At 44.7% G+C, this 576,716-nt stretch overlaps 1 protein-coding gene across 3 annotated transcripts; it reads left to right on the forward strand.

Moving 5' to 3' along the window:
- The first annotated feature begins 63,025 nt into the window (after positions 1-63,025).
- CEP126 (centrosomal protein 126) lies at positions 63,026-378,155 on the forward strand. 3 transcript variants are annotated; one of them, XM_085621438.1, is made up of 12 exons: positions 63,026-63,350; positions 136,870-136,989; positions 143,910-144,055; positions 152,095-152,194; positions 183,119-183,314; positions 208,279-210,457; positions 252,140-252,295; positions 260,139-260,263; positions 299,047-299,134; positions 314,360-314,563; positions 351,763-351,827; positions 377,701-378,155. In XM_085621438.1, the coding sequence occupies exons 1-12, from the start codon at positions 63,319-63,321 to the stop codon at positions 377,800-377,802; spliced, it is 3,513 nt and encodes a 1,170-aa protein (XP_085477564.1). In that variant the 5' UTR covers positions 63,026-63,318; the 3' UTR covers positions 377,803-378,155. The 3 variants fall into 3 exon arrangements, with proteins under 3 accessions (XP_085477564.1, XP_085477565.1, XP_085477566.1); XM_085621439.1 differs by having other exon boundaries at positions 152,095-152,179; XM_085621440.1 differs by lacking the exon at positions 252,140-252,295 and having other exon boundaries at positions 377,701-378,109.
- Positions 378,156-576,716: the final 198,561 nt, after the last annotated feature.

The raw sequence follows: 576,716 nt of genomic DNA on the forward strand, positions 1-576,716 counted from the left end.
CATGATCACTGGCACATCATTGTGCACACAATGCCAATGTAACATTTAACCCACTGCTGACAATAAATGCCATGTTTGTGTATGTGATTTAGTATATTGGCATGTACTCCCTCACATGTCACTTGTGATATTGATGGGCATGTAGACAGAACAGTGTTGTTATGGACCCTCCAATGTGTACACACGTCAATGTGTGAAAGTGCTGCGACAATCACAGTGATGTATGTCTGAATGAACAATGTGCATATTTGACTGTCTTCTTCTCTTGGATCATGCACACATGTGTTGTTTACGCTCAGCCTGTGGTAATTATGTTGTTAATGTGTGCCATGTTCAACTTACGTCTGAAGGTGTGGCAGGTACAGCAGCTAGGTGTGAGACAGTAGTGTTGCATTTTTACACATATGCTGCATGAAATACTCTCAGGCGTGCCCATGCTAGATATGGCCATATCCCTATGTGCATTCTCATAGTCCGAGGTTGTTTCGGAGGTACTTGCTGTGTGAAAGGGGACAAGTGTACGAGTAGTGTAGCTGAAGGTGTCCCTACATGTAAGCTGCTCTGTAACTCAATTGTGATGACAGTCATTGTTGGCACTGTGTCAGTCAAATCGTAAGATGTGGACATCTCACGGTGTATTGCATTGACATGTGTCCCCTTTCATCTCAACTAGGAGGAGACCAAATCTGCATCGTCCCTTCACAGTGCTGGCAGACATGGAGAATGAGGAGATCATCCAGAAATTCCATCTGCATAGAGCCACCCTACAGAACCTTTGTGATATGTTGGAGCCCCACCTGCAGCCTCGCAGAACATATCCAACAGCTTTCACTCCAACGTCTAAGGTGATGGCGGCCCTGCATTTTTTTGCCACTGGATCATTCCAGCACACGGTGTCCAACGCAGGTGGGATGTCGCAACCTATGTTCAGCATGGTGTCGCATGACGTCTTGTCCGCTATGATGATCTACAAGGACAGATATATCCATTTCCCCAGGGGGCCTGAATTGGCGGCTGTGAAGGGAGATTTTTATGCCCTTGGACACATCCCCCGTGTTGATGGTGCCATTGATTGCACATATGTTGGGCTAGTTCTACCACAGGCACGTGAGCAGATCTACAGGAATCAGAAACATTTCCACTCCATAAATGTGCAAGTGGTGTGTCAGGCGGATATGATCATCTTGCGCGTGTGTGCCTAATTTCCCGGTTCAGCTCATGACTCATACATCATGCGTAACAGCATTGTACCACAGCTGATGGCTAATCTGCTTCCTGAGCATGCATGGATTGTGGGTGAGTATGCAGAGTCAAATAGCATGCTGGGTGTGTGACATGCTGTCCTCTGCCACAGTGACATTACAAGGTTTCTCTGTGTTCCTCACACCAAGGTGACTCTGTATATCCCAATCGTCCTTGGTTGCTGAGCTCACTGCGGAATCCCAGGACACCAGCTGATGTCCGCTACACTGTGCCCATGGGAGGACACGTCGTGTGGTGGAGCGTACTTTTAGCCTCCTGAAGTCATGGTTTCGCTGCCTGGACAAGTCCAGAGGTGCACTGGAGGTGTGTCAGATTGTAGTGGCATGCTGCATGCGCCACAACCTAGCCATTCGCAAGGAGATCCCCTTGCTCCTGGATGCTGATGAGCAGCCAAGGCCCGCACCTGCAAAGCAACCTGTGTCCAGTGATGAGGACAGTGGAGAGGAGGAAGGTGTTGACCTGCGTCAACAGCTCATCAACTGCTACTTCACTTGAAGGTGAGTGACAATGTACAACAGACCCATTGTCTGATGATGTTGCTGTTGTTGTGAAGGTGTATGTGAGCTTTGTGAATGCAGCCGGTTGTTGACTCAGTGGTTGCTGACAATGTTTCTAGGACAGGGTAGTTTGGAACTTCTACAGGATGTGTATGCTGGCACTTGCTGCTCATTGTGATGTGTGCATGTTGGATTAGTTTGATGGTAAGTGTTGTGTGATGTCTGTGATGCCACACCCAGACTTGTGAATGTTGTGCTGTTGTCTTTTCCTAGGTCCCTTCAGCCTCTCCTTGCCTACATACATTCCATACTCCTAGTACATTGTAATCATGGTGAAGACTGTAATCCTGGAATAAAAACGGAGCAGAAACAACATGTGTGTAAGGAGTATTTATTTACAATGGTGATATGAGAGGGGGTGAACATTTAAATTGGGGTGATTAGTGAAGCAGTGAGTTGACAGTAATGGTAAATGAGAGAATTGAGTAGTCATCACATTGATGTGGTGACCCAGTCCAACTGACAGATGCCCTTCACAGGGCAGTGTGGGGAAGGACAGTCCAAAAAGTCAATGCAGTAATGAAGAGGGTTGCCATCATGGCTGGCTCCGTGTCTGACATTTGGCAGGTGCTTTGCCATGGGATACTCCCAGGGATTTTTTGGGACGTCCCCTTCGTCGCTTGGCAGGGGGGCCTCTGCTGTAGGGCCAGTGGGGTCTGAGGACTCACCCCTCTCTGTGGCCGCAGGGGAGGATGTTGAACTGTCATCCTGCAGCCCCGCAGGGGGAGATGGAGGTGTTGCTTGTGACGCAGGCCTGTCTCTCAGTACCGCCACCAGCTGGCCCAAGAGGTCCACAATTTTTCCCATGCGGGTGTCCATGGACCTCATCAGCAGGAGGAGCTTGCGGGAATCTTCTTCTGACCGGCCGTCCCTGGGTCTGTTCATATGCCCCAAGGACTCTGTTTATGTTGTCCAGGGCTTTGGTCCCAGGCTCTGGTTGTCTGTGAGTGACCCTGTCCCTCCCACCTGCCTGCTGCCGCGGACCTGTTGCCTCCCCACTGTAGGCACCCGCATCCTCTCCCTGCCCCTCTCAGTTGGTGGTGTGGGGTGGTAATCCTCTGTGACAGGGGGAGTGTTGCAGGCAGCACTGGTGGTGGTGGTGGTGGAGGATGCACAGGCCGTAACAATAGGGGTCTGCGTAGCTGTTGGCGTTGCTGCAGATGTGGTGGGGAGGACGATGGGGTCCTGGGACCGGTTGCGCCCTAGCACACCAGATGGGCTGGCTCGGAGCTCCTCGTACTCTGAATCCAGGGAGTCAACATCCGAGAGTCCATGTTTCAGGGGGGGAGAATGGCTCTGCAGGTTGCTGGTGTTGTCCTCTGCAGTCAGTTCTTGGTCACCTGTGGGACAGATGGGAAATGGTCATTGTAGTGCACCCTGCAAGCTTTGTGTTAGCTGTGTATTATTCACTGTTTGTACACCACTCAGTTGACTAATCATCACATTTTTTGTATGTGCACTACTGTGACTCCTGAGATGATGTTGAGGTACATGCATTACTTGTCCATGGTGTCAGGTGTCAGAACATACCATGCGCCATGTGCACGTTTTGTGATTACAGGGACATGTTGCCATCTAGGGATTAACGCAACAAAGATTTTCTGTGACGCCTCTTTGTTGATTACTCTGCCCTGGCAGACGTAACATCTGAGCATGAACTGGCCATTGTTATCTCATGCATGCCTTTGTCATGTCATATGCAAATCTGAATTTGTACCAACAACCATGCTTTCTTTGTTTTCATGTGGTCCTTGCTGCTCTGGCCACATGGCACTTACACATGGCATTCATTACTGTGCATGATTGTGCACAGACTTTCTTCAGCATGTTAATTGTTGTGTCACACTTTGGTTGCTGTGACAGTTTAATTTGCTTAGCTGTCTGCACACTGTGAGTGGCAAAGGTATTGGTGTGTATATTTGTGCGATGTGAGGGCTGGTGTTGTCATATGACACCATGCTTTTTGAGAGGAATGGCTGGGTGCCTGTACTGGCTACTTACCTGTTATGTTTTCACATTTGGGTTGGATTTATGACACATTTCTGTGTGTGTGGTGTAGGCTTCCATCCTCCTCAGGCATGGGACAATGAAGCATAATATGTCTACCTACCTGTTAGTTTGAAGTGGACAGTGCAACGGCTTACACATGCATCTGGGTGGGAGGTGAGGAAATATGAATTTTGTGATCAGTTATGTCCCCTATCGTAGACCCCAACGGCTCCATGTACATGCTATACGTACATGTATGTTCCCTCCTGCTCCAGTTTTGAAGACGCAAATATATGTGCGTCCACCGTCAACATGTCCTCTTTCAGATCCACCATGAATGGGTCAGATATTCCTTTCCTAAGTACGAAAGGCCACCGACTTTATGTGGTTCACTTTCCACATTTTTACAGATTCAGGCGAGTAGGCCCGAATTCTGTCATCAAGCCTTTTCCTGTCTTCTGCCTCTGAAAGCTCCAGTCTGAGCCTGCATCTGTGACCATGAACTGTGTCTTACTCCCTGCGCGGCTAACGGTGCCTGATCCAGCCCACCGCCTGCCAAAAACTGTATTTCACCTTCAAGATTATCTCCTCCGCCCCTCATCCGATGCATTCCTGTCTAGTAGTTTAGGTAAACATTCCTCCAGCTACCGTGCAAAGGGCCAGGCCTCGCTGTCCTCATGCAAGTAATTCATAGCCCTGTTACCATGGAATATTCCTACCCCCTCGCATCTAGTGTAGACACTTAGACGCTTGTACACGCACTAACAGTCAGTATAGTCAGTATAGAATAAGATTCTATCCTAAGAGACCTCTCTTTTTGGATAACATAGTTCTTTAAACATAGGATATTAGATATGATTTGGGATTAGGTTGACATAACCCCAGACTTCTGTCTCCACATGTAGAGCTAAATGTCAAGTCCCTTTCTCCCTCTAGTTGCACGTCAATCACACGTCATGCGGCTGCGCACGCATCTCTGCCAAATATTTCTGCTGACATTGCAGGATTCTCTTATGGATCCACCCACTTATGACATCATGTATAATGACGTTTTCTAGTTACGCCTATTCTAGTTACGCATGCATAGTTCATTTTGTCTTATCAGTTGATACGCCTACTGCATCTGTTTTACTGTAATGCCTTTTCTATAAAAATGATTACCTGTCAATAATATATGCCCTTCCTTCCTGAACTTTCGTGGTGATGGAATAGAACGCATACAATTCGAATTGTATTCCTTTGTATAGGAATAAAGCCTTTTTAAACCTCTAATACCACGGATTCTGCCTCTCATTTTACTGAGTTATTCTTAATAGACTTTACAACATAAAAAATAGTACCGGTAACGAAATATTTACCACACAAATTGGCGCCCGAATAGGGACACTTTCTCATCTCACGCGCCGGCGGTGCGTTGCAGGCCCGGTCTCCTGCCACAGCTGAACGGACAAAAACGCGTACCCGCAGGATTTCCTGTATCTCCCTCCGGCCAAGCGGGGACGACTGAGGCTGCGATCAACACCCAGACGAGGCGGTGAGAAGTGCGAAGTATCCCGACCAGAGCCTAGCTGAGAGAGCAAGATCCGAGGTATACAGAGACCCGCCAGGTTCCGAAGTTCCGAGTCCAGTCCGGTCCAGTCCAGTTTCAGTTCCGTTCCGAGGCCTTCCGTTCCGAGCTACCCGGTGAGTACCATTACCGGGGAGGCATTTAACGTGCACATAGTCTGTGCCGGTCGAGACGGGTTTGGGTACACAAATCCGGTCTGCACTGTTTTAGCAGTGTATCTGTACTGTTTAGCAGTATATATAGTATGTTTTGAAGTATTATCTAGTGTCAGTATTATGTCAGTAACTAGTTTTCTATTAGTTATCATTGTCCGTAAAACTGTTAAGTGTTAAATGTTTTAAATACGTTCTATATATCGTGGTGTGAATGACTGTTCATTATTGTGTCTTCTTGTATAAAGTGTGTTCTAGCAATAAGGTTTAAAAATGCCGCTCTTTTCGAAACTAAGACAGATCAAAACTAGAAAAGGTGTACTCGAAGAAGCTGTTCCCATCCCACCTAGGGACACTCCAGGGTACTTTATGTATCATAAGCATGGCCTAGATGCCGTATTATTTCTTGATTTATGGGTAGACTACACCAAAGAATTACCAGAGAGTCAGAGATGGCCCGCAGCGGGGACCTGGGATGCAGATTGCATCATGAGAGTAGAAGAAGAATTATGGAAAAAGAAAGCCAGACAGTCACAGAAAGATGCCATTGAATTATGGCGTAAAGAATCATATAGACGTACAGAAAAAGCGCTCAGACAGGAAGAGAAAGGTAGGGAGAATTCGAATAAAACCCGAGAAAATCTATTACTTGAGGAAGGTACCCGAGTAAAATCAGAACAAGTAGACAGACAAAGAAACGCTCTTATGAATGGTATGTATCCACTTCTGGCTGAAGGGTTACCTAAGGCTACTCCGGAAATACCAAAAGACTTGCCACCTCCATTGTTTCCGATAAAAGCACATCCCAAGGGGCATCCCAGAACCGCCGAAGATGTTTTCCTTTCCTCTTATTTAGATGACGCAGCTCCCGAGTATGCAAATACCGCACCACATAGACCGCTTGCCGATGATGCTCATCGCCAAGATTCTCCGTCTGTACCTCCACAACAACAAGCTCTGACACACATTCAGACAAACACATCTGTTTCTACAGCTTTTCCCGCAACGACGGTTGCTGTCTCACCTTCAACAAATCCTTTCACGTCCAGCACCCCAGACGGTGCTACAGGAGGTACGACAGACATTTTTTCTACGCCACCCCGAGGAAATAAATTTTCCCTTAGAGAATTAGCACACCAACGTACGCCCAAACTAGCAACTCCCGACATGCTTAAGGAACTTCTAGTAGATTGTAGATATGATCCTGTACCCGGTAAACGGGATGAAATGCTGCTGTCATCATTACGTATTCGACGAGCTGCAATATATTTAACGAAGCTACCAGGAATGGCTACACATTTAGAAAATATATATCACTTTGTCCAGTCAGGACGAGGTCCTGAAAGTATTAGCAGAGCCATGGAGTACCAGAAAGCGGAGGTACAGGGACAACTGTTACGTTTCCTCATAAACTGTGTAATCAGAAATCAAGACCGGCCAGGGGTAAATCCGGAAGAAATGCAAAAACTTGTCACTTGGGGTAAGAATATATCAGAAGGGAGACATGATAAACTGTTATGTATAGTAGCTATGTACCGAAAGATCCGCAAAGAAGTAGAACGAATGCACGAAGAAAGATTAGAGGTAGACCCCACTGACCTAAACAGAGAGGAGGGGGAGCAAGAATCAGACCAAGTAGATACAATAGCTTATGTAGGTAGAGGAAGATCCCATAATAATACCAGAGGTTTTAACGACCCAATACGTCCAATACGTCCAGAATGTAATAGACATCTTCCAAACCCTATGCTAAATACAAAATCCCCTGAACACTTATTCCAAGCCGCTGATAAATTACTCCGAGATCGAAGGGGGTACCACGTGCTTGATTCCATGGACGAACAAGAATTAGCCAGGTCCGCAGTACAATGGGCTGACAGTCCCGGCGAATACAATGACGATGTACTTGCACACACGTTTCTGAATCTAGACCCATATGAACAGCGTCTAGCTAGTATATACATGATTCAACACCTCCTTATATTATATAAAGGCCAACACTCCGAACCAGGACCCTTACCTGACATATTGACAGAATGACAGAACTACTCACGAATATATGGAGAGGGTCAGGTACTGATTTGATTAAGGAAATTCTAGAATCCCGAAACCAATATTTAAATTTCGTATGCCCAGAACACGTTCCAGTTCCCATTATGGGAAGAAAAATGTATCACATAGATAGACAGAATCCGTTACGCGAAGTACACCCAATCAGAGGTGCCGGTGATAATTTTACACGCGTGTTTGTATACACGCCTATAACTAAACTGGAATTATTAGAAATGAAGAAAGTAGTACCAAGCCATGACAAGGACCCAGCAGGTTTCCACCGTGAGATCAAAGACATGTTACTCATGGGAGAGTATACCTACCCCGACATTATGAAAATATTAAAAGTCCTATTACCCGCCGGTGTTTATGAGAAACTCAAAGAAAAGGAATGGGAGGTGGGAGACCAAAAGATAGACTGGACAGCATTAGAAAACGAAGAAAAGGCCCGAGCTGCAGGAGCAGGGTTTGGGGAAAAGACTACAGCACTAGCAGGATTACTAATACAGGTACTGCCACGTTTATTAACTACGAAAAAGGAAGACTGGGGTGCAATCTCAGCCTGTAAACAAAAACCAGATGAAGACACGAGTGATTTCTATTCCCGATTTGAAAAATGTTTTAGTATAAATAGTGGCATAAAAGCCAGTAGTGAGTCATATCCACATCTGTTTGTGACAAAATTAGTTGAAAATTCTTTGCTACAAGTCAAGAATAGAGTATTGAAATTCGAAAGTACCTGGCAAGGTAATACCCCATCACAGATGCTACAGATGTTACAATATCACCACAATAGAATTAGAGAAGAACAAGAACACGAACAAAGACGTATGAAAGATACAAAAATGAAAATGCTTGTTGCACAGTCAGTTCCAGCCGATAGTCATCAAAAGGGTGATTCCGCAGGTCCTGCGAAAGGGACATGCAACTATTGTAAACAACAAGGTCATTATATACACGATTGTCCAGTCCTGAAACATAATATTGCCACAGGTAGAACACATGAGAGACCACGTCCACCTAGACAGGATCAGAATCAACAGCAACTGCCTCAGCAGGCACAACCTAGGTTAGTTCCGCAACAAATAGCTCCGCAACAGGCAGCTCCACAACAGATCGTAGCACCACCACAGGCGCCGCCTATTGCTGCAACTCAAGCAACAACACAACAGATGTATCAGTACGCACAAACCGATTATCCCGATTATCAGCGATACTCATGAGATAGCCTGGAGAGGGAAGTTGGCTTACCCCTTATAGAGGTTCCTGTAGACCAAGAGGGACCTTATGTACATAGCGAACTATTAGGGGAAGACAGAAAGTTTTTACTTGATACAGGGGCAAGCAGAACAACTATAAGACGCAGTGAAGTTCCAGGGGCACCCCTCTCAGGCTCACAAAATATTTCCCTTGGATTCTCAGGAAAACCCATAATAAATGACGTAACACAACCTCTTCCACTTACAGTCGGTCCATTGACACGTACTACAGATTTATTGCTTACTAAATCATGTCCAGAAAACTTGTTAGGTATAAAAACATTGAAAGCTCTAGGAGCCATAATATGTTGTTCTCCGGAAGGAGTACGACTATTTTTACGTGACTTTAAAGGTCACTACGTATCCAGAGACATGGATCATCGACTGCAGAATTTACCTACACATTTATGGGCACAAGGCCCCACTGATGTTGGTTGCATGAACATTACACCATATCGAGTCACACTAAAGACAGGAGTGGTACTACCACGAATGCGACAATACAAGTTACCACCAGATGCTGTAGTGGCTTTACTGCAAATCATTGACGAGCTCATTGCACAAGGAGTGGTTGTCGAAACAGACTCAAATGTATGTAATTCCCCGATAATTCCGATTCTTAAAAGAACGGATCCGAAAGCTCCGCCAGTATATCGATTAGTTATTGATCTGCGCGAATTAAATAAATGCGTTGTACCTCAATACCACGTGGTCCCAGACATCTCTTCGTTACTGACAGCTATTGACTCAGAAGCAACGTTTTTCACTGTAATTGATCTCAAGAACGCTTTCTTTAGTGTCCCAATTGATCCGGAAAGTCAATATCTTTTCGGTTTTAGTTTAAATGGACGAAGTTTTAAATTCACACGCGCACCTCAAGGATTTACAGAAAGCCCCAGCATCTATAGCCAAGCATTAAAACGAGAACTTGACAGTATCCACATGCCAGTTAACACTGCCTTGCTTCAATATGTCGACGATCTGCTGATCACCGCCCGAAGCGAACCTGAATGTGAAATAGCGTCACTGACGGTTTTGAAATTTCTGGCTGACAAGGGGCACAAGGTGTCCCCTTCCAAGCTGCAATTTTGTGTCCCGCGAGTTGTCTACCTTGGGCACTCGCTGTCCAAGGAGGGAAGGCAGCTTACACCCGATCGTATCCAGTTAATTGCTAACATGCCACCACCCAAGACACAAAAGGAGGTGCGGGCTTTTATAGGCCTCACTTCATACTGTAGGCAGTGGATCCCTCAATATGCATTTCTAGCAAAACCACTCATCCAGTTGACAACACAGGAGGCAGCCACATCGACTGTCCTCCCTTGGACTCCAGAACATACACATGCCTTTGAAAGCTTAAAGAAAGCTTTATGCCAAGCACCTGTCCTAGCAACACCATGTTACAGTAAACAGTTTACACTCTTTGTTACAGAACGCGAAGGTACTGCTTTGTCAGTACTCACTCAGGAACAAGCAGGATCACACAAACCTTGTGCTTATTTCTCTAGTACATTAGATCCAGTAGCTCAGGCACTTCCAGCGTGCCTGAAATCAGTGGCAGCAACAGCTTTAGCAATCAGACAAAGCGATGCCATAGTGTTAGGACATCAATTGACAGTACAAGTACCACACGCAGTAGAGGTTCTCTTGAACCGCACACAAACACAACACTTGACTATAGCGAGACTCACCGGTTACGAATTAACATTGTTTCAGCCACACATAGAAATCAGACGTTGTAATACGTTAAATCCTGCCACACTGTTACCAGTAGGCGGAACAGATCCATTGGCACATGATTGTGTCGAAGTCATTACTATCACGACGAAACCCAGACAAGACTTGACAGATATCCCTTTGACAGATCCAGACTTGACATTATATGTAGATGGGTCATGTATGAGAACAAGTACAGGAGAGTTAGTGGCCGCTTACGCAGTCACAACAGACACTGAAGTCATTGAAACAAATTGTATTAACACTTTGTCAGCTCAAGCAGCAGAGCTCATCGCTCTGACACAAGCCTGTATTCAAGCCACAAATAAAAAAGTCAACATATACACAGATTCACGTTATGCATTCGGAGTCGTCCATGACTTCGGCGTACTGTGGCGAGAGAGAGGTTATTTAACTTCTCACGGTGCCCACATCCAACACGGACCCCTCATTCAAGCCCTATTAGACGCGATTCATCTACCTACTGCAATATCGATTATGAAATGCAAAGCCCACACAAAAGTTACCGATATCATTTCTCAGGGTAATGACCTAGCTGACAGAACAGCTAAACAGACTGCTCAGAATCAGACTCTCACAACTGACGTGACAAAGACAATAGTCCTGACACCAACACATTGCATGACAGTTAAGGATCCCGCCCTTGATGTAATTGACATACAGACACATGCTACACCAGAAGAAATAAAGAAATGGACTGAATTAGGAGGGATCCAAACAGATTAAGGATGGATGACGAAGGAGAAATCTATATGGTTTCTTCCCGACTCAATGGTCCAAGTCATCATTAACACTATACATAGTCCAGCGCACCTAGGAGAAAAAGCTATGCTAGACAGCATTCAACACATTTGGTTCAACAAACACTTGCGAGCCGCAGCGAAACAAAAAGTTCGTACCTGTATGATATGTTGTCAGTTTAATCCAGGTAAAAGCATCCCCGTAGAGCAGGGTGGATTCCAAACTCCTGATCACCCTTTTGAAGTCCTCCAGATGGATTATATCCAGATGGAACGATGTCGAGGATTCAAATATGTTCTCGTAGTTGTCTGTGCTCTTTCCCGTTGGACAGAAGCATACCCGGTTTCAGATTACACTGCCCCGACTACTGCCAAACAGTTAGTTCGAGAATTCTTCCCACGGTACGGTTTACCACGTGTTGTCTACTCAGATAACGGCCAGCCGTTCTCATCCGAATTAATGAAACACGTTTCCCTTCTATTAGGATACCAATGGAAATTCCACTGTGTCCGACATCCCGAGGCGGCAGGTCTCGTGGAACGCCATAATCAAACTCTGAAAATAAGATTGTCCAAAATATGTAGAGAGAAAGGAGTCGATTGGATAGTAGCCTTACCAGTTGCGCTCTTTTACATGAGAATGGTAGCACATTCTCGAACAGGGCTATCCCCGTATGAGGTGATCTTCGGTAGACCACCAAATATGTGGGGGACGCCTATACCTCGTAAAATCACTGATGTTGACTGTAATATGCTGACAGATTACCTGGCTTCCTTGATGTCTGCACTACAATCTTGTCGTTCACAGGTATCCGCAGCTTTTCCCGACAATACTGAGGTGAAACCCCATGACGTGGTTCCTGGGGACTTGGTTTTGGTCAGAAATTTCGATCGAAAGACCCAACTGGATCCTAGGTGGAAGTCACCGAAGTTGGTTTTACTCACCACCAGGACAGCTGTGAAAATCGAGGGAAGGAAAGGGTGGTTGCACTCGAGTCATATCAAGAAATTTTATGGACTACCATCCAGCGTAGAGACTCAACCCTGTATTCCCTCACAAACAGAATCAAAGCTCCCTTTGGCTGAATTAACGAAACCAGAACTGTATAAACTAAAATTGAGGTCCAGTAAGTCAGACAATTTGATTGTTTAAGTCCTCTCCAAGGTGAATCGGTTGAATTTGTCTCTGACATGAATCCTCTGGACCGGAATAGAGAAAGAAATAATCAAATGCTGCTCAAGAAGCATGCGTATTGTAAATCATTTCGTAGTCATTGTACAGTAACATTATTAATTTTGTTTTTTCTAAGTCTTCTGATCATCATTGTCAGCATCCTATTGCACATGTATTATCCTATTCCTAAGCGTGCTTATAATATAACTGCAGAACATTCTTTTAGTGAATTACCTCCACATGAATTGTCCTATAGATTTGCGCTGCGCAATAACACTTTCATTAGTATGCTACATCATTCCCATCAAACCAGCAATGCCACAAATTGTTGGATATGTGGCCGACTCCCTCCCTATCAGAACTATAAGGGAGTTTTGCCCCTCTTTCCCTATCCGTTCACACACAATGGCTCCTGTGGAGCATGGTTTAGTTTGATTAATTCCCTAGATTCGAATTCCGCAGTTTATCAAGACAACTGGGTATGGGGAAACCTGAACTTAGTTTTACTTAAAGTCTGCTACCCTAACAAGGAGGGACTTCCCAAAAGAACCAGAACTGATCTAGAAAATGAAGTATATGGATTAGGTAATTTTACGCTTAACCTCATGATCCTGAACGTTGAATCTGAAGCTACACCAATCTTGCCCGCCATGTCCGTATTCCCAGTAAAAGGGGAACTATGTATAAGAAAGAATGGCTCCATACACATGGGCCATAGTAAATGCACCACTGTAATAAAATTCAGTGATCAAGGCAAGTCTACATTTAGAGCTTCTCGTCATTCCTACTTTATATGTGGCCAGACCGCATATATACGCCTACCTCTAGATTGGGATGGTACCTGTTACATAGCATTCCTCCTACCACCTGTTTTCCTAGCTCCTCCTGATTATCATAGAAATACTCATTTAGTACACAATAGACAGCAGAGAGATCTCCCAATTGTCGATTACACTGAAACAGCATGGGAGAAATACACAGATTTCAATAAAGGTTTCTTCCCCTATATAGGTACAGTCACTAATAGTAAGCTGATACGTAGATTAACCAGAACCCTTGAAGCAGTAGTGAACGAAACTATTTCCGCCTTAGGCAATTTAACAGAAGAGCAGTCTGCTATGCGGATTGTTGTGCTTCAAAATCGTCTTGTCCTTGACGTCATCCTGGCCGATAGGGGCGGAGCTTGTAGGGTCATTGGATCAAGTTGTTGCATTTTCATACCAGAAAATTCGCCGTCAGTATATAAAGCCATAACCCGCCTTCATAAGATTGTAAGCCAGATACACCAGAGTCCAGGCACCTGGACTTGGTCCGGTTGGTTCTGGGGCGTGTTGTCAGCCTGGGGATGGAGAATGCTCTCCTTCCTAGGTATTGGCTTTCTCATACTATTCAGTTGCTGCTTATGTCTACAATGTGGGCCAGCGATTTGTGGTCTGTGTGCCACCTCGTGTATCCCACATCCAAGTTTTCGTTCGAGATCCCGGAAGAAGAAAGAAGAACAAATGATGCTATATGAACAGATCGATGGATTGATGAAGATCGATATCTCCTAAGGGTCCGAAGGGGACAAGGAGGGAATGAGGAAATATGAATTTTGTGATCAGTTATGTCCCCTATCGTAGACCCCAACGGCTCCATGTACATGCTATACGTACATGTATGTTCCCTCCTGCTCCAGTTTTGAAGACGCAAATATATGTGCGTCCACCGTCAACATGTCCTCTTTCAGATCCACCATGAATGGGTCAGATATTCCTTTCCTAAGTACGAAAGGCCACCGACTTTATGTGGTTCACTTTCCACATTTTTACAGATTCAGGCGAGTAGGCCCGACTTCTGTCATCAAGCCTTTTCCTGTCTTCTGCCTCTGAAAGCTCCAGTCTGAGCCTGCATCTGTGACCATGAACTTTGTCTTACTCCCTGCGCGGATAACGGTGCCTGATCCAGCCCATCGCCTGCCAAAAACTGTATTTCACCTTCAAGATTATCTCCTCCGCCCCTCATCCGATGCATTCCTGTCTAGTAGTTTAGGTAAACATTCCTCCAGCTACCGTGCAAAGGGCCAGGCCTCGCTGTCCTCATGCAAGTAATTCATAGCCCTGTTACCATGGAATATTCCTACCCCCTCGCATCTAGTGTAGACACTTAGACGCTTGTACACGCACTAACAGTCAGTATAGTCAGTATAGAATAAGATTCTATCCTAAGAGACCTCTCTTTTTGGATAACATAGTTCTTTAAACATAGGATATTAGATATGATTTGGGATTAGGTTGACATAACCCCAGACTTCTGTCTCCACATGTAGAGCTAAATGTCAAGTCCCTTTCTCCCTCTAGTTGCACGTCAATCACACGTCATGCGGCTGCGCACGCATCTCTGCCAAATATTTCTGCTGACATTGCAGGATTCTCTTATGGATCCACCCACTTATGACATCATGTATAATGACGTTTTCTAGTTACGCCTATTCTAGTTACGCATGCATAGTTCATTTTGTCTTATCAGTTGATACGCCTACTGCATCTGTTTTACTGTAATGCCTTTTCTATAAAAATGATTACCTGTCAATAATATATACCCTTCCTTCCTGAACTTTCGTGGTGATGGAATAGAACGCATACAATTCGAATTGTATTCCTTTGTATAGGAATAAAGCCTTTTTAAACCTCTAATACCACGGATTCTGCCTCTCATTTTACTGAGTTATTCTTAATAGACTTTACCGCATAAAAAATAGTACCGGTAACGAAATATTTACCACAGAGGGAGTGCTCCATCTTGATGAGCTGGGGAATAAGGGGGCCTGGTGTGAGTTGTTGTGCAGGCCTCCCACCCCCAAACAGCCCTCCCAGGGAAGGGGTCTACCTACCTGTTAGTTTGTTTGTAGTGAGACAATGGCTTCCAAATGCTTCTGGGTGGGGGGGAGTGCTCCATCCTTCTCAGGGGTGGGTCAGGGGGCCTGGTGCGAGTTGTTGTGCAGGCCTCCCACCTCCAAACAGCCCCCCAGGGATGAGGTCTACCTACCTGTTAGTTTGTTTGTAGTGAGACAATGGCTTCCACATGATTCTAGGTGGGGGGAAGTACGCCACACTGCTCAGGTGTGGGCCATGGGGCATGGTGGGAGTTGTAGTGCAGTCTTCCCACCCACAAACACCCATCCCAGTTAAGATGGCTACCTACTTGTTAGTTTGATGTGAGCAATGCAATCTCTGCCACATGCTTCTGGGGGGGTGCTCTATCCTGCTCAGGTGTGGGACAGGGGGCATGGAGGGAGTTGTAGTGCAGTCTTCCCACCCACAAACACCCCTCCCTGTTAAGATAGCTACCTACCTGCTAGTTTGACGTGAGCAATGCAATCTCTGCCACATGCTTCTGGGGGGTGATCCATCCTGCTCAGGTATGGAACAGGGGGCATGATGTGAGTTGTTGTGTAGGCCTCCCACCCCCAACAGCCCTCCCGGGGATGAGGTCTACCTACCTGTTGGTTTGTTTGTAGTGAGACAATGGCTTCCAAATGCTTCAGGGGCGCTCCATCCTGCTCAGGTGTGGGACAGGGGGCATGGTGGGAGTTGTAGTGCAGTCTTCCTACCCACAAACACCCCTCCCAGTTAAGATGGCTACCTACTTGTTAGTTTGATGTGAGCAATGCAATCTCTGCCACATGCTTCTGGGGGGGTGCTCTATCCTGCTCAGGTGTGGGACAGGGGGCAAGGTGGGAGTTGTGTTGCTGGCCTCCCACCCCCAAACAGCCCTCCCTGGGAAGATGGCTACCTATCTGTTAGGTGAGGGTGAACCTTATAATGGCTTCCAACTGCTCCTGGGTAGGGGGGAATGCTACATCCTGAGCAGGGGTGTGACAGGGGGCATGGTGGGAGCTGTAGTGCTGGTTGCCTGGACACATACAACCCTGTAAATGTTGGCTACCTTTGGGGTAATTCAGATGGAGTGAATGTTACATCTGTGGGATATTGTGGTGAATATGGATATAATTGGGCCTCTGAGATGTAGCTTTGTAGTTGTGCTGGACAGTACATAGCTGTGTAATGGTCTACATATGTTTGTACTTACCAGCCTGCACTCAACCGGCTATTCCTGTGAGACTCTCTGGATGCAGTATTGCAAGCACCTTCTCCTCCCATGCAGTGAATGTTCTTGGTGGAATGGGAGGGCCACCGCCAGTCCTCTGAGACAGCTCACGGTTCTTGCTCCTCTTCTTTTTGACAACACTCTTCAGGTCATGCCACCGCTTCCTGATTTCCTGTCTGTTGTGCGGGGTGGTCCCTACTGTATTGACCTTGTTAACTATCCTTACCCACATTTGATTTCTTGTGGCTAATGGTGTCTGTTGGACCAGGTTACCAAACAGTTGTGGTTCTACTCTGATTATCTCATCTACCATGACTATCAACTCGCTCTCTGTGAATGTGGGCATTTTCTGTGGTGCCATGGTGTGTGATGTGCAAAGAGGTTAGAGGTGCAGGTGTGTAAGTGGTGGGGGGGTGGTGATGTGTATGGTGTGTGAAGTGCAGAGGGGTTAGAGGTGCAGGTGTGGAAGTGGAGGTGGTGCTGTGTGTGGTGTGAATAGTGATGGTGTGTTGATTTGCCTCTCCTTTGTGCTCTGGTGTTGGGCCCTTCAGTTGTGGAGTGTTGCACAGGATTCTGGTCAGGGAAGGGGCTGGTTTTATACTCAGCTATGTGGGTGTGTCCAAATGGGGTATTGCTGTCAGGTGTGTTGTGTGGGTTGTCCTGGGATTTGTATTTTTGTAGTTGCCATGTGGTTGTGTCATTGGGGTGTGTTCTGTGTTTTTGGGTGCATGGCTAGTTTGCTATGTGCACTTTGTGGTCTTGTCGTGAGTATTTTCTGTCAACCGCCATATTTGTCACGGAGCATCCGCAGCAGTGGCTATGCTACAGCTCTTCTGCCGGCTCTCCCATTCATCACTGTTAGCGACCGCGGCGGTCGGAAACAGCGGGATGTACCGCGGTAACATCGGGGATATCCTAATTTTCCGTGCGGTGTCTCCGATGTCATGGCGCAGTTTGGTGATTTTCTGCCGCAAATCCGACTGCCGCGGACGGATATAGGCCTTCTCCGCCCGCTACGGGCATTTTTTCTTTGCCTCGTTCCGCAGCGGTTGGTTTTTTGGGGCGGTTGATCCTAATTGTACCGCCGGTTTTGCCGCTGTACCGGCGGGCGGTTGTTTTTTCCGCTACCATGGCGGTCGGGGTAGTTTTCCGACCACCACCCTAATGGGCCCCTAAGTCCTAACTATAACTACCTACAGGGAACTGGCAGTAGGAATATATATATATATATATTCACTGAAAAAACCATAGGTTTCACACACGTTATAGTTAGGAATTAGCATTTAAAAAACCTTGCAAATTCAGTGAAAAAACCATAGGTTTCACACATGTTATAGTTAGCTGGACATTTTACTGATAAAAAACCAATGAAATTCCCCCGTTATAGTTAGTGCAGGCAACTATAACTCACGCGACCGCAATCCTCTTCTGATGCTAATACTGTATTTAGACAATTATTTGCCCATGTCTTCTTCCATTAAATTTTAGCTATACATATATTACAAATATTTTTTTTTCATAAAGACACATATGTCATCAGCAGAGGATTGCGGTCGCGTGAGTTATAGTTGCCTGCACTAACTATAATGGGGGAATTTCATTGGTTTTTTATCAGTAAAATGTCCAGCTAACTATAACATGTGTGAAACCTATGGTTTTTTCACTGAATTTGCAAGGTTTTTTAAATGCTAATTCCTAACTATAACGTGTGTGAAACCTATGGTTTTTTCAGTGAATTTGTACGTTTTTTTAAATGCTAAGTTACTTTACGCCATTCGTGGCGTGTGCGCTAACTTAACGCAGTTCGTTCCGTGCGCGCACGGTGCGCTTCGCGCACCGCGCGCCCACTTTACGCAGTTAGTGCCGTGGTTGGGCCATGTACGCACGATGCGCTTCGCGCACCGTGCGCACATGGAGGACACATTATGCGTTTCGTTGTGAAAGTTAATCTTTTAACTTTCCACAAACGGTGAGATATGCCATGCACAAATGGTGCCCTCAGGGCACCATTTACACACGGGGTGGGGAGAATGTGAAACATTTTTTTTTTGTACATTTTTTTTACCGTACGCGTACGGTAAGCGTAATCGGCGATTTTTCTTAAAAAAAAAAAAAAATGTTGACCTTGGGGGTTCTTTGGGGACACATTCATCAAGGCTAGGTGGTTAGGAGCTGTCTAAACAGTCCCTTTACATGTTTTTTGCCTTTGTTTTTCCTCCCCCCCCTCAGAGTGCGAGAGAGAAAATGGCGGCCGCCGCTTCCTGGTTTCGAACGATTTGAATGTTTACTAAGATCTAACAGCCAATCAGAATCGCGCTCGCGCACGGCACCGTACGCGTACGGTAAGCTTACCGTAAGCGCACCGTAAGCTGGCTCAGATATATATATTGATTTAAATGCTATTTTCTCAGGAACTACTGAACAGATTTACACCAGACCTACAAAAGGCACTTCCTTGACCTGAGGACTACCTCGCTGCCAAATTTCAAGTAACTCTGTTCAGCCGTTCGGGCTGTAGCTGTGTCTAAAGTTCCTATGGAAAAATGCATGGGAAAAACGCGTTTTGGGACCCCCCTTTTATCTCAGCCCCCGCTTGACGAATCCCCCCGAGACTTTCAGGGTAGGAGCAGAGCGTAGCGCCCCACCTATTTTGAAAATTTCGCGAGGATTCGTCGACCGGCGCCAAAGTTATTCCAAATAGAATGTTGCGGATTTCCTATGGAAACAGGGTCCTAACTATAACTATCTACTGGCGACCGCCAGTAGATAATATGTATATATATATAGAGAGAGATATAGATATAGATATATAGATATATAGTTATGTATATATATACATTCACTAAAAAAAACATAGGTTTCAGGGGCGTTATAGTTAGCTGGACATTTCACTCGTACAAAACCATAGAAATTCCCCTGTTATAGTTAGTTCAGCTAACTATAACTCGCGCGCCCGCAATACACTGCTGATGACGTCTCATATTACATCACTCATGACATGGTCAGTGACATCACTCATGGCATGGTCAGTTACATCACTCATGACATCACTCATGATATCTCAAATGACATCACTGATGACATCAAACAGTGAATGTGTGTTTTTCTGAAAATTAAATATGTTTTAGATATGTATATCTCAAGCTCGATGGAAGAATAAATGGATAAATAAGTGTGTAAATGGATGAATTTTTTTGTAAAATTGATTGTAGAACGGGCTGATTAAGTGTATCTTAGTGAATACATGGGTTAGCGAGTAATGTGTAAATATGTACATATCTGTATCAGTCTCTCACTTTGTGTATAATTGGCTGCATGGGTTGGTGAGTAGCTACATGAGTGTCTATATGGGTTATTAGTTGTTTTTTTTGAGTATTAGTATGAGTGTCTGAGTGTCTGTATGGTTCAGTGGGGGGTATTACTTAGCGCATAGATTCATGAATGAGTGACTCACTGTTTGTATGTGTTTTGAAGAGAGCATGTGTGCAGGACTGTATGGGTGGATGAGTGTGTGTATGGGTGTGTTAGTGAGTGAATGACTGTCTCAATAGTGTCTTTATGAGTAGCTACATATGTTTTAAACTAGTATATGTGAGTATTAGTGTATATAAGTGAGTATATGTGAGAGTGAGAGATTGCAAGAGTTCCTGTATAAATAAGTATATGTTTCTATGAGTGATTGTTTAAGGGAGTAAGTATGTGTACGTTTCAGTAGAAGTAAGTGTAGTGGTGTGTGTATAACAGTATATGCAAGTAAATGGATGTTTGATTCTTTCTTAGCATGAGTGACTATGTGTGTGAGTAACTCTATGAATGAGTGGTGGTGTGTAACAGGATATATGGGTGTATGAGTACCATAATTTCCCCTCCAAGTTTAGGATTTCCTGATGGAGTTCCCTGTGTGTCCCTATCGACTGTCCCATGCATTGACCCCTTATTACCACTTTAAACGCCTCCCACTCCACTAGGGTAGAGGATGCTGTATGGGCGTTTATGGGGAAGAATGTTTCAGTAAGTGTGTGCAGCGATGTTCTGAAAGGGGCATCTTCCAGTGCCAAAGGGTTTAATTTCCATGAAGGAATTGGTGTCCTCCTCACCAAAGGTGGATGCGTCATTAGAAGTGGGCTGTGATCTGACAATGTGCGCCCCAAATATTCAGTGTGTGTGATGGAGCAGTTAAAGGCTGGTGTACAGAGGAAGGCATCGAGTCTGGTATGTACTTAATGAATCAGTGAGAAAAAGGAGTACTCCGTATCTCTGCTATGCTGTACCCTCCAAATGGCCTCAAGTTCCCAGTGGGATATCCAATCTCTGAACCCCGCTGCAGTGCGGTGTGACTGTGCTCCCGGCAACCGAGGGTGTGAGCGGTCCGTTGCAACATTTGCGACACAATTGAAGTCTCCCCCTAGGATTACCTGGCCATTTAAGTAGTCCACCAATTTAGCTGAGAGGGAAACGAGGAATACCACCTGGTCTTGGTTAGGCCCGTAGATATTACCCAATGTCACTTCCGGACCCACCTGTCTCCCTGCGAACAGGATATACTGTCTGTGTCAATGAATGTGTGAGCTCAAAGGGGACCCCGGGTTTTATCCAAATCAACACTCCTTTGGCAAAAGCTGAGGAGGTAGTTGCGAATACCTGCCCTCTCCACAGTCTGCGCAACTTCCCTGCTTCATCTTTGTTCAGGTCAGGCTCAGGTCTCCTGGAGGAAGGCTATATGTATATCTCTACGTCTCAGATAGGAGTAGATATTGTGACGCTTTGCTGTAGACCCCATCCCTCGTACGTTCCATGTTAGGAACCATATTACATTGTGTGCGTACACCATATATATAAGGTATCACTGCAGGGCCATCCTGCCGGACCCCCACCCCCACTCCCCCATTCATGAATAACCAATTTCCTGTAAACTCTGTAATGCAAACCAACAGAATAACCCCCATGCTGACCAACTCCCCAGACCCAGGGCAGTCCGACAACGGTCAGCCGCCCAAATCTTTGTGTGAAACATTAAGAACTAGATGAGGCCCCAACCCAACAAGGCAAGGATCTCAGTGAGGCATGGCAAGTCAATGACTTAGTTCCAGGTGTGCAACTTGCGTTTGGCGCACCGGCCCAGTACTGATTAGGCCCACTCAGGGCCTGGGACTGCCGCCAGAGGCCCCCACCAGATCAAAAGTTCACCGGGGCCACAGGACTGATTCCACTTCAAATGATCTCATCAGACATCTTCGGGGTCACCACTGGTAGTTTTACGCTGTTGCTCCGGGAGGTGTCCGAGTCTACCTCCTCAGTTTCACTCGAGGAGCAAGTCCCGGCCTCTGAGGGAGTCTTCCTCTCTCGCATGATGGCCGCCACAGCCTGTAGCGCCACGCTCTCTCATTTTCGGTTTGCGATGAAGCCGGCTTCTTTGTGGCTCCCTGTCGGGAACACCTTCTGGATCTTTTTCTGGGTTCCTGGATTAGCCGTAGCTCTGTATGCGTTCATGCTGTCTGAGGGACCCCCGCTTTGTAGGCTTCTATCGACTCCCAAGCTGCATTTGGGTTTTCGCAAAAGTGTGTTTTTCCATTAAGGAGGATCCACAATCGAGCAGGGAACATCAGAGAATACTGGAGGCCTTTCTCTCTTAGTGACCTCCAGAAATGAGGCTCGTATCTTCTGAACCTCCAGGGTATAATCAGGAAAGATCAAAATGTTGCTATTGTCTATGGTATATGGGCCTTCCGTTCTCGCTTTTTGCAGTATATTGTCTCTGTCCTTGAAATGGAGAAGCCGGGCCACCACCGGTCACGGAGGCCACCCAGGATCCAGCGGTCTGGCCGGCACTCGTGGGCTCTCTCTCTCGAGAGTGTAAAAAGTTGACAGGCCTTTCGGAGCCACCACGGTCCGGAGCCACTGTTCCAAGTATGCCACCATATCGTTACCCTCTGCTCCCTCCGGCAGGCCCAGAACCCTGACGTTCCTCCTATTGCGCCCCTCCACATCTTCAGCTCTCCGCTCCAGCATGCATACTCTGGCTGTGAGGACCCCCACCTGCGATTCCAAGGATCATTGTGCTGGTACCATTTCTGCGATGCTAGGCTCTGTTATCTTCACCCTGTGAGACAGATTCATATGTTTCTCTCGGAGGAGACCCAACCCCCACCGTTACTGTGCTGATATCCTGGTGTAGGGTGGTCTTCGTGTAAGCAATCGCCTCCAGTATTTTATTCATCTGTTGCTGCACTGGGTCCTCGGGGACTTTCTGCATTTGTTCCTGCATGTTGTCATCTAGGTACTGGGTGGCTCCCGCTTGCCATCCCCTGGGTTTACCCATTGTACCCGTGAGGCTACTGCTACTATAATTCGTGCAAGGGTGCCTTAGCAGCCATTGTTTGGCTCTTCAGCGCTGCAATTTGTCCCAAGATCACCTCCCAGACTATGGGCACTCAGCTATCCCCTCAGGTACTGGCTCGAAGCAAACACGACCTCCTGGGTATAGGGCCACCCCTCTTTTTTCACGGGTATAGTACCCCTCTCAAGCACCCGGTCCTTGACTGCCGTAATCAGTCATAGTTTCCACTACACCATCTTCCTGGCCAGCTCTGACATCAGGCATCACAGGTGGCCACCGCTAGAAAAGCTGTGTAGGCCTCCCCCACAGGCCCCTCCAGGTGGGTGCCCCGCACGCCACTCACTCACTCACTCACTGGAGCACGAGTGCTTCTTCCCCCTCCAGTGCTGTTCTTCACGGGATTGAGCCCGGGGCCCTTCTGTTCAAGCACACAGGCCCAGGTTGGCGCCAAACACCACCTATGGGTTTCAGCTCCACATCCTGCGAGGTTCCATTGTCAGCCACCGCACCTAGGGGCCCCCGCACCAGACGGCTCTTCCTGGTACCCAGTCTCAGCCTTCACACAGAGTTCCACATGCAGCTCGGCTTCTATTTCCAGGGGATCTCGACCAGGTCTGCGGACCACACTCCCGATGTCAGTAGGGACCCCTTTTGCGCTGGCTCTGCAAGGTCTTTGGTGGTCGCCACGGACTGTTCTCACTGCTGGTTGTGCTAATACTTGGGTTCCATGGCCTGATCCGGGCCTCGAACATTCAACACCTCCCGGCTCCTTACCATCTTCAGGAGCCCAGGGCTTGCACACTTCTGCCTGGGGATAACGGCCCACACCACAGCGATGTTGTCTCATGTGAGCGGTCAGGACCCCACTCTCAGCCTGATCGGCTCTCCAGCTGGTAATCACTCAACCTCGGCGTGAGGCCCGGTAGACTCTAGGCTGAGCTCTCGCTGACCTCTGATAACTCGCCACTTCAACTCGCCAGGGCTACAGGCATACCAGGACCACCCCGTGTCTCCAGCAGTCACCAGGTCACTCTCTGGCATGCATCCAGGCACCGGCCACCACTAATTTGGCCGAAAACTCAATGGGCTGGCACGAAGCTACAAGCTCACAGTCCGCCATCTCAGGCACCCAAGCCACACCCCTCCACCAATTGCGTTACATGAGGACACATTCACTTTTGTTAGGCCCAGGGAGATTAAGTGATTTGCCCAGAATCACAGGATGTTGCGTGTCCCTGCCGAGACCTAGCCGTTAGGCCAACTGCTCTCCCCAAGTTGATATTTAAATGTAATTAATTAATTGATCATTAATTATGTTAATTGTTTAATTACATTTTTTGGGTGTGGGTAGTAAATTAGTTTTAATTAAATTATAATCAGTTGGTAAATATTATTAGTTATTTAATTGTAAATTCATTATTTTAACTGTGTTATTAATGTTTTAGGTTTAATTTTAGGTGGGGTTGTGAGGTTAATAAGGATTAGAGATGGGAAGTATTTTTTTTAATGAATTAATAATTACTTGTTATATAATTGTAATTATTTATTTGTAAATTTATTTTAACTGTGTTATTAATTTGTTTTTAGTTTACCTTTAGGTGGAGGTTGTGGAGTTTATAGGGTTAAAGGGTGGGAAGTTAATTTATTGTAATCAATTTATAATTCAGTTTTTTATAAATAATATTTATTTAACTGATAAATAATTGTTAATTGTGAAATTCATTTTTTAAATTTGAGTTGTGGTTTTGTAGGGGTACGGGGTGGGAAGTAAATTAATGCTTAGTATTTAATGTATGTAATGAATGTTTTATTTAATAATTATTTTTAAGTAGTATTCATTATTAATTTGATAATTTGTTATGTTAATTATGTAAATGATTTTTTGGTGAATGTTATGAGTGTGTTGTGTTTTTGGGGGTATACTGTGGAAAAACATTATTTAAAATTAATTAATAATTACTATTTAACTAATGATAATTGGTTTGTTGATAAATGTTTATATTACTAGTGTATATCACTTTTTGTTTTAGTTAATTTTTAGGAGCAGGCTGTGAGGTTTTTTGTGGATATAGGGTGGGAAGTAACTAAATTAAATGTATGTAATAAATATATTTTGTTAAATACTTTTTTAAATAAAATTGTTTATTTGTATGAAAAGTATTTTTGTATTGAATTTATATTAGTATTTGTAGGTATTTACGGTATGTATTTAACATTGTAATACGTTCTTTATTTTCTTATTTTTAATATTAAATATATTTGTATTTTGTATTCAACATATTTGTATTTCAATTAATTTAGATTGTTTTTTAATAATTTAATTTTGTTCAAGATATTTTATTTCTTTTTAATGTTGCACTGACTGGATTGGGAATAGTCAATGTTACCCCTCCACAATCCAGCGCTTTCCTTACTGTTGCACTGACTGAAGTGGGAAGAGTACATTTTACCCCTCCGTAATCCAACACTTTCCCTACTGTTAGATTGACTGGAGTGGGAATAGTAAATGTTACCCCTCCGCAATCCACCGCTTTCACTACTGTTGCACTGACTGGAATGGGAACAGTACATTTTACCCCTCTGCAATACAACACTTTCCCTACTGTTGCACTGACTGGAGTGGGAATAGTAAAGTTTACCCGTCTGCAATCCAACACTTTCCCTACTGTTGCACTGACTGGAGTGGGAATAGTAAATTTTACCCCTCCGCAATCCAACACTTTCCCTACTATTGCACTGACTGGAGCAGGAATAGTTTCTTTTTGTTAACTATAAATGTTATTGTTGTGTTAATTGTAGAGGGAATAGTAAATTGTAGTATTTTGTAATGTTATATATTATGTAATTTTATATTTATTGTACTTAGAATAGTAAATCTTTTTGGTGTGATGTAAAATATTTTGTTAATGTTGTGTTAGGTATATTTATTTAGTATAAAATTGTTTTCTTTTTAATGTGATGGGAAATGTAATTGTATTTATTTTAATTTGTAATAATGTATTTTATATTGTAATTTATATAATATGTGTTTGGTTTATTATAATAATAATATGTAGAATTTACAATATTTTTTTAATAAATTGTAATATATGTGTTGTTTAATTTTTAGTTTCAAATAAATTGATTCCCTTTCTTAATATTTTATGTTTTTGGTATATTCAAATATGTTTACATATATTGATAATATGATGCTATTTAAGATTTTTTAAATTATATTATCCATTAAAATATTAGTTTATTTATATATGAATAATTATATATATATATATGTGCGTGTACATTTTTTAAAGGAAGTTTATTTGTTGTATTTGTTAAAATATACATTTAATTTTTTTTTTATAAATTAAAGTTTGTATTAAATTTGTTTATCTTAATATTTTTAATTACATATATTTTAAAATCGATATTTAATACAACTATGGTGCACATGCATCAACATTGTGAAGAGCGATTCCTTAATAGCGAGAAATAAGGAATCGGTATTAAGGAATCGCATTTCAGAATGCATCAACAGATTCGGTAAAAATGAGCGATTCCTTAAAAATAGCTAATATTTACCGACTCCACATTAGCGAGTAGAGCAAACACCGATTAGCAAAATGCGATTTCGGTATTAGCGAAATCGGTAATAGCGAAATCGCAAAAAACGGGTCGCTCTGGGAACGGTCTTATGACATCACTACCAGGAAGAACAGCTGCCCCACCCTCATTCACTCGCCTGAGGAGCTCACAGGAGGAGGAACAGGACACAGCCTGAGGCTACAGAATCCTCACTGACAAGACTTCCACCCTACCCTCACCAGGATGGACAAGGATGCACCAGGCAGCGCTGAAACAGCCAGGAAGAGGAAGCGAAAGTTCTCAGACCGGGAACTGGAGCACCTGATCGAGGGGGTGAGCAGCAAACATGATAGGCTGTTCGGAAAGCTGTCTCTCAAGGTGCCAGAGGCAGAAAAAAGACGCATATGGCTGTGCATCAGGGAGAGGGTCAATGCCGTGGGAGTGACGCCCTGCAGCATCGACGAACTAAAGAAGAGGTGGTACGACCTCAGGAAGAGGGCCAAGGAGAGGATCGCAGAAAGGGTCAGGGAGGCACCTGGCACAGGAGGGGGACCATCCACAGTGCCTGCAAACACTGCCCTGGAGGAGCTAGTCGAGGGGACCATCGAGCCAGAGGCGGTCGTGGGAGTCACGCAGATGGACACCTCCGGCGCAGCCACAACTGAACAAGGTAAGATGCATGCCTGCGCCCATACTCTGCATATCGTATACCCATTCCCATCCCCCCAGCTGGATCACAGTGTGCAGGCAGAAGTGCACCACACATCTTTCCTCATATCAGTAGTGCATCATGGGAGTCGTAGTCATGTCAGCCCGGTGTGCAAGTATAGTCATAAAAGCAAAAATATTTCCCAACAGCAGTAGGAGCAAAACATAGACTCAAATATTGTATTTAATAGAAGGACATGAATGCAAAATTACAAACTGATGTCATAATAATCCCACTAACCATGCACTGTTTCACACACAGATGCATCTCCTGGCGATTCAGATGACAGCGGCCGCCTCATCATCTCTGAGACACCAGCTGATTCTGATGGCGACACTCCGCAGGAGGGTCAATCCCCACCTCCACCTGCAACCATACCACCACCACCACCACCACCTGCTGCGCCAACTGCAACCAAACCGCGAAGACACAGGGCACAAGTCCCCCCATGCAGGTGATGGATGCATGTCCGAGTCCTGCAACACCATCTCCCCAAAGTCCAACAGTTGTCACACCGCCAGCACCACCACCAGCACGTGGCCGAGTCACGCAGCGGCGCAGGTCCCTGCGCAGTACTTCGGATGTAGCCGCCCAGGCAAGCTCCCCATATGGTGGCATCGAGGCACAGATGCTGCGTGTCCAGCGCCTGCAGGGGAGACACATGGGGACCATTAGCATACACATGTCGCGCCTTGCAAAGCAAATGTGTACCCTGACAGAGGCAGTGCGGGACATGACCACTGTAGTGTCAGAGGGGAACGGAAAACTGAGTGAGGACCTCCAGGAACTCACCCGTGCCATCAGAGCAGGGCATCACAGTGAGCGACGGAGGCACAGACAGAACTTGCTCCGTTCCACTGCATCAACCAAGGCCATCACTGGGCTGTGCAACAGCACTGCTGTATTGTCCCGACACTCCGTGTCACTGCAGGTGGACCTCGGCCATTATTGTGGTGACGTCGCAAAGGCCCTAGGCCAGGTGACCGCTGTAGTGGAACACTTGCAGAGCGGTACTTTCAGTGGCAGCACCTTGGGAGGGGAGGACGGCAGTGAGGCTGCCTCAAGTGTCAGCAGTGTATCCGTGGTGGAGACCAGCACCAGGAGGCGCAGTTCGCGCTGCTCCACAGCCACAGGGACAGGCCGTGGTGAGGTGGAGGAGACAGGTGATAGGAGGCTGGGCGTTTGTGGCAAGCGCCACTAGACGTACAGTACGCCATCCCTGCCCATAGTGGGGTAACCATGGTCCTCTCCAATTGTACAATTGCACACCCGTGACTACAACGGGCATGTTTAGTTCCTCATTGTGTGGGGGAGCTCTAAATCGCATTCATGTGTGCCCGCACATACATCAGTGCTCCTGTGCATTAAACAGTAGCACCACAAATGATTTCGTCATGGCTCATTCTTACCTGGATCAGAAATGATGTTGTGTGATGTATGTCCGCCTCCTTTGGCCCTCAGCTGTGTTAGGAACGTGTGCCTGTCGGTGTTGTGCAGGTGGTTGGTCATCCCGGTAGTCGTCATTCCTGTCCACCTCTATGGGTCTACCCCTTTTGGTTGCGATGTTGTGCAGCATGGCACATACTGGTACAATCCTGCAGCAGGTGTCTGGTTTGTATTGCAAGGCACCACCAGTCTTATGTAAGATTCTGAAGCGACTCTTCAGAATCCCAAAGGTCCTCTCAATCACATTTCTGGTGCTTATGTGGCCCGCGTTGTAGCGTTACTCCTGTGGTGTTGCTGGATTGATGTAGGGGGTGAGGATATATTCACGCAGGGCGTATGCACTGTCACCTACAAGATGGAAGCAAAGGCTTAGCAACAGTGATGAATATACATGTGTGATGCTCATGTTTTGAAGAGGTATGTGTACGTACCAAGCAGGAGTCCCTCTCCAAATTCTCCATTGAGTAGGCGCCTGTGGATGCCACTGTGTCTGAATATGTAGGAGTCGTGTGTGCTCCCTGGAAATTGTGCCACTAGGTCCGTGATGATGTACTTGGCATCGCACACGACCTGCACTTTGATGGAGTGGTAGGACTTCCGGTTACTGAAAATTTACTCATTGGCTGAGGGTGGACAGATGGGGACATGCGTGCAGTCGATGCATCCTATGACATGGGGGAATTGGGCCACCTGGTAGAATGCCTGTTTGGTGTGGTCCAACTGCTGTGGGGTTGTGGGGAAGCTGATGTGGGTATGTATCATTGTCAGCATGGCATCAATGAATTTGTGGAAGAAGCGTGAAAGTGCGCTTTGTGATACGCCTCCCGCTACGGCGATGACCCCCTGGAAACTTCCAGAGGCCAGTAGGTGCAGGCTGCATAGGACCTGGACATGCGCAGGAATTGCATTGGTCCGACGTGTCTGGTGCTGCAGTAGTGGTTCAAGGTCTGCAATTAGGCGCATGATCACGGCACGATTGAGACGATACTTGTCGTAAACCTCATCCTCATTTTGTCCTAGCAATGTGATGCGCACTCTGAAGACTCTCTCCTGGACCCTTCTCCTGCGCTGTCCTGCTGCATTAATTCGCATCCTCCTTGCAAGCACGTAGAGGGCTGCCATTTTGTGCAAGAAAACAGGGTCTCTTGGCCCTATTTGAATGGCTTACTGATTGGTAGCATCTGTGGCACGTGTAGTATTTTTTGGGGAAATTTTTTTTTTAAATGAAACTTTACCTCCAGGTTCTGATTTCCCTTAATCTGCTCATGCTAAATAGCGATTTTTGGGATTTTCAGTATTTGCGAATTTTGATGCATTCATTAGCGATTAGTCATTTGCGATTGGCACTTGCCGGGCGCTATTAGTGAATTCGGTATTTGTGAATTTTGTGTTTTGCGATTCGTTATTTTGACGGGGCTTCTTTTAGCGATTCTTTATTTTACCTGGGAATTATTTTGCGATTCTTTATTTTTTACCAATTTGTGTTGATGCACTGGGAATCGTTTTTTGCCACTCGCTAACGGGTGATTTTAGCGATTCGGTATTTTTGCGACTTGATTTTTGGTTGATGCATTTGCCAGTATATTATTGTAAACTATATATTTTTTTCCTCAATATTTTTGTACATACCTTTTTAAGTATAGGGAGTCGATATTTTTGTATCCTATATTTTTCGCTCGATATTGTTTACATCTATGAGCCTCATTACGATGTCGGTCAGAAAGCATTCTGACCGACTCTTTGGGGGCGATTCCGATGAGTTCGAAAACGGCTCCGACCATCCGTCAGAGCCGTTTTGACCACATCGAAATGTCCCGTTCAGATTCCTTTCTCACCGACCCATTTTGATGGAGTCGGTCGGAAAGGAATCAGAACCAGATATCCCAATGGCCTCCGACAGGCTCTGAATGTCTGGCTGCCATTCGAAAATCCTCCATCAATCCCTCGGGCGGCACTTTCCGGCCGAGGGATTACGATGGAAGATTCCCACAGCCTTTCTGTGCCAGCCTTTCTGACACAGAAAGGCTGTGGGATTACGACTTTGGGGGCCCACAGCAGGGCCCCCATGGGTGCAAGGCCTCCAGATGGTGGCCTAGGGTGCACCTATGGTGCCCCCTGTTGATCCCTGCACCCCGTGGCTGGCACCTCAAGGTGCCTTGCCTGCCACCGGATGTAGGGATGAACTGCACCGCTGCTCTTTACAATGGGAGCATGCGTTCTATTAGGAATGCATGCTCCCACTGTAAAGAATAGGATTGCGACTGAACAGTGTTCGGTCACATCCTACTTGCTGGGGTGGAACCAACGACAGGAGATCGTTCGGTTCCAGTTCCCAAACGATGTCGGACAGACTCCGGTCTGTCCGACATCGTAATCGGGCCCTTTGTCGGAATCGATTCTGACCGACTCGTGTTCGGAGATTCTGACCAACCGATTACGATGGTTCCTAACACCGTTCGGAAACTCTCCCATTGACTTCAATTAGAGCCTGTGTTCCGACCAACAACACAGGCTCCTATTGAAAAACGGGGTGGTTGCGGAAAACCTTGCAACCTGTCACAGGCATCCCAAGGTGCCTGCCACACTGTGCATGGTTTTAAAGCGTGGATCCCTTAGATGCCCCTATGGGCCCCAACCAGAGACCTCAGGGTGAAGGGGGCCTGCTAGGGCCCCCAAAATCAGTTTCCGACAGCCTTTTCGTGCCAGACAGTCTGACTCGGAAAGACTGTCAGAATCCGACATCATAATTGGTCGGTCGGAAACGCTGTCCACTAAGCTGAACAAATTGGCTCCGACAGACTCAGATTCTCCGAATGCCGGTCGGAACTGATTCGGAATGACCGAACGGTTACCTTCCATCATAATCAGTCGGTCGGAAATGTTTCCGAATCGGTTGGTATATCTATTTGGTTGATTAATTTTATCATCACCATCAATTTAAAACGGATTTATAAAATATGCCTGATGATTAAAGAATTTATGATTATGGAAGTGCAACCTAGGCAATTTAATGACATGTAAATTGCTTTTATAACCCTTTTTAGATCTTGGTATGTGCTTGGATTAGGTCAATGTAACTTAGCTAAACATTTCCTTACATTGTTCTCTTTCTGCACAATAACATTACTATTGTGACCTTTTGCACATATTCCCGTGCGTGACAATGTTGGATTTGCTTCTCTGAAACTACTTCTATTTACACATCTGGCTTCGCGCAACATTATCATAATGCCTCGAACACCAAGTGCAAGGCCTTTACGCACAATGTACAAATGTCTTTCTATCTTCATCCATGGGGGACAGGGCTATCTACATATCCATAACATTGCTAATCTATACGTACATCACAAGGATGCTTTTATTATAAATAATAAACTTCTCATAGTATTAGCAGAGGAGGCACTTCAGCTGACACTGAGGGTCCCTGCATGCTGGGACTTCACCACGCAGAGGTCTGACATCTCCTGAGGGGTGTCCAGTTCGTGACCAGGACAGGGTCCTACATTCTCTCCCGCCAAGTAATGGGGTTGGATCATCCTGTCGGGGGATTCTCGGCTCTACACCTACACACACTCTAGACAAACACAGCATAGGGATTGCTTAGTAAGAGCACGCCTAATTCCTACCTTGTTTTATATGCCTGCATAAATACACTATTTTAGCACCATGGTGGAACATATCAGCTATTTACTCTTTTGGTGCTTGTAATCACTTTCATCTGCTTCTGTCTGATTATCGCAGCACATGTATTTTATACAAGAATAACACTAGTTCAATAAATATATTGAATATGTCCCATTGTGTATTCTCTTTATATTTCTCTTTGAACAAAAGAGCACGAGCGACTGAGCAGAAGGGTTCTGATCTTTTAACACAATCCCTGAGGGGTCAGGGTTGTCATGTTCAGTGGTTGCCAGAAACCATTTGCTCCCTGTTCAGGGTAGGGGTGCTTATGGTGGCACTGTGAGCTAACTGGTCTCTAGGCCAACATGTCCTGCGAGGGTGCGCGGAATCAGATTAGGCACCTGACCCAAGGTTTATGTTGTCCAACAAACATGCAGGTCCTAAGGATTAGTGGGAACTACACGCCAGTCTGGCATCAGCCAGGACCTTTAACTTTGACTAAAGCTATATGTATACTTATTTAGATGGACTTTCAGCCGGCTCTCTTAAACCACTAGTCTGTTAGTGTGTCATTCACATTTTGCTCCCACCCACTACAACAGACAGTATGGGGCAGTGAATCAACCTACTTCAACCACTGGCTAACTTCACTTTGTCATTTTGCTCTTCCACAAGGCGCACATCCGCATCCAAGGCGATTTCCCTCAGTGCCAGTGTTTACGATTTTACTTTATTATTTAGTGCTCCCTTCATGTTAAGAGCCTGATGTGATAGCAGGACGCTTTCTACCAGCTCGTTATTTTTTAAGTAAGCACACAGCACATTCCAGCTTTATCAGTTCCTGTCTCCTGCTGATGCTGTAGTACATTCCTTTTGGAGTGTCCTTTAGCTGACTGTAGCTATTTTGCAACATTCCAGATTGTGTCCGTTTGAAACTGTTCTTTATAAAGCTATCCTCTTCATACTATGCACACAATGAAGTGCATTTATAACTGCACTCCTGTATGTATTTTAATTGAGGACTACATATATACTTGTAACCCAGTTAGTCAGAATATCCTGCTTGTGTGGTTTTCTAGTTTGATTTGAGTACTCTTGTATTTCATGCTTATATAGACATGCAACTATTATATTACGAATTGAAGCAATGCCATGTATTACAGTCTATCTATCTAGCTATATTTGCAAGCCTCTCTACTTATCTATCTTTTCAACCTTTTCTATTTGTAATAAATATTTTCAAAAATCATTACATAAATGCAAGACCTTTTGACATTTCTAAAATTATGTGTATAACAAAGTTAAGGATTTCAGCCACACTTCACCTATTAGTCAACTGTTGTGTCATTCACATTTTTCATCCACCCACTCCAGCATGAATCATGGAGCAATGGATCAGCCCATCTCAGTCATTGGCTGACTTTACTGTGAGTTAAGGCATGCTGCCATTTCACAAGGAGCACATCCAAACACAAAGCAGTTCTCTTTAGTGCCAGGGACCTCTATGGTAATGTGTGCTTTGTTGAGACCAAAAAATGTTTTTGCAGTTACCCATTTTTTTCAGATTGATGTGGGCCTGGCAGCCTCCCAACAATAAAGTTTTGCAAAAACCATGACAGAACAAAACAAGAATTACCAAAGCCAAAAGGCTGGTGGCCAACGCCAGACCCATTGGCTTTGTTAATTCTTGCTGAAAACTGCTTCCATTGAACTGAGAGAATACCATTTCATGCATTGTTTTTTCTATTGCTTGATACTTTAATATTCAATTTTCCACCATTGTCACACAATGCAGTTGTTTGAGAGGATGAGGGTGAGCACTCATCAAGTTTCGTAAGAGTGGTGTGTACACATCAGCTAGGTGTTTGAGCTGCGAGGAGCTCCCGTCATGCCCAGCAGCTAGCTTGTTTACGGTCGTAGGAGAAGGGATGGTGATCGTGGATGAGTCTGTGCGCTGCAGCAAGCCTTCAGACGTCAGACCAATGGATTAACGAAGAAGCAGTAGTGTAGTGCTAGAGCATTGGAGTGTTGGATCCCCGTGAGTGAGAAGTTGGACCAACTAAGTGCTTTTTGCCCGCGTGAGCAGGCGTTTCGGAAGCGGTTCACTGCCGTGAAAAGTATCGGACGCAGACTGTGAGGCTGCTCAGGGTAGGAGGAACAGGTTGCAGTCGGAACCGGCTACCCACAAAGCTTGCACATTGAGGGCTGAGTGCTATCTGCTTGTAGGCTCATAGAAACAGGTGCCCCGGATGCAAAAACGTGTTAAAGGCTGCCTGTGAGGTGGCGGTGTGGCACAGCAGAGTACAGGGGCTAAGTGCTGTTTGTCCACAACAGTTAACAGCCATACATCACAGCAGGCTGGCAAAGGAAAATAACATCCACTGGGACAAACTGAGGTGCTGAGGTGCTTGTTGTTCAACAGTCAAGTCATACATCATGGTGGATTGACAGAGGAAAGCCACAATAAATGTATGTGAACTGGGGGTGCGTGTTGCTGATCAATTGGGTAAGAAACTCAGAGGGGGAAATTCAGGAGGAAGAAGTCTGGTAAAAGCGGACTTTGAAGTTTTGAGTCGAGCTCAATTCAATCTTAGAGTGAAAATAAGAGCAAAAGTAAAAAGAAACTGAGGGAGAGGTTAACTGAAGAGAAAAGAAAACAGCACCGGAGCTTTATCTAAATTCATAAGACCTAGGGTACGACTAAAGGTCCAACCTCAAGCTTGGTGTTGATGGGGTGCGCAGCGGAAGTGGTCTGTGTAGCACGGATTCGACTTGCGGCCATCTCGGCTAATTAACTGCTGGATCTGATATAATCATTGTAATTCGACAGCCCATTTGCTAACCGGTTTAATAACCAGCCACAATCAATGAAGCGCATTTCAAGGGATCCTTCTATGAAAACACAATCTACCCGACGCAACTTTAAACAAGATAAATCTGACAAAACAGCCACAACAGACAGTCGTGCTGTACCACATCAAACACGCAGGAAATAGCCTCTTACCTCAGATAAGCAGTCTCGGCAGCGGGAAGAGCTTTGGCACAATGTGTCTCAGGAATATAATGTTAGATTAGAATTTAGTTCAAGCTCTGGCACTATATTTCCTCTCTCAGGAACTGCATAAACTACACCTATTATATTACCTGTTTCAACTACTGTGGCAGTCGGTGTTTCCAGCCTCACTACAAGCCTTTCATCAGTAGCACCATCAGCTAAACCGGATAAAGGGAAGCAGCCATACCCTTTATTTTCCTGGGCCACTTCAAAAGATGTGCAAACTGACATTCATACGTCTTCACAGTTGACTCAATCAACCACTGAACAACTATCATCTCAACTATTGTCAAGTCAGATATCTGATCCCTCTCAGTTTATAAGCCAGAATGTAGTCATCCAGCAGGATCCAGCAAAGGCAACTGCCATAACTTCTTCGATAGTTAGCCCCATACTTTCAGTATCTTCCGTATCATCTCCACCATCTGTTCCGCCTCCTCAGCCTCTTCCAATCAAGGCAACATTGCAGCAAATTCTAACTGAGCTACGCGAGATCAAGATCTTGTGAGAAAGGGCTCATACAAAAACTAATGGACAGCTCGAACAGATCAATAATAGTTTGCTTCAATTGTCTTTAAGGGTTACCCAGGCTGAGTCTCGGATTTCTTCTGTGGAGGACTCCTCTATAGTCCAAGGTACAACAATAAATAAAATGTGGTCAGACCTCGAAGATCTTCAATTTAAAATTGAGGATGTGAAAAATAGGGCACGACGTGCTAACCTCTGAATTGTGGGAATACCTGAAGATGCAGAAGCTGGCTCTTCTTCTTTAAAGCTGATCTCCGACCTGATTCACAAGCACGTATTGGTGGCAAGGCAGCCGTGGGAGAGGATCTTACTATCATCAGGGCTCATCGTGTCCCTCCAACGCTTTCCAATGCCAAATATCCCCGCACGATTGTGGCCAGTTTTGGAGACATGCGAATAAAAGAACAGATCTCAGGCAATCTCCAAAAAGTCCTTCTCCACAACTGAAAACTTTTCATTTCAGATTTTCTCAGACATGTCGATACTTGCAGCTTGAAGACGAAGAGAGTTTGTGGGACTGATTAACTAATTAAAGAGTGAGGGAGCACCTGCTGGAATTATGCAATAATCGAGAGTGCTTTACAAAGGACGGACACGTTTTTCTGTCTGTGGATCAAGCTAAAGAATTTCTACATATAGTGAAGCAGGGTGGCGGGTAGAAAGGCTCAGGGGCTTACTTTTTCTTTCTTCTCTACATTCCTTTCAGGAGGTTGTTTTTTTAGAATACACGAAAGACAACGAGAACAAAGGAGAAAAATATAAGAACTTCATGGATTCACTGATTTAAGCTCTAATAATCCTGAGCCATCTACTTCCCCGCTTGGGGACAAGCTTTTGAGTACCATACCAAAGTACTCACTTAAGGGGTACAGGGGCACAGGGGTATGGGAGGAGCAGCCCTTTTGGTCTGTGATAGGTAGGGCCTTTAAAGGGGGTGGGGGAGGAGGGTGGGGTTCTTTACTTGGGCTTGTGGGTCAAGGGGTTAATGTAGGAAAAATTGCAGTTAGTAAACATTTTGTTTGCTGTTTTTGGCGCATTAAGGCAAAAAATTATTTTGAAGTCTATCATTCCGGTGTAACTCAAAGTTTCAATGTCTACACAACAAATATTTAGACTGGCTTCATTTAACACCAATGGGGCCAATAACCAGGTTAAATTGAAAGCTATGTTGCAGTGGCTTATCTCTGCACAAATTCAGATTATTTTACTTCAGGAGACACATTTAAGAGGTGATTCATTCTCTTACAAGCTACCAAGCTACATTTCTCAGGCTTTTTTTGCTTCTGCAGGGGTGGCTGTCAGGTGGGTAGCAATCTTGTTTACGCATCACTGCACCTGTGAAATTTTACAGTTCACAAAAGATGGATTATTGCAAGCTGGAAGATGAGTAGTAATCACATATTTCAGATAGTCAGATTTATGGCCCAATTGTCGATGACACAACTGCACTGGAGGGTCTTCAAGATGCCCTTTCTCAACTTCCAGGCCATATTATTATAGGGTGCTATTTTAATTTAATACAGAATTTGCAGCTCGATTCTTCACGTAAGAATAAAGCTCAAAATAAACCCAGAGTAGCGATATGTGTCGCCACCCTTATACAGGAATTTTCTTTTAGAGCCCTGGCGAATTCAGCATCCTAAGGCAAGTGAATATACCTGTTTTTCGAAAAGATGCAACTTTGCTGCAAGAATTGACTTTTTCTTGATCTCACATTATTGGGAACGAGGCAAGAGTTATATTCTTGCAAACCCATTTTCAGATCATTCAGTTCCGGTAATAGAAATGAAGGCTACTCTAGTTAGACACGATCACCCTCGTTGGACTTTAGATAAAACTTTCTTAACTGAAGAAGAATGGGTCACGAGTACACAAATAAAAATCAAGGAGTTTTTAGAGAAAAACAAGGGGTCTGCTCCCCTTGTTTTTGTCTGAGAAGCCCTTAAAGCCTATATTAGAGGCGGGATAATTTTATACAAGTCCAATATAGCCAAATCAAGAAGGGCAACAGCTTTGGCGCTACAGCATAACCTAGACCAAGCAGTCCAGAGACATATAATAGACTATTCTCCAAGCACGAAAAACAATTTGGAAAAAGCTTGAAGAGATTTAAAAACCTTATACGTTTCCACTACCATTGTCAACCAAAATACATGCTTTCAGAAACTTTATTAGGAAAGTGAATATGCTGGTAAGCTTCTGGCTTGGTCATTAAAAGAGAAAACTAATAAAGCAACAATAAAAAACATTTTTGATGAAAATAGAAATCAACCAGTAGACCAAACGGCAGACATTGAGGCAGTTTTTCTTTCATACTATAAATCTATATTATATATTCATCTTTAACCCTTTCTACCTCCATAGAAGAGTTTCTTAAACCCATACAGCTACCTAAAATCAACGATTTTCAGCAAGCATGTATAGTAGCTCAAATCACAACGGCAGAGGTTCAGGACACGATTACGGGGTCCGCTAATGGAAAAGCATGTGGCTGTGATGGTTTTCCATCCGAATTTTATAAGGTCTTGCTCCCTCAATTAACGGAAATCTTAGTCAAACTATTTAATTCGATTTTAAGAGGAAATCATCTTCCGAAATCTTTTTCCGAGGCAGTTATTATAAGCTTTATCAAAAAAGGGAAACCACCTGATGATCCCGGCTCGTACCGCGCGATCAGTTTGTTAAACTCCGATTATAAATTGTTTACCAAAATTATGGCAGTAAGAATGACTACTGCTGCTCAATTAATGGTTTATAAAGATCAGTCAGGCTTTTTGCCCGGGAGAATGCTGGCAAGCAATACCAACTTTCTAGCTCAGGCAATTATTATCATATTCATAAAGAAATAGATGCTACGATAATTATGATAGACGCTGAAAAAGCTTTTAATTTAGTTCCTTGGAAAATTTTGTTTGCAATTTTAAGAAAATGAAATTTCCCCTTACAATTCGTGCAGCTATTGAACAATCTTTACAATAAGGATGAAGCAAAAATTATAATAATGTCCCAAACAACAAATCAAACAAGGGTGCCCAATGTCCCCAGTGCTCTTTGCATAATTTATTGAGCCTCTAGCATCTTTACTACTACATGACCTTCAAATCAGAGCACCCCTTCCGGGCGCTCCAAATCTAAAACTTTTTGCAGATTACCTAATTCTAAATTTATCTGCGGAGCATCATAACATCTCTAATGCTTTAAAAAAAGTTACATTGTTTTCTGACCTGGGGGGATACAAGATTAATCATTCTAAATCGGAAATTTTACTCTTTAACTGCTCTGACCAGGTCTTTCCATTAGAAATGTGGAATCAGATTTGGTCTTCCGGTTCAATTAGATATTTAGGGATATGTTTCACAGGATCCTTCCCAGCTATACCAGCTTAATTTTGAAAGCACACTATAAAAGCCAGAAATCTTTTAAAACATTGGCAGAACTTACCACTCTCATTGATAGGGAGAACTGCTGTTGTTAAAATGATGATTTTGCTTTTGTTTCTTTTCGTTTTTTCAAATTTATTAATTAAAGGACCTCAACAAACAATTATACAAGATAGATCAAATGATTAGGCATTTTGTCTGGTCTGGTCTGGTAGGAAACCTCGCACAAAATTAGAGACTTTACAATTACCAATTACAGATGGTGGACTTGCACACCCTACTACCAAGCTGCTTTTTTTGATTGGTGCATAAGGTCACTTACCAGACGTGATCTGGGCTGCAAGTTTTATCTGGAGCTAATGCTCTTGGAATCTGGCTCCCACCTTGTTCCTTTTATTAAAATTCCGAGGCTCCCAAAGCGAAGTAGATACAAGACACCCCAAATTATTTTTGATAGGTTTCTTCAATTGAAGCAGGAATATCAGTTTACCTCGTTTCACCCAGAAATGCTAATCTCTCATAGTAGAGGGATAGGCCTTCAAATAAGCCAAATGTTATGTTATGTTATTTACTTTTATAACGCGCACAGATACTCGAAGGAGTGTCCCGGCGCGGATCAGGGCAGGACAGAATTAAAACCCACACCTAAGAGAAGAGATAAGTTTTTAGCAGTTTCTTAAAAACCCCCGTATCTTCAACAAGTCGGAGAGAGAGGGGGAGCGCATTCCAGGCACGGGCAGCAAACACAACCAGGGAAGCGCCACCTAATCTATGGCGCTGAAAAGAAGGCACCTTCATAAGCCTGAGAGAGGAAGACCTCAAGTGACGCCCCGGTATGTAAAACGAGAACCGTTTCTGAAGATAGCCCGGCCCCTGGCCATGCAGGGCGCGGTGGGCAAGTGTTAGGGATTTGAAAGCTATCCGGGCCCTGATCGGTAGCCAATGAAGGGAGCGACGGTAACCATGAACACTCTGCCTGTGACCCAGCCCACCCAGCAAGCGGACAGCCGCATTCTGGGTAACTTGAAGCTTATTTAGTGCATAAGCTGGGAGCCCAGCATAGAGTGCATTGGCATAGTCCAAACGGGACAAAATAAGAGCCCGGACCACCGATTCCCTAGCCGCTTGAGGCAGCAGCGGAAGGAATCTTCTCAAAATTTTAAGGAGACCGAAGCAACAACCTGTAAGACGAGTAACCTGGCTAGAGAAGGAAAGATTACTGTCAAAATAGATGCCAAGGTTCTTTGCGGTCTGACTGTTTGAAACAGGCAGTGGGAACTCAGGAGGCCAAATGGACTCTCTGAATCCTGAGGAAAAGTCACCAAACATCAAAACCTCGGATTTATCCTCATTGCACTTTAAATGTGCCGACGCCATCCATTCAAAGACAGAGGAAAGACACCTCTGCACATGGCCCACCGAGGAGCCCAGTTTGTCCCAAGTGAACAGAAGCTGCGTGTCGTCAGCGTAGGCAATGACCTTAGCCCCCAACCCCTCTGCTAGAAAGACCAGAGGAGTAAGATAAATATTAAACAGGAGGGGGCTAAGGGACGAACCCTGGGGAACACCTGTGCCAACTTAAAGAGGAGATGAGGCCACAGGGGGTATCCAGACTTGCTGGTAACGGCCGTCCAGAAAGGATTTAATCCAGCCCCAAACCGCGCCCGACACACCAATCTTTGAAAGTCTGTCAAGCAGCAGTGAATGGGGAACAGTATCAAAAGCTGCCGACAGGTCAAGTAGCACAAGGGCAGCCTTCCCGCCGGCGTCTAGACACTCCCGTATGGCCTCAGTGATTTCCAAAAGAGCACCTTCCGTACTGAAGGAGGGGCGGAAACCCGATTGGGCAGGGTGAAGAAGATTCGCACTCTCGACAAACTCCGACAGCTGTCTATTTACTATCTTCTCACAGACCTTAGACAAGCTGGGGAGAAGAGAAATGGGTCTGTAATTTCCCGGCACTGAAGGATCGAGAGTCGATTTCTTCAGAAGGGGGAGTATTTTGGCCTGCTTCCAACAACTAGGCACCCTGCCCTCCAGCAGGGATAAGTTAATAATAAAATTAACTTCCTCATTCACTGTTTCTGCCACCGAAGCCAGGAGTCTTGCAGAGCAAGGATCGTCTGGAGAACCAGACTTCAGACCCTGAAGTATTCTCAGAGTGCATGACAGGTCCACCGGGGAGAAATTAGACAGACAATGAATGGTAGGCAGTACAGCAGGAGTGGTATGAGAGGAGACAGAAGGACCCAAGGGCCCAGTGGAAACAGGCGGGGCAGAGAAGCTGCCCTGTATCTTTAAAATCTTGTCCCGGAAGAATGTAGAGAGCGTCTCGCACCAAGCAGTGGTTGCTGGAAGAATGCAGCTCTGCGCTGCAGGGGACAGAAAACTTTGGACGATAGAAAAAATTTCTTTCGAGTTATTCTTGGCTTGATCGATCCGAGTGGCAAAGAAGGCCCTTTTGGCAGAGGAGATTGCCTTATAATAGGTTTTTTGACCCAACCTAAGCTGCCTCTTTGCTGACGAGCAGTAATTACTAAGACGCCAGGAGCGCTCCAATTTCTTACAGCCCTGTTTGAGGAGACGCAGATCCTCCGTAAACCAAGGCTTGGAGGGAGATGCCCTTGACTGCCTAGCCGAGGTAGGTATGGCAATGGCCGACCAGGAGCCCCGAAGCCAATTGGAAAAGGCGGCAAGACACTGATCAAGATCTTGTGACAGAGGCGGCCTATTGGCCGCCAGCGCCCTGGCAAAGAGTAGGGGGTCAACCTTCTTGAACGCTGGTTTGTGACTGACCCTTGGACTGAAACCGGGCGGGGTCACTACCCATGAAAAGGGAATTAGATAATGATCAGACCAAGGGACAGGGAGTGGAGCTTTGACAGAAATAGGGAAGTTGGAAAAGATAGGATCAAGAATATGGCCACCAAGATGAGTAGCCTGGTCGACCCATTGAGAGAGCTGCACAGATTGGCAGATATCAAGAAAATCACAAGTGTCCTTTGAGTTGTTTTGGTCAAGATGAATATTGATATCGCCTAGAATCACATAATGGGAAAACTGTAGGGCTCTCATGGAGACCGCCTCCACACAGGCCTGAAGGAAAGCATGGGCTACTCCCGGCGGACGATATATCAAAGACCCACCAAGAGAAAAGTGGGCCGAGCAACGAATATTAAAATCCAGAACTTCACAACCCTCCCACGTGCTGAAAGAGCACTTATCCAGCGCCCATGTCTCCTTAAAAATAACAGCCAACCCCCCACCTCTCCCCGTAGTACGATCTAATCTACTAATTTTGTACCCCAAAGGGATGGCCAGGGTGACGATTGGGTCAGAGGAGTTGTCAAGCCAGGTCTCCGTAACAAATAAAAAATCCAAAGCTTTATCGTCCAGAAGCTCAAACACCTCTGAGTGGTGCTTTTTCAGAGAACGCACATTGAGTAGCGCCGCCGAGATAACAGGGGAGTTAGATATTTTAGTGTCAGCAGCATCACCCAACTCAAGGCGAAAGCCACAAGCCCTACACACAAAGTCTCGAGTTCCAAACAGATTAGGACACAACTGCGGGTTACAGAACGAACTCCGCATCTGGATAAGACACTCACGTGAGTAGGACCGGTGACGAGAATCATCCTCCCTGAGATGGGCAGCATAACTGGCCCCGGCTCCCGTCGGGCTGCTGACGGGCGCAGACGGGCTTGCCTTAGGCGCGCCTTAGGCGCGCCAGCGGCGCGCCCGCTGCGCTCGTCCGCTGCGCGAACGTGCAGCGTGCATTTAAATAGAGCCGGTGGTGGGGAGACTAGAGTGCCTTCAAGACAAAAATGGCGCCTAGTTCTGTCCCAGCGGAAGTGAGGAAAGCTCACCAGCAGCGAGGAATACGAGTTTAAAGTGCCCCAAAATGTATTTCTATCGCAAATGTGCAAATGAGCAAATTACAACATAACACAGTTAAAAACACCAATAAAAATGAGCAAGCATTAGAACCACGATAAAAAAGCAGCAGAACAGCGATTTGTTTTGGTAAGTGAGCAAAATTCTATCAGCCCTTAAATAAATACAACAGCCTGGAAGAGATTAGGAGTCATTTGTTTTAGGGACCTCCTCGTAGGAGACCAAATTAAATCCTGGAATCAAATTAAACAATCTTATCCAGGACTTCCACTTTTACTTATCTTCTTATTTTTTCAGGTTAGGAACTTTTTAAGAAGTTCTCAAGCCTTCTCAGATCCACAAGCAGATCTGATTCGTTTTAATTTCTATGTAAAAGAAAGCTGAGGGATAGGCAATTGGTACAAAATGTCGCTTAGCTATCTTCAGATTAAGATTGCGCCTAAAATTTTGGAAATGATCCAAAATTCTATTGGTCGTAGGCTAGATATGCAAACATGTAGAGCTTACAACACTTGGGTCCATAAAGCTATAAGGGGTGCCACTGCTAATTGTAAACATATGGCTATTCTTTCCAGATAGAGCCTTTATTACGCTCCTTTTAGACTTTCCAAAATGTACTCTTCTATTTCAGAAGCATGTTTCAGATGCACACATCCTATTGGGGACTGGCTCCATACCTGTTTTGCATGTCCGGTTTTAGCAACAATTTGGGGCCCTATGCATCAATGGCTTAGTAACAAGCTTGAAATAAATTTACTGCCCGAACCAAGTACAGTTCTTTTAGGAATTACTAATACACTTGGTCTTTCAATACGACAACAACAGTATGTTTTTATTGCATCATTTGTTGCTAGGTCACTGATCTTGCAAAGATGGAAGGAGGTTGATCATCCGACATTTTCACACGGCTGGTTAAGATGTCTCGTATCAAGTTGAAAGAAAAGCTGTACTCACAAAGAGTAAGAGCCTTAAGGAAATTCTATGAAATATGGGGTGGGAATTAGGTCTATGTATGCTCTTATCTACGCAAGCCTACATAAATATACACAAGTATAGATTTTGTATTTATGTTAATTTACGAATATTTATCATGTATTTTAAGTATATTTCTATTCTGATGAATTACTTATTTATGTCTGCCTTTACTAACTGCAAATAAAAAAGGTTAAAAACAATTCGCAAGAGTGTAGAAGTTGAAGTAGGACATAATAATTATCATCATACGCAAATCACAATGCAAGCATTGCATGTTACTTCTGTGTATCTTTGGCATCTGCCCTTTCTGCAGTCTGACTATCGATGACGCCATCAACATTAAGCTTCACTGCAGTTTGCTTCCATCTCTCCTCACTCTCTGTAGTCTGTGCCTACTCTTGTACCCTTCTTTTTTGCAGTCTGCGTCTATGACGGTCATCAGCAAAACTTCTTCCCTTCTGGGGCTTGGTCTTACTTCTTTTATCCCTCTTTTTTGCAGAAGCAGAGTCTCTATCTAGTGCCTTCTTTGCTATCCTCATCCTGCTACAGTGTCTGACAGTGTCTTCTATGTTATCATTTGTCTCTGCTGTTTATCCTGTACTACTGTTCCATTATGCAGTGTGCCTCTCAGCGTTGCTCTGTCTTACACACTCTTTGTGTCTATTATTCCTCTCTCCACTCCTTCTACTCTGCAGTCAGTCTACTCTGTTATTAGTTCTCTGCTCCTGTCTCACTAGAATCCTTTCTCTATACAATCCATCTTTCTATGATGATAGTTAATGTTTCTCTCATGGGTCTCTTTCTCTCATAACCTTCTACTTTCCTACCTATCTCATAGTACCACCTGCAACCATTCATGTCTGCTGCCAGTCTCTCCTCTACAATTCTACCTCTATGTGGTGTGTCTCTGTACTCTTCTATATCAACCAATCAGCATTTGTAGAGCGCAGCACTGTCTTCCATCTGGGTGTGAGTTCTCCGTCGTGTCAGCTCCTCCTGGAACAGTTCTTCAGGAAATGGCGGGAGGGAGGAAGACACACACAGAAGGCAAAACAGAGGACAGAAAACTAGCAGAAAAGGCTAAACAGAGGGCTGAAACAAGAGCAGAAAAAGGCAAAACAGAGGCCAGAAAAACAAGCAGAAAAGGCAACACAGAGGAGAAGAGGGGTCAAAAGAGAGAGGAAAAATAAGCAAAAAAGCCAAAACGGAGGGCACAAAAACAAATAGAAAAGCCAAAACAAAGGGCAGAAGAAATTAGCAAAAAAAGCAAAACAGAGCAAGAAACAAGCAGAGGATGCACACACACAGCAGGCAGCAGGTAGACAGACAGCAGAGGATAGCAGACTGCAGACAAGTTGGACAGGAGAACTGATGCAGGGGAGCTGACATGAGGACCTGCTCAATGGGGTTCTGCTGCAGCCTCCATTAAGTAGGTCCTGTGGAGGGCGGGGCTGGGGTGCGGGAGGAGGGAAATGGCATGGAGAAGAAAGAAATGAGCGGAAAAACGCAAAACAGAGGGCAGGAAAGGCAAAACAGAGTCCAGAAAGCCAAGTAGAAAAAAAACAAAGGGCAGAAAAGGCAAAACAGAGCAGAAGAGGGCAAAACGGGGCAGAAAAACTAGCAGAAAAGGAAAAATGAAGGACAGAAAAATGAGCAAAAAAGGCAAAACAGAGAGCACAAAAATTAGCTGAAAAAGGCAAAACAGGGACAGAAAAACTAGCAGAAAAGGAAAAACAGAGCATGAAGCGAACAGAGGAGGCACAAACAGAGGGCAGTAGACAGGCAGCAGAGGGTAGCGGACTGAAGGCAAGCTGGCCAGGACAACTGTTGCAGGGAAGCTGGCACGAGGACCTGTACACTCCTGTGGTAACCTTTCTGTCTGCAGTTTGTCTTTTACAGCTCCTCTCTTGGTATCACTTCATTCTGTAGTCTGACTCTCTCCAAGACCAACATTTTCCGTATACAATCTCACTCTCCATCTCCCTTTTAGACATCCACACTTCTTTGCAGTCTGTCTCCTCCACCCCTTTCTCTTAACAACCTCTCACTCTGGAATGGCTATTCACTGCTGGTAAAACCATTAGCATTGAATGTATCTGCTTGACAGCAAAGAAGAACTGGGAAGACTCCCTAACTTCAAAGGGCATTGACATATAAAGACTACAAGACTTTCTGGAAGAAAGCAGCTTATTGGCTCAAGGGTAGTAAACCAGTATTGGAGTTTAAAGTACAGCCTGATGCATGGGTGTCCCATTTTGGGACTCTCTATGCATCAAGCAATAGGGAAGCAGAGGACCTCATCGAAAGGAGGGGGGAAGATTTATCTGGTATGGCAGAAGCTTTGTTTTTTTTCTATCAAATAAATTCAAGAAGCGATCCGTTTGTGTGTTCCAGCTCGAGCTACTGGCCCCAACAGAATCCTCAATGACTTCTACTGAGAGGGCCTAACTGTCTGGGGCCCTTATATTAATATGCTATCAAATGCTATTGCCTCAGGTATGACCATCCCTCCATTGTGGAAGATAGAAAACATCATCCCCATATACAAGGGTGATAGAGCTTCCCCGGCCAGCTGTAGACCAATAAGCCTTATTGATTCCGTGCAGAAAATCTTTTGTAAGCAAGAACTGGCTAGGATCCAGGATTGGATCCTAGAGTCCCGTATCTTGAGTGACTACAAGACAGGTTTTTTGTGCTATTAGTAGGCTGGACCAGGCTTTTCGTTTTTTGTGTATCTACTGGAAGGATATGGCCATCAAAGGTGGAAATTTATATGTAGCCTTCGTTGATCTACGGTTCGCATTCAACCTAGTACCCAGGGCTAGTCTCTGGAGAGTAGTGAAAGAGATGGGTCTACCATGCACTCTTTTAGAAATGTTCATTTGATTACACTTATCTTATACAGCTCAAGTTAGGTGGGGGCGAATAATCAAACAACAGAGCAATTCCCAATTCAAAGAGGAGACAGGGATGTGTGCTAGCGCCCACCCTCTTTTGCCTCTTTATTAACGGGGTAGTAGATTTTTTAGATAGGGATGGGTGTGATGTCCCCAAAATAGGTGAGAAAAGAGTGCCCGCACTTCTTTTCGCTGGTGATACCCTACTTATCTCTAAATCCCCCGAGGTCTACAACAACTCTTGACTGATTTTACACAGTTCTGCGACAAGTGGGCCTGGTCTGAGGATACAACTAAATACATGATTTTCTCAAGTGTGTCCGCAAAACCATCAAAAAGTGGCCTGTATGTAGGTAGCAGCAACCTAGAGCAATTTCGGCACGTTTGACTATTTGGGTATTCACCTGACATCCAACCTAAACTGGGCTCCCCATATAAAGTTAAATTGTCGCTAACCCAGTAGACTGTCCATATTAGTAAAATACACAAAGCCACGACATCCAGGAAAGTGGATCTTGCACTAGAAATGTATAACACTAAGGTTCTAGGGGGGGGGCCCTCTGTGGTGTGGAACTTTGCGGCAGCAGGAATACGAATTGCCTTACCATCATTGAAAATCGTTTTCTCCGATCTCTTTTAAATCTACCTTCTAGTACCTTTGTTTTTGGACCTTGCCCATAGACAATTGGCTCTCTAGATAGGCTACAAATGATTAATGTTTTGGCACCGATTATGGTCTGTCGATGAGTTAGCCTCCTATCGAGCGGCGGTGACAGGCCTCTTGAAAATGTCTCATGTAACATCAAGTCCATGGTTTAGCAGCTTGAGAGCCCTACTTGGGAAGCTTGGGTGGGAGGCGTATTTGTCTTACCCTGAAATACTGTCTACAATACCAAAGGCCAGGTTTAAAGTGATTTACTGGGGAACAGTAGCGGAGGTCGAGATGGCAAAATTGTAGAGTACATTGACCGGGGATTTTGTTAGTTTTAAATCTGTTCCAAGTTATGGGGTCTCTATTGATGAAATTGCTCCACCCCCTTAGCACGTATATTATTTATACAATTCCGCTATAAGACGTTACCCACCAAATGGTTTTGCAACACGTGGCATTGTAATGTCTCATCCAATGATTTATGTCCATCTTGCAAAACCTGTCCAGAATCCATTGTGCACCTGCTATTTTTTTGTCCCCATTATAAATCTTTGAGGGGCAAGTGGGTTGTCCCATTGTGTAGATAGATAAAGTGATGAGAATTTTGCTTACTGACACACGTAGGGTAATCGTTTTTGGCCTGGCCAAATATTGGCACGCACTATGGATACAGCGATTCAAATATATTACATGAATTGTCTATCTCTGTTTCTAATTTTTATGTTGTTTCTTATGGCAGCCTTGTGCTTTTTTAGAATGGGTTTTATACCTTTACATCTATATTGTTTTAATCTAGTTTTGTGCTGTGTACTTTTTATGATCCCTGTGATCGAATGAAGTTATACATGATGATGATGGTATCTGCTTGCACAATGTTATCTTGCTTGGTTGATACTGGTAGTTATAAAAATAAAGTGAAAAGCTATCACAAGTAAATGCATGTTTTTAGAAAACATGAAAACATGCACCTAAAGCAAAATTGACAGTGCTGTTTATTCTCCCACTGGCAGCGTGGTGCTGTGATGATTTTGTTTGTTATGTAACTGAAGAATTTATTTTGAAAGAGTTCTACTGCTATATGAAACCAGAAGCGAAATACAGAAGGAGAAAACATTTTCTTTAAAGAATGCTACTACCTCGCCGTTTTCCTGAAGGTTTTATTGAAGGAAATCTGGGGAGCAATTGTCATGCATGATGTAGATTTCGCAGGAAAAGCTCCAAAAATGAATTCTAACTGTGGGCAACATTAAGGAATTGTGACAGGCTGCACCTTAAGGCAGTAGTTAACCTTGATGGCAGGTCCTGTACCAGTTATGGTGTAAATCCACACCCCAAGGATACCTCCTGTGGTTAACTTACCTGTGTGTTTTTTCAGAAAGTTCATTAACAAATTAAAAATAATCTTACCATTATTTTCGTATTGCCAGCTGTTGGCCTTCAAAACGTGTCTAACAAATGTGCACAAGTTTATCTCCCTCTAAAACAGCAAAATATTGTGAACGCATTTTCATGTTGGTTGTGGGCGGTCTCCGTATCTTTCCTTAGCTAACAAGATGAAACGTTTCAAGGACGAAGGCTGTATATGAATAAAATTCTCTTGCGAAATCTTTGCGGCTCTAGACACACACCTTGACCCTAATGCAAGGGTTTCCAGAGTAAATGGTTTCCATTTACAGCACTGCTTTAAAGTCCCGTTCATGGTGATTGCACAAAGGCATGTAAAAGAAACTACTTTAAATACTAGAAATGCCTTTCAAAATGGACCCTAAAGTTGACGGTGTCCAATAATTTTTCGCGCAATAAGAACAACCACACCAAATATTTGTTCTTAGCATAAAAGGTCACTTTATTAGGCCAGGCAACATAAATTAGAATCTTGCTACAATAAACATTCTTGGAACAATATCCCTATTGTCATTATTCTTGAAACTTTTTGCGATCCAACCAAATACTCCCCACAAGACTTCTCATCAAAAATACCCCATGAAATGCACAATCCCAATCAACATTTCCAACGCCCCTCCCCCACCCCAGAGGGAAGGATAAGCCCGCTCCAGACCATCCAACCCCCAAGAAAAAACGCCCCCAAAGGAAAATCAGCGAACCAGGAAAATGCTACCTGACCTAACGTGACTTTTTTTTTGTGTGTTGTATTCTGTTGGACCAAAAGACCTATGGTAGCTTGGCTCAGGTGGAAAGGCCTCATTCCAGAGGACATGTCGTGCTTGCATCCCACTCACCTCGGCACTCCAGTGTATCACCACTAAAAACGACACTACACCAAGGAGTTAGAAAAGTTAGAAAAGCTTTATCTTTCTTTTTATCTAGTTTTTCTTTTCTTTTAGAGGAAATCAATCAGTTTTCATTTACATCTCATTAGGGTCATAGACATAGCCCTGCACATAGTAATTTCATTGCACTTGAAATCAGGTCATTAGATATAGCACTGCACGTAGCCATTACAATGCGCTTGAAATCAAGTCATTAAATATAGCGCTTCACATAGCCAATACAATGCGCTTGAAATCAGGTCATTAACTATAGCGCTTCACATAGCCATTACAATGCGCTTGAAATCAGGTCATTAAATATAGCGCTTCACATAGCCATTACAATGCGCTTGAAATCAGGTCATTAAATATAGCGCTTCACATAGTCATTACAATGCGTTGGAAATCAGGTCATTAAATATAGCGCTTCACATAGCCATTACAATGCGCTTGAAATCAGGTCACTAAATATAGCACTTCAGTGGAGCCTCAAGCATAGTGCTGCATCTATCCAAGCCCTAGCGCTTCAGAGCTGGGAGTACTTTGTTGCCTGAACTCTGGACTCACATCAGCTCCTTACTCGTGGTTAGTTGTGGCAGCCCTATCGGGTTAGTCCCAGAAGGGCTGAACATACGGTCCCTGAGCGCGGCTCCGCACAGTTCCCCTCAGCGCGTCTCAGCGCCAACTTGGTCTGGGGATCCCGGTGCGAAGGGTAGAGGGGACTCTCAGCAGACTTGACAACGGGCTTCCCCCGGGGGAGGGGCGAGCTTCGGGCCTCCCGCCCTCCTCCCCTGGGGGTTACCTTACTCTGTGGCTCAACGTTGGCCCTGGCGAGGGCTCTCCGGCCTCCCGGCGATCTCCGGGTCGAGGGCCTCCTCCTTCCGCGATACCATCGAGTTGGTGGGGGATCGGAGGCGTGCCCGCGGCTGCCGTTGTCAGCACGGCCTGCGGGGGCGCGGCCTCTACGGCTTCAGGAGTCGGCAGGGGCGGCGTCAGGCAGCCTGCCCCCGTCACGTGAGGCGGGAGGCTGGCTTCCAAGCCTAACGCGGTCTTCTTCGAATTCCGGCAGCCCTCTCACAAGATGTGCTGCGTTACTGAGGCAGCGACGGCAGCGGCGGGGCCCCGGTCCTCTTCGCGGGCACCAGTGACCATGAGGGTGACCTTTCCGGCCCCGGGCCGCAGCGGTGAGCTATTCTTTGGGGGCAGCCCCGGCAATGGTGATACAAATTAAGGGGTGGCCTGCAGTTCTGGGGTGGCGATGTGCTCGGCGCCTAGCGCCCCTTTTTCCCTCACAGCGACGCCCTGGCTCAGGGCAGGTTGGTTGGAAGGCGGCAGGCCACACGCCAGTGGCGGAACAAGACAGGGGGAACCCAGGCACAGTCAGGAAAACGGTGGACAAGGTTGGAGATGGCCACTCTCTCCCTCAGTTCCCCTCAGGGGTCCTGTCTAGGCGGGAAGCAATACCAGTTAATGTGATCCCAGGTCAGAGGTTGAAGGCAAGGCTAGGTCACGAGGTAGGGGGTAGTGTCAACCAAGGGGGGGAAAAAGCAGGCCCTAAGAACAGTCAGTTTCCCCCCTTCTGCGCTCCCACCTCCCCACTCAGGTGCCTTACTCCTGACTACCCCACTTCACACCTTCTACAAAATGGCCGACGCACCTCACCTCTATATATAGCCTGGGCCCTGACTGGCCAGAGTGGCCCAGAAGGTTCTGGAACCCCTCATGACAGCCTATGGCCCAGGTTCTGAGGTGACAGTTTAGGCCACCATTTTGTGGAGGAGCTTTCTCCCTCCCTCCATTTTAGGGAAGCACCTTGCGCCACACCATCAATTAGTGATAGTGGGGCACCCAGATCCTCTAAATCAACACCAAAAAAAACTAGCGGACAAAAAAATTAGAGGGTAAAGTAAGAAAAAAATAAGGAGGGAACAGCCAAAGGCTGGTAAGTCTAACATATTCTTATAGGGAGGGTGGGTGGGTCACAAAAACGACAGCCTTCCAATCTCCTCACAAAAAAAAATATTGTTTTCCCTAACTGCTGCCTGCTCTGCTCGCTCTGCTAAGCCCCACCCCCTGCCTGCCTAGAGCCCTCACGCGCTGTGTGGACTGTTCCACCGCGCAAAATTCCCCAAGGGGACAGCTGCTCGTGCCGCGATCCCATACGTTATGGCCAATTCACAAAGGCATGTAAGTGTGTAAAAGAGAACTACTTTACATATTCTTAAATGCCTGTGCAATTAGGCCCCAAGGTCTTCTATTGACAACGATTAGTAGTCCAGCTTGAACGCGCCCTCAACATATATGGCCCAACGGCCAGGAGCTGAGGGGATGAGGTCCGTCGTCTAGATTGCCGACTTTGGTGCTGGAAACCAGGGTTTGAGCCTCGGGGTCACGTCCACATCCTGTGATTCTGGGCAAATCACTTAATCTCCCCGTACCTTAATATGTAATGTAAATACGGTGCTCATGTACAGCGCTCCAATACCTTTGGGTCGAGTTTGCGCTATATAAAACTGCAACAAAAAAAAAACTTAGTAGCTGGGTAACTAGGTTCGATTCTCGGCGTCCAGTGCTTAATTTGTGCCGGTGCTTTCCGGTGCTTAGCACCGGCACTTATTTATTAGGGCTGGGTCTAGCAGTCAGGGCCAAGTTACAACTCACGCCAAGGAATGCACAACGTGTGTAGTGTCAGCCAATATAAACGACTGTTGAAAGAAACTGTCTTTCTAGTGAAGAGCTGAACTGATAATAAATCCATGCCTTCCGTCTGTTTTGCCGGTAGGCGGACCACTGTTTGGGCTGGATTTAGTCCTGTGCAGCCTCAGGAGCGTGGGTAACCTTAGTGACACAGATCCTTATCACAGAGTTAAAACTGCTCCTCTTGTAAGATGAATTGTGCCTGCTTTAGTGCACTCGTGTGATTTGAAAAGGCGCGGCACTTCCAGGTATTGAGTGGAGTGTCAGTGCAAGCTATTGCTTTCATTATATAAATGTTATCAGGGGCAAGCAGGGGAGGATTCACACACTTCCTGTACTTTACGGGAGGGTCGGTGCCCGGGCAATTCTATCTCTGCAAAGGCACCTATCTTCCTAACGAAACGCATCAATTACCCGGACTGGTTTTGTGGCATTGAAGGCTTATTTAATTATACCAATAAACTCTCTGAACTAGCGCCACCAAACCGGCTTTCTGTTACAGCTCCCAGAGTCAGGTCTCACATAGACACATTGTTGCGAAGGAGCCGTGTCCGGTCGGCGCGCATTCTGTGTCAGGATGTTGAATTTCCTGCCTGCCAGTCGGGCCCCAAAGCACCAAGGAAATCAATCCCCAGCAGCAAGGCCGAGAGTTAAAGGAGGAAGCCGGTGTTTACGGATTGACCACCTGCTCACTTCCTCCTGACCTGGACCTGTGCTGTTGCTGTGCGTGCCCTGCCCAGGCAGGGCCCAACTTATGCCCTGGACTCACCACGCCAGCGTGAGTCTGGTAGTGGGAGCAGGTGGCACAGGCTGAGGCTGCACTGCAGCAGGGCACGCTGTCCGACTGTGAACAAGAGACAGAGTAGTGAGCCACACGGAGCCACACGCCTGCAGCTCCTCTCGGTAAATCATTCTGACAGCTGTAAAGAGATTCAGGTAAGTCAGATATTCATTTGTTAATCTGCTACTGCTGACATTTAAAACATTTGTGTTACAAGAATGGAAAGGGGACTCCAGCTCGGAATAGCAGCGCGCCTTGGAAATGGGCACACTAACTTGTCTGTCTGTGCTGTAAATGAAGGGCCATCTTAGGTGGAAGTTTTGTCTCAACTAGCAGTTTTGCTTGTTTATTAGTGGACAGTGTTTAATATCCGTGCTTGACGGTGGCACTATGAGCAGCAGTCTTTATTTTCCCAGCGCAGTGAGACTTGCTAAGTTAGAGATAAGTCAGGTGATTAATGTTCCCCCTCGAGAGAGGTCAGAGTTTTGTCTACTGGCAGTTTTCACTCTGACCATAAAGCAGCGCAGAGGGTTAATATGCCTACTGCAAATAAAATCTACCAGCATATTGTATTGTATTGAACTGTATTGGATGTGGATAACTCAGTGGGTTGCTGCATTTGTCACAGAGATCTCTTTGTTACATATGGTTCAGCAGCTAACTGGAGCGGAGGTTGGGGTGGAGAGTGCTGATTATTTAAAAATTAAATAATAGCTATTTAGAAATTAAATAATAGCTTTAACAGCACCTGCTGCAGAGTTCGACTTTCTTCTTACTCAAATTAGTTGGATTTCTGATAATTGCCTATTTCCATAGACTTCATTATATGATTTTGGTCGCAAGAAAGTGCCACACATTTAGTCGTTGAATGACTCTTATAAATCCACAGAATCTATGAAAATTTCACACACAAGCAATCTGAAACATTAGCAGCTATACTCAAATGGGTGCAATTTCTGATATCTATATGATTCCCTGGTCTTCATTGGTTGATTTTCCTCACAAGAAAGTGTTACACATATTTGTTGGAATGTCACTCATAATTACACTGACATTTTGAAAATGTCACACATAGCAAAATTAAACCTAGGCAGCTATGCATGTCGTCATGAGGCACGCACACACTCACTACAACTAGCCAACAGTCTGGCAAAATTAACTGAAGTAGCAGCATGCCGTGCGGCGTGCAGCAGCAAGCATCTTTAAAAAGGCAGTAATCAAATTAGTAACTAACTCTGCTTTTACCTGAGCGTGGCACATAGGTCATTGAACGGTGGAATCTCCTTGTTCTTAAATGTTTTCTGACCGCAGTTTCTTCACGTGCACCTGAAATGTGGCATCTTTTTATTTTGCAATGTTAAGTGTCTGCCATGTCTGTACAAGTCAATGAAAGGTTTGATTGGTTTGTCCTGGAAGCTTCGGTGTGCAGCTGGCGCTCCGTGATGCAAGTTCGTTTTGCACAGTGTGACTGTCACGGGCCAATTAGTTGCAAAGACAAAGGATTTAAGTGGTCTAATGCTGGTGTGAGATATTGAATTTATGTGCAAATTAATGGTCTCCGGCAGTCAGGCCACGAGCCCGATAAAGAGAGATATAAACAGAGCGATGGGAAGTGTAGGATGAGGACGGGTCCTCGCACTTCCCTGGTGCAAGCTCCTCGTGATACCCTCAGGTGCCAGCTTGTCACACTGCTTATCAATGCCAGACAAGGGATTATCCAGAAAATGAAAATACCTCCCTCTTTGACCATCCCTGTAAAGCGCCGGTGTGCAAAAAGGGACCCCACCGTCGCTTGAGGTTTTCAGGGGAGTTTGTGCTTAAGAAACCTTTTTTCGTAGCTAATGATAAAATAGGGTTTTAAAGAAATTCTCCAAACATAAAAATGGCTTCTGAATGCTTGCCCATGAAAAAATACAAAACATATTTCCAGTTTGCTGAGGCTGACTGTTGTGTTTCTTGCCTTTTGTCACCCTTTCTCCACTTTTCCTATCATTAATGTTTTTTTTCCTTTTCTCACCACTATACTTTTTGTTTCCTTTTTGAAAATTCCAGCCTTTGTGACCGCAAAACTCTTTCAAAATCAGCCTTATGTGGGTAAATGTAAAGTCTGGAGTGCTAATAAAAACGAATGCTGACAGTATAACACCTGATGCAATGCCCGGGAACATTTCCAGTCCTCAATTCATATATTCCGTTTTTTGGAAGTGTTGAAGTTAAATTGTATTACATATTTAATGGCAATCGAACTTTGATACCGAGTAAACGATACATGTCTTGTGTTGGGCTGCAAATAATGACCATGGAGGTAGCCAGTAAGTGCATATTTTGTTACATTTGTCACCTGAAACACCAACCTCCTTGATGCTTTTCAAAAACATAAATGTCACATACACACTTATTAGCATTCAACACATCTTAAGTCAGCTACCTTTTAGGTTTGACTTGATGACACCTGCACCATTCATGGCAGATGTTTCCATACGATATACACGAATGGACTAGGACACAGGTTTGTAGAATTGCTTGCATTTGTTTGAAAGAGATATGCAGTTATGCCATCCAGGTGTTAGATATGTCAGCACAGATGAGCTTGAGGTAACATAGAATGTTGTTACAACTAACTTTCTCAACTAGGATGGCACTGAAGCCTTACTGGACAATCTATGCCAGAATACATCACGGCACTCTGCGAGTTGGTACCAACCAAAACAAGAAACACTAAATTTGGCATAAAATCCACTAAAAATGGTTCCATGTGGTGTCAGTGGAGCTGAAACAAACCAGTCTCAACCTGTAATGCAGGTTGCACAAGACTATTTTAACTGAATATAGCCCCTTTCTAAAAGATACCTGTAAGGCCTCCATAGTGCCATAAGGAGAGCCAAAAAGTTTTAATTTACAAAATTCATCTAGCAGGTCTGACTGAATAAGAGAAATCTTTAACATCTTTCAAGAACTGTCTAACCTAGATACCCAGAAGAACAACCTCTGCACATCATAACAATATTGTGACAAAACTCCTGGATTTCTTTTGTTCAAAATTAGCACCATCGGTGACTCCAACATTACTGCCCTGTACCATCTACCTGATGCTCTCTAGTAATTATAGGTGTCCCCTTTCAGTGCATTAGTCATTTCAGCCAATTTATTCCAAAACCGTGCTTTAAGAGCACTTTTTGATTTAATTTTTTTCACAAAGTTCTAGGGCTGCGGGAACCTACTATCAAATCCTTACTTAAGGAAAGCTCCATTGCTGAAAATTCAGATGTGGTATTACATCTGGCTTTCAGCAGTGGCGGTTAAGGATGTGGGTGGAGACAAGTCGGTGGAGCCAGTGGAGGAAGTGGGTGGAGCCGGGGAAGGGGTGTGGTCTCCTAAACAAATTTGAGCATCTGTGTTACGTTCCTCTTATGTCCCACTTGGGACACCGTTCTAGTTTTGCCACTGTGTGTCCCTGCGCGGACACCATACCTGTGAGGTCATCAGCTGTCCAACTGTTCCACTGACAGTTGACAGCTGATCGCCGACACTGCAAGTCGTCATTCGCTCCTCCCTGCTGGAGCATGTGTTGGTTTATGTTAATTAAAGGATCTTTCTGCTTCATCTAAGCGTGAGCATATTCTTAACAACTTGGCGACGAGTGCCAACACGGAACCCACGTTCGCCGTACAGAGAAAGTAATTACAATTCTTTCCTGACAAGAGACTTGCACATTCTTCAGTCGGACTTCCTGATACGTGAATTTCGACAGGACATCACCCAGCATTTGAGGCACTTGCGTTCAATATCTTTGGACTTCGTTTTCCTTCTTCGTGCCCAGCGGAGTGTTAACAAATTTCTACAAAGAACTTCCGCTCCTCCTGAGGTGAATATTGCCAATTTAACGTTTTCCTGTTAAAGAAAAAACAACAGAAATTTTTTGTGGCGATTTCAAACGTTAAGATTTAACAACTGAGCAGTGGCTGATGGTGAGAAAAACCTCCGTTTCTCTGACTGACATTCAACGGTTTTTCCAACCGCTTCAACTGTCACCTGAACTGTCATCCGTCAACTGTCAACATTACTAGACTCGCCTCTCAGCTGCTTCGCACGTCATCACGCTCCTACGTGATACGTGCCGCCATCTTGGAAATCCTTCTTCCAGCGTTTAGCGGTCTAGTGTTCCCTGCTGACGATCGCCACGACGCATTACGCTGCAATCTTCCTTCCTCCGGTCAATTTCAACGCGCGCACTGGATTAAGCAAACTAACTTCCACCGGTGCAGCGCGCGCTCAAGGGGAGACTAACGGTGTACCAGGACTTTCCTTTGGGACTTCACCACCAGTAAGAGTTTCACAAAAAAAAATTTTTTTTTGACTATAATACTGGCATCTTGTGGGTAGTTTAAACCCTTCTCTCTCCCAATGGGTTGGCAGATAATGTGATTCTCTGCACTATTAAGCATATTTTTTTCCTCTTCGAATACCATGAGAATCGCCCTCACTATTTCATAACGTGTACTTTCCTCACTTCACTATTGTACTTTGGCTAACCTGTTTAACATAACTCTTTGCCATGGCATCTGGATACGTGTGGAATCTCGCACCACCCGAGACATTTTTAAGAGCAGGGGATGAACCAGTTCTCAAATGGGAAGAGTGGAGAGATTACTTTTTAAACTACATCTCCACACTGGAAGAAGATGACGAAGTTAAGCCTGAAAGGAAGTATAAGTTACTAATGCATTCATTGGGGGCTGGTGGCATAAAAGTGTAAAATGCTATAAACAAAAGGATTAGGGCCGAAAATGAAGGCAACGTTTTCATTAATGCCATTGACGACCTCAACACGTACTATAAACCCAGAGTATGCGTCGGTGTGGACAGATACAAATTTTTCCACAGAAAACAAGGTGAAAATGAATCTATTGACGACTATGTGTCTGTATTGAAAAACCTTGCATTAAATTGTCGATTCGGAGACCTGCATGATGAACTTATACGTGATCAGATAGTAATGCAAGGATCCAACTCCAACATACAAGACAATCTGTGGGCTAAGGGAGAGTATCCTCTACAAAACATAATTGATATAGCCAGAAAGGCAGAACTTACAGGGCGTTGTGCCAAGGCAGTTCTGGCAGAGACGAAAGAGAAAAATAAAGGTGATGTCGTGGGGAAGGTGGTTGATAAAAAGAACTATAACAAAACTAATGTACATCAAAAAAACTATAGAAAAGTGTACAAGAAAAATGATACCAAAACTGAATTTCATTGTTATCGATGTTTGAGCCCATCTCACTTGGCCAATGATCCCAAATGTCCAGCCAAAGAAATTAAATGCACACATTGCGGGGTTAAAGGGCATTATGCGAAAGCTTGCAACAAAAGAAAACCGCAAAAAATCAAAATGATTGAGTACAGTGGGAACTCAAGTGATAGTGAAGATGAGTATGATGACGTTAACATGTATGTACTAAGCATTGAAGAAGAAAAGGGCGAGTACGTAGATGTAATAAACACCACAGGGAAAATAACCAGAACAAGAAAACCCATATGTCACATGACTATTGGAGGAATAAATATTGACATTGTGGCAGATTCCGGATCTCCATACACCATAGTTAACAAGCAAGTATGGAAGGATAAGTTTGAATCTAAACTGGGAAATGACCTAGAGAAACCAGATATAAAAATAAGGTCATTTACTGGAGAGCCAATTGAGGTATGTGGTTACAAGAGACTCAATTTCAAATATAAAAGTCGCGACTCCGACAGTAAACTGTATGTCTCTGAAGTTGGTCCATCTGTATTGGGGTGGATGGATCAGGGAAGTTTGGGAATCATCCTTGATCCGAGTAGAGAGGATCCCGTTCTAAGCCTTTTTGATGACGAGAATTACGCAGACTCCTTGCTTAAAAAATACCCCAAGGTATTTAGTGGGACTGTTGGAGAGCTCAAGGGATATCAACATAAAATACAACTTAAACCTATTAACACACCCGTGATACACAAATCAAGAAATATCCCTTTTGCCATCAGAGAGGAGGTTGAATCTCAATTGGACCAACTCCTGAACGAAGGAATTATTGAAAGAATCGATGCCTCTGAGTGGGTCGCACCATTGGTTATTGCCAAACGAGCCAACGGAAAATTGAGGCTCTGCGTCGATTTGAGAGACCTCAATCAAAACATCATTGTAGAACAGTACCCACTTCCAAAAATAAACTAAATGTTAGCTGCGACCAAGGGTATAAAATGGTTCTCAACAGTGGACTTGAAATCTGCATACCACCAAGTGCCACTACATCGTGACAGCAGGTCGTTGACGACTTTCATTACTCCACATGGCTGTTTCAGGTTCACCCGAGTACCTTTTGGTTTGGCCTCAGCGGCAGCTATGTTTCAAAGACTTATGAACCATGTCTTCAAAGGAATTAAAGGAATTTTACTATTTCAGGATGATATCCTGATTATGGGGAAGACCAAGGAAGAACACGATGTAAGAGTTGAGCAAGTCCTCGAAATCCTGGAAAGTAAAGGTCTCACCGCAGAACATTCCAAGTGCAAATTTGCATGTAAATCTGTAAATTACCTGGGCCATAAGATAACAGGTGAAGGTGTTAGCCCAAAAATGGAATTGTTACAGGCAATTAAGGACTCACCTATTCCGTCCAACAAGGATGAAGTAAGATCATTCTTAGGACTGGTGGAGTTTTACTCCAAATTCATCAAAAACTTTGCATTGAAAACTTACGATCTTAGACAACTACTCAAAACAAAGAACAGGTTTGAATGGAGCAAGGACTGTGAAACCGCTTTTCAAAACCTCAAGAACGACATGTGCACGGCTTTACCATTGCAAGGATACGATTCAACCTTGCAAAACTATTTGACAACTGATGCCAGTAACAAAGGCATTGGTGCTGTCCTAACCCAAAAAGACTCCAAGGGCAATGAGAATACTGTGGCTTTCGCTTCGCGATCACTAACTCCAGCGGAGGAAAAGTATTCCGTGATTGAACGTGAAGCACTCGCGTGTGTATGGGCATTGGAGCATTTCCGGCAGTATATCTGGGGAAGGATGGTCCATCTCTGCACTGACCACAAGCCACTAGTCAAAGTGCTGACAACCAAGGGATTATACACTGCATCCTCAAGGTTGGCGAGAATGTCTGTACGCTTGTTTGACTTCGTATACAAGGTGCATTACATACCAGGTGTGAAGAATGTCGTGGCTGACTATCTCAGCAGAATGCCTTTGAAGAACAGGGAGCAGACTGATGAGGAAAATGAAGAAATGTGCATTGCCAAAATTTTTGATGAGGACAGCAGGTTAGAAAAAGAAGAATGGTTCGCCGAACAGAGAAAAGATGACACCATCGTTCAAGTGATGGAAAAAATTAATAAGGGGTGGCCAGCAAAAAATAAGCTACAAGAAAAACTGAAACATTTTTGGGAAGTCAAGAACGAATTGTGCCAGGAAGATGGATTTTTGATCAGAAACGGAAGATTCGTACCACCGGAGTCATTACGTACCAAAATTCTCAACATATGCCATGAAGGGCATCTGGGTATTACCAAGACTAAGAGCAGAGTGAAAAATATGTACTGGTGGCCAGGCGTGAGCAAAGACGTTGAAAGGGTGATCAGAGAATGCAAGTTATGCATGGATGCAGACAAATCACAAGTCCCATTTAGACCACCATTACAACCCATTGCGTCACCCACTATGCCATGGGAAAGAATCGGCATTGATGTGATGGGACCCATCACGGAAGCGCAGGAACAATGGTATGTGATAGTAATTAAGGATCACTTCAGCAAATGGCCGGAAGTAAAAATAACCAGTAAGCCAGATGCGCACAACCTTGTTAAATTTATGGACGAGACATTTACAAGGGAAGGTCTACCCAAGCAGATTATTAGTGACAATGGGGCACAATTCATGTCTCACATTTTTTAAAATTATATACAAAAACACAATATAAAACATAAAACCACATCTGTATATCACCCCGCTGCCAATGGTGCAGTCGAAAGATTTAATAGAGGGTTGAAAGGGACCATCAAACTGGCAGCGAACAATAACCTCGACTGGAAACAAGAAGTGTTGAAAACTGTGTGGGCTTACCGCATTACACCAAGTGACACCACGGGTCATAGCCCATTTGAACTAATGCGCGGCAGAACGCCACTAACAAAAGACAACGTGGGGTGGATAAATGCTGCCAAAAGAGTGGAGTGGTCAGCAAGAGCAATCCAAGAGAGACTTAGGCAAGCCCAGCACAAAACAAAAGATTACAATGACAAAAAGCACGGATGCAAGGAAGTAGAAATCAAAGTGGGAGATCTTGTCAAGGTGAGAAGGAGTGGTCACGTGGGGAAAACGCAGAATAGATATACCCCACCCTTGACAGTACGGAACATTTATGGCAACTCAGCACGTTTGAGCGACGGAAGAGTGTGGCATTTCTCAGCACTGTCTGCGTACAAGTATCCAGCAAACCCCGAAGCTGAGTCCAAGGAGGATCCCGTTCCGGAAAGCTACAGGGATAATCAAGGTACTGCCGCCAAAGACAACAAAACATCCATGGACTTTTCGGACTACGAGTCTGACTATGAGTTCCCTGCTACACCCGTGACTGGGGGAAGAAGCGATACAAGAACCACCATGGATCCATCAATAACGATAAACGACACTCAGGCCATTAAGGAAAACCGGCGCAAGTTGCCACCCACACCGCTTGAAGGAGATTTACCACTAGTCCGCAGAACACGTGCGGGAAGATTGTTGGGGGCACCCATGAAGCTCAAAGACTTTGTTTGTGAATGATACTTACCTCTTTGAGACCTGTCAACCCTTCCATAGTTTCCAGACTTTTACGTTGATTTCAAAGGGGGAAGATGTGTTACGTTCCTCTTATGTCCCACTTGGGACACCGTTCTAGTTTTGCCACTGTGTGTCCCTGCGCGGACACCATACCTGTGAGGTCATCAGCTGTCCAACTGTTCCACTGACAGTTGACAGCTGATCGCCGACACTGCAAGTCGTCATTCGCTCCTCCCTGCTGGAGCATGTGTTGGTTTATGTTAATTAAAGGATCTTTCTGCTTCATCTAAGCGTGAGCATATTCTTAACAATCTGCACTTAATATTTTACAAATTAAGCACTGTCGGCGTCCACTCAACATCCTGCAATTCTGGGCAAATCACTTAATCCACCAGTGCCTACCAAAAATTAATGCGTCCTTGTGTAATATAAATGGTGCTAAAGTAATTCGCTCCAATACCTTCGGTTCGAGTTTGCGCTCGCGCTATCTAAGAACTAACACACAAAAAAGGAAAAAAAATCGTCCGAAAATGTTACTTAGGTTGGGCGTCCTAATCAACCGTTATAACAGTAAGAGCCCTAATCATAAAAGCCGGAGTTTAGATCAGTCCTGATTAGGAGCTCTTCTTTATTCTTTTACGAGAGAAACCACTCCACCGCCTAAAATAGGTGCACAAAATTCAATTACGTTTTGCTCGACTAGTCTTGCCGTGACACGCCTTGGCGTGACCTGCGCCTGCGTAATAAGAGCCGTGCGGTCCACTGCGTAGGCAGTACATTGTCCTTCGGCTATTGGTTGTCGGAAGTTGTCCCGCCTCTCTAGCTTTACTGCTACTGTTGCCAGGGGATACCGTTGCTAGGATAGCGGCGTCTCTGGTTGTCAAGATGGCGGAAGGAATCTGGTTGCGCGGTCCGAAAACACAGAGGTGAACAGCCCTGCCTCCCCTTAGCGTAAAGAGACACCGGAGCCGCAGCTGATTCCGGGGGAGGGCATGGCCACGCTGTGCAACGACAGTCCATGAGCTAAGTGTTCAGGGTTCGCCCTTCATGTCCTACTTGCGCCGCTGTCGGGGAGTGAATGCCGGGCACCGCGCGGCTAGATTCCCCGCCCGCAGAGCACTATGCACGCACAGCGCAGAGCCAGTTCCTACTCGTATCCTTTACTAGTACTTTCATCTAACCCCCCTCGCCCCGCCCCCACCATCGTCAACTCACTCGCAACATTCCTCACCCATACAAAGAAAAATTTAGTAGCCTGTGTTTGCAGCCATCTGAGATTATCAAGTTGTTATGATGACTTACTTCACAGTACTTCGTGTTTTTCTCTCCATTTTGTACATTTTTTGTTTTCTAACCATCGCAAAACAATGTCCTGACTTCGGCTTTTTTATGATTGTGGGTTAAATGTTTGTATGAAAGGTTTTTTGTACCTCTTAGCGGGCTGGACAGTCCTTCAGGAAAAAACAAATATTTGCTATCTGTCATGTTTTACATTGTTTCTTAAAATGTATTTTCTTTGCCGACTTCTTCGTTATGTAGTTTATATTTTTAATCACTTAGGCAATCCTTGCATTTTGTTTATTTGAAATGGGTATCAATGGCTTTCCTCCGTGAAATAGAACACACACAGTAAGCGTGCTATCCTGGATCGCATTAAAGCGTCATGAAGTTCGCATACTCATTTGAAATCCGTTAGTTGAAAAAAATAACCTAAGTTTTGTTGCCATTATGTTGAAAATAAACGATTTAGAAGTGAAAGCATCCTTCTTACATGTTACAAGACCGTTTATTGCAGATACAATGTACTGAATGGTTATTTTTGTTAATGAAGTGATGTTTACCCAGATACAGAATGGGAAGGGCAGAGTGCAGACCAGTGAAGGCACTCTTCAATACCAACTGAAGCTATTATATTATGAACTATGCCATGCTTTTCTCCACCCCATCAGTGATATGTCCACGAGTGTATGCTGCGTGTGTACGTATAAATGCAGTGTGTGTGTCTTCGTCCCTACTTCTGGATTTACTATTTAGTCCATGTAGTGTCTTTATATAGAGCTAGCACAGCAGACAGTAGGGTCAAAGCACTCCGAGTGGAAAGTTAAGTGAGGAATTAAAAACATGTGGCAGGTGGCATTTTCGGCAGAGTCTCTTCTGACGAAGAAGCATTGTGCAGGAGATCCTTGTCATTCCAGAGGAGACCGTTACTCAGAAGGCAATTTCAATTAGACTCCAAACAGATGTTTTAATTACAACTACTTTACGCACACGGTGTACTATCTACAACTGAGGATTATATAACTAAAATATTTTTAATCACCCTCACTGAAAACCCATCAAGATTTAAACCCTAACCACACATGAACTTTACATCCTTACACTAAGCCTTGACCACAGTGTAACATGTGCAGTATCACTAACCCTATGTTTATTTCAACCCTACACATCATCTTATAATGTACCTTAATAGTACTACTCCCCTCAACTGTAAACCTAACATAATTACAACAAAGTAAATACCTGATCTTGTAACGATTTACATGAACGTTCCTTCAAGAAGCCTTTTCATTGCGGAGGATTTCCGGTAATGGTTTTCTAAATTCTCTGTTAGTTGTAATTACATAATTACAGGTGCAGCGCTTTGTGGACAATTCAGGAGAGTTTCAGGTTGATTTTCTCTTTGACTGGGAAAAAGTGGACATACATCTGTGCAGACAAGATGTGATCATTCTTTGTACTCCCGAACACGAGGTGTGCTGAGTGCAGCATTTTCACTCCGTGGAACTTGCACAATGATTCTGACAGAAGCCACCTATTTAAACTCTATTTTGACAGGGGTTACAAATAGGATCACTGCAAGGGTAAGTTAATGATGTCTATAAGAGACGGAGTACTTCTCGAATGCATCAACGGCTGTCAAACTGTTCTTGGGTACATTGTTTGCATCCATAATGTTGGGTAACTTGGAGCTGAAGATGCGTACAAGTTTCCAACTTTGCTTGTGGGAACAGGAGTAGCAGCAAATCAAGCATTTAATCTTAAATGTCTGCATAGTCTGAGCGTGGTTTCTGTATGTACTGTACTGATGCAAAGACAATTTTGGCTTACCCACTTATGTACATGTGAGAGGCACTCTCTGAAAATGAAGCGATTATCCGGATCGTTCAATATCTTGATCTGGTTGTCGGCTTACAAGTGTTAACCTAAATTGCAGTTGATTATGATATTCACCTAGTTGAAAAACCAGAGATCGTGGGAACCCTGCAGCTCCATGTAGAAGGCCACAGTGAGTTTGTATGAGCATCTGTTCTGTACAATTTACCACGAATGACCTAATGAATGCGTAGCTATCGCCTCTATTGATTGGGAGGTCATGAACCAGGGGTCCCTGTGTCCAAGGGCGCCGACCGGTTAGTGAAGATCTAGACAGAGTCTTTCCAATGGTCCCTGCTGATATTTGTTAGGGTGGTCTTGGTGTTTCTGCTTGGCATGAAGCAAGACTAGAAGTCACAGAGAAAGTGTTTTTTTTTCTTCGTCAGAAAAGAACTGTACAGCGATCACAGTTTCAAAAACATCTGCAACTGATGGGAATCCAGAGATCAGCCTATCATTAATCAGGATTTCTGTGTTGGCATTACACTGTAATAGCTGTGCTGCGGTGGTGTTCTTTAGTTTTTGAGGCGCTGCCCAAGACATAAAGGGTGCCATGGCAAATCTTGTTCTAATCAGTGTTATGGATGATTGGCAGAGTTCAACAGTATTAGCTTTGCAAGGACCACAAAAAGACAGGCAAGAGATTAAATCATAATTGTTATATACTCAAGTGAACATATGTTTTATGGAATAGGCAGTCATTGGCGACTTAGATTCCTGAAGAAGGGAAGCAGACTAAGAGAGATTAGCTTGGTGCAAAAAGCTTTTGTCACTGAATTATGACATTCACTTATCAGACAGACCAGGATGGTGGTACCTGAATACTTGGAAGACTTCTTTAGATGGATTTTCAGCTTTATTGGTGGATGACTGCAAATAGTCATTTTGTGCTATAGTGATGGCCTACCTGTAGCCTTGACAATGCATATGGCATGCTCTTCAGTTAACCAATAGCCAAAGACTTTTCGCCACACCTTTCAATGTATAAATGTATATATATTCGTAGTTCTATATGTAGAGAGCAAGCTTTCCTAGAAAGCTATTGAATGCTAAACAGAGGGTGTGGCCTTGAGACAACAACCATGATTGTGACTGTGCAGCATAACATTCAGGGATATTTAGCTCCTATCATGCAGAGGCGCAGAGATCTCTGAAGAAGTGTGTCTTCTGGTCCTTTCTGTATTTCAAGAAGATAGGAGCAGATATGATGTTCATGAGGCTGCTGTTCCAAATCCTAGATGCGCAGATTGAGGATTGTATGTGAGCATCCAAACCGTACATGAAAAGAGATGCGGTACTGACTGGCTGGATTGGTAATTAGCATAAACTGCAGTTATAGTAGTGGAGCATAAACCAGACAAGACAATAGAAGCATTTGTACATAGATTCTAACTTCTGGGAGATATAAGGCTTGCTTTGTTTTTTTTCTTTTTGACATTCCTTTTTTTTGTAGGTGATGTCCTGGCTCTTTGTGTAATGTCCTAGCTCCTCCTGTGGCACTGTCTGCTGGCCTTGGTTATTCTCTCAACTGGTATGAAGGGTTGCTGTTTCTGGTGGCCCTGTGTTAGATGCCAGGTCTTGAAAATATTTCAGGCTTGCCAGAGAAGCCAATGTAGTTCTTTTACTATTTGGGTGATGAACCTATTCAAGCCTTTGACGAGCCTTGCTAAAAAGTGTAAGATGCCATTCTTGGGGCGAGAGTAGTAGCACAGCATTGCATCTGTTCAGCTGAAAAAGGTCTAAGATTTTTTCTTCAGTCGGTTTCCGGTAGTAAAAGTTTAACTTTTTTCTGGAGGGGAACTAGTACCATGCTGTCTTGTTTTCTTGGCAATGTGTTCTTGAAAGAGAGGTGTGTGCCAACTAGGAATTACAATTATTTTGCTTTGGCTGTTAGCTGGTAGGTGAAGTTGTCCATGGTAATTTTGAATAGCTAGGCTTGAATCTGTGTTTTTTGGTGCTGTGTTTTTGTTTGGTGCTTTTGGTGATCTACAGAGGTTCTATTTTGAATGAGCTGAGATTTGGGTAGGTGCTTGAAATCCAGTTCTGGATTCGACCAAGAAAGGATTTGAGATGGTTGATGTTGTGAATTGAGAAGACTTTCAGTTATAATTGTGTAACATCAGCATGCTGATTGATTTTGATGCTGCTGTCAGTTAGTAGGATTCCTCAGAGCTCTATGCAGAGGTGCACGAAAATGAGGGGCCGGATAAAGCCCTGTATTCTCAGCAGGAGACTGGGAGCAGGAGATTGGGAGTTTCTGGAATCTTGATGCTCCTAGCATGACTTATCTGTGGCAGTTGGCAAGGTAGGAGATGAACCATTCCAGAACCATGTCAGAGATGTTCATGCATGATTCCAGGCTGTGGATGAGCGCATGGTGGTTTACACTATTGAAGGATGCAACATGGGTCGTGTAAGGTCATGAGATGAGCTCACTATTGTCAGTGATTAGGATGTTTTACCTATTGCCTGAAAAGGTTCAGTCTCTGTACTACAGCATGATTTGAAGCTGTATTGTTATTCTTTAGGAGGTTACTGATGCTGACTTGATCTTGAATTTGAATGGAAACCTCTTTTTTGTTGCTTTTTCTGATGATCGTTGGGTGGTTAGGAGGGTGATGGGGCGTTAGATGGTGGGCTTTCCATTCAATGGAGGATCTGCCCCATTTTGAGGTTGTCTGGTAAGGTTCCTTGGAAGGAGTTGATGATATCGAGGAAGGCTGTGAGCCCATGTCCATGAAGATATTTTATGATAGATGATAGTAGAATGTTATCTTTTTGGGTGGTGGCCTTGACCGATTCAGGATGTCAGTGAGTTCAGTATTTCAGAGGAAGTTGAAGGCTGTCCCCTTAAGAGTGGAACATTGAAAGGTTCAAGGTTCAAGGTTGCATAGCTGTCTGCTGGTGTTGATAAGGGTTCCGATTTTGTTTATCTTTTATGTGAAGAAATCATTGATGGAGCTGCACTTGCCAATAGATGTGGGATTGGTTGGTCTGGTGTGGGGGATGGATGCATTACTTAACTGCCTTGAAGAGTGTTTTGTTTCAATTAATTGGTTTATTGATGACAATCTTGTGGAAAGTGGCTTTGGCTGTAGTGATGAATGATCTGCATGGAGAGTGGAGTATTTTGAATTGGGTAAGGTTGCGAGGGTCTTTGGTACAAGCACTTTCTTTTCATGTCTGTGTATGGAACCCTGGTTCTTTTTGAGCTCTTGTGAGTACAATGGCGTTGAAGGCTTGGGCAATAATGTTTTCAATGTTTTCAATAGCACATTGAATGTTTTTTTAGAATGGTTTTGTATATAGTGAACATTGCGTTGACATCTGATTTGGCTGATGAGAGATTGATGAGTCCTTTTTCAAGCGTTTGCATGGGGAAGTCTTTGAAGGAGTGTTTCACCTTAGCACTTTGTTGGTGTGGTGTGAATGATGAACAGGGGTATAGTGAAATGGTTTATCCAATCCAAGGGTATCCGGGACATGTCTTGAATTGAGGGTGAGACAATTACAATGAGATCAAGTGTGTTACCTCTGGAGTGGATAGGTTCAGCAATATGTTGTCCATGGTGTTGATGAGGTTGTACAGGCAGTCTTTCAATTGCTTATGGCAGCTGTTTTTGAAATCGGTCCAGATCTATGTCCAGTTTCCAGGATAACCGCAGACTACTTATTTGTGCTCCATTTAGATAAAGTGTTTGTAAATGTACCCTATACAGATATTCTGAAAATCTGCTTTGGATCCGGCCTTTCAGGGCTCACTTTGGATACTCCTCCCTTAGTGTGTGAATTTGGGGGAATGCAACAGTACAAGAGGAATGTAGGATGGGTCTGCTAAACAGAGGCAGATGTGATGAGCTCTGAGATGTCTTCAGTTAAGCCCTTGTTAATGGGGTCTGTTGATTAGACCTCCAAATCTCTGCTACAATAAGCTCCAGTTCACCCCAGCAGCCAGACAGGAACCCAATATACTAAACTAAGCACCACCTTTACAGATCAAGCCATTGCCATTTTAGGCAATTCGTGTAGGCAATTACTTTTTCTCTTCTTGTTTCAAGCATTGGTCTCCTATCAAACTGCTCATCATTTGATCACCAATTGCGCCAACATCATCACCTCCATTAAGAGTAAAATCCAGGGAAAAACCTCCAAAAAGGCGAGCTGGTACACCCATGAACTGAGAACAGCGAAACGAGACAGCAATTAGATTCAGATTCTTATAAAGCGCAACTACTCACCCGTCAAATGACTCCTGGTGGCCATCAGACCTAGGACCTGCACCCACTCCCTCTGACCCTGGCAGAAACCTCGGAATCATCATCAACAACAAGCTTACCATGAAACCACAGATCAACGCCGTCTCCTCCACCTGCTTCTTATCGCTACGCATGCTATGTAAGATCTCCAAGTGCCTTTCCCTGCACATGAGACGCACCATTACAAAGACCCTCATTGCCAACTGAGTGGACTACGGCAATGCTCTCTATGTAGGAATCGCAGCACGCCTACACAGAGACTTCAGACCACTCAGAACGCCACCGCCAAACTCATCCTCAACTTTCCCCGACTAATCCACATCACACCCCACCTCAGGCAACTCCACTGGGTCCCTGTACAGAAGAGATGCCAATTCAAGCTGTTGATACAAAAACACACAGGCTCTACACAACAAAAGACCATCCTACATTAACCACCGCCAGAGCTTCCATTAACCGTTGAGAAGACTACATTCGGCCTCCCTATCACTTGTCCATAATACCTGCATCTACCGAAGCAGAAGTGGAGGACGCTCCTTCTCCCACATCACAGCAAGGACCTGGAACAGCCTCCCAATGCAACTCCAGATTGTCACCTCACTTCTGGAATTCCAAAGGGCCCTCAAAACCTGGCTGTTCGAATGAGCCTCCGAGACCTGCAAGTGCCTGAATACCCTATCTGGTGATTAGCCGCTCTTTATAAATGCTCCATTCTGAGCCCCATATTATTCAATCTTTATATGTCCCCTCTAGCTGTCCTGGTGGAGACAAACGGAGCAAAAGTTATTTCATAGGCTGACGACGCACAGCTCCTTTTCACTTGTGACAAAGGTAGGAGTTTTGAGGGAGCCAAGATCAAAACCTGCCTCTCAAAAGTGTTTGCATGGTTAAGAATGAACCAGCTCAAATGCAATCCAGAAAAGTCAGAAATTATCTTTATCGGCACCCCATCGCCAGATGATTGGAGACTCTGGTGGCCAGAAGATATGTCTCCACCTCTCGCCGCACAACAAACGGTAAAGAACCTAGGCGTCTTGATAGACCATTGCCTATCTATGAAGGCCCAAGTCCAATCAGTGGTGGGAATGTGCTTTGGACTCCTTAGGATGCTGAGGAAGTTCTTTCCACTCTTGTCTTTAGACTCCAGGAAATCCGTGGTCCAGGCATTGATTACTTCAAGATTGGACTAAGTGAATATACTCTACCTTGGCCTCCCAGAATATCTTCTCAAGCGTCTGCAGGTGGCACAAAAAGCCGCTGCCAGAGTCTATCTCAGGTTGAAAGCTAGGACTCATATGTCCCCTCATCTCAGAGCACTCCATTGGCTCCCAGTAAAAGATAGAATCAGATTTAAGGCCATGGTGTTATTCTTAAAGGCCATTCACGGAAAGGGTGCTAGGTACCTTTGTAGAAGGATTACCCGCTATGTTCCTTCTAGAACTCTGAGATCCTCCTCTATTAATCTGGCAGCGGTTCCTAGAATATCTTATGCCCGTTCAGGTGGCTCCTCTTTTGGGTTCCTTGGTGCTCAGGCCTGGAATGCGCTTCCCACTTCATTGAGAGCGATGTCGGACTATTTTGAGTAGCTGTGCGCTATATAAATGCCTTTATTCATTCATTGTTTGATTGATTTTAGGGGGAAAGGACACTGTACTGCAAATTGCCTCTGTAATGAAAACAAAGCCTTCTGATCGCACGTTTTCTGTTAAAATGCCCATTTATGCCAACATCAAGAGAACCCCAATGAAACACATCATAGACAAAGAATACCTTGAATCTGATGATGAATGCATCTTCTTCCTCCTAAGTGACATTTCCATGGAGGTAACTAGGCAGACAGGAAGATACGTGTTCAATAGCTGGGACCTAAGTGCTTAGAGCTTAAAAAGAAAACACGTAATTTTGCCACTTCCATGCCAACCCTAGCATCAAATAGACTGTCAACAAAGAAGATTTTGCATTTTGATGATGATGATGATGATGCAACCTTTTCCAATTAAGCAATATTCCAAAGGTGGTAATGGTGGCATGGTGACTATCTAGACACCTAGCAAAGTTCTGGGACCAAGCAGAAAATAATCTGAGAAGAACCTGGGATATAAGTCTGAAAAACTCAAGGTCCCCCTCTCTAACATCCCCCATAAAGCTAAACTAGCAAACCAATTGTGCTATTCTGCAGTTAAAGCTCCTTGCACATTACGTGCCCACGGTGGAGGTCTTATGTGTGCAATTTTAATAGCCTCATAATATGTTTTCATTCTTTTGTTTGTGATGTATTTATGCGTGTGTGGAAGGCAGTTTCTGTATGCCAGAATCACCTATGAATATGCTTGAACTTAAACTCAAACGTACACCAGTGCTCAATCATGCTGATTGTTTGTGGAATGGCACATCTAGCACAAAAGAACAGTAATGCAATACTGTTTCTTGCATTAAGCCATCATTTGGTAGTGGCATGAAATCTTGCAGCAGACACAAATTCTTCATAATTGTAACTAATTAAACATAGCCTGTTGTATATCATTGTATTTCTTACAGAAGCATATAGAATTCCAAACAATTGGGTAAATCAAGGGCACCTCCCCTTTAATGACGCCTATTATGGTCTGGCTTAACAGCTCAGCTGACACCGGCCAATTATGTGAGTGTCACTAGAGATGGCTTTTGGCTCTACCCACATGTTGGGAGCCGGTAGTACATGTTTTTTATTTTTATAAACTGAATTCTATTGATGTTTGAAACACACAACAACCCACAACATGTCCACAGGCCTGAAAATACAGTAAAATAAGGGAATACTAAGTATATCCCCACATCCCACCCGAACATATCCTTCACTGTACTCCATAGTACTCCAACCATTTTCCCCATACAATGGCACACCCGGGCCTTGTATTCGGCTTTCTCCTGTGTTGCACACCAGCCCATTGTCTGCTTCCAGGGAGCTAGTGAGGGAGGAGAGGGCCTTTAGCAATACCTCTCTTTGCCAGTGCCACCCCAATCCCCGACAGTCTTGTCCCCACTGGCATCACACACCCTCTCTAGGACTCACAACAGAATAGGCAGTGGAAGAGTTGTCAATGGGCCTCCCCAGCATCCTAGACAGGACCCTAGTGATCCTACCCTAGAATCCCACCATCACAGGACAGTCCCATACCATGTGATAGAAGTGAGTAGGGGTCCCTGATCAGCCCCAACACACCAATGACATTAGGTCGCCCGCGCACCAAAGTCACTCAGGCGTTTTGTAGTTCGTATGCCGGTAATTAAGCAATATGAGCTGAACCCATGAGGATATAACTTGCATTTTGGGTGCCATGCGGCATCTCTACCATCTGAATTCTCTAGGGGCCCCACCCACTGTTTCCACCTGCCCTTGAGGGCCACAAACAACTCAGGGCAGTGTACTATGAGAGATTATAAATCTGCAAAATCCCTTTCTCTGCAATAGGTCACATCCGGATCTGGAACTCCAGAGGGCTACATTCAAGAACTTTCTCCAAGGAGCCACAATGTTTTTCCAGATTCGTGGCGCAGTTGCATGTATCTAAAAAACTGAGATCTATGTAGGCCAAACTCTTTCTGCAGCGCCTGATTGGACTTAAGGTGTTCTTCCTGCCAGACATCTCTCACCCTGGAGATCCCAATCCTCTCCCATCTAACAACCTTGTCTAAGGAGTAGGTCTAATATAACCACCTGTGAAGTTCATGTTTTTATAGGGTAGAATTTGTGTGCTTCTTCAAAAAAGTGCTTACCCTACACACAGCTGTGAACATTTTGTTTATTTATCCAGCTGCCTGAGCATAAACATTCAGGGACACACACATGACATTGTAATGCTATTAGAGTGCCTTAGATAACTAGATGGTTTAGAGGGTTTTTCTCTGCAGGCAGCACAGATGGAATGATGGCAGTCATTAACCTACATATATGTTTAGGTCTGGCTTGAAAGTGCAACTGTCACCTGACCTTTTAACCTAATAGTATTCTACAGGTATTTGCTTCCACACAAATACATATCCATTTCCATGCTATTTTCTTGTAATGCTTCAGATTACCGTTCAATATTCCTTTAAATGCTTGTTGTAAAATGTGGGAGATTAGATGAGGTGAGATATTCAATAGAGTGGTTTGTTTTCTAGCATAAAATAAGCTCCTTTCAAACCTTGGAGACTAGGTGCGATCTGTGAATGAATGATCTATCTCAAAAAGTCGATATTATCATATTTAGGAAGGAATGCCCTCCTCATAGCTACAATTGACAATTGGAGGCATACATCACATGCAAACAAACAATTTCTAAGGTGCAGAGATCAAGACTTAGCTGGAAATAAATCGCATCTAGAAATTGCTTCTGGAAACGAATTGATCACTTGTTATGTAGTTGCCTTTCTGTAACTATTGCCAGTAGGTTCAAGGAAACTTTCTCAGGGACTTTATACAAGTATTTTAAACTTTAGGGTGTTGACGTTTCCAGTTTGCTTCCAGTGTTATTCTGGTTATGTTTTTACATTCGGCAAGTGGCTTTTACGATTTGTTTTCGAATTTCCATCATAAATCTATAGTTACGGTGCCCGTATCGTTGCAGACTAGCTTGGGGCCAACAGTTTTATGCACACTTGCAGTTAAATGACTGTTTTTTTCTCCTAAGATGAGCCTGCTGGTTTGTTCTAGAAATGAATGCATGGTTCGCTTGCTTTGTTGTTTGAAGTTTCCACTGTGGACAAAACAGTCTTAAGGCCCTTTTCTTCGAAGTTTGTTTTTAAGCTGCTTTGAGTCCTTGTCTTCTTCTATTTGGAGATGCCATTCGGCAACGTGGTATAGTTCAATGGGAAATATGTTTTCTACTGTGCTAAATAAACCACTTCTATGCTTGTTGATTGTAACTAAAAACAGTCCTCTGAATTTGAAAACGGATGATGCATATTTGAAGCGGTTCTCTGTTGGAACATGAATTCCGGCGTTGAAGGAAATCGTAGATTATCCTGCATTTCTAACTGCACAATCAGTGCTTCAGATCCACCTCACCCCACATTCAGTCTCCCTTACTTCTCGCCCCAATCTCTTTCCCCTTATTTTTAATACCAACATGAGAATGATCTGAAATACATATTGCATTCATTTATTTATGTAAAGGCTTTGTAAAGTACCAATATATCACATTCAGCAGCGGCTTGTGCAGGTAAGAACGGTGGTACTCGACAGACGAGGGAAAATGTATTATTTATTTAATTTTCCCTCGGGGTCGTCTCTCGAATCCCCCCCCTCCTCTCAACCCGGCCTCACCGCTCTTACCTGCACTGGCCGCACCTGATCACATTGCCTAATCATATGCTGGTATTTGAAAAGTGAATAAATAAAGAATATTATACATTTATGCTATCTTGGTCTTTGAGTTAATATTAGAATAAATTGGAAAATCGAGGTAAATGCAATGGAATCCAAAGCCTAAGTGAATGGAAGGGAATTATTTCACAACTTGAAGCAAAGTGTATGAGAAATGTCATTGTGCAAAAGGGGCTAAAATCTCTCCAGCATTATTGTATGATGCGAATATATTTTGTATCCATAGTTCTCTATTTGAACAGAATTGAGGAAACTGAAGGTCAAGCTGTGGAGGTCTATCTTGACCATCCTTAGTTATGAGTCACTGTGAGCAATTAGATTGTCACAGACATTAGTAAACTGGTAAATAATGGTCTTTCCTCTATAATGTTCTATTCATTATTTTATGCAGAACACAATATTTAGCATTCCTTATTGTATGAGGGTCTGTTGATGAATTTTGGCAACCTTTTTGTCGTCAGTAGGATTAAGAACTATGCCTGAGTAGCTCTTAGACCATCTTACCTAGATGCTGCCATGCAAGCGTATTGGGAGAATAGCCAGGAATCTGTCTTCTTAGCCAGTCCAGCCGAACTGCCAGGCCAAGTCCTCCCTGGACTGGAAACAAGAATCCTAGGACCGGTTTCGGGGTTTCACCCCTCTTCAGCCAGGATAGCTTGATTCCAGTGGCATGGAGAGCACGGGACCCACGTCTGGGCATACTTATCCTACTCGGGGTGACAAATGCAAAAACAACAATTGATTGACAGAATGCAGAACAATGTCATACATTCACCCCAGTACAAAGATCTGGGCCTAAATCCATCATTTTTTTGCTCACCATGCCTTTCCAGTTTGAACCCAGCCATATGCTCAATAGTAACAGTCCAGCCCGAACTGCCAGGCCAGGTCCTCCCTGGACTGGAAACAAGAAGCCTAGGACCAGTTTCGGGGTTTCACCCCTCTTCAGCCAGGATAGCTTGACTCCAGTGGCATGGAGAGCACAGGACCCAAGTCTGGGCATACTCATCCTACTCGGGGTGACAAATGCAAAAACAGCAATTGATCGACAGAATACAGAACAATATCATACTGTGGAAATGAGTAGAATGGTTTGGTAGGCTGTGATGTAATAGAATCACAGCTATGACAGGATTCTAAGTTAAACCAGTAATGCTATGAAGCTGAAGGTGGCTGTGTATTTATCTGCTCTAATAAACCAACTTCAACACTTACCAAAGAGAGTGGATTACTACAAATTCATTCACCCCAGTACAGAGATCTGGGCCTAAATCCATCATTTCTTTGCTCACCATGCCTTTCCAGTTTGAACCCAGTCATATGCAAATCAGTCTTGATCCTGTGCCCAATGGGAACAGTCGAGCCCGGACTGCCAGGCCAGGTCCTCCCTGGACTGGAAACAAGAATCCTAGGACCGGTTTGGGGGTTTCACCCCTCTTCAGCCATGATAGCTTGACTCCAGTGGCATGGAGAGCACGGAACCCATGTCTGGGCATACCCATCCCACTCGGGGTGACAAATGCAAAAACAACAATTGATGGACAGAATGCAGAACAATGTCATACATTCACCCCAGTACAGAGATCTGGGCCTAAATCCATCATTGTTTTTGATCACCATGCCTTTCCAGTTTGAACCCAGCCATATGCAAATCAGTCTTGACCCTGTGCCCAATGGAAACAGTCCAGCCCGAACTGCCAGGCCAGGTCCTCCCTGGACTATAAACAAGAATCCTAGGACCTGGGCCTAAATCCATCATTTCTTTGCTCACAATGCCTTTACAGTTTGCTAAGGAATGATGATGGATTGAACCCAGATCTGTGACTGGGGGTGAGTGTTTGAAAAGTTTCAGCACTCTGTCCATCATCTCCTTGTGTTTTCTTTGTTCGCCCTAAGTTGGCAGGGTATGCCCAAACATGGGTCCCTAGCTCACTTTGCCACTGGATTCAAGCTAGCCTGGCTGAAGAGGGCTGTTAGCCCGAAACCAGTCCCAGGATGCTTGTTTCCGGTCCAGGGAAGACATGGCTTAGCAGTTCGGGCTGGACTGTTCCCATGAGGCACAGGGTCAAGACTGATTTGCATATAGCTGTGTCTAAACTGGGGTGGCAAAGTGAGCTAAAGAATGATGATGGATCCAACCCAGATCTGTGACTGGGGGCGAGTGTTTGAAAAGTTTCAGCACTCCGTCCATCATCTCCTTGTGTTTGCTTTGTTCGCCCTAAATTGGCAGGGTGTGCCCAGACGTGGGTCCCTTGCTCACTTTGCCACTGGATTCAAGCTAGCCTGGCTGAAGAGGGCTGTTAGCCCGAAACCGGTCCCAGGATGCTTGTTTCCAGTCCAGGGAAGACATGGCTTAGCAGTTCGGGCTGGACTGTTCCCATGAGGCACAGGGTCAAGACTGATTTGCATATAGCTGTGTCTAAACTGGGGTGGCAAAGTGAGCTAAAGAATGATGATGGATTCAACCCAGATCTGTGACTGGGGGTGAGTGTTTGAAAAGTTTCAGCACTCCGTCCATCATCTCCTTGTATTTGCTGTGTAGTTTTAGTTCACTCTCCATAAATTGCTATAGATGTCAACCTAAAATAGAACTTCTTTCCTCTTGGATGGCCACCATCCCTGTGACGAGGCTGTGACATGACTGGCAGTTGTTTGCAACAGATCTATAGTCTTAGACTATTGGCCTTTTTACCTGTCTGCTAAAATAAATAAATCTGCCATGTCTGTGCTCCTTCATATCCCAGAGAGTGAGAGGTGTGTTCCCAGATACATAAAGATATGCCAGGTTGGAGATTCCCCTGATTGTACGTACACCAGAGTTTGCAGGATGCTTCATAAGGTTAATAATAATGAGACGCATGCTGTCTCCCCTTTCCTGAATGTCCATCTTTGATGCTCTGTCTCCCCACCTAATTCAGCAGTAACCATTAGAATTACATCCCCTTCAACAGAGCAGGAAAGATTCTTTGTGTTCCATTTCCCAGAGTCATACCTGTTTTAGAAGACCAGCCTGTGATTTGGAAGTAGAGCACCTGAACAAAGGAATGTGGCCAGAACCATGGTCACAGCAAAGGACCTTCAGAAACGAAATGGGCTCCCTCCCCATCCCTCGCATCTTGTGTCCAGGTCTACCAAGGACACAGAAATATAGGAACAGCCCTTTATTAGCTGGAAACCTGGGGCTGATACACATAACCATGAAGATTGAGGGATTCCTGCCTCTAACAAGGAATGTAAAGTGCCTGTGCACATATTTGGAAGGCGGTTTCCATGACAGTGATCAACATCTACATGAGATGCATTTTGTACTGTTTGGTTCTCTCCATGGGTTTGGGGAGCAACATTAAATTTGAGTGACCAGTTGGTGTGGGCTTATCTGCCACTATTTGTGAATGTAATCTTATGCTGAGAGACAAATTTTCAAGATCATCTTTCTACTGCAAGGAGGCTGGAACACAAGTACAGAGGAGAGGGGTAGACCAAAGACAGGATGGTTGACAAGTCTCCTCTTAATCAGTAGGGAGCACATTTAAGGACCATGGGAATGTACCTTTTGTTGCTGAGACATGAGAAGAAGGCAGTAGACTACATGATTACCCAGTGTGACTAAGCCCACTTGCAGCAAGCACAGTTGACACTGTGCACCATACCCTCCTCTCTGGGGCAGAGTGACCCCTGTAAGCTCACTTGCTTTCCAGCATCCCCCTCCGCCACCCACAAGATGTCCCCATTGGAGCCACAGTCATGTTCCGGTACATGTGGGCAACCACATTCTGAATCCAGGCCTTGACCACAAAATATGGTGGCACCAAAAGAAACTGGCATGTATGGAGGAGCTGACAAAGATTGTGCTCGAAGTTCCACCTAATGCTCTGCTGTACTCACACAGACCAGAGACTGCTCAATAGGTTTGTTGCTGAGATTCAGCATTGTCTCTGCTGGCCTCATTTATGTGTGTTGCGTTCCCTGAGTTCACTGAGTTCCTGCACCTTTTGTTCCTTATTGGTTTGACCTAACATTACTGATGTCAGCTTTAAGAGACCATTTTACTACACAATCTAATTTAACAAGAATAAAAGACTTTTACATTTCTTCAAAAGAAATACCAGTAACCAGATGTTCTAATTATTGAAAGTTATCCAAGTGCTACATTGATCTGACCAGCTAACCCACAGCACCCTCCAATCACTGTTCACCCTCCATACTTCTCGAAATTCAAAACCTAAAAAGGAACTACTTTGAAATTCTAAGAACTGGCAGAAATATCCGTTTTTTGTGGTTCCAGAGACTGACCTGATGGCACCAAATACGCTTAGACATAACCAGCACAATGGTAGCTTGGAGTCTCGGGGACTACTCTAAGTTAGAAGAAGAGCTCCTTAAGTGTTAATTGAAAAAATAACCCATATTTTACTTTGGAGAATCCCTGAGATGAAGAGTCAAACATACAAAGGATTGTCACTAGTAGAACTGGCAATGAGGGTGGATGGCATAAGTGGGTGCCAGATCTGATGGAACTCCTTGCAGCATACCCGAAGCTGGTGAGAGTGGCATCAGAGGGCAGCCCTTCTAACACATGTACTCTCGTTATCCGTTGCATTTGGGTCCACCAGGCCTATTGTGTCAGTTCCGGAAAGAAAAAGCCCAGAAATGTCCCCAACATGCTGGGAGAAATTATGTGGGAGCACTGGTTATGGGGTCTGTCGTTGGCAATATTGTAAATGACAGCAGGTCTGCCTTCTGGCATTGGATGGTGGGCCTCTTGGCATGGTTTAGATCCCCACTTACCACGAAACAAATCCTGCCATGGACACAGGAGCCATTTCAGGGAAAAACGCATACCAAACTGAAAAACAACTTTAAATTTGGCAACCTTCCTTCCAAGCTCTAAATGACCCCTAAGTCCCTAGAAAGTCGTTCAGACAGTGTTTCAACATGGCTATGAGAAAATGGGACTAAGGTTATCTTTTTGTGCGCTCCTTAACTTTCACGTTTTGCAAAGTCTGGAAATGGCTTTGATTTAAATAATAATTCATAAAATAATACCATTCAGGATTGGTCTCAAAACTGTAGGTTTATTTAAATAATTTAACGTCAGAATATTGTTCCTGATTAAGAGCCTTCTTTAGGGTTTGGTGAATGGGCTACTTTATCACGAACGTGATGGATATCCCGGCCGCCATATTGCAAGTGCCATAGGTTATAATCAAGGCTCCCACGTTTCCGTTTTTACTGATTATTACAGATAATTACAGACAAAAAACAAAGTGGTTCCTATCTGCATTTATTTTTTAAAATGGAAAAATAAGAAAATGTGGCCTCTTTTGACTGACTTTTCAGACTGTCTTTTATCAATTCCAAATCAACCGCTGAGTAGATAGATGGCATGGGGAGTATTAAAACAAGATGAGATTTCCTAAAATAGCAACATATGTCAACATCTATTTGTAGTAGAATGCTAATATTTACAGGCAGGAGCATTGTTATGTTAGATTTGACTGCTAAATTTGCTGAAACACAACAGGTTTCAAAGCATGAGGCCGCTCTTATTAGATAAATAAATGTGGAAATATACCATTTTACAACTTCATTTATTCACAGAACGCAAAATAAATGTGGATAAATACTGATAAGATTGCCCAAAATAAATAAGGATAAATACCATAAAACCGGGAGCCCTAGTTATAATGCACTTATAATATGGCAGATGGGATATCCGCTACATATGTGATGAGTATCCTGGCTGGCAAACTTTAAATAATGGCTTATATTGCGAAATAAAGCGCCTTTCTCTATTATTAGGACCATTAAATAAATAACAAATTGTAGTTTTTGTCCCCGGAAAACAAAGTTAACCAATTGCGATTGTCCTGTAGCAAAAGCTTTTCCGTAGACAGTGATATTGGGCTGCTTGCTTCCATCTCATTTCCTCTGCAGTGTGCTGCATCCCACTCAGCCACTGCCTTTCAACCAGGACATCATCATGGAATGGTATTGTCCATAGTGTATCGTTGTTATACCATTGCAATCTGACCAGCACATTTGTTATAAACATGAGGCGGGAGGGTGTGGGGTCATGCTGTACCTTCAAAACAATGGTACCCGATGAGCAGTACCGTTGCAAGATAGCCACCTGCTGCTAAGTTTAATTGTATTTGTTTTTGTAAGTATATGGCTGCCATGTTTAGACAGCAGCATGTTTTATATTTCTACGTTAATTCTATTAATTTATCTTGCATTATTTTGTCTATGTTATGAGGTTTCTGTGTGTTTTGTAGATGTGTAAGTGGGTGAATGCAAGGATGAGTCACTTGGCAGATAAAGGAAAGGGATGAGTGACAGAACATTTACGATGACTTATCCGTGCCTAAACTCATCAATGGTCAAAATGGCATTTTCATTTGTAAGTCAGAACTGTTGGCATTTCCACTCCCTGTTCTAACCTGCAGGTCGGCAAATTAATCGCAGCCCTTAAGCCTGGCTGGGCATTCAAGTGTCAGCCTTCACGTTTCAAGCTTCATTGCGTTTGGCACTTCTGTGCCTTTGTGGGACAATGAATGTGACAAAACCAAGGGGAAAACACTCAAAGAGCAAGAAAGGCATGCATAACATATAGTACATTGTTTGGTAATTCCACAGGTGAGGGGGAACAGAGTCATTTTAGGCTGCTTATAATACTAAAACAAGCGTGCTTTTTTCAGAAACATTGGCCCCTTGGAAAAGGCAAAGGGAATTTTAACAATTAATTTAACTGTATAGGTCTGCACCATCTTTCTATCAGAGTTTCAGTGTCATAGATGCCATAATGTGTTTCACGAACGTGCAAACAGCAGTAATGAAAATAGTCTTCTTTAAGAACTCTGCAGATCTCTTTATACCGAGTCGCTCATAATGCAAACGTTAATTTCCCAGGCTAAGGATAGATGGCTCTGGTACAAAATCAGAAATGAATCGTTAGTACCTTCGTGGCATTTTTCAATCAACCTCTACTTATCACTGGGCAAATGCTGTAAACATCAAAATAGTTGCTTGGGATCGGAATTGAGTTTTTGGGACCAGGGCAGACTCATTAATTCACTATGGAGATTGCTGGAAAGCAGACTGTATTAAAGTCTTGAGGGTCACTCTTCTGCATACCAAGGACCATTTTACTGCATTCATATTCATTATTAGCCTCTCACAGGCACCATTGCACAGCTCATATTTACAGTTTACAGAGAGCCATCCAGCACAGGTAGTTTGCAGCTTTTCTGCCCTCCTGTGCTGGAATGACAATGAAAGGAGACGCTTACCTTGCAGGTCACATGGGGAATCATGTTGGGCAGATAATGCACTTGGTGGGCCTGAAGCTGCACTGAGGAGCTAGTAACTACACATTAAACAATACTTTTAGGAAGGGGACGACTTTCAAGGCAACAGGGGGCTGCAGCCTAGTAATTCAGAAATGAGGAGATTTGGCTTGGGAGAAGGTAGTGCCCATGTGCCAGTTAATGGCATAACCCATCGCGGAGTAGGAAACGTTAAATTATGATGAGTTGAAGTACTTGGTGGTGTGGAGCAGTAAGCAAACACCTGTGTTTGATTTCTCCTTCTTGGGCTTTGAGATGTGGTGCAACATCACTCACTGGGCAACCCCTTTAATAGTACAGGGCCATAAGGACATGTGATTTATAGTGCAGCCCCCTCTTGTCTTGAATGTGTGGTTTATGCACTGAATCCTGAAGCCTTTGGGAAGTGGCAATGATTCATGAATATGTGGGGGTAAGCCAAGCCTCGGTGATGAACTTTCTGCTGGTGGTTATGATATCGTTGATGTTGGTTGTGTGGAATACTGCAGAGAACGCATTGGTAAGAATGAGGTGTAGTGTCTGTGGGAGCGCACAAAGTGGTGAAATGTAAATGTGGACAAGATTACTGGGACTGGCAGTGCAAGCACCTGACTGTGCAGCCCAACATAAATCAGCCACATGCAGCACTAAGATAATTTTGCTGTGCAACCGAATGGCGACTATCATACATGTGTACTTCACTCCTAGCAATAGCTCATAGTAGGGATTCAAAAAAAATCATGGATAACAAATCCATCTCCTTTAATAGCTATCATCTCAAATAGCATCTCTTGCTTCAGAGATGTCCCATCTGCTTTATTTGTGCTACTTCTCAAACGGTCCCCCAAGATGTCCCTGATTTCCAATTCCCTCTCTTCGTCTTTTCCCATTAGGGAGAACACTTGTACCCCTTTTCCTCACCTATGACCTTTACCTTACAATGGACTTTGGGTTTTTTGTAGATCAGGTCCCTCACCTTTTCTCACCTTTTCCAACTCTCCCCTCTATTGTTGTGCTCTGCAGTTTAAATTCAGTGCCCAATTCCTGATATCGTCAGCTGTTGATGCCTTCACAATGCATATTCTTTCTTTCTGACCAGGAAGCTCCTCCTAAGTTCTTCTGTCTTTTGTTTTAGAAATCAGAGACTTGAATTCTAAGTTTTCCAAAAAGCCTTTAAATAGATAATGTTCAGAGTTGCACATTTCAAAGAACAGGGCACCTTTCACCCAGCATTCCTGATGAGAGTGGCCTTGAGGTACTCTGAGCATAAAAATTGTTGCACCCAGCACTCCTGATCAGAGTTGCCTGGAGGTGTGTGAGCTTCAACCTCATATTGTTTTTGTTAACTGTGAGCTTAGTACAGGAGGGTTTCTTAACACCCTCAGTATCTGAAAGGAGTGTTGAGAGAGGCGAAAAATGGAGTAAGCCGTTTTCAGTTCAGACAAGGGACAGTGCACCTAGGAGCCAAGGCCTACCTCTAGAAGAGCCTAGGAGGGTCTGTACAACAAATGTGCACTTGAGTTAAAATAATTCTATACATAGCTGTCATATGAATGAGGTATGAGTTTTGTCTGAGTGAGAGAAGCCTGCGCTGCAGGAACGCATTGATATTGTGTGCATTGTTGCAGTCTGAGTGAGAAAAGCTCGCGCTTTCGAATCGCATTTTCCCTGGTTGTTTTATCGTTGTCTCTGGTCAAGAAGAGCCTGTTTAGCAGGATCGCCTTACCGTTCTGTCTCACTTTGTTATCTTAATCAGCTGTTTCCATTGCCCCGCACGTGCCCGACGAGCTCCCCCACCCTTTATAGACTGTTTCTTCTTATGTGCCAGTTGCTCTCCAAACCTGTGCACCCCGCTCTCCAGACGCGCATATTCTTGTGTGTGCGTTAGTCTTGGTGGGGTGCTTCATATGCCAATTCTAGTCATACGCGCACTCTTTATGTTCCTGCGCATATTGACTACTTGTTCATATTTTGATTGTTGTTCTAATGTGCACCCCGCTCTCAAAACATGCATTTTCTTGTGTGCACATTAGTCTTTGGGGGGTGCTTCATATGGGAATTCTGTTCATTTGCACACTCTTTGTTTTCCTGCACTTATTGACCACTTTTTCATCATTTGGTTGCTGTTCTACTGTGCACCCCACTCTCAAAATTTGCATTTTCTTGTATGCTTGTTAGTGTTAGGTGGTGCTTCATATGTGATTTCTGGTCATAGGCGCACTCTCTGCTCTTGTGTACGTATTGACCTCGTCTCCCTAATTTAATTTTCATTACACACACCCACCTTGGATCTTTCAAGAAGCGCACTCTCTCGTGTGCATGTTATTCCTCAAGGGTTGCTTCACGCGTCCTGCTAATACGCGCACTCTTTGTTCTCGTGCGCACCTTCTTTTGTTATATCCCTCACGTTTCTGTCCTGTCACTATCCTCTGGCCACTGTCTTTACTAACATACAGCAAAGAAAGTTTTTTACTGTCTTGAAATGTTTATGATTGTATGCATGTATAAAGTACTTTTTGATTACCATCACATTGCCTCAGGTTGAAAAGTGGACGCGTTTTTTTCCACACACGTTTTAGCCGCAAGCTCTTGATAAGGCACGCTCCAGCGGACCTGCCCACTCCAAGCCCTGCCCATTCAGACCACCAGGGCACCAATGAATGCCCACATCGTCAACAACCAGGGTCAATGCCACTCCCCTCTCATGGCCCCTGAAATCACCAAAGTTTGCACTCCTGTGGAGGACATGCAGGTAGCATTCCCCAATGAAAAGGCAAACATTTGTAAACATTGCCAAGTGTGCCTTTCGCAAACCAAAGCACACACGTACCCATAGCCTAAGGAGGGAACATTCAACTCAAAAATAATTGAGCATACCAAAACACACATAACTACCAAACACAAAGGACATAAAAGGGAAAGGAGGGAGGCAACCTCTCACCCCTTGACTCTGTTCAAAGAAAGGGCAATAAAAGGCCCCAAAGCCAAGTCCACTGTTGAGGCTTCAGCATCTCCCCCTCCTTACACAGGCATGTGTGTGGTTATGCAACATCAGCCTTGAAGTACTGTAACCCCCCCATAGGAGCAGCAGAAGAACCACCCACAAAACGGGGATCCCATGCAATGGAATTGCCACAGACAAAGGGGGATCCCAATCCCCCTCACCCCTAACCACTCTACATAACCTAGGCCTGCCCCAGTCCAAGGCCACCCCACTTAGGAAACTAACTCGCAGTGCACCCCAGCGCAGCCGGACCTCAGCTCCTACAGGGTCAGATGAGGCAGGGTGGCCATCTGGCCAGTTCTTAGCCGCTTTAGATAGCGATCCCACAAGCTCGTGCAACAAAGGAAGCTCTAGCTCCAAGGGGTAAGAAAGCGAAGGTAGATCTGTAGGGGACACAAGAGTGATAGAAGAAGAGATTCCCAGTGGGGGAAGAACAGGAAAGTCTAGGACAAAGATAGATAGAACCAAACTCAGGGATGTGACTAGGAGACTTCAGAAGGAAGTGAGATCAATCCACTCTCTGGAAGAGAGAAGTGGAGCTAGGTGCAGAGAGCGAAGGGAGCAGGAATTGGACATTGACAGGCCACTTGCCAGACTGGGGTCCCCGTACAGCAGGCTACCACCCATGTCCAAATCCCTGAGACATACGACAGACGAGGAGGTCAGGAGGCAAGGACATCTGACCCTCACTGAACCTCAATGCTCCAAAAATAAGATACTAATGGCACAGAGATGTAGCCCCTCCCCAGAACCAGCAACCAATTATATGACATAGGCACTTGGGAAGGGTAACTACATCCCAAAGGAGATAATTGCAATGAGTGAAGGTGATTTTTACGTGAACCCTTTTTGTAGTTTGCTAGCCCAACGGACAAGGGGAGAGGTGAGCACGCTAGGCCCTGGTCACGAGAAGGATCATTTGAGCCAGAAGACATGGTCATGGCAGAGGATTGCATTAGGCATGGGGGGAACCCAGATTGGGACTTCCTCTGCATGCAGCAATGTCTTGCAAAGTGGGAAATATACGTCAAGGGCAGGCACACCACCCCTTCAGCAGCAAGGCAATCCCTTGTTCCAGCGGGGGCCCGCAGGAATTTTTTATATCCCTTGGGCCCAGCTACACAAGGAAGGGCTTAGGAATAAGCTTCCACTCCTATCAGAAGGATAACCTGCCTTGAAATGAACACAGACGGTATCTCACTCGCTATAGGTGACATTAAAAGTCTACTAAGTAGCCTGATATGCGACCAGACTAACAATGTGTTTGCCCTAGCCCACCTACCAGCAATAACTCTCACCAAATCTCAAAACAATGGGACAGTGTTTTACACATATAGACATCAGATCAAGATGGTCCTGAGAGAAATGTTCCCTGACCATCCGGACATAGGGGAGCTGATGTCAGAGACTTTTAATCCTGAGAAAGGGATAAACAATTCTCTCCACAGAATGAAGGAAAATGGGGTCAAGATACAGGACAGAGATGGGTCAATGCAGGCCTGCAGATCACCTTTTTCTTCAATATCCTTAAAAAGGGACTGCCCACCGAAGTACAAAATGGACTAGACAACATATTTGGGTTGGACACAAAACCTTGGCCAGAGACACAGGCACATATCATACATTATTACAAGAAGAAAAAAGAGAAAGGCAAAGACAGGCAGAGCAAGTAAAGAGGGACATAGCAAAGTTAGTCCAGCAGAAATTAAAAAAGGCACCATTGAAATGAGCAGTTGTAGCTGCAGCCACACAGATGGCCATGCTCACCATGGGAAGTGACACACAGAACTTCCAGAGATTCCAATCAAAGGGCAAGAGGATGTTCCAATGAAAGAGATACAGAAGGACCAATGAAAGACAATAGAGAATGTTTCTACTGCTGTAAGATGGGTCACCTTCCAGGATATTACAGGACAAGAATGTGTTATGAGCAACAGAGATACAGGTGGGATACAAGGAACACATACAATACCCAGCCCAACAGCGACCCACAACACCCTCAGTTGCAGAAAACATATGCCCCCCGTGGGCCCCACACTAAGGAGGGCATCTATGAGCCCCTCCTCACCACAAACACAGATGGACGGGCCACACCCATGGCAGGATCAGCAAACAGCAGGGAACCCATCCCAAACATTAGCAAAGGATCCAGGATTCAACGCTGCACATGGAGGAACATCAGTATGGGAAGGGAGCTTAATGTTCTGCTTCTGTTCAGTAGACTTCCTTTGGAAATCCTGTCTCCGTTCTTCAACTAAATTCAAAAATACTTTCTCTTCTTCATGTAATGAACATGTTAGGTTGTTCTTGTGTGCCTTTGCTATATCTATTGACTTCATTGTTAAGAAACATTCACCCATAAAATTTGCATCTAGACTACTATGTACTGGATTCATATTCTTTCGAATAGGAATTTCTGGAAACGCTACATCTAAGTTTGAATAATAATACTGAAGTTTCCCTGTTCTATAAAATAGACTTGTCAGTATGCTACATGAAATACCATATGTTAATGGTAAATGGTGATATGTGACTCCTTCTGCCACTGAAGCTGGTAATTTCATACAAACGTAACAATCACTAATCTCCATTGTGTCTACATACTGAAACAATATTTTTGTAAATACATTTAAAGAAGTGTCATTATCTATCATTGTGTGATGTAAATCTATCTCATCTGATGCTTCTAATTCTGCTCTATTTCCTTTCTGGTTAGCTGTCTTTTCATTAGTGTCTGTGTCATTCTTCTTGTCTGTTATCTTAAGGATAAGGCATTGCTACTGTTGATAATAGCCACACTATGACCACTAATAAAATACTACATATGCAAACCCTACAACATTTCTTTATACACTTTCGTTTTGGTCTTCCAGCAACCCTGTCTTCAGCCATTTTAATCTAAGAAGATTCTTCTTCTTTTCTTTACTTTACTTTATGAATTTTATTTCTTTGTTACTTCAAGGAGGCCTCACTTCCCCTTCATCAATCTGTTCTGCATTTACTTCTTCATCAGTTTCTTCATTTAAATCTAGATCCTTGAACTCTTCAAGAATCACGTAGGTCCATTCAGGACCCCTGAACTTATTGTTCAAGATTCCTAGTCTTTAGCTTCTTCGACTGTTTTTCACAGTTGACTGCACAGACTGACTAGTAACCTTATTCGCTTGTTCAGGATTTTCACTTGTTCTCCTCAAATGATATTTTAACCTTTTGACTCCACCTGGCGAGTTATCACCTTTTCTGACCCTTTTCGCTTGCACTGCACTTTCACCTTCTTTGTCTCTATCAAGAGCTCTTTTATTTTCGTTACGTTGTGGCACAATCTGATTTTCTTTTCTTTCAGAGTCACTCTCTATCTGTTCCTGTTCTGTTTTTTTTATTGTGGCTTCATCTGCCTGAACTTCTTGTTCTTTCTCTATCTTTTCCGGTTCAGGCCTTATTTCAAATTGTTCTTCCACCCAAACATGTTCTTCTTCTCCTAACTGGTCCTGTTCAGGTCTTACTACAATTTGTTCTTCTGCGACCTGAATGTGTTCTTCTATACCTGTCTGTCCCTGCTCAGGCTCTTTTGTCTGTTTGCTTGCCTGAATATGTTTTTCTTTCCTTGTCTGGTCCTGCTCAGGGTCTCCAGTAGCTTTATTCACCCTTGCCTGTTCTTCTACACCTATCTGGTCCTCTCTAGTTCCCTGTCTTTCTAATCATGTTCTGCTTCTTGTTTGAATAATCACTTCAGGTGTGTCAACCACTGGTATCTAGTCCTCCTGACTTGTGCTCAGTTGTTCTTTGTCAGCCTCTTCAGAATCTGTTACTCTAGATTCTTTGGCTGCACAATCTTCAGCAGCTACAACTGTTTGAGTCAGTTGTGGTCTCTCTTCATCAGGGCCTGGAACCCTCTTTGTGTGGCTGGCATGAATCCAATTGGGCAATCCTGCACACTTCACTGCTGTAGTAGTGACCAGTATAACCTGCCGTGGATCATCCCACCTTTGTGCTAGGCACGACTCTGTGGTATGATTCTTCACCACCACCCAGTCTCCAGGATTCAAATCATGTGCTTGATCCGGCTGCCTGGCAACTGCGTCTTCTCCAACCTGGTGAGAGACAGAACGCACTAGGTCAGCCAATCCTTTGCAATAGTCTTATACCAGATCATCAGATATATTCAGCAATTTATGTCCTGGTATAAATGCTTGTCTCATTGGTCTTCCCATGAGAATTTCATGGGGACTCAGTCCTGTGTTTCTGTCAGGAATACTTCTGAGTCCCATCAGTACAAGAGGCAATGTGTCTGGCCAACTCAGTGTTGTGGATGCACATACCTTTGCCAATCTTGACTTGATTGTGCCATTCAATTGCTCCACCACTCCAGAAGCCTCTGTGTGGTATGCACAGTTCAGTTTCTGTTCAATTTTAAATGCTTCACAGATTAACCAAATTATTTCATTATTAAAATGAGGCCCTCTATCTGATTCCAAAGTTACTGGAAAACCGAAGCTCAGAATCAACTCTCTCAACAATAATTTGGCAACTGTTATACTGTCATTTCTTCTAGTAGGGTATGTCTCCACCCACTGTGAAAACAAACATAATATGACAAGGATGTACTTCATTCCCCTGCATGGTGGTAAAGATATAAAATCTAGTTGTAATCTTATGAATGGTCCTTCTGCCTTTCTGATTTTTCCCCAACTGACCACTGTTTTCCTGCCTGGATTTATTTGTTGACAAATCAAATATCGCTGGCAAAGACTTTCTGTGACTACCCTAAACCTTGGATTATACCAATCTTGTCTGAAAAGTCTGATCATGGCGTCTCTGCCTACATGAGTGTCTCCATGATGCATTCTGGCCATTTGTGAGAGCAAGCAGTCTGGCATGACTGGTCGGCCATCAGGATAAACCCATACATCATCTTTTGCCCTCCTTTCACAACCTGACTTTATCCAGTATTCCTTTTCACTCACTTCCACCACATCCTGCAATTGTCTCACCTCATCCCATGTTTCAAAAGCTGAGAATAGCATAAGTTGGCAGCTGATTCCACATGTTTCAACCTTTTTGTTTATTGCCATATTATTTCTTGCACAGTATTGAGCAATCTGGTCAGCGTGTTGATTACCAGACGCCACATAGTCATTTCCTGACTGGTGAGCAGCACACTTGACCATTGCTAGTTCTTTTGGCAATTGTATTGTTTCCAACTGTTCTTTCACAAATTTCCCATTTCTTATAGGAGAACCTGAAGAAGTCAGAAATCCCCTCTGCATCCAAATCTGGCCAAAGTCATGCACAACCCCATAACCATATTGGCTATCAGTAAATATGGTCACTTTCCAATTCTTCCCAATTTTGCATGCTTTTATTAAAGCTATCAATTTGGCTACTTGTGCAGACTTGACTCCCGGTAAACAGGATGCTTCAATGACCCCAGATATCTTGCAGACAGCATAAGCTGCACTCAGTCCTCCTCCTTCAAGCCTTAAACAAGAGCCATCAACAAAATGTTCATGGTCGGACTCTTTCAGAGGCTCTTCCTGTATATCAGGGTGGGGCTTAGTACACAATTCTGTCACGTCTAAGCAATCATGATCTACTTCATCATGCACCTTATCACTGGCACATTCTCTGCTACCAAAATTATTCTTTCGTACGTAGTCATCCGACTAGGGGTAAGATGCTGTGTTTGAGTTCTTGTTAAAAGAATCTCGACTGAATGTGAAACATAAACTTTCACCGGATGTCCCACCACTATTGACTCACTTTGCTCCAGACTCATACAGGTAGCAGCTACTGCTTTTAAGCAGCCAGGTACTGCTGAAGCCGCAGGATCCAAGGTAGCAGAGAATTAGGCTACTGGACATCGGCTTAATCCATGTCTCTGGGTTAAGACTGAAAGCGCACAAACCTCTCTCACAACAAAACAGTGCAAATTCTTTATTTTTTTTATTTTTTAAACTTCTGTTTATTATTTTCAACCAATTAACACCAGACAGTCAATCACAATTACCATTACAAGCAGTACTCGATACTTCATCTCTTCGCAGGAGACTACAGACAGGACCATAGCACATTGGTGTATGAAACAAGGCACATCCGAGCATTACATCAGTATAACACATGACATGAGCAGCAGCATTATACACCCCACCCGCACACCGTCCTCCCCTAACAGCTGTGCATTTCGTTATGACCATATAACCATGCGGGGGGATAGTCATCCACCTTAGGTGAATGCAGACCTGTCTCGACCAAGAGGGACCCATCTTTTGTTAATGATCAAAGGTCTCACCCTCCATCATGTTAGCATGGACGTCCCCTGTACCTCCCGAGGATAAGCGTTCCCACCCCACAGCGCATCGAAGGAGTGCCTCACCTTTCTTTAAAGAAATCCATACCACCACCCACCCGTGTACTCCCGGATATCAGCTGCCCTAATGTGAAAGATGGGTCCCTAGGGGGTTGTCCCGGACAACAACAGAACTGGCAAAAATCCTCAGTGCTCAGCCTCAGCGGCCTCAGATGAGTCAAGTCCAGGTGAATGGGATAGTAAATAACACTTTAAAGGAGCCCAAATGTCTCTAGGCCCAGAGGAAACAGGGAGCAATTCGGCATACGTGGTGAGTCGTTCTTGGCAAATCACTAGATCATCAATCCAATCCTTGAACTTAGGCGCCCGCACTCTTCCCCAGCTACAGGCCACCCGCCTCTTAGCCATAAGAAGGGCAAGCACAACATATTTACAAGTCGTCCCAGTGCCCTCGGGAAGGCGCGGCCGGATACACCCTCTGGGCATGTACTGTCTTGTAGATTATGGAGACCAACCACTTGCATGTCGTGCTTTTGAGCATGAGCTGAAGCGGAGCTAGGGTCTGCGACTCCGCTGGAAAATCTGAGGTCAATGACCGAATGCCATGTCTAAGGTGAATATAGATAAAGACATCCATCGGAGTCTGCCGCCTGCCCTGGAAGATATGTTCAATCGAGCGGAAGCTACCGTTATAGTATAAGTCCCCCCACGTGCTGATGCGAGCGCGCTCTTTAAAAAGATGAAACAGTCTCTCCTGGAGTAGAGGTATGCTCGGGTGATAAGTAAAAGGCAGCAAAGGGGAATAAACCAAATTTGTATTCAGCATCTGCCCAATACGCTGCCAGGACGATGCAGTACAAGTGAGTGTGGTCGGATTTCGGTCTCTAGATGTACACCGGTCATATAATACCCCCTCTAATGGGGTGGGATGTGCGAGCCAATGCTCAGCCGCAACTTCCGGCATGTACCGTGGCTGCTTCACCCAAAGCCATGCATAATGAGCTTGTGCACTAAGGTAAAATTCGGTATTCCGAACCCTCCCTGCGCATATGGCCGAATGAGCACCTCTCATTGCAGCCTCGGCTGCTTCCCTCCCCAAACCAGCCGCGTCAATTCAGATCGGAGTGTCCTGAAAAAAAAGGTCCCAGGATAATATGGGAATGTTTGGAAATAAATACAGTAGTCGGGGGAGGATCACCATTTTATTGAGGGAAGCCCGCCCCGCCAGAGAGAAGGAAAGGGTTATCCAACAACTAATATGCTCGGTGATACAAGTCATGGTGGTGCCATAACTCAAATGCATGAGTTCCTCCCTATCTTTCGTGACCCGAATGCCGAGATATCGCAGCTGGTCCGCACACCACTCTAATGGGTAATCTAACAGGAACCGACCCGTCACCGCCGTCAGCGGGTATATAAAGGATTTCCCCCAGTTGATTCGAATCCCCGACATTACCCCAAAATATATAAATTCTCGCAATATCGGATTCAAATTTTGTTGCGGATCCCGGATATAGAGCGTGATATCATCAGCATATAATGATATCAGTATCTGCCTCATATTACACCGCAAAGCCTTGTCATTATGCCGCTGTCGTAATCGTGCCGCCAGCGGCTCTGTCGCCTGGGCAAAGAGCAGCGGGGACAATGGGCACCCCTGCCTTGTGCCTCTGGTGATATGAAAGGCCTGCGACGTTTGCCCATTTATGAGCACTTTAGCAACCGGCAAGTGATATAACAGCCGGATCCAAGATAAGAAGAGTGGCGGGAAACCTATCCGCAGCATAACCCTGAAAATATAATCCCATTCTATGGTATCAAACGCCTTGGTGGCATCTAAAAATACAGCAGCCAGCGGCAGATCCGGTGAGACATTATTTAATACAGCGAAAAGCGTTCGTAAGTTGTGAGAGGTGGCTGTTCCGGGCACGAATCCCGATTGATCCGAGAGAATCAAATTCTCCATGAGAAGACTCAGTCGAGTGGCAATTAGCTTGCCTAATATTTTAGCATCCCAATTAAGGAGCGATAGCGGTCTGTATGAGTCACACTGCCTGGGCGACTTCCCCGGTTTCAAAAGAGAGACAATGATAGCTTCCCTCATAGAGGCCGGCAGGCAGCCAACCTCCAGGGATTCCTCATACACCTCTCGTAGGATTGGGGCCATGAGATCGATGTATGTTTTGTAAAACTCTATGGGGATGCCATCCGACCCCGCCGCTTTCCCAGATTGCATACTCATGATAGCATCCCTGACCTCATCCAACTCAAATGGTGCGCATAAGAACTTTCGTTGTCTATCGCTCAGCCAACCCAGCGCCACATCGTCCAGAAAACTGCCCAAGGCACTGTCCCTCTGAGTAGTATACAGTTGGGCGTAGTGATGCGTGAATGTTTGAAGAATATGAGTTGTGTCACCCTGAACCGTGCCATCCGAGTCCTCCACCTCTAACACACACCCGGAGTGTCGATCCTGTCTAATTACTTGTGCCAGGGCTTTACCAGGTCTACCTCCCACTCCATAACAGCGCGCCACCCATAATTTCCCCCGGAACCGAGTCTCCCTTTGCGCAGCATCCATATATTCCGATAGCGTCTCCCTAAATTTGAGTTGGGTAGCGCTACTTGGTCCCATCAGTAATTGCGCTTCCAGCGATCTCAGCTCTGCCTCCAATTTACTCAATGTGCGGACTATGTCTTTAAGCACTCCGGCCCCTTTAGCAATACAGAACCCCCGGAGAGTGGCTTTAAATGCCTCCCAGATAGTTTCCACACTAGCCACCGAGCCCTTGTTACGGACAAAGAAATCCTGTATCTCTTCCCGCAGCTCCGTCTGAAAGACTGTATCCAACAAAATGGGAGTGTGCAGATGCCAAACTCTGCGCGGGGTGTAAAACTCTGCGGACGCCAACGTAATCTTAACTGGGGCATGATCTGAGTACGTTCTAGCTAGATGCTGCACTGATACTATCGCAGGCCCCAACCCCCGAGAGATCAACCAATAATCTAAACGAGCCCATTCCGCCACCTGCGCCGTATGATGCATTCCCTCTCTAGTGTGCGGGTGAGTGTGTCTCTAAGTATCCAGCAAATGGTAGGCAGCCACTATATCCTTAAGAGCCGCGCCCGCCTTGGTGTAGTGATGAGGTGCAGGGTGTGACCTGTCCTGGCCTGGGTCATAGGTTACATTGAAGTCTCCCCCCAAATAATGTGGCTAGAGCCTATGTCAAATATCCTAGCCCATAAGGATGTAAAGAACTCCGATGTGTCCACATTAGACCCATAGCAACAAGCAAGTGTGACTGTTACCGATCCCAGCCGTCCCCATACCAGACAGTAGTGACCCTGCAGATCACAAGTTGTACCCATGAGCTGAAATGGCACCTGTTTCTTAACTAGGATAACCGTACCTCTTGCATAGGTTGAATACGAAGAGAAAATTCTGTAGCCCGCCCATTTGTGTGCAAAGGTGTTTGGTCGGTCGGGAACGAGATGCGTTTCCTGTAGCATGGCTATGTGTATCCTGTGCCTGTCCAGGTATGCTATTATGTGCCGCTTCTTCCTCGGGTCCCCCATACCCCTGACATTCCAAGTTAGAATATTCAACGCTCCGGCTTCACTAGTCGCCATTTATCACAACCCATGTCATCAACTTATATGAGACCCACTCGGAGAGACCTCCGCAGTCCATGCTCAGTGCAAAATCCAGTCCTGACCAAGAATGATGCATACATCCATTGAAGTATCTGATCCCACCTCCAAAACATCAACGAAAATCTTGTGCGAAATGACTGTGATGTGGCAAACCAAACAACCCCCATCCCTCCCACCCCCACCCACTGCAGCACCCCCAACTTGCCAGAATGATACACCCACACCCCCCTCCCCAACTACCAACAAAAACATTAACCCCATTGTCATCCGCGCAACAGTTATGCGGGGAGCTGCCCCAGGGGGATGCCCTTTGGGGGACATTGATAGGTGGCAGCACGGAAACCTCTCGCCCCACGGGCCCACCTCTGAGTCATACCCGAGGCCCGTACAGGCAGAGGGTGCCCGATGTTCGTTCAGCATTATTCGTAGTTGGACCTCCGCTGTAATAATTGTTCTGTTCACACCTCGCGTCCCAGGACGAAACAAGCAGCCAAGCGTACCCCAGGCCTCGTCAAACACTGTAAAGGATTACAGAACAATTACGAATCTTCCTCCGCTGCCAACCTTGCGGACCTCTGCGATGCCTCCATGGTGCTGTCAGTGCGCGTCGCTCGCTTGACTCTCTTAAGGAATTCCTCCACCTGTTGAGGCTTCGTAAAAAAATGCTGCTGGCCCTGGTGGGTCACCCTTAGCCTCGCGGGGTACAGCAATGCATAATCAATTTGCGCTTTGCGCAACTTGGCCTTGACTTCAATGAACTTGTGCCGCGCCTCCTGGACCGTCGGCGTGAAGTCCGGATAGATGGAGAACGTGCTCCTGTCGCAGTTCAGAGATTGTTTGCTTCTCGCCACCCTCAGCGCCACATCACGGTCCCTATAATTTAAGAGTCTCGCTATGATGGGTCTCGGGGCACTGCCAGGAGGAGGGCGCTGCCCAAGGGTTCGGTGAGCGCGCTCAACAATAAACTGACTGGAGAAGGAGTCAGCCCCAATCGCGGCCAGGAGCAGCTTTTCGATATATTCTTCCAGCCTCCCTGTGTTTGTGGACTCCGGGATACCTATTACGCGTATATTGTTGCGCCGACTGCGCACCTCTAAATCCTCGTTCTTTGAAGCGATAATCTTGAGTAGCTTGTCCATGTGGGCGAGTTGCGTCGCATGCCTGGAGGTCACGTCCTCTGTGTCCGAAACGCGTCTCTCTGCTTCCTTCAGCCGATCATCGTGCCCCTCCAATTTGTGGGCAATAGCGTCCATTCTTGTCGACAATCTGTCTACCTTATCCACAATGGTGGTGAATCCCAGCCTGACCTCCTGCAGGATGCTGTGCACATCATTGTCCTGTGACGTCCCCCCGCCCGCTGCCGCCGCTCCAATATCTTCAGCACGGTCCGTTGGCAAGCTACGGGGACCTTTTCTCAGCGACTCAAAGTGCAGCTTCGGCTGCTTAGCGTCCGATTTGCCCATGGCCACTGGTGTCAGAGCCACTGGATAGGTGACTACAATTAACTTAGCTCCTCCGGTCCCCCAGCCGCACAATGCAATAGTGTTACCTTCAGTGTCTGCTCAGGAGGGCGACCGCGGCCAGGGCTCGCTCCCACGCACCGCCAGCGGGTTGCCCCACCACCAGTACGCAAGGACGAGTCCGCCCGCGCAGCAGCCCGCTCCCGACCCCTGAGCTATATGACGCCGAATCACCAACCACGCCACTAGTAGTCCCTGCAGTGATGGATCCTCCCGCCACTTCCAACCCTGCAGCGCCAGCACACCAGGCCCTGTAATCCAAGCAACCAGAGTCTCAGTCCTTTGCGGCAGGCTGGGGCAAGTATAGGATGCCTTGCGGTGGCAGCAGACCGGCAACACCGTATGTTCTGAATGGACGCTCCCAGCGATGCATCCGATCTGATGGTGGGGCCCCCAAAGCAAAGGCCCACGTCCCGCTCAGCAGCAACCCGCGACGCAGTGGTCAGCGCGGCTGAAGCGTAGCCCAACGCATCCGCGCAGTGGCACAACACACCAAGGGCACCGCGGAGAGGAACCCTCCGGTAGACAGCAATCTTCAGCAGTACACTGCCCCCGTCACCCGTGCGGGCGAAGCACCTCCTCAGCGTGCACCGGTCTTGTCCCTGGCTGCCGCACAGCTCCTCCGCTCCCGATAAACAAACAGCACTCTCCTTCTTGCTGGGTGCAACGGGCCACTGACGCTGAGGCCCACAACCGCCGCTCCAGCAGCACAGAGCGTGCCGCCACCTCGCGGCACAGCCCCAGGGGAAACACTCCTCTCCCGCTCCGGCCCAGCCTCTATCATGTGCAGCGCGGGTCGAATCCCCTCCCGCCGATGCCGCGCCGGTCAGGAGCCGCCACCAATAGGGGAACAGACGCGGCGGGCGCCAGCAGTAGCCGCGGCGCCCCGCACTCCCCTGCCACAGCCCGCCGGTACCTTCTGGCCTGGCAGCCTCGTGGGCGGCCTCGGGCTGTCGTACCGGCCGATGCCGCCACAGCACACCACTTCGTTCCGCCGGCCCTCTCGGTCAACCCCTGCAGGGGCCGCGGCAGGGAGCAGATCAGACCGATGCGGTCGCGAAGCCCAGCGAGTCCGCCCCCAGACTTCACACAGCCGGGATCGCCATCTCCAGTCTGCAGGAAGGCCAACAACAGGATAAATGAGAGGATTAAAACATTGGGCTGCCAGGAACTCACTCTAGTGCGGCCATCTTGGACGTGCGCCACCTAGCGCCCCCAACAATGCAAATTCTTTCGTATAGTCAGGCATACCTCGAGCTGGGGCCTCACATAAACAATTTCGCAACTTTACAAATGCTTCCATACTTTCATCATCTCAAACTATTGGATCCTTTACTCTCTTTCGTGTCATCTGAATCAATGGTTTTGCTTATAAGGAAAAACCTACAATCGACTGTCTACAGTATCCCACCACTCCAAGAAACATTCTGATCTCTCTTTGGGTTTGTGGTAACTGCATTTGCTTTATTATTTTAATTCTTTCAGGGGTCACTTTCCTCACTCCCCTTTCTATCTGGTGACCCAAGTACTTGACTCCTGTTCGGCAAAATTGCAATGTTGTGTCCTCTGTCAGCCAAATGATTCAGTAATGCAGTTGAATCAGTAACACAGTCATTTTATTTAAACCTTCAGACGAGGAATTACTGCTGTCGTCTGTGTGTCTTATTAAGGATACTGGCTGCTTTACTTGCTATTCTCATTACTACCCGTATTGTGGTGTTTACCTGGTTAAAGACGGATTTGTCTAAACTTCTATTCCCAAGCAGCCTACTGTTCAGATTTTTTGGACGTACTTAGACGAGACATCCTTAGTTTTCGAGCGCGGGCACAATTTGCCATTTTTTATCGTACGAACCCTGATGAAGTTCCGTCTGTGGCACGAAACGCGTTGGCTGAGGCTGATGTCCGTTTTTTACTATCAACGTCAATAAAGATATTTTCTGGATAAACTTGAAGAAAATTGACTTCATTTTGGTGCACGTTCCCTTCTGTACAAAACATCAGTAACACAGTCATCTTGGGATTTCAATGCTACAAGTAAGTCATCAATATACTGCAACAGAACTGAATTTCTGGGCATAACTAGCTTCTCTAGACACTTTTTAAATATTTGATTGAAAATTGAGGGACTTTCTGTATATCCTTGAGGAACTCGGTTCCATGCCAAAATAAGATCCTCAAATTTAAACGAAAAAAGGTACTGGCTATCTGGATGCAAAGGATTTGAGAAAAAGGCTTGGCACACATCAATTACTGTAAATCAGCCTTTATTCCAGAATATCTGATACAGAATCACTGCTGGATTTGGCACTACCGGAACACAAGGCACTACAATTGTTAATTTTTCTCAGATCCTGTACTATCCAGTATTTCCACTAGGCTTTTTAAGACCTAATATAGGTGAATTACAAGGACAGCTCATTATTTCGTTTAAGATGCCTTGTTTAATCATTCGATCAATCCCAGAAGCTACTCCTGCTTTGACTTCGGGACTCATTTTATATTGTCGGGTGTTGGGGTAAACTGCACCTTCTTTCACAGTCACTTTCACTGGGTCTACATTTGCCATCAGTCTTATTTATTTTCCAATGAAATCCCATACTTCTGATGGATACATCTGCCAGTGGATTCCTCACCTTGTGAATATCCCCTGCGCCCGCATTCCACGGAATTGTTTCCCCAGCTCTCCACGCCGACGTGGACGTCATAATTCCACAGCTCAGCTCGCGACTCTGTATGACGTCACCGGAGCCATAAGAGAGCCACGTCGACGTGATGACGTCAGTTCCCTTTTTTCCGCGCAGTCGATGCATAACGGTTTTCCAGCACTCTCCTTGACTGTAGAGTTACTTTGTAGTTTCCTTGTGGGTTACTGTTTCTATAAGGAATAATGTCTTCGTCGAGGAAGTCAGGTTTTAAGCCGTGTAGGGAGTGTGGGGGTCACATGTCCATCACTGACCCCCATGAAGATTGTTTATGGTGTCTTTCGTCGGACCACGACGTGGAAGACTGTTCCTGCTGCAGGAAAATGAACCCTAAGGCTCTAAAGGAAAGTGAAGCGAAGCTGTTCATGGCCAAGGCGAAGAAGGAGGGCAGAGGTCGAAAACGAGATAAGTTGAAGCTGGAGTCGTCGACTTCGCACTCGTCGAAGTCGAGAAGACACAAGAAGAAGAGGAAGCATGACTCTCCGCGCCGGTCGACGAAGAGTAGGGCTTCGAGGTCGCCTTCACCTCGACGTCGCAGTAAGGACTTGGTCTCTCCTTCGCCATCTCCATCTCCTCATGTCTCTCCGGAGAAGTCTCCTTCGCCAAAGATAACTTCGGCACAGTCTCCGGCGCCGATGGATTCTCCAGCTTCCTACGCCGAGCCTGTTCAGGTTGCTGAACTCTCTCCTGTGCCTGAAGGGGAACCAGTGGGTCCAGTAGCGGATCCGTCGGCTTCGGCTCCAGCTACTCCTCGACTGGATACAGGTTCGAATCCATACCCGCCTTTCCCGACTCCGGGTGCGGATCCGACGCATTTTTTGAATGCTATGTATGGTGTTTTTCAAAGAGCAGCCTTCCCATCCGGTGGTGCACCTTCAGGTCCCGTGGGTCCAATGGCGTTCAGTTTGGGCGTGCCACAACACTATGCTCAGGGACCATTCATGCCCTTGATGCTGATGGCGCCGCCATGGCAGTTCCCGGCGCCGTCTGGAGAGCCTTCCTCCCGGCCTCTTCTGGATCGCGTGCCTTTGTCGGAGCCTCCCTCGACGCCGGCGCCGACTCCAGCTGCTCCGCGTGTGACGCTGCCGACTCCATCGGCGCAGCCGACTCCGCGTACGGCACCGCCAATGCCGTTTCCTCGGAACCGCTCTCGAAGAGAGGCTCAGAGGCTTATTGAGGAGGAACAGTATCGAGCAGATGAAGTGGAGGAAGGTGAATTGGGTGAGTCCACGGATGAATTTGAAGGTATTCAGGAGGCAAGTGGATTGGGCACCACTCCTGAGTGGGAACTTTCTTCTTCCAGATCTTCTCCGCCTCAAGAGTTGGCTCCTTACCATTTGGTAATAAAGATGGCTGCAGAGCTTTTGGACTTACAGTTGCCTTCTGTGGAATATAAGCCGAACTTATTGACCGAGGTCCTTCATTCGCCTTCCTCTATTGTCGAGCCTCTGTTGCCTTTTAATGAGGCTATCTTAGATTCTATTATGGACGTTTGGCGCAAGCCACTTTCTTCGCCTGCTGTTTCTAGGACTGTGGCGAGGAGATATAGGGTGGCTCTGGGGGATCCGAGCTTCCTTTCCTCTCATCCTTCTCCAGAAAGTCTGGTAGTACAAGCATCCTGCTCAAAACAATCTTCGGGGGACTTTTCCGCAAGCGCCAGCTGACAGGGACTCAAAGAAGATTGAGCAGTCAGCTAAAAAGGTCTTCTCATCTGCTAGAATGGCGCTAAAGTCTACTAATGCCACTTGCTTGTTGGGCCACTACATTCATGCCTTGATGGACTCTGTAAAACAGTTGGCTCCCAAGTTGCCTGATGAGGAGAAGTGTTCTTTTATGGAGGTTATTTCTGACACTCAAGCTGCAGCTAGGAAAGTTAGATACGGATGATTCTGTGGCCAGAGTTATGGGTTCTTCCATTGCTACTAGAAGGCAGGCTTGGCTCCGCTCTTCCGGATTTTCATCTGATGTTCAGGCCACTCTGGTTGAGTTACCCTTTGATGGGGAAAAGCTTTTTGGAGAGAAAGCGGATTCCGCCTTGCAGAGATTCAAAGATAGCAGAGCTACTGCGAAGTCTTTAGGTTTACAGACACAGTCCAAAGGGTTTGGCTTCAAAAAGTATAGGGGTTTTGGAAGGTCTTCCTTTCGCTCCTCCCGTCAACCTCAGCAGCAGCAAAATCCTCTCTATAGATCCTATAGAGGAAGACAAAGGGGTCGGCGTGGTTCTGGCCACAATCCCTCCTCCTCCTCAGCCTCCTCTGCTCCCAATGATGCTGCAGGGAAGCATCCCTAGATTCCCCATCCTGGATCATGTAGGGCCTGTTGGGGGTTGGGAGTTCCACTTTCTGCAAGGTTGGAAATTGGTCACGACAGACCTTTGGGTTTTAAACCTTGTAGAGAATGGGTACGCCCTTCCTTTTCGGGAATTTCCTCCCCCTTACCCTCCTTGCCAAGGTTTTTGCTCAGAGGACCATCTTCTTCTTCTGCAGAAGGAGGTTCTTGCATTGCTTCAAAAAAGTGCGATAGTGGTGGTTCCGGAGCAGGAAAGGGGTCAGGGATGCTACTCCCGGTATTTCCTGATTCCCAAAAAGGATGGCAGATTGCGTCCTATTCTGGCCCTCAGAGTCTTGAACTTTTACCTGAAGCAGGAGAAATTCAAGATGCTAACCCTTGCACAGGTTCTTCAGGCGTTGCAGCAAGAAGATTGGATGGTGTCGATTGGCTTGCAGGATGCGTATTTCCACATTCCCATTCTGAAGTCGCACAGGAAGTATCTCCATTTTACGGTTAGGTCGCAACACTACCAGTTTGCGGTCCTCTCGTTTGGTCTTACTACTGCACCTCGAGTCTTCACCAAGGTGATGGCTGCCCATCTCAGGAGGTCGGGGATTCCGGTTTTCCCCTACCTGGACGACTGGCTACTGAAAGCAGAGTCGCCAGAGATGGTGCAACATCATCTGCAGGTAACATCTCATCTGTTGTTCAACTTGGGTTTTTCGATCAATGTGCCCAAATCCCACCTGGTGCCCTCTCAGCGCAACCTGTTCATAGCGTCGGTACTGGACACTACTGTGTGTCGAGCATTTCCTCCTCCTCAAAGAATTCTCGACATTCAGGAGATGATCCCTTTATTCCACAATGGAGAGGTCCTTCGTCTGCTAGGTCTGTTCACCTCCTATATTCTGTTGGTCAACCATGCACGCTGGCACATGAGGGCACTCCAGTGGTGTCTCCGCAGGCAGTGGTATCAGCTCAATGGAGATCTCAGGGAGTCAGTCAGAAGCTGCAGTGGATCTGTCTTGGTGGAGCGTGGAGGGCAATCTGTCTCAAGGAAAACCCTTTCATATTCCTCCAATGGTGGCCACAGTGATAACGGATGCCTCCACCCTAGGGTGGGGTGCTCATCTGGGGGATCTGGAGATCAAGGGCCTTTGGTCTCCAGAGGAAATATTGTCTCATATCAATCTTCTGGAATTGCGAGCGATACGTTTGGCACTCAAGGCCTTTCTCTCTTCCCTTCGCGGTCAGTCAGTTCAAGTCCTGACGGACAACACTACTGCGATGTCGTATGTCAACAAGCAGGGTGGGAGTATGGTCGTACTGTCTCTGCAGAGAGGCTTTGCGACTCTGGTCCTGGGCTCAGGACCATCAGATTTGCTTCATGGTGAATCATCTGGCCGGGGTGCTGAACGTACGTGCGGACAGTCTCAGTCGACAGTTTTCCGCCGACCACGAGTGGAGGCTTCATCCAGAGGTGTTTCAGCACGTCTTCCGGATGTGGGGAACTCCTCGGGTGGACCTATTTGCCACTCAAGAGCACACGCATTGCATGTCATTCTGCAGTCTCCAGTTTCCGATGCAGGGGGCGTTGTGGAACGCGTTTCAGTTGAGTTGGGGCTCACAACTCCTTTATGCGTTTCCTCCCATACCCTTGATTCCTCGGGTTCTGAGGAAGATTCGCCAAGACTGGGCCCAAGTTATATTGATCGCCCCGGATTGGCTAAGAAGGGTGTGGTACACAAATCTACTTCACCTTTCATTGCACCCTCTGCTTGGTCTCCCTCTCAGGGCAGACCTCCTCTCACAGTTGGAGGGGCAGGTTCTACACCCCCACCTCCTGAGCTTGCACCTTCATGCCTGGAGATTGAACGGGGCAACCTGAGTTCCTTTCTCTCCCGCCGGATGTAGTGGATGTTATATTATCATCCAGGCAACACCCCACTAAGTTGATTTATTCCTATAGATGGTCTAAGTTTGTAAAATGGTGTGGAGAGAGATCTATTGACCCTTTGAAAGCCCATCTTTCTAATGTCCTTCGGTTTGCTCTTTCCTTGGCTCAGCAGGGTTGTGCTGTGGCTATGGTTAAGGGCTATTTATCAGCCTTATCGGCTTTTCTGTGTCTTCCAGATCAGCCGTCGTTATTTAAATCTCTTATTGTTCTAAGATTTATCAAAGGCCTTACTAATAGGTTTCTTCCTACTCCCATTGTTATGCCACAGTGGGACCTTAATCTTGTTTTAACTTTTTTGATGGGGTCCCCTTTTGAACCCCTTCATAGCTGCCATTTGAGGCTGTTGTCTTTTAAAACGGTCTTTCTTGTAGCCATAACCTCGGCAAGGAGGGTGAGTGAGCTTCAAGCTCTTAGTTCAATACCCCCGTTTTTATCCTTACATGCTGAAAGGATGGTCCTCAGGACCAGGGCTGCTTTCCTACCTAAGGTAGTTGCTCCCTTTCATCTGGGGCAGTCCATTACTCTCCCTGTGTTTTATCCACCCCCTCACCCTTCTAAGGAGGAGGAGAGACTTCACCGCTTGGACCCTAAAAGAGGAGTGAGCTTTTATTTGGACAGAACAAAGGATTTTCGTTTGGAAGATCAGCTCTTCGTGGGCTATAATGGACACTCAAAAGGCAAAGCTGTGCACAAGCGCACTCTGTCCAGGTGGATTATCCTAACCATCAAGATCTGCTATGCCCTTGCTGGTAAGGTTCCTCCTAAGGGTTTTAGGGCTCATTCAAATAGAGCTAAGTCTTCCACCTCTGCTTTGGCCAGGGGTGCTCCAGTTGTAGATATTTGTAAGGCCGCGACTTGGGCCTCCCTCCATACTTTTGAAAAGCATTATTGCTTAGACTCTGAGATGAGGAGGGAGGGCCATTTTGCGCGCTCTGTCATGCAGGACTTTTTGGTATAGGAAGGTGGACACCCTCCTCCAGGAGTGGGACTGCTGTGGGAATCTATTCACAAGGTGAGGAATCCACTGGCAGATGTATTCATCGGAAGAACAAGTTACTTACCTTCGCTAACGCTTTTTCTGGTGGATACAGTATCTGCTTGTGGATTCCTCACTGACCCACCCGTCTCCCCGTTGTCCACCTTTGTATACCTTAAAGGATGTTTTATTTGACATGTTGTTTTACATTGTATCTTCTTTCTATCTGGTACATTTATAGGAAATGCTTATGTTCTTTATCTTTCCTTTTGATTATGTACTATGTATATTTGTTCGAATGTTGTGTACTGTGTATACTTTGAATCTGTTGTCGGTCCACCTGTCGCCTCAGAGGCACGGAAAAAATGGGTGGAACTGACGTCATCACGCCAACGTGGCTCTCTGATGGCTCCGGTGACGTGATACAGAGTCGCGAGCGGAGCCGTGGAATTATGATGTCCACGTCGGCGTGGAGAGCTGGGGAAAAAATTCAGTCGAATGCTGGTGCAGGGATATTCACAAGGTGAAGAATCCACAGGCAGATACTGTATCCACCAGAAAAAGCGTTACCAAAGGTAAGTAACTTGTTCTTCTGGATTGACAGTTGTTCTTAGCTCTTCAGGTAAGTCATCTTTAGTCATTAAAGAATACATTTCATCTACCTCTGTGCCTTGTTTAGCTAACATTATTTTATATATCTGTGTTGTTATTGAGTGATATATTGACCATTGGCTCTATTTGGCATAATTGACTCAATTTTCTGTGCTGACTCCATCTTGTGCAACATACTCCAATTTCTGTGCTCGCGTGTAGCTGCAAAGTGGGGCGGGCATGTTTATGCACTTCACTTGTTTTTCGCTCCTCACCTATCAGAGTGAACTAGAACATGTTGTGTGGGATGCGGGCTTGGTACCTTTCAGGGAATGTGCGGAATGTACAGCTCTGTCTCGGAGTCAAAATACGGGAGCCTGGCCAGCCTCCGTCTTGACCTTGACACAGACCAGTACAGCCAGCTCGATTTTTTCCAATAGATGGGGGCAGGTTTCTAGAATCTTCGCCTCACGTTGAGTAAAGGTATTAAAGCTGGGGACCTTCGGGGGTGCGGTTAGAAGCTCACCACAGAGTAGACGTACTGCTGTTGAAGTGACTGAATTTGGGTCCTGATCGAACTCCTTCCTGGGCTGTTGAAGGGCTTCTCCAGCTTGAGTTGGCAAGGATGTTGCATGATCGATCAGTGAGGTGTTCCTTACTTTATGTACATCATTTTTAAGTTTCTTTGCTCTTTTGCTACATGTATATATACTGCATTTTATTCTGGTTTTACACTTGAATTATTTGGAATGCCTTCCTTTCTAAAATATTGAAGTAATACACATGTGTGTGTCACTTTAAACGCGCCTGAATTGGTCTTCTTGCCTCGCCTTAAAGAGAGTGCTGGGTTCTGTTTTATCGCCTCATCTCTTGGGAGTGCTGTTTAACGTGTGTGTTGTTTAAAGGTGCAGTAGTACATTTGCCTCCACTTGGGAGTGCAGGGTCCCAGGTGTGTCCTATTGTTTCACTACAATACCATATCTTCATCAGGGGTTTGAAGAGCAACACCATCCGGTGTGCAATAAATTGTGCTGTTCATTTTGCATAGTAGATCTCTTCCTAGCAAATTCAATGGACTGGAGACACACACCACAAATTTGTGCATGTCTTTAAAATTTCCGATGCACACCTCCATAGGCTGTGTAATTGGGGTTCTACTCTGCTTATTTGAAACACCTACTACTTGGATGACTTCTCCCGAGAGGGGTAGGTTTGGGATGTCTGCTGTTCTCACAGTAGAACGGGTAGCACCAGTATCCACCAGAAAAGTGATATCATTACCTTCCACTTTCCCATCAATAAATGGACCTGGCTGATCTACCGGCACGGATGTGCCAAGTGCGCAGTCCTCTTCCTCCCCCCTCAGGCACCGTCATTGTTCATGCTCACTGTCACTGTTATTTTGCAAAAGGTATTGTGAAATCACAGAACTTTTCTTACCACTTCCTTGAAATCCGCTGTCTGCACTGTATTTTGACTGGTTCCCAAAATTTGGCATAGGGGCAGGTGGCATCTGACATGGCTGATTAACTACCTGCTGCGATTGATTCATAAGCACCTTATTCTGCGTCTGTGGATTTAAATTTTGGTTTGGCCCATTATTATTCTGAATATTCTCACACTTGTTTTTCCAATGTCCAAGCTTTCAGCACCCATGCCAAGGAAACGTCTTCTTTGCATCCTCTCTACTCATTCGTCCTCTTAATTTACCACCGCTCACAGCATTATCACTCTGGCCCTGTTCTTTCATCTGACTATCAGTCTGGCTATTTAATTCAAGTTCCTGTTCTGCCAATTTCACTTGTGCCCACATAACTTTCTCTTTTAACTTTTTATGCCTGGCCTCAATGTCTTTGCCACAGTACTTGGCATACTTTAAAATATCATCAATGGCCTTTCTCTGCCAGCACAACATGTGCTGTTGGATCATCTCACTAATTTCTGGTTTGACCATACTCAAACCGATACACAAAATGACCCATATCCTTATCTCCAATGTTCTCAAAGCCACTATACTGTTTAAACACCTGCAACAAGCGTTCATAATACGCATGAACAGATTCATTCGGCTCTTGGGTGGTTCTATCTATTTTTACCCAATCTGTTTCTCTAGGAGGAATTTTCCCTTTCATGAAAGTAATTACTTGGTGATATTTCTTCATCACATCATTCGAGGGCGCTCCTGTTTTAGAGTCTCATGGATACTCATCATTAGGCCAATCAACTGTGATCTTACATTCTGTCCATAAATCAGCAGGTACTACTATGTCAAAGAGACCATCCAAGTCTTTCAACAAAACCTTTGAAACCTTCACAAACCTTTCAACCTGTTTGTACCATTCAATTGGTTTCTCTCTCAACTTTGGAAAATCATTTGTAAATGACAAAATATCTTGTCGACTCCATGGAACATGAACATATCCACCACCAGGTACCTCTCTCATGGGACACAATCTTTCTACTTTCCCTAACTCTTTCAACATATATGCAGTAGACACTTCCTTTGCCTGTGCTTCCTCCTTTTTCTTTGTCTACCTGATTCTCCACTTGTCAATGTCTCCCCATTTTTGCAAATTGTTCATCAATTCCTTTACTTGTAATTTCTTTCCAGACATATTCATATTATCTAAATCTTTGTCAGTGAATTCCACTCGATATGGTTTCTGTAGTACTTTTGATCTCCCTATGTCTATCCTCATCTCTGAAGCCAGTTCTGTCAATTTTTCATGAAACAACCTTGCATCCCTGGTTATACTCCTACATATAAACAACAACTCTTCTTCATTATAAGTGTTTAATCTATCTATTCCCACATTTCCAGCTACCATTTCTTCCAATTCCACTTTCAGTTCGTAAATATCTAAAATCTTTGGGGGTGAGCTTTGTTTTTCTATTTCCTGTGCCCATCTCTCCAGCTCTTCTGAAGTTACTGCTGTTGCACTTCAGATTCCTGAGGATGTCACTAACCTGCCTTCATTTGAACTACTGGGTGTGTAACTATTTTCGGGGTTTCATTTACCTGTTCCCTTATTGGCAGATCCATTAATGAAATTACTGAATCGCACTCACTGGCTTGCTCATCAGTTATTACAATTTCTTTTTTAGGGTTATTCAAAGGAGTTGTTACAGCTGGAGGTTTTGAACAATTTACCTTGTCTCCATACAATGGAACAACGGGACCTATAGTTACGGGTATTGTAAATGCTTCAGGTTTTATATTTAGTTGATTTATCTTCTGTATTAATTAATCTCTGTTTTTATCCAATGCTTCCTTTTCTTTGTCATGAAGTACTCTATTAACTATTGGATCATGTAAAATATGTGGAATCAAGGGTGTTCCCAGGACTGGTGCACTTGGAGTGACTCTACTAGGTCCTTCCTGAAATGGTGGAGGGTTTTTAGCTAAAATGTCCTCCATAAATTCATCATCTGATTCACCATAACCTGTCACTTTCATGTGTTTCGTTTTTTCCTTACACTTGCCCCCTGACTGTTCTTCAGCCATCAATACTGGATTTAATCCTTCCAACACCATTGCTTTTCTCCATTGCTTCAACTGACCCTCACGCAAATACCTAGGGAAATGAACCATATATCTTCCACTCCTTTTCTTCTCTCACTCGTATGATTCAGTCTCCCATTCTTCTAATGCCTCATACTGTGTCATCCTGGGTCTCGGATTCAAGTCATTCATTCGCATTCTCAAATTCTGCAAAATTCTCCCACTAAAGGTACCATGTTCTGGAAAAGTTGGAACACCATCACCTTTCGTACACTCCATCCAATTCTCCATCCATACACACATATGATATCCTCTCTCCATCATCAAAAATGAAGCAGGCGTTTTTGGCGGAGGTATAGGAATTCCCTCTATAGTCAATACAGGCTTATCTTTCTTAATAAAATTCTTAATTGTCTTTATTAGTGACATTTTTCTCTCTTCATCATGCATTCTATACTTTGAATACATAAACAATAATCTGTAAACTCTCAAGCTTTTCCTGTCCGGGCGACTTGTACCAATAGGCAAATGAGAATCAAGCATATAAATGTTCGCCAACCAATCTAAAAAACACTGTCATTCAATCACCCAATCCGATTGCGGCTCACGCTTGTGGTCTGACCAATACCAGCGCTGCTTTCGATGTCGGCAGTTCTGCTCCTCACTACTGACCCCTCCTTTACAATTCCGCGTCAGTCACATGCCCTCTGTTGTAACCAATCCCAGTGCAACTCCAGTGACTGACCCCTCCTTCACAAGGTAATACGATAACTTTATTTCTTAATACTTTGCATTAATTCTTCGTTAATGACAACATGAAAACATTCGCTTCTAAAACCAAAAGGAGAGATACATTTTATTCACTGCGTGTAAAACCTTCCGCTTACTCTTCATACACTGCGAGTAAAACCTTCCATTTACCCTTCATTGAAGCTGAAGAGAACCTGTTACTCCTTCAGTATTACCCTTTCTAGGTGATATAAGACCAAAGATTCACCAGCGAACCCTTTTTGCACCATTCACACTCAGTTTTATACAAAATAGTCCCTAATTTAACACTGCCAGCCCTGCGTAGCTTTTCAGTGCTATTCCAACAGACAAGTAACCTCACTGCAGTGTGGCTTCTATCACCACCCGCTATTCATTCCCCGGGAATTTTCCAGACAACATAAAACAAGACGCTAACTCTTTTTGTTAGACATAATCAATAAATCAATAATCAATAGTTATTACCAAACTAGTCAATAATAACGATAAGTCTGCTACCAGAAAACTGATCCAGCGGTGAACCAGCAACAGATACTCCAATAGCATATACTCACCTTGGCCCAGCAACACACATGCACACACCTCGGCTAGTAAACCCGCTGGAGTCAAAGTTTGAGTTGTTTCTTACTTCAAGATTAGTTACCTGTCATTCTTAGCTAATCTTTCACTGATCAAAAAGTTCTTTCCTCTGGTCAATGGACCATTAGTTGAACTAGTTGATGGTAAAATGACATGAATTATTTCTCTTTATAATGAATTGACCACAGAATCAGAAACATTTTAAAAGCTTTATCTAAATTAATTTCATTCAAAGTACAGCACAGTCTCCGTCACTCGTAGGAAGGAAGATTCAATTAATCTGTCATTCAAAAAATAATCATACTCAAACAATGACTTTGCTCAGAAAAGAGAGGATAGAGAAAGAGAAAAGCACATCTGCACATTCACGAAAATATATTTACCAAGAATGTTGTGAAAACCAGCCCCCTGGCCAAGGAGCTGGGAAGGGTCCCCCGGGAAAGATCAGGTGACAAAGGCTTCAGGACAGGAATCAGGACAGGATAGATAACCTCTCTAACATCGAGGCTTGCGTAGCACCCCTCTCTGAGACTCTCTTCCTCCTCGAGATTCTTCTGCGATCTTCTTCTAAATTAATTAAGTTTAGATAGATGGTTCTGCAATAGATTCTTCATTAGCATTCGCTCGTCACTCCAACAGCATCCTGAGCTCTGCAGCAAAACTCCGTCTCCGTCTCACTAACTAACTAAAACTACCTCAATTATACTTTTTGGTTTTCAGACACCACCCATTAATGTTTCAATACCACAAAATTACTAACTCTGATTGGATAGGCAAGGGGGGGATGATCCTCACACCATGCTTATTTTTCAATCTAGTCTTTCAGTCTATTGTTCAAAGATCCCACCCCTTAATTTTTATTCATAAATCTTTATTTCCCACCCATATTCACATCTTATCAGACACAAAAGTATAAATTTCATATGTTCCCATTCATTTCAGCGGTCTATGGACTGTTTCCCTGGGTATGTATCCCTTGCACCCTTTAACTGTGTTCAAGAGTCACATCACTTCTTCCGGCTCGCATGTGCGGAGATTATGTGGGTTATGGACTCCAGACTCACACGAGAGGCCCAAATGCATACTAATAGGAAAGTCAAAGAGAAAAATATTAATTTCAAAATAAAATGGTTTCATTGTATACCATCTATCTCTACTCTAATCCCATTTACTTATAAATGCTTTTCCCACATTAGCATTAGTAAAACAGATTGGTTTAGTTTCAGCAAAGCAGATGCTTAGCATGTGAGCTTTTCAAGCAGCCATTTTAAAAGCGTCTGCGCAGGCGCAAGAAATTCCCTCCAAGCGACAGCTCATCATACTACGTAGATGCAGTTGACGCATGCGCAATACAGTTTCCCCCGTTTAGCGGCCATTTTAGAATTTCACTCGAGTTACTTGTTAGTAAGACACGTAGGCAAGCTTCTCTATCTTATATGTCAGATTGTGATGCGTATTAATTTACACAATACATAGTTAATACAAGGTTATGAGTTAAATGAGAATATTGCTTCCGAGCAAGTCTATTTTCTACGAGCCCTTGCACCATCAGCGGCCCAATTAGCCAGGGCACTTCCACAGGATACGTCTTGGCCATTTGTATGGGCTGCACACTTCACCACTGCGACTGTGTGTGGCAGTGTTAGGGCTTCTATAAGGTCCTCTAAGATGGGCCGATACATGACAGGGCTTCTATCAGATTCAAGGAACCCCCGTCTGCTCCACCGCATGATGCTGGAGTGTACTGTTGTGGTGACATATGCTGAATCTGAGTATACTGTAATTGTTTTTCTTTCCACCTGTTTGAGGGCTGCCACCAATGCTACTAGCTCGGCAGCCTGAGCAGAATAATGAGGTGTCTGAGGAGTCATGCTACATAGCTCTGACCACTGCTGTGCCTGTATGTCTCACTCCAGTATTCTGATCTATGTAGAAGACTCATCCACAACATAAACGAAACTACGTGGAATAGGGTCTTCTTGTGCTTGGCTATACTCATCTGGAGTATATGTGGCGCAGTTGTGGGTATCATCATCTGTATCTTCAATAGGGTGTGCAAAGAAGGTGGAAAGGTTGAATGTGTGGCACTTAGCTACCTTGAGAGATGGTAATGATAATATTATTTCATAGCCTGATACGCTCTGGGTCGTTAGAGTCGTTTTCTGAATTATTGCAAACACTGCATGTTCTGTGTACAAGGTCGAAGGTGCACCCATAACAATGGGAGCACTTTTCTCTACTGCAAAAGCTCCTGTGGCTAGCGCTTGTTCAGAGGGGTAATGGCCTTTCATAACAGACTCAAGTAGGCAACTAAAGTAAGTAATTGGTTTGTGGCCTAAAGATTACTTTTGGGTGAGGACAGTCATCATCACCTGGCCATTGCAGTAGCAAAAAAGAAAAAAACTCTTTAGTGTAGTTCGGTGTTCCTAACACGGATTCATTTGTTATCTCGGTCTTTAATTAGTGAAATGTTTGCTGCATCTCTGCATCCATGTTATTCTGTCCTTCTGTGTCTTTGCATGTTTGATGGTTGCCAGCAATAAGGCTATTTGGGTACTGTAGTCAAAAACCCACTGTCTGACATAGTTACAGAAGCTGAGGAATTTTTGCATTCCCTTCACAGTGTCGGGCTGTGTCATCTGTCTGACGGATGCTGCTCTTTTGGGCATAACTCTGCGGCCTGAGGTCAACAGAAGTTGCCCCAAATAATGGATTTCTTCCTGACAATACTGCAATTTGTCTCTGTCCCCTTTGTAGCCTCATTGGGCAAGGGTGGAACGCAGGGACACAGTGTCCTCTCTTCATAGCTCTTCTATAGCACCACAGATCAGTAAATCATCGACATATTGCAATGTTGTGCTGTCACATTGAAAACTGGCGAGGTCATTCTTGATCGTCCTGTTCAAAACCCTGGGGGACTCGCAGTGCCCCTGAGGTAAATAAGAATGGAGGCACGAGGAACCACGGAATGAAAATGCAGTCAAATAGTGGCTGTCTGGGTACAGAGGGATGCTGAAGAATGCATTTTTTAAGTCTATGACTGAAAAATATTTAGCATCTTTGTGTATGTTGGTGAGGATGATGGAAGGGCCCGGTACTACAGGGACTTCTGATATAACCATGTCATTAAGGAGGTGCAGGTCTTGAATCATGTACTATGAATTGCCCTTGGCCTTCTTGACAGGGTAAATCGGGATGCTGCAGGGGGATACACCTGGATATATAACTACCTACTCTACCAACTCCTGTATAACGGGTTCAAGTTGAAGGGTACCTGCGCAAGGTCATTGTCCTTGATAGGACCAGAGACAGTTCTTGGTACTGCAGACCTTATCTCCAGTGTGGTGCGTAATGGAATACTTTCTTGGTAAACAGTCACTGACCATGTGGGGTCATCAATAAACAACTGGTCATCTGATATATCTCTCACTTTTATGTTGGGATCATGAAAGATGACACAGGCCTACATCACCCAGGTGTGTTTACTTGCCATCACTATCCCATAGGTGAGAGATATCTCTAGAGTGTTTACCCCCTAGATGAGGTCTTGACTTGACACTTCAGAATTTAACGTCGCAGACCAGGGGCTCTGGTGTTCGAAGAGGAAGTTCTGGTGTTTCCACTGTGATGGTATGCACTGTTTTAGTGAAGGCTGAGATGTCTATGGGTCTAGCCCTATCCTGGTCACTGTCTGGGGGGTGCGTGACCATTGTCATGATGCTTGTGTGAGACATTCCTGGTATTGAGCATATAATTGTCCTATCCTCCTCAAAGTGGATCGACGTGTTTAATTTTGCCTGAAGATTATGACCTAATAATTTGGCTGGGGCGGTTGGGGAGAATAGGAGACTGCTGTTAATGTACCTCCCCCTATCTCCATCTCCAAAGGTTTAATGAATGGAACCCTCATCACTGTCCCTGAGATAGAGGACCTGGTGGCCACAGTGTCAATGAGAAAGCTGTCCTCCCTGCCATTTATGGCTACCATGTCGCAGTGGGTTCCTCATCTGGCCTGTGGGTTACCGATAAGACTGGATGCATTAGACTTCTCCGTGGGCAACTTCCTTGGGCATATCCTCCCATGTAATTTTACTGAAAGGGGTTTCCTCCCCTAACTGTTACCCCTCCTTGTAGGTTCTGGTGCTGTAAAGTGGGCTGCACTGCCTGCTGTGGCCCATACTGCATTTGGGGCACGGATTGCTGTAACTACTGGGCTGGAACTGTTGTTGAAGCTGCAGCTGCATCTGGGGTTGCAGAAGATATATCACCTGGGTGCTCATGGCGGGCTGCACCACAATGCCACCAGGTGGTGCCTTTTGATGGCAATATGTTGCCCCTGCCTGGTTATTACGGTCCTCGTTCTTTTTGATCATGCAGTCTTTAATGAAATGTCCTGGCACCTTGCAATAGTGGCATGTCTGTCCGCTCTGGAATGTGTCTTACCTATTTACCCCAAACGTTCCTCGCCCTCCACGCCCATTCTTGTTATTGTTTCCTTAGGCATATTGTTGGGGTTGCTTTGTGGTGCCTACAGGTGGCACACCCAAGAAACCTGCAGCCTGGATAGTTGCAGTTTCTCCATCAGTTTTCCTCGACAGTTTCTGCTGTACTAATTTGGCTGCTGCTTTTTCTATCTTGTCCTTCTTGCTCTTTTCCTTTTCCTGTCTCTTTTACAGAAATGTATTATGTGTGCCTGTCTGTTTGTCCATGGTTTGGCGTCTAAGGCCACTATGTTGTCTAGTTTAACCTGCCCTTAATACCTTCTTGACTATGTTATAAAACAATACACCCCATCTCTCCCCCACTTCCTGTGTCTATTTTCCCTTCATTCTGCTGAAGAATTGTGCTCGGTCCTCATTTGGCTGCATTGTCTGTGCCCTGAGAGACCCAATGACTGGCCTCTCTTGGTACATTTGCCTCTGTTGCTTCCAAATCATTCTGCTTACTCTGTTAAAGGGTGGCCCATCACATTTTGAATTGGCCAATGTCACATATTTTAGTCCTGCCTTTGTGAACAGGTTGTCTGTTTCAGCTCCTGTAAGGGAACTTAGTAAACTTTTGATATCCCCTATTGCAAACGTTATCCCTGATGTGTGTTTTTCAAAACCTGCTTTCCTTTGGCAAATGGTGGCAACTGTTTTTTAAGATTTTCTTTGTGCATCTGGGGCAATGGTATGTATTGAGGCACTCCTGTGCCCTTAAATATTAAGGGCACTTGTAACGGGACTGTAGTGCTGTGGCCCGGAGGGTGGAGTGTTTTGTATTCTCTGCCGTACCTGTGCCATACGTGCAGGCTGTCCTGCATATAAGGATAATCCCAATCAGGATCCCCTATTCCCTGAAAAATGCACATCTCTGCATTTGCGATGTCTTGGTGTTCAAAAGAACCTTCTCGTGCCCATGGCATCATCTGTGGTGCCAGTCCTGTCCAACTTGCTAGGTTGTCGGTAAAAGGGACAACATTGTACCAACTAATTTCATGCTTGGCCACTATTTCATTGGGTGTCAGATCATTACCCAGGCGCACAGGGAATACTTGTGCCATGTCTTTCCTCAGTGTCATCTTCCTTCCCAAGTCAAACGTCTCCTTCCTTTCATATGGACCTTAATGCACCCTGTCAAATGTTAATCTTTTCAACTCTCGCTGCCTACTTTGTGATGACTGTATTTCCTTACTGCTGTCTCCCCTCACTTTGGCATATTGTGACTGTTCCCTGATATAGTCCTCAATGAGGGACATTCTAATAACATGCTCTGTGATGTTGTCTAATGCCTGCTCTGACCCTTTGTAAGATTTTTCTGAACTTATATCTTCTTCACCTAGGATGGTATGTGTAAGGAGCAAGTCCCCTAATCTTTCTCGTTCAATCATTTGTGACCCATTTAGGGCTCTCCGATGTCACAGGGGCACGCCCTACTTTTCCCAAGTTGCTCTTGGGTCTATCTGTCCATCCTTCCGTACCTTGACCCACTTGCCTTTTACACCCCCCTCTGGTCTTGAGAGATACATCTCCAGTGCTCTGTGGGAGGTATTTTTGATTTAAAGGCTAACTTTCCTGTCTTCTCTTCATACTTGGGAGTTGAATCTTTTGGAAAGCTTCCTGATTTCCTAGCATCATCCCTTCTCTGTGTTCTTTGACCCTTCGTTTAGGTGTTGACCTGTAAATTCACCTTTCCCAGTAGGGGTCATCTCATCTTCCAAATGGAGTGTGAATGAAGCATTTTCTGTTCCCACATATTCTTGTCTGTGACTCCCTCATATTTATTTCACAGAATACCCTGCATATGTCAAACGTGATCCTCCTTTTCTCTAGTTTATTTCCCGTGTATCTGCTTTGTAAGAAGGTGGCAATGTGTTCTATAGTTGTATAATCGAATGTGCCCTTTTCAGGCCAGGCATGTGCATGTTTTAATGTCGCCTCATGACACTCTTTACAATATTTCTCTATCCTAGCCTGGTCTCTGGGGAACACCTGCACCATGTGCTCTAAAGGGGTCCCCATCATCTATCCGGTGCACTTGGCCTTGTTTAGTCATATATTTAGTCATCTCTTGTTCCTACTATGAATATTCAATCTTCTTTGTGATATTGCGTATTCACATTTTTATTGTAGCTTCTATTGTAAACCCTTATTACCTTCAAGGGGTATATCAGGATTTCACATAAATTGTCATCGGGCCATGGGGGTGGACATTGGACATATTTATCCCTCATCCACGCATATGTCTTGGGCTGGAGAATTTATAGGTGACCTAAACAGAATATTATCTGATGCTATAGACACAATAATGCTATTGTTAATTTAGACAACTATTTGTGGGTTATTGTTATTCATATCCTTAATTCCATGCTGGGAGGTCCCTAATAAATGCATTCAGTTAGAGATCTAACACCAGGTACTCATCCGTTTCTATGTTGGGGGGATCACATGAAGGGTGCCCGTGGTTCCATTGAAATGTTACTATTGATGCAGTGGATTACCAGCTTGGGGTTACACACACACCATATACTCACCTGGGCCCATATACATTCAAACAATAAGCTAGTAATACCGCCTGAGTCAATTTTGTTTTACCTGCAAGGTTGTTTACCTTTACCAAATTCTAACCAACTCGATCTCCTTGATAATAAATTTCCTCTGGTCAGTGAATCTATTTGCTGAGTTATTAAGCAGAAATGACATTAAAGTTTTATCCTCCAAATAACCACAGACTCAAAGAGTTTTAGGAGTTTTATCTAATCAATAATTTTGTGAGTCAAAGATCAAATACATGTTAACATCGAGTTTCATTCAGGAAGAAATCAAGTTTAGTTCAAATAATAAGTCTCAATATAATATTACGGTGACAGTACCTGTAAAGGGAGAAGAAGAGAGCAGGTACAGGGACAGATTTCACAGAATTATATTTACCTAAAGTGATAGATGAACCCAACTCCTTGAAGATGGGCAGATGGAGTCCACTGGGACAGGTGGAAGACAGAGGATCAGGACAGGTTCAGAACTGGGAAGGTGACCTCTTCTAAGTGCAATGCCAGCGTCACACCCCTCTCTGGCACTACTCTCCTCGATCTTTCTACTGCAATTCCCCTTCTAGATGATTGGATTATCGATCAGTATTTCGGTCTCTCGAGCAGGGTCTCTGGCATCTGCAGGGTCTGAGACAGAGTCTCGGACAGCGTCTGTGGCAGTGTACGTGTCGGGTCAGATTCAGACATCTAACTAACTAACTTACTTCAATTAAACTATTCTGTGTACTTGTACCACCCCCAAATGTTTCAATATCGTGTTTTCCCCTACTTGTGATTGGACAGGGCATGGAGGTGAGTTCATCACACCATTTAAATGTAATATTTTTCTTTAGGCTCTTTGTTCTATGTTTCCACCCCTTAATTTACTTTCCCAAAGCCTTATTCCCACCCGCATTTCATATTATGATCAATACAATTTATACACTTTGTTATAATTGTTGCCCTTTTCCAGGTCGATGGGTTAAGTTCTCATGAGATTCTCCCCAGCTTGTCCTTGTCTGGGTTTCAACAGTGTCATCATGGTTCTGGGTAGGGTTTAGTGTGCGTGCGCACAGATCAGGTGGGGTAGGGATTCCAGTCACCCTCCAAGGCCCAAATACGAACTAATAATAAAGTCAGAAAAAGACATGTTAAATTACAAAAACAAATGAATTCACTGTATACCACTTATCACTACTCTAATTCCATTTACTTCTAATAATCTTTCACGTTAGCAATTAGTAGAACTTACAAGGTTTAGTTTAAGCAGTAGCATGCCCATTAACATGTGAAGTTTCAAGCGGCCATTTTAAACGCTATTGCGCAGCTGCAAAAGACTCCCTCCAAGCATAGAAGACGTCATACTACGTAGATGCAGTAGATGCATGCGCAGTGAAATTCCCACGTTTTGTTGGCCATTTTGAGACACTCGGGTTACTGGTTAGTAATACACATATGAAAGCTTCCCCTAGATACGATATATTGTGTGTAATGCAATATTAGTATTTACAAACAGGTTGATTAAAGTGTTACGCGTTATTTGAGGGGATTGCATCCGAGCAAGTTTCTTCTTTACGAAACCTTGCTCCATCGCTATTATTTCAATATCATCTGTTGTTGGCCATACAATGGCACCAGTGACACCCACAAACAATGAATCTAAATATCTACATAAAGGACTATTCCCTTTTGGCTTGCCCTGTCCTGTTTGTTGGGCAGAATGTTTCCCCACTCCCAATGTCTTTAAGTCCTTACTTCAACCATCCGATTTATTTTTATTTATATCTTGGTGTACCTCTTTTTTGTCTATGTCTGTTGGTGTGGGGGGTTCTGGGGTACTTGGGCCCTATGTATAAGTATCTATCCTTGGTGATTGTGATATGTGATATGTGATCCTCAGGCCACTTTCCTCACTACTCATAGAGGAGATGGGTAAATTCCTTGGGGGATCCTTCTGAGGGGTATCTCGCCATCAGTTGAACAGCCGTAACATGTGTGGTATATTTTGAAACCAACGCCACTATTCTAAGTGTGCAAAGGCCCTGTTCAGAATTACCTGAGAGGTAGATCATTACATTCCTGTCTGTACTGATTGATAATTCTTCTATTGTCTGTATACCCTGAACATTATTTAACAGTTCTTCTAGTCTCCAATCTGGAAGCTCTATAATTTGATCATGACTATAATAGTTGGTAGTATCAGTTTTTTTTATAGGGTTCATGAGGTTACAATACTACTCTAATACTCTTATATTGAGGACAACATCCTTGTATTAGTTCTTTGGAGGGTTCTTTTTGAATAACTGACAGGGGGTACTTCTGTCACATCAATGTATGTTGTCCTAAGACCTAATGGTGATGTGCTGTCAATACCTAGGAGCTCATAAATGTCAGCTATTAAAGTATTATTAGATGATTTCGGTATTGATGGTCTACTAGGGGCAGTGCCGTTAGAGAGGGCAACAGGCAGACTGCTGTAAAAATGGATAATCAATTTGGGAATCTGTTGTGATTGATTACTCGCGAACCTGTGAGATATTTGTCTGACTCAGCCAATTACTTGATATTTCCTTGCCTAACTTTCTGCAATATTCCTCACAAAGTAGGAAATCCTAAGTTTATACACTGCATAACATAGATGCCATAAAACTACAACATGAAATTAATCTGTGGCCACATTTCTGTTTACATTTACATATATATATACTTATCTTCTAAATTACATACTAGGGCAAAAAGACCACTGGTCACTTCCTTCTGGATTTGTATAGGGGACAGCTTTTCACTACTTGCAACTACAGCCTGTGACTTCCAGACTTAAAGTCTGAGGAGGCTGACGTGAGTGTTCTGACCTTACTCAGGATAAAGTTCTAGCGAACACCTAGTTTCCCCCTGTTTGTTTGCCACAACGTCAGAATGTGCACTGGTTGCCCAGCCTCAAGTCCTACTCTGCCTATGACCACTTTTGGCCATTTAACCGTGTCCCTTGTATCTTCCGGACTTACCACTGGGATGTGTCAATGCACAATATTGCATGCATATACCAACATATAGCATATTCCAATGTCAATATGTTACTTAAGGATAAAAGTAACAGAGTTTTTTCACTGTTCTCACCTTCATGATGCCAACTCCTGAGTCCTACACGTCCCCAGAGAAATAAGAAGACTTTGAAAGCCGGTGTCTTCCTTCCTTCTTTTTAAATGTGCAGAGTAATTCTAAGAGTACAGCTGGTATTTTGGATGTGGCAGTTGGTGAGAATAAGTGGAACTCCTTGCTCATTCCACCAATATGTTGAGGGAAATCTGTTGAACAAACACCAAGAAAACAAGTTGACAAAGCAATATGGTTTTAATGCATTCACTTAGCTGGGAAGATCAGCCAAGCTCCGAAGAGACTGATTTCTGATGTCCAAAACACAGTTCAAAAACTATGGTTGATATACTTTCAAACCGCAACAGAAAAAGGATACAAGTTCAGTATTTGCATCACAAACGTACAAGATAAAATCAGCAGATATAACAATTTCTTGGAAACAAAAGCACATATATGTGTTGGCTACATGGCCCTCACCTTTCATGATTAGCGGTTTCTCGAAACGTAAACAATATTAATGGCATTAAAGATATATTTGTCTTTCTGCACAGCGAGTGATTATCTCTTACTCAATGCAAATTGGCCACGCTAATCTTACCTTTTGCATGTGGGTTCTTCCATCAAGCCTAGTTGTTAAGTGTGAAATATGGTTTTCAGCAAAAGCCGGCATTTTTGTCACCATGTTCCGAGGCAGGATGTGCACGTGGGTCGGTCCATCCTGTGTAAGTACTTAATCAATGGGTGCAACACAATTACAAAGGACACAGGCTCTTGTGTGATTGGCGCACTTCAGCCCATCTTTTTATTAGATATCGATTGTGGTGACCTATTTTTGTAACCTCAGTGCTAATCACTGATCGTTTTCTGAGTCTAGAGGAAGATATGATTAAAGTTTTGAGCAGTAGCTCAACTTAATAACTGCAAGATGTTTCCTGACCTTTAATGTACAATGTGACCTATTTATTTCTGCTAGACATGTTATGTTATGTTGTTATGTTAATTAAGTCTTCTATAGCGCACGGCTACTCCACAGAGTGTCACGGCGCTTTTATTGCCACCTGTAGCAGAATAACACAACACGAAAGCATAAAACGGACCCAGCAAAGAGGAAGAATAAGCAAAACTAAAGGGCAAAAAGCCATGTTTTAAGGCCCTTCCTAAAAGTCAACAAATTAGAGGTGCTGCGTAATGCCAAAGGCAGGGTATTTCAACGCTGTGGCGCCAGCAGCTTAAAAGAGCGACCTCCAATACGAGCTCTTTTTACTCGAGGGACCACAGCAAGGAACAAAGATTCAGACCTCAAAGATCGGGCCGGATGGTAGAAAGCAAGCCTCCTTTGAAGATATTTTGCTCCCGAAGCGTGGAGAGCCTTATGAGCCAAGGTCAAGGCCTTAAAAACTATCCGTTTCCGGATAGGAAGCCAATGGAGTGACTGCAGAAGACCGGGGGCTCTGGCTCGCGTATGCAGACCGAAAAATGGCCCGCGCGGCCGAATTCTGGACCACCTGCAACCGTTGCAGGAGATATTCCGGCAGGCCAAGATATAGGACGTTGGAGTAGTCCAACCTTGAACCAATTAAGGCCTGCACCGTCGTCTTCCTATGATCTTCTGAGAGCAAAGGAAGGAACTTGCGGAGCATCCTAAGGAGGCCAAAACATGTTCCCGTAAGACCAAGGATCTGAGATCTTAATGCCAGACCATTGTCGATCTTGATCCCCAGATTCTTTGCTAGCTGGGACGAGCACGCTGGAAGAAACATGTTCACAGGCCACCATTCCTGCCAATCTGGATCAGATGGACATCCGAAGAAGAGTATCTCAGATTTATCTGAGTTGCACTTGAGGCTGTTAAGCTGGAACTATTTGAAAACAACCCCAAGGCACTCACGGATACTCTCTCCATCAAAGTCTTCTCCTTTCCTGCACGTAAAGAGGAGCTGGGTATCGTCGGCATAAGATACGATCTGGGCCCCAAAAGACTCCGCCAATGCCGCCAAAGGGGTCATAAAGATGTTAAAAAGGGTCGGGCTCAACACAGAGCCCTGCGGAACTCCGACTCCCAAAGGCGGCATCACGACAGAGCTAGGCGAGACCCAGACTGTTTGTCGACGGCCAGCCAAAAAAGATCTAAACCAGCTGAACACCGTCCCCCTCAGACCAATCTCATAGAGTCTAGCAAGGAGACCCTCATGAGGGACGGTGTCAAAGGCCGCCGACAGATCTAGCATTACAAGCATAGCTTTGCCCCCCGAATCCAGTACCTCTTTAATGGCTTCAGACACCTCCAATAGCGCCGTCTCGGTGCTTAAATTGGGGCGGAAGCCAGATTGAGTAAGGTGCAGCAAATTGTGAGATTCCAGAAAATTAGAAAGCGCAATGTGCACATGCTTCTCCAAGATCTTAGCCAGCGCAGGGAGAAGAGAGATAGGCCTGTAGTTGGCCAAAACCTCAGGCTCCATACCAGGCTTCTTGAGGAGGGGAATAACCATCGCCTGCTTCCAGGCCAGCGGGACCACCCCGCGACTCAAGGACAGATTCAAAAGTGGAGTCGCCTACGGATTTACAACTTCAGCCATTTTCGCCAAGAATTTGGCCGGGCATGGGTCAAGAGACGACCCAGATTTAAGATTGGCCATAAGTGTTAATGACGAAAAAGCTGAGATTGGTGGAAAATCTGCCAGGACTGGGCCTAAAGGGGCCAACGGAACCAAGCAGTCCTTGGGGCTGGGAGGAACTTCAGCCGCCCTCAAGGGAAGAGAGTCCTGGATCAGTTTAATCTTGGTGGTAAAGAAATTGGCAAGGGCAGAGACCCACGACTCAGAAGGAGCAGCCTGGATCAAATTATGTCGTGGGGCCGTAAATTCCCTAACGATCGTAAAAATCTCCTTACAGGAGTTAGAGGCACCCTCTATCCTCCTTGCCAAATAGCCTTTTTTTTCAAGGAGGATATCCCGATGGTATGCTTTGACCACTGTCCTGTAGGCAAGCCTGGCCGCGGGATCATACTGTGACCGCCAAGCCCTTTCAGCCACCTTGCACTGCCGTCAAGTGGCCGACAGTGCTTCAGTAAACCAGGGGGCCGAGACCCGCTTAGATATTGATCGGGGGGCCATCTCTGGGGCAAGATCATTCAGCCTATCCGTTAACCACGCCTGCAGGGACTCTAAATCCCTCTCCAAGTCTCCCGTAAGAGGGCAGGGATGATCAAGAAAGGCCTGAGCCAACATTTCAGGAGTCACCCGATGATACGCCCTAAAGGCACGTCCCTGCTGCCTAGGAGCAGTGCTCGATGGTTTCTTTATGCCCAATATGTAAAATTTGGCTAGCCTATGATCTGACCAAAGCACCGGCAAAAGTGCCAGCACCTCTATGGGGGACGTGGAAAAGACTTGATCCAAGGTATGACCCTTGTCATGCGTTGGTCCAAAGAGATAGGGGGCAAGACCTAAAGGGGCCGTGACATCAATCAATTTGATCGTGTCAGCGTCCAATCCCTCATCCATGTGGAAATTAAAGTCCCCAGCCAATATGCAGTGCTCAGCTCTCAGAACCAGCGCCGAAATTGTCGACTGGAGCTCATCAAAGAAGGAACCAGCCGGTCCAGGGGGTCTATAAACTAAAAGCCCTTTGAAAGATTGATGAGGCGCCAGTGCTATAGAGAAAGTGAGAGATTCAGATCCTGTGATGGCATCTGTGGGAATAATGGAACATGCAACGAGTTTATTCACTACTAATGCAACACCCCCACCCCTCGCCTCCGATCTATCTTGCCTAAAGATATTGTATTCAGGGGGGATTGCTGTAGCTATGTCGGGATTAGAAGAATCCCCTAACCATGTCTCTGTCAACATCAGACATAACGGTTTTTCAGTCGTCAAGAGATCATAGATATCCTGAGCATGTCTGCGCACTGATCTAGTGTGTAAAAGCAGACAGAGATGCTTCACATTGTCCACCTCCCTATTTGGTATGGTGCCCAAAGCATTGCTTGGGAACCAACCACAACCAGGACATCGTCTCTTACCCCTATATCGACCGGGAAAGACTTTGCAACAGGCGCAGGACACCATTTGCAGAGACCGAAGCTCATGCGACGTATAACATACCATAGTGGCGGCAGGAGTTGAACAATGCGCTGATACAGCCCCGTCCGCCACTCCGTTCACCTCCGGGACGCTGACGGGCGCAGACGGGCTGGACTCTGGCGTGACTCCGGCGTCACTACGGCAAAACGCTGCGCGCAAAACGCTGCGCTTAGAAGGGTCGCTTTATATGCAGGTGAGCGTGTCCTTGTGACAGCTGGTCTGCTCGCACAATCTGGCGCCGCCCGGCGTCCAAGAAAACTACCCACAATATGGCTGCCGAAGACCGGAGGAGCCGGGGAAACCAGGGACCCGCCCAACAGCGGTGAGTAGACAATTAAAGTGCAAGTGAGGGACAGGGTAGAATTAAAAACAGGGTAGAATAGAAATAAACTATTAAAGTAAATAGTAAAACGGGGTCCGCTTAAAAAAACGCTGCTGCGTCCAAAACTGCTAAGCGCTAAAATGCGCTGTTAGTCTCCCAGGTTACGAGATATTACTTAGAGAGGGAGCCCGCCTAGAATGCCCACCTTATATGCAGTGTCGAGAAAAAATCGAAACAAATGTTTAGAAAAACAAGTGCACTACTCCGAGCCCAGGTGGGGCTATTGGTATTTGAACATAAATGGATAACGTACTATAACAAATGTTGTCTGGAAGAATGAAACAATTAATCAGAAATGACACCAATTGAGTAACATTTAAATCATCATAGTGGTTAGTTCTCCATGCTTAAAACACAAATGAATGTCGAAGCTGAATCCATGTGTCCATGTAGTATTTACTCAATAGCAAGAAAAAGTAAACAGAACAATGTTCATTCTCAACGAGAATTCGCAGTTTCAGAAGGCAAATCCCAATGCATTTCGGGCTTAAAACATAGCCCTTCGTCAGGGGAATCTCTAGAAACAAACAATATATACATATCAATTGAGAGTATGTCAAAAATTATACTACATTCAATTTTACTGTACAAGGAAAACGCAAGGGGATAACATTATAGTCATAACACCAGGAGTAAAGTGCCACCACCGCAGAAACCAGAAAAATATGGTGTAGGAGCCTCGAAAAAATGTGTGTATTGAAGACAAAAAAATGCTCAAACCAGTTCCCTATTGATAGCTACACAGACCCAATACCAGTAAAGAAACAGTGCAACACCAACACCTTAAGAAACCAAATAGATGAGCCAGAATCGTAAAAACAAAACAAAACATACCTGCGAAAATATAGTGGGTAAACCACAAACGGTGTGCCAAAAGCACAACGCAACATATACAATTAGCAATCCGGAAGTCACACTATAAGAAATAAATGAAAATTATGCTAGAAACCTAATCGTAACAGCTCATTTCAACAACGGTCTAAGTATCCAAGATGCAAGGCTTACCCTGAAAACTCACACGAGTGAGATTAATCGAATGGTTAACCAGCCAGAAGTATTAAAGCGCAGCCAGCGTGTGAACTCTACAAAATATCAAGACACAATTTTTAGCAAGCTGGTAAACCTCCAAGACCGCTTAAGGTGAAAACAACATTAGCACCTACCAAGTAAAACTACGTTCCACCTCAGATCGCTAACAACGCTGGCTCTTCAAAAAAGCCGCCCGCGTCGGCGCGTTCTTAAATGAGTATTGAAATAGAAACAGGACTAGGGCTAACAAAACTAGCATCTCTCCTATGCCAAACGGCCGCCATATTTAAAGAGTGAATACAGTACTATCCAAATGTAAGAATGAGAGATTCACAACAGAAATGAAACAAGTCAAAGATGAAAAAGAAGAGGAAGAAGAAAAAGAATAAAACAGAATAAAACAGAAACAGCTGGTGCATGACCAATAATGTTTTACATCAAGTAGGGGTACAAATGCAACAAACTATAAGCATTGTGCATAATTAATACATCAATACATTGCATGAAAATTGGTGGTGAGCTTTTATAAGAAACAGAACAATTCAAACTTATCGTTAAGTCCCTTTGGCAAGAGACTTTGCATGAACCAAATCCAATATGCTTCGCGCTGCAGCATTAACTTAGTCATATCTCTATCGGGACGTGGTATCACTTTCTCTAGAATACCAAATCGCAATTGTGAAATAGAATGCTTTTTTTCAAGCCAATGTGCGGCCAGGGGTGAGCTGGTGGTTTTAGTACGAATCCTACTCTTATGCTCAGTCAAACGAACCCGAATTGACCTTTCCGTTTTTCCAACATAAAACATCTCGCATGGACATTTAATGAAATAAATAACATGGTTACTGTTACAATTTGCATCAAAGTTAAGGATAATCTTTTTCCCTGTCCAGGGATGAGTTATGTGCTTGCCAGTCACGGCATTATTGCAATGTGAGCAGTTCATACAAGTAGTCATCCCTCTAAATGACGTAGTGGGTTTGACAGAAGTCTGATTCAGTATTTCCTTCAAGTTGTTTGACCTTTTGTAAGCAAATAGTGGTTGCTCAGAAAAAAGATTACCAAAATCAGCTTCATTTTGAAGTAAATCCCAGCGTTGTAGGATACTTTTTTTAATGTGATTGGAGTTTCTAGAAAAAGTGGATACAAATACTTCCCGGCTGGAAGAGGCCGGTTTGTCCTGTTTGCGAAGAAGCGATTCACGACTTTTAGTCATTGCTCGACTTTCAGCATCATTCACCAATTTCAAAGGATAACCTCTAGCTAGAAATTTGTCCTTAAATTCATGCATGGTCTGCACGCTTGACTCAGGGTCAGAGGAGATACGTCTGATCCTTAATAGTTGGGAGAAAGGCAAATGTCTTTTTAGGGACCAAGGATGAAAGCTCTGATAGTGCAAGGCGTTATTGCGATCAGTTTGTTTCTTGTATACTGCTGTCTCAATTTGAGTTCCTGTCCTTGTCAGAGTGACATCAAGATATGCGATACTTAGAGAGTCAACAGAATAAGTGAATTGGATACGAGGATTAATAGTATTCAACTGCTGGATACATGATATTAATGCCTGTCTAGACCCCTGCCATACAACCAAAATATCATCTATATATCGGCGATACATCAAAAGATTAGATGCCCACAATGGGTTGGAAAGAATATGCTCAGTTTCATATTTGAGCATGAAAATGTTGGCATAGCTCGGTGCCCCAGAAAAGCCCATCGATGTGCCATTAGCTTGAAGAAAAAAATTGCCCTTCCACTGAAAATAACTATGGAATAAACAAAAGTGTAGTAGTTCTAATAAAAACACTTTATTGGCTCTGATGGAGTCCTGTTTAAGTAAGGCCCATTCGACAGCTTCTATCCCCTCTACGTGGGGAATCGAGGTGTACAAAGACACAACATCTATAGTACAGAAAAAGACTTCAGATGACAAAGGCAATCTCATATCTGCAACAATGTTCAGCAAATGCGTGGTATCTTGTAAATAAGATGGACTAGACTGCACCACTGGTTGAAAAAAAGTATCTAAGTATCGTCCTAGTGGATCATGAATTGACCCACAACCGGAGACAATAGGTCTCAACGGGGGGTCAGTTACATTTTTGTGAATCTTTGGCAGCATGTATATGGTGGGTCTACGAGGAAATCTCGTAAACAAAAACTCTCTGGTCTTAGTGTTAATCCAACCCATATCCTCAGCATTCTGCAAAATTGAATTCAATAGGGACAAAAAGGAACTTGTGGGGTCAGCAGAGAGTGGAATGTAGGTGTCTTGGTCAAGTAGCATTGTCTCAACTTTGGTTTCATATTGAGAACGATCCATCACAACAAGTGCCCCTCCTTTATCTGCTTTCGTGAAATAAAGAGTGGTGTTGGATCTTAGAGAATTCAAGGCCATTTTTTCGCCTTTGGTCAAGTTAAAAGACACTGTTTTCGAACACGGAATGTGTTTGAGGTCCTGTTTGACTAGATTCTCAAATAGATCAATCGTTTTGTGTGAGAAAGGAGGTAGAAAGGAGCTTTTAGGTCTAAACTCTAGATTATCATCCTCTGTTGCAAGATTGGGAGTGGTTTCAACTGTAGAGAAAAAATAACGCAGGCGTAATTTTCTGGTGAATTTGAAAAGATCAACCTGAGAATCAAGAGTCCTCCCTGTGTATGATGGAACAAAGGAACAGCCTTTACTGAGAACTGAAATTTGTTTAGTAGTTAAAGATTTAGATGAAATATTAACTACTAATGTTTCTTCCTTCGTGAAGGTCCTGTTTTTGTCGAATCTGTGCCCTCTACGGGTTTTACAGATGGAGTTCCTGTTGGAGGTTGATTTGCCGCTGGGCTTATCTCCAAAAAAGCCACCTTCGAAGTACTTGGCCCAGTTTCAGTTGTTGCACTGTCTTGTGACTGAACATGAGTGGAAACAGGTGGACGGGACAGCTGGGTATCTGTAACCGAAGCTAAACTCTCCTCAGACGAGGTAGTTCCTTGCTTCTGCCAGTTACGTTTCTGGGCGTATACTTCCGCCCAGGTGTAGACCTCATCTAACTTATAATCAATAGTGTCCCTGCGGAATTTCCTAATTTTTCGCTCATGTATTTCTTTGGCATAATTGTCTAGTTTAAGATTTATGTCATCAAGTGTTTTGGACCAAACCTCAGGTGCCATTTGAGTTGTTAAAGTGGCCTGCAGATTTTTAATTTCAGATTCAAGCTCAACGATGACTTGTGATAGCTCTTCCACAATTAAAAGGATTAAATCCAACGAGCACTTATTGAGAATGGCGTACCATTTCTCCATGAATTTCTTGTTCATATTAAAAAGCATGGGCTTAATTGCTAAACGCAAACCCCGAGGAATCCTGCTCGCTTTATGATACTGAACAAGAGTCGTCGCGTGCAGACGCTGGTTAACCAGCGTTGGATTTAATCCTTTTAATTGTGGAAGAGCTATCACAAGTCATCGTTGAGCTTGAATCTGAAATTAAAAATCTGCAGGCCACTCTAACAACTCAAATGGCACCTGAGGTTTGGTCCAAAACACTTGATGACATAAATCTTAAACTAGACAATTATGCCAAAGAAATACATGAGCGAAAAATTAGGAAATTCCGCAGGGACACTATTGATTATAAGTTAGATGAGGTCTACACCTGGGCGGAAGTATACGCCCAGAAACGTAACTGGCAGAAGCAAGGAACTACCTCGTCTGAGGAGAGTTTAGCTTCGGTTACAGATACCCAGCTAGTCCCGTCCACCTGTTTCCACTCATGTTCAGTCACAAGACAGTGCAACAACTGAAACTGGGCCAAGTACTTCGAAGGTGGCTTTTTTGGAGATAAGCCCAGCGGCAAATCAACCTCCAACAGGAACTCCATCTGTAAAACCCGTAGAGGGCACAGATTCGACAAAAACAGGACCTTCACGAAGGAAGAAACATTAGTAGTTAATATTTCATCTAAATCTTTAACTACTAAACAAATTTCAGTTCTCAGTAAAGGCTGTTCCTTTGTTCCATCATACACAGGGAGGACTCTTGATTCTCAGGTTGATCTTTTCAAATTCACCAGAAAATTACGCCTGCGTTATTTTTTCTCTACAGTTGAAACCACTCCCAATCTTGCAACAGAGGATGATAATCTAGAGTTTAGACCTAAAAGCTCCTTTCTACCTCCTTTCTCACACAAAACGATTGATCTATTTGAGAATCTAGTCAAACAGGACCTCAAACACATTCCGTGTTCGAAAACAGTGTCTTTTAACTTGACCAAAGGCGAAAAAATGGCCTTGAATTCTCTAAGATCCAACACCACTCTTTATTTCACGAAAGCAGATAAAGGAGGGGCACTTGTTGTGATGGATCGTTCTCAATATGAAACCAAAGTTGAGACAATGCTACTTGACCAAGACACCTACATTCCACTCTCTGCTGACCCCACAAGTTCCTTTTTGTCCCTATTGAATTCAATTTTGCAGAATGCTGAGGATATGGGTTGGATTAACACTAAGACCAGAGAGTTTTTGTTTACGAGATTTCCTCGTAGACCCACCATATACATGCTGCCAAAGATTCGCAAAAATGTAACTGACCCCCCGTTGAGACCTATTGTCTCCGGTTGTGGGTCAATTCATGATCCACTAGGACGATACTTAGATACTTTTTTTCAACCAGTGGTGCAGTCTAGTCCATCTTATTTACAAGATACCACGCATTTGCTGAACATTGTTGCAGATATGAGATTGCCTTTGTCATCTGAAGTCTTTTTCTGTACTATAGATGTTGTGTCTTTGTACACCTCGATTCCCCACGTAGAGGGGATAGAAGCTGTCGAATGGGCCTTACTTAAACAGGACTCCATCAGAGCCAATAAAGTGTTTTTATTAGAACTACTACACTTTTGTTTATTCCATAGTTATTTTCAGTGGAAGGGCAATTTTTTTCTTCAAGCTAATGGCACATCGATGGGCTTTTCTGGGGCACCGAGCTATGCCAACATTTTCATGCTCAAATATGAAACTGAGCATATTCTTTCCAACCCATTGTGGGCATCTAATCTTTTGATGTATCGCCGATATATAGATGATATTTTGGTTGTATGGCAGGGGTCTAGACAGGCATTAATATCATGTATCCAGCAGTTGAATACTATTAATCCTCGTATCCAATTCACTTATTCTGTTGACCCTCTAAGTATCGCATATCTTGATGTCACTCTGACAAGGACAGGAACTCAAATTGAGACAGCAGTATACAAGAAACAAACTGATCGCAATAACGCCTTGCACTATCAGAGCTTTCATCCTTGGTCCCTAAAAAGACATTTGCCTTTCTCCCAACTATTAAGGATCAGACGTATCTCCTCTGACCCTGAGTCAAGCATGCAGACCATGCATGAATTTAAGGACAAATTTCTAGCTAGAGGTTATCCTTTGAAATTGGTGAATGATGCTGAAAGTCGAGCAATGACTAAAAGTCGTGAATCGCTTCTTCGCAAACAGGACAAACCGGCCTCTTCCAGCCGGGAAGTATTTGTATCCACTTTTTCTAGAAACTCCAATCACATTAAAAAAAGTATCCTACAACGCTGGGATTTACTTCAAAATGAAGCTGATTTTGGTAATCTTTTTTCTGAGCAACCACTATTTGCTTACAAAAGGTCAAACAACTTGAAGGAAATACTGAATCAGACTTCTGTCAAACCCACTACGTCATTTAGAGGGATGACTACTTGTATGAACTGCTCACATTGCAATAATGCCGTGACTGGCAAGCACATAACTCATCCCTGGACAGGGAAAAAGATTATCCTTAACTTTGATGCAAATTGTAACAGTAACCATGTTATTTATTTCATTAAATGTCCATGCGAGATGTTTTATGTTGGAAAAACGGAAAGGTCAATTCGGGTTCGTTTGACTGAGCATAAGAGTAGGATTCGTACTAAAACCACCAGCTCACCCCTGGCCGCACATTGGCTTGAAAAAAAGCATTCTATTTCACAATTGCGATTTGGTATTCTAGAGAAAGTGATACCACGTCCCGATAGAGATATGACTAAGTTAATGCTGCAGCGCGAAGCATATTGGATTTGGTTCATGCAAAGTCTCTTGCCAAAGGGACTTAACGATAAGTTTGAATTGTTCTGTTTCTTATAAAAGCTCACCACCAATTTTCATGCAATGTATTGATGTATTAATTATGCACAATGCTTATAGTTTGTTGCATTTGTACCCCTACTTGATGTAAAACATTATTGGTCATGCACCAGCTGTTTCTGTTTTATTCTGTTTTATTCTTTTTCTTCTTCCTCTTCTTTTTCATCTTTGACTTGTTTCATTTCTGTTGTGAATCTCTCATTCTTACATTTGGATAGTACTGTATTCACTCTTTAAATATGGCGGCCGTTTGGCATAGGAGAGATGCTAGTTTTGTTAGCCCTAGTCCTGTTTCTATTTCAATACTCATTTAAGAACGCGCCGACGCGGGCGGCTTTTTTGAAGAGCCAGCGTTGTTAGCGATCTGAGGTGGAACGTAGTTTTACTTGGTAGGTGCTAATGTTGTTTTCACCTTAAGCGGTCTTGGAGGTTTACCAGCTTGCTAAAAATTGTGTCTTGATATTTTGTAGAGTTCACACGCTGGCTGCGCTTTAATACTTCTGGCTGGTTAACCATTCGATTAATCTCACTCGTGTGAGTTTTCAGGGTAAGCCTTGCATCTTGGATACTTAGACCGTTGTTGAAATGAGCTGTTACGATTAGGTTTCTAGCATAATTTTCATTTATTTCTTATAGTGTGACTTCCGGATTGCTAATTGTATATGTTGCGTTGTGCTTTTGGCACACCGTTTGTGGTTTACCCACTATATTTTCGCAGGTATGTTTTGTTTTGTTTTTACGATTCTGGCTCATCTATTTGGTTTCTTAAGGTGTTGGTGTTGCACTGTTTCTTTACTGGTATTGGGTCTGTGTAGCTATCAATAGGGAACTGGTTTGAGCATTTTTTTGTCTTCAATACACACATTTTTTCGAGGCTCCTACACCATATTTTTCTGGTTTCTGCGGTGGTGGCACTTTACTCCTGGTGTTATGACTATAATGTTATCCCCTTGCGTTTTCCTTGTACAGTAAAATTGAATGTAGTATAATTTTTGACATACTCTCAATTGATATGTATATATTGTTTGTTTCTAGAGATTCCCCTGACGAAGGGCTATGTTTTAAGCCCGAAATGCATTGGGATTTGCCTTCTGAAACTGCGAATTCTCGTTGAGAATGAACATTGTTCTGTTTACTTTTTCTTGCTATTGAGTAAATACTACATGGACACATGGATTCAGCTTCGACATTCATTTGTGTTTTAAGCATGGAGAACTAACCACTATGATGATTTAAATGTTACTCAATTGGTGTCATTTCTGATTAATTGTTTCATTCTTCCAGACAACATTTGTTATAGTACGTTATCCATTTATGTTCAAATACCAATAGCCCCACCTGGGCTCGGAGTAGTGCACTTGTTTTTCTAAACATTTGTTTAGATTTTTTCTCGACATTGTTGTATGCAGGTGGCTGGCAGTGCCATCTTTCAGGTGCACACCATAATTGTTTGAAGTTTAACTATTCTTGAGTACTTTGCTGTATTACAGTTTGAATTTGAATATTGAGTGCATGCCTAGCTGCTTTTGTCTCTAGTCTCACCTTATATGCAGGCCAGCGTGTCCTTGTGACAGCTGGTCTGCTCGCACAATCTGGTGCCGCCCGGCGTCCAAGAAAACTACCCACAATATGGCTGCCGAAGACCGGAGGAGCCGGGGAAACCAGGGACCCGCCCAACAGCGGTGAGTAGACAATTAAAGTGCAAGTGAGGGACAGCGTAGAATTAAAAACAGGGTAGAATAAAAATAAACTATTAAAGTAAATAGTAAAACGGGGTCCGCTTAAAAAAACGCTGCTGCGTCCAAAACTGCTAAGCGCTAAAATGCGCTGTTATTCTCCCAGGTTACGAGATATTACTTAGAGACATATTGTTTTTCATAATGTTGCTACACCTGTGCACACACCTGTGTTTTTACAGAGGCCTAAAACTGTATCTAACCTGAAAGCTTTGCATGGAGGTCTCAGGCCTCAGGTCTGTGTGGATGTTTGTATAATTTATCCCAATTTTCCTTGTATCACAAGGTCGAAGAGGAAGGGTCATGGCACCACTTGACAGATATTCGCTTGGACCCATCACTACCACCACCACCACCACCACCAAAGGTGTCAACATCACTGACTTTTCCAATAAGAATTATGAACACTTTGGAAACAGAGGCGCCTATACGGTTTACCCTGGCCTTTGCGAACACTTTGCGGATAGTAGTGCCCATAGGGCTCCCTCTGGGCTTTTTCATCAACTCTTTCATACCCTGACTAAAAACAATCACCTATGTATTGTCTCTTGCCTTTTGTGCTTTGATGTATTTTCAGCTATATGTCAACAAACATGAACAGGTCAAGTTTGATCGTAGGTCACCAGGTAAGGTGGCCCAGCGTGAGTTCGGGATCGAACCTATTTAACATACAATTTCACCACACACAACAACAGCATCCTACATGTATTACATAGTGCACTATTACACAAACCCTGGCATCTGCACATAATCTCAGCGGGGAGCCAAGCATCTAAACAACTCCTGCTATGTTTGCTCATTGATACCCCATCCAGTAGGTTCAGATAGACTATACTTGTCCAAGGAGGTACAACCCAACAAAACCTTGTGTAAAAGCCAAACTCCAGCCCAACACTGTAGCATCACAGGAAGTCACAGTGAACCTAACCAAGTACGATATCATACCCAAAGTCGTTTGCATCCTGACAGCGTAGATATCCGAGTTAGAGAAAGTCAAGAAAAGGGGGCAGACACCGTATTGGAACAAATGGCCTAAAACCAGCCCTCACACAGGTTTCTTGGAACTCACCTAGCCCTCAACGCAATGCAATAACATGTCCATACAAGTATCAACCTGTGGAGCAAGGCTTGCCCTTAGTGTAACTAGAGCCCATTTTTCTGAACAACATGTGGAACCCCAACGTACAGTTCACCTGCAGATCCATCAATTTGGGGAACAAAAGACAACAGATCCCTTGGGGGCGGGTAAATGATGCGCTGCTGATAAAATGCTGGAACTCGGAAGCAGGAGGGTACACATGGATAGAGGGTAAGGAAAAACCCATAGTAGTCAGGAAGCTACCAGTGTATGCCTTGTATTTTAGGGGTAAGGATACAATACCCATCGGAGGGAACAGAACGTGTAAGAGTCTAACCTATAATAATGACATGCAGTGGAGCACATCCACCTTGATTGACTACTACTGGCAATGCAGCGAGCACAACTACACCCAGCTCATCCCAGACTGGAGAGGAGTCTACTCACTGGTCACCCTCTACGCCCACATTGGTCATACCCGTAGAAGATCTCTCTGCACTGCATCACCACCCCATCGTCAGAGGCACCACTTTTCTACACCAAGTATGCCAAAGAAGGGCCGCCAAGTACTTTGGTTTGGACAGATTCAAGGACATACCTGAAGAGTTCCGGCTCTTCACCGATGTGCAAATAGATGTAGGAGGTTCAATCCCTTTCTTCACCATGCAAACCAAGGGCAACGCTCGGTGGCTGCAAATCACCATTTGGGAATTACTAAAAAGGATGAATACCACCAAAGATGGCCGTAACGCAATCAAAGAAGAAATGTGCGCCACTTGCATCATGGTGATGCAGCACCGGTATGTGTAGGACTTAATGACCGCAATGGAAAGGGGTGAATGCGCCAAGATAGGTACACCGTGTTATACCTTCATCCCAATGAATGATCTGGACAATGGCACACTGTCAATCACCATCTAAGCACTACACAACCTACAGCAGTTGATGATTAAAGAAGAGGGGGACCAAAATGTAGAATGGTTCACAGGTTTGTTTGCCTGGATAGCAACATGGATCACAGGCCTTTGTTACCAATGGTTGTAAACTGGCTCTTGCTGCTCTGCATCCTGCAACTAATATGTGCCTGTATGCAGAAGGCAACCCAGAAAATAGGGGCAATGCACCTGGTTTGGACACAAAATTCCAAAGGAAACACACACATCACAATCTAGAAACAGGAAACCCACATGTGCAAGACATGGACACCAACCGCCAGGGTAATAGTTGATAACTCAACTAGGGGGGAATTTTAGCATTAGGTCAATTTATAGAAAGGTCTTGCTCTTAGGAGTCCAGCACACCACAGAACAACTGTTACCTGCGCTACCCAAATTAGTTTCAGAGTGACTGTTTATCAGATCAACATAACACAGCTGCCCTTTGTTCACCCATAGTGCTTCCTGTGATAGAAACACCAGATATGGAACAAGCCTCCAACACACATGAAAGATTGCAGCAGTAAATCACATATGGCCACAGGAGATGTAATACCTAAAGAAACGAATCAGATGCACACATTCATAAATACAAATAAATGCACAGCATAGGGCCTGCATTCGGCCCAAGGACACAATGCCAGAGCAGCCGGTCAGTTGCATTCATCAGATAAAGCCCAAGCAATGTCTAGTAGTAAGCGTCACCCTAGATAACACACATGACACACCCATCCACCTGGACTGCCTCAGAATGTGACTTCCAGTTGGTATATATGGCCCCTTCTATCAGAGTGGGATTGAGCATCTAAACACGTAATTTATGACCCACTGTACCAGTATTTCCTCCCCAAAGGTGGACGAACTTCATTTTATTGCACCCACTGTACAGTATATTTCATGTAATGTCCCTAATACAAATCGAATTCCAAACACAACTGGAAGAGATGTACTGCTAATCCCTGCTGTTATAGTTTAAATAAACCTAAACTTTTCCTGATTGCCAAGCAGCGCTGTTCTCTTTTTTGATAATCAGAACCTGCTTAAACTTCCACAAAGTAGCTTCAGGGAGACTTCTAAAGTGCCAAGTCTGTGTGTTTTTGAGAAATGTGTTGACGTCATACATGAAAGTTACCACTCTAGCATTGATAGCATCCATTATAAAACAGATAATGTTATAATTTGATATGCACGAAGTCTCTGGTAGCATAAAAAGAGCGTTTGACCTTTATTGACCTTAATTTTATAATGTAATAAGAAACATCAGAACTCTGCTGGAAAGAGATCTCGAAGAAGAACGCCAAGCTTTACGGGAGGAACAAAAACAAAATCGAATAAGAGTTCAGAAGTTTTCCACAGAGACAAATCGAAGAAGAAAGTAAGTTGTTGCATTTTCCTTTTTTTGCATGTCAGATTTGCCAAGATCATTCTTTTTTTTTTGTAATGTGGTGGAAACATGTTAATTTCTCTAGCTTTAAAGGTAACACACCAATGTATTCTTTTTTGGTTTTTCAAATACTATAAAAATAAAAATGTCATCCTATCTTGCATTATGATAATTTTCCATGTGAAATGTAATTGAAATCACATAGCATGTTGTAAATCTATCTGATAATTCAATAAGTGGTTTTTAGCAGAATGTTAAGGATGCCTCACACCAGACAACAATAGTATTTATGTAATGGCGTGGACCTTATAATAAATAGTAATGGCTCCAAAAAGTCAAAAAGGTAATAAATAGGGCATAGAACTTTTTAAGATATTTAGTGATGATTTTCTCCAAACATAACACTTTACAGAACCCAACACCTATTTGTCAATTCGAAATGTATTATTTGCTGTCCCCAGCAGATGGCATGGCAGATTAAAACAGGGATAAGGGTTTGCACACTTGAGAACTGCTAGCTCCTCAGTTGTTTTTTCATATGAATGCCAGAGACTACTACATCACACCTCCTTCACTGTCCATCTCTCTAGCATTGGGGCCCACAAATACGTAAACCCCGAATGCATAAAGATTAAATACTGTATAATGACCTTGAATGTTAGCAGGCTCAATGATAAGAATAAGAGATAGGGGTTTCCTTTAATCTGCCAAGCAGCACTCTTCTGATGCCCTGCTTCTACTTGATACCCATCTCCTTGGCACAAAATGTAGGTTTCGGGGGTTGTTTGGATATAAAAGAGTACATCACTTGGGGTTTACCACACAATCTAATCCTTTCCCTAATGCATCCAGACCAGAATTGTTTCATGCCAGGATGGATCACAAGACATTGCATCCGGAAGATTCAGATGGCCCACAAACGTGCGCACCCTTGTGTGGTGATGCAGGGTGACTTTATGAAGGTTTTTGACAATCTCTATTGGAATTACTCTTTCAGGTGCTGCAACAAATACATTTTGGCTTTGGTTTCATTCATTATATTAAAAGTCTACATAAATGAGTGAGAGTAAATGTTATTTTATCGCTCCCTCTTATAACCCACTCCTCTTTTCTCATAGACTTCCACCAGTATAAACAATTATCCATTTTTTGTCGCTGGGTGACAAAACAAGACTTGTTGCAAGAATCTGATAGCAATAAACAAACAGTCTTCATGATAAAGAAGTCCATCATAACCTTTATTAGGTAGCCACTCTTGCATGTTTTAAGGTGTTTCTAGTTTGGCACATGTCTTTGACCCAATTCTCTTGACTGACATTCAACAATTGTATGAACTTAGCCAAGGATAATAAGGTGATAGTTCACTCTGAGTACTGAGTGTCAGGTGCAAAAGCCTAAGGCAAAACATTAGCTGTACCATTTTTCCGCTGCCAGGTCTGAACCTAATGACAAAGTTGTAATTGGCAAAAGATGCGACCAGTGCGATTACCCAGATATCAAAGTCTTACCAGACCTCAGGAACTGAAGGTTCCTAAGGCCTATAAATGCGATCATCATATGGTAAGCTCCATGAGGTAATAGTGTTATTCCTGAAATGAAGTCTTGAACACCAGCAGTTCCTTATATTTCAAATAGTGACATTATTTTCTGCTGCAGATAACATGAAAGAAAAGAATGCCGTAGAATGAGGCTGTGCAGTATCTTTTTGGCATTGAAAATATGGTTCCTAAAGCCAACTCTGAGGTATCTGCTTTAACATAATATAGTTATATAGTATCATAATGGAGTCAAATGGATGCTGAGGTAAATCTATAAGTAACAGAAGACCTTGTCCAAGCTCCATAGCAAGGTCTTTCATTTACAAAGTAGCAAGGTAATTCTGTGACTATTAGTGGGAAATATAATATAACATATGTAAAAATCGGCTATTCCTTTAAACTTTAAATTTCCTTCACTGTAGTTGCCTAAAATGGGGTTATTTAATGGGGGGGGGCGCACTCCTACGGACTCCCACTCACTCTGGTTACGTTAAAACAGTTATGAGAGAATCTCAGCTCCACCCCTGATACCCATTGCTCAAGCAGTATGCTATCCCCAGGGAAGTGTGTGGTAAATTCAAGCAGCACCAACAATTCTAAAGTAAATAGCATATCACAATAAAATTCCCAAACAAATTTAGAAAAATAGAGAAAAATTAAATGAGCAAAAAAAGACATCACAATCATCAAAAATTGGTTGTGATATGAATTTCCAAATTTGTAAGGCACAAATCTCACAGACACAGTCATGCACTATAGAGAACCAACAATTCCGCATGGGCTGGACCTAGGTGCAATTTTAGGTTGACCGTAATGGATCTGGAAGTCAGATACATCTATTGGGTCCTCTCAGTCAAAGGTTTTGCATTCAGACATCGGGCTCGATTTAGAGTTTGACGGACGGGTTACTCGTCACAAACATGATTGATATACTATTTTAGAAGTGCCATAGCATATAATACAATTGTAATAAGGTGGACAGGATAGCCATCATGGAGCATTCCATTTGCCAACAAATTTTAGACTCCCTGGTACTTGCTTGGGCTTCGCGTTAATTCGCTGGTTTAGTGGTAAAGGAAAAGTGGCTAACTTAGCAGAAGGAATCCAGAAACGGGAAGATAGATGGCTGTCTACTCAGCTGCTCCCACGTGTTCACCATTCAAAGCATGGAAACAAAGCAGGGCATGGTATTTACAGAGTGGTGGACACAATAGCTGCAGAGATTTCTAAATCTCGCAAGAGAATTTGTAACTCACATGAGATTTGGGTCTCGAGTCTTCTTAGGGCAATGCTGCTTTACAAGGTCTTCATGAGGTTTGGGATTTATGCTAAGGCTATAAACCATTTGTTCAAGCTAAGAGAGGGTGGGGAGACAGCATGGACACATCAACATGCCTACAGGAAGCATCTTTGAAACCTTTGGTGTCCAATTAAGCCACCAGGTTCTGAGGGTGTCTGAACATAATCCTACAAATATGCACCATTTAATCAGGCTAAGGGAGGTTGGAGAGGTGGATCAGACATACTTCCATGATTCCAGGAAGCAGGTTTCAAATGTCTCCAGTGCCTAAGTAAGCCCCATGACTGCACATGGGTTACTTAGTTTCCTGAAAAACATTTAATATGGAGTGCATCATGACTACCTAGTCTCCTCTGTGTAGAATTGATCACCATGTAGATACAAGAGGATGCATTTATTTTTGCATTATTACACAAGCTTAAATTGAAAAAGATGGCATTTTAGTGCCAGCAAAGTGTGAACAGAAGAAACCACACCTAACACATTCACTGATGAGCTGAATTGACAACTCAGTGGAAACAGAAACAATGTGGGGGAAACAGCGCTTACATCCCATGCGATACAACGCATGCAATTACAACGCGGTTGTTACAACGACCGCGTTATTACAACGCATACCATTACAACGCAAGTCGTTTCAACGACTTGCTGTAGGGGGCGTGTTAAACTAAGGAATAGTATAATTTACTATTCCAACACCTTCCCTACTTTTGCGCACACTGGAGTTGGAATAGTAAATTATACTATTCCTAAGTCCAGCGCGCCCCCTACAGCAAGTCGTTGAAACGACTTGCGTTGTAATGGTTCGCGTTGTAGCAACACGGTCGTTGTAACGACTGCGTTTTACCGCATGCGATGTAATGGCATATATTCACAATGTTGTCATGTGATTTGATTGAAAGAGGGTAAGATCTTTAAAAATCAGAGAAGATCTTGCAAAATATGTTTAGTTGAATTTATGTTTTGGGCTAATAAGAATGTGGTTTTTTTTTAATGTGAGGATTCTTACCTCAGCATTTGCTGATGGTGGCTGTTAGAGTCAGACCTGTTGAGCTGTATGCCATCACTGAAACAAACTTTCAAACTTCATCAGATTCCTGAGATCTTTCTAAAAGGTATTAATGACTGTCTTCGGTTAGACTAACCCAACTAGAAAATCACAGGAACCAATAAGCAGTAATCTTAAGTGCAGTCACTGGTCTGTGTGCCATTCCGAACATTTGAAAGTGAAGAAAAAAAAATACAAACACTAAAGTAATCTTGGAAAGATGTTTTTCAGCATTTACGGCAAAACATGTAATTGAAAAGCTAATGTTTACTAAAACTAAAATTATGTAAAGGAGGAAAACAGGCTATATTACTTATCGGAATTCATTTTGCAAACCAAACATTTGTTTTGTATTTTTGTACACAAAACAATATTTTCGTGAAAAATAATACTTGATTATTTTCATAGTTAATTTGTATATTTAGCTATCTCATACTTCAAGTAAGATTTTGGTTAGCAAGCTTACTATGTTACTTTTAGTTGAGAAGCCTTCTTTTTAAGATGGCTTCTGCATTCACCAAATAGTCCCTGCCAGTTGATGCTATTTCTGAGAGCAATGCACCTCATGTACGCAATGGAAGCACTCTGTAGGAGGTACAGTAATACAGCTAATAGCAAACAGCATGACACTGAAAAAGAAATACTAGGTTGGGCAGATCAAAGAAGGGACTGACATCGTCTCAAAGCAGTGAGTGATGAGGGCTGCCACAAAGGTCTTTTTATATGTAATATTTCAATACAAAATGTTTTGTCTCCCCCAGAGCTAAATGCATGGAAACACACAGCCACTCCTCTCCATCTTTGCTCTGTACACACTCTACTACTAACATCGACATTGCACAGTATTGTTTAACAATGTATGTAGGAGTTTATGAAAATTATTTATTTAGAAAAAAAGCATGAATCGTAATTATTATTGAAAACTATAGGTATGAAACTCTGTTGCGCACAAGGGGGTGCTAAATATATTTAAAATATGTATAATCAATTAAACAACAAAGGAAAATATAGTCATAATTAATAAAAAAAATGCAATCAAACAGAATGATTAATCAACAAGCTAAACCGAGAACCATTAAACCGTAAACATGTACATTAGTATTTATGTATAAGACACTGTAAAGCCTTTAAAAAGTTATTAAAATGTAACAAGTATTGGCTTTGCTTTATCAGTCTAGTTAAACTTCAACAAAACTATAATGTTCAGTTTACTGTGTTTTATAGCTTGTAAATGCTGACAAGTGTACATTGTGTATAGGAGGTTTGCTTTTGACCTTGAAGAGCCTCCAGCATCCAATGAATAAATGTATTCAATAGTTGTATGTATTTGTAAATGTGCCGTACAGGAAAATGTTATCAAGTTGCAACTAAGTCATGTTTTAGGAATTGTTATTAAAAATTGCTTACTTCAGTACCAAGCCATTGCATTTTAAGGTGTGTTTTGTTTTTGCAAGTCATAAACTGTTCCTTCGAAGTAGATCATGTTCAGCAAATGCATGGTCTCATAATAAATAACACCTTGGTACAATCCCCACACAAATAAAAAAGAAGTGGCATCAATTGGTGATCTATTATTGAAAACACTCCACAAAACAGGGTTGAGAAATGTCTTATGATGTATTTTTATAGGCAATAACAATTAATATACACTTTTCACTGAACCTTTGACTCACTTGAAACACAGTGCACATTATAAGCAGTTTTGTGCAAACATCAATTCAAATGCAAGATGGTAAAATAATTAATTGAATGGTGTAATGTTGCTTTAAAAACGTAGTCAAGAAATGCATCTGCTGCAGAGATCTCTGCACAACCTGAACATCTCAGGTTGATATGTTTTTTGGACAGAAGAAGCCTTTAAATCTTCTGCTATAAAATACAAGCCAGTGTATTATTTCAGGTGTTATGTAGAAGTATGAGTTGTAGTGGTAACTCACCAGCCGTATTTGGAGTAGGTGTTATAGCAGTGTTACTGTAAAACTTATACTTTTATGATATCTAGGTACTGACAAATGCATTTTGGATTTTAAGATTTAAACAATTCAAAAGCCATGAATTAATCTATTGAGCACCAAATCAATCTTTCTTCCTGCATATACTTTCTACACCTATAAGCACTGAAAACTCAATTCTCTATGTTTTTGTCAGTAATATTCCCCATATTGCATAGCAATATTTAAATAAGGCAGCTCTGCACACTATTTCAGATACCAAGGTCTGGGGACCCATGAGCATGTACCTGTGGAATTATACTTTCTAGAAGAATAGTGGCTCTGGCTCGTTAAATAAATATTCTGAATAAAGGGTAGTTGGGTATCAGTTTCCACAAATCAAATCGATTTTAGAACATATTCGAAGACATACAGTTTTCAATTTACATCATAAATAAAAATGGGAAGGAATACACAGAAGTGAACAACAAATAATAAATCATAGTAGACAAATCAAGCCAACCAGAATAGCCATCTATGAGGAATGTAGTAACAAATGGACTGCCTGTAAACTTAATCAAAATGGCCTTGTGTATTTGTATTTACTCAACTTAAGTCTGAATTCAATTATTCTTTCAAACACAATGCTCTTCTTTAATAATCAACCTTATATCAAGTCATTAAAATGGCACTTACTCCAGTTTTGCAAATAGGCACAAGTAGTGCTTTGTGAATCTATGTTCGTGTACACCACATCAAATCTGGAGAACTTAGGACCAAGCACAGAACAAGGATCATTGCAGAATGTTTAAAATATTTTCTAGTTAATTGGACCAGTGATGTCTTCTCAAAAGTAACAAACTTTTTAACGGTCCGAAAGTAGGTGGCATAAGCCACCACCCTTAAACAAGGTTAGCACTGTTTAAACACCATCAAATGTTTGTAATCAGCATTCTAGGTGACTAATGCATCTGTAGAACTAGATGTTAAATATATTTAAGTTGAAGGTGTTTCAGACTATTTCTAATGACAACCTTTTTCCTAGCCACTGAGTTTATTCTTCCTTTATGTCTCACTTTCATAACTAAAAATAGAGCCCTTGAAGAAAAACGCAAAGAAGAAGAAGAGAAAGAGCTCCGATTTAGAGAGGAAATCCTTCGACAAAGGAAGCTGAAACTGCAGGAAGCCACCGAAAAGTTTCAGCGTGCCCACCTTCCGCCATCTCAACGCAGGAGAACAGGTTGGACAACTCATAAATTGAAGTCAATGTAAAAATGGTTGATGGTTTAGACAACTTAAACCATTCACCAGCATATTGGAATGTACCAAATCTTTTACAATTCTTCTTTTCATTTGTTAAAACATAGCCAGACACGTGTTGTTCCATATACCGAAAGCATTGTTACTTTCGCCATACTCCCGTATTCTGCTGTCACATGCAAATTAAATGTTGATGTAGTCCCAAAAGTTCAATACTATACGATGTCACTGATGCTTGCCATTATAGCATTGTTGATATTGTTGATGTGGACTTACCTTGAGGTTTCTGAGGCAGTCTTTGGTTACTTGGACAACATCACAAATTAGTTTTATTGTTTACGACTAGTATCCCAGAGCCACTAATCATTACTACACAATAAATTCTTGCTTGCAAACCTTTGGTGTTTGCTTTCAGATTAAGACAATAGGTTCTCCAACTCTTCAAACAATTACAATTTCAGTCAAACTCAAAAAGCAGTGAAGGTGTTTTGTCCAAGTGCCTTTTTGACGGCTCAGCTGTATCAAAATTGTTGAGCATATTATAAAGGTGATAACCTATGATATGTCACTTTTAGCTGGTAGGACGAGGTTGCACATTTCTAATTTAAGATGTAAACAGGAACATAATATGACATTAGTTTAGATGAGTAACATTTACATACAGTTGAAATTTTTCTCAGGCTGACAGCAGAATGATTGAGTAAATTCAAATTCTGAAGTTTCAATAAGCACAAGTAGGGACAACAATGCATTTTGTTTGGCTGCTGTTGGGGCAAGGTCTCCTTTTTAAACCAGCTGGTCCTCTACCTAGGTCAGTTAGATGTGTAGTTACGGGTATCGTGTTCACTGATGCCTACTGAAAGTATTTTTTAGACCCCATAAGAGCCACCAGATTACCCAGCGTATTCAGGGTCCAACTTCCAAGTAAGAGACACTATGTCATAGCTGACCCTTTCCTCTTGGAATTAGTCTCCACATAGCACATCACTCGCTCCTTCTGTGGACTGCCACAATAATGGAGACCTTTCTGAGGCATGTGAAGTATCCTCAATTGAGCCCTGGCTGACTGCAGTCAAAGCACCAGACCTTTTAAAAGGACTTCTTCCCCTGGGTGCCCAACCTCCTTCTTGCCCGTAGTGATATGGTTCTGCCCTCCCTTATCTGTACCTTGGAGGCCAACCTTGTTATTCTTCTCATTTGTCTGCTGTGCACTCTGCAAGCCTGCCTTGATATACCTGGAAGGGCTGCTTTGCTGCCTGGAGCCTGTCTTGAAACGTGAGATGCCATTCCTGCTGTGTGAGCCCTGCATCTTCACCTGCACCCAGTACTAACAAAGTGACCTCAAGGGCTAGTTTGCTGGCTTCCTGTTCAGAGCCGCAAAGGACACAAAAGGATCCCGCCATCTTGAACCTGTATCGGAGCCTAGCTTGAGGCAGTCCTAAACCCCAAAGAATGTGTAGGAAAGAAGGATTTGCTTTCATGGTTACCCACACTTTTTGCCTGGTGTCAGTGTGTTTTGACTGTAGTCTGCCAGGATCCTGCTAATCAGGACCCCAGCAACTGTGCTCTCCCCTAAATTGGATCTGGAACTACTTTGGCACATCCACAGTTGGCTACTGGTATACCCTTGTTAGTCCCTAGTATATAGTACTGAGGTACCCAGGGCATAGGTATACCAGGGGTCTCTCATGGGCTTTAGCATGTATTGTGCCGCCCATGGAAGTCCACTTAAAATCTGACTACAGGCCTGTCATTGCAGCCTGTGTGAGATGGAGCTTGCACCCCTCTCAACAAATATAAGTTTCCTTGTATCTGAAGTCACTGCAATTAAAACCTAATAAGTCACCCCTTTGGTTGACCCTTCAGTCCTGAGGGCAGGGTGCTTGGTTATAAGTCCGAGGGTATCCCTGAATGAGCAGGACACAGCTACAAAACCCAGAGTCGATTCCCCAGGCTTTGTAATCGTGATCAGCCATTTTAAGGTATATAGTGGACATCAGTCATTACAAGATATCTAACTATATAATGGCTGCCCTCCTGCTCCTGAGATGAGCTTGATCAGGGGAAGGTAGAACAATAGGCTTCCTGTCACAGGAAGGTGTGTATTGGGCTGGGGTGGGGGTGCTTTGCAGTGCCACCAGACTGCATTGAAGGTCACATTTGGTGCTCTCCGTGCATGCTCTGGTTTGAGCCAGTTCAGGAAACCTTGGTTCCCGCTCAGATACGAAACTGGACAAAGGACAGGGGAGTATCCTTCCCTCTGTACTGACCTTCGTCTGGGACTCTTTTCCTAGGGTACTTAAGGACTCCCCTGTGGGTGGGTCCTCAGATACGTCATGGAACAAGACTCACCTCTGAATCCAGGATACTCTTCGACCATCTGGAAACTTGGACTTCGACTGGAACCAAGACTGCATCAAGGAAGGCTCCTGCTGCTCCTGGTCTCGCTGTTCTTCAAGTCTTCTGCATCATCTGTGTCTGTGCTTCGCTCCGGTTTTCCAGAAAACCTGTGGGCATCAAAGACATCTGAAGTAATCTCCTTATGAGTGAATGAGTCACTTTCCTGCATCTGCAGGCAACGCAATGAAGTTGACTCCTCTGCTGCTCCAGGTGTCCTACGGACTTCCCAAGGCCCAGCAACAGAGGTGGTGTTTCTGCTGCTCCCTAGAGGCCTGACCTGTCTTCTCTTCATTTTTTAGGACAGTATCCCTCGTCGGAGCCGCTGTGACCAAACCCCTGTGCACCGCATTGACTTTCCGTTGCTAAGACTTGTTGGCTTTGCACACCAGAGATCTTTGGGCTACAAGAAGCCAGAGACTCCAGCACCTCATTCATTGAAGATCAGCATCCTCACTGCATCCTCTGCACCATGGGCCTCCATCTTTGGTGAGCTGCCTGACGTCCTCTTGCGGCTCCTGTGCCTTCGGCCTGTGGGTCCTCTCATGGGTCTGCAATTGCTTCAGTGGGCTCTCTTGCTTGCTCAGGGCCTGTCTGACTCTCCTGCATTTGGTGAGTCCCTTGGGCCTTGCTGGTCCCAACGTTTGCATCTTTTTGCATTCCACACCAATTGTAGCTACCAAGGCTTGTTGGTACTCCCGCCAGACACTGACTACATAGTTACCGACATCACACAGGGGACACCTCTTTGCATGGCTCCTGGTCTTCCTCATTGCCTGGTCCTCACAGCTGCAGCGACAAGGTGACCTTCTTCACTCCTGAACCTCCCAACATTGTTCTTCTGTGCTTCCTGGTCACCTCCAAGTGGCATAGACTCTGTCCCCTCTTCTTGCAGGTTCTCCTCTTCAAGATTCCACCCTTGGATTCCACCGGACTAGTTAGCAGGTTTCTCTAGAGGCATCTTCTTCGTAGTCTTCCATAGTCGTTTACAGCAGGTTCCGAGGTCACTTCACCCCTATGCACCAGGCTTCCCTGGTGCAGGTGACCTGGTTTCTGGGGCATCTATAGGTAGGGTGGCTCTCCAACCTTTTGTCTTGCAAAGGGCTTCATCGGAGTCCACTGGGAAGTGTCCTTCTTCTTTAAAACTGCAACAGCGACTTCTCTATTCACTTCTTTTGGGCCTGTGGCTTTGTTTCCACTCTGCTCACAGCCTCTGTGGGGTTTCTGGGTACTTACCTTGGGTGGTTCTTTGTTTCTCCAGCTCCTTTGAATCTTCTGGTCCAAGTCCTATTCTCCTTTGCAGTTCGCATTCCACTTTCTTAGAATATAGTTTGGTCCCCTCCTGGAGACCAGTGTTTATTTATGCTACTTAACTGATTATTTTGAAGTATTCGTCTGTGTATTGTTGATATCTCTGGGTAGGAGATATACCAATGTGTTAGTGATTGTGTTGCATAACAAATAGACTTATTTTTTATAAAACACTGTGTGGTTATTTTTCATCTAATCTACACTGTCGATTAAATGTGGTAAAACAAGCTGCTTTACATTCCTTCGAGATAAGCCTGAAGGCTGCTTTCCACAGCTACCACTTTGAGAGGTTTCTATGCTTATCATAGACCACTAAAATCACCATAAGTGTTGCCTAGATTAGTGCAAGGGGCATCACTCCTTAGTGATGTAAGCCAGCCTCCTACCAGTCCTGGACTCTTGGTTGTAGTGCTGAAGGTGTTCAGGTGGGAAAAATCTCAAACTGAGGACTTAAGGTTTTTTTGACCAAAAACTGCTCTGAGAACCAAGGGGAGACCAGGACCAACCTACTTGTCTATGCGCCCAAGGTGCATCGCCCGTCGGCCTGACTTCGAGGCTGCTCCTGCTCTGTCCTTCTCTGCAGCAGCAAATCTTGTTGACCAGACCTTCGTAAAAAAAGTTTCTGATCCCCTCGAACTATCGTAGGCTAGAGCCTCCTGCTTCGTCCCACTGGAGATTTTCGAATTCCAAAAAGGAGACTAAGTCCGAATGTAGAAATCTTCACAGCTGCTTCTACCTAAGGCTTCCAGGCTATTACACTCCCTCTTAAACATTTTCTCAAAAATTCTTCCATGTCCAAATGTATGCGCTGACCGCACCAAATCCACTTCTTGTATCCAAAGCGCTCACCATTGTGGTCTGCCAGTTTTTTTCGACCTTGACCCGGTCTCGTGCAACTAGATGACTGCAATTGGCGCTTTGATCTTTTAGGTGCTCGTTTTTACTAAAAACCTTTGAAATTCATAACTCTGGTTCTACTGATTGGATTTTTGTTGTTTTAGTGTCAAATTATATATTACAATTTAGTCTATTCTTGTAATTGGTGTGGAATTTTTCTTAAATTGTGTTTTCATTTTATTACTGTTTGGGTGCTGCATAAATACTTTATGCATTGGCACTAAGTTAAACCTGACTGCTTCTCTGATGGATACATCCGCCTGTGTATTCCTCACCTTTTGAACTACCCCAATGCGCAGCATTCCACAAAAACCTTTCTCCTCAGCTCTTCCACGTTGACGAGGACGTCACAATGGAATTGCTCCACACGCAACTCTGCGTGAGGAATCCACAGGCAGATACTGTACCCACCATAGAAAGCGTTACTGAAGGTAGGTACCTTGTTCTTTTGTGCTGAGCTACCAGAGGGTTAAGCACAGGTTAATTTGGGGTTGCTTGTAATTTTATCCTGGCAAGAATTGTGGTTGCTGCTTGAGTAGGATTTGACTCACCTCAACCAGTAACCCACTTTCTTATAAGAGAGCCTAATCAGAACAGGAATAACTACTGTTCGGGGTTGCAGGCAGAGAAAAGCAATCTTCCATAAAATCATCTTTGCAGCCTATTTCAAATAAATCTATATACACTACTGAATTAGATTTGTGTTAAACATTCTAACAATAAGTGAATGAAGTCAATAGTTATTTCCAAAGTGGAACTGTAGTAACTTTGATTTTTAATAGATATGTCTCACTTTACACATTATGTACCCAGACCTTGTGGCCTTCAAGGCACCACTTATAGGTGACATGCGTCAAGTCAATAGTATTTTTTAAACAAGTCAAAAATAGTTTATTCTGACATGGGCTCCTGCAGCTTTACTCTCTAAAGGTCAGTAGTGGAATGGCAGGGCTGAAGACGTGCATGTAATAGCCCTCATGTGAGTACAGTCTACATGTGACATCTAACATTATACCACCAGTGCATGTTCTTTGCCATAAGAATGTAGCCATACATACAATTAAATACACTCATGGGGATAGCCAGTCATTCACTATGTATACAGTCAGAGCACATTCAATGGAGTTAGCTGTGTTGTCATGTGTGACACGGCTTTTGCATGATCATGTATTTTACAAAAAACAAATGCCTGATTCCCTGTAAACATGATTGCAATTAACATTAAAGAAAGTCTGTACAGGCATAGGGCCTAGACAGCAGACTAACTGTTTGAATGATAATGCTTAGAAATAAGTTTTTGTTTGCCATGTTTTTAGTTTAGGAACACCCATGTTTTTTGACTGCCTTAAAAATTAACCAGACAGAGAAGGAAAACTTTTCACTTCTCTGGTGGATACATTGTAATCATAGCTGCAGGGGATGATGAGCTGGCTGAGATCCACCTTGGATAGGAGATGGAAAATAGAGCATTGGCTTCCATTTGCTTCTACGGAGAGGAACTGTTTGCACATTTATAGCCTAGAAGGATCCAAGCATAAATTACCCCCATCACTCCATAAGACACCATTAGCAAGACAGGTATGTACATTACCCTTGTAGGGGCGAAGTTAGACACATGGATCAGTTGCTGAGGAGAAATTCTGAAGAGCTGAATGATGTCTGCTGACCCATTGTCATCATAAGTTAGGTAGGGGACTATTCATGGATCGGCATAGTAAAGCTTAATCAGCCTATGCAGTCATTTAGACTGGGCCGCTGAAACCAGATACATTGGGTAGGGAATAGACTAATAAATTAGGGATGTGTGATGAAATATGTGTGGGGCTCAGTTAATCTTCACCCTTATTTGCATATTTTCTAATCAGTTGTTTATTATAATCATGATCAAACATGTATCCCATAGTAAATAAACATATAATTGCAGCCCTGACAAAATCATAAAAATGTTACCAGACCTGCAGGTCTAGCAACTTGAATAATCTATTAGCCCTAATTGTAATACGCTTGACCCAGAAATTGGTCTCAAATTGTGTGATACTAGGCAGATATTTTATTTCACAGAGTCACCTTTTTATTCTTTATCACCTATAAGAGCACCTTCAAATATGCGAGTTCAGCATGTCTGCTGTACAAAAAAGAGATTTTGTTTGATATAATAGACTAAACTTTTGGTCCACGTAAAATAAGATTGTAGCCCACAGATAGGGTGCTGATGACCCCTGACATGCCTCTTATTTCACCAATAGCATTATCATCAGGGCAGGCATGTTTCTCAGTTCATGTTTAAAAACTCTAATTATTAATAAATATGTTACTTAAACACAATATGGTAGTGTACTGTCATTAAATTCAGTACATTTTTCCATTGAAATGGCCATAAAGTTTCCCTCTGACATGCAATTTTTCTGATAAAAATATATGGCGTTCAAATGATAATCTGGGGAAATCAGATTTCAGGAAATATTTATAATTTGCACATCACCAGATAAAATGTTATGATTTGTTTGATTCTCTAAAAATCTTTGCTTCCATCACAAGTCTCAATTATCAAAAAAAGTGCATTATTTACTGTCCGTTTTTTTTAATATTGTAAAGTTTGTTTAGAAGCTATTTAAATGTTGTATGTTAAAAAACAATTCTGGCATCCCATAGCCTTTCCTTTCACGCTCCCTTGTCAGACAGTTCATTTTACAAAATTCTCTAACTTTGCAGTCAGAGAAAGAAAAGTAAACATCAGTAGCTAAGAAGACATGAGCTGGCATTTGGCCTTTGTCTTTGAATGCACTGGCAAATGTGACAAGATAAAAACAAGATTGAAATGCCTCTTTATTGCTCATTCTTTGTGGAATCAACAGAATAGATGTTCTTTGCCAGGTCCAGCTCTCTGGCCAGTAAGGACCAGCAGGCCCTAAAAATTGCTTGCCCTGATAAAATCTGGCTCACTATGGTGAGTGGACGAGTATATTTTTCGAGGCCTGAATTGTGAAATACCATGCATTAAGTGTGCATATTGATTGATGTACCAGGGCTGGGCTCTCCATTCCACCATCACCTCCAGATAAGCAATTCTCTGGCATGTTTGCCTGACTCCTAACACTCCCATCCAGCAGAGCATAAGTCACTAGAGAAGGGGTGAGAGACACCTGCCAGTTTTGCTTTTCTCCAAAAGGTTACAAGCACAAGGCTCCTCATTTAGTTTAACATGGATTTCATATCTTTATCCTAAATTCCCTCACAATTTGCATTTCCCAGATAGAAACGTCCCATAAATAGTGTGTGTGCGTGTGTGTGTTATTGCAAGTAATTTCTGATATTTTCCTTGAGCTAAAATATATTTTGGGCTCTTTTTGGAAGGTACTTCTGTTGTCATGCATGCTTTGCAAATTGTCTTAACAATTCTCTGTCTGTATTTAGTCCAGGCAGAGCACAGAAAACATGTCCCAAGGTTGGAAGATGCTCTTGAACAAATTCAAGGATCATATTTTTCACCTGCAAACAGGTACTCCCCTACCAGGTAAGACAGTGAGAGTTTTTGTTATATTTCTGCATGTGATATTTCCTGATCCTACAACAACAAAAACGCAGTGGTTTTTAAATCCATTTTCAGGAGTTATGAGTGAATTCTCATATTTCAACTTCAGCTAAACACACATAAAGGAAAGTACACGTATACCATCTATTTCTGTGTTCCACCTTTTACCATAGATTTAAAAGTTCTAAGTTACTTGCTCCTAAATTATCTACCAAGTAAATTAAAACATGGCCAGGGGTTTCAATAGACATCTGGTTAAAAACCTCATGGTGGAACAATGACATACATTACCCTTTTTAAAAAAACAGTTTTTATTCATTTTAGAAAAATCAACAATACAAAAGCATACAGGTGTATTATGGGCTATTGAAGTGAAGCGACCACGTAGTAACATATACAAGTAGTGCATGAATGGTCTTCATAGTACAGCATTGTATAAAGAAATAGTACAAGGATCAATAGTGCAGAGTGATGAAGGTATTAATGACAGACACTGTGTAGTCCATGTATGCTGCACAATGATCATAAATGATAGAACGTAAAACAAGAAAAACATCCAACAGATCCTGCGTGTGTCTCCAGTAGGAAGATAGTCGGTCACTAAGGCCATACCGTCTAAAGGGAATGTGTGGTGATGAGTCAACTTATTACGCTCTAAGTAGGGAATGTATATAAAGTAGGGGAGTGGAGTCAGGAAGAGGAGTGTGTGATGGAGGGGGGAGGCATGTCTGGGATCTCAACAATCCGCAACTGCTTTTCATCCTTAAACAGCTACTGAAGAGGGTATGGGGTGCATGGCGATCAGAGAATAAGTTACTGACTAGAGGGAGAGGGCTCTGGGATGACAGGACATCAGGTCTAGGATTTGTCAGCAGTGGACAACATATAATCTCACAGGGGTTGCCAGATATCTTTCGATTTGGAGGTTGGGGGTTGGAGAGAGGCATATAGTTCACTGGTAGTGTCACAATATGGCATGCTAGTAAGCCAGTTAGCTGTAATAGGTGGCAGGCACTGACCCTCAGTGTATTACAACCTCACAGTTGGCTAGGAGCAAAGCCATTGCAGGAAATTATCTAGAGCTTTTGAGGAGGTCATGGACATACACCAACAGTGCAACAAGTGGTTTAGCATCCAGTTCAACCTCAACATTTGCATCAACAGGGAAAAACAATCTCACCCCAGTAGCGTGTTGTGTCTGCAAGTCCATGCCATATGGAGAAAGTCCGCTTCTGGGGTGTGACACTTAAGACAAGAGGAGCGAGTATGGTCATATTTATGTTGGTCATTGGAACTTATGTAGGCGTGGCGTAAAAACATAAAACAAAGAAGTTTGTGGTGATGGTTGGGAGACACCAGTCGAGTCTGGGCACAGCATGCCACCCACATCTTATCAGTGATGGGCCTCCCAAGATTGCGTTCCCAGTAGGATCTAAGTTTTATATCTTTAGTCGGGAGCAGTGCAATGCTAGCATGGTACAGTTTGGATACAAGTCGACATCCATCTGAATCATTCATTACCAACGTCAGGTGTCGGAACTCATCTAGTGCTAATGAACAAGACCCTATGGCAGTTCTCAGTGCATTAGGGGTACTGTGAAGAACAAAACGATCCATGAGTGGAGCATCATTAAAGTGTGGGTCCGTGGAGTGTGACGGTGTGTCCATTAGGGAATAGGTTACCAAAAGTGCGGTGACTGTATCGTGACAAAGTGCATTTCACCAGGGTTTTGCGGGTTATGGGGAGGCAAGGATTATCCGCCAGTAGTAAGTGAAGTTTCCTCAACGCCTAGAAGGTGGTGTAGAGCTTTTGGACTTCTTTTGGGTCTAAGGGGGAACCCCGAAGGAGTATGGAGGTGAGTGGCATGGGTGCCTCATGATCTGCCTCTGGCTTGGTGTATAGCAGCCTGGCGTCAGAATTATTACCAATGATGAGCGTTCTCGAATGGGAGCACCATAGTGTTCCAGCTTACACAAGGCCTTCGACCATCACAAATAAGCTTAAGGAGTAAACCACGCAGAGTAAGACAAATTGTATTGATAAGTGGTATGGGCATGTGAAGGAACAGGTAAAGGAAACGGGAGTGGATCACCATTTTTACTATTGCAATCCTGACGGCCATTGAAATGGGAAGATGTATCCATTGATTGATTTGTGCCATAATTCTGCCTCACCACCTGATACCTGTTGGAGTGAAGGTATTTAACTGGCTCATCGCACTAAGTCAGTGGCAAAGCAAATGAGGTCTGTTTGGTGGCAGGGGTAAAGGGAAAAGTCCAGATTTGGACCAATTGATCCGAAGGCCAGAATGGGTTCATGCAAAAAGTGGGTTAAATGGCCCTGTGGTTGATAGATGAAAAGCAAGATATCATTTGCATAGAGGTATATAAGGAGTGGGCCCGTTTACAATTGGAAGCCACAGTGAAGGTGGCACAGTTGAAGGTGTCGGACCAGTGAGTCAATTGCAATTATAAAAAGTAAGGGTGACAATGGGTACTGCTCGTTACAGGAAATGGAGCCGTAAGTGATCCATTGACTCTAAAGCAGGCTGAGGGTTGTGTGTACAGGAGGTTTATCAGAGAAGAAAAACCAAGCAGTATGCCTAGTTTGTAAAGTACTGCGGGTATTAAAGGCCACTTCAAGGAGTCGAAGGCCTTCTTGGCGTCTCAGATTGCTATTGCAGTGGGGATCGCAGGATACATTTTGTGCAGTACTGAGAAGCCTGCATGCAAATTCAATGATGTAGAGCAATGGGGAACAAAACCCGACTACGCAGGGGAGATGATTTGCTTAATTTGGAGGGAGAGACAGTTGGTAAGAACTTTCGCCAATATTTTGTTATCCAAATTTAGGAGCGACAAAGGTCGATAAGAGCCACAGTGCAAGGGGTCTTTGCTGGGTTTAAGAAGGAGGGTTATTACAGCCTCACTCATGGAAGGTGGCAGAGCGCCCAACTGGAGAGATTCATCATAGACCATGAGCAGACGTGACGGCAGTATATATTTGAAATGTTTGTAAAATTCTCCTGTGTAGCCATCAAGGCCTAGAGCCTTGGAGCTGTCTAGGAAATTGATTGCTTCTATAGTATCCTCACAGGATAAGGGTTCGCCAAGGATTGAAGCTGGGGATTTGAGATCCAGACCATGGCCACCTCGTCAAGGTAGTCCATCTGAGCAGAGGTATCCTCTGATAGACAGGTAGTATAAAGGCGGATATAGTACTGGAGTAGGGTATCAAGAATACCATCATGGGAGGTAATCCATGTGCCCCATCTCCCCTCATCTCGGGAATGTAGGAATTGTCCCTCTGTGCATTGAGGAGGCAGGCTAGAGTACAGCCTGGTCATTCGCCCTCACCTTATCTGCATGCTCTGGTATATCTGCCAAGAAAAGGAACTTTGCGGTCCCCCAATTCTCAGTACTCAGTTAGAAAGGATGCTTGGACTTAGGCATAAGACACATCAGCGCCCTGTGCTGACTGAATATCCAGGCCCTTTCGAGGGGTTGGAGGCTTTCACGAAAGTCCCAGAGGACCCCGGAGTGTTTAGAGATGCAGATACCCCTAATATAGGTTTTGGACTCCTCCCAAAGGGTGGCGTGGGAAGCCACTAAGCCCTCATTTAGGCAGAAACATTCCAGACCTGCTGCACACAGGTCAGAACGAAACAGTTCATCTTTCATCGCCAGGGTATGGAAGTGCCAGTGTCTCTCACAGGTGCCACCAAAGGGGGCGTGAAAGAGGACCAGTACAAGAGAGGGGAAACGCAGTCATTATATCGCACTGCTTTTACAACGCAACTGCATTTACAACGCATGTCACTACAACGCATGCCATTACAACACATGCCATTACAACTCATGCCACTACAACGCATGCCACTACAACGCATGCCACTACAACGCATGCCACTACAACGCATGCCACTACAACGCATACCACTACAACGCATGCCACTACAACGCATGCCATTAGAATGCATGCCATTAAAACGCATGCCATTACAAAGTATTGTAAGGTAAGTTATGGAGATTTTTTAGTTTTAGGGTGGGAATGGGTTTTGGGGTAAATGGGAATAGTAATTTTTACCCCTACACTATTCAACACTTTCCCTACTGGTGCACTCACTGGAGTGGGAATAGTAATCTTTACCCCTACACTATCCAACACTTACCCTACTGTTGCCCTAAAAGTATTATGCGTTGTAATGGTATGCGTTGTAATGGTATGCATTGTAATGGAATGCGTTGTAATGATAGTTTTTTTTTAAAAAAAATGCGTTGTAATGGCATGCGTTGTAAAATCATGCACTGTAATGGCGGTTGCGATGTAAAACCCGTGTTGTAAAAGCATGCATTGTAAATGTTTGCGTTGTAACGTCATATATTCACAGGAGAGTGATCTGATAGTGTTTGAGAGAGATTTTTGGTAGACAGCAACCATGGACGCAGGGTGGCAGATATAAGGCAGTAGTCGATATTGGACCAAGTATTGAGCAGGACCGAGTAATGGGTGAACTTCAGGTTGGAGGTGCCTTTCAGGTGCCAGGTGTCTCACAATGTGTAGTGTGTGTCGCAGATGTGAGTGATCTCGATTTGGTGGCCAGTGACAGTACCGTGATGGGGTCCATGAGGAGGTTGAAGTCTTTGCCCACAATAAGATGGTCCAATTCCATACCCCCAATATGAATTGACAGTGTCCTATAAAACTCCAGAAGGCTACATTGGGGGCGTAAATGTTCTCCAATAGTACTGAATGACCTGCTAGCATACCAGCGACTACAACATACCTGCCAGCATCATCTATGACAGTGCTGGTGGGGTGGAAAGGCAAGTTTTTGTGTACAAGAGTACAAACCCATCTGGAGTAATAAATGTAGCTAGAAAAGAAACGAGGTGAGCCCCAGGTGGATGCGTAAGTGTGTAGTGTGTCAGGGGAGAGAAGCATTTCCTAAGTAAAAGCTGTATGTGCGCCATACTGGGCGAGGTATTGCAAACCTTGTTTGCCTTTGCGATGGTCATCAAGACCCCTCACATTCCAGGATATGAGTTTGATAGGCAGAGAATTGGTTCAAGGTGGCAGCACGACCCATAACGCAATCAGAAGAGGAGAAGAAAAATAAGCAGTCACTGAAGTGTACATGAAGGCAGCAATGAAAGCAGAAAGCAGCGACTCAAACTGTCATAACAACCACCCCACTCTCCACTTCCACCAGGCTCAGAAAGGCCTAGTACAGACCCGGCGAACTAATCCCAAATTAAGCAAAACAACAATATAATAAGAACATATTTGTGTGTACCACTAGGGGGTGGCAATGCTACGGGGGACACCCATACATATAGGATCAGTAAAAGCATTGTCTAATGAGATCCTGTGAACTTGTAAGTAGAAACTGAGAGTGCATTGAACGTGTCTACATGACTGTTGAAGAAAGGTTGTAGACAGTTGAGCAGGACGGTAGTAGAGTAGGAGGGAAAAACAGCGTTCAGCCCTTGGGAAGGCGGTCGGCACTGGCTCTAGAATGTATGTCTGGTGGGGATCTGTTCGGAGTGTAGCAGTGAGAGGATGGTTGTTTACTTGAGTATTGCTGGCAGAATGTTCGGGCCGCAGCTGGGACGTCAAAGAATTGTGACTTACCGTTGACCTCGACTCTAAGGTGTAATGGCTAGATCATACCATAGCAGAGTCCTAGTTTCCAGAAAGTGTACTTGACATCTGTGAATATCCGGCGTGCCTCTTGGACCACAGCACTAAAGTCAGGGAAGAAGGAGATGGTGGAGCCCTGCCACTGTAGGGGGCCCTGTTCACAGTCTTAAGGCAACATTTCAGTCTCTGAAGTGTAGGAGGGGAGCAATTCTGGACCTTGGGGGGGAGGCCGGGATTGGGGCATGGCCCCAATGAGCGATGTGCCCGCACCACCACTAATGTGGAAGTAAAGTGTTGTATGCTCAATAGGTCAGCCAGTAGCCCTTCGACAAACAGATCAAGGCGACCATTGTTGGTGGATTCAGGCACCCCTATATTGCGTAAATTGTTCCGCCTGCCTGCCTGCCTCTCGCTTCTAAATCTTTATTCTTCATGTCCACAGACTAAAGTAGGTTTTACATTCTCTCCAAGTATTTCATAGTTTGGGAGGCCCCATCCTCTAGGTCCGACATCCTGTCCTCAGCGGCTTCCCGACGGTTGTCAAGGCAGTCAAGGTGTTTGCTCATGGACTCTAGGCGTATGGCAAGGGTATCAAAGCGGACATCGATGGCCCAAAAGCCTGCCTTGAGTTCAGTAATGATTGCATCTGTACCAGCAAGCTGCAATGGGCCAGTGTCACCAGGGAGTCTGCCCTCCGCTATAGCTGGTGACTGCATGGATGATTTTGGGCACCATGGGATATGGAGGCTTGATGAAATATGTCACAGATGGCTTCAGTGAATACAGCTCAGAGCCCATGACAGTGGAGCAGGCCACTATCTCAACTGTACAGGTGCATGTTCTGGAGCAGGTGTACTCTAATATGACCGGTGCAGGGGTAAAAAGTCAGACTGATTTGCATATGGCCATGTCTGAACTGGGGTGGTGGAGTGAGCTAAAGAATGATGATGGATTAAACCCAGATCAGTTAATTGGGGGCGAGTGTTGGATTTGCTCAAACGCTCCGTCCATCATCCCCCTTTGGTATCGTTTTGTTCGCCCTAAGTTGGCAGGGTATGCCCAGACGTGGGTCCCTTGCTCACTTTGCCACTGGATTCAAGATATCCTGGCTGACGAGGGTTATGAACCCGAAACCGGTCCCAGGATGCTTGTTTCCGGTCCAGGGAAGACATGGCTTGGCAGTTCGGGCTGGACTGTTCCCATGAGGCACAGGGTCAGACTGATTTGCATATGGCCATGTCTGAACTGGGGTGGTGGAGTGAGCTAAAGAATGATGATGGATTAAACCCAGATCAGTTGACTGGGGGCGAGTGTTTGATTTGCTCAAACGCTCCGTCCATCATCCTCCTTTGGTATCGTAAAAAGCAAAACACCAGCAGTATTAATTGACCCAGGTGCTGCAGATGGCTTTGCTGTGGTGCACAGCTGCGTAGGCTCAAGCGTTGGGCCGTAGACTGCGGAGCCATCAGGTGCAATGGCCAAAGCTGGCAGTACAGTTGTAACAGCTGGAGGGCCATGCAAATGGAGGAAGGCAATGTTCCTGGAACTGGCAGTATACCCAACAGTGTTGCAAGAAGAAGACGGTGAGAGCCAGATCAGTGTTAATTCCCCTATGTGTTGGGTGTGGCTCTCAATGGGCCACAAGGCACTGGAGGGTGAACTGTATTCATTAATTTGGGGCCGGATCATCAAAAGTAAAACGCGTATGGGGTCCTTATAGTGCTGCTCAATGAGAGGGCCCCACTGGGTACAGTTGTGGAGAATGCCTGCCGGCAACAGTTAATAGCCAGGCTTGGGGCAGGTGTGCACCTCACAGCCCTCAAAGAAATGTGTCAGCGTACCAAGCTGCAAAGAAGATATGTGGTGGGGGAGGTGGGAAGAGGCGGCAACCCGGTTAGCCCAGCCCAGCCCGGCGGCTGGCTCCACAGGTTCACCCATGGCCCCTATTGCCTTGGGACCTCTGCGGAGATTCGAGCCTCCTGTTACCTGTATGTGCAGCAGGATGATGTGGACTGCAGTGCCCCCCTCCACTCCCCGCTGGCTCTGGCACTTCGAAGTCACTGATGCAACCCCATGAGGTAGAAGGGGGCCCAGCCTCACCACCTCTCTAGCCAGATGGAGCGCCGGCTGTGTTTTGGAAGGTCCGACCACGTGACTCTGCTAATCACAGGTAGGCCGCGGAGAAGGAAAGCACTGGTAGCTGATGTGAGAAGATAGCAGTCGGGGCACCAGTGATTAGCCCCAGGTAGGATCCTCACAGCCCTAACCCCTAGAATTCAGTGGCAGGTGATCAGGCATCAGCATTAGCGGTGGCATAGGATGTAGATGGAGGGCATCTGTGCATCATTAGAGTTTGCAGCTCCCCTCATCATTGAATCCTCCTCCGTCAGATCAAATAATTCTCACCCATGATGTCTGGGGTGGATGCACAGTTCAGATGGGGTTGGATAGTCACCAGGAGCTCATCTAGGCTCATCTTCACCAGCACACGCACGACCATTATAATGTCTCAAAGCCCTCACCCTCGGACTTCCTCGCCAGAATTACCGTCTCCACAAACAACACGAATCACAGGCTGACCACTTGTAACCTCCTGTCTACCAAGAAAACCATCTCCATCATGAAATCTATCCACTCGGGGGTTCCACAGACCCATGCCAGCACCACATCTTCAAACTTGGTAATCAAAGGATCGGCCAGGAACTCACCACCCTGCTCAACATCTCACTCACGCAATATTTCCCGGTGCCTGGAAACACGGCGAAGTCAGACTACTACTCAAAAAAACTTCCGCTGACCCCAGTGAACTCAAAAACTACCGGCCAATCTCCTATCTCCCATTCCCGGCACAAGTATTGGAAAAGACCATAAACTGGCAACTCACAACTAGGGGTGGGCGGAATTTGCGGAATTAACCTTCGCAAATTATCGCGAGAATGTTTAAAATTATCGCAAACAAGCAGAAATATCGCAAAGATGCGGAAGTTTTTTTCCGGCATGTTCGCGAGATTTTCTGCATGGTTGCGGGTCGCCAACTTACCCATGTGGTTGCTTGCGGGCGCGGCCATCTTGTTTTGAGTTGTTCTCGCGGTGCATGATCGCGAGAAGAAAGACGTGATCGCGCGACGCATGACGTCACTGCGGGCGCGAACTGTCGCGAGACAGCGCAAATGGCTAAAAACAATACAACATCTCATGGAGAACGCGACCGGATCAAGAAAACTTGTCGGCGAACGCAGGGATTCAGGTAAGGCGATCGCGCGCGCGCGAGAATGTATCATTTTACAGCGCGAGCAAGAAACAAATTATCGCCAAGCTGCGGAAACCGGAATTTTTGACATTTTCGCGCTCTCCGCGGAACGCAAAAATGTCAAATTATCGCAATTTCCGCGAACGGAACGAAATTTTTGCCCAGGCCTACTCACAACACACATAGAGCAGAACCAACTACTCAGCACCTCCCAATCTGGCTTTCATAGCAATCACAGCACAGAGACCGCCCTGAGCGCAGCCACTGATGGCATCCGAACCCTCCTCGACCGTGGAGAAACAGCAGCTCTAATCCTCCTCTTCCTCTCGGCAGCCTTCCACACCATTTCACACCACATGCTGATCAAAAGACTCCACCACATCAGCATCCAAGGAGACACACTCAGTTAGATAGCCTCATTCCTCACCGGAAGAACTTAGAAAGTTTGCCTACCATCCTTCACCTCTGAACCCATGGATATCATCTGCATTGTCTCGCAGGGCTTATCCCTCAGTCCTACGCTCTTTCACGTATATATGACCCCGCCGGCCAACATCGTCAGATCATATGGCCTCAACATAATGTCCTACGCAGATAACACCCAACCCATCGTCTCACTCACAGACAACCCTACCACCAGCAGGACCAACTTCCACAGATGCATGGCAGGCGTCATCGGCTGGATGAAGAACAACTACCTAAAGCTGAACACGAACAAGACAGAAGTACTGATCTTCGGCGTCAACAGCAACCCGTAGAGCGATACCTCATAGTCCTCAGACCTGGGACCTGAACCCACACCCACCTACCATACCAGAAACCTCAGAATCATCATAGACAACAAGCTGACCATGAAATCACAGATCAACCCCATCTCCTCTGCCTGCTTCCTCACTCTGCGCATGCTAATTAAGATCTTCTGGCTACCCCTGCACACTAGGAACAACGTGACACAGGCCATTATCATCAGCCGCCTGGACTATGGCAATGCTCTCTACGTAGGAATCACCACATACCTTCCACAAAGACTTCAAACCATACAGAACACTGCTGCAAGACTCGTCCTTGACCTCCCACGAAAAATATATATCACAACCCACCTCAGACAACTCCACTGGCTCCCCGTACAGAAGAGATGCCAATTTATGATGCTGATCCACCCACACAAGACTCTACACAACCAAGGACCTGCCTACATTAACCATTACCTAACCTTCCACCAACTATCACGATTACGCTTCGTCTCCCTGTCACTTGCCCACACTCCTCACATCTACCATAGTAGAAACGGAGGACGCTCTATTGTAGCAAAGACCTGGAACAGCCTCCCCACACAGCTCTGGACATTCCCCTCACTTTCTGATTTCTGAAGGGCACTCAAGACCTGACTGTTTGAATGAGCCTCCTGGGACCTGAAAGCACTTGGATACCCTTTTGGATGATAGCAGCACTATATACATCTAGATTGCTTGAATCAATGGATTGCAAGTAGAAAAACGTATTCCAGCTTTATGGTGAGATCATTATTTCATTCCTTTTCTGAATTTAGATCATGTGAAATTTCATAAAGAACTTTCTTTAATCACAATGAAAATTAAATCTTGACCATGGAAAACTTTAGTAAATGCAGATTTTGTGAATAATCTTACTAATGCCTTTGAATCTCATGAGCGATTACATATTTAGATTGCACTGAGGAATTGACTTACTGTGTTTAACCAAACTGCCTCTGAGATATAAGGCTTGTGCTCAAGGAGATCAAGACACTTAAAGAGAACTTTTATCAAATGGAAATCGTTTTCATCTTCTTTACAAAAATTATGATTGTTGCTGCCAAACCTGAAAAGAAGTGGTGCAGAGTGCATGATCCTGAGGCTGCATTTCCTTATCTTCATTGAATGCACAGGCACACCAAGTTCCTCTGGGAGGATGAGGAATGCAGCATATTGCGAGGAAGGACAATGGGGTAAGAAATGTTAGTTGGAGAAGAGGAAGTAAGGAAATAGTCTCTATCTTTGATGGGTTGAGCATGATGTATTGCAAAGCGACAAGGTGTGGAATGGTTTTAAACTAATTGGTGTATTTGGTTTAGACTTGTGTGTGAAAATTGAAACTGAATAGAACATTTTAGATCATTTGCATTGAGGTGATATAAAAAGGTGAAGGAAAAAATATTGCATCAGTAAAAAGAGTGTATGGGGAGATAAAACATAGTATAAAGGGAGCTTTTTGTAGGTTTGCAGAACTCCAAGGAATTAAAGGTATTAATTTTTTTTTCACCATCAATGTTGAGAGACACTGGTTACCTTTATTCTGAAAGACAATTTTCTCCCATTGAGACTTGCAAGTATTTTATGCATTTAGTAATAATGACTACCTTCCAAGATCGGATACCTAACTGTCAAAAAATGTGGGTGTGGAAATTACTGTAGGCTTGCTATGCTACTGATCGCATGCACATGTTAAACGTAATAGTGATAGTGTAAAAGTGACAGGGAAGAACTCCGTGACATCCTGAAAGTTAGTCATTTCATTGTGGAACAGCATGTGCCCAGAGGAATTTGGTGGCTATAGTTTGTGAGGAAGGATGTGTTCCATTCTGAGTCAGTTCCAGTGTTTCCCATTCATTCTCAACAGTGGTTCATCAGGATCTGTTCCTCGGGATTTGGTGGTCTCCCTTTTTTATGCAGACGACTGACTGAGGAATATCAAAGCTGTAGGGTACTTTTTACATACATTGATGACAAAATCACTGATGATGCCTTAATGTGGGTCTAAGTGAGACTGGTGCGTGTGGAGGATTACTTCTCATAGGCTCCATTGGCATAACTTTGCTTTCCAATACGTTGTTTGACTGTGGTAGGATACATTTAGCCCAGTGGATTCTTAGGGCCCTTAGTGAGGGTTTATTAAGGTTATCATGGGCTGCTCTGGGTAAAAGTTTGCATTCACCAATTTTTTGATGTCCTAAGTAACTTTGGTGAAGAACTCACTAAGACTATCTGCTGCATCCGTTTTTCTCTCATTTCCTTCTCTTGTTTTTTGCCCCTTGCATTCCTTCTATTTCCTCTATTCATTCACTTTTCTGAGTTTTTTTTCCCTTCTCTTTCTCTCAAGATACTCTTCTCAACCACTCTTGATCTTGTGCTCTAAGGTTGTCTGGTTTCATAACCTGTGAATTCAGTTGTAGAAGCAGGAATGGTAGTAGTCACGTCCAAAAGTGTCTCTTCCTTGGAGGATGGCAGCACATAAATCAAGACTTTTGACCCCAACAGGACCACTGGCCCCACTGGAGCTACAGTAGTGCTCAGATAACAATCAAGAAAGCATTTCTAATAGTGGGATGACTGCACCAAAAATAATGTTGGACATCAAAACCTTGCAACTGAGGGCTATTGATTATTGTTTTTAAAATGCTGCTTATGAACTCCAATGTCATTTAAAATCTTTGTTTTCTCTAGTGCTAAGTAAATAAAGGTTTATGTATCATGACAGCTCACGTCCAACATTATTTTTGGGTATTTACATCCCCTTGTAACAAGTACTGAATCTATGTGAAAGAGACAATTAGTTATGGATTCCTCACCTTAGAATTACCCCCAGGCGTCAGAATGAATCCGGAAACTTTTCTTCAGCAGTACACCTGCGCGTCGGTAGGTGGCGTCGGTTGACTCTGCGTTCGTCGTTGGCGTCGTGGTCGCTGGAATGACATCTCTGTATCTACTTAGACGCCGCCCCTGCACACTGACATCAGTTCTTTCTTTTTTCGCGCCAGTCAACGCAGATCCCGAGAGAGCATACCTTGAGTCACCTTTTGACTCTCTTTTTGCGACTTTTTGTCAACGACTTTTCGAGTCCTTACGACTCTTGGTGCTTGCAGGGATGTCCCGTCCTTGGACCGGCTTCAAGGCTTGCGACTCCTGTCGCAAATTGATGTTGGTAACGGACCCACACCTTGTGTGCCTTTGGTGTTAGGAGCGCGACCACGACCCGAAGTTGTGCTGTGACTGCCGTGCCATGAACCCGAAGTCTTTGCGGGAGTGGTCCCGAAAGCTTCTTGAGGCCCAGCAGTCCGCTCCACGCCGCTCGAGGTCCCGGTCAAGAGGTAGGTCGCGCTACCGGTCGCGGAGTCATCATCACCATTCCTCATCAAAGTTTTCGTCTTGGGGTAAGTCGAAGCACAAAAAGAAGGCGAAGAAGCACAGTTGCTGTTCGCGTTCTCACCGTCCGTCGGCTGACGTGAACCGGGTTGAGGAGGGTAGTCGTCTGGCTCCGCCTACGGAGCCTGTTGGGTTGGCCCGAGCTTCATCCCTTCCCAGAAGCTGGGACGACCCCAGCTCAACTTTGTAGTGTTTATGAAGCCCTCCATTCGATCTTTGGGCAGCCCGACACCACTGGCGCGCCTTCGGGCCCTGCGTATTTAGCTGGGGGCTCTAGGCTTTCAATGCCGGCAGCTTGAGCTCCGGCACAGCGGGGCTCCCAGGGATCCAGGCCTGGATCCGGATCCGATCCGGATCAGTGCCGGTTGACATTGTGGCATCTCCTCTGGCTCCGAATCCAGTGATGACACCTCCTCCGACGTCGGTTGTGTCCTCAGCCAACGTCAACCCCAGCCTCCACCTCAATGTAGACACAGAGCCGTGGTGTTTCCTATCGCCCTGAGTGGCTACCAGAGGAGGGTGAGGAGGACTGGGAGGGGTCTGTGGACCTTCTGGCAGACCAGTTACAAGAACCAGACTGGAGAGAGGAGTTGGGTGAAGCCTGTGGTCTGGACACCTCGCCAGACCTTGGCATGCTGTTTCCCCTACCGTGGCTACGGAGGAGGGTGCGTCATACGCAGTGGTGTTGCGTAGGGCGGCGGAGGTCTTAAACCTTGAGATCCTACAGTGGCGGACAGGACTAACCTCCTGACGAGGTGCTTCAGCTGGCAGCAGCCTCCTCGGAGCCCCTGCTGCCGTTTAATGAAGCCCTCACGGACATCCTTTTGGGCACCTGGTCCAAGCACAACACAGGGGCTCCTGTGGATAGGATGATTGCCCAACGCCACCACCCGGTCCCGAGTGACCCCGTTTTCCTCTCTCAGCACCCCACCCCTGAGAGCTTGGTGGTCCAAGCCTTGACTTCCTCCGGAGCATTCCCTAACACACCACCTGATAAGGGATCCAAGAAGCTGGACCACCTTGGGAAGAAGATGTTTAGCACTGCGGTCGGTGAACACTGCATGTCTCTTGGGCCGTTACTCCCACTCGGTGTGGAATTCGGCTGCGCGGATGCTGCCACAGTGCCAGGAGGAGGCCCGGGCTGTGCTCTTCCATGCAGTTGCCAAAAGGAGAGACGCAGCGAAGTTCACCATAAGATGTGGGCTGGACACCGCCGACTCACTAGGTAAGACAATTTCAACATCAGTAGCAACATGAGCCTGATTGAGGTCCACTGGCTTTTTGGGTTATGTCCAAGCTACACTTTTGGACATGCCTTTTGATGGTCGTCGCTTGTTTGACAGCAAGGCCGACAACGGGCTCGAGCACTTTAAGGATTCCAGAGCTACAGTCAGAACCTTGGGCCTCGCTTCCACCTCCGGTCCAGCGCAGTCTGCTTTTCGCCCCTTTTGTGGTTACGGAAGGGATGCCCCACCACATTACGCCCAGAGCCACAGACCTGCTGTCCAGCCTCTGCGCAGCCGAGGATGTGGATTCCACTGTCGTGGGTCCGGGAGCCAGTGGGCGGTGCAGTCCACCAGCACCCCCTCTGCAACAGCCTCCAAGCCGTCCTAGTCTGACCTTTCAGGGCCACCATTCACCAGTGGATGGCAGGATCCGCCATCACCTCCCCACTGGCAAACCATCACGTCGGACAGGTGGGTTTTGCAGATAGTCAGAGGGGCTACTCCCTCCCCATCGAGACTTCCCCTCCATCCATGCCACCTCAATTCCATTGCATGTCGGAGGATCACCTTGCCCTTCTCAGAATGGAAGTTACGGCTCTCTTGGCCAAGGGAGCCATCGAGCGAGTTCCTGCTCCAAAAGTAGGTTGTGGTTGTTATTCCCACTACTTTCTGGTACCCAAGAAGGACAAAGGCCTGCGACCTATCTTGGATCTCAGGTATGTCAACCGCTTCCTCCGGAAGGAGAAGTTCAAAATTTTAACACTGGCTCAGGTCCTGTCTGCCCTCGAATCCTGGAGACTGGATGGTAGAGATGTACTTGCAGGACACTTATTTTCACATCCCTGTTCTCCTGGCCCATCGGTTATACCTATATTTCACTGCAGGCCACAAGCACTTTCAGTTTACCATGCTCCCCTTTGGCCTTACCAGCGGCCCTCGGATGTTCACGAAAGTGATGGCGGTGGTCGCAGCTCATCCACATAGATCAGGGGTTCCAGTCTTCCCCTATCTCGATGACCGGCTGTTAAAGGCGGGCTCGCCCTAGGCTGTCATCTCCCACCTCCAGACTACGACCGACCTCCTGCACTCACTGGGGTTCACCATCAACGTGCCGAAGTCCCACCTGATTCCCTCTCAGAAGCTCATGTTCATCAGAGTGGTTCTGAACACAGCACAGTTTTGGGCTTATCCTCCCGAGCAGCGAGTGCAGGATATTCAGGCTACGATTCCGATCTTTCAGCCTCTATCCTGGGTTTCGGTCAGAATGACCCTGAGGCTACTGGGCCTCATGGCCTCCTGTATCCTGCTGGTGGACTATGCCAGGTGGCATATGCGAGTTCTGCAGTGGGACTTGAAGTTCCAGTCGGCACAGCATCAGGGGAATCTTTCCGATTGCGTCCAGATCTTGGAGGGCACTGCACATCAATTGCAGTGGAGGCTCAAGAACCAGGATTGGGTCAAAGGCAGGTCCCTCTCCCTTCCCCAGCCAGAGTTCACAGTGGTAATGATGCATCACTTATGGGCTGAGGTGGTCACATGGGAAAGGTGAGGATCAGAGGTCTCTGGTCTCTGGCAGAGTCCGGGCTCCACATCAACCTGCTGGAGCTCCAGTGATACGTCTTGCACTGAAAGCATTCCTTCCTTCTGTCAAAGGGAGAGTAGTGCAGTTGTTCACGGACAACACTACCGCCATGTGGTACTGCATCAAACAGGGCGGGTGGGGTCGTGGACCCTATGTCAGGAGGCACTTCGTCTCTGTAAGTAGCTGGAACATCAGGGCATGTTCCTGGTGGTTCAACACCTGGCAGGTTCTCTGAACTCAGCCGCCGATGAATGATGGATCACAAATGGCATCTTTACTCTGAGGTGGTGCAAGGTCTCTTTCAGCGGTGGGAGAGCCTTGGTTACATCTATTTGCCACAGAAGAGAACACGCAATGTCAGCAGTTTTGCATGTTGGAATTTCCAAGGCAGCTATCGCTCTGCGACGCTTTTTGTCGCGAGTTGAGTTGCGGTCTAATATACGCCTTTCCGCCTATACAACTTCTACCCCAAGTGCTGAAGAACATCAAGCGCGACCGGGCCCAATTCATTCTTGTGACCCCGGACTGAGCTTGAAGAGTATGGTATCCCGAGCTCTAGCACATGGCCATCGATTCTCCGATCAGACTGCCCATTCAGGAGGATCTTCTGTCACAGCAGCAGGGGGCGGTTCTCCACCCAAACCTGTCCAGCCTCCACCTCCTTGCGTGGAGATTGAGCAGCGACAGTTGACAGCTTTCGACCTTCCTCCCGAAGTCTGTAACGATATCTTGGCAGCCAGGCGTCCTTCCACCAAAACGGTATACGCATGTAGATGGAAAAAGTTTGTGGCATGGTGCGCAGCAAAGGCTTTGGATCCCCTTTCTGCTCCCCTTTCAGAGGTTCTCCTCTTCATTCTTTCTTTGACCCAGTAGGGCTCTGCTCTGTGCACTCTAAAAGGCTATCTTTCGGCCATTTCAGCCTTTCTTCGGCTTCCTGACCAGCCTTCTCTTTTCAAGTCCCCTATTGTAAATCGCCATATCTGCTCCTTTCGAGCTGTTACTTAACTGTCCTCTCAGACTTCTCACACTTAAGACTGCCTTTCTGGTTGCCATCACCTCTGCTCGCATGGTGAGTGAGCTTCAGGCTCTTTCTTCAAACCCTCTTTTCCTGGCTGTTCATCCGGACAAAGTTGTCCTTCGCACTAGGCCTTCTTTCCTTCCCAAAGTGGTTAGCTCTTTCCACACAGGACAAACCATTACTTTGCCCCCCATCTTCTGCCTCTGCATCCTTCTAAAGAGGAAGAGAGGCTCCACCGTCTTGATCCAAAATGTGCGCTTTCATTCTATTTCGATAGCTTTGGGACGTGGGGTCCCCCTTCATGACATCTGCCAAGCAGCTACGTGGGCTTCTTTGTACACATTTACTAAACACTACGGCCTGGACAGCCAAGTCCTGAGAGACGGCTTCTTTGGCCGTTCAGTTCTCCAGACTTCCTGGTGTGAACTTGGTTCGCAGCTCACCTCCGGGGTTGGTTTTGCTGAGGAATCTATTCTAAGGTGAGGAATCAATAACTAATTGCCTCTTTCAGATGAACAAGTTACTTACCTTCGGTAACGATATATCTGTAAGAGACATAGATTAGTTATGGATTCCTCACCGCCCACCCGTCCTCCCCGTTCTGCAAACTGACTTCTAGGGTAAGGGACTTTCCTTCAGGGCCATAGTTTTGTGCACCAATGGTTAGTGTCTTGCATGGCTCTGCGCTTCTGCCGTGCAATGTGGTATAAAGAACTGACGTCTGAGCACAGGGGTCGCGTATAGGTAGATACAGCGAAGTCATTCTGGCGACCACAACTCCTGTAACGAATGCGGAGTTGACCAATGCCACCTAACGACGCACAGGGGTACTGCTTAAGAAAATTCTCCGGATCCAGTCTGACGCCTGGGGGTAATTCTAAGGTGAGGAATCCATAACTAATCTGTGTCTCTTACAGATATATCGTTACCAAAGGTAAGTAACTTGTTCAACTAGGTTAAAGGGCTTTGCCTAGATCAGATGCGAATTCCATACCTAATTGTGACAAAGATTTCATTAAGCTATTGATCGAATATGTTAGGGCAAGTGGACTATTTAACAGCCCTTTTTTCCTCTCATCAACAATCAGGGCAGCACCTGTGGAAGGACATGAAGAGCCCTGGTGCCATTAAATAAGGATCAGTAGTGCCCACCAGTAATCACTAGTACAAATTAATGCATTTGAAGTTTGAAGCATGGAGATACTGGCCCATGGAGAGTTTCTACTCTATGGGAAAAACTGCCTCTATCAGGGTAGGTAGAGGAAATAGCCATTGATTGGTCCCAAACCTGATGCCTATTGTCTCAGGCTTTTCTTTTATTGTGTATTGTAGTAAGAGTGAGTGATGCACCTCAGGAACAGTGATGGGTTGGTTTAGTTATACCCTCTTGTGAAATCTGGGCCTGTGCTTTTAAAATGCTATTCTGGTACCACTCACTCCTGTACAAGCCTTGGCAGAAGAAGACGATTCCACCTTTCCCTCCTGAAGTGAATCATGTAGAGCTGTCCTGTTGTCTGGCAGCATCTATGAACTGAAGATTTACCACCGGGACTAGAAAAGCGAACCTCAAAAGGACTGGCATGACAAGTGGAATCTCTGGTCTGTAGTGCTGTGAACCCATTCTTTAGCACCTGTCTCTCAAGCTAGGAAGTAGCAAGTCACTGGATTATTCTGCAGACTGAGAGGTTTCCAGCCTGCAAGAAGATCCCATGTTGCTTTAATATTTTAGAGGCTGGGAAGGGGTTTTGGACCAGCTGCCTAGCTTAAGGGGACGGTACCAACTCTTCTCTCAAATGAGCTTTGTTTATGATCTGACCTCATTAAACATTCTTACAATTATCAATGCACATCCAGCCAGACCAAAGCATTGTTTTGGAAAGGTCAGGTTAAACAAGTATTCCATTGGTACTCATGCATCTTTGAGAGGTTGAAGGAAATGCCCCCAACCACCATGCCACTGGCTGTTTTGACTATCTGGTCTGTTTAAATCTACGGAGACATTTAGACAACAGCAAAAATGTCACTATATCACAGCCAAAACCATGGCTATGTCAGTGCTTGTTTTTGTGAACTTCTCTTTGGGTAAAATATGCAAATATGTCTGGTTGCTGTGCAGATCTAAAATTCTCACTATTACTATTCCCCCCCCCCCCCCCCCAAACCTGTACAGCTTCTGGAAGCCTAAAGTGAACGTTGATTTTGGGAGCACTTTTTGACAACTAATTGTTACGTATTGCTACATGTTTTTTGTATACCAGACGTTCACAAATGACATGGCTGTGAGAAGTTGTCCTGGTATATGATGTCAACTAATTGAAGTGGGCACTTTGCACCAGTCCAAACAACCCTTATGGTGATTTAAGAGGTCAAAGAAAACCTCAGAAAGATATCCAAGTGGTATCTGTGGAGAGCAGCCTTCAGGCTTAGTCTTGAAGGAATGTTAAGCAGCTTGTTTTCCCAGAATGAAATTGTATTGTATTGGTTTAATGAAAGCGGAACCACACAGTAGTTATAAAAATATGTATTTATTATTATAACACACCTTAAATACATCACAGTATCTGCTACACACAGATAAACACAAAGCACACAATACTATAGCACAGAAACAAACGTAAGTAGCACTAATTCACAGTATGCTCCAGGGGGAGACCAAAATATATACTAAAATAGTGGTATAAGAACCATGACTCAAGTCAAGACAGTGTCTAGAGGCTGTAGAATCGCTGGGACACCAAGGAAACACCCCAGGTGAGTAAGAAGGGACCCCTCGGAGTATGGGTGCACTGTGAGAACAGGACCGCGTGTTTAAGGACCCTTCCCAGCGGATTAAGAGGAAACCCTGTGGAACATAGAAGGTTGGAGAGCCACCCCACGCGTGGATACCAAAGTACCAAAGTTACCTATCCCAGGGAAGCCGGGAGCATAGGGCTGAATTGGCTTCAGAAACCATTGTCGATCTCAATGGGAGTCTTCAAAGAAATGCCACTGCTGGAAAGAAGAGTAGTGTCCGGTAGAACCCACAGGTGGATTCTTGAAGGAAGGAACCTGAAAGCAGAGGGGACAGAATCTGGGTCACTCTGGAGTGAGCAGGGGCTCGGTAGACGATGTCAGGTGCTTCAGGTGTGAAGATGGAGACCTTGACTCTGCAGCCACGGGGACTAGGAGACCTCAAGGATGACCAGGAGATGGATGCAAGCTGTCCCACGAAGGATGTCGAGTGCTGAGGGGTCGGTGTCAGGGCGGGAGCACCAACAAGCCGTGGCAGCGGCAACCCACGTAGAAGGTCGAGGAAGGTCACGGTCTGGCCCAGCAAGGACCAGGAGACTCACCACAGCAAGGGGCGTCGGGGAAGGCCTGGAGCAACCAGGGGAGCCCAACAAAAGCAGTGTTGTCCCTCAAATGGACCCACAGGCCGAAGGCACAGGAGTTGCGAGGGGACCTCTAGCAGTTTCACGAAACAACAGCTTGCAGGGCACAGAATGTACGAAATGTGCATAGAGATTGGGGCTATCGATAGCCCAATGCACTTAGTTGGGGAAGGCCAACAAGCATATGCACTTGCAAATGTACGTGGTGCATAGGGGTTTGGGTTATGCGGTCCCCAAGAGGGATACTGGTCTCAAACTCAGTGAGAGGGCAGCTCAATCTCAAGGAACGTAGGAACCCACCTCCTGTGTTGCTGGAGCCTTCGGAGTCTGCAGGAGCTCGGGATCAGCAGACCGGTCAGTTGCGTTACGGTGCCTGCGAATTCAGGGGAGTGACTCCTTCACCCCAAGGGAGATACTTCAGTTGTCCTTGATGCTCCACAGGTCCTGCACGGAGCCTGTATGATGAATGGGCACAGACGATGCTTTGGACGGAGAGGGAGATGAAGCCGGGCCCAGTCGAAGTCCAGCGAAGTCCAGAGTGTCCAGACGGTTGAAGGTCAGTGGTTTCTTGATCAGACTCTTATCCACGTCGAATCTAAGGTCCTACAGCCAGGTTAGCCCTTTTGTACCCACAGCAGAGGGTTGGACAGATTCAGGGGACCATCCCAGGGGAGGGTCAGGATATCGGGGATATACTCCCATGTCCTTTGTCCAGTTTCATGCCAGAGCAGGAGCCAACGGCTCCCAGGACTGGTTTGAAATAGACTATGCACAGAGACACCAAGTGTGCCCCAGATGCAGACTTTCAGGCACTTCGGAAGAGCACCCACCCAGCCACAATACACTAAATCCTGTCTGAGAGGTGGTCACACCTCCCTGTGACAGGATGCCTATTGTCCTGCCTTCCCCTGCTTGAGCTTGGCTCAGCAGCAGGAGGTCAGAAATGTGTCTCTGGTCGGCAGCAACCATTTTGTGCTGCCTGGGTCGAGAAAGATCAGTGACCCCACGAAGCTTGCTTCAGAAGGGTAGAATCATACCTCCCACACCGGTTACCAGTGTGGAGGTATGATTCCAAGGTGTTTGATTCCAAACACGGCATGTTTTGTTGCAGACGTTTTCGAGATAGCATTTTACACAAGCATATAATGCACCTCTTCCTTTATGTCTGGCTGCGTCACTGACAACCCGGGAGAATGGTCTCCGAAGGCTGCAGGGGGGCTCTGCTCATGCAGGGACACCCTCTTACTTAAAATCCAGCACCCTGCCTTCAGGATTGTCAAGGTCTGCTAGAGGGGTGAGTGATAGGTTTTAAGTGTAGTGAACTATAGATATAGTAAACCTATATCAAAGTTTGTGGTGCATGCACCATCTTACACAGGCTGCAATGGCAGGACTGTAGTTCTATTTTGCATTGCCTCTCATGGGTGGCATAATACATGCATCGGCCCATGGGAGGCATCTGGGGGACCTATGCCCTGGGTATATGGTTACCATATACTAGGGACTGACAAGGGTACCCCAGTATCCAATCTGGTGTGTACCTAAGTACATGCATAACATTTGTAGGGAGAAAGCAGTTAGACTGGGGTCCTGATTAGCAGGATCCCAGTCAGACTAGTTAAAACAGTGTAACATCAAGCAAAAAGTGGGGGTAACCATAAGAAGCAGATCCTACTTTCCTACACCCCCCCCCCCAAACATAAGGAGAGGAGACTAACCTTGCCCAGTTGAGTTTTCATGCTCTAAGTGGAAGTATCTGGAGAGTCCATCTGCATTGGCATGGTTACTCCCAGGTGTTTATGTTCCACTGTATAGTCCATCCCCTGTAGCGAAATGGACCACCTCAAAAGTTTGTGGTTTTCACCCTTCATCTGTGTTAGCCATAAGTGGGGCTTATGGTCTGTCTGAACAATGAAGTGAGTGCCAAACAAGTATGGCCTCAGCTTCTTCAGAGCCCAAACCACAGCGAAGGCTTCCCTCTCAATGGCTGACCAACGTTTCTCTCTGGGGTCAACCTTTTGCTAATAAATGCTACTAGTTGATCCTGACCCTCCGCATTAAGTTGGGACAACACAGTCCCTACCCCCAACTCAATGCATATGTTTGGACAATGAATTGTTGGTAATAGTCAGGACTTTGCAGAATGGTAGCAGTGCACATGGCCTGCTTGAGATCATCAAATGCCTTCTGACAGCTAACTGTCCACTGAACTTTCTTGGGCATTCTTTTTGAAGTAAGACCATTCAAGGGAGTCACTATAGACCCATATCCCTTTACAAATCTTCTGTGGTACCCAGTCAGGCCCAATAAAGCTCAGACCTGAGTCTGGCTAGTGGGAGCAACCCAGTTCATGATGGTCTGGATTTTGCTCTGCAATGGTTGAACCTGGCCTCCACCCGCAAGGTGGCCCAGGTACACAACATTACTCTGCCCTATCTGGCACTTGGTGGCCTTGATAGTGAGACCTGCTTTCTGCAGAGCCTCCAACACATTCTTCAGGTGGACCAGGTGATCCTACCAGATGGAGCTAAAGACAGCTATGTTGTCAAGATATGCTGAACTAAAGGCTTCCAAGCCTGTAAGGACTTTATTCGCCAGCTTTTGGAATGTGGCAGGTGCATTTTTCAAACCAAAGGGCATTACAATACATTGATAATGCTCACTAGGAGTTGAAAATGCTGTTCTGGGTTTGGCATCCTCAGCTAGTCTGATTTGCCAATATCCAGCAGTGAGGTAAAATGTGCTCAAGAACTTGGCTGAGGCCAAAGTGTCAATGAGTTTATCTGCTCTAGGAATATGGTGAGCATCAGTCCTAGTGACTGCATTGAGCCCCCAGTAGTCCACACAAAACCTTATCTCTCTCTTACCATCCTGGGTATGAGGTTTGGGTACCAGGACCACTGGACTAGCCCAAGGGCTAACTGAGTGTTCAATTCTTTTGAACTTAGAAAGCAGCTTAACGTTTTTCTGTTGAATCTCGCAAAGGAAAACCACACAGTAGTTATACAAATATGTATTGATTATTATAACACATCTTAAATACCTCCCAGTATCTGCTACATGCAGATAAACACAAAGCACACAATACTATAGCACAGAAACAAACGTAAGTAACAATAATACACAGTGGGGTCCAGGGAGAGAAAAAACCATATACTAAAATAGTGGTATAAGAACCATGACTCGAGTCAAGACAGTGTTTAGAGGGTGTACCCACGTGAGACTGTTGGACAGATTCAGGGGACCCTCCCAGGGGAGGGTCAGGACAGTGGGGATGATACTGCCATGTCCTTTGTCCAGTTTTGCACCAGAGCAGGAGCCAACGGCTCCCAGGACTGGTTTGAACTGGACTATGCACAGGGACACCAAGTATGCCCCGGGACACCAAGTATGCCCCAGATGCAGAATTTCAGGCACTTTGAAAGTGAACCCACCCAGCCCCCATACAGTAAATCCTGTCTGGGAGGTGGTCACACCTCCCTGTGACAGGATGCCTATTGTCCTGTCTTCCCCTGCTCAAGCTTGGCTCCCAGCAGGAGGGCAGAAATGTGTCTCTGGTTGACAGCAACCATTTTGTGCTGCCCGGGTCGAGAAGGCTGGTACCAGGAAGAGCAGTGACCCCATGAAGCTTGCTTCAGAAGGGTGGAATTATACCTCCCACACCGGTTACCGGTGTGAAGGTATGATTCCAAGGTGTTTGATACCAAAAACAATATATTTTGTTGCAGCTGTTTTCGAGATTGCATTTAACGCAAGCATATAATGCACCTCTACCTATATGTCTGGCTGCGTCACTGACAACTCGGTAGAATGGTCTCCGAAGGTTGCAGGGGGGCTCTGCTCATGCAGGGGCACCCTCTCACGTAAAACCCAGCACCATGCCTTCAGAATTGTCAAGGCCTGCTAGAGGAATGACTGATAGGTTTTAAGTGTAGTGACCATCTCACACAGGCTGCAATGGCAGGCCTGTAGTTCTATTTTGCATGGCCTCTCATGGGTGGCATAAAACATGTGTCAGCCCGTGGGTGGCCTCTGGAGTACCTATGCCCTCGGTGCATGGGTACCATATACTAGGGACTGACAAGGGTACCCCAGTATCCAATCAGGAGTGTACCTAAGTACATGCATAACATTTATAAGGAGAAAGCAGATAGACTGGGGTCCTGATTAACAGGATCCCAGTCAGACTACTCAAAACAGTGTAACATCAAGCAAAAAGGTAACCATAAGAAGCAGATCCTACTTTCCTATAATTGCCTTTTACCGCTTTGAGGTTACAGTGGTTGAGAGTTCCTCACTGGAAATTCTATGGGTCTATAAACCCTGGCTTAATAGCTTGTAGCATGAAGGGGTGCTTGTGATGAATTTTCCCTGTGGATTTATTCCAAAGAGAGTGTGGGTTGAGTGACCTGCCATCCACATGTGTGTGAAGTTGTTGTGTATTTGGTGTATCTGCATGGGGTAATGCAATGTAAATGCAGGTCTTCTGACCCTCCACCTAAGCTGTGTGGCATGATTACTACTCTATACTAAAGATAATTCAGACCCTCAGAATATTGAAATCTGGTTTCTAAATATTCCAGCATCAGAATAAAACTATTGGGGTCTAAAAAACCAACAGTCCCCAAATGTGTCTGTCACAACAATACCGTGGTCCTAATGTGGAGCCAGCAAACCAGCACTGTACATCAGGAGTGAGCTGGGAAGATGAATGTTTGATGCCAGAGAGAGTGCAGATTTACATTTCAAAGCGGTTCTCTCTCTGGCACCACCCTGCCATCTTGCTTCCCACCTTCCAATACATGGTGCTGGAGTGAACTGTTACTTTACACCCCCCACCCCCCAACCCATCTTAAATTAAGGTGGGTGGAGGGCAGAGGGCTGTAAAGTAACAGCTCCCTCCAACACCATGTGCTTCATGCTGCTTATTGTTCATGACGGTGGTGCAGGAGGAGGCAGCAGGATTGGGAAAGGGAAAGTAACGAGATGGAGGCGGAAAACAGATGCCACATGGCGAAAGTGGAAAGGAAGACTGGTGGCAGGGGGAAACAAGTTATGAGAAGGGGGCAGAAAACAGTTGATGAGAGAGGTGGAGGAGGAGGAAGGAGAGCGAAATGTCATGGAAGGCGACTGCTCAGGATGGGGATGGGAGGGCTAGGTGCCCATCTTCATTTTATTGGCCTAGCGTGTCAGCACAGGGTCAATAAAAGGAGAGTTGAGCCGAGGGTTGTTTTGTAGATTTTGCAGGGCTTTTGTAAAATCCTTGGAATTTTCACAAAAGTCCCAGGTGCCTGATTTTTTGCACATTGCAAAAGTACGAAATCCAGGAGTGTCTTGTAAGTTGTGTGAAGAGTGTGAGATTTCAAACTGTAGTGTGTGTGGCTGCTTTTCCCTGGTCTTAAAGTTCTTTGTTTTTTTCTGCTTCATAATGAGGATGATTAGTAGTAGACATTTTCTCTTTCTAGTGTGAGGTTACTTGCAATGTCTTGCCCCTAGATTCCTCCCACAGTATATTGTGGATTGGCCCCATTGTCCTTTGAGTGTTCTACTTGGCCCCATGTCCCATTTGCCATGTACCCCTATTCCTGTGATTCTCTTACGTGACTTCTTGAATTGCTGTGATTCTCTTACGTGACTTCTTGAATTCCTATGATTCTCTTACTTGACTTCTTGAATTCCTGTGATTCTCTTACGTGACTTATTGAATTCCTATGATTCTCTTACGTGACTTCTTGAATTCCTGTGATTCTCTCACTTGACTTCTTGAGTCACCTTTCTAGTTCCTAATCCCTGTTTCTGCAAGAGGGCCTAGTCAAGCTGTGTTGTGTGATTCATTTTTACATATGTAATCTCTGTGTGATGCATGCTGAAGGCTCACTAAACTGTCTATGGGAGAGCTAATTAATCAGGTTTCCTGTAGCAATTTGTCCTACTATGTAAGACCCTCTGTCCAGTGAATACCAGTTCACTGACTCTATAGTTTGACTGTATTTGGCGTTACATGGTTTCACCATTGTGTATCCCGTTGTATGTCAGAATATTGAGTTTAAAATGGTATCCTATTTGTCGTCAAGGTACACATATGTGAATATAAGAATAGTAAATCTATATTTACCTAAATATACTTCCTTTGATAATGTGGTGGTGGTCAATCTTCTGGAGCTGATCGTTTTGTAGGTCGCTCTTAAAACCATGACATTCTGGTAATACACTGAGTATACTTTAATTTGGACTGTAGTAAGTGACAGAAGGGTTTTGTTTCTCTACTCATGCTGGAAGAGTGATGGGGTTGTCAGCAATGATGGTGTTGCTGGTGTCGTGGATATGAATCTGAAAGATGTAGAATGTCTCTCACTAGTTTATGTGGTTCCCAATAAACGATGCCTGCCCTGATCTGCCCCAGTGTTTCATAAAGTTAGAATGACACTATGGAATAGGCTTATGTGGTTTTGACTTGAATTATCGATTAGTAAACATGTGGTGAATTGTGTGGGATTGACTCAGGTGTGTTGTTTGGAAGTCTTGTCTGTATGCAAACTAGATGTGAAGTATGCCACAAATTAAATGTAACAGTGAACTATTATTGGAGTCAGGACTAGGTAGTCTGTGGGTACTCAGGAGGGATTGTCAGGTTTGGCTGCAGCGGTGCCACCTTGCTTGGCAGGGGAATGTAATTGCGAATCGGAAGGTGTTGAATAAAAGACCTGTTTGTGTGTGAAGTCTTTTGTCATTTTCCGAAGCATGTTTCATGGTGAGCATTTTAATTAAATGTGTGTGATTTAAATGTATTATTGTAGTATGGCGATCATGATTGGTAGAGGAGTGTAGTGCGTGATCATTACGGTGTTTGAGCGAGTTAGGTAGGTTCTTGTTTCAGAAGGATGTGTTGTTTGCGATAGATTAAGTGCTGGGAACCAGGTGTGAGGCGGGAGTTTGCCCTGTGTGATATTATGTTGTGTACAACTGTGATCACTTTGAATTTTCCAGCATTCAGTCGTCTCGGGGATGATATCTTTGAGATGTGTGAATAGAGAAGGGTGTTAAGGAATGCATAGTGCAATGTTTGATGGCCATGGGAAGCGGATAGGGTGGGGTTCTGTGAAGAAAGTTTGTGGGGGACTAAGGCAGTGAGAGGAATAATGCTATCAATTGATAGGATGCGATGATGGCGGGTGAAAGTTGGGTCTGTTTTGAAAAGCAGGAAGAGATCAGATAGCAAGATAGCATGGAGGAATGGGAGCAATAACATCAATCAGGAGTTGGTGTGTTAGGAGAGAGAGGGAGAGAGAGAGAGAGAGAGAGAGGGAGAGAGAGAGAGAGAGAGAGAGAGAGAGAGAGAGAGAGAAGATGTGTATATATATACACACACAAATAGTAGTATGGGAGGCTTGCATGTAATATGGGTATTGTGTATCTGGAAGATGGTGTGTAGCCTGAGCTGTTGTGGTACTTTTGGGAAACAAGTTGGATCAATATGATAGGGAGTTGTCTCTCAAAATGTAACGTTGGTTGGGGCAGGTGGTTGGGATTGTTCGGGCAAGATTGTCTGCTGCATGGTATACATTTGCTAACTTTTATTTTGGCCCTAGCGGCATGCTAATCAAAGCGTGACGGCAGAGCCCTGGGCCTCTCCCTGGCTATGCGCTGTCCTGGACCTGGAAGTGTGCACCAAACGTGCCTTCATAATGGTCAGAGGACTACTGAACCTATCCTGAATATAGCACATAAAGCAGTGGTGGCAGCATGTTGTGTATTGAGATTTATAGTGTGACCAAACATTTATTTTCTTTGTCACTAATAGTGTGGGCTGCAGACCCCTCGTGTCTAAAATTCAGCTGTTAAATGAGTACCCCGAACCATAATATCCTCTGGGTATGTGGAGTGCATATATAATGTATGTGTAACACACAGGCAGTAGTGGGACTGTGTGTGAGTGAGCCTGAGTACTGAGTCCAGTCAGATCAAATGTAGATTCCCCTGGATTGGCATGACACAAGATGGAGGATGGGACAGCTTCCCCATACAGGGAATGTCTATTGCGTGCATTCCTGTGGCTGAAGGGTGGAGATCCAGACACTGAAATAAGGAGCATAAGGACTTGGCATGTATACATTACACAAAGACTGCTGTTAGCTAGGGATGCTGATCAGTTCTTCCTGAGCACTGCCATTTAGTTAATGGAAATGTAGAGGGGCGAGTCTGCAATTTGTGTTCTGCAAAGTGAGGACTTTTCTAGATCAGGCCTGCCCTTTTGCCATACCCTAATTACTGCTTAATAGAAGATGCTGATTGCCAGGTGCAGAAATCTCACACTTTATTGTGCCCCTGTTGTGAGTGCTCCACTTTGAAGGTGGCCCCAATGTTACTTGCTGCAAGATTAATTACTCTACGCAAATGCTGTGTCTGGGGTGCAGCCTGAGACAGACCCTTAAAAAGAGAATCACCCCATACTGGTTTTGAAGGTTGAGACATTGAATCCACATTCCCTGGCTAGAGTATGTGTGCAAAGCTGGGACCCAAAACACCACCCTTTAGTCTGGTTCCAAGTCTTCCATAACCAAGGAAGGGAGTGCTCCACAGAATACATAAGATGCTACTGTGAGAGCAGGACAGGTGTCTGCCTGACAGCCAATCTTCTGTCGGTGGGTGGACATCACCTCCAGTCTACATGTTCTAATGGAGCTGAGGATATGTCTAGTGCCTAGAAGCCTGTTTGCCTGCTGAGAGGAATTAGAAGTCTGCCTTGCCTTGGAGTGGGAGACTCTGCAGGAGGAGAAGGCCAACATATCCCTGGATGGAGGGACTCTCAGTGAAAGCCGACTGTTCTCAACACATACCCCAGTCTTTCAGACGTTTCCTGGCAGTGAATGCAACAGCCTTGTCCGGGTTGCAACTGCCCTTGTAATTTTATAGGCCCGACTGAGCTGCAAGTGCCATAGTGAACATGTCAGCCCATTCGGGCCTACAACCTCCCTGGTGACCTTATCAGCCAATTAGGGGCCCGTACCTTCCTCAGTGTCGTCCAACAGCCCAAGGGACTGCATGCATCTCACTGGTTTGGTGACGTTGCATCAGTTCAGCCCACACATACACAGAGAGGCCAGGGCTGCCAACCGACCTAGGACTCAACCCAGTGGCTGTGTGAGAAGACACTCGGGTCATGGCCGGCCTTCTCTGTGGCTTCCAAGGACTGTCTCCAGCTGTTGTGGCCTGTGCCTGCAGAGCGAAAACTATGCCACCTGATCTATGCCAGTTGAACGTAAGAGACTTCGAGGCTAACTACATGCCCACTGCACCACCAGGGGTAGGAACATTTGAGACTCATGCATTGATTGTGCATTTGATTTATGGGGCACCAGAATCTGCACCTGAGACTGAGTCATGCTCCTTCCATTATTGCTGGGAGAGGACACGCTTGTCAGTGTTACCCGAATCCGAGACAGAATGACGGGATCCGCAAGCGTAGCGCCACAAGGGAGACTTGTGGCTGGACTGCTGCTCTGTATACTGGACTGAATTGTGTAGTATTTACTACTTCTGTGAGATGAAAAAATGCTTCCTTTTCTAAAAAGACGAGCACTGGGGTGGCCAATTAAGTTATTCTGCTTTGATTGAATGTTGGGTTCTGAGCCTGTACCCAGCTCCTTACTACCTCCCTGAGAAGTCTGAGAATGCTTGCCCTTCCTACCTGGAGAGTCAATTGCGGAAAAGGTTGTACTTGGCCCAGGGCACCGGTGACAAATTACCTCAACCACAACGGCTGGGGCCCAGTAACCTCCATCTACCCTGCGGCCCCCTGAACGGGGTCTGGCGGGGGTGTGATGGATACAGAAGAGTGGGCATTGTGGGGGGAGAGAAGAGTGTATCTGGTGTGGTAGGAAAAAGAGACACTGGCATGGCACGGTGAAAGGGGAACTGGTGAAGGTCCATCAGGACAGAAGCTGAGTTGAAGCCACAGTTGGCAGTAGGGGATTGGAGATGGGGGTGGGGAAGGAGGCTTTCAGATTCCAAGGCGGAGGGATGGGGTCAGGAGATAGAAATAGATGGGGCAGGTGAAATGAGGAGGGTATGCGGATATTAAAAGGGGTAGAATGCGAAGGTGAAGTAGGAGGAAAGAGGACAAGGGGTGAGGGAGGAAGGGGAGATGGTGTTGAGAGAGGGTTTTGTGGGGCACAGTGGTGGAGGGTGGGGATGTGAAGTAGTGAGTGTGGGTTGTGAGTGGGTGGGTGATAGGAGGTAGGGGTAGGGGTAGGGGATTAGAGGAGGGAGAGAGGAGGCTGATGGGAGTAGATGCGGAGGCTACAGGGAGATATAAAAAGAGCAGAAGGGGAGGGGGCAGTGAGTCTCGGGGCACAGAGGGAGCTGTTTGGAGGCAGTGCTGGGGGAGTGGGTTAAGTGTGTTAACAGAGAGGTAGAAGACGAGATCACAGTGAGCAGCGCACAAAGAAAGAGGGAAGGCGGTAGGACATTTTGATCATGCTAAGGACACATTACTAAGAAGGTTCTTGTTGCAGTAATCGGGTCTTACCCTTGGGAACTGCCCACACATGTTTAGAATTTTGAATAATCGCTTAATTGTATGCGTAAAAATTATGAACTAATTCAAGAACAAAATTAGTATACATATAAATTATTTTGCATTTTTTCCTTTCAAGAAATGTAGACTCTCCCTCCTCTACTATCCTTTTAAATGGCCACTGGTTCCAGAAACACGTGCCATCAAATGAAGACTATGACAAAATGATACAGGAAAACGTTGGAGTAAACTTTCACAACAACCAGATTTTCTTCAAGCAGCACCTAGTGGAAGCTCAGCGCCTCTTAGAAGATCAGCAGATTAATAGTTTACAGGTATGCCTGCCTGATTCAGGAAAACATCTCTGTACGTTTGTACCTTCAGTTTTTTCATAAAATCACCACTAGGGGATGCTAAATATCTTCGAATGAATCCTATCCTAAATGTGTAAGCTTTTGTGCCATATACTACTGTGTAAAAAAGAAATATATCCATCCAAATGCAATATATTGCAAAAACTGTTTGCAAAAATATTTAGCTCATTTCCGAAGCAGAGCATGTGTGCGTGAAGTCGTTTACCTTGACTTCTAACGTAAGCGTGGCTCACTAAATTCCTCTTGCAGTATTTAAAAGAGAAAAATGTCCAGTCTCCAGTCGTGTTCTAGTAACGGGTATAATGGGGGTTCCCGGTGCATGGGTCTCCCCACACCGTTGGGGCTAGGGACCGCTGTTCCCGGTGCATTAACGATGTCTGCACCCCTGCTGCGAACTGTCTGTGGCTCAGATGTACGAAACATTGGTCACAAATTACTTGTCTCAATTTCGTGCTAGTATTTTTGCGACCCCTGTAAAATTTTGCAAACCGACCTATATGCTAATAAGTAGGTCCGCAAATTTTGGAATCATAATAGGTTGCAATCCGACCTGGCTCTTCAATATTCATGAGGTAGTGCGCAAATTGTGACTCACTGCTATTGGCGCCTATCACAGAGATAGTGGTCTGCTGGGGTCAGCAGAGCACCATGTCTGTCATCACTTTTATAGCCTATTTTTTAAAATACAGCCCACACTGTCTATCTATCTATCTATCTATCTATCTATCTATCTATCTATCTATCTATCTATCTATCTATCTATCTATCTATCTATCTATCTATCTATCTATCTATCTATCTATCTATCTATCTATCTATCTATCTATCTATCTCTCTATATGTATATTATCTACTGGCGGTCGCCAGTAGATAGTTATAGTTAGGACCGTGTTTCCATAGGAAATCTGAACATTCTATTTTGAATAACTTTGGCGCCAGTTGACGAATCCTCGTGAAATTTTAAAAACTAATGGGGCGCTCCGCTCAGCTCCTACCCTGAAAGTCTCGGAGTGATTCGTCAAGCGGGGGCCGAGGAAAAGGGGGGTCCCAAAACGCGTTTTCCCCATGCATTTTCCCATAGGACCTTTAGTCGAAGGTACAGCCCGAACGGCTGAACAGAATTACTTGAAATTTGGCAGAGAGGTAGTCCTCAGGTCAGGGATGTGCCTTTTGCATATATGGTGTCAATCTGTTCAGTAGTTCCTGAGAAAATTGCAGTTAAATCACATAAATATCTATAGCCGCGCACCGTGCGCGAGCGTAATTCTGATTGGTGGTTACATGTCAGTCAACGTTCGAATCGGTCGAAATCAGGAAGTGTCGGCTGCCATTTTGTTTGTTTTGGGTGCGAGTGTGAAAAAGAGAGGTGGCGAGCGTTAAAAGGGGACAGGGTAGAGAGTTTCTGACCCCCTAGCCTTTGTCAGGGGGTCCCTAAAGGACCCGGAAGGGTGAAAAAAACATTTTGGGGTGCGCGCACAGTGCGCGCACGGTGAAAAACCTTAAAAAAATATATATATTATTCATACATAACTTAGCATTTAAAAAACCGTACAAATTCACATAAAAAACCATAGGTTTCACACACGTTATAGTTAGGAATTAGCATTTAAAAAACCTTGCAAATTCACTTAAAAAACCATAGGTTTCACATATGTTATAGTTAGGTGGACATTTCACTCGTAAAAAACCAATGAAATTCCCCCGTTATAGATAGTTCAGATAACTATAACTCGCGGCACCGCCACTCTATCACAAGGATGATGTCATCAGTGATGTCATGAGTGATGCCACTGACCATGTCATGAGTGATGTAATATGTGACGTCATGAGCAGTGGATAGCGGGCGCGTGAGTTATAGTTATCTGAACTAACTATAACGGGGGAATTTCATTGCTTTTTTACGAGTGAAATGTCCACCTAACTATAACATGTGTGAAACCTATGGTTTTTTAAGTGAATTTGCAAGGTTTTTTAAATGCTAATTCCTAACTATAACGTGTGTGAAACCTATGGTTTTTTATATGAATATATATATAGATAGATATAGATATATATAGATATATACGAGTTTAACCCTTTTAAAAGTTTGTTTGACCATACACTGTGGTCCCCTGTACCACTGCCTACTCCCACCACTCTTTTGTTTAGATTCACCAAGGGGTAAAGTCTCCAAGAGAACCTCTTCCTTTTTCCTGCATGGGTTACTACCCCATTGGGCCTTAGCACGTTTTCAACGTTTTTGGGCTGCTATTTTGGTCCTAAACCATTGATACATATGAACATGAATTGCTGTTTGAGAAGGACCCCTACAAAACGCACCCTCCATATTATGATTACTTATTGTATTGTAATTGCATTTATATAGTGCTTACTACCCCTGACGAAGCATCCAAGAGCTTTTTCGGCAAGTAGCACGCTATTCCGGAACCCATAAAGGATTAGTATTGAGTTAATATAGTGAAATATGAAAGTAATTTGAGTGGTGGATAGGTTAGTCAGTTATTTGGACTTATCCATTTCTAAATCCATTTTGGGAGTCTCAAAAAAGTGACCAACTTCTAAAATGATTTACTGCATTGCAGAAAGCATGTTTGCAGTTGCAAAGTCCGAATTGAGACTACAAATCTGCCCTTGGAGTATTTGCCTTAACCTACAATTTTCTTTCCCTGGGCTAAGGTGCGTACGGTCCATTCTAATGAAGAACTGGTAAGCAAGAATTCTTCACCCAAAACTTTTCTAAGCATTACCACCATGATCATAATTAGTATGCAAAATGCAGTGACCTCATCCTTGATGTGACAGATGCAATTACAAATATAATAAATAATCTTACAGATTACACTTCATATTACCTCTAATGCTATGAATGTAGTTTTATTTGTAGGTTTGAGCGTGTGTTGTAATGTAATGAGGTTGTGCGTTTATGGGTTGTTACTTTGGGTAGAAATGTGGAGTCCATTTGGTGTGCAAGTTACGGTTTGCGGTGTGGTTCTGAGAGTTATTGCAAAACTAACCATAACTTGCAAAGTTCAATGGTTTGTAACCATAACTTCATTTTATCTCTGGTTTTAAAGCGAACTTGAGAGTTTTTTTTACTTTTAGATATCATAGCAAATCCTAACCATAACCTAATTTTAAGTGAAGTTTTTTTTTTAAATATGGCTTTCTGGGGTTTTATGATAATATACTACCAACCCCTACTGTGTATGGTCTTTGAGCATGTCCTTTAGGGGGCCAAAGTGCCTGGCCTGAGGCCAGGCTCTGCACCTAACCCTTTGCAGGCACCCATGTCCTCTTCGCACAGATTTCTCCTGTGTGCAGCAGGGGGTTGAGCTGGGCTCTTCACAACGGGTGGCTTCAGGGCCTGGCCATTCTTGGAGTTATTGGTGACAATCAATTTTTGTTGTTGTTGATTTGTGTCTTAGAAGAACCCTTAGTTTTTATGTTTTTTTTTTATCTTCATAGATTGTTTTGAGTTTATGGTTTTTTTTATGACTGTGCTAAAACCATAGTTGCAAATGACTATTTTAAACTTTTATGGAATTCAATTTTCAATTTTTTCTTCATTGGTTAATATTTTCTAGTTCTCATTCCTGGCATTTGGTTCACCACACCAAATATTGATTTTGCACTGCATGTAGTACGAGGCTAACATGCTGAGTTATAAGAGCTGTTTTGGTTTTCACTTTCCTTCTGTACCTCCTCAGGGACACTTTCTGGTGTTCCTATATAATGGTTCTTGTCCTTGCACTGTTGTAGTTGGAATTTTGTTGTAAACTCCTCATGCTTGACCTTGAAGTACTAACGCATGGTACATGTTCCATAAAAAATATATAGGGGCATATTATCAAGCACGGCGTTAAAATTATTGCCGCTTTAGTGGCAGAAAACTGCCACCAAAGCGGCGATAATGGGCTTGATAATATGCCGCAGAGAATTCCAATAGAAGCCGATGTTGACACCAGAACATGGGCTTCTATGGGAATTCTCTGCGGCATATTATCAAGCCCATTATCGCCGCTTTAGCAGCAGTTTTCTGCCGCTAAAGCGGCAATAATTTTAACGCCGTTTCTTGATAATATGCCCCATAATCTTTGCCCTCTACTCATCTTTGCATCAAACAGTTTGCACGTCACCTTTGGACATTTAACAACTTCTCTCCAGTAGCATGGGTGAAGAACTCCCACCCTATGGGGTCTACGATCATCCACTCAGCCTCCACAGTATCCCCTGTATGGATTACTTCCTCATTCTCTTGCTGTGAAGCAGTAGGTCATGCAATGTTTTTTCCCTCGAGGCAGGCATAATGGTGAACTCCAAAGCAGTATCATCTCTGAAAAGCAATTGCTCTGTTGTATGGAAAGAATACGTTTGACTCCTTTTGCTATGAGACTGACACTTATTCATATGTTTAAAAACTACCTGAGTTCTCATCCTCTCATCCAAAGCTCAGAATGCCCTTTAAAATGGCAAAAGTCAGTGGGCTCTGCTAGAGGTCCGCAGACTTTAAAGGCAGCCCTGTTCTAATTGCTGTAATCCACATTGGCTGGATACAAATGGCAGCAGCTTGTTGGAGACGCTCTGGACATGCAGCTCCAGCGCTCACGGTAGGCAATCCATTCCCTTGGGTCTAGGTGTGTCTGTGAGTCTTCGGGTATGGCAAAGGCAGTCTGCACAGGTCTATCTTCTTCTGTGGCGGTGACAGAAGATGGTACTCGGGTGAAACGCCATTGACAAACCGATCTTCAGTTGGGGAGGGGGGTCGGTAGATCCTCAGGTTGATCACGGTTTGCTTCAGATACACTCCCTTGCAGACTGCTTCTTCTAGGCCTCTCCTCTCCCAGTCTCGACTGCTTGCCTTATCCTCCTCAGGCAGACCTCTTGTGCAGAGCAAGGCACTCCCTTTCTCCCCTCTCAAGAGACAGGCAGGTTTCCTTGTCTCAGACTCACTCACAGCACCCACTACTTCTCTAGCAAAATGTGAAGCTTTCAAAATGTTTTCCATCACCTCTGGGTTAATGGCTGTCAGCCCTGCCTTGTGGCAGTTCTTCTAGTACTCAGTGGAGTACTATCGCCCTTGGTTGGTGAAGCAGCTTTAAGCTGGATCAAAGTTGGAAGGTTTGGGTTCCATTTTCAAGCTTAGTTTCCAGACAGGCGATGTGGATCTATATTCCAGGGTTCAGGAACAGGCTCTGGGTCTCAAAGACAAGTTTGGCCCTAGACCTTGGCACACGCACAAGCTTTTGTTGGTGATGAGCCAAAAGAAACTCAGGATACCAGATTCACTTGCAGTTGGAAGGTTCAGGGCAGGGGTGTTAACCAAGCAGGGGCATGCTGCCTGTGCTATGTTTGGTGGGTGCGAGGGTTGGATGGGACCCAGGGCCAAGTGTGGTCTGTAACACAGCCATATCTCAAGACAACTATACTGGATGGGTTTTCCAGACGGTTACATCAAAGCCACTGATCCTACGCCCAGTAACCCCAGGTCCGACAACGACGGTACACCTATGACTGAGGGGAGCTGAATCCTGCTCTGCTCAAGTCATAACATGGACCACAGCGTGGTAACATTGCTTCCACTGGACAATTTTACCTCATTGTATTCCTACAGGCCTTTAATTGCAGGACTCGATTGCTTACATTGTAAACAAATTCTCTTGATTCTTTAACTATTAGAACAACTTCCAATGTTACAGTAAATCTATTTAATTAAATTAAATAGACAAACTCTTCATTCTAAGTATCTTATAAATCCCGATTCTGTCAGACACAGGAGTTTCTGCTTGAGTCGGGATTAAAAGTTGTGAGGGAATACTACATTCCAGAATTGTCTCTGCTTATTTTTTCCATAAAAATACCTAAGATATTATATATACGCAGAGAAAAGTGCCAGAAATAAGAGCAAAAATGTGGCAACTGGGTGCGCAAACAGTGAGTCCTGTGGCCCTATCCCATTGCTCAAGATAAGACTCGTAATATTGCGGTAATAGCGCCCCAAGTAATTTCCGTGCCCTGGGGCACCGGTGTGGTTTGACTGCAACCCAGTGTGTCCACAACACAGATTTCTTTGTTTCAGCCTTCTGCACCCGTGTTCACTATCAACTTTTGCCTTCACAAGGAAGTTTCCTTTGATAGCAAAGTTCAGGCTGAGGTTAACGATGCACTCCAGAGGAAACACCAAGCGAAGAAGTTAATGGTTAACAGTAGAACGGAGAGCCACAGATCGGGGGGGGGGGGGGGGGGTCAGCTGGGTTGGACGTCTTCCAATAAGATTCACCTTTTTAAATGCATTTACTCTTTGCCCACATAGTGTCTCTGCAGTAAAAGTGCGCTTACAAATAAACTCCCAGTGCCAAAAATACAGAGGACAGGGAGCACCGGAATGTCTTTTAATTAGATCAAAACGCCGATTGTGAACTACGTGCGAGTATTTTGTGTTCAGGAATTACCATCCATTTTACACTCCCCCCAAAAAAAGATTAATTCGTTGAATTTTTTTTTATCACATAGGATGAAGACAAACATTTCCATTATGATTTTAAGGTCTATGTAAACCGTGGGAATACACTTAGGTTTGTTGTACAAACATCATTGAAAAACCGCTTTGGAATTTCTAGTTACATTTATACACTCTTTTGAGAGTGGTTTCATAATTTTGTAATGTTGGAAGAGTCGTAGATAAACTGAGCGTGTTGTTGACTTAGAGCAAGTATTGGTTTGCCTTACATTTTTACTGTGTCTTACCTTTTGAGATTAAGTCCATCCTTGCCTGCTCTAAGAAGGGATGGGGAGTAATGAAGGATCCAAGGCTTCCCTGTATCAGGATTAAGCTAACCTATATTCTATGTGGGAACTTGTGTATACATAATAAAAAGACAGAGTTCTTTATGTATTCTTGAGTATTAAATTAATTGATTCTAGTATATTTGCAACAAATAACTAACAGCTTTTTAATGTGTTTAATTTTGCACTAGAGATTCTATTTTTATTCTTCATGTTTGCAAAAATGTTCACTCTTTCATATTAAAGATCTGCACACCAAGGATTTAAGTGCAAAAGGTGATGGTTTGACCATGTATTATAATGAATAAAGTACCCCTGCTGTACATGATAAGGATATTGGATATTGCAAATCACCTTGGAGTTCCATAACCTTGTAAAGAACTTTGGCCTCCAGCCTTGTTCCTCTATGTACTCATGGGACTTGCAATATCCTTATAAATTACAGCAGGGGGTACTTTTTCCTACAAATTTAACAGTGGCGATCTCCACTGTTTAGATATAATGAATGAATGAATGAATGAATACATTTATTGCTGGTTACTTAAAACCATAACATAAAACTTTAGCATAGAACAGAAAATATCAGCATTTAAAAGAAGGCAATAATTAAAAATCCATGGACATCAAGCAGACTTGCAGTTGACTGGGGCTCCAAGTGATGGAGCCATCAGCAGTAATCGAGTCTGTTTGATGAATTTGCCAAACGAGGCCATATGTTTTACTGTGTTCAATGTGTACAATTGATGAATCGCCTCCTTGGCTGTACGAGTGCCCAGTTGTAATAGAATTGGCCGAAGATAGAGACTGCGAGCTGTGCGCAAGGCCGGGCAACAAAATAAAAGATGGGCCAGAGACTCGTGTTTGTAATCACAGAGCCGGCAGCCCTTACTCGCCGGTGTTCTCAGTTTGGTGTTGTATATTTCTTGAAGTGGCAGAGGGTGTAATCTGGATGCTAAGATCCTGAGTAAGGCTGCCCTTCCCACGGCCTGCGTGAGGTGATGTTTAGAACTGAACCCTTTTTGTGGCAGGGTTTGGCTTTCGTGCAGGCCTTTTTTGTCCAACAGTTCCAGGTCTAGAGCGCGAGAGTGGATGCAAACTTGTTTTTTAAGTGTGCATTTGATGGCGGAGTCCTTAATGATCTTGGGGTTCCAGTTCTCAAGGGCTAATTTGAGCTGGTCTACTCCGGCTGCGAGGGCAGTTGACCATGGATTCCCAGGTTCGCAGAAAATATGTTTTAAAACCGCCTTCATAGTTTTCTCTTGGGCCGCTGTTGTAAGAAAGTAATATTTGCACAGAAGGGCCATTTCTTCCAGCGTTTGATGGTTCAAGGAGAATTCTAAGCGCACTAATGTATTACGGGTGCACGCAGGTAGATGAAACAGCCTTTTATGGGCACTGCAATGTATTTTTTCTAGTTCTTTCGTTAATTTTCCGGGGAATGCTAGTTGGGCGTAAGTGAGGGCGGGCATTAGTTTTGCGCGTAAAACTCTTCGGATGGCCGTCGTGGTTGGGCTGTGCAAAGTGGCTTGTAATTTGCAGAGAGCATAAGTAATGCATTTCCCTTTCATTTGGATTTTGTGCAGTTGAGCACACGGACGCCCTGATTCAGTGAGCCGGACGCCCAGGTAATTGTATTTTTGTGCACTTTCCAATGTCAGCTGGCCAAGGCTCCATCTTGCTAATTTCTTATTCGGGTGATGGCCAAAGATGACAACTTTAGATTTAGATTGGTTGGCCATCAGCTTGTGGGTCACGTTGTAAATTGCCAAGGCCGACAGTGCTTTTTGTAGACCTATTTTGGTGTGGTCTAAAAGGACCAAGTCGTCGGCGTATTGAATAAGCTGTATCTTGGTGTCCCCGATCCTCGGCGTAGCCAATGCTGATCCAGTCAAGGCTTGGCCCATATCAGCGGTATACAAATTGAACAGGAGCGGTGCTAGAACGCACCCTTGCTTTAAACCCCGGTCTGTTTTTATTTTCTCTGTTGCTGAGGTATTGGAGAGTTTAATTCTGACCCAAGTTTTATGGTATAATGATTGTATTGCTTTCAACAACGCGGGGTTGATGTTCCAAAGTGCCAGCTTCTTTCAAAGGATTGTTCGGTCTACACCATCGAACGCTGCTGAATAATCAATAAAGCAGGCGAAGAGAGGGAGACTTTTGCGAATAACTGCTTGGTGGGCCAGATAGGAAAGGGCTATTATGTTATCAATCGTCGATGCCCCAGATCTGAACCCTGTTTGAAAGAATGGTAAAAGACCTTCGGAACTTGCCCAGTGGGTTAACTCTGCCAAGATGGAGCTGGCCTTGCCCTCGATGTCCAGGAGAGCAATCATGCGATAGTTATGCGGGTTGGATTTTGGACCTTTCTTGTGGATTGGATAAAGAAGCGACCCTCTCCAGGAGTCTGGCACATCCCCCAGGAGCCGGAATTCTACATAGAGAAGCGTCAGCGTCTCGGACCAGAATTCTATGTTTGCCCTGAACAGAGAGCCGGGCAGGCCATTAGGACCCGGGGCTCCGTTGTGTCTGATTTTTTTTAGAATTCTGGTGACTAAAGCTGTCTCAAGGTCAACTTTGAATTTGGCGGAAGAGTCTAATTTGCCAGTCCCAACGTGGTCGTAGTTTAGGTGGAGACTATGTTGGTCTTCTTGATATAGTGTCTCTACATGGCTGACCCAGGAACGTGCATCAAGTGAGTTTTCACTGTTTAGATATATTTAGATTAGAGTTTCTATAGAAAGATCGTTTTTATGTTGCTAATGACTTTGGGACCATTTGACAAATCTTCACAACACAATCCCAAAAAAAAGTTCATCCACCTCAACTCCTTCCTGGAAAGTTTCAGAATGATCCATCAAGCGGGGTCCAAGAAAAATGGGGGTGGGGGGGTTCCAAAACATCAATAATGTCATTGAACATGTCTTGAGTGATGTAATATGTAGGTTATAAGAAGTGCATGGAAAGGGCACAAGTTGTAGTTAGCTCAGTAAGTTATACATTGTGAATTTCCTTTTCTTTTTTTTTTTTTTTTAATGCCAGTTGTTGTTACAAGGTCTAACTATAAGGTCACTTAAACCTTTGGCTTTTTAAAAGTTTTTTTCACTTTTTCAGTGCATTTCTAGGTTATTTTAATGTAATTGTGTGATACTGTGAGGCATGGTAATTAGCATGGTAATTATCCTGGGTATGTCGTCCGTTTGTTGCAGTCTGTCACCCATCCCCACACCGTCGGAATGTCACCCATCCCCACACTGTCAGACTGTCACCAATCCCCACGCTGCAGAGACACCCATGTATGTAAAACAGTATATAAGGGGGCATGGTCTGAGGTACTTGGATCGACGGCTCGTTATCCATGGAGCAATCAGTCCAAGGTTTCCGCTAACTCTCTCTGCAGATACATGATGGATCACGCAACTCTACATAGAGCAGATAGACCATCAGTTTGACAAAGAGACTACTCTGCCAAGTTTGTAGCGGTATACCCTGTCTGCCAAATGCTAAATAAGCTAACTCCTCCCCAAGCCCCTCCCCTCCTCTTGGCCCTCCTGCATTCCAAAGTTTGAGGGAGGGCTTGTGCAAAAACATTTTGCTCTGAGGGGCTTTTTCATTTCAAAATTTGAAAACCAATACTTTAGGCTGCCTAGGCATTGTTACATATTAGAGAAGATGGTTCTGAAAATCTTGGGCAGATGCTTAGGCATAACAGCAGGATAAGGGAAGTTCTGCAAGCTAAATGCCCTAACCTAGAACTGATGTCATTTGCTAGCCATGGTGCCCTGCACACTACCTGTCCTCTTGTATTTAGCACAATGCTCTGAAAATGCCGTCTTGCACTGGACTATCGTAGGGCTAGAGACTTTTTACGTCCTAATCCAAAAGGGATGGGAATCAAGTTCCAAATAGAGGGATATTTCACACAATGGCATCTTCCTTTCTAGACAATGAACAGAAATGTATGACCAAAATATTGTTTGTCATTGAAACAACATGGTTTAAGTTGAACTGAGATGCAGACATGTGTTTTCGACTTAATGCAGAGATGGACTCCTGTGTGTTGGAGGGTGCAATAAGCATTTGTGCCCAGTTTTTTCACCCCTTCGGCCCCTTGGGCACTTCCATATTACAGAAGGGGCCCTAGAGGCTTGTGCGGCCCGTTTTGTAATAGAAATTGTAAGAGGGCTAATTTTTCGCCCTGGACCCGTATTATAGCTAGGGTGCTCTTTCCATGTTTGCGACAATACTCACTTTAAAGCAGGTGTGCTGGGTGCAAACATGTAAAGTGCGCACTATCAGGAAGAATGTGCTGCCCTCGGGGCAGGCACGTACTTGCGCAGCCCCCAGGGCAGCGCATTCAAGAGAAATATAGAGCAGCTGTTTAAATGCTGCTCAAAGTTTCACTTTCCAGGCAGCTACCCGCCTGCACTTTTAAAAAAGATTAGAGATCCCTTCGAAGGTGGGTGCTGTGTGTGACTGCACCCGCCTGCAAGGGGATGTCTTGTGGTCCAGGGGACCCTATTTCATTCCTTTATGAGGCTGCATTTAGAAGACGGACTGAAATTGCAGCACATTTTTGTGGTGCACTTTGTAGGCCTTCTAAAGGCATGTTTGCCTTTGCAGCCATGTCGATAATATGGCGCGGGCACAGAGACAAAGTGATTCCCTCATTTGCATTGGGCCGCGCCTCCATGCAAATGCGGGATGCCCGCTAAGAATATTGCTGGCATTGTATGTGCATCAGCGCTATCTGTATTACAAAAGGGGCCGCACTAGCATCTGCAGCCTGTTCTGTAATACCAAAGTTCTCCAGGGGCACACGTAGCTGGCACAAATGCCTGCTGCGCCCCCGGGGCACTTGTGTAATACAGAAAATGAGAAAATGCTTTTGTACTTCTGCCCACACTGTATTACAAATGTGTGTTCAGAGCAAAACAGGGTTTTGGGAAACACACTGAGTTCTTGCCACATAGGAAGTGGTGTACATATAATGTGCCCCATTGACTGCACCTTTTAGGAGGGTGCATAAGAGTTCCCGGGTATCCCCATGTAGGTAGGTAAAGTCATACACTATGCCAGCCTGCAGGGGATCACCTGCTGTAAAAACAGCCTGCCCCATTGTTGGAAGTGGATTATTGGTAGGGGTAATGTAGGTCTGCACTGGCAATAAGGCCACTAACACAGTATAGGGCTCAGAATAGGTCTTAGAAAATTATTCCCATGCTCAACCCTTGGTAGCTTAGCTGCGAGCAGGCAGGCTTAACTTCAAAGACAGGTATGAAAAGCATTTAAAAACACCAATTCAGTAACAAATTAAGACACAACACCTAATAAAAATCCAACACCAATTTCTAACAATAGGAACTATTTTTATCTTTAAAATGACACCAAAACTACAAAAAATCCAATACAGGGAACTGGAGATATGAATTTTGAAAGATTTATCACTTTATAGCACTTAGAAACTTACAGCACCATATTGGGATATCTGGTTGCGATAGACCGGCTCGAAGTCAAAGTTTCTGGCTGACCGCGATGGAGACCCTGCGACTACCCCTCGCGGTAGGTCTCGGTCACAGTTTTTACCTTCGGACATAGAAAGTTTTCTGGAGCTTTATCTCGTGGGGTCCCTCGATGCTCTTCACCGGGCCAGATTCGCTGAGGGTTCGCCGGCCTTGGATTTCTTCTACTCCTGGTCAAACTCTGGATGTCAGACCTACGGAGCTTTTAGCGGGACAAACCTGGATGGCTTGGCCGGCTCACGGTTGAAGGCAGGCGGCTTGGCTGACCAGGTTGAGTCGGTCCCCCTGTGGAGCTTTTTTTTCCAAATTTACTCCACAGTTCTCCAAACTTGTGGAACTTCTTCCTGAAGTTCCCCAAAGGGTACCAAAGTGTTTCAAACTCACTCCAAGGGACTGGAAGCTCCAAGATGGTCATTGAAAGTTGAGGACTTCAGTTCCCACAATCCACTTGGACAAAACCCTTACAAATCCACTGGTAGTTCTCCAGGTTGAGGATCCTTGGTAGCGATGTTCCAGGTGAGCTCTGTTAACCCGTAGCTTGCAGGGAGTTCACTCTTTCGTTCTTTTACAGCAAAGTAATCCACAGGGCTGTAGTTTCAGCTGGTGCAGTTTTCAGAGGACAGGCCTTAGAATTTGCACCCCAACTTCTCAGCATGGCAATGTCTTGCTTTCTTAAGTTTCAAGCAGCAGATCTGAGAGACTGTGGCTGGGTCAAGCAGGAGGTCACTCCTAACCAATGGGAGCAGGGCAACTCCCCAAGGATATGACCACATCCTGTAGAGTGTGGCATTATTTTGTCCTAGAGTGCACCAAATCCTCCACATTCATAATGGCTGATTTTCCAGAAGGGAGGTAAGAGCTGGCTAAACACACCCCTAGGATAGCTACTTTCCATAGCCTCTTCCCCCCTGCATCTGCTCATTCCTTCCATAAGCCTAGCTCTGGCTTTGGGTCAAAAGAGTGAAGTTGTAAATGACACTGAAGCCTCCCCTTCCCTTTGAAGATCATGGTTTACAACTCCTCCCCCTGCTCTGGCATTCCTGTGTAGCAGCACCCTGCCCTCCCAGCAGAGCTGGTTAACCCCAGGGGCTCTTTATCACCTCTTCAAAGCAGCTTGGATAATCCACTTAACTCTGACCAATCCGGACAGACCACTGGAAAGCTGAATCTGGACTTACAAACAAGAAAGTCTTATAACTTCTTGTCTGTACATTTTAGGAGAAATTCAATAATATGATATTGTTGGATTCATCACTGCCATTCTAGGAAGTCTTTGAATGGAAGTTCCATCATTCTCCTATCAGGAGTTATTATTTAATAACTTCTTGCCATATTAACCTATGTAATGTAAAAAGACAACGGTTCCAGTGGATAATAAGGAATTAATATAAATGATAATATTGCACAATCGCAATAGCACTGTATGGACTATGGTGTCAGGGGGCAAAATAAGTTCTCTACACAGTACATTCAATTAGTTATTTATGAAAAACAGTAATCAGTATATACACTTCATTAAATCAAAACTTGTGCATAGTGTCCCCAAGTGAAACATGGAACCAAAAAGGTGACTGTACATTGTGAAACAAATTTATAATACAAGGTTTCCATAAAATTATGTAGAACGGCCAATTTGATACAGTTTGAGGACAATCCACATATCCAATGATGCAGACTGAGCAATGGTCCGTCCTATACACTAGTCGACGGCGTTTCGACCCTTCTGCAATTGTAGGGTCTCTTCAGGACTGTCAATACAGGGACATCTGAGTTACGAATTTATTCTTAGTGACGTTGTGGTGCCTTGTGTAAAAGTGAAAAAGGAGAGAAAATGAACTCACACGAGTACCCAGCCGGGTTCTCACGAGATGGACCTTGAATTTCCTTCGATGTCTAGGGTCTTCATAACGCTGCGATGTGCAGACTTCCTTCAGTGTTGCCTCATGTGCACCGTATGTGAAATCATGGTAGAATCGTTCAGTATATGATATCAGAGGCTGGCGGACGAATCTCCGCGGATAACGCTGCTTCCTCCCTGGGTCTGGGTCCGTTACTGGTGCCATGATTTCACATACGGTGCACATGAGGCAACACTGATGGAAGTCTGCACATCGCAGCGTTATTAAGACCCTAGACATCAAAGGAAATTCAAGGTCCATCTCGTGAGAACCCGGCTGGGTACTCGCGTGAGTTCATTTTCTCTCCTTTTTCACTTTTACACAAGGCACCACAACGTCACTAAGAATAAATTTGTAACTCAGATGTCCCTGTATTGACAGTCCTGAAGAGACCCTACAATTGCAGAAGGGTCGAAACGCCGTCGACTAGTGTATAGGACGGACCATTGCTCAGTCTGCATCATTGGATATGTGGATTGTCCTCAAACTGTATCAAATTGGCCGTTCTACATAATTTTATGGAAACCTTGTATTATAAATTCGTTTCACAATGTACAGTCACCTTTTTGGTTCCATGTTTCACTTGGGGACACTATGCACAAGTTTTGATTTAATGAAGTGTATATACTGATTACTGTTTTTCATAAATAACTAATTGAATGTACTGTGTAGAGAACTTATTTGGCCCCCTGACACCATAGTCCATACAGTGCTATTGCGATTGTGCAATATTATCATTTATATTAATTCCTTATTATCCACTGGAACTGTTGTCTTTCTACATTACGTAATACCCTGGTTCCTTGTGAATAGGGTTCCCCTGTTGTTAGTAGTGATATTAACCTATGTGGCATGGGATTTGCAATGGGAAAAATGACGTGGGCATTTTTCCCAGCACTAGGGCTTATAAAAACATATTTTATAAGTACTTCGCTTATATCTACAGGACCCCCACCCCATGGGACAATTAGGGGCGACTTTAGGGGCTCTTAATATGTATAAATATTGCAGATCCTCCCTCTACAGTGCTCCTAGCATCAAAGTCGAATTTGGGCAGTACTTTATCACAATGTGGGGAGTGAAATGTGACATTTCACTTAACCCAAGGCATATAAAACTCATTTTATAAGGGTCAGCCTTATAAATACCTGCCCCCCACCCCTGGGACACCTAGGGCAGACCCTAGGGGTTCCTAATTTGCCAAAACATGGTGTGTTATCCATTTTTAAGTGCCCCAAACACAAAAGTCGAGTTTAGGCACAATTAACTTTTTTAATGCAGTCCTGCCACCCAGGGCTGCTTTTAAACTGACCTCAGGCTTCAGCAGTGCACACATGCAAGTGCAGAAAAAGCTGCTGGCATCTAAACTGCCATGCCCCATTGTAGGACGAGGGACTTCTAGGTAGTTTTAATCCCCCTGCCTTATTATTTAATGGGGTCTGATAGGGTAGGTCATGCTAATCACAGGGGCACCCCATACCATAGTGTACCCTAGTGTATGTAGGTGTTTTCACTGTATTCTAAATGTGTCTCTTTCAGCATAGCACTGGCCCTGGGCCCGGTTAGACAGAGTCCAGGGTCAGTCAGAGTCAGTTACCACCAGTACCATTCAGTAAAATGTTGGGGGGTTCCCGGGGTACAGGATCACTTTGTAACACCCATGCATTGAAACATCAACCAGTGTTTTCAAACAAGCAGGTCATCTTTCACTACTGCCCTGCCCCCTGTGCATGTGCCTGTTTGCCGGATGAGAGTGCATGAGGTGTAGACTTGGATGGCGCAATATATTCCTGCAATAAACCCCCTGCTGTTTCTGGTTTTAAACCAGGCTATTTTCCTCTAACAGATAACGTTAGAGAAACATTCCTATATTAAATAAACACTCTCATGATAATTTCATTTACCAGTTTAAATATATACAACGCCTCTTCTTTTATTCCTTCACCACATCCAATGTCCTAAAATATAACAGAAACACTCCTTTTTAGTCGTGACTACAGCACTTGCGCTGCGAAATCATCTGTTATATGTACTTTGTCGGGTTTGACCCCACCTATCACTTTGGATTGGTCTAATTGGTTGTCTTGTAAAAAATCTTGCTTGCTATTGGTTACTTTAGCTTCCTGTTCCCCCATTTGTTCTCAGTTGTTCACTCTCTGGAGTGCCACTGGATTTAAGAAAGCCTGGCTGATGCGGGATGATGCTGTGAAACCGGTCCCAGGATGCTTGTTTCCGGTCTAGGGAGGACTTGGTTTGGAAGTTTGGGCTGGACTGTTCCCATGAGGAGCAGGGTCAAGGCTGATTTGCTTATGGCTGCTTCTAAACTGGGGTGGCATGGTGAGCAAAAGAATAATGGCTTTAACCCAGATCTCTAGTCTGGGGGTGAGTGTTTGATTTGTTCCGCATTCTGTCCATCATTTGTGTGTCTTTTGCTATGCCTAAAAACATAACAGCCACCCAAAGCTAGAACTTGACAACCCAAGTGGAACAAAACAAACGTCAGTGTCCTTTGGCGCACACATTTATACACATATTACCCAATGTAAATTCATAAAACTATCTAGTTGGCCACCATTCAGCATATTTTACACTAGACTATTCTGACCTAATAGAATGCTACCAAGTATGACTCCCATCCTAACATTTCAAAACACACCCAGATACAGTTTCATCAAAGCACTTTGGATTAGGTAAAAAATTACCCAGAACCCGGAAGACCTCCCCAATTCCAGATGCATTACAAGACATTAATCATTTTTGTAAGCATTGACATAACAATGATGGTATGGATCCTAATGCATGCATGTGAAATGGGCCAACCCGCCTTTGTTCGCAAGTTAAAGTATCTATTATTGTGACGCAAAGGGCCCCAAAGCCCTAGACCCCAGTGTACTGCAACTCCTGCACCACTTGTTAGTAAGTGCTACACAATGCACATAATATAACTTATGTATCACCATGTGCAGTATTTACATTTAAAATTTCGCCATGTTTCTGCCTCTTTTCATTTTTGGGATTTGTGCACGGAGAGCACACCAAGACCTGAATATGTTTCCTCAGTTCCAAAGTTGTCAGCTGTGGATGTTACATTCTCTTTCCCAAACAATCGTCACTTTTAGGTCTAGCCTGAGCCAGCGAATGCGCTGCTCTGGCGAGACATTTAGTGAGTGGGCTTTAAAAATCCGACCACACGCTTTTGCTTGTGGCCTAAAGCTTGCGGTTACCCGCGCGGTTACGCGCACAGCCGCCATCTGGCTTTCCTATCTCTTCCTCATTAAGATCGCTCAAGCGCATCGCTCGCCACCCTTAAAGCGCGCGCGCCAAATCAGCAAAGTCATTCCCGGTGTTCCTGCAACAAGTTAACCAAACAGCGCAGTCCTTACAGCCGCGCAAGCATTTGGACATAAATCAAAGGCTTCTGACCACGTGACTGGGATGCCTTCATCCCCAGCCCATCTTTCTTCTTTCCTCCTCACCCCCTCTTCCCGCACGCGTGCGCGCCCCGCCTCTCAGCGAACCTCAGCTGGACGGGAACCGAAGCGTGACTTCGCTAATCACTGAATGAGGCTCTGCCCCTCTCATCCTTTAACTGTGCGCCAAACGGGGCGTGCCGATTTTAGCAAGTAAACAACCGCACTGTATAGAGCAGGTCCCCGTTTAGCCCCGTACTCTCCCTCCCAGGACTCTTACATGAACTAACTGCCTACACCCCTTTAACTCCATCCTGCCAAGGAAGCAGCCAATCACCTCTGGATAAAGTCGAACACGCAGCTCCAGTGATGAAGTAAACTGACCTGCAAGATCAAGCGGCGTAAAAAAAGATAAAGCCACTGCCTTTCGAAAGCACATTAGCAAACATACAAAAAATGTTGTGATTTTTTGTCTACAGGAACGTCTGTGTCGCTTTCTAATCTTTTGATCTCTGGCTCACCGAGCAGAGCATGCGCACTGATTCCCGCAGGCTCAGAAATACTTCATACCAGATGTGCACATGGATGTCAGACTCTACCAACATCCTATTCCTGAGTTTCTCTCTGATGGAGGTCACGTGGGAGGCCACTTCCTCCCAAAGGAACATTCACGGAGCAGGTAAGGCAGAAGTGCACAGAAAGTGGAAAGACCAGAAGATTACATTTGACTGTTTGCCTATGAGGGAAGGCTGGCATATGTACACAAATCTTTCAATAAAGTGTGCAGCGCGGTACCCCGAAGACAGCAACAGATGCCAGGTTCTGGTCTAATAGTTACCAGATGGGGCATCTCACTGTACAGAGTCATGTGATGGCAATCAAGAACAGACTTAATGTATCTCTGCTCTCTCAAGTCGAGTGTATGTGGCCCACAGTAAGACAAATAAGGGGCCCTCGTTTACATTGGTCTCATAATAGAATAATACCCCTAAATATTAGTAATTAACTCGTCCAGTCAAGTCTATGTAAATTTGGCTTTCTTCCAAAACAATGTATCATTAACTAAGAGCCTAGTGTTTAGCTAGGGTTGGTTGTGTGGGGCAAATCGAGTCAAGGTACAGTTAAAACTATGTATGTACTTAACTCATACAATGCAGTGGGAGCTGTCAGAAGAATTACACATTCCTTCTCCCTTTTCCAGCCATTCAATGAAAGCAGATGACCAATTCTTGTTATTTCATGTCCTTTGTGCACTTCAGGGACTTTTGAAGCTGGTTTTACGCAATGAAGCACCTGTCATCAGGAGGCAGTCTTCCGGGCTGGTTTGTTTCTGTAGGGGTTTTATGTACCAGTTATATATATATAAAACAACAATTTTTCTACCAAAATCAAAGCAACTCCAGACAGTTCTGAGTTCGGCTTAACACAGGCCGCAAAGCTTTTAGGAGACGGTAGATAGGTTCTGTGCCATCTGTAGCAAAGAACCTGGAATCCAGCAATGTATGTGTTCTGTATGTCCTTTAAGGGTTGGAACATTTTGATTGATAGCAGAGGTAAAACGTGGAACCGCTTTTGGAGTAAAATGCAGCTTGATGCATAACTTTTCTTTCATTGAGAACATTTACAGTGGAAGTGATTTGAACCTGTGTGTGCATCATTGGGTTGATTCTGCATTACACATTATGCTACACCATGAAAAAAATGAAATACACAATATAAAGATCCAATTTATTCATAAATGTAAATAAGGCCTTTGGCAACGTGATCATTAAATTATTATACATTTTAAAAATAAGGGAGATTATGACTAGAAGTAGTGTGTGTACCATCACTGGCACGTTTATAAGTGGTGGTGAAAGATGGTTGCCTCAAAGAGAAAAAGGAATGGGACCACAATTCATGCATTATATGTCATAAACGGAATTTATAAATGAATGCAAGGAAAATGAGGGGTTATGCCAACAACAACTCCACCTGGCAAGTTTGGGAGGGTGTTGTGCATCACATATGTTAAGGCAAGACAAGGCTTCCACGCCATCAGAAACCCCAAAAAGGCAGCCAATGTTTAACTCGTATCCCATCATTTAGAAGTGTAGACCAGAGTTAAAGGAGTGAGGGTGTAATGTAAAACCAACTGGAACAGAAATGCTGTTAGGAAACACAGGACTTCAAGGTCCAATACAGGGCCTTACAGAACAAGCATTGGCATAACCAATAGGTCTCGCCTTTGGGACCTTATAAGTGTTTAGCCATGCAACAGTTGATGTTGTTGCACCAAGGATATTGTGCTGCATAACTAAATACTTATAGGGTTCCAAAAGCGAGACCTATTGGCTATGCCAATGCTTGTTACATAATGTCTTCTTGGTTGTATATGAGGTAACACAAATGCATATAACACTTTTTTATTATAACTTTTCAACATGCTGCATAGCTGCCACACTGCTCTATAACATAGCTTAAAGACATTGGCAACGCCAATAGCTCTGGCTAAACACTTATAAAGTCCCAAAGGCGAGACCTATTGGCTATGCCAATGCTTGTTTTGTTGTTGTAAGTATGTGTTTATATTCTCTTCCTTCATCCTGCTTGTTAATCTTTAACATCTGGTCTTCTACTGGAAAAGCAGAAAGTTTTGGTTTTACCGTAAGTGGTGAACACAAAGTTAATTACTCTGAGAAATAGGTCCAATTATTAGCAGGGAGCTACCAAAAATGGCATCTGCTTATTTGAAGTGACACACTGATACTTTGTAGGCAGAAGACTACATTTGCAATAGTAGATTGGCTAGGAACTTGCCGATAAACCGTGCACAGCCCCAGAATAATAATCGTTGGAAGTAAAGATGAACAGCGAGCTGTTCGTAGCCATGAACTTTTGTCCCTTTCATCTAGCATGAGTCATACTTAGCAACTGGAGCACAATCCACTTAACTGGATCAGAGTTTATAGCCAGTATTTCTTTAAACTACAAGAGCAGCCAAGTTTCTTTGTAATTTGTTTACAGTATGTTGAAAACTTGTCAGAAGTGGAGTCAGGAATTCACTGTGTTACTTGCTTTTGTCCTTGAACGAAGATGTTCTCATAAAAATAGAGACTTGCTCATTTGCTCAGTTTTACACAATTCGAAAATGGCATCCAAACAGTTTTGAGCGCTAGCGAGTTTTTGTGGCCTGTCAATAGATTCCTAATTGGATCTGAGATCTTGATGTTTGTACCTAGGCTTTTTGGACTAGGTAGGGACTTGGGACCCCCATCCTGCTACTCTTCTGTAAACTTCACACTCACTTGTAATAGTAGGTTCCAGGAGTGCTGCGAAAACTATTTCCTGTTTTCCCTCACTTTGGCTTCCTTGTATGTTCCTTGTACATATCATGATCATTTTTAGATCTTTTTTCTTTCTTGTGTTTAAATATCTTCCCATTAAGGGTGAGATAATATTAGTACTCTTCATTTCATTTCAAGTAACGCCACAAACGGTCCAATCTATACTGCAAGGCATACATTTTTAATAGAAATACGACCTTAGCTTAAAAATAAAATAATATATAAAAATTATAATGTCCATAACAAGGAAGAATTAAGAATTTACAGTAACCTAAATGAACTAGCAAACATGTACTGTCTCTTATCCATAACGCAGAAGGAGTCAATCAGAAATGTAAGACTTTCCGTTCTGCTGGCAAGGCAGGTCCTGACTGGTGAACGCCCAGCAGTCTATTTACTCATAACTTGGAAAGCTGGTTTACTGTAGGCTGTGATTCCCCGCAGCTGCTAATCACCATCACGGAGCCTCACCCCTGCTCATCATTGTTTGAAGGCCAACACTACCTTACAGCAGGAGCAAATGTGCTGCCCGAAGAGGGGCAGGCGGCACCAGTCACCACCCGCAGCACAATGACGAACCTCTAGAAAGCACATTGGTTGGCTGTCACTATGAGAATTTGCACAACACAAGGGAACCCCGAGGTATTACTTCTAGGTTGGAGAGGGGATAAAGGCAATCATCACAAAAAAAACCAACTCCAAAAACTCTTAATTAGTCAGAAATGGGATGGGGGGCTGGGAGGAAGCTAACAACATTAATTTGTTCCACCCATTAAGGCAACACTAAATTTGCTACCACAAACAACTAGGGCCAGAGGAAAGGCTAATGACCAGATGTTTATAGCATGACCATCACCAATAACTGTCAGTGCAAAATTGACTAAAAGCAGGGGTTTAAAGCTGGCCCCCCATCCACAATCAGGGTTGTCTTGTCGACCTTATACTAGGAGCTACTGTGCATGAACAGGTTGGAAAGTATTACTTGCTGTGAGTTGATGGCCCCAGCAAGATATATTGCAATGACAGTGAATATTCTGTGCATAAACACAACAGATTCAGGTGGCAAGGACAACGACACTGACGGCTGTGCCTGAGTGGAAGAATAAGTGCATGCTCTAGGCCTCTGGATCTAACTCTGCAATGATTTGGAGATTAAGAAGACACGAAGTTCGGAGATTATCACTACACAGCCAAACCATATATTGCAATAGCCAAAACCCTACATGAGTCCCTGGTGCCAAAATGGGTAAAGTCTAAAGCAAGAAAATATTAACATGTTACCATTTTCATGGCTGAAAAGATAAAGAACCATAAAGACATCTGACGCAACAAAGCACTATGCAGAAACTGCGAATAAAATGCAAAGGTTTTTACCAAATACGTTCAAACAGTGCACATACACCTCAGGGGCTACCAATCACAGGTTGCTTGATGGCTATAAGGGCTTAAATATGTGCATTGCCCGTTCCAGATGTCATTAGCTTTGCTTTCGTACCGTATTTTATTATTAGTAATTCTAGATGTAATTGTTTCAGCAAATAGTTATATTTTATCAATTTACATCTGCTGTACAATAAGAATCCTACGCTCTGGGGAAATCATTGCATGCAATCTAGAGTTAGCTAGCTTCCCAGTTAATGTTCTCTAGTCACTCGTAAATGTCATACATTTCTATGTGGTTGTGCATATTTTCTGGAACTCATTCGCCCTTCCTCTAGTAAGCCTTTTAAATATAGCACATTTTCCCATGCTTCTTGGTGATTACCAGTTTCTTTGCAACAAACGCTGTACAAAGGCGGAAGCATTTTAATGCAGAGTTCTGTAGGTAAGGAAAAGCAAGGCTGCATCGACAAATCATTTATAATATTGGTCTGATGAATTTCCTGAGTGTCCGATATGTAGTCAGACTTATTCACTGTACTACATCATGATCATCCCACAGTTCTACCACCTGAGGACAGTCTAGCCACTCATGACTGTATCAACTCTTTTCTTTATCGCACCTCCAGCTCGTATTTGACTTGATTAGCTCTAGTTTCCACATTTTATGCACCCTCCAGTATACCCTGGGAAATATTTTTTTGCAATAGCCTAGGCTGCTTGGTGATGCTTTTTTGGATATGTCAGATATGTCTATGCCTATGTGGGGGTATTTATAGAGCACACTGTTACTCCAAGGAGTGTCCTGGTGCTAAAAGCTGAATGGTAGCAGAGGGGAAGAAGGGTTACGAGCATGAATAGAGCCAAGTTTTAATTTCTTTCTGGAACAGAGGTGTAGATTCGATGTTTCTCAGATGGAGGGGCCCTTTGTTCAAGAGGGAAGGTCCAAGGCAGGAAAGAGCCTTACCCCCCGATCTAGACTTTTTAATACAGGGGATGTTGGCTAGCAGCAGGTGGGAGTAACAAAGATTTCTTTGTGGGGCATAAAATGAAATCATACGTTTGTGATACCCTGGTCCTGTGGTCCTGACTCATATGGGGCTTTCTGGGTAACAAGCAGAGTCTTAAAGATTATTATTTTCCTTACTGGGAGTCAGTGGAGGCTCCTCAGAAGGTGGGACACATGCGCATTCCGAGGGAGCTCAAAGATGGTACAGGCTGCTGCATTCTGGACAAACTGAAGCCTGTCCAGCAAATAACTAAGCATGCCCAGATAGAGGTCATTCCCGTAATTCAGCCTGGATATAATCAGGACTTGAATCACCTATTCTCCCATTGCCTAATGGATTGCAGAGATATTTCCATCTGTGTCCTTATTCCACTCAAGTTTATTTTTGACATAGAGTTTCAAGATGTCTGGTTGGACATTTTTGAAGGTAAAATAGGATGTCAGGCTTACTGCATTACCCGTAAGTGCATTTTCTAATCCTGCTTTGCCAATATATCCTCTGACACTCATCTTGTCACATATTCTTTGCAAATTTTAACACCATCTGCGTTGGCTCATTACATGTAAAGTTGGCTTTTAGTTTTAATCAGCTTGGTGTTTCACTGTTTAGCGGAACAGCATACATTTCAACGAAAAGTTGGCTTTTAGTTTTAATAAGCTTGGTGTTTCACTGTTTGGGGGCACAGCATGCATTTCAAGGAAGACATACTTTACATTATGTTCACTGTGTACCTTTTTGTGTCTGTGCTGATGACATTTCCCTGATGGCAAATCTATTACGTGTAGGTGGAACAAGAGCGTTGTTCCTTTCAACACCACTTTGTCTTGGTGACAGAAATGTTTTTATTCATAAGAGTACTGATATTACCAAAGTCACAGCTGGCATGCCTCAGCATGTGGTGAGGTATTGTATTTATTAGATAATATTGCTAGAGATCCGGTTTGATGCAAGGGAGAGGGTGAGACTGAGAGTACAATGGTTCAGGAACCCTGTAATTTAATAATTAAACACTGCATGAATAAGCCGTTTCCTATAACTATGGCTGTCATGAGTGCCCTTGTAAATGAGACAGATACCTAGTGTATCGGTAACTCTGGGGGTGGAGAAAATCTGAGGGTCCACTAAAAATTGAGGATTTACAGCGAGAATCGGTAAGTCTGGGTCCGACCCCCCTGGTAATTTTACATTTTGGGCCAGACTTTCAGCCAGAGATTTCAGCTGCTTTTTAGCGGTGTTTACAAAGATCTCATAACAGCAGTTACCAGCCCCATCGAAATTCAGCAGTCACTCATAACGAGGGACTAAGTACTATAAATTCTCTGTAATTTATAGTGATGTCAGGGCTATGATCCCAATGCACTCTACTTGTCATGAAGATATATTTAACTGTCTAGAGGACTGGTGGAGAAATGTTGGCAGAGAGTTCTATATCAATGAGCCTGCGCTGGAAAGGTGAGTTGACTCTCGTATTTTTGGAATAACATGACTTGAAGCATATGGTTCAGAACCTCTAATAATGCCCCTCACAAATAATTTAGCTATGAAACTATAATTACTGCAGGGTGAATAAAATATTTTTCTGTTGTTCTTTTTTAGGAATTCAACCAACAGATTAATCATTTAACTCATTCAGAAAGCCTGTCAAGCGTAGATAGTCTTGAAGATGGAGAAGAAGAGCAATCTGTTGGAGTGGACTTTGCAGAACCTTCATTTGCAGCACAAGAAATCTCCTCATCCTACAAACCACAAAGACCACAATCGGCTAAACCATCCCACCTTCGTGCAGCAGGGGAGGGGTTTACTAAGAACGAGCAGGTGAGCAAGTGGCTTCAAAATTTAGACTACCAGAACAATGGTTTGACACCTCCAGATGAAGTGTCCGACAAAAACATGTTTAATCCCAAAGACGAACACTTGAAAAACCTTAATGAAAAATCAAATGTAAATAGTGAGAAAACCAAGAATGATCTGCATGTCTCACGTACTACACCAGCTGCAGAAAATAGCAACAGTGTTTGGTCACACAATGAAAAAGAGGAAAAGGTCATACCAAAAACCAATACTTGGGTATCACAGTCACCTGCTTTTGAAATGGTGAGCAGAGAGAAACTGTTGGCTGCTGCTAGCCATTCAAGAAAAAACACCAATGCTTGGGCCACTCCTGATCCTACTCCAAGGCAAGCAGTTCAGGTTTGTACACAAGAGGATTTGTCTGAACATATGCATCCTTCAAGGTCAATATTAAAGCATGCAGACCAGGGCATAACAACATCCACAATGTCTTCTAGGCAACACAATCCTTCTTCTGGCTCATATCATAGTGTAAACTCAACTAATTACATACAAGAAAGTAAACCACCAAAAGATGTAAGTTCTGCTGCAACTGTTTATGAGCTAGATGATGCCGCTAATGAAAGTAATATTGTTTGCCACTCATTACCTACTGACCAGACTGACCAGACCATGAGTGAGATGAGCAATAATCTCATGTCCTCCTCTTCACGAGTTACATCTAGATCTCACATGATGTTGAACTATAACAATGAAATAGATAGAAAAGATCAAAAAGAAAATGGCAGAACAACAGAAGCATCCTCGTTTCATGCTGCTTTCAATGTTGATTTATTGAGGGAGCAAAACAAACAGAGAAACATTGAGGAGAGTGAAGGCACCAATTTGTTGAAAGGCATTCTAAAAAAATATTCCAAATATGAAAATGGTTACTCTCAGGTGCTTATCAATAGAAGTGTTAGGTTTGCTAACCAAAATCAAGGTGGTATTAGAGATAGTTTGGAACTAACAAAAACAAAAGTAAAAGACACAGAAAACCAGAAGGCCAGTAGAAAACTAAGGTGGTTTGATGAACCGGACAACCTCATGGCAGAAGATGAAGAGAATGCTTCCAAAAACAATGTGACAGGAATTGTGGAGACACAGACTTCCCACCATGAAACAAAGGGACAATCAGATAACTTGAACTTAAGAAGTGCCACCACAGGTGCAAACTGTGTAGGTTCAAACAATCAAGAATATTTTTCAAAAGTTGCCCAGATGACAGCTTTTATGGTACCAGAAAACACGCCAGGACCTGTAATTTCCACAGGCTACCATTTTGCAAAGCAGGCATGGATGTCATCCAAAGGAGAAAACGGAACCACCCCTGGCAACAATAGTGAAAGCCAGAAAAATAACACACCCAAAGGTAAAGCAAAGGTTGTTCGAAGGCCGAAATCTGCTAAAGCTCCAGCTGATGCTGGATACAAGACTAGAAAAGGTACAGTGATACGACCACAATCAGCCATGGAGGCCAACAAAGTGGTCAAAACCCAAGGCAAACTTATCATGCCCCATCCACCACCCAAACCAGTTTCAGAAAACAGAGCTGGACAAAATGTGACAGACACAGTCCACCAGCCACTGCAAGCTGATTATTTAGATGCAAGAGATACTGTGTTGTACAATCAATATTCCAATAAAGGCAAACCAGAAAGCAATTCATCCTCACACCATGTTGTGTACAATAACAACTCAGTCATTATGATGCCATCACCACCTTCCCACAGTACACCTGCATATGAGACAGTGTCAAAGACAATGGTAACTGCCAATACCATTCAAACAGTTGCCCAAAAAGATAGTTCAGCAGCTCCTCCTAAAAGAAGCCCAATGTATGGAGAAAATGGACTGCGTCTTGATAGAACACCAACTGATGAAGAAATCACTCTTCTTTGGCATGGAGTACGTAATGCCCTCGCTCATAAGGATTACAGTACAGGTGAGTTTCCATGCTCTTTTGGTAAAGATATTGTTGTAGCTCACTTTGCAATAGAGAAGGATAATGGTGCCTTTGTTGATAGCCATGTATAACAAATGAGCAATGGCTCTGGGCCACCCATTGAACAAATATACTGTGAAGCGGAGGCCTTCATATGGCATTAGCTTTTAGATAATATTCTACTTTCAAACTTTTTTGGCAGCAACAGATCATCAATTTCCATATGATTACACTATTTTCTTTGTCATTGGCTATTTCTCGACAATAAACTAGTACAACAATTACATGAAACCTGATTGTTATACTGTTGTGCATGGTGTTAATGAGCTATTCTCTTTACGTGGCATTTTATGTTTTAAAGTTTGTAAGACTATCTTTTTAATGATATGTACAGCTTAGTCTTGGGACATAAGTGCTATTTTTGTATATGGAACAATGTATTTGTAGAAACATAGACTTACATATTGAATATGGGTGTGCTAAAGAAACATGGTATCCCAGAGCCTGGGAATATTACACAATAGTTAACAATAGCAAGTATATAGTTATTGTTGAGTTGCATTTTCTGTTGATAAATCATTTTTTGATTTACTAATATCTTTGGCAACAAAACTGCACAAACTTTTGCTAACAGTAACAGGGTTACTCTCCACCAAACTCACGGTCTGCCAGCCTGATTGTGGTTGAGCAGAACTAAAGTATGTTGATGGAGGCGCTTACTATGGCTCTGACATACTCTTTTGATGGTCCAGCAGAGTTTAGGCCATCGGAGGTCAGCCATCTGACTGTCAGCCCAATTTAGAGTGGGCAATTGGGTGGCTTCTTTGCCATCTGCCTCCAGGAAAAACAGTTGGCAGTAAAAATAAGATAATGATCCCCACACCAAGGGATAAAAATACCATGGTGCAGGGGCCATTCATTTGACTTTTAGAAAAGACAAAATCCCACTTTAAGAGTTTATTTTTGGAAAAAGTAAAAGTATGTGAAGTTTAACAGCCAGCATCCTGTTTAACTGAGCCATTTGTCAAAATTGTACAACATTGGCAGAATGACAGGAAAGTAGGGTGGGAGGGTTGAGGTGGTTGGTGGATGTGAGGTGTGATTATAATGATGACGCTGAGATATCGAACACTGCGACCATAGATACACAGCAAATACATGGAGAATGTTCTTCTTGTGTCCCTCAGGTTTGCGACATATAAGACATTTTGGATAGAAGGTTAGTTGACTGTGCTATACTGCCAGATGCATAGTGAAAGATTTGCTTACCATAAGGCCGTATAGATGATACAGTAACTGCACAGTCTGTGCCTGTGTACCAGTACAGCGATGTACTGATTGTGATTACTCTTCAGTCTGTCTAAAAGGGACATGTGTTAAGGCAATATCTATTGTGGTGCATGATGTAACTGTGATGAAATATAGTACTGTCTTCTGCAGTATGACTTTCTGTTTAGCACCTTCTAGATGCATTCTCCTGTAACGTCGGGGAGGAACCTAGTGTGAGCCTATGCCTTGTTGTAAATCCAGTGTTCCCTCTGAGCCGGACTGTTGTAAATTGCCTTCTGGCATATCTTTAGAGCAGGTTTTTCGAACTAGTGGCTCATGAGCTACTGATATCTTTCAGCTACCTATAGTCAGATCTCCTCTGTTCAGCCTAGCCTACTAAATTAGGTTTTGCTTGGTAGAATTAATATATGTATGCCAAAATTGAAAAGCGTGTATTCAAGATGAAAATATGTGCATTTTCAAACCCAAAGTTGATGTTTGGAGAAAAATGGTTGAATTTCCAAAATATATTAAGAACTGATATTTGAGTAATAAATCATGCAGTATTGGGGAGACTTATTATTAATATTAGTACTTTGGTGCAAAGGGCATTGTATTGCAGCTATTACTGCTATGTATTACCCACATATTCGATATGACAAACCCTTTTTTACTTTAATGCTGGCAATGAAGGTGATCACAGCTGTTAATCTTGCATAAGGTGGCCTCTAATGCAATCTTGTCTGATATGGTCACTATTAAAACACTCATACTATAAGTTGTTCTGGATGATTCACATTGAAAATAAGTAGCTCGCATTGCAGAAAGGGTTGGGGACCCCTCTTTCGAGCACATCCAGTGTCACCTATAGCAGTTACTAGATAGCTGTGAAGTTTTAGAGTAAGCTATCGAAGTAATGCATGGGGTGCGGTTGACTCACCCAGTAAGTCACATGTTTTACATTTTGGTTTCTGTGTCCTTGGCAAAACAAAATGGTTGCATTGTGGCATGGATCCAGAAAGCATTTTGATTTTACAGTGAAGAACTGGTTACTAATACTCAGTAAATAGATGTTGAGGCTAGAATAGTCTTTAGGGTTAAAGTTAATGAATGGGTATCTTGATAGGTGTCGGTGTACAAACAATGGCCCTAGTGCAAGAGAATCCACTGTAGTTTCTTTGTTCTTGCCATATATGCTGTGGTGTGCATTTGATGGTGGCATAGAATGCTGCATGCGATGTGTAGTATCTGTAACTTCCGGTATGGTCTTACAGATGTTATGGAATCGGGGCTCAGCACTTTCACCTGTATGTTTTAACATTTATTTGGCCCCTATGTTGTATATGTAGTGTTACTGAGGGGTATATTTTTATGAGTACACAGTTGACACTCAGCTACTGATCAAGAGCTTGTCTTCTACAAAAAGCATAGTTTTTGACTGGCTCCACACTGGCCATAAACTACTTGATATTGAACCCAAAGATATAAGTGGCAGGTACGATTGCTTTGTCCTACTGATATTTAACCACACAAAGTACGTGATCCTCTCCCCCAAATGTGGTGTTGAAAGTGAAACATGTAGATATTACATTATACACACTATTAACAGTGTCTCCGGGTGTTTTAATGTAGATAGGATTCTGAAATAGCTGGACCCTCACTGCACAGTCGCACAGTATCCCCTTTACATTATTCAGACTGGATTATGCCAGTGTTGTGAATCTGGGCCCGCCTACATTTGCGCTACATAGTTACAGGGACTGCAGAATGCATCATCTACAATGCTATTAAATCTGCCCAGGCTTGATCTTGTGGCCACTTCCCGTCTTGCAATGCAGTGGAGTCCAGTGCTGTTGTTTAGGTTCCGTCGCAGCCCTCAACATTTTGGAAAGGGTCAGCACTGAGTTGGGATCGTTCAACACCAGATGCATGCACATTCAAAATCTTCTTGAAGAGGAATGTGCTTTTGTGTGCGGCTGGAGTATGATTACCTAGGAGGTCACTGGGATTCTCCTAATAACAGAGAACTAATAGGTTACAGATAGTTCTCAATAGGGGGAAAACCGAAGAATCAAGACATCCAGCAGCTTGTAAATTACCACAAACCTTTCATAGCTATATATCCTTGTTTCATCCTAAATTCACTACTGCATTGATTTAAGTCTACAATCCTGCATATGAGTTTCTCTTAAAACCACATCAGCGGGGTCTGCATGCTTATATTGCCTAATTGTTGAACACATCTTTGATTTCACTTACATGATGTTTGTTAAGAAATGGTATTATTGGTTGAAGGAGGTAGGAACTACTTCAAATAATCACAATCCTTGTCAGGGTGAACCACAAAAGTCACTAAATAAACCTGTGCTTAACCTTGTAGTAGCTTTGCACCCAATGAGTCAGACTTAACATAGAGGGAATGTGTAAAGTATCTATGCAGTATTCAAACAGTAATAATGTGAAAACGCAAGGATAATTAATAAATAAAATTACACCCAAATGACAAAGATCCAATCAGTAGAGCCAGAATCATGGAGTCTTAAATTGTTGGCAAAATAGCTCCTAAAGGAGCTCAGCGCCAATTGCAGGGATCTGGTCACGCCAGACTGGGACAAAGTCACAAGTGTAGGCTGACCACAAGCACACGCCAGGTATAGGAAGTTGTACCTTCTGATTTTGATATGAAGAGTGTAGGAAGCTGGCTCTGTATATACTATACCAAAGTGAGGTATAGTGTGCACAGAGTCCTGTGGAACTCCAGGGGTAGGCAGAGGTAAAAGTAGATAGCACCTTACTCTCTATTTGTGGTAGTGTGGACGAGAAGTAAGGCTTTATTAGAGGGTAGTGTTAAGTATTTGTTGTACACACTCAATCAGCAAATGATGTCACACATTCAAAGACTGAACTCAGACCAATTTTGTTTGTATCAAAAATAGTATTAAGTTATTTTATTTCTAGAACCGAGCCAAGCCTGGCACAAGTAAGTGAAATAAATGCTTTGCAAAATATTATACAGAGTTTACAAATGAATGCAAGTTCAAAGTGCAGTTGGTTGAAATACAGGTAAGTCAATGTATTGAAATCTGTACAGATTACTTTTAGTTACTTTTCAGATTACTTTTTCTACTCAGTGTGATATGCCTAGATATCACACTGGGACATTTCCTGAAGAAAAGGTAAGTAAAAATAGTTCTGCACAATTGTACTTTTGTCAGGTTTCCATACAAATTAACTCCACTTTTTCAATTTATCAGAGAAAAACAGTCAATAGGTTTCTATGGAGAGAAATCAAGTTAACTGTTACCAGGTAAGTACTCGGTCTTTGGAGTTGAGTTCCTGGTGTTAGAACAAGGGTTCCCCCAGGGTCAATGATGCACTCTCAGTGGCACTAGGGTGGCTGGGTGCAGAGTGCTGAGGCCCAATGTTATCCAAAGGGGGATTGGGGGCCTCTGGTTGGTGGCTGCTTACGAGCAGGCCACTGGTTTGTGGGAGCAAAGCTCCTGGTGTAAGGATCAGGGCAAAGGGGAATCCTGTTTAGCACAAAAAGTGCACCCGCAGCGGTGCAGGGGCTGCTGGGTTCAAAGTGCTGGTTTGACGTTGGGTGCCCTGTTGATTACAATGGGGATTCTCTAGGGTGACTGGGTGCAGAGTGCTGATGCCCAATGTTATCCAATGGGGGATAGGGGGCCTCCAGTTGGTGGCTGCTTACGAGCAGGCCACTGGTTTGTGGGAGCAAAGCTCCTGGTGTAAGGATCAGGGCAAAGGGGAATCCTGTTTAGCACAAAAAGTGCACCCGCAGTGGTGCAGGGGCAGCTGGGTGCAGAGTGCTGGTTTGACGTTGGGTGCCCTGTTGATTGCAATGGGGATTCTCCAGTTTCAACAAAGACTGCAGGCTTGGGGACGAAGATCTTCTGGAGGTGACCACCGGTTGGAGAGGTAAGTTGGGATGCCTGGGGATGCTGGGACACAGTCGGTCGGGCCACCCAAGGCTGTGGGGCTTCGGGTGCAGGGGTGTCTTAAGGCGCCGGGTTTCTCTTACCAACTCCGGTCGCAGTCAGGGGCAGTCTCCAGAAAGAGGCAGCAGGCTTCACTGGGAGCTTCAAGGCAGGTCAGAGATCACCAGATCTTGGGTCAGAATCTCCGGGGAGACCTCCTCGTGGTGTTGGGCCACTTGAACTTCGGCCATAGGCGATGGGTGCAGAGTGGTGCAGACTCGCGGATTTTGGCAGAGATGGAGACTGTGGGTGAACAAATCCGGTGTTCACGAGAGACAAAGTCTTTTCTTTGGAAGACAGGGCAGGTCCTCTGGGTTCTTGAGGTTTCTGGCTGCAGGGCACACCGGAGTTTCGCTTCTGATGGTTCGAGGTGGGGACAGGCTGTTAGGGCCGGGGCCAAGTTAGTGGGCGTCCTCCTCTTCTTAGTTTCAGCACGGCTGTTCGGTCCTTCTTCTTCTTCTTTTCTTCTTGGTGGTTGCTTGTCTGCGGAGGCAAGGTTCAGGGGTGCCCCTAAATACTAGATTTAGGGGCGTTACAGGTAAGTAAAAGGTTGGGACCAATGGCTCCCTTTCTTGGGATGGGTACATCCCTTATTATGCCACCCTCTAGTGGGAGGGAGGCATATGCCTCACTCTGGTTGGCTGGTTCTGCAAAATGGCGGGGACTGAGAGTTGTGCTTCACCTCGCCTTCCTCACCTGAGGGGTGGGTTTGGCATAGGTGGGCACACCTCCCTTCCTCACTTGGTTTTCCCACCGGTTCTCCTGCCCAAAGTGGGGGCCAGAACCGGTGGGAACCAGTTGTGGAAGCAGCAAAAGGCCTGGGGAAGCTCACAAAAGCAGCAAGCCTTTGAAGCTTCCCCTTTGTGGACCCTGCCCATCCTGGGGGAGGAGGCTTTGCACCTCGTCCCAGGATGTGCATTGTTTCAGACCCCAAGAGCAGGAGGCTCTCGACCCAGGTGTCCAGAAACATGTCTGGTGGTGGCAGCTGGGGAGCAGCCACTCAGCATGGATGATAGTGTTAGGTTATTTTTCAGGGGGCATCTCGAACATGCCCTCTGTGTGCATTTTTCATAGCCCACACTGGCATCAGTGTGGGTTTAATTTACTGAGACATTTGGTACCAAACATCTCCGTTTTCAGTAAAGCCATTATGGTACTGTGGAGTTAATAATGACAAACTCCCAGGACAATATACTCATAATGGCATTACTGCACTTGCAATGTCTAAGAATTGGCTTAGACACTGTAGGGGTACGGGGCTCATGCCACTGTACCCTCACCACTGGTATAGTCCACCCAGCTAGAGGGTTGGCTGATCTATGCCAGGGCAGGGGACCCCGAAACCGGTCCTAGGATGCTTGTTTCCAGTCCAGGGAGGACCTTGCTTGGCAGTTCGGGCTGGACTGTTCCCATGAGGCACAGGGTCAAGACTGATTTGCATATCGCTGGGTTCAAACTGGAATGGCATGGTGAGCAAAAAACGATGGATTTAGGCCAAGATCTCTGTACTGGGGTGAATGTATGACATTGTTCTGCATTCTGTCCATCAACTGTTGTTTTTGCATTTGTCACCGCGAGTGGGACGGGTATGCTCAGACGTGAGTCCCGTGCTCTCCATGCCACTGGAAACAAGCTATCCTGGCTGAAGAGGGGTGAAACCCCGAAACCGGTCCTAGGATGCTTGTTTCCAGTCCAGGGAGGACCTGGCTTGGCAGTTCGGGCTGGACTGTTCCCATGAGGCACAGGGTCAAGACTGATTTGCATATGGCTGGGTTCAAACTGGAATGGCATGGTGAGCAAAAAAACAATGGATTTAGGCCCAGATCTCTGTACTGGGGTGAATGTATGACATTGTTCTGCATTCTGTCCATCAACTGTTGATTTTGCACAGAGGGATATGTGCCATGTTGACTCTTCACTTTGTTCTGCACTAAAACACGCAGCCTGCAAAGGCAGTGTGTGTGTGTAAAGGTACAGTGCCTCTAAGGGTGGCACAATAAGTGCTGCAGCCCTTAAAGGCCTTCTCTGGTCACAGTGCCCTGGGTACCTGGGGTACCATTTACCAGGGGCTAACCTGTGGCCAGAGAGTGCCAATTGGGTTTTGTCTTCAATGCAGTTTTTAGGGAATGAACATAGGTCATAGGTACCTGTTTGGCAGGAGCCCAGGGCACACTCACTTAAAGTACATCAGCAGTTCAGCAAAAAGTGAGGGTAACCATGCAAAAAGAGGGCAATTTCTTACAAAGAGGGACTCTGCAGGGCTCTATGTCATCCTGCATTGCGCTGTGTTGGATCCAGTGTGATTTTTAGGAGCTGTGTGGCTCTGCAGGGCTCTGCATTAGACCTGCTAAAAAATCGATACTACTTTAAATATGAGCAGGGCCTGGCATAAATTGGGCAGCTCCTTTGGGAAGGAGCTGTCTAACCTTTTCACCTCTTTTACCCAAGACAGATCACCAGATGAAAACTGTGCAATCACGGAGAAAAGGGTTCTTGAACCCCTTGGTACAATTCTTCTCTAAAACAATTAAAGGTAGTTTATAAACAAACCAAAAGAAAATGGTGCAGATTTCGGAGAGAAGACAACAAAGTTCAGCTAAAATCTTCTTCATATGTGTATAAGAAAGCGATCAATGCAGCCAAAGCAGGATTCTTCTATAGCCATTCTTACAGCCCCCAATAATACTAAAAAGGTCTTTGATATTAAGCAGGAGATATCTAACCCACACTGTGTGAAAAGGAACTCTGCCCCTTCTCAGGATTTATGCAGTAATCTTGCCAAATTGTTTGAGAAAAAGATAAATAATATCCTAGAGGAAATTAACAACTCCACCGCTCCACCAGCCTCCCAATATCTGGAAAAGTGTCTAATAGTAACTTGATCACCAATCATCTTTCTAACATGCCAAACAACTCACTCGAATTAACCAATCCCTTGATTAACCCTACCGGAACTGTGGAGAAATTCGAAACCATCTTTGCTGACTGCTTCTACGTCCTAGCCAACTATATATTTTCAGGGTCTCCCCTCGATCCTTTCCCTAACAGGATTTGGAAAGATCTAGCAGAAGAATCTTTCCTGTTTCTACGTCAAATTTGTAACCAATCCCAGGATACTGGCATAGTCCCACATAGTTGTAAAAAAGCTATTGTCTCCCTAGACCCGGATATCCCTGGCAACTACAGGCCAATTTCTTTGCTGCCTTTTGTAATCAAATTACTGGAATACCAAACTAGTAAAATTCTGTCTTACCATTTTGAACATAACTCTCTACTCAAAAAGGAACAGTTTGGTTTTAGGCCTGGACATTAAACCAAATCAGCCCTCCTCAGGGCCATGGATGAGCTTTGAATGCTAGTCGAAGGCGGCAGATCAGCTATTTTGATCTTATTAGATCTTTCTGCTACCTTCGACATGGTAAACCACAGTATCCTTCTCGAAAGACTCACTTCAGCCGGAATAAGTGGTGTTGCACCAAATTGGATGCAATCCCATTTAGTGAAGCATTGACAGGCCTTTGCTCTCCCTCCCTACTGGTCAGCCTTCAAGGATGTTAAATATGGTGTCCTTCAGGGGTCGGCTCTTAGCCCCATTTTGTTCAACCTCTATAAGAGACCCCTGGTGACCCTTATTAAAGTCCAAAACATCTACATAGTTAATTATGCTGATGACACCCAACTAACTTTGTTGTTGGATAGCGACCTTCATGCAGAGAGCATGATCTTTCACAAATTCATAAAAGACATTGTTACTTGACTGAACGCCAATTCTTTGAAATTTAACGTAGACAAAACTGAGCTTTTATGCTGCTCTGCCAACAAAGTTCTATTTAGTCTCCCAAACAAGTTTTGGTCTCTACCCACATGGGAAGAGCCCTCCCCCTTGGACTCTGTCAGTAATCTAGAAGTGACCTTTGACGGCAAACTGTCCCTGGAAGCCCACATTGCTAAAGTAGCTGGAACTTGTTTTTTGCTTTTACGAGGTTTGCGAAAACTCCTCCCTTTACTACCTCAAACTGACAAACCTCTGGATGTACATAGTATGATCCTGAACAGGTTGGATTATTGCAACACGTTCCTTTGAGGAGCTCCTGACTTCTTATTGCAAAGACTTCATGAAGTCCAGGTTGTAGTAGCTAAACTGCCTCTGGATTGGCCTAGAAGATCATCCGCTTCGGAAGCACTGAAGGAACTCCATTGGCTGCCAATTATACAAAGTATAGTTTTTAGAGCCCTTTACATTGTGTTTGAGGCCCTCCAGGCCTGTGGTCCTATGCACTTCCAGAACAGTTTCCGGAAATATGCACCGGGGAGATGTCTCCACTCGTCATCAGCCAACCTTATCTTTATTGCCAGCTTTAAGAAGTCTAGACAGGGTAGCCTTGCCTTCCTAGTGAAGGCCGCCCAGCTTTGGAATCAGCTCCCTACTTTTATTAGACAGTCGACTGGTCTCCTATTTCTTCAGAAGGACTTTGAAAACCTGACTCTTTCCCCACTGATTTTTTTACGTTACAGCTGAGTGTTGCTTTTTAATTTCTGGTTGTTTGGATTCAATGCCAGGATACCTTTTAGGGGACAGTTCCACTCTACAAATATCCTAAATAAATAATAAAATAAAGAAATAAGAGAGTGGGTTTGGAGAGATGGATTAAGGTGAAACAAGAGAAAACTAAAGAAACTGAAAAGAGAGAGAAATATAAGCTAAAGAGGTAAACATTGCAGGGGAGGGAACATGTGGGAAAAGGGAGGGAAGGAAGAGAAAGAGAAGGAAAAGAAACTGGATAAGAGAGTGAGGGAGGGTTAATAGCTAATACGCAGGCATATATAGATAAGAAAGGGCAATATAGGACAGAGAGTATAAGAGCAGCATAGAGGTGCATTTTATTCCCATTTTGTCTCTAAATGGCCCTACCAGGCACCAGCCTTTCTCTCTTGCCCCTATCACAGCATGAGTAGGGAAGGTCTGTGTTTAGGTATAGCAAGGTCTCAGCATGTAAGATCTAAGGTTCATTGATACATTTATATGTGAATTGCCGCATGAGAATCTATGGGATTTGACAGGAGCAAGACTGCAGTATATGGCTATTCAGAGTGACAGCAGCAGTATATGACAGAAAGATCACTGGCAGTGCAACAGTTGAAAATAATAGAGGTGAAAGAGAGTAACAGCAAATGTGCTGACTGATAAAAGCATAAGTGATGGTGCTGGATGATGTCGGCACTCATATATTCACTCACTAGCTCACTCTCACCTTTTATCTATTTATACATTCAACATTTATATTGCGCACAGGGGTCCAGCTTCTAGATGCATAGATTTGACATTTGACATTCAGCAAACGAGCCATTTTTAAGCTATTATGCCACACGCACAGAGCACTTTACGGGAATGACCCCATGCTGTTACTTAACAAAGTCAACTTCTATAAACCCAGCCAGACTCTTAGATCAGCCACTAAGGCCTTAATATCGTGTAAAAGAATCAAAAAATCACAGATTGGTAAAGTCTGTGTTAACTTTTTAGCTTCCACCCATTGGAATAGGCTCCCTCAGGAGCTGCGTATTCTCCCCGATTTGTGGACATTCAGAATTTTTTTTAAGACATGCTGTGTTCTCCCTAGGTCTCTTTCAAAACCAGTAATTGACTCTGACTAGCACCGGGATATTCCTTTGGGGATGGGTTGTATGCTCTATAAATACCAAAATACAAATCAGTTTCTTATATCGGTTAAACATAGTACACAATGCATGTTTCACAGTAGCAATATGTTTAAAGCAGGGGAGAGGAGAGGGAGGAGCCTAGCGCGCAACCAAGAGGGCCGCGTAGGTGCGAGGCTCCCGAGGACCTCCGCGACCTTCTATGACTATCCTGAACATATCCTGTCCTAGATGAGGGGACTGTGTTGGTGAGCCCGAGCTGAGGTGGCGCCCGTTTTCCGCTTCCAAATCGGACCTCGGACACCGACTTTAGCACCGATTGAGGTTTGCGGCCTTCTCCTAGCCGAACCCCGGATTTGCGTTGTGGGGCGATCCAGTGATGAAGTGAATAACAGCGGCGGACAGGGCTTGGTGGCTCGCGTAACCCGCACTTTCACTTTCGCTTTCGCACCCTCCTTGCTGTATATGCGAGGTTGGGTCGCGGGGCTTTGTGTGTTGGTGTGGCCTCGCTGGGGGACCCTGCCTGCCCGCCGGCTGTGATCCGCCCCGCAGATCTGTGGTAGCACCCCCCCGGAGCCCGTGGACCGACTTGCCCGCCCTTCACGACGTGGCTGGTGCGATTGGGAGACTGGGACCATGGCCACGAAACAAGATGGCGATCGGGCAAAGGTAAAATCGACCCGACGTGGCGCAGCCCACCAGTCCAACAGCATGGATCGCTATACCCTCCAGAAGGGATCTCCTGAGGTGCCACGCAGGTCCCCTGAGGGCCCTACTGATGCCCCCGATCTGCCCACGGATCTGACTCTGCGGGATGTCATGGGCGCCATCGCCGAGATGAAGGCCTCTGTGGGCCAGCGTTTTGACACACTGGCGCAGAAGATCGACTCGGTCCTCGTAGATGTTGGCCTGATAAGGGCCGATCTCTCCAAGACCAACGACCGAGTCGATTCTTTGGCCCACACCGCATCGGGCCTTACGACAGATGTGGCGGCCCTGCAAACGGAGGTGCGCCGGCTTGCTCGGGTGAGTGCGCTGATGGATCGTCGCCTGGAGGACTCCGAGAGTCGGGCCCGGAGGAACAATATCCGTATCATCGGGGTGCCTGAGGGACGAGAGGAAGCGGCGGCGGACCTTTTTGTGGAAGACCTGATTGTTACCCACCTCCAGCCACGGGGGTTGAGTAAATTCTTTGCAGTGGAGAGGGCCCACAGGGTTCCCGGGGGAAGGCCTAAGGTCGGAGCCGCTCCGAGACCTCTCATCGCCCGGATTTTTAATTTTCGGGACAGAGACGCTATCCTCCAATCCACCAGACTACAGGGACCGATTAGACTTGACAATATGGACATTAATTTCTATCCTGATTTCACCCCTGTGGTCCAGAAGCAGAGACTGAGCTTCCTTGGTGTCAAGCGCCGTCTTCGGGACCTAAATCTCAAGTACGCCATGCTTTTCCCAGCTAAGCTGCGAGTGGAGGTGGAAGGTTGCACACACTTTTTTGATCGTCCCGAAGCGGCCGGGGACTGGCTGGATACTCTGTCTGGAGAACGGGATCGGGGTGGCGGGGGTGGAGCGGCCGGGGGAGAGGGCTCGCCGGATCAAGACTGAGGGACTAATATTATGCCTCGCTCGGGACAAAAATGATGCCACTTTTGGCTATACTTCGGATTGCTTAAGTTCCCCTCCTATGGAGGTTGTGTGGGGTCTCTTGGGGGTTCTCCCTCCTCCTCTGGGGGTGTAGTTAGTTTAACTATCTATGGGGCGACAGGCACACTGCACGTTGGGGGGGCTGTCTGGGCTCATGCAGGGGTGCAGGGAGGGGGGAGTTTTGTTGGGGTGGGTGGGCAGGGATGGGGTGTTGTTCGTTATTATCACAAGGCGACCCCTTTTTTGTGTTGGTTCTATTGTGCTCTCGGGGGGACGAATGATGGTTTCTGTGTATGATGGGGGGTAGGGAATTGACTTTGTTGTCTTGGAACGTCAATGGACTGGGGGACAGGATCAAACGAGGTGTGGTCCTACAGTATCTGAAGCGACTTTCGCCTGATGTAGTCTTCCTGCAGGAGACACACCTTATTGGCAATTCCTTCTGCGCCATGAATCGGCGTGGCTACCGCCTCGTGGCCCATTCGGGCTTCACGTCAGGCTCGAGGGGTGTGGGTATCATGGTAAAGAACTCGCTCCCATTAGAAATTGATGAGGTGCTCCACGATGACAGGGGACGTTACACTGTCTTGGTGGGGAGAATGGAGGGCAAAGTGGTTGTCTTTGTGTCAGTGTACGTCCCACCGGGGTTGCAGTCGACCACCTTTGCAGATCTGGGGCGCCTCCTCCTTGGCCTTCCGGGGGGGGCTTCTGGTGGTGGGGGGGGATTTCAACGCGGTGGTTTCTGGGACTGTGGATCGTCACCCCCCTAGGGACCTCCCCCGGGCACAGGCGTGGCTGTCCGGCCTCTTGGATACACTGGGATTGGTGGACTGCTGGCGCTTAAAACATCCCACGCAGTTGCAATACACTTTCCACTCGGGGGCCCACGGTAGTCTCTCACGGCTTGATTATGTCCTTGTCCCGGCGGCCCATGTCGGGAGGGTGGGGGAGGTGCGCCATTTGGCACGGGGTATCTCGGACCACTCCCCGCTATTGTTGCATTTTGATGTCTTTCCGAGGGCTGAGAGCAGGGTGGTCCCAATCAATTCCTGGTACCTGCGCGACCCCACCATTCGCGCTGACTTGATTAAATCCCTCCAGCGCTATTTTGAGGAGAATGTGGAGTCAGTGCCTTCAGCTATCTCCCTGTGGGAGGCCTTCAAAACAGTACTTAGAGGGGAGGCCCTATCCCTTATTTCCCACGCCCGGAGGCGCGAGCGGGAGGAGGTGACCCGGGTGGAGGCTGAAATAGCGGAGCTGGAGGGTAATCTAGAAGATGGGGTGACAGACGCTGCACTACATGTCCTCCAGCTCAAGCAGGCGGCTTATAGGGCCCTCGTTACGGAGGCGGCCAGGGGCCTTAGTAGAGAGCAACAGGGGCGACTGTACGATGTGGGTGATAAGGCTGGTAAACTGATAGCGTGGTTGGATAAAAAGGAAAGAGCGAATCGTGTGGTCCCGCTGATTGAGAAAACGAATGGTGTGTGTGTAACTGAGCCAGAAGAAATTGTCTCCTGTTTCGCGGAGTATTTCCGCGAGGTGTATTCCCCGGTCTCTTCTTGCTCGGAAGAGGATTCCCGTGCCCTGCTCAGGGATGTCGCGCTGCCTTCCCTGTCCGGGGAGGACAGGGTGTCGCTGGACGCCGCTCCCACCTCCGACGAAATCGCCCTCGCCATACGCTCGGTCGCTTCCGGCAAGGCCATGGGCCCGAACGGTATCCCTATCGAGCTGTATAAGCTGCGACCGGATACATTGGCGCCTCACCTCCGCGCAATGTTCCTCGCGGCCCACTCGTTGGGCTCCCTCCCGCCTGACCAGCGTCTGGCTACAATCGTGGTGATCCATAAGGAGGGGAGACCTCGGGATCGGGTTACTTCTTATCGGCCTATCTCACTACTGAATGCGGAGCCCAAAATTCTCGCTAAGGTACTCGCCAATCGGCTGGTCGGTGTGGTGGGAGATCTGGTTCATCAGGACCAGTCTGGCTTTATTCCCCATCGCAATACAGCCCTTAATCTGCGGCGTTTGCATGGGGTGCTTGCGCGCGTCCCATTTATACGGGAACCGGCCATTTTGGCGTCCTTAGACGCCACCATGGCGTTTGACACGCTTGAGTGGCCATACATCTGGGCGATGCTCGCGAAGTTCGGATTTGGCCCAGGATTCATCAGTTGGGTCAAATTGTTGTATGCGGGCCCAATGGCGCAGGTGGTCGTGAACGGAAGAGTATCGGCCCCGTTTGAGCTGGGCCGGGGCACGCGACAGGGCTGTCCCTTGTCGCCGCTTCTTTTTGCGCTTGCCTTGGAGCCCCTGGCGGAGTGGCTGCGGTGGGAGCCTTCCATCCGTGGTCTCCGTTGGACCCCCGAGTATGAGGACCGCGTATCCCTATACGCTGATGACATCCTTCTGTACCTAGCCTCCCCACGTAAATCACTTATAGTGCTAGTTGATGTTTTACACTCGTTTGGTCGTAACTCCGGTCTCGTCATCAACTGGGCTAAATCGTGTGTCTATGTTCTCTTTGGGGAGGCTCCTATTCTCCCGCGGGGCTGTCCGATCCAGATCGCCCCGCAGGGATTTCGGTACTTGGGTGTCTTCATTACTCTGGACCCGGAGGCCCGGTATGAACGGAATCTGCTTCCCCCCCTCCAGCGTCTGCGGGTAGATGTCGCACGCTGGCGGCGCCTGCCGCTTTCGCCGCTCGGTCGGGCGGCATTGTTCAAGATGATGTCTCTGCCGCGTTTTCTGTACGCTTTGCAGAACACTATGGACTTGGTCCCGGCGCGCTACTTCCGTGAGGTGGAGAGTCTGCAACGCCGCCTGTTCTGGGACGGGAGGCCGCGCATTGCCCTGGCTAAGCTGACGCTCCCATGGTTTGACGGGGGGATTGCTCTCCCGGATATTAAACGGTACTATTGGGCCTCCCAGCTCGCCGCCATCAACCATGGCCTCTTCGGGCCCGCCTTAAACCCGGCATTTGAAATGGACAAGATGCTCCTGCCAGGTGGCGACTACAATCGAGCGCTCTACTCTAGCGCGCCCGACGCTCGTCTGACGGGCCCCACGCGTGTCATGGTGCAAGTCTGGCACGCGGCCAATGCAGCTATGGGGTGGAAGGACCGTTTGACCCGGGCATCACCACTATACGCGTCTGAGCGGTTAGGTTCCCTGTGGACCTCTAAGGGCTTCGAGAAGTGGGACATAATAGGTATCAGTAAAGTTGGGGATCTTTGGACGAGGGGAGGATTTAAAACGTTCGATATGCTACAGACGGAGTTTCAGTTGCAGGGCAGTGAATACTTTCGGTATTTGCAGGTCCGTCATGCGCTGGGCTCCGTCTTCTCGGACGTTGCCTCCATCCCGGAATATTCCCCCCTGGAGGATAGAATGCTGGATGGGCACGTCCCGGACAGCACGATCTCACTTATATACAAAAAGCTCATAAACGACCGCTCGGGCCTGTTGACTGCCCTTCGTGCGGCTTGGGTTGCCGACGGGCTGGAGTTGGACGACGAGGACTGGACCTCCGCGGTGGCCTCCCCGAAGGAGGTGGCCATACCGGCTCGCCTTCGCTTCGTCCAGCTCAAGATACTCCACCGGGTCTACATGACGGGGCCAAAGCTTCTGTGTATGGGCTATGCTGGAGATGGGTTGTGTAAGCGTGGGTGTGGTGCTTTGGGGACCTTTATGCATATTTTGTGGGAGTGCCCGGAGGTAGAGGGGTTCTGGCGTGGTGTACATGAGGTGCTGCGACTGGTTACGCATGTGGCGTTGTTGCCTGAAGCGAGGAGATGCCTGTTGAATGCGTGGGAACCGACTGATTACTCGGCGCCGCAGACGTGGTGGGTGACTCTGGGATATATGATAGCCAAGCGTGATATTGCTCAACTGTGGGGATCCCAGAGGCCCCCGACGGTCTCGGCCTGGAAAGAACACATGGACTGTTGCATGTTTCGCGAAAAGGTGGTGTATGTGGCGAGGGGTAAGCCTGGGACATGGGTGAAAGTATGGGGCCCCTGGAACGCCTACCGAGGGGGTATCTGCGCACCGCCGCTGCTGCCTGATGCCTCGCCAGCCCCATCCCCTTAGCCGACTCATTCCTCCGCTGCCGGGCATTGGGTTCCCCCAGTCCTCGCTCTGTTCTCTTCCCCCTCCTCACACTTCTGTGTATAATTGGGATCCCCCCTCTAGGGGAGCACGTGCTGCTATTTTTGATTGTGGGTTGCCTTGTGGGTGTGGTTTTAATTTTTGTTGTTCTTAATTTAAAATGAAACCGCATACTGGGGCCTGGATGATGTGGCTTTGACATTGTTACCTACGGAGAAATGCTCCTCCTGTCATACCACGTGTTCCATAAATATATGTCGTATGTTCCTACCATTGCTAGCGGCCGGCCGGAAGGTTGTGGGCCCATACTTGTATACTTTTAAGACCTGTAATAAACGGTTTCCAAAAAAAAAAAAAAAAAAAAAAAGCAGGGGAGAGATTATAGGAAGTAAACAAGGGGTTTAAATAGAGAATGGAATGAGTGAGGTGTTGGTACATGCTGGCAGAGTGGGGAGGTGAATGTAAAATATTCTTGGTAAGTAGATTGATGTTATTATTTTGTAGAAACGTGGAGAGATCGTAGGGTCATGTGGTAGTGCTCTCCTGGTTGTGAGAGGTAGAGAAATGGTGCAGGATAGTTATTTAGTTATTTTTATTTTCTGAAGTAGCATGTATGTCTAATTAGAGCAGCAGTTGTTTTAAGGAGTACTTGATGGATGTGAATTCATACTATGACCTGATTTCTTAGGGTGGGTTTTTCGATCGTTTTCCTCTAAACACTTTCAGGTTTTTGCCTCCGAATCTTGTAAGTCTACATTTTGGGATGATCAGTTTAGGCTTATCCACATAAAGACTCGTGCATCTAAAGACTTATCATATAATGCACACCAGAGATCTCTCTGTTACCTGCATAACAATCATGCCTTAACTGCACTTGTTCTGTAAGTGATGATAGTTTGCACTCTTTGGCCTTGCTGAATATGTTCTGCAAGAATGACACGTTTTCACTGCGGCGGCCTTCTGTAAGGGACAAAAGTTTGTTTTCCTACTTCCACACAGTACCTGTTCTGTAAGAAAGCAAAGCATGCACTTCTACCACCCAATTTCTACCTCTCCTCTAAAGGGAACGCTTGCACCTCAGTTGCCCAAGCTCTACCTCTCCTATGAGTAAGGGAAATATGTTCTACTGATCCTGCCGGATTCTTATCTTATCTTTATCTTATCTTACCACTTATAAGAATCCCCGGCCGACCTGATCTTTTTATCTGCTAGGAAGTGTAAAGGAGAGAACCCAGTATCCTTATCACTTGACAATATGCACCAATCAGCTTAGACTCGGAAAGGACCACTGACTCCAACTTACCATTTAGAGATTTTATTACAAAGCCCAAAATAACTGAACATACAGACACCTCATGACGAGGTTGAGAAACATACATGGGCACTAATACAAAAAGCATTCTATGTACCAATCTGATTCTGTGTAACATAAAAAGAATCAATAATTCTAGAAAAATTAGGCAAGCGACAACTGCTCCAATGTCTAAGTCAATCTTCATCAGTTACCTCTAAAGGAAAGATAATCAATTAGCTCTTTCCCTGCTCTAGCACTAAGATGACATCCCTACTTGGCATTTCCCAACCCAAATCGAGAAAAAGGTGTCAGCTCGTGAAGACTTCCTAAGAAGTGCACTCCTGTTGCATGAGTCAGGACCTAAAGCTAAGTCTCGTGATCCGGTTGCAGACTCTCCATCAGCCATATCTTCCTCCAGGACGAGCCCAAGAACACTTGAAGGTAACGCTTGGTACTGGGACTAATAGCTCTGTGGCATTAGACATAAGGACTGTAACTTGTAAGCTGTGCACCCGAGGCTACATAAGCAGGCAGCCTCTATTGTCCCCACTAAATAAGAAGCCCCATCAAGCATGGGTAAAAGAAAAGCCCCAATTAGTGATACTCTTGAGGGGAAGGACCTTAAAAAGCCCAAAAAACAAACGCTTCTAACGTACTTAACTGGGGCAATAGAGAAACAAATCACCTCAGTTGAACAATCTTTAGCGGCCGGCTCACTAACAACTGGAGGAGCTGTTGAACAAAGCAATTTTATACAAGACTCTGTAAACAACGTGGAGCATGTCACCGAAACATCAGTAAATGGTTGTATTCAACAGTCTGCAGGTGATATTATTGTACATAGCACTGTAGAAGACATCACCCCCCACCCCCCAAACAAACAGGAAAAAAAAGCAGCTAGGAAACAGACAGCAAAGCCCGAAAGGGGAATGAGAGATTTAGGCATTGTTCAAGATGATGTCTCTGCCGCGTTTTCTGTACGCTTTGCAGAACACTATGGACTTGGTCCCGGCGCGCTACTTCCGTGAGGTGGAGAGTCTGCAACGCCGCCTGTTCTGGGACGGGAGGCCGCGCATTGCCCTGGCTAAGCTGACGCTCCCATGGTTTGACGGGGGGATTGCTCTCCCGGATATTAAACGGTACTATTGGGCCTCCCAGCTCGCCGCCATCAACCATGGCCTCTTCGGGCCCGCCTTAAACCCGGCATTTGAAATGGACAAGATGCTCCTGCCAGGTGGCGACTACAATCGAGCGCTCTACTCTAGCGCGCCCGACGCTCGTCTGACGGGCCCCACGCGTGTCATGGTGCAAGTCTGGCACGCGGCCAATGCAGCTATGGGGTGGAAGGACCGTTTGACCCGGGCATCACCACTATACGCGTCTGAGCGGTTAGGTTCCCTGTGGACCTCTAAGGGCTTCGAGAAGTGGGACATAATAGGTATCAGTAAAGTTGGGGATGTTTGGACGAGGGGAGGATTTAAAACGTTCGATATGCTACAGACGGAGTTTCAGTTGCAGGGCAGTGAATACTTTCGGTATTTGCAGGTCCGTCATGCGCTGGGCTCCGTCTTCTCGGACGTTGCCTCCATCCCGGAATATTCCCCCCTGGAGGATAGAATGCTGGATGGGCACGTCCCGGACAGCCCGATCTCACTTATATACAAAAAGCTCATAAACGACCGCTCGGGCCTGTTGACTGCCCTTCGTGCGGCTTGGGTTGCCGACGGGCTGGAGTTGGACGACGAGGACTGGACCTCCGCGGTGGCCTCCCCGAAGGAGGTGGCCATACCGGCTCGCCTTCGCTTCGTCCAGCTCAAGATACTCCACCGGGTCTACATGACGGGGCCAAAGCTTCTGCGTATGGGCTATGCTGGAGATGGGTTGTGTAAGCGTGGGTGTGGTGCTTTGGGGACCTTTATGCATATTTTGTGGGAGTGCCCGGAGGTAGAGGGGTTCTGGCGTGGTGTACACGAGGTGCTGCGACTGGTTACGCATGTGGCGTTGTTGCCTGAAGCGAGGAGATGCCTGTTGAATGTGTGGGAACCGACTGATTACTCGGCGCCGCAGACGTGGTGGGTGACTCTGGGATATATGATAGCCAAGCGTGATATTGCTCAACTGTGGGGATCCCAGAGGCCCCCGACGGTCTCGGCCTGGAAAGAACACATGGACTGTTGCATGTTTCGCGAAAAGGTGGTGTATGTGGCGAGGGGTAAGCCTGGGACATGGGTGAAAGTATGGGGCCCCTGGAACGCCTACCGAGGGGGTATCTGCGCACCGCCGCTGCTGCCTGATGCCTCGCCAGCCCCATCCCCTTAGCCGACTCATTCCTCCGCTGCCGGGCATTGGGTTCCCCCAGTCCTCGCTCTGTTCTCTTCCCCCTCCTCACACTTCTGTGTATAATTGGGATCCCCCCTCTAGGGGAGCACGTGCTGCTATTTTTGATTGTGGGTTGCCTTGTGGGTGTGGTTTTAATTTTTGTTGTTCTTAATTTAAAATGAAACCGCATACTGGGGCCTGGATGATGTGGCTTTGACATTGTTACCTACGGAGAAATGCTCCTCCTGTCATACCACGTGTTCCATAAATATATGTCGTATGTTCCTACCATTGCTAGCGGCCGGCCGGAAGGTTGTGGGCCCATACTTGTATACTTTTAAGACCTGTAATAAACAGTTTCCAAAAAAAAAAAAAAAAAAAAAAAAGCAGGGGAGAGATTATAGGAAGTAAACAAGGGGTTTAAATAGAGAATGGAATGAGTGAGGTGTTGGTACATGCTGGCAGAGTGGGGAGGTGAATGTAAAATATTCTTGGTAAGTAGATTGATGTTATTATTTTGTAGAAACGTGGAGAGATCGTAGGGTCATGTGGTAGTGCTCTCCTGGTTGTGAGAGGTAGAGAAATGGTGCAGGATAGTTATTTAGTTATTTTTATTTTCTGAAGTAGCATGTATGTCTAATTAGAGCAGCAGTTGTTTTAAGGAGTACTTGATGGATGTGAATTCATACTATGACCTGATTTCTTAGGGTGGGTTTTTCGATCGTTTTCCTCTAAACACTTTCAGGTTTTTGCCTCCGAATCTTGTAAGTCTACATTTTGGGATGATCAGTTTAGGCTTATCCACATAAAGACTCGTGCATCTAAAGACTTATCATATAATGCACACCAGAGATCTCTCTGTTACCTGCATAACAATCATGCCTTAACTGCACTTGTTCTGTAAGTGATGATAGTTTGCACTCTTTGGCCTTGCTGAATATGTTCTGCAAGAATGACACGTTTTCACTGCGGCGGCCTTCTGTAAGGGACAAACGTTTGTTTTCCTACTTCCACACAGTACCTGTTCTGTAAGAAAGCAAAGCATGCACTTCTCCCACCCAATTTCTACCTCTCCTCTAAAGGGAACGCTTGCACCTCAGTTGCCCAAGCTCTACCTGTTCTATGAGTAAGGGAAATATGTTCTACTGATCCTGCCGGATTCTTATCTTATCTTTATCTTATCTTACCACTTATAAGAATCCCCGGCCGACCTGATCTTTTTATCTGCTAGGAAGTGTAAAGGAGAGAACCCAGTATCCTTATCACTTGACAATATGCACCAATCAGCTTAGACTCGGAAAGGACCACTGACTCCAACTTACCATTTAGAGATTTTATTACAAAGCCCAAAATAACTGAACATACAGACACCTCATGACGAGGTTGAAAAACATACATGGGCACTAATACAAAAAGCATTCTATGTACCAATCTGATTCTGTGTAACATAAAAAGAATCAATAATTCTAGAAAAATTAGGCAAGCGACAACTGCTCCAATGTCTAAGTCAATCTTCATCAGTTACCTCTAAAGGAAAGATAATCAATTAGCTCTTTCCCTGCTCTAGCACTAAGATGACATCCCTACTTGGCATTTCCCAACCCAAATCGAGAAAAAGGTGTCAGCTCGTGAAGACTTCCTAAGAAGTGCACTCCTGTTGCATGAGTCAGGACCTAAAGCTAAGTCTCGTGATCCGGTTGCAGACTCTCCATCAGCCATATCTTCCTCCAGGACGAGCCCAAGAACACTTGAAGGTAACGCTTGGTACTGGGACTAATAGCTCTGTGGCATTAGACATAAGGACTGTAACTTGTAAGCTGTGCACCCGAGGCTACATAAGCAGGCAGCCTCTATTGTCCCCACTAAATAAGAAGCCCCATCAAGCATGGGTAAAAGAAAAGCCCCGATTAGTGATACTCTTGAGGGGAAGGACCTTAAAAAGCCCACAAAACAAACGCTTCTAACGTACTTAACTGGGGCAATAGAGAAACAAATCACCTCAGTTGAACAATCTTTAGCGGCCGGCTCACTAACAACTGGAGGAACTGTTGAACAAAGCAATTTTATACAAGACTCTGTAAACAACGTGGAGCATGTCACCGAAACATCAGTAAATGGTTGTATTCAACAGTCTGCAGGTGATATTATTGTACATAGCACTGTAGAAGACATCACCCCCCCCCCCCCCCAAACAAACAGGAAAAAAAAGCAGCTAGGAAACAGACAGCAAAGCCCGAAAGGGGAATGAGAGATTTAGGCAAATCAATAGTGAATGGGGACAGGGACAATACGGCAAGGAAAAATACCTATGATAAACATTCTAGTCCACTTTTACATCACATCCCATTAACAACTAGTACAACAGAAAACATGTTAAAACACTCTATCAAGGGGGATGACAGAGAGAGTCTTCTTACACTTATAAAAAGTTTTGAATCCTATGTGAGAGGAGACTTCGAGAATATTGGTGAAAGACTACAACGGGTAGAGTCCCTCTTGGCAAAGCTCCCAGTTAATAAAGACAATATGGTTATCTTACCTTCAAGCTCTCAGCATACTAATAGCGCTATGAACGACTCCAGGAACATAGGAAGACCTCAGCACCAATTGGTCAGGCCTGGAGTTACTCTAGGAAATCGAACTAGTAATTACCCCACTATATCCAAGGCCCAAAAAAAAAACATTGATAATACCAGTAATCTAAACGCTGATAAATCAATTCCACACGCTACTAAATCCCTCTATATTAATCCGCTGCCTCCCACGCATCTGGATCTTCCACCAGCCTGTACTCCTTACACAGTTATCCTGGCAAATGCACCACAGCTAGGACAGCATGATCAGGAGACGTGCGAATCTTTAAGAGATAAGGCATTACATTGGCTGGGGAATAGAGTGGGAGCCACCCGAACTCTGTTCGAAGAATTCAAGATGGCACGTAGGGTGGGATGGATTGGAAGAACCAGGAAAGCCTTTACAGGCGATTGCCTCGTTCTTACTTTCCGCTCGCCTTGGCTAGTTGAGAAGATTCTGGGGAATGCGGTCAGAAACAAGATTGAAACTGGGATTCACATTCTCCCCCTGGGTTTCTTTTATCGACCTCCCCTCGACCTAGTGAAATTGGATTATTCTCAGTGCATTCCTAGCCCAAATGACACTGTTCCAGTACACAACCGCTATAGTGCGCTCTCTTCACCAGAGGAATTAGACTGACTATTCCAACTGTCGTTAACCGATCAAGAGGTTCCATTAGGAACTCTAGGTAATAGTTTGCCTAGATTACCTCAAAGGACTACATTTGATTTAGCGTTCCCACTAGGAGTTCAAGACAAAAGTCCGCACAGACAGAAACAGAACAAAGTAACGTATTCTGGAGAACCTAATATAACATTAAATAGAGAGGAACCTTTGAATTCCATTCCACTTGACCCAGAGATGCCAGGACCAGAACGCCAGCTATCACCATCATCTTGGAAAATTGAAGGCCAGATTAACATTACTTTTTGGAACGTAGCGGGCCTAGCTTCCAAACTTCATAATGACCTTTTCCTTGATTTTATTAGGAAAATGGACATCCTCTGTCTTCAAGAGACTTGGACTCAAAATGAAATCCACATCAACGGATTTAAAACATTTCATACTCCAGCCAGTCCGTCCAACCATGGAAGATCAAAGGGAGGTCTATGCATTTATGTTTCTAATCTGGTGGTGGTGAAACAAATTACGCTTGAAATATCCGATTCCCATTACCAAATTGTTACATTCATAATGGACAGTAAAGTTTCTTTAATCCTTGTGAATTTTTACAATAATATTGTTAAAGAAAAAGAGGTAGATAAAATGGTTCAACTTAGACAAACAATTCATAACATCCAGTCCCTTAGTGTACGAAACGTCCAGATTGTATGGGGTGGAGATTTCAACGCCAACTTATGCCCCAATAATAATAACCAGTCATGTGGCCTGGGAGATGAGGAAAACCATAACCTAACCCATTTCTCTCATAATAGCCTGGGCAGCGCCCTGAACGAGAATGTTTTTATGCTGGACCTGACCTTTGCAAACGAACTAGTAACACCTCCTATACCCTTTTCTCCAACGTTCAACGGGAGAGGTTTAAGTTCCGTTATAGATTTTATCTTGGTCTCAAGCCTTTTTGGTAGTAGGGTAACGCAATTTAAAAAACATAAGATAGCTATAAGTGACCATTTCCCGCAAACAGTAACACTCATAGCTAAAAATGTTAACCATCAAAATAAAAATAAGATGAATAAACTTAATCATACTTGCACCAATTTGGCTATTGACAGTATAAATGGTTATTCATTGAAATGGGAATTGATAGACCCCGACTTAACAACACATTCAGTAGTGGATAAGTCCTTGGACCAAATCATGACGTGCTTAAATGAAAATTCTCCTCCTTCGCTGGTCCTAGATAGTTTTCAAAACATTACGGCAATAATAAAAAACTGTTTGAGCGTAGAGAAAAAAAGGGGGGACCAAAAGAAATTTAGGTGGTTTGATACTAACTGCACAAAAGCCCACCGCGCACTAAAAAAAGCCATTCACAATAAGGAAACAGATAAATTCGGTATTCAGCAAGCAAGAAAATTATACAATCAGGCCATAAAGTCAAGAAAAAAGGCATTAAAAAATTCCCTGTGGGAAGATCTGCATAGGGCCAGCATCCAAAAAGATAGTAAGGCTTTTTGGAAAGTAATTAGATCTCCTTTTTTCTCCTCTGAAAGTACCCCCTCACTGGACGTAACAATAGATGAACACCAATCGGTGAGCCATTTTTCAAAAATCTTTGGCTTTCCCGAGGGGATTACAACTAGGAATACTCCAATATTACCTTCTTCTGAAGACAGTGTGGCCCATCCAATTGAGGTATCTTTTTCGTTAAAAGAAGTGCTATTAGCACTAAACGAAAGTAAAGGCTCCAAGGCCCCAGGACCCAACGGGGTTCCTGTTGACATTTATAAACATAACACCGACCTTTGGGCTCCATTACTAACACGCGTCCTTAACGCAACCTCTTCAATGGGCCTGATTAAAAGTTGGACCGAATCCATCATGGTCCCTATTTACAAGAAAGGTAATAGACAGGATCCTTCCTGCTACAGACCAATCTCATTATTAGATTCATTGGGCAAAGTGGCAGGAAGGATACTCCTGTCGAGGTTACAAACATGGGCAACTGAAAATAATTTATTATCTGACCTTCAGTTCGACTTCAGGGAAGGCCGGAGTACAATTGATCAGGCCCTTAACCTGTCTATCTTGATGGGCAAATACACGAAGGCGCGGAGAGGAAAACTACATTTGGCGTTTGTAGACCTCTCCGCGGCCTTCGATTGTGTTTCACACAAGAAACTATGGAACATCCTGGAAGAAATGGAGGTAGAAGCATCCCTAATCAATTTTTTGAAAGCCCTCTATAGCAATGCCACAGCACGTGTTCGTTATGGGCCAGCAGGTGAATATACCTCGTCATTCAGGGTGTATAGAGGGGTAAGACAGGGGTGCGTCCTGGCTCCGTTCCTTTTTACACTATACACAAATGGCCTTGAAAAGGCCTTACTGGAAGGAAGCCAGGACGTCCCCCAAGTCCAACAGAACTCGGCAATCAGACGCATACCAGCAGTGCTCTATGCAGACGATGCCGTTATTTTAGCAAGGACCCCATTGGCTCTACAGCGGGCATTGGAATCCTACAATACCTTTATGCAGGATATCGATTTGAATATAAATGTCACAAAAACATTTGTGATGAACTGTGGTAAAGGAAGCAAGAAAGGAAGGGATCTATTCCTAAATGGGAATAAACTGGCCACTACATCCACCTACCCATACTTGGGGATATTAATAGACGATAAAGGCACTTGGGGCCAAGCAATTAATACAAGAAAACTTATTTTCATGAGAGCCACATCAGCACTTGTTAATTTTTCAAAAAAACTAGGGAAAAGGACTCCCTTTGAACTAATCAAGATATATAATGCAAAGTGCATGAGCGTAGCTACGTACGGAGCAAGGGTTTGGGGCCACTGTAACGTTTCTGTCTTACAGAAAGTGGAAAATGTATTCCTGAGATATTTATTAGATGTGCCGGCTTCTATTTCCACATATGTCTGCCATGTTGAGGTAGGAGTTCCCTACATAACGGATATTATAAAAATCCAACCTGTGACCCTGTGGCATCGCATATGGAAGTCACAGTCCAACGAACTTAACCAGTTGGTGCTCCAGGACGTACTGAAGCTGGATTACCTTGACATAGAATGGATTAAATATGTGAGGGATTTCATGGTAGACATTGGAAAACCTGAATATTTCTACAACCCACTCTCAATGTTAGCCGTTTCAGGGAAAGATTTTAAGAAATCATGTATGCACCATATGGAGAGGTTGAGATTTACGAGCGAAGCAACAAAATCTACTTTGGTATGCAACTGTATTTACAAATCACTGTAAACGGTTATGATAGATTTGTTCTTACTCGTTTCCGGCTGAATAATTTCCACGGGTTGGTTACCTTTCCATCTGTTGAGAACTGGTCCAAGAATTTACCAACCTGTCCGTGTGATGACATTTCTCAGCAATCAACAATCCATGTTACTCTGTTTTGTAAATTTTATAAAGATCTGAGAAGAAAATGGTTAGTCCCAATTTTGAAAATGTGGGGCATTCGACAATGTCGGCCCGCTTTTATGGTGCTTAAATGTCTTGATAATGAATGTATAATTTCAAATGTTATATTCTTTTTAAAGAATCTCATCAACCGTCGAAATAACATAGCTTCAGACCCTTTTGTGAATAGTGATAGTGCCTAAAGACTACTGAAGACCTACCATCTAATTTTATAAAAATGTTATGACGGACTGCTTTAAATATAAGGTACCCAACGTTGATTCGGGTGTATCCCCCAAAGCATCCTAATATTGCACAAGGGGGCCATCTTTCTTTCCGCCTCAAAAGTGATAATCTATATAATTCATGATTATTCAAAACATAATGATAATAATTTGATTATCCTTCATTTCAAGACTGTGGCTTTATATGTACATTTTTATCGTAAAGCTCATTTTGACATTTTTTAAAAATATATTAATTTTTTAATCTATTTGTATTGCACAGAACCAAATGCTTGAATGTAGAACTGTACATAGTGAGAGCTAAATCTATGGATATGCAAAGAAAAATGATAATAATCTGACCCTGTTTTGCCCCTACGATTGCTATTTTGCACATACTTCCATTATATCGCTTATATGAGCCATTTTAAAATTGTATCAACGCTTTTAATTTACACGTTTTTGTATTGTACAAATGCCGAAATGTAAAATTGCACAGGCTTTTATGGTTTGAAATTAACTTACCGAATAAAGCTGATTTTGATTTGATTTGATTTGAGTCAGGACCTGAAGCTAAGTCTCGATCCCTTCTCCTACCCTTCTAACCGCTCTCTGCTCCCATCTGCCCTTTTCTGCCTCTCCACCCTCGGGTCACTGTCCCTAATACAAAATGGACAATCAATAGAACATGCCCCCAAAACACCTCCTTTGGCTGGACACCTCTGGAAGGTAACTTTCCACAAACTTGCACTCTGTCCAATAACGGTTGATACGACCTTGGGTCCCAGGCTTCTCCAGCAAGCTTCCAATTATCAGCATTCCACGATACACTGTAGCAGGTCTCCTCCATACCTAACTCCTAAAACAAAGAGCATCAGTCTAGATAACGAAGACGATGTCCTTGCACCTGCAATGGAAAGCATGTGAATCGAAATAACCTTGCACGTACATGAAACCTGCTAACTGTCTTCAACCGAGAGCTCTTCCAGGGAGACACATTTTAGGCCTACACAATTCAGCTAATATAAGAAATAATTAAGCCTTTCGTTAACAAAAAGTGAACATCCATTTAGGCCTGTACACATCAAGGATTACACCTTTTAAACGTTGAATTTATAATCATTGCATTTCTTAACCCTAAACGTAATTTGCCACCTCCACATGTGCAAACTCTATAATGCACGTTTAAATCTAATGCAATTACATTTCATGTGAGCTAATTCACTAGGCATTCTGCAATAAGTGATTACATTTAAATGTCATTTACCATTTCAACTAACACGAACTAAATCTCTAACATTGCATTCGCATTATTCATTATTACATTCACATTTCTAATTATTTATCTGTTAATACAACCCAATAACATATGTGGGTGCGGACTATCGGTGATTATGATGCACCCCTACAATTTTCAGACCATCTTGGCGCTCTATCACTACTGATGCCCAAGATGTACTTGTTATAAAGAAGGTGCAATTCCACTGCTGTTTCCCCTTCTTATGAAAAAAACCCAAAGGATGTAGGGAATGCCTTGCATAACATGCCTTAAGAACTAGAGACTTCTCATAATATGAGATGTCATAGACCAAATCTATACTCCTGAGGAATTTACCCGACTCTTTAAGAGTAATATACAAGCTTGTTGTCATGCTGCCGAAAAATAGAGGGTCCATTGTTTGACCATCCTGTTTTTAATCGAGTATATGGAGGCACCAGTAAAAACCGTTCCTCTCCCATTTACTAGAGGTATGGTAGTTTAACAATGGAGAACATACATGTCAACATAAGGGAACTAACATCACCCAAACTAAGTCTCCTATACGTAGGAGACTGCACTTCAAGGAGACAATAATACTACTTACATTAGGAAAGTGGCGGCTCAACATACTATGTGAGTATATGAATGAATGATAATATCATGAGAAGTTTGGCCGTTTTTTTCCAGTGGTGTTTCTACTTTATTTATATTTCAATCATTTGAGAAAAAACATACAATAGTCCTTTAACTCCTCTCGCTTCCTCTAAGGTATGCTAGTTACCTGTGGTCTACCTGTACTGAGTGTGACAGAACTTTGTGCCCCTCTTCTTTCTGCTGCTGACACCTGTCCTATAGAGACTATTTATTATAGGGAAGGTTGTGCTGCCACTGCTACCTATGTCATACCTATGCTGTGTTTGTGAAGCTTGCTATAAACCTTTCCACTAAACAAAGCTAAAATGGGTGGCATTGTCAATGCTTGGTTAAATGTATATAATGTGAATGACGGAGTGAATCTTCACAAACTATGCAAGAAGAGTTTGTGTGTGAAACAAGCATTTCTTAAATGGATTAGACCACTTTGTAAAATGTTAAAACATAGCTGACAAGTGTCACCATCTCATGTGTAACACCTTTGGCCAGTTTTGACTTTTTAGCCAAAATCACTATATATGCTGGCTTTGTGAGCCCATCAAAAGCAAAACTACAAGCTTCAAAGTGCAACATGCCTTTCGATGAAAAGCCATGGATGACTTAAGTGTCAGATTTCCAAGAGTCATTGACAGCCTTGTGAAATTTAAAAATACATTTCAGGGTATGAGTGTCTAGCTTTTTTTCCTTTTAATCAATTGAGGCTTAAAAAGTCCAGCGCATGAGAGGCCATTTCAAGTTCTTATGCAAGCATCACAGTGCTAATGGGATAATATTAACACTCCTCTGAAGCCTAAAGGACATGCTAAAAGACATAGGTGCATATCTACTAAGGCTTTGTGCTAGCGCTAGTGTAATGCAGAGGAACAATGCGGAAAGCCAAGAGATTTCGATGCAAAGGCTAATCTGCTAAAATAGCAAGACCAGGCTTTGCATCAAAATCTCCTACTTGAAGCATGTGAAAACAAGGGAAAATTAGTTAATTTCTCAAGGGAAACAACACAGTGCACATCCAATGCATGGGGCCTTTCTCAGTGGTCTACTCATAGGAGTTGGTACTGGAAGGGTATGTCTCCAGCACAGTTCCTTTGCTTGATAGTGTAATCCCAGCTCTGCACCCTAGTGTTGGAAGCTGGCTCTGTATATACTATACCAAAGTAAGGTATAGTATGCACAGAGTCCAGTGGATCCCTAGAGGCTTTACGTAGGCTAAAGTAAATCATATCAAATGCTCTCTTTTGTGGTAATGTGGGGAGCTGTTAGGCTTATCAGAGGGCTGTGTTATGCATTTGTTGTACACACTCAGGCAATAAATGATTACACACACTCAATGACTTCCAAATTCCAAATTGTTAATTTCAGTTCACATAAAACCATAAAAGATGCATCATAAATTTTCACATACAATTTGTTTAAATACAAGTGTAACAACTTCCACTGCATTTGGTAACACTTCATCAATGTTTGGGCTGTCGTTAAAAGAGTTAATACAATTACCTAACCGCTAAAGTTACAGTTAAAATATATAAATTAAAACTAGACATGAAATACCTTAAAATTAATTTGTATAGTGTGTTCAAATCATTATATAATATAAACTCATATTCCATTGTATATGTAAATACTTTTTAGCTATCAATAGATACATAAGTTGCCTTATAGCGCCATTATGCATAAGTGCATGTACGTACTTTACTAAAACCACTAGTTTTGTATTCACCTATTCTTAATTTGTTATATTTTAGAGTTTTAGTCCAGCTTTTGCCCTTATAAGGCTCACATTAAATAAAAATCTTCTCACACTAAAAACGAATTCTTGTGATGCCAGTTTTCAATATTCTGCCCGCTTCTAGACATGATCTAGTATTCATGTTCCAACAAATAGGTTTAATCCATTTGTTCCTGGGTTTGCTATAAGCCGGGCAGGCGAATAATATGTGTGAATCTTTTTCCTTGGACACATTTTGGCATAATGCACAGAATTCATTACTATTTCTGTCTCTGTTTGTGGCCCATTTTGATGTGTTCGTGTTAATTTGTAGCACACCATATCTGAACTTCATATACAAGGATTTTGCCAGTTGTGGGCGAACTTCATCTAAAAAGTGCTCAAATCTTGCTACCTCTTTAAAAAGAAGGAACTTAATTGTTAAAGTACCATTATCCGAGTCATGTAACAGACTATTTTGTATATAAGCCCAGAATGTGGATTTTAACAATTTCCTGGATATCGATGTCAGCTGTGTCGGATGTTCCCAAAAGTGGCGCAAGCCTAATTTCTCAAACCAGGAAGAAACATGCATGAGCCACAGGATGCTCTTGCTCTGATCAATGTTTAAAATCTCCTCTAGACCTTCCTTATATACTGTTAGTTCTAGGGATGACCAGAGCCGCACCCAAAATGATAAGGGCCTTAATATTGCATGATGGTCAGTACGTTTGACATTTAAATCCATAACAATGGGGATTAAGGGTGTTCGTACTGGTAAGCTTAACAATCTTCTACAAAACTTATTTTCTCCTGGTTCTGTTGCTGAAGAATTGAAGATTCTATATGTACCAAACATCGAATAAAGTACCAAGAGGAAAATATACTGACAAAACCCCTGCGTGGATTAATTGATTGCATTTGAATACTAAGTGCTCGGGAATTGATGTGTTGGTTCTTATTATGCTGAGAAGTTTGATATTATTACAGGAAACAATGGTCCCTGAAAACGAAAATGTATTACGCATGTAATAAATATAGCCAAGGTTGGTACTATATTTTGGCCAGTGTCCAGCCGGACATGGCAACTTTAATAAGTGGGAATAATTAGCAACAATCCAAAGAATGTAAGTAGAGTCGTAGTGGGACACAAGCCTGTATCCTGAGACTTACATATCAAGAGGACATACAATTGTGACACACATTCAGGCAATTACAATGATGTTTCCGTTTGTGAAAATGATAAGTAGTGAAACATCTTGATACAAATCTTGCCACCTTCACAATGTATTATATACAAAATTTCTGAATGTGTAAGGCAGGCAACAAAGTCGACGACGTTTCAATCCTTCTCTAAGGGATTTAGGATCATCATCAGGACTAATCAATTAAATTGCCCATATTTGAATGCCTGAAATTACATAAAGGAATGTGGCAAACAACGACAACATACAATAATGGAATGGGAAGGGGAAGAAAATAACAACAAAATAGTTATTACGTTTAGGAAATAAATTCAAAATATATAAACCAATCAAACAACATTGAAGTCAGATCAGGGGCGGTTTGCATGTGAACTCATAGTAATAATGGCGTTTCGATCATGAACCAAAAAGGGAGGTGGTATTGAAAGACACGGGAAATTATGGGGAGAGATATCTCAGGCAAGGAGTGTTGATCGTGCCCTCGAGATGAAGATGTGCCGGAATATGCGGGGTGGAACGGAAGAGCGCCGTGTGATCTCAAGGCATTCCGTGAATCAAGGCGGGAGGTGACGAGGTGCGAATCCGGTGAAAAGGCATAGGGAGCGAAGTGAGTTGCCATGTCATGCCATATAAGGCAAGGCGCCACGTCTTGGCCAGGTAGCGGTATTCCAATTTAGACAAGAACGTGTTAGGAAGAGAGAAGAACGCAGAGTGAACTCATGCCGTGATTTGTGACGAGAGGTAACGAGGTATAGAGAAGCAAGTCGCGGGGCGGCAAGGAATTACCTGGTAGTGCCTATTATGGCGACTGAGTTAGCGCCGCGTCTTGGCCTGGTAGCCGTGGTAAAAGTTCAACTGGACGTGTAAAGGTGCAGTGCCTGCGAACGGAAGAACTAAATGAGGAATTGGCGGGAAAAAGTAAATGAAACGGGCGCTTTGAATGGGAGGAAGTGAGCTTACCTTAAAATTTCAAGGTCCGGAGAATGGGCACGGTGGGGAGATATCTGGTGAGTAAATATGTCAAATTTAGAGGAAGGGACCGAAGCGAGATAAAGTGCCAAGCATATTGGCAGCCTGTGAATATTCTTACCTCCATGCGTTGAAGGAGACGAATTCCCACTTGGAGGACAGCGCGATCGGTCAATGCCGGGTGAATTGTGAGATGGAAGTAAAACAACGGCATATTCATGGTGGTACTGGTCATGTGGTCAGTCACGTGGGTGGTCACGTGATCAGAAGGAGTGCACTGTGAGTGAATCGGAGGGAGGGGGTGTATCTGGGCGCCATATTGGATGAGTGAGAGATACAACGGGGAGGTGGGCAATGGAATAAAACACTACATTACTTTGAACAAAGTAAATATAAAATAAATAATATAAACATTAAATAAGTACTTTCACAATGATATACATTGAATTGTAAGGGATGCAGATTATATATAGTAATGTCATTAATCCAAACAATGGTTCGTAGGGACCGCGGTAAACACCATTAGGAGTGAAAAAGAGTTCAGCATGTTAATGTTTGGGGGTTCAACTCCTCTAGATGTTTTGGCAAAGGAGGGGTCCAAGAAGTTCATGGCAAAGAGAGATAAGAAAAGTTCAAAGCAGGGAGGTCCAGTCCTCGAGGCGGTTCAACCCTCTGTGTATACTTCCAGTTTTTAAAATCCATTTCAATTCCTCTTTGTTCATTAGTTGGGAGAGATCTGCACCTCTTGGTGGTATTTTCACAACAGAAACCACTGTCCAATGTATATCGTCCTCAGTGTGGCCTGCGGTTTCGAAATGTTCTACCAACGGTGCATTAGGGGTTTTGCATCTTAGTCTACTTCTGTGTTGGCAGATTCTTATCCGGATTTTTTGCGTGGTTTGACCTATGTAAATCATATCACAGGGACAAAAAATGGCATAGATGACATTACAGGTATTACAGTTACTGAAGTGATTGTGAAGTTTACGTATGTTCCCAAATATAAACTCTTTACAGTCTGTAGTAAAACCGCAGACAGAGCAATTTCCACATCTGTTGTGACCAATCACCGATGGTAAGGACCAATGGTCATGAAGTGTACCCGTGTTTGTAGTACTGGGGAGTGCTGCTCTAACCAAGTGGTCTTTGATATTCTTGCTTTTCTTAAAAGCAAAGAGGGGTCTCTCAATGTTGAGTATTCCTGCGTTGACCACATTCCAGTGTTTTAGAATACTTTTGCGTAGTTTATTGGAGGAGAGGGAGAAAGTGGTTACGCATACTATGCGGTTCTCAATTTTCTTGGATTTAGGTTCCAAGAGAACTTCCCTAGGGCAGTACCACGCTCTCTTAAGGGCACTGCGGATCAGTTTTTTGAGGTAGCCTCTAGAGGTCAGTTTGTTGCTCAGTGTCTTAGCTTCCCTAAAGTAGTCCTCTTTGAGGGTGCAATTCCGTCTAATACGTAAGTATTGAGAATAGGGAAGAGAGTCTCTTAAGGCCCTGGGATGATTACTGTTATACTTCAGCAGAGTATTGCGCTCAGTGGGTTTCCTGAAAAGGCTGGTGATCAGATGTCCATCTTTGTGTGTTATATTTAAGTCCAGGAATGGTATGGATATTTTGTTATGTGTGAGTGAGAAGTTTGATACCATACTTCCTAGCATTCAGTAAAGCCATCATGAGGCTGTGGAGTTCATTATGTCAAACTCCCAGCCCATGTACTCCATATGGCGTCATTGCACTTACAATGTCGGTGAATGGACTTAGACACTATAGGGGCATATTGCTCCTGCAGCTATTCCCTCACCTGCAGCATAGTGCCTTAGGGTTGCAAGGCCTGCTAGAAGGGTGACTTACCTATGCCACAGGCAGTGTTTTCTAGGCATGACACACAGGGATGTGTGCCATGTTGGCGGTTTCGTTTTAGCTGCACCAAGACACACAGTCTACAATGGCAGTGGGTATGTGTTTGGTGAGGGGTCACTGAGGGTAGCACAAAAAAAGCACTTTGACGCCTCGTCAGTGGTAGTAAGCGCTTAATAAATGCAATTACAATACAATACAATACATACTGCAGCCCTTAGAGACCCTCCTTGGTCACAAGCTATTGGTAACACTGGTACCTTTTAGAAGGGTCTTATTTGTGTGCTAGAGGTGTGCCAATTGTGGAAACAAAAGTACAGTTTCAGGAAAGAACATAGGCACTGGGAACCAGATTAGCAAGGACTCAGTGCACATATAGCCAAAATGCATCAAAATATAGCAAAACGTGTGGGGTAACCATGCAAAAAGGGGCACTTTCCTACTCATGGTGCAAGGCTGTGCATCACCCAAGTCAACCTTGTTCAGGTGTCAGTGCAAGGGATAATACCAACAGCAGGCAATACTTTGTAGATATGGCCCTATGTTCTGTTCCCTCTCCTATACTATGCAGTGCAGCACATTTAGATGCTGTGCTGTTTCTGTGAAAAATTATTAAATCTCAAGCCTAATTTTCAGAAAAATGAAATCAGCAATACCTGAATGTGTCTGAAGAGTCACAAGAAATTATCAATGTGCTGACACCCCTCTTCATAACCCAACTTCTTGTTTTCCAACAAGCATTGGCAACGCCAATGGGTCTTGGCTATATAAAGCTGAGCTTTCATAATCCTTTTGCTTTTTTTTTTTTTTTTTTTTTTTTTTTTTTTTTTTGAAAAACCTTTATTGACATTTCGATCATTGACAAGTATGGGCCTACAACCCCCCAGGGCCGGCCGCTAAGCAATCAGAGCAATAAGGTCAAATATAAGCACATGCGGCACCTCGGTAGCAAAATCTTCATACTAAGATAGTTCGGCCCGGGAGCCGCGCAGGTAGGACACCAGGAGAAAAGGGGTTTTTCATTTTATAATGAAACAAAACAGTAGGATCAGGTGCCAAACAATTTCCCAACAGCGATAAAGGGCAGGCCGCATGATAGACGTTAGCAATAACCAGCAATCTATTGAATCCATGGCGCAAACACAGGAAATGATGGGGAAGAATATCAAAAACAGTTGCGCCTGCAGGCCCCCATACCTAACGCCCAGAGAACCCCCGGAAACTGTGGCACACACGGAGAGGCAACGGTTCACAGCAAAAGAGGCGTACCACGCTGATCCCAGAAAGAAAGAAACAAGAAGAAACGGAGAAGAAAAAGGAGGCCATGGAAAAGGAGAGGAAGACTGAGAAAGAAAAGAGTCCCCCCCCCCAACCCCCCACCCTGCACCTCTGCAAATGAGTATGGCCCCTCCCCCCAGCAGTGTGCCTGTCGCCCTGGAACTAGACCCGAAATGTAGAAGAAACAGGGAAAAAGGAATAAGAAAGAACCCCACCAGGCGGGGGGGTGGAGAAAATATAATAAACTGGAGGAGGGCCTTCAGAACGTACCCCCGGCTTCTCCCTCCCGCACAGTAAGGTATCCCAACAGCAAACAATAAGTAGCACCAAATCGACCATAACAAAAGGGGGAATGGGGAGCATTGCGCACCGAATATGCTAGTAGCTATATCCTGGGAGTACACAACCATAAGTCCGCCCGTCTACCAGATGACCACCCCGAGGGATCAGCCTCAACCCTGACCACTCCTGGCGATGCTGCCCATGCCTACCCCCCGATCCAGCACCATGTCCGATATTCCAAGGTGAAGGGATGTCCCAAAACAACCGGGAAGCGACGCACACAGGTGGGGTGAAGGTCTCAGAACGCCAACACAGTCCGCATCTCGGAGGGACGTCTTTCCCAGTGCTGCCACAGGATCTGCACTGCACACAAGGTCCGGGAAGGCTGAATCATCCAAAGTAGACAGACATTGCTGGTAAAGTCCCTGGGTCACCGGAGGTCGTGCACGGGACGAGGCCACCACCTTCCACTCGGAACCACTACCTCCGGAACAGATCAAACCCTCAGTCAGCCGATCATACGGTAGCATACTGTCCGGAGTGTCCGGCTGCGCACTAATCGCGGGGATGGCCGCGACATTATCCTCCTGTGTGCAGTGTAGGAAGTCCTTGTGTAACTGTGGACCAGCATGCCGCCATTGTCCCAACGCTGATGCCACACCGTCGATCTTACTCCCCAAGACCTCGATGCCACGAGCCAAGGAGAAATGAAGGGCACCAAGGGCCTCAAGGAGGTCGCCGTACCCCAGCACTGCTCCCCGCGGTCGCTCTGCCACACTCCCAAAAGTCACACACTCCCAATCCTGCTGCGACCCGGTGGACAGGATAGTAGGCTGCATCACAACAAGATGGCCGCCGGGGGAGGCCCGACTCGTATGGGGGCCGGGACCCAGGGACAAGCACCTCGGGATCCACGTCGCTGGAGACAGGGGTCCGGGGGCAGGTACAAATTCAGCCGTTGCGTGGACTCGGGCAGCAGTCGTCTCCACCAAGGACCAGCAGCCGCGAAAATCCGGGAGCAGTCTGCAAGGATCAGGGCGAGCTAGGGGCGGTGTCCGGGCAGCTCACCGTCAAAGGCAGGGGCAAACACCGAAGAGTCTGAGAACTGCACCCCCGGGCATGCCCTCGATCCACTACGCTTTAGCAACGGGAGCGGCCGTGGCGAGATGCAGGCCGGGGGCAGCACCGCTCCGGTGGACCGACTCCACCCAGTCACCACAGGCCGTTGTTGTTAAACTGCCACCCGGCCAAGGCGTCCACTCGAGGTCCCGGCTCCGGGGCTGCACGGGCCGCAAAGTTCATCCGCAGATTTCTCAGGCGGTACAGTAGCCAGAAACCCCGGAGTCACACGATCGGTTGCTACTCTCCTTCACAAACACGATCCCATGGCGCAAACTGAGGATCTAGTACAGGATATCCGTGCGGGATGCGGAGGTTCACGGAGCCGGGAATCTACGCTGCCGTCTCGGTCGCCATCTTGGCTCCTCCTATCATAATCCTTTTTTTGCTGTTTGGATGGGAGGTGGATGAAAGAAGCTCACAAGGAAGAAGGGAAATAATATGTAAATGAAAAAATCACGGAAAGTGACAAAAACAACAGGGAGCAGGAGAGGGGGGAGTGAAAGGTGAGCATTGGGACGAAAAAACAGGGAGAGAGCAAGGAAACATCCACACGCATGGAGTGCTAAATTTGAAATGAAAAAGTTTCAAGTAAGCAGTGTATCAATACAACTTATTCACTCTGAATGCTGAGAAACCAAAATGCTCCTTGGCGGTGCAAACATATGACCAGGGGGGTAAGCAATTGAAGAGTGGACAACTGAGATATACAACGAAGCCATTCATTCATGAGCAAAGGACTCACCCAAAGCTGACTCTATGTATATTTAATGCATTGGAAACCATATGTGTGGTCAACAGACTGCTGAGACCTAAAGTACCAAACACATTGTATTTACAGTATAAAAGCGGACTAAAACTGTAATTACGAACTTACACAAGTCTGCTAAAAACGCTCTCACTTTGAACACTTCCAAAGATCAATTACACATTGGCATGTGAAAAACATACATATAGGTATATACAAAGTATAAATGGCGACAAATACGTTCTCTGTGACTACATTACTCTTTTTACGCAGCCAGAAGGCCAGTCCAGTGTGCTGCTAAAACATACACGTGCCATGATCACAAACCTCATGCACCATGTTACATTTTTAATGTATTGCATGCAGTGGCCTTTGCCTTCATCTGTCAACCTTGATACCAAATTCATTACCTGTAAATATAAATGATAGCTTTATGAGCAGTAGCTTCTAATATTTTTATATTCAATTCCAAATCAGATATATGCATTTGTCTATTAAGTCTGCAATGTTAAGGAGTTAAATGACTATACATTTGTTGAATATGCTTGAAACATAGACCTGCTTATTATCTAAAATAATTACTGCTTTATGTTCACATACATCAAGTAGCAGTACATGTACTTTTATGTAGATATGAATACACACATTGTATACATACAGTTTATTTTTGTCCACATAACAATGACTGTAGTTCAGCTCTAATTGTAACATTAGTTGCTTTCTGTTTTTCATGATGGATTTTGGGGTGTGATAGCACGTCCTCAGATGTCACTTCCTGTGACGTCCCTGCTTGGTACGTCATTGCAAATGGAATACGTAAAATAGCCCTTCCACTTGTGTTCAGTATCTCTACCCCAATTTTGTGGTCTGTTCTTTCACGGTAAGGGGTCCCTTGTGACGAATGCTGCAGTTTAAAAGAGACTCTTTTAACCTCTCGTAATGTAAAACCATACCAGCTGAAACATACAAAAGTGCGTTCCCCAGTTTGGGTGCGACAGATGACATCTCATATACGATTAGAAATTCCGAAATACTCAACAGAAAATCAGTAATAATGCAACTCCACATTTCAGCATTACACCAAGAGTGGGGGCTGATAAGTGTTGAAATGTATGACTCTGAACTCAAACACTTATCAACAAACTAAAACTGCAGGTGCCAAACCACCCAACAAAAGGTCAATGCTGTGCCTACAATTAAGGGAGGCCTGTGGACGCGTTATATAAACTGAAACGACACAACCCGGCACCCGTAGACATACAATAAGCAGAGGAAGTGCCCCTACATGAATACAGGTGACATCTTGGCAACAAAAAGCGCGGGAGCCCTTGGCCTCACTGCAGGCGCTGAAATGTTCAAAGGAGGAGGACCCGTCTTGTGAATGTAAACGAACCATGAGCAGACCTTCACGGGCAGCAGCACTGAAGGAAACATCAACAATGTAGCATTAAGTGAGGAAGGGGTTAGCATGATTACGTGCAAGGTTGTAATGCCCTGGGACTAACACAGAGGTCAATGGTGAAACAATGACGAACATCTCCAACAAGTGTCTCAGCAACAATGGCAACACGGGTATTGTTGTCAATTTATGTAGGAGAGGCAGGCTCTTAATTTGATTTCTCATAAGCTATAAGAATATTAGATGTTAGGACATCCAAAGCAATGCGGAATCTGCATTGGCAGCATGCCAGACTGTTAGAACAGGAATCCATGTCTGTCTCCCTAAAACGTAATGCCCGACCCATGGTGTGTCTACCTTCCTTCTGATGTACAATGTCTACCATGAGATTGAATGAGCCACTCTATGGAGAAAAGGCCATGTGAATGAATCCCATGCTTAAGCAAAGGAGATACAAAAGGTTGATAGATCATCCATTTTAGACCTATCTACAGTGCTCTCACCCACTGCTCGCCTCAGAAGACCTGATTACCACCTTCATCATAGTCCCTAGAGTGGTAGGACAGCAGGGATCAATGGTGATGCTTGAAGCTATATAAATAGGTCCAGGAACAAATCTACTGTCAATTGGTAGGGTGAAATATTCTATGCTGCAAGTCTCTTCAATCCGGTACAAATCTCAGGCACGGTCCAAGAGTCCAAGATCCAGAAACCTATCCCCCAATGAGTCCAAACGCACAGCCCTCATTAGAGGTGATTCTGTCTAGCCACTGAAGAACATCACATTTTAGGAGATAACTACAGGCACACAACTGTATGTGGATTTGGAACCATAACCTTACGACAGACAGTAAAGGCTGACCTGAGGCATCTATCGAGTATACAAATGGACTGAGTACACTAGAAGTACCTGCAACATTTGTCTTCCTTGCCACCTACATAAAGGTAAGAAAATTAAAAAGCAGTTCTTACAGAACAGCCACTAAATATAAAAAAACAAATCATAAAATTGAGAGTCAGCGGATTCTGCAACTTCGCCTCACCCATCAATTATAAACCAGAAACCTGGCTAACAATAATGCTTGTTTCCATCAACATGGTGATGGTTGGAAAGATGTGTCTTTGTGACCATGTTCGCCTATCAACAGGATTTTAAACTTGTCCCAAATAGGGACGCTTTCACTCATAAATTAGACTTAGCCCACTTATCTCTAAGTTCAACTGAAAATAGACATATACTCAGTACTTAATTTGTGCCGGTGTTTGACGGTGCTTTGCACCGGCACCTTTGTCTAAACACCAGCACATATTTATCCACCACATGGTAACGCTATGTGCCTTTTTTGCACAATTCCTCATTGGCAGTTTAGTATATATTTTTTAAACTTGCAGATAGTTACTGCTGTCACTCGCTTTTGTTAGCTGTGGCAGGAGCTGGGACGCCAGCTGCAATGGACGCCCAAGAAATATATTGGGCCCTGGCACTTTGTTATATACAAATTAAGCACTTCATATACACATCTTCTACCATGTCCAGGAAATACAGCGAAGGCTGTCAAGGCATGAAGGTGTAGAAAAGTAAAATGAAAAGTGCAAATCATGTGTTTCTGTCAGTTGTAGCGAGCACCAGCTCAAAAGCAGGATAGATTACTGATTAGTTATTTAGGATTCCATACAGTAAGAGTATGGGAAGCAGGCAGCCAGGAATGTATAGATTTTCAGTAAGCTGCAGAAGAAGCTTTCTGGCTATGGGCTCCTGTCCTGTGCAAAGGATTAATGTGGTGGTACTTGAAACTCCCAGAAATGTCATTAAGTTTTGCACTCTTTTAAGAGTACTCAATCTATGATTTTTGTATGTTGTTGTGACAGAACGTGCACAATTAACTCGTCTAAAAGCAAATAGTTGAACCCCAACAGCTGCATGGCCACCTATATATCACCAAGACCCCATTATTGTAGCTTTCGCCATGTTTCCTTGATTACAGATAATCTATTTGGTAAAAGTAAGCAGTTTTGTTCATTATTTATTTTTCCTTTTGTTCTTTTGTTTTAGGTGATGTACGACCCTATGATCAGAATGTCATGAATCCATACATTTTGCAATCATCTCGCCCTAATTTATCTCATCTTACTATAGATGGTGGAAGTTTAATCAACACTCCTAAATCTGTTTTCAGGATGAATGGCTTTTTCAATACTCCTTCTAGTGGTAAGCTTTTTGTGGAAAGATGAATTGAAATTTAGTGTATTGTGCTCCTTAAGAAATTGTTTGCTGGTTAGGAGCTGTAAAATAGTTTCTGCAAATAACAAAATCTCTCCATAAAGAAGAAGAATTGTCCAATACGTCTCGGCTCTATAACACAGAGCTATTAGCTTTACCTATGTTTTCTTTCCCAGTCACATACATGCAGATACATCAAGATACATTCATACCTGGCTGGCAATTTTGCAATGGGTTTTCTTTCTTTAAATCCCATTCCAAGATGGCTGTTGATGTGCATGCATACATTGTGAGGCGTGGTCAACATGCATCAAGATACGTGCATGCATGCATTCATCATGACGCTGGCGACCATTTTTTACTTACAGATTTAACATAGTGATGACCATGTTAGAATGGTTCATTAAAGTGTAAAAATAAGGTGAAAATGTGTGTGTTAAGCTCAAAAAGGGAAGTGATCGGCCCGGCACCACTTTGCTGTTGCTCTGCTCTCATAAAAAAAAAATATATATACATATATTAAAAATATAAAGAAATTAAACACTATGAACGGGCTAATGTGCAGAACAGGGAGCAGTGCAGTTTGTGGGGTTTGGAAAAATATTATATACATATATTAAAAATATAAAGAAATTGAACACTGGGAGCGGGCAGAACAGGGAGCAGTGCAGTTTGTGGGGGTTGAAAAGAGAGCATGCAGGGGAAGAGAGCTAGAAACACATATACTCCCATGGAGTACTGAATCTGCAATTAAAATAATTAGTCCGAAACCCCCCCTCTCCCCAAAGTATGCAGTGGAAGGATACAGCTCATACAGTGAGAATACTGTCACACCCAAATGCTCTTGGGTGGGACAAACAATGGTGAGCGCCAGCAAATCAGGAGCAGGCAACTGAGACCACACGCTCATGCAATTATGAGCAAAACCCACTCTAGCTATATGTTGTGTATTGTTAAAAAAAAGGTTTGGCATACAGACATCTGCAGTTGCCTGTGGTCTAGACTAAAAATGACGGTTAACCTTAAGAGAAACACTTGTGTGCAATAGCCTCCGATCCCAGGACATAATGATATGTATATTACAGTAAATACACACGTTTTTTAATCTTTGTGCAAACAATAGCGTTTGTCTATTTTTTGATGATTACTCGTCCAGTCTCTAATATTTCCTTCTTGACTTCTCAATACTACACTGTCATGCTCTTATCGTATTCACTGTGTATTTTAATTTTTATGTAAAGTATATTTTTTCCTTTCTCTTTTAGTGGGAGTCTCAAAAGTGTTTGTTTGAAATGACCAGCGTTGTTATTCCTATAAATGACGGCATGCACACGGTGCTTGGGTGCTTTGCCTGTAACATCAACAGGACGGTTTCGGGGAATGATTTGCCTACCAGAGAGCAAGGACCCCTGCCCTAAATAGGCTGTACTCTTATTGTCTTAACAGGATTGTACAGTATATGTAATCCTTGAATGTCACTTCGCAGAAACACTGACCAAAGTGGACAACCTCCAGCACCACTTCTGAGCTGCTCCAACTTACCTCCCTTAGATCTGATTTAAGAAAGCAAGCTCATCATAATGACAAAGTATTTCCTCCCAACATTATCCCCTAACTATGCACTCTCTTTAAATCTGTGATACTGCCTACCCTACCTGTTAACATTAATAGTCTTGTATTAAATTTGAATCAACACCACCAATGAGGTTTTGCCACTCTGTCACTGTGGATAGAAGCAAAGCAGTCGAGGCAGGTTAAAGGGACATTTAGGGAACACTGTAAAATCCTTGATGGTTATTTGAACATTAGAGTGTTGGGGCCTCCATTGAAGACCATGAAGTGGCTCAGGGCTAATAATGGCTGGTATAAACCTTCTGCTCCAACATTTCACGGTTTGTTTTTGCCTTTCTCTCTTTTTCATTTCAATATTCTACTCTCATTAAATGGAATGTTCTAATAGTGTTACACCCCCTCTTCTCCGAGCTGTACTAGTTGTTTACCACCCTCTCCCTCGTTATAGGCACTCCCCTGCAGCTCGGGCCTATAACTTGGCTTCAGGGTCCTTAACAGCCGGTATAGCCCTTGGCAGTGTGTTATAAGGCTATATTAATTGTTTTGAGTTATAGTAGAGGAGAGAGAGTTTCGAAGCGGTCCATTTAAACAGAAAAACCATCCCCGATAAACAACCTTCTGTTATTGATGATATCACAAATCATGCCTCAATTGATGTAATTGATAAGAGGACTGAAAATGCTCAATATCCTTCACAAAGGCCCTGCACCCCTGCCTTCACACAGAGCTAGGATTTGCCTTTTGCTGTGCCCAGAAAGCCCTGTATGGGAGACATGACCTTCAGTCACGCACTGTGCTCAGGACCCTTACCTAAACGGCCCACTAGGTATCCACCAAAATCATGCTCAGAGGGCAGAGTCTTGCTTCGCAAACCAGACCAGGAGCGGCCTGTACAGGTAATTGCGGTGGGCAGTAGGGCAGGGTGGGGGGATTTCAACAGACAACAATGAGGTAAAAGATAATTATTTATTTAATTTTCCCTTGTGGTCGTCTGTTGAATCCCCCCCAACCCAGCCCCACCGCCCCACCGCTCCTACCTGCACGGGCAGCTCCTGCCATCCACCCCTCCTGCCACACACCGGCACTGCAGGTGAAAGGTCTAATCTTTAAATGCAGTTGTAATGAAGGATTCTACTGCCAGCAGTTACTAGCAATAATTACCCTCTTAGCCATTATTTGCTCTTAGATGACTGCAGTACTGCTTTCAACATACACATGTCCTTGCCTTTAGTGCATTTAAAAACAAGGCCTGTGTTTACCCTTTCAGCAAAAAGATGTGGATAAGAACAATTTATTGCACTTTCACTGATGTTATTCATGTTTTCAATAGTGTTTTCATTAGTGATGTAACCAGTCACGGAGCTGATGATGTCATTTTAGATGTCATCTGTGATATCATGTGAAATGTCATGTCATGACTACTACTCTGTGAGAGTCCTGATTGTGTGCATAACTGGCATTTTTTCTGGTTTTGTATCATAACTTCTCTTAAAATGAAATAGTTAAGGCTAATTTATATATTGCTTTTATTAGGAACACAATGTGAGCAAATACATTCCTCCCCTTTAACAAAGTACTTTCAGCAAACGTCTTGTTTTTGTATTTCATATACATTGGTGCCTGCCCCCAAAACCCGCTGGGCACTGGTCACATGGTGTAGGCACACCCTGACCAAAGCTGGTTGGCCTTCACTGATTACCCAGTGACTCTGGGCGCAGGGTGTAGCTTAAGACTATGAACTGTACCCTTTCCACATCTACCGAATGCACAAGGCTTAGACTTCTGTCACAATCACTTGGCTCAAGGTGCCTGGTGTGACTAAAGGCAATGTGCTGTGCCAAGTCATGAAAGTTTCAGATCCTGCTGTGAAAAAGACTGTGGATACAGAGAATTGTGAAATGGTACATTCTCAGCAAGTTACTTATGCACAGTGATGTCTGGGTGCAAATTATGCCCTACACCGAGCCTCCAGCACCCATGGCGAGCAAGGCTTCATCTTTGGTCATATTCATAAAACTTTGGCTACAGGGCAGGTACTATAGCCATGCTCTGAGCCAAATCCTTCAGCCAACATACCCTTCAGGGAATCAATGGCCAGATGTACAACCATTCAATTTTGCGAGTCGCAAATTACGATGTTTTGTGATTTGCGACTTGCAAAATGGAAAGTACAACAGTGTCTAAGACACTGTTTGCGATTCCCAAATGGGTCGCAAATGACCTGCCTCATTAATATTGATGGGGCAGGTCGCAATTTGCGACCCAGTGGGAATGGACAGCACTCACAGGGATGGTGGCCTACTGGGATCAGCAGACCACTATTTCTGTAACTGCTTTTTAAATGAAGTTTTTTTTTTTTTTAAATGCAGTCTGGTTTTCTTAAAGGAAAACAGGATGCATTTAAAAAAAAAAGAAAAATGAAACGTTTGTTTCATTTTTTAAGAGCAGGCAGTGGTCCGTGGGACCACTGCCTGCTCCCAACACAAAGGGGAAGGGGTCCCGAGGGGGCAGGAACAGCTTTAGCACTGGTGGCGACCTGTCAACAATGTTTGTTGGCGCTCCCAGTGGCCACCTCTGACACGATTCCCTTACTACCACCATTTAACAGTGCCCCTCAAGTTTCCATAACCACTCTCTCTCAGATTAATTTAGTTTTATAGCGCCACTCATACCAGTGTAAGGTGTCAGAGCACTTGACATCACGCACACACTGCACAGAGACAATCAAACATGTGTAAATCAGTGTATAGGAAATGTTACATAAGGCAGAGGACTACAAGGTGTAGGAGTCACATGTCATCCATACTGGTAGGTAGTATAGTTTGAGTCCCTGGTTTGGAAAAGCACAAATTCAGAATTTAAAACGTAACACCCTTGTTAGGGGTTCTCTTTAATAATAAGAATTGATTTCTACCCAAATGAACCCTTTTTGCAAGATTGACTGTTAATAGCTCACTGCTCTACATTAGGATTTTGCTATACACTGCAAGTAACCAAAGAGTCTCTCTGACAAAAGCAGTAACCCCCTGACCTATTTACATTATATGCACTTTGTGGTCTGTATGGTACACGTTCTTTGTATCAGGCATATTAACCCTGTGCTCTACCTTATGATGAGTCAAAACTTCCACTAGACAAAACTCCAGTCTCTATCCAGCAAGAACATTAGTCACAGAGTTATCTTCACATTTTTATTGATGCCTGAAAATTGCTGGAAGCTAGGAACATGGCTGCAGGTGCTTGCAAAATGATAATATAATTGAAACATGTCGCCCCCACCCCAAATAAGAGCCCAGTGCGGTTGCACTGGTCGCACTGCCCTAGAGCAGACCCTGCAGGGGGGACACCTTCCCATTTGTGACTGGCCTACAGCCTACTTGAAGAAGATGGTAACTGTGATTGTTTAGTGACTGCATTTGCGGTCACAAAACAATCGTACATAACAGTGCGACTCGCAATTAGGAAGGGACGCCCTTAGCATGCCCATACTAGTGACTCACAAACCCTATTTTGCGAGTCAGTAATAGGTTATCGACTCACAAAATAGGGTTTGTACATACCACACACCTTTTAAGTGGTGGCAAATGGGCTAATTTCCTATTTGTGACTGCTAAAAAGGGTCGTACATCTGGCCCCAAATGTACATTTTTTTAAATTCAATAAACCAGTTAATGGACCAAAGCAACTATCACAAACCTTTTCTTGAACGCCACCACCTTAGAATAACTTGCCAGTTTGCAAACCGGGTCTTTTGTGTATCACAATTTTAGAGGGCATGGGGTTACGCAAAAAAGGTGGGTTTTTTGCCAATATCCGGCATGTCTTTTCGCACCTTGGACTAGTAATGTACTCCCACTATCCCACAGGTCTCCCCCATATTATTTTATGGAGCAGAACTCACAAACCCCTGAGCCATGTACCACTCACAATGGCCTCCATAGCCAAATATCTCAAGCTTTCTCAGCCATTCTGGTTAAGGGGTTCACTAACTGCAGAGTATCCAATGGAGAACACAGCTTTTAGCCAATTCTTTTTGCCATTCCATTTCCAAGGTAGTACACAAGCTAAATACCATTTCAAGTCAACTTGAGATTGGTGAGCAGAGCACAGGGCATGGTTAAATGGCTTGACATGCACCCAAGGTAAGTTGAGTACAGCTGAAGCTCATTCTCGACAGTATCTGGTTTGGGCTGATTGGATATGACCTGCTTTCACAGCCCACCAATATGGCCAAAGGCCTTGCATAGTGGATTCTGGACTAGGAGGACTGGGCACAGGGCAAAGCCAAATGCCAAACCCTGCTGCCAGAGCCAACTGGATGTGGCTGGAGCCCGGACTAGGAGGACTGGGCACAGGGCAAAACCAAATGCCAAACCCTGTTGCCAGAACCAACTGGATGTGGCTGTAGACCCTACCCAGTAAGTTCTTGGGCGTGGGTACAGATGCACAGTCCTTGCCCTATCCACAAAGACTATGGGTCGAGGGAACAGCTGTTACGCATGGCCTAATACCACAGTTTGCTTTGAGATCCAAATGGGCATGGCATTCTGCTGAACCCTGAGGCTTAGAGGACAAGGTAGCTGAGTACAGCTGATGGTCTGTGGTCATGGCGTTTCCCTACAGTCCACTGAGTATAGATAATCACCTTGGTCAGTGAGTTAGGAGGAAAAGGGTACAGTCAAATTACTGCCAAATGTTTCCTTGAGGGAAATCATGGTTCTCTATTATAATCGATAACTAGGCAATATTATAAAACAAAAATGGCACTAAAACTGTATGAGCTAAAATTTAAAACCACTGAAATTAATCATTTATGGTGAGCTACACAACGGTATATCCCACCCGCCCACCGTTGCACTGCTCGTGAACTCTCACATGATGTCACAAACAACATCATGACATATCCCATAGAAGGTGTATTTGGATCAGAGTCAAAAGGCACATAGCTGGAACACCCAGAAAGGGTATTAGTTAAGTACCCAAAATAACTCATGCCTTCTCGAACATCACACTTTTTGAACTGATGTGTTTATGAACTAATAGCTATTTCATGACATTAACAGCCTTTAAAACAGAAGATGTGATAGTCAAATTGATAACAAAAGACACACAATTGATGGACGGAATGCAGAACAAATCAAAACATTCACCCCAGTCAAGAGATCTGGGTTAAATCCATCATTCTTTTGCTCACCATGCCACCCCAGTTTGGACCTGGCCATATGCAAATCAGTCTTGACCCTGTGCCTCATGGGAACAGTCCAGCCCGAACTGCCAAGCCAGGTCCTCCCTGGACCGGAAACAAGCATCCTAGGACCAGTTTCGGGGTTTTACCCCTCTTCAGCCAGGATAGCTTGATTCCAGTGGCACAGTAAGCCCAGGATCCACGTCTGGGCATACCTGGCGCACTTAGGGCGAGAAAGCAAAAGACACACAATTGATGGACGGAATGCAGAACAAATCAAAACATTCACCCCCAGTCAAGAGATCTGGTTTAACCCCGAGTGGAACGGGTATGCTCAGACTTGAGTCCCGTGCTCTCCATGCCACTGGAATCAAGCTATCCTGGCTGAAGAGGGGTGAAACCCCGAAACCGTTCCTAGGATGCTTGTTTCCAGTCCAGGGAGGACCTGGCCTGGCAGTTCGGGCTGGACTGTTCCCATTGGGCACAGGGTCAAGACTGATTTGCATATGGCTGGGTCCAAACTGGAATGGCATGGTGAGCAAAAAAACAATGGATTTAGGCCCAGATCTCTGTACTGGGGTGAATGTATGACATTGTTATGCATTCTGTGCATCAATAGTTCTTTTTGCATTTGTCACCCTGAGTGAGACGGATATGCTCAGACGTGAGTCCCGTGCTCTCCATGCCACTGGAATCAAGCTATCCTGGCTGAAGAGGGGTGAAACCCCGAAACCGGCCCTAGGATGCTTGTTTCTAGTCCAGGGAAGACCTGGCCTGGCAGTTCGGGCTAGACTGTTCCCATTGGGAACAGGGTCAAGACTGATTTGCATACGGCTGGGTCCAAACTGGAATGGCATGGTGAGCACAAAAACGATGGATTTAGGCCCAGATCTCTGTACTGGGGTGAATGTATGACATTGTTCTGCATTCTGTCCATCAATAGTTCTTTTTGCAATAGTCAAATTGATACTATAATAATGCTTATGTTACTTGCAGTTGTATGCCTTTCGTATTTAATGATGTACCCTATTTATTACATAGCCCCTATAACTTTTGTTCTTTTTCTGTTTTAAGCGCCGGTTGTACTTTCAAGAAGAAAACAAATTCTTGACAACAACGAAAGTAAACGAAGAGCTCTTTTAGATCAAAGGAGGCATACTGGAGGCTCATCAGCATGGAGACCCAACCTGCACCCACAGGTACATGCGGACTACACGTTTCTTTCTAATGATTGCAAGAAATGGATTTATATCGGATAGATAAATTGAATATACTGGTTAAATATTTTTGTTAGATTTATTACAAGTAGGTATTGCCACATATGGCTGCACCATATAGCAAATATCTATTTTGCTGGGTTTTTTATGCATGCTAAATCAGTCAACGGACCAAGTTTAAAGAGAATGTGGGCTGCACAGATTCACCTAGATTTTGTATGAAGTGCAAGTACTGAATACGTAAAATTGACCAGTGCCTTATCAAGAATAATAATATTTGTTTGGCGCATATAATAATCCAAAGTACATCCATAAGGTTCACTCCTTTTATTTCAAATATAGAACTCTTATGTATAAACTATATATTCTTGTAATTAAATTATACATTGATTCTGGCACAAAAAAGATAGCAAATATCTATGGTTACAACATAAAAGATAACTTTGGGTCTGATATAAATCTTGTCGGGACTGCTGTCATCCCGCCGTGGCGGCGGCGGTTCCAAGTATCCGTCAAGCTGACGGCGGTCTACCCACCGCATTTAGATGTTGTGGCAATGAACAGTTTCCCTCAGTGGTCTTCTCTGCTGGCTAACAGTACTCCAGAGCCAATTTAGATGTTGCTGTTGTGCTGGCGATGTGCTGACAGCAGAGTCCTGACGGAGTGAGTCCATATTGGTGTGGAGACAAGTAAGTACTACTCATCATTATCCTACTACACATATATGTTGTGAATGTGTCATAATGTATATGTAAGTGATGTGTAATGCTCTTTTTTTACATATAGAATTGCACACCAACTACATACACACACTGTTGAATGTACACCCACAGGCACTACAAGCACAACACCCACAACCACCGCCACCAAAAAATATTTATTATGTGTCATACAGTTGTGCTGAAGTTGTAAGATGAACACTTATGCATGACATATAAAAAAGTCTTGTCATTACTGAATTTCACCAAGAGTTTGACCCCATCAGATAAACTGTAGTTCGAGCCACAAGGATGATTCCTATTGAAGCGTCTGCCTCTATCCTGACTAAAACTAAGAATCACTCTTGAACCATTCTCACCTCCTCTTACCTAGATTGAGAGTACCTGGAAAACCACTTTTAACTCTACATACAATCAACTTATTCACACACAGCTTATTAATTGATGGTTATTGGGAAACGATGGATATTTTCCTACCTGTTTTAATGCCAGAATGAATGTATAATTTAATGACAAGAATATATAGTTTATACATAAGAGTTCTATATTTCAAATAAAAGAAGTGAACCTTCCTGATGGGCTTTGGATTATTCTATGCACCCAACAAATATTGCTACTATTGTCTAAATTTATAAGCCAGATAGGGCAACTGGCTTCTGTTGTGGCAGCTAGCAGAGGGCCTGCTCATCTTATTGTCGAATATCTCTACTGCTAGCATTATCGAGAGGTTGGGAGGACACAGTGCTTCATTGGAGCTGGTGGTTGCAGGTGGCTATCATTAGCACTCACGTTTAGGTCTCGCCTAAGGCAGCACATGTGCTGTCTCTTGCAAGACATAATATTAGCCTAAAGTGGGCCTTGAGATCATTGGTTACTATTAGTTGGCTTCATTGTCACTCATTTACTCGCTTCGTATTTGTCAGCTTTGTGGGCTTTCCTTCCTCTTCTGGCGTTTGTCCCCACTAAGAACATGTACCCATTACTTGAGTTCTTCCATTGCTCCCTTTTTAAGCACTACTTATTTTCTGTTTGGTTAAGAACTCACCAAGAGCTTTCGAGCTGTGTCCCTCATGTCCTGCATGTTCCTCTATCTCACCAGTGTGTTTCTCCCTTAACCCTCTCTCCCACAGTTGCCATTTTTGATTACTGCCTGCCCACCCACCTTCTGTTGCTATTCTTGCTTCCCTATCTCTACTTTGTTGTCTCTACGCTTCCCTAGCGACTTCCATCTACCCGCCATCGTTCATGTGCTTCCACATTGTTGTCTCTAGCTTCCACCTGCATCCTTCTCTACCATCCGCCCTCCATGTTGCCTCATCACCTGCTTGCTCCCCACCCTCAAGGCACACCCCTGTTTGTTTGTTAAAAGAATAAAAAATGCTTTAGCACTTATATCGAAAAAAGCCCATCAACACTAAAGATTATTGCCAAATCCAGTATGTGTCATACACCCGGTCAGTAGGTCTCATAGGTAAGGTCTATTGACATTTCCAGTGCTTGTTGGGGACTTGCATTTATTTTTTCTCCTCAGTATTTGACCCAGAGCATGAGAAAGAAAAACACAGAAGGGGGAAGAAGGATAGAAAGAATAGAAACCGTAATAAAGAGAAAAAGCAGGAACTTGCAAGAGTGACAAAAAAGCAGGGAGTGTCTCTTGGTGGATAAAAGAGGCATGAGGTGGAATCAAGACTATGCAGCCTTGGTATTCAGCAAACCAACATTGATTTGCGAAGGCTGGGGGCTTCTATGCAAAACTGTGGGCCCCTGCATTTATTCTTTTACAAATTAAGCACTGGCAGGACACGTGTATTACATAGACCCCCTAAAGAATATTCAGTGGGTGGGCAATCAGTCGCTCAGACTTTGTATATTTAATGGCAGGGCTGGAGGTCCAGCTGGGGACAGTAAGGGCCCAATTTAGTTCATAGCGGATGGCCTGATGTTCTGCTAGGGCGACGGAGTAAACTACTCCGTCGCCCTGGTGGAGGAACATCCCGCCAGATTTATAAATGAGTGCCTAGCTGGCAGTGATTTATAAGGCACTGGCAGGAACAACTGTCACAGTGGTTCTTGTAAATCCTTTTTTTGTTTGCTACAGAGCTCTGTCAGTGGGATAGAGCCCAGTACCAAATAGGGTCCTTTTTTATTTTCAAAAAGAAAATCCTGAAACTGGATTTTCGTTTTGAAAATTAAAAATGCTATGCTCCCCTTCCTATTGAAGTCCTCTCCCATGGCGAGGGGAGCATTTAGTAGTTTTCACTGCCTCTTAGCGTCACGGGTATCCTTGCAGTGGCAGTCAGTGAAAACTGACCTGTCATTCCCCTCCTCTAAATTAGGTGAGTGGAATGATAGATTAGCCTCCATTACTCAGCAGGGCCATCAGAAGGGATATATCATGGCGTAGATGAAGTAGTCTCCGCCGTGATTAACCATAAGGTTCACCTGCAATTAAATTTAGTGGGCACACCATTATCTTGACAATATGTCCATCACCGTTGGAACTGAGTATACATACCTCCAAGATATAAATCACTCCCCAAGTCTCTTTTGAAGGCAGTGTAACCCCATTCAAGCTGGTAACAATATAAACTGGGAATACATTATCCTTGCTGCTAATTCTGGTCAGACAGCCACACGATCAGATTGACACGTGTTATTAATGCTTCCACTTGCACTTAGACATTGGTGAAGTAAAAATCTGCATGTGAAGGTATGTGGTATTAATGCATTCCCTTGTGAATCAGCCAGGCCCTACCTTTGTCCCACGCTTTGGTCCGAAAGACACCAATTTTTCCGCAAAGCAGAAATCGTCATACTCAAGGATGTGCACTACTGTGCTTCAGATAGTGTCTAGTTTGCACATTTGGGGAACATTCATATTTGCAACAGCTACACCAATAGTTCTACAGATATTTATATATTGCTTTGTAGTGACCAGAAGGCAATGTATAGTGTTTTATACAACTACCTCATCAAAAAATAAATAAATACATAAAAATATAGTCTATCATGTGCCAAGTGGTGCATAGGTAGAACGTATAGCTCAAGTAAATAGGTCATAAGAGGGCTGTATAGAGCACATGCACACAGTTGATCACGTTTTTAAACTAGCACTGAGACTCTGACACACAGGGCCTACCTCATCCATCATACAGTGTACTGGGTTGATGTCTGAGGGCACTGGTCCGTGGTCAAGCTTAAACATAGGATGTACATACACGATCGCCCAAACAATGCTAGTATCCACTTACAAGCAGGCAGCCTTCTGATGTTGCACCATCTCGTGAACAATGTGAGAGCTCCTGGTGAACAAACACCTCCATGATGATAGCTTTGCTTTTTGAGCCACAATTTAGCTGTTCAGTAAGATTTGCACATGTGACACATTTAAGCCGGGGCTCTAAATTGATGTGCTTGTGACTTGCCCTACTGGAGAATCTCTGCTGATGGGTGGCCCACACTAGAAAGATGCACACTTGCAAGATGCACAAAAACAGGGCTTTTAAAGGAGTTACAATGACACACGTTGTTAGTGATACATGTGGTGCACATTCCAACATTGTGAGGCCCATGGCAGAAAACGGGCAGAAGAACTCCTACAAATGTTGTCTTCTGGGCACTTTGACATCTCTTTGCAGTCACATTTTCGATTGCCTGTCAAAATTAGTTAAAAGTACTCGTGCATGGAGTAAGTAGGTGGGGCAGCAGATAAGGCTACTGCAAAGAAGTTTCCACTCAGAGACGGTCTGCGGTAATAATGTCGCTGGCCTCATCTGGCAGTCTCACAACTCTTCTGAGGTGGAAGATGAAAGCTTCCAGTTGATTGGGCAGTCTTGAGAAGGCCACTTAATGGGTTCAAGATGTCCTGTTGTCCTGTATCCTCATTAACCAGTGAACAAATTTAAGTCCTCAAGAAGATGAAATAAATTTACCGGTGAAATAAATGTAAGACACCTCACAGTCTCCAAGCCCAACTTCCTGTAACCAGCTGATAACCACCAAGCCCCAGCATGTTTCTTTCCTCATGAATGTACAGCAACAATTAAATTACAGTGCTGGTTGCTTTTGAGTTGTTTAATGGTTACAAGCCCAATAGTTATGAGCGTCTTGGCTGGGTGAGTGAAGCTCTTCGAGTCCCTGATAACAATGACTCTGTGAAGCAGTGAGTTATCAACCTGTGCCGAATAACAGCTGTAGTGCTTAAAAGGTGGTCAGGAAAACTGATGTGGTACTGATGCAGCGGAGTTTACCAGGTCTACACATTCATACACACAGCCCTCATTTGGGCCCATATACATTGATACACTCAATGAGCTAGCAAATATCCACTGGTCATCAATTTTGTTTACCCTTGGAAACCTTTACACCAGTATCCTTACCATTCCTGTCTCCTGAGTAAATGCACATTCGAAAGATCTAGTAGTAGATTAGAATAGGGAGGAATTGCAATAATACTTTTATCCATTATTCAAAGAACCACAGACTCAGAAGGAGTTTTTTAAGTTTATCTGAATTAATAATTTTGTGAGTCAAATCAGAATACACATAGACATGCCAGAATTCTCCATCAGGAAAAATAGTACAGTTAGCTTATAAACAGTTTGCATCAATTACATTCTTGCAATGACAGTACCTGAGGAGAGAAGGAATAGGGAACAGGCACAGAACATTAACCCTACAGTTATATTTACCTAGAATGGTGTGAGGACCCCGACATCAGTGTCAAGGATTCAGGACCGGTTCAGGACCGGGAAAGTGATCTCTTCTAGTGTAACGCCAGCGTTACACCCCTCTTTGATGCTACTCTCTCCGGCTCGTCCGGACCCCTTCCTAGATGTGCCTCCTCGGTTGTTCCGTAAATTTCCCTAGTGTTGGATTTTTCAGTCAGATTGCAGCAAAATCGGGCAGCATCTCAGCATAGCATCGGCATCTCAGCATCAAGTGTGTCTAACTATCTAGAACTTACCTCTGTTATACCAATTCAAATGTATGATTCAGCCTCAAATGTTTCAATTCCATGTTCACCCGCAGTTTGATTGGGCCAAACAGTGGGGTAAGGACATCACACCATACTAAGTGTAATATTTTTCTTTAGTCTATTGTTTAGCTCCCCGCCCCTTAATTTAATACCCACAAGCTTTATTCCCACAAGCATTTCATATGTGGATCGATAAGTCTGTAATACAATATCTGAAAGAAACACGTTAGTTAGATTCCTCACCTTAGAATATCCCCAGGCGTCAGACTGGATCCGGAAGATTTTTCGTCAGCAATACCCCTTGCGCGTCGCTAGGCGTCGTCTGCGGCTCCGCGTCCGTCGTCGGCGTCGTGCGCCGGAATGACGTCGTCGGAGTACTTAGACGCCGCCCTCCCTCGCGCGCTGACGTCAGTTCTTCTTTTTTCCGCGCCAGTAAGCGCAGATCCGGGAGAGCTACCCCTTTAGTCAATTTTTGACTAACTTTTTGATCCTTTTTGATCTTGTCTCGACTCCGGTGCCGGTAGGATGCCTGGTTTTAAAGCCTGTGCTGACTGTAACCGCTTGATGTCGGTTACGGACCATCACCGCCAGTGCCTTTACTGCTTGGGCCTCGATCACGACGCGGAGTCGTGCTCGGACTGCAAGGCCCTGACCTCGAAGGCTAGACGGGAGCGGTCCCGTAAGCTTCTCGAGATTCGCCACTCGGCTCCGCGCGCCTCTCGATCCCGGTCCAGGGGGAGGTCCAAGGATCGGTCGCGGAGCCGCAGCCGACGTCACCATCGGTCGTCGGGATCCAAGTCTTCGGGTAAGTCGAAGCATTCCAAGAAGTCCAAGAGGCGACACCGCTCTTCGGACTCCCCTCGCCGGTCGCGCGACTCGGCCGAGGGTCAGGGTGGTTCCACCCCCGCGGCTCCGGCGGAGCCGCAGTGCCGCGCACGTCCCCATACCCTCCGGTCCCTGGGACTGACGCGACGCCGGCGGAAGTCAGTGCCTTCCTCTCGGCCATGAGGAACCTGGCTCCGCCGTCGGCACCCGCTGGTGCGCCTTCGGGCCCCGCGGACCCAACTGGGTTGCTTTGCCTGCCGGTGGCTCCGTCCCCGGCGCCGTTGACGGCTCCGGCCTCGACGCCGCATGCGCCCGAGGGACCCGTTCTCGAGTCCCCGCCGACGCCGGTCGACCTCGTCACGCCTCCTCCGGCGGCGTCGACACCGGTACCACCCCCGACGCCGACGTCGACTCTGCTCGACGTCGAGCCCCGGTTCAGTCCCACTCCGGGCCCAGCGCCGGTACGGCGTCGATGGACGCCGCGATCGGCGCCGCTAGAGACACATTATGTCTACCGCCCGGCTCCGTTACTTTCTCCTGTATACCAGGAATCGGATGATGGGGACAACTGGGAGGGATCCGAGGATCCTATGGCCGTTCAGGCTCAACTGTCCCAGGACTGGGCAGATGAACTGGGGGAGGCCAGTGGCCTGGATACCTCTCCAGACACTGGATTTGTCTCTCCTCCGACTGTGGCTTCGGAGGAGGGCGCTGCTTTCTCTGTGGTGCTGCGCAAGACGGCCGCAGCCCTTGGGCTCGAGCTGCCTGCCGTGGCTGTGAGGACTAACGTCCTTACTGAGGTGCTTCAGTCTGCAGCAAGCTCAACTGAGCCTCTGCTGCAATTCAATGAGGCCCTCATTGACGTTCTGCAGGGCACCTGGTCCAAGCCCTCCACAGTTCCTCCTGTGGACAGGAACGTCGCCAGGCGCCACCGTCCTGCTCCGGGCGACCCCAGTTTTCTGTCCCAACACCCTACCCCTGAGAGCCTGGTTATCCAGGCCTCCACCTCCCAATCCTCTTTCCCGACCGCCCCGCCGGACCGGGATTCCAAGAGACTGGAACAGTTTGGCAAGAAGCTGTTCTCCTCCCTTAGTTTGGGCCTGCGGTCTTTGAACGCCGCTTGTCTCTTGGACCGTTATTCCCACTCTCTGTGGGATGCGGTGGAGGACGCGCTGCCCCTGTGTCCGGAGGAGGTCCGGACACGACTTACCCAGGCTCTGGCCGATGGGAGGGATGCCGCGAGACATGCTATACGATGTGGGCTTGACACCACGGACTCGCTGGGTAGGGCCTTTTCTACCACAGTGGCGCTTAGACGTCACGCCTGGCTGCGGTCCACGTCATTTTCGGCCGATGTCCAGAGCACTCTCATGGACATGCCCTTTGATGGCACTCGCCTTTTTGGCGAGAAAGCGGACAGTGCGCTGAATCGCTGTAAGGACTCCCGGGCTACGGCCAAGTCCTTGGGCCTCTCGGCCCCGCGGTCGCAAACTTCCGCCTTTCGCCCCTTTCGTGGCCAAGGAAGGGGTGCCTCCTCACGTGCGCCTAGCCACCAGCCGCAGAACCAACCTGCGCGCGGACGTGGTTTCCGCCGAGGCGGTTCTGGAGGACGACGAGGTCAGCACACATCCACCCCGGCAGCATCCGCTTCAAAGCCTTCCTAGTCCGAGCTTTCAGGCCCATTCCACGCCAGTGGGCGGCAGAGTTCGACATCACCTGCTCCACTGGCGGTCCATCACATCGGACAGGTGGGTGCTGCAAATCGTCCGAAGGGGCTACTCCCTCCCCTTCGAGACGACCCCTCCAGCCATGCCACCGCAGCACCACCGTATCTCGGGGGATCATTTGAATCTTCTCCACGAGGAAGTTTCGGCCCTCTTGGCCAAGGGGGCCGTTGAGCGCGTTCCGAGTCCAGAAGTAGGTCGTGGTTGTTATTCCCACTACTTTCTGGTTCCCAAGAAGGGCAAAGGGGGCCTACGCCCTATCTTGGACCTCCGGAACGTCAATGCCTTCCTCCGGAAGGAAAGGTTCAAGATGTTAACTTTGGTTCAGGTTCTAGCTGCCCTAGACACCGGAGACTGGATGGTAGCGTTGGACTTGCAGGACGCATATTTCCACATCCCCGTCCTGCCGGCCCACCGGCGTTACCTGCGGTTCACGGTGGGCCCAGAGCACTTTCAGTTTACCGTGCTCCCCTTCGGCTTCACCAGTGCCCCTCGGGTGTTCACGAAAGTGATGGCGGTGGTCGCAGCTCATCTGCGCAGATCAGGGGTTCCAGTCTTCCCCTATCTCGACGACTGGTTGTTGAAGGCGGGCTCGCCCCAGACAGTCGTCTCCCACCTCCAGACTACGGCGGATCTCCTGCATTTGCTGGGATTTTCCATCAACGTGCCGAAGTCACACCTGAGTCCCTCTCAGAAGCTCCTCTTCATCGGAGCGGTTCTTGATTCGGCGCAGTTCCGGGTCCATCCACCGGAACAGCGGGTCCGGAATATACAGGCCCTGATTCCCATCTTTCGGCCTCTATCCTGGGTTTCGGTCAGGCTAGTGTTGCGGCTTCTGGGGCTGATGGCCTCCTGCATCCTACTAGTGCATCACGCCAGGCGGCGCATGCGGGCTCTGCAGTGGAACCTGAAGTTTCAGTGGGCCCAGCATCACGGCAACCTGTCCGACCATGTCTTGATCTCGGAGGGCACTGCACAGCAGTTGCAGTGGTGGCTCACGGACCGCGATTGGGTCAAGGGCAAGAGCCTCTCCCTTCCCCAACCGGAGCATGTCGTAGTGACGGATGCGTCCCTCCTGGGATGGGGTGGCCATATGGGAGAGGCGGAGATCAGAGGCCTCTGGTCTCTGGCGGAGTCTCGTCTCCACATCAACCTGTTGGAGTTGAGAGCGATCCGACTTGCACTGAAAGCCTTCCTTCCCTCTGTCAGGGGAAGTGTCGTGCAGGTGTTCACGGACAACACCACCGCCATGTGGTATTGCAACAAACAGGGCGGGGTGGGGTCGTGGACCCTTTGTCAGGAGGCTCTGCGCCTCTGGACATGGCTGGAACACCAGGGCGTCACCCTGGTGGTTCAACATCTGGCGGGCTCTCTGAACGCCAGAGCAGACGAACTCAGCCGCCGGTGCATGATGGATCACGAATGGCGTCTGAACTCCGAAGTGGCGCAAGGTCTCTTTCAGCAGTGGGGAGAGCCTTGGTTAGATCTATTCGCCACCGAAGAGAACGTGCAATGTCAGCAGTTCTGCGCGTTGGAATTTCCAAGGCGGCACTCGCTCGGCGACGCTTTTCGTCACGAGTGGAGTTGCGGTCTGTTGTACGCCTTTCCGCCTATACCACTTCTGCCCAGAGTGCTGAAGAAGATCAGGCACGACCGGGCCCAAGTCATCTTGGTGGCTCCGGATTGGGCACGAAGGTACTGGTATCCTGAGCTACTCAGTATGTTGACCGATCCTCCGATACGTCTGCCCCTTCGGGAGGATCTTCTGTCGCAGCAGCAGGGGACGGTCCTCCACCCGAACCTGTCCAGCCTCCACCTCCATGCGTGGAGATTGAGCGGCGGCAGTTGATGCCATTTGACTTGCCTCCTGAAGTCTGTGATATCATTCTGGCAGCCAGGCGTCCCTCCACAAAGACGGTATACGCCTGCTGGTGGAACAAATTTGTGGCATGGTGCACAGCAAAGGCTGTGGATCCCCTTTCCGCCCCTCTTTCTGAGGTTCTCCTCTCTCTTCTTTCTTTGGCCCGGCAGGGCTCTGCCCTGGGCACCCTGAAAGTTTATCTTGCTGCCATCTCTGCCTTTTTGCGGCTTCCTGATCAGCCTTCTCTTTTCAAGTCCCCTGTAGTTACACGCTTTCTAAAAGGCATTACTCACACGTTCCCTCCTGTCCCTTTTGTAATGCCTCAGTGGGACTTGAATCTTGTTCTCACATTTCTAATGTGTGCTCCCTTTTAGCCTCTTCATAATTGTCCTCTTCGTCTGCTGACGCTTAAGACTGCTTTTCTGGTAGCCATCACCTCGGCTAGACGGGTGAGTGAGCTCCAGGCTTTATCTTCAAAGCCTCCTTTTCTCTCTGTTCATCCGGACAAGGTTGTCCTTCGGCCCCGTCCCTCCTTTCTTCCGAAAGTGGTGACTCCATTTCATCTTGGGCAGTCTGTCACCTTGCCCACCTTCTTTCCGCCTCCGCATCCTTCCAAAGAGGAAGAGAGGCTCCACCGTCTGGACCCAAAACGTGCGCTCTCCTTTTATTTGGACCGCACAAAGCAGTTCCGGGTGGACGACCAACTTTTCGTTGGATACATGGGTGCTAAGAAGGGGAAAGCTGTGCACAAACGGACCATCTCTCGGTGGGTCGTTTTGTGCATCAAAATTGTTATTCCTTGGCAATAAAGGACCCTCCTGTTGGGCTGCGCGCCCACTCTACTCGGGCCACAGCGGCTACTACTGCTTTGGGACGGGGTGTCCCTTTGCAGGACATCTGTCAGGCGGCAACGTGGGCTTCGCTACACACGTTTGCCAGGCATTATTGCCTTGACAGCCAAGTCCGGAGGGATGGCTTCTTTGGCCGTTCTGTCCTCCAGGACTTTCTGGTGTGATCTTGGTTCGCAGACCCACCACCGGGGATGGTATTGCTTGGGTATCTATTCTAAGGTGAGGAATCTAACTAACGTGTTTCTTTCAGATGAACAAGTTACTTACCTTCGGTAACGATGTATCTGTAAGAAACATTAGTTAGTTAGATTCCTCACCAACCCACCCATCCTCCCCGTTCTGCGAACTGACATCTAGGGTTAAGGTTATCCTTTTCAGGCCCCTAGATTTTATTTTTGGCACCAGTGTCGGTCTTTGCATGGCTCTGCGTTCCTGGCGCGGAAAGCTATGTACAAGAACTGACGTCAGCGCGCGAGGGAGGCGTCTAAGTACTCCGACGACGTCATTCCGGCGCACGATGCCGACGACGGACGCGGAGCCGCAGACGACGCCTAGCGACGCGCAAGGGGTATTGCTGACGAAAAATCTTCCGGATCCAGTCTGACGCCTGGGGATATTCTAAGGTGAGGAATCTAACTAACTAATGTTTCTTACAGATACATCGTTACCGAAGGTAAGTAACTTGTTCGTTGCGTCTTCTTCCTCTCATAGAGTCAAGAGTTGTTCTTCCCATGTCCTTGCTGGGCTTAGGGTTTGGCAGCCAGTGAATAACCACATTTGTTTTAGGACAAGCAGAGGTTGTGCATGCGTACAAGCCACAAGGAAACAGACGCGGTCACCCTCCAAGGCCCAAATATGAACTATTAATAAAGTCAAAGAAGTACACGTTAGAATACAAACTTAAATGAATTCACTGTATACCACTTATTTCTACTCTAACCGCATTTACTTAATAAATCTTTTGCGTTAATAGTTTAGTAGAACTTGCATAGGTTAGTTTCAGCTCAGCATGTGCTTTAGTGCGAAAGCTATTGCGCAGCTGCAAAGTTTCCCCCCCCCGCCAAGCGACAGAAAACGTCATACTACGTAGATGTAGTAGACGCATGCGCAGAAGAATTCCTGCGTTTTTGGCAGCCATTTTAGGACACTCGGGTTACTGGTTAGTAGAATACATAGAACAGTTTCCCCTGGATACAAATGTAAAATGTGGTGCAGAATTAGTAGTTACGAACTGGTTGATTACAATGTTAAAGGTTATTTGAGAGGTTTGCATATGAGCAACTTTCCTTTTATACGAAACCTTGCTCCATCAATCCCCTCTCTGATGGCATTTTATACCATCACTAGATTCTATTAAATCAGATGCCAACTGTAGCATTCTACCATTTTAATGTCTTCAAATCTTTTATTCCTTCCTTTATCTTTCCTAAATTGTGATCCTTTCATTCTTCTGTAGATATTTCCTTTCAATTCTTCAAGTTGTATTTCTTCTAATTTTCTTTTCCTACCCTTCTAATTCACTTCGTACTTCTTTCTTTTCCCACTAAATTTATGGCAACACATTATCATCAAAACTAACAAAGTTATGCCCATAATTGGCAATAATATTTGACCTAAGATACTCTTACTTATGTTAGAAAACCAACTACTGATAGTGGAAAAGTTATTTGCTATTTTCTTCCATACACTGTCAAACTCCAGTGGTTTCAGTTCCTCTTCCAAATGAGTAATATTTTTAATACATCTTCCATTCTCTACACTTTTTTTAGGTATATATGTGCAACAATGTTGCGCTTTCAGCATTTTACAGACTCCACCCTCTTTTGCCACTAAGATATCAAGGGCAAGTCGATTTTGCAAAACCATAGATCTAACAGCAACTTAAAAATCCTCCAGCAGTGTCAGTAGATAACCGATCAACTACTGTTGACAATTGACAGATTTTTCGAGAATTCAACAGAACCCTCACTGACGGTATCAATGCACCAAAGATAACACCTACTATTTCAGAAAAACTAGCTCTTTTATATCTGGTTAGTCCACCACTGTCATTATTGATTCCAGTGATTCATTTAACATGATAGACTTTAGGGAATACTATTCCGAAATAGCAACTCCCATACCAGTGATCAGGCAACCTAAAATAGGCTTTGTTTCCACAAATATAATAAATTCCAGGAAATACTGGATCAGTTCCTCCTTTTAGTCCCCAACCCCCAATTACTAAGAAATTATGTTCACGTTCACTGGAACCAATAAATACATTGTTATATTCTGTTTTAAGTCTATGGAGACGGATTTTCCCTTTCTTTTCAAAATCCAGAGACATAGCAGCATGAGTCTTGCCAGTTACTAAAAGGTCGTCCCTTTCGACCCACTTAGATATCTGATGTTTCGGTTCAGAGGCCCTTCTTTGGAAATCCTGTCTCCTGTGTTCTACTAAATTCAAAAATATCTTTTCTTCTTCATGTAATTTACAGGTTAAGTTGCGTTTATGTGCATCAGCTAAATCTATTGTCTTCATTGTTAGGAAATATTCACCCATGAATTGTGAGTCTCTAGTACTAAGGACAGGGTTCATGCTCTTTCACATGGGAACTTCTGAAAATATTACATCTACATTTGAATAATAATAGTGCAGTTTTCCAGTTCTATAGAATAAACTAGCTAATACACTACATGAAATACCATATGTCAAGGGTAAATGATGATAAGTTATCCCTTCAGCTATGGAAATGGACAATTTCCTGCAAGCATAACAATCACTAAGTTCCATAGTTTCTACATAATGGACATAAGAGATATGCAAATACATTTAAATCAGTTTCATATTTATCTACAGTGTGGTGTAAATCTAGCTCATCTGGTGTTTCTAAGTCTACTCTATCGCAATTAATGTTTGCGACTTCTGTATGTGCATTAGTACTATTCTGTTTGTCAGTAACCATCAAGTAGAGAATAGCTATTGCTAATATCACCCATATTATGAGTACTATTATTAAACTACATATACAGATCCTACAACACTTCTTTATACAGCTTTGTTTTGGTTTTCCAGCAACTTTATTATCAGACATTTTCGGGCAAGAAGATTTTTCTCTTCTTTATTTCAGAACCTGGTATGAGCTAACACCTTAAACTTCTTCTCTCTTTTAAGTCGGTCTCACTTCTTCCTCGATTTGTTCAACATTCAGCTCTTCATCACTTTCTTTATTTAAGTCGAGATTGTCAAAGTCTTCAAGAATAACATATGTCCACTCAGGACCCTTGAACTTGTTATTCAATGTCTTCAATCTTTAACTTCTTCTTTTTGGCGCTGCTGTAAAAGGTCCAGATTGACTAGTTACTTCATTTACTTGATCAGGTTCTTCACTGATTGTCTTAAATCGGTATCTCAATCTCTTAATAATTCTTGGCCAATCATCACCTTTTCGACTTTTCTTAAATTTAACTGCACTCCCAGGTTCTTCAAGACTCCTTTTATTTTCATTTGATTTTGGCACAACTTGATCAGCTTCGTCTTCAGATTTCCTCTCTATCTGATCTTGTCCAGGGCCTATTATTTTGGCCTGTTCTGCCTGGATGGGTTCATCTACCTCAGTCTGACCCTGTTCAGGATTAGTGATGTCTGTTTTTTCTTCTGTATCATGAACTTGCGTTTCTATGCCTATCTGGTCCTGTTCAGGTCTTTTTACCTCTTTACCGTCTTCTGCCTGAACTTTTTCTCTAAGTCCTAACTGTCCCTCTTCAGACTCCTGAATGGGGCTTTGAGTTTCTTCTGTCTGAGAATATTGTTCTCTACTTAGCTGTTCAGGCTCCCTAACAGTCGTTTCCCTACTTTCCTGAATAAATTCTTCTATTCCTGTCTGGTCCTTACTCTTTTCTTGTCTGTCTAATTGTGTTTGACTCCTAGTTCCTATAAGTACTTCAGGTATGTCCACCACTGGGATCAGTCATCCTGGCAAGTGCTTGGTTGTTCTTGGGCGGCTACCTCAGGATCCTCTATAAGAAGTTCTTCAGCTGCACAACCTTCAGCTCCATCAATTTCTTGTTTCAATAGAAACTCTTCTTCTTCAGGAGCTGGTACCCTTTTGGTATGACTCGCATGGATCCAATTAGGCAATCCTGCGTACTTTACAGCTGTTGAAGTAGTCAATATAACTTAATGTGTTTTGTCCCACCTTGGTGCTAGGCACGATTCTCGAGTGTGATTCTTCACAACTACCCAGTCACCGGGATTCAGATCATGCGATTGGCTCAGCGGTCTGTTGAAAGCGTCTTCCCCAACCTGATGAGAGATAGAACGCACTCTGTCAGCCAACCCTTTGCAATACTCCAAAACCAAGTCATCAGTTATATTCAACAGCTTGTGTCCTGGTACACATGCTTGTCTCACTGCTCTTCCCATGAGTATTTCATGGGGACTCAATCCAGTATTTTTGTCTGGAATACTTCTGAGTCCCATCAGAACAAGAGGAAAAGCATCAGGCCATTCCACTGGGGTGGATGCACACATCTTTCCGAGTCTTGACTTGATTGTGCTATTCAATTGTTCTACTACTCCAGAAGCCTCTGGGAGGTAAGCGCAGTGCAAATTTTGTTCGACTTTGAATGCTTTACAAATTAGTCAAATTATTTCATTATTAAAATGAGACCCTCTATCTGATTCAATCGTTACTGGAAAACCAAATCTAAGGATGAGTTCTCTCATTAAAAGTTTGGCCACCGTCAAGCTGTCATTTCTTCGGGTCGGGAATGCCTCCACCCACTTTGAAAATAAGCAAACTATGACAAGTACATATTTTAGCCCTCGACAAGCAGGCAGTTGAATGAAATCTAATTGAAGTCTGACAAAAGGAACCTCTGCCTTTCCAATCTTTCCCATGCAGACCACAGTTTTCCTGCCAAGGTTCATTTGTTGACATAATAAACATCTTTGCTACATTCCTGAACCTTGCGTTAAACCAATCTTGTCTGAAAAGTTGAATCATTGCATCTCTGCCCACATGTGTGTCTCCATGGTACATTCTAGCCATCGGGGCAAGCATACTGTCTGGCATAACTGGTCTGCCATCATCTGCCCTTCTTTGACATCCTATTTTCACCCACTCTTCCTTTTCTCTCATGACTACTGCATCCTGCAGATCTTTCACCTCCTCCCAGGTTCCCACTCCTGCAAGTAGCATAAGTTGGCAGCTGATTCCACAAGTTTCGATCTGCTTGTTTAAGGCAATTTTATGCCTTGGACAGTGTTGGGCCACCCGGTCAGCATATCGATTACCGGCTGTCACATAGTCATCTCCGGATTGGTGAGCAGCACACCTAACCACAGCCACCTCTTTTGGTAATTGAATTGCCTCAAGTAATTCTTTCACGAAAATTCAATTTTTAATGGGGGTCCCTGAGGAAGTCAGGAAATCCCTCTGCATCCACAGTTGGCCAAAATCATGCACAACCCCATAACCATATTGACTGCCCGTGAATATGGTTACTCTCCAATTTTTCCCAATTTAGCATGCTTAAATTAAAGCGATCAATTCAGCTACCTGTGCAAATCTGACCTCTGGTAAATAGGATACTTCGACTATTCCAGTTAATGTACATACAGCATAATCAGCACTCAATCCTCCCTCCTCATGTCTCATGCATGCCGTCTACAAACAGCTTATGCTCTGCGTTTTTCAAGGGTTCCTCTTGTATGTCAGGACGTGGTTTGGTGCTAAGTTCAGTCACATCAAGACATTCATGCTCAACCTCATCTTTCACTTCTTCTTCATAAGGGTCAGGTAGTAAGGTGGCTGGATTAAGAACAGTACACCTCACTATTGTCACATTTTCAGCCCCCAGTATTATTCTTTCATATTTTGTCAACCTACTGGGAGTAAGGTACTGTGTTCGGGTTCTGGTCAGTACAATCACAAGTGCATGAGGAACGTACACCTTGACATGGTGTCCCATCACAATTGACTCACTCTGTTCTATGCTTACACAAGTTGCAGCAACAGCTTTCAGGCAACCTGGTAATGCACAGGCCACAGGATCCAAGGTAGCAGAAAAGTATGCCACTGGCCTTCTCATTAATCCATGTCTTTGTTTCAGAACTGAAAGAGCACAATTACCCCACTCATAGCAGAATAATGCATATTCTTTTGAATAGTCTTGCATGCCTAAAGCAGGTGCTTCACACAAACACTCCCGCAACTGTCTAAAAGATCCTGTACTTTCCTCATCCCATTCTATAGGATCTTTCGCTCTCTTTCTGGTCATTTGTATCAGGGGTTTGGCTAGTAAAGCAAACCCTACAATCCACTGCCTACAATACCCTACAACTCCAAGGAACATTCTTATTTCTTATTGGGTTCGTGGTAACTGCATTTATCTTATTATTCTGATTCTTTCAGAGGTCACTCTTCTAATTCCTCTTTCTATTTGATGTCCTAAGTATTTGACTGAGTTCTTACAAAACTGAAGTTTCTCGGGGGACACTTTATGTCCACCTTTTGCCAAATGATTTAACAATGCAATTGAATCAGTAACACAGTCATCTCGTGTGTTTGACGCCACCATTAGGTCATCAATATACTGCACCAGGACTGACTCTCAAGAGATTCAAGGCTTCTTTTAAGAATTTGATTAAAGATTGAAGGACTTTCAGTGTACCCTTGAGGCACACGATTCCAGATGTAAACATGGTCTTCAAATTTGAACGAAAATAAAAACTTGCTATCTGGATGCAATGGAATGGAAAACAATGCATGACATAAATCGATTACCGTGAACCATCCTGCTTTCCATGGTATCTGATAAAGAATCACAGCTGGATTAGGCACTACGGGGCAGCATGGTACAACAATCTTATTAATTTTCCTAAGATCTTGAACCACCCTATATTTTCCGTTAGATTTCTTAATGCCAATTATAGGTGAGTTACAAGGGCTACTCATTATTTCTTTCAAGATGCCTTGTTCGACCAATCGCTCAATCTCTGCTGCAACACCTGCTTTTACTTCTGGGCTCATTTAGTACTGTCTGGTATTTGGATAAACAGCACCTTCTTTCACTGTCACTTTTACGGGATCTACATTTGCCATTAATCCTATTTCTTTTCCCGTAAAATCCCATATTTCTGCATTTACAGTCAGTTTGACTTCGACAGGTAATTCATTTTGCGTCATCATCGAATATAATTAATTTACTTCTGTTCCTTGTTTAGCTAACATGCACTTGTAAACTCCATCTTCATCTGGGGTTTGTATTGCAACACCAGCCGGTGTGCAAAATATGGTGCAATTCATTTTGCACAGTAAGCCCATTTCAAGCAAATGTACTTGCTTGAGTCACAGACTACAAATGTATGCATTTCTTTAAAATTTCCAATTCGCACCTCCAGTGGTTCTGTGATCGGGGTTCGAATCCGTTTATTTGAAACACCTACAACTTGGATGTTCTCTCCTGAGAGGGGCAGGTTAGGAAAGTCTGCTGTTCTTACAGTAGACCTGGTAGCGCAAGTATCCAACAAGAGAGTGATATAATTTCCTTCCACTTTACCTTCCACGTATGGACCTGACTGATCTACCGGTAGGGATGCGCCAAGCACGCACTCCCCTTCCTCTCCCCTCAGGCACCGTCATTCCTGATTGTAATCAATCAGTTGGTCCTGCAAAAGAAACTCTGATGTTACAAAATTGTTCTTACCACTTCCTTCTGGAAATCCGGCGTCCACACTGTACTTGGCTTGACTCACAAAATTTGACTTAGGGCAGGTAGCAATTGACTCTGAAGATCTATACCCTGTTGCTGATGACTCATTAACACCTCATTCTGCGTCTGTGGATTTAAATTTTGATTTGGGTCATTATTAACTTGTATAGCTTTACACTCGTTCTTCCAATGCCCCAACATCCCGCACCCGTGCCAGGGAAATTTTTTCTTTGCCTCTTCCCGATTTAATCTTCTCCGTGGCTTTCCCCCATTATTGTCACCTTGACCTTGTGCTCTTCCTTGATTTTCTGACTGTTTATTTAATTGGAGTTCTTGCTGTTCAGCTAATTTTACTTGAGCCCACATTACTTTTTCTTCTAAGGCTTTTCGTTTGTTATCAATTTCGTCCCCACAATATTTAACAATATTTAGCATATTTTAATTTTTTTTAGATATATCCAATCTCAGCCCAGACACAAATTGATACACAAAATGAGTCATGTCTTTGTTCTCTAAGCTTTCAAACCCATTATACTGTTTGAACACCTGTAAAAGACGTTCGTAGTGGGCATGCACAGACTCATTTTTCTCTTTGGTTTTCCTGTTTCTTTCGGGGAAATGTTACTCTTCAGAAAAGTGATCACCTGGTGATATTTTTTCATTACATCTTCTGACGGGGCTCCTGTCTTTGACTATCTTGGATACTCCTCACTAGGCCAATCTACAGTCATTTTATACTCTGTCCACAAATGTGCAGGTACTACTATGTCAAACAGACCAACCAGATCTTTCAACAAAACCTTTGATACTTTCACAAATCTCTCAAATTTTCTGTACCATTCCACTGGTTTCTCTCAATTTTGGGAAATCATTTGTAAATGGCAAAATATCCTGTCTATTCCATGGCACATCTACATACCCCCCTAAGGGTACTTCTCTCATTGGATACCATCTTTCAGCTTTTTCTGTTTCTCTCATGGTATATTCAGATGTTGTTCGATTTACCTGTGCCTCTTCCTTTTTCTTTGCCCATCTAACTTTCCATCTTTCAAGATCTCCCCACTTTTGCAACAGAAATAACAATTCCCTGATCTGTAACTTTCTTCCAGACACATTCATGTTATCAGAAAATTCTGCTCTATATGGTTTCTGCAACACCTTTGATTTCCCTATGTCAATTCCCATTTCCGATGCCAAATGCGCCAGTCTTTTCATGGAATACTTTTGTATTTCGTGTACTGCTTCTACAAATAAACCGTGATTCTTCCTCACTGTATGTGTCTGTATGTGTTTAATCTGTCTAGACCCACATTTCCAGCAACCATTTCTTCTAATTCTACTCTCAATTTGAAAATGTCTAATATTTTCAGCTGTGACTTTGGCTTCTCTATTTCTTGAGACCATCTCTCTATATCTTCTGGGGTTACTATTGTGGCACTTCTAGTTCCTGATGATGTTTCTAGTCTAACTTCCTTTGAACAACTAGTCAAATTTCTCTTCGGGGTTTCCATCATTGGCTCTCTTATGGGCAAATCCATCAATGATTTTACTGATTCACATTCACTTGCTTGATCATCTATTATTATATTTTCTTTTCTAGGTTCTATGCTTGGGGTAGGCATTACAGGAACTTTGGGACAATTAGATTTTTTTTCATACAATGGAACTACCGGACCTATTGTTACTAGTGTGGTCAATGCTTCAGGATGTGCTTTTATCTGAGCTATTCTCTGAATCAATTCATCTCTATTTTTATTTATTGCTTCCCTTTCCTTTTCTTGAAGTACCCTGTCTGTGGTATCATGTACTATCTGGGAAACTAAAGGTGTTCCTATCATCGGGGCACTAGGGGGTCATTCTATTGAATCCATCGTTATAAGGTGGAGGACCTTTCATCTATATGTCTTCTAGGTATCCCTCTTCTGTTTCTCCACTACCTAACATGGTTAAGTGCTTGGTTTTCTCTGTACATTTACCTCTTGTCTGCTCTTCTGATGTTAACACAGGATATAAACCTTCCGCCACCATGGCCTGTCTCCATTGTTTCATTTGACTATCTCTAGTCTCTCGGGGAAATTTCGGGTAATATTTGCTTAAGATCCTGTTACTCCGAGGTCTATCACATTCAAAGACTTCCATTTCCCATTCTTCTAAAGCCTCATATTGAGTCAATCTAAGTCTGGGTTCTAATTCATTCATTTGTGTTCTCAAGTTGTACAATATTCTTAAATTAAAGCTTCCGTACTCAGGAAATGCTAATATTCCGTCATCTTATGTGTATTCTACCCAATTTTCTAACCATACACAAGTATGATAGCCTCTCTCCACAATCATGTAAGATGCAGGCATAATGGGAGGAGGAATGAGAATCCCCTCTCTTCTGTTAATGGGTTTGTCCTTTTTAAAATAATTCGTAACCTTATGCATGAATGACATTTTTCTCTTTTCTCCGTACATTGCGTGCTTGTGCTTGTTAAGGTACTACTGATAAGCAAACCCTATAAATCTTCTATCTGGTCTAGTCCCTGTAATATTGGATCGTACATGCAAACTCCACTATCTATTATTATTCTTGGGATTTCTATTTTGTCAACCAATCAGACGCTTGCTTTAATTCTAAAAATTCTCCAATACCAGCACGTTTTCTAGTCTGAAGACCAATCAGCTTCTACTCTGCTCGCTTGCTCAGCCAATGCTTGTGCGGCTTTTACTGTGACGTCAGTATCACTCCTAACTAATGACCACTCCTTTACTATTTCGCATCAACTAAACGCCCGCTGTTTCAACCAATTCCAGCGCTGCTCTCAGTGACGTCAGTGCAGCACCCTCAACTGACCCCTCCTTTACAAGTAAATGCGAAAACTTATTTTTTCACAAATTTCCCACAAATTTCATTAATTAAACAACGTATAAACATTCGCTATTGTGTCTGACCCAATAATAGTAAGATTTCATTCACTGCGAGTAAAACCCTTCTGCTTACTCTTCACACACTACGAGTAAAAACTTTTCCACTTACTCTTCACACAAGCATGAGAGACCCTGCTACTCCTTCAGTATTACCCTTTCTAGGTGATATAATACCAAAATTTCACCAGTGAACTCCTCGCTACCAATTATTCTCACTAATATACAAGAAATTTTCTATAACTTAGTGCTTCCGGTCCTGCATAACTTTCAGCACTTTCTCGATCCAGACCAATAACCTCACTGCAGCGTGGCTTCCATTTACCACCCGCTATTCAATATTCCCGGGAATTTCCAGACAACATAAAATAATACATAACGGGTTTTTTGGTTAAACATAAATCAATAAGTCAAAATTTCAAATACAATCCTCACCTAACTAACTATACTAACCATGCCTCTGCTACCAAGTAAAACTGACGCAGCGGAGTTTACCAGCTCTACACATGCATACACACAATACTCATTTGGGCTCATATACATTCATACACTCAATGAGCTAGCAAATATCCACTGGTCATCAATTTTGTTTACCCTAGGAAACCTTTACACCAATATCCTTACCATTCCTGTCTCCTGAGTAAATGCACATTCGAAAGATCTAGTAGTAGTTTAGAATAGGGAGGAATTACAATAATACATTTATCCTTTATTCAAAGAACCACAGACTCAGAAGGAGTTTTTTAAGTTTATCTGAATTAATAATTGTGTGAGTCAAATCGCAATACACATAAACATGCCAGAATTCTCCATCAGGAAAAATAGTACAGTTAGCTTATAATCAGTTTGCATCAATTAAATTCTTGCAATGACAGTACCTGAGGAGAGAAAGAATAGGGAACAGGCACAGAGCATTAACCCTGCAGTTATATTTACCTAGAATGGTGTGAGTACCCCAACATCAGAGTGTCAAGGATTCAGGACTGGTTCAGGACCGGGAAGGTGACCTCTTCTAGTGTAACACCAGCGTTACACCCCTCTCTGATGCTACTCTCTCCTTCTCAGGATCATTCGGACCCCTTCCTAGATGTGCCTCCTCGGTTGTTCCGCGAATTTCCCTACTGTTGGATTCTTCAGTCAGATTGCAGCAAAATCAGGCAGCATCTCAGCATAGCATCGGCATCTCAGCATCAAGTGTGTCTAACTATCTAGAACTTACCTCTGTTATACCAATTCAAATGTATGATCCACCCCCAAATGTTTCAATTCCATGTTCACCCGCAATTCGATTGGGCCAAACAGTGGAGTGAGGACATCACACCATACTAAGTGTAATATTTTTCTTTAGTCTATTGTCTACCTCCCCGGCCCTTAATTTTAATACCCACAAGCTTTATTCTCACAAGCATTTCATATGTGGATCGATAAGTCTGTAATACAATGTTGCGTCTTCTTCCTCTCGTAGGGTCAAGAGTTGTTCTTCCCATGTCCTTGCTGGGCTTAGGGTTTGGCAGCCAGTCAATAACCTCATTTGTTTTAGGACAAGCAGACATAGTGCATGCGTAGAAGCCACAAGGAAACAGAGAAGCGGTCACCCTCCAAGGCCCAAATATGAACTATTAATAAAGTCAAAGAAGAACACGTTAGAATACCAACTTAAATGAATTCACTGTATACCACTTATTTCTACTCTAACCCCATTTACTTAATACATCTTTTGCATTAATAGTTTAGTAGAACTTGCATAGGTTAGTTTCAGCTCAGCATGTGCTTTAGTGCGAAGGTTTCGAGCCATATTAAAAGCAAAGTTTTTCCCCCAAGCGACAGAAAACATCATACTACGTAGATGTAGTAGACGCATGCGCAGAAGAATTCCCACTTTTTTGGCAGCCATTTTAGGACACTCGGGTTACTGGTTAATAGAATACATAGAAAAGCTTCCCCTGGATACAAATGTAAAATGTGGCGCAGGATTAGTATTTACAAACAGGTTGATTACAATGTTAAAGGTTATTCGAGAGGTTTGAATACGAGCAAGTTTCCTTTTATATGAAACCTTGCTCCATCAGTACAAATGCATCTTGTGAGCACAGGACTGCATGAAATGATGAGGGAGGACATTTCCAACTTCTCAAATCCGTTACTGGTTTAGAGATCTTTGAGGAATGCAGTATGACAGTGCTTAATTAGTTTTTTTTTAAAAGTGCCAGGGCCCTCATAAGGAGGCAACTTTAGCTTGCATCATGCATTGCCTCTCAGTGCTGCCAATAAAATTACCAAAACAAAAACTAACCCTCACACTCCTACAAGTGTGACAATTCAGACTATTCCAGGCACCCAAAGCTGTAACAATGTCTTGGCTGACAGGTATTAATTATTTCGAATGGATATTGAAGTAATAGACAACTGTTGTTGCGCTCATCTCTAAATTAGACAAACACCACCACCTCGTGGCAGACTGATATAAGAGCCAATGCCAACTATTAAGTGCCGCTGCTGAGCACCGGAAACCACCGGCTCATTTTAAGCACTGATGTATGCAAGCCTGATGAGAGAGGTTGGAATCTCAACTGCATTAAGGTTACCATTGGGTGGACTGGTTTTCCGTGAAGTGGTGGGAGCCATTAATGAAGACACAGTGTTAATATTAGTGAAGATGGTTTAATTTGAGGAGAGTGAAGTGATTCCGAACAAACCTTCAAGTAGGCGCAAGGAGATCAGACCAGTATGCTAAATTTTATTCATTGTGGTTGACTTTTCTAGAGAAATATTTACTTTTTTGGTTCTTGTTTCCCTTCTATATTTCAGGGTTTTAAAGTGTCAATGTGTGGGATGACTTGAGAGAGTTTTAGAAGTGTTTTTCAAATAGTTGGAAAAGCTTTATGAGCTGTCAAAATACTGGGTCCGGAGAGAGTGATTGGATTGTTAAGAAAGCCATTAGACAGGCACTCTGGGACTGATGTGACTGCATTCTCCAGCTTCTGGCGGGTAATTCCACTGTGTGACTTGAGTAATATTTCTTGCAATAATTTCCAGTATCTGCACATCTTTTCAGATTGTGAAAGTCTTAAAGAGTGGATTAGGGGATGTCCTGCAAGAACTGTTTAAAATAGTGTCCCTCTAATACATTCTTAGACAGAATGGGCCAGTAACATTTGCCAGAGATTCACAGGTTGTTCTAGGGCAACAAGTGTGACAAGAGTAATGCAAAATTCCTGAAATATCACAAACTAACCCGGATTAATTGACATTTTGCACAGGAATAATCTAGGCATTGGCCACGTTTGAATTACTCCAGCACAATTTGTGTAATTTTCAGGAATTTTTCATTACACATATGCGAAATTCCTGAATCTGATAGAGACTACTAGCCGAAGATTCCTTAACGTAGAATTACCCCAGGCGTGAAACTGGACCCGGAAAACTTTCTTGCCCAGCATCTCTGCGCGCCGGGGGGCGGTACCACGCGACTCCGCCCCGACATCCTTCGCGGACGTGACGTCAGCGAGGTCACATAAGCCCCACCCCAGCACGCTGACGTCAGTTTTCTTCTTTTCCGCGTGCAACGCGGATCCGGATCTTGTCCCTGGCCTGTTTCAGGCCTTCTTTTTCCACTTTTAGGCTATTTTATTGAGAACAGTGTGCGAATGGCTTCGGCCTTTAAGACGTGCTCGTCTTGCGCGCACCAGATGTCAGCGACGGATCCTCATCCCATCTGCATGTGGTGTTTGGGGGAGCACCACGACTCCATGGACTGCGAGGCGTGTCAGCAAATGAGGCCGAAGTCCCGGCGGGAGCGCCAGATGAAACTCCTCCGGCGCGCATGTCCTGGTCGGTGTCGTCGCCACGCCCATCCCCCACGGAAGGCTTCAAGACCCGCCGCTTACGACTCTGACATCGTCCCTCTCCAGGCCGCAAGGGCATCACTCACCTGTTGGTAAATGTCGCAGTGTGTCCCCGAGGCCCGGCCCCTGGTTCTCTGCGGGTGGTGCGGCCCCGTGTGTCGCCACCCTATCTGCCGTTCCCCAGATGGAGGCCTATGCGGCAGCCTTGCAGGCCTCATTGGCTCTTCCTTCTTCTCCGTCTCTTCTTTGGACGTCTGCAGATCCCTTGCTGCGTACGGGGACTCCTGCAATGTTGCCGACAGGTTCGGATCCAGGTTCGGAGGATGTGGTGCCGTCGGGGTGCAGCCCTTCGGGGTTCCCTCCTTCGGACCACAGCGCCTCTGCCTCGCCACAAACCCCCACAGGGGTCCCTGTGGTGTCGCTGGAGGTTGCCGGGGCTTGGGGTGTGTCCTCGAGTCCCCCTCGGTCCTCTGGGCAGGCGGTTGCCTTGTCCGAGGCCGTGGTGATGCTGCTCAGGTGCCGGCGGCTGATGGCCCTGGCGGCGCCGCAGCGGCCGGCTAGAGGTTGGGGCGTGTCCCCGGGCCCCTCTCGTCCCTCCACGCAGGTGGCTGCCTCATCGGAGGTCGAGTCAACGCCTTTCCGGCACCGTTCCATAGTCACCTCAGTCTCCTGCGCCGCGCGTTGTGGCGGAGGTCGTTCCGGCGTCCCCTTCGGCGCTGGTCGACGTTGACCTGATGCCGGTGGCGGACTCTACGGTGCCGGGCTGACTTCGGGTCGTTGATTCGTCTTCGACACCCCTTCTTCTCCAGAGGCTCGGCGGTTGTTGGTTTCATCTTCTCCGGAGATGGGTCGTCGCGCCGTGGGCTTTTCCCAGGCGTCCTCTAAGAACGGCTCTTTGCCGTTGCGGCACCCGCAGTCTTCGCCGGAGGCGCCTCAGGTTCCCCATTCATTGGCCCACCCTCCCCCGTTTCGGGCTTGGTCTTTCCTTCCACCGGTTGGGCTGGGGGACGGCCGCCTTAGCTTGCAGCCGTCGCCCACGGAGGAACTGCTTTCCCCGCCATGGGGCCCTACGGAGGCGATTGCTGCCTTCGCTCGTGTTATTTCCACGGGTGCGGGGATCCTGCGCATGGGCGATCCAGCTGCCCATTTCCCCACGGATCATCTTCTGGAGGTCCTCCATCAGGGTTCTGGTGGTCGGAAGCTGCTTCTTCCCTTCGAGGCTTCGCTCCATACTTTTCTTTCGGGGGCTTGGGGGCGGCCTGCCACGGGGGACCCGGTGCCCCAGCAACTTCTACACCGCCACCGTCCTGCGCCACATGATCCTGTCTGTCTTTCCCTCCACCAGGGGCCCTCTTTTGCAGACTGCCTTTCCCTCCCTGCCATCGGTGTTGTCTCCCCCGTCACGGGAGGCACGCTGGTTGGCTTCCAGGGGGCGCAATATCTTCGCCTCCTCCAGTGCGGCTTTGCGGGCCCTTAACACTCTTTGTGTGTTGGCTAGGGCCACTTCTTGCTTGTGGGATTCGGCGGAGTCCCTTATGTCTGCCGCTTTTCAGGAGGGTGCTTGTGTTGATCTGAGGCACCATGAGTTGGATGGCCGGGAGCTGGCGGCGTTTATTCTTCACTCGGCTCTGGACATTTCGGAGGTGCTTGGTCATGCCATGGCTTCTTCAGTGGCCCTTCGTCGGCATGCCTGGCTACGGGATAGTGTGTTTGTGGAGAACGTTAGGGAATGGCTAGTGGACCTTCCCTTTGAGGGTACTCTTTTGTTCCACACCCCTGCTGATTCTGCCATTCAGAGGTTTCTTGCGGGGCTTCGTCCTCCTCCACCTCCTCCTCCTCCTCCTCCTCCTCCCCCTCAGTGACCTGTGAGTCGGTCTATGTTTCGGGGGGTATTCTTCCATTGTTTTCCTGGGGCCTTGTAGCAAGTAGCCCAGGTTGGCTGTTCTGTGTGGTTGATGTGCCTTCGGGTCCTTTGGTTAGGACTTTTGTGCTGTTGGCTGTTGGTCTGGCCCTTGTTTGATTTGTGGTTTTGGTTGTTTGTAAGCCGTGTAGGCCCTGGGATTAGGCCTTCTGTGTATTCTTTATTGGCTGTTTGGCAAGCCATCTGCGGTTTTCTCCTCAGGTTTTTCTGGGTATGGCTAGGGTATCTATTCTACGTTAAGGAATCTGCGGCTAGTAGTCTCTATCAGGTGTACAAGTTACTTACCTTCAGTAACGATGTATCTGGTAGACGACGATTCTAGCAGCAGATTCCTTCACAACCCGCCCTTCCTCCCCGTTCTGCGAGGACCCTCTGCTTGGGTTTATGCAGTCGCCTCCCTCTGGGTGCCTTGTCTTCTGTGGGTGTCCTCTACGTCTTCTTCCAGTCAGGCATCCCTCCAGCTGATTTCTCTCTAGCGTGAGGGCCTACTTTTGCTCTTTCCCTCTGTTGTCTGGGTCTCTGATTCCCACCGGTCTTCTACGTTGGGAGTTCTTTTACCTGTCTTTGCAGAGATGATGGTCCTCTTTGGCACTGTAGTCCACGGATGACTTACGTGTCCTTTGACCTCCTGCTCTTTTCAGGAGGAATGGCCATCCTTGGCGGGTGGTCTGGGGATGGATTGCTGTTGCTCCTTTGTTCCGGGCTTGTGGCCCTTCCCCTTGTGGTTGTGGTTGCAGGCTCTCTCTCTTTCTCTTTCTGTCACGGTGCTTTCTCCTGCTTGTGCCTCCAGGAGGGTTCTTGCCTTGGCTTGCAAGGTGGTTCCACGGAGTGGTGCTTGCGCTTTACTTGCTATGGCTTCGCTGCTCTGGCCTTCTGGTGCTTTACTGGCACCTGGTGTTTTCGCCTTGCCTTGCACAGTTGTTCCTCAGAGTGGTGCTCTGCTCTTTTCCTGCTCTGGCCTACTGTTGTCATCTTCTGGTGCCCTAGTGCCACCTGGTGCTGTTTTTCCCCTTTTGTTTTTCTCTATTTTGTTTCTCTGTTTTTTTTGCACAGTGTTCCCATGCTCTCCTCAGTTTTTTTGTGATGGCTCCACGTTGTGGCGCGGAAAAGTTCTCCGAAGCAAACTGACGTCAGCACGCCGGGGTGGGGCTTATGTGACCTTGCTGATGTCACGCCCGAGGAGGACGTCGGGGCAGACTCACGTAGTACCGCCCCCAGGCGCGCAGAGATGCTGGGCAAGAATGTATTTCGGGTCCAGTCTCACGCCTGGGGATAATTCTACGTTAAGGAATCTGTGGCTAGAATCGTCTCTACCAGATACATCGTTACCTAAGGTAAGTAACTAACTTGTACAATTATGCCATTACACCACTTCACATTATTGCGTACCGTTCGTAGTAAAAAGTTATCATGAATGGCCCATTTGAGTTAAAATTTTATCGTCAATGAAGGGGAACCAAAAAACTCCAACGGCTGTTGTGCACAGTGCTTTTGTTTCAATGCATTCTCACAACAAAAATTAAAGCAAGGATGCATTTTGTGTTAAAAATATAGCGCAAAATTATGGATTTGCATTTCACCAATTTTGCCAACTAAAGAGGAATACGGAAGGGAAATACAATAGCCACAATGGAACAGAGTAAAGTGGAATATAGAAAAACGAATAAACATTGTGAGAATGTAGATAAAGAATGTCAACCAATGTCAGCAGTGGCAATGAAAAATGGGCAACACATGCACATGATGAGTAGAACTTGACAAGCTGACTGAAAGCAGTGTGCACAAAAAACACTAAAGCAAGGCATTTCAAATGGAAATGAACACACACAACTACATCAAAACAGGATGGGGGTCAGCTGAGTCTAAATACAAAAATACCCAAAAGTAGCTTGGACAGTGTCTCAGCTGAAAGCGAATGAAACTCAGTACTGCAACCTAAAATGAGGAGTCAGTGAATCAACGCCTCTTAACATCCGTAGAAGTAATATTAATAACTTTTCCTTAGCGCTTCACACACTTCTGCTTTTTCTAAGAACTGTAAATACTAATTTTACTGTAACCCATGTAACCTAATTTAATGGTGCCCAGTACACCTCCTCCTCTCCTTCTGGGTCAAACTCGTTGTGGCAAGAGTTTTCCCGTCCTCGCAGTCACTTGTATCCCTGGTATTGGTAAATCCCGGGGTGGAGAAAGCCAATTTCAGATCATTCCTAATGTCTCATATCATCCATTTTCAGATGCCCGGAGTGTGCTCAGTTAAACACTAATGCTTGTATCTGGAAGCTGAAATGCAGGGGGCTCAATGTAGAGGTTGAAGACAGCTGGGGATAGTATAAAACCCTAGGGAACACCACAGGTGATAGGGATTGTTTGGAACCTAGAGGTGGCTATGTGAACAGGCTGGTGTTAAATGGAAATGTAGGATGAGAGCCAGTCAACAGCATTGCCAGTAAGTCCCATTCCAAACTTCAATGTATGGATGAGAGTTGGATGGTTCACTCTGTCGAAGATAGCTGAGAGCTCCAGTAATATCAGGAGAGAGGAGTCATCTTCATCTGTGGTCAGGAGGGTGTCATCTATGATGTGTAAGGATAATAACTGGAAATGGCCATCCTGATGACGTTCAATCCTATTAGAGAAGAGACAGAGCTGCAAGTCCTGTCCCCCTGAAAGAAATTCCAATAATACACTTCCAAATGGCTTCCTAGGCACATCTTCACTCTTTCTATTGTACAGAAGTGTTTATCAGAGCCGAATCGCAGTTTGTCATATCTATACTTCAGGTCTTCCTATTATACACTATTAATCATATATATCACTTCTGCATGAGTTAGTCTTTTTTCAAAGATTGCTATGTGATTGGGTCACATAGGAATCTGAAATGAAATGATATGAAATTAATTGAGGATTTCTAAAGTGCACTACTATCCCATGGGTGTCTAGGCGCTGACTTCCAGAGGGTGGACCAAGGTAAGGAAAACACCCGACCACAGAGTGTGTGGCACAAGTAAGTGACAGTGCTGAGCTAGTTGTTAAACAGCCAGATTTTAAGAGCCTTGCGAAAGGTAAGCAGATTGTTTGTGGTTTTTAGTGTCATAGGCATCGAATTCCAGAGTTTGGCAGTGGCTACCGCACAGCTCTTGCCTCCCCAAGTAGCTCTCCTGACTTTAGGTACAACCAAATTAGCCTAGGAGGAGGATCTTAAAGTCCTAGAAGGGATGTATTGTTGAATGAGTTGTTTGATGGATTCAGGATCCAGAAGATGAAGGGCCTTAAAGGCAATGCATAAAGATTTGATCACCCGCTTCCTAACCTGGAGCCAGTGAAGTGAGGGGAGAGCCTTGGAGATAATGATAGCACGTTCCTGAATAGGAAAATGTCTTTCGTTTTGCACTCAATCTCAGAGATGTGATCTCTTTTATGAAATTAAACTCAGGTAAATCGGAATTTATTCAAGTATAACTTGAGTTTATTAACCGTTGTTCAAAGTTAATGAAGTCAAAGAATTGTATTCATTCTTTATCAATGCATCATATATCCAACTGCCCAATGCATTTCGGGCTTTTTTAAGCCCTTCTTCAGGGGCGGTACTCTGAAAGGATAAGGTATAGGGTTCAGTATATATATACATTTTATAAACACTCAATAGAAAAGAACAATTTTTATCCAAACAATTATACAGTAGATTTTGATTGAATCAAACATGATCATGTTGAAACAGTATGTTCGTAATAAGTAAAAGAACACAATGCCAGTGTTGGTATTTACCAAAATGGAGGTACACTACACATCAAAGTGATGTGAAAATATGCACTTGTTTTACATGTTAAAACAACATGAGTGACACGGAAAGCGCACCAACATATAAATGGATGAAGAAGAGAATACCTCTGAACGAAGAACACAAACGTTCACGTATACAAATGAAGAAACTCAACGCATTTATGCACTCTTTGAGGATACCACAGGGTCCAGTCACAGTACAACAACTGTTCAATCTAACATCAGACAGTTACTATATACCTCCAAACGAGCTATCAACCAAAAGCTCCATGCAAGCACATTAATACGTTACCACAAGGTACAAAGGATCCCAAGAGGGTTAAGAATAGCCCTGAAATCGACTCTATGTAAAAACAATCCACGGTTCACAGAAAAATGGGAAGCAATACTCAATAAGTGTTCACTGGATCTAATATTATTAATAGTAGAAGAGTTATCCAAACTTCTTGTAGACCTTCAGAAAGAAATTGATGAACTTCGTGAAGAAATTTCTAGTAAAATCTCTGACATTGATTGGAATGCAACACTTGCAGATCTTAACAAACAACTTGACGAATATACTAAAGAGATTAATGAAAGGAAAACACGAAAATTTAAACGTGACAGTACGGATTATAAATTAGGAGAGGTCTACACATGGGCAGAAGCCTATGCTTACAAAAGACAACAACGTCAACACACAGGACAAAGATCGGATATAGACACTACATCTTCCGATGACTCATCTAGTAGAGATAAGACAACCAGAGCACCCCAAACTTCACAACCAAATCTTAGATCAACAGAGACAGGAGACCCACAGCATACAGCCAGTGAAGGCCCAACAACCAGCAGTTCGGGACAATCTCATTTTTTAGAGGCAGGCACAAGGCCACCCGGAGATCCAGGAGGAAAAACATCAACAAAATCAGTGGCCAAGAGCACGCGCAGTCAGAAAACCTCGTGATAAACATCTCTTCTTATAATCTTACACAACTCCAGATTGCTACACTTCAAAAAGGAACCTCCTTTGTTCCCACCTACCATTCCAATCAATTAGAAACTGATATAAGTTTCTTTAAATTCATGCGTCTACTGAGACTTAAACACTACTTTCGAAACATCCTTAACATTCCAGATGTACCACGGAAGAACACCCTAATGGGACTTCGCAATAGGAGCACCTTCACAGCACCCATGAGTCATAAAGTATTGGATGCCTACGAAACAATCGTCAATAAAGAACTCAAAAAAATTGGCTACCATAACAAAAAGGCATACTCAAACATAACTAAAAAGGAACAACAAGCCTTAAAAGAATTAGCAAACAAACCAGAGATTACCATACGTCAAGCCGACAAAGGTGGAGCACTGGTCATTATGGATACCATCTTTTACACTAAAAATGTAAATGATCACGTCAACAATTCAGATACATATATGCCCACCCCAACGGATCCAACCAATGATTTCATGATTGTGCTAAAAACCATCGTTAATACAGCTTTAGAACAGGGTGTCATCAACGACGAAGACAAAACATATCTGATCAAAAGCAACCCATCTACACCCTATATCTATATGCTCCCCAAAATGCACAAAAACGCCACAAGACCGCCATTCAGACCCATTGTGTCTACAGTGAACTCACTACATGAACCCGTAGGGAAATACTTGGACAAACATCTACAAGCTTCTGTTCAGTCGATGACTACCTACATTAAGGACACTACTGATTTTCTCAATATCCTGGAGTCCATTCAAAACTTGATAACCATGGAAACCGTCCTATGTACCATTGATGTAAACTCACTTTACACTTCCATACCCCATGATAAAGGCATTGAGGCAATCGAGTCATTTCTGATGACCACAGACAAACCAGAGAATCTCAAAGTATTTCTGATGGAACTCATGCATTTCACCCTTTATCACAGCTACTTCGAATGGGCAGGAACATTTTACATTCAATGCTCCGGAACTTCCATGGGCAATTGTGCCGCCCCAACATACGCGAACCTCTTTATGCACCGTTTTGAAATTGACAACATACTTTGCAAACACGAGTGGACCCAACATCTTACCCTTTATAAACGATACATTGATGACATTTTTATCTTATGGAATGGCTCAATTGATTATCTGGAATCATTAATTGAATCACTTAATACAGTTGACCTACGAATTCAATTCACTCACTGTATAAACAAAGAATCGATAACATTCCTGGATACCAAGGTCACATTATACCAAGGAAACCTCACCACTGAGGTTTACACTAAACCTACTGACCGCAATAATCTCCTGCACTTTCACAGTTTCCACCAACCATCTCTCAAGAATCATTTGCCCTACTCACAACTACTACGATTGAAAAGAATCTCAAGTACCAATGAATTGTTTGAATCAAGCAAATCTGCTTGCATTTCCAAATTTGAACAACGAAAATATCCTACCAAAGTTCTTGACAGCGCCATATTGAAGTCTAACAAATCTACCCGACAGATGCTTCTTTCACCCAAACCACCAAAAACTTCAGATCAACGAATGACATTTGTGTCAAAATTTTCCACACAAAGTTTCAACATAAAAAAAACCATCCTCAGGTATTGGCCTATGTTAAGCATGGAATTGGATTTCAATAACATTTTTGAAATATCACCTAGATTTGCTTACCAAAGATCACGCAACATCAAACAAATATTGTCTAAAGCTGATGAACTCACTACCAGCTCTTTCAAAGGTACTTTACCATGTCTGAACTGTGGTAACTGTAACTCTATCATCAAAGGTACCAACATCCAACATCCTTCACAAGGCAACACGATCAAACTCAAGGTTACAGCCACATGTAATAGTCAGAATCTCATTTACATGTTGAAATGTCCATGTGGTTTGGTTTATGTGGGCAAAACTGAGAGAAAAATCCGTATACGGATCAATGAACACAAAAGCAATATACGTACCAAACAAGCGAAATCACCAATCGTAACTCATTTTCACCAGCATCAGCATAACATCTGTCAACTGCGATTTTTGGTTCTTGAACAGATTCCCCAGCTGAGGGGTCGTGACAATAGCAAATATCTATTACAAAGAGAAACATTTTGGATCCACAAGCTGAATTCCATACATCCGAAAGGTCTCAACGAGCGTTATGATCTGGGCTGTTTTCTGTAACTAAGGTCTCCTTTATTCACCTTAAATTGGAGATTTGAACTTTCCACCCGACTTGTGATACCCTAGTACCTTGTGTAACTTTACAGTTCATGTTGAACCTTACAGTTATTTTATTTTATTTTACTTACTAATTTCATCTTATACACATGTACTATTGCACTATTACATTGAGGCTCCCTTACAAGCTCCAGGATTTGGTAATATCTTACATTTTTTGAACTATCGCTTTTGGTTCGAATCACTCGAATTACATGTGTTTCTTCGGTGTCACATGCTGTCTATTCCATTTTTCGTTTTACTTTTGGCCTAATTCCTTTACAGATTTAACTGCACTCACTTTTGTTTATTATTTTACATTTTGTTTGCACGTGTAGTTTCACTAAACTTTATTGACCTTTTGGAACTACAAGTCTGTTTTCTTTGTAGTTCTCCTTTTCCCGCATTTTTCTTTATCACATATCACATGATTACCTCTTGGAACTACAAGTCTGTTTTCTTTGTAGTTCTCTTTTTCCCGCACTTTTCCTTATCACATGTCTATATATCACATGATTACCATCCATTACACTTACCGGAGCGTTTCCGATTTGATTCTCCCGGGTTCAGGAGAATCTATACATCACCATACCAACTGTAAGTTTGATCTTCCATTACTTGTCAGATAGTGATTGTATTCTTTTAAAAGGCCCCATGCTGTATGTATTTTTGTTACCCACACCACCATCCAGATTTTTCTTTTTATTTCGTCTTTACTTTTTCCTACAATTTTGGCAAAAACACACCACATTACTTTGTCCTATATGATATTTTCATTTTACCATTTAATTTTTTTACTTACACTACCACCCAAACTTTCTTGGTCCATTTCGGCTTCACTAATTCCTATGACCTTGGTAAATGCACATCACAGTATGTTGTTTTAACATGTAAAACAAGTGGATATTTTCACATCACTTTGATGTGTAGTGTACCTCCATTTTGGTAATTACCAACACTGGCATTGTGTTCTTTTACTTATTACGAACATACTGTTTCAACATGATCATGTTTGATTCAATCAAAATCTACTGTATAATTGTTTGGATAAAAATTGTTCTTTTCTATTGAGTGTTTATAAAATGTATATATATACTGAACCCTATACCTTATCCTTTCAGAGTACCGCCCCTGAAGAAGGGCTTAAAAAAGCCCGAAATGCATTGGGCAGTTGGATATATGATGCATTGATAAAGAATGAATACAATTCTTTGACTTCATTAACTTTGAACAACGGTTAATAAACTCAAGTTATACTTGAATAAATTCCGATTTACCTGAGTTTAATTTCATAAAAGAGATCACATCTCTGAGATTGAGTGCAAAACGAAAGACATTTTCCTATTCAGGAACGTGCTATCATTATCTACGATTTGAATTCCCTACTCAGGGGGATTAATTCGTTTGCACCAACTAATTTTGCTTAAAATATTGACCTGGAGAAATTTTGAGTGCGCAACTTCTGTTCTAGCTTTTCATATGAGAGCCTTGGAGACCCATTGATATTTCGGTATTCCTAAAAGTAATCTGACAGCTGCATTTTGGGCCATTTGGAGCTTGTCTAGATCTTTCTTAAGGGCAGTCAAAAAAAGCCCATTACAGTAGTCTATTTTTGATAAGACCAGAGCAGTGATCACTGATTTACGTAGGTCCTGAGAGATGAATGGGAAAATATTCCTATGTGATTTAAAAATAAAGAAACATGACAAGGTGATGGCATTGGCGTGTCCCAAAAAGGAGAGTTTTTCATCAAATTGGACCTCCAGATTTTTCACCTTAGGCACAGGGGTTGGGAGCTCACCCATTTCTTGAGGCCACCAGTTAGGGGACCAAAATGATGGGTGATTGCCAAACAGCAGCACCTCAGTTTTATCTGAATTTAGTTTCAAACAATTGTTGGACATCCAACTACCAACGTGTGACATGCAGTTGTGGAAACGTTCTGCCGTGCTGTCCAGGTTTTCTGTGACTGACACTACAATTTGGGTGTCATCAGCATAGGACACAACCGAGAACCCAAGGCCCTTAATCAGGGAGGCTTAAGGGGTAACATAGAGATTAAAAAGAGTGCGACTCAACGCCGACCCTTGTGGTACCCCACAGGGAAGAGTAAAAGAAGCAGATCTGTGACCGTTACATTCCACTAACTACGTTCTGTCAGTGAGAAAAGATCTGAGGAGCTTGAGATGGGTACCTCTAAGTCCTATCTCGAACTGGCGTTTTGATTAAAAGTTCATGACTGACAGTATCGAACGCTGCCGAAAGATCTAACAGAATTAGGGCAGCGTTCCCTCCTTTATCTAAGGTTGTTCTGATATATTCAGCAGCTGTGATCATAGCTGTCTCAGTGCTGTGTTGGCTTCTGAAGCCAAACTGGGAGGAATCCAGTAGAATATTATCCTGGATGAATAGAGAAAGCTCAGTGTTTATGGCTTTCTTTATCAGCTTGGCCGGAAAGGGAAGTCAGGAGATAGGCCTGTAGTTGGGGTTGTCTGCACCAGATTTGTTTTTTTTGAAAGAGGAAGAATTGAAGCAATTTTCCAACTTTCTGCTGTAATGAGTATCCTTTAGAATGACAAGTTACTTACCTGTAATAATATACTTTCTGGTGGATACACAGATTCCAGCAGAATCCTTATTTCCCTCCCACCACCCTTCTCAGAGTTTTTAATTAGGCTTGGTTTTAAGTTGTACTCGTGGCTTGGCTCTGCTATCCTGTATCATTAGCCTCTGTACATTTTGGGGGAAATTTGGTCAAACTGATGTCGCTGTTTACTGTTGCACCGTCGATAGGACCAGCGATGTCACTAGCTGTATAGTCTTCCTGTTCCATGTCTGGATTGCACAATCCTACCTTGAATTGCTGACCAGACATTGCTATAAAAAAATTCCAGATCCAGCCTGGAATCTGGGAAAATGTCAAAATATTTGTCAAAAAGTGTCTATCAGAAAGCATGTTTTTGAAGGCAAGCAACTTATTTTTCTAAATCCTAGCTGTGCCTGCTGTTGCTCCCATGGCTGATTTTAGCTGAATAACTTCGTCTTTGACTTGTAACTTGTACTCTCATGTTTGCCAAAAGTGGTCTTTCAACTTCAAATATATTATCCCTAATCAAAATATTTCAATGATTACACCCTTGGAGTATACATGATTAACGAGGTCTGATGCTGAAACACTTTGGTTCTTTAGTGTCGAAAGAACTCTGCCTCAGGGACACAAGTAGTGGACCAATATTTGGTTGATTTGGGGAATCTTTCATGAAGACTGTTTACAAAATTAAGAAAGAGTACAGTGTGCTGCTTTCCGTTGAATGCCTTAAGGGACTTCTCCAGTTACTGTAGGATTCTGACAGTAGGACAGATGCAAGATTTAGGAGGACAACCCTTGATAATGTATTTCTTTAAGATGCATATATTCTCCAACCAACCTCCGCACTCTTCAGTGCGCACATCCTTGGCATGCTTTTATGATATAACAGATAGTTGGAACTTGTATAAGAATTCATCTGAAACGGATTATGTCGTCTTCTCTGCATGCAATAGAAGGTCCCTGAAAAGTTCTTCTTGGCCAGGCGACAGTCTGCCAGATCTCGACGTTCATTCTCCACCCAAAGTAGGAACATTCGGTGCCTTCTCCCACCCAGAGAAGGTTGTTTTTCAGACCTCGCAGTCCGCCAGCCAAAAGCTCCGCCCTGCACGTCTCTTGGAGGGGAGGGAGGGTGGGGGGTTGTTCACATTGTCTCACGTTGTGTAACGGGAACACACCCACGTGTTGTACATTTTCTGATTTGCTTTGGAGCATTTCCCTAAGCAAATCAATAAACAGATTCGGTGATACATGTGGGATTTTGAGGACCTTCTGTAACACCAATGTGTGGGCCTCGAAGCAAGCTGCATGAAGAGAGCAGGGCTCGAGCTTTGTGTAGCATGACGTGTCTTTGAAGGGGAAGTCTCACCCAGCAGTATTTCTGTTCATACACAGTGTGCGATATAACCTCTGTCACTGTATTTGCAACTTCAACAGCTGGAGGTTAACACTTGGCACTGGCATGGTTTTACCTGTTTGATAATTGTTGACATCTTTACTTTGTTACAGTGTAGGCGTGTATGTTTGTGTTCCCTCTACATAAAGTGGCATGTTCCTTCTCATTTTGATTAATTGGTGATTCGATGCCCCAAAAATGGGTTTGTTGAAACTTGCCGATATAGTTGGTGAGACAGACCTAGAGGATTTTCCGACCTATATCTATTGCTATAAATACCTGGATGGTAAATAAAATTGAATTTCAGGGAGTACCAAAGTGACTAAAAAATGATTCAGAGCGAGAAACTGTAAAGTCGGCATTTTGGTAATGTTTCTTAACTTTTCGACACCTTCTTTTGGCATATTTTTTTCTACAAAACAATTAGATCGAAAACAATTCTGTTAACATATGCTTTCTTTTGTATTTACAGAGCTCAGCGCACAATATTCAGATAAATCCTTTCCAATATGCATTTGAGCCCGGAAAAAATATGAATGGTCTTTCTGATGTCGAAGAAGGTATGGTTTCCTTTTATAATGGATGGCAGGTGTGAGTAGGATGACCATGATACCATTTTTAGCCGCCGTGCTTAAAATTTGTATTTTCAAAAACCGCAGGCAAATAAAGTTAATTAAAAGAGGCAATTAGAGGTTTTATTTTATGGTCTGTTTCTGCTTTTTGTGAGCACTATCGTTATGAGTATTCCAAACCCCTCTTTTCATAGTAAAACATATTTTTTGATATCTCTAAGTATTAAATATACTACATTTCATTTACGTTTTAAATCTACTTCTGATTTTAGTCTTTGTTCTCTCCTGCTGAGAACACATGAGGATTTTTGTAGTCTCATAAAACATACCTAACCCTCTAACCAATAATCAGCAAGACTAGAACAGGAGGAAAGTCCTTCTACCCCGCAGCCAAAGCCTGAAACACCCTCCCCCTCCTGCAATCTCCTACATTTCCCCGGTTCAGGAAGGACCAAATGACATGGCTTTTTGGGTTAACCCAGAACTCAACGGAGCCGCCCCTCCCCCCCCCCCCCCCCCCCCCACTCCAGCGCCTTGAGACCCTCATGGGTGAGTTGTTGCGCTTTACCAACCCTGATTGTTTGATTGATAATAGTCACGTCTAAATCGTTTCCTAGAGAAAAGCCAATTTCCACTTGGTTTACTAAGTGAAAGTGTTTGAAACTCTGAAGCGTATTTAAAGTTTATAACAATCTGCAAATTTAATTGCATGTTTATTCCAAGTTTTATTGAGATACAATGGTTTGATTCTTTTAAACCAGATGTGTTCAATGTGGGTTAAAAGGGTTGGATCCATGCCAAATGTTCATGATAACTATCACATATGTAAATAAGTTGTAGGTAGACTAATGGTGAGCACATTTATCTTATGACCATATTCTAAAAATCTTATATGGTTTTGGCCCTTTTGGTCACCCTGTCCTAAACCTTTTAGAATCTGGCCCTTTGGGGTTTGAAAGATTCTCACCACTTCAATTAAGTGCCCCGTTTGATGAAATTCAAATTAGACACCTGGCACTGTGACCATGTTTAACTGCCCAACAAATGACATTCAGTATCTCTCTGGATAACCTCTTGTCACTAATTCTTTTAAAACAAATACAATAGGGAGTTAGCCTGTTGGCCATCGTGTTTCTCGAGGTTTACCACTGCTTGCAGTGGCTGTTAATCAGGACTATGGAATTTCATTGATTGCTACAATGTCCCATGTGTGTTCCCTTTTGATTTTGTGAGCAGTCAGATATAAGTTCATTTGTTAGGTTAGAGCCATTATGTGTTTTTTGATGCATTTACTTTGCTGACGCAATTACTTTTACTTGCTGGATCATTTCTGTTTTTGTTTCGAAAGCACCTGCACTTTGGACACCTTAGCCTGTCAGAAAGACACAGTGCCCAACCCTTGTACATTTGTTTGTTTTACTCTGCTGTCATGATACCATTGTTAGATTTACAGCATTTTTGTTCACAAAGTCAAGACATGTACAAACATAGGCTAACTTAAAGATGTAACAAAAACACTGACCGTTTGTCAAAAGTACCCATTATTCAGTATTTTGTCGGGGAAATCTTTTAAGTTCACTACTGGCAGCACAAGCTTTGTTGTATGAGTCCTTCCCATAACACTCTTCTTTAAGGGTACGACTTAACCTTGCTAATGTAGACTGTTAAGCAGAGAAATCCTAATCCCAACTTCCATTTCTGTGTAACCCAAGATGTTCCTTCATTATGGGATTTTCTTAGTAGGACAGCTGAAGACAACACTCACAGTTACCGTGCTATTGTCAAACATTTCCCATATCAAAGTAAACATGATATAACCTCTGGTACCTATCCTCATTGGTTGCCTATGTTTTTGTTGTCCTAAAATGTTTTGATTTGTGATAATGTAGTGCATGTAGTGTATTGTTAAATATATTGCCATCAAATACTTTTGATGAGCTTGGAATTATTTCTAATCTATTAAATGTTTTTCTGTAAAAAAAAAATTTTCTTACAATCAAAAACAAGCTGACATAGATTCCGGCCTTACTGTACCCTCTTCCTAGTCACATTCTTCTAGCTCCCTTGGACACATTTTGGTACGTTGAATTTTTTTTATGTAGCCCAACTTTTTTTTCTGTAACCAAACCGTTTTCTAGGCATGCCAATCCCCTTTCTTTCTGTTCATTTAATTCATAATGTACTGTTGGAGACTGCCCTTTCTGCAGGGTTATCCCTAAACATTTTGCTTCTCCCTCCTATTTTTTCCTGACCTGCTGGTCTTGGTTTTAGGACTCTGGGCACTTTACCACTGCTAATCAGTGCTACAGTGCATATGCTCTCTGTAAAATGTGTTATGGATTGGTGTTTCCATGATTGGCCTTTATGTGTCGGTCCCTTTATGTGTCGGTCCCTAGTAAAGTGCACTGAGTGTGCCAGGGCCTGTAAATCAAATGCTGTTGGTGGGCTGCAGCAGTGGATTGTGCCACCAACACAAACAGCCTGTAAATTTAATTCAGGCCTGCCATTGGGGAGCCTGTGTGCAGTCAGGTACTGCCATGTCGACGTGGCAAGTGCACCCACTTGCCAGGCCCTAACCTTCCCTTTTCTTACATGTCAGTCACCCCTAAGGTAGGCCCAAGATACCCCTGTGGGCTGGGTGCAGTGTATGTGAAAGGTAGACATGCCGTGGTGTGTGTGGCATGTCCTAATAGTGAATTACTGCCAATTTCGTTTTTCACTATTGCAAGGCTACCGGTTCCCCTTAGGACAGAATGGGGAGTTTGTTTCTAACATCTTATAAACATAACTGGCCCTGGGAAGTAGGTTGGAAAATAAAGTTTAGTATGCCTGAACTCAGAATCTAAAGATGCATCTTTTAGTGAAGGTGATTCTTACATTCTGGGTTTGAAAATACCACTTTTAGAAAGTAGGTATTTTCTTACTCAGCCTTCCAGCAGGCCTCTTCTGGGTTTGTGGATTGACCGTCTGGGTTTTGGATGACTGGGGCTGGGGAGGAGCAGTGGCTCCGAATAGTCTAGGTGGGTCAGGAAAGGGCTGAATAGACCTGTGCTGCATTTAGAGTAGGGGGAGGAGATTTCTTTTCACCTGAATGAGCCTGGTCTGCCTCTGACATTGCTGTCTCCACATCCTGCCAGGAAGCCACACCAGAGAGGGCAGTACTGCTTCTGGCTGGGCACAGACACTCTCTTCCTGAGAGAACAAAGGATTTGGGGCTATAATCAGTGGAGCCCAAACCCCTGAACTTTAGAACTCTTTTGGACCAAGAAGACTGCCAAGAAGAAGAGCTGGAGAAGCTGTGAGGAGGAACTACCACTTTGCTCTGTGCTTTGCTGTGTTGGCCTGCAGTGGCTGCTTCTGTCTTGGGCAGTGAAAGGACTGGACTGAACTTTCTGCAATCTACTTTTGTGAGTTTCTCCAAGTGCTTAAGGTAGAGCTTGCCCCCTGTTCAAGAAGTCTCTGGAACAGGAAAGACTTCAAGTTCTTCTGCCCTCAGCACTAGGGACTGTGTGTGCTGCAACAATAAGAAAAAGCAACCCGACACCGTCTACGATGCCGCTGCCAACTCCGCGTCCTGAAGGCACCGCAGAGGGCACTGCTGCAATGCCCTACCGCGATCCTGGTCTCACCGCTGCCGCCTGCTGACGCCGCCACCGAGCCGCTGCTCACACCGCGACCAGTGGGCACCGCACTCCGCATCGCCTCGCTTCACGACGCCACCTTGGTTTGCCTGATGACGCTGCTCCACGCCGAAATTGACGCCGCTGCTTGCACCATGGTTCAGGGCACCTCTTGTAAAGTTACACGACGCACCGCCCTCATCCCGCACCGCAGCCTTGGCCTATCGACGCTGGTGCCATCACCTCCAGTTCGTCAGCCGACGACAGCGCTTCAGCAACGACGATGCCACTGCTTGCACCGTGACCTGCCAGCACCGGGACGAGCACCACATCACTTCACACCACAACCCTGGTCCCACTGACATCACCATCTGACAACGCCACAGGCAGCTGCTCACAGCGTGACCTGAGGGTATCGCACGCCGCACCGCTGCACTTCACGCCGCAGCACCCGACGCCAGCGCTCCTGACTTCAACTGCGAGGAGTTTGATCTGCAACGTGTGTGACTTCAAGGGCCTGACAACTCCTGTACTGACATCCGGAACCGACGCCTGCAGATGCCGTGCTTTCAAAAGCTCAATGAGTGGTCACTGACGCCCTGCATTTCTAAAGGTACTGTTTTCCAGATCTTGCCGACACCGTAGCTGGCCTGTGACACCGCTGTCAGCCAGAACTGTATGGTTCTGTTTGTTCACGACACCGTGATAGCTCCAGAGGGAGCTATCAACTTCAATGAACTGTTTTTCAAGGGTATTTGGATAACTTAAGATTTCTAAGTATTGTATTGTGGATTTTTATCATTTTCGGTCTTGTCTTAAGTATATAAAAGTATTGGCTATTTTTCTAAACTGGTGTGGTGTCCTTCTGTAGTGCTTACACTGTATTACTGTTGGTTATGTGCAAGTGCTTTACACACTGCCTTTAAGATAAGCCTGACTGCTCGTGCCAAGCTATCAAGGGGGAGAGCAGGGGTTATTTTAGGAGTCTAACTCCCTTATCCTGACTAGGAAGAAGTGTCTCTATTTGGACAAAGGTACCTACCTTTGCCAACTAGAGACCCCCATTTCTAACATGTACCTGCTCGAATCAAGTATTACTAGTCTTTGAATGGTCCACAAGTTGTTCGTGCGGTTCTCCATGCCCGACAGCTCCCCTCCTGCCGTATTCAGGATCATGTTTTGCTGCCATATTATTACCCTTTCTGTTTAAAGGGCTGGAAGGAGAAGTAAAGAACTAAGCTGTGAAGTAGCACCTATGGAGGCAAATGGGTGACACGGTTTGTACCAGTAACTCCTATTTGAATACTGCTTTCAGTTCAACTCTGAACCAAGTAACACAAAAATCGAGAGTTCTTCTGTGAACTTCGTGCACCTGTGGCCTGTACTGTGCCCTAGTCTGTCATGGGAAAATGAGACAGTTTTGTGCCCAGACATAGGGAAACCGGTTAGTGATTTGATATTAATTTTTCCAGGCATATGTGAGTCAGATGGATGGACGGTGTTAACAAGGTAGTGAAGACACCCAGTCATTAGACTCTGCACCCTGCTTTCCTTTGCCAGAGCCACCCCTCACAGACCTATGTCTCTACCTATATTTATTGCTGGTATTTGCTGTTGTGGAGTGGAAGCAATGCTCATGCTCAAAAGATTGACTTTCATTAGGTATGGTAGTGCAAATGTAGGTGCCAATGAAGAGCACACAGGACTAAGCTCTTCCCAAAGCGGGTATCCAACTTAATTTTCTCAAGGCTCATATACATTCTATTGCACAACTAGAACATTCAGACCAGGTATGGAGTATGGAATAAAGATAGTACTCCAACACTGGGCCCATTTAGGCAAATGCATAAGAGCAGGAGCTGTGCCATATTAACTGGATGACACCGGTAATTATTATATATAAAAATTGCCAGCAGGACCGAAACCAGTATCCTTCCATCCTTCAGCAGGATAATTTTCCAAGAGAATTGCTATGCAACCTAAGAGAGCAAAATCTAGATGAGCAGCAAATGCATTACTGGTGTGAACATGCAGCAAACTGTCTCTTCTGACTCTGTGATTTGTTTGCTTCCGCTAACTGGTTTCAAGAGATGGACCTTGGAGTCGGTTCTAGCAATGAGGAAAGATCTGGTTCACCACAAAATGCTCACCAGAATCACAGAAGTTTGGTAAATCACTTGTTTCAACACTGCAAGATTGACACTCATCTCCAGACTGCAGTGATCCTTCCTTTTGTGTCTGACTTGAGGACTTTTTTTTACTGTTGACACAGTACCAAGATACCCTGTGGGTGAACACTGGCATTTTACAAAATCCTTTTACCTTACTTTCCCATACCTTACTTTCTTCATAGAGGGGTCTAGCTGCAAGCCAGAAGAACATAGAGCATTATTTACAGTTTGCCAGACAGGATAATCTGTCATAAATGTGGTGTTAGCCCGTTTGTTGTATTTCAAGTGTGTTAAATACCCTATGACACCACGGGATGTTCTCCACATTAGTGACAGGCTATCCCATCTTCCAAACTCTACATAATGCCCAAAGACTTCATTGGACATATCGGCATTGTTAGACCTGTCAGCCCTTTGGCAGTTCCCTCCTCATTTTATTATTTTTGTCCCTTGTCCCCTTCTCATTTTTTCTGTCTATCAAACTTTTTAGGTGCTGATGTAGAGGTTCTGGGCGCCTCTTCCTCATCACTTGAGGGAAAGGCGCAAGGTGCTCCTCTGAGGAAAATAGATGAGGAAGGTGAGCCTCACAAAATGGTGGCACCAACTGTCACCTCAGCACCTGGACCTTGACTGCCATGGGAGGTTCCGGAACCTTCTGGGCCCCTCTGGCAAGTCAGGCCCAAGGTGATAAATAGAGGTGGCAGGGGGGCGGCCATTTTAGAGTGCAGCAGAGTAGCCAGTTAGCCAGGAGTAAGGCACCTGAGGAGGGAGGTGGTTGCACTAGTCAAGGAGGGACAGGTCTCAGGGCCTGCGGGGTTTCCCTGGCCAGTGATAACACCCCCAACCAGCTGACCGGTCCCTGGAGGCTGCCAGCGATTTCAGTTACCCCAGCATCTGTGGAGGACACAAGGAAGAGCGAAACCCTGAACCCTTCATGCGGGCGGAGGGCCATTGCCAGGGCCACCCCCTTCTAACGCTGTGGTTGCCAGGATTACCACTTCCCGGGACCCAAGGAAAGATGCAGGTGCCCGGGCCCTGAGAGCTCCGACAGGCTCAGCTACGGTGTGAGAAGATGACAGAACCCCTCCCCCTCTTTCTTCAACCTTCCACCCCCCCGAGAGCTGCCTTCGAAGTCGGGCCGCTACCCTCGTACCAGATCGCGGGACTGCCTGGTGATCATCGGCGGTGATCTGTGGTGAGGAGTGGCCGAGGAACAGGGACGGCACTGGAGACAGTTGGGTAGGAGGGAGCGACGCGACTGACAGCCGGGTAATCCCTAGTCAGGAAGTGTCAGCCGAAGAGCAGAGAAGCCGCTGGCCGAGTCACCTGACCAGAGCGCCGCCCCCCCCCTCTGACGGTGGTGTAAGAGCGGAGGCTGCGCACACGCAGGACGCGCTGCTTCATAGTGGTGCGGCGGGAGCTGTGGGACGGCCGACGAAGTAGACTTCCTGTCAGCTGACCGGTGAGCGAGGGGCTTGGCTTCCGGGGGCGGAGTAGGAGCCCCGTCGTCCGCGAAGGAACGGGCCGGTGGGAGGCGACTTCGAAGGGGTGACTTCTTGGTTCCGCCTGGTGAGAGGAGTTCCATGTGAAGAGTTTCCCCCCCCCTCATTTTCAGCTGCATGCGAGGTCACACCCCTCTCCTCCCGGCTCCGTATCTAAGGAGGAGAAGCCTGTCCCGCAACGTTGTGAGCAACTGGATGGAAACCTCCTGTGAACAGTAAGCGGGGTGTCGCTAAGCAGGCGAAGGGGTGGAAAGGTCTCTGGCAGCGTGTAGTAGGAGAGCCCTAGGGAGCGCTTGGTAGTGACTGGCAGCATAGCGCCACCTTGCACGTGACTCCAGAGAAGGAGTAGGGGAGACGCAGGTTGCCGGAAGAGAGGGTTATTGTGGAGCTGTTCCGAGGAAGAGCTGGGGAGCATCGTATAACGGGAGAGTGGGGGGAAAGTAGCTCATTGGTTGCCAACAACTGATCTAAGGCACTGTAACAGAGAATAGTCAGGATCAAGGAGGGGGAAAGTGATTAACCGGGGGTCCAGCCTAGCAGGGGTTAGTCACCCCCCCCCCCCCCCCCCCAGTAACCAGGAGCCCTGACCAGTAGGAATATCCCTGGCCTGAGGTTGTTCTGGTACTCTCTGGAATTGCTGATTTGAAATGTAACAGAGGGTTAATTGTAAGATGTTTTTAATGAAAAGTTTAATGTGAACTGAACTGACCAGTTGTGCCTCCAGATATTGGGGAATGTTAATTTTGGAAGTGAACTAAAATGTACCTGTGTTTTAAGTTTTAAAAAGAACATTGGATGAAAAGTTAATGTTGATCTGTAAGGGCCAGTTGTGTCTTAAGAGTTAGAGGAACGATCAAAGGAAAACAAAATGGAACGTTTCATGTTGTAATGTTAAAGTGAACATCTGATTTTAATGAGATAAAGTCTTGGAGTAATCTTTAAAGTTTATTCGGTGTAGTGTCTTTACTTTTGGGTGGCGCTGCGCAGGATTGCGAACTGAGTAGGATGGAAGCACGAGAGGCCAAATGGAGATGTAAGTCTGTTGACCTGAGCCAAGCTACCCCCCGGACCTAGGTCCAACAGGCATGAACAAGGCATGTTTCCCTATTGAATTAGCAATGCTTTCCATTGCCTTGTCCATGGTCTCAACATGGAATTCATCTGGCCATGCATGCACAATACTACTCCACCAAGTTCCCACTTAAACAGCGAGTAGCTCAATCCGACCCCAAAGGCTAAAATCTATGGGACCAAACAGTATTTCCACAACCACCTCTGCATACTGCTATTTCGATGTCTACCCTTTTGTATCATCATTTGTACAGGGGGTAATAGTAGGAGTAGTAATGAAGGTCCCTTCTCATGTGAGGTCAGGGTGAGCTTGAGCAAGAGGCAGCCTAAATTTATGTGAATTGGGTCTTTCCCTACCCTCCAATATAGTGAAGTGTATACATCATTCTCGGCAGTCAACTGCTGATAAAGTTGCAACCTCTAGGACGTCACGCCAGGCGCACAAGAGTATGGCCAAACCATAGCCATTGCCCAATTGGCCAACAGTAGAGCGAGGGCTCTAATCTGCTGTTAATTCCCATGGTCTTGGGTCAGTGGAAAACTCTGAACAGACAGACCTTGGGGATGCAGGTACCATTCCTACCCATCAAAGCTTTTAGTTACTCCATCACAGTTGCCCAGAAGCACTGCAGCACAGAATAGGCCCATATAATATGGAAGAGGTTTATCTTCATCCGACCAGCATCTAAGATGTCACACATCTTAGATGCAAGCCCAAAATATATCCCATGCAAGAGTTTTGGTATTAAGTAATTGCAATGAGAATTATTAGATTGAGACACTGTGTAAAGTATTTATGCAGCACACAAACTGTAATAAAATGAAAACAAAACACAATAAAAAATCCACACCAATTTAGAAAAATAGAGGAAAATACAATAAATTGACACAGAAAGACAAAAATCTAATCTTTAGAACTGGAGTTATCGATTTTGAAAGTTTTTTAGTAAAAGCTAGCACCTAAAAGATAAAGGCGCATCTAGCAGACATCTAGTCACTCAAGACCGAGGCAAAGTCGAAAGTTATCGCCAACTGCGATGCAGCAAAGTTTGGAAACACGTAGGGTTTTGTGAAAAATGATCAGCACTCATTATACACTCCTTGCAAAATGAGTATACATTTCACATGATAAAAATTACATAATGCACAGATTCCATCCAAGTTTGTTTATATAGAAATAAATTCCTTTATTAATATTTATTTTATTCTTTTCTCCTTATGAGGCAAGGATTCAGATGAAAATTGCTTGCATGACCCACAAAGTACTACACTTCAATACACTAAAGTACCTAGCTGAGAAACTGTAACTGCCCAGTAGTGGCAGATCATCTAGAAGCACCAGCACCTTACCATTGAAACCTCCAAAAATTTGAAAAAAGAAAACTTACAACTGAGCCTTCTCCGGATTGGCCCCCTAGAATCTGGAACTCCGTGCCCCCTGAAATCAGACAGATCCCTTCAATCACACATTAAAAAAGAAGTCAAACTGCTTTTACTGAACAAATCTCTACCCTGAACCCACAAACTCATTCTCTGGATACTGATCCTACGCTGTTCTCCAACCAGGGCATGCACACCGTCTGAGTACTGGTTTATAACTCACTGTCCCACTCCTCATTTGCAATGGACTTTGTCAGTGTTTATGTTTCTTGGTTATCTATTTTCTACTTATTGAACTAGTCTGTAAAGCGCTCTGATACCCTTCGAGGGTCAAGTTCGCGCTATATAAAACTCTATAAATAAATAAATACACTTTTCTTTAATGTGGCCAACGCATTTTGTCTCTTCTCAGAGACTTCTTCAGGGCTACAAAACATAGGCAAAACATACAAACATTTAAAATCATTGACACCAAAACATCAAAGGAATGTCTTTTTCTAAGAACATAATATTCTTTACTCAAGTGTAGTGCGAATATTACTTAGTCTTGCATTAGATGACAGTATGGTCTATATAACGTAAACACTGTGCATATTACATTTACCCTGTTTATTCACAATCAGAGCATAGTGAATCCATCCCTGAGACTACTATACAACGCACTCCCAACATTATTGAAATCATTTCAATATACAGTTTCTAATCAATTTGGAAGAATGCGATCCAAACATTCCAGATCATAGTTACAACCATTTCAATTTCCCTGTCACCAAATCTTGGCATGTTATTACTCCTTTTATGCAGTTACCCTTAATGCACCATCCTTCAGGTACTACCTTTCACATCCTGCCTAGATCACTGGATTGGATACAACAGGGGCATGCTGTTTTTAAGTATATCCTCCTATATCTCACTCCGTGTCCTATACCTGCCCAACCCTTCTTCCAAAAAGAGTATAAAATGTACCTTTGCAATATCCTCACACCTATGGTTAATGTGTGTATAGGGAACTCTCATATGGCACGTAGGCTTGGGCAGTGGATTGGGCCAGATCTCAGCAAACCTTTCGTATTTAGAAGACATTTAAAGAAACAGTTGCTGAGAAAGTAAAGTACAGCAGGGAAAAGAAGCCTGTGGTGTCTGAGGAGGAGGAGGCGTCGTCAGGGAGCCGCTGAGCAAATTCACTGTGAAGATTTCTATGTTCGGACTTTGTCCCTTTTTGGGAAGTCAAAAATCTCCACCGGGACTAAGTTTCAGGCTCTAGAAAATGAGGGCTACATGAGTGTCTATACCCCTTCAGAGAGTAGCCACTGAACAGGACTTGCTGCTTCACAGACCAACCGGCGATACAACTTGGGCAGATCAGTGTGCAGGTAGGTTCCAGACTCCTGTCGGTTCTCAGAAAAGTTTTTGGTAGAATATTTTTTAAGTACTAAGTTTCAGGTTTTGACTGGTTTGGCACCTTTGGCACCACTTCCAAGGGTCCAGGACTGGTTGGGCACAACTTGGAGGTTAAGCCTCACTTCAGGCAAAGTCCAGGTTTGTGTTCAAGGTTGTTGGAGCTTGTGTGTCCCTGTAGCTTATAATAGGAGGCCAGCCAAAAAGCCCTTTGAGTCACTTTGGTAGTCCTGGGTTCAAGCAGCAAGGCAGGTCTCAGGCAGCAGGGCAATCCTCGGGGGTACAAGGGAGGCTTCAAGCAGCAGGGCAGTCCTCTGGTAGCAGCAGAGCAGGCCTCTGAAGTACAAAGCAGGCCTCAAGCAGTAGGGAAGTCCTCTGAAATACAACACAGTCCTTCTGAGTGACCTCTGCAGTCCCAGGAGTGTACCTTAACTCAAGGAGATGAAAGAATCAGAAGGTAAACATATGCTAATGTACAGGTAACAAACAACTAAAAAAGTTCTCAAAACATTCCATGTTGCAGTGAAAAAGGCTCCTTGTTTGTTACTTAGGTGTGTCAACGACGTTTCAACACTTTGGCTAAGATACTAGTGTCTCATCAGGACTAAGAAGACAGGGGGACATCCTGAAAGCCTCTGTAATCCAGGAATTGGAATTAGAGTGCAAAGGTATACAGAATGGCACACATGCATACCTTAATATGATAAATGAAAGGTAATATTCACTCAGGGTGCAAGCAATTGGCACTAATGGTTTCTTTGCACTGCCCGCTACAGTATTAGAGCCCTCACTCCTCCCAGCATTTATTATTTTTAAATAGATTGTCAACACACCTAAGAAACAATCAAACAACGAACCTTTTCACTGCCAATATGGAATGGTATGAGAACTTTTTTAGTTGTTACCCATACATTAGCCTATGTTTACCTAGTGTTTGTGGTATCTGCTTGAGTTATGGATTTGGCACTGGGGGGCACATTGCACTGTGTTTTAGTTTGTAATTGTGTCCTTTTATCTATCCTTTTTAAATGTGCATATATAAATTCCTATTACTCTCAATTAATGTGGCTTAGTGTGATTTAATTTCTATATGCTATTAAGTGCATGAGGCTAGTTAGTCTCTTCATTGTAAATATTCTCTTAGTAAATTATATAAATGAGAACCATTATTGCCTTAAGATTTTTACTAACTGCATATCATGGCACCATGATAAATTTAGGACCTGTGAAACTATGAATAACTAATTCCTTGTACAACAACCGCTGTAATCTGTGACCCCCCCCCCCCCCCCATCCTGTTGCTTGGGTGTCCATTGTGGAAACTGGGTATCAGGCCAAATCATCCTCAATGATTAAAAATACAGCAGTCAGTTTCGATACCACGCAAAATTCTGAAAGTAATTTTGAAAAATTCATGTCTCATTTTTTTTGCTTTAAAAACATGGGGTATTGTGTTCTTCGGCAAGGTTTGTTGGCTTCATTAAATGTACCTTAAGCTGGAGAGCTTCACAACATTTCATACTACCTAATTATCTCACTCAAGCCATTGGTGGGTTAAAGCTTCAATTGAACATACACACATTGCATTGTGCAATGCAGTGGGGTTGACTGGAACATTTACCAATAACTAACCTTGCAAACACAAGTCATTTCAGTTAAGGGACTGAATCGGTCATTCTTTCTCCATCTTCCTGCTGAACATCATTGGATGGTCCCAGATTATTCTGCTATAATGCTTGTGAAATGTAGTGGTCAGAAATGGGTTGAACTGTGCTACACTTTGAATACCTCTAACACTTATTAGCAGAACATATACAAGCAGAATCCTTCACTGTCAACTATCAGTGACAATGATATTCCCTTATTAAGAGGCACAGGGTAGGTACCCTCATCTTCATGTTTATTATTTTTGTTACCCCTCACTGATTTTGTTATCAGATGTACAGACTATCAGCACGTGATGACAGACTTTTGTTACTCGACTACAGGCAGACTACCGCTCTCATAATTGTATACACGCACCGCACTTCTAGGATGTCACATGCCACATGCTATTGCATGGCATTTGACGGAAAGGTCTACATCTGAAGAACACACAACAAGGAAAAACACATATAAACAGGCTCTCAGTCTGACCTCCAGGCACCATTGCAGTGGATGGAGGACATTCAGGCAAGAAAACCCACACTATCTCTCTTGAGGATTTAATTGGTATGAATTTTGTTATTGATGTATTATCGCAAACCCCATTTACACTTCTTCTATGATGATGTGTGTTCCTAAATGTTTAGGAGAAGTAAAAATGCACTGACTCACAGGTATTATATAATTACTTAGCTCTCTATAGGCTATCTGTGCGTGAAGAAACAACAAGCATGAGCCATAATAGGTTTTTGTATTTGCAACTAGAATAGTTATCTATTTATTAAAATACTCAGGGCCCCATTCACAAGTCTAATTTAGACCTGAAATCTAAGGTTATACCTAAAGTCTAAGGTTAGACCTGAAGTTTAACTTTAGACGTGGAGGCTAACTGTAGACCTAAACTCCAAGTATAGACCTAAAGTCTAACTTTAGACCTGAAGCCTAACTTTAGTCCTGAAGTCTAAGTTTAGATTTCAGGTCTAAAGTTAGACTTCAGGTCTAAAGTTAGACTTCAGGTCTAAAATTAGAATTCAGATCTAAAGTTATACTTTAGGTCTAAACTTAGACATCAGGTCTAAGTTTACCTTTGTGAATCGGACCCACATTAAATATCTACAAATGATAAGATCAATATTATAACCATCGAAAATGAATGAAGATGAAATGACAGCATGAAGTCCCATAAATAGCGTAAGTTGAATGACAGAGAGTGAATGTATTAACTTCCCCAAGTGTTTCGTGTTGATTTGCAGTGCTCTCACATTTTGTCACTATGGAAACACCACCTTCTTGAATTTCTTTGACGTCAGTTGTGCATGTATAATTCATGTGTTTTTATTTATTATCTTTAGGTTCTTCTAGGTTATGTCAATTGTGATCTTTCAACCCAGCGAGTGATAAGAGTAGTTCCCTATTAGAGCACTCTATGCATGATTCGCTCGGTAGGGATCAATTTCAGCTCTGAAGAGAGCCTCTCACCCACATGGGCAACATTACAGGTTGAAACATTTCATATGCATGAGTCATAGTACTCACATGACATTCCTCGCTTCTTTTTTAAATCTTGTCTGTAGTATCTGTACTAATAAACATACATTTCTTTGGGTCTACCCTTAAGGTAGTTTTTTAACTATGGATCTTTTTGCCTATCGAGTATGACTTTATTAAGGTCTCTTCTATAAAGAGGTTGAGTTCATCCAGGCAATAGTACCTTACCAGGGTGAGGTAAGGTTGCTTATGATGAAGCATGCCACAAAAGAGTCGCTGAGGTTTTCTTATTCAGACATTCTGGTCTCAATAGGACTCGACTTGCCCGTTGCTGGTGTTGGTTGTCGACCTCATTGTTAGATACTGGTGGTTGTGTGGCAATTCCCTTTTTCTTCTCACTCTCCTTTTGGTTGAACTAATAAGTGTGGGTTACAGGCCTCAGACCATAGTAGAGTTCAAATATTCAGAGTTCCAAATAGCGAAAGGCCTGGAGCATCGCCTCTAGCAGATGAAAATCCTAAAAAATAATATACAGCATTAACACTTTCTAACTTTTAATGTTGCTAGCCATGCCGTCTGTGCAGTTGAGGTTTGACAGAAAGATGACATGTTATCAAGAGCTTTTATGACCGTTGACTGAGCAGTGAATGCAAAAATAAAATCTGGGTTATACAGAGTTCTTTCTACAAGGGGTTACTTTTGGTTGTGGAACTTGGTATGACGTATTGTACCTGAAATTGTTTCTGTAAATACATAATCAGTATAAAAGTACATTGTCTTCAGTAACTACTGTATATGCTGTATCTGGTGGAGAAATTTCACACTTAACAATATTACTTTTTCTATTACCACTTGGTGATACATGCAAAAGATGAGACGCTGAATTGTTTTTTATGGTTTTTCAATTGATATGTGACTGTGGAATTAATTTAATTTCAGAACGTGCAGCCCATTTCATAATGGCTGAAAACATGGTGGATACACCAGCCGCAGAGGGAGAAATCCTAGCTCTCATGGAAAGTATGAAAGCAAGTAAACAAAATATGGTGCAGAGTAAAGCCCAACGACTGGGTATAAGTGCACTGTCGCTTGAAGAACAGAAACTTCTTCATTCGCTTGACCGTCTAAACCACAGACTGCAGTGTGAGTACAGTGTGCATATAAATTACAGTTTTTTTTATTTTTGGAAGAAATGATTACCAAATTATAGAAACGTCTGGTATTACAGTTGTTGCATACCTAGAGTTTAACATAATGCACTAAATATTCTTATTCTTGTTATTGTCATATTACTATGTATTATTGACCTTACTTTATTATTGTTACCTGAAGGAGATGACCATCTTTTGCGGTGTGTACACCAAGATTTTTCTGTTTTTGCTGGTAGTAGAACTCTGTGCTTTTTACACCCACTAACCAGTGGTAAAGTGCTTTTGCTCCGCCTGTCAACTTGATGAAATTGGTATACCCCTAATTGACATAGTTAACCTACCTATAATGCCCTAGTTAATGGTAAATGTGTACCCAGGGCCTGTCAGTTAAATGTCAGTAGTGCAGTGCTGCACCTATTGTGCTATCCAATAAAGTCACATTGTAAAACATGGCTTCAAGCCTACCATTGTAGCCTGACTAAAGCAGCTTTTGAAAAGCAATTCAACCTGTCAAAATAAACCCTTTTGATGGGTGTAAGCCTTCCTTATAACTATTAATAAGTCACCCCTTACGTAGGCCTTACTGCCCAGAAGGCAAGGGCATGGGATTCACAATTAGGAGAAGCAGATATTTATTGTTACATAGGTCCTTGGAATGACTAGGTCCCAAAAGCTAATCTCACTGTTGTATGGTTGGCTGTTCCATAGGAAAATCTGAGTTGTAATATTAAATTCAATAAAGCTATCTCTAAATAGTAAACCGCTATAAAATGTCATTCTTTGACTTTGTCATATTTGTTAAAGTCACTAGTGAAGTCAGATTTGTCATACATATTAAGTGAAAGGCGTTTTTCAAAAGTTACCTTTGCCCTGCCTGAAGTCCCAGAAAGCTAATTAGCATAGGATCTAGCTGTTGCCTTCTGAGTGCTGAACCCTGAATGAGGTGTTAAAAACTGCTCCCCACCCCGACAGTCTCGGCCTGGAAGGAGCATATGGACTGGTGCATGTTTCGGGAAAAGGTGGTGTATGTGGCGAGAGGTAAGCCTGCGACATGGGTGAAAGTGTGGGGCCCCTGGAACGCCTACCGCGGGGGAATCTGTGCTCCACCCCTACTGCCTGATCCATCGCCGGCCCCGTCCCCTTAGCCAACTCATCCCCCCGGTACCTGGGCATCGGGTGTCCCCAATCATAGTTCTGATCTCTCCCCCCCCTCTTGAGACTCCTATAGATGGCTAGATTCCCCCTCTAGGGGAGACGTGTTGCTATTTCGATTGAGGATTGCCTTGTGGGTTTGTTTGTGTTTGCTGTGCTTTAAATTTAAAATGGAACCGTAGGATGGGGTCTGCATAATGTGACACGCAACGATGTTATCTCCTGTAAATGCTCGGCAGCGGCACCATGTGTTTTACAAATGTATACCATATGCTCCTTATATTGCTAGCGGCCGGCCGGAAGGTTGTAGGCCCATACTTGTACAATTTTTTGAGTCCTGTAATAAACGGTTTCCAAAAAAAGAAAAAAAAAAAAAACTGCTCCCCGAGCAGAGACAAACGGTTGGGTATGGGGAGGTGTTTCTGTTACTCTTACAGGATGACCATTTGGGTAGTGCCCAGGAACTCAATTAACTTGAAAGGGAACTCCCTGTCATAGGCAAATGTCAGATGACAGCTCCACAGGCTCCGTCTTTATCCCCCAAACAGCCAGGTCCCAACAACAGTGGGTAGGGAGCGGCTCCCAGAACTAGTTGGAAATTACCACAGAGGAGAGATTGCTAATTTTCCTGGCAACACCTCCGGGGTGGGGACACAGGTTCTACGAAAGGGGAGAAGAGTTTAATTAGTTTATATTTAGGCAGAGAGGGGCACTATGGGGTTGTTTGCTCTAGGGCACAGAGGACATTCTGTAAATATAGGTAGGGTTACCCCTGGGAGCTTCTACCTTATTGGTTAGGGATGGGCCAAGAGCCACACCCACCCACAGGCTAGAATCAGGCATAAATGATGACATCTACAGTGTCCTCCTCAGCACAGTACTGGACTTGAGGAAGATCGGAAGAGGACTGAACCTGCTGTTTTGAGACGTAGGAAGATCAGAAGAGGACTAGAACTTCAGTACCTAGAACAAAGAAGTGGAATCTAATGGCCATAAGGCTGACCTCCTGTTCAAGGTACAAGGGCACAGCAAACTACAAGAGGCCTTTCCTGAAACTGCCAAGCTGACCAGTTCCAACTGGACCTGCCCTGGACCCTGTTGTTTTCTTCTGCTGGAGTGAGTCTTGACCCCAAAGTGCTGTTCCTGCGGCCCTGGAACACTTGACAACTTTTGACCTTTCTCCTGAGGTCTGTGACATTATCTTGGCAGTCAGGCATCCCTCTACTAAGACGGTATTCAACTACCATTGGCAAAGATTTGTGGCATGGTGTTCAGAAAACACATTGAACTCCTTCCCCCCTCTTTCCCAGGCTCTTCTTTTTATTCTGTCTCTTGCCCGACAGAGCTCTGCTCTGGGCACTCTATAGGACTCTCTCTCTGCTATTCCTGATCGTTCGTGGTTGCCTAATCAGCCATAACTTTTCAAATTTCATGTTGTAAATAGATTGTTAAAAGGTCTTCAACATATTTTCCCTTCTTCACCGCATATCATGCCTCAGTGGGATCTGAATCTTTTCTTTTATTGACATTTCTCATGTGCGCTCCTTTTGAGCCGCTTCATAATTACCCTCTCAGGCTCCTGACCATCAAGACAGCCTTCCTCGTGGCGATACCATCTGCCTAGAGGGTCAGTGAGCTTCAAGCCTTATCAGCTAAGCCTCCCTACCTCGCATCTAGTCTGACAAACCGGTACTTTGCACAAGAGCCTCTTTTCTTCTAAAAGTGGTCACTCCATTTTGCATATGCCAATCCATCACCCTGCCTACTTTATACGCTCCTCTGCATCCTTCCGAAGAAGAGTTGCGACTCCACCACCTGGACCCAAAAAGAGCGTTGTTGTTCTACTTTGACTCAACGCGAGAGTTCCAGGTGGATGACCAACTCTTCATGGGTTATGTTGGAGCGAAGAAAGGACGGGCCGAACAGAAGTGGACCGTCTCCAGATGGATCATGCTCTGCATTAAGATCTGCTACGCATTAGCCAAAAAACAACCCCTTGAGGGTTTGTGTGCTCATTTCACCAGAGCCAAATCTGGGACCACTGCGCTAGCATGCGGGGTTCCAGTCCTGGATATCTGCCACAAAACAAAGTGGGCCTCCTTGCACACATTTGCCAAACACTACTGCCTGGACGGTCAGGTCTGTAAGGATGGGCATTTTGCCCCCATTCGGTCCTATAGGACTTCCTCCTGTGTAATTGGTCTACAGACCCTCCTTTGGGGAGGTATTGCTTCGGTATCTATCAGATGAACAAGTTGCTTACCTTCTTTAACACCTTATGTGGTAGAGACACTAGCTACAGATTCCTCACCAACCCACCCATTCTCCCGGCTCTGAAAATAGATTTCTTGGTGCATGGTTTTTCCCCTTTCAGGGCCTTAGTATTCCACACCAGTGGTCAGTGTGCTTTGTGGTTCCTCACTTCTGGTGTGGAAAGTCGCAAAAAGTAACTTATGTCAGCGTGTTTGGGTGGCACCTATATAGGCACCGCGAATGTCGCTTAAGCCGCCAAAGATGCCATGCGGAGCTAAACAGCGCCACCTATTGATGTGCCGGGGTACTGCTCAAAAAAGAATTTCTGGATCCAGTCCGACACCTGGGGATAATTCCATGGTAAGAAATCTGCGTCTAGATAGAGTCTCTACCACATAAGGCATTACTGAAGGTAAGTAACTTGTTATATTCTTGTTGTTGCTCTTGTCTTTTAGAGTTCTTATTCCAATTACAATTGCCTGTGATGTAAACCTGTTATTGCCATCATTTTTGATGATCACACTGGAAGAGGAAGAAGGAAAGGAAGGTTGCATAGATCCTACAGAGAGTGGTTGGCTTGGCCTACTCCCAAAGCAAAGCCAGGAGTTGTGTGGGCCAGAGATACTCAGTCTGTCATGGTACCAGGATCTGGTAATTGATCTTTTGCTTGGAGGATACTGAGAGGGTAGGTGAGGACACACCCTATTCACTATAGTGGGGATCTCAGGCTTCTTAAAAAGCTGGTGAGCCCTCAGAATTCCAACACAGGGCAGTGGCTGCTTTGTGAGGGCGCCACAGCCAAAATCATGTGCAGCAGCACTCAAATAACATGTTTGTAAAAAGAAAAAATCCAAGATTGTTGAACAAAAATAAAGGATTAGAAATCATTTATTTTTTGATAGAATAGTAATAGAAATGAATCGATCTTTTCCTTCCTCTCTCAGGCAAGTAGACACAATTCAACGTTGTACTTGCTGATGCCCAACAGAATCTCTCCATAGTGACGTGGTAAGGGACACTCACTATGATCAAGCTCATCCCTTCACAGAGCCCTTTGAAGACCCGCAATTTTACATTCCTGACAGCATGTCTCCACTAGTTGGCATGTCCAGCAGCTATTAGTTGGTACTGGCAAACACACGGGGACCTGCACCTACACCTAAGAAACTAAGAACTTGTCAATGAGCATTTGGAACTTTGTACACAAGCCGTCAGTTCCCTGAGTCCCTTGCAGCTCTGTCTATATTGATCCCACCACTATTAAGTGCTGTCCTATGTGACATGCTGAAGATTGAATTTATCAGTTCAGGCTGGTGCTTTTCTGCATTTAATCATATTACTTCATGTTTGATTCCCTACTTATCATCCAACCTCTGCAGTTAACATCTTTGCTTATTTCTTCATGTATATAAATTCATTTGTCCTCGTGTTCTAGTCTGTCCTTATCTATACTTGCAGCTCAACATTACTCTTTATTACACGCTCTTGTTAAATAATGGACTCCATGCCTGCCTGCTTAACTTCATCATATCATCTTTAGACACGCTCTTTCATGTTATTTCACCTGAGATATGTTATAGTAAAATATGATGTGTAGAGCACTTTGTGCCACAATAGGTTATGCCTAAAGCACTGATGGATGAAAAATGAGGCGCCAGGACAGCGGAACGTGGGGTCAGAATAGAGAAAACTAGAAAATAGTCTTGTAGATGGAATTGTTTTAATATAATTGCTGATATCTCTACCAGGTGAATCAGCCATAGACATCTGACTATCATCAGAGTTAATAGAGGAATATGGGAGATGGGGGTTAACTGACTGTTTGACCTACTTGTCTGATTGACCTCAGATTTATTTTTTTAACATCTCCAGAGAACATTCCTGGATTCACACGTTTTTTGTATTCTACCTATGATATGTTATATCGGTATTGCATAGGGATTTGTGCCATCTTAAGATCGCTTCTTAGTGCTGGGGTTCAATACAAATACGAAATGAGGGGCAATTTGAGAGGGAACAAGTGGTCAAGACTGAGAAAATTAAGATCTTACAGGTGGCGTGGTAGGCCCTTATGGGCTTGTATGTCACCATTGACAGCCATGAGGACCATGAGGGTAGCCAGTTTTAAAGAGGAAGGAAGGAAGGAAGGAAGGAAGGAAGTCAAATCAAATCAAATCATTTGGGCTTGCATACTCTGCACAGGGCCAGTAGTGCTAAATACAAAGGCGCAGATTGCCAAAGAAGTCAAAAGCGCTGAGAGAGAGAGTAATTATTTAAGTGGTACAGAAAAAATATGTGAGAGGCAAATGAAGTGAGAGAGTGTGAATGAAGAAGAATAGAATGCAAATACAGAGAGAAAGGTGGAAATCAAAAAGGAAGCAGAATGGAAAAAAAGGCACAAAAGAAGACTGCAAAGCAGGAAATAAAGATGGAAAGAAGCAGAAAAGAAGGAAGAAATAAAGGAGAAAGAAAATTAAAAATTGAAGAAGGGAAAAAATATGCAGAGCAGCAAAATAGAATGAAATAATGGAATGACGAAATGGGAAAAATAAGAAAGGGTGATGGAAGGAAAACAAAGAATTAAAATATGGAATACAAAAAGTAAGAAGGATGGTATGAAGGAGTGAAAGAAAGACATGAGGATGATAAAGAGAAAGGAGAGAACAAGAAGGAATCAAAGAAACGGAAGAAGAGTGCAAAGAAAATTATAGGATTATAAAGAAGGTCAGAAAGATAGAAAGAAAGAGATGAAACAAAACAAGGATTGACAAACGGAAAGAAAGATTGAAAGAGGAATGAAAGAAGAATGGGAAGTAAAGAAAGAAAAATAAAAAACAGGAAAGAAAGATGGATAGGAAGAAGGTCGCAATGAAAGAAGAATAAAATGAAAGAAAGAGAAGGAAAGCAAGAAAGAAAGAAAATAAGTCAATATAGGTCAGTACAGTTTTTGACCAAATTCAGTAAATGCATTACTATGCACCATTGTTTTTAATTTTTCCTTGGACGAACAATTGTAGCTGGATTTCATAGGAAAATATTGTATTTAATGTCATTTTGCTCAAAGTGGAGGTATTGTATTTTCCTGGGTCCTCCCTTGGATAAATAAATACATCATACTAAATGAAGCTGGAGCAGTATGTAGTCAAGTGTACATTTGGGATGTGTTTAAAATGCCTAGAAGTGCAGAGTAAAGACCCTTGCCCACTATCCTCCTGGACTTTTATTGATATTCCTATGATAATGCATAGATGACTATATTCTGTGTTGCTTTGCAAACTCTTTATTGTGAAATGCTACTTTTTCTATGTCACCTGCTGCTTCCAGGAACATGTAAAAACAAACTATGTTATGCTCTCTAAGCAAAGAATGGCAACTATGCCTATTATAGTACTCTATCTTTAAGAGCTATGCACTCATAATGCTGTTCAACTTGGAGTCTCAAGCCTAGTTTTCACCCCGGTAACATTTGGGTCTACCTGTAAGGACACATAGCAGACTGAATATTGCTCAAGTCACACATTACAGTAACGAGGATGAATGCAGAGTCAGGATCAATTGACTTTAACCTCTTATTGATGTTAGCTCCAGGTCCACATGTTGCATATGTATGAGATTTTGTGACATGGTACTGTATATTTGTGTTTTTCTTGTGTGCTGCTCCTTGGACGGTTTGACACTGCACTATATCTCTTATGGAAATCTGTATCATTCTACCAATTCCATATACACCACTAATTTTTGTTGTGTGGATTGCAGCAGAGCTCCAAGTACACACCCACAGAACTGGATAATAGACATGATGATGATCAGTGCAACACAAATGACATACATATTATCAAAGGGAATGACCAATATTGCTAATGATAATACTAATAATTTAAAAAGGTTATCAATAATAATGCACAATGCCTTATTAATGGTAACCTTTTCAAATTATTAGTATTATCATTAGCAATATTGGTACTTGGAAATCCAGATGTTAGAAACAATTCCTTAAATGGATCCAATTCATAATTGAACAGGTCAACATCAAAACATCCAATATCAATGGAATACTCACCATCACCGTCATTATCAATGCTTTTGACACCAAGGAGATTAATAGCAAAACATAGTGGGGGGACTGACACTCAAGGCATGTCATGTTGTGACCCTTGATGCTAAGAAACACACTCTCGATGATATTGATGCCGAGCTTGTGCAATATTTCGCCTATCTGACTGTGGAAAAAAGTTTTTTTATTTAGTCCTTCTAAAAAAATGGAAGTTAAGCAACAAATTCTGTTTCTACACCTTTCTATGGACCATCTTGGCTCTTGCCCCACATTACACCAAAAAGATGAATAATTTGTCAGGGTCTTAATGGACCGGGAACACTTCATGGAACTACACATATTTGTTTCTAACGTTCAGCCATGCTGCACAGCATTGGGATAAACGTTGGGCTTCTTTCACCTGCAATCTCTGAGTTGCCTGTTTCAGTATCTGGTTTTCTATAATTGAAACAAGCAATGGGATTGTGTTTTTGTAAATAATCAAGAAATGCTGAATACTTACAATTTTTAGTTGTAGCCTGAAACAGCCCAGGCACAGTCTCTTGCGAGACATTTTGTTCACTTACAGGGGGCTTACAGTTTACCAATGCTTACCATTGATTGACTTCATTGTGTGCCCTTCCATTGCTTTTCGGGCTTTGAAAGTACTGTTTTTTTATTTTATTAGCAGAAGTGCATGTGTCTGCAGGCTGCCTTTGTTGTTGCTTTCCCTATTGTTGTTGCTTGCCCCATCGTTGTTGCTTGCCCCATCGTTGTTGTGCTGTTGCTTGCCCTGCCATTGCTTTGCCCCACCCCTCCCATGCTGCTACCAGACTCATCCTTGCTTGTCTTGTCCCTCTTGTGTTGTTGCTTTGCCCTGCTTCCCTAAACCCCATTGCTGCTTTGCTGCATCCCCCACCTCGTGTTGGTTTGTCCCACTTGGGTTGTTGCTGTACCTCATGCCTCTCCCACATTGTTGCTTTGCCCTGTGCCCCTCCCAATCTGTTGATTCGCCCCATCTTCTGACCCCTCCTGCATTGTTGCTTTGCCCCGTATACCAGCCCCCTCCCACCTTGTTGCTTTGCCCCATCCCCCACACTCCCTGCTGCGTTGCTTGTTTCAATAATACCATCAGAACTGCAGTATGCCAAGGCTGGCCAGCCACTCCAAGATGAGTTCTTAACTGCCAGCTCCATGGTGTCCAATGTTGGTTGGAAGCAGGGGCTGTCTGCCCACGTAAGCAGCCCCTTCATACAGAAATATTTTGGCCTCAATAAAAACTCAGTCTTCAGGGAAGAGAGTACTGACAGTGGACTTCCTGGCTGAGGTCCGTCTACTACCTACTGAACCACATACAGTTTGCTTAACAACGTGTCTGGGGTCAGGTCTCAGACGATAATGAAAACAATTCGGAAGGTGATATACCTGCTGAGTCGCAGCTTACTTAACATTCTAGTGAGACTGCTTTGCCATGGAATAATGCTAAATGTGATACCTGCTACGTCTCAACTTCGTAAGCAACTTGAAAAAAGATCCTTGATAGCAGTTAACGACCAAACAGTGGAGGCTGCCATCTATGGGGGAAGGGGGTGGTGGGCGCATGCTTACAATAATATGTAAAAAAGAAGTAAAACTTATCTGAACTCGGGAATGTCCTCACTCCAGACTTCTTCTTTCTACACAGGAAACGGAAGCATCAACTACCTTCGCCAATCCTAATCAATCAATCAGATGTTTTGTAAAACACGACTACTCACCCGTAAGGGTGTCAAGGCGCTGGGGGGGTGGGGGTTGGGGGTAGCTGCTGGTCCAACAGGGCGCTGTGGTTCAGTTGAAGAGCAAAGTCTTGAGGTCCTTCCTGAAGTGAGGCAGTGACGGTGATTGCCTGAGGTGGAGAGGTAGTGTGTTCCAGGTCCTTGCTGCGAAGTAGGAGACGGATATTCCTCTGACTGTGGTCTTGTGGATATGTGAGACTGTAGCCAGCTCCAGAGTGGATGCTCTTTGTGTTCTTGAGGGTGTCGTCTGTGGTGAGGGGAGTCCAGTTGAGCATGCTCTGTTCAGATCCGGTGTCGTAGGGTGCAGTGGTTGCAGGTGGGGTGGGAGGATCTGGGGTAACGATGATGTCGAAGCGGTTGTATATCACCTTAATATTACAGTGGAAGTAGGTGCCGAGGTTGTTGCAGAGGTCTTGGAAGGGGGGATGTCTGCCGTCTCTGTGCAGGGTCTGATGAATTCTTTGACTATGGTTAAAAGTTCTTTACTATTGAGTGTGTTAGCGTTGATCCTTTCTTGCAGGGCTACTTTCTTCATTGTTCTGATGAGGTGGTTGTGTATAGTGACAGCAATCTTGAAGGCTGAGTGGTCTTTTGGGGTCTTGCTGCTCCGCCATCTCATCTTGAGCCATCTAGAGGTGCGTCTGGACTTATGAAGGGCAGTAGAGAACCAGCTGGTTTTCTTAGAGTGTTGCTTGTTTAGGGCTTTCTTGAGAGGAGCCAAAGAGTCGACACAGTTGGAGATCCATCAGTGGAGGATGTGTGCTGAGGTGTTGGCATCTGTGGATGTCGGTGGAGGGATTTTGCTAAGGGAGGTGGTGAGCTGTTCTTCGGTGACCTTGTTTATTTATTTTATTATTTTAGGCATTTATTAAGCGCACTGTCACCATTGCAGGCATCCTGGCGCTGAACTGGATCAGAGGGAGGCGTAAAGAGAAGCAGCGAACCGGGAGAAATCGGACAGTTGTTTTGGGGAATAACCAGGTTTTGATCCTTCTCCTAAATGGGAGAAGTTCAGAGATGTGCCTAATGTCGGCTGGGAGCGAGTTCCAAAGCTTGGCAGCTGTTACCTCGAAGGATCTGCCTCCAGATCTGGCTCTCTTGAATCTGGGAACCACTGCCAGTTTGGCCTCAGAGGAGCGAAGCTGCCTGGCTGGGGTGTACCACGCAAATTTCGATTGAAGGGAGGCAGGGCCAGTTCCATGGAGCGCCCTAAATGCTATACAGAGGGCTTTAAATTGTACTCTCTGCCTCATTGGTAACCAATGGAGTTTGCTCAGAGAGGACGACCCGTGTGCTCTTCTAGGAAGCCCCAAAGCCAGCTTAGCAGCTGCTGATTGGACCCTTTGGAGCCTGTCCAGCAAGAATCCAGGGGATCCCAGCAGAAGGGCATTGCAATAGTCCAATCTGCTGAGGATGGTACATCTTACCACTTGAACACGAGCATGAGGGGGAAGAAGAGGAAGTACTTTTCTTAGGGAGCGGAGGATGGAAAAACAACAAGCAGTAGTCTTATGAATATGCGTCTCCAAACTGAGCCTATGGTCCAACATGACCCCTAGGTTGCGGACTGATTCCACCGGCCGGACTGTAATCCCAGTTTCAGGGGGCCAGAAGTTATCTGGGAAAAGACGGGGAATCTTAGTTCCAGCGCAAAAGAGCACCTCCGTTTTCCCTGCGTTAAACTGGAGGGAATTGTCCCTGAGCCAACGAGAGGTGGCACGCAGGCAGTTGTGAAAGACCTCAACCGAAGAAGAGTCCTCTCCCTCCAGGGAGAGGATCAGTTGCATGTCGTCGGCATAATTGACAATTTTAATATCAAAACTTTTAATTAGCGTAATCAGAGGTCTGAGATAAAGGTTAAAAGGGATTGGGCTAATTGCTGAGCCCTGGGGGACCCCGTGAGAAATCAAAGAAAAAGCTGACTGAAAAGGAGGAATAGACATCGCCTGCTGCCTATCCTGCAGAAATGAGTGAAACCACTGCACTGCAGACCCTCGTACTCCCGCCTCAAACAACCGCTTCGACAGAATCTTATGGTTCACAGTATCGAAGGCGGCAGACATATCAAGCAGGATCAAAAACGTTGCCTGATTTCTATCTGCACGCCATTGAAGTGCGTCCATAGCGGTCATTAGGGCGGTCTCGGTTCCGTGAGCGGGCCGGAAACCGAATTGATCAACATCTAGTAGTTGATGACGTTCCAGATGGTTGGAGAGGGTGTTGCTAACCCATCTCTCGGTAATCTTGGCTGGGAATGGTAACAGAGAGATGGGACGATAGTTTTTTGAGCAGTCCGGGTCGAGAGAGGGCTTTTTTAGCAGAGGAGAAACTAGCGCCCGCTTCCATTGAGCTGGAACAGTCCCAGTCGCAAGAGATTGACTACAAATAAGGTGGAGGGATGGAAAAAGTTCCTTCTCAAATTCCTTCCATATTTTATGTGGAACAGGGTCTAAGGGAGACCCTGAGGAAATCTCTCTGGCTAGTTTACCGAAGGCTTCATACGAAAAAGGAGGAAACTCGAGTAAAAGATCATTCGAAGCCAGGATTGGACCTACAAGTAGGTCCACTGAGGATCCCAATCTCAGGTTGGGGGGTGGGATAAAGTCTGGCGAGACTTCCAAGTCCCTAATAATGAGCTCAATTTTCTCCTTGAAGAAAACGGCAAGGTTCTCACAGAGTTCTTGAGAAGGGATGATGGAATTTTTGGCGCATTCCGGGTTGGTGACACTATTCAGTATATTAAAGATGTTTCTGGAGCTGTTGGTGGAGATACAGATCATGGAGGAATAATAATCCGCTTTTGATTTTTTAATCAGGTTCTCATATTCACAAACTTTATTTTTCCACAGCGCCTTAAAAGTTTCTGAATAGTCACGTCTCCATCTTCTCTCGGCTTGTTTGCAACATTGCCTCAGTTCGTTTAAGGAGTCGTTAAACCAAGGAGCAGAGTCATTGCCCTTATAACTGTGAGTTTTTAGAGGGGCATGAGCGTCAAGGATAGTTGTAATACCAGTGCAAAGTGAGGAGTAGTTTTCATCTACCTGTTTTTCCTCATCAAAGAGTTGCTCCACCTGGAACACTACCCCTATAGAGTGCAGACGAGTAAGAGCTTTCCAGTCTCTGCAGTTAATTTTACTGGTCAACCCAGGAGCCTTATGATGGCCATCGTTCAAGTGTATGAAAAATTTAATAAGTGAATGGTCTGTCCAGTCCATAGGTAGGGTTTCACCCAACTTATACAAGGGTAGTGGTGTGCATGGTGGTGTATGGTGGGTTTGGTGAAGGAGAATTGGACTCTCCGGTGGTCAGTCCACTGGAGCTCAGTGGTGTGGCTGAAGGTGATGTTGTCACTGGTAGTAAAGATGGGGTCAAGCGTGTGTCCTGCTGAGTAGGTTGGGGAGACGACCAGTTGTTTGAGTCTGAAGGTGGCAAGGTTCTCCAGCAGGGATGAGGTGGTTTTGCCATTAGAGTTGTCCAGGTGAAGGTTGAGGTCGCAGAGGAGGATGTAGTCTGTAAAGGCGAGGGCGTTGGGTGCGATGAAGTTGATAATGGAATCACTGAAGGGTGGATCGGAGGGGTCTGTAGACGAGGGTACCGTGGAGGATGGTGCTCGGATCGGTCTGGGCCTGGAAGTGGAGGTGCTCCATGTTGGTCAAGAGGTTGTCCGTGTGGGTGGTGAGGTGGAGAGTGCTTTTGTGTATGATACCTCCCCCTGGTTTTTTGACACAGTCTTTATGGATGATCTTGTAGCCGCCTGGGAAGGTGGTGGCGATGTCCGGGGTGGAGGTAGAGTTCATCCAGGTTTTTGTGAGGAATGCGATGTCTGGGTCAACGTAGTCACGCAGGTCCCAGATTTCCACGGCGTGTTTGTGGAGTGAACTTGTGTTCAGAAGGATGCAGTTGAGGCGGACAGTGTTTCTCGGTCATGCGGTGGGTGGAGCTGGTGTGCGGTTGCATGTGAAGATGCAGTACAGTTCCGGCAGGAGAAAGGGCCTTTGATTGTCTATCGGCGATGTTCAGCTGCATGAGGATTGGTGTCCGGTGTTGAGGACTTAGAGGGTGCTGGCTTCGTAGTGGTGGATGGTTCGAGAACCAGGGCCCGTGGTGCTGGGCGCGGTCCAGGCACGGACTGGCGCAGACAAACTTGCCTTCGACGTGCCAGCGGGAGGACTGGACAACTGGGAGGTGGGAAACGTGGGGAGTGGGAAAGTGGCACAGGTGGGGGACGGGCCGTGGGGAATCACAGCGGCAGGGAAAAAAGAAGCAGAGCAGAACATTGCCCAAAAAGTGGCAAGGGATAGCGGAATGGAGGAAGAGAGAGAAAAACAAAAAGAAAGAAGGCAGGGCAGAGAGACAGAGGGCAGCACAGCAGCAGAGATGCTCTACCACTGGACCACGAAGGATGAGGCACAGGCGGGAGCCTGAGAGGGAAGGAGGGCCTTGAACTACGGAACAGAGGGTCAGCAGCAGCTATTAGGAGGAACTGTGCAGGGAAGGGGCAGTGCACTGCCAAGATCACCAGCATTAGAGCAGCCCTAGGATTGATGGAAGCAGCCTCACTCAGCGCTCCACAGCACTCTGGATGCTTTGGCTTGCTCTAACCTAGCTGTCTTAAGACAGCGGGATTAGAACTGTTTGAAAGTGTACATGTGCTTCTGGCCAAAATATATATGCTCACTTTAAACAGTGCCATACCAGCCCACCCTACTCCCTGCAGAGTGACATGCTTCTGTCACTGAACAGCGGCCCTGCCCCTGTCCTGACGCTTGGCTCGGGACAGGAGATGAAAAATAAAATGGTAATTAATTACCATTTGTTTTTCATCTCTGGGAATTTTTAAGTGGGGCAATGCTTCTTCGCTCAAACTGAGAAACACCTGACACAAAGCCCCAGATGGTGTAGGCGGAATCCCCACCAGTGCAGAGAGGCAGGATTCCTCCTGGTTTGTTTATTTGCCCTGTCCCACACAACCCCCTCTTGCGTTATTGCTTTGCCCTGCCCTGCCTTCCCTAACACCTCCTGAGACGCCAGAAAAAACGATATGATGGTCAAAAGTTGGAAAAGTTCTAAAAAGATCCAGAAAAGTGTTTTTCACTTAGAAAATGGAAATCCTCATAGGCAACGGTAGCTATGGAAAAACGGCTAAATAAACATACACCATCAAACTGATGTATCTGACAGAGACATCTAGCTGCAGATTCTTTACCGTAGAACTTCCAGGTGTCAGGCTGGATCCGAAAGATTTTTGATAGCAGGACTCCTGCGCACCGATAGGTGGTGTCGGTCGACTCCACGCGCCGTTGTAGGCATCGTGTTCATTGTCGTTATGACGTCTGCATTGTCTATATAGGTGCCACCTCGGCGCGCTGACATCAGTACCTCTCTTTCCCCGCCAGCCACTGCAGATCCGTCAAAGAGAGCTACCAACGTTTTTGGTGTCTAGGTAAGTTCAGTAAGAAGACCTCGGGTTCAAACCATGGGGGGCCTGTCACAGAGCCATGTGATTTATGGACCCCCATCTGCTATGTCGTTGGTGCATGGTGCGCGACCACAACCTGTAGCCGTGCCTTGACTGCTTGGCCATGGTGCCAAAAGCTTTGAGGGAGTGGTCTCTGAAGCCTCTACGGCCCAGCGACCTCGTAGATCTCCCCAAAGATCTTTTGCCCGGTCTGGGTAGAGGAAAAGGTCCGAGCACCTCTCCGAGGGATCCAAGACTTCATCCCCTCACTTGAAGTCTTCAAGGTCAGGTGAGAAGCACCACAAAAAACATAAGAATTCAAAGTATGCTTCAACATTGCCCCCTCCACCACCTGACGAGATGGAGGAGTCCAGGCATTCAAGGGCCCACTTCGCGGAGTGGCTGCCTGGGTTGGCCCTGCGTTTCCCTCCCTTCCCGGGGCCAAGAGTGACCACCTCCCAGTTGAAAACTTTTTATGACACCATGTGCACCATATTTGGGCAGCCTGACCCTGCCAGCACGAATTCGGTCCCTGCAGGCTCAGCACCATCGGCTCCGGCCCCAGTGCCAAGGCATCCTCTTGGATCCTTTCCAAGATCCAGACTGGCACTGGTCGTACCCACGCAACCATCCCCAATGCCGCATCCCCCGCCGAGACCCTCGATGTCGCCAGCACCCACTGGCAGTGCTTCCCTATCCTTATTCCAGAAGACACAGAGCCAGCTGGGCATCCACCGATGCCGAGAACGGTGCCGATGGAGCCGTTGGTCTCCATGCCATATCCTGTACCTTATTCTGAAGGGTTAGGATTGGATGAGGATTGGGACAGGCAGCAGGATCCCTGCAGCTTCCTACTGTGGCAGTCAAGACCAATGTCTTGACCGAGGTCCTGAATCCTGGTGTCTCCACCTCAGAACTCTTTCTGCTATTTAATAAGTCCTTGACAGATGTTCTACTGGGCACCTGGTCCAAGCCCAGCACAAGGGCTCCTGTGAACAGAACTATTGCCCGCCGCCATTGACCTGCACTTAACCACCCAGTTTTCCTCTCCAACCACCCAACCCTCAGGAGCTTGGTGGTCCAAGCCTCTACTTCACGTGGTGCGTTCCCTTCCTCACCCCCGGATAGGGATTCCAAAAGGCTGGACTGCTTTGGTAAGAAGATCTGCTGTTCCACCAGCCTTGCATTGCAGTTGGTAAACAATGCATGCCTCTTGGGCCGTTATATCCATTTGCTGTGGTAAACGGTTGTGCAGGTGCTGCCATAGGGCCCAGAGGTGGCTCGGGCTCTCCCAATCTGTTGCAGACGGAAGAGATGCAGCAAAGATTGCCATACGCTGTGGCCTAGACACGACGGACTCACTGGGCAGAGCAATTTCCTCTACGGTGGCCCTTGGGCGCCACTCCTGGCTGGCTGAAAACGTCTGGCTTTTCAGGGGATGTCCATGGTAACCTCACTGACATGCCCTTTTGATGACTCCCATCTCTTCAGGGGCAAGGCAGAAGTGGCACTTGAACGTTTTAAGGAGTCGCAGGCTACAGCCAAGTTCTTAGGCCTCTCAGTGTCATCCCAGCCTGCGTCCGCCTTTCACTCCTTTCATGGCTACGGAAAGGGCTTCCAACCACGCCAGCTATACCCAAGCCAGAGGACCCTGCAACTTCAGCAGCCTCTTCGTGGGCACGGTTCAACCTTGCCCCGCGGGTCAGAAGGCCAGAATTCAGGTGAGGGCATAAACCCCTCCCCCCCCAAACCTTCCTAGTTCAACCCTACCAGTTCAGTTCATGGGCGTCCAGCTGGTGGCAGGATACGCCATTACCTCCACCACTGGTGGGACATCACCTTGGACAGGTGGGTTCTGCAAATAGTACGAAGGGGCTACTCCTTCCCCTTTGAGACTACCCCTCCTTCCATGCCTCCAACTTATGATCAGCTGATGGAGGATCACCTTGTCTTACTTTGCGAGATTGTCAAAACTCTCTTGGCCAAGGGAGCTGTAGAGAGTGTTCCCGGGCCAGAAATAGGCTATAGTTGCTATTCCCGCTATTTTCTGGTTCCAAGGAAGGGCGACCTCAGAGCCCTTAACTACTTCCTCTGAAAAGAAAAGTTCAAGATGATCACTCTTGCTCAGGTCCTGTCTGCCTTGGACCTGGGAGACTGGATGGTAGCGTTGCAGGACACCTATTTCTATATCCCCGTCCTGCCTGCCCAGCTGCGCTACCTGTAGTTTACGGTGTGCCACCAGCACTTTCAGTTTACTGTGGTCCCCTTCGGCCTCACCAGTGCCCCTTGGGTGTTCACCAAGGTGATTGCAGTGGTCGCAGCCAAGCTGCGGAGATCAGGGGCTCCAGTCTTTCCCTATTTCGACGACTGGTTGTTGAAGGTGGGCTCACCCCAAGCAGTCGTCTCCCACCTCCAGACTATGACAAACCTCTTGCATTCGCTGGGGCTTACTATCAACATGCCAAAGTCACACCTGACTCCCTCTCAAATGCTCCCCTTCATCAGAGCCATTCTGCGCACGGTGCAGTTTCGGGCCTATCCTTCCGAGTCCAGGATATTCAGGCTATGATACCGATGTTTCAGCCTCTATCCTGGATCTTGGTGAGACTTACTCTGAGACTGCTGGGCCTCAAGGCCTCCTGCATCTTGTGGGTAGATCATGCCAGGTGGCACATGCGGGATCTGCAGTGGGTACTGCAGTGGGACTTCAAGTTCCAATGAGCACAGCATCGGGGGAATATCACAGACCTAGTCCGGATCTTGGAGGGAAACTGCAAATGATCTGCACTGTTGGTTGGAAAACCATGATTGGGTCAGAGGCAGACCCATCTCCCTTCCCCAACCAGATCTCACATGGTGACAGATGCGTTACTTCTGGGATGTGAAGGTCACCTGCGGGAGGTGGAGATCAGAGAACTTTGGTCTCCGGCAGAAGCCGGGCTCCACATCAACTTGCTGGAGCTTTGAGCGATTCATTTGGCACTGAAAGCCTTCTTACCATCTCTCAAGGTAAGGCTAGTTTAAGTGTTCAGACAACAACACCGCCATGTGGTACTGCGACAGACAAGGTCGGTTAGGGTTGTGGACCTTTGTCAGGAGGCTCTACGCCTCTGAACTTGACTTAAACAGCAGGGCATATCCCTGGTGGTTTAACACCTGGCTGGTTCCCTGAACGCCAGGGCAGTCAAACTTAGCTGGCAGTGCCTAGTGGATCACGAATGGCGTCTCCATCCAGAGGAGGTGCAAGGTCTCTTTCAGCAGTGGGGCGAGTCATGGTTCGATCTGTTTGCCGCCGAAGAGAACGCGCAATGTCACCCGTTTTGCGCATTGGAGTTTCCAAGGTGGCTCTCTCTAGGTGACGCTTTTTATCTTGAGTGGAGCACAGGCCTCCTGCATGCCTTTCCGCCCATACCACTCCTGTCCAGGGTGCTCAAAAAGATCAGGAGCACCCAGGCACAAGTCATCCTTTTGGCTCCCGACTGGGCACGGAGAGTTTAGTATTTTGCGCTTCTGCAGATGAACATCGATCCTCCGATCAGGCTGCCCCTTCGGGAGCATATTCTGACGCAGGAGAGGGTCCTCCACCTGAACCTGTTCACCCTCTGACTCCTTGTGTGGAGATTGAGCGGCAACAGTTGACAGCTTTTGAACTTCCTCCTGAAATCTGCAAGGTTATTCTGGCAGTCAGGCATCCCTCCACCAAGGCGCCATATGCCTGCCAATGGCAACATTTTTTGTAAATATTGTACATTGTTGACCCCCTGGCTGCCTCCCTCTCTCCCATTCTTCTTTTCATTCTTTCGCCCAGCAAGGTACTATTCTGGCCACTCTGAAGATTTAACTTTCAGCCCTTTCTGCTTTTCTACGATTTCCAGATCAACCGTCCCTTTTTAAATCTCTGATTGTACATAGATTCTTGAAGGGGTTTGCACATTTGTTTCCCCCTCACAATTTATCATGCCCCAGTGGGACCTTAACCTTGTTCTCACCTATTCGATGTGTGCACCTTTTGAGCCACTGCACAATTGCCCCCTCTAGCTTCTTACTATCAAAAAAGCCATCCTAGTGGCAATAACTTCTGCCAGGAGGATAAGAGAATTGCAGGCTCTACCCTCTCAGCCTCCTTACCTGACCATCTTTCCCGACAAAGTAGTACTCCGCACTAGGGCTTCTTTTTTGCCAAAGGTGGTGAAACCTTTCCATCTAGGGCAATCTGTTACCTTGCCCACCTTCTATGATCCACAGCATCCTTTCAAGGAAGAAGAGCATCTCTACTTTCTGGAACCAAAAAGAGGGTTATCATTCTACCTTGACTGCGCTAAAGAGTGGATAACCAACTCTTTGTATGGTACATTGGATCAAAGAAGGGTTGTGCTGTGCAGAAGAGGACCATTTTACATTGGGTTATCCTCTGCATAAAAATCTGTTACGCCTTGGCAAAGAAACAGCCCCCTGAAGGCCTTAGAGCTCGTTCAACTAGGACCAAGGCAGCCACCACAGCTCTTCAGCGTGATGCTCCAGTCCTCAACATCTGCCAAGTGGCTATGTGGGCGTCACTGCACACATTTGCCAAACATTGTTGCTTGGATAACCAGGTCCGTAGGGAAGGCTTTTTTGGACGTTTGGTCCTAGAGGACTTTCTGGTCTAACACTTTTCTGCAATCCCTCCTCCGGGGATGGGATTGCTTGGGCATCTGTTCTAAGGTAAGGAATCTGCGGCTAGATGTCTCTATCAGATAGACAAGTTTCTTACCTTTGGTAACGCCTTATCTGGTAGCGACATGATCTAGCCGCAGATTCCTTACTAACCCACCCATTCTCCCCGCATTGCAGATCAGGGTTTAGTGTCAGGGCTGTTCCCCTTCAGGGCCCTAGTTGTTTTTTAACACACCATGGTCAGTCACTTCATGGCTCCCCGCTTCTGGCATGGAAAGTCGTGAAAAGTACTGACGTCAGCGCGCCGAGGTGGCACCTATAGAGATGATGCTGATGTCATGACGATGACGAACACGATGCCTAAGTCGTCACAAGGAATCGACCGACGTCACCTATCAGGGCGTAAGGGTACTCCGATCAGAAATCTACCAGATCCAGCCTGACACCCTGAAGTTCTAAGGTAAGGAATCGGCGGCTAGATCATGTCTCTACCAGATAAGGCGTTACCAAAGGTAAGTAACTTGTCCTTCTTACCTGCACAGTTTCATTTGATGCCAATATATGATTTTGTGTATTTTCATTTAACAGAGACAGGAGGTACATGTCACAAACCCATTGTGCATGTGTATTTTTTTATATATAGTCCAAAAGGTGAAATAAGTGGTCTGATGTCTAAAGCAGCTTTGCGATTGGCTGCTGTTAAGATGATCTTACAAGTGCATTTCCTTTCTCGGTTTTACCCAACCGGCAAATTGAGAAAGTGGGGAGGACAGATACATTTAGTTGCCCATGCAGTGTCTTCCCCCACCTTGTCCAACAGTAAGGAAAGGATTTCTCTGTTCAAATGGATTTGGTCTGTACCAGGGCAGAAAGTAGCTAGTACAGTATTGTGAGTTGGTCTTCTAGGCCCAAAGATAGTAGGGATTATTGTGTTTTTCTCCTCCATGACCAAAGGCGAGCAGATTTCTCTTTTTCTCCAGTTCATAAAATATTGGGGTCACCCTTACCTACCCAAATGTTCTCTTCACAATTACGAAGATACTACTGTGTCACATCTTACCTGGCCTGGTCCTCCTTCATCCTCAATAGATGATTGGCAAGATGGACCTAGACAGCTGTTATTCCTTCTTTTTTCACATTTTCTGGACTGGTAGGGAGGGCTCAGCTAGACCCACTTTACTTTTCCCAGCAAATGCTGCAAGGCAAGGGGACAGGAGCTGCTATCAGCTTCCCTTGTTTGCACCTGTGAACTGACTACCAGGGAAGCTGGCAGCTGTACCGGTCCTCGTTCATGATCCAAAAATGAAAGTAGTACAAGGCCAGTAGACTCTAATCCAAAAAAGTATCCCACCTGATATGGATACAGTCGGGCACTATTCTCAGCTAGTGGGGCACCATCTGCTCAGATGTAGTAAAGGAAGCAATTCCTTTTGTTAAATAACCCTCACACACTCTAGTAGTGTCATGCTTCATCATCAGGTTCACCCTGACTCCTAAAGGTCAGGGTGTGCTCGACCATATTCTAGGGAGCACTTAGGAGAAATAGGCCAGGGGGTTTTAAAGATTAAAAATCCTGCTCTGACTCCAGATATCCCTTTATTTGCGGAGTCATAGGGGATATTAAAAATTAAAAAAGGGGTTGTAATGAGGTAATGATCCTATGACCCTAATGCCAACAGGTTTCAGCCTTTTTAATAGGCCCAAGAGGGTCCTGGGCATTCTTCAAGGCAATTGGATTTCCCTCCCTGGTTCTGAGAATAATGAATTTCCTAAATTTCAATATAAAGTGTAGAAAGCTGCTCTTTCCTGATGGATACATCTGCCTGTGAATTCCTCACCTTTTGAATACCCCCTGCGCCAGCATTCTGCGGAAATTCTTTTCCTAGCTCTCCCACGTCGACGAGGGCATCATAATAGCACGGCTCCACTCGCGACTCCGTATGACGTCATCGTAGCCATAAGAAGACCTCGTCGGCGTCCTGACATCAGTTCCCTTTTTTCTGCGCCGTCGACGGGTAACGGTTTTTTCTAGGGACTCTCCATTTCGTTTGCGATTACTTTGTTTCTTTCAATTATTCAGATATGGCTACTTCTAAGATATCCGGATTCAAGCCCTGCAGGGAGTGTGGTGGTCACATGTCGATGACTGATCCCCATGATGATTGCCTTTGGTGCTTGTCTTCCGACCACTACGTCGAGGGGTGTCGAAGCTGCGGGATAATGAATCCTAAAGCTTAAAGGGAACGTGAGGCAAAGCTCTTCATGGCTAAAGCAAAGAAGGAGAAGAGGGGTCAAAAACATTCGAAGTAGTCGATTTTCCACACTTAAAAATCAATGAAACACAAGAGGTCGAAGAAGAGGCATAGTTCTTGGCGCCGTTCTTCAAAGAACAAGGCATCGAGGTCACCTTCTCCGGCTCAGAAACTTCGGAGAAAAGACTTTGTGTCTCCATCACCTTCTCCTTTTCCACAGGCGACTCCGATTTACTCACCGGCTCCAAGGTCGCCGGCGTCGAGGAGCTCTTTGACGCCTAAAGGTACTGCGACGCCCAGGAGGTCACCGACGCCCAGGGAGTCTTCACCTGTTCATGTGACTTCGCCTGTGCGGGCGGCGGCTCCACCAGCTCCGCAGCTTCCAGTTCGGCCTCAGGTGGAACCTGTACAGGAAGGTACGGATTCTTATCCACCTTTTCCTGGCCCTGGAACGGATCCTACGCATTTTTTAAATGCTATGTTTGCCAGGGCCTCCCATCTTGTTGGTGCACCTTTGGACCCCATGGGGCTATTGGCCTTTAATTTAGGTGTTCCTCATCAATACGCCCAAGCGCCTTTCGTGCCATTCTTGCCAACGACTCCGACTTGGCATTTTCTGGCGCCGAGGTCTTCCGCTCCGGTTCCTCAGACTCCATCTGTTGTCGAGTCGGTGCCGCCTCGGATCCGATCAGCACCGAGGCTTGATCCTGAAAGTCCTCCATCGACGCCGATGCTGTCATCACCGGCACCGTGTCCGGCGTCGTCGACGTCAATTCCTAAGCAGCACTCTAGGAGGGATGCGGAGAGGCTGCTTGAAGAGGAGGAATATAGGCAAGATCAAGAGGAAGGAGAAATTGTCGACTCTGTTGACGAATTGGAAGGATTACTGGAGGCCAGTGGGTTGGATACTTCCCCGGAATGGAAACTTTCATCACCTAAAGCTGGGATTTCACAGGATGTTGTGCCTTATCAGGTTGTTGTAAGGAAAGCGGCTGAGTTGCATGACCTGCAGTTACCTTCAGCTGAAATAAAATCTAACATTCTGACCGAGGTTCTTAATGTATCCTCTGCAGTATCTGAGCCTCTTCTGACGAACCTATTTTAGAAGTTTGGCAAAGACCCATGACTGCTCCAGCCGTTTCCAGGTCTATTGCGAGGAGGTACAAACCGGCTCCTGGGGATCCTGCATATCTGTCCACTCATCCTTCACCTGAAAGCTTGCTAGTCCAAGCTTCTTGCTAGAAACAGTCATCCGGTTCCTTCTCCACCATCCCGGGGATAGGGATTCTAAAAAAATGGAGCAGGCGGCAAAGAAAGTATTTCCATCTGCAAGTATGGCATTGAAATCTACTAATGTTGCCTGTTTACTTGGGAGATATATCCATGCTCTTATGGACTCTGTCAAACAGCTAGCTTCAAAGCTACCTGAGGACGATCGGGTTAATTTCCTTGAGGCACTTTCTGACTCTCAGGCCGTGGCCTGACAAGTTATACAGTCATCCTGTTGGATTTGCCCTTTGATGGTACGAGACTGTTTGGCACTAAGGCTGACTCTGCATTAAAACGCTTTAAAGATGATAGAGCGACTGCAAGATCTCTGGGCCTTGAAACGCAGTCTAGAGGATACGGCTACAAGTGGTATCGAGGGTTAGGAAGGGCAGCTTCCTTTCGTGGTCGCCAACAACCTCAGCAGAGTCAGCAGCAGAACCCTTTGTACAAATCGTACAGGGGTAAAAATAGGGGTCTCGCTTTCGAGGAGCCGCTCGGCAGCAGTCCTCCTCCTTCTCCTCTTCTCCTCCCCCCACCGTTGGTGCCTCAGGAAAGCAGCTCTAGATCCCCCAGCATGTTGGTCCTGTTGGGGGTTGGGTGTCACTCTTTCTACAAGATTGGAAATCGATTACTTCAGACCATTAGGTTTTGAATATTGTAGAGAATGGGTACCCCCCTTTTTTTTAGAGTTTCCTCCTCCTTACCCTCCTGGCCAGGGTTGGTGTTCAGAGGACCACGTGCTGCTTTTGCAGCAGGAGGTTCTTGCCTTGCTACAAAAAGGTGTGACAGAGGTAGTTCCAGAGCAGGAATGGGATCAGAGGTGCTAGACCGGTATTTCCTGATACCCAAAAAGGACGGTTGGTTGAGACCGATCGTGGACCTCAGGATTTTGAATCTTTACCTCAGACAGGAAAAGTTCAAAATGTTGACCCTGGCTCATGTTCTTCCAGCGCTGCAACAGGAAGACTGGATGGTGTCCGTCCATCTGCAGGATGCGTATTTTCATCTTCCCATCCTGAAGTCACATGGGTAGTATCTCCGGTTCACGGTAGGATCGCAACACTACGAGTTTGCGGTCCTCCCGTTCGGTCTGACTTCCGCACCTCGTGTCTTTACGAAGGTGATGGCGGTGGTAGCGGCACATCTCAGAAGGTCAGGGGTTCCTGTTTTCCCCTGCCTGGACAACTAGCTGTTGAAAGCAGAGTCTCCGGAGTTGGTGTTGCGCAACTTGCAAGCAACAACGCAACTGTTGTTCAACTTGGGTTTCTCGATAAATGTACCCAAATCTCACCTGGTGCCTTCTCAGCGCAGCCTGTTTATAGTGGCAATACTGGTCACTACTGTGTGTCGAGCATTCCCGCCTCCACAGAGGATTCTCGACATTCAGGAGATGATTCCTTTGTTTCACGATGGAACGGTTGTTCCAGTCTTGAAGGTTCTACGTCTGCTCGGACTGTTCAATTCCTGCATACTGTTGATCAGTCATGCATGCTGGCACATGAGGCCACTCCAGTGGTGCCTCTGCAGGCAGTGGCATCAACACAACAGAGCTCTTGGGGAGGAGGTCAGAATCTCAAGAGACGCTGCAGCGGAGCTGACGTGGTGGGGTGTGCAAGGCAACCTGTCTCAGGGAAGGCCTTTTCAGCCTCCTCCGCCGGTGGCCGCAGTGATCACGGATGCCTCCACTCTAGGGTGGGGTTCTCATCTGGGGGATCTGGAAGTCAAATGTCTTTGGTCTCCAGAGGAAAGGTTGCTTCACATCAACCTTCTGGAATTGCGGGCGATACGTTTGGCACTGAAAGTTTTCCTTCCCTTCGCGGTCAGTCAGTTCAGGTTCTGACGGACAACACTACCGCGTTGTGGTACATCAACAAACAGGGAGGTGTAGGGTCGTATCGCCTCTGTCGAGAGGCTCTGCGACTCTGGTCCTGGGCTCAGGAACATCAGATTTGTGTGTTTGCAAATCATCTAGCCGGTGTGCTGAATGTTCGTGCGGACAGTCTCAGTCGGCATTACTCGGCCGATCAAGAGTGGCGACTTCATCCGGAGGAAGTCCATCACATCTTCGAGATGTGAGGGTCTCCTCGGTTGGACCTATTTGCAACTCACGACAATGCGCAGTGCCCGTTGTTCTGCAGTCTCCAGTATCCGATGCAGGCAGCGCTGGGGGACGCGTTTAAGTTGGATTGGAGCTTGCAACTCCTTTATGCGTTTCCTCCCATACCTTTGATTCCTCGGGTTCTGAGGAAGATTCGCCAAGACCGGGCCCAAGTCATATTGATCGCTCTGGATTGGCCAAGAAGGGTGTGGTACACAGATCTTCTTCACCTCTCATCACACCCTCTGCTCCGTCTCCCTTTCAGGGCAGACCTCCTCTCGCAATCGCAGGGGCAGGTTCTACACCCCCACCTCCAGAGCCTACACCTTCATGCCTGGAGATTGAACGGGGCAACCTGAGTTCTTTCTCTCTCCCATCGGATGTGGTGGATGTTATTTTATCATCCAGGAAACACTCCACCAAATCTGTGTATTCTTCCAGGTGGTCCAAATTTGTGAAATGGTGTGGAGAGAGGTCCATTGATCCTTTGAAGGCTCGTTTGTCTCATGTGCTAAGTTTTTCTCTTTTGCGTGGCCCAGCAGGGTTGTTCTGTGGCTACAGTTAAAGGTTATTTGTCTGCTTTTATTTGTTTGCTGGATTAGCTGTCTTTATTCAAATCTCGTGTAGTTGTGAGTTTTGTTAAGGGCCTTACAAATAAGTTTCCTCCCACTCCTTTCATTATGTCTCAGTGGGATTTAAATCTCGTTCTTACCTTTTTAATGGGTTCGCCATTTGAGCCTCTTCATAGTTGTCCTTTGAGGCTTCTTTCTTTTAAAACGGTTTTCTTGATTGCCATTACCTCGGCTAGGAGGGTAAGTGAGCTTCAGACTCTTAGTTCTAAACATCCTTTCTTGACCATTCATGCAGATAAGTTGGTTCTTAGGACCAGGGCTGCTTTCCTTCCTAAGGTGGTTACTCCTTTTCATTTGGGACAGTCCATTACCTTACCTACCTTCTATCCTCCCCCTCACCCTTCCAAGGAGGAGGAGAGACTTCATTGCTTGGACCCTAAGAGGGCAGTCAGTTTTTACCTGGACAGGACCAGGGAATTAAGGCTGGATGATCAGCTCTTCGTGGGCTACATTGGTCGGATGAAAGGAAGAGCTGTACACAAGCGAACGCATTCCAGATGGATCATCTTGTGTATCAAGATCTACTAAGCTCTGGCCAAGAGGGACCCGCCTGAAGGTATCAGAGCTCATTCTACCAGAGGTAAGTCATCTTCTTCTGCTTTGGCTAGAGGTGTTCCTGTTGTTGATATTTGTAAGGCAGCAACTTGGGCCTCCCTCCATACCTTTGCGAAGCATTACTGCTTGGATTCAGAAGTTAGGAGGGACGGCCATTTTGCACGTTCTGTTCTGCAAGATTTTTTGGTCTAGTCAGGTGGACACCCTCCTCCGGGAGAGGCACGGATTTGGGATTCTATTCAAAAGGCGATATGTTATCAGGTGTATGACTCTCATTTTTTATTTCTATTTCTTTACATCAGAACGTGGAAAGAATAGTATATACATACATTATGGCACATAGTCTCTTTCTCAGTGTGTGTTCCAGCGTGAAACGTCAAATAATTATTTGCACTGGCATGTATTTACACTGTAATTACATCATGATTGGGAAGAATGGAGTTGACACGGGCCAGACTTGATATCATGCTATTATGTCTGCAATCCAGAAATACTGAGTCTCAAACACGCTATAAGAAGCGGTCCCGGGAAATGGTGTCGGAAATGCCGGGAGACGCGGACCCAAGTAAGTGTGCAAATAGAGCAGGACTTTTGATGAAGCAAGTAAAAGGCGAGGATGCATACGAATGTTGTAACAGCACTCGAGAGATGAGTGTGAGACTTCCGGCTGCAGTAGTGTAACATGCAAGTGTCTCCTTTGTTTTCTCTCCCTCCTCTTACCTCTGGCTCACACTCATGCAGAGTCTGACTACAGGGCTACCCCTTGACCTTCAGTCTCTTGAGATATTCTTGAACCTCCGCAATAGGGTAAGAAATTGTGATGCAGTAAGTAGAACCAACAGTTAGGTGAACAAGATACAGGTAATATCTACACCCGGAACTATGAGTGTAAAGGTGCAGGATGATTATGAATGGGTGTAGAAACACTACACCGATGTTTACCTGTTTTACACGGCATGGTTGGTGATATGTACATTGCATTTTCACTTAGAAACAGAAGCTGCCTTGTATAGTGACACCCCCATGATGCATGTTAAATTCATGAGCATACAAAGCATGTTGGATGAACGCACACTATAGCACCCATTCAGAATGAAGCTTTTGGGTGATATAGGCGCAGCGCGAGTTGCACACGTGTGGTAACACCAATAAATGTTTCTTGCACAGGCAGACAGGATATCCCACTTCACCGTATAAGAGATAAGTATACCACTTACCGGTCACAATAAGTGCAGCTTTCTGCACCTTATATTGAAATTTAGGAAATTCCTACTGACAGAACCAGGAAGGGAAATACAAATGCCCTGAAGAAAGCCCAGGACCCTCTTGGGCCTATTAAAAGGGTCATAGGACCATTACCTCATTAGGACTCTTTTTTTCATTTTTAATATCCCCTACGACTCCGCGAATGAAGAGATACCTGGAGAGATACCTGGAGTCAGAGGAGGATTTTTAATCTTTAAACCCCCTGGCCTATTTCTCCTAAGTGCTCCCTGGAATATTTTCGAGCCCACCCTTGACCTTTAGGAGTCAGGGTGAACCCGATGATGAAGCATGACACAACTAATCCTTTATGGGTTCTGGAGAAGCATGCTACTCGCAGAAAAAGTGCTTCAACACTGCATCAGGGGTAACAAGCGCTACATATATATATATATATATATATATATAGATATATATATATTCACTGAAAAAACCATAGGTTTCACACACGTTATAGTTACGAATTAGCATTTAAAAAACCTTGCAAATTCACTTAAAAAACCATAGGTTTCACACATGTTATAGTTAGCTGGACATTTCACTCGTCAAAAACCAATGAAATTCCCCCGTTATAGTTAGTGCAGGCAACTATAACTCACGCGACCGCAATCCTCTGCTGATGACGTCAGATATTACATCACTCATGACATGGTCAGTGACATCACTCATGACATCACTGATGACATCTCAAATGACATCACTGATGACATCATCCAGTGAATATGTGTCTTTCTGAAAAATAAATATTTTTTATATATGTATATCTAAAGGTTAATGGAAGAATAAATGGGTAAATAAGTGTCTAAATGAATGGTTTTTTTTTTGTAAAATTAATTGTATAACTGACTTATTAACAGTATCTTAGTGAATACAGTGATGTAATATGTGATGTCATCAGCAGTGGATTGCGGTGGCGCGAGTTATAGTTAGCTGAACTAACTATAACGGGGGAATTTCAATGGTTTTTTACGAGTGAAATGTCCAGCTAACTATAACATGTGTGAAACCTATGTGTTTTCCAGTGAATATATATATATATATATATATATATATATATATATATATTCACTGAAAAAACCATAGGTTTCACACATGTTATAGTTAGGTGGACATTTCACTCGTAAAAAACCAATGAAATTCCCCCGTTATAGTTAGTTCAGATAACTATAATTCGCGCGCCCGCAATCCACGGCTCATGACGTCACATATTACATCACTCATGACATGGTCAGTGGCATCACTCATGACATCACTGATGACATCATCCTTTTGATAGAGTGGCGGTCGCGCGAGTTATAGTTATCTGAACTAACTATAAGGGGGGAATTTCATTGTTTTTTTACAAGTGAAATGTCCACCTAACTATAACATGTGTGAAACCTATGGTTTTTTAAGTGAATTTGCAAGGTTTTTTAAATGCTGATTCCTAACTATAACGTGTGTGAAACCTATGGTTTTTTCAGTGAATTTGTACGGTTTTTTAAATGCTAAGTTATGTATTTATTATTATATTTTTTATATATTTATTTTACAATAAAGTACGTTTTAATTTTTTTAAATTTTTTTATATGGTTTTTCACCGTGCGCGCACCCCGCGATTTTTTAAAAAAAAAATTAAAATGTTTTTTTCTGCCTTCGGGGTCCTCTCTACCCTGCCCCCTTTTCACGTTCGCCACCTTCCTTTTTCACTCTTGCACTCAAAACAAACAAAATGGCGGCCGACACTTCCTGATTTCGACCGATTCGAACGTTGACTGACATGTAACCACCAATCAGAATTACGCTCGCGCACGTCAGGGTGCGCGCACCGTGCGCGCACGGTGCGAGGCTATAGATATTTATGTACTTTAACTGCAATTTTCTCAGGAACTGCTGACCAGATTGACTCCATATATGCAAAAGGCACATCCCTGACCTGAGGACTACCTCTTTGCCAAATTTCAAGTAATTCTGTTCAGCCGTTCGGGCTGTACCTTCGACTAAAGGTCCTATGGGAAAATGCATGGGGAAAACGCGTTTTGGGACCCCTCTTTTTTCTCGGCCCCCGCTTGACGAATCCCCCCTTCAGGGTAGGAGCTGAGCGGAGCGCCCCATTAGTTTTGAAAATTTCGCGAGGATTCGTAGATAATATATATATATATATATATATATATATATATATATATATATATATATATATATATCACTTCGAACAAAGTTGCCTGCTAGAGAAAGACCCCCCATTATCATGCTTGGGAGTGTTTGAGAAATTGCCGCGCTGGTTCATTGACAAGCCGTAAGCCCCAGAAGAAGTGATGAACTCACGAAACGCGTCGGGCTGATATCGTTTGGTGGACGGGGCTGAACTGCTACTTCTCTTCCTCCAATAAAGAATTGTGGCAGATACTTACCTGGTGTGGGGTCTTTCTCTAGCAGGCAACTTTGTTGGAAGTGATGTGTAGCGGCTTGCCTGAGCCGCGGAAAGGTGCCCCGCTGCTTTCTGGCAGTCCTATGGAGACGTCGAATGGCGTAGCTGTGTTTGGACATCAGGAGCCGTTGTTGGTGGAGTAAGCAGTGGAAGCGGCAATCTCCAGCCCTGTACCGCAATCCACTTGGATTTTAATTTGTGCAATATTATTTGGACAACACGGCAGCTCACTTGAGAAAATGATTGCACTCCAACTACCACAGGCCACTGGGGTGGCCGCGCCCACCTGGGCAGAGATTATCATGCTTGGGAGTGTTTGAGAAATTGCTGCGCTGGTTCATTGACAAGCCGTAAGCCCCAGAAGAAGTGATGAACTCACGAAACGCGTCGGGCTGATATCGTTTGGTGGACGGGGCTGAACTGCTACTTCTCTTCCTCCAATAAAGAATTGTGGCAGATACTTACCTGGTGTGGGGTCTTTCTCTAGCAGGCAACTTTGTTCGAAGTGATGTGTAGCGGCTTGCCTGAGCCGCGGAAAGGTGCCCCGCTGCTTTCTGGCAGTCCTATGGAGACGTCGAATGGCGTAGCTGTGTTTGGACATCAGGAGCCGTTGTTGGTGGAGTAAGCAGTGGAAGCGGCAATCTCCAGCCCTGTACCGCAATCCACTTGGATTTTAATTTGTGCAATATTATTTGGACAACACGGCAGCTCACTTGAGAAAATGATTGCACTCCAACTACCACAGGCCACTGGGGTGGCCACGCCCACCTGGGCGGAGATTATCATGCTTGGGAGTGTTTGAGAAATTGCCGCGCTGGTTCATTGACAAGCCGTAAGCCCCAGAAGAAGTGATGAACTCACGAAACGCGTCGGGCTGATATCGTTTGGTGGACGGGGCTGAACTGCTACTTCTCTTCCTCCAATAAAGAATTGTGGCAGATACTTACCTGGTGTGGGGTCTTTCTCTAGCAGGCAACTTTGTTCGAAGTGATGTGTAGCGGCTTGCCTGAGCCGCGGAAAGGTGCCCCGCTGCTTTCTGGCAGTCCTATGGAGACGTCGAATGGCGTAGCTGTGTTTGGACATCAGGAGCCGTTGTTGGTGGAGTAAGCAGTGGAAGCGGCAATCTCCAGCCCTGTACCGCAATCCACTTGGATTTTAATTTGTGCAATATTATTTGGACAACACGGCAGCTCACTTGAGAAAATGATTGCACTCCAACTACCACAGGCCACTGGGGTGGCCGCGCCCACCTGGGCGGAGATTATCATGCTTGGGAGTGTTTGAGAAATTGCCGCGCTGGTTCATTGACAAGCCGTAAGCCCCAGAAGAAGTGATGAACTCACGAAACGCGTCGGGCTGATATCGTTTGGTGGACGGGGCTGAACTGCTACTTCTCTTCCTCCAATAAAGAATTGTGGCAGATACTTACCTGGTGTGGGGTCTTTCTCTAGCAGGCAACTTTGTTCGAAGTGATGTGTAGCGGCTTGCCTGAGCCGCGGAAAGGTGCCCCGCTGCTTTCTGGCAGTCCTATGGAGACGTCGAATGGCGTAGCTGTGTTTGGACATCAGGAGCCGTTGTTGGTGGAGTAAGCAGTGGAAGCGGCAATCTCCAGCCCTGTACCGCAATCCACTTGGATTTTAATTTGTGCAATATTATTTGGACAACACGGCAGCTCACTTGAGAAAATGATTGCACTCCAACTACCACAGGCCACTGGGGTGGCCGCGCCCACCTGGGCGGAGATTATCATGCTTGGGAGTGTTTGAGAAATTGCCGCGCTGGTTCATTGACAAGCCGTAAGCCCCAGAAGAAGTGATGAACTCACGAAACGCGTCGGGCTGATATCGTTTGGTGGACGGGGCTGAACTGCTACTTCTCTTCCTCCAATAAAGAATTGTGGCAGATACTTACCTGGTGTGGGGTCTTTCTCTAGCAGGCAACTTTGTTCGAAGTGATGTGTAGCGGCTTGCCTGAGCCGCGGAAAGGTGCCCCGCTGCTTTCTGGCAGTCCTATGGAGACGTCGAATGGCGTAGCTGTGTTTGGACATCAGGAGCCGTTGTTGGTGGAGTAAGCAGTGGAAGCGGCAATCTCCAGCCCTGTACCGCAATCCACTTGGATTTTAATTTGTGCAATATTATTTGGACAACACGGCAGCTCACTTGAGAAAATGATTGCACTCCAACTACCACAGGCCACTGGGGTGGCCGCGCCCACCTGGGCAGAGATTATCATGCTTGGGAGTGTTTGAGAAATTGCTGCGCTGGTTCATTGACAAGCCGTAAGCCCCAGAAGAAGTGATGAACTCACGAAACGCGTCGGGCTGATATCGTTTGGTGGACGGGGCTGAACTGCTACTTCTCTTCCTCCAATAAAGAATTGTGGCAGATACTTACCTGGTGTGGGGTCTTTCTCTAGCAGGCAACTTTGTTCGAAGTGATGTGTAGCGGCTTGCCTGAGCCGCGGAAAGGTGCCCCGCTGCTTTCTGGCAGTCCTATGGAGACGTCGAATGGCGTAGCTGTGTTTGGACATCAGGAGCCGTTGTTGGTGGAGTAAGCAGTGGAAGCGGCAATCTCCAGCCCTGTACCGCAATCCACTTGGATTTTAATTTGTGCAATATTATTTGGACAACACGGCAGCTCACTTGAGAAAATGATTGCACTCCAACTACCACAGGCCACTGGGGTGGCCGCGCCCACCTGGGCGGAGATTATCATGCTTGGGAGTGTTTGAGAAATTGCCGCGCTGGTTCATTGACAAGCCGTAAGCCCCAGAAGAAGTGATGAACTCACGAAACGCGTCGGGCTGATATCGTTTGGTGGACGGGGCTGAACTGCTACTTCTCTTCCTCCAATAAAGAATTGTGGCAGATACTTACCTGGTGTGGGGTCTTTCTCTAGCAGGCAACTTTGTTCGAAGTGATGTGTAGCGGCTTGCCTGAGCCGCGGAAAGGTGCCCCGCTGCTTTCTGGCAGTCCTATGGAGACGTCGAATGGCGTAGCTGTGTTTGGACATCAGGAGCCGTTGTTGGTGGAGTAAGCAGTGGAAGCGGCAATCTCCAGCCCTGTACCGCAATCCACTTGGATTTTAATTTGTGCAATATTATTTGGACAACACGGCAGCTCACTTGAGAAAATGATTGCACTCCAACTACCACAGGCCACTGGGGTGGCCGCGCCCACCTGGGCGGAGATTATCATGCTTGGGAGTGTTTGAGAAATTGCCGCGCTGGTTCATTGACAAGCCGTAAGCCCCAGAAGAAGTGATGAACTCACGAAACGCGTCGGGCTGATATCGTTTGGTGGACGGGGCTGAACTGCTACTTCTCTTCCTCCAATAAAGAATTGTGGCAGATACTTACCTGGTGTGGGGTCTTTCTCTAGCAGGCAACTTTGTTCGAAGTGATGTGTAGCGGCTTGCCTGAGCCGCGGAAAGGTGCCCCGCTGCTTTCTGGCAGTCCTATGGAGACGTCGAATGGCGTAGCTGTGTTTGGACATCAGGAGCCGTTGTTGGTGGAGTAAGCAGTGGAAGCGGCAATCTCCAGCCCTGTACCGCAATCCACTTGGATTTTAATTTGTGCAATATTATTTGGACAACACGGCAGCTCACTTGAGAAAATGATTGCACTCCAACTACCACAGGCCACTGGGGTGGCCGCGCCCACCTGGGCGGAGATTATCATGCTTGGGAGTGTTTGAGAAATTGCCGCGCTGGTTCATTGACAAGCCGTAAGCCCCAGAAGAAGTGATGAACTCACGAAACGCGTCGGGCTGATATCGTTTGGTGGACGGGGCTGAACTGCTACTTCTCTTCCTCCAATAAAGAATTGTGGCAGATACTTACCTGGTGTGGGGTCTTTCTCTAGCAGGCAACTTTGTTCGAAGTGATGTGTAGCGGCTTGCCTGAGCCGTGGAAAGGTGCCCCGCTGCTTTCTGGCAGTCCTATGGAGACGTCGAATGGCGTAGCTGTGTTTGGACATCAGGAGCCGTTGTTGGTGGGGTAAGCAGTGGAAGCGGCAATCTCCAGCCCTGTACCGCAATCCACTTGGATTTTAATTTGTGCAATATTATTTGGACAACACGGCAGCTCACTTGAGAAAATGATTGCACTCCAACTACCACAGGCCACTGGGGTGGCCGCGCCCACCTGGGCGGAGATTATCATGCTTGGGAGTGTTTGAGAAATTGCCGCGCTGGTTCATTGACAAGCCGTAAGCCCCAGAAGAAGTGATGAACTCACGAAACGCGTCGGGCTGATATCGTTTGGTGGACGGGGCTGAACTGCTACTTCTCTTCCTCCAATAAAGAATTGTGGCAGATACTTACCTGGTGTGGGGTCTTTCTCTAGCAGGCAACTTTGTTCGAAGTGATGTGTAGCGGCTTGCCTGAGCCGCGGAAAGGTGCCCCGCTGCTTTCTGGCAGTCCTATGGAGACGTCGAATGGCGTAGCTGTGTTTGGACATCAGGAGCCGTTGTTGGTGGAGTAAGCAGTGGAAGCGGCAATCTCCAGCCCTGTACCGCAATCCACTTGGATTTTAATTTGTGCAATATTATTTGGACAACACGGCAGCTCACTTGAGAAAATGATTGCACTCCAACTACCACAGGCCACTGGGGTGGCCGCGCCCACCTGGGCGGAGATTATCATGCTTGGGAGTGTTTGAGAAATTGCCGCGCTGGTTCATTGACAAGCCGTAAGCCCCAGAAGAAGTGATGAACTCACGAAACGCGTCGGGCTGATATCGTTTGGTGGACGGGGCTGAACTGCTACTTCTCTTCCTCCAATAAAGAATTGTGGCAGATACTTACCTGGTGTGGGGTCTTTCTCTAGCAGGCAACTTTGTTCGAAGTGATGTGTAGCTGCTTGCCTGAGCCGTGGAAAGGTGCCCCGCTGCTTTCTGGCAGTCCTATGGAGACGTCGAATGGCGTAGCTGTGTTTGGACATCAGGAGCCGTTGTTGGTGGGGTAAGCAGTGGAAGCGGCAATCTCCAGCCCTGTACCGCAATCCACTTGGATTTTAATTTGTGCAATATTATTTGGACAACACGGCAGCTCACTTGAGAAAATGATTGCACTCCAACTACCACAGGCCACTGGGGTGGCCGCGCCCACCTGGGCGGAGATTATCATGCTTGGGAGTGTTTGAGAAATTGCCGCGCTGGTTCATTGACAAGCCGTAAGCCCCAGAAGAAGTGATGAACTCACGAAACGCGTCGGGCTGATATCGTTTGGTGGACGGGGCTGAACTGCTACTTCTCTTCCTCCAATAAAGAATTGTGGCAGATACTTACCTGGTGTGGGGTCTTTCTCTAGCAGGCAACTTTGTTCGAAGTGATGTGTAGCGGCTTGCCTGAGCCGCGGAAAGGTGCCCCGCTGCTTTCTGGCAGTCCTATGGAGACGTCGAATGGCGTAGCTGTGTTTGGACATCAGGAGCCGTTGTTGGTGGAGTAAGCAGTGGAAGCGGCAATCTCCAGCCCTGTACCGCAATCCACTTGGATTTTAATTTGTGCAATATTATTTGGACAACACGGCAGCTCACTTGAGAAAATGATTGCACTCCAACTACCACAGGCCACTGGGGTGGCCGCGCCCACCTGGGCGGAGATTATCATGCTTGGGAGTGTTTGAGAAATTGCCGCGCTGGTTCATTGACAAGCCGTAAGCCCCAGAAGAAGTGATGAACTCACGAAACGCGTCGGGCTGATATCGTTTGGTGGACGGGGCTGAACTGCTACTTCTCTTCCTCCAATAAAGAATTGTGGCAGATACTTACCTGGTGTGGGGTCTTTCTCTAGCAGGCAACTTTGTTCGAAGTGATGTGTAGCTGCTTGCCTGAGCCGCGGAAAGGTGCCCCGCTGCTTTCTGGCAGTCCTATGGAGACGTCGAATGGCGTAGCTGTGTTTGGACATCAGGAGCCGTTGTTGGTGGAGTAAGCAGTGGAAGCGGCAATCTCCAGCCCTGTACCGCAATCCACTTGGATTTTAATTTGTGCAATATTATTTGGACAACACGGCAGCTCACTTGAGAAAATGATTGCACTCCAACTACCACAGGCCACTGGGGTGGCCGCGCCCACCTGGGCGGAGATTATCATGCTTGGGAGTGTTTGAGAAATTGCCGCGCTGGTTCATTGACAAGCCGTAAGCCCCAGAAGAAGTGATGAACTCACGAAACGCGTCGGGCTGATATCGTTTGGTGGACGGGGCTGAACTGCTACTTCTCTTCCTCCAATAAAGAATTGTGGCAGATACTTACCTGGTGTGGGGTCTTTCTCTAGCAGGCAACTTTGTTCGAAGTGATATATATATATATATATATACTTGTTTTCGCGCAGATACCCAAGCCTCTATCCACAACAAGCGTTTGTTTCCTTAGTCCAAAAACAATGCCACAAGCCACAAATCCTTTTAACAGTGTGTTTTTTATTCTTTGGTTTCGGCCAAGTCACTCGACGCGTTTCGGAGGAGACCTCCTTTTTCACGAGCAGCTGCACCTGGCACTGACCTCTAGAGACCTAGTGTTTGGAAATAATGCACCTGCAGCAAAGAATGTGTCCAGTACAGAACTATATTTTATGTGGATAACTCTGAACTGTCATCAAAGAGCTGCATGAAAACTGAATAGTATAGGTTACATTGTTTTTTCTAAAGTCTTTCATTATTCTAATGATGCTAAAAAAAAGGTTCCTGTGGGTAGAAATACACTCTTATTAGTAAAACCAAACAACTGTGGGACATTTTAAATTCTGAGTTTGTGCTTCTATAGACCATTCACTCTTTAACATATACTGCCTACTAGTGTGGATGACATGTGATTCCTACACCTTGTAATCTAACTTGTGTTATGTAACATTTCTTATAGACTGATTTACACACATATGATTAATTGTCGCAGTGTAATGTGTGTGTGATCTAAAGTACTCTGACACCCTACCCTGTTATGAGTAGTGCTATAAAACAAATGGAATACATGTGAAAGAGGGCTTATGGAGAGATATGATATGGGGCACTGTTGGAGGGTGGCAATGAGGGAATCCGTGGAGAAGGTCGTCACTTGGGGAGAGGCGCCAACAAAGGTTTTTTGCACAGGGCGCCACCAGCAGTAAAGCCGGACCAGTGATAATCATTTGTGGTTACACAGATTTCCAAATGTCATTCTGCATAACACAGGGGCCTACAGGGTGATCAGTTAGAATCAGAATATCATTTTACTATCCAATATTACTGATGTCCTTACCGGCCCTCAATTACAGTGATACTCGTGAAGGAACCCTATGCAACCGTGACAAAAAATGACCACGTGATTTGATTAAAAACATAATTACCTTCAAGACATCTATCCATGCCTGTTATCATTTTCTGTAATTGATCATTATATGTTTTCTCTCTTTCTAGATGTTCAGGATGCAATAATTAGGAACCCATCTACTGCAGGTGTTTTGCAGATTACCTCCCCTATGGTAAGAATGAGGAGAAACCCAGTCTCATCCCAGGATTATAACAGTGTGACATAAAACACAAGCCGGGCTGTAAAGTGTGTGTGTGCATGTGTTTGCTTGTATGTAATGGGCCGATTCATTCAAATAAGTTGAAAATCTGCACCCACAGTTATGTTTCTGCATGGGTGCACGTTTCTGAGTTGTTGTACCTTCACGAAGATTTCCAGGAGTAAACCTGAAAAGCTGCCAGTTGCAGGTTTCCAGTCGTACTCCTTCGTCCTATATTATTTATTTGCATTGGCATTTGCCTCATGAAGTATTGGAGTTCGAGATAAATTCCACTTTGCGGTAAACCAACACTGCTGTGCAATAGCACATTTTTTATTCTTTGCTTTTTCTCTCCTGGGTAAATGTTTTTCTACTGGAGGGACACATTTTCCAACACTACCGCCCACTCCCAGCTTTAAGGGTGTTCCATTCCCCTTGCCACCTTGGGAAGGATTTAGCGCAGCCTTCGGTTGAAGTAAATCTCCAAACATTTCCAGAATGGGAAAGGTCTGAAGGGAAGTTTGTGAATGGCAACCAACTTGTGTGTTTGAAGGCGTTTGCAAACTTTCAAGTCTAGTAACGCCTAGAGACGCCCACTTTGCACCCCTTAACTGAGATTTAATTTCTCAGAATAATATGCTGTAATGGCATAAAAGGATGTTCACGTGCAAGGCCGTCTTTTGTTAATACCATACACCCGCAAATCCAGACATTTGCACTAGTGTGACTGCTGTATGAGCACCAGTTCCTTTGTGGATCAGATTAAATTTCCTCTGAATAAGCCTCAAATGAGGATATGGCCAGCTTTCAACAAAGGTCCATGCACAGAGACTTTACTATGGATTTCCCGACTAGACGCACTTGGCTGACACCACATTACTGTGATGGCTGCAGGGGGTTTCTGAGTTTCAGTTGTTTCTTAACAGGCCTCATGGGATATACACTGAGTCCTTAACTGTTCCTTCGTGTTCGCTCGTTATATCGTTTACATCTGGATCTTTATGTTATGCTACCTTCACAGTGTGAAGTACATTTTCCTTCAGCACAGTTTTGCAACCTTTTTGGTTCCAATACCTGTCTTGAAGATGCAAGTCAATTTTAGAACTTTCCGGAACACCCATTGGTATATTTATAAAAAAAAAAAAACTCTCAAGTCTTTTTATTGAATTTTCTGCAACATAGGACAAAGCATAGAAGTACAGTGGTAAAATAAATAAATATACAGATAGAGCGTGTAGTAGGGATACCGAGGGGGGGGGCGAAGTCACTGTAGGATTTGAATTGGCATGGTCTATTGACCTTTGGAGATTACCCACAACAATCGACTACTATAAATTGTGCATATCATTAGATTTATGTTGCATTAGGTTGTAGCAACAGTACATCACAAGAATCATGAATACATATTGACAACGTTAAGGCACTCACTGTCATCATATTGACTATGATGAGGCAGTAATTGGAGCACCAATGACGGAGGTGATGCGTAGATTCTAAATTGGATACAAATCCTACATGTTAGAATAAGAAAGTACCAGGGCCCTGTGTGTGTGGAGAGGATATCGGGATAGAGGATGTGTTATAATGTAAAATGGCTGTGAAAGAGAATGTCTTTTAGACAGTATAGCACTCTCCTGAGATAAGAGTTTACGGTGGCTTGTAGCTAAGAAGTTTGGTATCCAATGAGTCCCAAATTGGTCTATGAGAGGAACGCCAGGGGGTGAGTTGTAGTGTCACATTATCAGCACCACTAAGGAAGGTGATCCACTCTTGCCACATTCGGAAGGAAATCGCATTGAAGTTCTTCCAGTTATGAAGTATCAATTTGCATGCTAGGGTAAGCATTAGGTCTAGTAGATGGAGATCACCATCGGTTTTCAGCTGATTGTCTAATGGGCCGAGAAGGATATATGAGAACTCATGTGAGGGAGTAATATTGAAAGTGTGTTTAATGCAGTCCAATATTTAACTCCAGAAAGACTCTAGGATTGGGCATTCGAAGAGCATATGTGCTAAGTTGCCTTCACTTAACTCGCAGTTCCAACAGTTGGGATTAGGAGTGAGTCCTATTTTAAAAAGTCTGGAAGGTGTCCAGTATGTTCTGTTGATAATCATATATTTAGTTTGAGATAGAGTTGGTGATATCTTATTAGAAAAAGGAGATTTGTTAATGTTTTCCCAGTCAAACACCACATTTCTAGTGTTTGATTCTGATTCCCATTTTACTTGATTGTGTGAGAGAGATTTGTTTATGTTTATAAATGCCCGAGACCATATGGCCGGCTCTAGTAAAGTGGCCTAATAAGATAGGTAGGGATGGAGCAATCGCCTTTAGGGATTTTTGGGAGATCTGAATCTTGAGTTGCAGAAGTTTGTAAAAATCCAATTTTGTCAAATTGAATTGGTTCTGTAGTACTGAGAATGGTAGTGGTGATGAGCCTAGGTATAAATCTTCCAGTAAGTTAATTCCACTGTACGACCAATTTGACCAGAAGATTGGGGTGCCATCAATCTTGATACTGGGGTTGTTCCACAAGGAAGTAAGAGTGGAGTTTTTTAATTTTACATCTGATTGCGTGTCTAAGCGGAGGAGGGCATTTTTTGTGTTTTTTATAATGGTCTTTGAGTGTGGTAGGTGTGTTGTATGCATAGATGCCATAGCTACGAGAGGAGCTTTCTTAATGAGAGATCTTTCTATGGTAGCCAAGACGGTTCGTATACTGTATTGCTAATGAACCAATTGGACACCTGTTTGCATAGGTAAGCAATTTGATCATTCCTAAAGTTAGGCAAGCCGATTCCACCTTTGTTTTTGATCATTTAAGCTTCCTCAGTGAGATTCGTGGCTTCTTCCCTTGCCATAGGAAATTATTAAAGGTTTTGTCCAATTTCTTTAGAAAGTCATCAGATAACATCATTGGTAGCATACTACTGAGATAGTTGACTAATGGAGTAACCCATCATTTTTAGTGTTTCCGCTCTACCCCACCAAGAGAGGAATTTAGGTGACCATGAGTCGAGAAGTGAGCTAATTTTTTTATGTAAGGCTTTCTCTTTGGTATGTGGAGTGGTTATCAGGTCGTTTGTGAATTCTATCCCTAAATATTTGATGCATTCCTGTTGCCATGCTAGTCCGGATGAACCTAGCATATCCCTATTGCCACAATGATTGATCAGCTTAACTTCTGATTTATCTTTATTGAGACAGTATCCCGACACATCCAAAAATTGTTGGATTGACCTCATTAGAGCTGAGATAGAGGAGGAGGCATTATCTGTGACAATAAGCACGTCGTCAGCGTACGCCGCCAGTTTGATCGTAGTTTTGTCAAAGGTGATCCCTGTGATGTCCTGATTTTCTCTAATATGCTGGAGAAAGGGCTCTAGTGCTATGAGAAAAAGTGGTGGAGAAAGAGGGCAGCCTTGCCTGGTGCCTTGCTTTAGATTGAAGGAGGAGGAAAGTATACCACCCGCTCTGACTCTTGCACTTGGTTTGTAATACAAGGCCATAATCATTTTAGTCAGGTTGTCCCCTAGATTAAATTTCTCTGGCGTTGCACATAAATATTTCCAATCTACCTTATCGAACGCTTTTTCAGCGTCTACTGTGATCGCTACGGTGGGTGTATTTATTAATTTTGCTTTTTCGATAGTATGGCACAGCAGTCTTGTGTTGTCGCTGGATAGGCTATGCTATAAGAAGCCGACTTGTGAAGTGTGGATCAGTTTTGAAATATATTGTTGGATACGTTTTGAAAGGATTGAGGCATAGATCTTGCAGTTCAAATTTATCAGCGAGATCGGCCTGTAACTCTTCGGTAGAAGAGGATCTTTCCCTTCCTTGGCCATACTGTTATAATGGCTTCGGCTGGGGTGCCTGTGAAATGGCCAGATTCGGAGAAGTGTTTATATAATTTAGTAAGTGATGGAACCAGAGACATAGCGAATGTTTTGAAAAATTTGGCATTGAACCCATCTGGGCCAGGGGCTTTGCCGGTTTTGAGATCTTTAATGGCCTCCATGATTTCTTTGTCTGGGATTGGTCCATTAATGGAGGTTTTTTCTTCCTCTGTGAGAGGTGGTAGTTTGACGCTATTTAAAAAGTTTTTGCAATCTGAATGGTTAACTTCAGAGTTTTCTTCATATAGTTCTTGGTAGAATTCTCTAAAGATTTCAGATATGCTATCAGGATCAGTAGTAATTTTGCCATCCTTATCTTTCATGGAGCTAATGGCATGTCTCTGAAGTTTAAACTTTAACTACGATGCTAGTGATTTGCCTGCCTTATTTGACTCACAAAGTTTGATGCTTTTCTGTTTGTTAATCCAGATTCCAGCACGCGTATTAATGATTTTGTTGTATTCGTATTTCTTATTGAGGATTGTGCTGAGAGTAGTGGTATGAATTTTCTCTAGTTCTGCGATTTCTTTCTCTAATTGAGTTAGTTTGGAGTTGGCTTCCTTATTCATGTTGGATCTTATCTTAATGATGACACCTCTTATTGTGGCCTTTAGAGCTTCCCACCATGAGAGATCTGGTGGTTTCACCTTCTTTATTATCTATGTGAAAGTTATGACTAGATTCTGTAATGATTTTAATGTTATTTTGACAGGAAACAATTTCATCATTAAACCTCCACATTGACTGTCTTTTACTTGATGTGTGGTCAGTGATGGAAAGAGTGATGCAGGAGTGATCCGAAATTACTCTAGGCTCTATAGTGGATTGGTCAATTTTACTCATCGCATTACCCGTGATCAATATGTAATCTATACGGAGTAAGATTTATGGGGAAAAGAGTAAAATGTATAATCCCTTTCTGAGGGGTTCTGAATTCTCCAAGCGTCTGAGGTTGAATTGTGCGCAGAATGTTTTAAGTATTTTATGTGATTTGTTCGGGTGGAATGGGAACTGTGAGTTTTTATCTAGATGAGGATCTAGGGGAAGGTTGAACTCACCAGCTAGTATAGTAGTGGCTGTATCTGGGATTTTCCTCAGTTGGTCATAAATATCTTCCCAAAAGCCAGGTTCGTCTTTGGTAGGTAACTAAATTTGTGATGCACCATCTTCCCTTTGAATCCGAGATGGACGAACTTAAAGTGATTCTGGACTTTTTGCTTATTAATGTTATGACTCCACTCTTTTTGCCATTCGCTGCTGAACAAGCAAGATCCGGAAATTGGTAATTTTTTAGTTTTAGGGATTGTGTTTCGTCAAGTTTAGATTCTTGCAAGAGGATGATATCCCCCCTTTGTTTGTTGAGATAATCAAGGATTTTCCTTCTCTTAACCGGGTGATTGATCCCTTTCACATTTAGGGATACTATTTTAATGGATTTGTTTGTTCCAGTCATTGGGGAGTATTGTGATTGGTGCTGGTGAGTGATCCTTTTGACTTCATCTACCTGACAAACAGCCTCGCAATACGACCACCCAGGATCAACAATGTTATTAGTTTGTTAAGCCGTAGATTGAATTTCTTTCCTCTGGATAAGGTAATCAGAAATAAAAAATAGAGTGTAGGGAGTAAAGTGCAAGAGAGCATAAGAAAGATGTACTGCAAACCCAATGAACCCCAACCCTTACAAAACCCCTCTCCTCCCCTTCCCCCAAACACAGCTTACGAACATGACGATTAGAGGAAGGACTGCTCCTTCGGGGTACAGACTGATAAAAGTATTAGAACGTTAACACTGTGACAAGAGCCACATTGGATAGCTAAGATCGGCTAGACAGGCTAGATAGGCTAGACTGAATAAGTGTGCGGTTATTACCTACATTGTCATTTATAACCAACATTTATAACATTGTCATTATAGCATTGTCATTTATAACCAACATTTATCATTTAACATCAATCACTTATCATTAAAACAAGTACTTATCATTTATAATAAAAGTTGTAAATTTGACCATAACTTCTAAGTATCTGGTTTACGATTGCCATCTGCTGTTTCTAAGCGCTTTGTTATCCAGTTACCCAATTTATTCGTTCCCAATTATCCGACCTTATAGGGATGTCTGGCTAACTTGTTGGGAGTTAAATTCGTGATTTGCAGCTCACTGAGCCATCCTGACATGTCTCCTAAAGTATTCAACAACACTCCAACATAATAATATCTTGCAATTATAAGTTTGATTGCTCTCCTCATACTTCCTGTAAGCTGTCACATGCGATATCAGACACCAGTGCAATACCAAAACACCGGAGTTTAATTGGTTTCCAGCTGGCCGATGTTTACTTTGGAGATTGATAGAAAATTAGACAACCTCATTCCAAAACCAAGTCACTTTTTGTTTAACAGTAGACGTGTATAACACCTGACTTTCAAGTTGTAATATATGAAATTATAGATAGGTTACCACGAAGAACGAGGATGTTTACCAATTGGCTTGTGATAGACAAAAAGCAACGCACAGAACCACGAGGTGAAAAACATCCGATTTATACACTGCTACTAATGTGAAATGTAATGTAACATCCCAGACCTTCTTCCCCTGTTCAGATGTACAGCACCTGGATAGACGAATCTGGGGGAATCCTGCACAAGCTGGTATCCTGCCACCCAGCCCCAGCATCAACCTGTGCATGACCAATATTTCCTGCTGTTTTACTCTCACTTCTTCTGTCCAAATATAAACAAGCTTTGGCAAAGCAATCGGTCTCCCTCAACAATATTCGGCGATTGATAAAACCGGCTTTGCCAATGCCTGGGAGGCAATGTCAAAAGTATGAAAACATTGCGTTCTACACTTTAAAGATCCTCTCTGGATTGTCTGATAAATATGTATTGTGTTTTCACCTTCATTGCCGTAATGTTACAACACAATTGGACCATCTTGAAAAAATAGAAAACATTTTTTTAATTGTTCTCTTCAATTTTTTTTAATAACTAAATGTTATTATGAATTTTGAATTAAGCAGTAACAGCACTGTCAACATTCTGCCAATATAAGAAGTGAGCATCAAATGAATAAAACAAGGAAAAGGCATCAAATTATGCATCATCCTAGACCATAGTATGTCCTCCATTTCCCCCACACCTTCTTATGTTTCTGGAGACGGCCTCTCGATACGTAGATCGGTTCTTCTTGGCTCACCAGTCCATCGCCGTTCATCAGCTTGACAGGGTTGGAGGTGAGGAAGAAGGCCTGTGTTTAGCAATGTCCAAATGGCAAGTACCGTCCCAATACCTAGGAGTGTACTTTCACCTTGTGACCCCCCAAGGACCTCCACAATACCCAGAAAGGCTATTCTTGGGGAAGGTTCCACCGGTTCCCCAATTACCTGTGTGAGTGAGGCAAACAATACTTGCCAATACCTCACAATGAGGGGACATTTCCACACTATGTGAAAAAAATGGGGCCTTGCTATCCTGGCACCGATTTCAGATTGGTGGGGCCAGCTTCTTGGCGCGCCACAATCTCATGGGTGTAAGGTAGGCCATGTGAAAGTATTTGAATTGTATGAGTCGGAGTTTGGAGGGGATCACCAGCACTCTGAGGGGCATACAGGCATCTCTCCAATCTGATTCATCAAGCGGTCCAAGCCACGCTTACCAAAGTGATTGTAGATTTGTAAGAGGAGCTGGGGAATTGATGTCAAGGGTTTTATAGATCCGGTAGATATCTCACTTACCCATGGGGCCCATAAGTATCTTTGTTTCAAGTGAATAAAGTCGGCTACGTCACTAAAGAGCACCCAGTGTGAGTGGAGAGCATGCTGTAGCTGTAAGTAGTGGTAGGATGGGTGTAAAGGAAACTCAGATTGCATGTCTTGAAAGGATTTTAAGTGGAAACCCTGCCAAACATCCCCCACCATAAAAAACCCAATAAGAAACAAATGTTGGAGAGCACCTTTTGAAACCCGGCGCAGGGTATCAGCAATATAGAGTTCTGGATGGTGTAGAGTATTTGAGGTAGCTTTCTCATTTTAAACAGTGCTTTTCTACCGAGCACATTAAGTTGAAGTTTGACCCAAGTAACAATAGCTGTTGTCACGTAGTCATTAGAGGAGTCAGATTTAAGCTCCAAGTAAGGTTAGGTTCCAGATCTATGAACACTCCTAAGTATTAAAAACGTAGTCTGCGGACCGGGAGGGGTGTTTGCCAGTCTACGATGCTTCTGTCATCCTTCAGGGGTACCAGGAGGGATTTGGACCAATTAACTTGAAGGCCGAATGCTTCCCCATAGAGCATCAGTAACTAAAACAGGCGGTGGGTGTGTGGAGGGACTCAGATGAACAGGAGTAATAGTCTGCATAGAGGCCATGTTGTCTTCTGTAAAGACTTCCGACCCTCGGTCTAGGTCCACTCTCTCCCTGCAGCTCTGCTGTGCCGTCTCTTGCCTCCAGACCCTGATCTCCTCCTTGGGAGGTTCGAGGCTGCTGTCCGCTCCTGCGCCTGCTGCTCGCTCCAACCGGGACCAGACTGCCTGCAACCACCGTAACCTCTCTCAGCCGTTTTTTTCCTCTTAATTTTTCCCTGTTCTGCCACTGTTATTGTGCCCATCTGTGTCTTGCTCTAATTCCACCACTGTTTTTATTTTCTCGTGCCTGCCTGTTGGTTTTGCCTTTTGCCACTGCTGCCCTTGCGGCCCCTCCCCCCAGAATTCCCCCCGGAAATTTCCCCCCGGAATTACTCCGCCCCGCCTCCCAGCCTCTCCTCCCTCCCACCTCCCCTACTTAATGGCGGCCGCTGCGTGGCCATCCCGCTGGCGCGCTGAAGGCTCACCAAAGGCACGCCCGTCTGCGCCCGTCCATGACCCAACCGCGGCCAGCGCCAGGAAACCTGGACCTCCCAACATCCATCACTACGACACCACCGCCCTCCTTGCACTCAGCCCTGGAAGACTTATAGAATGCCAACAGGCCTCGCCGAACACAACCCACTGCCAGTTCTCCTGCCTCCACTCCTACCACACCCTCAACGCCACCCCGGCCTCCAACACCGCCGACGCCAGCACCGGCGACACCCTAAAATGCATCCTCCTCAATGTACGCTCCATACACAAACACGCCATGGAAATCTGGAACCTACTCGACTCTCCCTCGCCCGACATCGCCTTCTTCACAGAGACCTGGACCAACGCATCCTCTGCCCCCGACATCAGCACCACCATCCCAGATGGATACAAGATCCAGAGGAAAGACAGCCCCAACCACCCAGGAGGGGGCCTCGCCATTGCCAAGAGCAACCTCCGCCTCACTACCTCCAGTGAAACCTTCCCCTCCGCTGAACACCTGCACTTCCAGATCCAGACCACCCCCAAAGCCACACTCCAAGGAACCCTCGTCTACAGATCCCCCGGCCCCAGAACACCCTTCGCGACCACCATCACCGACTTCATCACACCCCACACCATTGCCTCAACAAACTACATACTCATTGGAGACCTGAACTTAAACCTCGACAACCCCAGCGACCCCAACTCCACTATCCTTCGTGACAACCTCACCAGCATCGGACTTAAACAATTCGTCAACACACCGACCCACAGAGCAGGACACACCCTCGACCCCATCTTCGCGGCAGGAAACAGCATCCAATTCAGCCACACAACACAACCGACATGGACCGATCACCACTGCGTACACTTCGCCATCAACAAACCCAAGGCACCCAAACCAGCCCCACGCCCACCATGAAGGAACTGAACTCCACACCTGGATCTCCGACTGCGCAGACGAGCTCGTCCCGCTACGCAACCCCGACAGACAACACCCCAGGAAAGCCGCCTGGTTCACCACCGCTCTCCAAGAAGCCAGACACACCTGCAGATGCCTGGAGAAGAACTGGAGAAACACCAAGACAACCGAAAACCACACCACCTACAAGGACACCATGACGGACTACCACAACCAGGTCAGGACCACCAAGAGGAACTTCATCCACAACAAAATCCTGGCCAACTCCACCAACTCCAAGAACTTTTCAGTGTCATTCAAGAATTCATCAACCCACACAGCGAAGCTACAGACATCACCCCATCCCAAGACCTCTGTGACAAGCTTGGAACCTATTTCCACCTCAATATTAAAAACCTCTACGACAACTTCATCAACCATCCAACAGGTGCCACAGACGGCCCCCCCACCCCCCAAAAAACACCAGCCAGCCCACCATCTCCAACTGGACACCGATCATGGCCGAAGACACCACCTCGACCATGAAAAGCATCCACTTGGGGGTCTCCACCGAACCCTGCCCCCCTCACATCTACCACAGAGCTGCGGCTGCCATCGCACCCGAACTACAACGCACCATCAACACCACCTTCAAAACAGGCACCTTCCCAGATGACTGGAAGCGCGCAGAAGTCAGACCTCTGCTCAAGAAGCCCACAGCTGACCCCACCGACCTCAAGAAGTATCGGCCCATCTTGCTCCTCCCCTCCGCTGCCAAAGTTGCAGAGAAAACAGTCAACAGGAAACTGACACGATTCATTGAAGAGAACGCCGTCCTCGACCCGTCGCAATCCGGATTCCGAAGCAACCACAGCACACAGACCACCCTACTCGCCACCACAGATGACATCCGCACCCTCCTGGACCAAGGCCACTCTGCAGCCATCATCCTACTAGACCTATCAGCGGCCTTTGACACCGTCTCCCACCGCACACTAGTCGCCAGACTACACGACGCAGGCGTACAAGGAACAGCCCTGGACTGGATCCGCTCATTCCTCACCGGAAGAAGCCAAATGATCACCCTTCCTCTCTGACCCCACGAGAATCACCTACGGAGTCCCACAGGGTTCATCCCTGAGCCCCACCCTCTTCAACATCTACATGGCCCCCCTTGCAGCCATCGTCCGAAAACAGGGCCTCAACATCGTATCCTACGCCGACGACTCCCAGCTCATCCTCTCCCTCACCAAAGACCCTACCACTGCCAAACTCAACTTCCAGAAAGGAATTCAAGATGTCGCAGTCTGGATTACCAACAGCTGCCTGAAGCTCAACGCCGAGAAGACGGAAGTCCTCGTCCTCAGCACCATCCCTTCTGCATGGGACAGCACCTGGTGGCCGACCGTCCAGAAAATTCCACCTACCCCCTCAGACCACGCCAAGAACCTCGGCATCATACTCGACTCATCACTCACCATGAACCGACAGGTCATCGCCGTCACCTCCAGCTGCTTCAACACCCTCCGCATCCTCTGCAAGACCTTCAAGTGGATCCCCCTGAGTCAAGGAAGACAGTCTCCCATGCACTCATCACCAGCAGACTAGACTACGGACACGCACTCTACGCCGGCATCAACAAGTCCCTACTCGGCAAACTCCAGACAATACAGAACACAGTCGCCAGACTCGTCCTCGGCATCCCGCGACACAAACACATCAGTCAACACCTACGAAGTCTCCACTGGCTCCCCATGGAGAAAAGAGTCACTTTCAAAATCCTCACTCACACCTACAAATGCCTACACAACAACGGACCCAAATACCTAAATGACAGAATCAACTTCCACGTACCCAAAAGAAACCTCCGATCTTCCAACCTCGCACTGGACGAAACCCCGCGCATCCACAGAGCCAGAGCAGGCGGAAGATCCTTCTCTCACATTGCAACCAAGACCTGGAACGAGCTACCGGCAGACATCAGACGCGCCCCCTCCCTGAACACCTTCAGGAAGATCCTCAAGACCTGGCTCTTCGGCTAAACAGTTCTGCGGACCACCCCCCCTTCGGCGCCTTGTGACCCTCATGGGTGAGTAGCGCTCTTACAATTCCCTGATTGATTGATTGATATTGCTTGCCCCTGGTTAAAGCCCCAGATCTGTGCATATTATCTTACCCAGGCTGTTAAGGACCCTATGGCCAAAACAAATAAAGGGGGGCGGGGGCAATAATTTTTTTTTTTTTTTTTAAACAATATTTTTATTAATTCTTGCGAGTCATGATTCGTGCCACGATAACCCATACGTTGTTTAAATCATACATACATTGGTGAGTCTCTGCAATGAGATACTTTAACATATATTCCAAAAGTTCAAGAGCAATTGTGTACAATAGATTTCAGCACTATCAGCACTCTGCCAGAAAGTGCTTCCTGCAAACTGACAAACAAACAAAAAGAAAACTATCTAATCCCCCTTCCCAGTCCTTTGCCCCCACCATCCCCCAATGATAGCAAAACACGATAACAACAATTATTTCAGCACTTCTGTACACAATTCATGACCTCCTCCTAAAAGTCTCTTAACCCAGGGCAACTTCAAACCATATGCAGCATCTCGTCCCCCTTAACAGACATCTGGAGCATCTCAACTCTCGTGCTACAAATGTTCGCATAATTTTACCAGGTGTGAGATATGCTCTGTGTAGAAAATAAAAATGTATGCGCTTAAATCTGGCAATGCAGGAGACCTTGTAAGTGTGTGCCAATATAGTCTTCCACTGTTCCTCTGGAATCCTCTTTCCATTTCAAACATAGGCCTTCTAGGGGCAAATAATACCTATTCTGAGAGACTGACACATGAGGGTGACCGCTCGTATTCTACCCGTAGTCGTGCCTATTACCTGACTACCATGGTGAAGCAGTGGCTTTGCCTCACCACCCCCCCAGTGATCATGTCTTATCAAAACTACTGTACGATGCAACAGGATTTGACCTGGAGGTATCTCGAAGGACCCTGAGAAGTCTGTGAACGACAACAGTTCTCCATCCCTGTAGAGGTCTCCCAATCGAACAACGCCATAATGATGTCCCTCTATTATGACCTTCAGTGCCCCGTCGTATTGAATACAGTGAGGCACCACGAGGGCATGCTCGGTGTGTACGGGTGGGGTGTGCGGGTACACTGTAATCAGCGCTACCAGCAACATCGGATGACTTGCAAGTCTGGTGCTCCACCCACCAAAGGTCATCTGGGGGTTACAAAGATTCGGGGCAGACGGTGCAAAGACTTCATCTCAGCAGCAGCCCCATCCCTTCACCATTCAGTTGAGCATGTAGCACATAGTAAAACACTGGAGCTGAGCTCATAAGATACATGTTTGCCAATCAGGCGCGGCCAAGTCCCCCTCCCTGGTGGGTCTGCGTAGCACAGTCATGAACACTCTTCATCTACCCGAACTCCAGGTGGGCTCAACCAGTAAGGAATCCAATTCCTTATAAACCATGCGAGAAATAAAAAATAGGTAGGCTGGTGATAAAATATAGTAAACCGGGGAGAGCCACCATTTTGGCAGGGTTCTTCAAAAAGCCACATTGGCTCGAAATGACCGCCAAGCTGCACCCACATTCGCATCTAGAATATCTTTGCGGTTATGAAACACCTTGACCCCCAGATATTTCACGCAGGTACCCTCCCATGCCAGGCCATGTTGGTTTCTGGGCGTGCGTCCCTCACTAGGAAGGGGAAAGAAAATGGATTTCACCAAAGCATTCTAATAACGGTATCGCTCCAGGCAATCCCTCTCCCAGCCCAGCCAGAAAGAGCAGCATATCATCAGCGTATAATGCTATGGTATACGTCAGGTCTCCACTACGCAATCCCCGATACACCAATCCCTGATGAGCTCAGTAGCCAGCGGTACAACTGCAATGGCAAACAAAAGCGGGGTAAGGGGTCGCCCTCTCTGGTTCCCTTGCCTACTATATAGGTCTGAGAAATTGTCCTGCTTGTGCGTACCCTGGGGATGCATATAATAGTTGAGATTTATTTTCACTATCGATGGAGACCACCACCGCATCAGTGTCCTCGGAGTCAGCAGTGTCCATAAGAGAGAGAGGAGTCTACGAATATTTATAGCTGTGCTCATCTCCGGGATGAACCCCGTCTGATCAGAATGAATAAGTCTGGACATGTAGGGGAGGAGTTGCGATGCTGGTATCTGGCTCAGTATTTTATAGTCCAGGTTCAACTTGGATCGGGGACAATATGCTCAAACATCTTGGGAGAGTACAGTAACGAAATGGTCAAGTAGTACACAACAAAAAGAATACACATATAAATTCCAATATATGAGTAATGCAGTTTATTTTGCAATGCAATTATTTTTTTGGTTTATGGCAACGCAGTTGCTCAATCCTCCTATACTGATATGTATATTTACAATTATTTACACTAAATGGTGCTCAGGGTTGATTAGCAGGAAAAAGGAGTGCTGGTGAGAAATGTGAAGATGTGAGGATAGTGGACAAGGACATGGTAGTGTGACATGTATCCATCTCATTTAAATGGTGATACTGATCCTGCCTTAACAAAGGTCAGTTGTTCCACATATATTACATAGCTTAACATGAACACTGTCAATAAATTACAGTCGTCCAGGCTTGTAATCAGGTAGTTGTCGATGTTTCGACCCCTATGTAATTAACTAGGTAAGTCCAGCCTTAGGGTGGGGTCTTCATCAGGACTATGATAGAGCACCTAGAAGCAATTGGATACTATGTGTAAGGGTGATGACACTGTTCTCACGCGGTAGTGAATGTGAAAGCAATGTAGAAAGTGAATTACCTAATTAGGCATCCAGCGTATTCCTTGCAGCTGGGGAAATTGAGTGAAGGTTGGGGCTCAACAGAGCTCCTAGACACAGAGAAAATACCTTAGTGAGTAATGGAGAAACACAGCAAGTGGCTATGTATGCACACTGTGTGAATTGACACTTACTCGAACAGGTGAGTGTATGGCCGTCCGTGCGTGTACGCAAAAGATGGCAGGTCAAAAAATCACTGGCATCTTGCAGATGAATCTAAAATAAAGGACAATATAGGGTAGTCTACGGTATTTAGAAAGGTGTAGTATGTGGTAAACACCACATCCTTAACAGAAAAAAAGCAGTGGAATAAAACCAAAATTACAATTAGGTCATGTGTCCCAGTAGGGAGACCCGGGGAGACCCTCCGGCGGCCACCGAGGGTCCAGCTATCACGCCAGCATGTGCAGCTGATCAAATACCATGATGGAAGTCTCAGTGTGGAGAGGAGTATTACTAATTGTAAACGGCGCTCATCTGCGACCGCAGCCTCACATTTGGAGGATGACAAAAATAATAAAACCAGCGGCCAGGATGGGTCCGCTGAAATCATGATGTAGCGTGCTCTACGCTGTTAAATAAAGTGCGCTGTGCATTTAAAGAGAAAATAAATAAATCAAGATAAAGCGAAAACAATCGCTAAGGCAAAAGGCCCCTCACCTCCTTAACATCCGTACGTCTTCAAATCCGGTCACCGAGTGAGCTGGCGGTTACAGGTTACGTTGAATGGATGCGGGGGGTGAGCTTGCACGTCGGGTGCAGCAGCTGAATGACTATACGTCGGTGGACGTGTGAAACCTGACTGCTCAGACGGGCAAAAATGCCGGTCTACGTGTAGATGCTAGAGGTTGTGACAAAAACACGGATATACGGTTGCCCCAAATGTCTGTGTGTATAATTAAAATTGAAAATGAAAAGTGGTTCAACAATTTCTTAAAAATGCACATGGAATGTGCTCGTAAACAGGATATTCTAGATGGATCAGAATAATTTGCATGTAGCCTGCACAAATCTCAAAGGGAAGTGTCCCTCATAGTAGATGATATATTAACAAAGCCTCTTAGGGGAAAGTTACATTCTATATACAAATGTTTTAACATATGAATCAAATGCCTTCTGGTGAGAAACCAACTTTTCATTTTCAATTTTAATTATACACACAGAAATTTGTCCGTATTTGACCATATATCCGTGTTTTTGTCACAACCTCTAACATCTACACGTAGACCGGCATTTTTGCCTCATCACGCAGGGGATCGCTGCCCCAGGTAAGAAAGTGGCTGAGCCAGTAGATATGAGAAGAGCAGCTGCAGCTCCCCCCATAAGGCTCCACGTGGAATCCCTGGAGACGATCAGAGGAACAGAGGACTCCATTCATGACGATGGCCGCCAAACCGCTTGCACGGCTGAGCTTTATTAGCGGGCTTCACAAGCAGTTAGGGGTCAGTCCCAAAATGTAGAAGAATCGGTTTGAGCCATCCGGCTCGATACTCAGTGGTTTCCTGGAATCCAGGCTCCTCTTCCTTAGCCAGACAGCTTCCACGTCTGCCTCCTCCCTCCCAGTCATCGGGTCCTGTGGAGGGCAACCACAGGCACCAAGGCTGCATGACAGTGCATAGCTGAGCCCCACTTGTGGGTTCGCAGCTCCTCACCACAGGAAATGTTTCACATGCATGTCGCATCTACCATCTTATCGCTTCCCACCCCCCAGAACCTCTGAACCACACTGTCAACTCCCTAATTGAAAATGCTGCTGTTAGCCCAGTAATCTGCTATCAGAGTCATTTCTCAGCGTTGCCTCCATTTCCCAGTGAGTGCTAGCCCACGTAGACTCAAGAGTGCTATGCACAGTCTCCCTCTTGAGAACCAGGCCACTTCATTTTCCGATCAATGAATAACCACATTTGGAAACCCATGTTTACGCTAACATAACAGCGATCTAGAGTGGCAACCTACCTGGCATAATGTTTCAACCCCAGGAAGCCATGCTTTTGCACAAGTTAGTTACTAAACATAAGAATCCATCTCTTTGGGGGAAAACAGAAAAACAAAAAACCTGGGTCCAAAAAACTGAAATAAATGGGTTTATGTGTCTCACAATGGTTGGACACACACAAAAGTGTTTAAATACCCCTCACACACCAAGAATGACCCATGGTGTCATGCTTCATCTTAAAAGGGTCTTCCCGCCCCGCTGCGGGACGGGGCGTGCTACTACCTGCAAGTGTGCGGGATCACTGATGGTAAAGTGCTATGTGTAATGCAGAGGGAGGGTCTGGGGTAAACGTGAATGTGAAATTAAAAAGGACCTGGCCCCTTTGGACAAAAAAACTTTAATAAGTATAGGGGGGCTGGTACTAATAAAAAGGTGGTGCAGAGACTCCCTACTTAATGTGTGGTTACTCCTAATATGTTGTCAACATGTTTCGATGCAAAGCATCTTAGTCAGGACAGGGTTAAGATCCCTCCTTTATGTATGGTATATACTTATGAAGATACTACAAACATAAGTGAAAAATGCAATTAATCATGCATAGATATACAATACCTAATAGTATGCATAAATGTTCTGTAGAGGGAAGAAGGAAAAAAAGACATGTACTAGTTTAGTGTCCCAGGAAATACGAACATTGTACCTGCAAACATAAGAAGTGCGCCACAAATGTGACAAAAACGTGATAATTTAGCCATAAATCTTAATTTGCAGAAAAAGTGCGGTGACCTGTAAGGAAATAAAGACAATACAAAACACTACAAACAGATAACAAAAAACACACACTCTATAAAATGCGTGGGCTATTCTCCAAACTAGAGAACGACCCTGTGGTTATATGAATACATACTTAAGTGTATGTGAGGTTTTAGCCTCATGAACTTCGCGAGTGGAGGAGTCTCAATGCTAAATAAACAAAAGAGAAAATGGACAAAGGAGAAGTAGCTGGTATCTCCTGAATGCTACTAGAAAAAATGCCTTGTCGGTATCCTCGAACGGCTGTGCCGTACTCACGTATCCTTGTACTGCCAATAGCTTAGTGTGCCTCCATCCCGTGGTTCCGCCGATATGCGGGACACTACCAAGCGTGCTCTATTTAACTACAACCAAACATTGGGGAACTCGTTACACCTGGTGCGCTGCACTGGCTTCCGGTGTCGAAGACAAAGGGAGACTAGACTCGTATGAGTAGCATTTTACGGGAACCGGAAGTGAGGACCGGTAGTGAGTGGTCGGCATAGTAACTTCAATGTAAACATCGAGACCAAAGTTATTCCGATGGTGCCAAAAATAACACTGACTGTGAAAATATAGGAATTAAACCACTCACGAGGTATGTTACCAACCATCAATTGACACGGAGGGTGGTTGCGGGCAGTGTTACGAACGTGCTCACGGAGTTAAATAGTCATATGGACGATTGAGAGCAAAGTTATACGGATGTTACCAGGAGTGATACTGACTGTGGAAAAATAGAAATTTTAAACACGTGTCAATCCAAGGAGTTCTGTTGCCAGCCATTGAATAAGACGGAAGGTAAATGCGGGAAGTATTTAAGAAAGTGCTCATAGAGTTGAAAAAACATTTGGTCAATTGAAAAGGGAGCGGTGAATGTTAACGCCCACAGCGTATTGTGTTAAAGGAAACGATCCTGACAACAGACTCGTGGGGAACTATATAATACAGTGGCAAAAATAAAAATAAAAATAATACAGTCTGTGGTTGACACTGGTAGTCAGAAAAGACAGATAGACTGGTTCTGAGTGTCCTAATGGTTATATTAGAAAAAACAAAAATAAAAATAAAAACAAAAATCCACATTTTTGGCAAAGGGTGGTACCAATGTTAAGATTATGTTGCTCACATAGTATCAAAAAAGGAAAGTCGCTGTTTCTGATTGGGTGAGTCATTCAGAAAAGAGTGATCTCGTAGAATGTTTTGCGGGAACTAGAGATGGTACTATGTCAACTGTGACCATGGTATCTCATCGTTCAGACCCATCACATGTGTGCCCAGACGGAACACCCACCGTTGTTCTTTCTCGAAGAGTCCATGGTCGGTGAGTAGTTGTTCTATGACCGTCCATTTAAGGTCATTCACCCCATGGTTCTGAGTCAAAAAATTGGTTGCCATCTTTGTCGTGCTCTTCTTACAGCGAATATTGCTCCTGTGTTCGCCAATTCGAATTTTTACTTGTCTCGTGGTCATGCCTACATATGGCTGAGTCTGCGGGCCTTACATTTGATGACGAGGAGGTTGATAGGATTCTGGCAGCCCTCAACCCCTTTGAGGGTTTGAGTAATACAGACCCTGGGCTTAATAGTTCCGACTGGGATGAACTGACGAACCTAAGGAGAAGACAGATCAAGACAGCGCTGCATGGTCTTCTGATGACAGAGTACCTCAGGGCCAACACAGCACCTAGAGGCTTGATAGTTCGAAACGAACCGTTTATCTTCCAACACGATAAAACTTTCAAAAAAGACTGGTCACTTATATCGTGGCACTGCACAAGGGACTGGCTAGTCCTGATTATCAAGACAGCCACTCGCCTCACCCAGGAGTTAAAGATCGATATACAAAAGATTGAGGTTCAACTGAAGAGTTACCAATCAACCGCTGTCCTCAAAAAAAGACTTGAAGAATTAAATCAAGAGATGAGTGAATACGAAATCTCACTGAAACAAAGCAAGTATAAGAAATTGAAGAAGGACACTGCAGCCTTTAGCCATGAGCGAGTATACCCCTACATTAGGGATGATTATATCCAATGAAAAACAGGCAGTGACCAGGACACGGACAGTGATCTCTCGGATACAGCATCCAATGATTCCTATTCAAGTAGAACAAGTGGTTCAAGAAACCAGAGGGGCAGAGGTCAACAACAAAGACCATACAGATCAAGAGGCAGGGGATGGGGTGGCTATCAAGGTCCAAAGCTATACACCCAATTTCCCTTTGGACCCCCACCTATGGGAGTACCCTTTCAACATTGGAATCCCCCACAAGACTACAACTACTACGGTCCACCTCCTTTTTTAGGGATGCGTCCAGGACCACCACGAGGAAGAAACCGGAGGGGCAACCAGGTCCATTGGAACAGCGCCCAAGAGGATCTGACGAGGGTATCCACACGGAGCATGACAGCAGCATCGAACCAACCATCGACCAGCCGAAAGGACAACTAGTGGTCAACCTCTCAACTGTCACCCTAACCCATCATCAAACGGCAGCATTAGAGAAAGGATTGGGTTTCGTGCCCACCAATAGAGTGGATACATTCAAACTCTGCCTGGAAATTAAAGAGTTCATGCGTAAGCTTAAACTCAAAGTGTTTTTCTCTGATCAAATTACAGTCCCAACCCAGTCATCTGATACGGGATTAAGACCAAAATCCACCTTTACTCCGGTGGACTCCACTTTACCCATTGAACTGCTAACTTTCGAGAAAGCAGTTATGGAAGATCTTAACAGCGCACTCCAAAAAGATCATAAGACATTCCAGAACATGACTAGAGCTGAGAAAGAAGCTCTACAACAACTAGCCAACAACCGGGATATTACCATAAAACCAGCTGACAAAGGTGGTGCTACGGTTATACAGACAACAACCAACTATGACAATGAATGCAGAAGACTACTTAGTGATCAGAGGAACTATGAGATCCTCAAAGATGACTCCACCGAAAATATTCGGGTCCGCATAATGGGGATGGTCGAAGAGGCCACTGCACATGATTGGGTAACCAAAAAAGAGGCTGACTTCCTGATTCAGAAGTCACCTAGAACTCCCTACTTCTACACAATCCCCAAAATTCATAAAAACTTGGAACACCCACCTGGACGTCGCATCGTATCTGGGATTGGCTCAATACTTGAGCCTTTGTCGAAATTTGCGGATGCATTCCTTCGACCATTAGTCCAAGGGACGGACACATATTTGAAAGATACAAAAGCGATCTTACAACTACTTGAAGAGCTTACTTTCGATCCAGCACAACACCTGTTAATTGGATTAGATGTGGAGAGCCTCTACACCAGCTTATCATATGACGATACCTTGGATATCATTGAGGAGGTTCTTTACTCCACTACCTGGAACTATCATACTCCCCGAAATCTGGTAATGGAATACATTACTCTGGCCCTCAAGAAGAACTTCTTTCTGTACCAGGATGTCCACTACCTACAAAAACACGGTACGAGCATGGGGAGTACCTTCGCGCCGAGCCTGGCAGGGCTGTATGTTCATCACCTAGAGTCCCAAAGGATACTTAACCAGCTGAATCCTTTTTACCATAAGATCATTCTGTGGAAACGTTACATTGATGACGTCCTAGTAATTTGGAAAGGGGACTCCGATTCAGTTACCATCTTTATGGATTGGCTGAATGAACAAAATACTTTTCTAAAATTTACACACACATCATCCAACAGTAACCTAGTATTTCTAGATCTTAATATCTATGCAGACGAAGGTAGATTGAAATCCAGTACACATTTCAAACCTACGGCCAAAAATTGCCTTTTGCTATATGATAGCTTCCACCCCAGGCACCTTCGGGACAATCTACCCTATGGCCAGTTCCTCCGTTTACGGAGGAATTGTTCAGAACTGACAGACTTTAGGGCCCAGGCAAAAGATCTGGAGAAGAAACTGTTAGACCGGAACTATCCCGAGTCAATTGTCAAGAAAGGACTCAAGAGAGCAAGGAACAACAATAGGGACTCTCTCTTAGAGAACCATACACCACAGGAAGAGAAGACAAGACCAATCTGTTTCACAACCTATAACACACATTCAAACCAAGTATCCAAGATCATCAATAAAAATTGGAAAATTCTGAACTGTGGCGGCTTGAATCTACCGAAACCCATGTTCTTCCACAAGAGAGGCAAAAATCGAAAAGATATTTTGGTTCATACAAGACCACGTACACTACCGATTCAACAGATTTCAAGAAGTATTATACCACCCGTCAAAGGACATCATCCATGTGGTATGTGTAGCACTTGCGCTCTAACTGCAAAGAGTACCCACATTACCTTCGTTAATGGCACTTCATGGGAACAAAGGAAGTTTACCAATTGCAACAGCAAAAATGTTGTGTACCTTATCACTTGCCCCTGTAAGATGGAATATGTAGGCATGACCACGAGACAAGTAAAAATTTGAATTGACGAACACAGGAGCAATATTCGCTGTAAGAAGAGCACGACAAAGATGGCAACCCATTTTTTGACTCAGAACCATGGGGTGAATGACCTTAAATGGACGGTCATAGAACAACTACTCACCGACCATGGACTCTTCGAGAAAGAACAACGGTGGGTGTTCCGTCTGGGCACACATGTGATGGGTCTGAACGATGAGATACCATGGTCACAGTTGACATAGTACCATCTCTAGTTCCCGCAAAACATTCTGCGAGATCACTCTTTTCTGAATGACTCACCTAATCAGAAACAGCGACTTTTCTTTTTTGATACTATGTGAGCAACATAATCTTAACATTGGTACCACCCTTTACCAAAAATGTGGATTTTTGTTTTTATTTTTATTTTTATTTTTGTTTTTTCTAATATAACCATTAGGACACTCAGAACCAGTCTATCTGTCTTTTCTGACTACCAGTGTCAACCACAGACTGTATTATTTTTATTTTTATTTTTGCCACTGTATTATGTAGTTCCCCAAGAGGCTGTTGTCAGGATCATTTCCTTTAACACAATACGCTGTGGGCGTTAACATTCACCGCTCCCTTTTCAATTGACCGAATGACTATTCAACTCTATGAGCACTTTCTTAAATACTGCCCGCATTTACCTTCCGTGTTATTCAATGGCTGGCAACAGAACTCCTTGGATTGACACGTGTTTAAAATTTCTATTTTTCCACAGTCAGTATCACTCCTGGTAACATCTGTATAACTTTGCTCTCAATCGTCCATATGACTATTTAACTCCGTGAGCACGTTCGTAACACTGCCCGCAACCACCCTCCGTGTCAATTGATGGTTGGTAACATACCTCATGAGTGGTTTAATTCCTATATTTTCACAGTCAGTGTTATTTTTGGCACCATCGGAATAACTTTGGTCTCGATGTTTACATTGAAGTTACTATGCCAACCGCTCACTACCGATCCTCACTTCCGGTTCCCGTAAAATGCTACTCATACGAGTCTAGTCTCCCTTTGTCCTCGACACCGGAAGCCAGTGCAGCGCACCAGGTGTAACGAGTTCCCCAATGTTTGGTTGTAGTTAAATAGAGCACGCTTGGTAGTGTCCCGCATATCGGCGGAACCACGGGATGGAGGCACACTAAGCTATTGGCAGTACAAGGATACGTGAGTACGGCGCAGCTGTTCGAGGATACCGACAAGGCATTTTTTCTAGTAGCATTCAGGAGATAACAGCTACTTCTCCTTTGTCCATTTTCTCTTTTGTTTATTTAGCATTGAGACTCCTCCACTCGCGAAGTTCATGAGGCTAAAACCTCACATACACTTAAGTATGTATTCATATAACCACAGGGTCGTTCTCTAGTTTGGAGAATAGTCCACGCATTTTATAGAGTGTGTGTTTTTTGTTATCTGTTTGTAGTGTCTTGTATTGTCTTTATTTCCTTACAGGTCACCGCACTTTTTCTGCAAATTAAGATTTATGGCTAAATTATCACGTTTTTGTCACATTTGTGGCGCACTTCTTATGTTTGCAGGTACAATGTTCGTATTTCCTGGGACACTAAACTAGTACATGTCTTTTTTTCCTTCTTCCCTCTACAGAACATTTATGCATACTATTAGGTATTGTATATCTATGCATGATTAATTGCATTTTTCACTTATGTTTGTAGTATATTCATAAGTATATACCATACATAAAGGAGGGATCTTAACCCTGTCCTGACGAAGATACATGTTGACAACATATTAGGAGTAACCACACATTAAGTAGGGAGTCTCCGCACCACCTTTTTATTAGTACCAGCCCCCCTAGACTTATTAAAGTTTTTTTGTCCAAAGGGGCCAGGTCCTTTTCTAATTTCACATTCACATTTACCCCAGACCCTCCCTCTGCATTACACATAGCACTTTACCATCAGTGCTCCCGCACACTTGCAGGTAGTAGCACACCCCGTCCCGCAGCGGGGCGGGAAGACCCCTATGATGAAGCATGACACCATGGGTCATTCTTGGTGTGTGAGGGGTATTTAAACACCTTTGTGTGTGTCCAACCATTGAGAGACACATAAACCCATTTATTTCAGTTTTATGGACCCAGGTTTTTTGTTTTTCTGTTTTCCCCCAAAGAGATGGATTCTTATGTTTAGTAACTAATTCAGAGTGGAAGACGCATCCATCTCTAGAGCCCGTGTTGGGCCTTCCCTCTACACTCCCTAATCTTGTTATCATATGCTTTTGCACAAACCAGCTTTTGGAAATGTTAAGCTTACATGTAGCAGGCTGGGCACTTGAATGAAACTGCAATCTGAGCTACTGCAAGTTCTAGAACTAAAATCAATATCATATTTAAAGGGTTTTTGGTCTGTGTAAATTGGTTTAAATTCTGAAGCCCAATTCATGCTGTAAATTGGATATGTTGAGTGTCTAAACTAAAACCTGTGTGATAGTAGCGCTGTGTTTTTAAACCAGAAACAAAATTAGTAGTGCACAGTCAAATTAAGCACAAATTTAATAGTTCATTGTGTATATGTATGTGGACATTTGTGTACTCAGAATTGTACAAAGCAGTATCACAGCATGAGCTAAATACAGTGAATAGTATCTTAAAGAGCACTGTAACAGGTCTGCACGTTATTGTACTTATAGGAAGAAAAGAATGAGCTCCATTCTTTTGTTTTTTAAACTTGGAGAATGCTAAGCGTTGGAGATGGGTTTGAACCGCTAAGTGAATAATCTCACTTTTCTGTGATCCAAACATGTAGCTAAGTGTTTGTTTAATTCTGAATGGAGATAGTTACGAGATATATCAACAAACACATTTCTTTATATATGTATATATATATATATATATATATATATATTTTTATTTTTTTTGTACTTTGTCGACGGTAGTCAGTTGGTTAATTCATAGCAAATTAACATTATTTATGGGTAATTATTTGGGTACCTTTTCAAAAATGTACACAGAACTCTGCAATCACCGGATTCCCTCAACTATTGTTCTCCATTTCAAATTACTTATAGATTGACAAAGTCATTTGGGGGAAGTGAAAGTAGCATCTCCCATTTTAAACCCCTACCAATTTTTCTGCTCTCCGCTACATTAGAAACGGAATTACAGAAAACGTGACTTGAATGTAGTACTTAACTCATGCCAACCTTTATTTATTTGGTTCAAATCTGTTTTGTGCTTCGGGGGAGAGGGGTGTCAGGGGAGCTTCAATGGGTTAGACGTTTGCATGAAGTAAAGACTTTGCTCACAATAGAAGTATTTTATGGTTTGGGTTACAGCTATTTTGACGTTTTTGAGGTATAGAAAGTCCCTGGGCAGACTTACCAAGCGATCATCTTTCATACAGTTGTATATCTCAGATTCGCGAACCATTTGTGAGATAAGCTGTCCGTTGAAGGTAATTCAAGTTTAAAATAAATATGATTGGTTGAGAAAGTTCTTTTTAACCATTCACCATATCAGGATCTATGGATCCCCACACTCTTATTGGTAGTCACAGCCTGAACAATTTTGTTTCCGCTGACAATTCCACAATGTGAGTGACCATGAATGGTCTGTGAACCCTGCTTCCAGAAGGAGAAAAAAATAATGACACAGGAGACTCCATGTCTTGGAAGCAGGGCACTTGATAGATGCCTGCTTCCCAAGCGTATTTCTGGGAATGGGCTGCGTATGCCAAGAGCTCTTGTAGCATGTCCTGTTCATTCAGTCCTCCTCTTCCTTTCCTCCAAGCCTTCATGTGGAGACCTTCACTGCATCCACCTGCTGGAGGTTCTCCCACCTCCGTAACCTGCCAAGTACCACCGTCATCAGACCCCCACACTGTCGCTCACCAGCAGACCCCCACCATACACTGCTAATGAACATCTCAATGACAACATCCATTACATCTCAACTGACACTTTGATGACACTTCTCTCAAATTGGTTTCACTATGATTGTGTGGCCGGATTGCTTAGATGAGATGCAAAATTACACAAGCACCTCCAAAGTCTATGCATTCTGGATCATATAGTTCTGCAAAGTTTGTACACTGGTGTAAACATGTATAATCAATGCTTGATTCGCAACAAATTACTGGTTGTTTTATGTCAGTGATATACAATAAAATTATTAACTTTCTCAGTCTAATAATCCACTTTTATTTATCTTCCCATTTATTCAGCAATATGCATCATCCCAGCCTTCAGACACAGCATTACCAGTGCATCGTCGGTACCGTAGTATGTCAGCAGACACTCGAACGAGACAACCGAGAAAATGTTGACATTGTAATCAAAATTGCACAATAACAAGACAAGGAAGCTAAGCATGTACATGTTAAACATCTCTTTGTATACAGACCGGTGGATGCTCTGCAAAATCAATGGCAAAGTTAAAGTAAAAAATAATATTCCCTAATGTAAAGTTATCTGTTTTAAATTCTGGAAACTGATCATAGTTCTCAAAAAGCACTTTACTGTAAAATACTGTATATTTTTGTAAGATTTTAAAATACCTCACACTGTTTTTTATTGATATGTACATTTTATTGTATCTAATATTAACGAAAAGAGATTATTTTGCTACTCGGTTTAAAATAATGCATGTTTTTCACAATTAAAGTTTAATTGTTTGCCGAATCTTGGATACAATTTGTCAGTTGATTTTATTTTGTAATACATTTGTCCAGCCATCGGTAATCTTCAACATCTATAAACAATGCCATTGAAAATATCTTTACATTTTTTTTTGTATAACATTGTAGCTAGTCTCCTTTACTTAGATCATCAATTACCAAACACATAATAAAGAGAACAAAAAATGCAAAGAATGTAATAACAAAGCGACACTCCTGTTGAGGCATGTTAGGCTAGGCCAATCACTTTCATCTTCTGGAGCTCCTGCACTGCACAAGGCTTGTATGGGGAGTTGAGCTACACGTGGAACGAAACGACAACCTGCAGTGCCACAAAGCACTGAGGTATAAAGGTAAGTTGGAGAGGTCAGCGAACAGCAAATCTGTCTGGATGGGAGTTTGCATTTTGTGTGTTAGTATCTGTATGTTTGTGTATGCTTGTGTCTATGTGTATTGAAGAACCAGAACTCTTTGGGTCTGGCGGCGCAGGGTACGCCCAAGTCTCCGGAGTTCTCCTGCTCAGCTATACAGAGACACGGGACACTCTGTCGGCGTTAGAAGATCAGATTTATTTAGCTGCAGCTAGTACAGTTATCCTAGAAGTACACAAAGTAGGTTCTCAGGATACTGCCACTTCACTCTGTGGCGCACAGGGTTTTATACTATACAAGGTTCAGAAACATTTACCAAAAGCACTCCCAGAACACACAAGAAGGAACCAATAAGGAGAGTTGGAAAACAGGATAGAACCAATAGGAGAGATTGGAAAACAGAAGTGTCAGATGACCCGAAGAAACCTCTCCTCCAATCATGTTTGTCACCCCTCCCTCAAGCTAATTCATTAACAGATTCATAACTAACTTGCAGGTGGCGAGATACGTTTGTGTGTTTTGGAGGACAGTCGTGAAACAAGAGAATGCTAGCAGAAGGCAGTGAAGGCCAGGGGACAAGATAAAGTCAGAAAAGAATGGTGTGAATCAATAGATAGTTGAGACAGGGATTAGGAAAGCCAGACAGGGATTAGTGTACTCGGCCAGTCCTAACCAGCTTTGTAAATAGAGGCAGAAAGCATATTTCGACACCAGGGTGCAGAAAAAGCAGAATAGACTTTGCTCGCCGTGCTGCCTGAGTGATGGCAACATAAAATGGCGGCGGAGCACAAAATGGAGGGTCGATTCGATCGTGATCAGAAATCGAAGTTCCTCAGTATGCATCTGAGACTGTGATTGAAGGGATGTCTGTGTGTTTGTTGCGTTGATGGAGAATGTTCCCTGCGTTTGTTGTGGCCTTGGCCTCAGCTGTAACTCATACAGTAGCTTATATTAGTGACTCTGGCATAATAGTGCTTCTCTTGACATACTTTAGGCACATTGACATTTTGTTAGTATCTCTGGCAACATGGAGATCCTGTCCTAATGATCCCCATCTTTGATATAGTGGGGGAAATCTGCAGCTTTGACGGGTATAACTGTGGGTCTCGCCTAAAGGTGCACATTTCAATCTTTACATAATTATGGCTGTCCCTGCATAATATTGCCCCTGGGATAATGCTGCCCACCTTAACATTTTGTAGATACTTTAATTACTTAAATATATTTGCAGCTATCCCTTGCATAAGGGTCGCCATGGCCTAATAGTCACTTTCTTGAAATATGTTGGACTCCCTGAACATTACTGAGGGTATCACTGACATAATGGTGGCCTTATAATACTGATGCTCTCTTTGATATTCTTCCAAACCTTGCATTTGTGTTATTCTCCCTGGCCTAATGGTAGTCTGAGTTTACTTGTATCCATACGTGGTATAGGGGACATTCTGGATATGATCGTGGCTATCCATGAAACAATGGTGTTAAGTGCAGTCATTAAGGCAGGCTTTATCATTCACCAACAATATAATAGGGTACCCCAGGCTTCCTTGTCATAGAGGTAAAACCGTCCACCTCTGATTTGGGCCCTGGATTAGAAAGTTAAACACGGCACACCTAATATAAATTACATAAATATGTATTCTCATTCCATCTAATCTGGCCAGTTTACGTTAATAGATACTCAAACAATACTGCCTGTCGGTCATCTCCTCAAAGCAACATGACATCATTTTTCAAGCCCAAAGGATGCCAGCCGTAGTATCAATGCCCAACGTGCTTCAGCATGGTGAATCAGAAAGGCAAAGGCAGATATTTCAGTGCTCCATTATTCTGTCTGCATTCTGATACTCAATCGCACACCACTTACATCAGTACTACCGCACTCTGACTCATTTAATCGAACATGAACACCATATTAGTGTACCACAAAGTATATTGCAAAAAGTAGTTTAGTTTGTGGTTCAAGTCCATAGTAAGAGAAGTGTGTACTATTATCCAAACCCTGGTATAGAACTGGGAAGCTGAAAATGTAGATGCAACAAGTGCATGTTATGCATCCTCATTTAACAAGGCACAATTCCAAGTCCTTGTATAGTTCAGAGGTGTGAGAGTTCAAAGAAAAACTGCATCTCTGTTCCTTTCTTTGAAAGAGTAAGGCATTACCTTAGACCTTTTCTAGGATGTCTGCTTAAAATCACCCATAGGATGATCTTTCTATCCAAAGAGTAGTATCAGTTTAGTTGAAAGTTTAGATTCCTTAATGGTCTGTTTAATGGGCTTTCCTAGTGTTCATGTCAATGAAAGTAACAAGGACAGGTAAACAAGTACACCACAGGTTAAGGCTTATAGTTGGTATGTTGTCTCAGTTTCCACACCTCTCCGTTGTCTCAAAGATGAGGGTTTTGGTTATCACAATTAGATGACAAACAATATATTTTTCACAATAGAGGGCAAGCTCCATAAGAGACTTTCTTTCTGTTTCTTTGACCATAATTGGCTATGAAATTGTCTATGATGATACGTTTAAAAACAGATCTAGAAGTTTGGGATTTTATCAAACCAATATTTAGGCTCTAATGATGATGATGGTGGTCAGTCAGACCGCCGACCGCCATCGTTTCAGGCAGGGACTGCCTGACAATGAATCGGCATTCCCACCTGCCTTATCAGGATACCTCCAGCGTGCAGGTGGTCGTAAAATGCTTTTTTCTACTGCAGCTTGTGCTGCGGCCCAGGAAAAGGGCCGCAGCACAAAGCTGCAGAAAAAAAGACACTTTTCAAACATCTATGCACCATGTGGCACATGGATGTGTGGGGGGCAGCATGTACCCCCCTCGCCACTTAGCAGTGTCCCACTAGAACAGGGGCCCTGCTTGGGGCCCCAAAGTCCGTTTCCATCTGCCTTTTCATGGCGATGGGACCGCCATGAAAAGGCAGATGGAAAGGGGCATCCTAATCCCTATGGTGGTGCCTGCGCAGTCGCCGCATACATTGCTGCCCCAACGGACTCCATGAGCCTGTCTATGGCGGCGGTCTTTCCCCTGACATTATCGCTCAGACCGATGCCCTGTATGTCAGTGGCGTCCGCCCAGTGTCATAATGAGGGCCTTAGTGCCTTCCAATTACTCTTAATAATCTTCTTGATCTATTTCAAGAATCTTTCACATGTGATTACAATTGTTATATGTAATAGACGGTTCACTGACATAATTTCAAAACCAGAAATATCATGCAACAAAAATATTGTGTCAAAAATATCATGCACAGAAATATCTTCTTCCTATACATATACAGGTAAGTACAAAAATATCGGAAAAAAATATCGATTTACACTGAAAATATATAAACAAAAATATTGTTTTTTAACATATCCCATACCACTACTATGAGCCCCAAAATAACCCTTTCAAGACTCTTTCCTACTGCACCCCTCTGTGCATCATCTCATACCTCTTTTTACTATTTTGATCCCCCAAAACAAGCCTTTCTAAACCCTCCCTCTGACTCTTTGCCCTCCACCTCCCTTTTACTCATCCACCTCCCTTTTTACTCATCCCAATCCTCCTCCTACTGCTATGAGCTGCTATGAGCTCCAAAACAAACAATCAAAAAAACAAAAAATTCTAAATCCATCCCTTCTATCCCTCCACTATCCTTTTCAATCCAAATAACTGACTAACATATCCACCCCTCAAATTACTTTCATATTTCACTATACTAATTCACCACTAACACTGTATCGGTTCCAGAGTAGCGTGCGACTCGCCGAAAAAGCACTTCAACACCCCATCAGGGGTGCAAACCTTTTTTCCCTTCTCTATCCCTCCACTATCCTTCTCAATCCATATAACTGTCTAACATATCCACCACTCAAATTACTTTCATATTTTCAATATACCAATTCACCACTGATCCTTTATGGGTTAGAAGTGCTACTCGCCGAAAAACCACTTCAACACCCAATCAATGGTAGCAGGCGCTATATAAATGCAAACCTTTTTCCCTCTTCTCTCCCTCCACTATCCTTTTAAATCCAAATAACTGACTAACATATCCACCACTCAAATTACTTTCATATTTTCACTATACTAATTAACCACTAATCCTTTATGGGTTCCGAAGTAGTGTGATACTCGCCAAGAAAGCGCTTCGACGCCTCGTCAGGGGTAGTAAGCGCTATATAAATGCAATTACAATACAATACAATATTGTTGAAAGTATTAAATCTTAACTACTTTAACATATAACATTAATATAATGTAAAATAAATGTAATAATATATTTTAAAATAGATATAAATATATACTAATTTTAAAAAACAGATATATATGTGTGTATATTTATATACACAAATATAATTTTTAATTTATATTGTAATTTTCCCCAAAAAATATTTACAAATATTACAAATATATATATATAAATATATATATATATATATATTCACTGAAAAAAACATAGGTTTCAGGCACGTTCTAGTTAGAAATTAGCATTTAAAAAACCTTTGTAATTCACTGAAAAAACCATAGGTTTCATTGACGTTATAGTTAGTGGGACATTTCACTCATACAAAACCAGAGAAATTCCGCCGTTATAGTTAGTTAAGCTAACTATAACTCATGCCCCCGTAATGCACTGCTGAAGACGTCACATATTACATCATTCATTTAAAAAAAAAATATATATATATATATCTTTATTCAGTTTATAACAGCAATTTTCACCCCCCCAATCCCACCCCCTCCCGGTCAGACAAGTATACATACAATTTCATAATTCACACTGAATCATAACTTTAGGAAACACTGGTTCCAGAATACATTAATTTCAGTAAAAGAGAAACACCCACAACCAGATCCCCATTGATCATTGGTACTCAACTAAGTACAGCCTTACGATTGACACCATTCTATTTGAGGGGTCCAGATTTTCAACCCTCTTTTACGTTGCTTCCTGCCCTTCATTTATAAATGGCAATCTCTATATTAGAGATGGCTAATAGCCTAGCTAGCCACTGTTGAAACGACGGAGCAGTAGAGTCCAGCCACGCTGAGGCTATGCACAACCTGAAAACTGCCATAGCAATAAAGATGAGTTCATGGCCTGCTCTAGCATTACTAGGATCTGCCGCCCCTAATAAAATAACATCACTAGATAATACTATTGTGCTTTGAAGTACTGCGGTCAAAAATGTCCCTATCTCTGGCTTTATAGATGTTACTCCTTCGGCGTTATATAGCATGCATCTTGGGCAACACGTGCCCTTGCCGCTCCCCCACTTAGCAATTTTGTCAGGCGTATAATATAAAAAAAAAACAGGTTTTAAAAAATTGTGCTTGCAGTTTCGTTGACATGAGGATTGTTTGTGACATTAAATAAGCATAATTAAATTCGTCAATCGACATTCCGACTTTTTCCTGCCATTTATGTGAGGTTTTCTCCATATCGTCCGGAAACAGCGCATTGATAAGAGAATATATCCCCCCAATAGTGCTTTTTTTAGCTTGAATTAGTGTTTCTACTATATTAACTTTTTCAAACAAAACCCTGCCCCCCACCTTTTGCGACAAAAAGTCTCTAATGTGAAGGTACTTGAAAAAATCCTGCCAGTCCAGTTCAAAATCTCTTTTAAGTGCTTCGAAGGATTGAATCCCTGCAGAAGAGAGGAGGCAGCCTATCTGGACAATTCCCACCTCATTCCATTTGTGTATACATCTGTCACTAAACATTTCCGGGAGAATTGGATTATCCTTTAGGGGAGTGTAAAAAGAAAGTCGCCCTATACCAAGCATTTTTCTAACAGCCTTCCATACCCTAAATCCACTATATAGCATTTTAAATTTAACCTTCTTGTGATAACTATCGTGCAAGTGTCGCCAAAGATATCCTCTACTCTTACTGCCTAGGATTAACTGAAAGATGGATGGCATACAGTCCCCACCCCCTCCGTTTCCCCATTATTCTGTAATAGCTCTCTACCATATAATAGCACGGATGGCCAATAAGAAACCTTTAAGTTTGGGAGGGCTAATCCGCCTCTATCCTTGGGTAGAGGAAGGAACTTATAGGCCCGCCAGGGTTGTGAGTACGCCCAAATAAAACTTGAAAACATATGTTCTATTGATTTAAGCCAAGACGCTGAGAATTCTAGGCATATTGCTCCAAACAAATACAGAATTTTGGGGAAGAAGACCATTTTAACTGCATTAACTCTACCAATAATAGAGAGGTATAGATTGTCTAGGCGTTGGAGGTCTTTCTGCATTTAATCCGTCATTGGTTTAAGATTTAGATTGACCAGGTTTTCAAGATTCGATGAAATACAAACTCCTAAATATGTAGTTTTTTCTACTACTCGGGAATCCCTCATTTCGCTTTTCTTGTTCAATACAACCTGAGTTTTCCCTTTGTTGAGTGCGTATCCGGACACTAATCCGAAGTTATTAGCTTCACTTTCAATAGCATTCAAAGCCGTGATAGGATCAGGTGTTACAATAGTGATGTCATCCGCATAAGCCAAGGATTTGGTAGGATAATCCTGTGACCAATTTCTCTGTTTCCTTCTAATCTGCAAATGAAAGGATCTATGTAAATTGCGAAGAGGAGCGGCGAGCAAGGGCAACCCTGCTGTGTTCCACGAGATATTAAAAGTTCTTTAATTAAACTGCCATTTACCATAACTACCGCCTTGGGGTTGACATACAGGTTTTTGAACTGCCTGTATATAGCCTTCCTTTCTACCAACTCTGGACATAGCGGCCCACAGGTATTGCCAGGAGACCCTATCGAAAGCTTTCTCTGCATCAAGCAGAACCAGCACCATAGGGTCTCCTGCAACATCCATGCCATCAAATAAAGTGATCACTCTCTGAATGCGGTTAATGGTAGATTTACCTGGGATAAAACCATGTTGGCTTTTAGCAATCCCTTTATGGATAATAGGCGCAATTCTATTGGCCAAAACTTTTGAATATTTATTTGTGTTCGTATTAATAAGAGTAATAGGACGATATGAACCTAACTGTTCCGGAGGTTTATTCTTTTTGGGGAAATTAACTTTCTGATGGATACATCTGCCAGTGGATTCCTCACCTTGTGAATATCCCCTGCGCCAGCAACATTCAGAATCTTTTGTAGCAGTCCACGCCGATGAGGTCGAAGAAGACGACGTCACAGAGGCACGGCTCCGCTCGCGACCCCGCTGACGTCACTGCTGGATCCATAAGAAGACGTCGTCGGCGTGATGACGTCAGTTACCTTTTTTCCGCGCCGTAGACGCTAACGGTTTTCGGGGACTCTCTCTGTAGCTTTGGCTGGTTACTTTGTTTTCCTGCTGGTATCTCTCTTTCTTCTTGTTTGCAGTTGGAAAATGTTGACTAAGAAGTCCGGGTTCAAACCTTGCAGGGAGTGCGTTAAGCACATGTCGAATACGGATCCGCACGAGGACTGTGTCTGGTGCCTTTCATCGGATCATGATGTCAAGGGATGTTCTTGCTGCCGAAAGATGAGAACAAAGGCTCTGAAGGAAAGAGAGGCCAAGTTATTCATTGCCAGAATGAAAAAGGAGAAGAGAGGTCGAAGAAGATCAAGATCGAGGTCGAGATCGAGGTCGGCATCGAAGTCGACGTCGGGGCATGCTTCGAAGTCCAAGAAGCACAAGAAAAAGAAAAGGCCTAGTTCTCGACATCGTTCAGACAGGGATGCGGGTCCGAGATCGACCTCACCTTCTAGACGTCGTAAGGACTTTCTTTCTCCTTCTCCTGTCTCTGTTCCTGCTTCTCCTGTTGGCCTGACCTCGCCTGCGGCTTCACTGGAGCATTCTCCGTCTCCGGCTCCATCTCCGATGCCGGCTCCTTCTCCTGCTCCAGTTGAGGAAGTTCCAGCTCCGGACGAGTCTTTGACTCCGCTGGCTCCACCGTCGGCGCCGATCGGCCCGAGTCCGGTTATGCCTCAGCCTGAGCCATATCCTCCCTTTCCAGGCCCGGGTCAAGATCCAACGCATTATTTAAATGCGATGTATGGGGTCTTTTCTAGAGCTTTGTACCCGTCTGGAGCGCCTTCGGGTCCCATGGGTCCAATGGCTTTCAACTTGGGAGTTCCACAAGCTTACCCTCAAGCTCCTTTTATGCCATTTTTCCCGGCGACGCCGTCTTGGCATTTCCTGGCGCCGAGGACATCGACGCCGCTTCCATCTTCACTGGCTCCGGCTCGACCCCGTATGACTCTGGCTGCTCCTCTGGATCCGGGTTCGACACCGGCTCCGGCGCAATCAGAGTCGGTTATGGCGCCGCCGACTCCTGTTGTGAAAATCAGATCCAGGAGAGAAGCTCAAAGGGTACTAGAAGAACAGAGGTACCAGGTGGAGGAGATGGAAGAAGGTGAGATTATGGAATCTGATGATCTGTTTGAGGAGTTGAAAGAGGCTAGTGGCCTGGACTTGTCACCTGAGTGGGAGATTACTCCTCCGGCTGATACTCCTTCAAAAGATGTGGCTCCCTACCACTCAGTTATTAAAAAAGCGGCTGAGCTTTTGGATCTGCAGTTACCATCTGCTGAGTTTAAGCCGAACATCCTCACAGAGGTTTTACATTCTCCCTCCTCTGTATCAGAACCCTTGCTTCCATTTAATGACGCCATTATTGAACCAGTCATGAAAGTATGGCGTAAGCCCTTCTCTGCTCCTTCGGTCTCTAAAACTGTTGCAAGAAGATATAGGGTAGCTCCAGGGGACCCAGACTTTCTGTCTTCCCATCCTTCTCCGGAGAGTCTGGTAGTTCAGGCTGCTTGTTCTAAAAGATCTTTAGGTGCCTTTCCCCAAGTCCCTAGTGACAGGGATGCTAAAAAACTAGACCAATCAGCCAAGAAAGTCTTCTCTTCTGCCAGTATGGCTTTAAAATCGACAAATGCCACCTGTCTTTTGGGCCGATATATCCATGCTCTAATGGATTCAGCGAAACAACTGGCCCCTAAATTGTCAGAGGAGGATAGACAGAACTTTAATGAGGTGCTATCGGACACTCAGGCGGCTGCTTGTCAAGTAATCCAGAGCGGCCTGGATACTGCGGACTCTGTCGCAAGAATCATGGGCTCTTCTGTTGCCACAAGGAGGAGTGCGTGGCTAAAGTCTTCTGAGTTTTCCCCTGATGTGCAGGCAAATCTTCTGGACTTGCCTTTTGACGGCTCTGGGCGTTTTGGTAAAAAGGCTGATGCTGCACTGGAAAGATTTAAAGAAAGTAAAGCCACGGCCAAATCTCTGGGTCTGCAGACTCAACCTAGGGGTTCGGTTAGGAGGTACAGGGGTTTTGGAAGATCGTCCTTTCGTACTTTCAGGCAGCCCCAGCAGCAGCAGCAACAACAGCAACAGAACACCCTGTATAAGAGCTACAGGGGCAGAATCAGAGGTTGTGCTCGAGGTCGGCAGCTCTCCTCCTCCTCTTCCTCTTCCTCCGTCCCTCCCACCACTGCAAAGCAGCCCTACATCCACCATTCTTGATCATGCTGGTCCTGTGGGGGGCTGGCTTACCCATTTTCTACAAGATTGGGAATCGGTTACTACAGACCTTTGGGTTCTAGCTCTTGTAGAAAATGGGTACGCCCTTCCTTTTTGGGAATTTCCTCAAAATTACCCTCCTTGCCAAGGTGCTTCCTCAGAGGACCATCTTCTTCTCCTCCAGGAGGAGGTCCTAACGTTGCTAAAAAAAGGTGCGATAAGAGGTGGTTCCAGAGCAGGAAAGGGGTCCGGGATGCTACTCCCGGTATTTCCTGATTCCAAAGAAGCATGGCAGGCTGTGTCCTGTCCTGGACCTCAGGATCTTGAATCTTTTTCTGAAGCAAGAGAAGTTCAAGATGCTCTTGCGCAGGTTCTTCAAGCGCTGCAACAGGAGGACTGGATGGTGTCCATCGACTTGCAAGATGCATTTCCACATCCCCATCCTGAAGTCGCACAGGAAGTATCTCCGTTTTACGGTAGGGTCGCAACATTATCAGTTTGCGGTCCTTCCTTTTGGTCTTACTACTGCACCTCGAGTCTTCACCAAGGTGATGGCAGTGGTGGCAGCCCATCTCAGAAGGTCGGGGATTCCAGTTTTCCCCTATCTGGACGACTGGCTGATCAAAGCGGAGTCGCCAGAGAAGGTGCTTCATCATCTGCAAGTTACAACCCAGCTGTTGTACAAATTGGGTTTCTCGATAAACGTGCCAAAATCTCACCTGGTGCCCTCTCAGGGCAACCTGTTCACAGGGGCGGTACTGAACACTACTGTGTGTTGAGCATTCCCTCCTCCTCAAAGAATTCTCAACATACAGGAAATTATTCCCTTGTTTTACAATGGAGCGATCGTTCTAGTCCTGAAGGTCCTTCGTCTGCTCGGTCTGTTTGCTTCCTGCATTCTGTTGGTCAACCATGCACGCTGGCACATGAGGGCCCTCCAGTGGTGCCTCCGCAGGCAGTGGTATCAGCACAAGGGAGATCTCAGGGAGTCTGAGAGGATCTCCAGAGATGCTGCGGCGGATCTGTCTTGGTGGAGCGTGGAGGGCAATCTATCTCAAGGAAAGCCCTTCCATCTACCTCCATTGGTGGCCACAGTGATAACAGATGCATCCACTTTAAGGTGGGGTGCGCATCTGGGGGATCTGGAGATCAAGAGTCTTTGGTCTCCTGAGGAGAGGTTGCTTCACATCAACCTTCTGAAATTACGGGTGATACGTTTGGTGCTCAAGGCCTTCCTCCCTTCCCTTCGCGGTCAGTCAGTTCAAGTCCTGACGGACAACACTACCGCAATGTGGTATGTCAACAAGCAGGGAGGAGTGGGGTCACATTGTCTCTGCAGGGAGGCTCTGCGTCTCTGGTCCTGGGCTCAGGATCATCAGATTTATCTGATGGCAAATCATCTGGCCGGAGTTCTGAACATGCGTGCAGACAGTCTCAGTCGGCAGTTCTCCGCCGACCACGAGTGGAGGCTCCATCCGGAGGTGGTTCGTCACGTCTTTCGGACGTGGGGAGCTTCTCGGGTGGACCTGTTTGCCACTCACGAGAATGCTCGCTGCCCGTCATTCTGCAGTCTCCAGTTTCCGATGCAGGGAGCTTTGGGGGACTTGTTTCAGTTGAGTTGGAGCTCACAACTCCTTTATGCATTTCCTCCCATACCCTTGATTCCTCGGGTTCTGAGGAAGATTCGCCAAGACCAGGCCCAAGTCATATTGATCGCCCCGGATTGGCCAAGAAGGGTGTGGTATACAGATCTTCTCCACCTCTCCTCGTGCCCTCCGCTCCGTCTCCTTCTCAGGGCAGACCTCCTCTAGCAGTCGGAGGGGCAGGTTCTACACCCCCACCTCCAGAGCTTACACCTTCATGCCTGGAGATTGAACGTGGCAACCTGAATTCTTTTTCTCTCCTGCCTGATGTGGTGGATGTAATATTGTCTGCCAGACGTCATTCCACCAAATCTATCTATTCCTATAGGTGGTCTAAATTTGTTCTTTGGTGCGGAGAGAAATCTAATGACCCTTTGAGAGCTCGTTTATCTAACATTCTTTAGTTTGCTCTTTCTCGTTCTCAGCAAGGCTTTGCTGTAGCCACTGTGAAGGGATATTTATCGGCTTTGTCGGCTTTCCTTTGCTTGCCGGATCAGCCGTCATTGTTTAAATCACCTATTGTTTTACGATTCCTTACAGGCCTTACAAACAAGTTTCCGCCAACTCCTTTTATTGTGCCTCAATGGGACTTAAATCTTGTCTTAACTTACTTGATGGGTTCTCCCTTCGAGCCCTTGCACAAGTGTCCCTTAAGGCTGTTGTCTTTCAAAACGGTCTTTCTCATTGCTATTACCTCGGCAAGGAGGGTAAGTGAGCTTCATGCTCTGAATTCAAAACCCCCGTTCTTGACCATTCATGCTGAAAGAATGGTACTCAGGACCAGGGCTGCTTTTCTGCCTAAAGTGGTAACTCCTTTCCATCTGGGGCAATCCATTACCCTTCCTACCTTCTATCCTCCCCCTCACCCTTCCAAGGAGGAGGAGCAGCTTCATCGCTTGGATCCTAAGAGGACGGTGAGTTTCTACCTTGATAGGACTAAAGACTTTCGAGTGGACGACCAGCTCTTCGTGGGCTTTGTTGGCTGCAGGAAAGGCAGAGCGGTGCACAAGCGCACCCTTTCCAGATGGATTATCTTGTGCATCAAGATATGTTACTCTTTGGCCAGTAAGGAACCTCCAGAGGGTATAAGGGCTCATTCTACTAGGGTTAAGTCTTCTACTTCTGCCTTGTCTAGAGGTGTTCCTGTGCAGGACATTTGTAGGGCGGCAACTTGGGCCTCCCTCCACACTTTCGCGAAGCATTACTGCTTGGATTCCGAGGTGAGGAGGGACGGACACTTTGCACATTCCGTCCCTCAGGACATTCTGGTATAGAAGGGTGGACACCCTCCTCCGGGAGTGGGACTGCTGTGGGAATCTTTTCACAAGGTGAGGAATCCACTGGCAGATGTATCCATCAGAAGAACAAGTTACTTACCTTTGGTAACGCTTTTTCTGGTGGATACAGAATCTGCCTGTGGATTCCTCACTGACCCACCCGCCTCCCCGTTGTCCACCCTTGTATACCTACAATTCTGATGATGGTGTTTCAAAAATGTATTTGTTACTGTCAAAGGCAATGTGCTATTTCTTTTGCCTTCCTTTATTATCGCCACACTGTGTGTGTTGTTTTGTATATTATGTACTGTGTATACTGTGTATATATTGCTGTCAGTCCGTCCGTGTGCCTCGAAGGCACGGAAAAAAGGGCAGAACTGACGTCATCACGCCGATGAGGTCTTCTATGATCCAGTGACGTCAGCGGGGTCACGAGCGGAGCCGTGCCTCTGTGACGTCGTCTTCGACCTCATCGGCGTGGACTGCTACAAAAGTTTCCGAATGTTGCTGGCGCAGGGGATATTCACAAGGTGAGGAATCCACAGGCAGATACTGCATCCACCAGAAAAAGCGTTACCGAAGGTAAGTAACTTGTTCATCTTTGCCCTGGACCAAGATTTTGGGGGTTGGCCACCTTTAAAAATGTGTATAATAAGGTCTGTGAAGATATTTTTGATTTGATCTAGAAAGGATACATAGAACTCCGAGGGGATACTATCCAGCCCAGTTGCTTTCCCTTTTGGCAAATTTTTGATTGTAATTAAAATTTCTTCTATATTGGGGATTTCCTCTACTATAAGCAGATCTTCATCATCAAATTTATCATTAGCAATCTTATCTTGGTATCTTTCAATATTTACTGGGTCACCCCCAGCCCCCGCCTCCATGTACAAATCACGATAACATCGCCAGAATGCTTTTCTTATGAGTTCTGGGTCAGATATTAGGCCTCCCTGAGGATCATGGATCTCACAAATCAAATTTGATGAGGCCTGTTGCCTCATACGTACGGCAAGCTGGTGTCCGATTTGTTCGTTCACTTCGTAAAGCATTTCCTTTTAAGAAACCGCTTTTTTAACCGCTTTGTCAATAAAAATGTTTGTAATTACAGCCTTTGCAATTGCCACTTGACTTTGTATTTTTACTAGTTCTTCTCGCCCCTTATTTCTATTGTCACCCTTATCAAATCTTCCTCCGCCATCCTCAAGTTTTCTTGAAGCACCTGCATATCTTTCCTAGCCCGTCTGTTAGCCTTTAAGGAGTATTGCAGTGTCTCTCCTCGAATCCCAGCTTTTAGGGCATCCCATACTACTTCAATTGAAGTGCTCCCCATATTGTCTGTTAAATAATTAGGGATCCACTCTCTCATATGGGTGCGATAATTATCGTCTAAAAGCAGGGATTTCTCAAAAGTCCAAGAACTGGGTGTTACAATTCCGGTGTTTATTTCTACAGTGCAGATTAGCGGATTATGGTCCGAGAGGATTCGAGGCAGTTTCTCAATTTGGCAGTTAGCTTTGAGTGAGTTAGACACTAATATATAATCCAATTTTACATGGGTGAGATGTGGATTAGAAAAAAATGTGTACCCTGGATCATTAGGTTTTAAGGTCTGCCAGCCATCCACTAACCCGTGCGTATAACACATCTGTCGCAATGCTTTAAACACTTTAGGTTTACGGCCATCCTTCATAGACCAATCATGAGGAAGATTGATATTGAGGTCCCCGCAAATCATTACAGGTAATGGCCAATGCGTGAGTTCATTTGAGATCTCGTTAAAGATTGACGCATCATCGCTATTGCTTCCATAAATAGCACAGAGTGTTATCCGCTGCCCGCTACCGTATTGGCATTCTGTAATTGCCCAGCGACCAAATTTGTCTGCTTTAGAGTGACTAAAAACATACCCGCTTCCCTTGGCTAAAATAGCAACCCCCTTGCACCCTAGATCCCTGTGTTGTGGCATAAATCAGCCTATACCCTAGTGTTTTTAAAATATGTGTTTGCGAACCCTATATGTGCGTTTCTTGTAGACAGTCAATATTTGTACCCCATGCCAGTAACCCTACTGCTACTGTTTGCCTTTTTTTAATGTCATTTAAGCCACAAATATTCATAGATAAAACTCTTAGCAATCCCATCTCATTACATTGTATACTCCATATATATGTCCAAATGCACCATATCCTAGTATTACCATCATGTCAGTTTTGTCTTTTAAGTTTTTCACGTTTTTGCCCAACCTGTCTGACCCACCACTCCCCTCCCTTACTCACCCCGCCACCCTCCACCCCCTTTGGAGGTTACCTGGCCACCGCCGGGCCAGGAGTTTGACATCCGGCGTGCATAGCACCGCGAACCTGCTGAGACTCCTCCCCCACTAGAGATCTGACCTTCTGTAGAAACTTACACCAGAAAAAGAAAAATGTGTACCGTAATAATCATCAGAAAAAAAAGATGAAGAATGCCAACAGATAAAAAAAAAACAATTATTACAGACCTATATCTATATTCCTTGCACATTGCATCTGCCTGAATATCAAGTTGCAAAAGGGGTTACCCTCACTATGTATATTGTATACATTACTTATGTCCCGAAACTTCCTCTAGGTACTTTTTGGCTTGAATTTCCTAAACAAAGCTACGTATGACCCCTTTATATACAATTTTTAACCAGATACACCTCTGCTCCTTGTTTCTGAAATGGTTCACAAAGCTGTCTGAGTCTCCACCTGCGTTCCACTGTGGCGTGTGCGAAATCAGGTCTGGTGAAGAAGGTTATCCCATCAAAGGTCCTCTTATTAGTAGGTCTGGCCAAGTCGAAAAGAGTTTGGCAGAGTAGAAAATTACCAAAAAACAAAAGCATGGCACGAGGGTGTTGCGGTGCCGTGATGTGTTTAACGGGAGACAGAGGGAATCTATGGGCTCACTGTATTTCTTTGTCCAGGTCCCAAGATTGTAAATCTAGGAAACGGAGATTGTTCCGCCTCTGCCAGTTTTCCACATAAGATCTTTAACCACCCCCTTGTGCTCAACATTTTGTGTTTTAAGAGTAGCGACGTCTTTTTCTAGTTGGTCAATCCTTTCCTCCATCGAGGCCATTCGGTCTGCAATTTCAACACAAGTTTTGCCAACCTTCCTGACTGCCCCTTGCAGTTTTTTGGCAGCCAGGCACGATCTACGACTATCTGCCTTGACTTCCTCCTGGAAGCTTTTGATGGATTACAGAATATCTGCCAAGACAGGTTCGCTTCTTGAGTCTCTATGGTCTCCCCCTTTGTCGCTGCCAATGATTGTTTGGTTGGCCCCAGAGGCTGCCATGGAGTTAGAAAATATCGTAAGAGGGGTGTCATTGTAGTCCCACTTCAGATCCCTCGCATCCTCTTTTTGTCGGAAATGTCGCAATTCTTTTGAAAGCGATCTACTTTTCTTCTTTAGTAGCTTTTTAGCACCCTGTTTATTTTTCTGAGTGTCCGAGTTGGGGCTGCTGTACCATTTATTTCCTTCCTCACCGCTTGACAAGGAAATACTTATGTCTGATATCTTCGACTCATCTGTCAGAGACTAGAACTTGTCCTGATTATCAGGCGTTTTTGGTATGTGGTCTGGCAGTACATTGTTAACAGCTTGAGGTGTTAGTAGAGAGCCAGCAATGCTTGCAATGTCTTTAATAGCAGTTGTGTTGCTACTCAAAGTACTGATGTTACTACCGCAGCTAGTAGTATTATCCCCCAAGCTGCCTTCTATCGCCAGAACCGCAGGTACTGAGGCGTTTGCTATATCTGCAGGAGAGAGAGTGTCTGAAGTCTATGATACACCTAGTGCCGCAGGTAGAGTGTAAACTCCGACTTCAATCTGACTCGCCATCCCGCTAGCCTCCCGAGGATTTTCTACTGAAAGATTGTCTTCCGCCCCTCTCGCTGCGCCGAAACTGCTGGTAATTAAGGGCTGGGAGTAATCAGTTTCAATATGTGATCAAGCTGTACCTTTTTTGGCAGTACCCGTGATCCCAGTGACTTTTTCCACTGAATTCTTGTCAAGGCTTTCCCCTTTTTCTCCCCCGCCTTTGCCCCTTATACCTAACATATCCAGCTTTTTTTGTCAGGAACTTGCCAGCGTTGCGCTAGACTGAGAAGACACTAACGCGCTCTTTATCTTCCCCGCTCTCGCCCCTTTACCGGCCATTCTTACTTGGATGTTGCAGATGTGGTTGCAGATACAGAGTATCCCTTACCAAGTCTCCGTAGCGGCTGCAGCCCTGCTTGAACTGGGTGATTTTCCTTTCAGCAAGGCGTGCGCGCTGGCTCCCGACTACTCTCCTGTAATTCTGACGTACCGGGAGGAGTTCACGCAGGTCAGGATGAATCCGGGAAACCCGAGTCGTATTGGTGTCCTCGCAGCAGGGAAGCGACGTGAGTACGAGCCGTTGTGTGAAAGTTACTCGCCAGCTCCAGATAGGGTTTTTCTGCCGCATTCTTTTTCTTTTGAACTTGGCGTATTTCTTAAAATTCTAGCAATTCCCTCGTATCTTCATTTCCAGAAGGTATCCAAAAGCGCATCAAAAAACATTTCTTAGGGGCACCATGTGGCACATGCATGTGTGGGGGGCAGCATGTGCCCCCCTGGCTACTTAGCAGTGTCCCACTGGGACAGGGGCCCGGCTTGGGGCCCCAAAGTCCGTTTGCATCTGCCTTTTCATGGCGGTGGGACCGCCATGAAAAGGCAGATGGAAAGGGGCATCCTAATTCCTACGGTGGTGCCTGCGCAGGCACCACATACATTGCTGCCCCGACGGACTCCATGAGCCTGTCTATGGCGGCGGTCTTTCCCCCTGACATTATCGCTCAGACTGATGCCCTGTATGTCGGTGGCGTCCGCACAGTGTCATAATGAGGGCCTTAGTGCCTTCCAATTACTCTTAATAATCTTCTTGATCTATATCAAGAATCTCTCACATGTGATTACAATTGTTAAATGTGATAGGTTCACTGACATAATTCCGAAACCAGAAATATCATACAACAAAAATATTGTGTCAAAAATATCATGCACAAAAATATCTTCTTCCTATACATATACAGGTAAGTACAAAAATATCGAAAACAAATATCGATTTACACTAATATCGAAAATATATAAACAAAAATATTGTTTTTAACATATCCCATACCACTACTATGAGCCCCAAAATAACCCTTTTGAGCCTCTTCCCTACTCCACCCCTCCGTGCATCATCTCATACCTCTTTTTACTATTCCGATCCCCCAAAACAAGCCTTCCTAAACCCTCCCTCTGAATCTTCGCCCTCCACCTCCCTTATACTCATCCACCTCCCTTTTACTCATCCCAAGCCTCCTCCTACTGCTATGAGCTCCAAAACAATCAAAAAAACTAAAAATTCGAAATCCTTCCCTTCTATCCCTCCACTATCCTTTTCAATCCAAATAACTGACTAACATATCCACCCCTCAAATTACTTTCGTATTTCACTATACTAATTCACCACTAACACTGTCTGGGTTCCAGAATAGCGTGCTACTCGCCGAAAAAGCACTTCAACACCCCATCAGGGGTAGCAAGCGCTATATAAATGCAAACCTTTTTTCCCTTCTCTATCCCTCCACTATCCTTCTCAATCCATATAACTGACTAACATATCCACCACTCAAATTACTCTCATATTTTCAATATACCAATTCACCCCTGGTCCTTTATGGGTTCCGAAGTAGTGTGATACTCGCCAAGAAAGCACTTCGACGCCTCATCAGGGGTAGTAAGCGCTATATAAATGCAATTACAATACAATACAATATTGTTGAAAGTAGTAAATCTTAACTATTTTAACATATAACATTAATATAATGTAAAATAAATGTATAATTATATTTAAAAAAAGATATAAATATATACTAATTTTAAAAAACAGACACGTATGTGTGTATGTTTATATACACAAATATAATTTTTAATTTTTATTGTAATTTTCCCCAAAAAATATTTACAAATATTACAAATATATATATATAAATATATATATATATTCACTGAAAAAACCATAGGTTTCAGGCATGTTCTATTTAGAAATTAGCATTTAAAAAACCTTTGTAATTCCCTGAAAAAACCATAGGTTTCATTGACGTTATAGTTAGTTGGACATTTCACTCATACAAAACCAGAGAAATTCCGCCTGAATTTATAAGTACTTGGGTATTAGTGGAGAGATTGCATTAGTGTATAGTACTGGCTGGGTGACTGGACATGGGCATGGGGAGTCACAGTGTCTTTGATACAATGAAACGGTAGAACGTGGGTGGATTAATCTTACTTGTTTCCAAGTAGATATGAAATTAATAGTAATATAATTTCACTTCTTTTTTTAAATGTAAATTTAAGGTATTTTAAACTTTAGTAGTAAGGTCTGTAAAAAAGAATAAACAAATTCTGTTATTAGATATAATGTTATAGTTTTCGCAACACAACATAAGTATACAATTACATCACATATTCAATTTGCCATTTTTTGCTGTCTTCAGATTGTATTGAATTTCACCATAAACAGTGTTTTCAATGTTAACCCCTTCGACGCGCATGACGGAACGGTTCCGTCATGCACGTCGGTTGGGCTGTGCTTATGACGGAACCGTTCCGTCATGGCCCCGCCCGCGCTCAGAACCTTCAGTGTGGCGCGGAAATCCGCGCCGCGCTGAAGGGGTTAATCATCAGATGACAGTGGGCAAAAAAATACAATCAATACCTGGTTTGGACTACTAGCAGCCAATCACAGTGAAGCTCGCGCTGCGACTAAGGCTCCGCCCAGATATCAAAACTTTTATTTTTATAATTTCTCAGCAACTACTGTACGGATTTACACCATTTGAAAAAAAGGTCGCTTTCTGATCCAAGCACTACCTTTCTGCCAAATTTGGGGTAATTCCATTGAGTAGTTTCGGCTGTAGCCTTGCACGAAGTTTCCTATGGGAAAATGATTTTTTGACTCTTATTTTTTGAATTCCTCAAAAATTACTGAATGGATTTACACCATTTAAAAAAAAGGTCGCTTTCTGAACCAAGCACTACCTTTTTTCTCAGCCCCGCTTGATGAATCATCCCCAAACTTTCAGGATAGGAGCTGACATGCATAGACTTTTTGGGGAGAGTTTCATAAAGATTCATCAAACGACGCCAAAGTTATTAGAAAATCAAAAAATGCTTTTCCTATGGAAACTAGGTTGTAACTATAATTACCTACTGGCGACCGCCAGTAGCTAATATATTTGTTATATTAGTGAATAAAAAAATATAAAACACACACACACACACACACATATATATATATATATATATATATATATATATATTTATATATATACACACACAGAAATTAAGAAAATTAACAAATGAACTGCAAAAACATTTAAAATATTGGCAATGTAATTATACATAAAACAAATATACGTTTTACTAAACCTGTAATCCTGTGTAATGCTAACCTATGAGAGGAGTAGGCCTCACAGTAGTGAAAAACGAAATAGGCTGTTTGTCACTACCAGGCATAGCACCCACACAGCATCCTGCCCTGAGGGCTACCTAGGGCCTAACTTAGAAGTTGATTCTATGTAATAAAATGGGAGTTTAAGGCTTGGCAAGTAGTTGTAAAAGCCTAGTTAAAGTGGTAGTCAACTGCACACACAGGCACTGCAGTGGAAGGCATGAGACAGGTTTGAAAGACTACTTCTGTGTGTGGCACAACCAGTACTGCAGCCCACTAGTAGCATTTAACTTACAGGAGTGCTTGGTGGTCTAAGCCTCTACCTCCCATGTTAACCCTGCAGCGTTCCTCTCCACCTGAAAGGGAATCCAAAAGGCTGGATAGCTTTGGCAAGAGGATGTTATCTCCCACCAGCCTAGCACTGTGGTCGGTGAACACCGCATACTTTTTATGCAGATATACCCAAACTGTGTGGGACTCTGTTGCTCAAGTGGTCTCAGAGGTGGGCCGAGCCAAACTCACAATTGCTAGAGGGTAAGGTGATGCAAAGTTGACTATCAGATGTTGGCTGGACCATGACCAAATCGCTTGGCAGAGCAATTGTGTTGTAGGTGGCACTTAGACCCCTATAAAAGAGATGAGTGCATCCCCTTTCATATACCATACTGATGAATGAAGTCGCTTAGAAGTGTTCCATAGTACAATAAATCTAGACGTATCTTGTAATACATTTGTTCCTTTGTGAGTTTTATTCACTTAGAGAAATTTCCAGAATCCATCATTGTTAGAACATTCAACAAGATAACAAACAAGTGCCAGGACTTTCTCCCCCTTATGGCCCACTCGCCTGGGGCTTTTTCAAGACTGCAAAAAGCACATGTTAAAATAGTGAGGAAACAAAATAAAAAGTACAAAAAGTTAAAGATAAAAATAAGAAATAAATGAAAGCATCCAAGTGCTATGTGGTCAAATTTGTGACCTTCTCCGTGACAGGGATGTAACAGGTTGAAGGTCCCGAAGAGAAACAAACGTGCAGCTCCATTAAATGAAAAAATGGCTCAAAATGTACGAGGGGAAGTGCTGGCATAATAAGGATAAAAGATAAGTGAGTGCCAAAATATTAGGAGATGTTAGTCAAAACCACACATAGTTGTCAATTTTAGAGGAAGCATTGTGAGAGCGAACGCTCAAATGTGTTGCAGTTGAAGCTAGTAGTGAGCAGAAAGAGTAGAAATGTATAAAGGTGCGCTTGTAAAGCTAAAAGTGGAATGTTACAACATAGTAAGAAGTAGAAGAATAACCCGTAATATACAATGAAATTTCGTTTTTCAAGATTCCTTATATAAATATTCTTAATAATCAATGGTAGGCTTGATGAATTCAGTCTGAACAAAAACAACAACAAAGCGGTATCCAGCAGGTGAGCATCGTATCCGGGATTGGGACCACCCGCCTACGAGGCAGCGGTCCCACAGGGGTAATCACGATGCAACCACGACGGTTGCACTACCTATATTTTATATTGCCGCGGGTGCTGCTGGCTGCAGCACCCACCGCAATGTAAAAACAGCACATGTAACATTTCACTGCACTACGTGGCAGGCACCATGCGGTGCCTGACACATGGTAGAGGGAAATATAGGTGCCCCCCAGTGCCCATAACTTGGGTGCCAGGCGTAGGGGGGCCCACTACGGGCCCCCAATGTCCCTCCTCACTAGCTTTTCCATGGTGGGTGAACCACCATGGAAAGGCTGGCGGGGAGGGACATCATAATCCCCAGGCACCGCCACCATTGTAGGGATTTCAGGCCCTCCACCACACCGATGGGCTCGATGTGTGACGCCCGGGATTTCCGTCCGCCAGCACACTGCCCGCCATAAAAATCTGGCGGCTGGGAAAACTGCTCAGAATGGCAGGGAGGCCACCACCAACAGCCTGTCGGTGGCGGTCTCCACGTCATCCTAATCAGCCCCTAAATGTCACTGCTAGTGCTAAACTGGTTCAAGTTCCCATGCAGATATTATATCTAATCAATAAGCAGTACTTTGGTAAACACAGACCAATGTGAATCAGTTTAAATACATTAGAGCAAGATTTCATTGGAGCAATTTTGTATGTAAGCAGGTGAGGGCAAATGTGTATTTAGACTGTTGCTTAAGGCATGCCCATCAATATTGTATATCCTGTATAGGTCATACCATGACATAAGTAGATATGAGGGAGAATGGTAAAAAAATGTCACTGTAGACATCATCCAATTAACTACTAGGTAGAAAATGTGTACAAAAACAATCACTGCGCTTAAAAAAAAAAGAAAAAATATATAGAGACAGGCGTCGAACGGCTCCTTTCCTCGGTCTCGAAGAACGGGGGGGCGCATTGATCTAAGCAATATAGCATATCTGCTATATAGAAGGAATAGGTGCATGCGTTGCTGCCGATTAGGTTACATTCCGACAAGTTCAGCAAAAATGCAGCAAAACTGCATGAGACAGAGTAAGCTGCCTAATCCTGGACTCAATCCCTCAAATGTGTCAGCACCAGCAGAACTTGGCATGGCGAGTAGACACCATGAAAAAATCCATAGTTCACCCTGATCGGTCAGAAATAATTCAACTAGTTGCTAAGGGAAATAGTTTGTATCGGTCCACCATATTGTTGTATGCAACGGCTCCATATATCGACATTGGGAGATTGGTTATGTCGCCTAGTTCTGGAGGTAAAATACAGAGCAACATAAACAGAAATAGGAAACGTGATATTATGTTGCCGAAAGGTCCTTTGCAGGTCTTATTGTTTCCTATGCAGATATCTGCACTGTGTTACCCAAATATAGTAAGAAACGGTCCCTGTTGCCAGAAAAGTCCAACGCTAACTATCATGGACTAATTTGTGGTCCATTACCTCGACAAGGAGAGTGAGTGAGCTTCAGGCTCTTAGTTCAAAACCATTCATGCTGAAAGGATGGTTCTCAGGACCAGGTCTGCTTTTCTGCCTAAGGTGGTTACTCCCTTCCATCTAGGACAGTCCATTACTCTTCCCGTATTTTATCCTCCCCCTCACACTTCCAAGGAGGAGGAGAGACTTCACCGCCTGAATCCTAAAAGAGCGGTGAGCTTTTATTTGGATAGGACTAAAGACTTGCGATTGGACGATCAGCTGTTTGTGGGCTACATTGGACGCAAGAAGGCAAGGCTGTGCACAAGCGCACTCTTTCCAGGTGGATCATCTTGTGCATCAAGATCTGCTATGCCCTGGCTGGTAAGGAACCGCATGAAGGTATTAGAGCTCATTCTACCAGAGCCAAGTCATCCACTTCTGCTTTGGCCAGAGGCTTTCCTGTAGTGGACATTCGTAAGGTTGTAAGTTGGGCCTCCCTCCACACTTTCGCAAAGCATTATTGCTTGGATTCCGAAATAAGGAGGGAGGGCCTATTTTGCACGCTCTGTCCTGCAGGACTTTTTGGTATAAAAGGGAGGACACCCTCCTCCAGGAGTGTGACTGCTCTGGGATTCTATTCAAAACGGGGAACAATCTTTACAACGCAACTTTTACAACGCACTACACTTACAACGCATTTTTTACAACGCAAAATCCATTACAACGCATTCCATTACAACGCATGACACTACAACGCATTTTTAAAAACTACCTTTACAACGCATACCATTACAACGCATAATATTACACTACACTATCCAACACTTACCCTACTGTTGCACCCCCTGGAGTTAGAATAGTAATTTTTACCCCTATACTATCCAACACTTACCCTACTGTTGCACCCCCTGGAGTTAGAATAGTAATTTTTACCCCTATACTATCCAACACTTACCCTACTGTTGCACCCCCTGGAGTTAGAAAAGTCATTTTTACCCCTATACTATCTAATACTTACCTTAAATGCAATTTAATATTATGCGTTGTAATGGTATGCGTTGTAAAGGTAGTATGCGTTGTAATGGAATGCGTTGTAAAGGTAGTTTTTAAAAATGCGTAGTAGTGTCATGCGTTGTAATGGAATGCGTTGTAATGGATTTTGCGTTGTAAAAAATGCGTTGTAAGTGCATGCGTTGTAAAAGTGTGCGTTGTAACGACATACATCCATTCAAAACGTGAGGAATCCACAGGCAGATGTATCCATCAGAAGAACAAGTTACTTACCTTTGGTAACGCTTTTTCTGGTGGATACAGTATCTGTCTGTGGATTCCTCATTGACCCACCCTCCTCCCCGATGTCCACCCTTGTATACGTTAAAGGTGGGATTGTTTAACATGTTTGTTTTGCATTGTCTTGTCTATCTACCTTTGTGTATTTATAGGAAATGCTTTTATTCTTTTGCTTTCCTCTTAATTTTACACTAAGTATATTGGTATGAATTTTGTGTACTGTGTATACTTTGAATCTGTTGTCGGTCCACCTGTTCGCCTCTAAGGCACGGAACAAATGGGTGTAACTGACGTCATCACGCCGACGAGGCTCTCTTATGACTCCAGTGACGTCATGTGGAGTCGCGAACGGAGCCATAGTATTGTGACTGCCTCGTCGGCGTGGAGATCTAGGAAAAAGTTTCCGTGGAATGCTGGCGCAGGGGATATTCAAAAGGTGAGGAATCCATAGGCAGATACTGTATCCACCAGAAAAAGCGTTACCGAAGGTAAGTAACTTGATCATAGATACATATATATATATATATATATATGTATATCACCTGGAGATCCCATTTGGGCTCTAGGGATCGCAAACTGGGCAACTGTTAGAACTGGGGGTCTCTAGTTGGCAGAGGTAGGTACCTTTGACCAAATAGTGACCCTTTCTTCTAAGTCAGGGAAAGGGGATTACACTACTGGATAACCCCCTTGGTAGCTTGGCACGAGCAGACAGGCTTATCTCAGAGGCAGTGTGTTAAGCATTTGTGAACACATACAGTAATACAATGAAAACACTAAAGATGGACACTACACCAGTTTTATAAAAATAAGGATTCTTTATAGAGACTTAACACAAGACCACAAACGACAAAAATCCACAATACTGTACTCAAAATGTACTTAAAGATGGTAGAGTTAACTTAGTTCAAGTTGATGGTAAATGCGACAAAGTTCTCACAAAAGTACCTGGATGCGTAACACAAAATAAACAAAAGGCTCGCAGTGTTGGAGATGCGTCGGTTCCTTGCTTCGGGGGAGACGATGCGTTGCGCCTCAATGCTTGCGCAGAGTAGGGGATGTGTCTTGATCCTTACCGGAGAGGAGGTGATGCGTAGATTCTCGTGCTGCAGCCCAGTTGCGATGCGGCAAGATGGCGCTTCGATGCGATGCGACAATCCGGTGCGATACGATAAGATGGCGCCCTTGATGCGATGATGTTGAGACGATGCCACACACCCTGGCAGCCTTGCGACACGCTTCTCCGATGATGCGACCCTCACAGTTGCGACGCACTTCTTCGGTGATGCGACAGCAGACAGCTGCGACGAAGGCACGCTTCTGGGAGATGCGGCGGCGGCACGCTTCTCCAGCGATGCGATAATTACAGCTGCGGCGGCGACACGCTTCTTCCCGTTGCGTCGCACTTCCAGCTACCAGTGACATGCAGGCTTCTGCAGATAGAATTCCCAGCAAGGAAATTCAGAGAGGAGCTGGTGGTGAAGTCTGTTTTCCCTGAGACATCAGCAGGAGGCAAGCACAAGTTCAAGCCCTTGGAGTAATATTCTGCTAGATGATGAAAGTTTTGTAATGTTCCTTCTCCTCTCCTTGGCAATGAAGACACCACTGCAGGCCAACCCAACAACACAGCACACTAGCAGGGGGGCAGTCCAACTCCTACAGCTTCCTTTGGTTCTTCTCCTTGGCAGAGGTTTCTTCTTGTTGTGCCAGAAGTGATCTAAAATTTTGGGGTTTGGGTCCCCATATTTATACTACTTTTCTCTTTGTTCTCTGAAGGCAGAGAGGCCTTTGCCTAGTCCAAACCAGTTCTGGTCAGTCCTGGAGCTCTTTGTTTACCTGACTCCTTCTTTCCTTTCAGAGTGCAGGGCAGAGACCTCAGACACACCACAGGAGGTGGAGCCAGCATTGTGGAGGGAGGGCACAGCCCTATTGAGGTCCCAGGTGCAACTCCTCCCACCTATCTGCATGCAGATCTTCCTATTCAGACCTGTGCTGACTCACCCTCTCCCCTGGAATCCCCAGCCCCTGTCACTCACAGAACCAGACACACAATACACAACCTAGCAGAGGCGGCTTGGACAGTTAAGCAAGAAAATACCTACTTTCTAAAAGTGGTATTTTCTAACACAGAATGTTAAAACCAACTTCACTAAAAGATGTATTTTATCAATCTGAGTTCAGGTATACTAAATTCGAATTTCTACCATGTTCCCTGAGTCAGTTAGGATTATAAGATGTAATAATCAAACTGCCCATTCTAGCCTATGGGGAACAGGCAGCCTTGCAATAGTGAAAGACGAAAATGGCTGTAATTCACTATTACAACATACCACACACACCAGGACACGTCCTACCTTATACTTACAATGCACCCTGCCCTTGGGCCTAACATAGGGGTGTCTGATATGAAGATAAGGGAAGGTTTAGGGACTGGCAAGTGGGTGCACTTGGTCAGTAGCATGGCAGTACCAGATTGCACATAGGCTCTGCAATGGCAGGCCTGAGACACACTTTACAAGCTGCTTCTGTGGGTGGCACAACCAGTGCTGCAAGCCCACCAGCAACATTTGATTTACAAGCCCTGGGCACATATGGTGCTCTGTACTAGGGTCTGACAAGTAAATCAAATAACCCATTCATGGAGTCACTAATCAATACATCAATTTAACATAGGGAGCACTTGCACTGTGCACTGAATAGCAGTGGCACAGTGCCCAAAGCATCTAAACCAGCAAAACATATAAAAAACGGAGAAGGAATCAGAAAAGATGGAAGGGAGACTCACACCAATGGTACCAGGTCTAACAGCAACGCTATACAATGTATAGCGATACGGAACCCCATGAGGAGGCCTTGGATGTTTTTAAGAAAATTCCAATTTCTGGAGTAATGAGTAAAATCGGAGAGTCTCGAGTTGCTACAATGTTAAGTGCACAATTCTCCAGCCTAGAAAGGTTAGATGAGCGCGAGGTTCGAAAGTGGTGGGAAGCCACTTCCCATCAGAATTATGTGGAGGTTGACAGGGTCCCTAGGGGCCTTCGTATTTATACCGTCCCAGCATATGAGAACCCCGATCCCCAGCTTTTAGAAGAATGGGCGGAGTACACAGCAGGCTTGTGCAAGGGGATGTTAATGATTTTGATTAAATTCGAATGGAGCTATCATAAAAAAGCGCACAAGGCAATCGAGGATCTGGAGAAAGAAATTACTAAAGATGATGACAAGAACAGACAAGACGAGTTAAGGGGACAAATGGTGAAAAGGTTGAAAAACTATGAAGGAAAGATAAGACAAAGGAAACAGGAGAAGTTCGAATGGGATGAGCGGGACTATGCAATGGGAAGAGTGCTAACTTTTGTGAAAAGATATGAGGCATCGAGGCAGGCTTTAGAAAACAAAAAAGGACTGCCTGCAACAAGCGAACAAGGGGATACAACAGAATCTGAATTATGGAAATGTATCGGGCTTAGCTTCACTGAGGAAGCTTCCTTTTCACAAAGAGTTTCAGATCATCAGACAGACGTGGCAAAAAGGAACAAGAGGCAAGCCACCCGAGAACCAACGCGGAGACCAACGCGGAGGGGAGTGGTGCAAAAAGCAACTTCTCACCACCCATAACCAGAAGCAAGAGGTACAAAAAATGGAGGTGACTCCAATGATGGATAACAATTTGACAATTGTAAATTTTACCCCTAAAAATCTAACTAAAAGCAAGGAATCTGTGTTGAAATTAGGACTATCATTTTGTCCTCAGATTGAATATACTCAGACAAGGATTGATTTGTTCAAATTCTCACGAAAATTAAAATTGCATGAATTTTGCAAATTGCAACTATTGAAACAAATGGATAAACATATATATACAGCTAGTACAGACATTTTAATTGGATGGGATCTACCAGCACTACAAGTTCTAAAGGACCTTGTCATGGAGAGTGGGAACTCACAAGAGCGTGGGGATAACTCTGCCCATAAGGGATCCAACAAGTAAGCTGGGAAAGTCCATTTAAGCCGGCTTCGACCTTCTTGCCACAGATGCCTAATGACAACATCGATGCATTTGTAAAGGCAGTGACAAGGGAAATTATGAAGATGAGAACTAGATTTGCAAAAGGAAATTTGAATCTTTCCCAGGAACAACATCAAAGCAGACACTAACATCGTTGCAAAACCGTCTGACAAGGGGGGAAACGTAGTGCTCCACACGTATGAGGCCTACAATATGGAAGCACTACGACAATTTTCTGACCCCCTATGTTATGAGAAAATCAGAAAAAATGACTACCTGAGCAGTATCGCTAATTGTCATCAACTATTGAGAAAGTGGTATGAGAAGGGAATGGTGGAATCAGAAGAGTATTTATATCTAAGATGCCTCAATCCTACGACTCCGAGTTTTTACCATTTGCCTAAAGTGCACAAAGACAGTGCTATGCCTTCAGGTAGACCAATAGTCAGCTCACAAGGTGGCCTTCTGGAACATATGTCTGTATATATTGACTACTTTTTATCTGACTTTGTGAAATCTTTATGGAGTTACATCAAAGATACCAAAGATTTTCTTGCATATGTAGGACAGATTGATTGGCGGGATGGAGACTGTATGGTGGTTATGGATATAGCTAGCCTATACACCAATATAGCACATTCAGATGGCATAAGAGCTATTTGGATACACGATCAGTGAAATTCACAGATCATAACTCAATGTTGTTGGAATTTTGTTTACAGAATAACATCTTCCTGTACCAGGACCGATACTATAAACAACTGTCTGGCACGGCTATGGGCACCTGCTTCGCCCCCAGCTATGTGAATCTTTTCGGGGGCTGGTGAGAGGAGTAGATGGACGGGGAAAATCGTGGCCTGGTTCAGGTACATAGATGATCTCTTCCTGGTGTGGAGGGGATCAGTGGGATCAGCATCTATGTTTGTGGATGTTTTGAATGTAAATGACAATAATTTGCGGTTCACTGCAGACATTAGTTCTAGGAGTGTGAATTTTCTAGATTTGGAATTTTTATAAATGTGGGGAAAATGTGCACACGTTTATACCGTAAACCAACAGCAGGAAATTCCATTTTGCACTCAACAAGCAGTCACCCCCCCTAAATTGATCTATAGTATCCCCTATGGGGAATTACTTAGGATCAAAAGAAATAGCACCAATGATGAGGACTTCAATAAAAGTGCAGATGATAGCATAAAGAGGTTCAGGGCTCATGGTTATGGTGAGCAGTCACTGAAAGATTCATTACGTAGATTGCAAGGAAAAGCTAGACAGGATCTGCTTAAGGACAAGAGCGTTACCGAAAAGAAAACAGAAAAATTCAGGATGATAACAACCTTTTCCAGTGGGGCGGATCATTTAAGAACTGTGTTGAGAAGGAACTGGAACCTATTAAGATCGGATCCAGTTATAGGGAATGATATTCCCACCCGCCCCATGCACACTTTTAGAAGAGCTAGGGCTCTGAGAGACTCTTTAACTAAGAGTCATTTTGTGAAACTGGTAGCCAGACCCTTGGGCAAATAACTACAGGGCGTCTACCCCTGTGGTAAATGTAAGGCTTGTAGGAATAGCAGAAAAGTCTTAACATACTAAGTGACGGGATCTGGGAAACCAAGGTGGATCAGGAAGTTTATCACATGTAGTACTCCCTATACTGTCTATTGCCTGGTATGCCCTTGTGGGCTACGGTATATTGGGAGTACCATCCATCAAACTGAGATGAGAATTTTAGAGCACACACGGGCTATAAAGAACTGTGACATGACATATCCTGTAGCTAGGCATTTCTAGGTGCAACATATCAGTAATAGAAACTTGTTAACCTTTTTTGCACTGGACCATGTGCCAGTCCATCCTAGAGGTGGGGATAGAGTAGCGAAACTGAGAAGATTGGAGTCAAGGTATATTATAGATTTTGGAACCAAGACTCCTGGGGGATTAAATAGTAATGAAGAATTTATAGTACATTCAGGATAGAGGGCTCTTGTCCTATAGATACTAAATACTGTATACTATAAATCATACCTCCTTCTTTCTTCACTCCACCCTATTCACACATACATACATAGCGATTGCTCTCTGCACAGTATGATACCTGAAATGCAATGATATTCTTACTGCGAGATTTGCGAATCCTTGTTATTGATGGAAATAGCGGATGAATTTAATTTTCTTTTCCTTATCCTTTCCTTTCTTTTCCTTTGTATATATATAAATGTTATGAAGTTGGTCTAGTCTACTGAGAGTTAGAAAACAATATCACTGAGTGTGGGTTGGAGGGACTATGAGATAGAGGACTATGATTGAAATATATTTTCTGTGATTGTTTCACAATGCCCATACAGTGCTAGATTATGCGTAAAAACGGGTAGAATCTACTGTATCATCAATTGAGATTTGGTAAGGCAGGACATTTGGCCCATCCAGGGCGGGATTTATGAAATTGCGTATGTTTGTAAATATTTTAATTTGCAAAACAAGTATATGGAATTTTTATGTACTCCATTGGGATATATATTGTGTATATACGCTGCCAAAAACAGTATCTGCTTGTATAGCAATATGCCGTTACATGTTACAAAATGGCGATGGTTTTGCGAAAAGTGAGTTGGTCCCTTCTCTATGTTTTCATTTGAGACAGGAAATGAGGTTGATTGTATAAAAAAGGCCATTTCAGGTGCGCCCTTGTACCATCGAGGAAGGCGACTGCCGAAATGCGTCTGGTGCGAAGAGAGTCGTAATAAATCTTGTGGACTCTCCCCCGCGAGTGCTGTGTCTTTCTACCTACGAGAGGAAACGAGTAGCTGCAATATTGGCGTGTGCACCCCCGCTGTTACAGCACCCGTTCGTGAGAGCGCGAGCCTGGTGCAGGTGGAGCGGTAATATATATATATATATATATATATATATATATTCCATCATTGCACAACAGGATTCGATTTCCGGGATCCATCTCCCATAGTCAGGTGGCGTGTTATACTCGGCCAATCCCACCGCCGAGTTCAGATTCAATAAAGTTTTCAGCTCCAGTAAGCAAAACACGCACTCAGAAAGGTACAGCTCGTTGGCGATTTATTCACAAGGTAACGCTACGCGTTTCAGCACAGAAGTGCCTTGATCACACGTTAACCTTCTACCAATCAGAAACATCTTATGTACAAACACCAAGACTCGTCAATTGAAAACAACATAGTGGAAGGACACAGGCAAGAAAAATAATGATTCGGCCATATTGAAATGGTTCCTTTCCATTGAATCCCTATTGCATCATAGAGATGTGTAATGCAAAACAATGAGTCCGATTAATTCAAGTGAAAGATCTGGACTGAATCTTATATGAAAATACAAGAATAACATAGATATGCGCATACTAAATAATATCGCATATATGCATCAGAAACAACATTGTACTCGGTCTAGTGCCCGGGAGGAATCAGTTTCTGTAGTTCAAAAATTGATCAAACCCAATGGCGAATAACTGACGTGTCCAATATCAATAAGGTGATCCCAATGGGTGTGACTAGGGATGTTCCAACATGGTAATAAGAGTGCATCTAGATCCGAGGATCAAGAAAAAATCCAACAAAGATGGGGGAAAAAAAAGAAGGGGGGTAAAAGTAACAAAAGTGACAAAGTGTATCTTAGCTTTATCGTGGTGAGGTGATAGTCTTCTATTCAGTTCAGAATGTGAAGATCAGTGCAGTGCTCAGGTTTTCTAAGGAGTGACGTGCCCCCGGCTGACTCCTAGAAAGAAGTGACAAAAACATTGATTAAAATGGATTAAAAACAATATCATCAGTTAATAATTAGCAAGAACAATCAGAAAACAATCAAGCATCAGGACATGAAGGTTTACCCTGGACACATATGGACAATAACTAGATGAATTAATCAGTATGTAAATGGGTTGCAAGTTCCTCGTCCACATTATGCCCCCCAGGGAATTTGGTCTCTAATTCCAATATCCATTTAGATTCTCTAGTCCTGAGGGCAAGTTCTCGATTCCCTCCACGCCTACCCACATTGACCTGTTCAATCGCATAGTATCTCAATAGATCGCTGTTTGATTGGTGTACATTTTGAAAATGTCTGGCAATGGGATATTTGGGGTCTTTGTTATAGATGGCTCTCAAGTGTTCCTGGACTCTCTTTTTGGCCATGCACGACGTGCTGCCCACATACTTTTTTTGACAAGGACATTCCAAAATGTAGATCACATAGGTGGAGCTACAAGTAAGAAATTGTCTGATCTGTTTTTTTGTTTGGGTCCCTGGTATTGCAAACTCTTTAACCATCACACTAGACCGGCAGGCCCTACAATGTCCACATGGATAGAATCCACTAAGTCCTTGGATATGTTGGCCCTTTATATCAGTGATGTCACTTTTCACCAACATGTCCCTAAGGTTGCGACCTCTTCTGTATGTTATGAGTGGTCTATTGGTCAATTTTGGGCCTAAGATGGAATCTGATTTTAAGATTTTCCAATTATCGGCCACTATTTTTTGGACTTGTTTAGATTTTTGGTTGTAGGTAGTTATTATTCTAGGTGGTTGTGATGAGACAATGGGTTTAGGTGTAGGGTTCAGGGTCTCTGATCTCTGGATGATCGATGCTTTGGAAAGGGCTTTAGTCAATACCCACTCAGGGTATCCCCTGTCCCGAAACCGTTGGAGTATGTTGCTACTCTCGTGTATGTAATCTGTCTCATTAGTGCAATTTCTTTTAGCTCTTAAGAGCTCCCCATAAGGGATGCTCCATTTGAGTGATTCAGGATGGGAGCTCAGGGCATGGAGAAGGCTGTTGCCAGCCGTGTCCTTTCTATGGAGTTTGGAAATAAGTCTACCCTCTTGGATCGTGATGCTGGTGTCTAGGAAATCCACCTGGTGTTCACTAATGTTGTATGTCAGAAGTATATTGTAGCTGTTTTGATTGAGCTTTGCAATGAAGCTAACAGCCTCTTCCATGGTGCCATGCCAGATGACAAAAAGGTCATCAATGTATCTTGACCAAAATTGTACCTTGGTAAAATGCTCTTTGAGATCTTCATTGGACCTAATTTCTTCTTCCCACTTCCCCAAAAATAAATTCGCGAAGTTAGGAGAAAACGCCGAACCCATGGCAGCGCCACGGATTTGCTTAAAAAAGGTTCCGTCAAACATAAATATATTATCAGAGATGATGAAACTCTGTCTACGTAATAATATATTTATGTTTGACGGAACCTTTTTTAAGCAAATCCGTGGCGCTGCCATGGGTTCGGCGTTTTCTCCTAACTTCGCGAATTTATTTTTGGGGAAGTGGGAAGAAGAAATTAGGTCCAATGAAGATCTCAAAGAGCATTTTACCAAGGTACAATTTTGGTCAAGATACATTGATGACCTTTTTGTCATCTGGCATGGCACCATGGAAGAGGCTGTTAGCTTCATTGCAAAGCTCAATCAAAACAGCTACAATATACTTCTGACATACAACATTAGTGAACACCAGGTGGATTTCCTAGACACCAGCATCACGATCCAAGAGGGTAGACTTATTTCCAAACTCCATAGAAAGGACACGGCTGGCAACAGCCTTCTCCATGCCCTGAGCTCCCATCCTGAATCACTCAAATGGAGCATCCCTTATGGGGAGCTCTTAAGAGCTAAAAGAAATTGCACTAATGAGACAGATTACATACACGAGAGTAGCAACATACTCCAACGGTTTCGGGACAGGGGATACCCTGAGTGGGTATTGACTAAAGCCCTTTCCAAAGCATCGATCATCCAGAGATCAGAGACCCTGAACCCTACACCTAAACCCATTGTCTCATCACAACCACCTAGAATAATAACTACCTACAACCAAAAATCTAAACAAGTCCAAAAAATAGTGGCCGATAATTGGAAAATCTTAAAATCAGATTCCATCTTAGGCCCAAAATTGACCAATAGACCACTCATAACATACAGAAGAGGTCGCAACCTTAGGGACATGTTGGTGAAAAGTGACATCACTGATATAAAGGGCCAACATATCCAAGGACTTAGTGGATTCTATCCATGTGGACATTGTAGGGCCTGCCGGTCTAGTGTGATGGTTAAAGAGTTTGCAATACCAGGGACCCAAACAAAAAAACAGATCAGACAATTTCTTACTTGTAGCTCCACCTATGTGATCTACATTTTGGAATGTCCTTGTCAAAAAAAGTATGTGGGCAGCACGTCGTGCATGGCCAAAAAGAGAGTCCAGGAACACTTGAGAGCCATCTATAACAAAGACCCCAAATATCCCATTGCCAGACATTTTCAAAATGTACACCAATCAAACAGCGATCTATTGAGATACTATGCGATTGAACAGGTCAATGTGGGTAGGCGTGGAGGGAATCAGGAACTTGCCCTCAGGACTAGAGAATCTAAATGGATATTGGAATTAGAGACCAAATTCCCTGGGGGGCATAATGTGGACGAGGAACTTGCAACCCATTTACATACTGATTAATTCATCTAGTTATTGTCCATATGTGTCCAGGGTAAACCTTCATGTCCTGATGCTTGATTGTTTTCTGATTGTTCTTGCTAATTATTAACTGATGATATTGTTTTTAATCCATTTTAATCAATGTTTTTGTCACTTCTTTCTAGGAGTCAGCCGGGGGCACGTCACTCCTTAGAAAACCTGAGCACTGCACTGATCTTCACATTCTGAACTGAATAGAAGACTATCACCTCACCACGATAAAGCTAAGATACACTTTGTCACTTTTGTTACTTTTACCCCCCTTTTTTTTCCCCCATCTTTGTTGGATTTTTTCTTGATCCTCGGATCTAGATGCACTCTTATTACCATGTTGGAACATCCCTAGTCACACCCATTGGGATCACCTTATTGATATTGGACACGTCAGTTATTCGCCATTGGGTTTGATCAATTTTTGAACTACAGAAACTGATTCCTCCCGGGCACTAGACCGAGTACAATGTTGTTTCTGATGCATATATGCGATATTATTTAGTATGCGCATATCTATGTTATTCTTGTATTTTCATATAAGATTCAGTCCAGATCTTTCACTTGAATTAATCGGACTCATTGTTTTGCATTACACATCTCTATGATGCAATAGGGATTCAATGGAAAGGAACCATTTCAATATGGCCGAATCATTATTTTTCTTGCCTGTGTCCTTCCACTATGTTGTTTTCAATTGACGAGTCTTGGTGTTTGTACATAAGATGTTTCTGATTGGTAGAAGGTTAACGTGTGATCAAGGCACTTCTGTGCTGAAACGCGTAGCGTTACCTTGTGAATAAATCGCCAACGAGCTGTACCTTTCTGAGTGCGTGTTTTGCTTACTGGAGCTGAAAACTTTATATATATATATATATATATATATATATATATATATACACGCACACACACACACACAAATATACACACAATAAATACAAACTGTAACAAATAAACTGGAAAAAATTCTAAAAAACATTCCAATTTAATTACACACAAAGAGTAACAAAGATAAAAAATTCAATTTTGCAAAAAAAAATATTACATATTACAAACATTAACAAATAACAATAATATCATGTTAAATACACAGAAGTCTCATAATAAAATAAATGTAAACAATATAAACAAAACTATAAAATTCTCGGACTAAAACATATACTATTCCTACTCCAACCTCTGCAACAGTAGGAAAATCGTTGGACTCAGGAGGGGTAAAATGTAATATTTCCATTCCAGTCTGTGCAACAGTAGGTAAAGCGTTGGACTCAGGAGGGGTAAAAATTGCTATTCCCACTCCAGTCACTGCAACAGTAGGGAAAGTGTTGGATTTCGGAAGGGTAAAATGTACTATTCCCACTCCAGTCAGTGCAACAGTAGAGAAAGCATTGGACTCGGGAAGGGTAAAATTTACTGTTGCCACTCCATTCTCCATTGACTGAGAAGGTGTCACCGTGCGGACTATGTTAGATGACACAGAGTGCTTGGAGTGTTCCGATCCCAGGCTTGGGACGCCTTTACACGTCTATATACCGAACGAAGAAACGGTTTCTTATTAGACGATACAGAGCATTTCAGGTACACCGATCCTAGGTTTGGGACGCCTCTACAATTTTATATACCCGACGAAGAAACGGGTTTTTATCCAAGGTTCCTTGCCTTTTGTGATGGAAATATCAAGAAGGATTTTATTAAAATCAAGAAATTAGCTTCCTGAGGTTTATTCAAACCCGGAGTTGCTGCATACTTAGGTCTTCCATTAAATCCACGTGAAGAAATCTCCCCTGGCCTGATGCAATATCAATTAAAAAATTAAATAAGAGGAAGTAAAGAATAAAAAGGAATTGTTGTCGGACCGTATAAGGATACAGTGTATCATATAAAAATCTGTAATTGTTATTGGGACCCAAATAAATATTTCCTGATGAAGGTGTTGGCTGAGATTCAGTGCCCACCGAAACGCGTCGATGCTCTCTAAGAAGGAAATTACACAAAATCTATGATTATTGTTTGTGTGACATAGATATTTGAAATGACATTGATTTAGGTCGCAACCAATAAACTCTTGATTTGTGGTTTCCTTGTGTTAATAGGACTAATTTGTCCTTTTCTTTTGTTCCCAATCCCATGTTTTATCTGATTATTTTTACTGCATTTGTGAATGTTTTTTAAAAGACAAAAGTAATTTTTGAACAATATTTGATGAGTGTTTTTTGAAATGTGGACACTGTCATCGCCTAATTAGCTATATGACAATGTGCATTGTTTGATATTTGTGACTTGTAATGTAATTTTAATAAATGTATATATTTTCAATTTTTTTCCCTCTCTCTCTTTTTGATTACATCTCTGTTGTCCAATGCTCATCCTACTAGTGTGAAGTGTGAAGTGATCTAAGTATATTGTTGTCAAGGAGGGTTTCTTGTGTGACTAAGGTCGTTTTCTTGCCCCTCTCCTTTGGCATAGGGGTCCCTCTCTCTTTTATTCAAATCACTCCATTCTGTGCAACAGTAGGGAAAGTGTTGGATGTGGAGGGCTCAAATTTACTATTCCCACTCCAATCGGTGCAACACTAGAGAAAGCGTTGGACTCAGGAAGGGTACAAATTACTATTCCCACTCCAGTCGGTATAACAGTAGGGAAAGTGTTGGATTGCGGAGGGGTAAATTTACTAGTCCCATTCCAGCAAGTGCAACAGTAGGGAAAGGGTTAGACTCAGGAGGGGTAACAAATTGCTATTCCCACTTCAGACGGTGCAGCAGTAGGGAAACTGTTGTATTGCAGAGGGGTAAAATGTACTAGCCCCACTCCAGTCTGTCCACAAGTAGGGGAAAGTGTTCGATAGCAGAGGAGCAAAATGTACTATTCCCACTCCAGTCTGTGCAACAATAGGGAAAGGGTTGGATTCAGGAGAGGTCAAATTTACTATTCCCACTCCAGTCTGTGCACCAGTAGAGAAAGCGTTGGATAGCGGAGGGGAAAAAATGTACTATTACCACTCCAGTCTGTGCAACCGTAGAGATAGAGTAGTTCACTGCAGACAAATAAAATTTTTAACAACTACATTAAATACCAACAAATATAAATATTTAAAATATATAAATATGTTTTTTCAACTAAATAAATTACATAAGTATTACAATATTTTAAAATAAAACCAATAATAATAATAATATAATGAAAAGATCACACTATATTTTTACAATTATAACAACCAACAAATATAATGTTATTTACAATTAAAAAACAAAGCACAATTAACACATAACATAATAAATAACACATTTTTTAAACCATAACTAACTATTTTTACGTGTATTATTACTTAAATAGTTTCTAACCCTATACCTCCACAAAGTAAACAACACACAGCAAAAATATATCTTGAAATTATAATAATTTCAAATTTTATATAATAGTAAGTAACTTTTAATAAAATAACAAAGCGCACCTAATATATATCTAATAAAAAATATCTTATTTACATAATTATCAAATAAATAATTAATAACAATTAACTAATAATAAATGTTATTATATTGAATTAACTTCCCACCCTTTATCCCTATAAGCACAACCCGCACCTCATTTATAGTTTGAAAGCTTAAACAAAATGAAATTAGATAATTTACATAATTCATTATATATTCCATAATTATTAATAATGAACATTAATGATTATTATAATTAATTCCTTCACACTCTTTACCCCTACAAAAACGATAACCCACACCAATAATATTATTAAAACTTTAAATTAATTACACAATTTTCATAATTATCAGTTAAATAATTAATAGTTAAAAATTCATTATTAATTAATTATAATTCATTTACCTGTACCCCCCAATCCGCTCCGGCACTAAAATATAAATAAACTATTACATTTAATTTAAAAACAACTACAAATTTAGAAACTATTTTAAAACACATTAACAATACAAACAATTTAATAACATATACAATTAAAATATATACTAAAATACTTAAAAATTATTTAAAAACTATATTATTAACAGCAATAGTTTTGTAAATGATATTAACTGCATAGATATTTTTAACATCGATATTAACAACATAGATATTTTTGACATGGATATTACTAACCTTAAGATCGATATTCTTGTCCACTATATTTTTGCACATGATATATGTGCATCACGATATTTCAAACTCATTGTTTCAGCTCCTCGATATTTTCTTTTTCAATATTTTGTCTGAAGACCTTCTTCATCTCTTGCATCAAGACCATTTCTATAGGAAACCACTGCAATGGATAAAATTGGCTAGAAATTACTGAAGTCTGCTTCACCTGCTGAAATTACTGTTTCTGAGGGCCTTTCTCGTCTCCCTGATTAGCTCCCTACTGGAGTGTGTTGCCTAAAGTGACTCTAATGGACTGCATTTCAACAAGCCCAACTTGTTTGTGAAAATATTTCTGTGTCGAATTCGCTGCATTTGCTAATGAATGCTTGTTCGTGGTTGAGTGAAATGCTTTGATTTACTATACCTTGTAAACTCTATGGGCCAGATGTATGATGCTTTTTAGAGTGTGCAAACGGGTCTTAGACCTGATTGCGATCGCTAAAAAGCCTTGGCCCTTGTACAAACAGTATTTTGCGACTCGTAAATAAATTGCGACTTGCAAAATACTGTTTTGCGACTCGCTATTGGGAAGGGGCGTTCCCTTCCTAATAGTCACTGTAAAGCTATGTGCCAATGTTTTGCGACCGTAATTGCAGTCGCAAAACACTCGTAAATTACCACCTACTTCAAGTAGGTGGTAATGCATTCGCAAATGGGAAGGGGTCCCCAGGGAACCACTTCCCCTTTGCAAATGCATGCAATATTATATTTTAAGGGCAGGCAGTGGTCCAGGGACCACTGCCTGCCCTTAAAAAATGAAACAGGAACATTTAATTTTTTTTAAAATGCATGTCATTTTCCTTTAAGGAAAACGGGCTGCATTTAAAAAGAAAAAAGCTACATTATTTAAAAGCAGTCCCAGACATGGTGGTCTGCTGAGTCCAGCAGGCCACCATCCCTGGGAGGGCCTGTCATTCCCAATGGGCTCGCAAATTGCGAGAGGCTCGTTAATATTTATGTGCCCCGCAATGAGCAGCCCCATTGGGAATCGCAAACAGTGTTAAACACACTGTTGTACTTGCCAAATTGCGCCTCGAAAATTTCAAGTAGCAAATGCAACGCAATTTGCGATGTGCTATTTGGCAGGTCATACATCTGGCCCTTTATCTCCAGAACCCTTCCGTGGATCTTTTTTATTGTGGTGACTAAAAATACATAAAACTACAGTCTATGTTTATAAATCAGTGTCAGATTTCTTGAGAGTCTTGTCGATTTCTTCTTCAGCTGTTTAAATGCTATACACGTGTTCCTTTGTGTAAGCCTTGCTGTTGGGAGCCACAGCTATCCAGGGTTTAGCTGAAGGTTTGACAATTGAAACCTACAGGTCCTAAAGGGGTTGGTAAGTGTATTACATGGTGAGGTCACACAACCACACCATATAATTCACCCCATTTCCTCACACTGTCCTAAGTGGGGATTTTGGATGAAAACATATTTCCATACGTTTAATTGATTTCCGAAAAATTGTTGTTTCAATTCTTCCACCCTTGGCACTAATTCTAAGATCCAAGAAAGTCAGATCAGTCTTGCTCTGTATCCAAAGAAAACTAAGGTGTTCATTCTGGTAGTTTAATCCTATTAAACATTCCAAAAGTACCTTAGTACCTGTCTAGAAATAAAGTCATCCCTATAATGTTACTATATCAATATGTGTCCTTGAACTCTGAAAGAAGCAACATAGATTTAAGCTTCACTGGGTGGGAACAAACTTGGTCATTTGTTTCAATCAATTCTGCATTTTGAAGCATGCATTTGCACACTATCACTATCATGGTTTGTATATTTAGGTTAGCCTTCTATTAAACAACAAATAAAAAAGAAAGGCATTGGAAGTGACCAGGAGTACTTTGTTTATGCATCAATCACAGAAGAAACAATGCTCTCTGTTACTCAGTGCAGTAAATCAGTGAAAAATCTTTGCCCCTCCTAGCTAATGAGAACAGTTGCAGCCAGCATGGCTCGAGCATGGGGCGGGTAATCGCTCAGGGCAGTAGTCATGGGGGGGCTGGTAGTCGTGTGGGGGGCTGGTAGGTGCATGGGGGCTGCTAGTAGTCGCACGGGTGGGTGGTAGTCGCGCGGGTGGGTGGTAGTCGCGTGGGTGGGTGGTAGTCGCGTGGGTGGGTGGTAGTTGCGTGGGTGGGTGGTAGTTGAGTGGGTGGGTGGTAGTCACATGGGTGGGTGGTCAGTGGGTGGGTGGTTGCGCAGGGGGGTAGTCGTGCACGGGGGTTGTCGCGCAGGGGGTAGTAGCACAGGAGTTGGAGGGGGTAGAAGCACAGGCGTGGGGGGTAGTCACCCAGGCAGTGAGGGGATAGTTGCGCGGGCAGTGGGGGTAGTCACGCGGGCGGGGTGTGCGGTCACACGGGTGGGGTGTGTGGTCACGCGGGCGGGGTGTGTGGTCACGCAGGGGGGTGTGGTCACGCGGGGGTGTGTGGTCACGCGGCGGTGTGTGGTCATGCGGGGGGGTGTGGTCACACGGGGTGTGTGGTCGTGCTGGCAGTGGGGTGTGGTCACACTGGCAGAGGGGTGTGGTCGCGTTGGCAGAGGGTGTAGTCGCACAGGCAGGGGGGCTGTAGTCACGTGGGCAGGGGGTTGTAGTCACGTGGGAAGGGAGGCTGTAGTCACGTGGGCAGGGGGATGTAGTCACGTGGGCAGGGGGGATGTAGTCGCATTGGGGGTAGTAGTCACACAGGAGGTAGTAGTCATGTGGGGGTAATAGTCACGCGGGGTTGTAGTCACATGGGGGTAGTAGTCACATTGAGGGCAGTAGTGGTAGAAGTAGTCACGTGGGGATAGTAGTAGTTGTGTGGGGATAGTAGTAGTAGTCACGTGTGGTAGTAGTAGTTGTCACATGGGGGTAGTAGTAGTAGTAGTCACGCAGGGTTGTAGTAGTCATGCGGGGGTAGTAGTAGTTGCTTGGGGTAGTAGTAGTAGTCACACAGGGGTAGTAATAGTAGTAGTCACGGGGGTTAGTAGTAGTCACGGGGGTAGTAGTAGTCATGCGGGGGTAATAGTCACATGGGGTAGTAGTCACTCAGGGGGCAGTAGTCGCACAGGGGAGTAGTCGTTATATGGGGTAGTAGTCGCATGGAGGGGGTAGTCGTGTGGGGGGTCTAATCACGCAGGGGGCTAGTCACACGGGGGTCTAGTCACGCAGGGGGGTCTAGTCATGCAGGGGGGTCTAGTCACGCAGGGGGTCTTGTCACGCAGGGGGGTCTAATCACAAAGGGGGGTCTAGTCACACAGTGGTCTAGTCACACAGGGGGGACTAGTCACGTGGGGAGCACAATAAAAAAATATTTAAAAGAAAAATCTTACCTTGAAGCCGGGTCTCGCGTCTTCTCTGCTCCTTCTCTCCTGCCTCCGACTCGGACAGGAACAGGAAGCAGGCTGCCAAGCTCCCGCCTCTCAGCCTACCACAACACCGTATTGCAGCATTGTGATTGGTCTGAGCGCTGTGACACAGCACTCAGCCAGGGGCTGGAGGGGTGAGCATGTTCTCCATGCAGGCTGTAATGCAGCCTGCATGGAGAAGGAGAAAGTGCCCATGACTGGTTTGGGCAACCCGAGAGGGCCGACAAAACAGTTATTGCGCACTCCGTTAGCAGAGCAGCCCCGCCCACCCGCCCGCCCGCAAAGGAAACATAAAATGGTAATAACTAAAATGTATTTCCATTTTTTATATTTTCGCTTCTCGCACTGCGAGAAAGCAGTGGGGCGACACTCCTCTGCCATAACAGAGGAGCCGCCACTGAGTGAGAATATCAAGTGGAGTGTACTGTTCCTTTATTGAGGCTTACTTGATGTTGAGAGATCATATGTGGACATCCATTCATCAGCAGGCAATGTTGAAAGTATTCATTTCTCACAAAATATTATGCTGAAGTACGTATATTGGCACAATATGGGGGTTGTACGGTACCATGGGAGTTGTTTATCTAGGTTGTGCCATGATGGCTATCATGGCTTAAAACTACTGATAATGGCCTTTCTGCCTAAGACAATACTATCACATAGGCGCATGTCTATGATTCATGCCCACCAGGTGTGCATCGAGAGATTGGCTGTCTATATCCAGTCTGAGAGTTTGTTTTGAATTGCTACACAGACTGCTAGTAAGTGGCATCTTTTGTTAAGAGAAACTGTTGGGGAGTCTTGAGGCCATAAACAGACAGCACAGGATTTGCTGTGAAGCTAAAAAGAAGAATGTCTTTGACGGCCTGCCACAGGTCGTTCCAAAAGCATTTGAAAAATCACTAACATGTAACATACGAATCTAGCCACCTTGAGCAGTCTAACAGTAACATTGAGCGGTGCAGTAGCCTCCTTTTGTGCATTTGTATGGAGTCTAATAGGAGCCATCATTGTTATATTTATTTTTTAATTCATTGTAATGTGTTTAACTTGCTCCTCGGTCCATTCTTCCAGAGGGAGACGAGCAGCCATTTCTCCCTGCTGAGGCCAACCCAACCTAGAGGCTCTATTTTGGGTAGACGCACTTTAGTTTTAAGAGTCGAACGTAGGTTAATCATCAGTGGTCTACTTCAGGGTTCTCCAAAGTCGGTCCTGGAGGGCTGGATCCATGCCAGATATGCTAAAATTCTGGCATGAATCCGGCCTTTCAGGGCCGACTTTCGAGAACCCAGCTCTACTTAAAGGATGTTGTGGCATGGACGCACCAACATTAAGGTACAGACTTCTTACTCTAGTACTGGCACTTTATTAACACTATTAATGTCTTATTAGTGAGATTTGTGAAATCTAGTATGTTGGGTTTTATGCGGACATTTTAAATTTGCAGTGGTTAAATTCATTTTTAATACATTGTACTGTGTGTAACTTGTAAGTAGTTCCCTGGTTCATTCTTGTGGAGGGAGACGCTTGGCCATTTTCCCCTACTGAGGCTGACCCAACCTACAGGCAGGTTTTTCAGTATATGCACTCTAGTGTTTGGAGCCAGTTGCATGTTAATCCTCAGTACCCTACTTAAAGAATGCTGTGCCATGGATGCACCTAATGTCAGATATCTCTTTCCTAAGAGATAAGTACTCCGCGGAATCCAGGTGAATTAATAATGAGTCCACCTCCTGACATCCCCAACTCTGAATATAAACACAGAGGTGCCGATCACAATCCGTTAAAAACCGGGTACGAACCGTCGGACGGAGCATATTCTCCGTCCGACGCGTACCCGGTCGTCAAAATATACAAACATGGAATTACGATTCGCACGGGTACACCATTACCGTACGAATCGTAAAAAAGACCGACCGAACAAAAAACACCTACCAATGCGATCCGGGAAAGCGCCGACCTGACGTCGGGACGCACGCAGCCAGCCATTCACGACCCAGGAATCACGATTCGCACCGACGTCACCCCGCACGGTGAATATTTTGCGGCAGCCAAAAACTGCCGGGAAATCAGGACGACGCGAACAAGGACCACCAGTACGCGACGGACAGACGACGACGCGAACAAGGAGGACCAGTACGTGACGGACACACAGGACGACGCCACCAAGGAGGACCCGTACGCGACAGGACGACGCGATCAAGGAGGACCCGTACGCGACAGGACGACGCGAGCAAGGAGTACCAGTACGCGACGGACAGACATGGACCCGAACCTACGAGTCATCCCTGCCCTCATAGCAGTACACCTCCTCTACAGGTTACGACGCAGACGCCGCAGAAGGTCAGAATAACTAAGGGAGGGGGGAAAGTGGGGTGGGGTGGGGGTGGCACGACCAGGGCAGGCCACAAAACAACCACATGAGTGACACACTACACATGGCCTGGACATACCTGACTCCCATGCCCTGGTCACCACGAGGGGGTGGGGGCGTGTCCTGATAATCCAGCGACCGCCACAACGGAAGTCCGTCACCACGCGAACCGGCAACACAACCAGACAGGTACGTCCCGTACCCACGCCTGAAGAGCGTGGGTACGAGTCGGACCACGCCCACACACGTCACCCCAACAATGGCGGGACGGATCGCACCCACGTGGCAAAGGCCTGGGTACGGGCCGCACAAACATCACATAGCGTGGGGACGGATATGTACGGACCCTACCCCCACCCCGTATGCAAGGAGCGTACCCCCCAGCCCAACAGTGCAAGTACGACCCGTACCCCCACCCGCGGACGTACGGAGCGTACCCCCAGCCCAACAGTGTAAGTACGACCCGTACCCCCACCCGCGGACGTACGGAGCGTACCCCCAGCCCAACAGTGTAAGTACGACCCGTACCCCCACCCGCGGACGTACGGAGCGTACCCCCAGCCCAACAGTGTAAGTACGACCCGTACCCCCACCCGCGAATGCAAGGAGCGTACCCCCCTGCCCAACAGTGTAAGTACGACCCGTACCCCCACCCGCGGACGTACGGAGCGTACCCCCAGCCCAACAGTGTAAGTACGACCCGTACCCCCACCCGCGGACGTACGGAGCGTACCCCCAGCCCAACAGTGTAAGTACGACCCGTACCCCCACCCGCGGACGTACGGAGCGTACCCCCAGCCCAACAGTGTAAGTACGACCCGTACCCCCACCCGCGGACGCACGGAGCGTACCCCCAGCCCAACAGTGTAAGTACGACCCGTACCCCCACCCGCGGACGTACGGAGCGTACCCCCAGCCCAACAGTGTAAGTACGACCCGTACCCCCACCCGCGAATGCAAGGAGCGTACCCCCCTGCCCAACAGTGTAAGTACGACCCGTACCCACACCCGCGGACGTACGGAGCGTACCCCCAGCCCAACAGTGTAAGTACGACCCGTACCCCCACCCGCGTATGCATGGAGCGTACCCCCCATGCCAACAGTGTAAGTACGACTCGAACCCCCACCCACGAATGCAAGGAGCGTACCCCCCTGCCCAACAGTGTAAGTACGACCCGTACCCACACCCGCGGACGTACGGAGCGTACCCCCACCACACCAGTGTCAGTAGACTCGTACCCTCACCTCTAATGCAGTGTGCGTAACCCCACCGTGTATGTGCCAAGCGCACATATCCAGAAATCGGAGGTGTGTGTGCAGAGTCCACCCAGCAGTGCCCTGAGACAGGAGTGGTGGGTGTGGAGTCCTCCCAGCAGTGCCCTGAGACAGGAGGGGTGGGTGCCCATCACTCCCAGCAGTGCCCAGAGACAGGAGGGGTGTGTGCAGAGTCCTCCCAGCAGTGCCCTGAGACAGGAGGGGTGGGTGCAGAGTCCTCCCAGCAGTGCCCTGAGACAGGAGGGGTGGGTGCCCATCACTCCCAGCAGTGCCCAGAGACAGGAGGGGTGTGTGCAGAGTCCTCCCAGCAGTGCCCTGAGACAGGAGGGGTGGGTGCAGAGTCCTCCCAGCAGTGCCCAGACACAGGAGGGGTGGGTGTGGAGTCCTCCCAGCAGTGCCCTGAGACAGGAGGGGTGGGTGCTGAGTCCTCCCAGCAGTGCCCAGAGACAGGAGGGGTGGGTGCAGAGTCCTCCCAGCAGTGCCCTGAGACAGGAGGGGTGGGTGCCCATCACTCCCAGCAGTGCCCAGAGACAGGAGGGGTGTGTGCAGAGTCCTCCCAGCAGTGCCCAGAGACAGGAGGGGTGTGTGCAGAGTCCTCCCAGCAGTGCCCAGACACAGGAGGGGTGGGTGTGGAGTCCTCCCAGCAGTGCCCTGAGACAGGAGGGGTGGGTGCAGAGTCCTCCCAGCAGTGCCCTGAGACTGGAGGGGTGTAACACATGTGTGTGAGGCCAGAATTATCCACATGCATACTGGCTACAAGGGAACATGTCCCCATGAACTCATGTCAACAGACTCCACACACAAGTACAGTGATCACCAAGGATGCCACGATTGTCGCAGGTGGAGACATGGCCCTGCATGCATGGCCAAAGTAGAAGGGCTCCGTCACACACACAGCTCATGTAGACACAGCTCTGCGCTAAACATTGGGAACACCCTGCAGGGAAGAAAGCTGGGTACACAGAGGAAGGAATACACCCTTGGACAAGTGCACCATGCAGTAACTGCCTACATGAACAAAGAAAGTTAGCCAACACCTTGTGATGGCACACAGATCACAGGGTCCCACCAATGAGCAGTACACTACTACATATCCCACACACCCAAACCCTTACACACCACCCAAAACCATGTAGCAGCCCCACCAACACCAATACCAGCATAGCAGTAGTGTGATAATGAAAACAAAATTAAGCTTTATTCTGCAGGAGCACAATGTCCGTGGATCGCAGGCAGTTCAATCTTCACAAAGCCCATAGGGCAGTCAATGATTCTCAGCTGGATGGGGGACACAGTGGGATGCGTGTCCCCTACCTTGCCTGCACAGTCAAATGGCATCGTCTTCCACACTGGTGAGGGCATCAGGGGGGGGGGGAGCAACAGGCACCGCAGGGACATCAGGGCAAAGGGGCGGCGTTGTGGGTGCAGGGATGGAGGAGTCCACCACAGGGGGTGGGTCAGTGCCAAAGGCGGAGGCCAGGATGGCACTACACACCTTTGCAAGGTCATCCAGGGAGTCCCCTGCACCCGAAGGGACCTCAGGCCCCAAGGAGGGGGGGGGGTCAGAGGGATGGGTCGCAGCGCCACCGGGGGAGGGTGGAGACAGGGGGGAGACTCAACCACCCTGACCGGGGACCTCCGTGACCGCTTGCGTGGTGGTGTAACTGTGGGGCTCAGGGACAGAGCGGCCATGAAGGAGTCCTTGGGGGAGATGTGGCCAGGAGAGCTGAGGGGAGGGGATTTGGAGGGAGTGGACTGGGTGGAATGCGGACTCCCACTATGGCTGCGTGTCACACGTTTGCCCCCCGACCCAGTGGGTGTGCCTACCTCACCCTGTGTGTGCGTGTCAGGAGGAGTGCGGTGGACCTTCCCTGCTGGTGTGGTGCCCGTGTCCGTTGATGTGGGTGCATGCCGACGTCTGGGTGTACGTGTGACAGGCATGGGAGTGGGAAGTGTGGATGGGGCAGGGGTAGGTGGGGGGAGGTCGCGCTGCAGGAGACCCACTGCTGCAGTCAGTGTGGAGTCGATGGACCTCAGCAAGTTGCGTTGGTCAGCCTGCGATGAATGAATGCCCTCCAAGAAAGCCTCGATGTTGGTGAGGGTTTTGCCGTGGGCATGGAGGACATTAAGGATCGCAGCCTGACCAACCTGCAGTTGCCGCTGGATGTCCACAGACTCTGCATTGGCGGCAGCAGTGGAGACAGGGGCAGGGGGCGCGGTGCCTGGCAGGAAGGAGACATGCTGTGACCGGGCACGCTGGGAAGGGACACGAGCAAGTGGGAGGCGGCTGGTGGAAACTGAGGGGGCGGTGCGAGGTGTTGTTCCGCTTCCAGCTGCTGGTGCAGCCTCCGCCCACTCGGAGACATCGTCCCCGGACCTGTCAGCTTCGTAGTCTGATGTGCCAGTCGACAGGTCCTCGGCCACACTCTCCTCCGCCTCTGTCCCACTCGATGTGCCAGCCCCGATGTCACGGCTGGCACTGGTGCTCGGTCCCTCCGCCTGGTCTGTGTCCATGTCTCCCTCTGTGTCCCCCGACGATGCTGTGGGCAGGGTGGAGAGACAGAAATTATTCAGACACCTGTACACATCTGTCACATGAGTCCAATCTACATAGGTAACATTGCATGGCCTGAAAAGGAAGATCCCTAACATCTACTGAACAGGGTACCGATGTAGGGCATGCAACACACAGTTGGTTGAGCCACCATGCCACTGAAATACCATGGAGAGCATGAGACAATAGCTAAACACAGGAAAAGGAGTCTGACATAGCACCCAGGTCCTGGGGACAATCCAGCACTGCATCTGCACCACACAGCGTTTGCGAAAATACCGATGACCAGGGACCATATCCATGAACTTGAGACACATGCTGCATAGGTAATGCTGAAAACATGCACAACATGACTCGGTCACTGCACATTGCGTGTGTGTCCAGGCACATCACACACTGCCCAGACCCAGCAAGTGGTAATCAGGATTTAACACATAGGCATTGCCCGCCCCAACAAGACCCTACACGAGGCAAATTGTGGAGACACAGGTGGCACCAACATCTCATGGTCTGGGTGATACACACAGGGGCAGGCAAAAAGCAAGATTGGACGCCAAACAGCCAAGGTGCGCCTGTACAAATAATGAGGTACCAGTGCCCATCCTCAGATGAGTATAACAAGACACACAGGCACTGGCAACTGTGAGTATGAAGAAGGACAATCAGGTCAGGCTGCACAGTGGACACGTGTACAAATTAGCACGTCTATATACATGGTGACAGGGGACAATGGCACAGAGCACAACTTACGCTGTAGACACTGACAGTGGCCACGTTCATGATGACACATACACCACTGAGGAAAAGGTGCCCCAGGGGACAGTAGTGGGCACGCAACTACATGCTACTGAATGGTAATGACAGCAACACACGTCACCATCCCTGCACTATGTGTATCGCACAGTCATGCACATCATGTCACAGGCCACTACATAGGACATGCGCGCTGTAAGGCATGACACATGAGAGACCAACTCCCATGTCTGGAGTCAGCATCAGTGCCAACTGACATGGAACCCACATGCAGTGAACTTGACAGTGCACAGGCAAGGTCCCACAACCTGTTACACACCACCCCCACACATGATGCTACAGACATTGTTCCCGTGGACAAAGCGCCAGCCTACATCACCCTGGGAAGGAGTGACTACACACAGACCAGGGAACACATTGCAAGGAGGGGAAGGGTGGCAGGGGCACAGCGCTATACTGGGCCAAACAGGATCTGCACAGCACCTTTAAACCCTGCCAGTGGATTCATGCTACTGTGCCCTTACAAATGCCGGTGACACACAACAAACACACATGTACCTACCCCCTTCCGGCTGCTGCATCGCCTGTAAGCGCCTCTCCAGGTCTGGAAAGACCACCGGCAGCACACGCCTGTGGAGGTGGCTCAGACGGCGGCGGCCGCGGTTCTTGTGGCTCTCAGGTGAGTCCCCCAGCAGGAGCCGTGCAATCCTCCGCGTCCAGCACCGGATATCCTGCCAGTGTTTCCTCACCTGGGCCAGGCGCCGCCTCCGACCATCCACACCCCTCACGGCACTGACGGCGGTCAGCCAGATCTGCTCCTTGGCAGTGGCGCCTACCTGTGAGGAGGAACAAGTGACACCACATCAATACACCAGCCACATGTCACAGAGAGACATATGGGTACAAATTAGCTGGTAACAACAAGGCATGTCATGCAGCCAACGCATTGCACCTTTGTCATAGGGACATCATCCCCTGGTGAGGGAAAAAGCAGTACGTGCCACAGTGGGTACACAGGTGGAATGATGGCAATGTCACAATCAATGATCTAGGCTCACACTGTGCATCACACCCACCCCTCCTGGCTCAGGGCACTGCTGTGAGGACTCCACACCCACCCCTCCTGTCTCAGGGCACTGCTGGGAGGACTCTGCACACACCCCTCCTGTCTCAGGGCACTGCTGTGAGTGATAGGCCCCCACCCCTCCTGTCTCAGGGCACTGCTGGGAGACATCAGGCACCCCCCCCCCCTGGGACCCCCCCGACAGTACATGGCATGTGTGTTACACCTGGACGCAATGGCAGAAGTCACAGTCACCACATAGGGACAGTCTGTGGCAGTGGCCTATGCACTCACCTGATAACCTGGTCGCCCATACAGCATGGAGTACTGTGGGAGGATCACATCCAGCAGAGCCATGTTCTCCTCCAGGGTGAATGGCTGTGTCCTCTCCACAGCCCTTGACATGGTTCCAGGGAATCAGTAGCAGCAGCTGGGTCGACGAATGCAAAGATGTGCAGGCAAGTGCTCCCTCATGGGACCTGGCTGCCTTATATGTGCCCTTCTGCCCAGTCTCATGCACAGGAGTACAGAGAGATTGGTCACTCACATTTGCATCCTATGTTTCCACCAATCCCTTCAAACCTAGCAGTCTGTGGGTTCTCTATCGGTTTCATTCTCCTGCATGATGTCAGCCCCACAAACACATTGCAACAAAGTAGACAAATCCCAACTGACTTCTGCTGTGCACCTTCCAGAACAATTTCCAATTTTGAACTTGGTCTCCATGACAACCAGCATGCATGTAGGCCTTAATACTTGTCCCCCATGTAATTTGGAGCATCACACACAGGTACGGTGCGTGTGGGGGCCCTAGGGCACCCCAAATGCATGGCAACGGCCCGTACATGCATGCCTACGCTCTCCATCACTTTTGGTCTGCACGCGTATGCGTACTCGTAGTGGTACGGACCGTACACTCGCATCTACGCTCACTATCACTATGGGTCTGCACGCGTATGCGTACCCGTAGTGGTACGGACCGTACACTCGCATCTACGCTCACTATCACTATGGGTCTGCACGCGTATGCGTACCCGTAGTGGTACGGACCGTACACTCGCATCTACGCTCACTATCACTATGGGTCTGCACGCGTATGCGTACCCGTAGTGGTACGGACCGTACACTCGCATCTACGCTCACTATCACTATGGGTCTGCACGCGTATGCGTACCCGTAGTGGTACGGACCGTACACTCGCATCTACGCTCACTATCACTATGGGTCTGCACGCGTATGCGTACCCGTAGTGGTACGGACCGTACACTCGCATCTACGCTCGCCATCACGATGGGTACACATACGGCAGCACTCCCACAGTGATTTGGGAACATGCACAGGCCCTCTCAGCAGCAGTACGGCGGATTTTACACATCACTGTGGTGATAGGCGACACACATGTCGGAATAGGGCGGACATACTTGTCCATGGATGGACATACTTGTCCAGGAATGGACACCAAGGCATCGTCTGTGCATTACCACATGTGTTGGGCACAGGTGTCACAGGCTGTGATGTGGAACATGCCTCCTGAGTGGAGAAGGCACCAGATGTATGATGAGATGTGTACATGTGTACTGTGTGAGGGTGCAATGTGTGCCAGGCATGCCCTTGACTCCTTTGACATGTGTGCATGTGGGACTGCGCACTTGGGGTGAGCGTCACTGGCATGGCACGGACACCAACACACGGAAGTGTCCCATGATGCCCGGTACAGGGGTCATGACACATGACTCATCACTACCCACAGTGCACAATGTGACTATGCCATATATGTGTCCGGGATTTACATCGGGTTGATGTTGTTGCACCCTCAAAAGCTGCAGCCGTTGCAGCAACCAACATGTGGCTGTGTGTAGATTGTCATTGCACACTGTTCCCAACACCATGCCACATGTGTTACCGGATGTGAGGTGCACATGTATGCAAGGGACACGGAGTAGCGTGACAAGGCCATGTCAGCAAACTCACAAGGAATGTGTGGGGAGTCATGACATGTGCACCTTCATGGCAAGGTGTGTGGGCTGGACTAGTGTAATGTCATGTGACCTGTGGCTCAAGTGTTCCGCTGCCAGTCTCTGCAATCAGCATCACACTTCTGCTGATGTGTGGGTGTATGTCACTCCTGTCTTGCGTCGGGCAGTGCACTTGCACTGGGACACAGCTATTCCCATGGCGTGGCATGGGGAGGTTCTCAATCACCGTGTGTAGCTGGGTCTTGGAAGGAGTGTCACCTTGCATCCATACGTGTCCTGGGCATGTAGCACATGCCTGACTCCCTATGTGGCATGTGTGTATTGGCAGATTCACATGTGCTCAGTAGACATGAGTTGTTCTCGTAGTGCACTCACTCTTCCTTGTCACTTCCAAATTACTGCAGAGCGCCTCCTGTTGCCCGAAGAATTCCAGACTTGGCCACCATGCAGGAGAATGACAGGATCCGGCTCTACCGCTTCACCCAACCGTTGATTCTGGAGCTGACGGCGAGACTGGCACCACACCTGCAACCGCAGCACAGGTATCCTACGGCACTGACACCCCAGCTGAAGGTAATGGCTGCCCTACATTTCCTTGCCACGGGTACCTTCCAATATACCATAGCTCATGTTGGTGGCATGTCCCAGAGCATGTTCAGCGGTGTGCTGCATGATTTCTTGGAGGCCATGTTGATTCACCTGGATGACTTCATCAAGTTCCCAACCCCTGAACAGATGACTGAGGTCAAACGTGGTTTCTATGCCCTGGGAGGGATGCCCCATGTCATTGGGTCCATAGATGGGACACATGTAGGTTTGGTACCACCACACGCACGGGAGGTGGCGTACCGCAATCGGAAGCACTACCACTCCATCAATGCCCTTGTGGTGTGTCTGTCCAACATGGTGATTTCACATGTCTGTGCTCGTTTTCCAGGATCAGCACACGATGCCTACATCATGAGGCGTAGCGGGATGCCTGATATGATGATGCAGCTGCGCAACGAACGTGCATGTGTTGTTGGTGGGTACAGTCTGTCTGTCCTGTATTCTGTTTGGCCGAGCAGCACTACCGCTTCGCCTGTTCTAACGATATCCATGTGCTTTCCATTTAGGGGACGCTGGCTATCCCAACATGCCTTGGCTGCTGACACCTCTCCGCAACCCCATCACGCCGGCCCAGCTCCGCTACAACACCGCCCATGGCCAGACAAGGCGAGTGATAGAGAGGACGTTTGGCATGCTGAAGAGCCGATTCCGGTGCCTCCACAAGACCGGCGGCGCACTCCCATATGCCCCGGCGAAGGTCTGCAAGATCTTCATGGTCTGCTGCATGCTGCACAACATGGCAGTTGAAAGAGCTGTGCCCCTCATCCTGGATCAAGATGACGAGGACCATCCACCCGTGGAGGACGAAGGGCTTGGCAATGGGGCTAGTGATGTGGAGGATGTGGAGCCGCAAGAGGACATCCGGACTCGGCTCATACGCGACTTCTTTGCTTAGTGGTGAGTACCAGGGTCTGAGTGTGCACGCATTGGTCCCCGTGTGGCATGCGTTGTGATGTGTGTCTCCACCTGCATGTATGGCACGTGGGTCAGAGGTGTGTGTGGGTGTGTCACTGGAGTGATGGTGCCAGTGATGGTAGTATTTCCCCAGGCATAATTGTGACCTAGCATGTTGTCATACATACATGTGTCGAGTAAATGCACATGCAAGTGGCTGTGCTTCTTGTGGCTGACTTCTTGTGTGTCTCTCTTCCCCAGGTACCTGCGCATGCCGTTTGCTGGTTGCATTGTTGTGGCACTGCTATTCCTCATGGACATGGCATCGTGGGCTGACTCAGCGTTACAGGCACGGACACGTTTGGAAGTCTCCATGGGGTAAGGGATGGATCTGGGGTGTATTGGGTGTGGCAGTTGTTCACGATGTGTGCACACTGCCCCGGTCGGGGTTTGGGTCCTCTGCAGACATGTGGCATCCCCATGGGACACGACATGCAGCTGGGTACACCTGAATAGATGGGCTGCCTGGTTGTCAGTCATCAGTGATGGGATGGTGGATTGTGATGAAGGCATCAATGTGTGTGACACTGCCCTCGGACACATACGGTTAACATTGTCTTGACATGGCGTGGGACTTCCACATCAGCGGATGTATGGTGTATGGCAGGCTCTCCGTGAGCAGCTGTGGGTATTTAGCTATTATCCGACACTTGTGTGCCAGTTCCATGGCTATCACGCATTTGTGCTGCAGAAGGGGGGTGCCAGTGTTGGAGCCACATGTTACTCCACATGATGTGTTCATGTGTACTTCAAGTTGCCTCTGCAATCCCAAACACATGACTATTAAAGGTGTCCCTATGCCTCCAAGGTGCCTCTTCTCAGTCAATGCTGGTGTGTTGGCACGGTGCATCCTGCATGTCTGGCATGGTATTCCCTGATTGTGGCTATGTGTCAATGTGTCGAGTGGCAAGATGCAAGCTGTGTGTGTGTGCTGAGACTGTGTAATGGGCATGATGTCCATGACTGTGTGGGTATTGTGACATGTGCCATCCCCATGCATCCAACGTTGTCCATGACCCCATTCTCTGCATCCACCGGACTCAAGCTTGCAGGACATGGTTCTGCCACCTGTCTACACGTACCTGGGTGCCCCCCAGGACACGGGCCAGGTTCCCTGACCTCTGCGCATGACTGTTGCTGTACTCAATGTGTCTGTCAGCACGGTTGTTCGGCCACCCCCTCAGCTGGTTCTGACCATCACGGGTGTGTATGGTGCTCCATGTCTGTCTTGCCTAATAAACTGTGACCCATGTGTCCTGTGCCAGACTCAGGCCCCAGGGTGTGGATGGTTGAAGTGAACAGATGACTCAGGCATGTTTAGACTGTACAAGACACATGTTAGGTAATAATGCTACCAGCAGGCATCTACTCTTAATAGTGTGATTTATTATGGGGGGGGGGGGACAAAGTGAGGGGCTTTCCGGGATTAGGGAATCCAAAGTTCAGTAGGGGAGTTGGTGTCCTTGCCATTGGAAATCCTCAGAGTCCATGCCACAGTCTTTGTCAAAATTGGTCAGCCAGTGACCAGCAGGGCCATGTGGCAGAGAATGTCTCTTGATGCTGTGATGCTGTTGCTCCAGTGGGCCAGGTGCCAGGCCAGGTGTCCTGGGAGATGGTGATGTAGCAGCCACCCTCACGGTCCTTTCCGTGGACGACCCGGCTTCCTGCGGGGAACCTCAGCAGCAGGCCGTGACGACGTCTGGGATGCTCCGTCGGATGTTTCCTCCTCCTCCTCATGATCCCTCCCTGTGGGTGGTGATGTTCTCCGCCTTCTGGCACAGGGAGGGTCGGCCATGGTGTCGGCCATCCGACGGAGTTCAGCGTGAATCCCCTGGGACGCCGTCACTTGCTCAGCCTGTCTGTCCTCCATCCTCCGTTGGTGTAGCTGTAGACAGGCTATTAGCTCCGCATGTTGCTGGGCCTGCTGGACCTTGATCCCCTCGAGGACGGACACAACCTGGGCCATGCCCGTGGTGTCCTGCCGGTATGAGTCCAGGATGTTACGGACATGGGAAAATACCGGATCCCCAGCCAACTGGTCAGGCTCGCGCCTCCGCCGCTCTCCACTCCCACCACCCCTGCCCACTTGCGTCTGGCCTGCACTTGTGGGCACATGGGGTCTCCGGGACCCCTGAGGGGTGGCATTGGCGTTGTCGCCTGCCTCCTCCTGGGTGCCCGGGACACCGTGTCCCTCCTGGCGAGCCTGGCTGCATTGTGGTGTTGGGGCAGGGATCCTGGGTGTCTCCTGGGATGTGGCAGGAGTGGGGGTGGTGGTTGGCACGGTTGTACCTGACGCAGGTGCTGCAGGTGGTTGGACACCAGAGGGGCCAGGTCGGTCGGGGTCGTCCGCAGAGTGGTGAGAGTGGTCGCTGCCGGTGGGATCGGTCTCCTGCAGATCCGGGTCCTGTGAGTGTTCCCCCCCAGTGTTGGGGGGTGCAGCACGACGTTGACCTGTGTGTGAGAGAGACAATGTTAATTTTGATCCATGCAACATCCATGTTTCATCCGTTACAAAGTTGGCACATTTCCTCTTGGAATTAGGATCTGTCTTGCATTCCACTCACAGTGCACTTGTGCATGTGTGTGTCCCTTGGGCACCAATTTGGCCCCTTTAACTATGTGTGGCACAGTCTTACTTGCTGCGTCAAGTGTGACTGCAGTCAGCAGTGGAGTGTGCATGTGTGCCGAGCTATGCGTTTGCGCCTTCCTTGTAGCACTGTACATGTGCACATGGAGTGGATCCACACACTCATATGATGCAGGTGGCTGTCCTTGTGCTCGTGTATAGGTTGTAACATGGCCCTGCGTTTTGCCATGATGAAGAGGGGGGGTTCTGGCACTGGGCACCCTTGTCTACATGCACGCAGTCCACCTGCTGACGAGCAGACATTCCCACACACCAAAGGACTGATTTGCTCTCCCTGTGTCTCCCTCCTTCTCTGTCCCCCTCTCCCTCCCTCTCTGTCCCCCTCTCCCTCCCTCCGTGTGTCAGCCTCCTCCCTCTGTCCGTCTCCCTCCCTCTCTGTCCCCCTCTCCCTCCCTCTCTGTCCCCCTCTCCCTCCCTCTCTGTCCCCCTCTCCCTCCCTCTGTGTCCCCCTCTCCCTCCCTCCGTGTGTCAGCCTCCTCCCTCTGTCCGTCTCCCTCCCTCTCAGTCCCCCTCTCCCTCCCTCTCTGTCCCCCTCTCCCACCCTCTGTGTCCCCCTCTCCCTCCCTCCGTGTGTCAGCCTCCTCCCTCTGTCCGTCTCCCTCCCTCTCAGTCCCCCTCTCCCTCCCTCCCTGTCCCCCTCTCCCACCCTCTGTGTCCCCCTCTCCCTCCCTCCGTGTGTCAGCCTCCTCCCTCTGTCCGTCTCCCTCCCTCTCAGTCCCCCTCTCCCTCCCTCTCTGTCCCCCTCTCCCTCCCTCTGTGTCCCCCTCTCCCTCCCTCCGTGTGTCAGCCTCCTCCCTCTGTCCGTCTCCCTCCCTCTCAGTCCCCCTCTCCCTCCCTCCCTGTCCCCCTCTCCCACCCTCTGTGTCCCCCTCTCCCTCCCTCCGTGTGTCAGCCTCCTCCCTCTGTCCGTCTCCCTCCCTCTCAGTCCCCCTCTCCCTCCCTCTCTGTCCCCCTCTCCCTCCCTCTGTGTCCCCCTCTCCCTCCCTCCGTGTGTCACCCTCTGTCACCTTGGCCCAGCTTCCTGGGCACACACTGTTAGCAGATCTTTGAGTGGCCCTTGGCCTGTTGATGTGAGTTTGTTTCTGATCTCCAGGCACCCATTTTGTCTGCTGTGTGTCTGTGCGCTGCTGCTGTGGTGGTGTGTGCTGCCACTCTTTCACACTGTTGGCTGTTCATTAGCTGCTGGCATGTGCAAAACAGTGCCTTCACCCCCATGTGTTGATGCAAGGCGTCCGCCATTTGCTGGCAAGTCATTCCTGTGTTGGGACACAGTGTTTGTCTGGCTGTGACCTAGGCCATATGGGCAGAGGGCATTGTTGTCTGCTTTGGAGTCGCACTATGTGATTCTTGGTGCCCAGCCTCCCGCCATCCGGGTTACCGTGTCATGTGTTGTTGTCTTTTGTGGCCTGTGACTTGACATTGTCCAGCTGGGTGCATGGGGCATGGTGGCAGCAGTGGCATGTGCCTGCTCATGGAGTGTGGTTGAGTAATGCGATGGCTTGTGGTGGTTGCGTGCCTGTTATTGATTTTGGTTGTGGTTGCAGTTCCCCCCATGTGAGGTGCGTTGTTTGTGTACTCACCCGGGTCTCGGAGTCCTTCTACTCCTTCAACTGCCTCCACCGGCAGTATGGCCATCACCCTCTCCTCCCAGGGATGGTACTGTACGGCTCTGCGGGAGGGCCCTCCTCCGGTGGCGTTGGCCTGGTCGTGTTCCTCCTGCCTCTTGGCTCTGACCCTCCTCCGCAGATCGTACCACCTGTTCTGGCAATCCTGCTTGGTCCTCCTGGTGTCCGCAACAGCATTCACAGCATCGACGATGGTCTGCCACATGGCTGTTTTGGCTGCCTGGCTGGTGCTTCTGACCAATGTTCCAAAGATCTGTGGCTCGACTCTGAGGATTTGATCAACAAGGACCTCCAACTCTCGGTGACTGAACTTTGGATTCTTGGTAGTGGGCATGGTGAGGGGTGTGGGTGGGGATGGTGTGGGTGTGGGGGGGGTGTGGATGTTGGGGGGGGGGTGTGGATGGTTGTGTGTGTGTGTGAATGTGATGAGAGGGTGTTTGTGAGGGTGGTCGTTTGAAGGTGTGCAAGTGTAAGGTGTGGTGTAGCTTGTAGTCTGGTTCTGTGGTGTCTGGCAGCAGTGAGTCTGTTGGAAAGGCTCATGGTTTGTGTGTGTGGGCCCTTTTTATTGGTCCATGGGTGGGTGTGGCAGTTTTTGAATTTTGGGTGGGTGTGTTATAAGGAGTGGTGGTGTATTGGGCCTCTGTTTGTTTTTGGCAGTTGCAGGTCAGTGTTGTGTTATTTAAGTGGTTGTTGGCCATGTTTAGTGGCTGTGTGCCTTTCGACTGGTGTATTCTTGTGTTGTTTTATTTTGTCCTGGTTGTGTACGTGCGTTTTGAGCGTGTGTACGGTGTGTACATGGGCCATTTGGTTGTACGATTTTGTCCTTGTGTGTGGCTTTGTAAGACTCGTACATGCGGTTGTGATGTTGGGGCATGGGGTGCGCTCCGTACTTAGGAGGTTGTGTTGGGGGTGCGCCAGGAACGTACTGGGGTGGGGGTACGACTGGAACGTACTGGGGTGTAGGTACACGGGGGGTACGACACGTACAGGGGTGGGGGGTGTACATTGACGGTGGTACGACACGTACTGGGGTGGGGGTACGACTGGAACGTACTGGGGTGTAGGTACACGGGGGGTACGACACGTGCAGGGGTGGGAGGTGTACATTGACGGTGGTACGACACGTACTGGGGTGGGGGTACGACTCGAACGTACTTGGGTGTCGGTACACGGGGGGTACGACACGTACTGGGGTGGGGGGGTGTACATTGACGGTGGTACGACACGTACTGGGGTGGGGGTACGACTGGAACGTACTGGGGTGTAGGTACACGGGGGGTACGACACGTCCTGGGGTGGGGGTACGACTCGAACGTACTTGGGTGTAGGTACACGGGGGGTACGACACGTCCAGGGGTGGGGGTACGACTGGAACGTACTTGGGTGTAGGTACACGGGGGGGTACGACACGTCCTGGGGTGGGGGTACGACTCAAACGTACTTGGGTGTAGGTACACGGGGGGTACGACACGTACTGGGGTGGGGGGGTGTACATTGACGGTGGTACGACACGTACTGGGGTGGGGGTACGACTGGAACGTACTGGGGTGTAGGTACACGGGGGGTACGACACGTCCTGGGGTGGGGGTACGACTCGAACGTACTTGGGTGTAGGTACACGGGGGGTACGACACGTACTGGGGTGGGGGGGTGTACATTGACGGTGGTACGACACGTACTGGGGTGGGGGTACGACTGGAACGTACTGGGGTGTAGGTACACGGGGGGTACGACACGTCCTGGGGTGGGGGTACGACTCGAACGTACTGGGGTGTACATAGACGGTGGTACGACACGTACAGGGGTGGGGGGGTGTACATTGACGGTGGTACGACACGTCCTGGGGTGGGGGTACGACTGGAACGTACTTGGGTGTAGGTACACGGGGGGTACGACACGTCCAGGGGTGGGGGTACGACTGGAACGTACTGGGGTGGGGGTACACGGGGGTACGACACGTACAGGGGTGGGGGGGTGTACATTGACGGTGGTACGACACGTACTGGGGTGGGGGTACGACTGGAACGTACTGGGGTGTAGGTACACGGGGGGTACGACACGTACTGGGGTGGGGGTACGACTGGAACGTACTGGGGTGTAGGTACACGGGGGGTACGACACGTACAGGGGTGGGGGGTGTACATTGACGGTGGTACGACACGTACTGGGGTGGGGGTACGACTGGAACGTACTGGGGTGTAGGTACACGGGGGGTATGACACGTACTGGGGTGGGGGTACGACTGGAATGTACTGGGGTGTACATAGACGGTGGTACGACACGTACAGGGGTGGGGGGGTGTACATTGACGGTGGTACGACACGTCCTGGGGTGGGGGTACGACTGGAACGTACTTGGGTGTAGGTACACGGGGGGTACGACACGTCCAGGGGTGGGGGTACGACTGGAACGTACTGGGGTGGGGGTACACGGGGGTACGACACGTACAGGGGTGGGGGGGTGTACATTGACGGGGGTATGACACGTACTGGGGTGGGGGTTCGACTGGAACGTACTGGGGTGTACCTAGACGGGTGGGGGTATACATACACGGGGGGTACGTGTCGGACGTACGGGGGCTGGGGGGAGTGTTGGGCGCGTATGCGGGCACATGTCTCCATGGTTGCTATGGGTGTTCGGTGCGGACGGTGTTTTTTCCATACGGTTGTACGGTCGGACGCACGGGATGGATCGTGATTCCTCGGTCGGACTTGGCTTTTCACGTTTGTAAGGTAAATCGTCCGAGGACGTGTCGGACACATTTTCCGACCCGAGGACGTGTGGGGAATGATTCCCAGTGCGGTTCGTATGGACTTTTTACCATGCGAATCGTGATTGCCAGTTCGTACGGCACTTGTACGATTCGTACGGTAAAAAGACCCGATACGAGTCTTACGGGGGAATTTTTTACCGGATTGTGATCGCCACCAGAGTGTTAGGGCGATCAAGCGAGGGAAAGGGTAGGAAAGGAACAGCGGGGGAAAGGAGCCTGTAAAACAATGGAAAAACACCATGAACCAAACAAATACAGGAAGACTACTCTTGTTTGGTCTTGCTAAGTAATGCACTCTACCTTGCTCATATGACGGACGTGTCTCATTCCTATTTCAACTGAGAATCTCTCTTCCGTCCTGAACATTCTTCTACAAGGTATAAAGCACAGATTAAAGCAACAATTAAAAACACACTTCACCTCACTGTAACATTCATGTCAATTCCATACGTACCCGTTCCTAAGAACCCCAATAGCATGAGAGGACATCCAAAAATTAAGGAAACAATAATAAGGGTTTTAAGCCAGTAGAGTCTTGATCCAAACAAGTATTTACAATGCAATGGTCTCGGCATTGTTAAAGTTAGAGCTATTGGCATTGCTCATGACATTATTTTTGTTTATGTTTTTGTTTTTAAAACATTTAAAGAAACGGCATTGTTATTTACAATGTCAATAGCTTAATCAATCTCAAATGCGAGACCTATTGCATTTGCACCCACACACACAAAGCCACCCACACACACAGAGCCACCCACAGAGCCACTCACATAGAGCAACCCACACACGAATAGAGCCACCCACAGAGCCACCTACACACACACACGCAGTAGCCCACTGACCTCTTTACATTATGTGCACTTTGTGATCTGCATGGCAAATCTACTCAAGTGGCAGCAAAATCAGCTTGAGCAGCAGCGCCCCCTGAAGTGGCGCGAGCAGGATGACGTGTCGATTTCAGCCTGTTTGCAGAACTCTACGGAATCTCACAGAGTTTTCATGTAACTCCCCAAAATTTTGCAAAGTGAAACTCCATGAGTACCGGACACCCCTAAAAAGCCCTTCCCCACCCTACTAAAAAGAATACTTCATTTACAATGATTTTAATGAGATTTCTTGAAGAATACCTGACTTTCACCATTATGGGAGATTCAAAAGATTGAGAGGTTTGCATCATGTCTGACCAGTTAAAAGTTGTACTTTTTAGGAGTTAGTACTGCATGCGTTTGCTTCATTAGTCATTTACAGATGGGCTAGATGGCATTGAAATTCAAGAATAAATTATGTCAGAAGTTTCTGTTTTGCATGTATTTTTCAAAGATGAAAAACACTGGCTTTTTCGGAGTGCTTCATTTTTTGCAATTTATTAGGCCTCACTCCCTCATCAACCACTACATTTCTGACGGTCCCCCGACATGAAACCATTTAGTTGGAGAGGGGGCTTGGAAGAAGAAAGTTTAAAGACCTCTGCATTAAAATGATTTGAACCCAGAGCTGTGGGCAGAAATGAACCACCTGCGCTTTAGACAATAACTGAATGCTGAACTGTTCGCCACACTTTCAACTAAGGACCCATAGCTTACCGGGCTTTGAAAGTAAAATATTGGGTCTGGACGATCACCTCACATAATGTTGGCTTCTTATAACCCGCGGCTTCAGGTTGCCCATAAACTCCATTGATGAATGAAGCAACAATTAGATGGACAGCAAGGTAAATTATGTTGGCCAAAATCACACAGTGGTCAACTGTAGGAGCCACGATGCACCAACGATAACCTGATTTCACAGCCAGCAACATTGCCACTGGATCTAAGAGTTATGTGAGAATTTTCTGCACCTGAGAAAAAAAAGTGAATATTGCCATTTCACGCCCAGACGCCGCTCTGGATAGGGGGCAGTTATCGCAGCTCCAGTGATGCCAAGCTTGTGGCGCTATAAGGCTTATATAACCATCGGCCATGACACCCACGTCCCGCTCACACTCACTGTATTTTACACCCCCTTCGCCATGACCAGAATCCACACCTACCTTCTCAGAGTCGCACTGTGCAGGGAAAGATTCGGAGAAGAAGCGGCCTTTGCACACCCTGGGTGATGACCCGGATGTCTGATGCCTCTGAAAGGCTCCCTAGACAGCATGTTAGGGAGCGCAAGGGTAACCAGTTGTCACTGGTGTGTGCCTGTCCCGCAGGGGGTAACCCCTAACCAACATGGGGTGGCATGCTTGTCACTGCACATGTCCAGTACGATGCTGTGCCTCTCTTTAGTCAACCGTCTGTGGATTCCTGGCATTACCCTTTCCTTGAAATTCACAACAAGGGCTGAAAACTAAACTGAATGGGTGGTGCATGCAGGGGCTGGTGGACCAGATCTATTTTATTACCCCCCCCCTATTAAATGATAAAAAAAACACTGCTGTAGTCCTGCTCTAAGAGCTTTTTTTCCCAAACTACAGCGTCCCCTAGCCACACCACCCCTTCAACCATCACCTGCGCCTCGTCAGGGGTCGTAAGGCACTATATTAATATAAATAGGTGATCTAGGCACATAAACGGCCGTGCACTGTGTTCTATTGCAGCATATGCACAGACCTTCACACCCCCGATGAGGCCTCGAAGCACTCGAATCTCCATCTGGACTCGAAAGTGCCCTGACCGTCCATGCAGGAGCAAAGGCTGCCCTCGTTGCCGACCCATGGGCGGTCCTCCCGCTGCTCTCCATCACCCACACCCCTGGCCACCCAGGCTCTGCCTAGAAACGGGTCCAGGTGGCGGAGCGCTGACTTCCGCAGATAGCAGGCGGCGCTTGGTATGCCTGGCACGCCCGGCCAGGCTGGCATCATTCCCCGTGCCTCCATCAGCGCTCGCGAGCCTCTATAATTAAGATTTGTCAACACCAAGTGAAGGAGAACATGCAGCCAACTAATTAAGTATCGCTTTAATACTTTTAATACTTAAAATCAGGCCGCTAACGAGTCGAGCCAAGTCATAAAAACATTTTAGTGCGCTGTAAAAGCCGCGGCGCTGAGAGGGAGCGTCGCGGTTCAGGGCTCGGGCCTCGCGGGCCCATCCGTGGCTCCAACCCGAAAAAGATACGCCTGTGAACCATGTGAAATGCAAGCAGGAACAACATTGTTACCTTAACGCTTTTACTCACTATTCAGAAATCAGTGAGTACACCGAGCCAGGAAACGCCGGACTTGAAATGCCGATCCAGGAAATGCCAAGCCTTGCAGCAAGGAAGAGGCGACCCCACGTCCCGCTCCGTTCCGACCGCGCACAAAATTGCCAAACTTTCCGATGTTAAAAAAATAAAATAAACACGCCCACCACGTGTAGAAGGGGCAGAAAGGGGCGGGGCTTAAAAAAAGAGAAAGACGCGAAAAAACACGCCCCCGAATCCGAAAAAGACGGGGCTTGTTTGGAGAGACAAAGCTCTTCTCCAATGGCTGACCAGCATCTAAGAGGCCAGCCAATGGGGAAGAGGGAAGAAGAGGGGCGGGTTCAAGCCCCACTTCTGAAAATCATTAAATCTCGCGAGCGAGACTGCGCAAGCGCAGCCTTCGCTAGCCGAGACCTAAAAAGAGGATAGTGTCAATTTCCCAATGCTCAGTTCCCAAAAAAGTAGTACCAATAAAGAAAGTCCTGTTCCTATCCTTCACAACAGAAAATGGGAAATAAAGCAACCCGCTATTCCATCATAGCGAGGAAACCATTAATCCAGGATAGCCTAGCAGGACTGAATTGTAGAACAGAAAACATTACAAGAGAACAAAGGACGAACACTACGCCGTACCTCACAGAACGGTAATGCGTGGTTTTGGAATCACCACTGCATTTCGCTCTGGGTTCCACAGCTCCGTACCTCACAGAACGGTAATGCGTGGTTATGGAATCACCACTGCATTCCGCTCTGGGATCCACTGTTATAAGCTCAGAGCTGCATGCAAGTGGGAGCCTTCGCCGCTGTACGCCCGTAAATTAAGGACACAGTCCAAAAGATAAGGAGTGTAGAAAGAACCAGAGACTGGTTCTGGCTCACCCGATACTTGAAGAACAGGTAGCCAGACTTATACCCTTTAGGAAACACCTGCGCAATCCGCGCGTGGTCGAAGCCATCCACAAGCTGCCTCCAAGCAGCTGCTGAACCCTCTCAGCCGAGAGAGCAATACCGGAACAAGAATTATGCACGCCGGCTAGCATGCTCCAGAACACAGATAAGGCCCCACTTCTAACCCAAGGCCTCCTGGGATTTGTACTCTTGTCACTAACAGCAAGGAAGGCGCTATCTGATCCATTTCCTGACACCTAAGGCATGCCAAAGGCTGGCCCATCTGCGCCCCTCCACTTCCAGTTCATGTCCAGCACGTTTTATGCTGGTGGTTTAGCCACAGAACCGGGGATTTAATGAAGCACAGAGGAAACAAGCTTCTGACATTCAGGAAAGAGGCATGAAGTCCATGGCTGGCTGTATACGCTACGCTCAACTCGGAGAAATCTGAGATTTTGAACTTTTGTGGCAAAATGTCTCATGAGTCACACAACTGGTTGCCATCAGAAATGGATGAGCCCCTAAATCCGATCTCCATTTCAAAACTCCTGGGTTTACATTTGACACAGTTTTACTTTTTTCCCCAAATTCTAATAATGGTCGCCTCCTGCTTTGCCTTATTGAGGTCCCTGAAGAAAATAGTTCATCTGGTCCTAGATCACTCCAAGAGCATTATTTTCCACTTGTTCGTGACCTCCAGGTTGGACTACACCAATACAGTGTACCTCGGTCTCCCGGCGTACATGATACGCAATGTGCAGTTAGACCAAAATGCCACTGTCAGACTGATTCCTCTGACGGAGTCTATATCTGTCTGTGCTTGTAATGTTTACATCAGACATTACTGGAACACCAGTCTCTGTGTGTCATTCACCTTAATAAACTTCTCTCTCAAAGTATAGTCCTGCTAACAAATTTTATTTAATAACTCGGTGTTTACACATACATATGCTGTAAAAACCTCATCATGGTAAACTTATGCAGTTCATTAAAGCACATTGTGAGGCCCTCAACTCAGCTTCTGTCGGACCATTTGGTCTAACCTCCCTATTGCTTTTTCCCTAGGAGTTCCTTGTTACTGTTTCTCCAAAGTCTGTTTTTTCCATAAGAGCATTTGCGCACCTTTTAGTAAGTGTTTTATGAAGGTACTGTGCACAGAATAGAGAACACATAACTTGTTTTTCCATGTATGATTGGTGTTTTGGCACAGAACTACATCCCACAATGCCTCACTGAATTCCGTGGTGCTGTCTAATGCCTCATAATGTTTCATAATGCTTTACAATTCATCATAGTGCTTTATAGTGTACAACTGTACCTCACAGTACTCCAAAAAGAAGTGCTTCAAGGTGCCTCTACAGTGCTCCGCAGTGCGTCCAGATGTTGCTAGACACTACCAAATACATCAGTCTTGTTCAACCCGGAGGACACAGGCTTAACCCATAAAAAGATTAACAGTTCTACATAGGTAAGATGCAAACCCTTAAAGCCTGGTTGAATTAAAGAATAAAAACGAAAGGGACAATCTCCAAGTGTTGTGCCTCTGTGAGCACAGCAAGTAGGATGCTAAAACCTGCGAAATGTGTGTGGAAAGCTGGATTACCCGCACTTTATAAGTACCGATTGCTTAATTAATTGATTACCGAGACTGCTTTGCTTTTGACTGAGATTTAAAGTACAAAGACCACACAAAACTCCTGCAAATACAAGTAAAGATGCTACATATATGCATGCTCTCATCTTGAAACCACTAAGATACCAAAACAAAATTCCTGAATGCAACAATAAAAACTCCTAAACTCTTTTGGCCGGGGCACAGAATTATTATCGTCTAGGATTGTGCAAAAGACGAAGTTGCAAAAATAATCCCCGCAGTTGGTAGAAAAGCTCACTGAAAACAATATAAAATACTCCTTTGTTGGTCCTTCTTGACCAAAGAGATCCTATCATGGTAAAAGTCTCTTTTATGCAGACTAAGTAGATGTTGAGCAATTCCTTTCAAACCAAGAAGAAGATGCCATAGGCTCAGAAACACCACCAAATTTAAATGCAACTTCTGTTACTGACGCTTGTCTGCGCTCATCGGATACTACAAGTTGTAGCTATTTTTGGCCTGAACAATAAGCCATGTCACCTGAGTTTCCCTTTGTACTAGCCTATATGTCTCTAATCCTAATTCATGTCTTTAATTTGTCTGTTATCTGCTGCATAGTGGTACTCAGTATACACTTGCTTAGCCATACTACTAGAAGCGCAAATATGACATGTTCATGTTTATATATGCACTGTTGGAAAATTACCCTCACTGTAGGGTCACTCCAAACTTTTTGCCTTCCCCTCCTCTTTTTCTGACCTCCTTGTTTTTGTTGGTCTTAGGCATCTGAGCACTTTACCACTGTCAACCAGTGCTTAAGTGCATATGCTTCTCCCCTAAAACAGGATTTGATTGACTCTATAAGTCCCTAGTAGAGTGCACTACATGTGTCCGGGGCCTGCAAATGAAATGCTACAAGTGGGAATGCAGCACGGATTGTGCCACCAACACAACCAGCACTTTGACATGTCTCAGGCATCTCTCAGGTCTACCACTGCAGAACCTTTGTGTCCAGTTTACACTGCCATGTTGACTTCATATATAAAACCCCTCACTAAGCCTTAAACTCCCCTTTTATTACATATAAATCACCCCTAAGGTAGTTCCTAGGTAGCCCAAATGGGAAGGGTGCTGTGTAATCAAAAGGTAGAACATGTACTTTTTAAATTTTGCATGTCCTGGTTAGAAAAAACACCCACATTAGTTTTTCACTATGGTGAAGTCTACCCCTGTCATAGGTTAACATTGTTAATGCCTTATTACACTTTTAAGCTGTAATTCATGATTGAGAAGGAGTAGATCTGTCATGTTCCATATCACTGGAATGGTAATGATAAATCCTCTTTACTGTTAAAGTCGAATTTATCATTACCCTTTTAAAAATGCCAGTTTCTGAAAGACTTCAATTTTCTGCTCTTAGCCCTGTGTACCTGCAGTCTGTCTCTAATACACGTCTGGGGTGGGTGACAGCTGGACTTTGTGCATTCCTTCTAAAAAGCTACACACAAAGGGAGATTAGGTGTGACTGATGGTCCATCCACATCTTAATGGGCCAGGGATGGGAGGGAGGAGCTGACACTTACACCTGAATAGGCTGTATCCTGTCCCCACACAAAGGGCTGCATACCCCTATAGTGAGTCTGGAGCCAGAGCTGGGAGAGAGGTCCTCTGTGCACTTCAAAGCCCCTCTTTGAAGTCACTCCCACTTCAAAGGCACAACTGGATATAAGTACTGGGTCTCTGACCGTACTACTTCAGTACACTACTGGACCTTTGAAGAACTCTGCCAGGAGGAAGGACTGCTATGCTGCTACATGGGCTGCCACTCTGCTGGACTGCTGCTGTTGAAAAGCTGCACTTTTGCTGTGTTGCCCTGCTGCCTGCTTCCCTCTGACTTGCTGAGGAGGGACTGGACCCATCTCACTTGAACCTTGAGTGATTCCAAGGGCATGCTGGCTTGACCCCTGCTCTAAGTCTCAGGGACATCAAAGACTTAGTCTTGACCTGCCAAGTGCTGCCAATCCAGTCCAGGGTTCTTGGAAGTGGGTATAAAGTGCTGCAAATGCTAGAATCCACACATTGACGGCTTTGCGCCGATCAGAACCGGCGCCTCACCCTCGATGACGACGACGCATTGCCGCTGCTGCACAGACCATGGACATCACATCACCGACTGTGAGACTCACCGTCTACAGTGTGGAACGCATCTCCAACTTAGCACGGCTCGGCACCAATGCATCACCATCAATCCCACTGTTCGACAATGAATTATCGCCTTCTTGCTTCCTGCGTCTCGTCTTCAGTCCCGAGTCATCTCAGACTTTGCGTAGATTGGCTCTGATGCATCACCTTCAATCGGTTTGACAACGACACATCGCCTCTTTGCTTCCTGCATCTCGACTCTGTCAACGATGCATCTAAGGGATTTCTCAGCAGACCAAGGCTGGTCCCTGTTTCTGACCCATGCTCCATCGTGGTTGGCCTGAACGTTTGGATTTATCCAGGTCCAGCGTGACCAGATATCCCCGGTTGGTGCTTTAAGCTATTAAGCAATACATTTTCATGTATTCTTTAAAAATTCATAACCACGGTTATACTTATTGGATTCTTGTCATTTTGGGTTTGTTTAGTACATAAAAATATACTCTTTTTTCCTAACTTGGTGTGGTGTCTTTTTGTGGTGTTTTCACTGTGTTACTGTTGAAAGTGTTGCACAAATACTTTGCACATTGCCTCTTCATTTAAGACTGCCTGCTCAGTGCCAAGCTACCGGAGGGTGAGCAAAAGCTCATTTATGGTGTGTATCTGACTTAACCTAACTAGGATTGTGGTTCCTGCTTGGATAGGGTGCATACCTCTGCTAACCAGAAAACTCATTTCTAACATGCATTGACTTCAGAAGGCCACAGATTGAAACTGACTATGGCCAGCTAAGTCACATTCTTCCCACAGAAGTATGCTCTGTGTATGGTATTTCATGTATGGTATATCTCAGTGCAATTCTTTTTAGTTATAAATTCTAGACAGATGGGTACAGGATACCCTAAATTTCCTCTCTGCCACATCTTTCTCCCACACCAGAAAAGATTTCGGGTGTGCACTTGGCAATCTTCATGCAGGAAGTAAACCTTTTACTCTCCAAGTTCAACGACTCATGGTGGTAGTCACTCGACTTTCTCATCTTGAGGAAGGACAGGGGCCTCAGACTTAGCATGAATTATTTCCAAATGCAAATTGCTCACAGTTTCTAAGTTTCTATTTGACCTAGACCTGGGAAACATTATGGTGTCCCTGGACTTGAAGAATGCATATTTCCATGTACTTGTCTTGCAGTCTCACAGCCACTACCCAAGGTTCAAGGTGGGTCAGGCACATTTTTAATTTGATGTGCTCTCCTTTGGCCTTACCTCAGCCCACTTGGGTGTTCACAGTAGTGATGTCAGTTGTTGAAGTTCATCTCTGGATGCCAGGAGTCCATTTATTTCCATATCTCAACCAGTGGCTGCTAAAGACAGGTATGACACAGTTGGTTGTGGACCACCTCAGGACAACACCCAACATCACGATGGGCTCTTTTTTGTTTTACCATCAATGAGCCGAATTCACACCTAAGCCCCATTCTCTTCTATTCATTGTGCCAACTCTGGTCACAGTGACATTCAAGGCTTTCCCTCCAGGGCAGTGAGTCCAGGACCTTCAGGGTATGATTCTGATATTTCAGAATCAATCTTGGGTCTCAGAGACGTTGACTTTGAGGCTTATTGGATTCCTAGCCTCATGCATGTTCCTGGTTCATGTTGCCAGGTGACATTGGTGAGCCCTGCAATGGAACCTCAAATCCCAGTGGGCTCACTCTTGGGGCTGCCTCTGTGACTCCAGGCGGTTCATCTTTCTGGTTTCACTGCCCCCACCCGCTTGGTTCCATGCGGGGTCCCCCAAGGCTCCTCTCTGTCCACCCTTCTCTTTAATCTCTACATCCACCACCTTATTCTTTCTCTTCTTGACATGGGGGTCTCCGTGTATAATTATGCGGACGACCTCCAGTTAGTATTTGATCTTTCCTCTGCTTTTGATTCCCTACCTAAATTCCACTCTACCCTAGCTTTCATCTCTGAGTGGATGAACTACAACCAACTTAAACTTAATCTGGACAAGACGGAGCTGGTCCTGACTGGCCCTACCACCTCCCCCTGGTCTGCCGCCTTTTGGCCCTCCACCTTTGGCCCCCCACCCACACCAGCGGCTTCTGCTAAGACCTTGGGCATTAAAGTCAGTCGGGACCTCTCCATGCATGCCCAGATTAGTTCAGTTGTCTCCTCCTGCTTCCTTTCCCTCCGGATCATTCGGAAAGTGTCCCGTTTCTTTTCTTCCGATGCCCTTAAACTTATTATTTTGGCAATGATTCTTTCTCATCTTGATTACAGGAATAGCCTCTACGTGGGCATTCCGGCCTACGAACTACGCCGTCTCCAGGCTATCCAGAATCAGGCCGCCCGTCTTATTCTTCACCTTCCCAAGTCCCTCCACATCACTCCTGTTTTGAAATCCCTTCATTGGCTCCCCATTTGCCAGAGATCCCTTTTCAAGATGGGTTGCCTGGCCTTCATGGCTCGTGCCCGTACTGCCCCGGCTTTCATTAATTCCCTCATCAGTCCCTACACTCCCAACCGCGCCCTCCGTTCCTCCAATCAAGCCCTGCTCAATGTTCCGCGCTTTTGCAGATCCAAAACTGGAGGCACTAGTTTCTCTGTACTAGCCCCTCGCTTCTGGAACAGTCTCCCACTGTCCATTAGATCCATTCCAGTCTATCTACAATTTCGCAAGGCCCTTCAGACCTTCCTGTTCTCCCAAGCGTACTCCTGCTGATTTCCTCTCGGTAGAACTCCACTCATCTCAGCCTTCTACTTTAGCGCCAGGAAGCCGCTAGGTCACAGTGCGCTCTATCAAGAACTTTTAACTTCAACTTTTAACTTCAACTTCTTAAGGGAGGTGGTTCAGGATCTGCAGTGGTGGCTGTCCGGTGCCAATCTGATCTGCTGCTGGTAGCTCTTCTTTTCCCACCCAGAGCTTACAGTTTTGACAGACATGTCACTGGTGGGTTGGGGGGAGGGTCTTCTAGAAAAGGAGCATATCAGAGACCTCTCGTAGCTTTTTCCACATCAAATGGCTGAAGCTTCTCGCACCATGTTTTGCCCTTAAAGCCTTCATGTCACCCATCAAAGGGAAACTTGTGCAAGTTTTCACAGACATCACTAACGCCATGTACTGCAACATGGGAGATGGAATAGAGTCTGGGTCCTGTGCCAGCTAGCTCTGCACCTCTGGATTGAATTACAGAATATCTTCCAGGTTGCTAGCCACCTGGCAGGTTTCCTTAATCACAGAGCAGATGAACTGAGCATGAGTCGTTTGACAGGATTGTATGACATAATTTCGAAAGACAAAAATTCGACCTACAAAAATATCGCAACAAAAATATCGTGGTCAAGAATATCGACATCCTATCTACAACATGGTAAGTACAAAAATATCGATAATTTAATATCGATGTCAAAAATATCGTAATTCAAAAATATCGTTTTTTTTTAGTTTAAAAATATATGTAAAATAAACCAAATAATACTTATAAATCAAAGAAACATAATTAAATATATTGTATAATATGTAAAATTTATAATAAATATATATAATTAAATGAAACTTTAATTAAACATATATATAATATATGATATATACACTTACTTAATAATTACTTTTAATAATAATTTCTGTTACATATAAATTATTAAATATTTATTTAAATTACCAATACATCTATACACATAAAACAATAACATTAATAAATATTAAATAATTACATATAGCAAATAATAATCATTAATTTTAATTTGAATTTTTTTTATTATTAATTATATATTACAATAGCTAAAATATTACAAAACATATTTAATATCAGACACAATAAAACTACTAGTCCAACTTCAACAAAAACAACAGTAAGGAAAATGTTGGATAGCGTAGGGGTAAAAATATCTATTCCAACTCCCGAGAGTGCAAAAGTAGGGAAAACATTGGATAGCGTAGGAGTAAAAATTACTATTCCAACTCCAAAGAGTGCAACAGTAGGGAAAGCGTTGGATAGCGTAGGGGTAAAAATTACTATTCCAACTCCAGAGAGTGCAATAGTAGGGAAAGTGTTGGATAGCGTAATGGTAAAAATTACTATTCCCACTCCAGAGAGTGCAATAGTAGGGAAAGTGTTGGATAGCGTAAGGGTAAAAATTACTTTTCCCACTCCAGACAGTGCAACAGTAGGGAAAACGTTGGATAGCGTAGGGGTACAAATAACTATTCCAACTCCAAAGAGTGCAACAGTAGGGAAAACGGTGGATAGCGTAGGGGTAAAAATTACTATTCCAACTCCAGAGAGTGCAATAGTAGGGAAAGTGTTGGATAGCGTAAGCATAACATTTACTATTCCCACTCCAAAGAGTGCAATAGTAGGGAAAGTGTTGGATAGCGTAAGGGTAAAATTTACTATTCCCACTCCAGAGAGTGCAACAGTATAGAAAACGTTGGATAGCGTAGGGGTAAAAATAACTATTCCAACTCCAAAGAGTGCAACAGTAGGGAAAACATTGGATAGCGTAGGGGTAAAAATTACTATTCCAACTCCAGAGAGTGCAATAGTAGGGAAAGTGTTGGATAGCGTAAGGGTAAAATTTACTATTCCCACTCCAGAGAATGCAATAGTAGGGAAAGTGTTGGATAGCGTAAGGGTAAAAATTACTATTCCAACTCCAGAGAGTGCAATAGTAGGGAAAGTGTTGGATAGCGTAAGGGTAAAATGCACTATTCCCACTCCAGACAGTGCAACAGTAGAGAAAAGGTTGGATAGCGTAGGGGTAAAAATTACTATTCCAACTCCAAAGAGTGCAACAGTAGGGAAAGCGCTGGATAGCGTAGGGGTAAAAATTACTATTCCAACTCCAGAGAGTGCAATAGTAGGGAAAGTGTTGGATAGCGTAAGGGTAAAATGCACTATTCCCACTCCAGACAGTGCAACAGTAGAGAAAAGGTTGGATAGCGTAGGGGTAAAAATTACTATTCCAACTCCAAAGAGTGCAACAGTAGGGAAAGCGCTGGATAGCGTAGGGGTAAAAATTACTATTCCAACTCCAGAGAGTGCAACAGTAGGGAAAGCGCTGGATAGCGTAGGGGTAAAAATTACTATTCCCACTCCAGATAGTAAAACAGTTGGGAAACCACTAGATAGCATAGTGATTCTATTAACATGATAACCAATTCAATAATTTCTTATAAAAAAATTGCATGTTAACAATGTTTTAAAAAAAAATATATTATTAAATACCAATTATGTAAAATAAATATTTAAATAAATAAATTTAAATTACATCCCACACTATTCCCCCTTTAACACACAACACACTACACATAAAAATTCACATAATTAATTTAATTATCAATTAATCACTTAATAAAATTAAATCACCAATTAATTACTAATTAACAATTAATTAATTAACTATAACAATAAAGAAATATTATTAATAAACTAATTATAATTTATATAATTAACCAAATAATAAAGTAATTTTACAATTAATAATTAATTAAAAATTAATTATTCTATTAATCAAATTAATTACCAATTATTAATTGATTACCAATTAATTAATCATAAATACCAATGAAACAATACATATTAATTCATTAATTATAATTACATTACTTCCCACCCTATTCCCCTATAAACCCACAACCCACTACACATAAAAATTCACATAATTAATTTAATTATCAATTAATCACTTAATAAAATTAAATCACCAATTAATTACTAATTAACAATTAATTAATTAACAATAACAATAAATAAATATTATTAATAAACTAATTATAATGTATATAATTAACCAATTAATAAAATAATTGTACAATTAATAATTAATTAACAATTAATTAATAAATTAATTACCAATTATTAATTAATTACCAATTAATTAATCATAAATACCAATTAAACAATACATATTAATTCATTAATTATAATTAAATTACTTCCCACCCTATTCCCCTATAAACCCACAACCCGCTCTGATACTAAAACGCTAAATTAAATGTAAAATAATTATAAATCTCTAAACATTTATTTTTAAATGTATTAAAATACATTACAATAATCTTTAACATACAAATAAAATACATATTAAATGACATTACACTAAATAAATATCGATATTATTGACATCGAAATTTTTACTTACGATATTACTTACATCGATATTAATTACTTCGATATTATTAACTTCGATATTACTTACCTTGGGATCGATATTCTGTCCATCGATATTCTTGACTTCGATATTCTGTACCTACGATATTAAAAACACGATATTATTGTAGGTCGAAATTTAAAACTCGATATTTTGGCTAAACACCGTTTGACAGATCACAAGTGGCATCTCCATCACCAAGTAGTACATTGTTCCTTTAAACACAGTAGGGAGCTAGCTAAATCTATTTGCGAACATAGAGAACGCACAGTGTCAGCACTTTTGCATTCCACCCAGAGTTGAGCAAGGGACTCCAGAATGCATTTTTATCAATACCTCTTCTGTCTTGGGTTCTGAAAAAAACTAAGAATGAGCTGGCCCAAGTTTTCATGCTTGACCTTTGTTTTGAGACCTTCTAAGTGTGAATCTAAATAAAACAAATGGTCTGAGGTACTTACACTGGTGGCCCCAAGCCGGTCTGACCTTCAATATAGGGTTTCAGCTGGCTGAACTTGTGGGGACACAACCCACAGAAACTTGACAGTCTACCCAACTCTAAATAGAGTGGCAAACTATCATTTTGGTGGACAGGATACTCCACCTTGCTTGAGGCTAAGTACCCTCTCCGTCAGACTCTAAATGAGGGCCTTAGTGTAGATTAACCTCTTTAGGTGATGTTGCAAAGATAATTTGATGCTTTAGCTAACTACTCGAGAACCAAATTATGATAATTCGCGCTCAGTTTTTAACAGCTCCTCACCAATGGTTGTTTAATTATATTTGCAAGTAAATATTTAGGTATTACTCTTTCTCAGGAGTGATGGTGGAAAATATCTTTTCCAGTTAAATCATACAAAAAGACAATAAACTCACAGCAACTCTGTTGGAAAGGGCTTATTGCTATTTTTTTTTTAAGCTTTAGGCAAGAGTGACATTGAACAACATTTTTCTTATGCTGCTGGCAGCCAATAAGAATGCTTGCACCCACAGGAGTCTGACTCCCATGAGAGCAAGATGGCCCAAGGGAAAACAAGCTTCCTGGGCCAATCAGAGCACTCTACTTTTTAAAACTGAGTTCGAAGGACTCTTATGAGAGTCTCTCGAACCCAACCATACCGGTATAAAAATACTTTTTAATCTTAAATTCTCAAAAACATCTAAACGAATATACACCATATCATAAAAATTACAGTCTGTGGACCAAGATCTAGCTTCCTGCCAAATTTGGTGTAATTCTGTTCAACAGTTTTGCTCTAACCCTGCCTAAAGAATTTTATGGAAAATGCAATGGGATTTTGCCTTTTGATACCCCCTTAATTATTGGTGCCCGCTTGACGGATCACCCCAGACCTTTCCATGCACAAACTAATCAAAAAGTAGCGCCTTTTTGGAACGTTTTGTTGAAATTTGTGAAATGGGGCCAAAGTTATTACACAAAAAAGGCTTTTCCTATGGAACAACTGACCTAACTATAACTACCCAGTGGCAATCACCACTGGGTAATATATATAGTATAGTAGGTATTTATAATTAGGCTGTTTTTCATTTGCCTATATCTTTATCACTGATTGATGCATCTTCAAGAAATTTTCAAAACTAATTTGCCTGTTAAATCAGCTGCTATTTTAAAGGCATAGGGTGATCCCTTAAGTGGGGCCGAGGGAAAGGGGGGTCTCAAAACGTGTTTTCCCCATGTTAATTCCCATTTGAAAATTCCACAGTAATAACGCGACAACTGCTGAACGGAATTACATCAAATTTGTCAGAAAGCTAGCATTTGGCCTAAAAGGTACGCTTTTTGTGACTTTGTGTAAATCCGTTCAGTAGTTTTTGAGCTATTAACCAAAAAGGATATTTGTATACATAGGGTCGCAGATTGGGGAAAGGAAGGCCCTGATTGGCTGGCCACAGCTTGAAAGAAAAGTTTCAGCTGCCATTTTGTTTAACGCATTGGCCAGGTGTGGGAGAAATACATTAGCAAACACATATAAGGGGTTAGGATACAGGTATCCTGACCCCGGAGGACACATTGAGGGGTCCCTGAGGGACTGCTTATAACCCCATAATTGCATATTTTCTTTTAACCAAAACTAATAATCCATGGATCGTCCGCGGATTCAGGCTCCAGTAGAAAAAAAATAGAAATTCACTGATAAAATCAAAGGTTACAGGGTTGTTATAGTTAAGCTGATGCTTTACCCATACAAAACAATAGAAATTCAGCAGTTATAGTTATACTTGTAGTTAGACTTATCTGAAGAAGCTATAGCTCATGCCATTGAGTAACTTAAGGCAATGGGTCTTAGTCTCTTAACACAAGTATAGCTATATATCACTATAAATATAACTATAACTGCTCAATTGCTGTTGTTTTGTGTGGTTATGTCAGCCTAACTATAACAACCATGTAACCTTTGGGTTTATCAGTGAAAAAAATAGATATAGATATGTGTGTGTGTGTGTGTGTGTGTGTGTGTGCGTGCGTGCGTGCGTGTGTGTGTGTGTGTGTGTGTGTGCGCGTGTGTGTGTGCGCATCTGTGCGTGCGTGTGTGTGTGCGTGTGTATATATATATATATATATATATATATATATCACCTCCTGGCAGTGGCAATTATAGTTAGGACCAAAGTTTCCATAGGAAAGTGTTTCTTGTTATGCCAATAACTTTGGCGATGCTTGAAGAATCTTCCTGACGTTTTCACAAAACTTTCTGGTTCAGCTGCTGTGTTTATAGTTTCGGGGTGATTTGTCGAGCGGGTGACGAGAAAAAAAGGGGGGTTTCAAATCTAATTTTCTCCATGTAATGTTTTCGGAGATTTTCAATTTTTTTAACACGACTACAGCCCGAACCGCTGAACGGAATGACACCAAATTTGGCAGAAAGCTAGATGTTGGTCCAGAAAACTTGCTTTTTGTGATTTAGTGTAAATCCGTTCAGTAGTTTCAGGGATATTCAAGTTTAAAAAATAGAGATAGCTGGGCGCACAACAGCCTACTGACACCCTACTGAAATTTGATTGGCTGCCAACACTTTAATCAGGAAGCGTTGGCAGCCATCTTGGGACCTATATACATGATATCACTCCATTGAAATGCATTGTGGTGAATGGCAGGTTTTGAGGGTCACAAAAAGGAGAACGTATAAATGGTGATAACAGATTTTAGTTACAATATAAATCATTTGTTGACTGTACTAATTTTAGGAATTGTGGTGTATTCTAAGGTGATTTTACAAGCCTTCTGCTGGGATTTCAAGAATCATGTTTGTGAGAAAACTGTGTTCTCATGATTTCCCCATAGAGCTTATGGAAGGTGCTCTAGAAGCTAAAATGAAAGCATATTTTCTGTAAATTCACACTATCTCTCTCAGCCATATGAAAATGAAGTCTGACAGTTGATGCCCTTTTGTTCTACTGCAGCCTCCCAGAGTGTTCTAAAGAGCAACTAGAGTGCTAGCGGTATTATTTATGACAAATGTGTGGCACATGTAGCACACCTGAAGCCATCTTGATTGAATCTAAAACGTAAAATATTTAATTTAGAAAGGAACAAAATGAGTGGGTTCAGTTATAGTTATTGCTGTAGAAAGATAAATTAGGACACATTTTAAGTGAGTTTTCGAATATCTTCCTCTTCTATTTCATTAAAACATTCTGACGTGCAGACTGAAACATGCAATTTCAACACATGCACACATGCAGACTGAAACATGCACTTTAAACACTAGCAGCAGACTGCCAGTTAACTCTCTGGTGATCAGCAGTGTTACTACAGCGTTTTAATGAGCAACTAGATTGCTAACATTCTGAATTTATGCCAAACGTGTGGCACATATGAGTGCTATCTTGCTGGAATCAAAGTAGAAAACTGAAAGCATTTTCTACTGAGGATACTGCAGTAAATGATGAATTTAGGGAGCTTCATAACAAATGAGTCTCCCAAGATGGCCTTTAGAGAAAAAAGAGCCCAAATATAGCACAAATATCCCCCAAATACAGCCCAAGTGTAGCCCAATAGCAGAAGTGTGCAAAATACTTAATTATTTTTTTTTCCAGTTTTATATAGTGCAGACTTGAACCAAATGTATAGGAGTGCTTTACATGAGCATTAGTTGCATTACACAAGGACACATTCATTTTGGTTTTAGGCATAGCGAGATTAAGTAATTTGCCGAGAATCACACGATGTCGAGCTGATGCCGAAACTCGAACCTGGATCACCAGTTGCAAAGACTGCAGCTCTGGCTGTAATGCCACATCCTCTCCCTTAAGTGTATTGTATAATCAAGTGATCAAATGGATAAAAAAAACATAAAGATAGCAAATTATTAAAAAACGTTTTTGCTATTTGAGAACTCAGAAAATATGTCCTCATTTTAGTTTTTTTACAGCACTAACCATAATTTCTATGGGAATAGACCCTCTCATGGAGGAGGGAGCAGGGGCACCAAGTTGACCATGCTGTGCAGGTGGGAGGGGCAGTGGCAGCACAAAGACCATTGAGGGCAGGGAAAAGGGGGCAGGGGCAATAAGCCAACCATGAAGTACAGGCAAGAGAGGCTGTGGCAATATGAAAGACCATTGATGGCAGAAGGATGAGACAATGGCAGTACAACTATATATGCCAACAGACCCAATTCAGGCAGGAGACTCCTGATGTTTTTAAGCCCAAAAGGCCTTTATTTTATTTGTTTCCTATATAAAATCACCTCTTTTTCAATGTAAGTCAATAGGGAAAATCAATTTCCCAGTTTTTTTTCAAAATCTCCCTCTTACCAAGTTCAAAATGTTGGCAAGTATGGGACATTGGATCACGGAGGGCAGGAAGAATTGGGTAGGAACACATACTTGGATAAGAGAGGACAGGATGGAGATGGGCAGAGGCACCAAACTGACCTTACAGGGCCGGCGTCAGGGGTTGCAGCAGCACAATACATCACACAGGGCAAGCGGGACGGCAGCGCTGTAAACGGACCACAGAAAGGAAATAGGGAGGGACAAGGCCATGCACATGGACAATAGAGAGCAGAGGGGAAAGAGGTGAGAGCAGCAAGCTGACCATAGCGGACAGACAGGATGGACAGTTGCAGCATAATGGGCAATGAAGTGTAGGAGGGAGGGGACAGGGGAACAACAGCAGACCAAAGAAGGCAAGAGGGAGGAGACAGGGGTCTACACATGGAAAAAGAAGGGCATAGGGCGAGGGGGCAGGGCAGGAGCAGCAAGCTGACCATGGAGAGCAGGTGGGATAGGCACTGGAAGCACAACACACCAGTGAGGGTAACAGTGAGACTATAATGGCATACACAGTGACAACAGAGGAAGGTGGGAATGGGTCAGAGGTAGCAAGCTGACCACACGGGGCAAGTGTGAGGGGCTGTTGAAGACCATGCATGGCAAGTGGCAAGTGGAAGTGTTAGTGGCAGCACACCAGCCAAGGTGGGCAAGAGGAAGGGGGCAGGGGCATGCACAAAAGACCATGCAGGACAGAAGGGTAGGGGATGGACACAGACAAAAGAGGGCAGGGGAAGGGACTTCACAATAGACCATGTAGGGAAGACAGGAGGAGCAGTTGCAGCAAATCAGAGCATGGGGGTAGAAGGGAGTGGCAGAAAAATGGACCAGGACAGGTGGGAGAGGATAGGGGCATGGAACTTGGACAGGCAGGGTGGAGGTGCTAGAGACACGAGGCAGCCATCTGACCATGATAGGTAGGTGGGAGGGGCAGTGGCAGTGGCAGCTCAACAGAACACTCAGAGTAGATAGGAGGGTGGTAGGTCCATGGAATATGGTGGGCAGAAAGGAGGGAGCAGGAGCATACACACAGACATCGGAGGGCAGGCGGAAGGAGAGTAGGGACAGCAAGATAAGCACAGAGGGTAAGCAGGAGGACAGTAATGCTGCATATAATTGGGGAACGGAGAGCAGGAGGAGTGGGCAGGGACTACATGGAAGCCAGTGGCAGCACATAAAACCATGCAGGGCAGAAGGGAGGGTCTGGTGCATGGACTTGGACAACAGAGGGTATGGAGGAGGTGAATGGGGTAGCAAGCTGGCTGCTTAGGGCTGATATGAAGGGCATTGACAGAACAACGGCCACACACGGCTGTCATGAGGGAGCATGGTCATGGACAATGGATGGCGAGGAGGGGGAAAGAAGCAGCAAGCTTTGGTGGGGGCAGCACAAAGTCAGGCCAGGGCCCTGCGTTCAACCCCACCCCTACTATGCTTTGCAATGGACTTCTTACTTACTCCTTAAAAAAACAAAAGAAGTTCACAGAAGAAAACAAAGGTTACAGGGACTTTATAGTTAGGAAATAACATTTTAAAAACCCTAGAAATTCACACAAAAAACAAAGGTTGCAGGGACATTATAGTTAGGCTCAGATTACACTTGAACAAAACCAGTGAAATTCAGCCGCTATAGTTAGCTGAGCTAACTATAACTCCCGCCCCCGCAAATCACTGCTTATGACCTCACATATTACATTACTCATTACATAGTCAGTGACATCATTGATGACTGACATCTTAAATGACATCACTGATGACATCATCCACATAATCACTGATGCACCCACTCCACCCCATAAAACCTTTCATACACCCACTCCCACACAACCATCTACAAACCCATTTACAGACCCATACCAGTACACACACACCCACTCACTGATTCATAGATCTACACACACTCATCCACTCACTCCCCCACACAGCCACTAATACAGCCACTCAGCCACTAATACAGCCACTGACATATCCACTCATCATCAAAATCTTTATTCGATTCAAAGAATCATCAAAGCTTTAAAACAGGTCTTTGTACGTATCCACTCATACACCCATACAGCAATTCACACACTGAATTAGTCATCCATGCAATTACTCACTCCTAGTTACTCACGCATAGTCAATCGCACAGCCACTTACCCTTACAGATACACACACACCCACTCACACAGATATTAACACATACTCACTCACATATACAGTCCCTGACACAAGCACACAGTCACACATACCGCCACTCTCACATTCAGTCACTCACCCATACAGTCACTTATATATCCCATCACTTACCTATGCTACCTTTCACATACCCAGTTACCTCTGACACATTCACTTACCCACACAGCCATACTCAAATTCACTCAGAAAGCCCCTCACACACTCACTTACTAACCCATACAGCCACTGACTCATCCACTCACTCATCCATACAGGCAGTCACACACCCTCCCACCCACCCACACATACACTCAGACAACCATACAGGTACTCAGCCTACAATCACTCACCAATACAGCCACTCATGTACCCATTCAGACTACCATATAGCTACTTAGACACCAACTAACTGACTGATACAGAAATTCACACAAACAGTGACTCACCCATGCATTCACTGAGACACCTAACCACTCACTTATACAGTCAGTCACGCACCCACTGAATCATCCATACAGGCACTCATACACCAACTGATTCACCAATTCACCTTGGTATATATATTTAACACTCATAAGCTTTTCTTTTAACTGACTCACTGGAAGATGTCATCAGTGATCTCATTTGAGATGTCATCAGTGATGTCACTTATCACGTCATGAGTGATGTGATATATGAGGTCATAAGCAGTGCATTGCGTGGCGCGAATTATAGCTAGCTCTGCTAACTATAACTGCTGAACTTCACAGGTTTTGTACGAGTAAAATCTGAGCCCAACTTTAATGTCCCTGTACCTGTAACCTTTGTTTTTTTAGTGAATTTGTATTTGAGGTGCGCAATGCTGCCTACACTCATCGGCCAACACCTGTGAACAAGGGCGCGCAGACGCTCGAAACGCGTCAGGACATGCTGGCAGAAGAAATCTCTGAACTTGTGAGTGTTGTCAGTGGGTCTGCTTGGCAGGAAATAAATATGACACAAAGACGTGTGGCTCTCCAAATCTGGTGTGTTTTTGATGGAATCAATTGCGGCCTGCCGGGGTCGCGGAGGTGCCCCGCCGCTGAAGAGCGGGTCCTAGCGTGGTGATCGCAGACGCTTAATGGAGTCCTTTGTGTTTTCCTGTCACAGGGTAGAACAGCCCTACTGCGACCCTGACAAGGAACAGAAACCCACTGGGGTATCTATTTTGGATGTTGTGATGGCGGCCGCATTTACTGAAAGACTTACCTTGTGAATAGACTTCAAATCCCAGTTTGCACTATGCCGACACGCCCAGGTGGGCGGGACTACAAAAGTGGGTATTTGAGGTGCGCAATGCTGCCTACACTCATCGGCCAACACCTGTGAACAAGGGCGCGCAGACGCTCGAAACGCGTCAGGACATGCTGGCAGAAGAAATCTCTGAACTTGTGAGTGTTGTCAGTGGGTCTGCTTGGCAGGAAATAAATATGACACAAAGACGTGTGGCTCTCCAAATCTGGTGTGTTTTTGATGGAATCAATTGCGGCCTGCCGGGGTCGCGGAGGTGCCCCGCCGCTGAAGAGCGGGTCCTAGCGTGGTGATCGCAGACGCTTAATGGAGTCCTTTGTGTTTTCCTGTCACAGGGTAGAACAGCCCTACTGCGACCCTGACAAGGAACAGAAACCCACTGGGGTATCTATTTTGGATGTTGTGATGGCGGCCGCATTTACTGAAAGACTTACCTTGTGAATAGACTTCAAATCCCAGTTTGCACTATGCCGACACGCCCAGGTGGGCGGGACTACAAAAGTGGGTATTTGAGGTGCGCAATGCTGCCTACACTCATCGGCCAACACCTGTGAACAAGGGCGCGCAGACGCTCGAAACGCGTCAGGACATGCTGGCAGAAGAAATCTCTGAACTTGTGAGTGTTGTCAGTGGGTCTGCTTGGCAGGAAATAAATATGACACAAAGACGTGTGGCTCTCCAAATCTGGTGTGTTTTTGATGGAATCAATTGCGGCCTGCCGGGGTCGCGGAGGTGCCCCGCCGCTGAAGAGCGGGTCCTAGCGTGGTGATCGCAGACGCTTAATGGAGTCCTTTGTGTTTTCCTGTCACAGGGTAGAACAGCCCTACTGCGACCCTGACAAGGAACAGAAACCCACTGGGGTATCTATTTTGGATGTTGTGATGGCGGCCGCATTTACTGAAAGACTTACCTTGTGAATAGACTTCAAATCCCAGTTTGCACTATGCCGACACGCCCAGGTGGGCGGGACTACAAAAGTGGGTATTTGAGGTGCGCAATGCTGCCTACACTCATCGGCCAACACCTGTGAACAAGGGCGCGCAGACGCTCGAAACGCGTCAGGACATGCTGGCAGAAGAAATCTCTGAACTTGTGAGTGTTGTCAGTGGGTCTGCTTGGCAGGAAATAAATATGACACAAAGACGTGTGGCTCTCCAAATCTGGTGTGTTTTTGATGGAATCAATTGCGGCCTGCCGGGGTCGCGGAGGTGCCCCGCCGCTGAAGAGCGGGTCCTAGCGTGGTGATCGCAGACGCTTAATGGAGTCCTTTGTGTTTTCCTGTCACAGGGTAGAACAGCCCTACTGCGACCCTGACAAGGAACAGAAACCCACTGGGGTATCTATTTTGGATGTTGTGATGGCGGCCGCATTTACTGAAAGACTTACCTTGTGAATAGACTTCAAATCCCAGTTTGCACTATGCCGACACGCCCAGGTGGGCGGGACTACAAAAGTGGGTATTTGAGGTGCGCAATGCTGCCTACACTCATCGGCCAACACCTGTGAACAAGGGCGCGCAGACGCTCGAAACGCGTCAGGACATGCTGGCAGAAGAAATCTCTGAACTTGTGAGTGTTGTCAGTGGGTCTGCTTGGCAGGAAATAAATATGACACAAAGACGTGTGGCTCTCCAAATCTGGTGTGTTTTTGATGGAATCAATTGCGGCCTGCCGGGGTCGCGGAGGTGCCCCGCCGCTGAAGAGCGGGTCCTAGCGTGGTGATCGCAGACGCTTAATGGAGTCCTTTGTGTTTTCCTGTCACAGGGTAGAACAGCCCTACTGCGACCCTGACAAGGAACAGAAACCCACTGGGGTATCTATTTTGGATGTTGTGATGGCGGCCGCATTTACTGAAAGACTTACCTTGTGAATAGACTTCAAATCCCAGTTTGCACTATGCCGACACGCCCAGGTGGGCGGGACTACAAAAGTGGGTATTTGAGGTGCGCAATGCTGCCTACACTCATCGGCCAACACCTGTGAACAAGGGCGCGCAGACGCTCGAAACGCGTCAGGACATGCTGGCAGAAGAAATCTCTGAACTTGTGAGTGTTGTCAGTGGGTCTGCTTGGCAGGAAATAAATATGACACAAAGACGTGTGGCTCTCCAAATCTGGTGTGTTTTTGATGGAATCAATTGCGGCCTGCCGGGGTCGCGGAGGTGCCCCGCCGCTGAAGAGCGGGTCCTAGCGTGGTGATCGCAGACGCTTAATGGAGTCCTTTGTGTTTTCCTGTCACAGGGTAGAACAGCCCTACTGCGACCCTGACAAGGAACAGAAACCCACTGGGGTATCTATTTTGGATGTTGTGATGGCGGCCGCATTTACTGAAAGACTTACCTTGTGAATAGACTTCAAATCCCAGTTTGCACTATGCCGACACGCCCAGGTGGGCGGGACTACAAAAGTGGGTATTTGAGGTGCGCAATGCTGCCTACACTCATCGGCCAACACCTGTGAACAAGGGCGCGCAGACGCTCGAAACGCGTCAGGACATGCTGGCAGAAGAAATCTCTGAACTTGTGAGTGTTGTCAGTGGGTCTGCTTGGCAGGAAATAAATATGACACAAAGACGTGTGGCTCTCCAAATCTGGTGTGTTTTTGATGATATATATATATATATATATATATATATATATATATATATATATATATATATCTCTCACGGGGCCGTTTCCGTAATTTTATTAACTGGAAACTTTTGCACGTATACAAAAACAAACAGACGCGTTTCGGTAACAACCTTTCTCTATGTTTACCGAAGCGCCAACGAGCCATGATTTTAAACATTCATCTTTTTACATAAACATCAAAGAGGGACTACCGCATATTGCGATGTCTCTCGCATTTCCTCAAATCAATCCGCGCCATCTTGAAATGTCTAATTATATATACAGACAACTCAAGAAACTGTAATTCTCAGTTATGATAGTAAATACCTTACACGTAAAATACGATACATTGATCATATATCACCCACTGATTCAAAAATTCATTAGGTAAGGTATTTACTATCATGACCGAGAATTACAGTTTCTTGAGTTGTCTGTATATATAATTAGACATTTTAAGATGGCGCGGATTGATTGGAGGAAATGCGAGAGACATCGCAATATGTGGTAGTCCCTCTTTGATGTTTATGTAAAAAGATGAATGTTTAAAATCATGGCTCGTTGGCGCTTCGGTAAACATAGAGAAAGGTTGTTACCGAAACGCGTCTGTTTGTTTTTGTATACTTGCAAATGTTTCCGGTTAAGAAAATTATGGAAACGGCCCCTGTGAGTGCTTTCTTTCTCCAGAGAAGTCTAGAGTGAGGAGGAGAGTTGAAGCGGCAATTGATATGCGAGAGCACCCTCGTACTGAGAAGCACCCGCCTGTGAGTGCACCCGATTGGTGCTTTGGAGCTGAAATTTTGATGTGAGGAGCACCGGCCAAGTTGGATCAAGATATTGTTTACGGACAACAGTGCCGGGATATGCACGCACTTGCGAGAGAGCAGCGGGTGAAGTCCGGGTAAGACGCCGGCTGGCGATTCTTACTTACTTTCCCATTTGGACAAGGCGAGGGGGAGCTAAGCACGTGGATTAGTTTTGTATCGAGACGGATATAGAATTTCATGATGTTCTGTGAATCGGAGCGTCGAGAGGCAGCCTCTGCAATGTTTAAAAAAAAGGAAGAGAGAGGGGATTCAAAACGAGAAGAAGGGGGCCCGGTCAAGTCAAATATAATGACCCAATGCATTGCGCTCGAACGGCTGTACGAGTGCGAGATTAGAAAGTGGTGGGAAGGGACCTCACTACAGAACTACATTGAAGTGAATAGAGTCCCCAGAGGCCTTAGGATTTATACTGTACCGGCCTATGAATCCCCGGATCCTCTACTATTAGATGAGTGGGCTGAGCATACTGCGGAATCATGCAGAGGAATGTTGCAGATTCTGGTGAAATTCGCATGGAGCGATCGTGAAAAGGCACTGCGTGATATTGAAGATATGGAAGAGATGTTGAAGAAGGAGGAAGATCAAACAAAGATTATTGAGTATAAGGAACAAATGAAGAAACGATTGAAAGTATATGAAGAGAAAATTAAGTCACGTAAACAGAGTAAATTTGATTGTGATGAGGATGATTATGCCCAGGGGAGGGTTTTAACCTTCGCCAAAAAGTTTGATAATCATAGAAAGGAGCATCTGAGTGGCGCAAAGAGACTAGCAGAGACAGTGGTGGAAGCACCTATGACCTCAGAATCTGAGGTGACTGAAAATGAATCCTCCGAGGATGAAAACAGAAGTGCATTGAGGTCTGGTTTGACACGTACTCCTTTTCTCGAAGAATTCAAACTGATTCGCCAATCGTGGCAGAGGGGGGGCAGAGGGAAGCCCCCAGAACAAGCAGGAAGAGGAAGACAAGGAGAGGACAGGGGGGTCAGAAAAGGCAATTTATCCCCGCCAGCCACAAGGAGCAAGACGGTTTACAACAAGAGAGTTTTCAACAGGAAGCGTTGAAGACGGAGGATAATCTCACTATCATTAATTTGACGGACAAAAAATTGACTAAGACGGAGGAATCAGTTCTTAAGTTGGGCCTTACTTTCTGTCCTCAGAGAAATATGGAATTCACGCAGACACGCATAGACCTGTTTAAATGTACGCGTAAATTAAAACTACATAAATATTTTAAAATCAAACCACAAGTAATGAAGTTAAAAAGCAAAGAAAGCGCTTCACCAGATGGCACTGGAGGAATTGAGAACTGAAGTTGTAGATGGGGCTTTGACATCACTTAGCCGATCTCAACAACTATCTGTCACAGGTATAAAACAATGTGGTGGACTAACTGCATATAAACCAGTTTCTCAATTCTTGCCCCAAATGACACCAGATGCCATTGAAGTATTTGCGGAGTCTGTTACCAAGGATTTGACACAGTTACGACGCAAATTTTTTTTAAAAAAATTCAAGATTGGCAACATGGAAAAGAAGGGTAACTTTACTTTCAAACAGCAAATGGCCCTCAAGGATCTGAGTAAGGATTCAGAAATTGTATGTAAACCCTCAGACAAGAGGGGCAATATTGTCCTCCAGACCAGAAAGAACTATGATAGGGAGGCAATGCACCAAATTTCCAATGAGCAGACATACATTGCAATTTCTGTGAACGAATATCACAAGAGCACTGTGGATTACCATTCTCTCATTACCAAGTGGCATGAAAAAGGACTATTGGTCATGGATGAATTCTTATTTTTGAGACGATTGAATCCTACTATCCCGACCTTCTACCATTTACCAAAGGTGCATAAGAATAAGTTGGCACTGCCGGGAAGACCAATTGTGGCCTCGCAAGGGAGTCTAACTGAAAATATGTCAATCTATGTAGATTCTTTTCTTTTATCTCATGTAAAAACTTTAAAATCATACATTAGAGATACTAAAGACTTGCTAGGCCACATCGCATCATTGCAATGGAGTGATGGTTATAAATTGATGGTATTGGATATTACTAGTCTATATACTTCGATAGCACATCAAGATGGGTTGGCAGCGATGGAATACTTTCTTAAGAAACGTCCACTAAAGTATATGGAACATAGCGGATTGGTACTGGACTTTGCCAGATTTTGTCTAGCCAACAACATTATTCTCTTTCAGACACAGATGTACAGGCAGACCTCAGGCACGGTCATGGGCACCTGCTTCGCCCCCAGCTATGCGAACTTGTTCGTAGGCTGGTTGGAGGAGCAGGTGGCCTGGGGCGAGGCCAATAAAGATTGGACAAATCGGGTTGTTAGGTGGTACCGTTTCATCGATGACTTGTTCGTCGTATGGAACGGATCACTGGATACAGCTAGGGAATACATCAGGATTCTTAACACTAATGAGGTCAATCTTGAATTCACTGGAGATGTGGATGCGGTATCAGTGAATTATTTAGATCTTAACATCTATGTAGAGGAAGGACAGCTAAAGACGAAGCTTTACCGGAAGGCGACTGCAGGGAACTCTGTCCTGCATGCCTCGAGTAGTCACCCCACCAATTTGGTGAAGAGTATCCCTTATGGGGAACTACTCCAGATAAAGAGGAATAGTTCAGACGACAGGGAGTTTCAGCAGGCGGCAAAGGATAGTATCAGATGCTTTAAAATACGAGGTTACAGCAAGGAAGTACTGGATGAGGCCTTTGGGAGAGTTAATGTTATAAAAAGGACAGACTTATTGAAGAATAAAGATATGCAGAGTATAGACAACAAAACCAGTGAGGGTAAATTTCGGCTCATTACGACCTACTCTAGGAATGCAAAGGATGTGAAAAGAATCATGAAGAGAAATTGGCATATACTGCAGACTGACAACATAATAGGGGAGGATCTTCCGTCTAACCCCCTTATTACATTCAGGAAGGCAAGATCCCTGAAAAATGATTTAGTCTGTAGTCATCTTATTGATGCCCCGAGATCAGCTTTTGGGACATTGCAAGGTTTCTTCCCGTGCGGCAAGTGTAAAGCCTGCAAAGGAAGTAAGAGGGTTATTTTCTATGACATCCCTAATGTGAGCATTCGTAAAGATATTAGGAAGTTTCTGACTTGTACCACACCCTATACAGTATACTGTCTCACATGCCCATGTGGCCTGCGTTATGTGGGCAGCACTATTCATCCTACTAAGATCAGGATATTGGAGCATATGCGGGCGATAGCAAAGGGGGATGAAACATACCCTGTTGCGCGGCACTTTGATAAAGTACATCATCGCAACAGGGATTTGCTCAGTTACTTTTGCCTCGATCATGTACCGATTAACCCTAGAGGGGGGGCAGGATCTTGAGACTCCGGAGGTTGGAGTCGCGTTACATAATTGATCTTCAGACAAAGACACCTTGGGGTCTTAACAGTAGCGAAGAGTTTGCCATTCGTTTGGGGGAGTGAGACATCTGCGAAAATTAGTCTGACCTAAATGAGACATCTGATTAAACAGTTGTATATAATTTTAAGATACTCTCTATAAGGGACATATTTGTATATAAGATGATCTATGTATTTCCCACTGTTACTCTTTTCCTCCCTTTCTTGATTTCTTGATTTCTTGATGTTTCAATGTGATTTTCTTTTCTTCTTCTTTTTTCTCTGATTCTCTTTGATTGTCACCAAGATTTGATTTGGAATATGCAGTTCTAGCCCATTTGTATATCATTGTATATAACTGTAGAAAACTGAGTAAAACATGTGATATGGAAATAGGCTGCCTAGAGGCATGAGGACATCTTTTATAAACTAGTGTCATTTTTCTCCAGGGTGTTGCCCATACAGGGCGAAATGTGTTGTTTTGTTTGGTTTTATTAGCCAAAATGAATTTTCGAAATGGCGCCGGTCTTTATACATTACCCATCAGTGGGTGATATATGATCAATGTATCGTATTTTACGTGTAAAGTATTTACTATCATGACCGAGAATTACAGTTTCTTGAGTTGTCTGTATATATAATTAGACATTTCAAGATGGCGCGGATTGATTGGAGGAAATGCGAGAGACATCGCAATATGCGGTAGTCCCTCATTGATGTTTATGTAAAAAGATGAATGTTTAAAATCATGGCTCGTTGGCGCTTCAGTAAACATGGAGAAACGTTGTTACCGAAACGCGTCTGTTTGTTTTTGTATACGTGCAAAAGTTTCCGGTTAATAAAATTACAGAAACGGCCCCCCGTGAGTGCTTTCTTTCTCCAGAGAAGTCTAGAGTGAGGAGGAGAGTTGAAGAGGCAATTGATATGCGGGAGCACCCCCGTACTGAGAAGCACCCGCCTGTGAGTGCACCCGATTGGTGCTTTGGAGCGGAAATATATATATATATATATATATATATTCACTGAAAAAACCATAGGTTTCAGGGGCGTTATAGTTAGCTGGACTTTTCACTCATACGAAACCATTGAAATCCCCCGTTATAGTTTTTTCAGCTAACTATAACTCGCGCGCCCGCAATGCACTGCTGATGACGTCACATATTACATCACTCATGACATGGTAAGTGACATCACTCATGACATCACTCATGACATCTCAAATGACATCACTGATGACATCATCCAGTGAATGTGTGTTTTTCTGAAAATTACATGTTTTATATATGTATATCTCAAGGTCGATGGAAGAATAAATGGGTACATAAGTGTCTAAATGGATGATTTGTTTTTGAAAAATTGATTGTATAACTGACTGATTAAGTATATCTTAGTGAATACATGGCTTAGTGAGTAATGTTTAAATATGTAAATATCTGTATCAGTCTCTCACTTTGTGTATAAGTGGCTGCATGGGTTGGTGAGTAGCTACATGAGTGTCTATATAGGTTATTAGTTGGTTTTTTGAGTATCAGTATGAGTGTCTGAGTGTCTGTATGGTTCGGTGGGGGGTATTACGTAGTGCATAGGTGCATGAATGAGTGACTCACTGTTTGTATGTGTTGAAGACAGCATGTGTGCAGGACTGTATGGGTGGAGGAGTGTGTGCAAGGGTGTGTTAGTGAGTGAATGACTGTCTCAATAGTGTCTTTATGAGTAACTACATATGTTTTAAACTAGTATATGTGACTATTGGTGTATATCAATCAATCAATCAATCAATGACATTTATAGAGCGCGCTACATACCCGTAGGGTCTCAAGGCGCTGGGGGGGGGGGGTGCCGCTACTGCTCGAACAGCCAGGTCTTCAGCTTCTTCCTGAAGGAGAGGTGGTCTTGGGTCAGGCGCAGGTTGGTCGGGAGGGAGTTCCAGGTCTTGGCGGCCAGGTAGGAGAAGGACCTTCCTCCTGTAGTCGCTCTTCGGATGTGGGGGACGTCAGCGAGGGCGTGGTTGGTTGATCGGAGGTGGCGTTTGGGAGCGTAGAAGTTGACTCGGCTGTTGAGGTAGCTCGGGCCTTGGTCGTGTAGGGCTTTGTGTGCGTGGGTGAGGAGTCGGCAGGTGATTCTTTTGTTGACGGGGAGCCAGTGAAGGTCTCTCAGATGTCCGGAGATGTGGCTGGTTCGTGGGATGTCGAGGATGAGTCTGGCTGAGGCGTTCTGGATCCGCTGGAGTCTCTTCTGGAGCTTGGCGGTGGTACCGGCGTAGAGGGCGTTGCCGTAGTCCAGTCGGCTGGTGACGAGGGCCTGGGTGACGGTCTTCCTGGTCTCGGTGGGGATCCACCAGAAGATCTTCCGTAGCATGCGAAGGATGTTGAAGCATGCCGATGAGACGTTGTTGACTTGCCTGGTCATGGAGAGGGAGGAGTCCAGGATGAAGCCCAGGTTGCGTGCATGGTCTGTCGGTTTGGGTGCGGTGCCCAGGGCGGGAGGCCACCAGGAGTCGTCCCAGGCGGAGGGTGAGGAGCCCAGGATGAGGACCTCCGTCTTGTCCGAGTTCAGTTTCAGGCGGCTGGTCGTCATCCATTCGGCTACCTCTTTCATCCCTTCGTGCAGGTTGGCTCTGGCGGCGGCGGGGTCGTTGGTCAGGGAGAGGATCAGCTGGGTGTCGTCGGCGTAGGAGATTATGTTGAGGTTGTGCTGGCGTGCGATGGCCGCGAGGGGGCTCATGTAGACGTTGAAGAGGGTGGGGCTCAGAGAGGATCCTTGAGGGACGCCGCAGATGACTTCGGTGGCCTCTGACTTGTACGGTGATAGACGGACTCTCTGTGTTCTTCCGTCGAGGAAGGAGATGATCCATTCCAGCGCCTTGTCCTGGATTCCGATGTTGCTGAGGCGTTGTACTAGGGTGCGGTGGCAGACCGTGTTGAATGCCGCGGAGAGGTCTAGGAGGATGAGGGCCGCTGTTTCTCCGTTGTCCATCAGGGCTCGGATGTCATCGGTGGGGCCGATGAGGGCGGTCTCGGTGCTGTGATTGGCTCGGAAGCCGGACTGTGAGGGGTCGAGGGATCCATTCGTCTCGAGGAAGGCGGCCATCTGCTTGTTGACGGTCTTCTCGATGACTTTGGCTGGAAACGGGAGGAGCGAGATGGGGCGGTAGTTCTTGAGTTCGGTGGGGTCCGCTGTGGGTTTCTTGAGAAGAGCGCTGAGTTCGGCGTGCTTCCAGCTCTCAGGGAAGGTGGCGGTGTCGAAGGATGTGTTGATGATGTCTCGCAGGTGGGGTGCGATGACAGCGTCGGCCTTGTTGAAGATGTGGTGAGGGCAGGGGTCAGTCGGTGATCCGGAGTGGATGGAGTTCATCGTGCGGGTGGTGTCTTCGGTGCTGATCGGGGTCCAGGCGTGGAGGGTGGTGGTGGGGGGTGGTTGTTCGGTCTTGGTGTTCGTTGGTTGGTTGTTGAAGCTGTTGTGTATGTCCGCGATCTTGTTGTGGAAGTAGGAAGCGAGGGAGTTGCATATAAGTGAGTATATGTGAGAGTGAGAGATTGGAAGAGTTCCTGTATGAATAAGTATGTGTTTCTATAAGTGATTGTTTAAAAGACTAAGTATGTGTAAGTTTCTGTAGAAGTAAGTGTGGTGGTGTGTGTATAACTGTATCTGCAAGTAAATGGATGTTTGATTCTTTCTTAGCATGAGTGACTATGTGTGTGAGTAACTCTATGGATGAGTGGCGTTGTGTAACAGGATGTATAGGTGTATGAGTACATATGATGAGTGAGTACATGTATGAGTGACTGTATAGGACTGTTGGTGAATGAGTGGATGTGTATGTGGATCTTAGAATTACTGAATAGGTTGTTGTAACTGGTATTGGTATGTCCCTTGTTTTGAAAATGTTAGTTTCTATTTTTGTATGTGTGTATCAAAGGTTATATTAGGGGGAGAGGAGGTCTGCCACTCTATCACAAGGATGATGTCATCAGTGATGTCATGAGTGATGTCATTTGAGATGTCATCAGTGATGTCATGAGTGTTGTCACTGACCATGTCATGAGTGATGTAATATGTGACGTCATTAGCAGTGCATTGCGGGCGCGCGAGTTATAGTTAGCTGAATTAACTATAACGGGGGAATTCCAATGGTTTTGTATGAGTGAAAAGTCCAGCTAACTATAACGCCCCTGAAACCTATGGTTTTTTCAGAGAATTTTTAAGGTTTTTTAAATGCTAATTCCTAACTATAATGTGCCTGAAACCTATGGTTTTTTCAGTGAATTTCAAAGGTTTTTTAAATGCTAATTTCTAACTATACCTACAGTGATAGGACTTGTGAAGAAAGAAGAAAAACACACAGAAAGAAAAAAAAGAAATGCAGAAAGAAGCAACAGAAGTCCTCAAAGACGAAGAAAAGTGCAGGAAGAAGGATAACATGCAGAAAGAGCAAACAGAAGAGCAGAAAGAAGCCTTGTTGCAAAATCATCCTGTACCCTCAACTTTTTCAGACGGATACTGGTGGTAACTGAGTCTGACTAACCAGTCCTAGAGCCAGTGCTATGTTAAAAGACACTTAGAATACAGTGAAAACACTTACATACACTAGGGAACACTATGCGTTGGGGTCCCCCTGTGATTAGCATGACCTCCTCTGTAAGCCCCTAGTATTTAATAGGGCAGGGGATTAAAACTACCTCTTAAAACGCGCCACAGGGCGTGTTTGCACACGTTAACTCAGGCCCCGTCCCCTCCCTTCACCACTGTGTAAACATGCCCTTGGCCGTTTTTAGTTGTGAGGAAATATGAATTTTATGACCAGTTATGTCCCCTATCTTAAACCCCAACGGCTCCATGTACATGCTACAAGTACATGTATGTTCCCTCCAGTTCCAGCTATGAAGACGCAAATGCATGTGCGTCCAACGTCAACATGTCCTCTTTCAGATCCGCCATGAATGGGTCAAATAGTCCATTCCTAAGTATGATTGGCCACCGACTTTATATGGTTCACTTTTCACGTTTTACAGTTCAGGCGAGTAGGCCCTGAATTCTGTCATCAAGCCTTTTCCTGCTTCTGCCTCTGAAATGCTCCAGCCTGGACCTGCATCCGTGTCCATGAACTTTGTCTTACTCCCTGCGCGGCTAGCGGTGCCTGACGCGGCCTGTTGCCTGCCAAAAACTGTATTCAGCCTTCAAGTTATCTGCTCCGCTCCTCATCCAATGCATTCCTGTCTAGTAGTTTAGGTAAACATCCTTCCAGCTACCGAGCAAAAGGCTCGGCCTCGCTATCTCTATGCAAGTAATTCATAGCTCCTGTTACCATGGAAGATTCCTGCCCCCTCGCGTCTCATGTAGACACATAGACGCTTGTACATGCACTAACAGTCAGTATAGAATAGATTCCGTCCGAGAGACCTTTCCTTTTGGATAAAACAGTTCCTTAAACTAAAATATTAGATACGATTTGGGATTAGGTTGACCTGACCCCCCAGACTTCTGTCTCCATATGTAGAGCTAAATGTCAATTCCCCTTCACCCTCTAGTTGCACGTCAATCACACGTCAATCACACGTCATGCGGCTGCGCGCGCATCTCTGCCAAATATTTCTGCTGACACTGCAGGATTCTCTTATGGATCCACCCACTTGTGACATCATTTTAAATGACGTTTCTAGTATACGCCTGTATTTACGCCTATTTTCATTACGTATGTGTATTCTTATCTGTATTATCAGCTGTTACGCCTCCTGCATCTGTCTTAATGCAATGCTTTTCATATATATATTGTTACTTGTCAATAATGTATGCTGATCCCTTCCTGAACCTTCGTGGTGATGGAATATGATTGCCTGGTTCGAACCATAATTCCTTTGTAAGGAATAAAGTCCTTTTCAGAACCTCTAATACCACGGATTCTGCCTCTTATTTTGACTGAGTTATTCTTACTAGACTTTACCGCATAAAAAATAGTACAGGTAATTTAAATATTTACCACATAAATTGGCGCCCGAACAGGGACACTTTCTCATCTCACGCGCCGGAGGTGCGTTGCAGGCCCGGTCCCCTGCCACAGCTGAACGGACAAAAACGCGTACCCGCAGGATTTCCTGTATCTCCCTCCGGCCAAGCGGGGGTGACTGAGGCTGCGATCAACACCCAGACGAGGCGGTGAGAAGTGCGAAGTATCCCGACCAGAGCCTAGCTGAGAGAGCAAGATCCGAGGTATACAGAGGCCCACCAGGTTCCGAAGTTCCGAGTCGAGTCGAGTCGAGTCCAGTCGAGTCCAGTCCGGTCCAGTTCAGTTCAGTTCCGAGGCCTTCCGTTCCGTGCTACCCGGTGAGTACCGTTGCTGGGGAGGCAGTTAGACGTGCACATTAATTTGTGCCGGTCCTGACCGGTTTGGGTACACAAATCCGGTCTGCACTGTTTTAGCAGTGTATCTGTACTGTTTAGCAGTATATCTAGTATGTTCATGTATATAATTCAATATTATCTAGTATTAGTATTATGTCAGTAACTAGTTTTCTTCTAATTATCATTGTTCGTTAAAAGTTAAATGTTAAATGTTAAATGTTTTACTGTGTTTAAAAATTGTGGTATGAATGAGTGTTCATTATTGTGTTTATTGTATTAATTGTGTTCAAGTTCGGTTCAAGTAAGAATCAAGTAGGAAGGTTTAAAGATGCCGTTCTTTTCAAAATTAAGACAGATCAAAACTAGAAAAGGAGTACTCGAAGAAGCTGTTCCCATTCCACCTAGGGACACTCCAGGGTATTTTATGTATCATAAACATGGCCTAGATGCCGTATTATATCTTGACTTATGGGTGGACTACACCAAGGATCTAGCAGAAAGTCAGAGGTGGCCCGCAGCTGGGACATGGGATGCAGATTGCATCATGAGAGTAGAAGAAGAATTATGGAAAAAGAAAGCCAGACAGTCACAGAAAGATGCCATTGAACTATGGCATAAAGAATCGCATAGGCGCACAGAGAAAGCGCTCAGACAGGAAGAGAAAAGTAGGGAGAACTCAAATAAAGCCCGAGAAAACGTATTAGTTGAGGAAGGTATTCGAGTAAAATCAGAACAAGTAGACAGACAACGAAACACTTTTATGAATGGTATGTATCCTCTTCTGGCCGAGGGTTTACCCAAGGCCACCCCGGAAATACCGAAAGATTTGCCACCCCCATTACTCCCGACTAAAGCACATCCCAAGACCGCAAAAGATATTTTCCTTTCCTCCTATTTAGACGATGTAGCTCCCGAATATGTTAATGATCCACCACACACGCCACCTGTCGATGGTGCTCAACCCCGAGATCATCTACCCCCACCTCCGCAACAACAAACTCCTCCGTACAATCCAACAGGTTCATCTGTTTCCACCGCTTTTCCTGCATCCACAGTCTCTACCTTACATCCCACGAATCCTTTCGTGCCTAGCACCTCAGAAGGTGCGACAGCAATTTTTGCCACACCACCATCACGAAGCAAATCGTCTCTTAGAGATTTAGCAAACCAACGTACACCCCAAATAGCAACGTCCGACATGTTTAAGGAACATCTTGTAGATTGTAGATATGATCCAGTGCCCGGTAAAAATGACAGAATGCTGCTATCATCACTACGTATACGACGAGCTTCAATATATTTAACGACGCTACCAGGAATGATTAAACATTTAGACAATATATATCGTTTTGTCCAAACAGGGCAAGGCCCTGAAAGTATTGACGAAGCCATGGAATACCAGAAAGCGGATATACAGAGACAACTGTTACGTTTCTTCATAAACTGCTTGATCAGAGACAGAGATAGGTCCGAGGTAGACCAGGATGAAATACAAGTACTTACCCGATGGGGTCAGAATATATCAGAGGGAAAACATGATAAACAGACGTGTATAGTAGCTATGTGCCGAAAGATCCGCAAAGAAGTAGAACGAATACATAAAGCCAGATTGGAGGCAGACAAAACTGAATCAGAGGGAGAGGAGGAGGAAGAATCAGAAATGCCCACAGGACAATTAGAAACGATAGCCTATGTAGGTAGGGGAAGACCTTGTAACAATACCAGATACTTTAATGACCCGATACGCCCGATACGTCCAGAATGTAACAGACATTTTCAAGCCCCTATGCTAAATACGAAGTCCCCTGAACACTTATTCCAGGCTGCTGATAAATTACTCCGAGACCGAAGGGGGTATCATATGCTCGATTCTATGGATGAACAAGAATTAGCCAGGTCAGCAGTACAATGGGCTGACAGTTCTGAAAAATACAGTGATGATGCGTTGGCACACACGTTTTTGAATCTTACCCCAGACGAACAGCGTTTAGCTGGTATATACATGATACAACACCTCGTTATATTATATAGAAGCCAACACTCCGATCCTGGTCCCCTGCCTGATATATTGATAGAATTACTCACGAACAAATGGAGAGGTTCAGGTACTGATTTAATTAAAGAAATTCTGGAATATCGACACCAGTACATTGTCTTCGTATGCCCAGAACATGTTTCAGTTCCCCCCAAGTTGGAAAGAAAAACGTATCACATAGACAGACAGAATCCCTTACGCGAAGTACACCCAATCAGAGGTGAGGACAATATTTTTAAACGCGTGTTTGTATACGCGCCCATAACTAAAATTGAATTATTAGAAATGAAGAAAGTAGTACCTAGCCATGCCAAAGACCCAGCAGGTTTCCACCGTGAGATAAAAGACATGTTACTCATGGGAGAGTATACTTACCCGGACATTATGAAAATATTAAAAAGTCCTATTGCCTGCCGGTATTTACGAGAAACTCAAAGAAAAAGAATGGGAGGTGGGAGACCAAAAGATAGATTGGACAGCATTAGAAAACGAGGAAAAGGCCCGAGCTGCAGGTTCAGGGCTTGGGGAAAAGACTACCGCATTACCAGGATTATTAGTGCAGGTACTACCACGATTATTGACTACGAAAAAGGAAGACTGGGGTGCAATTTCAGCTTGTAAACAAAAACAAGATGAAGATACTAGTGATTTCTATTCCCGATTTGAAAAATGTTTTGGTATTAATAGTGGCATAAAAGCAAGTAGTGAATCGTATCCACATCTGTTTGTGACAAAATTAGTTGAGAATTCCCTACCCCAAGTTAAGAGTAGAGTATTAAAATTCGAGAGTACTTGGCAAGGTAACACACCGTCTCAGATGTTACAAATGTTACAATATCATCACAATAGAATCAGAGAAGAACAAGAACATGAACAAAGACGTATGAAAGACACGAAAATGAAAATGCTTGTTGCTCAGTCAGTTCCAGCTGACGGTCATAAAAAGGGTACGACACAGTCCAATGATTCAACGGGTCCCGTTAGAGGGACATGCAACTATTGTAAACAGCCAGGTCATTATATACACGATTGCGCAGTTTTAAAACATAATATCTCTACGGGTATAACGAAAGAGAGACCACGTCCGCCTAGACAGGATCAGATCCAACCACAAGTACCTCAGAATATACAGCCTATGCCAGCTGTACAGCAGACCGTACCACAACCACAACAACAACAACAACAACAGCCACAGCCTATTGCTGCAACACAAAACACGACACAACAGATGTACCAGTATGCACAAAATGACTACCCAGAGTATCAGCGTTACACATGAAATAGCCTAGAGAGGGAAGTTGGCCTACCCCTTATTGAGGTTCCCGTAGATCAAGAGGGTCCTTATGTACAGAGTCAAGTATTAGGAAAAGACAGAAAGTTTCTACTCGATACAGGGGCAAGCAGAACCACTATCAGTCATAGCGAAGTTCCAGGGGCACCCCTCTCAGGCTCACAAAATATTTCCCTTGGTTTTTCAGGAAAACCCACTATTAACGAAGTATCGCAACCACTTGCATTCACAATTGGTCCATTGACACGAACTACAGATCTATTGCTTACGAAATCATGTCCAGAAAACTTGTTAGGTATAAAAACATTGAAAGCTCTAGGAGCTATAATATGTTGTTCTCCGGAAGGAGTACGATTATTTTTGCGTGATTTTAAAGGTCACTATGTGTCTAGAGACATGGATCACCGGTTACAGAATCTACCTGCACATTTATGGGCGCAAGGCCCCACTGATGTAGGTTGTATGCACATTACACCATATCGAGTCACAATGAAAACAGGAGTGGTACTACCACGAATACGACAATACAAGTTACCCCCAGATGCTGTTGTGGCTTTACTGCAAATCATTGACGAGCTCATTGCACAAGGAGTGGTTGTGGAAACCGACTCCAATGTATGTAATTCCCCGATAATTCCGATTCTTAAACGAACTGATCCAAAAGCACCACCAGTATATCGATTAGTTATTGATCTGCGAGAATTAAATAAATGCATTGTACCACAATACCCCGTGGTCCCAGATATCTCTTCATTGCTAACAGCCATAGATTCAGAAGCAACGTTCTTTACTGTAATTGATCTCAAGAACGCTTTCTTTAGCGTCCCAATCGATCCGGAAAGCCAATATTTGTTTGGATTCAGTTTAAATGGACGAAGTTTTAAATTCGCACGCGCACCTCAAGGATTCACAGAAAGCCCCAGCATCTATAGCCAAGCATTGAAAAGAGAACTTGACAGTATCCACATGCCAGCTAACACTGCCCTGCTTCAATACGTCGATGATCTGCTGATCACCGCCCGAAGCGAACCTGAATGTGAAAAAGCATCACTGACGGTTTTACATTTCTTAGCCGACAAGGGGCACAAAGTGTCCCCTTCAAAGCTGCAATTCTGTGTCCAGCAAGTTGTGTACCTTGGGCACTTGCTGTCCAAGGGGGGAAGACAGCTTACACCCGACCGTATCCAGTTAATTGTTAACATGCCGCCACCCAAGACACAAAAGGAGGTACAGGCATTCATAGGCCTCACTTCGTACTGTAGGCAGTGGATCCCTCAATATGCATTTCTAGCGAAACCACTCATTCAGTTGACAACACAGGAGGCAGCGACATCGACTGTCCTCCCTTGGACTCAGGAACATACACAAGCTTTTGAAAGTACATTAGACCCCGTAGCTCAGGCTCTTCCTGCGTGCCTGAAATCAGTCGCAGCAACAGCTTTAGCAATCAGACAAAGCGATGCCGACTCAATGGTTCAGGTCATCATTAACACAATACATAGTCCAGCGCACCTAGGAGAGAAAGCTATGCTAGACAGTATTCAACACATTTGGTTCAATAAACACTTGCGAGCAGCAGCTAAACAGAAAGTACGCACCTGCATGATTTGTTGTCAGTTCAATCCAGGAAAAGGCGTACCTGTAGAACAGGGTGGATTCCAACCCCCCGATCAGCAGCGACATCGACTGTCCTCCCTTGGACTCAGGAACATACACAAGCTTTTGAAAGCTTAAAGAAAGCTTTATGTCAAGCACCTGTTTTAGCAACACCATGTTACAGCAAACGTTTTACACTCTTTGTCACAGAACGTGAAGGTACTGCTTTGTCAGTACTCACGCAGGAACAAGCAGGATCACACAAGCCATGTGCTTATTTTTCTAGTACATTAGACCCCGTAGCTCAGGCTCTTCCTGCGTGCCTGAAATCAGTCGCAGCAACAGCTTTAGCAATCAGACAAAGCGATGCCATAGTGTTAGGACATCAATTGACAGTACAAGTACCACACGCAGTAGAGGTTCTCTTGAACCGGACCCAAACACAACACTTGACTATAGCAAGACTGACGGGTTATGAATTGACATTGTTCCAGCCACACATAGAAATCAGACGTTGTAGTACATTAAATCCTGCCACACTTTTGCCTTTAAGTGGAACAGACCCACTGGCACATGATTGTATTGAAGTTATTACTATTACGACGAAACCCAGACAAGACTTGACAGATATTCCATTATCAGACCCAGACCTGACATTGTATGTAGATGGTTCATGCATGAGAACAAGTACAGGAGAGTTAGTGGGCGCTTATGCAGTCACGACAGACACTGAAGTTATTGAAACAAATTGTATCGATACCTTGTCAGCTCAAGCAGCAGAGCTTATCGCTCTGACACAAGCCTGTATTCAAGCCAAAAATAAGAAAGTCAACATATACACAGATTCACGTTATGCATTCGGAGTCGTCCACGACTTCGGAGTCCTTTGGCGAGAGAGAGGTTATTTAACTTCTCACGGTGCCAACATTCAACACGGTCCCCTTATTCAAGTTCTGTTAGATGCAATACATCTGCCTACTGCAATATCGATTATGAAGTGTAAAGCCCATACAAAAGTGACTGACACTATTTCTCAGGGTAACGACCTAGCTGACAGAACAGCTAAACAGACTGCTCAGAATCAGACTCATACAACGGACACGACAAAGACAATAGTTCCGACACCAACACACTGCATGACAGTTAAGGATCCCGCCCTTGATGTAATTGACATACAGACACATGCTACACCAGAAGAAATAAAGAGATGGACTGAATTAGGAGGGATCCAAACAGATCAAGGATGGATGACGAAGGGAAAATCTATATGGTTTCTCCCCGACTCAATGGTTCAGGTCATCATTAACACAATACATAGTCCAGCGCACCTAGGAGAGAAAGCTATGCTAGACAGTATTCAACACATTTGGTTCAATAAACACTTGCGAGCAGCAGCTAAACAGAAAGTACGCACCTGCATGATTTGTTGTCAGTTCAATCCAGGAAAAGGCGTACCTGTAGAACAGGGTGGATTCCAACCCCCCGATCACCCTTTTGAAGTCCTCCAGATGGATTATATCCAGATGGAACGATGTCGAGGATTCAAATATGTCCTCGTAGTTGTATGCGCTCTTTCCCGGTGGACAGAGGCGTATCCCGTCTCGGATTACACTGCCCCGACTACTGCCAAACAGTTAGTTCGAGAATTCTTCCCACGGTATGGTTTGCCCCGTATCGTGTACTCAGATAATGGCCAGCCGTTCTCATCCGAGCTAATGAAACATGTTTCACTTCTGTTAGGCTATCAATGGAAATTCCACTGTGTCCGACATCCCGAGGCAGCAGGTCTCGTGGAGCGACATAATCAAACTCTGAAAATTAGACTGTCCAAAGTATGTAGAGAAAAAGGTGTCGACTGGATAGTAGCTTTACCGGTTGCGCTCTTTTACATGAGAATGGTAGCACACTCTCGAACAGGGCTATCCCCGTATGAGGTGATCTTCGGTAGACCACCAAATATGTGGGGGACGCCTATACCTCGTAAAATAACTGATGTTGATTGTAATATGCTGACAGATTACCTGGCTTCCTTGATGTCTGCACTACAATCTTGTCGTTCACAGGTAGCTGCAGCTTTTCCCGATAACACTGAGGTGAAGCCCCATGACGTGGTTCCGGGAGATATTGTACTTGTAAGGAACTTCGACAGAAGGAACCCGCTGGAGCCTCGCTGGCAGTCGCCTAAACTCGTCTTATTGACCACAAGGACAGCTGTGAAGATTGAGGGACGTAAAGGGTGGTTGCACTCGAGCCATATTAAAAAAATTTCATGGACTATCATCCGACTTGAACTATCAGCCCTGCATTCCCTCACAGACTGACTCAAAACTCCCCCTGGTTGACAAGACAGAAAAGGAAAATTATAAACTGAAACTAAGGTCTAGCAAGTCAGACAATTTGATTGTTTAAGTCCTCTCCAAGGTGAATCGGTTGAATTTGTCTCTGACATGTATCCTCTAGACCGAAATAGAGAGAGAAATAGACAGAAACAGCTCAAGAAACATGCGTACTGTAAATCACTTCGTAGTCACTGCATAGTGACATTGTTAATTATGTTTTTTCTAAGTCTTCTGATTATCATTGCCAGTATATTATTACACATGTATTACCCTATTTCCAAGCGTGCTTCCAATGCTACTGCCGAACATTCTTTTAGCGAATTACCCCCGCATGAGTTGTCCTATAGATTTGCGCTGCGCAACAACACATTCATTAGTATGTTACATCATTCCCATCAGACCAGCAATGCTACAAATTGTTGGATATGTGGCCGACTCCCTCCCTATCAGAAATACAAAGGAGTTCTGCCCCTATTTCCGTATCCATTCACACACAATGGCTCCTGTGGAGCAAGGTTTAGTTTGATTAATTCCTTAGATTCAAATTCAGTAGTTTATCAAGACAACTGGGTATGGGGAAACCTGAACCTAGTTTTACTTAAAGTCTGCTACCCTAACAAGGAGGGACTTCCCAAAAGAACAGGAACTGATCTAGAAAATGAAGTATATGGGTTAGGTAACTTTACACTTAATCTCATGATCCTGAATGTTGAATCCGAAGCTACACCAATCTTGCCCGCTATGTCAGTATTTCCAGTTAGAGGCGAATTATGTGTAAGAAAGAATTGTTCAATACACATGGGCCATAGTAAATGTACCACTGTAATAGAATTCAGTGATAAAGGCAAGTCTACATTTAGAGCTTCTCGTCACTCCTACTTCATCTGTGGTCACACCGCATACATACGCCTACCCCTAGATTGGGATGGTACCTGTTACATTGCATTCCTTCTGCCACCTGTTTTCCTAGCCCCGCCTGATTATCATAGGAATACCCATTTAGTACCCAATAGACAACAGAGAGATCTCCCGATTGTCGACTACACTGAAACAGCATGGGAGCAATATACAGATTTCAATAAAGGTTTCTTTCCCTACATAGGTACAGTCACTAATAGTACGCTGATACGTAGATTAACTAGAACCCTTGAAGCAGTAGTGAATGAAACTACTTCCGCCTTAGGCAACTTAACAGAGGAGCAGTCTGCGATGCGGATTGTTGTTCTTCAAAATCGTCTTGTCCTTGACGTCATTCTGGCCGATAGGGGCGGAGCTTGTAGGGTCATCGGATCAAGTTGCTGTGTTTTCATACCAGAAAACGCGCCGTCAGTATATAAAGCCATAACTCGACTTCATAAAATCGTAAGCCAGATACACCAGAATCCAGGCACCTGGACTTGGTCCGGTTGGTTCTGGAGCGTGTTGTCAGCCTGGGGATGGAGGATCCTATCCTTCCTAGGTATTGGCTTTCTCATACTATTCAGTTGCTGCTTGTGTCTACAATGTGGGCCAGCGATTTGTGGTCTGTGTGCCACATCGTGTATCCCGCCTTCAAATTTTCATTCAAGATCCCGGAAGAAGAAAGAAGAACAAATGATGCTATATGAACAGATTGATGGATTGATGAAAATGGATATTTCATAAGGGTCCGTAGGGGACAAGGAGGGAATGAGGAAATATGAATTTTATGACCAGTTATGTCCCCTATCTTAAACCCCAACGGCTCCATGTACATGCTACAAGTACATGTATGTTCCCTCCAGTTCCAGCTATGAAGACGCAAATACATGTGCGTCCAACGTCAACATGTCCTCTTTCAGATCCGCCATGAATGGGTCAAATAGTCCATTCCTAAGTATGATTGGCCACCGACTTTATATGGTTCACTTTTCACGTTTTACAGTTCAGGCGAGTAGGCCCTGAATTCTGTCATCAAGCCTTTTCCTGCTTCTGCCTCTGAAATGCTCCAGCCTGGACCTGCATCCGTGTCTATGAACTTTGTCTTACTCCCTGCGCGGCTAGCGGTGCCTGACGCGGCCTGTTGCCTGCCAAAAACTGTATTCAGCCTTCAAGTTATCTGCTCCGCTCCTCATCCAATGCATTCCTGTCTAGTAGTTTAGGTAAACATCCTTCCAGCTACCGAGCAAAAGGCTCGGCCTCGCTATCTCTATGCAAGTAATTCATAGCTCCTGTTACCATGGAAGATTCCTGCCCCCTCGCGTCTCATGTAGACACATAGACGCTTGTACATGCACTAACAGTCAGTATAGAATAGATTCCGTCCGAGAGACCTTTCCTTTTGGATAAAACAGTTCCTTAAACAAAGATATTAGATACGATTTGGGATTAGGTTGACCTGACCCCCCAGACTTCTGTCTCCATATGTAGAGCTAAATGTCAATTCCCCTTCACCCTCTAGTTGCACGTCAATCACACGTCAATCACACGTCATGCGGCTGCGCGCGCATCTCTGCCAAATATTTCTGCTGACACTGCAGGATTCTCTTATGGATCCACCCACTTGTGACATCATTTTAAATGACGTTTCTAGTATACGCCTGTATTTACGCCTATTTTCATTACGTATGTGTATTCTTATCTGTATTATCAGCTGTTACGCCTCCTGCATCTGTCTTAATGCAATGCTTTTCATATATATATTGTTACTTGTCAATAATGTATGCTGATCCCTTCCTGAACCTTCGTGGTGATGGAATATGATTGCCTGGTTCGAACCATAATTCCTTTGTAAGGAATAAAGTCCTTTTCAGAACCTCTAATACCACGGATTCTGCCTCTTATTTTGACTGAGTTATTCTTACTAGACTTTACCGCATAAAAAATAGTACAGGTAATTTAAATATTTACCACAGTTGGGAGTTTAAGTTCATTTGAATCCTGAGGGTCCCTAGGGTCCAACTAGCCCACTAGGTACCTCCATGAAGAGTCACAGAGCTGCGTTGCAGAGAGGTGTAAAAAGTGGCACGGCCTGGACCACCTCTCTGCAATGCAGCTCAGTGGCGCTTACTGGAAGCACCTGGTGGGCTAGTTAGCCCCCAGGGGCCCTCAGGATTGAAGGGGAATTATTTCCCCAACTTATAATGCGCCATAGGGATTGTTTGCACACGTCACCTCAGGCCCCGTCCCCTCCCTTCCCCACTGTGTAAACACGCCCTGTGGCCGTTTTAAGTTGGGAGATTAAGTCCCCTTGAAACCTGAGGGTTCCTAGGGGCAAAATAGCCCACTAGGTACATCCAGTAAGCGCCATTGCAGAGAGGTGTAAAAAGGGGCACGGCCTTCACCACCTCTCTGCAACGCAGAGCAGTGGCACTTACTGGAAGCACCTGGTGGGCTAGTTGGCCCCCAGGGTCCCTCAGGATTGAAAGGGAATTATTTTCCCAACTTAAAACGCGCCACAGGGCGTGTTTGCACACGTCACCTCAGGCCCTGTCCCCTCCCTTCACCACTGTGTAAACGCGCCCTGTGGCCGTTCTAAGTTGAGAGAGTAAGTCCCCTTGAATCCTAAGGGTCCCCAGGGTCAAACTAGCCCACTAGGTACCTCCAGTAAGCGCCACAGAGCTGTGTTGCATAGAGGTGTAAAAAGGGGCGTGGCCTCAGAACACCTGTCTGCAACGCAGCTCCCTGGCGCGTACTGGAGATACCTGTTGGGCTAGATGGCCCTCAGGGATCCTCAGTATTGAAGGGGAATTAATTCCCCAATTTACAACTGGCCATTGGGCGCGTTTGCAGAGTGCTGCAAGGAGGGGGCGTGGCCTCCGGCGTGATGCCGGTCTTTTATTTATTTTATTTTTTTAAGAAGGAGGGCTGTGTGGCCCCCCTTCTTTTTCTAATTTATTGGCCCTGGGGACCCCATCCCCCATGGCCTGCACCCTAATTTTGTTTGTTGAAAAAAATTAATTTGGAAGGGGGCCGCGTGGCCCCCCTCCCAAGGCCTTAATCGGCCTCGGGGACCCCAACCCCCGGGTCATGGCCTTTTTAAAAAAAAAATCTTTAGGAGGGGGGCTGCGTTGCCCCCCTCCTCAGGCCACTTATGGCCCCAGGGACCCCATCCCCCGGGGCAGGCCTTTATTTTTTATTATTTAAAAAATATATATATATTTATAGAAACACCTAGGACATGCTGGACAAACCATATGTACCTATCACCATGACGATTTGCGTGAAATTCATTAAAAGGCGACTATGCATACAATGAAGCTCTGACGTGTCTGACGCCCTACCGTGCCTAATCCCGGCGCCCCTGCTGGTGGGTACTCTCCAAATAGACACCCTTCTCGTTTATTTATACAAACATGGGTAGCTATTGACGGGCACATTTAATACACACGCACACCAAGCCATTCAAAGGGGATTCGACAAAAATTCGACCAAACTATGCAAGAAACCCACCTCACGGTTAATAAAACACACATCCACCGCCAGATGTGTAATACTTTTTATTTTACTCTCTGGAAAGGAGACGAACCTCACTTGAGAGTCACAGCGTGCTCCTGGCTGAGCCCAATGCTGTGTTACACCCACCAGTGCCCGCTGAGTGCCACACACCTCTGTGTTGTATTCCACCAGCTAGTGCGTATGCTATGACACTCTCTAGCCCATGTGCACTGTAACACCACCCCGTGAATATGTCATGCCACACTTGCCTTCGCACGTGTTATATTGCCCTATCTAACGTGCCTTCCTTGATGCCTATGTAATAACGCACAGCGCTATGCCATACATATTACAATCTGGGATCCATATCTTTGTCACAGTGCATATGCAACGTTACACTCCCCAGCACATATGTTATATTACAACTTTAGAGACTAGTTAGGTTACACAACACTGCCCTGTGCATATTACACTCCAAGGCGCATATCGCATAGAATGCGCTAGTGCCTGTGCTATCTCGCGCTCTCCAATGAATCTGTCATTGCGCACAATGTATTGCATATTATATTTCACGCCCCAGTTCATCTTATATCACACTTTTTGGTGCATAGTTTACACCATATACTATATCTAGTTTTCATTTTCAATCGTGCTCACAGGACTATGTTCTATATAACACTGCGTCCACCTACCCTTTTCACGGGCATTACATTTTGCGATGGGGGTGGAGGGTCAGGGGGTGTTTCTGCCAAGTGAGCCCGGAGTCACAGTCACAAACGTCCTCTTCTTCCTGAATAAAAGTGAGATTATGCTGCATACTTGTTCATATTTTAAGTAGTTCGCACAGACACATATTTTAAAAACAATAAAGTTCCTAATACCCACCTTCTCTGAACAGTTAGCTTGCTGCCCCATCCACCTCCTCCCTATCCTCTGTTGTCTGAATCCATGGACTAGCCTCCTCCCTCCTGCCATGCATAATCTGATGTGCTGCCACTGCCTTCCATTTAGCATGATGTACCAGTCCACTCCTCCTGCCCTCCATTGCCCAATTCTATGGCCCAGCATTCACCTCCTGCTTAGCCACTGTGCTTAGCTTGCTGCCCCTATTCTCCTTCCCCCTGCTCTCCGATGTCTTTGTGCATGCCCCTGCTCCATCCCTTTTGCCCACCATGTTCCATGTACCTGCCAATCCTATCTACTCTGAGTGTTCTGTTGAGCTGCCACTCCCCTCCCACCTGCCTAGCATTGTCAGATGACTGCAACCTGTCCCTGCCACCTCCACCCTGCCTGTCCACATGCCATGCCCCTATCCCCTTCCTCCTGTCCTCCATGGTCCATTTTACTGCCACACCCTTCTGCCCTCCCTGGTCTGTTGTGCTGCAACTGCTCCTCCTGCCTGCCCCATGCCGTCTGTTGTGAGGCCCCTTCCCCTGAACTCTCTTGTCTGTGCCCAGGTCCTGACCCTCCCTTCTATCCTCCATGGTCCTTTGTGCATGCCCCTGCACCTTCCTTCTTGCCCATCATAGCCATTGTGCTGCCACTAACCCTCCCGCTTGCCATGCATGGACTTCTGTGCTGCCATGGCCCCTCCCATCTTCCCTGTGTGGTCAGCTAGCTGCCCCTGACCCCCTCCCACCTTCCCTCCATGGTATGTGTGTATGCCATCATAGTCTCACTGTTGCTCTCCATGGTGTGTCTTGTTTCTAGTGCCCATCCTGCCTGACCTCCATGGTCATCTTGCTGCTCCTGCCTTGCCCCCTTGCCCCCAGCCCTCTGTTTCCATGTGCAGACCCCTATTCCCTCCCTCCTGGCTTGTCTGTTCCATTGTAATGCCCCTGATCCGTCCCTCCTGCTCTTTATGGTCTGTTATGCTGCAGCTTTCTCTCCTGTCTGTCCATTATGGTCAGCTAGCTACCATTTCCTCTTTCCCCTCTGTTCTCTGTTGTCCATGTGCATGGTCCTGTCCCCTTCCTATTGCTTTCTATGGATTGTTGTGCTGCACTCCCGTCCCGCATGCCCTGTGTGGTGTATTGTGCGGCTGCAAACCCTGATGCCTGCCCTGTAGGGTCAGTTTGGTGCACCTCTCCATGTCCCTCCTGTCCTCTGTTATCCGAGTCCATGTCCCTACTCCAATTCCTCCTGCCTACCATGATCCAATGTACCATACTTGCGAACATTTTGAACTTGGTAAGAGGGAGATTTTGAAAAAAACCTGGGGTATTGATTTTCCCCTTTGAGTTACATTGAAAAAGAGGAGATTGTAGACAGGAGACAGATCAAATAAAGCCCATTTGAGCTTAAAAACATTGGACGTTTCCTGGCTGAAACGGGTCTGTTGGCATGTATGGTTGTACTACCACTGCCTCTTCCTTCTGCCCACAATGGTCTATTATATTGCCACAGCCTCTCTTGCCAGTCCTGTATTGTTGGTGTGTTGCCCTGACCCCCTTTCCACTGCCCTCCATAGTCTGTTGTGCTGCCACTGCCCTTCCTGCCTGCCCCGTGTGGTCAAATTGTTGCCTCTCCACTCTCCTACCTGCCTTCAATTTTCAGAGTCCGTGTCCCTGGCCTCTGCCTCTCAACAGTATCCCAATGAACAACTAGATTGCTAACATTCTATATTTATTACAAAAGTGTGGAACGCCTGACGTCATCTTGATGTAATCAAAACTGTAATACCTGGAGCATTTCCTTTAGAAATTACATATATGAGAGGGTCTTATTTGCATCAATATTATGGTTAGTGCTCTAAAAAACTAAAATGAGGACATATTTTCTGAGTTTTCAAAAAGCAACAAAGAACTTTTAAATTATTTGTAATCTTTATGTTTTATTATCCAGTTGACCACTTGATTAAATGTTACACTTAGGGGAGAGGATGTGGTGTTACTATCAGAGCTGCAGACTTTGCAACAGGGGAACCAGGTTGGAGTTTCTGCTTCAGCTCAACATTCTGTGATTCTGGTCAAATCACTTAATCTCCCCATGTCTACAACCAAAATGAATTTGATCTTGTGTGATGTAACCAATGCTCATGTAAAGCACTCCAATACCTGACAGGTCTGCACTATATAAAACTGAAAATACACAAAAAATAAGTGTTTTGCACACTTCTGTCATTGGGCTACATGTGGCCTACATCTGGGTGATATTTGTGCTGCATTTGGGCTATTTTATCTCTGGTGGCCATCTTGGGAGATTTATTTGTTATGAAGTTTCCTAATTTCCTCATTTACTGCAGTCTCCTCAGTAGGAAATACTTTCATTTTTTTACTTTGGTTCCATCAAGAAGGCATTCAGATGTGTCACACTTTTGCCATAAATTCTGAATGTTAGCACTCTAGTTGCTCATTAGATCACTGTCACTGTAGTGAAGCTACTGCTCACCAGGGAAGTCTGCTGCTGGTATTCAAAGTGCATGTTTCAGACTGCATGTCAGAATTTTTTTATGAAATAGAAGAGGATTTGAGAAGTCAAAATGTGCCCTATTTTTGCTTTCTGCAGCACTAATCATAATTTCTATGGCAAAATGAACCCCCTCATTTTGTTCCTTTGTAAATTAAATGTTTTAAGTGTTACCACTTTATTCCAATCAAGATGGCATCAGGTGTGCCATACTTTTGTCATAAGTAAGTCTGATTGCGCTCTAGTTGTTCGTTAGAACACTCTGGGACATTCTGTCATTGGGCTATACTTGGGCTACATCTGGGTGATATTTGGGCTACATTTGGGCTCTTTTTTTTCTGGTGGCCATTTTGGGAGACTTATTTGTTATGAAGTTTCCTAATTTCCTCATTTACTACAGTCTCCTCAGTAGGAAATACTTTCAGTTTTTTACTCTGATTCCATCAAGAAGGCATTCAGATGTGTCACACATTTGCCATAAATTCAGAATGTTAGCACTCTAGTTGCTTATTGGATCACTGTAGTAAAGCTACTGCTCACCAAGGAAGTCGGCTGCTGGTATTGAAAGTGTGCATGTTTCAGTCGGCATGTCAGAATTTTTTAATGAAATAGAAGAGGATTTGAGAAGTCACTCAAAATGGGCCCTAATTTTTCTTTCTGCAGCACTAATCATACTTTCAATGGCAAAATAAACCCCCTCATTTTGTTCCTTTTTAAATTAAATGTTTTAAGAGTTACCACTTTATTCCAATCAAGATGGCTTCAGGTGTGCAATACGTTTGTCATAAGTAGGACTGTTAGCGCTCTAGTTGTTCTTCAGAATACTCTGGGAAGCTGCAGTAGAACACAAAGGAATCAACTGACAGTCTCTGCCCTTGTTGGATGTGCATGTTTTACTGAGAATTTCAGACTTCATTCTCACATGACTGAGAAAGATAATGTGAATTTACAGAAAATATGCTCTCAATTTAGCTTATAGATCACCTTCCAAACCTCTGTGGGAAAAGCATGAGAAAACAGTTTTCTCTCAAACATGATTCATGATATCACAGCAGAAGGCTTTTTCACATGGTAAAATCACCTTAGAACACACCACAATTCCTAAAAGGAGTATGGTACCATCAACAAATGATTTATAGTGTAACTAAAGTCTTAAAACCTTCTATTAACTGCAATGGTTTTTAATGAGGTGCTGTCATGTATATTGGTCCCAAGATAGCTGCCAACACTTCTTGGATGAAGTACTGACAGCCAATCAGATCTCACGATGAGATGTGTGGTTAGGCTCCGCCCAGATATATCTATCTTTTTAACTCTAATTTTCTCAGGAACTACTTAACAGATTTACACCATTTAAGCAAAAGGCACGAGTCTGAACTGAGGACTACCTCTTTGCCAAATTTGGTGTAATTGCGTGTAGCAGTTCGGGCTGTACCTGCGTCAACAGGTCCTATTGGAAAATGCATGGGGAAAACGCGTTTTGGGACCCCCCTTTTTTCTCGGCCCCCGCTTGACGAATCACCGTGAAATTTTCAGGATAGGAGCGTACCGGAGCTGCCCGTCAATCGGCGCCAACGTCATTCCAAATAGAATGTTGCGGATTTCCTATGGAAAATAGGTCCTAACTATAACTACCTACTGGCGACTGCCAGTAGGTAATACATATCTATATTACCTACTGGCGGTCGCCAGTAGGTAGTTATAGTTAGGACCCTGTTTCCATAGGAAAACCGCAACATTCCATTTGGAATAACTTTGGCGCCGGTCGACGAATCCTCGCGAAATTTTCAAAACTAATGGGGCGCTACGCTACGCTATTACCCTGAAAGTCTTGGGGGGATTCGTCAAGTGGGGGCTGAGATAAAAGGGGGGTCCCAAAACGCGTTTTTCCCATGCATTTTTCCATAGGACCTTTAGACACAGCTACAGCCCAATCGCGTGTAAATCTGTTCAGTAGATTCTGAGAAAATAGCCTTTAAATCAATATATATATCTGAGCCAGCTTACGGTGCGCTTACGGTGCGCTTACCGTACGCGTACGGTGACGTGCGCGAGCGCGATTCTGATTGGCTGTTAGATCTTAGTAAACATTCGAATCGGTCGAAACCAGGAAGCGGCGGCCGCCATTTTGTGTGTTTCACTCAGAAAAAAAAGGGTGATAACTTGAAAAGGGGGCAAGGAAGAGAGTTACAGACCCCCTAACATTTGAAAGGGGGTCAAAGAAGGACAGAAAAGTACAAAAAAAACATTTATTAATTTAAAAAAAAATCGCGGGGTACGCGTACGGTAAGCTCACCGTACGCGTACGGTAAAAAAAAAAAAATTAAATGAAATGCAGATTTAAGTGTTTAGATATTAGGGGGCTCTAAAAAGAGCCGTTGTGTTTATTAAGTGATTTTTTAGTGGTACCTACAAATAAGTACCGATGCAGAGTCTAAGGTTCAAGAGGAAGACTCTGTTCCCTTCATCAGTGAAGTGTACACCATCTCCTCTATAAATGTCTTGCATGTCGTAACGCAAGTTGTTGTGGTAAATGGAACCCATACCATAGTCACGGAGGAAAGCAGAAACAGATTTGTTGACGTGCTTTTCTTGCTTTGTCAATCTGTGGACAAAAATGATTGGACCAGTTCCATTTTTGCCTTTGGCATATGTGAGAAAACACAAAGGCAGTTTTAGGGAAAAGTGAAAACAGTTGTGCAAAGGTCTCCTTCATAAGCATTTCCAGACCTACCCCAGTCAAAGTGCCTAGGTCATTGCCACCACAGTGCACTATTCTGAGGTCAGGGTGTTGGATTTGCATGAAGGATTTCACCAATGGCATCAATTGGTGCCACTTTAACCCTCTCTGACCAATCCATTTAATGTCTACATTTGGCAAAGCAAGGTCTCTCACCATACCTGTTTTCTCTGCATACTTTTCACTCCAGAAGACATAGCTGTGCCCTACAATCCACACTGTGAACATCTTCCAAGGAGATCTGGATGCACTCAGGAGGTGTAATTCAGTAGACTGGTAAAAAGAAATGAAAGACAGTTTGGAAATGGAGGCATACATATTTTTATAAAATAAAATGAACTCATTGGCTGTTTCATACCATTCTACACTAAAAACTAGGCTGTGTGTGTCAATTTATAGAAGCATGATTTGTATTGGTAAAGAAAAATGTGTTACCAAAGAACAGTACTATGGATTTTCTGTTAGGTTTGAAAAGTCAAGCACTCTTGCACTTTGAAAATGAAACATTGTCTGCTGAACTTCTGACCTGACTCAACACAGCAGTGTTCCATGAGCTGTTGCTATGGTAGCAGGCAGAAGTCAAGTTGGGGGAAGGGTACTAGGCAGAAGTCAAGTTGGGGGAAGGGTACTTTTTGAAAAGGGTTGGTTTTCAACCAAGAGAAATGTGTGATTACATTTGAAAAAAAGGGGGAAGCACTGAGATTTGAAACTAACATGTATATGTGTGGAAAAAGAGAGGGAAGCATTGCCATTATCTGGTTCTGCTGAGAGGAAAGAGGTGTACAGAACAGAGATCCTGGCTCTGATAATCTGCTGTTTGAGTGCCACATTTCTTTCACAACTAACTAATTTTAAAGGTGAGTTAAGAGTTTGAGAGGGGATGTATATGGTAAATTAAGCAATGAATAATAGCATTGGAATTCCTTTTGTTGAAGTTGTGTTTATCATTTTGTGTTTTGGGAGAAATTTAAATGTGAGGAACATGTAAAATAATATGGACTATGTTTTCACCATAAATTAAGGTGTACTGGTATAAATAAGGAATACTTTTAGGGTTTGAGGTTCCAGTCAGTAATGCAAATACATTAAGCATCACTAAGGCTGGTTGCCCTTGCTGGAGTGTAGTCAGTCACCCAGGTTACACATGTTGCTGGTCTCAGAAAGCTGTTTGGTATTGCTCTGGTGATTTTACATTTGCATTAGATGGAAAGGGGGAGCTATTTTTTTATGCAGAAGCAGACTCTTTGCACACAGCCAGCTGCTTATCCTGTGGAATCATGCACAGTATTCACAACCGAGTGGGGTTTGAGGTTGCAGTCAGTAATGCAAATACATTCAGCATCACTAAGGCTGGTTGCCCTTGCTAGAGTGTAGTCAGTCACCCAGGTTACACATGTTTCTGGTCTGAAAAAGCTGTTTGGACATGTGATTTTTTAAGAATATGAAAAGTGGATTGAAAAAGTGTCAGACTGTAAAAGTACTTATCACTTGCCAAAAAAAAAGAGTAGTAAGTGTGCTTTCAAATTGGCAAAGAAATTTCGTTTTCTGACTAATATGAAAACATGACTCTGTGTGCAAAGAGGAATTACAGGCAGAGATTTATTGCGTATTGCTCTGGTAATTTTACAGTTGCATTAGATGGAAAGGGGGAGCTATTTTTTTTATGCAGAAGCAGACTCTTAGCACACAGCCAGCTGCTTATCCTGTGGAATCATGCACAGTATTCACAACCGAGTGGGGTTTGAGGTTGCAGTCAGTAATGCAAATACATTCAGCATTACTAAGGCTGGTTGCCCTTGCTGGAGTGTAGTCAGTCACCCAGGTTACACATGTTGCTGGTCTCAAAAAGGTGTTTGGACATGTGCTTTTTTGAGAATCTGAAAAGTGGATTAGAAATGTGTCAGACTGTAAAAGTACTTATCACTTGCCAAAAAAAAGAGTAGTAAGTGTGCTTTCAAATTGGCAAAGAAATTTCGTTTTCTGACTAATATGAAAACATGACTCTGCGTGCAAAGAGGAATTACAGGCAGAGATTTATTGCGTATTGCTCTGGTAATTTTACAGTTGCATTAGTAGGAAAGGGGGAACTATTTTTTTTGTGCAGAAGCAGACTCTTAGCACACAGCCAGCTGCTTATCCTGTGGAATCATGCACAGTATTCACAACTGAGTGGGGTTTGAGGTTGCAGTCAGTAATGCAAATACATTCAGCATCACTAAGGCTGGTTGCCCTTGCTGGAGTGTAGTCAGTCACCCAGGTTACACATGTTGCTGGTCTCAAAAAGCTGTTTGGACATGTGCTTTTTTGAGAATCTGAAAAGTGGATTAGAAATGTGTCAGATTGTAAAAGTACTTATCACTTGCCAAAAAAAAGAGTAGTAAGTGTGCTTTCAAATTGGCAAAGAAATTTCGTTTTCTAACTAATATGAAAACATGACTGTGTGCAAAGAGGAATTACAGGCAGAGATTTATTGCGTATTGCTCTGGTAATTTTACAGTTGCATTAGTAGGAAAGGGGGAACTATTTTTTTTGTGCAGAAGCAGACTCTTAGCACACAGCCAGCTGCTTATCCTGTGGAATCATGCACAGTATTCACAACCGAGTGGGGTTTGAGATTGCAGTCAGTAATGCAAATACATTCAGCATCACTAAGGCTGGTTGCCCTTGCTGGAGTGTAGTCAGTCACCCAGGTTACAGATTTTTCTGGTCTGAAAAAGCTGTTTGGACATGTGCTTTTTTGAGAATCTGAAAAGTGGATTAGAAATGTGTCAGATTGTAAAAGTACTTATCACTTGCCCAAAAAAAGAGTAGTAAGTGTGCTTTCAAATTGGCAAATAAATTTCGTTTTCTGACTAACATGAAAACATGACTCTGCGTGCAAAGAGGAATTACAGGCAGAGATTTATTGCGTATTGCTCTGGTAATTTTACAGTTGCATTAGATGGAAAGGGGGAGCTATTTTTTTTATGCAGAAGCAGACTCTTAGCACACAGCCAGCTGCTTATCCTGTGGAATCATGCACAGTATTCACAACCGAGTGGGGTTTGAGGTTGCAGTCAGTAATGCAAATACATTCAGCATTACTAAGGCTGGTTGCCCTTGCTGGAGTGTAGTCAGTCACCCAGGTTACACATGTTGCTGGTCTCAAAAAGGTGTTTGGACATGTGCTTTTTTGAGAATCTGAAAAGTGGATTAGAAATGTGTCAGACTGTAAAAGTACTTATCACTTGCCAAAAAAAAGAGTAGTAAGTGTGCTTTCAAATTGGCAAAGAAATTTCGTTTTCTGACTAATATGAAAACATGAATCTGCGTGCAAAGAGGAATTACAGGCAGAGATTTATTGCGTATTGCTCTGGTAATTTTACAGTTGCATTAGTAGGAAAGGGGGAACTATTTTTTTTGTGCAGAAGCAGACTCTTAGCACACAGCCAGCTGCTTATCCTGTGGAATCATGCACAGTATTCACAACCGAGTGGGGTTTGAGGTTGCAGTCAGTAATGCAAATACATTCAGCATCACTAAGGCTGGTTGCCCTTGCTGGAGTGTAGTCAGTCACCCAGGTTACACATGTTGCTGGTCTCAAAATGCTGTTTGGACATGTGCTTTTTTGAGAATCTGAAAAGTGGATTAGAAATGTGTCAGATTGTAAAAGTACTTATCACTTGCCAAAAAAAAGAGTAGTAAGTGTGCTTTCAAATTGGCAAAGAAATTTCGTTTTCTGACTAATATGAAAACATGACTCTGTGTGCAAAGAGGAATTACAGGCAGAGATTTATTGCGTATTGCTCTGGTAATTTTACAGTTGCATTAGTAGGAAAGGGGGAACTATTTTTTTTGTGCAGAAGCAGACTCTTAGCACACAGCCAGCTGCTTATCCTGTGGAATCATGCACAGTATTCACAACCGAGTGGGGTTTGAGATTGCAGTCAGTAATGCAAATACATTCAGCATCACTAAGGCTGGTTGCCCTTGCTGGAGTGTAGTCAGTCACCCAGGTTACAGATTTTTCTGGTCTGAAAAAGCTGTTTGGACATGTGCTTTTTTGAGAATCTGAAAAGTGGATTAGAAATGTGTCAGATTGTAAAAGTACTTATCACTTGCCAAAAAAAAGAGTAGTAAGTGTGCTTTCAAATTGGCAAATAAATTTCGTTTTCTGACTAATATGAAAACATGACTCTGCGTGCAAAGAGGAATTACAGGCAGAGATTTTTTGCGTATTGCTCTGGTAATTTTACAGTTGCATTAGTAGGAAAGGGGGAACTATTTTTTTTGTGCAGAAGCAGACTCTTAGCACACACCCAGCTGCTTACCCTGTGGAATCATGCACAGTATTCACAACCGAGTGGGGTTTGAGGTTGCAGTCAGTAATGCAAATACATTCAGCATCACTAAGGCTGGTTACCCTTGCTGGAGTGTAGTCAGTCACCCAGGTTACACATGTTGCTGGTCTCAAAAAGCTGTTTGGACATGTGCTTTTTTGAGAATCTGAAAAGTGGATTAGAAATGTGTCAGAATGTAAAAGTACTTATCACTTGCCAAAAAAAAGAGTAGTAAGTATGCTTTCAAATTGGCAAAGAAATTTCGTTTTCTGACTAATATGAAAACATGACTCTGTGTGCAAAGAGGAATTACAGGCAGAGATTTATTGCGTATTGCTCTGGTAATTTTACAGTTGCATTAGTAGGAAAGGGGGAACTATTTTTTTTATGCAGAAGCAGACTCTTAGCACACAGCCAGCTGCTTATCCTGTGGAATCATGCACAGTATTCACAACCGAGTGGGGTTTGAGGTTGCAGTTAGTAATGCAAATACATTCAGCATCACTAAGGCTGGTTGCCCTTGCTGGAGTGTAGTCAGTCACCCAGGTTATAGATGTTTCTGGTCTGAAAAAGCTGTTTGGACATGTGCTTTTTTGAGAATCTGAAAAGTGGATTAGAAATGTGTCAGATTGTAAAAGTACTTATCACTTGCCAAAAAAGCAGTAGGAAGTGTGCTTTCCAATTGGCAAAGAAATTTCGTTTTTTGCCTAATTTCAAACCATGACTCTGTGTGCACACAGGAATTGTTTTTAGATATTTAATTTGTGAAGGTGTTATTGTGATTTTCACTTGTAGGAAAGGGGTACTTAGTATTTTAAGATTTGAAAAGATCATAAAAAATGTAGTAATATATTTAAATAAAATAAATAATTTTTTTTTTAGTTTTTTTCAGGTATTGCTGAAGAGCAGTGAACAAAATTTAAGATGCCTACAAAATCCAGACTAAGGAAAAACCACAAAAAAAAAACTATATTTGAAGACAACTGGAGGACCTAAGTTAGCTGGAGATGCTCATGTTGGGAAAAAGAGAAAGTCTTCTGGTAAGCAGACAAAAGATTTTTTAAAGAACATCTTCAAAAAAATGAAAAATGTACAAAATGTCTGTACTGGAAAGAATGTTTTAAATAGAAAAGAATAGGAAAAAATTGAGCATTTAGTTAATGTAAATATACCTTCAGAAACAATAAAGATTAATTTAAACAGAAAAACAGCGTTTAAAGAGATACGTAGAAAAATGTTTCAGAGAAGAGTTATGTCCAATTTGATAAAGGATGTGAAGAAATATAAGCAAAAGGCTAAATTTTATAAGAGAAAAAAAGAAATTTAAGCCATTGCAGCTAAGGCATTAGAATTAAAAAGGAAACTATTCATTTTAATTTTGAATAGGATGCGTACATTAGATAAAATGGTTAATGTACTGAAATCACAAACCAAAAGGAAAAGAGAAGTGAAAAGAACAAACTTTTGTAAAGTGTTTTTAGGAGAATGGATGCATAGCTCAAGTAGTGAACCTTTTTTTAATGAAGAGAGTTATTTTCAAAGTAATAGTTTGCTGCATGCAGTTGACACCAGAGGTCGTGCTTATGAAGTGAAAAATGGTTGTATAATGGAGAAGGAGAAAATGGTTCCAAGAGATGAGGTACAAGTGATGGCGGATGAGGCTATGGGGAGACGTCCTAAAGCCCCAGTGTACACTTGGAATTGTAGTAGTATTTGCACTGTGCGTCAGGAATCTATTGATAAATTTCGTGAGTTTCTAAGAGAATATAGTAAAAAAAAAGTGTAAAACAGAATATTAAGGTGCTTCAAAGTCTAGATCCATGCAGAGTGAGAGAGAATACTGGTTTGCAGGGTCATTCTCTGGCTTGTCTATCTAGAAAAGTATGTAAAAGTGTTTTTCATCATTTTAGGATGCTGGCTGTTCATCATACTGAAATGAGAAAGTTTGTGAGACGGTTGTATTTTGCTAAAAGTCCAGCAATAAAGTTAGATGAATTGAATAGGGCTCTGTTCCGTGGATCGGTATCAGATGTAGAGAAGGTTATTGATGAAATTCAGTTTTGTTACTTTGGTCCTGAACAAGACAGTGCAGAAAAGGACACAGTAAATGAGGAAGAAGTGGAAGAGAATGTAGAACCCTCTGTAAGTAAGACATTTAATGATCACATAACAAAATTTGCAATAATCTCTAATGAAAGACCAAATATTACTTGTATTTGTTGCCGCAGAACTCATTATAGAAAACAAACCAGGTATGTTGATCTCTACAGAAAAAGTGAAAATGAAGATAATTATAAGTGGAAGGATTTTGCCACATATATATTTCTTGAAAATTGTTTTGAATTGGGTGAAGATCAGCGTATTTGTAAATACTGTTACAACAAATTAGAAGAAAATAGAATGCCGACCAGAGCTGTACATAATAATTTAGAATTGGATGCTATTCCTGCCGAACTTTCTGAATTAAATACATATGAGTCTATACTTATTCAATGTGTTCATCCGTTCCAGACCATAGTGCGTATGGAGCCAAAAACTGGTAAATTACCTCCTTCAGATTTAGTAAGAGGTTTAAAAGGAAGAGTGGTGTATTTGCCCTTGGATTTGAAAAAAAATATGGAAACTATTAATGCAGATACTTTGGAAACTGAACCATTAGTTATTCTGGTTAATGGTGTACCTAAAAAGAATAAGAAGATTTGGCAGGAGCTGGTAGACGTACGGAAAGTACAAAGAGCAAATTTGTATTTGAAAAGGAATAACAAATGGTATGAATCAATTTATATAGAAGAATAAGAAGAAGATTTACAAGAAGACACAGAAACACCAACTGGACAAATTGAAAAAGTGGACAAGTCAAAGGAAGAAGAAGTTTATGAACATTTTAGCATACATCCTCTTCATTCAAAAGAAGTTATGGGAGACAATATTGATCTGTTTCAGATGAAGAAAGCAAAAGGAACTCCTGTGAGTGTATGGGAGGAGAGCTTGGAAGTTCGATGTTTTCCCCAGATGTTTCCTACAGGAAAAGGAGGACGATACGATGAACGTCCAGAACAGATTCCAGCTTCTGAATATCGGACTACAAGACTATATGCAGAAGATCCAAGATTTCGACAAAGTATTCCTTATTTATTCCATCTTTTATTTGAAAGCGACTTGTCTGCATTATCATATGCAGTAAATCACATTTTAAAAAGTGGAGTACATTTACAAAATGTGTCTGCTAAGGATTTTATGGAGAAAGTGCAGCACCGAGATGATCATTTGGAAACACAACTGATCAATCTGATGGCTTGTCAGCGTGGGACAAATGAATATTGGTACCGACGCCATGGTGAATTAAAATGCATGTTACAAAATTTAGGAACACCAACATGGTTCCTTACTCTAAGCTGTGCTGAGTACGCTTGGGATGATTTACTGGATTTTCTACGAGAGGCAAATTCAAACATTAAAAACATCGAATACAAGACAGCTGGAGAACTGTGCTCATTGGATCCGGTTAATGTTTGCAGATATTTTAATCATAGATTTGAGGCTATGATGTCCTTCATCTGCAATAAAAAAAATCCACCTCTTGGAGAAGTAGAAGATTTCTTTTGGAGAAAAGAGTACCAGGCAAGAGGTGCTCCTCATATTCATATGCTGTTGTGGATCAAGGATGCCCCAAAGTTTGGAACAGATACTGATGAAGCAGTGTTATCTTTCATTGAAGAATATGCAACATGTGCTATACCAAAAAGCACAGAAGAGAAAAAGTTAAAGGAGCAAGTTTTACGTTTCCAAAGTCATCGGTGTGGAAAATACTGTCGACGGAAATACAAGAGCAAAGATAAATACTACACTAAATGTCGATTTGGATTTCCTAGACCTGTTCTTTCAAATGGAAGAGTAAACAGTTTTATGTCATCTGTGAGACATACTATTACAAGAAAATCACCTAAGAATACCTACAACCTTAAAAGAAAAGAAGAATCAAAAAGTATAAATGACTACAACCCAGTCATTTTATCCATGTGGAATGCTAACATGGATATACAGTATGTAGCTGACAATTCCATTGCTGTTGCTCGATATGTAACGTCTTACATTACTAAATCAGAAAAAAGTGAATTGAAGGAAATGTGGGAAGAGATTTCTCACGAGAAGACTGTCAGTAAGAAGCTGTACAGTTTCAGTTTAAAGATGTTATCGCATCGAGAAATTGGATCCTACGAATGTTCAGATAGGTTATCTTCTGCAAGTCTCTACTCGAAATCAAGAAGAATAATTTGGGCAAGTTTAGGCCTTGCAGCAATGAGAAATCGGGTACTGAAATCTGTTGGAGAAATTGAATATTTGGCCGAGAATGACCCAGAAAGTACAGATATTTTGAAATCAAACATGTTGGACACATATTACCCAAAGAGAAGTCATCATCTTGAGAACATGTGTCTCTATGAAGTGCTGCAGAACTACATTTATTCACGGAAAGCCGCAGAAGACATCAACAATGGAAAATATATAGTCGTTGGTGAGGAAGGGTGTTTGGTGAAACAAACAAAAGGAAGTTTGATTAATCACAGGAAGCTGAGTTGCGACACTACTGACAAAAAGGAATTTTACTACTTGGCTCTTTTACAGCTGTTTAAACCATGGCGTACAGAGGACAAACTACTGGGAGAATTTCAAAGCTATGAAGATTCATTTAATGCTTGCAAAGACAGCATACAATGCAGTACATTCACAACTTATGTGGAAATGTTAAATGATGAAATTGAACAGGAAACTACAATTGCAGCTGAAGTAGCTAGAGACAGTTCTCAAGACAGCCAAAGTTCAGGAACACTCAGTCAAGATCCCCTAGGACAACCAATCGTTGAAAATGAAGCTGCAATAGCCATGAATGAAGTGGAAACGGCTATGAATCAAGCTCAAGAAGAATTTATAGACTTACCAAATTTGGAAAGACAACTGAATGAAGAGCAGCAACAAATTTATGAAGAAATCAGAAACAAAATTGATCACGGATTACTACATGAAAAAAAAGAGTGCTCATGCACATCATTTCATCCAATCAGGATGTATGTAAGCGGACAAGCTGGAACTGGAAAAAGTTTCCTAATAAAAGTCATCAGAAGCTACCTACAGCAAAAAACGGATTCTACTTTGTCTTGTGTGGTTACTGCTCCAACTGGGTTAGCAGCATATAACATAAAAGGAATCACCTTACATCGTTTGCTAATGTTACCAGTGGAGCATGAGAACAAAATACAATACCACAAGCTAACTGGAGAAGCATGCTTGGAAGTTTCAAGAGTATTGAAGAAGATGCAAGTTCTCATTATTGATGAGGTGAGCATGGTATCAAACTTAATGCTTGCCTTTGTGCATTTAAGAATGCAGCAAACTCTAAAGACAGACTATGACGTGTTATTTGGTGGAAAACATGTCATCGTTTTTGGGGATCTTCTACAGCTTACTCCAGTTAAAGGACAACCAGTGTTTAATACTGTGACACATGAAGACACAAAGAAGTCATTGGGAAGCATCGGTAATGCAAATATTTGGGCCTTCTTTGAGTACAAGGAACTTACTACTAATATGAGACAAGCAAACGATGAAGAATATGGAAGTATTCTGAAAGATATCAGAATTGGACTACTCACTGAAGCTGGCACAAAAGCATTACAGAGTCGGTTGCTACATAATTTATTTCCAAAGGAAGAAATAGTTGCAGAGAAGATATACAAGAACATTGCAGAAAAGAAAAGTGTCATCTGCTTAATGCAAACTCTACGTGAATGCTCAATATTCAATGAGGAGCTTTTGAAATTGGAAAAGGAAGATATCAGGAAATTGGAAGCAGTGGACAAAATTCAGGATGGAAGAATTACTATCAAATTAACAGGCAAACTGAAAAATAAATTGGATTCACTAGAGAAGAACATTTCCAAAACTGCTGGATTAGAAAAAAATCTATATGTTTGCATGAACTGTAGAGTATTTTTAAGGAGAAATTTGGATGTTGAAAAAGGTTTAGTTAATGGAGCTATGGGAAGAGTTGTGGGTTTTATTAATTATCAGAAAAAAGATGGAATTGAATGTTTAAAAATAAAATTTGATCAGATAGAAGAAGTTATAGACATTTGTCGTTGTTCAGTTCGTTTCATGCTTGTAAAAGACTTATATGTACAAAGGAAACAGTTTCCGTTTTCTCTAGCATATGCTGTAACTATTCACAAGTCTCAAGGATTGACTGTAGATTGTGCATTTGTAAACATTGGTTCAACTGTGTTCAAAGAAGGTATGGCTTATGTAGCTTTGTCACGAGTGAAAACATTATCTGGTTTATTCATGATTGACTTTGATGATTCAAAAGTTAGTGCTGATGCAAATTGTGTAAAGGAGTACAATAGATTAAGAAGTACCTATGCTCCTCATTTAGGTCAGTATCCTGTGTTAGAGAAAGGTGTAGTTTCTCGTAAAAGGAGAAATGAGAATATCTGTAATGAGGATGTAGAGAGGAGGAAAAAAAAGAGGAGTGATGTAATTGCAAGCAAAAAGAAAAAGGAAAATGAAGAAGAGGTTGTAGGATGTCATTTTGAAAATAGCTCTGGTGTCAACTGCTACGCTAATGTAGTGCTGAATGTTGCATTTTATCTGGAAAGTTTTCAAGAGCAGATAATAGTAAATCAGAGAAAAAGATTCTGTTCTGAGTTGAGTCTCCTTTTTCAAAAGCTGAGTAATGATAAAACTCAAATAGAAAGTGCTACTGAAATTAGAAAACTTTTAGATGTATGTTCAGGATGTACACAGTTTTCTCAAAATGTACAGCAAGACGCACAGGAATTCTTGTTGTATTTTCTTCAGGTACTGGAAGAAGAAGGTGTACACATTGAAAATTTGTTTGGTCTCTCTTATAAATGGGAACATAGTTGTGAAAAATGTTTCAATACATGTGGCTCTAATGTTGATTCTGAAAGGTTTATTTATTTAACATTGCCAGAGAGTAAAACAGTCACTTTTGCTAAATTAGTTAAAGATGCTAATCATAGCATGGAATGCGGTGAGTGTAAATCTGACATGTTTTCAACGTTAATTTTAAAGGAATACGGACAGTATGTAATTTTAATGATGCAACGATGTAGAGCTGATGGTTCAAAATTGGATACTTTAATAAAGAAGTTTACAGGACAGCAATTATCAATTTCAGGAAAAACTTTTGTAACAGTTGCAATAATTTTCCATGATGGGCCTACTGTAACTTCTGGTCATTACACAGTTTATCTAAAATGTAAAAAAGGCTGGACAATGTGTAATGATTGTCAATTGGTTTTTAAGCAACGTTTGCTGTTTGATTTAGCAAATTCCTATCTAATCTTCCTGAAACCTAAGTTTTAGAGAGAATTGGCAACATCTGTACAAAACAATTTTACCATTTTATTGGATTACCATTGGAATTTTCAAATTTAAAGATTTTTAAAATTATCATTTGGCCTAAAGGAAAGGTAACCAATTGTATTGTGGACTTATATAATTCTTAATTAATGTTTTGGAAAACAACATTTTAGAGAGAATCGGTAACATCTGTACAATTTAAATTTTTGTATTTTATTGGATTACCGTTGGAAATGTAATCAAAAAAGATTTTTAAAATTACCATTTGGCCTAAAGGAAAGGTATCCAATTGTATTGTGGACTTAATTAAATCCTAATTAATCTTTCGGAAATCAAAATTTTAGAGAGAATCGGTAACATCTGTACAATTTAAATTTTGGAATTTTATTGGATTATCGTTGGAAATTTAATCAAAAAATAATTTCAAAAATTAACATTTGGCCTAAAAGAAAGGAAACTAGATGTATAGTGGATTTATTTGAGATATATTATTTTTTTTGAGATTATGCTTCTGTAAGAAAATTGTCAGACGGTATTTTTTAGAAATAGTTTTTGTTATTAGATGATATTTTTTTTTTTTTTTTGCCCGCTGTTAAGTGATGAATGCAATTGCTTTCACGGTTTATAGTGAAATGCAATATATTCTGAAAACAGCAAAAAAAAGGCAAAAAATTGTTTTTGGAAAATATGTAAATATGTGTACTGTATTATAAAATGTTTTATTAAATATTAATACTTTTTTCTTTTTTTTCAGATTGAGAAAGAAAATTTTCGAAAACTTGAACCATTTTTATAGCAATTAAAATTATATTTTAATTAATAAATAATTTTTTGAGTGGGTATGGTAAGTCAGAAATTTCATGGTCCCTTTTTTCCACTTCTCCACAATCACATTTTCAGTTTTTCATTGTAGTCTCTCAAGGACCTTGTAATGTGATAATTGATTTTAAGTGTTTTTAAAAAAAAAAATAAAAAAAATTACGCGTACCGTACGCTTACGGTCTTAAAAGAGCCGTTGTGTTCGTACAGGGACAGAGGAAAGAAAGAATGGGAATATTAGTCGGTAGGACAAATGTGCTGGTCTATTTTATTGTTAACTAGGGCAACACTGGTCTCCCTATGACAAATTAGACCATAACAAGTGGCGCACCGCATTGTAACCCTCGCAAACCGATGGTTAGTTTCCAGAGGACCAGAAAAAGGAGATGCTCCCCCCACAGATGAAGGGCTCAGCTGACCTGCCGAAGATGGACTCGGCCCTGCAGATGATGGACCAGGCTGAGCTGCTGTGGATGTGCTTGGTTGACTTACTGAAGGGTTTCCTCCAGTATGTCGAGCATATGTCCTACCGTGTACATCATGAAGGTGTCTCAACATAGTGTGATTCCCGAAGGAATACTTCTTGTTAGGATTCCCTCTTGAAAGTACACGGTCACAAAGCTTACAAGTCACTAAAGGTGCATTTACCTTTTTCTGGCCCTCTGGAAAAGAAAAATACTCCCATATGAAAGAGGTCTTTTGTTTCCTCCTTCTCTGCCTCATGGTAGTGCTGCTAGCCTCACTCTCAGAAGAGGTCTGCTGTTCTGCCATCGTATCACAAAGACAACTCAGCTCCTTCTCCTAAGGGATCACAAGCAGAAATGAGGGGAATGGGTGTGGTGTAGGAGAGTTCTAGAACTGAAAGTAGTAAAAACCAATCAAAAGTGTTGTTTCTTGATCACATGACCCAACGTGCGCGTACGTTACGCTTACGGTGCGCTTACGGAGCGCTTACGGTAAAAGTACGCATGCGCGTAAAAAAGACACGCGCACGGGCACATGCGCAAAACAGGCACGCCCCTTCACTTCCGCGTAACATGCGCGTGCAGCGTACACGTTACGCACCGTGTTCGCATGACGCACATCTACGCAAATTGCGTAACTGAACGCAAACAGCATAGAAATCTAACGTACTAAAAGCATGACGTGCGCTTACCGTACGCGCACGTTAAAAAAATACTAAAAAAAAAAAAAAGAAAAGGGAAAAAAAGATTCACTATGTTATACTACTAAATCTTACCTGTTTAGTTTAAAAAAAAGGTAAAAATAAAAAATATATTGTAGAATTTTTAAAATTTAACCATAGTCTTTAAAAAAGGATATAAAATTAAAATAAAAATATGTAAAAAAAAAAGGTAAATATAAGAATTAGCATTTAAAAAACCTTGCAAATTCACTGAAAAAACCAAAGGTTTCACACACGTTATAGTTAGGAATTAGCATTTAAAAAACCTTAGAAATTCAATGAAAAAACCAAAGGTTTCACACATGTTATAGTTAGCTGGACATTTCACTCGTAAAAAAACAATGAAATTCCCCCGTTATAGTTAGTTCAGCTAACTATAACTCGCGCGCCCGCAATGCACTGCTGATGACGTCACATATTACATCACTCATGACATGGTCAGTGACATAACTCATGACATCACTGATGACATCTCAAATGACATCACTGATGACATCACTGATGACATCATCCTTGTGATAGAGTGGCAGACCTCCTCTCACCCTAATATAACCTTTGATACACACATTCAAAAATAGAGACTACAATTTTCAAAACAATGGACATACCAATACCAGTTACAACAACCTCTTCAGTAATTCTAAGATCCACATACACATCCACTCATTCACCAACAGTCCTATACAGTCACTCATACATGTACTCACTCATCATATGTACTCATACACCTATACATCCTGTTACACAATGCCACTCATCCATAGAGTTACTCACACACATAGTCACTCATGCTAATAAAGAATCAAACATACATTTACTTGCATATACAGTTATACACACACCACCACACTTACTTCTACGGAAACGTACACATACTTAGTCTTTTAAACAATCACTTATAGAAACACATATTTATTCATATAGGAACTCTTTCAATCTTTCACTCTCACATATACTCACTTATATACACCAATAGTCACATATACTAGTTTAAAACATATGTAGTTACTCATAAAGACACTATTGAGACAGTCATTCACTCACTAACACACCCATACACACACTCATCCACCCATACAGTCCTGCACACATGCTGTCTTCAACACATACAAACTGTGAGTCACTCATTCATGCAACTATGCACTACGTAATACCCCCCACCGAACCATGCAGACACTCAGACTGATACTCAAAAAACCAACTAATAACCTTTATGGACACCCATGTAGCTACTCACCAACCCATGCAGCCACTTATACACAAAGTGAGAGACTGATACAGATATTTACATATTTAACATTACTTACTAAGCCATGTATTCACTATGATACACTTAATCAGTCAGTTACACAATCAATTTTTCAAAAACAAATCATCCATTTAGATACTTATATACCCATTTATTCTTCCATCGACCTTTAGATATACATATATAAAACATATTTAATTTTCAGAAAAACACACATTCACTGGATGATGTCATCAGTGATGTCATCAGTGATGTCATTTGAGATGTCATCAGTGATGTCATGAGTGATGTCACTGACCATGTCATGAGTGATGTAATATGTGATGTCATCAGCAGTGCATTGCGGGCGCGCGAGTTATAGTTAGCTGAACTAACTATAACGGGGGAATTTCATTGGTTTTTTACGAGTGAAATGTCCAGCTAACTATAACATGTGTGAAACCTTTGGTTTTTTCATTGAATTTCTAAGGTTTTTTAAATGCTAATTCCTAACTATAACGTGTGTGAAACCTTTGTTTTTTTCAGTGAATATATATATATATATATATTCACTTAAAAAACCATAGGTTTCACACGTTATAGTTAGGTGGATATTTCACTCGTAAAAAACCAATGAAATTCCCCCGTTATAGTTAGTTCAGATAACTATAACTCGCGCGCCCGCAATGCACTGCTGATGACGTCACATATTACATCACTCATGACATGGTCAGTGACATCACTCATGACATCACTGATGACATCATCCTTGTGATAGAGTGGCGGTCGCACGAGTTATAGTTATCTGAACTAACTATAACGGGGGAATTTCATTGGTTTTTTACGAGTGAAATATCCACACAACTATAACATGTGTGAAACCTATGGTTTTTTAAGTGAATTTGCAAGGTTTTTTAAATGCTAATTCCTAACTATAAAGTGTATGAAACCTATGGTTTTTTCAGTGAATTTGTACGGTTTTTTAAACACTAAGTTATGTATGTATTATTATTTTTTTTATATATTTAATTTACAATAAACTACGTATGAATTTTTTTTTTGGGGGGGGGGTTTTACACCGTGCGCGGGGTCCTTCAGGGACCCCCTGACAAAGGTTATAGTTATCTGAACTAACTATAATGGGGGAATTTCATTGGTTTTTTACGAGTGAAATATCCACCTAACTATAACATGTGTGAAACCTATGGTTTTTTAAGTGAATTTGCAAGGTTTTTTAAATGCTAATTCCTAACTATAAAGTGTATGAAACCTATGGTTTTTTCAGTGAATTTGTACGGTTTTTTAAACGCTAAGTTATGTATGTATTATTTTTTTTTTTATATATTTAATTTACAATAAACTACGTATTAATTTTTTTTTTGGGGGGGGGGGTTTTACACCGTGCGCGGGGTCCTTCAGGGACCCCTTGACAAAGGCTAGGGGGTCAGGAACTCTCTACCCTGCCCCCTTTTCACGTTCGCCACCTTTCTTTTTCACTCTCGCACTGAAAACAAACAAAATGGCGGGCGACACTTCCTGATTTTGACCGATTCGAACGTTGACTAACATGTAACCACCAATCAGAATTACGCTCGCGCACGTTAGGGTGCTCGCACGGTGCGCGCACGGTGCGCGCACGGTACGCGCTTATAGATATTTATATTCTTTTAAATGCTATTTTCTCAGGAACTACTGAACAGATTGACACCAGACCTGCAAAAGGCACTTCCCTGACCTGAGGACTACCTCTCTGCCAAGTAATTCTGTTCAGCCGTTCGGGCTGTACCTTCGACTAAAGGTCCTATGGGAAAATGCATGGGGAAAACGCGTTTTGGGACCCCCCTTTTTTCTCGGCCCCCACTTGACGAATCGCCCCGAGACTTTCAGGGTAGGAGCTGAGCGGAGCGCCCCATTAGTTTTGAAAATTTCGCGAGGATTCGTCAACCGGCGCCAAAGTTATTCAAAATAGAATGTTCAGATTTCCTATGGAAACACGGTCCTAACTATAACTATCTACTGGCGACCGCCAGTAGATAATATAAATATATATATATATTTATATATATCCAGTTACCGCTGGTGCGTGGAAGACGTGATTGACATCAGTTGCTTCAAGAACACTCGCGGACATGGACCTTCATTAAAGTGCTTGTTTTAATTAATTCGTGAGGCTGTCGTCTTAACGTTTCGGCTCAGCAGAGCCTTGATCACATGACAACGTCAGTACATTACAAAGACCAATAAATAGCCTGAATACAGAGTTCAAAGTGCACTGTTTGATAGCATGTGACCTTAGGTTTCATCAACATAGAGAAAACACTACTACATTCACATAGTGTTGTGCAAAATGCAACAAACAGCTTGATCCCAATATAAAACAGGAAAAAGTTATTTAGAATGTGCAAGATGTCGCTGTAATTCATGATAATTCAGTTTAAGACAATAAATAGATAAATAAGTTAAATAAAAACATACAATCTATTTCAATTACAAATATCACCCTTCATGGTAAAGGCATATCCGGTAATCATGGCGTGAATGCCTATTAAACACATACCTATAGCCCTAATCAAAACCAGATTTTAGATGCTGTCCTAATAAATAATGAATTGTGCAAAAAATAATAATGGCATGAATGTCAAGAGCATCAATCATCTATGTAATTAACAAATTATTTTGTATAGATTAGGGTCATCATGTAGGGGACTTCAAAATACTGTCTATATCTAAAAAAAGATGTTATTTATTTATTTATATATATATATATATATATATATATTACCTACTGGCGGTCGCCAGTAGGTAGTTATAGTTAGGACCACGTTTCCATAGGAAATCCGCAACATTCTATTTTGAATAACTTTGGCGCCGGTTGACGAATCCTCGCGAATTTTTCAAAATAGGTGGGGCGCTACGCTCCGCTCCTACCCTGAAAGTCTCTGGGGGATTCGTCAAGCGGGGGCTGAGATAAAAGGGGGGTCCCAAAACGCGTTTTTCCCATGCATTTTTCCATAGGACCTTTAGACACAGCTACAGCCCGAACGGCTGAACAGAATTACTTGAAATTTGGCAGAGAGGTAGTCCTCAGGTCAAGGAAGTGCCTTTTGTAGGTTTGGTGTAAATCTGTTCAGTAGATCCTGAGAAAATAGCATTTAAATATATATATATATATATATATATATATATATATATATATATATATATATATATATATATATATATATATATATATATATATATATATATATATATATATATATATATATATATATATATATATACACATATACACAAGTATGGTTTGTGCTTTTGGATATACCACATCCATTATGTAAGTTTTTCACATTGTGTGGTGCCATTTATGTTCAGTGCTGTTACCAAACGAGCATGAGCCTATTGTTACTTCAAAAATTAAGCCAACTTAAAAGATATTAGTGCTCTAGAACCTATTTCCATGGCCATGATTTTGTCAGAGTACATGACATTTAAATGCCTAGTGAGAATGGCCTTCATTGCATGGGACTGTGTTTGTAATGGGTCATCAATTGAGCTGGCTGATGAGGGGTTGCTGATGTTTCTCCTTTGTTGACAAAAAGCAGCTCTTCCCTAGACCTTAAATTAACTTTACATGCAACCATCTTAATGACTTGATTGAGATGTCTCCTCATTCCAAATCTCGGCAGTATATGTTGATTTTCTTCTACATATTTAGTTTGTGTGCTACAATTTCAACAATAGCTACGTGTAGGGTATACTCTATTTTAGTTTTGCAAGGTGGTGAATGCTGGCATGGAATACACTATTCCCTGCAGTATTAAGCACAGTATCCCTCCTCCTAAACCAGCAAGACGTTCATAAAATAGGAGCATATCATTTTGAATAATGCAGGCCAATTGGCTTTGTCAAGGTGTCACCACATTACGGTATACGGCAATCCTATTGGCTTTGTCAATTAATAACCACATCAATATACTAGGCAAGCCTATTTGGCTTCATCAAGGGGTCACCACATTAAGAAGATGGTTGTAACTGGTCCTCTCTGCAGGGTCACCCACAAAGGCTTTGCCAACACCCCTCCTGTTTTCTGAATCGGTTTTCTTTGGGCATTAGGACTACGTATCACTGCTAACCAGTACTAAAGTGCTTGTGCTCTGTCCCTAAAACATAGTATTATTGGCCCTCACCTGATTGTCACACTTAATTTACTTATAAGTAGGCCTGGGCTAAAATTCCGTTCCGCTCGCGGAAATTGCGATAATTTGACATTTTCGCGTTCCGCGGAGAGCGCGAAAATGTCAAAATTTCCACAATACGCATTTTACCGGAAATTTTTTGCTTGCTCGCGCTGTAAAATAATACATTCTCATGTGCGTGCGATCGCCTTACCTGAATCCCTGCGTTCGCCGACAGGTTTTCCCGATCCGGTCGCGTTCTCCACGAGATGTTGGGTTGTTGGTAGCCATTTGCGCTGTCTCGTGACAATTCGCGCCCGCAGTAACATCATTCGTCGCGCGATCACGTCTTTCTTCTCGCGATCATGCACCGCGAGACAAGTGAAAACAAGATGGCCGCGCCCATGAGCAACCGCATGGGTAAGTTGGCGAGCCGCGACCATGCAGAAAATACAACGAACGGGCAGGAAAAAAACTTCCGCATCTTCGCGATATTTCCACGTGTATGTGGAGATTTTTTAAATTTTCGTGATAATTTGCGAAAGTGAATTTCGCAAATTCCGCCCACCCCTACTTATAAGTACCAAGTATATTGTAGCCCATGGTACCCAGGGCCTGTAACTTAAATGCTACTAGAGGGCCTGCAGCACTTTGTGCCACACAGCAGCCTAGAGTGCAGTTTTAAACTGCTAATTGAACCTGGCAAAATACGCCGTTTGCCATGCCTAAACCTTCCTTTTTTACACATATAGGTCACCCCTAAGGTAAAGAGTTAAACAACAATAGGGCATGCGCTATTGTTTTTTAACTCTTTACCTTAGGGGTGACCTATATGTGTGAAAAAGAAAGGTGCATTGTATTTAAAAAGTAGGACGTGTTATGATGTTTTACATGCTTGGTAGTGAAAAATTCCTGTTTTTCAATTCTGTAGGACCTACCACTCCCATAGGATCACATTGGGTTACCTTATAACATTTATTAAGTGCTAACGTTTGATTAGGTAGAAATGTCATATTTGAATTGTAACTCAAAATCCCCTTTAATGGTAGAGTTGGATTTTAAGTCCCAATTCTGAAAATGGCACTTTTAGAAAGTTAGCATTTTCATCCCTAGGCATTTTGTTGCCTCTGCCAGTGTCATGGGTCACATGGCTGGGAATGACTCTACTGTTGGGGTTTGTGTGTTCCTGCCCAAGACAGTAAGACACAGGGGATTGGGTGTAGGCAAGATGGGCCATGCTGCCTGAATTGCTGGGGACGCTGCTGTTCCCTACTCCATTTACATTTCAAAGAGCTGTTTCCAGCACAGACACAAAAGAACCTGATACTAGCTGTTTGTCACCCCAGAATTTTTGGAGCCCTGACAGGGGAAAGCAAGAACTCTTCAGAACCAGTTATGGTGTAGCCTAGAAGATTAACCCACTTCAAAGGCTGGTGCCAGGCATAAATATTTGACCCTGTGAACACTTCTTCAGTACATTCCTGGGCATGTGGAAGACTTCAGAAGCACTGCCTTAGACCCTTAGAGGACTGCCCTGCTGCTTGAGGCCTGTCATGCACCCCAGAAGCCTGCCCTGCTGCTTGAGGCCTGCCTTGGTGCTTGAGCCCAGGACCACAAGAGTGACTTCAAGGGCTAACTGACTGGACTCCTGTGTGAGTTACAGGGGCATAGCAAGCTCCAGAGACCTTGCACCTAGCCTGCTGGAGTGAGTCCTAACCCAAGAGCCGCCCTCAGATTTCGGGCACTTGGAAGTGGTGTTAATGGTGCTACTCCTATTTAACCCTGAAATTTGGATTTTGAAAAATGTTCTCCAAAAAGTGTCAAAGAACCTACCTGCCAGCCGATCTCCCCAAGGTGCGTCGCCAGTAGCCATGCCTTTGCAGTAGCTACTGCTACATCCTTCTCTGCAGCAGGAAATCTTGTGCAGCTGGTCCTCTAAGCAATGGCATATGGCCTTGTGGAGCCCTCTGAGTATAGCTTACAGCATCGTCACGATGGAGGTTTTCAACTTCCAAAACATCTAAGGGCCTGATTTCAAGTCTGGCATTTGTTGGTGGCACAGTGGTGGCGATCCCGCAGTAGTAGTATTACGAGGCGGCTTTGTGGACAGTCCACTGCTGTGTCAGCAGTGCCAGGGAACCCCCATTTCCTGGCGGTGGCGCAGCAGACGCGGTGATTCCATTTGCAATATGCAGGGCGGGACCACCGCGGTCTGCCACGCTTATTTCGAGTTTCCCCACTGCCAGCCTTTTAATCGCAGGCTCACTGCCATGAAAAGGCTGGCGGTGGGAAAACAAAGAGGGTCCTACAGGGCCCCCATGCGCTTGCCGCCATGGGGATACATTCAGGGGGCACAACTGTTTGCATGCACCCCATGTTCCAGCACAGCATGGACTTCCCATTCCATGCCGTTCTGAAACCACTTTTTTAATTCCCAATGCAGTGCCTGTTTTCAGGGCACCACCATGGGAAAGGCAAAAGAAAAGCCCACCAGACACAAGTTGTACTCATAATCTGGCGGGTGGACCCTGCACGGCTTTGGCGATGCTGTGCTGGAGCAGAGTCAATGCAGCACTGCTAAAGTCATGATGAGGCCCAAAGTCTGAAGGTAAAAATCTTCACCTGGCTCAACTGCAATAGGCTCCCCACCGCTGCCGATGACCTCATCGACCTGGAAATCCAGCCTTTCCTGGTCTGAGCTTTTTCCCACCAATGACTGCCTCACTGAGACCACGTCCAGCGCTCCCTTGCGACAATGACTGCACCTCAGATACAGCCTGGTGCCTTGACCCACTGAACTCTACCTCTTACTCCAGTACTTTTCTTCAAAACAAATTCTGATAGCAAGCCAACACCGGACCCAATCCACCTCTTGTATCTGGCCCACACTCCATCGCAGTCAGCCTTAACTTTTGACTTTAGCTCAGTCTCCCAAGACACGATACCCGTGGTAGGTGCTATGATCTTTTAGGTGCTAGATTTCACTAAAAAGGTTCAAAATTCATAACTCTGGTTCTAATGATTGGATTTATTTCATTTTGGTGTCATTATATTATTAATATTCTTTCTGTTGTTCTAAATTGGTGTGAGATGTTTCTTTTGTTGTAGTTTCACTTTCTTTCTGTTTGTGTGCTGCGTAAGCACTTTACACTTTGCCTCTAAGTTAAGAGTGTTAAGTGCAGATTGATTTAGTGACTTTCGTGATTCACCCATGCAAGGACTGTGGTTGTTGCCTGAGTGGAGTTTCCACCACCTCAGCCAATTACCCAATTTGTTACAAAGACCTATAATCCGCAAGTTAAAAATCACCACTATATTTTAGCAATCTAAACCATTTTTAATTGCAATCATTGTTGTCAGTAAAACATTGCACTATTCACTGTCAAAATATTGTCAATAAAGCATTTGAATTGAACATAACATGTATGTGTCGTTCTTATACACCTTTTGTTTAATTATTAGCTTTTGTTATTTTATAATAATCACAACAACAGACATGGTGCTGTAGAAAGAATTTCCCATCCCTGTCATATCATGGAAGAATCTGCATAACAAAGTCGAAATTAGCAAGAGAATACACATCAGGAATGTTCACCGCCTACACTGTTGAAAAACCAAACAGCCTACAAGGTAGTCCAGGAGATTGTTGCAGCATGAGGGGAGACAAAGAGCCAGACAAGTCTCAACACACAGATATACAATATAGTGCAGGCAGTATTTGTACAAAATATCAACTTTTTAGTTTTGGGAAACAGAAATATCAGAAAATAATATTGTGATACAAACATATTGTGATGCAGAAATATTGTTGGCAAGAATATAATTTTTTTGGTAAGTAATATTATTGTGAAGAATATAATTTTTTGTTAATATAATTTTCAATAATCTAGTTGTTAAATATAGCATTTGATTATTTTAATGTGTTTTTGTTTAATAATTATGTAAATTCTGTAAATTCTTCAAGTGTTTCCTATGTATATATTCTTATGAAGATAAATATAGTGTTCATATTAGGAGTTTTATATATATATATATATATTCACTGAAAAAACCATAGGTTTCACACATGTTATAGTTAGCTGGACATTTCACTCGTACAAAACCATTGAAATTCCCCCGTTATAGTTAGTTCAGCTAACTATAACTCGCGCGCCCGCAATCCACTGCTGATGACGTCACATATTACATCACTCATGACATGTTCAGTGACATCACTCATGACATCACTGATGACATCTCAAATGACATCACTGATGACATCACCGATGACATCATCCATTGAGTATGTGTTTCTGAACAATTTTAATATGTTTAATATATATAGGGAAAGGCCTGTTGAAGAATAAGTGGGTGTACAAGTGTGTAAATGGATGATTTTCTGTGGTGCGTAACTGACTCTATAAGTGAGTCATTAAATGTATCTTACTGCAGACTAGTGACTAAACTGTGTAAATGTTTGTATGTGTCTGTATGTTGGTGTATAAGTGGCTGCATGGTTTTGTGAATAGCTATATGAGTGTCTATATGAGTTATTGATTGCTTGTCTCAGTATCTGTATGGGTTCCTGAGTGTTTGTGTGGGTAGGGTGTGTGTGACTATGCATAGATGTGTGAGTGGGTGATTCTATGGGTGCATGGTTTTAAGAGTGCATCTGTGCTGGACTGTATGGTTGAGTGAGTGTATGTATGGGTGTGTTAGGGATTGAATGTATATCTCAGTGGTACATTTGTAACTAACTACATATGTGAAAGGCAGTATATATGCGTGTAAGAGTATATAAGTGGGTAGATGTGAGAGTGTGTGATTGTGAGAGTGACTGTATGGATGAGTGTGTGCTTGTATCAATGATTCTATAAGAGCGTAAGAATGTGGTACTATTTTTATGAGTAAGTGAACTTGAGTGTGTATAACCGCATAGGTGAGTAAATGGGAGTGTGATTATTTGCATGACTGACTAGGTGTGAGAGTACCTCTATGGATGATTGGTGGTGTGTGAGTGTCTATATAGGTGTATAAATGCATATGATAGTCTTGTATGGAGTGACTGTAAGTATGAGTGACTGTACAGGTGAATGAGTGGAGGTGTATGTAGACCTAAGAGATAATAAGTGGGTATGTAGTTATTGGTATTGCAGTATGTATGATTTTGAGAATGGAACTCTGAAATTTTGAGTCGGTGTATCAAAGTTTATATTAGGGTGTGAGAAGATGTGGTAATTTATCACATGGATGACGTCATCAGTGATGTCATCAGTGATGTCATTTGAGATGTCATCAGTGATGTCATGAGTGATGTCACTGACCATGTCATGAGTGATGTAATATGTGACGTCATCAGCAGTGGATTGAGGGCGCGCGAGTTATAGTTAGCTGAACTAACTATAACGGGGGAATTTCAATGGTTTTGTACGAGTGAAATGTCCAGCTAACTATAACATGTGTGAAACCTATGGTTTTTTCAGTGAATTTGCAAGGTTTTTTAAATGCTAATTCCTAACCATAACGTGTGTGAAACCTATGGTTTTTTCAGTGAATTTGCAAGGTTTTTTAAATGCTAATTCCTAACTATAACGTGTGTGAAACCTATGGTTTTTTGTGAATTTGCAAGGTTTTTTAAATGCTAATTCCTAACTATAACGTGTGTGAAACCTATGGTTTTTTAAGTGAATTTGCAAGGTTTTTTAAATGCTAATTTATGAATGTATTATTATATTTTAAAAATATTTATTTTACAATAAGCTACCTATGTATATAGTTATAGATTGACTTTATCCTGTAATATGGAATGGCTCAGCTCTTTTTTTTTTTATTTGGATAAAGTTGAACAGCATAGTTAATGTCTTCTATAAACTTATATACACTTTATAAAAAAAAAAAAATTTTTTTAAGGGTTTTTGACCGTGCGCGCACGGTGCGCGCACGGTGCACGCACGGTGCACGCATGCGTACGTGCTCCGTGTGCGTATGCGTACGTGCTCCACATTCGCATGCGTACGTCGTGCGTGCTCCGTACGCGCATGGGTGCTTGCTCCATACGCGTGTGCTCCGTACGCGCATGCGCGCGTGCTCCGTACGCGCGTGCTCCGTACGCGCGTGCGTGCTCCGTGCACGCACCGTGCGCGCACGGTGCGCGCACGGTGCGCGCACGGCAAGTCATGTGATTTAGAAACAACACTTTTCATTGGTTTATAGTAGTTTCAGGTCATGTGATTAAGAAACAACACTTTTCATTGGTTTATAGTAGTTTCAGTTCCAGAAACTTCCAACACCACACCCACTCCCCTCATTATTTCTTCTGATTCCCTGGGAGAAGGAGCTGAGCAGCTTTTTCAGTACTCCAGTACTTGAGAATGGCAGAGCAGCAGTCATCTTCTGGGAGTGAGCAGGAGACCCTTGTGAGACAGAGGAAACAGAAAGACTCTTTTATCTGGCAATTTTTTAGATTTCCAGAGGGGCAGAAGAAGGTGAATGCTCCAAAAGTCACCTGCACTATTTGTGGTGTTGTCTTATCAAGAGGAGATCCTAAAAAGAAATACTCTTTTAGTATTTTCACTATGATCAGGCACGTTAAAGGAGTACATCCTGTGGCTTTTGCTCGAGCTGCTAGAGACAACCCTCCAGCAGCTCAGCCGAGCACATCCGCAGCAGCTCAGCCGAGCACATCATCGGCAGCTCAGCCGAGCACTTCATCTGTGGCGGCAGCTTCACCTGCTTCTGTTCCTCTGGATATACACCCTCTGTTCCTTGGCTGTACCTTGGACTAAAGGTCCCTATGGAAAATTGCATGGGGAAAACGTGTTTTGGGAGCCCCCTTTTTTCTCAGCCCCCGCTTGACGAATCCCCCCGAGACTTTCAGGGTAGGAGCGGAGCGGAGCGCCCCACCTATTTTGAAAATTTCGCGAGGATTCGTCAACCGGCGCCAAAGTTATTCCAAATAGAATGTTGCGGATTTCCTATGGAAACACGGTCCTAACTATAACTATCTACTGGCGACCGCCAGTTGATAATATATATATATATATATATATATATATATATATATATATATATATATATATCTCACAACACCCTGCTGTAGCACGCTGTAGCTCCAACTGCAGTACAGGACAAAACTAGCCGAGCGTGGACCCAAGTGAGTGCAAATGTATTTTTTATTTGCCAAAGTCTGCCATAACGCATTTCAGCCAACCAAGCGGCCTTGATCACATGACATAGCTTAGAAATTGACACCGCTTTTTAAAGTGCCAGTGCAACTAATTAACCATGGAAATAGAAGACAGATTTCACAGCATAAATGCCTTAAATAAAGATGACATTATGAAGCTTTTACATGAAAAGATATAACTGTAAAATACATTAGTATTTGTTCAGAATATCATTGGCATGAATGTCTTTTGTCAATAATGTCAAGCATAATTTATTATATATTACTGCATGAATGCTGAGATAGAATGAACCTCTATTTGATCCAAGGTTCAAAAAATATTTAGAAAAAAAGTGACATAACTAAGTGCCTCTCCCTAAAGGTGTGGGCATGAAAAAGAAAAATTTAAGAAAAATAAGGATGATTAGATGTACTGGTGACGATCGTCACTATCAATATATTTATGTAGGGGTTTGCAAACAACTATTTAGATAGAGGTATTGAGAAGTAAATACTAATCATATTACTATCCTCCTATCTTAATCTGTTGGTCTCTACGTTCTTGACCAACAGAAATGTTATCCCTTACACATTTTAATATATAAAGTGACGATGTGCTACAGTACCTTCTTATAAAGTGCCAGTAAATTTTAAATGGTACATAACTAAACCTTTGGGAACTAAACAGTAAAGATCTACGGTTGACATGGACTGTTATGGTAAATCACAGTAACAAAAATATGCAAAATGTCTTCAAATGTGCAAAAATGCAGGACTGAAGTGCAAGCCAGATGATATGACATAGCAGCTAAATATGGTGTCTCATAAGTTAAAACAGTATATCCATATATAAACATAAATATGAAGGCATGTAATAACTGAATTCATGGTAAGAAATATAACTATAAAATACCTGAAGACTATATATCATAGGCCTATATCTAAAATGTATATAAATATACATAAATATGAATATAAATACTGATAAAACACCATATAAAAGCATTGAAAAAGCAGGGAGTGACTCTTTAAGCTGTGACCATCTTTGAGTTATCCCTTATTGGGATCAGTATAACATGACTATCCTAGTAAAAAGGATGACTTCCTAAAATATATACTACTAAACCTAAATATTCATAAAAAATATTATTTGTAAAGAGTGTTATTTATAAAAATGTGTGCAGGTCCTCGGTAGTATTGAGTCCTCCTGGACACTTAGAATCGAATTCAAGTATATAGCTTGTTTCCAGGCACCTTAATTTAGCTTCCCTATCACCCCTCGTTTTGATATAGGGATAGCTTCAATGGCATAGTAAGTTAATTGTTTAGGATTGCTGTTATGAGTGGTGTGAAAGTGCCTGGCTACCGGGTAACTTGGGTCATTATTAGTGATCACCCGGATGTGTTGTAATATTCTTTTGTGAACAGCCAATTTGATACTTCCAATATATTTCAGCTTACAGCTGTATTCTAAGACATAAACCATGAATTCAGTTTTACATGTGAGATGTTGTTTGATCTCACAAGCCTTTGTAGAAAAGGCCGGAGTGTATGATTTCAGGTTAGTACCAAATTGGCTGGCTTTACAAGATGAACATTTAAAAAAGCCTTTTCTTGCCATTAGCCATTTATCTTAAAAAAATTCCTCTTGACTATTGCTCACCAGCATATTCCCCATACTCATATTTTTCCTGAATGTTATGGAGGGATTTGAGGGTTCCAGCCTTCCAATTACAGGATCATCTTTAATAAAGTGCCAATTGCGTCTCACTATGGCTCTTATTTGACTTTCTTGTTTGGAATACGAAAGAATACGTCTAGTGGGCTGTGAAGTCTCAGATTCCATATCCGTCCTTTTATCTCTATAGGTTAACAGATCATCCCGGGCCTGTGCCCTGGACCTTTTTATAGCTGCATCCACAATCTCTGTTCGGTAGCCTCCGGCCACAAATCTTTCACGGCTTTCTGCTTATTTATCAAAAGCATCTTCGTTGTTGCTACATATGCGACGAATGCGCAACATTTCCCCATAGGGAATACTTTTGATAAGATGGGGAGGATGGGCACTCGTAGTATGCAACACAGTGTTGCCAGCTGTAGGTTTTCTAAAAAGGGTAGTGGTTAAAAAATTATTAACAACTGAGATCTGCACATCTAAAAATGTCACTGAGTATCTGCTGATGGTCGATGTAAAATGTAAGTTGACATAATTGTTGTTAATTTGGTCAATAAAATCAAGAGCACTTTCCTTACTCCCATTCCATACAATAAATAGATCATCAATATATCGTAACCAGGAAATAATTTGGGTGTCACAAATATCTTGATATTGCCGCTTGAGAACCAGCTCCTCCCACCATCCAATAAATAAACAAGCATAACTGGGGGAGAAGCTGGCTCCCATGGCTACTCCCTGGATTTGCTGGGACATTTTTCCATTAAAAAGAAAAAGATTGTTTTCTAAATAGAAGAGAAGCATATCCAATAACATTTTGGTATGACCAGCAAATACAATGAACCTAGTAGTTAAGAAATATTCCACCACTCGTAATCCATCAATGTTCTTAATACACGTATAAAGTGCGGAAACGTCTAAGGCTATAAGTAAAAATTCAGGTCTCCAACTAATATCCTTAATCTTTCTTAAAAAGTCGCACGTATCCTGTACGTAAGATTTCAGATTTTTTACAAACCCTTGAAGGAAAAAGTCTGTATATCTCGATATGTTCTCCAATGGCCCATCACATGCTGCAATGATGGGCCTTCTAGGTGGTTTATTGATATTTTTGTGGATTTCTGGGATAAAATAAATCACCAGAACCATGGGATGCTCTTTTTTTATATACTTGTATTCCTCCCAACTGAGGAGTCCCAAACTTTTCCATGCTAACAGGTGTTTGAACAGGGAATCCTGTGCGCTTTTAAACTTGAGCGGAGAGCTTTTCTTATTGCACGGCTGGTCCTGTAATTGGCTGTGTGCCTCCTTCATGTACTCCTCTAATGGCCATAGGACGATATTACCGCCCTTGTCCGCATTTCTGATCACCAAATTTTTTTCATTTCGTAATTTGGTGACTAATTGATTGTATTTTCTTTCTTCGTTGGTATATTTATTGTTGGATCTATTTATAGTATAGTTTAGTCTCTTAATTTGGGTCTCAACCTGCTCACTGAACATATCCAAGGTGTCACGTGCCATAATAGGAACAAATTTAGATTTAGACTTAAAGGGAGTTTGTGGCCGTACATTTGCTCCCGAGGGTGAGAGAATCTGGTCCTGATTCGCAACTCCACCTTCCAATTCACAAAAGTCCTGATATACACCAATATCAGAGACAGTATATATATATTACCTACTGGCAGTCACCAGTAGGTAGTTATAATTAGGACCTATTATCCATAGGAAAAGCATTTTTTGATTTGCCAATATCTTTGGCGCCGTTTTTTAAGACTAATGGTTCACTCAGGCCAGCTCCAGTCTTGAAAGTTTGGGGGCGATTCATCAAGCGAGGGCCACGAGAAGAGGGGTTCCCAAAACGCGTTTTCTCCATGTTCATTTCCATAGGAATTTTGAAACAGGCTACAGCTTGAACTGCTGAACGAAATTACACCACATTTGGCAAAAAAGGTAGATCTTGGTCCAGAAAGCGGGCTTTTTTTCAAATGGTGTAAATCTGTTCCCTAGTTCTTGAGAAATTCCCAAAATAAAAATATCGATATCTGACACCGAGGAGGGTTCGCAAACCCTCCCGGGCACGAGCTTCACTCTGATTGGCTGCCAACACTCTAAACGAGAATGTGTTGGCAGCCATCTTATTACTCAATAACCGAGTCACAAGAAAAAGGTTAAAAAAAAAGGTAAAGAACAAGAAAAGGGGGCAGGGTAGAAACACCCTGTCCCCCTAGGCCTGCTCAGGGGTGTCCCACAAGGACCCCCAAGCCCCAAAAAACATATTTTATAATAATTTCTGCCGAATTCGCGCTGGGTGCGCTAATATGGCCGAAATTATTTTTTTTAAACGAAGCACGGTCTCCCGCGAATCATTTGTTAAAAAGCCCCACTCTGCAAACATGCCTCTTGGTGCACTGCTGGTGGGGCGATGAGGTCCTCTTGTGTTCTGAGGACCTTCAGCAGTGAAGGGGACTTCACTGCCCATCGAACAGTGCGCCAGGGAGCACGTTTGCAGAGTGGTGGGCAAAGGGGGCAATCCAGCTGTGTGGTACTTACTGGAGGTAATAGGCTCCCAAGGATGTCCTTGGGGGCCAAGTACCCCTCTTGTTACCTCCAGTAAGTCCCACACAGTAGGATTTCTCCACCACTCTGCAAACCTGTCGCTTAGCAGACTTGGGATGGGGGATGAAGTCCAATTTACTGCTGAGGGACTTTGGGGGCCAAGAAGCCCTCCTGGTACCTCCTGTAATTCCTGAGCGCTGGTCGGAGGCTGAGCACCCTTTCTCTACCACTCTGCAAATGTGACTACTAGTTAAAGAAGCATATTTCTGCACCTCTGACTTAGAGGTAGTTTTAATCCCCCTGCCCAATTATGTACTAGGGCCTTACATGGGAGGTCATGCCAATCACAGGGGTACCCCGAACCCATAGTGTACTCTAGTGTATGTTGGTGTTTTTACTGTATTCTAAGTGTCTTTTAGCATAGCACTGGCTCTAGGCCTGATTAGGCAGAGTCAGTTACCACCAGTACCCATCACCCAAAAGTTGGGGGCACAGGATTACTTTGCTACAAGGCCTCTTTTTGCACCTCTATTGGTTCTTTCTGCATTTCTCTTGCTTCTTTCTGCACATTTCTTCCTCTTTCTGCACATGTCCTACCTCTGTAAGCATAGTTAGAAATTGGCATTTTAAAAAACTTTGAAATTCACTGAAAAAAACATAGGTTTTAGGGACATTATTGTTAGTTGGACATTTCACTCGTAGAAATCCAGAGAAATTTGTCCGCTAACTACAACTTGCACCCCCGCAATGCACTGTTGAAGACATCACATATTACATCATTCATGACATGGTCAGTGACATCACTGATGACATCTCAAATGACATCACTGATGACATCATCCACGTTCTAATCTGATGCACCTCCTCACACCCTAATATAACCTTTGATACACCCACTCTAAAATACAGACTAGCATTTTCGAAACCATAGACACACCAATACAAGGTACTACATACCCACTCACTGATTCCTAGGTCTACACACACATCCACTCATTCACCCATACAGTCACTCATACATACAGTCACTTCAGTTCGCTGCGGAGTTCCCCAGGGTTCAGCAATTAGTCCGATCCTTTTTAATGTCTACCTAGGCCCACTGATCCCCATTATAAAATCCTATGGGATCGAAGTGGTCAACTATGCGGACGACATTCAACTGCTGTTCTCCCTTGAAGGAGAGCATGCGGTCCCTATGAGCTCCTTTCAAGCATGTATGGGGCAGGTCTCAGATTGGCTGCAAACTAACTCCCTGCAGCTGAACGCTGAGAAAACTGAGCTACTGCATTGCCACGCTGCCAGAATACCTAATCCTCTTCTGGGCGAGTTCGGGCTTAGACCAGAGGATGCCCCTATAGAAGCCGCCAAAACAGTCCGCAATCTGGGGGTCATGGTGGACGAAAACCTCCAGATGCAAACTCAGGCCAACAAAATAATTAGCACCTGCCTCTCCCTGCTGAGAGCCCTTCGCCAAATTCTCCCACTTCTACCTAGCAAGGCTAGGCCCTTAGTGGTCCAGAGTGTAATTTTGAGTGGACTAGACTACTGTAATTCCTTGTATTTGGGTGCTCCCCAATACATTGTGCAGGGGCTACAACGAATCCAGTCCTTGGCAGCCAAAATGGCACTGAATCGACAACGTGACTCCTCTGCGTTGCAGGCACTGAAGGATCTACACTGGTTGCCTGTGAAAGACAGAATTAGCTTCAAATCCCTAGCCATGGTCTACAAAGCTCTACACAACACAGGTCCGCTACCTCTGCGAGAGCGCTTTTCATGGTATGAACCAAAAAGACTCCTCCGCTCTACCAGTCAAGGACTAGTACTCGTCGCTAGGACTAAACTAGCAAGGATGGGAGGTAGGGCCTTTGGCACGGCAGCTGCATGTCTTTGGAATAAAATCCCCCAAGAACTGAGACTGGCCGTATCCTTGTTAGGCTTTAGAAGAGGCCTTAAAACTTGGCTATTTGCCAAGAACAAACAGTAATTTTCCCTGTTCAGCTGACTGATCGTCTGACATGCTCTTTACCATCTCTGTCTCCAAGCGCCAGGATACCCGTTGGGTGACAGTCGCGCTATACAAAAGAGTTATACAATACAATACAATACTCATCAATACAGCACTATCATATGCACTCATATACCTATACAGACACTCACACATCACCACTCATCCATAGCATTACTCACACACCTAGTCAGTCATGCAAAGAATCAATCAAACTCCAATTTACTCACCTATACAGTTATGCACACACCACCTCACTTATTCATACACTTATTCATACTAACTCATACTTACTCTCTTATACAATCACTGATAAAGGCACACACTCATCCATAAAGCCACTCTCACAATCACTCACTCTCACATATAGTCATTTAAATACTCCAACACTCACACATACTGCCTTTCACATATGGAGTTCCTCACATATGCACCACTGAGACATCCATTCACTCACCAACACACTCATATATACACTCACCCACCCATACAGCCCAACACAGATGCACTCTTAAACCCATACACTCAGTGAATCACCCAGTCACACATCTATGCACAGTCACACACACTCCCACCCACCCACACAGACACTCAGGCACCCATACAGATACTCAGACAACCAATCAATAACCCATATAGACACTCATTTCGCTACTCACCAACCCATGCAACCGCTTACACACCAACTGACAGACTGATATAGACATTTACACAGTTTAGTCAGTAACCCATGCATTCAGCAAGACATGTTTAATCACTCACTTATACAGTCAGTCACACACCTACTAAATCATCCATTCAGACACTTATACACCCACTCATTCTTCAATACACCTTGTGATGTCATTTGAGATGTCATCAGTGCTGTCATCAGTGATGTCACAGACCATGTCATGAATGATGTAATATGTGACATCATCAGCAGTGCATTGCGGGGGGGGTGAGTTATAGTTAGCTGAACTAACTATAACGGGGGAATTTCTGTAGTTTTGTACGAGTGAAATGTCCAACTAACTATAACGTCCCTGAAACCTATGATTTTTTCAGTGAATTTCTAAGGTTTTTTAAATGCTAATTCCTAACTATAACGTGCCTAAAACCTATGGTTTTTATAGTGAATTTCAAAGGTTTTTAAATGCTAAATTCTAACTATGCCTACAGAGATAGGACATGTGAAGAAAGAAGAAAAAACGTACAGAAAGAAAAAAAAAGAAATGCAGAAAGAAGCAACAGAAGTCCTCAAAGACGAAGAAAAGTGCAGGAAGAAGGATTACGTGCAGAAAGAACAAACAGAAGAGCAGAAAGAATCCTTGTTGCAAAATCATCCTGTACCCTCAACTTTTTCAGACGGATACTGGTGGTAAGTGAGTCTGACTAACCAGTCCTAGAGCCAGTGCTATGTTAAAAGACACTTAGAATACAATGAAAACACCTACATACACTAGGGAACACTATACGTTGGGGCCCCCCTGTGACTAGCATGACCTCCTCTGTAAGCCCCTAGTATATAATAGGGCAGGGGGATTAAAACTACCTCTTAAAAAGGGGCCACAGGGCGTGTTTGCACACGTCACCTCAGGCCCCGTCCCCTCCCTTCCCCACTGTGTAAACACACCCTGTGGCCATTTTAAGTTGGGAGATTAAGTCCCCTTGAATCCTGAGGATCCCTAGGGTTTAACTAGCCCACTAGGTACCTCCAGTAAGTGCCACAGAGCTGATTTGCAGACAGATGTAAAAAGGGGCACGGCCTAGACCACCTCTCTGCAACGCAGCGCAGTGGCGCTTACTGGAAGCACCTGGTGGGCTAGTTGGCCCCCAGGGTCCCTCAGAATTGAAGGTGAATTATTTCCCCAACTTAAAACGCGCCACAGGGCGTGTTTGCACACGTCACCTCAGGACCCGTCCTCTCCCTTCACCACTGTGTAAACACGCCCTGTGGACGTTTTTAGTTGGGAGATTAAGTTCATTTGTATCCTGTGGGTCTCTAGGGTCCAACTAGCCCACTAGGTGCCTCCAGTAAGCGCGACAGAGCTGCGTTGCAGAGAGGTGTAAAAAGTGGCACGGCCTGGACCACCTCTCTGCAACGCAGCTCAGCGGCGCTTACTGGAAGCACCTGGTGGGCTAGTTAGCCCCCAGGGGCCCTCAGGATTGAAGGGGAATTATTTCCCCAACGTAAAATGCGCCATAGGGCGTGTTTTCACACGCCACCTTAGGTCCCGTCCCCTCCCTTCCTCACTGTGTAAACACGCCCTGTGGCCGTTTTAAGTTGGGAGATTAAGTCCCCTTGAATCCTTAGGGTCTCTACGGGCAAAATAGCCCACTAGGTACGTCCAGTAAGTGCCATTGCAGAGAGGTGTAAAAAGGGGCACGGCCTGCACCACCTTTCTGCAACGCAGCGCAGTGGCGCTTACTGGAAGCACCTGGTGGGCTAGTTGGGCTCCAGGGTCCCTCAGGATTGAAAGGGAAATATTTCCCCAACTTAAAACGCGCCGCAGGGCAAGTTTGCACACGTTAACTCAGGCCCCGTCCCCTCCCTTCACCACTGTGTAAATGCTCCCTGTGGCCATTCTAAGTTGAGAGATTAAGTCCCCTTGATTCCTAAGGGTCCCTAGGGTCAAACTAGCCCACTAGGTACCGCCAGTAAGCGCCACAGAGCTGCGTTGCAGAGAAGTGTAAAAAGCGGGGTGGCCTCAGAACCCATGTCTGCAACGCAGCTCCCTGGCGCATACTGGAGATACCTGTTGGGCTAGTTGGCCCTCAGGGACTCTCAGTATTGAAGGGGAATTAATTCCCCGACTTACAACTCGCCAGGGGGTGCGTTTGCAGAGTGCTGCAAGGAGGGGGCATGGCCTCCGGTGCGATGCCGGCCTTTTAATTATTTTAAGAAGGGAGGCTGTGTGGCCCCCATCTTTTTCTAATTTATTGGCCCTGGGGACCCCATGCCCCAGGGCCTGCCCCCTAATTTTTTTGGGGGAAAACATTTTTGGGAGGGGGCCGCGTGGCCCTCCTCCTGAGGCCTTAATTGGCCACGGGGACCCCAACCCCCGGGGCATGGCCTTTTTTTTTTATTATTCTTTAGGAGGGGGGCTGTGTTGCCCCCCTCCTCAGGCCACTTATGGCCCCGGGGACCCCATCCCCCGGGACCGGTCTTTGTTTTTTATTATTTTTTTTAATATATATTTATAGAAAAACCTAAGACATGCTGGACAAACCGTACGTACCTATCACCATGACAATTTGTGTGATATTCATTAAAAGGCGACTATGCATACAATGAATCCACGTGGAATGTATTTACACACCTAGTGAAGCTCTGACTTGTCTGATGCCCTACCGTGCCAAATCCCGGGGCCCCCGCAGGTGTGTACTCTCCAAGTAGACACCGTTGTTGTTTATTTATACAAACATGGGTAGCTATTGACAGACACATTTAATACACACGCACACCAAGCCATTCAAAGAGGATTCGACAAAAAATCAACCAAAACTATGCAAGAAACCCCCCTCACGGTTAATAAAACACACATCCACCACCGGATGTGGAATACTTTTTATTTTACTCTCTGGAAAGGAGACAAACCTCACTTGAGAGTCACAGCGCGCTCCTGGCTGAGCACAATGCTGTGTTACACCCACTAGTGCCCGCCGAGTGCCACACACCTCTGTGTTGTATTCCACCAGCTAGTGCATATGCTATGACACTCTCTAGCCCATGTGCACTGTAACACCACCCCGTGAATATGTCATGCTACACTTGCCTTCGCACGGGTTATATTTCCCCATCTAACGTGCCTTCCTCGATACGTATGTTATGACGCACAGCGCTATGCCATACATATTACAACCTGGGATCCATATCTTTGTCACAGTGCATATGTAACATTACACTCTCCAGCACATATTTTATATTACAACTTTAGAGACTAGTTAGGTTACACAACACTGCCCTGTGCATATTACACTCCAAGGTGCATATCGCCTAGCACGCGCTAGTGCCTGTGCTATCTCGCGCTCTCCAATGAATCTGTCATTGCGCACAATGTATTGCATATTATATTTCACGCCCCGGTTCATCTTATATCACACTTTTTGGTGCATAGTTTATACCATACACTATATCTAGTTTTCATTTTTCAATCATGCTCTCAGGACTATGTGCTATATAACACTGCGTTCACCTACCCTTTTCACGGGCATGACATTTTGAGGTGGAGGGTCAGGGGGTGTTTCTGCCAAGTGAGCCCGGAGTCACAGTCACAAACGTCCTCTTCTTCCTGAATAAAAGTGAGATTATGCTGCATACTTGTTCATATTTTAAGTAGTTCGCACAGACACACATTTTAAAAACAATAAAGTTCCTAATACCCGCCTTCTCTTAACAGTTAGCTTGCTGCCCCATCCACCTCCTCCCTATCCTCTGTTGTCTGAATCCATGAACTAGCCTCCTCCCTCCTGCCGTGCATGGTCTGATGTGCTGCCACTGCCCTCCATTTAGCATGATGTACCAGTCCACTCCTCCTGCCCTCCAAAGCCCAATTCTATGCCCCATCGTTGACCTCCTGCTTAGCCTCTGTGCTTAGCTTGCTGCCCCTATTCTCCTTCCCCCTGCCCTCCGATGTCTTTGTGACTGCCCCTGCTCTATCCTTTTTGACCACTATGTTCCATGGACCTGCCACTCCTATCTACTCTGAGTGTTCTGTTGAGCTGCCACTCCCCTCCCACCTGCCTAGCATTGTCAGATGACTGTAACCTGTCCCTCCCACCTCCACCCTGCCTGTCCACATTCATGCCCCTATCCCCTTCCTCTTGTCCCCATGGTCCATTGTACTGCCACACACTTCTGCCCTCCCTGGTCTGTTGTGCTGCAACTGCTCCTCCTGCCTGCCCCGCGCGGTCTATTGTGAGGCCCCTTCCACTGAACTCTTGTCTGTGCCCAGGTCCTGACCCTCCCTTCTATCCTCCATGGTCCTTTGTGCATGCCCCTGCACCCTCCTTCTTGCCCATCATAGCCATTGTGCTGCCACTAACCCTCCCGCTTGCCATGCTTGGTCTTCTGTGCTGCCACGGCCCCTCCCACCTTCCATGTGTGGTCAGCTAGCTCCCCCTGACCCCCCTCCCACCTTCCCTCCATGGTCTGTGTGTATGGCATCATAGTCTCACTGTTGCTCTCCATGGTGTGTCTTGTTTCTAGTGCCCATCCTGCCTGGCCTCTTTGGTCATCTTGCTGCCCCCTTACCCCCAGCCCTCTGCTTCCATGTGCAGACCCCTATTCCCTCCCTCCTGGCTTGTCTGTTCCATTGTAATGCCCCTGATCAGTCCCTCCTGCCCTTTATGGTCTGTTATGCTGCAGCTTTCTCTCCTGCCTGTCCATTATGGTCAGCTAGCTACCATTGCCTCTTTCCCCTCTGTTCTCTGTTGGCCATGTGCATGGTCCTGTCCCCTCCCTATTGCTTTCTATGGATTGTTGTGCTGCACTCCCGTCCCGCATTCCCTGTGTGGTGTATTGTACTGCTGCAAACCCTGATGCCTGCCCTGTAGGGTCAGTTTGGTGCACCTCTCCATGTCCCTCCTGTCCTCTGTTATCCGAGTCCAAGTCCCTACCCCAATTCCTCCTGCCTTCCATGATCCAATGAACCATACTTGCGAACATTATGAACTTGGTAAGAGGGAGATTCTGAAAAAAAACTGCGGTATTGATTCTCCCCTTTGAGTTACATTGAAAAAGAGGAGATTGTAGACAGGAGACAGATCAAATAAAGCCCATTTGAGCTTAAAAATATTGGACGTTTCCTGGCTGAATCGAGTCTGTTGGCATGTATGGTTGTACTACCACTGCCTCTTCCTTCTGCCCACAACGGTCTATTATATTGCCACAGCCTCTCTTGCCAGTCCTCTATTGTTTTTTTGTTGCCCCTGCCCCCCTTTCCACTGCCCTCCATAGTCTGTTGTGCTGCACTGCCCTTCCTGCCTGCCCAGTGTGGTCAAATTGTTGCCTCTGCACCCTCCTACCTGCCTTCAATTTTCAGAGTCCATGCCCCTGGCCTTTGCCTCTCAACTGTATCCTAATGAACAACTAGATTGCTAACATTCTATATTTATTACAAAAGTGTGGAACGCCTGACGTCATCTTGATGTAATCAAAACTGTAATACCTAAAGCATTTCCTTTAGAAATTACATATATGAGAGGATCTTATTTGCATTTAAATGATGGTTTGTGCTCTAAAAAACTAAAATGAGGACATATTTTCTGAGTTTTCAAATAGCGACAAAGCATTTTTAAATTATTTGTTATCTTTATGTTTTTTATCCAGTTGACCACTTGATTAAATGTTGCACTTAGGGAAGAGGATGTGGTGTTACCTCCAGAGCTGCAGATTTTGCAACTGGGGAACCAGGTTGGAGTTTCTGCTTCAGCTCGACATTCTGTAATTCTGGTCAAATCACTTAATCTCCCCATGTCTACAACCAAAATGAATTTGTTCTTGTGTGATGTAACCAATGCTCATGTAAAGCACTCCAACACCTGACAAGTCGGCACTATATAAAACTGCAAAAACACAACAACAACAAAAAGTGTTTTGCACACTTCTGTCATTGGGCTACATCTGGGTGATATTTGTGCTGCATTTGGGCTCTTTTGTCTCTGGTGGCCATCTTGGGAGATTTATTTGTTGTGAAGTTTCCTAATTTCCTCATTTACTGCAGTCTTCTCAGTAGGAAATGCTTTCAGTTTTTTACTTTGATTCCATCAAGAAGGTATTCAGATATGTCACACATTTGCCATAAATTCTGAATGTGAGCACTCTAGTTGCTCATTAGATCACTGTAGTAAAGCTACTGCACACCACGGACGTCTGCTGCTGGTATTAAAAGTGCATGTTTCAGTCTGCATGTCAGAATTTTTTAATGAAATAGAAGAGGATTTGAGAAGTCACTCAAAATGTGCCCTAATTTTTCCTTCTTCAGCACTAATCATAATTTCTATGGCAAAATGAACCCCCTCATTGTGTTCCTTTTTAAATTAAATGTTTTAAGTGTTACCAGTTTATTCCAATCAAGATGGCTTCAGGTGTGTCATACTTTTGTCATAAGTAAGTCAGTAAGCGCTCTAGTTGTTCTTAAGAACACTCTGGGACATTCTGTCATTTTCTATACTTGGGCTACATCTGGGTGATATTTGTGTTACATTCGGGCTCTTTTTTCTCTGGTGGCCATCTTGGGAGACTTATTTGTTATGAAGTTTCCTAATTTCCTCATTTACTGCAGTCTCCTCAGTAGGAAATACTTTCAGTTTTTTACTTTGGTTCCATCAAGAAGGCATTCAGATGTGTCACACATTTGCCATAAATTCTGAATGTTAGTACTCTAGTTGCTCATTAGATCACTGTAGTAAAGCTACTGCTCACCAGGGAAGTCTGCTGCTGATATTCAAAGTGCATGTTTCAGTCTGCATGTCAGACTTTTTTAATGAAATAGAAGAGGATTTAAGAAGTCAAAATGTGCCCTAATTTTTCTTTCTGCAGCACTAATCATAATTTCTTTGGCAAAATGAACACCCTCATTGTGTTCCTTGGCAAATTAAGGGGCATATCAGCAACACCCGGCGATAATTATCGCTCATCGCTCTTAGCGTGCAGATAATTATCGCCGGGTAACGTGGATTTTTATCGCTGAGATAGCGTGCTATTAGCAACGCTTATCTCCTCAGCGCTAAAAATCCTCACGCTAACTGCCTAACGTGAGATTATCGCTGGAAACCCAGCGATAATCTCACAATATGTGGCGTTAGCTTGATGATAGAGACTCACAAACTTAGCCATGATATCCACCTTCCATAGGATATCATGGCTAAGTCAGTCCTGAAGCAGGCGTAAGGAAAGTAGTGATAACAGGGGTTATCGCTACTTTTCCTGCCGCTATGCTTCATAGCGTGGGGCTTGATGATAGAAGAAATGTCGCTTAGCGACATTTCTCCTGTCATGTTAGGTCAGGAACGCCCACTTTGCATCTCATTAGAGATGCATACTGGCCGCTGTAGCATAGCTGTGCAAGTGGTGTTAGTATGGCTTTAGATTATAGCAGGAGCAGGAGTGGGAAGCAAACTACTCACCCCTACCGGTCTGAAGACTCGAATGTAGTGTTTTAGCAAGCAGAAATAAAGAAATAATAGTGAAGAATGTAATGCAGAATGTTGCAATGCCACAGAAGACAAATGGTGAAATCAGGTGTGTTTAAGAAAGTGGCTCTGTGGGATAAAGCGATGGAGTCTGCAAGTTATAGAAAAAGTGTCTTTATGTAAGTGCCATAAATGGAACCACTGGTGCAAGAGCTAAGGCATCCAGCTGAGGCAAACTCCAATCGCTTCTGCTGTATTCAAACCTAAGCTCCTGCATCAGTCAATTCCACATTACATGTTACAGTTCCATGTGACATAAACAATACCTATTAGACATGAATGACTGTAAATTGTAGAATGAAAATAAAGGTAGGATAAGATTGCCACACTGTGCCAACCAGTTCCTAAACAATGCCGTGTTTTTTTATCTTGATCACCAGTTCGTGAGCAGAGGCTGAGGATGAGCTAAATTGTGTGAAAGGGCTTCGTGGATAAGAGGCAGGCAGAGAGACGTGTGTACAAAGAATAGATATGGTTTCAAATGGATGTCGGGTTTAGGCTAATTCAGCAAGTAAATAGCGTTTCTGCATAGGCCATACATCATCCATCCCTGGTTAGTGTGGAGAGGTAAGGAACAATAATGAAAACAGAGTTCAAACAGTGGAACGGTGTCGTGATCCCACAATGGACGATGTTAGAACTACATCTGAGAGTGGAGATGAAGGTACTCCCTTCGACCAGGTGCAAGCAACTCTAGGTCCCAACAGTTGAACGGTGTCTTGATCCCTCAATGGACGATGTCCGATATTACGTGCTGCTTGTGAATTTTCACAGAAGTCCCTGCGTTGACGTGCATCAGACTCTGTGCTTCCGTAGCTAAGTGCTGCACATGATTATTGTGTTTGGTTGACACCAGTCGGTGGAGTGCACCGCGGTACAGCAGGTCCGAACAGTGGAACGGTGTCTTGATCCCAGAATGGACGATGTCTGATACTACGTGCTGCTTGGTTTTCACAGAACTCCTTCCTTTGAGGTGCATCAGACTCTGTGCTTCCGAAGCTAATTGCTGCACATGATTATTGGTGTTGGGTGACTGCAGTTGGTGGAGTACACCGCGGTACAGCAGGTCCGAACAGTGGAACGGTGTCTTGATCCCACAATGGACGATGTTAGAACTGTATCTGAGAGTGGAGATGAAGGTAGTCCCTTCGACCAGGTGCAGCCAACTCTAGGTCCCAACAGTGGAACGGTGTCTTGATCCCAAAATGGACGATATCCGATATTACTTGCTGCTTGGTTTTGACAGAACTCCCTCCATTGAGGTGCATCAGACTCTGTGCTTCCGTAGCTAACTGCTGCACATGATTATTGGACTTGGTTGACTGCAGTCGGTGGAGTACACCGTGGTACAGCAGGTTGGAACATTGAAACGGGGTCTTGATTCTGTGATTGAAAGTGTCAGAAGTAAAAATTTGTGATGATTTCTGTGTACCCACTCCGATCAGGTGCAACCAAATGTGTGCTTCTGAATACAACGGCACGTAGTTGTGAGGCGTTAATGACAACTGCCTCTGGCCTACAATGCGGTCAGCAGGGCTCACAATTCAGATGGAGTGGTGATTGTTTAATTACAGAATCCAGTAGGCAACTAACTACAACGTCTATTGAAATATACACAATAGCCTTTTAGTATACTTGCTTGAAGAAGTTTTTAAAGATGACTTATAGGTCTAGTACAATGACCAAATTCTTCTTGGTAGTGGTAAAGAACACTGAATAACAGTTTAGACAGTGGACAGCAGAGATCGCAATTCGAATTGTTTTGATTTATTTATTGCAGAGTTTTGTGTAATTTATGTTGTTGTATTTTGTGAAGAGGACGTGAGAAAAAGTATTCATGGAAGACTGTGCTGACTACTGCCTTCAATTTACAAATTTACACTGCAGACAGCAGTGTTCACAATTCAGATCGAGTCGCTATTGTAGATGACGCAGTCCTGTAGGCAAAAGACATTGCTCCAGTGCGCTCTGTCCGCACCACACATACGCATCATCACAGGGTCTGCACACGGTTTTTGTTGCTCCGTGTACAGCAAACTGGGTAGCTCAAGTCAACGCCACGTGGCTGTGGGCGTTTGCTGACCGCTCTCTGGCCTACACTGTAGACAGCAGTGTTTACATTTCAGATCAAGTCACTATTGCAGATGATGTAAAGTTGTAGCCAACAGACATTGCTCCTAATACGGCCCGCCTGCAGCACGCAACATCACTGGCTGTGCACATGCTGAATGCTTTTGATGTGGCTATCCAAGTGCACTAGACCCGATGGACCCTTTATGATACAATCTTTTTGTGTATTATTTCAGATCTATTGCCTGTATCTCAGTATACCACAAGTTATGGTTGTTTTACGATAGAATGTTTTCTGTATTATTTCACATCTAGTGTTCCTACCTTACTGCAGCACAAACTATTGACCCTTTTATTATTGAATCTCTGTGTGTGATCCAATGATTACTGTTGTAGTTGATGCTAGTAGCAACCATTCTCTGAGGGCTACTTTACACTCACCACACACGCATCCAGCACAGACTTCACTGGATATGTGACCCTGGTAATAAAAGGGAGTCGAGCGCACATGCCCGTACCCACTTCCACTATCTATCTGTGTCCGTGTGTTCATTATGTATGCATGATACTGCCCCTGGGCCGTACCACATTACATTGTGCGGTAGACAGCGTATGCAACCATGTTACCTCTAGCAGTGGGGAAAAGTCTGTTATGTAGCTTTTAGATGCATGGCTATCACAGGTGGAAGGCTGCTTTATAGAGCATGAGTATTGATGAAGAGGATTGTTGCATGTTGTGTGTACTGTCAGATATGTGTACATAGCAAAAGGTTTTCAAAAAAGCTCTGTAAACAGAAGAGGAGTCTCTCATCACACGCTGTAGAGAGAATGGCGAAAATGGGTGGGGTCCTCCAACTGTTACAATGGGAAATGTTATGAACCAATGAAATGCTTTTCTTTAAGGTCACATGGCAATCGCGCAGCGAGCGTGCAAGGAGGCCGTACCCGACGCGACTTTGAGAATATATTACCATAATATAAGTTTATTACAGTTAGAAATATATAAATGTTTAAAATATTTTAGATTATCACTTGCTCTTATATACACTTAAACATATTTAGATATAGTTTTGAGATGAAAAAAATGAGGGAATTGCGTTCCTGGTGTGACACCATACATCTATGACATAACACAGGGCCTGACAGCGTGCACTCATCGCATACTCAACGCGCAGTGGGCGTGACCCCATACGTACATGACGTAAGGCGCGGCTTGGTACTGCGTACACGTCACATACCAAAGTAGCAGCTGGCACGACCTCATACGTATATGATGTTACGCGGGACTCAGTGCCACAAACCCGTCAGATACAAAATGCGCATCCTTTACGAGTTTAGCAATATGGCGGATAGGATTGGTGTGCTGATGGAGCTTGGTACACTACTGGTACGGGACTTCAGTTTTCTCATAAAAAAGAAAAACAATATGCATACTTTTTTTTAATATATAAAACATTACATATTTTTCAAATTAAAAACAAAAAAAGATAACACAGTTCCAAAATATTACAAAAAAAAATAGAAAAAATGTTGGTTTTATAAATATTAAAATATGAAATTAACTTTTAAAAAACCTTTGAAATTCACTGAAAAAAACCATAGGTTTTACAGACGTTATAGTTAGGAATTAGCATTTAAAAAACCTTTGAAATTCACTGAAAAAAACATAGGTTTCAGGGACGTTATAGTTAGTTGGACATTTGACTCATATAAAACCAGAGAAATTTGCCCGTTATAGTTAGTTGAGCTAACTATAACTCACGCGCCCGCAATGCACTGGTGATGACGTCACGTATTACATCACTCATGGCATGGTCAGTGACATCACTAATGACATCACTGATCACATCTCAAATGATATCACTCGTGGGCGCGCGAGTTATAGTTAGCTCAACTAACTATAACTGGCGAATTTCTCTGGTTTTATATGAGTCAAATGTCCAACTAACTATATCGTACCTGAAACGTATGGTTTTTTCAGTGAATTTCTAAGGTTTTTTAAATGCTAATTCCTAACTATAACGTCTGTAAAACCTATGTTTTTTTCAGTGAATTTCAAAGGTTTTTTAAATGCTAATTCCTAACTATAACGTCTGTAAAACCTATGGTTTTTTCAGTGAATTTCAAAGGTTTTTTAAATGTTAGTTTCATATTTTAATATTATAAAACCTATATTTTTTCTATTTGTTTGTAATATTATGGAACTTTATTATTCTTTTTTGTTTTTAATTTGAAAAATATGTATTGTTTTATATCTGGCTTTTTCAGTGAATATATATATAATATATATATATATATATATATATATATATATATATATATATTCACTGAAAAAACCATAGTTAGCGGAAATTTTACTGATAAAAAACCAATGAAATTCCCCCGTTATAGTTAGTGCAGGCAACTATAACTCACGCGACCGCAATCCTCTGCTGATGCTAATACTGTATTTAGACACTTATTTGCCCATGTCTTCTTCCATACATTTTTAGCTATACATATATTACAAATATTTTTTTTTCATAAAGACACATATGTCATCAGCAGAAGATTGCGGTCGCGTGAGTTATAGTTGCCTGCACTAACTATAACGGGGGAATTTCATTGGTTTTTTATCAGTAAAATTTCCGCTAACTATAACATGTGTGAAACCTATGGTTTTTTCAGTGAATTTGCAAGGTTTTTTAAATGCTAATTCCTAACTATAACGTGTGTGAAACCTATGGTTTTTTCAGTGAATTTGTACGGTTTTTTAAATGCTAAGTTACTTTACGCCATTCGTGGCGTGCGCGCCCACTTAACGCAGTTCGTTCCGTGCGCGCACGGTGCGCTTCGCGCACCGTGCGCACACAGTGAGCACGCGGTGGGCTTCGCGCACCGCGCGCCCACTTTACGTAGTTAGTGCCGTGCACGCACGGTGGGCACGCGATGCGCTACGCGCACCGCGTGCCCACGTTACGCTAGATGGGCCATGTACGCACGATGCGCTTCGCGCACCGTGCGCACATGGAGGACATATGATGCACTTCGTTTTGAAAGGTAATATTTAAATTTTTCGTATATTTTATAAGCCATGCACAAATGGTGCCCTTCGGGCACCATTTGCACACGGGGTGGAGAGAGTGTGGATAATTTTTTTTTTTTTTTTTTTTTAAATATTTTAATAGTTTATCTCAGCTTTAATAAGCCATGCACAATTGGTGCCCTGCGGGCATCAATTGCACACGGGGTGGAGACAGTGTGGATAATTTTTTGTTTAAAATTTTTTACCGTACGGTAAGCGTAATCGGCGAAATTACCGAAAAAATTAAAATTCCGTTTTTGGCCTTGGGGGATCTTTGGGGACTCCCTCAACATGGCTATGTGTGTGGGAGCTGTCTAAACAGCCCCTTTACATGGTTTTGGGCTTTATATTTTAGAAATCACTCTCAGTGCGAGAGAGAAAATGGCGGCCGCCGCTTCCTGGTTTCGGCCGATTCGAATGTTTACTAAGATCTAAGAGCCAATCAGAATCGCGCTCGCGCACGCCACTGTACGCGTACGGTAAGCGTACCGTAAGCGCACCGTAAGCTGGCTCAGATATATATATTGATTTAAAGGCTATTTTCTCAGAATCTACTGAACAGATTTACACCAAACCTACAAAAGGCACTTCCTTGACCTGAGGACTACCTCTCTGCCAAATTTCTAGTAATTCTGTTCAGCCGTTCGGGCTGTAGCCCTGTCTAAAGGTCCTATGGAAAAATGCATGGGAAAAACGCGTTTTGGGACCCCCCTTTTATCTCAGCCCCCGCTTGATGAATCCCCCCGAGACTTTCAGGGTAGGAGCAGAGCGTAGCGCCCCACCTATTTTGAAAAATTCGCGAGGATTCGTCGACCGGCGCCAAAGTTATTCAAAATAGAATGTTGCGGATTTCCTATGGAAACGTGGTCCTAACTATAACTACCTACTGGCGACCGCCAGTAGGTAATATATATATATATATATATATATATATATATACATATATATATATATATAAAATATTACATTATTCAAATATGTTTGAAATGAAGTCCTTTCCCTACTGTTGGACAGACTGGAGTGGGAATAGTAAATGTAACCCTTTCGAAGTCCAGCACTTTCCCTATTGTAGCACAGACTAGAGTGGGGATAACAAATCTTACCCCTATGAAGTCCAATGCTTTCCCTACTGTTGTACAGACTGGAGTGGGAATAGTACATTTTATCCCTCCTAAGTTCAATGTTTTTCCTACTGTTGCAAAAACTGGAGTGGGAATAGTAAATTTAGCCCCTCTGAAGTTCAATGCTTTTCCTACTGTTGCACAGACAGGAGTAGGAATAGTAAGCTTTATTCCTCTGAAGTTCAATGCTTTTCCTACTGTTGCACAGACTGGAGTGGGAATAGTAAATCCAACCTGTCCGAGGTTCAATGCTTTTCCTACTGTTCCCCAGATTGGAGAAGGAATAGTAAATCTTACTCCTCTAAAATCCAAAGCTTTCCCTAGTGTTGCACAGATTGGAGTGGGAATAGTAAATTTCACGGTAATGCATTTTCAATATATATAAAATGAATATAATGTAAAATAAATGATTGTATTTATTGTTACACTATATATATATTTATATAAATGCAAACATATATATATGTATATTTATGTGTTTGTGTTTATATAATTATATATTTATACATACTATTAGTTATATTAGTAGATTGTATTTAATTTACTTTATATTATATTTACATATTCAAATATTTAACATGTACTACTTTCAACTCTAGTTATATTAAAAATCAACATTTGTGTATATTTGTTGATGGTTTTTGTGTCAATTACATATTTTTTCAGATATTTTTGTACTTTCCATTATAAGTATAGGGACATGCTATTTTTTTAAACAATATTTTTGACACAATATTTGTGCAAAAAATAGTGTTTCCTCAATATTGGGTGAGTGATTCGTGCATGCGCCCTAGTCGGACTCATCCTTTGGGTTGGGCGTGTTGCGGAGGAGATAGGCCTGGTATGGTCCCCATATGTCTCGAACTCAGGATGTGGGTGGTTGGAGGGGAGTGTAGGTTTCCACGCGGTCATTACAGATCGCTATATTGCATAGCCAGTCTGCAACTGCAGGTATTCTAACACACAACCAGTTCATCGACATGCTTCATTTAGCCAAAGCCACTGCAGTGAGGCGCCAGACCCCGGATGTCCTAAACACCCTTAGGCCACACACGGCTGTAAAACTAAAGTTCCAGGCTTAGAAGTGTTTAAAAATAATGTAAAGGCCCCCCAAGTCATGCTTTCTTTAACCTAGGGAGACATAGGGTTAATTCCAAAAGTTACTCGATGGTGGATGGTGTTGAACTCCTGAAGCTCCTAGTGTACTTTTAAATCATGACAGTGGTGCCCCTGCCATCCTGGGGCCACCACAATTAGAGAAAGCCTTATGCAAATTAGCCCTGTAGGACATTATGGGGTGCTGGAGTTTATTTTCCCCGACACGTGGGCGGCCAATTGATGCTGCTGGGCTTCCCCCACTCTCCCACAGTCACAGGTGTGGGGAGGGGGAGGTGGAAGCACTTTGGTGTGTGCCAACCCCAGAAGCTTGGCCCACCCCAGGGTTATTTTTTTGCAATCCACTTAAGCGCCAAGTGCCCATTTTCGCATTTCTTTTCTCCAAGATGTCAGATGTCAAAGTCAAAATCTTTACAGGTGGACATCTTCGGCCCGGTTTGGTGATCTTATTTTTCTCCTGTTTCAGCAGGCCTCCAAAGGGGAGCACACTGTGGGGAGCTGGTTTCACTGTTTTCCTGTGCCAGGCTTCTCCTCTGCTACACCCTCCACAGACCCATTAGCCCCCTGGCCGACTTGCAGGGCATCTGGGGGCGGGGGGGCAGTGGAGTCCAAGGGGCATATTAACAACACGTAGCGATAAATACTGCTAAACGCGCTCAGCGCTTTTTTTCTACCGCTGGATTTTATCGCCATGACAGCGCTTTATTAACAACGCTTTGCGCATTGGCGATATAAAATCCAGAGATAGCGGCCAAAAACACCTTCAACGCGAGAAATCCAGAGATAAATGATCAGCGATAATGGCAGAGCTCGCTGATACTGAAGTGTGGATTTAACTTCACAATCCACCTCCCATAGGACATAATGCTAAGTCTGCTTTTTTGCAGGCGTTAAACTCAGGCGATAATGGGGGCTTAGCGTGAGTTCAGGCAACACTTCGCGGGTCCACTGCCGGCTTGTTAATTTGGCGAAGCCGTGTCAGCGCATATTGCAATGCTGTTTTCCTCAGGAACGCCTACTTTGCATCTAATTAGCGATGCAAGGCGAGGCATTAGGAAAACTGCTGCTAACATGCGCTAATGCTTGTTAGCGGCGCATTGTAAATATCGCGAAATTATGATCGCCACTTTTCGGCAATATGTCCGTTGTTAATATGCCCCCAAGTCTTTCCCCAACTGGTCCTCAGGATCATCTAAGCAGGCCAGCGGCATTGGCTCTTGGAGAGACACACCAGTCCTGGGGTCAGCTGCAGACAGAGTACTCAGTCCATCAGGGGGCTTGTCTTTCTAGGTGTCCATGGTGTTGCCACTGTTTCAGTCCAGGTCAAGAGTCTTGTTCTCTTTCATGTTCTGGGATGCCTCTTTTATGCTTACTCCAGCATGTGGGTGGGGGATTCCCCCTGTGTCTAACTTCCTTCTATCCTGGGCTAGGCTCTGGCCGGGATAGTGAAACAAAAGGCTGGTGTCAGGTCTCTTTGCGTATGCTGAGAAAAGACCCTTTGAAGCGTAATTAGGACTGGGCCAAACTCTTCCCCAGTCATCTTGTCAGGATGCCCCATCCTATCCACACCTAACCTGCTTTGTGCACTGTCTGGCTCCAATATGCATTTCCCACTGGGAGAGCCATCACCACCCCAGGCAGCTGGAAACTCCCAGAAACGTTAGGCAGAAAAATACCAACTTTCTAAAAGTGTAGTCACAATGGTGTAACCCTGTGTCCCTCAGAACCTGGGTATCTATGTAAAGGCTACAATTGGTTCTGTCGGGGGTTAACAATTGCTTTGAATTTACAAGAAATTAATCGAACAAACAATCAAAGAGACATATACATTTTGCTTTATAATCACGATGCATTTAGTGATTTAAATTGGAACACAAAAACAGACAATTATGCATTGCGTCAAACGTATTTACTTGGAGCATTATTTAGCATTTTATTAGAGAAGGCTGTCAACAATTCAATTGAAGATAAGAGTGACATTAAATAGAGTGAAAAATGAAGGTGCTCTGCGACATGAGTGAAGTGAGTGTCATATATACATAGGTGAAACAAATTTATGTACAATTTATACAAGGGAAAAAGGAGTTAACGTAGTCAGTATGAAAGTGAATTCAGTGTCTCTGGTAGAATTGTTTGCTAATTAAGAACCAGATGACCCGAAAAAACTAGACCAAACACACGTCGACGTTTCGACCCTAGCTTAAGCCTTATTTAGGAAAGCGTCATGGCAGGTCTTCTTCAGGACAAGGAGAAAGATGTAGGGGGAAGACAGCGCATTTGTAAGGTAATTCTCCGAATATTGCCTTGGAGCGTGTCGACAAAACCACCCATAATCTGAAGAAATCAGCAATACTCCAGCGGGGATTTCTCAATTTGTGGTAGACATATTGATCTGTATGAGATATATGCAATATATCCTGTGAAGGCGGCCGCTGCGGAAATCAGCACCCCTGCGTGGGACCAAATTAATTGTTTTTTGTCCTCCTCGCCCAATCATAAGTCCGGGTAGGGTTCTGGGATCACGGTGCTGCCGTATCAAGTCCAGCAGTCACTGGACAGAGTGGCATTTCTAAAATAATAATTTTAAATTGGACCTCACCATTAAAGAGGACTTTAACATATAATTTAAAAGAGTGTAAGAAGTATTTTTCTAGCTGCTACTAATCAGAATTTATCATTTCAGAAATGTACCAAGGATGCAAAATGATTCCCTATGGCAGCAGTCAACCTTCCTACAGTGAAAATCATTTTTGGGGATACTTCATTGTAAGGAAATGTTCAACAATAATTAATACATGCCCTACTTTTACATAAATGCAGCTTGCCTTTATGGGCAATAAGGCCTACATATGGATGACATATTAATATTTAAAAGTAAGGCTTAGGCCTGTCACAGGGGTATTTTGGCAGTTTAAATATGCAGTTTAAAACTGCCACAGGCAGGTTACCTATTTGCAGCTACCAGGCTGCACACGATTGTAGTCTCTTATGTGCAGCCTGTACCTGTTTACACATGCATGTGCACACGTGTTCACGTGTAACCAGCCCAGTGGCCCATACAGTAGTTACATTGCAGCTGCCTAATCTCAAAAGGCAGACACTGGCTGTAAACAAGCGCAGTCTAATTTACCATAAAATGAATTGCAGTGAGACTCAGCTAGTGAGACTCACCCACCATAAAGATTCAAAACCAGGTGAGCATAACATTTTGGTGTACTAAATGGGTTGAACTCATTTGCGACAATCGATCTATCACTTCCAGTTTAATGCCCTAATATTCAATGGCAGTATAACGCGCCTATGTATGTGAATGGCTAACTACAACCATTCTTAGCTAACATTACAATAAACTATTTCACCTCTTCCAAAGTTCTACTCCAAATGTAAAACAGATTGTCTATATAGCTAAGCCAAAGGGGGTATATGTTGAGGGTAACGTGCAATCTCTTGAGTCCAGACAACTTGCTCCTTCCACCAGCCTATGAAAATATTGGCAGAGCTGGGGGGAAAGCATGTGGCCTTTACTATACCCATACATTGTCAATTGAAGGTGTCCTCAAAGACAACAAGCATTTGCAATGCAATTGGTCTCGCCGTTGGGACCTTATATGTATATAGCTATGCAGCACATTAGCCTGGGAGCTGAAACATCTACTGTTCTTTAACATGGAGGGAAAGTAAGCACCAAACTGCGTGACACGCTAGGTATGGGAACACATGGAGATAAATATGCCTTTTAGAGGGAAATGGTATAGTCCAAAGCTCTGTTTTTAATATAAAATCAGGGCCTTTGGTGGTCACATCACTGACAATACAAAATGTGAAAAAATTCTATTTTCTACAGGTGCTCATGGAAGACAATGTCTATGGACTGGAATGGAGAGAATGCTAAAGTGATTCTGGTATTTTACTGACTTCTGCTGGTTGTTTTCTATCAAAACAGTTAAATAGAGGCAGTTGAACAGAAAAGAAGTCCCTAAGCGGAAGCAGACAAGTCCTAGGGTTGATCTCCAGACACCCAAAGTACATACACATATAAGTATACAATAAGTATATACTAAAGAAGTATATACAAGAGGTCTCCAATGCTCGACCTGAAAAATGATATCGCCCAACAGATAACATCCACCCCTAGAGGAAACCAGAGCCCAGAACTTGAATTTAAGATTTATTTTAAATGTTTTCTGGTGTCTACTTTAGATTGAAGCCTTGCTATCATAGTGGTGATACACAGTTTTGCAGTGCTTTATTACCCCACCCCCCGCAAAGACCACCTCCCTCAGGTTGCAGAGGTTTTGTGCAGGCCAATAGAACGAGGAAAGAAGAAAAAAAAAGGAGCAACATTTAAAGCAGACTAACCTTCCAACAAATCATGGAAATCGCCTACAGGAAATACCATTTGGCATGCCATTACTCATTATAGAACTTCCCAGGCTATTGAAGAGAGAGATTTTTGTGAGTCATCTGAATCATAATTAAAAAAACTGTGAGTGTACCTCCTCACACGCTTTGTAGCAATTTGCAGTATACTTCAACAATGTACGAGTAGCACAAAGCATTTTAACAAACAATGGCAACTTGCTGCACTGTTGCCCCATAACTGGAGAAATACTTCCTCCTGCATATGGACACAAGCCAAGTGATGCTTAAGGACTTTTCCTTGCTTGTCTTCATGCCTCACTTAATTCACCTCATTCGCTATTAGCTTTTATACATTCGTCACAGATAAACCAGTAGCTTCACTGAGTTTTAATTCCCTCCATACACGTTTCTTCCTTTATAAACTAGGTCTGCCACATGGTACACTCTTTGCATAGGTAATTTACTTCTGCGTGTCTTCGAGGTACTTTGGTAGAAGACTGCAATTTGTCTACCCTGGCTTGGAATTAATTAGCCTTAAAACTTAGCAGAGGTAAAAATGCAGGAAGAAATTCAAAAGACCACTGCTAAAATGCATCCTAAAATAGAAGAATGCCAAAACTTACACGAGAGTGGCACCTCCTTTACCTAAACAATAAAAGGGAGTTCGCAGATGAAAATCTCCAGTGCTTTTTAAACCAAGGTAGCCACCACAATTTCTCTTATTAATAAGTTCATTGAAAGATAAACGTATGAGTGAGAAACATTTTTTTATTGCCACAGCTGTCTAACACGAACACTGTCCCTCTAGAGGTAATATGGAACAGTTAATCTCACAAAAACTCGAAATATAAATGACACCTCGCAACCATTAAAACAATAAGAATAATAAATACCCTGTCTACAGCCACATTCAACCTAGCGAGCAACCCTCTCACCACAAGCTAATCTTCCCCAGGACAATCAATTCATACCAAACAGCGACATAAAAGGATCTCGCCGCAAATTCAGGAAGAAGGCAGTCGCAGAGTGAACACCCAATTTTCAGCTACAATAACTTACAACAAATGATTAGAACAATGCAATAATCCAAAGGCAGCATCTCTTTTTGTGAGGTTTTTCTCAATGAAAGGCAGCCATCACTAAAAGATGCACACATAGCAGTGATGCGCATTACTTTCTTGTGCGCAGGCCAGTATAGTGAAAGTCAACTAATTTGAAAGTAATAATTCTCGAGGAGCGGCTTACACCAAAACAGGAAGTAGCACACTCTTTGTGAACACCAAAAACACTCGATTCAAAATTTCCGGTAAACCCAGGATTGTTTTTCAGCCCTAATTAAAGAGGGTTCAATTTGCCTTTCTTTAAGTACACTCTACGTCCAAGTTGCTGAAAATCTATTTATTCCAATATCCCTCGAGCGTCATACCTGGTTTTGTTGGAGGTGTAATGTCACTTGTTCTATCATATATCTGGATACAATGACAGAAGCAGAAAGCGATAGACGCGCAGTGCATGCTCTCATAGCTAGCTGGCAGACACGTCACACGGGAGGAGAAGTGCGTTCCAAGCCTCATTCTGGCAAAATAAATTTCATTGGTAAAAGAAATAAAGGAAGGGCTAGGCTATGTAGCGCAAACTCGACCTGGAGGAATGCAAAATTTATATCAGCACTACTTGCTTGCATGACAAAAGAACAAATTCATTTTTGTGTATTTTTAGGCATTGGGATAATAAATAATTTGCCCAGGATTTCAAGATGGTGAGCCGATGTGAGATTTGAACCGGGTTCCCTACTTATTGCCCCCTCCCTGCCTATCTCCCTCATTCCGGGCTGACGTCAGGGCTCCCGGCTGTGGTGTCTGACCCCCGGGCAGCAGAAAAATTAAAAGATCCTGGGTTGCCTGGCGATCGTGAAATTCGCCATCCGTACACTCCTGCAGCCTCGCGTGTGCAAGCATACACACAAGCATCGACTCATCACACGCTTGCTTAGGCATGCTGAAGTGGATGCCTGCTTGTGCCCCGGGGGGACCGCAAAGTGCATTCTGATAGAGAAGCACTCTAGTAGGTCCCTGCTTTTGCCCCAGGGGCACTATAGTGCATGCAATGGACACAAAGATAAACCCCTTTAAGGGGGCTTGTTTTGAAGCGACGAGCAGTGGCGTAACATATAAAGCTGCCGACGTTGGAGCTGGAGAGCAGAGTTCGATCCTCGGCTTGGGCTGTATAATGATAAATAATTAAAAGAAGGTCTGCGGCGTGGGCTGTATTAATCCTAAATAATTAAACAGAGATCTCAGATAAAACAAGCTTTGTGGGTAGAGACAAATAAAACAAGCATTGGCAGAGACAAATAAAACAAGCATTGGCAGAGACACATAAAACAAGCATTGGCAGAGACACATAAAACAAGCATTGGCAGAGACAAATAAAACAAGCATTGGCAATGCAATAGTATGGGGGTGTGAGAAGGCATTGGAAGAAAGTAGTCTGTGCAGTAAAGGGGCCAATATCCGTGGAAGGAAAGGACACAAATGAAGAAATGTCCATCATAAGGAGGGACTAACAAGCCTACAACCAATCGGAAGGCGCCATCTAGGACACCAGCCAATGAAAATGATGGGTGGAGAGTGGGTGGAGCTTATATACACTATAGTGTATACTGCATGTCTCAACGAGACAGCGCAAGTGCTGCCTAGGCGAGACCTAAAAATTATGTCATGTATAAAGAAACTCATTATTTGTGACAAAATCTTAGCGTGTTTGCATTGGTTCATCTGTCTCGTTGTATGGTAATGTATGCACTACATCAAGCCATCCTTATGTCATACACAGGTCTGACACAGGGTCATGGGACCATCTAACCAAGGAGGGAACAGGCCTCAACCTACAAAATGAACAACCAAAACAGTATATTGAAGATAAAACGAGATCAAGTGAGACAACATCCAGTGTGTATGAACCTGGCGCACGTGAAGTAATGCACGAGCACTTCACTATGGATGTACCCCGAGGTTAAAGTAATATAGACAGCTCAGTTGCTTCTAAGCCAGGTTCACGCTTTAAGAGCATCAGAACAGTTAATATATTCAGTACACCACAAAAACGTAAATAACAAAATAAGCACAAGAAAGAATACACAATGAACATTCTGAGAGCAACACTAGTACTCGATTATACTGTCTGACTGCATTATTGCATTCTGAATTGTGTGCGTGAATGGATGTACTTATGCAGGAGGTATCGACATAGCGCAAGCAGAGGGTAAAGAAAAAACACTATACTGAGTCAGAGGCAAATGCAGAGGGCCCTATTTAGCAAGGGTCGTGTTTGCACCACGCAACGTGGTGCATGTTTGACGCAAACCCTAAAATGCGAGTTATCAAGCAACGCAAGGCCACTTGGAATGGCCCTGAGTTGCTTGATAAATCAAGAATAATGCAAAGCAGCGCAAATTGCTGTGTTACGTTACACTGCCTTGGAAAGGCGTTCCATGGGCACTGTGTGGATGTTACCACGTAACTTCCATACATTTTGACACATTCCCAGATTTACCATTACTGGTAGAACTGAGAATGTGCAAAAAAGATACGCCTTGTTAGGGAAGGCGTAAGGAGGAGAAATATATTTATTTCTCCTCGTTACTTCCTCTTTCTATGTGTGCTGCATTGTGCATCACACATAGAAAGAGGAATATGCCTCTCAGGATTAGTTGTGTGCAGGACGGTGCCGTTTCTGCACAAAAACAATCCTGCATGCAACGCTTTGGTGCAAGGGTGTCTGCGTTGGCACTAGCCAGCCCATTGCGCTCCAGCGCTGGGGAAAGGAGAGGAATGCGCCATTTTGTGCGCATTCCTGTCCCTGTAACGGCTGCGCTACCTTGCGTTACATTTGAATAAATATGCCCCATGGTCTACACGTGGTTTAGGAGTAGCTCGGTTCTGAAAAAGGAAGTCAGGGGGAGTGGACTGTAATATATAGAAAGTGGTGAATAGTGGGGAAACGCCAGACTGTACATTAAGTTTCACCAAACAGAAGCCGAGAAAGCAGACGATTTATCAAACAGGAATTCAAAAGAACAATAAATGTAATCACACTGCCAGGAGAATTATAGCTTCCAGCTGTCAAAACATGGCAAGATGGGGAGTGGCGGTTACACAAACACCCGTACCTGCACAGAGGAGCTTTCTGAAGCCCCGGGTATTTCCAGCCGCTCTGCAGCGCGCTCATTCAAGAGCCGATATCTATCTCTGCGTCACACAGGAAGATAAATCAGTCACGTGAGGGGCTATGTTCATCAATTTATTTTACGAGAAACCCGCGATTGCATAATCGGGCCTGACCTGAATGCCCAAAACATTGAAACATCTTGCTTGCACACTGTAAAACTTTCCTACTTCTGTGGCTGGAGTGAAACAATATGGCGCCCCGTCTACAGCCAGCTGCTCCAGTGGACTGAAGCCAGCCCAATTTTGTAAACCTTTCATTGTGTTTGTCTCATAAAATGGGGTTTAGAACTGCCTCAAGGTGGATTGGGATGGTTAAGAGCTGGATAATTACGACATTCAAAGTTTAAACAATTACAAAACACACAGGCCGAACTGGCTTGTCAACATATTAAATTGTTAATGGAGCAATAGACCCTGTGCAATTAACGGTGCCAGACGACAAACAAATAACTAATTTTATCGCAGGCATTTGGAATATAAAATGTTGCCCAAAGGTGTCTCTGCAATTTAAATATTTTTTTTCTGCTGTTAGAAGTCTAGCAATCCATGTTGAGCGACTTTGCAAAGAACTTTTATTTAGCAGTTCGTCTTCATTGCTTCAATGGCCTCGCCAACCTACAGAGCCCTCAAGCCTCTCTGGTAGCTATGAGTCTATTCTGACTCCGATTTGTCACCTTCAGAATACTTTTCTAGTGTATTGAAATCCAGATTTTTCCCCACCAACACAAATCTCTCATTTCAACTCAAAACGTAATTATTGGTAGGTACTGGTAGCTACTCAAAACGTAAGTGGAAATGCTGGCCTGGTAATCACTGAGGGGCAGATTTACAAGCCCCTTGCGAGACATTTACGCCGCCGTTGCGTCACTTCTGTGACGCAGCGGCGGCGTAAACCATGCGTCATGTTGCACCTTATTTACAACGTGATGCATCTAGGGAGATGCGTCACGCTGTAAAGCCCTGCCCTACATTAAACCTGCGTCAGGTTTAATGTATGCAGGGTGGGCGTTTCGTCGGAAAAAGCCTCGGAAAAGGGACGCAGTGAAATCTACAAGATTTCACGGAGTCACTTTTACGACGCTGCTGCATCAAAACCCTGCGCCTGCTTGAAGCAGGCGTAAGGCATGACGCAGCATGTTCGGTATGGGCAGCCCCTGAGCATTGCTGGAGTTGCGTCGTGCTTGCAACACGACTCCAGCAATGCGCCGACCTTATGCCATCAGATGCGTCACGCATCTGTTTATCCTTGCGCCATGATGCGCTTCATTGTAAATACGGCGCATCTGTGGTGGCCCAAGGATAAACTTGCGTGACGCATCTTTCCTGGCGCATCCCTGCTGATTTGCAGGGATGCGCCAGGAAACATAAATCTGCCCCTTAGGGGCCTATTTATGAGCCGTTACGTCACTTTTATGGCGCTGGTGCGTCACTTTTTGTGATGCACCGACGGCGTATTAATGCACCACAGTGCGTCATATTTACAAAGTGACGCATCTAGGTAGATGCATCACTTTGTAAACCCCTGCGCCACATTATACCTGCGCCAGGTATATTGTATGCAGGGTGGGCGTTCTGACGCAAGTAAGCCTCATAGAAGTGACGCAGTGAAATCTATGAGCTTTCACTGCGCCACTTCTAGGACGCAAATGCGTCAATATCTTACGCCTGCCTCACAGCAGGCGTAAGACTGACGCAGGCACATTGAAATGGGACTTGCCCATGTTAAATGACCCATTGCTGAAGTTGCGTCACTTTTGTGACACACTCCAGCAATGCGTCATTTTTGCTCCTACAGATACGTCAGAAATACTGACGTATCTGTAACTCCTTGCGACATGATGCGTCATACTGTAAATATGACGCATTCAGCATGTCGCAAGGACAGCGTAATGAAAAGTGACGCATCGCTGTTTTCACGCAGAAATGCGTCACTTTTCATAAATGAGGCCCTAAGAAACTAAGGGGCAGATTTGCAAGCCCCTTGGGCCATTTTTGCGTCATTTTTCCCATGTTACAAATGATGCAAAAGTAGCACAAGGGGCTTGTAAATCTGCCCCTAACAATTTGCAAATTACCTGACTGCTCTTGTGTTATTGGTTGTTCCTCACGTCTTAGAGCCAGGAAGCCAAGAAACGTATATTAATGTCATCTATAAATGGCAGATTGCATCACCTAACAGAAGATAACAGCATTACAACAGTCAAAGGGCCATATTCACAAGGAGCTATCGCCGAATTAACGGCACTTTATCGCAGCCAAAATCGAGATAAATTTACCTCCCCATTCACAAGCTGGTGCTAACAGCCCACAGCACCAGTTTACCCACGACAGCAGCCGCAACAAATATTGCCACAGAGGATCCCCGCAACTAGCGCTAATGAGATGCAGAGTGGGCGTTCCCATGTCAAAAGCCGTGACCACACCACTTCTCAACATTCTCAACGACCAGACAGATCAGCGATAAAAACACAAAACAGGCGATAAGGCGCGTTAGCACCAGGAAATCTACACCTGCTCTGACCTGGTGTTAAGTCGGACGGCAGCCAGCACCACAAAAGGGAGACCAGCCCAGGGCCACATCGGAAGGGCAACTGATGTCAAGGAGCCACTCATCATGCGGCCCGGACACCCAAGAGGCCACAACACCCACCGACACAACCCCTGGACCCCACCCCACACCCGGAATACCCCCCCCCCCCCGGACAACCACAGAGGCAGCGCAGACAAATGCAGCAGACCCCCAGGAAACGCACCAGCCTCACAGACCCAACATCTGAAAATGTCACCGTTCACTACAGGCTGAAAGGGACAACCATCCTACGCATCCTGACCATCATCGCCTAACAGGTCTACGGCACCAACATAGCGGACAACCAACATCCCACCCCACACCAAGCTTCTGGATTGGCTGCACCTGTTGGCCCCTTGCACCCCCCAAACAACACCCGCCAGAGTCGGAGGAGTCTCACAGCCAGCCACATCCAAGTCCCCAACACCTGTCCTGGACATCACCATCACCCTGGTACCCCGGCCCCCAGACATCCAACACAATGCGCAGGATCCGCTGGAGACCAAGCAAGGACCATACGCCATAGCAGGATGCACGCACGTGTTGGGGGCAATCCACAGCACACATGTCACACCTGTGCCCCCTGGTGACACAGCACACAATCACCGCAACAGGAAGCACACGTCTCACATCAATGTGCAGGCAACAACAGAACACCGTGGAACCTCCAACAATGTCGCCTCCAAATACCCAGCCACTGTGCATGATTCCTTCACCCTCCGACAGTCCATCAGCAACCAGCCTACCCAGGTTGGCAACAATGGAAATGCACAGCCCCATGGCAAGTTTCAAATGGACACCCTTCTCACCTCAACTCCACAACCATGCAACTCACAACTCTGGCAATGCACACGTCACAAAATCACTACCAACATGCACAGCAACATGACCACCCACCAGACACTACAGAACAACTCACAATGGTTACCTGGCCAAGCCGTGAACATGAGCCATCAATGGCATGGCACCACAGCCACACAACAGCCGAATGTGGGGAGAGGTGGCAACCAGGCATGTGTGAAGGATGCAGCAGAACCATGATTGGGAAAGTACACAATGCCAAGAGGGGCGGAGATGTGCTGGACAGATCGCAGTATGCAGAACACACCCATATCCATGGCGACACACACCTCTTGTGTAGGGAGTCTAGTGGACAGTGGACGCAACCATTTCACCCCGGCCAGTGTGGGAGCTTTTGGAAATGTTGCCTGTTACGCCCCCCTAAGCGTGACCGGAGTGGGATGGCACATAGCCCTGGGCGTGCCAGGGCGGCGCCTCTCACCCCACCACGAGGCTGAGGCCGTCCCCGTGAGCGGAGTTGCCTGCGATGACGTGCGCCTGCCGGCCCCCGGCACTCTGGACCCCGAACCCGTCAGGCCCGCCCCTGCACAGCCAGGCCACACTGATCACCTGCCGACACCGGTGTGTCAAGGAGGGCCCGCCACGTGCCGGCGCAAGCACCAAGCCCAAGGGCCGCGACCTTGGCAGCCTCCTCAGTCCATCATGGCCTCCACGACACAGGCCCGCTTGAGTCCTTTCTCGTTGACGTACTCTACTGCCGCCTTCGGACTACTCTTCGGCTCAGTTGGTCACATGTGCGAAAATGTGTCGAGATTCATAAATGGCAGTGACCCAAATTCCAGGCCAGCGGCCACAGCACCAGACCCACCACGATCAGTGAGGCATAGTTCTATATGGGCTATTTGCGACACGTGGTGCCACTAACCCTGTTCAACGCCAGCATGCGACAGCAGGAGGGACCAGGACTACCCTGTGGACCAGTAAGTCCCACATCCATCACCTAGGCGCAAAGCACGAATGGCAGAGTCCACACTAGTGGTCGCTCGGAGAGGAGTAAGAGGAAGAGGAGGCTCAGTCCGGACGAAACCCGGGTCACATACACAGAGGTGTCCCAACACGTGGTGCCACTGAACCTGAACTACGCAGGCCAGTGAGGCCATCCAACCTATGCCGGCGACACTCGGTGAATGGGCCATGCTGAGCACTGCCTCCGGCCTACACTGCGGTCCAGTAGGTCACAGACTCTTCATTTTGCAATGGCTGAGTTCATATCAGCGTACCGGCATCATCGCAGACAGCATCCCCTCTCAGCCCCGGTGCCACTAAGTCTGTTGCCCGACAATCATGGACACTCTCTGGTCAAACTTTGGTGGCGTCTGAGTCTATGGCCTAGGGGGCAGTTTTCATCCTCATGTAGCTGATACCTAATTGGTGGTGGCAACGAGGCTGTCGCATTCCACTCCCCCATTTGCTGCTTCTGGATAAACTCAAACCTTTCGGCATCATGCCCTGGAGGACACCTTCCACTGTCCCCGATACCCTCCGCAACATACACCTCGGACATTGATGGTGACCCGCTCAGGTCGCATAGCCCATCTGATTGCACCGCAAGTCACCGTCCCGTGGCTGGGTGGCTGTGTCTGTGCCGGCCACTGTGCATTCGGGGCCACTAACTCTGTAATAGTTAGGTCTGGGACCCCTTCTTCTGAGAAAATGGATGGCTCCTGAAGCGTTGGCCTTGGGGTCATCAACGCCATTTCTCTGTGGCCCTGCGCTGTACGTAGCCTCTGGGCCCAAGAGCGTCCCACCAGGGCTCACACACCAAATCGAGTCCTGACCGGCCCGGGTGTGCCATCACTGCAGGAGGCACATGGCACCACCACAAGGTCCACCTCCAACAGCCATCTGCCACAGTCGACATGGCGGTCCTGAAAAACTTACGGAGTTGCTCAGACCTGTCATGGATGCCATCATCGGCCTGATTCCCTGCTCAGCACTCCAAGTGCCAGTGACTCAGTGCACCGCAAGCCATTGTCCGTTACAGATTGACATTTGTGCTGTGGAGATGTTGCGCAGTAATGTCACCTCATGCAGTGGGGAAGTGCTGAGACTATGATGAGGAAGATGTGTCAAGTGTGCGGACGGGAGATAGCACAGACAATGGGCGGGCAGGTGGCAACATCCCCAAGGCAGGATTTCAGACTGGAGGTGATAGTCGAGCCCCGCACCCGGAACCATTACTGGGTATTGCGCTGTGGACTGCGCACTCAACTGTCAACTCAGGCAGTGTGGGAGACCTGCGGCGTTGATGAGGAAGTTGATACAGGTGTAACACACCCCACTGCATCTGCATCAGGACTAACCCGAAGGGACACAATCCTAGCATTACCTTCACATGAGCGAGCTAATTTCTAGTGCCCCTACTTCAGTGCACTGCATCTCATGGAACCTCCTGACTGAATATTGGGTGACCTCTGTCCTTACTCCGGCTCCCACAATGTTGCTGTGCAGTTGACTCTGTTTCCGTTGCACTGGTGTTCAATGTTTAAGTTGTTGCCAGCACCAAGCATTCTATGTGGACTGGCTTACACTCACCCCACACACATTCAGCACAGGCGTCACTGTACATGTGGCCCTGCCAATAAAGGGGCCGGGCTGCGTGTGTCCCTGTGGTCTTCTTTTATGCATGAGGGTCCTGTGACATTACATTGTGCTGTGTACATCGGATGCAGACGTATCACCGCAGGCAGCGGGTTGTAGCTTGGACATGTAGGTTTGTCACGCAAACAAATGATGGACGGAATGCTAAATGAATCATACATTCACCCCCAGTCAAGAGGTCTGGGTTAAATCCATTGATTTTTGGCTCACCATGCCACCCCAGTTTAGACCCAGCCATATGCAAATCAGTCTTGACCCTGTGCCTCATGGGAACAGTCCAGACCGAACTGCCAAGCCAGCTCCTCCCTGGACCGGAACAAAGCATCCTGGGACTGGTTTCAGGGTATGTCACCCTTCTTCAGCCAGGCTAACTTGAATCCAGTGGCACAGTGAGCAAGGGACCCACGTCTGGGCATACGCATCTCACTTAGGGCGAAAAGTGTTATGCAAACAAATGATGGACGAAATGCTGAATGAATCATACATTCACCCCCAGTCAAGAGATCTGGGTCAAATCCATCGTGTTTTTGCTCACCAGGCCACCCCAGTTTAGAACCAGCCAGTTGCAAATCAGTCTTGACCCTGTGCCTCATGGGAAAAGTCCAGACCGAACTGCCAAGCCAGGTCCTCCCTGGACGGGAAACAAGTATCCTGGGACCGGTTTCTGGGCATGTCACCCTTCTTCAGCCAGGCTAGCTTGAATCCAGTGGCACAGTGAGCAAGGGACCCATGTCTGGGCATACCCATCCCACTTAGGGCAAAAAGTGTTACTCAAACAAATGATGGACGGAATGCAGAATGAATCATACATTCTCCCCCAGTCAAGAGATCTTGGTTAAATCCATAGTTTTTTTGCTCACCATGCTACCCCGGTTTAGACCCAGCCGTATGCAAATCAGTCTTGACCCTCTGTCTCATGGGAACAGTCCAGACCAAACTGCCAAGCCAGGTCCTCCCTGGACCGGAAACAAGCATCCTGGACCGGTTTCAGGGTATGTCACCCTTCTTCAGCCAGGCTAGCTTCAATCCAGTGGCACAGTGAGCAAGGGACCTAAGTCTGGGTATACCCATCCCACTTAGGGCGAAAAGTGTTACGCAAACAAATGATGGACGGAATGCTGAATGAATCATACATTCACCCCCAGTCAAGAGGGGTCAAATCCATCGTTTTTTTGCTCACCATGCCACCCCAGTTTAGACCCAGCCATATGCAAATCAGTCTTGACCCTGTGCCTCATGGGAACAGTCCAGACCAAGCTCCCAAGCCAGGTCCTCCCTGGACCGGAAACAAGCATCCTAGGACCGGTTTAAGGGTATGTCACCCTTCTTTAGCCAGGCTAGCTTGAATCCAGTGGCACAGTGAGCAAGGGACCCACGTCTGGGCATACCCATCCCACTTAGGGCGAAAAGTGTTACGCAAACAAATGATGGACGGAATGCTGAATGAATCATACATTCACCCCCAGTCAAGAGATCTGGGTTAAATCCATCGTTGTTTTGTTTGCTCACCATGCCACCCCAGTTTAGACCCAGCCATATGCAAATCAGTCTTGACCCTGTGCCTCATGGGAAAAGTCCAGACCGAACTGCCAAGCCAGGTTCTCCCTGGACCGGAAACAAGCATCCTGGACCGGTTTCAGGGTATGTCACCCTTCTTCAGCCAGGCTAGCTTCAATCCAGTGGCACAGTGAGCAAGGGACCTACGTCTGGGCATACCCATCCCACTTAGGGCGGAAAGTGTTACGCAAACAAATGATGGACGGAATGCTGAATTAATCATACATTTACCCCCAGTTAAGAGATCTGGGTTAAATCCATAGTTTTTTTGCTCACCAGGCCACCCCAGTTTAGACCCAGCCATATGCAAATCAGTCTTGACCCTGTGCCTCATGTGAAAAGTGCAGACCGAACTGCCAAGCCAGGTCCTCCCTGGACCGCAAACAAGCATCCTGGACCGGTTTCAGGGTATGTCAACCTTCTTCAGCCAGTCTAGCTTGAATCCAGTGGCACAGTGAGCAAGGGACCCACGTCTGGGCATACGTATCTCACTTAGGGCGAAATGTGTTACGCAAACAAATGATGGACGGAATGCTGAATGAATCATACATTCACCCCCAGTCAAGAGATCTGGGTCAAATCCATCGTTTTTTTGCTCACCATGCCACCCCAGTTTAGACCCAGCTATATGCAAATCCCAGTCTTGACCCTGTGCCTCATGGGAACAGTCCAGACCGAACTGCCAAGCCAGGTCCTTCGTGGACCGGAAACAAGCATCCTGGGACCGGTTTCATGGTATGTCACCCATCTTCAGCCAGGCTAGCTTGAATCCAGTGGCACAGTGAGCAAGGGACCCACATCTGGGCATACCCATCCCACCTAGTGCAAAAAGTGTTACACAAACAAATGATGGACGGAATGCTGAATAATTCATACATTCACCCCCAGTCAAGAGATCTGGGTTAAATGCATCGTTTTGTTGCTCACCAGGCCACCCCAGTTTAGAACCAGCCAGTTGCAAATCAGTCTTGACCCTGTGCCTCATGGGAAAAGTCCAGACCGAACTGCCAAGCCAGGTCCTCTCTGGACTGGAAACAAGCATCCTGGGACCAGTTTAAGGGTATGTCACCCTTCTTCAGCCAGGCTAGCTTGAATCCAGTGGCACAGTGAGCAAGGGACCCATGTCTGGGCATACCCATCCCACTTAGGGCAAAAAGTGTTACTCAAACAAATGATGGACGAAATTCAGAATGAATCATACATTCTCCCCCAGTCAAGAGATCTTGGTTAAATCCATCGTTTTTTTGCTCACCATGCTACCCCAGTTTAGACCCAGCCATATGCAAATCAGTCTTGACCCTCTGTCTCATGGGAACAGTCCAGACCAAACTGCCAAGCCAGGTCCTCCCTGGACCGGAAACAAGCATCCTGGACCGGTTTCAGGGTATGTCACCCTTCTTCAGCCAGGCTAGCTTCAATCCAGTGGCACAGTGAGCAAGGGACCTAAGTCTGGGTATACCCATCCCACTTAGGGCGAAAAGTGTTACGCAAACAAATGATGGACGGAATGCTGAATGAATCATACATTCACCCCCAGTCAAGAGGGGTCAAATCCATCGTTTTTTTGCTCACCATGCCACCCCAGTTTAGACCCAGCCATATGCAAATCAGTCTTGACCCTGTGCCTCATGGGAAAAGTCCAGACCAAACTGCCAAGCCAGGTCCTCCCTGGACCGGAAACAAGCATCCTGGGACCGGTTTAAGGGTATGTCACCCTTCTTTAGCCAGGCTAGCTTGAATCCAGTGGCACAGTGAGCAAGGGACCCACGTCTGGGCATACCCATCCCACTTAGGGCGAAAAGTGTTACGCAAACAAATGATGGATGGAATGCTGAATGAATCAAACATTCACCCCCCAGTCAAGAGATCTGGGTTAAATCCATCGTTTTCTTGCTCACCATGCCACCCCAGTTTAGACCCAGCCATATGCAAATCAGTCTTGACCCTGTGCCTCATGTGAAAAATGCAGACCGAACTGCCAAGCCAGGTCCTCCCTGGACCGGAAACAAGCATCCTGAACCGGTTTCAGGGTATGTCAACCTTCTTCAGCCAGGCTAGCTTGAATCCAGTGGCACAGTGAGCAAGGGACCTACGTCTGGGCATACCCATCCCACTTAGGGCGGAAAGTGTTACGCAAACAAATGATGGACGGAATGCTGAATTAATCATACATTTACCCCCAGTTAAGAGATCTGGGTTAAATCCATCGTTTTTTTGCTCACCATGCCACCCCAGTTTAGACCCAGCCATATGCAAATCAGTCTTAACCCTGTGCCTCATGGGAACAGTCCAGACCGAACTGCCAAGCCAGGTTCTCTCTGGACCGGAAACAAGCATCCTGGACCGGTTTCAGGGTATGTCACCCTTCTTCAGCCAGGCTAGCTTCAATCCAGTGGCACAGTGAGCAAGGGACCTACGTCTGGGCATACCCATCTCACTTAGGGCGGAAAGTGTTACGCAAACAAATGATGGATGGAATGCTGAATTAATCATACATTTACCCCCAGTTAAGAGATCTGGGTTAAATCCATCGTTTTTTTGCTCACCACGCCACCCCAGTTTAGATCCAGCCATATGCAAATCAGTCTTGACCCTGTGCCTCATGTGAAAAGTGCAGACCGAACTGCCAAGCCAGGTCCTCCCTGGACCGGAAACAAGCATCCTGGACCGGTTTCAGGGTATGTCAACCTTCTTCAGCCAGTCTAGCTTGAATCCAGTGGCACAGTGAGCAAGGGACCCACGTCTGGGCATACGCATCTCACTTAGGGCGAAATGTGTTACGCAAACAAATGATGGACGGAATGCTGAATGAATCATACATTCACCCCCAGTCAAGAGATCTGGGTCAAATCCATCGTGTTTTTGCTCACCAGGCCACCCCAGTTTAGAACCAGCCAGTTGCAAATCAGTCTTGACCCTGTGCCTCATGGGAAAAGTCCAGACCGAACTGCCAAGCCAGGTCCTCCCTGGATGGGAAACAAGTATCCTGGGACCGGTTTCTGGGCATGTCACCCTTCTTCAGCCAGGCTAGCTTGAATCCAGTGGCACAGTGAGCAAGGGACCCATGTCTGGGCATACCCATCCCACTTAGGGCAAAAAGTGTTACTCAAACAAATGATGGACGGAATGCAGAATGAATCATACATTCTCCCCCAGTCAAGAGATCTTGGTTAAATCCATCGTTTTTTTGCTCACCATGCTACCCCGGTTTAGACCCAGCCGTATGCAAATCAGTCTTGACCCTCTGTCTCATGGGAACAGTCCAGACCAAACTGCCAAGCCAGGTCCTCCCTGGACCGGAAACAAGCATCCTGGACCGGTTTCAGGGTATGTCACCCTTCTTCAGCCAGGCTAGCTTCAATCCAGTGGCACAGTGAGCAAGGGACCTAAGTCTGGGTATACCCATCCCACTTAGGGTGAAAAGTGTTACGCAAACAAATGATGGACGGAATGCTGAATGAATCATACATTCACCCCCAGTCAAGAGGGGTCAAATCCATCGTTTTTTTGCTCACCATGCCACCCCAGTTTAGACCCAGCCATATGCAAATCAGTCTTGACCCTGTGCCTCATGGGAACAGTCCAGACCAAGCTCCCAAGCCAGGTCCTCCCTGGACCGGAAACAAGCATCCTAGGACCGGTTTAAGGGTATGTCACCCTTCTTTAGCCAGGCTAGCTTGAATCCAGTGGCACAGTGAGCAAGGGACCCACGTCTGGGCATACCCATCCCACTTAGGGCGAAAAGTGTTACGCAAACAAATGATGGACGGAATGCTGAATGAATCATACATTCACCCCCAGTCAAGAGATCTGGGTTAAATCCATCGTTGTTTTGTTTGCTCACCATGCCACCCCAGTTTAGACCCAGCCATATGCAAATCAGTCTTGACCCTGTGCCTCATGGGAACAGTCCAGACCGAACTACCAAGCCAGGTCCTTCCTGGACGGGAAACAAGCATCCTGGGACCGGTTTCATGGAATGTCACCCTTCTTCAGCCAGGCTAGCTTGAATCCAGTGGGACTGTGAGCAAGGGACCCACATCTGGGCATACCCATCCCACTTAGGGCAAAAAGTGTTACGCAAACAATTGATGGACGGAATGCTGAATGAATCATACATTCACTCCCAGTCAAGAGATCTGGGTTAAATCCATCATTGTTTTGCTTACCATGCCACCCCAGTTTAGACCCAGCCATATGCAAATCAGTCTTGACCCTGTGCCTCATGGGAACAGTCCAGACCGAACTACCAAGCCAGGTCCTCCCTGGACGGGAAACAAGCATCCTGGGACCGGTTTCATGGAATGTCACCCTTCTTCAGCCAGGCTAGCTTGAATCCAGTGGCACAGTGAGCAAGGGACCCACATCTGGGCATACCCATCCCACGTTTGTCAAAAAGTGTTATGCAAACAACTGATGGACGGAATGCTGAATGAATCATACATTCACTCCCAGTCAAGAGATCTGGGTTAAATCCATCATTTTTTTGCTTACCATGCCACCCCAGTTTAGACCCAGCCATATGCAAATCAGTCTTGACCCTGTGCCTCATGGAAACAGTCCAGACGAACTGCCATGCCAGGTCCTCCCTGGACCGGAAACAAGCATCCTGGGACCGGTTTCAGGGTATGGCACCCTTTTTTCAGCCAGGCTAGCTTGAATCCAGTGGCATAGTGAGCAAGGGACCCACGTCTGGGCATACCCATCCCACTTAGGGCTAAAAGTGTTACGCAAACAAATGATGGACTGAATGCTGAATAAATCATACATTCACCCCCAGTCAAGAGATCTGGGTTAAAGGGACCCACGTCTGGGCATATTCATTTTCGTCAGACACTCAATTCGTAAGGGGAATGTCCAGGGCCGTCATACGCAGAGCCAATATGAGTGTGTGACTTCTATTTGAGCGCCCCTGCCTCTGTTCTGTGAATGTGCATCTGCATGTGTCACTATGGCAGTGTGGGTCTCCTTAGTGGGATGTTGGAGGCCCCTGAAGCGTGATGGACACCTATGTATTTGTCCTGGTTCGCATTTCATGGGTTCGGCCCCCACCCACACCTGTTGGGCCACCTCATTTCTGGCGTGCAGGGAAATGGCATTGGGGTGCGATGTGTGGTGGGTGAAGTGTTGTGAGCCAGCTGTGCATGCGGGTACTTCCTGCTGTGTGATCTGTTGCAGGCTGGGTGTTCTCCTCTGAGTAGCTTGGCTGTCCGGGTCCTGGTGGGGGGTTGCGTGGGATATCCATGTGCCGTTGTAGGGTGCCGATGTCGACGGTGTGGTGGTCCTTTCCAGCATTACTGATGTGTTGTATTCTGTGCTCTGCTGTATGTGTTGTGTGCCCCTCTGCGATGTGAAGGTGAGGTGCGTGTTGACTTTGTGTTGACATATATGTTGGTGCATTGTGCATGTTAGAATGCAGACTGTATGGCAATGTACATTGTGACTGTTTGGGGGGTGCAGGATTGTTCTGCGGGCAGTGTACATTTGGTCTACATGACGGATGCGAGGTCGTACGCGTACATTTCCATTTCACAGTTTCCGGCTCCGTCAGATGTAGTAGACATGTTTCTGCATGTGCGGAGCCAGTTGTGTCCTCTGTTCTGCAGTGTCGGCTATGCGCGTTGTTCCTCGTTGTCGTCAATGTGGGTGTGCTGTTCGTGCTATGTGTGTGTGCTGTAGTGTGCCAAGGGGATCTGTACCATGGACCTGGGTGATTGTGGGTGTGCTGTGTGGTACACCTCGTTGTGCATGTGTACCATTGTGCCCACTCCCCCCGTCTCCCCAGTCCCTGTTCGTTGCACTCCCTGTTGATGTTGTGTCAGGTCCTCTCGAGCTGTGTCCGTACTCCCTACTCTTTGCACAGTCTCCATACTGATGACTGTGGCCTAGGTTTCCTCCAGCTCCTCCCCTGGTGCTGGACTGCCACCTCCTGTCGCCGTTGCTGCCTTCCTGTTGGCAGCGGGTTTATGTCTGGTTTAGGTAGTCACGTAATGCCAGCGCCTATTGGCCTTCTGGATTGGCCTCCTTGGCACTTCGTCTGCAATCCAGGTGGTCTGCTTCAGTTGCTGGTTGTGTTCTGTCACCTCCAGGACGCTGGTCATGTTTTCCTGCCATCTGCACCCTGCCTTCCTCTCCCTCTTCTCCTTGGCCTTCCCAGGACCAGTTGTTCCTTGCTGCTAGTCTGTGGGGGTTGTGGGGTTCGGGTTGGCCCCCGCGCTGTGTCATGGTGCATCCATGTTGCTACGCACTTCGGATTGTTTTTGGTGTATTTTTTCTGTGGTTTTTATAGTGCATTGTTCCGCCAGACGCATGGGATTTGCAGGCCTGTGGCTGGTTTTCGCTACTTTTTGTACCGTGGTTGGCCTCATCGCATTTTTTTTGCATTTGCGTACCGCATTTATGCGGCGTGGCGTTGATTTTGACGCGGACATTTGACGCATTATCTGGTGACTATCGCATGCCACCACCTTGTTGTGAATCCCACGTTGACACAGAGTTATTTTCCCGCGATTGGCTGCGATATTGAAAGTTGTGTTACGCTACTCTTGCGATAGTTGTCACACGTTCTTGTGAATATACCCCAAAATGTTGCTGCGGTTTGTTTTAGAAAATCCACAGGGAAAAAATTAGAACTTGAGGGCACATAGCCATCATAGGATAGAACACAGAGACAATGAAGAAAGTTACCTGCACAATTACTCTGCTCTGAAGACGTGCTTGGCTGGGGAACAGAATTTCAAACCACCACTGAGCAGTGTTGCAACTGAAGTACTGAACATAAACAGAAGTTAGGCTAGTTTGAGAAAGTTAGTGTCTCACTCACGTGAATTCTGATCAACTGATATTTTCTCGACTTGGAATGACAACTCAATTTCGAATATTTAAACACAAACGATTATGATATCAATTCATGCGCCAATATAAGGTGACTCACATTACTTTTCACGATTTAGAAATTTTTGTCAGTAAGGATCACCGATACTTTAAACTAAATTGGTTTAGTTTAATTTAACATGACCAGGTGTGCACTGTCCGAATATTCCAATCAAATCTTCTCATAAATTTCTGACTCCAAAAGGACCGTACCACATCTAAGAAATGTGACCAAGAAATTTTGAATTGACAGAATAATTCAGACAGTTATCCAGAACATTTACTTAAATCAGAATTTAACAGTGCAAATACTATAATGCTCAATTTGAACGTCATCTCAACCACGTGCTATTTAGGAAACATCAGTAGAATTGATTATGTTTTTAACGATCTACGCACATTTTCAAAATATTTAATCACTTGTTATTTTTAAAACCAGATAGTGATATAAAATATTTTATTGTATCACTACAAAATATCCCTTGGGGATGGCCAGCAGACATCCATGAATGTCATTCACCTTTTAAACTAAGCGGAATACATTCCTGAGAGTTATACTTGCCCATTGGTGAGTTGAGAGGGGAACAACACAATCTATTTCAACTAAAGATCACCAGTTAGTGATTTTTGTTAAATATAGCAAAATATCCATCAGAATCTACGGGGCCTTATTTAAAAGATAATGCAGCGCAGTACTGCAAGCCATTTTGCTGCGCCGCGTTACTTTCAAAGCAAAGGGATCTGTCATATTTACAACAATATTATGTATTCCTGAGCTCTCCCCTGTGCTGGAGCACAATTGGATGCAATGCACCAAGGCAGCCACCCTTTCGTGCAAGGGTGCCTGCGTTGCGGGGATGATTGTTTTTGTGCAGTAAGTACACCTTCCTGCACAAAAACAATCAGGAGAGGTGTTTTCTTCTTTCTATGTGTGTTGCAGAATGCAGGACGATTAGAAGAGGAAAAAACAATGAGAAATAAAAGTAATTCTCCTCATTGAGCCTCCCTATTCCTCCCCTGGGAGGCGTCGTATTTCGACGCATACCCAGGTTTACGAAACATTGTAAATTTGGAATCTGGAATGCGGTAGAATCCATGGGTGTTGCGTGGGAACAACGCCCCTTTCATGCAAAGTGCTGAGTGAAAAGGAGCTGTATATACAAGGCCATGAAACACCACGCAGTGTGGCTTTACGTGGCCTTGTAAATATGGAGTACCACACTGTGCCACCAGTGCGTCAAAAAAAGTGACGCACCGGTGGAACACGTGGCTTGTAAATATGCCCCTTATTATTAAAGGGCCTCCACTTAAGTAGGCCTTTCACATGGTTTTCAACTTTTACTTTCATTTTCACAAGATTGCAAGCAGTGCACATTTTACATGTGTGTTTTAAGGGAATTTCAGAGGTTTTTTTTAAACATACGTTATGGGGTTATGAGCAGAAGAAACCATAACTTCCCTTTAACTAGTGTTCTTAGTAAATTACTACATCCATCTTCTTCGAAAGCAACCCCAATGTGCACATACAGCAGCCATGTGCAGAGGGCAACCATGTGGACAACTCAACCCAGCTGTCCAACCCCAAAGTACAGGGCCTTTGTACTTTCACCAGAGATTGGCTTATGGCAGGTCATGTGCCCAACTCTTCGTGAATAACCAAGACATGCTATGTACGGCCTTTGGCCACAGGTGGTACTTTACACACTAGTAATATTGTCACTAATACGTATGGAGGAGGCAAAAGCAACATAGTGAGCAACATCTCAGTTGGTGTGTGGGTGTTGGCTTCTTGCCACAAGAAGTACATGCAGTTACAGGTGGAAAATGAAAATCAATGCTTTATGTAGGTTTGGTTCAAATAGCATAACCAGGCCACATTTGTGAAAGCGCTTGTTTACATGTTGTGCATGAGCATTTCTTTCATTTGCTTTTCCACAATCTATCCCTGTATGTGCAAAAGTATCATTTCTTTAGCTTCCTTTGCCAAGAGATATATTTGAAACAGGTTGGCGATTAATGTGCTAAACCTAGGTTGCTTTGTTGTTTGTTGTGAAGTTGTGGAACAGTCCATTTAATTAAGTTGCATTTCTCATGGGTCTGTCCAATGAAAATCATCTGCAAACAGGTGTTTTGGAAATTATGAAAATTGTGTGCTTTCATTGTCTGAAACATTATAAAAGATTTGCTATTTGTGGGGGAGAGCGATAATTCTTATTACTGATATTTTAGAGACAGCTAGTCACTAGACAATTTTGCGTTAGACATTGCAGCATTTCACATTTAAAAGCTGCTTGTTAATTCAGAGAGTCATTGCTCATTTTAATTCTCTTTTGGCATTAGACAATTTGCTTGATAGGTGGGCTTTTTGTATTAAGGACTTGTTACTAATAGTTTAGTTTTTCGTAATATGCTGCAGCTAATTTATTTCTTAATGACACTTGGCATTTTCCAAAGTTTATGAATTGGCTGGTTCTAACTAACTTGTTTTCTGTAATCATAACTTTGATATTTGAATATGCTATAAAAATGATAACTGGAGAAACCTAGTTTTGCACATTTTCTTTAAAGGTCTTTGTTGAGTAGTTGGAGCGTGTAGACTCCCCCTTTGATGCAAATTGACCTTCCTCAATATAAGCCCCAAACATTTCAAACTAGCCACCACATTCGGGACCCTTGAGCAACCTGTATGCCGGCGGGACCATCTCCATGTGGACAAAGTCATATAATTCTTGGGCATAAACAACATTTCCCTGCCATTCTAGCCACTGTCTCCTCAGAGGTGTCACTTTCCCATGGATGCATGTGCTGCACTGTGAAGCCAGATGCCTGTATCTTGTGGATTGTTACAAATACACACGTGAACCTCCATATATCATGAATTACATTCCCACTACCAATGGCTTTTGCATTGCCTTATTCATATTCGAGCATCACTTGCTACGAGCAATGGCTGAGGCTGGTCTCATCCACTGCTGCTCTTTCTGTATATTATTATGTAGTGGTATCAACGATCAGTTAGACAGCTTAAGCTGTCTCGCACAAAACTAATTCAGCTGTATCCTTACCACTAAATGGAGATGGATTTGTACATGTATCCCTTTTATTTGTAGCAGGCAGAAGAATTCACAAAACCCTTTTGGGTGAGTACAGGTTTATCAAATAACCAACTTTTCCCTGATCCTTGGTTTCGGAGGATTGAATACACTCAGCAAGATCACAACGAGCATGGCAAGGGATCTGCACAATGTACAATACAATTTGGGTACTCAGGGCCTTATTTATGAGAAGTGACGAATCGCTGCGTGAAAACAGCGGTGCATCACTTCTCAGTGCGCCCTCCTTGCGACATGATTGATGCGTCATATTTACTGTATGATGCATCATATCGCAAGGAGTTACAGATACGTCAGTATTTCTGATTTATCTGTAGACGCAAAAGTGACGCATTGCTGGGGTGTGTCTCAAAACAGATGCAACTCCATCAAGGTGTCCTTTCACATGGGGCAAGGCCCATGTGAAATCACCTGCATCAGTCTTATGCCTGCTGTGAGGCAGGCGTAAGATATTGACACAATGGCGTCCTAGAAGTGGCGCACTGAAATCTCACACATTTCAATGCACAACTTCTATGAGGCTTTTTGCGGGGGAACGCCCACCCTGTTATACATTATACCTGGCGCAGGGGGTTACAAAGTGACGCATCGGCCTAGATGCATCACTTTGTAAATAGGGCGCACCATGGCCCATTTTTTACGCCACTGGTGCGTCACAAAAAGTGACGCACTGGTGGCCTAAAAGTGACATAAGGCCTCATGAATAAGGCCCTTAGCGTGTAATGAAACGTTGGCCTCCCAAGTCACATTGCCTGCCTTGGATAACTGAAGAATTGGGTTGTAGTATAACACAGTTATCACATTGTGAATAAAAATAGAATGGCTTGTGAAAGTTATTTCGTGTAATAAGGCCACTTCAATAAACCTTTAAATATATATGGGATAAAGACCCCTCTCCTTGATATTACAAGGATATGTCAAGTCGCCAAGGAGTTCTGTGAATATATATAGGAATGAGGCTGAAGGCTTAGTCACAGAACTCCGAGATGACTTGCAGTCTGTATGGGCTCCATTGTACCGAAGGGGTAGGGACGTGCACAAACTGGGGCAAGGTTGGAGGATACCTGAAATGTTTATTGTACTCTTTACTTTCATGTGTGTTCTGCGACTCGTTTGTCACATTCACCACAATCAGAAAATGAGTCTCTGGAGCGGGAACTCGGTCTCAGTCCCTGGAGCGGGAACTGGGTCTCACTACTCAGTACACATTCTCCTTTATATTTCCCCAAAGAGTATCCAATAGCGATCACCCATTGTACAGCATGTTGTATAAGACAATCTTCAATATATCTGTTTAACTCTGTTATCACCGTCATCTCTCTGCTTCATGGCTCCCAGTACACACACCAGTTCACCTCTTGTTTCCGGGTCACAGCTTGAGGGCATGCACGTACTGATTCCAGGTCATACTGCAGGGTTGATGCCCTGATTGTGACCGCCCTTTCTAAATTCCCCAGCGGATACAAAGAGTAGCAATCTTTTCTGAGTAGAGCAACATAGCAAGATGATGTGGCCTAATGGCTAGCGCGGTCGAATTTGAAGCCGAGCCGGGTTCGAGTCCCAGCAGGGAGGGAAAATGTTTGGTGGACGCCCGCCATCAAATTTGAGGGCCATCCACCAAAAGTTTAACATTTCTTTCTTTTTCAAAGTCAAACTCAAACTGGGAGTTTGATTTTGAAAAACAAAAAACGAATGACCTCCACACCTTGGGAGTTTTTTCTGACTCTTACCTTGGGGGCTCCATCGATGGAAACCTTACAGTCCACCCATCTCTAAATGTGGTGGATTGACCGAGAGTTTGGCAGACTGGAGGTACATATGCACCAGCGATATCAATATTACACAAAGGGATCCACCAAACTCTTAATCAGGCATTAATCCAGTAATCACATATGCAGCTTTAGTTTGGATTTGGGCGCCTTTGCTTTGATTACTAATCTAGACAGTAAAGTACTAAAAGTGCTTTTTCCAGCATTAATGGTTGTACACACAATATCTTTTCATTTGTATGTTGGTGTTGTTTGGAGTGAGCTTCTTGTTACAAATGCAAATTTTGCTTTTGCTTCATTTACTAAAAGGAATGTTCTTGGTCAGACTGACCTTCTCATGTAGAATTGTTTCTGGTAATGGAGTGGAAGTGGAAAAGTGACTGGTAAATCAGGTTACCCTACAGTTTGTCAACTCTTCACCCTTTGAAATATTTTTGTTAATTACTAGAAGATGTGTCTCAAACACCACAAACCTTCTGACAAAATATGGTGTATTCAGCAGCTTTTAGCAGCAATGTGAATTGTATGGTAATAATTAGTAGAATGTATACACAAAAATGGGCTGCCCCATGTATGGGTTCCTACAGTTTCCTACAGAGTTATCTTGAGATGCAGCACCAGTGGGGGCATCCCATAAAAAGTTATGGACTGGCCTCACACACCGCCCGGTGTCATGCCTCATCATCGGCTGTCCTCGCCCTCTAAAAACTTTGTTTGATAGAGGGCGGGCATACACCTGGAATGCATAGTAGTGGACCAAAGAAATAGTGATGATGAGACCACCATTCCCCCTTGCATAGGGTAATGAATGCAGCTAAATTGTAGCTCCAGCACCAAGAGCCTGACCGGAGGGAAATGGGGATAAGGGTTAGCAAGAGAGAAACGGCATCTTGTGATCCATCTATGGACTGAGCACAAGAGCTGTCAAACTGACTTCTTAAACAAGTGCAAGGTGGGGGCTTGTGTGAAATAAGGATGGCCATGCTTACCTGATGCTGTACAGATCTTGTTGTGCAATCCAGGAAGGTCTAGGATACACCTCCCAGAAGCACCCAGAGTGGTAATCATGATTAAGCTCACTCGCACTCAGTCAGGCTTCTGGTCACATTTGCCACCATAAATTGTGTCCCATTTATGCAGTCCTCATACAGACAGCTTTAGATGATTGTTGCAGACCCATTGTAACTAATATTTAATATTATCCTTAGTTTGGGATTTGGTTCATGATTGTATGGCCTCCTTGCCTTTTTTAATTCCTTGCCCCTGATTTGGTAGCTTCTCTTCATATTCGTGTTTCTGTTCTGCCCCTAGAGTATTACACTTTAACTGTCTAATTTGTTTCGATGAGTGCATCCTTCCAATGATAATGCCAGGAATCTAACTGGGAACTGATTTGATGAGTGTCTCATTCCACTGATGATGCCAGGGAACTATTTTCCTTTTTTAACGTTTCTCTAGCATTTCAGTTTTAGCACTTATTGTGAGGGCATATCTTGTCCCTTCCTCTCCCCGCTCCATGTGCCTGCAAGTCTTGCTATTTCCCATCGGTCCCTCCTTCAACTGTGTGGAGTTCCTAGTTGGTTCCACTCATTCTTCGCTTCTCTTCTTTTTCTAGTGCTACCTCCTTCCCTCTCCTTTCATCTTTTACTTTCCCTGCTCCCCTACTCTTTCAGGGTTGAACAGTGCTCGGTGCTGCAGTGTGAATTCCCTCTGTGTGCATGCTTCCTCAGTGTTTCCTTTTCCTCCTCCTCACCTTGTCTCTTTCTATGCTCAGCTTATCTCTCCTCCCTTGCTGTAATGATTTACAATAGAGTGCAACAAGAAAGACAAGTGCTTTCCCAAAGTTCTACATACAAATGACTGTTACTGCCTAACAATATTTGGGGGACTGCTTCCAAACCATAAAGTAGATGCACACAGAGCCTAGGTAATGGCAATCCGCAGCAGAATTTAGCATACTTTGGCTAAGCGTAACTCCACATTTTATACGTTAAAGATATACCTATCAGCAAGGTGCACAGATGTGGAGTTAAGAATAGTAAATCTATTCTTACCTGTACATACTTATCGTGTTGCCTTTTTGATAGTCGATATTAAGAAATTTTGGTAGCATGATATTTTTGTGCTCAATATTCGAAAATACAACCGAATATGCAAATTAATTTTGCTGAAGCCACTCAAACTCTATGATCCATATGCTCCAAATGAATGTTTGCATTGCCCCTTTACACTTTCAAGAACAGAACATCAAACTGGGCCTGCAGGGGGATGTTTTTGGGGTCCATGAGACACCCTTTTCTCACTCCAGAGGGCTGCCCTCGAGTGGTGCAATAACAATGCATCACCTTTTATGGCACTCTGTCGGTGCGCATCCTCTGCGCTCTCATTCGTAATAAGACGTGTAGAGACAAAGTGAGTCTCTCATTTGCATGGGGTCCTTCCAAAGACTACTCTGGTGCTACATATGCACCAGAGCTATCGATATTACAGAAAGGGATGCATAAGTGTCTGTGGCCCTTTCTGTAATACCATAGTGGCCAAAGTGAACTCAAAGTGGGTGTACATGCCCATTGCATTCCCTGGGGCACTGTATGTTCATAGTTCTCTAGTACGCTAACATTGAGAAGACAGCAGTGGAAGCCATTGGGCCATCAAGTAACATGCCATGGTACTACACCCTGCTATGAGAGACCTGTGCTAATTGTCTATGGTACAACTACAAGCAACATCTAATGATAGCTTAAGGTGCTGAGCCTGTTACAAGGGCTATGTAGTGACAAGTTATGGCACTGTAGCCTGCTGCAAGAGTCCTCAATGATGGCTTCATAAACTGTAGCCTGCTACAAGGGACTTCTAGTAATGACTTACAGCACTGCAACCTACTACTAGGGACATATAGCAACAGTTCCAGGTAGTGTAGATGCTTGTAGCTTTTTAAGATCATGTAAATGTGATGCCAGTGCTTGAAAGCAAGATTAATTGACTTTATCAGTGCTTGTGTACTAGCTTTCAAAATCTATCGGTCCATAAGAAGGCCTGGAGTTCCAGCTATTTTTTGTAGTGCACATTGCCAAAACTACTTGATCTTCTGGCAGTTCCTTGGCCTGCGTACATTATTCCCTCTCACAACACACCCCCTCCAGTAGTCATCAGAAATGTCATATTCATAACGAAACTGGGAACCAGTGGGTTACATGGAGCACTAGTTGAGCAATCAATAATGTATTGGAGAGTCTACAGCCTTGCTCAGTGTAAACTAGACAACTTCTCAAACATCATCAGGAATCTAAAGGTCCAGGACTGCCTTTGTTATGTTATGTTAAAATTTCTTGTAGAGCGCACATACACCGATTGGTTTCTTGGCGCTGATTCTAGGATATGCCCAGGCCCAGTTGGTTTATCATATGCTTGAGTTCCTTACACACCACTCGCCGCCTGACTCATACCGGCCAGCATCCTACTTTGGACCACCTCCCGACGATTTAATCGCCTCCTCAAATCTCTTCCATTGATTGCATCCTCCCCCAACACTGCCCTAAATATGTGTAACCAGTCCTGATGATGGCCTAGAATACTACAGGCCGAAACGCCGTCGACCTCCGCAGCGTTATTTCTGGCGCATTGTATCATGGGCATTTGCTCTAATGTTCCTTTATAATTTCTTCATCAATTGTGTAAATGCCCAAAAAACTTTGACATAACCAATGTACCATTGCTCTTTTTGTTGCGCTCTCTCACCGCTGTATATACCACTTGATGTGTCACTTGCGCCGTCACAAATTCCACGAGCACTTGTGCACAGTATTTTGTAGGTTACACTTTCACTAAGTGTCACGCAGTGCTTTTAAACTTATATGATATGTACATATGACTTAATATGTCTATGTCTATCTTGTGTTGAAAATACAACTCTCTCCTGCATTCTTGGTCTCCCTGTGTCCTCTCTGTATCGATTCATTCCTCCGTTATTTGTTGATATGGTTCGCGTTCAAATAACTTGTCCTTCCATTGAATCCCATTATGAGACACTGTTGTTAGATATCATGAGTTCAGTCATAAGCTTGGGTAAATAACCATGTCTTGAGGAGCCTTTTGAATCTCAAAAGGTCCGTGCAGGCTCTGATGTCAGATAGAAGAGAGTTCCAGAATCTGAGTACCAGCACTGCGAACCTGCATCCGCCTTGTATCTTCAGTCGTAAGAGGTTGTGACCAAAATATTCATGTTGGATGAGAGCAGGTTACGTGTAGGTATATGCCTTTGAATAAGGCTAGAGGTGAATTTTGGGCTTGCGCCGTGCAAGGACTGAAAGATAAGGCAACCAACTTTGAATGCTAAATGTTGTGGAATGGGGAGCCAATGTAACTTCCTCATTAGAGGAGAGACATGTTGCCATCTGGGCTGCTGGAAGATCAGTCTAGCTGCCTCGTTCTGCACTAATTGCAGTCATTTAGTAAGATATAGTAGAGTGCCAAAATATAGAGAGTTGGCATAGTCTATATGTGATATAACCATGGTTAGGACAACCTGTATCCGTGCTTCCCTAGTGAGGAGTCTACAGATCTTCTTTATTTTCCTTAACTGAAGGAAGCAGGTCAAGGTCACCGATCCAATCTGGGTTTTCATGGTAAGGTCACCCCAGTTGTGTTTGTGATTTCCTGCCTACCTGCCCTGGCCTCAGCTTGTCACAAAAGACTACTGTCAAACCCTTTGTGAGTGTGCTCAGGCAGAGCCTGATAGAAAGTTTCTCAAAATGTTTTTCTCCAAAATCTGTAGTAACTAAATGGACCCAGTTTTCCATAGCATTTTTAATGATTTCTAAGGCTTCCAGGGTTGCTTTCCAGGCAATGGGATCAACAAAATTTGCTTCAATTAATCTCGGATACAGAGTTACAGAGCTATTGAAGGAAACAACACATTTCCTCTAGCCAAAGGTTTCGGTTTCATTTTCCTACCTGAGCTCCAAAGTGAAGTGTGATCTACAGCTTTGAGGGTGACAAGGGTATTAGTGAATAATTTAGGGGCATATTCACAAGGATCTATTGCCGAGTTAACGGCACTTTATCGCAGCCAAAGTTGCGATAAACGTATCGCTCCAATTACAAGCTGGAATTAACATCCCACAGCACTAGTTTACCCGCAATAGCAGCCGCAAAAATCATCGCCACAGATGACCCCCGCAACTATCACTAATAAGATGCAGAGAAGGTGTTCCCGTGCCAAAGTCCGCGACAACATCACACCTCAACATTCCCAACGACCAGCCCGATCGGGCGATAAGAACACAAAACAGGCGATAAGGCTCGTTAGCACCCTGAAACTAACACCTGCTCAGACCTGATGCAAAGTCAGACGACAGCCTGCACCACAAAAGGGAGCCCAGCCCACAGCCACATCGGAAGGGCAACAGATGTCATGGAGCCACTGGTCATGCGGCCCGGACACCCAAGAGGGCCACAACACCTACCGCCGCCATCCCAGGAGCCCAACCCCCACCAGGAACCCCACCCGGACCACCACAGAGGCTGTGCAGACAAAGACAGTGGACCCCCAAGAAACGCACCAGCCTCACAGACCCAACACCTGACAATGTCATTGCCCACTACAGGCTCAAAAGGACAACCATACAACGCATCCTGACCATCATCGCCCAACAGGCCGACGGCACCAACACAGCGGACAACCAACATCTCACCCCACACAAAGCTGCTGGCTGTGCTGCACCTGTTGGCCCTTGGTAACCCCCAACCAACACCCGCCAGAGTCGGAGGAATCTCACAGCCAGCCACATCCAAGTCCCTCACACCTGTCCTGGACATCACCATCAGCCTGGTACCCCAGTGCCTATACGTCCAACACAATGCGCAGGATCCGCTGGAGACCAAGCAAGGACCATATGCCATAGCTGGATGCACGCACGTATTGGGGACAATCTACAGCACACATGTCCTACCTGTGTCCCCTGGTGACACAGCACACAATCACTGCAACAGAAAGTACACGTCTCCCATCAATGTGCAGGCAACATCCGAACACCGCTGAACCTCCACCAATGTCGCCTCCAAATACCCAGCCAGTGTGCATGATTCCTTCATCCTCCGACAGTCCATCAGCAACCAGCATTCCCAGGATGGCACCAAGGGAAATGCACAGCCCCTTGGCAAGTTCCAAATGAACACCCCACTCACCTCAACTCCACAACCATGCAACTCACAACTCTGGCAATGCACATATCCCAAAATCAAAACCAACATACAAAACAACATGCCCACCCACCAGACACGACAGAACAACTCACAATGGTAACCTGGGCAAGCCGTGAACATGAGCCATCAACAGCATGGCACCTCAGCCACACACTAGCCAAATGTGGGGAGAGGTGGCAAACAGGCATGTGTGGAGGATGCAGGAGAACCATGATTGGGAAACTACATAATGCCAAGAGTAGCGGAGATATGCTGGACAGACCGCAGTATGCAGAACACACCCATATCCATGGCGACATACACCTCTGGCGTATGGCGTGTAGTAGACAGTGGATGCAACCATGTCACCCCAGCCAGTGGGGGACTTCGCGGAAATGTTGCCAGTTACGTCCCGCCCGTAAGCGTGAGTGGAGCGGGATGGACCGGCGTATGCCAGGCCAGCATAGGGGTGTGAATAAAAAGCACGTAGCCCTGGGCGTGGTCCTCTTCTGGAAAGCCCAACGTCTCTGCCAGGGCGGCACCTCTCACCACACCACGAGGCCGACGCTGTCCTTGTGAGCGGAGTTGCCTGTGATCCTGTGCGCCTGACTTACCCCGGCCCGCTGGACCCCGAATCCATCAGGCCCGCCCCTGCACAGCCAGGCCACACTAATCTCCTTCCGACACCGGCGTGTGTCAAGGAAGGCCCACCACGTGCCTGCACAAGCTCCAAGCCCGAGGCCCTCGACCTTGGCAACCTCCTCAGACCATCACGGCCTCCACAACACAGGCCCGCTTTAGTCCTTTCTTGTTGACGTACTCTACTGCCGCCTCCGGCCTACACCACGGTCAAGTAGGTCACACATTTGGAACTGAGTCTTGATTACACCATGGCAGTGAACATTATTTAAGGCAAAGTTCATGTCACTATACTCCCTGCGATGTGGTTCCACCAAGTCTGTGCATAGCATTACAACCACACGTGTCTGTGGGCCTACGCGGACTACTGCCCTCGGCCTAAGCTGCACATGAGTAGGTCACAGAATTGGAACTGAACATTGATGATTCAAAGCCAGAATACATATCATCGCACACAAGGAGAGGCGTAAGAGGATGACGCGTTGCAGCCCGGAGGGAATAGGATCATCGTTACGGAGCTGATCGAACACTACTGACAACTGCCCTGGTGTCACTAACTCTGTGCATCGTGAGCCAACGACAGGTGGGTGTGGTCCCCTGCTGACTACTGCCTTCGGCCCACACTACGGACAAGTAGGACACACATTTGGAACTGAGTCTTGATCATACATTGTCCGTGTACGCACAAAAAGGAAGATTCTACTTCACTGTACTCCTTTTGGTCAGGTGGCAGCAACCATGTGCATAGCATCCCAACGACAGGGGGCTGTGGGCCCTTGCTGACCGCTGCCCCCGGCCTACACTGCGGTCGAATAGGTCACACACACTTTCAAATTCAGCCTTGCTTTGTTTGTGGCTGACTTGATGTCACTGGACAGGCCTCATCACAGACTGCATCCGCTTTCAGCCCCGGTGCCACTATGTCTATTCCCCGAGACCCATGGACACTTTCTGGTTGGACTTTGGTGGCGAATGAGTCCATGGACTTGGGGTTGTCATCGCCATCATGGCAGTGATACTGACTTTGTGGCGAAAACTAGGCCATGGCATTCCACCCCTCCATTTGCTGCTTCCGGACAGCTTCCACCCTCTGCATCATGCCCTGGAGGACACCTTTCACTGTCCCCCGCAACCCTCCGCAACATACACCTTGGACATTGATGAGGACCTGCTCAGGTCGCATGGCCCACCTGACTGCACCGCAAGTCACTGTTCCTTGGCTGGGTGCCTGTGCCGGCCGCAGTGCATCCGGGGCCACTAACTCTGTGCTGGTCATGTCCGGGACCCCTTCTTCTGAGATATTGGATGGCCTCTGAGGCGATGGTCTTTGGCCCTGCGCTGCCTGCTGCCTCCAGCCTCAACTGCGGTCCACCAGGGCTCACACATCAAATCGAGTACAGACCATCCCGGACGTCGCATCACTGCAGGAGGCACATGCCACCACCGCCAGGACCAACTCCAACCGCCATTTGTCGAAACAATGGTCCTGACAGACTTACGGAATTGCTCACACCTGTCGTGGATGCCATCATCAGACTGATACCCTGCTCGGCACTCCAGGTGCCACTGACT

This window comes from Triturus cristatus, chromosome 8 (genome assembly GCF_964204655.1).
Source record: "Triturus cristatus chromosome 8, aTriCri1.1, whole genome shotgun sequence".
Lineage (NCBI taxonomy): Eukaryota > Metazoa > Chordata > Amphibia > Caudata > Salamandridae > Triturus > Triturus cristatus.

Coding starts and splice junctions, on each gene's coding strand:
- CEP126 (XM_085621438.1), top strand. CDS start 63,319: ATGCACGCACAGCGCAGAGCCAGTTCCTACTC. Junction 136,990..143,909: donor GAGACAAATCGAAGAAGAAA/GTAAGTTGTTGC, acceptor AACTAAAAATAG/AGCCCTTGAAGAAAAACGCA. Junction 351,828..377,700: donor TGCAGATTACCTCCCCTATG/GTAAGAATGAGG, acceptor CCATTTATTCAG/CAATATGCATCATCCCAGCC.